Source organism: Mus caroli, unplaced genomic scaffold, assembly GCF_978045245.1.
Source record: "Mus caroli unplaced genomic scaffold, Mus_caroli_1 scaffold_9, whole genome shotgun sequence".
Lineage (NCBI taxonomy): Eukaryota > Metazoa > Chordata > Mammalia > Rodentia > Muridae > Mus > Mus caroli.
The window spans coordinates 40,020,836-40,573,876 of record NW_028227264.1 but is presented as its reverse complement, the minus strand read 5'-3'; the positions used below and the strand labels follow the sequence as shown (position 1 = coordinate 40,573,876).

Here is a 553,041-nt window from a genome sequence, read left to right as displayed (position 1 = left end):
TCAGCAGACAAAAGAAGCTTGTGGCGCAGCCATGACAGTGTGGTTCAATCCCCAGGAGCCAGAGCTGAGGGAGAGAACCAGTTTGTCCTGACTGCCACACCCATGCCTGTACTCACCACACACACACACACACACACACACACACACACACACCACACACACCACACTCCACACACAAAGTTTAAAGATCTAAATTCCTTTTCAGAAAAGAAAAACTACGACCCCCCCCCCCATGTGAAAATCAACTGTTTGGGAGAGTAGTCAATCATATGCCTCATATCAATGTAAATACATTCCATGAGGCTATTTGTCATTTAATGATATGTCCACATTCTATTTTAGATATTAACTCTTTTATGTCAAGCAGAGAGATGATCAGAGAAGCCAAGCATTGGAAAAGTCTGAATTAGGGCTTCTGACAGTTAAATGTGGTGTGGCTGTATGCATGATCATACAGATGGATGGGTAGATGGATGTATGGATGGGTGGCAGATGGATGATGGATGGATGGGTAAATGGAAGGGTGGATGGATGGGTGGCAATGGATGGATGGGTCGGTGGGTGGATAGATGGATGGGTGGATGACGGATGGATGGATGGATGGATGGATGGGCAGATGAATGGGTGGATAAATGGCAGCTGGATGATGGATGTATAGGATGATCTCTTCTAGCTTCCAAGGGCACCTGCACACATGTACACACACACACACACACACACACACACACTTTAAAAAAAAACTCTTTGAAGGACATAACTATGTTCCAAATTAATACTAGATACTTCAGTTATATTGGTTTAAAAAGTAGACCTACAAAGAGAATTACAGATCAGGTCACTAGAGGTCACTTCAGAGGTTCACATCTCACAACTATGAATTCATGTCATTTTACTGTGTAGAAACAGAACCATTTGATCATGACTTGTGAGTATCCATGCACTAACAGCACAGCTACTTGAGCTCCTGTTCTGAGCTCAAGTAGAAACAGCTTAACTTTGCTTTTAAATCGTGTGTGTGCACACGTGTGTGTGTGTGTGTCTCAGTGTCTCTGTGTGTATCTCTGTGTCTTTGTATGTCTCTCTATCTCTGTATCTGTGTGTGTGTGGTGTCTCTGTGTGTATCTCTGTGTCTCTGTAGGTGTCTCTGTGTCTCTGTGCGTGTCTGTGTGTCTCAGTGTCTCAGTGTATGTGTGTGTCTGTGTGTCTCAGTGTCTCGGTGTCTCAGTGTGTATATGTGTGCCTCTGTGTAGGTCTCTGTGCACAGTGCTGAGGTATCAACCCAAGGCCTCACATGCCAGGCAGCTGTCACTCAGCCACGCCCCAATTCTAAAGCTTAGTTTTTGCCTTCCACATTTCTTAAAATTTAATTAAAAAAAAAAAGACAGCTGGGCGGTGGTGGCACAGGCCTTTAATCCCAGCACTTGGGAGGCAGAGGCAGGCAGATTTCTGAGTTCGAGGCCAGCCTGGTCTACAGAGTGAGTTCCAGGATAGCCAGGGCTACACAGAAAAACCCTGTCTCAAAAAAACAAAACAAAACAAACAAAACAAAACAAGACAGTGTAAATGTATAGACAGATGGACAGAGGACTGACAGAAAAAGGAACTGTCTCCGAGTGTGTGGTATTGGTGGCACAGTGCCCCCACTCCAGTTTTTGTTCAAGGTCCAGATTTGGACCTTAAAAGCTTGTTTGGAGATTTCCATAGAAACACTCAGCACTCTGCACACTAAGGCCAGGGGGGCCCTGTTGGAGAGGGTTGTCCTCAACAGGAAGAAGCTTCAGGAAGGATGCATGGACTGAAGAGGAAAAAGCAGGGAGCACCTACCAACCCAGCCATGTCAGCCAAACCAACCTAGCGATCAGCTCGTGGCAGATAGCACAGCCACATCAGCCTCACGCCCGAGGTCAGGCAACTCCGAGTGTAGGTGGCGTGTCACCCTGCTACTGAAGAGTTTAGACAGCGATTAAAAACACCGTGTCAGTAGGGTGAACTATAGCACAAGGCTCTGCCTGCGTTACTGCAGGGCGCACATCTCCCATTCCCTTCTGTCCCTCCAGACCCCCAGCTCCCTAAGCCTTGTTGAGGAGGCACCGGTGGAAGGGGCTGTATCAGTTGGGAGTGGGGTTCAGAGAGGAGGGCTGGAAGGTCCTTGTGAGGGTTCTGCCTCCGTATCAGGAGGCAGGAGGATGGCGTTCACACATGCTGGAAATGATCCATCAGCATCCTGTTCTCTTCCCAAGGTCGGTCTCAAAAGTCAGCATGCAAGAAAAGAGAAAACCAGAAAAGAACATGGCAGCCAGACCAAAAGGAAACGGGTGGTGGGATCCGTCAGCAAGCACTCAGATGCCCAGGACCAGAGGGGGCTGGACACTGAGTGTTCCTCAGACTTGGGGCATTTGCATATTTGTAATGAGCTATCTTTGGAATGAGACTACAACTTAAACAGACAATCGATTAAGTTTCATATATACCTTCTACATATAGCACCAAAATAATTTATATGACATTCCTAGTGCACCTGCATGTTAAATACATTCATTCCATGTTATATTATATATTACATGTATGGGTGTGTTGCCTGTGTGTGCATGTGCACCCTGTTGTTCATGCCTGGAGTGTTCAAAGGCCACAAGAGAGAATCGGATCTCCTAGAACTGGAAATACAGATGGTCGCGAGCTGTCACATGGGTGCTGGGGACTGAACCTGGGTCCTCGAGGAGAGCATCAAGTGCCCACATTTTAACACTAACTTCTAAACACTTCATTTCCCCGCCTGTAAAATTCACACGTGAAAAAAAAAAAAAAAACCCAAGTGATTGGGGCCAATATCTCCCAATTCAGCGTTGGAGTGTGTCTGGCCTTGAGTCTGTCCTCATGCTGGGTCAGCATCTAGGGAGGAATCCCAGGACTCCACCTCCGCAGCAGCAAGTCTGTCAGCTCTGGGAGGTCTTCCTCAGCACTGACTGTGGCCTACGTGACCTTAGGTGGTCTGCATTCTTCAAGAACCAGGAAACTCTTGTACTGGTTTTTACTACGTGACTCTTCTCAAATTTCTTTCAAAGGAGTGTTCTGAAGAGAGCAATAGCAAGCTTGCGGCAGATGGTAAAGGCTTAATTGGGTAACGGGCTGACAACATAAAAGGTTGGAAAGGTTCCATCCATGACTATTGTAAATTATCCATCCTTGAGGAATTCGAAACTGAAAACGCAACCTCCCTGGAGGTTTTCATTCCGAGGAGCAAGGACCGCAGCCCTCAGCCTCACTCCAAGGACACAGGCTGAGATGCTCGGGGATGTCCTGAAATCCACTGACTACAGAAACTGTTGCTCAGTTGGTGGGCTTCAGCCATTTCCCATGATGAGGGCACCATCTTGTGGTCGGTGGGTGAACCAACGGGAAAAGTCTAGACATTCGGGCTGGGAACTCTCAATGCTTCTTATTCCCAGGCCTGGGCTACCTCCAGAGAGTCAGGCATCTTTTGAGATCCTCAGTCATTTCAAGAGTGGAGTGTGGTCCCGATATGAGACCCTCTTGTGACTGCTTCGGAGCTCCTTCCCTTTGGCAAGCTTAAATTCCTTCTCTGGGGGAGGGGCTCTGCCCTGGGCTCTCACTCCTAGCTTGGCTGTTCCTAAACAATGACTGGGAACTACAGCACCGTTCCCCTGTCTGTGTGTCTGACTTGGAGTCTTGACTGGAGCCAACCTGTGGGTGGAAGGGTGGGGGGCTGGGAGGGTGAACTTAACACAAACTGGAATCATCCAAGAGGAGGCAACCTCAACTGACAAAACGCCTCCATTAGACTGGTCTGCAGGCAAGTCTGTGGAGGCATTTTCTTGATTAATGATTGGCTGCTGCCTGTGAAAAGTAAGCAGTTCCTTCATGGTCTCGGCTTCGGTTCCGGCTTCCTGCCTTGGCTTCCCTTCTATTATAACTGTAAGGTGAGCTAAACCCTTTCTACCCCCAGGCTGCTGTAGGCCATTGCTTCTATCACAACCATAGAAAGCACACTAGGATGCAGTCATGTGCAACACCACACACACACACACACACACACACTCACACACAAACTCACACTCACAAGCACACACTCACAAGCACACACACTCACCCACACCCACACACACCCTACACACACACTCACAAGCACACACCATGGGGCTTCTGAAAAAGTTGCCCAGATCGAGGCCCAGAAATACAAATAGTGTCTTATTGGTTGTTTTGTGTCGCTGTAATAGAATAAATACCAGAGGCTGAGCAGCTTATCACAAAGAGATTTGTGTCTAGGGAGGAGTCTGTGATGGAGGTACATCTGGTGAGGGCCTTTGCTTTGCATCATCCTGTGATGGATTTTATAATTGTGAAAACTACATTCAATGTTAGACAAAGCATCCCCTTCACACTCTGTTCCCCCGACCTGGAGTGATGGGCAGCTGCAAACCACCACGTGCTGGGAACAGAATCTGAGTCCTCTGCAGGAGCACCAAGTGCTCTTCACTGCTGCCATCTCTCCAGCCCTGTCACACTCTTTCCCGATTCCTATAGCTACAGAGCCCACCTGAGACTAACTATTCCCAAAATGCATCCCCTCCCTCATTCCCACCTCCAGTTAGACGGTCTGCTACCAAACCCAGCATGGCTCCAGGGACTTGACCTGACTCGGAGCCAAGAGGAAACGAAGAAAGGACAAACAGACATGGATGAGGAGGACAAACAGACACGGATGAGGAGGACATGGAAGTCAACCTTGTTAAGGAAAACATGGGATGGAGAGCAGGGGGTGAAGGGGAGGGGGCTGCACAGGGTCCTATAACTCCTCAGAGAGCCCTGATCTGCACTATATAGCTTTAGATCTAAGATGGCTCCCAGGACGCTGGTGAGACAGCAAAAAGGAACGGAAGCCAGGGCGGTTGCTGCTTCCCCCATCTTCATGGAAGTCCTAACAGGTGAGTTACCACATCAGCCAGGGCTTTCATTGGGACATAGTGATGGTGTGGCGAGATATGATTGGTTGAGGATTTAGGGGCTTGGGATTGGCTCAAACACTGTATATAAGCTTAGGTGTTGGGCAATAAACTCAGACCTGCACCCTGATGCTGGTTTCCAGAGACTGATTCCTAGGGTCCGTCACGTGACTCTGTCACCCCCGCCCCATTGGTCTACACAAAGACACACGAAGAAGCTGAGATCTGTCGAAACATACTCTGATGAAGAACCCGCAGCACCTTGGAAGCTCAGCGTGCTTATTGCATACATTTGAACAGAGAGGTGGGGTCGTCGCATACCGCTGGACGAGGAGGTGAATTACTGCATACAGACTAACAAGGACCACTGACCTATTTAAATGGTTGGATTTTATAGGTGAATGTTTCTCAAAGAAGTTGTTAAAAAACAGCATACAAGTATTCACTAACCATCCATTCATTCACTCACTATTATTCAAAGAACCAGGCAGAGACACATCTATGTGAACAGGAGAAACTCCCTGGTCAAAACAGATTCATAACCTCTTAGGGACAGACAGACAGACACAATGTAGTGAGCATCAAGAATGGCTTTGTCTGGGGATGTGGAGGATTGTCGAGTCAGCCAGGAATCATAGTGAAGGGTATAGACAGCACAGAGGTTGGCAGAAAGGGGTGGAGTGTGAAGCCCCACCCCTCGTCTCTTCCTTATTAAATGAGTACTGAGTGCTGGTTCAGTACAGTGCTTGCTGAGTACCAAGAGAAATGACTAGTTACTTCCGGAAACCCAGAAGAGGAGGCAAATGACTAGAATATTATTTTTCTGAATGTTTAAAGAGAAGTCAGATGTGACCTGTCCTCTGGCTTAACCATCACCCCCCTCTTAGAATCCAAACTTCAGAGTGCAGACTGTAAAAACTGCTGCAGTCACCAACATGCACCTCTCGGTTTGCACTAATGACCTATCATATTGTTAACAGAACTCTGTAGCATGCAGAATATTAAATTTATTTGCTGATTTCTGTTGATTAGAGTAACATAGTCTGTAGAATTAAAAAATAATTGCTTAGGCTTTTATAGAAGTGACATAATCAGATTTCACAACATAAAAAGAAGCAGCAAGCCATACTAAAACAATATTAAGTTTAGGACAAAATGGTCCCAATATTTGACTGAGCCCAGCATAGCCCCGCACACTTCTGAAGAAGCAACAGAAAGACTTGCCTGTGAGACAGGTGGGGAGACCATTGAGTTACTGTAGCGAGACTATCTTGTGCATTGTTTGGATGCATCACCTGTCAATAAAAAAAGCCTATGGCCTGTAGGAAAGGGTGAATAGAAGATGGGACATCCAGGAGAAAGAAAGAATTCTGGGATAAAACCAGACGTGAGAGATTCACCCAGGAAGATGGGATGAGACATGGTGCCTGAGCACAGGTAAGCAGTCATGTGGCAGAATGTAGAGTAAAATAAATGAGTTACTTTAAGTTAAGATCTGGTTAGAGGAGAGCCTAGCTATATGGCCAAGGTATTTGTGTTTTGAGTCTGAGTCTTATTTCTGGGAGCATGGGGCTGAGAGGAAGAGCCAGGACCAAACTTCATCAAGTTACCAGTGAGACAGCAAAGGATAGTGCCATCCTCATTGTCATAGCACGGGTTAGGAGCCACAGGATGATCTGAGGCCAGCCAGGCACAGGCAGGCTCACCTTTCTGACACAGTTAGTATGACTAACTTGGAGAAGCCCAAGGCATGGTTCTTAGGGGTTGAACCCTCCTTGACACTAGAGCCTAAGAGCCTTCCCGTAGGCTCTGCCCTGCCCTCAGGTCCCACCTCCTATCCCATTCAGTCTTCTTCCAAGACTGGAACTGATGCTCCAGGGTTGTAGGGACGGGGAGAGACCTCAAACTTGTTCTGTCCCCATAGCCCGTACCTGTTCCATTCAAAGAGCTGCAATTGGCTAGATGTGGTGGCAAATGCCTGTAATAGAGGGAAGGAAGTGTTAAAACAAGAGGATCCCCACAGGTCTGAGACAAAGCCTGGACTATGTGCCAAATTTCAGGCCAGCAGGGCCACATCGTGAGAACCTGTCTCATCAATGGCAAGAGCATATGGAACTGCTGTCTCCTGCCTCTGTTTACCCCTCTCCAAGTGTTGCACGTGTCAGAAAGGTCTGTGTCGGAGGTGGAGACACCAGTAAGGGTCTCAGCTCCCGGAGATGTGGTGGCTTGCTTTCCTCATTCTTGCAGTGAGGGCTCGTTTGCTCTTTGGACCTAGAAGACCTAGGTCAAATGCACAGTCCTCACATTGGCATCTGAGTGATGGTACGGCTTCTTTACACTGTTTCCCTCCTAGCAACTATGTGTCAAGCAGCAGCTTTAGCCATAGGTAAGTTTTGCTGGGTACTTAGTTAAGGCTACTTTGTTATCGAATTTCTTATCCTCCAACTTAGTGGTTCATCAGAAACATCTAGGATGAGAATATAGACTATCTACACACCAAACTCAAGCACAGCAGTGGATGGGCCTGGAAACATGTATCTTTGGGAAACAGGATACTTAAGATGAGTGTAGGGGAACAAATTGGCATACTACAGGTGCCAGGGTGGGCAGTGGCTGCCAATATTCAGAGCACGTGGTGGTCTCTGGGTTGGGAGGAGAAAACACATTTAGTCTCCATTTGATTCTGGGCTGGGCTGGGCTGGGCTGGGCTGGGCTGGGCTGGGCTGGGCTGGGCTATGCGTCTCGTGACCGATTTCTAAATTCGGAAGGAAGGTTGATCTACACTGTGTTTTCCCAGCAGCATGGCACTCTCAGGTCCTGCATAGTCAGATAGCATGGTCTGACGCCTTCTCCCACCCCCCAGGGAAATATGGCCCCACCACGCTGAAGCCTAATAATGGCATCTTTGTCCCCCTAGTTGGCAAGGAATCACTTCATGATGTCACCAGCATGGCCGTTCCCTAAAGGCCAGACTTTAAACCACAGAATCTGGGAAGCACTTTGCAGTGAGAGGTGGGCCATAGGTGACAGGTTCAGATCTCGTCCTACACAAGAAGGGTTTCAGTTGTTCAAACAAGAGGCTCTGAAGAGTGTGTGGACTTGAAGAACTTGGAGCTTTTCTTCAGTGAACAAGCAATGAAAACTTAGCTGCTCAGACTGACTGGCTGACCATCCTGAACACTGTTCACTACCCTGCTACTAACAACGTGCCCTAAGTCAGGCTCTTGAGGGGATGATGGCTTTTCAACATGAGAGAAGTGGCTCACAGCTCTCTGAACCTGCCACGAGGAGGACGTTCTTAGCAGGGTTGGAAATACTGCCCTTCGATGTGATCTATAGCCAAATATGATGCCAAACATCATTGGCCAAAAGCCCCACGCGTATGCTAGAAAGACAACTCCATCCAGTTCTCCACAAATGTGTTTGTGAGGTGGAGCTCATTTAACATCTGACAACGTCAATGAAGTAAAGCAATCCCGTGGGAAACACAAACGTGTGTCTCGTACAGTGTGACACAGGTGGGCAGGAAAGCCCTACAGCCAGGAATGGATCAGAACCAGTAACTCAAGGCTTCCTGGCAGGGGTCAGAGTGGTTAAGAGCACTAACTGCTCTTCTAGAGGTCATGAGTTCAAATCCCAGCAACCACATGGTGACTCACAACCATTTGTAATGAGAAACAAATAAAAAAAAACCTATGGGGAGGAGTGAGCGGGGCCTGGAGCAAGAGGGAGAAGGGAAAGGGGAAAAACAAAACGACTTCCTGGCAAAGAAGTCTTCAGGCCCCAGGGGATTTCCCTGGAGAAATCTGCCATGTTCAGCCCCTTCTCTTTCAAAAAACAGAAGTGGAGGGGACATTCCACGAATGTCTCATGAAACTGGAGTTACTCTGACATTAAAACCAGCAGCATACACAAACTAACTAAATATAAAAACCAATGTCTCTCATGAATCTAAACACAAAACTATAAAAAAAAAAACACTAGCAAATATAATCCACAACACATAAAAAGAGTTGGAACTGTGTGCAATGATACATTCTTATAATCCTAGCACACAGGAAGCGGAGGCAGGAGAATCACAAGTTGGAAACTAGTCTGAGCTATGTAGACTGTGTTACAAAACAAAACAAAAACAAAAAACAGTTATATATCATAGCCAGGAAAACATTGTCAGGATGTAAAACTAACCCAGGATTTGAAAAAAACAATTGCTTCAATCCACAATTAGGCTAAATTAGTTTTGCATAATCCAATAAATGTATGCATAACAAGTGTAGTAAAAAATATTAAAGACCCCAGTGTGGGGTTTCTACCCAGCCTTAGTTTTCCACACAGCCTTTATATTTCCAGTCTGCCTTAAGCAGCACAGTAGCTGGGCAGCTGCCTGCCCTCCGTGCTGTGAGAATCCACTTTCCTAAGAATGGCCCGAATTATTACCTACTGTTTTATCTGGGCTGCTCTTAGCCCAATTGGGCAGCCCTCAGGGCCACGCTCTCTTCTCTTGTAACCCATGGCCGCTGTCCTCTCTCTCCCCTGCATGTTCTTCCTTTATTCCTCCTCCTCTTCCTTCCTCCGTCCTCAGGTTCCTCTCTCACCCCTGGTCCTCCCTCTTCTCTAGGGCACCAGTCTTGGGAGCCTCAATTTAGCACTAGAATACAAGCAGATTAAGTCAACCCACTACAACAAGTATTTGACAAGATTCAATATACATTCATAAGAATCTTCTGTGGTGGGGCTGGAGCAGTGGCTCAGGAGTCAGGAGAAAGGCTGCTCTTCCAGAAGTCCTGAGTTCAACTCCCAGCAACCACATGGTGGCTCACAACCATCTATAATGAGATCTGATGCCCTCTTCGATGTGTCTGAATATCTGAATAAATCTTTTTTTTTTTTTAAAGAATATTCTGTGGGGCTGGGAGTATAACTTAGTGGTAGAAAACATATTTGGCCCAATCTCCAGCAACACACATACACACACACACACACACACACACACACACACATACCACCTCTCTGTCTTTCTCTGTCTCTTACACAAACACACACACACACACATACCACCTCTCTGTCTTTCTCTGTCTCTTACACAAACACACACACACACATATACCACCTCTCTGTCTTTCTCTGTCTCTTACACAAACACACACACACACATATACCACCTCTCTGTCTTTCTCTGTCTCTTACACAAACACACACACACACACACACACACACAATCCTCTCTCTGTCTCTCCCACATACAAACATATATTCTCTCTCTCCCTCTCCCTCTCCCTCTCCCTCTCCCTCTCTCTCTCTCTCTCTCTCACACACACACACACACCACCTCTCTGTCTGACTCTGTTTCTTTCTCTCTTACACACACACACTATACACACAAAATAAAAAAGATCAGAACCTTTTTAAAAGAAAACAATTAGAAGAAGGAGCAAACCTGTTGCTATCTTCCTCACAAGGATGGGGTTGGGAGTAGGGGTTGTAGGGGGTGGCAGAGGTGGGAATGGTGGCTGGGGATGGTAGCTCATGCTGTCAGTCTAAGATCAGGAAGGGAAAGGACTTGCACTCTCCAGATATCTAGCATCCCGAGTTCTGCTGTCAGAGTGGGCAATGAAAGGAAATAGAGGGGAAACATACCAGAAAGGAAGAACTTAAAAGCTTGTTTTCAAACACTATGACTGCCCAAGGATAAAATTCCAGAGTGCCTATGAAGAAAAAGTCTATAAAGAAAAAGCAAAGTCAGAGCATACAAAATAAACCTTAAAGCCAATTATGTCTCCTTACATTCGTAATGAATACATAGACCCTCAAATTAAGAGTCTATACAGTTGAGGCAAGAACGAGACAGGGAGTTTGATGCCCTCTCCAGACTGTTCCTGGTGTGCTTCCGGCCTCTGTAGTACAACCATGGCCCGGGAGAGGTCCCAGAGGAGAGTGCAGACCAAGGAAGAGGAAGACCACCCGGGAACAGCAGGGCAGGAAGGGCGGGTGGTGCAGGTTAGGATCCAGAGGCACACCCTCTGAGAAAGCTGAAGAAGGCCAACTGTGACAGGCTTGTCAAGGAGGCTGGCTTGAGTCAAGGAGACAGGCTCTAGCCCCACTAGAGACCAAGATCAAGGACACCATCTAGCTCCTGCCCCAGACAGGGATGGCCCACATCCGGTCATTGCCCTGACCATTGCAAGTGAACGGTGACATGGTCAGCCACACCATTCACAGAACACTAGAGGAGCATTGCTTAAGCCAGTCTCCTTTTGAGATGTACTCAGAGGGTGACACCAAACCCACCGCAGGTATAAGAGTGAAGCAGACCGTGGCCAACCAGCTCGTTTGGTTCAAGAGCAATGAATTGTGAGAGACGAGGGTTTCTTTTTACTCCTAGTCCCCCCAAAATACCCCCGGAACCCCAACTCATGTCACTTGTCCTAACGAGGTAGAGAGTTGTGATCTACAACTCTGGGCATGGTGGGCATGGGGGGGGGCGGGGACAGGACACAATTTCACTTACTATTTATTAAGGCATAAAGGCTAAAATGTGGAAAACTACAAACTGAGGCTTTGCCAAGCACGCACTAAAGGGGAAGGGGAAACACCCAGGCTTCTAACAAAGGTAACAGAAGCGAGGAGCCCTTCAGTACTGTGCTCCAACTGCACCTTCAAAGGCCCCAGGCCACCACTCACTGCCCAGTCAAAGGTTCATGGGCACAGCTAGGCAGGGGACTGAATGTGGAAGCAATCACCGTGTTTTCATTTAGAGCTAGCAAGTTGCTCGCTTCTGTTGAATAATTATGGTCTCAGGGCAAAAGGACAAGGTTAAGTAGCAAGGTCATCGTGTAACAGACCTGCCTCACCCTGCAGCTGCACAGGAAATGCACGGGAGGGGACCGTGTTCTTCACATGGACGCCCGTGTGGTGACTCCAATTCTGCATCTGGGATCTATTCCAGTTGACACCCATTGGTCCTACCTGTTAGACGTTGGATATGTGGGCTGGGCTGGGGTAGGGATGGTGATGTTGGCTCTGTTGTGTTTTTTCATCTGCGTATACATTACTTCTGATCATTTCCTCCCATAAGCATTGTTTAATGTGTTGTTTAGAAAGAGTATAGTTCACAGTTTCAAAAGAAAAAAAAAAGGAGGAGGGAGAGGAGGAGGAAGAGGAAGGGGAGGGGGAGGAAGAGGAGGAGGAAGAGGGAGAGGAAGGAGGGGGAGGAAGAATAGGAGGAGGAGGGGGAGGAGAGGGAGGAGGAGGGGGAGGGGGAGGAAGGAGAGGAGGAGAAAGAGGAGGGAGAGGAGAAGGAAGAGGAAGGGGAGGAGGAGGGGGAGGAAGAGGAGGAGGAGGGAGAGGAAGGAGAGGAGGAGGGGGAGGAAGAGGAGGAGGAGGGAGAGGAGGGAGAGGAGGAGGGGAAGGAGGAGGAAGAGGAGGGGGAGGAAGGAGAGGAGGAGAAAGAGGAGGAGAAAGAGGAGGGAGAGGAGGAGGGGGAGGAAGGAGAGGAGGAGAAAGAGGAAGGAGAGGAGGAGGGGGAGGAAGGAGAGGAGGAGAAAGAGGAGGAGAAAGAGGAGGGAGAGGAGGAGGGGGAGGAAGGAGAGGAGGAGAAAGAGGAGGGAGAGGAGGAGGGGGAGGAAGGAGAGGAGGAGAAAGAGGAGGAGAAAGAGGAGGGAGAGGAGGAGGGGGAGGAAGGAGAGGAGGAGAAAGAGGAGGGAGAGGAGGAGGGGGAGGAAGAGGAGGAAGAGGGAGATGAAGGAGAGGAGGAGAAAGAGGAGGGAGAGGAGGAGGGGGAGGAAGGAGAGGAGGAGAAAGAGGAGGGAGAGGAGGAGGGGGAGGAGGAGGAGGGAGAGGAAGGAGAGGAGGAGAAAGAGAAGGGAGAGGATGAGGGGGAGGAAGAGGAGGAGGAAGGAGAGGAAGGAGGAGGAGGAGGGGCAGGAGGAGGAGGGAAGACCTTTGTCTGAACCTCACAGCATGCACGTGATTTAAATGCTGACCACTACAAAATACTGATGGCAAGAGAGCTGAGTCACTGGGAAGACGTAGCTTGTTCATGGAATAGATGACTCAGCAAAGCAGGCATGACGATTTTCCCAAATAGATACAAGAGCTCAATGGGTTCCCTGTCAAACTGCAAGCAGGAACTGGCACACTTATAAGATGTGCACGGGAAGACAAGTGAAAGTAAGAAAATCCAGAGCGCCGGGCGTGGTGGCGCACGCCTTTAATCCCAGCACTCGGGAGGCAGAGGCAGGCGGATTTCTGAGTTCGAGGCCAGCCTGGTCTACAAAGTGAGTTCCAGGACAGCCAGGGCTACACAGAGAAACCCTGTCTCGAAAAACCAAAAAAAAAAAAAAAAAAAAAAAAAAGAAAAGAAAAGCCAGAGTAACTGAAAAACATCAATGAAGGTGAAAGACTCCACTTTGAAAAACATCAATGAAGGTGAAAGACTCCACTTTGAAAAACATCAATGAAGGTGAAAGACTCATTCTAACCAACCATAAGACTCAGAACCGCCGTGACCAGAACAATGTGGTACTGGTGGGAAGTGGATCAGAGACTCATGAATGAAAAAGAGAGAGGCAGAGGCAGAGGCAGAGGCAGAGGCAGAGGCAGAGGCAGAGGCAGAGGCAGAGGCAGAGGCAGAGGCAGAGGCAGAGGCAGAGGCAGAGGCAGAGGCAGAGGCAGAGGCAGAGGCAGAGGCAGAGGCAGAGGCAGAGGCAGAGGCAGAGGCAGAGGCAGAGGCAGAGGCAGAGGCAGAGGCAGAGGCAGAGGCAGAGGCAGAGGCAGAGGCAGAGGCAGAGGCAGAGGCAGAGGCAGAGGCAGAGGCAGAGGCAGAGGCAGAGGCAGAGGCAGAGGCAGAGGCAGAGGCAGAGGCAGAGGCAGAGGCAGAGGCAGAGGCAGAGGCAGAGGCAGAGGCAGAGGCAGAGGCAGAGGCAGAGGCAGAGGCAGAGGCAGAGGCAGAGGCAGAGGCAGAGGCAGAGGCAGAGGCAGAGGCAGAGGCAGAGGCAGAGGCAGAGGCAGAGGCAGAGGCAGAGGCAGAGGCAGAGGCAGAGGCAGAGAGGCAGAGGCAGAGGCAGAGGCAGAGGCAGAGGCAGAGGCAGGGAGAGGGAGAGGGAGAGGGAGAGGGAGAGAGAGAGAGAGAGAGAGAGAGAGAGAATGCTTCACACTCATGGTTTTGAGAATGGTGTAGTGGCAGTGTAAGGGTCCTCACTAGTTGTTGGAGCAAGGGTGTGTTGAAGGGATCAACGGTCAAATCCCCACCCTTTAAACACACTGTATTATTACAAAATTGAACTCAAAACCAACCATGACACACATATACAATGTAAAACTATAAAACACTTGGAAAACTTTACAAGAATGTCTCCAGAATCTAGGCCTTGGCAAAAATCTTCTGACTTGACACCTAAGGTAAAAACACATACAAAGAAAACAGTGGTAAGCTAAGCTTCATCCAGAGGGAAATGTTTGTCTTTGAGCTGAAGATTGGAGGAGAATCCCTGCATACCGTACACACAACATTCCTACACAGCCACAAAGACATCTTCTCAAAACTCAGCAGAAAAACCAGTCCTCTGGGGCTAGCAGCACCTGCCTGTAGCACCAAGATCCTAGCACCAAGATCCTAGCACCAAGAGGGCTGAGGCTGATGTAGTGCTGTGAATTGGAGGCCAGCCTGAGTTATACTGCAAGACCCTGCCTTATAAAGAAAACAGAAAAGGGGCTGGAGAGATCCGCTCAACAGTTAAGAGTGCTCACTGACTGCTCTTCTATGGGGCCCAGGATCTATGGCCTCTCACAACCATCTGTAAATTTTAGTTCCAAGGAATCTGTTGCCCTCTTCTGGTGTCTATGAGCACTACCTACATGCTGCGCACAGACCATCACAGGCAAAACACTCATACACCATATGTAAAACAATAACAAAACCCAAATCTAGAAGACGGGGAGAAGATGAGTGGGTTTCAAAAAAGTTGAGATAACACATGCTAAATATAGAAAAAGGTGTTCTGCATCATGAGAGAGCAGGGAAATGCAGATTAAAACCACCGGGAAGCATCACGACAAATCCAACAGACTGAGGGGAAACGACAACACTGAAAACTGCCACCCACCCAGCAGCTGTCTCCTGCACGTTTATGTCAGAGATATCATATCTTCACATAGAAACCCGCACACTGATATTCACAGAAGCTACATATGTGGCAACCCCAACAAACAACCAAAGTGGTTTTTTTATTATCTTTAAAAAAAAAAAAAAGATTTATTTATTAATTTATTATGTGTATGGTGTTCTGCCTCCTTGTACACCTGTAGGCCACAAGAGGGCAGCAGGGCAGCAGCAGATCTCATTACAGAGGGCTGTGAGCCACCATGTGGTTGCTGGGAATTGAACTGAGGACTTCAGGGAGAGCATTTGGTGCTCTTAACTGCTGAGCCAGCTCTCCATCACCCCAAAGTGGTTTTTAAAGAGGGAATGGGGCTGGAGAGATGGCTCAATGGTTAAGAGCACTGACTGTTCTTCCAAAGGTCCTGAGTTCAAATTCCAGCAACCACATGGTGGTTTACAACCATCCATAATAAGATCTGATGCCCTCTTCTGGAGTGTCTGAAGACAGCTACAGTGTACTTACATATAATAAATAAATAAATCTTTAAAAAAAATAAAGAGGGAATGGTTAAAGCATAGTACATCCATGTTGTGGAGTTACCCATTGATTGAGAGAAATGGGCTTATGGAAAAAGCTCCACCCCTACTATACACTGAGATGTCACTTGTGTGACATTCTGGAAGTGTTAGGATTACAGAAATAGAGTTAGGTTTATAGTTGTTGGGGCAAGATGGGTCTGGTGTGAGGGAAGAGCACAGGAGCAGGAGGGCAGTGCTCTAAGCACTGATGGCTCTTCCAGAGGTTCTGAGTTCAATTCCCAGCAACCACATGGTGGCTCACAACCATCTACATTGGAATCTATATAGAATTTGTAGTGATTTGAATAAGATGCCCCTTCCACATACCTGCCGATGGGCTCACGTGTTTGAATATGTGGTCCCCAGTTGATGGCACTGTTGGGGAGTCAGGGGCGTGGCTTTGCTAGAGGAGGTACATCACTGGGGATGGGCTTTGAGAGCTTCAAAGTTCTCTGCCATTCTCAGTTCTTACTCTCGGCTTCCCACTTGCAGCTTAAGAGGTGAGATCTCAGTTTGCCACTGCACTCACCGTACTTGCTCCTGGCATGCTTCCCTGCCATGATGATGCGGGATTCTTTTTAAAAAAAAAATAACATTTTGCTTGTTGACACCACAGATATTAATTTATTTAACATGTATGGGTGCTGTATCTGCATGTACACCTGCATACCAGAAGAGGGCACCAGATCTCATGACAGATGGCTGTGAGCCACCATGTGGTTCTAGGAGTTGAACTCGGGACCTCTGGAAGAGCAGAGTGCTCTTAACCTCTGAACCATCTCTCCAGCCCAGTAATGGACTCTTAAAAAATGTTTATTTATTTATTTTTTTATGTATGAGTACACTGTAGATGTACAGATGGTTGTGGGCCTCCTTCATGTGGTTATTGGGAATTAAATTTAGGACATCTGCTCGCTCAAGTCAATCCCACTAGCTCTGGCCCTGTTCGCTCAGGTCCAATGATTTATTTATTATTATAAATAGGTGCACTTTAGCTGTCTTTAGACACACCAGAAGAGGGCATCAGATCTCATTAAAGATGGTTGTGAGCCACCATGTGGTTGCTGGGATTTGAACTCAAGACCTTCAGAAGAGCAGTCAGTGCTCTTAACCACTGAGCCATCTCTCTAGCCCCCACCCCCACCCCTCTCGATGGACTCTTATCTATTAGGAACAGCAAACCCAAATGATCTGTCTTTCTTTAAGATGCCATGGTAACAGTGTTTCATCAGAGCAGCAGATAAGTAACTCAGATGACACTGCCTAGCCAGTGTCAGCATCCCAGTGTAAACTGCTACCTTCCACAAGATGCCCCTGGGGGAAACTGGGAAAGTGCATAGACAACCTGTCTCTGAAGGTCGTCTTACCATTGCACGCTAATGAACACGTCTCAGAAGTTTAATTATAGCTGGTGGTAGTAGCACATGCCTTTAATCCCAGAAGTCTGGAGACAAAGGCAGGTGGATCTGAGTTCGAGGCCAGCCTGGTCTATAGTTCTAGGATAGTCAGGGCTACACAGAGAAACCCTGTCTCAAAAAACCAAACAAAAGTTTAATTTTAAAAAGTAAATTTAAAACAAATGCTTTCTAAAAGTTATATTTGAAAGAAAAATGGTTCAAGAAAGTTTTAGGCCTGGCATAGTGGCACTTGCCTTTAATCCCATCACCCCAGAGGCAGAGGCAAGAAGGGTCTCTGTGAGGCCAAGGCCAACCTGGTCTATGTAGTGAGTTCCACTCCAGCCAGGGCTACATAGTACCATCCTGTCTCAAAATGTTGGGGTCGGGTGATCAGGGAAGGAAGACAGTTTTGTAGGTGTGGGCATCAGTTCATGTGAAGGAATTTTTGGTTGCACCACAGACAGAAAAGGGGAGACTGAGTGTGGAAATGCTAGTTTGTTTTGAACAAGATCTCCTGTTAGGCAAGCTAGCCGGGAGCTCTTCTTTCTCTTGTCTCTGCCTCTCCAGTGCTGTTAGAACTACAGGTGTGCAGTACCATGCCTACCTCAGGCTTGGGATAATAGTCACAGTGCTGGGAAATTACTGAAGCCCTGGGTTTAAGCCCCAGCATCATAGAACTGAGCATTGGGGAGGTGGAGGCAGAAGGATTGTTCACTGCATAGCTAGTTCAGTACTACTACTACTGCTACTACTACTACTGCTACTACAATCAGTGTGAATTCCAAAGTGGATATTTCTGAGTGTGTTAGCTTGTACCTGTAACCTCAGCTCAGGGGAGTGAATCCAGAGGATTACTGAGAGTTCAAGGCCAGCTTAGGCTACATGATAAAACCCTGTCAATACACATATACATACATACATACATACATACACACACACATACACATACATATACATTATGCATACACACATACACATATATACATATATATACACATACATACACACATATAAAAACATACGTATACATACATGCATGCATACACAGATACATAATATATACATTCAGGCAGACATATACACACATGCATATATTACGCATACACATACATACATAATATATACACACATACACACATGTATATACATGCATAATACATACACATAATGCACACTCCTACTTGAGTATTGATATGTAGAGTGGTGGGCAGTGAACCCCAGCAAAGTCACTGGGCTGCCACAGCACTGTTTTTCTCTTCCCTGCCTTCATCTCCTTGTCTTTAGAGCAAGCTCATCCTCTCAGCCACAAGATGGCAGGAGAAGATCAGAAATTCAAGCACAGTCTCTGCCTCTGAGGAAACCTATCACAGTGCCCTGGCACCTAGTTAGAAAATACTTTTCTCTTCTTTTCTTTCTTTTTCTTTTTTTTTTTTTTTTTTTTTTTTTTTTTTTTTTTTTTTTTTTTTTTTGGTTTTTCGAGACAGGGTTTCTCTGTATAGTCCTGGCTGTCCTGGAACTCACTTTGTAGACCAGGCTGGCCTCGAACTCAGAAATCCGCCTGCCTCTGCCTCCCAAGTGCTGGGATTAAAGGCGTGCGCCACCACGCCCGGCTTCTTTCTTTTTCTCTCCTTTCTTTTTCTCTCCTTTCCTTTCCTCTCCTTTCCTTTCCTCTCCTTTCCTTTTCTCTCCTTTCCTTTCCTTTTCTCTCCTTTCCTTTCCTTTCCTTTCCTTTCCTTTCCTTTCCTTTCCTTTCCTTCCTTCCTTCCTTCCTTTCTTCCCTTCTTCCTTTCTTCCTTTCTTCTCTAGTTTTCTTGGTAACAAGGTGCAGGCTAACGCAATCAGACACTTCCCAGTATGATCTTGAAAGCTGCCAACAAGAAATGGGCACTGCGATTCTGTGCTCCTCTCCCTCTTTGCCTACAAAGTTGGGGCCCTGTCGTGGTCAGCCACACTGTGATAAAACCAGTGAGACTGAGCCCAGCACATATAAGTGTTTCTAGAAAAGGGATGTCATGTGCCATGCTGCCTGTACCCATCATCTGCCACACATGCAGGTGTCCTGGATTCTTACTAGCAATAGACCTTGGGATGTGTGCCAAACATGTTTGGAATCCCAATGTCATTCCTAGTATGGTAACCTAGTGTCCCCAGCTGGGTTACAAACATTCAGACAAAGCCAACCCTTGGCAGGTGCCAGTCAATTAAAATACTTATTTTCCGTGAGAAACACTGGAACCCAGGAAGTGTGGCTGAGATCTGAGTGGTTTCCACTGAGCCAGGCCCTCTTGGCCTCTCCCTGTTAGCTGGAAACAAGGCAGGATTGACCTGGAGGGCCTCGAGTTGTGGGTAAATGGAAGAAGCACTCGTTCATCTGAGGGAACCTTCACGGCATTGTGTGAAAATGATGGCTCCTTCATCCTGGTCCATTGGGAAGAATTTACCCCTTCTGAGTACGTCTGAGTGTCCCCATCAGGGCAGGTTAAGGGTCCTGTTTTAGAGGTGACTCATTGTACTAGAAGTTGCTGAGAAGCAGCTGCCTCTGGCCAGTCAGCCAGCCAGCTGTGTGTGGGTGTGTGTGTGGGTGTGGGTAAGGTCACCCTCCCCAACGCACTTGTACTGTGGTTTCTTGGTGTCTTGAGCGATGTAATGGAACTGTATGTTTGGGCAGTTCTTGAGCCTTCCTCAGAGGTCTTTCTGTTCCCTTCTGCCCCTCCCAGTGCTTCCTGGGTAGTGGCCAAGAGGTAGAAAACCAAAGGAGTAAGGCTTACCAGGACGGAGACTAGAGATAAGGAGGTCAAGTGCTCAGTTGTTCGGGGGGGGGTGGGGGGTGGTCACAGTGCTCCGGGGGCAACTGAGGTGCTCTCTCTGGTGGAGCAGAAAAACCTGGATAGCAGTCTGAGCTGTGCCTGTGAGAGAGGCTTCTGGAATGGTCATCTTGAGCAAGCCTGGTGGTTTACAAGAGAGGGACTTAAGAACGAAAGTGGAGACTTGCCCCTGGTATAATGCTTTGGAGCACGCAAGGCATGTTCTGAAGGCTGCTATCACATGCAGGCACCCGCCGCTGCCTGGCAGCACAGCCTGGTGGCCCTGCTGTGTGGCTGAATGTACACAGACATAACCCCTATGTTGGCCATTTTGCAAAGATCCGGGGGGGGCGGGGGGGGGGCAGTGGCACTTGGCAGCAGCAAGGGTAGGGAGCACACAGCTAAGGGGTTAATGATGATCCACAGTGATACCCAGAGATGCGGGCAGCATCTCTGGATGCTTCCAACCATGATCACAGCGGCCAGCGGCACTGAAGCTTGAGGCTAATAGATGTCGTTGCAAAGCAGACCAACCCACCCTAGGTAATTGCAGGGCTCACAGCTGGGCAAGTGCTTGCTGAGAGCTCCACTGGCCGACCCTACTTCACCTCGCTAGATGGTTCTGAAGGTTGATGCTTTCAGGAAAAAAAGACCCCGAGCGTGAGACTCATTCATCCCTGGGGTGAGTCACTATTCAATCTTTTAAAAGTTAGGCAAGATTAGTATAGAGAAGTGGAACTAGTTAGAAAACCCAGAAGACATGTTGGGGTCTTCATAAAAGCACATCTGCTTCAAAGGGGGGATTCTGCCAGGTGTGCTGGCTGGCACATGCCTCTAGTCTTAGAACGTGGCGAGTGGAAGCAGGAGATGTCAAGTTAAAGCCAGCCTGGCCTATACAGTGAGACCCTGTCTCCAAAACTCAAAAAACCTAAATAGAGAGTACGAAGGCTCTTTTCCTATCTGGTTCATTCTTTTTGGTGAGAGTGGGCAGGCTTCCGTGAAGGGGGACAGAGGAGGCTGGTCCCTGTACCTCTAAGGTGTGATTTCTTGCCAGCAGGAGGTGTGGGCAGTTTTTCCTTAGTTTTGTTTCTAATGAAAAGGGAACAGGGGATGTACCAGAGACTTGCCGGGCTGTGGTGGCGCACGCCTTTAATCCCAGCACTGGGGAGGCAGAGGCAGGCGGATTTCTGAGTTCAAGGCCAGCCTGGTCTACAGAGTGAGTTCCAGGACAGCCAGGGCTACACAGAGAAACCCTGTCTTGAAAAACCAAAAACAAACAAACAAAAAACCAAGAGACTTGACAGTCAGATAGAGAAACTGTCCTTTGGGAAAAATTTCCAAGTCTTTTACATATGAGGGTCCGTTTTGGTGTTAAAGGGTGCCCAGTACGCCAACAACATTGCTGTTTTACTTTGTATCCACTGAGAGAAGGAAACAACCCATAATCATAAAGATAAACGGAACCAATGGCATCTTAAATGGGTGAACGAGATGTTTTTCGTTTCAGCTGATGTTGGAGGACAGCGGCAGACTTTTGTGATGGCTGCCCTAGACCCAGACGGAGAGAGCGGACTTATCCGTATCCCTGTCTCGAAAAACAACAACAACAACAACAACAAAAAACCAAACAAACAAAAAAAGAAATCTACCAGCAGGCTGAAGAGATGGCTCAGCGGTTAAGAGCACTGGCTGCTCTTCCAGAGGCCCTGAGTTCAACTCCCAGCAAGCACACGGTGGCTCACAACCATCTGTAGTGGGATCCTATGCTCTCTTCTGGTGTGTCTGAAGACAGCTACAGTGTATGTGTATACATAAAATATATATTTGAGTCAACTATTCAATATGGAGGCGGAGGTCGATAAGTTGGAACTGATGGCTGGAATATGAAGTCAAGACTAATCACCCACATTCAGCAGGAGAGAAAAATGCAGTTACAGTTTTAAAGGAATTATCAGCAATAAAGTCTCGCTATCAAGCTTTATGTGCACGCTTTAAGGCAGTTTCTGTCGAGCAAAAGGAGACCAAGAGCTGCATCTGTGCTACTTTGAACAAAACAATGACCATGATACAAGAACTACAAAAGCAAACAAACCTGGAGCTAACTCTACTGACTGAAGAAGAGAAAGCTGCGACAGAGCCATTAAAGTCTCACGTGCCGGACTGATAAAAAAGAATGTTAAAGAGGAATGCTGGTGGAGAGAAGACCAACTCCAGAGATTGGGCAAGACGTCTAGAGGCTGGGGCTGATGAGGAAGCCTGACATTTTCCTTGACTGAGAGGATCGTGATGCATTTCATATGAGGAAATTGTAAGAAGCGTAGATGTCCTGCGACTGAAAACCAAAAGGATGGGGTGGAAATAAAGCAATGTAAATACTGATACCCAGCATCATTTGGTCCTTTTAGGCAATGAAATCCCTTAGTACTATTTATTTTTTTTTATTTTCTGTTTTCTTTTTGTATAGTGTTGGCATAATTTTAGATGTTTTGGGATTTTGTAAAATAATATTTATGTACATTTTGTTCAGTATGTAAATGGGCAAAATACTTGTATAAATATTCAGGTGTTGTTTGCTCTTTTGAGACAAGGTTTCACTATGTAGCTCTGGCTGGCCCTGGAGCTCACTATGTAGACCAGACCAGCTCTGAATCCTAGAGATGCCTACCTTTGCTATCACGCTGGGCATTGTCTGTCTGTCTGTCTGTGACAAGGTCTTCCATATCCCAGGCTGGCCTCAGATTTGGTGTCAATAGGGATAATATTTGACATTGGTACCTCCTGAGTTCTGGGACTCCCAGTGTGCAGAAGCAGGTCTGGTTTGTGTAGTACCAGCTAGCACGGCTCAGCTGAGCCACATCCCAACCCTGTATTCTTTTTCTTTAATGTACATTACAGTTAATAACACACTTACTTGTATGTATATACTGTCCAGTTTTCCCAAAATCTAACAAATTAATAGGATGTTTTATGAGAACTAATTTTATTCCTTCTTCCCATTGCTTGCTAGTAATAAAACATCATGAGCTTGTTTTCAAAAAAAAAATATATATATATATATTTGAGTCGCCAGGCTGGGCAAAACTGAGAGATGAACCCATCCGCTATCTTTGGACTTAAATCTTTTCTGGTTTGACTTTGTTTACTTACTTATTGTTGTTTTTTTTTTTTTTTTTTTTTAATGTACGGGTGCTTTGCCTGAGTGTGTGTGTATACCACATGCATGCAGTGCTTGTGGAGGCCAGAAGAGGGGATAGATCCTCTGGGTTGGACAGCTCCACCCCTGCAACCCCTAAACCCAGAAGGAAGCTCACCTGTAGTCAGACCTACCCTAGGTCTTGCCAGCCTAGTGAGGGCAGCAGGATGCCAGCGAGCACTCAAAGCCCCAGCCACCTTCAGAACCCTGGTTCCCAGGCACCTGAGAAACCCAAGCCTGCAGGCAGAAGAAGCCAAAGGAGGAATTTCTATTGGTTACCTCTGCAGAGAGCTGTACCTGGCCAAAAGAAGTGTTTAGTTGAAAGCCTCATTTTCAAGCCCACCGTGGCTGGGTAGGCCAGGAAGTCCTGCGGAATGGTGGCAAAGGCCACCTAAGCAGACCAGGCCATAGAGGGTGAGACCAGAGCCCATAGTTGAACTCTAATTTTCAAAGGCTCACCCCTAGTGACCCACTTCTGCCAGCTAGGCCTCACATCCCCCTGACTGGGGGTCGGGGGGAGAAAGATACTCAAATCATGAGCTTGGGGATACATTTCAGAGTTAACCATATAACAGAGCTCTGTTAGAGTCACTTCAGCATGACAGAAAACATACGTGACTCCTCCACCTAGAATTCTGCCCTCTTACCCTGTATAACTTAGAAGGAACAAAACAGCATCCCAGTCTGACTACCCAGTCCAGCCAGTGCCCAGAGTCTGGGTAGTGGGGAGGGGGGTAGTCTGTGTCCCTTGACCCCAGGAGAGGCTGTCTGTCTAAGGCTTCCCTGGGGCCAGAGGCATCGGCTGTAGGAGGGGCTTGGGCTGCAGGAGGACCAATCACAGACAGCACAGATGTGCAAGAAATCCCACTGGATCTTTAGCAGAACCCAGAGCTGGACCCTGGTAAAGAAGAGGAGGTCTTGCCGGGCGTGGTGGCGCACGCCTTTAATCCCAGCACTCGGGAGGCAGAGGCAGGCGGATTTCTGAGTTCAAGGCCAGCCTGCTCTACAAAGTGAGTTCCAGGACAGCCAAGGCTACACACAGAGAAACCCTGCCTCCAAAAACCAAAAAAAAAAAAAAAAAAAAAAAAAAGAAGAAGAGGAGGTCTTCCCAGAGTGCACCCCCAGCTCACTATGGGAAAGGAATACAAACAGGTTAGCTCACAGGAGTGCTGGCTGGAGAGAAAACAGAGAAAGCAGGCTGTCTTGTAGCCAAGGATTTTAAAAAAGCAGAAGGCACACTGAATTCTGCTAACTCAATTGTAACATTTTCTCCGTTCTTTGCAGGGAGACATACTCCGCATCTTATACCATGGTGGCCATGACTGCATCAGGCACTGGCAAGGGGCTCATGTAAGTAATGCCACTTTCTATGGCTCCCATCGTGAGGTGCTGACTGGATAAAAGGTCATACATAGGTTGCTTTTGGTGGCATCTCAGGACAGGGCCTGTGGCTTAACAGTGGACAGTTTCTGTGCCCAGAGACATCACAGGGTGGGGAGAGCCCAGTGGTCAGCATCCCTCCTTTCTTCCCACCCTTCTCATGGCTACTTGGCATCTGCTGTGTGTGAGCCATACAAAGACAATCACACACTGTCCCTCGCTGCACAGAGCTTCCAGTCTGCAGGACAATAGCAACCATGGCTCTTAGCAAGGAGACCTCAAGTTACTGACCAGAAACAGCTAAAGCCCGAAGAGCCAGCGAGCAGCTAGGAGCTTGATAATGGCTGCTGAAGAGACGGGAGATGCTCAGTCCCAGATCCCAGGGCTGGAGCCTCTGCTCTACCCTCTCCGTCCTTCCCTCCCCAAAGAAACTGGGGAGCACAGTCCTAGATGCCAGGGCCAGAGCCTTTAGTGCAGCCCTTGCCTTCTATAGAAGAGGATACTGTGACTTTGATAGAGGAGGACCAGGATGCAGCAGGCGAGCTGGGGTGAAGCAGAGTGCCAGCAGGTGCCCTGGTCCAGAGTTCTCCCCTGCACTGAGGCCTGCCCGGCCACAACGGCTGCTTTTGGAACAGAGACTGAGACACCACCATAGGCTTCAGTGAGCCTAAAGCCCAGTGAGAGAGGGGATGTGGAAGGAGGAGTGGGCTGCTCAGAAGGAAACAGAACAGAACCAACTGGTTTCAGCAGTGGGAAGTCTTTGGGGGAATTCCTTGATGACAAGAGGAATGTAGTGGCCTAGGAAAAGCCGGGTGCATATGAGGCCAGGGCCATGGTCCCCAGCAAGGGGCTCACTGGGCCACAGGTGACATTCCAACCCACCAGAGGATGAGGAGAGAAGCAGGAGGCAGGATGTAGCTGTGAGGTGATGTGAGGAGAATGTGGTCCATCCATACGGTTGGCCAGACCTTCCGTTTCCTTGGTTATGACAGGAGGAGAGCCTTATCTCCTTTTCGGGGATATTGGACTTCGCCAAGATTAAAGACACACAGCTGATTCTTTACAGACTGATTCTGGACAGGCGCTGAACACGTAACAGCCAAGTATGGATTGCTTTAGCCCATAGTTACTAAAAGGAGAAAACACAAGGGAAATAGCCCAGTTTTGTGCACTGTGTGTGTGTGTTTATGGTGTGTGTGTGTTTATGATGTGTGTGGTGTGCTTGTATGTCTGTGATGTGTGGTATATGTGTATGCTTATGATGTGTATGTGCCCACACATCTATGTAAGAGTGATGTTTGTGGCCTGTGTGTGCTGTGTGTATGTGTGCTGTGTGTTTGTAATGTGTGGTGTATGTAGTGTTTGTGATGTGTGTGGTGTGTGTGTATGTAATGTATTGTGTGGTGTGTATGTAATGTGTGGTGTATGTATGTATGTATGTATGTGATATGTTGTGTATGTATGTTGTGGAGAGTCGTGCCGCGAGCAATCGCGTGCCACGAGCAATCGCTTGCCGCGAGCAATCGCCATTATAAGATGGCGCTGGCCTCCGCTGTGCCTAACTAGTAAACAAGCCTTGTACGCAGGTGCGAGAGTGAACTCATGCCTAGTCACTGCCTATCTCGGGGCGTAGTAATGGGGTGATGGGCGAGCAACGAATCAGGAGCTGACCCGCCACATCAGGTGCTGAAATGCCACATCAGGTGCTGAAACGCCATGGCCGAGGGCTATATAAGCAACGCCATTTTCCGGGGTCTGGGTCTTCCCTCCTGAAGAAGCAATAAAGCTTTTTGCTGCAGAAGATTCCTGGTGTCTGAGTGTGTTCTTGCCGGTGAGAACGATAGCTCGGGATAGTATGTGATGCATGTGTGATGTTCATGGTGTAGCATATGTGTATGTATGTATGTGATGTATGTGTGTGTGTGTATATGTAATGTGTTGTGTGGAGTGTATGTAATGTGTGGTGTATGTATATATGTATGTATGTGATATGTAGTGTATGTATGTGATGTATGTGTGATGTTCATGGTGTAGCATGTGTGTATGTCTGTGTGTGTGTGTGTGGATCAGACAATTTGGTGGAACTGGTTCTCTTCTTTTACCTCTGCACGAGTCCCAAGGATCACAGTCAAGTCTCCAGGCTCCCCAGCAGTGCCTTGACACAGAGCCCCTCTCACAGGCCCTGCTGCTGAGTTTCTTTGTAATCATTAAGCAGCATCATTAGCATGAGCTGGGAACAGCTCTGCAGTTCTCTATATGTAAGTTGTATTTCTTCATAACAAGTAGGGGAAAGGTAATGATGAAGACCAGAGGGCCTTCCTCAAATGAAAAAAAAAAAAAACAAACAGGTAAAGATGACTATAATTAAAAATAGCGTGATATTTTTGTTTTATGTTGGGTAAGTTGTGACATAAAGCTAATAAACTTGTTTTATATTTAAGAGAAAGACATTTCCTTGGGACAGATATCTTGTGGATTTTAGAAGGCATTTTCCAAGCTACCTCACATTGCCATTTACTGAGTCTGCCTTGACTCAGTAAAAATATATTGATATAAACGTAGGCCTGATCACTTGAATATAAAACTACAGTTGTGACCCAGAGGCAGGCCTAGCTGAACACATAGCAAGAGTTGTTTTTATTTAGTGAAGGGAGTGCTGGTCTAATTGTTTATTTGAGGAGTGATTATTTTAGAAGAACAATTTATCAATAATATCAAATTTATGGGGTAGGAAGCAAAAGTGGGGAAGAGACTGCGGACCTCAGGTTTCTTCCAAATCCAGCCTGAATGTAGCAGTTAAAGGAAGTGGGTGTTGCCAGTAATGGAGGGTTGTTAGGTGCCGTATGACACTGGTTTCCAAGTTTACCAGCCTGTCACCTTGGCTTTCTTCTGCTGCTGTCCACTGAGAAAGGTTGGCTTGTGGGGGCCACAGGTCTCTCCTTTCCAAAATCCATGTGTGTCACGTGGGAGCTTCTGTCAGAGTTGTCATGACAACCCACTCCCTCTTCAGTGATGCATTTTTGTGGTCAACAAGTGAAGAAATTAAAAGACTCAACTCGTCTTTCTATGGCTGGCAAAATTCCCGCATTCCAAGGGCTTTCTGAGAGAAAGAGAGAGAGAGAGAGAGAGAGAGAGAGCAGCAAGGCCTGAATCTGGGAGTTTTTGATACAAATGTTCAGTCGCTAAGCAGGCTGAGGACCCCAGGAGAGCAAACATTTATGTAACTATTCACTTGGCTTCATTGCCCATTTCAAATACAGACTTAGGTCACCTCAAGTTCCAACCTCCCCAACCTCTCCCCCCTCTAGGGGAGAGAGTGGCTAGTGTGGAAAATGACTGTTTTATAAGGAAATGGAGAGAAAGTTAAATAAAAATGTGTTAAATTGGGAAAAAAAAAAGCCTTCCAATGATAAAGCTGAGCGGTGAGATTTTGGGGGACTCTGGGTGCTGTGTGTTCGCGTGGATGGGAAGTTGTGCTTTCATCAACACCCCCAGTTAGGAGGTCTTGACTCTTCCTCTTCACACATGTTACATTTTACCGAGTACGGTGTCTGTCGCACATGTCAGTGATGACCAGACTCAGCTCCTCCTACTCCTGTGCCTGGGTTTGCTATTACATAGGCACGGGCTTTGTCCATCCACAGCCTGACAATTTTTTGGGGGGAGGAGGGTTTCGAGACAGGGTTTCTCTGTATAGCCCTGGCTGTCCTGGAACTGACTTTATTGACCAGGCTGGCCTCGAACTCAGAAATCCACCTGCCTCTGCCTCCCAAGTGCTGGGATTAAAGGCATGTGCCACCACACCCGGCTTACAGCCTGACAATTTTAAACTGACATTAACATCAAACGTAAAGACTTGGCCAAACTTCATTTTTTTTCTCCATCATCTTCTAGTTTTACAGGCTTACTCCATCATCAGGTGGAGGGGCAACAATCAGATTTAATGACCTTTGAGCCTCAAATCATACACCCCATGGGCTTTAGTATAAGACGATTCCAGAAAACTTGACATTAGTGCACGCAATAAATTGCACCAAAGAGACGCGCCATATCCTGAAGAGGAATGAACGCATCCATATGGTCTTGAATTACGTAGCACATAAAGTGATTGTGCTTGAGGTTCCAATGTGGGGCATGTAAGTAGGCACCCGACAGGTGGACAAGGAACACGGGTTCGTCTCTCATCTTTTCTCGAGATGAGAGTGGAACAGGAGAACAGTTTACCCACCCACAAAGTCCACCGCCCGCTGGGCCGGTCCTGAAGCATCACACAAATGGTGGGCACATCTTCTCAGCTCTTGTTTTATAATGAGGTTCTGACATTTACATTCTCACAATGTGAATATAGACTCTGGCTTTTCAAAGGAACTTTTGGAAGGAATCCTTTGTTTCTTTCCTTTGACCATCAAAGGACAACAGAATGTGTTAAGCCTGATTCCATGTCATCAAGAACCTAAAACCAGCTGAGAAATAGAAAGGTTAGGTGAGTGCTGAGAGTGGTGGCCAAGCCTGTAATCCCAGCACTTCACCAGGCTTCGTGACGAGAAAGGCAAGTCTGAGGCTAGCCTGGACTCCGTAGCTAGACCCTGGCACAAAATAAAACCATCCAATAACTTAAAGATACTTGTTCCTTTCTTATACTTTCAAGCTTCTCTTTTATCTTAGTTTTTGTTTTTTTGAGACAGTTGTTTGTTTGTTTGTTTCTGTGTAACCCTGGCTGTTCTGAAACTCACTTTGTGGGCCAGGCTGGCCTCGAACTCATGCTTTCTGAGTGCTGGAATCAAAAGCATGCACTATCTCTGCCCAACTTCTATTTTTCTAAATACGTAAGTGCATTTGCCTCCTGCCTCTTTGTGCCCACTGTGCTTGTCTCATCATGGCCTCGGCCTCTGTCAGCTCTATCGGTTTTGTTTTCCAAATGGCAGCTTCTGTTACTGACATGTTTTCTGTGAGAATTCCCTGAAGTCTGGGTTCAGGATATTTTCCTGGAGAAGGCTTGTGCTTGCTTTTGATGGCATAACTGGTGGTTATCATGTAGAAGAATGTGAATCGATCCATTCCTATCTCCTTGTACTAAGGTCAAATCTAAGTGGATCAAGGAACTTCACATAAAATCAGAGACACTGAAACTTATAGAGGAGAAAGTGGGGAAAAGCCTTGAAGATATGGGCACAGGGGAAAAATTCCTGAATAGAACAGCAATGGCTTGCACTGTAAGATTGAGAATTGACAAATGGGACCTCATGAAACTGCAAAGCTTCTGCAAGGGAAAAGACACCGTCAATAAGACAAAAAGACCACCAACAGATTGGGAAAGGATCTTTACCTATCCTAAATCAGATAGGGGACTAATATCCAATATATAAAAAGAACTCAAGAAGGTGGACTCCAGAAAATCAAATAACCCCATTAAAAAATGGGGCTCAGAACTGAACAAAGAATTCTCACCTGAGGAATACCGAATGGCAGAGAAGCACCTGAAAAAATGTTCAACATCCTTAATCATCAGGGAAATGCAAATCAAAACAACCCTGAGATTCCACCTCACACCAGTCAGAATGGCTAAGATAAAAAATTCAGGTGACAGCAGATGCTGGCGAGGATGTGGAGAAAGAGGAACACTCCTCCATTGTTGGTGGGATTGCAAGCTTGTACAACCACTCTGGAAATCAGTCTGGTGGTTCCTTAGAAAATTGGACAAAGTACTACCGGAGGATCCCGCAATACCTCTCCTGGGCATATATCCAGAAGATGTCCCAACCAGTAAGAAAGACACATGCTCCACTATATTCATAGCGGCCTTATTTATAATAGCCAGAATCTGGAAAGAACCCAGATGCCCCTCAACAGAGGAATGGATACAGAAAATGTGGTACATTTACACAATGAAGTACTACTCAGCTATTAAAAAGAATGAATTTATGAAATTCCTAGGCAAATGGATGGACCTGGAGGGCATCATCCTGAGTGAGGTAACACAATCACAAAGGAACTCACACAATATGTACTCACTGATAAGTGGATATTAGCCCAAAACTTAGGATACCCAAGATATAAGATACAATGCGTTTGCTAAATGCATGAAACTCAAGAAGAATGAAGACCAAAGTGTGGATACTTTGCCCCTTCTTAGAATTAGGAACAAAACACCCATGGAAGGAATTACAGAGACAAAGTTTGGAGCTGTGACGAAAGGATGGACCATCTAGAGACTGCCATATCCAGGGATCCACCCCATAATCAGCTTCCAAACGCTGACACCATTGCATACACTAGCAAGATTTTGCTGAAAGGACCCAGATATAGCTGTCTCTTGTGAGACTATGCCGGGGCCTAGCAAACACAGAAGTGGATGCTCACAGTCAGCTATTGGATGGATCACAGGGCCCCCAATGGAGGAGCTAGAGAAAGTACCCAAGGAGCTAAAGGGATCTGCAACCCTATAGGTGGAACAACATTATGAACTAACCAGTACCCCGGAGGTCTTGTCTCTAGCTGCATATGTATCGAAAGATGGCCTAGTCAGCCATCACTGGAAAGAGAGGCCCATTGGACATACAAACTTTATATGCTCCAGTACAGGGGAATGCCAGGGCCAAAAAAATGGGAATGGGTGGGTAGGGAAGTGGGGGGGAGGGTATGGGGGACTTTTGGGATAGCATTGAAAATGTAATTGAGGAAAATACGTAATAAAAAAAAGGAATTATAAAAAAAAAAGAAGCTGACTGAGGGACAAGAAGATGGGAGGGGGCAGGCAGGCTTGACTTGCTGTACCTTTGGGTGTGTAAACAGCCCCCAGTGTCCATCCAAACAACACAACTACCTGGATGAAGTGCAAAGTACAACACCTGTCACAACACAATGTCAGGTACACATTGAGGGGTTAAGCGAACATCCGGAAACCAGTGAAGATGCACAGATGAGGGATGGACAGGAGGCCTGACAGTGTAGAAGCCACTGTCACCAGATCTTCTGCTATTTCACGAGCTATAAATCTATATTTCAGGTAAACCTCTTTTCTTTAAAACGCTGGCAACAATATTAGAAATCACACGAGAGAGCTGCAAAGCAGCCACGAGGGCAGATCTGCAGACAGGCCGCAGCTCTGGGCTGCCTGTGGAAGTGCTGGGGACCTGTGGCTCCACTGGCTGGCTCAGGCTCCCTTTGTCACAGCCAAGCAAGGCTGAGAGTCACACACCTGTTGTGGGCACGGACGTGCTCTGAACCCGATTCTGAGGCTGTCACTCACCATGGGACCTGAAGCAATGCCCTTTAGAATGAGAGGGATGGTCTCTGCCCTGGCACGCTGTTTCAGAGAGAAACTCAGATGGTTCGTGGATGGACCCGCCTCCTTCAGTGGAATCAGGTAGATGCCCTGTCTTCCTGCTTGAAAGGAGCCAATCACTACAGGGAGTGAACACGGGAATATGTGACAGAGTGCTTCCTGTGTTGGGGTCTCCAGCATTCCTGCCTTTGACTTGCCTGGCGAATGTTGGGAAAAATCTTCAAAGCCACTCTGTCCTCAGTGTGATACACACACACACACATACACACACACACACACCTATGTCTATATATCAATCACAAGCCTTTTATGGTGGGCATGTGGAGGTCAGAGGACAATGTGTGGAAGTCATTTTTCTTTCTTCCTTTTTTTTTGGTTTTGCTTTGGTTTTTTGAGGCAGAGCTTCTCTGTATAGCCCTGGTCTATAGAGTGAGTTCCTGGCTATCCTGGAACTCACTCTATAGACCAGACTGGTTCTAAACTCACAGTGATCCACCTGCTTCTGCCTCCTGAATGCAGAAATGAAAGGCGCGCACCATCAGAACTGACTCAGTTTTCCTTTCATCATGTTGTCTAAGGGACCAAAGGCCACCAGACTTGCCAGAAATCACGTTTCTAGGCTGAGCCATCTCCTTACCCCATCTTCATGTATGATACCTCTTCAGTAAGTAATTCTAACCCTAATGCTTTCAATCTATAACGCCACTTGACCCAATCTGGGACTGGGGCTCCAGGGCCGAACATCTCTCCAAAGTCAAGAGGTGGTAATGAAGGAGTCAGGCTGAGTTCAAGAGCTTGGACTCTTAATTTTCTTATCACCGAATGCTCCTAATGTCACAGCAGAACTCATCTCTATTTAGCATCCTCTCACTTATGCCGATGGTGTTGGGGCTCCAGGTCCTCTTAGATCCATGTTTGTCTTCCGTATGATCTGCAGGCAGTCACTGCAGTTAGAAGATTTCCAGGGCATGTTAACAGGGCATGCCTGTGACAGCAAATGAGAAGCAAGAGCAGGAGGAGGCAGGCTGGAGAGATGGCTCAGAGAGTATGAGAGCACTGAGTTCCATTCCCAGCAACCACATGGTGGCTCACAACCATCTGTGATGGGATCCGACGCCCTCTTCTGGGGTGTATGAAGACAGCTACAGTGTACTCGTATAAATAAATCTTTTAAAAAGAAGCCAACCTGAGTTACAAAACAGAGAAGTATTTAAAAAAAAAAAAAAGAAAAAAGACAGGAGAAGGCAGAGATTCTCTCGGGGAACAAGTGAGGACAAACGTCCACCCAGAATGACATCCCAGAGGACACTCATGCTGAGTGCTGCTACACAATGTTTAAGGAAGACATCCCGCTATGACCCGTTTGCTGAGAGAAGAAAGGGCGGGACTGGGGAGCAGACATATGCCTTCAGGTTGGGAGCGCTCTCCTTTTTTAGCTGGGTCACATATTTGTTGGGAAAACCAACTCAGAAGGAAGCACTTTCTGGTGTGCAGCATGCTGAGCACCAAGGATTTCGGCTGTGGGGTTGGAGAGGAGCACCACCGCCTGCCTACAGGGAGCACTGTGCTAAGTGTACCACAGTGGTTCCTAAGGAGGCTGAGCCTGTACCCCTTCCTAGCCCTGTTGCAGCTTTTATTCATCTTACTCAAGTTAAAGTTTTAAAATATTGTTCCTTTAGTACCTGGATTGCATAACAATGGATAACCACCACCTTAAATCATTCAAAGGAAAAAAAATACATATAAAACGTTGTCAGTAAGAGGTGGGGGAAGTTTTGATTTTTTTTTTTTTAAACCTTAGCTGGACATGGTGCCACATATCTGTCATCTCCACTCAGGAATGTAAGGTCAGAAATTCAAGGCTGACTTTAGTTACATAGTGAGTTCAAGGGCAGCCTAGATTACATGAGACCCATCCAGTTTTAACAGCAAAAAAAGAAGTCTACCTTAAAGATAATGCAGGCATTCGACTGGACCCACTATCTGTCCCTACCTTCAGGGTCAGAATGCTCTCAGTGAATCCACAAACTCTTGTAAAGTCCCAAATTTCTGCATGCTCTTAGGATACACTGTACTCAAATGGGACGAACTGCTTAGACTTACAGATGTATGTATTTCTTTCATAACAAACACACACACATATGTATACATATATGTAGATGTATACATATGTACACACATATATGTATATATACATATATTATATATGTATATATATTTGGTGTTTTAAAAACAGTGAGTGAAGTCTTTGACGTTTGCGTTGCACATTGCAAAGTGTCGGTGAGCTGGCCTTCTGGATATGGGCACAGAGCCTAACACCAGATTCCAGGTAATAAACCCTAACCTCTCTGCACAAATCCCCACCCATTTGAGGCACAGGCACTCGAAGCTGAATTTGTGATCCCACATCACCATCTATGTTGCCAGGCTGTAAATCAAAATCAAGTTCTGGGCTTACTAGTGGAGCAGACTGGAAAGGACAGAGGCGGGTCCTAAGGTAGCATAGCAACCCTAAAAGGCAGAATTCCTTTCTTCAGCTCCCCTTTCCAAAGACAAGCCGAGGTGACGGAAATATATTTATTAGTAAATGGGCCGAGCCATGCAGCCCGAAAACCTGCACCAAAGGATTGGGGATATTTGTAGCAAGGTCACAGACCACGCAGGGTGTTAAGTGTCCACCGTGTGGTCCAGGTGTGTGTACCGGTGTGTATCTAAAGCAGTTGCTTTGTTCTGGTGAAGGCAGGAGCCCCAAGAGCACGCAAAGGAGGGAGGCAGCGTTTCTCGGTCTGCGCCCTTGGTCTCTGCAGCTGCTTGGGTAGCGCGAGAATCTCGCCGCCCAGATGCGTGGTCCGGACTTCTGGGCTATGCGGGAAGCGGGTTACGGGCCAGCCGGGCTTCCTTGCAAACAGCGCCCGGGGAGGCCGCGGCAGCGCGGGCCTCGCCGCGTCCCTCCGCCGACGCGGGCGGCCCCACGCGCCAGCCGTTCAGCCAGCCCTACATTCCATCTCAAAAATAACACACACGTGTGCTGGTAAACAAGCGCGCCAGCCCCCGGGGCTGCGCGTCCGGGGCGAGCCCGTGCAACGCGCCCCCTCCTCCCGCACGTGCCGCCAGGCTCCGCCCACGGGCTTTGCGCAACCAGGCTCCGCCCCGCCCGTCTCGCCAGGGCCCTGGGGTCCTAGCGCCCGCCGCGCTAGCAAGCTGGCCTCGCCGAGGTTCTCAAAGTTTCTCGCCCTGATGGAGCGTGCGGCTCAGGTCCGCTCCCTACCTCCTTTCCCTCCTCCCTGCACAGTCCTCCACTAGTCCTCCCGCCGTCTGCGCGCCGAAGGCTGCCACTCGGAGCGCCTTCGCTCTCCCTCCCCTCTGTCCTTGCAATTTTACTCGATTGTTTATTATTTGCTGGGGGCGGGGGCGAAGAGGAGCGAGGGGCGTCTGGAGCCCAGAGACTGGCGGCGGCGGCCAGTCAGCGCGCGGCGTGGCTTGACGAGGAAGCGGCGCAGCGAATGGCGACGCGGCGCAGGGCTCCGGGGTCACGCGCGTGTAGAGACAATGACATCATCTGTTTGTACGCGTCGAACTAGCTTGGTGCAGGGGCGGGGGCCTCACGTCACTTGAGTGACGGATCGCGCGTAAAGCCTGGAGGCCGGAGTTCCGGGGTGGGCGGCCTCTGCAGGCTCTTCTAGGCTGGCTCTTTTAGGGTATTGGGTTGTTGCGGAGCCCAGACTTTAGCTGCAGAGACCGAGAGGGTTTTGTTTTGAAAGCTACGTATGAACCAGAATGCATGGTAGACTTTTTTGGTATGCATGTCGCGTGTGGCGCAGAAAAGCACACAGTACGGCCGGGAAGCACGGATCGTGGAATAAGGGATTGTGAAGGTGCGATCTGAAGTCTACAGACTTGGAAAAGTCAAGCACGTAATCAGCTGCTTTAGCATACGAAAACTGTTGCCCGCTTCCAGTTAGCTATCTTCTGTTCCTGCGTTCAGGGCTGGGGCGCACTGCACTTTTCTTCCTGAGTTGCACTTTTCCCACTTAGCCTTAAAATCCGTGGAAAGCGAAGCACGACTGTCGCCGGGCGTCCCAGGTGAGGGTCCAGTGACACACCTTTTGGCGCGATCTTCTCCGGCCAGTGTTTCCACGGCCAGGTAACCCTTGTCACCTGCGGCTGCCGGCTTAACCTGGGTGTTCCCTGGTGTCAGGTTCCTAATAAGGAACCCGATACTGGGGCGGGCTCCAACCCCACGCACCCACGGGCAGGCCAGGGACCCACGAGCCAAACGCAGGGCTCAAGGCTGAGAGCGCGGCGGCGGCGGCGCGCAGTGGTGTGCTGTCTGACCTGGCCTCTCGTCCCGGGCCAGCGTGGCCGCTGAGATCCCCAGGAGAGCGCGGGACCCCGGCCCGGAGGGCTGCGGAGCCGGCCGAGTCCCGACCCGCGCGCGCCCGCCCCCACTCCCGCAGCCCCGCGCAGGCGCGAGGGCGCACACACGCGCACTCCCACACGCACGCACAGCAGCCCTCCCGGCCCCCGCCCCAGCCCTCCCCCTGGGCGGGGACCCGCCCCGCCGTCAGCCTAGGTTGAGGCTCCCTGCGAGTGGCTATAACTTTGTGCTGCTGCCGCGGCCGCCCTGCTCGTGGAAGGGAGGAGGAGGAATGTGGAAGGCGGCGGCGCAGCACAGGCTGACAGGCGGTTCCTCCAGCGGGCTGCGGCGGCGGCCCGAGAGTCCCCTCGTCGCGGTGCCCTGGGCTCGCGCGGAATCGTACGCCCTCCCGCCTCGTTCCTGAAGGGAAAGAGACGAGGTAGGCGCCGGAGCTGTGCAACGGGGCGGCCGCCTTTCCAGTGACTCCGGATCTGTTTCCGAGCTGGGCCAGGCGCTTCCCTTTCCCTCCCCGTGACTCGGTGTGCTCCCCCCCTTCTCTCCCGCTAGTGTCTTTAAAGGACTTGAGGGAAGGGGGAACTGTCAAGATGGCAGCAGCGGGAGCAAGGAGGTGATGAACGGTGCTGGTCCAGGTTTTCATGCAGTCCGAGAGATTTGGCGCTTCCCGACCTGTTGGAAGATTTATGTTCCCACTTGCTTCCTCCTTCCCGTTTCTGACCTGGGAGGGGGCGGAGGGCCCCACGTCCCCAAGAAAATACATCTCAGATCTTCTTAGTCCTGCGGGGTCGCCCCCCCCCCCTCTCGTTCGAAGTGATCCTGGCAGGTCTGCACCCAGACCCCACGCTCTCCCTGCTGGTCCGCGGGTGGAGAGGAAAAGAAGGGAGTTGCCTGCGCCAGCCCTAGGGGGCCTCTCGCCTGGGAGGGGTGGGGTGGGGGAAATCGCAGGGCTGGGGAGCGGGAGAAGAGCCCAGGACTCTGCCGACTTGCCCTGCGCCTCCGCGGGAGGCACTTGAGCGAGCCAGAGCCAAACATAAACAAACGCACGCACGCACGCTCGCCCTCCGACCACTGCCGAGCTGTTGGGGTCCGGAGGCCGCCCACACTTACTGGCGCGGCCACCCCTCCCCCGGGGCGCCCCTCCCCCCTCCGCCCCGCCACCTAGTCCCGGAGAGACCTACGGTTCTGGCGACGGCAGCGGGGGAGGGGGCTGCCCCGCGCAGGGCCGTCGATTCGCTCGCGTCTCTGGGGCGGCCGGGCCAGGGGGCGGCGTCTGCTGCGCCAGGTTCGCGGGACGCACGTCCCCAGGTCTATCCGTTCTAGGTGGCGGCCGCGGGCGAGGAGTCTCCGCGGACTAGGCTCCAACACGGGATAACCAACTCTCTCTTCGCGCTTCCCTAGGTAGCTGGAGCTCGAGCCTTCGCGGTGCCCCGTCTCTCCCCCGCCGCACCCAGCCTGGGCTCGAGAGGAGAGAGCAAGAGCCCAAGCCGCGGGCGGCGGGCAGGCGGCGAAGATGGCAGAGGCACCAGCCTCCCCGGTCCCGCTCTCTCCGCTCGAAGTGGAGCTGGACCCAGAGTTCGAGCCACAGAGTCGGCCACGCTCCTGTACGTGGCCCCTGCAGAGGCCGGAGCTGCAGGCGAGCCCGGCCAAGCCCTCGGGGGAGACGGCCGCAGACTCCATGATCCCCGAGGAGGACGACGATGAAGACGATGAGGACGGCGGCGGCCAAGCCAGCTCGGCCATGGTGATCGGTGGCGGCGTGAGCAGCACGCTGGGCTCCGGGCTGCTCCTCGAGGATTCGGCCATGCTGCTGGCTCCAGGAGGGCAGGACCTCGGGTCGGGGCCAGCGTCCGCCGCAGGCGCGCTGAGTGGGGGCACGCCGACGCAGCTGCAGCCTCAGCAGCCACTGCCACCGCCGCAGCCGGGGGCGGCTGGGGGCTCTGGGCAACCAAGGAAATGCTCCTCGCGGCGGAATGCCTGGGGGAACCTGTCCTATGCTGACCTGATCACCCGCGCCATCGAGAGCTCCCCGGACAAACGGCTCACTTTGTCCCAGATCTACGAGTGGATGGTGCGCTGTGTGCCCTACTTCAAGGATAAGGGCGACAGCAACAGCTCTGCGGGCTGGAAGGTGCGTGCCTATCAGGGGCTGTTGGTCGGACCTGCCAGGCCTTCGCAGCGCCAAGCGCGTATTGAAGTGGTCCGTTTGCCGACGTCCGGAGAGGGTTGGCAGAGGAGCTTCGCTGTGAGGCTTTGGGGTGGGGGATTCTTTTCACTCCTAGAGGAGGGAAGCCTGGGGATGGCCTCAAAGTGGGAAGGGAGGGTCCTGGGCAAGTTTTGGGCATGCCCAGATGAGTAGGCTGTGGGCAAGGGACACTAAGGAAGAAAGACCAAGACATTTGTATGTGCTGGTTTACCTCGGCTGCGGGGAGGAGGTAGCTCCGCGGCCAACTTTGGAATACAGGAGGTGGAAGTGGGATGCACCGAGGACATTGTGGGTGGAGGGAAGGCGTGTGTGGGGGAGTGTTTGGGACAGCGTTCAAGGCAGTGGCAGGAGCTTGATACTAGCAAACTGAGGATCTTTGGGTCCAACTTGTGCTTGTGGGTGTTGATACCAACAGGCAAATCGATCCCATTAGAAAAAGCAATGATTGCAGACTGTTCCCTGGCCGGCTCTCATGCCTTTCCTCACACCTTTGCTCTTGAGAGACGTCACTCCAGCAAGCCTGCCAGCAGGTAGCCTCTGAAATGCTTTGGGGCTTGAAACAGGTCGGATTTGTCATCGAAAAGTGTGCAGGCTACACCTGCTGCTCCGCTGGAGGTCTATGCTGCTGTAGGCAGTGGTTGAGGCGAGGTTGTCACGTGTCGGGGACTCCGGTCAGAGCTTTGCCTCTGTGGGAGGGAGGGAGGAGAGGAGGGAGGGGGAGGGCTGATAGCAGGGTTGGGCCATAATGGCTTCTATCTATAAAGGAGCCAGAGAGGCTCTTCTGTTCCCTTTCAGCCTCTTGGGGCACCCGACACGTGGTAGGGAGAGAGGTGAGGCAAGGCCTATGATGTAATGACTTCCTGCAGTTGGGCATCCAAAGAGATTGACTCCTGGCCCCCTGCCGGGCTCCCCTGCTCTTCAGGGCACCTCCAGACCCATTCCCCTGAAAGCAGCCACAGCCCCATGTCCCTGGAGCGAAGTCACCCAGCAGTTGCTCTTGCTTGCAGTTTCCTTCCTTTTCCTACTTCGCTGTCATCGTGAGCTCTGTGGCTTCTGGCTTCTAGGTTTCTAGGTGTATAAATAAGAACAGCTCATCTTTGTGGAGACCTGAAATAAAGCCTCTGGAAGAGCCTTGCAGATAAAGCAAGACACTTGAAAAAGTGTCTGATACTGAAGAGCCTTTCGTGGACGGTTTAAAAGCAAAATGTATGCTTTGATACTATTCCACAAACCCATCTCATTTCTGGTGATACAGATGCTGACGTTACAAGCTTATATTTGATCCAGTTTTGTTGATTTCCAAAGGAATAGCACATGTGTGAGGTTAGGGTTGTTTACAGAAAGGACAAGGTTCTGTTTGGAAGTATTGCTAATGTGATAGCATGTGTAAGTGAGAGGACAACTTTGGGGAGTGGTTCTCTCTTTCCAACAAGTGGATTCTGGGAGTTGAACTCAGATCATTAAGTTTGGGGCAAGCACCTTTACCCATGGAGCCATCTCCCTAGCCTCCACTGGTTTTTTTTTTTTTTTTTTTGTTTGGTTTTTTTTTTTTAGGATTTCAAAATAATTTAATTCTTTAATTCTATTGTGCTTATAAAAATAACCAGTTTTGTATGTTTGTGGCTTTAGTTGTTTTTTAGATTTACTTCTGAAAGTCGTAAATCTAAAACCTTCTAAAGGCGTTGTGGCCCACGCCGGTTACCAAAAAGAAGCCATAGTTGAGTTTGGTCTGCATTTTCATAAAGATTTTAGGCTCTCAATAGAGCTAAGGGGACACAGGCATATGTGGGTGGTCACGTTATTATTGTCTGTCTCACAGTTTTTTCTTTTACTGCTATCTTGCTTCAACTAAAGCCCTATGAGAAATTGCCAATAGAATATCTAAAGGCTTATAATGTTTAACTTAGGACATATGTTTTATAATTATTTTTGCTTTAATTTTAAGGATATGTGTCATGGAATCCTTGAAGACTTGAAGGAATATAATTTAGTTGAAGTTTTTGTAAGATGACCTTCATCAAAGGAAGTAGCCGTGCAGGCACTTCCATATCTTTAATGATGGGGAGAGAAGGCCCTTTGAACAGGAGGCTGACTGGCCAGCCGGGTTTGTACACTAGCTATGACTAATGCCAGCCTTTTTTGTCTGCTGGTTTAGTGGGGATGGAAGGTAAGGGGGAGAGGGGTCAGGCGCTAATGTGACCCACGCCTGTGCATCTGAATTTAGGAATCGACTCCTGGGATGTGTGGCCATTTTAGAAACCCGTGCTTTAACCACAGTACTTTCATTTGTGAGTTGTACTTTAGGATTTTTAGCTTCTAAAAATGTCTAGAATTCAGGTTAACCTGCAGACGTTTGCATACAGTTCAGGAATTCGAGTCTTAGGACCTGCTTTTGTGGCTTCTTGGGCCAGAACATTAGGTGATTACAGAATGAAGCCAAGGCTAAATGGTAGGGTCCTTTAATCACAGCACTCAGGAGGCAGAGGCAGGCAGGCTGTGACTTTAGGACTAGCCTGGTCTACACAGTGAGTTCCAGGACTACAAAATAGACTGCCTGAAAAAGCCAAAATTACAGAATTAAAGACACCTTGAAGTTGCAATTTAGACCAGTCATTTTCAGCATTGCTTGGCTTTTTAGAATTACCTGGGAACAGCTGAGAAATACTAGTGCTCAGAGAATTTGGTAGAATTAGACTCATGTGTGACTCAGCGTTGGCACCGTTTTGCTTTGGTTCCTCAGGTGATCCTAACTTACAGCCAGGATGCCGCTTGCTGATGTAGTTCCATTCTTTTGCTGCTGAAGAGATTAAAGACTGTTCTCAGCTCACAGGTAGTTCGAGGCTAATTAGCAGCTACAGGTGTACAGGCCTCTGTCTGGGGCTTATCTCGGTGCTTTCTTTAAATCGGTCCTAAAGCCTTTTTGCTTTCCTGAGAAGCCCATTTGCCCCACCCCCTAGCCGTCTTTTAGGCTTTAGAAGGACACACAGGCGGGGGAGGCCAAGCAAAGGAGTCATGTTTTGGTAGCTGCAGGATATATCATCCTACGGTGAGGTTGCGTAGGAAGTCTGAAGTAGCACAAATGGCAAAAGATAGCATTTTAACAAAGAGGAAGCCCTTGCTCTGTGCATGCTGGCTGGGAGGGTGATGGCTATCTCCAAGGTCCCTTACCTCAGGCATTAGAGTGGAGGGAACAACCAGATGTGGTTGTGGGCGGAAAGGTTCCTTTATTCAGATTAAGTTTACTTGGAGTGCACTGTAGTTAATGTAGTGTGAGCTCTGTCGGTTGGGAGGCCCCCAAGTGCTCTAGGGTTTACCAGGAATCCCTGCCTATCATTTACTCTACATTACAGATTCCCACACTCACTCATTCCTCATGGGTTAGGGCAGGATGCTAAAGAGCCATGCATGTCTGTGGGGTACCTACGGTGTGACGACCTCTGCTGTAGCGCAGGGGGTAAGTCTTCCGAGTCTGCACCTTTCATGGGAAAGAGTGCCTTCTTGATTGTTGCAAGGTAAAAAGAAAAGATGAGAGTTGACCAGCCCGGGGATACTTCCTGGAAGGAACCCTGCGGAGCCTTCAGTACACTGTATTAAGAAAATGGTATTTTAATGCAATTTGTTTTCAAATTTCATTTTAAATTTCAAAATGACATGGCCGTAAATCCATCTTGGTTTGCAGTTTGATCTTTGTCCCCTTCCAGTACCAAAAGGCCAGTTACAGTTGTGTGTGAAGAATCTGTCTTCTGCTTGGCCTTTGTTGTTTCGTAATTTCCTCTGGCAGCCTGTCTTTGTCAGTGATTCTCAGTAACAGGCTTCCTCTTTCTGCTGTCCCACTGCCTGCACTGGGGACTGTTTTCCTCTTTTGCAAAGCTGTGTCATTGACCTATGAAGTGAAGAAATTGGACCTTTTAGACTTTGATCTCTGAACCCCATGTAACAGAACGACTCTTCAGAAGGAAGCTAAGTGTGTGTTTTCAGGTGTTTGTCTCAGAAAATGAAACTGTAGCATGCTTATTTTTAGGAGACTTCAGGAGGGTTCTATTTTAAGGAAACGATACCATAGAACATGGTGAAGATAAACTTTTTAGTGTTGTGCTTTTGCTTCATAAACAAACATACCAGATAGTTTATCTGAAAGATAATGAAAAAGGCCTTGTCTACTAAAGGAGTCATTTACTTGGACTGGGGGGAAAAAAAAACCAACTTAGCAGACACCCACCCAAACTTGATAATACAGAGATAAGCCTGGTAGGCCCTTGGTGCGTTTACCTCTTATCCATTGCTGGTGTCTCAGAGTTTGGGTTTCTAGGGCTGGAGGAAAAATGGGATTTATTTTGTTGTAATTATCTTTCCTTTGGGAGACAAACTTGATCTTCTTGACTAATTGTTTGTTTTTTTTTTTACATGTGCCACATATTGAGGAGTCTAGGAACCAGTTTGCCTTATGGCTGCTATAGAAAGAACTGGGGAGCAGACATCCAAAAGTGTTTTACGTTTTATGGAACTGCCGATCCAGCTTGGTTGTAAGTGAATTGAAGGCGAACAGTGAAAATCCTTAGCATCCACTTCTATCAGAACCCATGCTGATTAAAAGCATACTGTACACGGGGCATTCTGCCCAGCTCCAGGGAAACGATGGTAGAAACGATGGTAGTATATGGTGGATAACATTCCAGTACACAGAAGTTTAAGGTCCAGAGGGCAGATACAGGCTGCTAACAGGAAAGATGTTTTGTGAACGTGTTCTTCTTGCTCACCCTTGGCATCCTATGTATGCGTATTTCTGTTTACTTAGTGCCTCAGCTGCTGAGAGGCTGCTGCAGGTAGCAGACTCTCGGGTTAGAGCTGCCTTTGACTGTGTGCAGGTCATTTTGAGCTTGCTAGATAGATACAAGGCCTCTGTGGCATGAGGCCTAGAGTCTGTGTCTGTTTGAGAGAAGGCCGCATTTCCCAGAGTCCACCTGTTCTAGAGCTCACCTGCATCCTTGCATGGATTGTGAGTGAGCTCTTCGGTTCTGTTGATGAGGCCTCATTCAGGGAGGCCAGCCCTCCAGGGGTGTGGGACTGGATAGAGCTGACTCATCCCATCCGCACGGCTTTTCACTTAAACTCATAACTAAAAGGGGTCATACGAGGGCGGTCTCATTTCTTTCTAGTGAAGTACCAGGTCAGGAGCACGGGTGACCGGGTCAGGGTTTCACAGCTTGCTGGGGTGTGGTTAAAGTGTGTTCACAGGAGTGCAGGGGCGCCACTGCTGTGGAGAGTGAGCTGCTAGCCTCTGTGGTTTCCCAGCTGCTTCTGTCAGTGCAGTTTGCTTCCAGTTCTTCAAGCTCCTGCTTCAAGTGCTCTCTTTGGCTCCTCCCCCTTCCTCTAAACTGACTCTCATAGGAGTGGCTCTGCACCCCCACCCCACGTCTCCACCGGAAACTCTCAGTTCACCTCGCAGAAGATGCCCCTCAGACTACATTGCCCAGCTCCCCCCAGGTTCTGTATACCTTCCCTTGACTCTCAGATACTTGATGTCGGACGACAACAAGAATCTTCTCTGATACTTGGAGGTGGTTTTTGGTTCACTGGGTCCTCAGCCCAAGAAGGTGGCCTTCTGAGATTCTTGTTGGGGAAAGTTGAGACCCTTGACTCAGGATTTTGAGCTGGTGGGGTGGCCTGGATAACTTGCAGGTGTGAGGGTGCCCACAGCCTCAGGCCTCCTGGCTTTGTGTTGATATGATGGGGTGTGAAGGAGTTTCTTGGGGTGTTGGCTTCTTACTGTGAAAGACCCTGAAAAGTACAGTTCGCACCAGAAATTGGGGGAGGTGTGATGGGTAGCATTTTATTATGGGAAAGAGGAAATCAGGCCTGTGTATTGGTACACACACACACACACACACACACACTGTCTGAGGGGTGCTAGCTGAAAGTTTCTTCCCTCCTGTAGGAGCACGTGAGCCTTGGCTATATGGAAAGCTCTATTTCCCCCTGCTGGGAATTAAGTCACCTGTGAAGGAAGGGGAGCTAGCAGTCTATCCTTCCGACCAGCCATTGCAGGGCCAGCCTGTAGCTTTTCTGAGTTGGGAGTTTTCTGAATAGGTGATTAGTTAGGCTGAGTACTTCTCGGGTTCTGAGTACTTCTCAGCCAGAGTCATGACTCAGACTACACACACTCGCATGTGTGCGCACACACACACACACACACACACAGGCATACACATGCACACATGCACACACATGTGCACACACATGCACAGACACAGACACACAGACACACATACCCCTTCCCAGGAGAACCAAGCAGAACTATCAGCCTGTGAGGGGCTGTGCCGGGCCTGGCCTGCTGGAGTAGAGGTTTGTGCCTAGAGGATGATGCAGCCTAGGCTGGGTCAGAGAACAGGGGCTGCTTTGGCCTTCTGATCTGAGATCTTTTTTTCGTTTTTCCTCCTCAGTGCCCAGTGACTCCTGTGAGATAACATTGCAGAGTGAAACAGATAAACTTCTCTGGTTAGCCCTGGTCCTTCCAGCAGCTGTGCAATGCTTGGCCCATGGTGAAGAGGCCTGGTTATGTGGGGGAGCCTAATGCTCAGTGCCAGGTGTACTCTGTTCCTATAGTGGGAAAAGGAGCCCAGGGCAAGGAAGGGACAAGGTACAGCTGAGGAGACAAGGGCACGGCAGGCCCTTCTCCCAAACCAACAGCATAGACATGGTTCTCTCCTGTGAGTCTGTGACAGACAGGGAGTCTGTGACAGACAGGGAGCCTGTGACAGACAGGGAGCCTGTGACAGATAGGGAGCCTGGGACAGACAGGGAGCCTGGGACAGACAGGGAGCCTGTGACAGGGAGTCTGTGACAGACAGGGAGCCTGTGACAGACAGGGAGCCTGTGACAGATAGGGAGCCTGTGACAGACAGGGAGCCTGTGACAGATAGGGAGCCTGTGACAGACAGGGAGCCTGTGACAGACAGGGAGCCTGTGACAGATAGGGAGCCTGTGACAGACAGGGAGCCTGTGACAGACAGGGAGCCTGTGACAGGGAGCCTGTGACAGACAGGGAGCCTGTGACAGACAGGGAGCCTGTGACAGATAGGGAGCCTGTGACAGATAGGGAGCCTGTGACAGACAGGGAGCCTGTGACAGATAGGGAGCCTGTGACAGACAGGGAGCCTGTGACAGACAGGGAGCCTGTGACAGATAGGGAGCCTGTGACAGACAGGGAGCCTGTGACAGATAGGGAGCCTGTGACAGGGAGCCTGTGACAGACAGGGAGCCTGTGACAGGGACTGTGCTTGGTAGTTCCTAGTGCTTGTTTTGAAGTTTATTGTTCACTCTTTTGAAGTCCATATTATATTTTTGCTTTTGGTCTATACATCTCTTAAAATGGCAATTTGGCTCCTGAAGCCATTGAAATCCTACTTCAAATTTAGAGCCAGCAGAGGGAGTCCCAAGGTTTTCCAGCCGATCTCGAGTATATCCTTCTACATAAAGCTCTAAGATGTCTTGACTCAAAGAATTCTGGTATATAGTGCTTCCGTGACTAAATGCCATCATTTGAAAAGGTGATTTGAGATGGAGATTAAATACTTAAAAGTAACTTTGTTAAAGAAAACCTTAGTTTCCTAAGAGCCATGATCTTCGTTTCCTAAGTGTGTATTACTTTGTATCCCAGGGTGTCCTTGAACTTGCAATCCTCATAACTCAGCTACATGCCTGCCTGCTTTTCTCTAAGAATATGATTTTAACGAAAAGTAACTCCAGGTGCCTTTTGTCCTTTTGTGTGTCGTCCTGATATTTGTAGGAATAGTTATTTATACTTCATACGAATATGCCGGGGAAATGGTTCCCACACAGGAGGACCAGAGTCTGATGCCCAGGATAATCCACGCAAAGCTAGCTTGGCAGACTAGGGGGATGGCATGGCACTTGCTCTCAAGCATGAAGATCTGAGTTCAAATCCCAGGAAAAGGCCAAGACATGGTTGCCGGTGTCCGTAGTATTGCAAGGAAGAAACAGGATTCCAAGAGCTCCCTGGCTAGCTTAGTGCCAAACAGTAAGTTTCTGGTTCAATGACAGACCCTGCCTTGAGGAGGTGAGAGCTACAGAAGACAGCTGGCACCTTCCACTGGCCACTGAGCATGCATGCCTGCCCGCTGGTGTGAGGTGCACACTGGTGTGTGGTGGGCACTTGTAATCCTAGCACTGGGAGGTAGAGTCTGGTAGATCTAGGGAGCTCTGGCTAGGGAGCCTAGCCCTAGGTCAGCCCCAGGCCACCGAGCCATCCTGCCTCAATAAACAGGATATAAAAAAGCTGGTAGAGTACCCCTGAAAGTGACAGGCCAGCTTGACCTCTGGTCACCACGCGGCACACGCACAGAGAGAAGGATGTTAAAGGCGGTATACCTAGAAGGAACCTTTTCTAGATCGTGTTAACAGCAGCAGAGTGTCCTGTTTCAGTGCCGCTTGTGATTGTGGTACTTCTGATATTCCAAGCTTTCTCAGCGTCCCGGGAGCCGGAGTCTCATTCCCAGCTGAGTTTTGTCAGTCACGCCTCTGGGGAGACTAACTTAGAACTCTGCAGTGCTCTGGTCGGCCATTAGTCTTCGTTCCACCCCCACCCTATCCACAGTGATGATCGTTTTTAGTTAGATTTGGCAGTTGAGGTGGATCGAATCATGCGTTCTGAGGACTCATGTCTACCCGGAAGCTCAGAGTGTGACCTTATTGGAAACAAGGTAACTGTGACTTGCTGAGCACTTACTGTGTTTTTATATTCTGCTTATCCTACCAGGTAAGTAAATCCCAGGACAAGGAAGTGGTTGAGATCAGTCAAAGTGATTTCCTTGGGATTCACACCTCGTCTGACTTGGATCTCCCTTGCTTCCTGTTTTTGCTCTTCTGCCTCCAGAGTGTGGGTGGGAAGTTTCTGCATGCTCTTGGCTACATTTTTGACATAGGTCACCATTGATGCTTACATTAATCCTTCAGACAATTCTTGACCACGGATCTTTGGAGCTGTGCTGACAACAGCTAATGCCTCTCTGACCTGGTGTCTTTAGTTCTTTTCTGTTGCTGTGAAGAGGCACCGTGACCAAGACGACTTATAGAAGAAGGCCTTTAGTGGGGGCTCACAGATGGTGACTCCATGGCCAACATGGCAGGGAGCGTGGTAGCATGCAGGCAAGAATCTTGCTGGAGAACTTGTATCTTGAGACAGCCCCAAGGCAAAGAGAGCATTAACTGGAAGTGGGATGGGCTTTTGAAGCCTCAAAGCCACTCCAGTGACACGCCCTTAGCAAGGCCACACCTTTTACTCCTTCCCACTCAGTTCCACCAACTGGGAAGCAAGTGTTTAAATATATACGAACTGATGAGGCCTGTTCTCATCAAAACCACCACAGCTGGTGAGGGGTGAGATGGACCATGCTTTAAGCCCCTTTACCTGGATATTTTCATGGGCTGAAAACTTGAAGGAGCCTGTACATGCCTGCTCCCTTAGTGGGAGAAGAAGGAGGCTTGGGATGTAGGATCTGCCTCTGGCTCACTATGGGTCACAGAGAGAGTGCACTGCTCAGAAACAATAGAGTGATAGATACATGGAGTGCAGAAATCCTCTGATGTACAACAGACAACAGGACGTCTGCTTTTGCAGCAAGTACACAGATGACCACAGCCCTAAGAAAAAGTAGGTTTCAGGAAAAAAAAAATTCACAAGTTCCTGGCAGAAGTTTAGCTGCCAAATCAGATTTCATAATTAAAGGCATTAAAAATATTTTTCTGAGGTGGTTGACTCTATGCAATGCAGTTAATAGTGGGTTTAGAGGCAGGCTGCCAAGACAGAGACAGGGAGGTTGCATAATGCACATCGCCAGCCAGGTTAGTGTTTGTCTCTGCTGAAGAACCCCCTGCTTCAGTCTTCAAGGTAGTATGTGTGAGAGGAATCAAATTCTAGTCTCAGTGGCCACAGGATGGTATTAACCATGTGCTAATATGGAATGGTAAGTCGGAAGCTGAGTATCATGCCATCCTGAACATGCTGAAGAAAACGTACACTGTGGCTCTCCTTGTGGAGATAGGTGAGAGGTCTGAGGGTTTCCAGATGATGGACTGAACCCCTTTGATAAGCGTGAGTGTACAGGTTGCTTCTGCCTGATAACGTGAGTAGCCAACATGCAGAGAGGGTGGGGTGAAGGGTGGAGGGCAGTTGAGATGCAGGTGGCAGTGCCTGTGGTAGCCTTTTAAAAGAGGGTACAGTTCCTGGGTATAAAGATGACATTTACATAAAATTACAATCGCTTGAGCTTATTGAGTGTCTCCTTGGAAACTGGGATTGGGATCAAATGGGGTCTGTCAGCACTAGAGGACTTTCCCAGAAGACCACCCAACAACCAACCAACCAACCCATAGTGAAGGTATCAGTCCAGGCCTCAAATCTCAGGACCACTTCTGTCCCTGAGGGATTTTTGTTACATTTAAAACTGACATTTCTGCATTATGAATTATCCAGATGCTGCCTTTACACTGTATTTCACAGCAGGCTTGCATGGAATGGTGCTTAAAGCCTCCTGCTTGCCACCCTCTCTTGATTTTTCATTTTAATTTTCTTTAATATTAGTTTAACATTCAGTTGTGTTAATTTTCTTCTTTGTTGTAAGAGTTTTCTAAAGTAAAACACTTTGTTCTAGAAGTCTCCATTTGAACTTCTTGGCTTGTGCCTCTGTGTGTGTGTGTGTGTGTGTGTGTGTGTCTGTGTCTCTGTGTAAGTGGAACTGTGAGATAGAATTTTACTAACTAGTTCATGAGGACCCTGAGCGGAGGTCCTGCTCCCTCGGCATCCTCTGTGCTGAGATTATAGGCTTGTACCACCACTCCCAGCTGCTGTTTGAACTTTTCATTCCGATAAACTCTTTGAACACATGCACTCACACCATGAGAACTCGCTAGCCCAAAGGTCACTGCTGCCACAGCCCTTTAGCATTCATAGCTTTAGCTAGTTGCTCTGGCTCCAAGCTACTTTCCGTTCCCAAGCTAAGAATTTGTCTATTTTCTCACACCTTTCATACTTCTCCGTTGGATTCTGGTTTTTGTCCTGTTTGGTTTTGGTTTTGGCTTTTTTTTTTTTTTTCTCATTTTCCCGAGTAGTTGTTCCTTTAGTAACTTGAACCATCTCCTCGTTATTGGTTCTTTTTCTGTATAGCCCCACCAGCAGCACTAGTTCACTATATATTAAGTGTATATGATGTACAAATAAATAGTAGCCCACAGGCTAACATAGTTTGAAGCAAGTCATTTTTAAGTAAAATTGAGGCCATGAGTCCAATCATTCGACTAGATTTCTGTAGGAAAAGCAAGGAAAAAAAAAAAAATAGATGCTGCAGTGTTTATGTAACCCGAGAAGCAGGCCGGGAACTGACCTCTGAAAATGTTCTGGTCCTGATGGTTTGAAAGCAGTCGGAGCAGGTACTGTTGGTGTGGCTTTAGCACACTTGGGCTCTTAAGCTGGAGTAGATAACGTCCTAGGTGAGCTGGTATACTGTTTCTTGAAATTAGTGTCCTAGATCAGGCCTTCTATCTCCAACCCCATCCAATAAAGATACGTTTACAGCCTCCTGTTTGAATAGGTGCATGTCCTCTGCTGAACTGAAAATTATCTCAATCAGTCCTGGTACGTCTTCCCTTTCCAAGAACAATCATTTCAGATGGAAAGGCTCTGTGATTTTGGCTGTATTTTAGGCTTCATGACACACAGTTATTAAGATAATATTTGGCCCTGGACAAGGGTTACTAGGTGTTCTTTGACAGGTGGGAAGAGGTTTATTCCAATAATCTCATAAAACCAGAGCCTGCTTCCAGTTAAGGGACACAGTTAGGAGTTCACGAATTTGGCTAGGTTTCTTTAGAGGAAAAAAAAAAAACCGAGGTGCATCATTTGTGTGACCTGGAGAATGACACTTAGACTGTGACCCGTCAGTGTAGGTGGCCTGGGCCTGATTGTGGAGGCAGCCTGCGGCAGTTTTGGTCTTGTGCTGCTTGTTGGTACCCAACTCGAGTCCGTGAGGTGCTGTGTGCTGAATATCGTGTGTTAGCAGAAACCATTGGCTACTCAAATAGGTTAAAAATGATCACCAAGTGAATTTCTTAAATAAAATACTGCAATTCTCCTTTGAAGATTTAAAGATCTCATTTAAAGATACTTTTATATTCTTTGGTTTTGTTTTGTTTTGTTTTGGTTTGGTTTTTCGAGACAGGGTTTCTCTGTGCAGCCCTGGTTGTCCTGGAACTCACTCTGTAGACCAGGTTGGCTTTGAACTCAGAAATCTGCCTGCCTCTGCCTCCCAAGTGCTGGGATTACAGGCGTGCACCACCACGCCCAGCTAATACTTATATTCTATAACCAAATTTTAATCGATCAACCTGTTTTAGCTTTTCATGCAGTAAAAATAAGTGTAGAATTTTGTTTGCTATTAGTCTTGGTTTTTGAAGACAGGACCTAACTCCAAGTTGGGCTGGTCTTGAAATTGCTGGCAAACCTCCTGCCTCAGCTTTCTGAGTGCCGGATAACAGGCAACACTATACCGGTAGGGAGCTGTCTCTGTGAGCTTCCAGGATTTGTTCTATGCCCTAGAGTAGAGTAGTCTTTGCTCTACTCACTGACCTGGTGTCTTGTTCTTGGGGTCAGGTTATTTTCAGCTCATGGTTCCGTCTCAAGTAGGACCACGAAGCTGACAAAGGCGTTCGCTTGTCTGTTATCTCGAGTGTATCTTTACTAAGAAGAAAAAATGTTCGTTTTATTGTTTGCGTCATGTAGTTTGACAACTTTGGACAATCCAATTTATCAGAGCATCGCTGGATGATCATTTAAACTACCAAGTGCTTGCATCTATCTTCCTCCCTCCATCCCCCTTTAAAGAAAAAAAACCCCACTTTATTTTGCTGAGGGAGAGATTTTATTGTTCTGGCACATGGTTTCAAGGTTGAACCTTTAGATAATTTGCAGAAAGTTCACGCTCCTTTGTCTCTAGTTGGTGACTGTTAGCGCTCCTGGGAAAAGTACACCTTGTTATAAAGGGTTCCCTGATAGGCTCTTGGCCTGCTACCAAGCCTTTGGCAAATGAGGGCACAGTCTAGCTGTGCTTCAGAATCACACGGAGAACCTTAAAAAGCCAGTGCCCACTCTCTACTTCAGACAGTTAGGGTGGGGTCCCCAAGTGTGGAGCTCAGTAGCCATATTTTTTAAGCTTCTCAGATGGCTGTAATATATAGCCATGGTTGAGAACCGTGGTCTTAGGGAAGTGAGAGAGATGCTGTCTGTGGATGTCATCGATGGTTTTGGTGATGACTTTTGGACCCCTTTTACACTCTTCTCTGTGGGAAGATTACAAGGCAGAGAGTTGTCACCCTTGTGCCCCTGTCCCCGCCCCAGCTCAGAATGAAAAGAAATGTCAGGTTGGAGCTAAGGCATTTGAAACAAGAGCATCATTCCTTAACAAGCTATATTTAGTACAGCCTCTTCTTTTGTATAATTGTAAGTGGTTTATTTAAAGTCCCCACCTCCCACTTGTTTTTCCTCGTCTCTATTGGACCCTACTTAACTTAGTTTGAAGTCTGTAGGAACTTGTAAGAAGAGATGGTGCTGTTAGGAAACATTGTATAAGACTTGAAAACAGAGACACATTAGCCTGTTTCTTTTGAGAGCCTACGGTTGTGTATACTGTATCTACCACACTCTGATTCCCTGAGCTATTGACTGTCAGACCAACCGTGCTGACATCACATAGGCACATGTTGGGAATACAGATCCTAAGACCCATCCCAGACATACTAAGTCAGACATTCTGGACAGCTGTCAGTTTTCACAAGCTCGCTCTCTGGCAATACTGCTGCAAGCTGAGGCTTCAGCACTGGGTTTTAAAAGATATTATACATTTTTAATATATTCGCTTTACTTGCATGCCTGTACATATGCATGCCTGTACATGCCTGTACCATGTGCCGGGAGAGTGCCAGGTGCCCTGCAACTGAAGTTATAGATGGTTGTGAACTGCCATGTGGGTTCTAGGAATCGAACCTCTGTCCTCTGGAGGAGCAGCCGGCTTTGTTAACTGCTGAGCCATTTCTTCGGCCCCAGAAATAGTCTTCTAAAGTCATTTGCTAAGTGTGTGGGATTCTTTGTGATGATTTAAGAAGTCAGAATCATAATTCTGATCTTGGTTTCTAAATCCTGACATAGGGGAAAATGAACAGACATCTTGTGATGGGGTCTGTTGAATGTAGCAAAGCTCTGTCCCCATGAGTGTTCTAGACCAGCCTCTCTCTCCCTGTAGCTTTCTGCAAAAGACAGGGGCCAGTCTCCCTCCAAGGCCACAAGTGGGAACAAAGCTCCTACCCAGTTGTCTGAAGAACACCAGTGTCCATCCTGAGGTGGGTGTTTTCAAAGAGCTGCGTTTCCATGAGACTCTGGGTGTTTAATGATCTTCCCTGTTTGTTTGTTTTTTGCCTTTGGGGAACATCCCTAGTCTCAAGGCCAGCGTGAAGCCAGGGAGTAGCCTCTGACTCATCCCCAGACAGACTCGAGATGTGTGGGAGAAAGATAAGATTAAAATGTGCTGGGTGTAATCGGGGAGAGAAGGGGAGAGAGGGGCAGCACTGGCAATGAAGACAGGAGCGAGCAGGTGGCATCTGCCTTGGCTCACCCCAAGGTGAAGCCAGGGGTAGATGGAATTATTGCTGCTTGCCAGTCTCATTGGATTTGTAGTCCATTAAGCAGGGCCTCATCATCAGCCGTATCAGACATAGCTGACGGCTTTAGGAGTGTAGTGAGAACAGAGGCCTGGCCAGGACCTGAAGTTCATTTCAGGACCTCTTTCTTAGCTGCTGCTTCAGAATATTACATGGTGCTCATAAACACTCATACTTGAGCACTGTGGGGAAAACTGCCCATATTAGTTTAGACTGTAAGCCCTTGTTTTAGTTGCATACCAGGTTGTAGCCCTGAGAATGTGGCCTGAACCCTGAGCTCCTGGAGGACTTTGTGATGGGCTTTCTAAGGGAGTGGGAAGGACTGGAAGATGACTCTCCTTCACCGCGGTTCCTGAGACGGTCAAGAAGATAGCTTGAAGTGTTGGACACCATCAGAAGGGACAGGCAACGGTTTTTTATCTGAGGCCAGAGTTTAGGAGTCTTGAGTAGTGTGTTACGAATATTGCTGGCAACATCTATACCTGAACTCTAGGAGAATTGTAGAGCCCTCGAAAGATCAGAAGTAAGTTGGATGTAGCTGATGGAAACTTGAGTTGTTTCCTTCCAAAGCTGCCGTTGCTCACAGATGAAATGTGTAAACATGGCTTCCATTTGGTTTCCAAAAAAACAGGCCTATGTTGGCATGCTTTGAGAACAAGAAAGCAATATGTTTTGAAAGGTTCTGGCACCAAGGGTTCGTTTACTGTGGAGTTAGGCTCATAGCATGCCTGCCTGGCAGCAGTGTAGAAGGGTTGCCTCCATCCCAGTGGGACCCTGAGACCAGGACTCCCATGAACTTTGCTGCTGACGAAGGTGAATGAAATTACGTGTACATCCCTCTCTGACAGAGGCCTCAGGGGAAGGTCCCTGAGTCCCTGCAAGTTTTGGAGAGTTGTAAGTGAGAGTTTTTATCTGTTCCCACTGAAAGGGGACGAGGCACAGCACCATTATAAACCTTTGCTCTGAGTTGTGAGCGGGTGTGAGTGTGTATGAGTGTGCAGTCTGTGAGTCGGTGTGAATGTGAGCGGGTGTGAGTGTGCAGTCAAAGCCTTTTGGTTTATTCCTCATTTTCACAACTGTGGCTGTCATTGAACACTTTGTAGTGTGCCCGCACTAAGAGTTTAGCTGTTCTTGCAGACGAGGCATGAGCCGGTAGACGGTTGGAGATGGGATACCAGCAGTGTCTTTTCTCCTTTGACAGAATTCCGAAGTCAGTAATTCATTCAAGCCTCAGAGGTTTTGATTTTTTTAACTCAATCCTAACGATAACTGCCTGAGATCGGCGGTGATCTTTTCTAATATAATTCTTAATCTGGTTCAAAAGAAGAGAGAGGAGAGAGTTTGCGGGGTCCGCTGGGATGGAGACAAAGTTCTCACTCTGGTTGTCACTCTCAGAGCCCACAGTAAGAAATCTGGCCTGTTAGGCTCTAGACAGGTGTCCGAGTGGAACACGAAAGGCTTTTCAGACTTGTAATTTGGTGATGTGAGGTTGATTATTCTTTCGCCAACGTGGCCATTTTCCACGAGACTGGGGTGTCAGAAGAGTGGCCTGGTCACCTCTGCAGGTGTGGAAATGGGGCACAGAGATACTTTTACTCCAGATGGCATCAAAGCTTGCTTTGGGCAACTTCTTTCACTTTCCTTCCTCTCCATTCATTTCTCTGTCTCCTCTCCTCTGCCCTGCCCCAGTCTCCCCCGTAGGAGAGGCCTGTGTACCGTAGTTTAGTGAGTGGACACACAGCACACATTCATTGGTACATTTAGAGCCCCTAGACCTGGCTCTCCTCACTGTAGGGCAGGACATTGTGGCGGTGGTCACAGTGAACTCCGCTAAATGATGGAGAGGAGGACAAGATCATCATGCCGCACAGCCAGGGAGCATGGAAGATGCCCAGGATAAATTCCCTCCCTGCCAGAGGCCGAAGGGATGTGTGACTTTAACAAATTGTTAGGGGATTGCCAATGCTGGTGTAGGAGTTAAATGGTTACATAATTTTTTCCCAAGAACATTATCCGACAGTGTGTGTGCGTACTCAGGTGCTGACATTGATGGCTCCACGTTGTAATTAAAGTGCAGGTTGGACTTCCAGCCTCAGTGTGGAATCACGGAGCCTAGTGGGAGTGTGACCCATTGCATCTCTCCCTGACTGGCAAGAAGAGGAAGCTAAGTTGTATTGTGGTTTGGGATAAATAATAATTGTAAGGTCTTCTATTTCCAGGATTATCTTCCAAGAGTTCAGAGCTATGAGTCATTTCTTTTTTTTTTTTTTTTCAAGGTGGGAAAAGAGTTCTCTCTACAAACTGAATCTCACAAAGTCCTTGGTGCTTAGCAGACGTTGGGATAAGGAGGAAGGAACTGGGGAACTGCTTGCGCCATCTTTGCCCTCTTCCCATCCTCCTTGAGAAAGGCTCTGCAGCTTGCTGCCAGCCCTCGGTTAACAGAGCATGCTTGGCACTTCAGCAATTCTGTGGGGGCAAGGAAGTTTTGCAGTCCCCCAATCTGTTAGGAGAAAGGAAGGAGAAGTCAACTTCCCTGTTGGGTAAGCGGCAAGGGGAGCAGACGCCGCCATCCACCTGTACCTCAGGTGCTGGGGCCCTGAGCGCCTTCTTGTCTGAGGGAAGCAGGCCCCACAGCTTGAGTGCTGGGAAAGGTGAAGGCTGCACCAGGCACAGTCAGGGTTTAATTGAACTCCCACCTGCAGAGCTTTGTGTCTGGTTATGGGAACTCAGAAACATCTTTTTTTTTTTTTGTCAGCCACAGACTAGTAACATTTTAAGAAGTGGTTGGACTTTTTAAAATAAAAATTATGTGCCGCTTGTATATAAAACAGAGACGTCCTAAAGACCTGTGACAGAATAAACAGCCGTTTGTGGAATCTATTGGCCTCCATCGTACGGGTTAGCTTCACCCCGTTGTGTCGTGGTGGTGAGTTAGCGGTGGGTTTGTTATTTTTTGAGGAGATAGTTTTAGGGCAAACTTGGTGCTTTGTTTTCTTCGATGGCCTGTATAGCCAAGTACAAAGAGGGAAGCCCAGCCTGTCCCCGAAAGGAGTGCAGTTGGCCACCGTGTCTTTCAGCTGGCTCCCCAGGCCAGGGTGAGATGTGACCGCCTAGACCATTCCCCTGACCCTCCGGGCATACGCTTGTGTTCCTGATATCTCCATTCATTCATCTTAGGTGACCCCAGTTTCTAGGAGGTCTTACCTGAAAAGCAAATGATGCTAAGTTAATGATGAGAACCCTGAGCTGTGGCATGGGTGCCATCAGCTGACCCTGCCAATCCGCATTAGGGCATCAGTGCAGAGACGTGAAGACCTTACTTGTAACCACACAGGGAGGCTGCTCTTCTTAACTCTTCATTGATTAGGTGGGCTCCAGCATTTTTATTTTTGTTCGAGACAGTTCTTCACCATGTATCCCATGGTCTTGAGAATTGCCTGCCTGTCTCGTGAAGATGTGTAAGATTTGTCAGGACACTATTCTCAATGCAGACACCACCACACAGTACCCTAGCAAAAAACAAGACTGTTTTATTGTGTCCGGTGTAGAGGCATCGCATAAGATGTACCTGAGAGAGACTTTGTCCTGGTGGCCCAAGTGCTAGCGTCAGACCTGCTAGACCCGGAGGATTTCTTGCCTGGTGTCATCTCTGGAATCCAGGAGGATGGGGGGGGGGGGGCGTGGATCCTGAGTTTCTGAGTGGCTGTATCATCTGGATTCTGACTTCCTGAGTGTTAGGTTGACAAGAGTACCTACCTGTCCCAGAGGCAAGGGCATAGCGACTTGGATTGATGTCTGTCCTCGGCTACAGAGGAGATCTGAAGTTCCTTCAGTCTCATTTCTGGGCAGCCTAGAGTGTAAATATTTGGGGGAAACTTGGTTATCTTTGGGAATTTGGCCCCCAGAAATGATGTTCTATAACTCTTAGAGTCGGATTGTTATTGCTGAGTTCTTGTTAGACACTGGAGCAGTTTGACTCCTTCTGGACTGAGGATCTCTTTTGCCTTGGCCCTGAGAGCCACAGCGCCACTGTGGTCACTTAATGTCAGGAGAGATTTCAGCCTTAACGCTGATTATAACAAGATGCCTAATGAACTAGACCTATGTATGCTTGAAAGGCCCTGTGACAATACATCAGATTATCTGGATTTAACTCCTGTGAATAGTTCTGTCAGTCACAGATGGCTGAATGTTCTGGTCCCTCAGTAGTGGCTGCTGGCCTTGCCACTGATTTCTGAAGCCTGACTCAGGTCAAAACCTAAAGCTGAGGGAGAGTAGCCATGTCCAGGGTTCTCATGAGTTGGTCATTGGGGGACAGGGCGTGAGGATTTGGTGCCTGCCCGCCTACTTTTGCTAACATGCGGCAAGATGTGGAATGTACATCTCAGGAAGATGGGCAGACTCAGAATTGGCATTGCTCGTCTTTCCCTGCTAGAGATGGGACCTCACTTTGTTGTCCAAGCTGTCCTTAGTGCCCTGTGTTCAAGTAATGTCCACCTCAGCCTCCTGAATGGCTGGAGCCACTTCATTCACCTTTGCTTTGCCTGGTTGTGTGTGTGTGTGTGTGTATGCATTTATGCATTTATTTATTTAAATCCAGACTCTCACTATGTACCCCTGACTGGTCTGGAACTCACTATATGTAGACCAGGCTAGCCTTAAACTCACAGAGATCTTTCGCCTGCCTTAGCTTCCTGAGTGCATTGTGACTGGTGTAGTCTGGTGAATGGCCAGTCTGAGCACAGTGTGTTTTTTGGGGGGGCTGCTCTCACTCACTCTGGATGGAAGGAAAGAGGGGCAGTTGTGATTTTTGCACTGTGCCGCGCCTTGTTGCCTTCGTTATTTTCTCTTCTGATATTAAGATTTCCAACAACACACTGTAGTGTTTTTCTTTTGTTGGTCAGAGTGTTACAGTAACCAAGAATTTCCCTGAGCCTTCACAACTCCGAAGGAAAAGCAGCAGAGCGCAGAACTTTTCTTTCGGTGACTGGGGTCCCGGGATCTGGGGTGCTCTCCCCTCGTTTTGGCTCTGTTGTTTGTTTGTATAACCACGGACGAATACTGCGTGTTCTTTCTTACACGAGCTAACCTGGCTCATCCTAACAGATGGTCTACCAGGTAAATCAAGAAGGTGTATCACAGCCCCGGGCACTTGGTAGTATGTGAGGAGTGTCACCTGTAGTCTGACTGTCTGGAAACTTGTATTTATCAGGATACAGAGCCAGTGTCGGATGGTCCCAAGTAAAGTGTATACGTAGAATGGTTTAGATTTCCATCTGACTAGAACCTAAGGTTGTAGACTAGTAGAAGAAAAACGATAACTTTCCCAAAGAACCCTGGCCAACCACAGAAGCCCTCTAATGGGAGGTAGAAGGCACAGATCTTGAAGCACATTCCCGTATGGAGTCCCTAAGCCAGACCCATTTGACATAAGAAGCTGGGTCCCTGATCTCTGTTGTGGTTCTTGTTTGGCAGTTGTCGTTGCCAGAATATCCAAACCTTGGAGGATCTTGGCTGGCTTACTGTCCCAGATTCTGGACTGCGGGTTTCCCAGGCCGGGTTTACATTCTGCTGAAACCCTTACAACCCAAAGCCTCAGAGGTCTCAAAATAACCCAGGGCAGGGCTTCCACGCCACTTGACCTGTGCGCATGTCCACAGAGCTGTTTAGAACTCAGGTGGAGTGGGGTCATGACTCTGCAAGAGGCTGTATGCCATCCCCCAACCCCCCAGCACTTCAGCAGAGAGAGAGGCTAGCTGCTCTTCCTGAGACAGTCAGGAGCCTCTCAAGGTGTGCCCCGTGCATTTCTCCATTCACAGATGTCTTTCTGCCTCCCATTAGATAGAGGCTTAGAGGCTATTCAGGGCACATTAAGAGGCTATCATTGTCATTCTGTTAGCCTGCAGCCTCCTCTCTGGTTTTAGTAGGATGAAAGTCCAAACCACTTTAAATACACGGTGGACTCCGTATCATCTAAACTCCAGAGGCTTCTGCAGAGAGGGGATGTGTTAGCCCTGGCTTCAGTGCCCTTCCTGTGGCTCCTGCCCTCAGGTGTCCTTCCAGGGTGTGTGTCGGAAAGACGGGGGACAGATGTTTGGTTTCATCTCCTCCCCTCCCCATTTTCTTAGCAGCTCGCCACAAATGTTGAAGAGATCTGCCATTCCGGTGTGGGTTCATCCTATGGAAAGCAAAGAGCCCTTTCCTAGGGTGGTGTCGATTTCAAACTGAATTTGCTGCTGCCGCTGCCTTACACCATGGCAGCTTGGAGGAAGGTTTGCTGCTGACTGATGGAGCTGAAGAGCCAAGGGCTGCACAGTCTTTAAGAGGTGCTGGAGTCAGGTTAACTTGGTCAGGAACAGACAGATCTGCTCGGACCTTTGAACTGCCTCTGAGTGACAGCAGTTTCCCAGCAGCAGGGTGGCAGGCTTTCTCTTAATACATCTTAAGGAAAACACTGATGTAAGAGATGCAGTCCTCATTTTGGGAATTTGATTGTCTAAGGTAGCAGCGATCCAGTCCATTTGAGCATCCTTCTGTGGTTTCCATACTTGCTTTATAATTCCTTTTCCGACATCCTGGGAGTTTGATTGGGTGTGTATGGATTCAGACCTCAGTGCCTGAGTCTTAACTGGGAAGCAGTATGGATCAGGGAGGAGCCTGCTAATGGGTGGGCAGACAGAGGAACTGGGAGAGTTGAGGAGAAGACTAATGCTTGCTGAGGGGGATGCTGGGGTGACTGGGGTGTGGTGGCACCCAGCACCGGCACCAGCACTCGGTAGGGCCACAGTAGGTGACCAGACCCTGACTGTGATGTAGGAGGCATCCAGAAAATGGCCCAGGAGCCGGTGTGGGTTCGATTCATTTCTTGTTATTGAGCACTATTCTTACAATAACCCTGGAACCCAGTAGTTAACTTTTTCTCTGGCAATGCTTTTTATTATTAATTAACCTGACACATTCCAAATCCTTCTCCCCTCTCCCAGTCCCCCCTCACAGAGTTCTTATCCACACACTTCCTCCCCTTTCCCTCTGAGAGGGTGCCCCCCCCCCCACTCCCTGACCCTCGCATGCCCCTTTCTGAGGCATGGAGTCTCTACAGGATTAGGCACATCCTCTCCCACTGAGGCCAGACAAGGCAGTCCTCTGCTACATCTGTGCCAGGGGCCTCAGACAGTCCATGTATGCGCTTTGGTTGGATAGTGAAGAAAGTGAGGCCGGGAGCTGGGTCTTGTCTGTGCTTGGATTGGTTGGTGTTTGGTGGGTCCCTGGCCAGACACCCCTGGCTTGTCAGTGGTATTTGACTATAGGTCCAGTGTCTACCCTGCACTCCATGATCTTCCTGCTTATTTAGAGCAGGAAGGGACTCTAGGTGGCAGGAGGGTCTGGGCAAGAGGGGTCCCAGGCTGCTCACGGAGGGAAGTCAGATATAGGGCTAGGTGAGCGTACTGTCAGGTAGCTACTGACAGCTCTGGGGCCCTCCACTTATGATGCAGATGCTTGCAAAGTATGAGTTTGTATGTGACTGCGTGCTGGGGTACACACACACACACACTAGGGGGGCATGGGGAGCAGTGGGGGAAGAGGAAGACTTACATTTGCTCCTGGGGAGGGCTGAGCTCACTGAGGCGCAGGACTGAGGTTTTTACCCTCTCCGGTTTAGACTAGAATGTGCTGGTGGTGCAGGCAGACAGCCGTGGTTTGCAGTAGTGTGCTAGCCTGCTTTTGCATTGTCACCAGAAACCCTTGCTGAAGTGTTGAGTCTCTGTAGGGTTATCTGTCCTTCGTTGACCGGCTGATAGGACATTTGCTTCTAGAACCTAGAACTTTCCTTTTGGCCACCTGTGTTGGATTGTCAGACATGGGAAACCCCATGTCTTTATGGAGGTTTAAGGATTCCTGCACTTTGAGGTGACTCAGACCAGTGCTTCCAGACTCCAAGCATTGAGTGGGTGCGTGTGGAAGGCTCCCACCCCATTCTCTCTCCTCCTCCAGCATTTCCTCAGGATCGCTGTCCTTCCTAATATCTAATACCTGCTGTTTACAGCGAGGCAGGGGAGTATCTCATAATTTAAGATTTTTAAGCTACATTAACAGAGAGAAAGGCCCTAAATTCTACCAGTCTGCTCATCTATTGCATTGCCACGACCCCATTTAATAATGCATTGTGTTGTTTTTAAACTGATGAATTCAATAAAGGCAAATAGAACATGTCCTTTAAAGCAAGTTATTTTAAATTATTAATACTCATTGTGTAGCCTGTGTGGTGGCTCACGTCTCTTACCCAGCGCTCAGGAGATTGAGGCAGAGGTTTTCTGAGTTCTAAGTCAGGTTAGGCTGCATAAGTCAAATTCCAGTCAGGCTGGGCTATATAGTGTGAGACTTGATTTCAAAGAAAGAAAAAATTCATTTTGTGAATTTCTCAGCGCTTGGCTTGTTCCTTTTGCTAGTTTGTTGATTGGATTGCGTTGACTGGATTGGGTTTTTTTTTTTTCCCATTAAATTATATTAAAAAAATTAAGATTTAAAAAAAAGATAAATTGAGGTTGTTGAACAATTAACTGTCTTTAATGAGCTGCTACATTTTATAATTTTTAATGAATGGGTTATTTTACTATTCCAGACATTGAGTTGTGGATAACTTTACAGGCGTGCATTTGTGATATAAAATGACACATGTGCCAATGTGCAGAGATGCCTTCTTCCCTCTCTCTGCTCAGTTCTGCTGCTTTTATAGTCCCCAGTTTTCCCCGGGGCTAAGATGGAGCTTCAACTGTAAGAAGGGCCACAGAGCACACTGCTGCAGTGCCCTGCTGACCGGGAACAGTAGGCTGGACGTGGACTGTCACATTCACCAAAGTAGCTTGGCTCGGCCTTGCCTTGGGCCTTCTGGTGTGCTGGGTGGGGGGGGGGGGGGGGGGGAGGAGGGGAAGGAGGGAAGGCAAACAGACTGGCTACCCCCTGCTCACTGTCCTGTCTCCTGACTTAGATGTAGAGAAGAATAAAGGAGAGCTTAATGCTTTTGCTGGACCGCGATGAAGGTGCCTCGTTCGTCCCTGAAAGTTTATAATGTGAGCAGATTGCTGTGTGCTTTACAGCAGCATGTGTGCAATGTATGTTCTTCAAGGCCTTTTCTCTGAGCCTCTCCTTGGGTCTGCTTTGAGTTTGAGAGGGTAGGAGGGGTTCACCATAAATCTGATCTGAGGAGAAATGGATGGCTCTCGGGAGTCCACTGTGGCCTGGTCCACAAGAAGCTCTTTCCTCTGATCCGGTTTTATTTCAGAAAATGATTGGGTTTTTTGTTTTGTTTTGTTTTGTTTTTAAAGCCAGCTAAATGGCAGAGAGAAATATAGGCTGTACTTTTTGTAATTTTTCTTGGTCACAGGCAGCCCACAGTTAAGAGCCTGGTGATGTAAGCTCGCAATCCAGGGGTTCTGGAGTCTCTGCCAGGCCAGGCTCTGGCTGCCCCGGGCTCCGCAGACACAGGCATGACCTGGATCTTTGTTTACTTCCTTTCCAAGGGCTGGGGACATTCAGTTCTAAGAAGGACTGTGTGCTTGCACAAACACTCCTGCCAGCCTCTCAGGCCTTGCTTCCCGCCTGTCTTGGAAAGCGCACCGTCCCTCAGGCAGGCCTTTACACTTAGAGTGCACTCTGCAGGATTCTAGTCCAGGCTTGCAAGCTTCTCTCTGCCTCTGGTCCAGGCTGGAACCTCAGCTACAGCTGCCATTACACCAGGCAGGGCTTGCTGCTCCGTAGTGTGGGCTTCTGGAAAGCAAGACTTTCCCTATGCGCAGTGTTGACTTCCCCGGGTCTGAGGCAGAGCCTCCCTGTTGCTGGTGCGAGTAAGTTTCCAAATGATTCTTTATAGTTTCATGATTAAAACAAAAGCATTGGCTGTTGTCAGGATAATACTGCAAAAGCAAGCAGGAGTTTTTGTTTTGTTTTTTGTTTTTTTAACCTTTCATCCTCTGTTGTGTTATTGGCATGAGTTTCATACTTCATCATGTTCCTTATGGTCCTGTAAGCCTTAACTATTAGTGTGCATACAGCATGGGCACATAGGTACATAAAGTTACGACGAAGACAGGGATTCACTATCAAGAATGGCAGGACGCCTTGGGAGCAAGAGTGGTCGGGGTCAGAAGATACTCCAGCTCCCCCTTAACCGTTAGAAGGAAGGCCGGCATGTTGTGCTTAGGGCTGTGGGCGTTGGGAATGAAGATGGAGTCTGGAGTACTAGATTGTGTTATTTACAAACCTCAGTAGAGCTGGGGCTCACGTTTACAGCCGTTAGGGCTCTTTCAAATGAAATTTATTATTTTAGTATTGTCGAAATAATTATAAATAAAGTAGCACTGATCATAAAGAATGTTTGGAGGAGAAAGGGAAGAGTGACATTAAGTTAAAGGTGGTCCATTTCCCTCTGAGTGCCAGTGTAGACAGGCAGCCATCCTAAAACCTAAGTGTCATGTGAGGCTCGTGGCTTATCTTTCTCCACTGGAGATCTCTGAGGTCTTGCATGATATGGCAGTTAAACAAACTTTACATGGCTGTTCATTTTCTTCACTAAACAGGACTTCTCAGGGCAGTTCTGACTCAAGAGAAATTCCATTATATCCTTCTGATGGCAGGCAACATAGAAGCCAGTGTGAAATCCCCGAATCCAGGGGAGCCAGGCAGAGTGGGAGGGCCAGAGCCCACGAAACTGAAATCCCAAGCCAGGCAGAGAGTGGGAGCGCCCACGAAACTGAAGTCCCGAGTTCACTCTGGTCAGGCATGCAAGCTGCACTTGAAAATTACTTGGTCACAGTTAGCTCTGAGTTCTCCGGCAGCTTGAAATAGCTCCTTGAGTTAGTAGTAAACTAAACTTTCAGGTTATCAAGGTTTTTCCCCCGTGATTGGCAGATTATTCTTTAGGGAGGCAAAGCAAAATCAAGCCATGTTCAGAAGCCTGGAATGGGACTTGCAGTTATGCAGAAGTACTTCTGGCATCGGCTAGCTACCTTGCAATAAAAACAAAATGGTATCTGTACAGACTTGATGTACACCCTTCCAAAGCACCATCTTCAAGAAAAAGCTGGGGAAAGCACGGTGTGGTAAGATAAAGAGAATAGTCCTCAGCAGGGTAATATGAAGCAAGCCACTGACCCGGAGCATGGACAGAGCTCAGAAGCACATTGACAGAAATGTCTGAGGTGGTGGGATACGGCTCCTGGATCTGTTTCTGAGAGATCCTAGGAAGCTGGAGCTAACCATGGTAACAGACAGTAGGTCTGTAGTTGCCAGGGGTGGGGTAAGAGATGGCTGGTTGCAGTAAAGGCATACATGCATCTTGTGGGGAGAAATAAAATCCAGTGTGTTATTGTGGTGGTGGCTGCGCTGGCCTGTGTAACTACAGGCCTACAGTGTTTACTTTCTGTTTGTATGAATTATACCCCATAAAGCTGATCTAAAATGAAAGAAAGTTTAGAAATTCTTTGTGTAACTGAAGAAGTAGTGTTTTAAGACTGTTTATAGCAGGGGAGTCATCCCTTTCCTACAGGGTTAGCTGGCTTGTGCTCACGGGTCTATTTTAACTTTATTTGTTACCATGATTTAAATAGTCTTTCTTCTCCACTCACTTATAGTCCTTAGTAGTAAGCAAGAATGTAGCTTATCTTAAGTTGGCCTCCAGCTTTTATCTTACGGACAGACTTCTGTCCGTATTGGGGGATTTTCTAGGGAAGACAGATCGTGGAAAAGAGAACCTTTATCCTCTGGATTCTTTGGATTGTGGTGCTCGGGCCTCACAGCTGTCTAAGCAACTGTGCATGGTGAAAGACAATGTCATGAGTTTAGCTGCTGGCACTTGTATGACGCAGCTGGGGTCAGTTGCACATGGGCTGTGTGTAGCCTGAGTCTTTGAGAAGCCATTTGTTGGAAGGCTTTGAATGTGGCTGGCGTGGTATTAACGAAGAGAGCAGGAGGAGGAAAGGCACAGTGTACACGGCTCCCTGGGGCTTAGTCTCCCTCTCCATACTGTCAGAATGTTCCTGAAGCGTATCCACGGAGAGATGCATGTATGCTTAGGAATGTGTCATTTAGTGGGCAGTTTGGACATCTAGCTATCGGGAATATTACCATTGAGTGTTTGTTTGAAAGTTCAGGTTCTCTGTGTCCAGGCAACACCAGTGTCTGAAGATTCTGCTTGCTCCTACTGGAACACACACTGGATCCAGTATTTTTCTTAGAAGAGAGGCTCACACACCACAGTAACAAGACGTTCTTTTTATTTCCTAGTTTATCAAAAGATGCTGATTGTGAAATCAGGCATGTGGATAGTCTAGATCTAACTGGTTTTTAAATAGAGAGTGAGAGGAGGTCGCTGGAAGGTTAACTGGTCCTAAGTAAAGTTCAATATTGGCATACGGTGGGAAAGTAAACAGCTTTCCCTTGCTGTCTCCAGTCCATGGAGGTCCGTTGACTTCTCTTCATGCGCTTAGAGCTCTGAGGAAAGATGGCAGACCTCTTCTTTCTTCTTCTTCCTTCCCCAAAGTTGTTGAAAAGTTAGTTTTAAGTGGGATCAAAGGGCAGTTTAAGCAGAACATTTGTTTTATAAAAAGGTGAAGACAGATGCATTTTAAAAACTCCAGAAAGAAGGAAAGGGGAGAGACCCCACCTCTGTCTGCCTCAGGAAAGCTGTGGAACTGGGGAACCCGCAGTGCTCCCGAGTCAAATTAAAACAAACAAACAAACCAACCAAGTAACTTGTCAAGTCTCTGGGTGACCCTCCTGCCAGTGGGGATAGGCTTGTCTCAGGGCAAACTGTCCGCCCCAGTCCACTCTCTAGACTTGCCTTGGCCTCTCCCTGATTTTCCTGCTTTGGGTTTCAGGTGCACTGTTTCTATTTTACAGCTTTCTGAACTCAAAAGCCATAGATTTGGAATCCTCACTCGGTGGCAGTGGTGGCCCTGGTCTTCTTCACCTCGAGAGTCTCATGAACCTGTGGGTCTGGTTGTCTCAGCTGACTGACCTGGGAATGGCTAGAACAGGACAGCCAAGCACGGGTGTGTCTGCTGTCCCCACGTCAGCCCTGTTGCATCTGGCAGGGCTCTAGCTCTCTCCAAACATGACTGCTGCCAGCCCAGTGCTGTGGGATTGGCTATAGCCAAGTTTTGTAGAGCCAATGGCATCTGGTTTTGTTGCTGTTGTTTTGTTTTTTGTTTTGTTTTAATGTCCTTATAAAACCTTAAAAGCATAAACATCAGCCTTTGTATCAGGGAATGTGTAATTTGTCACAGTCACTTCTAATCTAAGGTGTTTTCATGGAGAGTCTCCGGACAGCAAAGAGAACAGCTTGTTGCTCTGATATGTGAAGCTATTCAAGGGCAGATATCTTTTTCTGGGCCACACCCCTGCTCATCCCTCCTCCTCTCCCCTAAGTAGCTGGGGTTTGCAAACCCTTGTCTAGTTACAAGCTGGTGAGTCCAAAACGGTGGCCTCTCTCTGCTGCATCCATGAGAAGTATGATCACGGTGTTTTTAGGTAGAGCTGTGAAATGTACATTGATTTTTTCAGGAATACTGGAAATGTTTCTAAAGAAGGGAGAGTGCAAAGAGATTTCTTGTAACACTCATCTCTCTCGTTCTTGAACTTGAGCTAAATTTAAACAGTCACACTAAAAACATTGATGCCTATCACGTTGTATTAATTTTCTAAGCACGTCCATTGTTTTGCATGAAATACAACCTGAGGTTTTGTTTTATAAGGGCCTAATGAAAACCAGTAGGTTCCAAAGAACCCCCCCCTTCCCCCTCACTGAAGCTATTTAAGGAAGTTTTTATAGTCCTGTAACTTTTACTGTTTTCTCTTTCTCATAGAAGTGTATTTTTCTGGAGGGAAGGCAGTTCATTAACAAGGCCTAGTCCTGGAGACCTTGCCTGAGGGCAGCCTCTGCCTGTGTCTGAGCCTCCCAGCCTTCCCTCTCCTTCCCAGCATACCTCTCTGCACGGGGTGGGGTGGGGTGGGGTGGTGGTGGTGGTGGTCTTCCATTGGCTTGTTGCTTACTGGCTCACCTTCTCAACCCTACCCCACCCCACACTCCACTCCTGACCTCCTGCCTCAGCCTCCAGCGTGCCAAGGTTATAGCCATGTCCTGCTGTGCTTGGCTTTTGTTCGCAGTGCTAGGGATAGGACATGGTGCTGCCTCTTGCCCGGTTATATTGTTAGGGATAAGCATCATAATTTTGCTAGGCATTGCCTCTGCATTAAGAGGGGACAAATGCTTGAAGATCCATGTAAGGTATCTTTGTGCTGATAGTTCCGGTTCCTCTCCCAGGTCTGGCTGCTTCCTTCTCTTTGTTTAAGCCTGCTGTCCTGTCCTTGCTTTTCTTTCCTAAGGTCTTCCTTTACTTGGAAGAATGCCTCCCAAGCTTAGGATGTGTTTTCTTGAGTTGGTGGTTTAGTCCCTGGAAGCTCTGGGGGTACTGGTTAGTTCATATTGTTGTTCCTCCTATGGGGCTGCAAACCCCTTCAGCTCCTTGGGCCCTTTCTGTAGCTCCTTCATTGGGGGACCCTGTTGGACTGGCTATGTCTTAAAACCATTTTTAAAACCAGTTTTAAGAAACTGTGTGACCACAAGCACATTTTGTATATGATTTGCCTATGATTCCAGGGGCTGCAGACTCTATATCATTCATGGACTCCTTGTTAAGTATATGGAGTTTAGAAGAAAAACAGTCAAAGCAAAACTAGGAATGTGGTCTCCCGAGCTGTAACAGAAAATGTCCAGGTTACTTGACAGGTTGGAAGTTGACGAATGAACCCCCATCAAGTGTATTTGCTAGCAGGGAAGAAAACTGTATTTGCAGAGCGCACTGGAGGGGTGAAGCAAGGAGAGGAAGTTAGAGGTGAGTGCTAAGAGGACAGCAAGACTGGCATGTGTCTTTCTGTAGGTGCAGTGATGGGCATTTTGAGGGACTCAGAATATTAGTCCAATTACCGATCTTATTTAAAAAGTGATCTGTGTTATGAATGAGTATGGAAAATAACTCTTAAGTCATGCCACAGGAGCCTTGAGGTGATTGGCAGCTGGGATGGAAGCCGGGACAAGTCCTGCAGCAAAGGAATTGGTTTTGTAAAGTTTAATGTAGCATATTCCCAACAGGTTGAAAGGATTTGGGGTTGGGGTGGGGCAGAAAAACTAGCAGAAATGAAAACTATTAAGGAAATGAAATGCTGGGCTAGGTCACTGGAGTCCTTTCCCAACTGGAAGACCCTTCTGACGTGTGAGAGACCTGACTCCTCAAAAGAGAAGCGCCAGGATCAGAGATGGAGAACACAGGAGCCCTGCAGGGAGGAACTGCTTGCTGCCACCGGGTTATGTAAGCGACTTGGGTTGTGTAAGTTCTTACTGTACGTGGAGGCGAGAGAACCAGAACCTTAGTGTGTTCAGTTGAGCAGTGAGAAGCAATGGCTGCTTCGCCATCCTCATTAAATGCAGGGCTCAAGGCCTTCTGGGTAATGATTGTGGCGTTGTGGAGTTCTCGGGCTAAATTAAGCTGCAAGACAATTTTTCATGTGCTTGAAGATTTTTTTTTTAATGCAGATATCCTGCAGGCTTTTGTGACGGACTCTGTAGACTGTGTGTGGCCAAGTCTAGCGATAGCATGTAAAGTTGAACCACTTCAGGAACCTCGTGTTTCTCTAATTTTTAATAGGCTCCTAGGGCTGCCTGACTCTTGAGATGTGTCAGTCCATCACATGCCATCTACCAGAGCACAGAGGAGCAACCAAAATTAGAATTCATACTTCAGATTAAAAAAAGTTATTTCTCCTTTGCTGATACTAAGACATTATTTATTAATCTTTCCTAAAGTCGTCATTGCTAAAGCAAACTGATGAATATTCAGCCTGAAACAAGCAAGACTACTTAAAAAATAGAACCCCCGTTTCATATTAGTTTGAGGTTCCCTGCCGCTCAGTTTGGGGAACACCCCTCTTCTGGATTCAGTGGCGAGTCTTCTTTCCAGTGTGGGGTGGGGACCTTTTGCTTCTCCCAGTCTTCCTGTCCTAGACAACTGGAGAAGCTTGGGTGACTCAGCCGAGGGTCTAGATTGGCCAGGTTCTGCTGACTACTGCTGCTCAGCTCCTCTGATAAGGACCTCTGCAGCATGGGGGTGACAGGGGATTAACAAGCAGTTACTAAGTGATAAAGTCAACTGAGGCACAGAAGGAGGACCGGGCACACTGACCACATGGGCCACACACTGGTGACAGCGCAAGCTGTCTGTGCAGAGGGCTGATGGGAAGTAGGAATGAAAACAAAGTTTTCTCCTGAGCAAAATTAAATACAGAATGAATTAGAAGTATAATTCCAGGAAGTTTGGGGCTGTACAGATTGGGGTGGGGCATGATACATGTTCTATGGTGATTGACTTACTGGGAATTCACTATAGAAGTAGATTTAGGGAAAGAACTCTAAAGTATGCTGTAGGAAGGCTCCCATTTATGGAATGGTTCAGTAGGCATATGGCTTCCAGCAATGCCAGATGTGGGTAGCTGTCTGACTGTGCCTGATACTACAGTTGGGTGGTGTTTGAAGGCATAGCCTACAGTAAGCGCTCTCCCCTCTTCCCTCTGCCGGCTGGCTCTGTCCTCAGCTTGTTATACCCAACCAGACAGAACTCATTCCCGTCCCGGTGCTCCGCCTCCTCGATCTGTTTGCCTCCTCCTCTTCTCATGGTGCCTTACTGAGACATCAGGAAATGTCATCATTCTAACTGGATGACTCTAGAGGAGACTGCTCTCTCTAAACCAGTTCCATTCAGAACAGAGGAAGACCATTCCTGCCCTTTCTTCTCTCAGGTTTGTTTTTTGAGATGATCTCATGGCTCAGACCGACTTCAACCTCCCCCTGTAGCCAAAAATGACCTCCCACTTTACCTCCTAAGTGGTGGGATTGTAGGCATGCACCAGTACATCCAGTTGATGTCATACTGGGGATTGAACGCAGAGCTTCATGTATACCGGGCGCACACGTGATCGGCTCAGCTGCACCCCAGCTTCCCCTTTAAAGTTGATAAACTCTTGTTCATTCAGCTACTTCAGTACCTTCTGTATGTCCTAGCTAAAACTCCATCGATGATTGCTGTCACTCAAGCAGTTGAAGTAACTGTCACCCATGCGAACTGGTTACTGACTCGGGAGGGCACTCACAGCACTGGTTGATAAGAACAGCCCAGGGTCTAGAACACTTTAGAGTTTGGGCCTAGAAAAGAAAATACTGTTGCATATCAAGATGGTCATTCTTGAGTCTGATTTCCAAAACATAACTTTTGACATAAAGAGGATTCTGAGGAGAAACTGCTAATCAGGGAGAGGGGTGCCATTTTGGCACTTTGAGATAATAGTGCCTAGGTTGTCTTTCTCAGACCGGCTAGTCAGTAGATGAGTCTTGAATGTTTAACTTTAAGGTTCGTGTTCAGTCTTGATTTTGAAATAAAAATTTATTTGCATCACACACACACACACACACACACACACACACACACACACACACACACGGATGCAATGATCTTAAAAATGCCTTTGAGAATAAGGATAAGAACTAGTTGACCAAGAACATGGTTGAGGGGCTGATTCTTCTAGATTCCTGCCCTGTTTGAGTTCCTGATTATGACTGGTCTTTAGCCAAACCAACTTTTTCGTTGAAATCAGTGAAGTCATGTTTTATTACAGGATCCTTTTGTTTATACTCAAACGGGTCAGGTACTCCTGTATTGTTTATAGACACTGTTTATAATCTGCACCTGAGAGCTGCTTATTTCTCAGAGGAAGAAACACAGCCATTGAATCATGGGTCAGATCCTCCTGACTACCAGTCACAAAGCCCTGAAGCAAGGGCTGTGTGTGTCTGTGTGTCCGTGTGTGTGTGTGTCCATGTGTGTCTGTCTGTCCATCCGTCCATCCAGCAGGAGGCAGATTAGCATACAGACAGTAAACTTGAATGAGACCAAAGGGAGAAGTCATAAGGCCAACTACCCTGTAAAAGGAGATGCCTTCAAATCGCTTCCAAGACCACAAAAGCTGTTTAAGCCTATAGTAAGAGTGTATGATACTTGGTTACTGGATTGCAAATTGTTACTGGTTTGGGGGAGGGGAGGGCTTGTGAACAGCATAAAGAAAATTAAGATAGTGCCGCAAAGAAAGTTTTGCATGGATCAAAGCATACATTTTAAAAAGGTGGCAGTGAGTGAGAGAAGAGACAGAGTTTGCTGAGGAGCTTGACGGCTGGAGTCCTATGCTGGAGACGCTTAGTGATGACCGCGGATCCAGAAGCTGGAGAGGAAGACTTTCCTTTGCCACTCTCTGTGGACCACCTCATGGCCTCCTTCACTGCTGCACACCGCCCTGGCTCCTCTTTGCAAGAGCAGATCATTGGCAAGGCTACCTCCTTCAAGGGTAGTGTTCTCTGCATAGTAATCAGTTCTCTGCAATTGTGATATCCCCACCTCTCACCCCAGGCTCTGGAATCCTGACACACAGGGGGCACTGGTAAAACAGAATTCAGAAGAGACAGAAAGCTTTCTTGAAGTTTTACCAGCCTGTCCCACTTTAAGGCTTAGTGACCAGTCACAAATAGGAGACTGTGGGGATGTGTATTTCAGTCACCTTCAGCACATGGCAGTTTAAGAGCCACATCCACACATCCAGGCTCTTTAGGCACTGTTGCCTGCGATTTTATTCATGTTGGGGTTGCATAGAGTTCTGGACTGAGGGTGCTGCTCAGTCAGTGGGCTTTGCAACAGGCGTTAAACCCTGGCCTTGAGGCACCACCGTGAATTGGACATGGTGACACATACGCGGGAGGTAGAGGCAGAAGGATTAGAAATTCAAGGTCATCCTTGGTAACATAGAGACCAGCCTTGGATGTGGGGGTCCCAGAGAGCGGCAGGAGGTAAAGAAGTTGGGAATCTTTGCAGAAGACAATGCTGGTTTAACCAGCAGGTGTCTATGTTGGTTTTTAAAATTTGTTTTCTTAAGCTTAAAAGTCAACTGAATTCTGGGACTATCAGAGTTCTCAGAAGCCTGGTATCATCACTGGTTCTCAGTCACAGAACTCAGAATTGATGGGCTCTCAGTTGTTAATGTGTATGTTTTGTCTTCTGTACCTGACAGGGTGTATGGACATGAAGGGATGTGTGGTGTTCACTGAACCCCCACGGGGCACGGTCTGCTTTCCTCCTTGAGAGGCTTGCTTGCCTTTTTTGGTGCTTTTGTGGAAAGGAAATTGGAATTGCAAAATGTGCATGTTGCTAGCTTGATATGTCTCTTTTCAGATGATTGGATGATTGTCTACTCAGTTTGTGAAGTACCTGGGTGTCAAGTCTATTTTTCTATTATTTGAAAATAGTGGTATGGAAGCCACACCCTCCCTTTAGGGGTTCATGGATTAGATATATAATGCTTCACCTTAGAAGCTAAGTAGAAAATGTATTTATTTAATATCTACTGATGCTTACCATCTGTCAGGTTCTAAGCCCAGGATTCTGTTAGAGAGAAAACGTAGCCCCTGCCCCACCCCAGTACACACACCCTCACCCTAGGTCAGGATCACATGTCCTGTAGCTGCAGATGCAAGGTGAAGAGTCTCCTTGTATGTATGCATCAGCAGTAGACCCTCTCGGTCTATGTAAGACACATTCAGATTCCTCTGTTTCATGTTCGACTGTAATCTCCAGTGACTGAGGCAGGGGGATGTCAAAGATTTCAAGGCTACGGAGTAAGGTCCTGCCTCAGAACGGGGTGGATGGTGCGACATACCTCATAGAAAGCTGGTGTTTGGGTAATCTAAGTGGCATATTACCATTTAAAAATCATGGAGAATCGCCTCTCAGAACTAGTTTCTGACCTGCAAGTAGTTCTGACTAAAGAGCTCATTGCTCTCTGGGGGTTCTCTTTTTTCCCATGTTTCCAGAGGGAAATAGAACATGGACCAGAGTACAGTCGTAGAAGTAGGATGTCAAAGGGGTGCTGCAGCCAGACTAAAGTTTCTCCATCAGAACAAAATCCAGAAGCAAAAACACCCTCAGTAGAAATGGGCTCTGTCCTACAAGCTAGCCAGTGCATTGTGTGTAGGTGGGAAACAGTTTACAGACGCTCTGGATTCTTCACTAGACTTAGCATTTCTAATAGTATACTCTTTCTGAAGAGAAATAGGACCGATCCCCCTCCCCTCATCTGTTGCTTGAGCAGTTTATGGGCAGCAGTATAGAGCATGGCTGTTTGTTAAAACTGAGGTAGCCGCGGGTTGGAGAGATGGCTCAGCAGTTGGAAGCATTGCACTCGCAGAAGACCCCGGTTCGGTTCCCAGCACCCACATGGTGACCCGCAGCCAGCTGGGATCCAGTGCCTCCTTCTGATCTTTGTGGGCACCAGGTGGTTCATACAGACAGACAGACAAAACACTCACACATGTAAACTAAAACCTAAAACAACAGAAGGCCGAGGTATGTATGGGCCATGTGCTGCTGCCAGCTCCCTGGGAGTGCTAGCTAGACCTCAGGCTGTGGAGAATAGCTTTGGCTGGTTTCTTTTTAATCCAAATGGACATGTACGTGATGCAGAAGAGGTTGCCGGAGATTAGTTCTCACTGTCTTGTCAGATCAGCTCCTTGTCATCCACATTCTATAGAAGGCTGCTTGATAACTGGTAAGCCGAGTAAATGGATTATCGCCTAAGCCTTGCTATTTTTAGCCTTACTCACCCCTAAAAATGAATGGTGAATCCCAAAACACTGCTAAAGACCTTGTTTTGTTTCATTGCCAACCAAGAGACTAACAAGCTCTCAGGAGTTGATGGTTTCTAGGAGATGACGGGGGTACAGATGATTTCACGGTGGCTCCTGGAGTACTGTGCACCTCGGATCTGGAGCGGAACCAGGGTCTGATGACTTCCAGTCCAGTGTTAGCAGTTTTGAGGCTGAGCGTCTTTGGACCTGATTCCAAAGGACTAGTTGCTCTAGCTGTGGCTTCTCAAGGTGTGGATGAGAACACAGCTTGGAGACTGCAGGTAGTGGTAAGAAGCGGCCAGGCTGGTACCAGGTGGGCAAGCGAGTTCTCGTCTTTCCACATCGCTGTGCAGTGCTGTGGATCTTCTGCACAAGGGCACTGGTGTTTCAGGTCAGCTCCCTGGCCCCCACCGACTCCCCTCATCTGGAATGCAGTCTGATGTTTGCCCTTGCCCTGCTTGCTGCTTCAGAGCATGCTTTCCTTGTGGGCATCCGTCTCTAGTCCCTCAGCTGTAACCTTGGGCTTAGCAACACACACTTGAATGTACTCCTAGCATGACAACGCTAGGGAATGGTAACTTAGCACAGGGCTCCTTCTTGGGTAGGTCAGAGTCCTTTCATTGAATTTAGGAGATTGACGACTAACCCATCCCTCTTCTCTCTGTGTATTTGTCTGTCTGTCTCTGTCTCCCTTACATACACATACACACACACACACTTCCAAAAGGATGTTAAGAAACTTCCTAACTTCCTTGACTGATGACTTTATTGCAGGCTTGTTTGTACATATTTACTTAGCAGCAGCGAGACTTTCTGCTCTTTATGTGTGTCCCTCCCTTATAAAGACAACACTGGATATTTTAAATGAATTGCTTTAATAGGACAAGGATTAGTGGGTTTGTGTGTATTGGTTCTTCTGTTGGATAATCAGTAATCTTTACTATCAGTTTATTTATACATAACACAAACATGCACACATAGAATTTTACAAAGGGGTGAATCTAAGAGACCTGTGAAGTGGCTGTCATTCTAACTGCTATCCAGTCCAGGAGTTCACAATGAATAGCCAGGGAAACCTGCCACACAAGAGGCTTAAAAGAATCAGAAGTGTCCTTGAGTATAATTGAGTCACAAGACTCGTCCTCTCAGCCTAATGGGTTGAGCCTCCACCTTTGTGCTGGGAATCGGAGGGAAAGAATGGCGTCTATGTGTGTGCTGTTTGTTTTTAAAGAAAGACTACATTCTCTGGCTTTGCGAGTAGCTATCAGTTGCATGGCATCCTCTGAAGCCTGTAAGGGAGTTTAAAGAGCTGGGGGAGCAGCCCCACGTGTGTCTAGCGCTTGTGTATGTCACAGTGACTCCGTCCTCCATCTCTTGTAAAGGTTAAAGGTGTTTCCTTAACAAGTTGGCTGGTTTTGAGGCATTTGGATAATACTATAGTGAAATAAAATAGCTTTTCTTTTTTAATGAAAGCAATATGTTTGGAAGTCTACCAGTGTCAAAAATTTTAATCAGATTTATGAAGTTATAATTTGAAAACAACCAATTCAAGGATAAAACATGAGTTTTGTCTTGTTTCTGTTTTGCTGTTTTCTGAGACAAGGTTTCTCTGTGTAGCCCTGGCTGTCCTTGAACTCCTTCTGTAGACCAGGCTGGCCTCCTACGCATAGAGATCCACTTGCCTCTGCCTCCCAAGTGCTGGGACTAAAGGCGTGCACCACCACTCGGGTTACAATTTGAGTTCTGCAAAGTAGAAGGTGGCGTAAGTAAGGTTACAGTTATGAGTGAACATGGCAAACATTTCTAGCTGTCTGTCTGTCTGCTGTCAGTGCCCTCCTGCTGCCTGGAGTCTGGCAGCTGCTAAGCTACTGCGTGCCTGTCTAGAATTTCACACAGATGGAGTCATCCTCTGTGTAGCTCTTTGTGGTAACAGTTTTCACTCCATGTAGAGTGTTTGAGATTCACCCATGCCTTTTATCAGTAGACTATTCTTAATGGCTAAGAAGTATGCCATCCTAGGATATTCCATTGTATAACTCACCAGTGTGCTCTGTCCATTCATCCATCCATCAGCACACGGCATTGGACTAGGTTGGAGCTTTTTATCACTGTGCGTTCCTATGAACACTTACGGATATGTATTCATTTAGGGGGATAAGTCTCTGGCTGTAAGATTGCTGAGCTGTAGGCACAGCATGTGTTCTTGAGATACCACCTGCCTCTTCCAGAGCAGTGCAGACCGTGCCCCGCCGTCTTTCCACATTTACCATTCTTGGCACACTCCTCCATTAAGTGTAGTGTTTGGGGTGGTAGATGTCATGATGCAGATTCTAGTTTGCATTTGCTGAATATCTGTTAAAGTTAAAGATCTTTAAACTTGTGTGTGTGTGTGTGTGTGTGTGCAGATGTGTGTCTGTCTGTGTGTGTGTGTGTGTGTGTGTGTGCAGATATGGGAGTCTGAGGACAGTTAGTTCTCTCCTCCTGTGTGCTTCCAGAGGTAAAACTCGGGGCCATGGGCCTTGGGCCATCTCGCTGGCCTGCTTATTTATTATATTCTTATTTGTAGTTTATGTATCTTCCTTACAGTGAAGACTCTATTGAAGGCTTTTACCTCGTTGTTGTCGTCGTTGTTGTTGCTGCTGCTGTTAGGAAGAGGCTCCTTATGTGGCCCAGACTGGCATTGAGCATGACCCCTTTGGTCTCAGCCTTCTAATTGCTTGGGCTCATGTTACTCTAAAGCCTTTTTAAAATGGTTTGGTTCACACATGGTTTTAGTTATTAGGAATTCATTAGTCCTTATTTTGAACACAAATTATTTTTGTTAAAAGTAAGTTTTTGCCCTATTGGTCTGAAATGTTTTGTTACTGTTTTGGATTTTGAAGTAGACTCTCACGGAACCCAGGTATCCAGAGAGTGGCCTTGAACTCCTGATTCTCCTGCTTCCACCCCCAAGTGCCTGGCTTGCTTGTTCGTTTTGGAGAACAGACTTTAGGTTCTGTCCGGGTTGCTTTGCTGCTCTGTTTTAGAAATGTTGGACTCCTCTATGGTCACAGCTTTCTTTTTCCCAAATACTTTTAACTCTCAGATGTCTCTCTTCCATTTGGAGCTAATTTTAATATTTAAATAAGAATCTAGATTTACTTATCAAGTAAACTTTTTTGTTTTTTTTATATATTTAGAGTGTCAGTCTCACATATTTTTAAAGATGTATCCAAAGATTTATAATTTTTGTTTGTTTTGTGTGCAGTTATATGGATGTAGGCCTGGGTGCAGTGCTTGTGCTTCACAGTGTGTGTGTGTGTGAGTGTGTGTGTTGTGTGAGAGAGTTTGAGTGTGTGAGAGTGAGTGAGTGAGTGTGTGTGTGAGTGTGTGTGTGAGTGTGAGTGAGTGTGTGTGTATGTATGAGTGAGTGTGTGTGTATGAGTGAGTGTGGGTGAGTGTGTGTGTATGAGTGTGTGTGTGTATATGAGAGAGACTGTGAGTGTGTGTGTGTGTGTGTGTGTGTGTGTAGGTCAGAGAGTAACTTTTGGAAGTTCGTTCATCTGGGGACTGGAACTTGGGCTGCCAGGCTTATCCACTGAATCATCTCACTGGCCCAGAACTTTATGTGTTTATGTTGTTATACATATTATTTGAAAATTGTCATTTCCAGCCATGTGTTTAATACAGTGCTGCTGTTTACTTAGTTTTCTTTTGTAGTGAATTCTGATAGTTCTCATTTTTAAAGGGATTATTCTGTATCATCTGTTATCAAATTTATAGGCATAGAGAGCCTGTCGTGGTAGCACATACCTTTGCTCTCAGCTCCAGGGACACAGAGGCAGGTGGATGTCTGAGTTCAATGCTAGCCTGGAGGCAGGTGGATGTCTGAGTTCAATGCCTGCCTGGTCTACAGAGTGAGTAAAGAGAAAGGACACTGGGCCTGGCATAGGCTTTTGGAATGCCAAAGCCCACCTACCCAACAAGGCCACGCTTCCTAATGCCACACTCCTAAGCATTGGAATATATGAGCCTGTGGAGAGCAGGCTAGTCAAACTACACAGCCATTATTGTTATTATTACTGTTATCAGACTGGAACTTACTTTGTGCTCAGGCTAGCCCCGGCCTCCCAGGTGCTCCTGTTGCTAGCCTGTACCACCACACCTGCTGTTGTGGGTTTGCCACGCTGAGGGATCCACATCAGTCCGTGTAAGCACTGAGCAAGCTCTTTGTCACAAAGCCACGCCCTCAGCATGCTTGCTTGTTCTTTCACCTCCAGTTCAAAAACGATTTCTAATTTACCTATGACTTCTTCTTTAATTCGTGAACTCTCTCAGAAGTGAATAATTTCTATTTGGAAGGCTTTTCAGATACCCTTTAGTTTTGTTTCCTAGCCTAAGTATTTATGGTTAAAGAGCTTACTCGAGCCAGGTGGTAGTGGCACACACCTTTGGTGGATCTCTGAGTTCAAGGCCAACCTGATCTACACCAAGAGTTTCAGGATAGCCAGGGCTTCACAGAGAAACGCTGTCTTGAAAAACCAAAAAAAAAAACAAAAAAACAAAAAAACCTATTTGCCATTTCAGTATTTTTAAATTTATAGAGGTTGGCTTCATGGCTTAGCGTGGCCTGTCATGTTGAATGTTTGTCAGGTTGGTCAGGTTCGCTCGGGAGTATATGATCGGTGACTGCCAGCGCAGTGCCTGACTTTCTTATCTGCTTGTGTCTCTGAGTTAAGAGCTGGTGATGCCTGAGTCCCCTTGGTTTCCCTGGTGCTGTTCAATCCCACTGGCAGCCTCCGCCTTCTTCAGAGGTGCGCTTTCAAATACTCCGCCATACTGTGACTGCACTGTGTCTGGGCCTCTCCGTCTTGCCCATGCCTCTCACTCTGTCTGTCATTCCCCCTTTCCTGCTTTCTCTTGAGTTCTTATTTCTCTTTATCCATGCTAGCTGCCCCAAACAGCTGCTTGGTCCTTGAGAGCCGGTATTTGCCTGTCTCTCTCCCTTTTTTCTACCATATAATGTTACTGATTTTTTTTTTTTTTGCTTTAGTCATTATACCTTTGAAAGATTAAAAATGAAAAGTCTTACTACCCATGAATTGAATGTTTCCAGCTCTCTATTCCTTTGTTTAAATTTCATGTTTTTTTTTTTTTTTTTGTCTACTTGATAAGCTTTTTTCTTTTGTCTCTCTGAGACAGGGTCTCCTATAGCCCAGGCAGGTCTCATGTGCCATGTGGTCTGGCATTCATCCTGCTGATCCTCCTGTCTCCACCTGCAGAGTGTTAGGATTAAAGCCACAGCCCACCACCCCGGCACTGAACCCTGTTTCATTTGTCTGAAAGAATCCTTTGCTTTACAGGGCCTTGCTTTACAGCCCAGGCTGGCCTCGGGCCCTCTATGGTCCTTCCCCGCTGTGTCCCTGAGCATGGGGCTTATGCGGGCAGTTATCTTCATCTTTGAAAGGCGTAGCGTGCCAGGCATGGTGGCGCACGCCTTTAATCCCAGCATTCGGGAGGCAGAGGCAGGTGGATTTCTGAGTTCAAGGCCAGCCTGGTCTACAAAGTGAGCTCCAGGACAGCCAGAGCTATACAGAGAAACCTGTCTCGAAAAACAAAACAAAAACAAAAACAACAAAAAAAGAAAGGCATAGCGCTTAGTATAGATGTCTGGTTTGATGGCTTTAGGGATGTGCTTCTGATGTCTGTGAGCTTACATAGTCTCTGCTAGGTTTTTGTTTGTTGTTTGTTTTTGCTGTTGTTTTTATGGTGTCTGTAATTTTCCTTATATTTGTTTTATTTGGGAGTTACTGAATTCCTGGATCTGAATATGAATAGTTTTAGCAAAAATTTAAAAAATGTAGTCACCTGTTAAGATCCATTTTCGCCCCATAATGGTGTTGCTCTTGCAGAGACCTGGGTCCAGTTCCCAGCACCACATGACGGTTAGTTCCAGGGAGATCCCGTGCCGTAGTCTGCCATCTGCGAGTACCAGGCATCCACTTAGCGCACAGGCATACGTACACAGAGGCAACTGCTCATGCACATCAAGTAATTTCTGAAAGTATCTCTTAAAATCCATCTTATCAGTTGGAGGACATGTGCATGGTTCCCATGTTTTGACTGTTGCTAGTATTGTTATGAGCATTGCTGTTAAGAACACTTGCTACAACGATCTGTGCACATGGATTGGAGTACATGACTAAAGGTGGAACTGCTGGTTGGTATGAGATCCAACTCTGGATCCTTCATGCTTCATTTGTCTCATGATTTGGGCTTTTTAGGAATCAGGCCCTGTGTTGCCTGTTGTATGATGTAGAAACAGGCACTCTCTATTCTTAATCCATACATGATAGATAGGATCCATTCTAAGTGTGAAGTCAGCGTTCTGTACCTCAGGAGGAGAAAGACGGTCTGCCCATGCGTGTCACCACGTTAGTTTGCTTCCGACGAAGGGTATTTGAGACATGAAGAAGCAGCACCTGAGTTTCCAGTATTGATTAATTGCTCCCCATTTGTTTAGTCATCCGAGAAATGCTTATTAAACACCCCTGAGTGCTTCATGTCCTGGCAGAGAGCCTTCCTCTCTGTCACTGCTTTTTAGCAGTTGGACTATGACAAAGAAGCACAATAAATCTGGTTACAAAGTCGGATTCTTAGATTCTTCTCTCTGCCCCCACATTCAGACTGTAGAGAACAGAGTAAGCCAGTCCCATGCCCTTCACTAGCCATCTGATTTGTGTTCGAGAATAACAAAACTTTCAGTCATTTGTATTTACAAATTGCAATGAGATCAGTTTTTGTATGATGTGTGTGGTGGCATGCGTGTGTGCAGCCTGCAGGAGTTGCCCCTCTCCTGCCACACGAGTCCAGGAGGTACCCGACAAGCCGTCTTACCAGTCCAGTTTGTTTTTAATTACTAAAAATAATTAATGGGCAGAAACATGCTTGCCCCACTTTTGAGACAAATCTTCCTGTAGTCTGCTGCCGTAGGCAGCTAATTCCCCTGATTAAGAATAAAGAGCCAGACCCACATAAGCATATGCTGTCTTGCTGTATCTGAAGCCATGAGGGTGTGATTGATAGTCTATGAGAATTTTAATTTGCCACGTCTTACTCTTAAATTTCCCTTAAGCTTGGTTATAAAGCCTGACAAATACGTCTTCTGTGTATACCAAGCCCAGACACTGGCACTACCCTCTCCAGGTTCGTTTTCTAAACTTGCCTGGGACCTTTCAGACTAGATTTACAGTGTAGGGCCAGCTTGCCTGGAGTCAAAGGCTGTCTCCACTGATCTCTCTTAGTGCCTAGTTAAAGAACGTGTGCTAGCTAGGAGTGGGCTTCCTCCTGCAAACCATTTTTTTTTTAACAGAGACCTCTGTTAGACCTTTAGGTTAATAAAGCCTTTGAATATAATTTCTGGGTCAGAAAACCATGCCATTTTTGAATTGAGGAACTTAGAAGTATGTTGGGTTGTTGACATAGCCCTTCCTTAGAGGCCTTGAGATGGAGTCATGCAGCCCTTTGATTTGTTGTGTGTGTGTGGCATATTTGTCCTTAACATTTTAATAGTATGTGGCAGTGGGTGTTGTTTTTATCCCTTTCCTCGGACAGGAGGGAGGATTTCTTCAGGAGGGAAATGTATTGGTAATGGCGTCATTTTATTCTGCGTAGGATACAGAGATTTTTTCCCTAGAAGCTGAAGTCACCTGCTTTGTGCAAGGCAGCTCTGTGTGCTTTCTCCGGTGGGTCCTGATTGGTGCTGGGTCCTGGACATGAAGACTTGTGTGAGAGTATGGTACCTTTCTGAGGGAGCTGGGCTCCTCTGTGGTAGGAGGCCATCAAGGTGTCATTTATTGCGGAAAGAACTAATGATTAGTTTATAGTAATAACCCTCTGTCTCTTAGCCAGCAGCCGCTGCCATGGACAGCTTATTGCTTAAAGACTTCACGTGGTAATTCTTAATCTGGGGTGGGAGTGAGGAGAGCCACAGGGCTGCACTCATTTTCACTTGACCCAGCAGTTATTTGATGCAGCCTAATGGATACTCTCATTGTATGGTGGTTCTCACCCCCAGGACTCTGCCTACAGTCTTGAAATGTATTTCTTCGTTTGTTTTTTTTTTTCCAAATGAATGATAAGCAGAAAGATGAAAATGCCTATTAAAATGTTTTATTCATATTTTTCACCTCCAAAAGGAATATTGAGGATAAACCAATGTTTGAATTGTTAAGGTTGGATTATTTTGTTTGGATAGAGAATCTATGTTCTTGCGAAATTGGGTTTATGAAATTGGAATGGAAAAAAATAGAGTATATAATTGGTTACATCCTGTAGTGCTTAGTCACTAAACTGGTGTAATGGCCATTAGCACTTGGGAAGCTGGGCTGCTGTGCCCCTGCTCTGCCTGAAAAACCGGGAGTTCCTGTGAGGGACAGTAGCCGCACTGGGCACCCGCCACCCTGGTGACTCTGGGTGCTTTATGCCCATGAGTTGCCTTGCTGGCTGCCTGCTGTTTGGAGTCACAAAGGCATCAGATGTCATCAGGTCAAGCCAAGGACTTCCTTGTTCATTCATAAGACCATGGCACAAGGCACAGCTCAAAATATAATTCTCAAGGCAGCATCCAGGAGGAACGTATTATGCCTACAGTGCAGGCTGTACTTCAGCCACTGCAGTGAAAAAAATCACTTTCCTTCATCCCAGCACATTCCTCTTAGAAGTAAATGCTAGAAAAACATGCTAGGGACAGTAAAATCCAAACCTCGGGCCAAAGTCTGGGTTCATGTGGGCCTGACCTCATCACCCCGCTGCCCCCAAACGGGGTCTCACTGTGTAGCTCTGGCTGTCCATGAACTCACTATGTACACTAGGCTGGCCTCAAACTCACAGAGCTCTGCCCACCTCTGCCTCCCAAGCGCTGAGCTTTAAGACCTGCTCCACCACCTCCCACACCGCCAGGCCCCACACAGCCACCGCCTGGCTTCTTAGAAGCACTTGCTCCTTGGCCAATCCCAATCCCAATCTTTAGATTTGGTTTGAGGTCCCGCCTCAGGTCTCAGTCCTTTGTACTGTGTCAGCTTTGATGTCTCATTATGTAATGTTGCCCAGTAGCCATTGGCGTGGAATTAAAGTGTCACTTATCAGCTTGTGACCTTGGACAAGTCAGTCTCTTTGGCACCTCCCCTCACCCCTTTAAATAGCATGGAGATAGAGCTATCTCCCTATATTAGAAGGTTAGTGGTCGAATTAAAAGATGATCATGGTTATAAAGTTGGTGGCATGAAGCCTGGCGAATTATAACCTCCCATAAATGTCAGCTGCTGCTATCGGTGGTGACAAGGTGTGCTGGGTGGGTAATTAGCCTCTTCTCTGCCCATTTTCTTGTCAACAATAATTGACGGGATCTTTTTAGATGTGATGCAGAGTCCTCACAAGGCTGCCAACAGAGTCACTCCACCTCAGGAGGTACTGCAAACGGGCTCTGACCCACTTTAGCCTTTCCGCATGGGGCACCGGGCTGCCTGGCCCGATGCTCTAAGGACCTTCCTCAGCAGAGGTGCTAGGATTCTCAGCTTCATCTTGTTTCTGAGGCGCAGTTTGACCCTTTGGCCTCAGTCATTTGGTGGGTTTGGCAGTTTTGGTACCCTGTTAGTTCTGGAGTGTCCAGTCTCTGGTCTGATTCTGACAGGCCTTGGCTTCTTCCATTCTTCCCCATAAATAGAGACAGAGGCAGCATCAGATCTGGATGGGATCTGCCCTGGTTTTCTGCAAGAGAGCCTCTCCATTCTCTTCCACCACAACCCTTCCCTGGATGGCAAGCCTCTCCTCTTACTTGTGTTCTTATAAACTGTTCTTTCTGGAGCATAGCTAAATTCACACCAAAGACTTACTAGTTAGAACTACAGTCTATGCTGTCAGAATACGAAATCTTTTCCCCCTTTTTACTTACTCTTTTCTCATATATTACATCCAGACTGTGGTTTCCCCTTCCTTCCCTCCCCCAGTCTCTCCCCGCTTCCTCCCCTTATCCCTAGCTGTAACCCCCTCCACCTCCCTTCAGAAGAGAGCAGGCCTCTCAGGACATCAACCAAATACAGCACAAGTTCCAGTAAGACCAGGCAGCTACAATCACATCAAGGCTGGAGGAGGCAACCCAGTAGAAGGAAAAGGGCAGAATTTATAGTCTTTCAGAGAGGGAATTTGATGGAGTCATAAGGCAGTGACTCTTGGGGGTGGGGTGGGGCAGCAGTTTTGCCCCCAGGAGGCATTGGACACTTTGGCGGCCACACTCATGAGTGGGAAGAGGTGACCGCGCTGAAGTGCAGTGTGTAGGTAGCATCCTAGGTTCTGCTTGTCAACAGGACAATGGCAGTTCTGCTTGTCACAGGACAACAGCAGTTCCCACACGGCAAGTTCCAGACCAGCCAAGGTTTCTTTTTTTCTTTTTTTTTTTTTTAAGATTTATTTATTATATGTAAGTACACTGTAGCTATCTTCAGACACTCCAGAAGAGGGCATCAGATTTCATTACGGATGGTTGTGAGCCACCATGTAGTTGCTGAGGTTTGAACTCTGGACCTTCGGAAGAGCTGTCGGCGCTCTTAACCACTGAGCCATCTCGCCAGCCCCCAGCCAAGGTTTCATAATGAGATTCTGTCTCAAAAATAAGTAAGGGTCAGCAACCTAGAGACTGGGGAACTTCTTCTGCACTGAGGTGCTACAGGTATGGCCAGAAGCACAGTGGCAGTTTATAATTACAGGCTGCAGTGCCCGGGTACAGTGAAAAGAGGTCTCCAGAGTTTAGCCTTGGGCTCCATGTAGGCCTGCCTCTGCAACATAACTGAGGGCCTCAATACTGAGGGCTCAGGAATATATCACCTGCTCCATGTTAGGGGCAGAAGGAGGCGAGGCCTTGCAAGTACATGTTCTGTTCGAGAGGAAATTGTCCATCCTTGTAAGGACTGCTGTGTGTCTGAATCAGAGGAGATGACATTCACCCTCCTAGGATTCCCTGGGGATCAAATCAGGGGAAGAAGTCCGTCCCTAGAGACTCATGTGAGTTTGCTTGAGTTGAGTTTTAACCCCACTATTTTGTTCCCCCCTCCCTTTTAACATCTCTGCTTCTTTTGATTTTTATTATTCTTCTCCTTGCCTTTCCCACTCCCCACTTGCTCCCCCATACACCAAGGGAAGCCTAGGAGGCAGGGGGATGCTTCCTGCTCCCTCTGCTGTTGCTGAGAGAATCCTACACAGCCACTTGATACAGATCCCATGGGGATCAGGGTGTGTGTCTTGCTTTCTCTGAGTAGGGTCGTAACAGCAGCAGGCACAGGTTAAACTTCTCATATGGCCTGATGTCTGTGAGTGTGGGTCACCTGTGAGCTGGTGTCTGTCAGCTCAGGGCCCCCTGTGAGTTGGTGTCTGTCAGCTCAGGGACACCTGTGAGCTGATGTCTTGTGAGTGTGGCCACCTGTGAGCTGGTGTCTGTCAGCTCAGGGTCACCTGTGAGCTGTCACTCTCATTTGGGCAGTCTTTAGAATATTGAACATAAGATCCTTTTAACAAGATTGGAAGTATTCCCCTTCTTGAGTGGCAGTTGAATCAGCAGGAGGGAGAAGGCACAGAAAGCAGGCTGAGGTAGGGTTGGGTAGAGTGTCTACCCCAGTTCTGTGGTTGTCTTGGATATCCTGGAGGGCTGGAGCATGCATATGTTTCACTATTTGGTGTGAGTGAGGGCGTGCGTGTGTGCATGCTGACAGAGGTCAGAAGACAATTTGGCAGTTGTTTCTTTCCAACCCTGTGGGACCCAGAGATCTGTTTGTCGGGCTTGGCAGCCAGTGCCTTTGCCTATTGAGCTATCTAGCCAGCATCAGAATCTGTTTTTAGCATCTGAGGTTGGGAAGGGCTCTGATGGAAGTCCCAGGCCAGCTCTTGGGAAGCGGCAGGGCGGACATGAAGAGCCACACATGTTTTTGGAGCCTTCTCTGGTGAAGTGTGAGCTAGCCTCCCCTTGATTTCTGGGTCAGTGGTGACGGGGTAGGAGTTACAGGATGTTTGAATAGGTAGAGAGACTTGGGCAGGTTGCTTGTAGGGGAGCCATCTGCACAAGCAAGCCTCCCCTTCTTGGTTTCCCACCTTCTCCATCTGTGCCCCCACATTGTCCCAGGCTTAAGACTGACAGTCCCTGGCATGGCTCCTCTGGGGCCATCGACCTGGCTTCTTCAGCACTGGAAAAGCTTGCTTTTTCCCTGCAGTGGGCTTTATCACACTTTCTGTTCTTAGCCATTTGTTTTTGTGGTGCTTCTACTGTACTGAAATCACACTCTTCCTTTCAGGGAGACCAAAAAAAAAAAAAAAAGGTGCCCATGATCTTTGTGGAAAATGCTGCTAAGTTGTAGCAAAGTACATGCCATGTCTGTCTGTCTGTTCAACCAAGGAGTAAACAATCACAACTATTAAATGGATGGGGGAGGGGCAGGGAGTGATGCACTACGCTCACACCTGCACACCTGGGCTTTACAGCAGGTGTCTTCCTCCTTTGCTTGATTGGGGCGGGGGGGGGGGGGGGGGCGGTTCTCTTTGATTGTTTCCTCTATTAGTTGACACAAGAAGTTCTTTCCCCAGTGTAAAGAATAAAGAACCAGGAAGGTTTTGTTCTCTGTTAGCTAGATTTAGAAGTGATAGAGAAAAAAAATATCCTTTGGGGGAAAATAGTTAAATTTGTTGGGCAGGATGCAGTGATTGCTGCCACAGAGATTCTGGCATCTGGATTATTTTCAGACTGATGTGAACTTCATAATGTAGTGTGAACATTGTTGTTCCGTGCTCCCCACAAACCCAGCAGTGAAGATCTGTGCTCCCCACGAACCTAGCAGTGAAGATCTGTGCTCCCCATGAACCCAGCAGTGGAGACCTGTGCTCCTCATAAACCCAGCAGTGGAGATCTGTGCTCCTCATAAACCCAGCTGTGGAGATCTGTGCTCCCCATGAACCCAGCAGTGGAGATCTGTGCTCCCCATGAAGCCAGCAGTGAGAACTGTGCACCCCATGAAGCCAGCAGTGGAGATCTGTGCTCCCCACGAACCCAGCAGTGGAGATCTGTGCTCCCCACGAACCCAGCAGTGAGAACTGTGCTCCCCATGAACAGCAGTGGAGATCTGTGCTCCCCACAAACCCAGCAGTGAAGATCTGTGCTCCCCATGAACAGCAGTGGAGATCTGTGCTCCTCATGAACAGCAGTGGAGATCTGTGCTCCCCATGAACAGCAGTGGAGACCTGTGCTCCCCATGAACAGCAGTGGAGATCTGTTCCCTGTGAAGCTAGTAGGGGAGTTAGTTCCATGTCCCCATGAACCCAGTGATGGATCTGCTAATGTTTTGAAGGTGCTTTCGGGGAGAAATTATTTCACTGACTTGGTGAGTAAAGTCCAGGTGCGCATCCCTGAAGTCTTGGAGAGCAAACCAGTAAGCGGCACCTCTTCGCAGCCTCTGCGTCAGCTCCTGCCTCCAGGTTCCTGCCCCGACTTCCTTCTGTGGCGAACAGTGATGTGGAAGTAAAGACCACATCATAAACCCTTTCTTCTCTGAACTGCTTTTGGTCACGTGTTCACCGCAGCGTCGGTCACCTTGACTAGGATAGGACTTGTAGGTGAAGAAGGTGGATGAGCTTCAAGGGGTAGGACTTGCTCCCTATCACACGAGCCTAGATGGAAGAGGGTGTGCAGATGCATGTCATGTGACAGGATAGGGCCGTGCAGTGCGCGTACGCTGGAAGGTAGACAGTCCGAGAGCTCGTTTCTGGTTTGGCAGGCAGGGGTGGTTGTGACGCTCGTGCATTCCGCCATGCCAGTTCACTTGCTTCTCGGGTGCTCCCTGAGCCAAGAGCAGGGAGGCCTTCTAGCCTGTGGACACCGGGCAGCGGAGGGAGCATGGTGTGCCTTGGGCTCATTGCCTTGAGTGCTGGCTGGTGGTCTGGAAATGAAGAGCAAAGGATCTGGAACTTCCTGACTTCACACCCCCACACTGGCAGGTCCACACTGGTCAGGGCTCTCTTGTGTCTCTGCTGTGGTATGGGCTGGTGGCCTGGGCAGAACAAGCAAGGGCAGACACCAGGTAGTTCATGGGTGTCAGGTCGCTAGAGGTTCGGGTGAGGGACCCGGAACAGACAGACAGTGTCTTGCCTTTGAGTTTGGCCACACCTCTCCTTGAAGTTAGTTTACTGCATTCAGAACACAAGGTGAAGCTTGTAAGAGACTTCATCAGCACTCCAAGCTGACAGTCCACACTGGGGCCAGGGAGGAAGGGGCAGCACCACCCTGGGGTGATATGTGGGAGGGCCTTGGGTCTCGGTGCCCCTGTGCCAGCTGCTGGCCTTTGGACCAGGTCTTTTGCTTCAGGTCAGGTGGTGGTGACAAGTTGGGGTTCTGGACTTTGACCAGAGTGCAGTGCGAGTTTGGCATCCTTGACCAGGACCTGGAACGTGTTCTGTAACGTTCTATCTGCCTCTGTCTCTCACTGGTAAAATCCGAATGACGGATTGAGTGGAGGTTGTGCGCAGTTAAGAAAAAGGCTGTATAGTTCTCGGGTACCCTCTTCCTGTGGGTCTGAGGCCAGCCAAGGGGAAGTTTGGTAGGTGTTAGTTTGGGTGTCAGTTTCAGGAGATTTCTTGGCTTGTTTTGTAGCTGCCGCAGGCAGGCAGCCGTTGTGCTTCATTGGATTCATACTTCAAAGACGACGAGAGAAGCAGACAGTGTCTTTTCGGAAGGGTTGGGAGGAAGCGGAAGCCGTACTTAGGTAATATTCCTTCAGAGCAGAACTTCTCTTTTAGGATTATTGCTTCATAATCTTTCAATGCCCTTCTTTGTGGCAGAAGGCATTAAATGAGTGAGGTGCTCACTCTCTAATGGTGTCTGTTCAGCTTCATGATTAAAGTCGCATGTGTCTTTCAGTACCTCTGATAGGAATTTAGCTAATAAACCAGTGAAAAGACTTTCTTACCCATAAAGCTCTGTGGGAGTTTGGATTCAGATATGTTTGTTTAGCTCTATAAATTCGTCCTCACCAGCACTGATGTGTCAGAGGCCCCTCTGAGACTTCTGGGAGGCCGCGTAGTCCTTCCAGGGTACCCTAGGAGGTCTTACGTTTTACCAACACAATCAACTGCTTTATATCATATCGTACTAAACCCTTGCTTTCTTTTTTTTTCTCCCCTTGCCGCCAAAATCATTGTATTCTTTCTCAAGGAATCATTACCCAAAACCGCGGGTAAGTTACTAGAGTGCAGAAAGCAGTCTTGATTTGTGTGATCGTATATGATTTCATTGGAGAGGGTTTTTTGCTTTTAAATGGACGTGCATGCGCTCCTGGTGACTGGTTGGTCGCTTGGTTGATTGATTACATGATCTCATCAGGTAGATCCTCAAATTGTCATCTTCCTGCCTCTGTCACCCGAGTGCTAGAATTACAGGTCCGCACTGCCGTGTCTGGCTTAGACCTTTTAATGACATTCTTACTAAAATTATAAAATAGTGCAACTTCTTAAAGCAATTGTGGATCCTAGTTTTTTGTCATGAGCCTTCAATAGTTTCTAAATACCTGCTTTTCAGAAGGCTGGGGGCGGGATACAGATCCATCCATCCATTCTGACTGTGTGTGTAGACAGTACCCTGTCCTGTTCTGGCTGGCTAGGGTAGACTATTACTTTCCTTAGGACCTTAAAGGGTTTTCCACTTCTGGCCCACAATGTCCAGCCCCACAAAGCCTGAGCAGTTTCAGGGTTTGTTTTCTCTGTCGTCTATAGGGGAGGAAGAGGCAGGAGAAGGGCCTGAGATAGGATGGCCTTAGTCTGTGATTTTTCTACATTTGTAAAGCTTATCCTATAATCCTTTAAAGGAAACTTTTTCCTCATCCCCCTAGCAGAAGGCATGAGATGTGAGAAGCCACTCCCTTTGTGTGGTTTCCTCGGGCTTTTAAAAGAATAAAGTAGCACTTGTCTTTAAGCACCTTTAAGAGGAATTCGGGTAATCACCCTGTGAAGTGCGTGATGTGCCCGAAGAGCCTTCCAGACCCCTTTGTCCTGCAGTTTCTTTGCCTGTGGGGTGTGGGTCCAGTTGTTGACCTCCCTGCCAGATCTCTGCAGAAGAAACAGCACAGGGCTCTTTAACAGTGGCTCCGATGGAGTCACTGCTGACTGCCCATCTGACATTATGTAAAATGGTTCATTCTTGTGAAAAATGCATATAGGACAGAAAACATTTCAAATGATTTTATCATTTGTTCAGTGAGCTGGCTCAGAAGCTAATGTTGTGTTGTTGAAAATGACTTTTCCGGGCTGGAGGGATGGCTCAGTGGTTAAGAGCACTGACTGCTGACTGCTCTTCTGAAGGTCCTGAGTTCAAATCCCAGCAACCAAATGGTGGCTCACAACCATCCGTAATGAGATCTGATCGCCTCTGCTGGGGTGTCTGAAGACAGCTACAGTGTACTTGTATATAATAAATAAATCTTAAGAAAAAGAAAACGAAAGTGACTTATTCTAAACCAGCACTCCTGTCTCCCAGCGCCAACTCCGCCTTTGACAGGCTGTGGTGGTCTGAGCACCTCTCCCAAGTCTCCGAAGCAGGGTGCTATTGTATGAGCTCGCTGACAGTTTCAATCTACTCCCCTAAAAAATGTGGTCAGCTTGGAAAGAGTGGGCTTACTTCATGTGTAAGTATATTTTGAGCTTCCTTAAGACATGGACGCATAATGCAAAGCTGTGGGGTATATGTTAAAAAGCCATCGGGATCCTGCCCCATATGCTTAAATCTTCAGCTCTTATTGGTTTCCCTTTATTTCAGATTTTAAAGTAAATGTTAGGCCTCAGTTACTTCATCTAATGAGTTATGAGCACCTTGAAAACATGGCTGTATTTTTTTCAGTGGCCACATTGCCATTAAACAACTACTCGTAGTTACTTTTTTGATTGGGTATAATGTAATACCTCATGTATAATTTTTTTAAGTCAAATTTGGGCCAGGAATGGTGGCACACGTGCCTTTAATCCAGCAGTCGGGGCAGAGGCCAGTAGATCTCTCTGAGTTTGAGATCAGCCTGGTCTTTGTACATAGTAAGTTCTAGGTCATCCAGAACTAGATAGTGAGACCCAGCCTCAAGAAAGAATATAATTTTTTGTTTTGTGTTTTCAAGATAGAGCCTCTCTGTGTTGTTCTGGCTGTCCTGCAAGTCACTCACTCAACCATGCTGGCCTCGAACTCACAGAGGCCAACCTTTTATCTGCCTCCCAAATGCTGGGATTAAAGGCACGCACCACTACACCTGGCCAAGCAATACTCTCTATATAAAGTTTGTTTGTTAATCATAATGGTTTAAAGAAAAAGACTTAGGAAAGGCCATTTTTGGCGCAGAAGCTATACTTCTCCTAGTGAAGAACAGTTCCCAGCTACGCCCTCCTTCCCTCTGCCACACCCTTAAGGAGTGTGAGAAACCAGGTGAGTTGTGTGCAGAACGAGTGCCCCACATTCTGGATGGATCTGTTTTCTTGTGGGGATTATGTTTCTCTCTCACCTGAATTTCCTGAAACTGGAAATGAATCCTGGGAGCTTGATTGCATTGAGGTCCAGCCTTTTTAAGTACAGTGTGTGTGTGCCCCATTGTGTCACAACAGGGAAAAAAAAACCTCCTTATTAAATAAATATAAGTAACGTATTCCTGGGCACTGAGCTTGAAGCGCTGGTGCTGAGCTCCCGGCAGGACAGAGATGAATCAACTCTAGTCTTAGCTGCCTGGAGTTGCTTTTTGGAAGTAAATCCTGATGGGAAGCCTGACAGAGGGACAGTAACTACAGGGACAATGACTCACAAGTTAACTCTCAGGAGCGAGCGGTTGCCTGTGAAGCCTTAGGAGGTTAGCAGTCTGAAAAAGTCGTGCAGAAATGGCCTTTCCCAGACCTGCACGGCGTTTTATCGCAGTCTGTGAAAAATCCTCTCTTAACCCAGTTAGAACAGGCCCTCAGAGCTCTGTAGCTTCCCATGTCTGAGCGAGGCTACCCATTCACGCCCACTGGCCCTGTTGCTCCCAACTGAGCCTTCTGATAGAGCATCCGGGGAGGCAGGGAGCTCCTGGGGGCGGGACACCCAGCACCTTTCTTTTGGAGTAACCTTGGCTTGGACAGGGGTTCCGAATTTCACCAGGACGGACGCTGGAACTTTAAAGTGGCCTGTCAGCTGGGAACACCTCTGACACGGGATGTTAGCAGAATGTTAGGGTGGTAGCATCATTAGCTGGGGACTTAAACATAGGAGGAGAGTCCTGTCATGAATGCAGCACCCACTGAGCACGATGTTCAGTGGGGTCCAGGTTAATACGTGCTGTGTGCTCTGTGCCCACATAAACTGAGTGGAGGGATAGTGAGCAGTTACAGTATGGGTTGCCATGGTTAAGGAAACAGAAGTAATCACAGTGAATGATCCTGAGCCCAGCTTTGTAAGAAACTGATTTAAGTACAAGACATAGGGAGAGAGGAGGAATTTGTCCGATTAGCTGACTTTTAAAAAAAAAATTGTATGTTTACTGTAGACAAGATAGTATTTAAGGTCTGTAGAGCCTAGGAGATGCTGAGAAAACTGTTTTGTTTTGGTTTTTTTCTCCAAAACCCAATTTCTACAGTAAAAGCTAGAACGTATTAGGGTAGCAGACAGTGTGTTTGCTGCCTGAAGGTCACATACTTGCGTCATTACAAGTCTGCCCCTGTTGTGTGTGTAGTACAATGCGCTCTTTGATGCCGGGTGCCGCACTCTCATGTGGAGGACAGTCACGTGCTGCGTTTTCTTCTTTCAGACATTAAGAACATGATCGGTTCTCAGTTTCCAGTTTTAAATGGCTGGTGAGGGGGAAATTACCTAATGAATGGCCTTTGTCTATACCTTTGTGCTATTTTTTGCTTTTCTTACTATACAGGAGTCAATTTGGTTGCAACCTCTTAAAAGGAAAATTGAATCTCATAGATCTGGGGACCAGCTGCTCAGAGCAGACTGCAGACCCTTCCCTCTGACTGGGCCACTCACATTTTTAATCACACAGGAGTTTTGACTACTAGGACAGAAGCCTGTGACTGTGTTACATACCACTGGAGTAGGCTCTCCTGCTAGGTTGCTCTGCTTATTCACCATTTGACCTTAGGGAATAATGTCACTCCTGTGTTAGAGTGTCTTCCTCGGTAAAGTTAGTTCATAGTGTAGAGTAAGACATGGAGAAAGTGAAACAGTAGCAGCTCACACTGTAAGTCCATTTACAGGCACACTTGAGGTTATGAGCATGGATGGTGCTGGAAAGGCTCTTCTTTCTAGGTGATAAGAGGATATTGCCCCAGGTGACTCAGGATTCCAGAGATAAGACTGAGCTGAGGGGTAAAGGAAGTGGTGACCTCATGCCAGCCAAAGCCCCCCGAGACTCACAGGAGGAGCTGGGCGGAGGGCAGGACCTCGCGAGGGCAGGACCTCTCTGCTCATTTCCTGAACTGTCCCCAGGGTGGGTGAGGTTAAGGCCCAGGCTTTGCTTCCTTTTTATTTTGGCTTCTCTTTAGAGAAACAGCCAGCTCCGGTGTGTGTGTGTGTGTGTGTGTGTCTGTCTGTCTGTCTGTCTGTCTGTCTGTGTGTCTGTGGGTGTGTGTGTGTGTGTGTCTGTCTGTCTGTGTATCTGTGGGTGTCTGTCTGTCTGTGTGTCTGTGGGTGTGTGTGTGTCTGTCTGTGTGTCTGTGGGTGTGTGTGTCTGTGGGTGTGTGTATGTGGTATGAGTGTGTGTGTGTATATGTAGTGTGTGTGTATGTGTGTGTGTGTAAGCTGCCTCTACAAAGTGATGGGCACCTTCTTCCGTCCCCTGGTTTCTGACGAGGAATACATTCCCTGCGCCATGTCTTATTCTCTGTGTGACTTGATGCACTTGCAGGTGTTGGGTGCATCAAGCACGGCACTGCACACAGTCGAGCGAGTGTCATCCTGCCGAACGGGGAATGCAGACATGAGCTAGGCTCAGCTGTCCTTTCACTACACCTTTCCAGAGAAGCTTTAAAGAGGAGGAGTTGGGGTGGGGACATACAGCATGCTTGCCCCATAGGCTCAACATTGCTCTCTGATCACAGCCCCTCCCCGTGTTGGGATGGCCTGGGGTCAGGAAATAGAGAGTACATTAAGCCTCCTAAGACCTTGTGTCTTTATTAGAAAATTTTTACTTATTTTTTAGTTATGTGTATGTGTGTATCTACATGTGAGTATGTGCACATGTACATGTAGATAACACATGTAGATAGTACGTATAAGTGAGTGCAGGTACCTAAGGAAGCCTCAGGCGACATATCCCCTTGGAGCTAGGGTTACAGGCAGCCGTGAGCTGCTCAGTGGCGGTGCTTCCAACTGAACACGAGGTGTGTGATATGTTGGATTCTGAGAAAGGAGTGGATTAACCCAGCCCAGCCTTTTATCACTGCATGTTGGGAGGTGACCTCCTTGGTTAGACATGTATGGACATCTCTGGAAAGTTTCAGGAGGAGGACTAGAGTAAGTGTACGACCTGATGATACCACTCATTGATGAAACCCAGGAAGGTGAATCTGCTCAGACGGGGAGCCCCTCCCCCACCCCCATTGAGCCTCACATTTCATACTGCCCCTGTCCCCAGCCTTGTACTCCCTGAAAGAGTTTGAGAACTTACAGAGCCGAGGCACCCTGGTAACTCTTCAGTGTCCTGGACATTTGGAGTTGAACTACTGAGTGTGAGTCGCATGCCAAGAATGAGCAGAGTCGGGGGTTCTGAGTGTTGCATAGCTCAGAGGTTTTCCCCAGCGGAAGTATTGTTGTACCACATTACATGCATAACAGCTTACTGTTCTGTTGTCTGTTTTTAAATGTGTGTGTGTTGTCTGCATGCATGTTGTGCCTATATCATGTGTGTGTCTGGTGTTCCCCAGAAGAAGGCCTTAGAAGGCACTAGATCCCCTGGAAGTGGACTTACAGATAGTTTTGAGCCACCACATGGCTGCTGGGAACTGAGCACAGGTCCTCTGCTAGAGCAGCCAGTGCTTGCTCTTAACCACTCAGCCTCTCTTTTAGGTGTGATGCGTGCCCTGGGGACATGAAGCATAGCTTCTTGAGGTTCCTCTGGGTGAGCAGAGCAGGACACAAGAGGAAAACTGAGTCTGGAGCGAGCACAGGGCTGGTCCTGGCTGATGGTACAAGCTTGCAATTCCAGCATGTAGGAGGCAGAGGTGTGGACCTGCAGTTCCAAGGCTAAGCTGGAGAGCAGAATGAGTTCTAGGCCTGCCGGGGCTGTATGATGAGACTGGAAGAAGAAAAGCCACAAAAACAAAAAAACCCTAAATCTAGCCCTTGATTCTCTTCCCCAGAATAGGAGGTGAGCAAAGCTTGTTAATAATCAAATGTGGGACTGGCCTCTCAACATTATTATGCATGTACACACAAAAATCACAACTTGTGTAGGTTATCACACATAATCAAAACTCCTGATGTCGTGTATAGAAATGAGATTTTGTCTCTACCTGAGGGTTTGTTCCTGCTGTCGTGCTTACACGCACCCCACCCCAACCCTGCACCCTGCCAGCTCCGTTAATCATTCATCTTCTTCCCCTAGGCCTAATATTGTCTTCATTTTCTCCTCACTTCAATTGATTATAATGTTAAAAATTTGTTGTGTAGTTCAGAAGTTATCAGGAATAGCGTTCTGACATTTTTATGAGTATAGTACAATTTTATTTTCTAAGTAAAGATATGTTCAGGGTAAAAGCAGTGACACAGGACAGATTATATTTGAAATGTATGAGGTTAACACAGTGAAGAGGCAAAATGGTAAAATGGTTAAGTTGGGGAGCTGTCTTCCGGGTCTCAGGATCCCACCCACATAAATGCCGGGTGTGGTGATGTGTGGCTGCAACCCAGTGTTGGGGAAGTGGAGACAGGCAGGTCGCTGGAGCTCTCTGGCCAGCCAGTCTAGCCTAATTGGTGTGTGTACTCCAGGTCAATAATAGACTCTGACTTCAAAAAGAAATAGAGTGCCTGTGGATGACATGCAAGACTGCCATCCTTTGACCGCCATGTGCACATGCGCACACATCTACACATACACACGTCATTAAGAAGTGGCATGTTGAGTACATTTTACCTGTTTTTCCACGTTCTTGGCTATGTTGGGCTGCACATGCTTCTGTCATGCTTTGCACACATCCACATGGCATCTGTAGATTATGTAGGACAGGAGTGGGAAAGGAATGTGGGATGGGCGGGTAATTCAGATGTGGTCCTTCTGAGAAACCCCACAGGCTCTTGGAGGGACTTTGCAACCCTGTGACAGAAGACTGGCATTTGGGGTACCCTGGACCTTCTGTTCCTATTTTATTGACCCAAAACAATTCCACTTTCTTTGCTCTGTGTTTTAAGTCTTACTGAAGACTGAGAAAAAGTTTCTGGTGATGAATATAAAGTTTGAAAATTAGTGGTATAGAGAGGAATACCTATTGGGGCACAGGCAGGACCCTGGAGCTGTCCGGGCCACTTTGATAGTGAGAATTCCCAGTGCCCTCCATCTGAAATGACAAATCTGAGCTAGGGACAGTCAAAAGGTACTTAAGGCTCCTGTGTTTTAGAGTTCTTATTCGGGTTGTGTCAGAAATAAGTGGCTACATAAAAAGAGAGCTGCGACCCGCAGACCCCAGCACTTACCTGGAGGGCAGCAGAGGAAGGAAGCGTCCTGCTGGAGTGTCCTGTCTCTTTAACTCTGTTTGTTATTGTGCGTCATGTAGACAAGAAACAAGAGGATCCAACAGCCAGCGCGTGGCTTTTAAAAGGGTGATCAGTTGGTTTTAGATTAGGGGTTCAGACTCTTCATAGAGAGAAGACGGCCAGCCTCTCTTCCTGTAGTTACCCTTGAGTTCCTGCTAAGCAGACCAACACAGACAGCAGAAAAGGGCACTACAGCCTGGCTGATGCATTGGGTATGTTCAGTTCCATAGACCATCAGGAACCCTGGCCTCATACATCAGTGGTGTCTGGATGACCTCAGCTCCCACCTGAGTATAATCTATACAGGAAGCCTGACCTGAAGGCTGTGTCGGGCCCTGCTTCTCCAAATCCTGCTCCTTTGACGTGTAGTAACGTCTCTTCCCACCCCACCTGGGGAGGGAAACAGGAACTCCCATTGGCTGTCATGCGGCATTAGCTTTTTGACTTTTGGAACAGGCTTTCACCTCTAGATATATAAAGTCTATGGTTGTAGTATAAAGCAAGCCAGCATTCTGTTGGTCATGAGCATGTTGGAATGAAGTGGGTTTTCAGTCCGTGTATATCAGGTTTGTCTGACTCTCACGTGGCTCATTACAGTTGTGACTGTGGGCGTTTCCTCCTTACCACCTTTTGCCCTTCTGTGAATCTCTTTTGGCCGTACGTTCTTATGACAAGTAAGTACTTCACACAGCTCTGCGCTGGTACCATTCTGGGTATTGCTACTGATGTCACACTCCAGTGAGGAAGGCTTGTTTTAGTTATGTTGATTTCTTGATGGTTAATTTGAAGCATCCCATCAGTATCAGCCTGGACATCCTTATTAACACCACTCAGATGCTTGTGAAAGAAACCAGTTTAGCAAATCTTATGCTTTAAATTCTAGTCAGTTTGTCTGCTTCTCCTGAGAGTCCAAGACTCTAGAATACCACTGGGTTTCGTGAGCTTTGAGACTTCCTCCCAAAAACATGGCCCATTTTCTGTGCCATCTTATTCCTGCATCAGCCGGGACACTAGCATTGCATTTTTTGGTCAGGCAGAGGTAATTATTTCATACATAAGGGATAGCTTGCCCTACGGAATTCTGGCATTTTCTTCCCTTGTGACCTGGTTGTTTCCATTACAAACACTGGTGAGTGTATGTGTACACTGGTGAGCCCTTAAGCAGCCACTAAAGTAAGAGTGTCTGAGTGATGTCCTCAAGTGTACGTGATATGTATGTATGAGGTGTGTAGTAGGCTATAGCCATTGCCACACAACAAACAGAATAAGGTACACTAAACAGTCAAAATCTCTCAAGTGTTTTCTTGTAAACTAAAAAGTATTTGTACCACGGATTCATATGTTATTCATCATGTTAAGGCTTCATGGCAAAACCTATCATTTCAGCCACTCCAGAGGCAGAAGAGGAAACATGACAAGTTCAAGGCTAGCCTGGACAACTTAATGAGACCTTGTCTAAATCTAAATAGAGGACTGGCGGTGCAGATGTTTACTTAGCATGCACAAAGCCCTAGGGTCAATCCTCTGTACTGATCAAAACCCAGAAAGACCCAAGACCCACTCGAGTAGGCTGACAGGGAGAGCATTCTGAAGACTTTTAAGGAGGAAGAATGCAAGAACACACAGAACTTGAAGTCTGAATCCTTCATAAGTTAGGGTTTGAGAGCAGCGTCTAGCTAGTTTTAGAAGTAAGGCAGAACTTGTTATAATATTTATAGCTTGGGAAACATTGACTCAGTTCAGCACAAAGGGTGTCATCGAATTACAGGAAATCAGCAGACCTACTGTGTGCGGGGGTGAATGGCACATGACTTCTGCTTCTCAAGATGAGGACAAACCTCCTTCAATGTGTCTCCCCAGTGCAACGCTTGCAAGCAGCAGTCTGGAGAGATTAGAAGTGTTTGTGTGTGGCAGTGAATAAAACATTTAACTTTGGGTGGTGGTGGGACAAGCAATAGGGCGTGTCTCTAACACTCCCCATCAGCGAGTCTTCTGTGGTCTAGGAGGAAGTCGGTCCATGTTCCACAGAGCTGATCCCTGCCTTCTGAATGCCGTGCCAGTTATTGTTAAATGTTACAGCCTCCTGGGTCTCAGCCTCTGCATACAGTTTCAGTTCACCTGCAAGAATCCAGAACACAATGTGAGTTTTAGAGTGTCTAACAAGTGAACCTGTTTCCTAGCTTTAAGAACATAGGTATAGTAGCTAAAGAGTAGCTAAAGGGTGGTCAGGAGCACAGACCATCCTTGCAGCAGACCTAGGTTTAGTTCCTAACTTATGTGGTGCCTCACAACTGTTTGTAACTACAGTTCCAGGGGATCTGACACCTTCTTCTGGCCTCTGCAGGCACCCAGCATGTTCAAGTAGGCATAATGCAAGCAAAACACCCAGACACAGAAAATAAATACATTAATAACAAAAACAAATCTTAAAAAAAAAAGCCTTATGTGTCCTTTACTTCTCAACCCAAAGACATCAAGTCATAACAATGTCAACTTCAGAGTTTCTTTTCATGCTGAGAATGGTGGTGCATGCCTTTAAACTTCAGGAGTTCAAGACTGGCCTGGTCTACATATTGGGTTCCAAGGCTACACAGTAAGACCCTGTCTCAAAACAAAAGAAATTCTCATTTCCTCCATTTCTTGGCAGTCTGTCTTCAGTGGAAACCTTACCGGTGGGATCCCGCTGCACTCCTGGGTTTTTTGACCACAGAGTGTGACTTGACTTTCAGCTCTTTCTTACAGTGCTGTTGGGTAAAGAATAAGTTCTGCATCCCTAGCTGGCTTGGCCTCTCCAGAGTTAATGGAGATCCAGCCAGCTAAAGACAGAAGGGACTGGACCAGGCCCATAGATTACGGCTGTCACTCGCTTCAGGCTCTCGGGATCCCTCAAAGCTAGTGCCCACGGTCCACATACCTAACGACTATTGGCTGGCACGAAGTCGGGGAGCTTGCTGGGTATTGACGATATGATGAGAGCCGGTTAGAGAGCTGTGGGTCCTGTGCTTTGTTTTTGTTTGCCTTCCATTTGTATCCCTGCCGGCCGCCCCCCACCCCCCTCCCGCCACACACACACACTTCTCTGTCTTTAGTGGCCTTTCTGTCAGAACTTGGAAGGCTGTGGGGCACCTCTAGGATTACAGTGTACCCTGCTGCTTGTACCACCAGAGGATGACAGTGGTCAGCATTTACACAGTTAAGCCTTAAAAACCACCTTTTGTTTATTTTAAAATTTACTTTTACGAGTTTGAGTGTCTTGCCTGTGTATGTGCATGTGCACCAACATGTGTGTCTGATTCCCATAAGAAGGCCCTGGATTCCCTAGAACTTGAGCTTAAGGACCCGAGTGAGCCAGGACTGTGTGTGATGTGTGTGGGAGTTCAGCACATGAAGGCTGTCTCTGCTTGTTGTTCCTATTGTGTCATCTTAATGTGAACAAAACCTCTAATCACTGTTACGAACACTTCGACTTTTATAATTAGCTTGTTAGAAATTTAATGTATTTGCAAGAGAATATGCACAGAGAAATTCGATGCCTTTATGTCATGTGCAGAAGCTTGTCAGAGTGGTAAGCTTATAACTGTGGCCTTGCTAGGCCTGTTTAAGAAGGGCTGGGTTTCAGCGTGCACCTTCATCTTTCCCTTTATTTTGTGTGCATTTGTGAGTGAGGTATCCAGAGGTCAACCTTAGATGACATTCTTCAGGAATTCTCCATTTTGTTTTGGAGGCAAGATCTCTCATCTAAGATCTGGGGCTCACCTATTAGGTGAGGCAGGCTGGTCTTTAAGGCCTAGAAATCCAGTCTCTGCTCCCAGCACTGTGGTTATAGACAGATGTTACCAACACCTGTCTTGTTACATAGTGCTGGGGCTCAAAGTCAAGACAAGCACAAGATGCCACAAGCACACTTACTGACTCTCCTCAGCCACAGACTGCCCCAGTGGAGTAGTGGAGCACTTTCCTATGAAAGATTGGTTAGTCTGGGTGTGGCAGAGCAGAGCTTCAGATCCAGCTACTCCAGGGCTTGAGGCAGAAGTCCCTTGAGCACAAGAGTTCAACAGAATGAAAATCCATCTGAAAAACAGAAGTGATTGGAAACTCCTTATACAGTTTCCTTCCATCTCAGCAAGTGGCTTCCATCCTGTGGCCATTCAAATGTCAGTCAAAGGGGGACTTTACTCTGAGACAGGTTGTCCGCCTTACACCCCCTGTTTGACAAGTCCTACAGATTCTTTTGTGTCTTGAACTCAAGTAGACGGTTGCACCTCTTAGGAAAACTGGACAATGCAGTCTTCTTCTGGGTCCAACGTGGAGTCAGCAGCCATCAGTAAAGAAGGAAAGGAGAATGGGGTGGTTCTTTTCCAGCAGCAGCTGTTTTTCAGTATTCACATTACTGATAAAAGTCTCCCAAGAGGATTTGCATTCAAGCAACTCATCATCAAATCCAGCACTCTCTCTATCAGCTGTCAAAGCATTCTCAGTCTTAGTTTAAAGCACCTTTTCTATTGGACTGGAATGGTGTGGTTGACGTGAAGCACAAGCGTGAGTTGCTTGAGAGCTGATGTGTCTGCCGAGTGTCTGCACGCTTCTGGAGTGTAAGATGAACCGTGTAATCTGAGGACTCACTACTGGGTCCATCGCGAAAGGAGGGTTCATTGCAATGGGGCGGGATGCTTTCCTCATTGAGGCCAGTCTTTCTACGTGTTGTTCTGCTGACGTGGCGTAGTCCAATGGGGACTGCAAGAAGGTGTGTGACAAGTCCTGAGTGCACCAAGTGGATTCAGGACTTGTCACATGGTGGATGGTTGTGGTGGTTCTCGTTTAATTGTTCTCGTTGCTACATGGGCTCCTATGGTTTCTCCGTGTTTTATAGCGGATGTGTGTGCATGCAAGGAGTTGCAAGCCAAAGGTCTATATCAGGTGTTTCCTTTCTTTGTTCCCCAATGAGTGTTTGAGACAGGGTCTCTCCTGGACCTGGAGCTTGCCACTGAGCTCCAGGGGTTCCTGTGTCTGTGTCCTTGGTACTGTAGCACCAGATTTCACTTGGGTGTTGGGGATCAAGCGGAGAGCTTCATTCATCCTTGGGCGATGGGCACCTTACTGACTGAGTCTATTTCCCCAGCTCCCAGACATGCTTTAAATGACCGCCACTATGTAAAATAAAGAGTTGGCATGTGGGATGTAGAAAGGCCACAGGATTCTTCCTGCAAAAGTTCAAATGGTGTCTAACTCTTAACACCCACCCCCCAATTCTTAGACCTCATATGTATGTAGAAATAAACTGAAATCTACCTCACTGTGGTTTAAATCGGTGCTTTTGCCAAACTCTTTTGGCAGTTAACCTACGCTGGAAGCACTAAAAATTGACCACTTGCACGTAGTTGCTCTTCTCTGTCTCTGCAGCCTGTGTCAGTCAGCATAGGCTGGGGTCTGACTGCTGCTGTGTCAGGAGCTTGCTCTGACCTGTTGCTGACAGCCAGTGGCCTAACCGGAGTTTCTCCTAGGTACCTGCTTTTCTTTTCCATGTGTGTCCACAAATAGCATCATAGAAAATTAATTTTCTGATTGATGTAAGGGATAACCAGAGAAAGCTTGAGTTTGGTGCCAGGATATGTCACAGCACACGCAGAGTGCAGTGCTGGCCCAGGGTATCTCACAGCACACGCAGAGTGCAGTACTGGCCCAGGGTATCTCGCAGCACAGGCAGAGTGCAGTGCTGGCCCAGGGTATCTCACGCACACGCAGAAGAGTGCAGTGCTGGCCCGTTTTAGCTGATGATTATTTCTCCAAGAGCACGCACGTTATTTGCTCTATGGCAGCAGTCCAGTGTCATTCCAGAGGCATTGGACAAGCAGATGTGTGCGATCATTATAGTAAATGTACTCTGCCTTTTGCCAAGTGGAAATCGGCTATTGAGGAGGAAAGGGAAGAATAGAAAAATACCAATTTTCTCTGAACCAGAACACTTAAGTCAGTAGTTTAAAACTGGTGCATAAAACCACGAGGCTTTTTTTTCTTTTGTAGCAAAGGCTCCTGGTTCATAGTTATTGTGTTAGAAAATTAATCTTTTAGAAGCCTGCAGTGAGTATGTAATGTATATTATATGTTACATATTATTGTATATATTATATTGTATGTTTGTTATTAGTTTATGGAAACTTCCTCATATATTTTTCTTTAGATCCCAAATTGCTAAATTCTATTAGAAGAATGAAAAGGAATTTTACTGGAAGTCTATAATTATGTGGGAGAAGGAGGAAATCTTGGATTTCTACATTCATAACATGTCTTAGGGACATGGTCACTGTGCCTGTGGGAAAGATGGATGTTAACCCTAACCAGGCCATGGGTAAATCAAGAACAAAAGAGATTCCCCTTAGAAAGGTCTAATACTCCAGAATGGATATCTAGACCCTGTAGAAACTTGATAGGTGTTAGTGTAGTGCGGTGGCTTGAATGAGTGTGGTCCCATAAGCTCATAGATTTGAGTGCTTAGTCACCAGGGAATGGCACTATTTGAAAGGATTAGGAAATGTGGCCTTGTTGGAGGAAGTGTGCATTGGGGGTAGCCTTGAGGTTTCAGAAGCCCATGGCATCCCTAGATTCTACCTCTCCCCTGCTGATCGGGATGTAGCTCTCAGGTGATCATGATAATGGACTGAGCCTCTGAAACTGTAAGGCAGCGTCCAGTTAAACGCTGCCCTTTGTAAGAGTCGCCTTGATCATGCTGTCTCTTCACAGCAGTAGAGCAGTGGCTACGACAGGTGAGATTTGCCCTAAGATGGAGTGCCCAGGGTTAAGGGTCATGGGTGGGTTGCTCTTTACCCTCTAGCAGATGAAGGCAAGCTCTGAACTGCTGATGTATGTGTGTCTACTCCTCAAGGAGCCGCAGCGGAATGAGGTTGAGGACTCTTCTCTGTCTCCTGCCCTTTAGTCACAGCTCACTGTCACAGAGCAGGAAGTCCCCACAGGAGAGCCAGATTAGAGCATCACAAAGTGCTTAAGCCACATCTGTCTGCCTCTGCATCTGATTGCCGTGATTCTGTCTCACGAAACGGTGGAGAAGAGAACTGGCCGGAACGGTTCTGCTCCACACCACCCCTTGCAGTTAGGGGCTTGCAGGTGGTTTATCAGCTGAAACTGCTGAGCACCTCAGCCGAGGCTTTCTCAGCCGTAGGACCCTGGGACCAGAGGCGCGGGAGCTTCCTGTTTCTAGTCCAGCCCTCTCTTTGCCTGCCCCTCTGATGGATGCCGCCACCACCGAAAGCCCTGGTTGGTCTTGAATTCATCCTATAACTCAGCCAGGCCATGAACTCCTGCTTTTGTTCTTCAGTTCCCCAACTGCTGTGATTACCAGGCAACAGTGCGGTTTGCATCAGTTCCCTCCAGTGCGGGCAGGGAGGAGTGGAAGGTGCTGTTAAGCAAATAGGCTTGAGTTGATGACTATACATTTCTTATGCATGCAGAGCCCTGAGCTAGGGCTCCTAAGTCTTTTGTAATAGGCAGTAAACATATCTCCCTGCTCTAGCAGGAGACAGTCTCGGGCTGTTAACGATACTGATGCAGTTTTCCTTGAAAGATGATCCAGAACAGAGTTGCTGGAATTTGTTTGCAAGACTTGTGAAGACGAGGTTTCTGGGAGTGGTGGGGTGATCTTCTGGACTCGGTTGTTATGTTTTTTTTTAAGGTGATACCCTTGCTTCTCTGCCCACAATCTCCACCAGGTCTTGGCCATCCTTCTTACTTGAACATATGCATACTCTGCAGAACATATACATTTCTGCACAACAGCTAATAATATGGAATGGGGTAAAGTTGCCAAAACCGCCTCAGTGGTCTCTGTTCCTGTGTGGTTGCTTTTCTTCTTTTGTCTTGATGGAGAGGGATTAAAGAGTTAGTATCTTACTTACCCTTCCACTCATGTAGTGATTTGTTAAACCCAGGATTTGGTCATGCTGGAGTTCAATACATTTCCCATTAGCAAGTGAACATCCTAAACAGAAAGATCTGGGAATGTCAGGCAACCCAGGTGATGGATGGACTTCGATGAAGAGAAGAGTCTGGCGGAAACCTGCCACATCAGACTCTACCGAAGCAGTTGTTATGTGCCAGGGACCCATAAATGGCCAAAAACTACTGGCAGCCCACCTGGGCGAACCATGAACACTGCTGAACTGTCAGACCTGCTGGCTGAGTCTTTTGTTACACCTTCTTTCACCTGCAGTGACAAACAGGGTCTGAATGAACAGATTCCAAAGTCCCTTTAGCCTGTGGAGTGCCCGTTTATGGAATTTTCCATTCATGCTGCATGCTTACCTTTCTTTAATACGTGTGTGTGGTGTGTGTGTGTGTGTGTGTGTGTGGTGTGTGTGTGTGTGTGGTGTGTATATGTGTGTGTGGTGTGTCTGTGTATGTGTGTGTGTGGTGTGTCTGTATATGTGTGTGTGTGGTGTGTGTGTGTGTGGTGTGTCGGTGAGTCTGTGTGTGTGTGTGGGGGGGGGGGGGTCTGGTGGCCTTCCTTCCACGTTATTAGCTTGTCTATGATGGTCCTTGCTCAGCTCATGCTTAGGCAGCCATCTTGATAAGACGTCATGGGGGTTGCTTCTGACATTTCTAGGAGACAGTTTCACATGTAACTCCCAGTTCTTCTGACACACAGTCTTCCCTCCCCCCTTTAATGACCGCTGAGCCTGAGTGACAGAGTGGTGGTGTAGATGCATCACTTAGGCCTAGGCTTCACAACTGCATTTTGATTGGTTGTGGTTTTCTGTAAAGGACTTCACCTGTCCCAAAGAGACATTCATTTACTTGGTGAGCGATTAGAACTCTACTCAGATTCTAGAGAAGGGTGTGCGGGATCGTGTTTCCCTTGGATAGGTTCTCTTACAACTCTTCTGGCCCCTCTCTGGGCGACAGATAGTACACTGCTGCCCGTGTTCTTTATTAGGAACTTCCTGTTTACCCTGCAATCCGTGAAATGGATTAATACCCAGCATATAGCACTACTAAGACAGCACCCTCCTGTAGAATGCAGTCATTAGAGAAGCTGCTTTATGCCACGCATGCTCGGCCTCCTTAGCTCACCACAGCCCAGGGAACAGTCTGATATTACACAGTCTAGATTAAGTTTAAATGAGTGACCCAGTGGAAACTCTTTCAGAAGACGAAATGCCAGTGTGTAGCTGGTGAGTCTATTCATTGGAGATTTTTTATGTAGATTTTGGAGATGTCTGGTGGTCATCTGTCTGTGTAATTGGTACCTAGCAGTGTCCTGGACTCATTGGTTGATTCATTTGAATGTTTAGCAATGTCATTAGGCTGCTTTTGCATCCTGTGGTTTTGAATGAGGAAAAAAAAATCCTGTAAAACCAGTATAGTGAAACACTGCAGATGCAGTAAGGTTATGATGTGTGGCGAGGAGCTGCACATAGTGGTGAGGGTAGAGTTGGCATGGAGCAGCCACACATGCTGGTGAGACTGCAATGTGGGGTAGCGAGCTGCACATACAGGTGAGGTTGTAGTGTGGAAGGCGGCTCCCCAGAGGCTCCACGTTAGCTGAGCTTCAGTGGTGTGTGGAGACTGGGACGCTCTTGGCCTGAGTCACTGCAGAACTGGCGGTGTTGGACTCCTTGTTCCTATGAAGGGACATTCATCAGTTGCTTTGTAGTTGCCAGCGTTGGGTACGTGGCATTGGTCTCTGTCCACAGCTTCTTTCACCTTGACTCACGGTGTTGGGATAATTAACACAGAGAGCTGCCTTCTCCCTCCCTGCCTTTCCCGAGAGTGTAACTGATTGTACCCACAGGTTGGCATATACCCAGAGCTCCCCAAAAGCACATCACTTCTGAAATAACAAGATATCAGAGAACAGGTTTTCTGAGTTGTGCCATCCAGTTGAGCTAAAGACAGTTGTGTTTGTGTGGTGCTCAAGCCGGCAGAGTTCACTGGAAGGGAGCAGGAATCTGGCTTCCTGGATTTGAGCTGTGGGCTGTCATGTCAGGTTGGACCCATTACCCAGCACTCCCCACCCATCCCTTCAGTGTACTTGTACTGCAGTGGTTTCTGCTGCCTCGAGCTTTGATGCCCGAAGAGGAGCAGCCACATTTGTAACAGTAATGCAGTTTCTCCTGGAGTTTTCGATTGAGCTTAAGCAGAGCACCCTGCCTGTTCTCACTTGCAGGCCCAAGACATCATATTTTAAGATTCACGTAATTTTGAAGCAGGCTAATCTTTCTCTCTGGCTTAATAATAGGCTAATTAGATGTTTTAAATAGTATAAAGTGAGGTCCCTGTTTCGGATTAAGCCTCGTCCTAGCAGTCCAGAGTACTTGAAGACATTTGCCCGATGTGTCTGGCATGAGGATCTGTGGCACCATACCAGCTCTTCGAGGACCTGATTTCAGACCTCCCACCGACAGCCAGGTAATACTGCTTGGACTCAGTCAGTGGCTAGTTTCCCTCGGCACAGAAGCTACCAGATACGGGAAGTGTTTGTAGCTTAAGCCCTTTGGTCCCTGTTGGTGCGGCCTCCCTCCTCAGTGGGTTTGGTAATTGGGAAAACCCATGGTAGAAGAACTTTGGAGTTAGCCAACAGGCTGGATTCGCAGCACCAAGGCTCACCGGACACACTCTTAAACTTTCTTCTCTCTCAGCTTCCTGCCTGTGGGGAAAAGAAAATGAGATGAGATGTGTCAGGGACTGAGCGTTGGTCCTGGCAAGCAGCGAGCACATGCTCTTCCTTCAGATTGCAGTAAAATACACACTGCTGTGAGTTTCCCTTCGTGTGCACTTGCTTGGCGCCACGGTTTGTTACTTGTGATTTCGAGTGAGTCTCTAAGTAGTGAAGGCCCCATAGCCTTGCAAAATGAACTAAGAGGAAGCTCTATGTCAGCTAGATCTCAGCTGCATCCACCAGGCCTTGCACCACCGACCGACTGGTCTATGCCCTGTCGATTTGTTGGTCTCCCCATCCCTCTACTAGACCCTTCCGTCTGTGTCAGCATGTGCTATCTCCTAATACCCTGGGTGAGACCGAGAACTCGAAAGCAACCTCAGCGCCATTCCAGACTTACCCAGCGGACGCTTACTGCACAGCACAGCACCCGTGAGGCCCTCACCTCCCTCTCACAGCTCACTCACCTTAAAGTGCAGTTCAGACCAGTCCTGTGGCTTCTGCCCCCTTCCCACAGAGCCAGTGATCAGATGACAGCATTCTGAGTACACACTGTAAACCAGGTCCCATACAGGGTTGGTTGGTGGGTGGGTGGATAGATGGATGGATAGGATGGATAGGATGGATAGGATGGATAGGTGGGTGGCTGGAGGGAGGGAGGGATGGGAGGGAGGGACCGGTAGGTGAGTAGATGGATAGGTAAGATAGATGGATTGTGTCTTTGTCTTGTATATCCTGTACTCTGCTCCTTCAGTATACCACTGTGCTGATACTGTTTCTGGGTGACATCACCTTTATGCCTCAAGGCCAGGAGATGGTATGGTCACCTCAGCCCTGTTACCACTTACTAACTGACTGAATCCAAGTCCGGCCTTACAGTCTCATCCCCGTTTTCTTGCACTGTCAATATGGCTGCCGTTTCCCAGTGCCGTATTCCCCTGCATTGTACCAAGTGTCTAATGTCACTAAAGTGACTCTAAACCTTCTGCTATGTCCCTGAGTTCTAGATGTGAGTTTCTAATGTCCATTTTTCATCCGTTTCTATACACAGTATGTTTCCAAACTGGAAAAAGATGTAGCTTTTTTTAAAATCTCAGGTAAAGTTTGGGTTGATAAAATTATGTTGCTAAACACTGCAAAATAAATTTCAAGACTGTTCTGTGATCCCTTGGCTTTGAACTCTCTGATACATCAATTTTATCTGGCTAGATAACCATAGTTTTAAAGGGAATTTCAGCAGCATGTATTTATCAAGTCTCTCATGAGAGAGGGAAACAATTTGAAAACCTCAGGGAAGAATACATTGAAGAGCAGAGTTGGCTGAAAGCTGTGGTCTAACCTGCTCTGTGGAGGAGACATGTGAACTGGGTACCTGTGGCTGTTTCCTTGGTCTGGGGCCCGGACTGTGGAGTGGGAAGTGTGAGGCCCTGGGGAGTGCGGGGAGGAAGAGGGCTGGGCGGCAAGCCGTGGGTGTGGGCAGAGGTGCGAGGCTGCCAGGGTTCTGTGTGTGCCGCAAGTGCAAGCTTGGCTGGAAGGAATGGAATGTTCCCTCTTGCCCTCCAAGAGCAAAAGCAGCTGTGGGACAGCTCGGTGAAAAACCAATGTATATTATTATTATTGTATTCAAATAAAGTCCACGCTAGAAAGCCCACAGCACGGTGTGCGGCAGCATGCTGGCTGCCTCCACGCTAAGGAGACTTTGCTTCCGTGCTAGGATTTTCTCCTCAGCCGCTTCTCCGGCCAGCTCTACCTAAGACAGGCGAGGTGGAGGGCAGTCATGGCTCTGCTAGCACCGCTCTAATCCTGCTATCACTGGCTGTCTGCATGACAACGTAGAACTTGCTTCCAGAGGACATCTGTGGGTAGAGAATTACTGTCAGCAAATTTAGCGGGAAGTCTTGTTTCTAGCTGGAAATACAATCCCTCTGCCAAGTTCTCAACAGCATTTATTTTAGAACATCGTTGTTTTTTAAGGCCCTTTAATGGTTTAAACTTTTAAGACTGTAGACAAGAGTCAGGCTAGAAACAGACAAACTTGTCTTCCAAAGCCAGAGTTGATTGTACAGTCCTTCTCATGAAGGGTTATTTACATTTTTATCCAGCTGAAAGGCTTATTTTTTGGCCACTATAGATAGTCCATGTGAAAAGAATGTTTTCCAGTTTCCAGGCCTGCTGTCACACGCCAGGGTTAGGCTCTGACACTCGTCTTTGTTTTTATTCATCATGGTGGTTAGTCCAGAGGAGATAGAGTCTGGAGATGAATGCAGGTGAGGGCAGAGCCAGCTAAAGGGGACAGTGACAGGGTGAGTCTAAGTCTTGGACTCCAATGATGTCACTGCACTGCTACCAGACCTGAGGCACTGGGAATCAAGCGAGTGGGATGCTCTAGGGGGAGGGGACTTCAGTGGGTTTCAGCGTGACTACTCATTAGCCTAACTGGGGAGGGGGGACTTCAGAATACCCAGGCCTCAACTGGGCCATGGTGGCCCCCTGGAGGCAGAGGCAGGTGTCTCTGAGTTCAAGGCCAGCCTGATCTACACAGTGAGTTCCAGGACAGCCAGGGGTACACAGAGAAACCCTGTCTTGAAAAAACAAAAATTTTTAAAAGTAAAATACCTAGGCCTCACCACAGGTATTGAATCAGACCTCTGGGAAGGGACATGGGTGAGGAAAGTCTACCCTGGGAGTCTCAAACAGGCAGCCAGACTGCAGAATTACTAACGAGTAGAAACCTGGAGTCTCAACTGAAACCTTTGACAGGCCCTGTCCGCCCAGCCAGCGTTTCCTGTAGCTGCCTCTGTATGTGGCACGCCAGCCTCTGCGGCCTCAGAGCTGTCCATGCAGCCATTGCCACCCATAGGTCACCAGGAGCAAATAGTAGAATCCAGGCATCGAACAGCTTTGTTCTAAATAGTCAGTGCCCTCGAGTCAAACACTGGGGCAAACTTAAAACATGGGTTCTGCATGAGAGGCAGATGAACACTGCTGGAGACAAGCCATCTGCAGCGTCTCCCGAGTCTAGTGGGCAGTGACGGGCTCATATGTTGACAGCCATTACACTTTTTGTAAAAAAGAAGAGGAGGGGGAGGAGGAATTAGAATTGTCTTTGCAAAGGAAGGAAGGAAGGAAGGAAGGAAGGAAGGAAGGAAGGAAGGAAGGAAGGAAGGAAGGAAGGAAGAAAGCAGGGCTTTTAAGAGTTAAATTGCACAACCTTTTTATTTTTAAAGTGAGTAGATTTCTCCTTGCTGTTGCTGGGAAAGATAAATTGGAACCACATGTTGCTTCCAGACAAACCCTCTCTGTGTTCCAGGGAAAGCATGTGCAGCTGGTGTCTGGGTTAGCAGAGTTTCCACAAGATAAACATGGCTTGGAAGGAGCTGAGGTAGATGCAGGAGCTGAGGCAGATGCAGTGAGCAGCCGCTAACAAGTGTCTAGTTTCTGGCACTGCACCCTAAAAACTTTTACAAGTTTGTGATCCTTTCTTGGAAGGCACCGCCCTCTCACCTTTTGACTCAAAAGCACACGATGCTCAGAAAACAGTAAGCTTGGGTCCGAGATGTCTGAGTCTGACTGTGAGATCTGTTGTTGAGACTTGTGCTTGGCACTCGGTAGGGAGCATTGCGTGCCGCGCATCATAGCCTCCTCGAAGGGATCCCAGACATAGAGTGCATTTGCTCCTGCCTTCTCCAGAGTGGCAGTTGAGGTCCCCATCACAGCACTGGGCCTGTCTCTTCCATGGCTACCTTCCCTTGCTTGCTGTCCTACCTACCCACTCTTTAAATGAATGGTGGGATTCTCTGCAACTCGAGGCAGCTTCTTGCGACTCCAGTCCTGTTTTGAACCCACCTGTCTTCATCATGATTTGGCATAGTTAAGGGTCATGGACACCTTAGCCTCTGCAGTGAATGCATTTTGCAACAGAAAATTGTTCATTACATGAAGAAAATAATTACCAAAGCGTAATCAGTGCAGTCATCTTTATGTTAATGTCCTCTAGGTGGGTCAGGCAAAGGCAGTGACCCACACAGTGCAGTCAGCATGCCTGAAACATCAATCCCAACAGGTTGCCTCCTCCACACACCTATTTCATGTCTCCTGGAAGGTTGGCCACTAATTGTGGTCACAGTCACGTTGGCCAGTGTGGTTACTAATTAACGACATCACAGAAGAGGAGTAACAAGAAGGACAGGGGTTGTTGTTCTTAGCTTTGCCCCCTTGGACGAACTGTAGGGGTTTCTTGAGGCTTTATAAATGTGTGTTGGAGCCGAGGAAAGTCAACATGGCTGCGTGAGAAGTGGCAGTTTATAACAGACTTTTTGGCCTAGATAACAGGAGCTGCTCACAAGGTCTGGATGGGCGGCTTCTGGGCAGCCTCGGTAACTGACTGTGGTGACGGGATGGCCAAGCAAAACGCATGGTTTTCTAGCCAAGAGCACTTCATGGTGGGCTTCAAGTGTATGTGTGATATAAATGTAGGGTTAGAAAACCCATACTTGACAGAACTAGAGTTTCGTCAAACCATTGTTCATTACCTTCAGTTACCTTTCTCCACATAAAGTAAAACCTCAGAAATTCAGCTCATGTCTTATATAGTAACATAAATTAGTGGGAAGCCACAGTTTGGGGAGGGTTGGTTGTTTTGTTTTGTTTTCCAATATGGGTTTGTTTGTTTTTTTCTCTGTGTAGCCCTGGCTGTCCTGAAATTCTGTCTGTAGACAAGGCTAGCCTTGAACTCAGAGATCCCCTCCCCCCTCTCCTCTTCCTCCCAAGTGCTGGGTTTAAAGGTCTGGGCCACCACCTCAGTCCAGCACAGTAGGGTTTTGTTTTGTTTTGTTTGAGACAGGGTTTCTCTGTGTAGCCCTGGCTGTCCTGGAACTCACTCTGTAGACCAGGCTGGCCTCGAACTCAGAAATCCGCCTGCCTCTGCCTCCCGAGTGCTGGGATTAAAGGCAGTAGGTTATTTTTTAATGGTGGTTTTCCTGAGATTGAATTGGGGAGGACCCTGTGGTCTTACAGGACCTTGCTTTTCACTTGGTACTCGGGAAGGTGTAGAGAAGAACATCTCAGTGCGGATGGTTTACCCAGGTCTTCTCCTCTCTCTCCCTTCCTTTCTGCCTTCTTTCTTTAACTTCTGTTTTCAATAAAACTGAGGTGGCAAAGCTAGCCATTGGACTTCTGAACCCATAAATACATTGGTGGCTGGCTTCTGCCCTGCCAGACATTTGGACGGTAATGGACAGGTGAGCTGTGGTTATTGGTCTTTGTCAGTGTCCCGCCTTCAGATTATGGATTTTATGGTGGCCAGTCTGCATGAAGAGAGGCTGCTGGGACTGGAGCCATTCAGCAAGATGGTGGCCCTGTTTTCATGTTGGCTTAATAAAGTAGCTGGAAAGACCTGTCTGAGCACCATAGATAATGGGCCCCAGGGACTGTGTTCTACCACTAATAACCTTCTAAAATGAGAGGCCACTAGAGGCGGGCTCTCCTTCCTCAGGCGGACTCTCTGTAAGAGCCTGTGGTGGTCCCGCTGCCAGTGTGGCTACTGATCCCTCCTTAGGAAGAACAACAAAATACTTTTCTATAAAGTTCCTACATAAATTTCCAAGTATTTCATAAATAAAGTCACAATAAGATTATCTCTCTGTGTCTATGTTCCTCAGGGTATTTTTCCTGATGTTTTGCACAGGGACATTAAATGGTGACTTCTCACGAACCTGCTGTGGGCCAGTGAAGGGCTGTAGGATAAGCATAGCATGACAGTTGGGAAAGCTGCTCCCCAGTGTCAGAGCTGTGCTCTGGCTGCTCCCTGGTGTCAGAGCTGTGCACTAGCTGGTGGGCTGTGCTGTTTCATGTCTCAGACCCTGAGACTTCACATGCAAAATTACTGATGGGCTGCCTTGCCAAGTTGTGAGGGTTAGAGGCAGTGATTTAAAACCCAAGGTTCAGTAGCCAGCACTGCTATGACCTGGCAGATCTTCACTTTGCAGTTAGAGGCCTGGTCAGGAGGCCAGTCTTCATGCCCCGTCCCTGCCCTGGCTCCCTGTGGTACTGGCCTTGCAGAAACTTGGAATCTGTCTATAGTGTTAGCCACTTGAAATTGTATAAAATTACACATATATGTTGTTGGGGGGGGTGGGGGTAGAGTCATGGCTATCAGAAAATTCATAAAAGATTTCATTGGTCTTTTAGTAAGTTTGGAATTAGGAACAGGAAAATACATTTTAAAAATACCATTCCCTAAAAGATACAGGATCACTGAATGTGTAAGACTGCTCATTTTTGTAAGCATTTGGTGTTTGTGTGAACACTTGGGTGGGAATAATTAGAGGGTGTCTACTTTGTACCCCTAAAGCTTCCAGACTAGTTCACTTTTCACCCTGAAGTCTGTGTTTACATTTCACTAAATACATTGAGTTACCTATGTACTCAGAGTGGGCCTTGCTCTTCTCTGCCAGATGCATGGTAGGAGTGTGCCTCTTATCCACATCATAGAGAAAGCATCCTGTTTCCAAGAAATACAGTTTCTGAACCATTAATACACTGGCCATCATTCTAAACAAACAAATAAATGAGAGGGAAATGGCGTGTCGTCTCCTGGACAACACCTGCTCCACGGGGTTCTCGGGTGCTGTGTCTTACCTGCCTTGGTGGCAGTTGTAGAAAATGGCAGCTGTCAGCAGAATGGCTGGTGCTCTTGGCCCAGCCTGAACTACAGTCTCTTCTTGACTAGGAATACGTATCAGGAATACTTCGTATTTTGAGTTATTTACTTATGACAAAATTCTGTTGACTTTCTGTGTTTTAAAAACAATCTGGTAGAACACATGTATTTGTATCTTCTACATAAATACAGTTGATGATTGCCAAGTCTTTTTAAATGTGACTTTTAGAATTGTTTGTATTTAATATGCAGTATTAGACAATGTCTTTCATCTTTCAACTTGCCAATAAAAACTCATCTGGGCAGCAGGTGCTATTCCAAATGTGGGGATCACTGTCAGCTCTCTTCCTGCTGCACACATGGCAGGTATTTTACAGATTAGAGGGAGCCTGCACCAGCTCTGAACACTCCTTACTCTAGAACTGCACTTCCTAAGAGCAGGAAAGCGCTGGCTGATGGCGTGACTGGCTTCTGAAGCGCATTATCATCTGTCACTGTTAGGTCACCCTGGCAGGGAGGGGTGGCTGGATTTTATCATGACCATAATGAAGACGGGAACCTGCTGTTTTTGCAGACTGATGAAATGATTTGCATGGGGCCATGTGATTGGCCAGTGGCAGAGATAAGTCTGAGCCTGGTTGTCCTTGACAACTGGATGTATCTGCTAAGCCAGAAGGAAGATCCTTACTGTAGGTGCAGATTATTAGGATTTTAAGGGGGTTTGCCCTACTTTGATGGGAGGAAGATTGTTTTAGATATATAGGAAACTTGTGAAATTAGCAGGAATTCACATGGATCCACCATCAAGTGTCCCCTCATAGCACCCTACATAGGAGCCCTGGTATAAGTGCTCTTATAGTGAGCCAACATTTATCATTATTATGAGCTAAGACCTATAAATACTCATCAGACTTCCCAAGTCTTTTCTGATTAAAGCTTTCTTTGGTTGGTTGGTGTTTGTTTGTTTGTGTTCTGTGATGGGATCTCATCAAGGATGCACTGGCTCCCATTGTTACATTTTCTGGTCACTCCGTTGCTGTGGCAGTTCTGGGGAGTACTAAACAGGCTTTTTTGTAAATGCCCTTTAATTGGAGTTCATGTATTTCTTATGATTCATAGGGATTTGGGTTTTGGGAAAAGACTGATGGGAAAGTTGCCGTTTTATCTAGGATACACAGTAACAGTGTGCTGTGTTACCATCAGTTCTGGTCACCCAGGCCACACGGCCTCTCTCAGATCTCTCTCCCCTTTACCTTCTGTACTCTGTGGAAGGAAGTTGCTCAGCCCACCCCTCCTGAGAGTGCAGAGTGTGGCACGTCCTAAGCGAGGTTCTCTGCTCTGTCTTATCCCTGACATCTGCCCTGCCCAACCTGGTGGATTGTGAAACTTTGGTGGCAGGGCTCCCTGGATGGAACATGTAAAACTTTCTGATAGAAGCCTTTAGGAGCTAGCTGCTGGCTCTATACTTACAGAGCCGAGGACAGTACAAGGACAAAACAGACACCCAGGTGACTAGTTTCTCAGAGAGCTGGGAAGTTAGCTGCAAAGTATGGAGAGGGAGTGGCCTGGTCATATCAGTGTAAACTGCAGAATAAGAAACATAATTACAGAAAGCACGCTGTTACCTGGGAACTTGGGCAGTGTAGGTGAGCACCCCAATGTTTTCCTGTTTTCCGGGTCTCCTCCATAGGACAGTCTCTGCCGCCCCAACATGAACCTTTCCACTTAACTTGGTGCTTTGTACCAAGTCAAAAAGATATTTGTAGTTTACAGAAATAATGTTAGCCTATAAAACTGAAGCAGGGCTGGCAAGGTGGTTCAGTGGATAAAAAAGCCATTGCCACCAAACCTGATGGCCTGAGTTCAGCCCCCGGGGCCCACGTGGTGGAAATAAAAGCCAGGCGTGGTTGCGCACGCCTTAAATCCCAGCACCCCAGCACTCGGGAGGCAGAGGCAGGCGGATTTCTCAGTTCGAGGCCAGCCTGGTCAACAAAGTGAGTTCCAGGACAGCCAGGGCTATACAGAGAAACCCTGTCTTGAAAAAAACAAAACAAAACCAAAACAAAACAAAAAACTCAACTCCCACAAATTGGGTACCCCTCCCCCCCAATGTGCGTGTATGGTACCTTCCTTTCCCTCCTAAAAGTTATAAGAAATGTTTTGTTTGTTACTCAGGTTGTTTGTTCTTTAGAAACGGAAGACTCCGAATGTCTGTTTGGACTGGACCTTCCCGCTCACAGTCCTTTCTCTTTCTCCACAGAACTCCATCCGGCACAACCTGTCCCTGCACAGCCGCTTCATGCGGGTTCAGAATGAAGGCACCGGCAAGAGCTCTTGGTGGATCATCAACCCCGATGGGGGAAAGAGCGGGAAGGCCCCCCGGCGGCGTGCTGTCTCCATGGACAACAGCAACAAGTACACCAAGAGCCGAGGCCGGGCCGCCAAGAAGAAGGCGGCCCTGCAGGCTGCCCCAGAGTCGGCAGACGACAGTCCTTCCCAGCTCTCCAAGTGGCCTGGCAGCCCCACGTCCCGCAGCAGCGACGAGCTGGATGCTTGGACCGACTTCCGCTCGCGCACCAATTCCAACGCCAGCACCGTGAGCGGCCGCCTGTCACCCATCCTGGCAAGCACGGAGCTGGATGACGTCCAGGACGATGATGGACCCCTGTCCCCCATGCTGTACAGCAGCTCTGCCAGCCTGTCGCCCTCCGTGAGCAAGCCGTGTACCGTGGAGCTTCCGCGGCTGACGGACATGGCCGGCACCATGAATCTGAACGATGGGCTGGCCGAGAACCTCATGGACGACCTGCTGGATAACATCGCGCTCCCGCCATCGCAGCCATCGCCTCCTGGCGGGCTCATGCAGCGGGGCTCCAGCTTCCCGTATACCGCCAAGAGCTCCGGCCTGGGCTCCCCAACCGGCTCCTTCAACAGTACCGTGTTTGGACCTTCGTCTCTGAACTCCTTACGTCAGTCACCCATGCAGACTATCCAGGAGAACAGACCGGCCACCTTTTCTTCCGTGTCACACTACGGCAACCAGACACTCCAAGACCTGCTCGCTTCAGACTCACTCAGCCACAGCGACGTCATGATGACCCAGTCGGACCCCTTGATGTCTCAGGCTAGCACCGCCGTGTCCGCCCAGAATGCCCGCCGGAACGTGATGCTTCGCAACGACCCAATGATGTCCTTTGCTGCCCAGCCTACCCAGGGGAGTTTGGTCAATCAGAACTTGCTCCACCACCAGCACCAAACCCAGGGCGCTCTTGGTGGCAGCCGTGCCTTGTCAAATTCTGTCAGCAACATGGGCTTGAGTGACTCCAGCAGCCTTGGCTCAGCCAAACACCAGCAGCAGTCTCCCGCCAGCCAGTCTATGCAAACCCTCTCGGACTCTCTCTCAGGCTCCTCACTGTATTCAGCTAGTGCAAACCTTCCCGTCATGGGCCACGATAAGTTCCCCAGTGACTTGGACCTGGACATGTTCAATGGGAGCTTGGAATGTGACATGGAGTCCATCATCCGTAGTGAACTCATGGATGCTGACGGGTTGGATTTTAACTTTGACTCCCTCATCTCCACACAGAACGTTGTTGGTTTGAACGTGGGGAACTTCACTGGTGCTAAGCAGGCCTCATCTCAAAGCTGGGTACCAGGCTGAAGGATCACTGAGGAAAGGGGAAATGGGCAAAGCAGGTTAGTGCCCCACAATGCAATGGGAAAGCATTGCCGTGATGGGTGGGGTGGGGGGAGTGGGGAGGTGACTCCAATCCTGACAGCCCACGCAGCAATCAGGACTCCCAGCCAGTTCATCGTTCATCAGAGTTTTACCTGTAAACAAGACCGGGCTCACAGCTGTCAGTAATAAAAAGAACACCCAAATATTCAAAAAGCTCGCTCTTTACGTCCTCTGTTGTCACTATGAGGCAGGTTCTCCTACCCTCTGTGTGTGGGTTGATGATAAGAGAAGGAAAGGGGAGGAAGGTCATAGGTCAAAGGTCACAGGGAAACACACCAGCCGGAGGAGTTTCTTAAAAAGGCTCACATCTAGCGCTGGTTTAATCTCTTGTGTGATGGTTCTTCACCCCCTAGGAAAGTAGTGTTTTGCGCTAGGAAAGCATTAATGGCGTGTTCTTAGATCACCACCTCGTTGATAGCAGAGACCCTTTGCAGAAAGGACAGGAGGGATTGTGGGAAGAGTTTAGAACCAGCTGGTGCTGTGATGTCGTGAGAAAAAGCAATGGACTTGGGCAGGTGGGACACACCTATAGTCCCAGCACCTGGAGGCAGAGCACTTGCAGATGTCGAGGCTACATAGTGAGGCCCTGAAGGTCCAGTCAGCTCCTGAGTCTGTCTGTCTCGGTCTGCCTGTCTGTCTCTCTCTCTCTCTCAGTTTATACAGTGGGATTAGTGGTCCTACCAGTCCACAGAGCTATTGTAAGAGTCAGATGCACAAAAGAGTGTGAAAGAGTTTTGTAAAACTTCAGGTCGGACGTACCAAGGGTAGTTGAGTGAGTGTACTGACTGACAGATGAGCAAGCCGGGAACCACAGAGGTTAAATACTTTGCCCAGGTCACACAGTTTGTCCCAGAGACTACACGTCTTAAGTGGCTTGATTCATATTTTCTGTAAATGGTTTTTTTTAAAAGGCACTGTGGACTGAGCCAGCATGCAGCTGTAGACCGAGCTACCCTGAACTCTTCTCCTGCCTTGGGGAGGGGAGGCTTGCTCTTTATGCCAGCTGGTTTGTCTCAGTGTGGCCTCACATGCCCGGGGTTGAAAGGCTCTGCACCCTCAGCTCCCATTTTCTTCTGTTTTTAATTTCAATCTCAGCAAGCTGTTTACCTCCTCCTTCAAGCTGCACAAAAGAGAAAAGGAACTCACAGCCCTAAGCCCCGCCCAGCCTTGTTAGCCCTCTCCCTGGTGCAGGTATCATAAGGGTCTGCTAGAGCAAGCAAGCTCCTGAGCTCACTGAAGCCCTCCTGGTAGCTGTCCAGGGGAGTGTCAGAGCATCCCTGGGCTAAGCATCTCAGTGTTCCCAGGCCCAAGAGGGCTCCCGATGGATGCCCAGACCTCACTTAGTAGTCCTTAGTAGCCTGGAGCCGGGAGAAGACCATAGTGGAAGCTGAGTAGAGTGACCTTGGCAGCCGGTTACTCCCGGACCTGTTGGGTCATGGAGAATTGACTTTAGAGATGTAGGTAGATTCTGAGGTTTGTCTCCAGTGAGGAAGACTGTGGTTGTGGTTTCTGACATGAGAATGTTGAATTTGTCATTGTAAGTAGACACCACTTCCCTGTTCACCAAACCTGAGAGAAAATGCCCTACCAGCTTTTGTCTGTTTCAGTTGGATGTTTCTAGTTAAACAGCATGCTCTGTGTGTGTGTGTGTGTGTGTGTTGGTGTTGTGTTTATCAAAGTTATATGGAAATCTGTTAAGGGAGATTTAAATATATGATAGCCTTCAATTTTATTAGTGCTAAATTTCTGATTGGAGGCAATCCATTTCATCATTTTACCCCAGTGGAACTTCAGGTTGTTATTTAGCTTTTTAGGACATTTCAAGGAAAGTAGATTAAAGAGGATTTTTTTTTTCCTGTTAAATAAAGTCAGGCTGGCAGGATGGCTTACCAGTGCTTGCCAGACAAGCAGGGGGATCTGAGCTGGAGCCCAAGAACCCATGACATACGAGGAGAACCAGCCCCAGAAAGTTGTCCTGACTTCCACACTCACAGTAGATGCCAGTGCCCACACTTGCACACGTTAGACACTTACTAGCAAAATAAATAAGTTACACAATAATAGTAAAACATAATAAAGGTTACAAAATAAATAAAAATTACAGCACTCAGGTAATCCCAGCACTTGAGATGCTAAGGCAGGAAAGTCAAGAGTTTAAAGTCTGCGTGGATATACATAGTAGACCCTTTATACAAACGAAATAGACTGTAGATAAATTCACTAAATTTTCCCGAGAACAGTATGTCTTGGGTCAGGGAAGAAACGTCAGGGTGGAGGTGAGGAAAGGGTACTTTCGGGAGCCCTGTCTCCTGAAAGAGAAAGAGCTTCCATCTTGCTTTAGAATGAATTCTGTCAACTATCATGGGCACAGTGTGACCCCAGAAGTACTACAGGTTGAGTTTCGTTTTGTTTTTTAACTTTGAAACTTAGCTTGTTTCCACTTTATTAAAGGCAGACTCTCAGCCTCACCTTCCCTGACGAGTCTCCCCAGCTCCAGAGCCCCATCCTTCTGGTTTGCTGCTGCCTTGGTATTTTTCCACACTGGTTTGCAGTGTGCCGACCCAAGGTCATGTAGCCCCATTGAGGCTAAAGGAGCAGCCCCGGCCAGGTGACATTTTACTGAAGAACCTCTGTGACAGGCTCTGGAGATCTGGGAGTCTGATGTGTAGCATTCAGTGTGTTGGTAGTGTCCCGTCCTTCCGCCATGCTTGTGGACTTTTCCATGTACAGGAGCAGGAGACAGTACTTGGTGGCTGTAGTCTGGGCTTCCAGTGAGCCCTCGTGAGCTTGACAAGACCCATGCCGGATAACTTAGCATGCCTTAGCATGCTGGAGTTTCTTGGTCATCCCTGTCTACAATCTCACTGTTACACATTTTCCACTTGTTTTTACTATGACATAAAAATAAGGCCCTGCTACTTCAGGAGCTCCAAAGGTCAAAGGTCAGGCTGAACTCAGATGCCAGCTTCTTGTTAACAGTCCAGCAAGACCTCTCCTTTAGTTCGTGCTTGTCTTCGAGGGCCAGTTTCTCAGATGAGCACCCACCTCAGCACATTGTCCCTGGGCTCTACTCTGAGGGGACCTGCAGGTGAAAACACCTCTGCAGCTCACCCAGAGTTGCACAGGGTCCCTGTGGCGGAAAGACTGAGCTTCGCAGACGGGTCTGTGGAATGGTGTCATGCCATTTGTCTCTGGGTCTCACCAGGCTTACTTACACAGAGGGACAAACGTTTATACCTCCCCTGCAGAGCCCCCCTTTTGTAAGAACCATCGTGTGGGGCACGATGTTTTCTCCCATGATCCCGTATGGCAGACCACAGGAAGCACCGAGTCAGCCTTACACTGTTTGCAGAAAGGAGCCGCTTTCCTTGACAGCCAACAGTAGTTTAGGTTTCTTTACATGCCTTCTGGGGCTTTGCAAAGTCCTGCTTGCCATTTTGGGAGTACACATTAGAGAGGCTGTCAAAGAGAAATTCTGCCGCATGGGCTGGTGAGGTTTGAAGCCTTACCAAAGTGTTCCTTTAGCATCTCTGAAGCCAGGCGGTGGTGGCGCACACCTTTATTTAATCCCAGCACTTGGGAGGCAGAGGCAGGCGAATTTCTGAGTTCACTACAAAGTGAGTTCCAGGACAGCCAGGACTATAACAGAGAAACCCTGTCTCAAAAAACAAAAAACAAAAGCATCTCTGAAGGGGCGTCTAACAGGCCGCACAGTTCCCTAGGCTGCGGTCAGGCTTCACTGTAGGAGAAGCCTTGCCTCCCATTGTTTGGAAGCCAGAGCCATCCTGAGCTATTCCACTGCTTGTAGGAAAGAAACCTGGCTCTTCCGTGTCCTCACCATCCCGACAGGCACCCAAGGGGGTGGGGGTCTGACCTCTAAGGGCTGGTGGTCGCTTGTTTTGCATAACACGAAGACAGGAAATCCAGTCACCATGCTGTGGCTCTGGCAAGCCTCAGTTGGGTGAACACCTGAAAGGTCAGGCTGTCTTCGAGGTGTTGCCCCGGTGCTAAGGACTGCTCTGTGGACTGAGGAACTGCTGGGCTACAAGAGTCTGGTCTGCTTTTGTCTCCTCCCCTCCCAGCAAGAGACATGGCCCTTCCTCTAACCCCAGATCTTCTGTTTGTTTAGTGACCTCTTAAGCCTATGGTGTTCATTTGTTGAAGGGCAAGAGTCTTTGGTCATGATGTCTCCGGGTAATGCCAGTGTTTGTAGAGAACAGGCTCTAATTGTCAGTCTCCATTTGATTGAAGGTTTCTGTGCCGCTGCCGTGTCCCCTTTCCCTTCTCCCCCTCCCCCCTCTCCTGTCCCATTCTTTCACCCTCTTCCTGGTGAAAGGATTCTAGCCCATACATTTTCTTTCTTTTTTTTTTTTTCCAGCTAAATATTTATCTCTGGAGTATTTGATTTGGTTCCTTAGGGAAGTTAATGGCCAAGGAGACCCCAGCCAGAGTCACTCTTAGACTTAGGTTCAAAGTCAAAATCCTAACTCTCTCTACGGGACCTCTAGTACAGAACATGGCCCAGAGGCTCACTGGAGCATCCGTTGATCCTTTGTATGTTTGGAAATGATCAGAAAGCCGTGCAGACCAACAGTCATAAATAGTCAAAAATGTGCTGATGGGCCAGTTAGGCGGTGGAGGTGGAACACTAGCTGTCATTGAGGAAAGAGGACTTTGGTGAACCATCTTCTGTGCCTGGGACCTGGCCCCTCAGTGAGGTGGTGTCTCCACTCCACCCACCTTCAGGAGGTCGTGAGTGTCTCACCCTGCATGCTGTCATAATTCACCCCACCTCACCCCAGGGTCACACCCAGGCAAGGTAAATAGGAACTATTCAGGTCATGGCTTAGGTCTGTGAACATTTCTTCAAGGCCCCAGTTCTCTTCTGTAGATGGTGGATCTCTTCCTGTGACAGCAGCTTGAGACTGAGCAGCAAGACCTTTAATGGTGGGATTTGAGGGCTTTATATGGTGGGGTGTACAGAAACACAGGAAGACTGATTCCATGGGTGAGAGTCCGTTGACTGTTAATATGCCCCTTTTACTCAGTTGCATCTTACAAGAAACAGGAGTTTTCTTCCTGGGAAGCATTATCAATCTGCACTTGTGCTCCACAAGCTGAAGACTCTGCTGGGCGCGGGAGGTCCTAGAGCCTGCAGCATCAGGAAGACCCTGGGGATTGCGGTGGGCAGGGAGGAAAGTAGGGGCCGGCCACTCAAAGAGCCTGGCTCCTTCACTTAGCTAAGGCTTCATGCGAACCTGTTTTGTTTTGTGTTTTTACTTTAAGCTCTCCTTGGGAACACTGTATTTCAGTCACAGGGATTTGTGCTGCTCGAGAGCAAACTCTGTGTCTAAGGCGATGCTCCTGAAATAGCGAGTGTTCCTGCTTTCAAGGAATTCAGTGTTGGGATCTCAGAGTGTGGGTAGGCATCCTGGGCACTTGATGTTTGTGCCAGATGTAAGGCACAGGTGGAGAACATCTGGGGAAGGCAGAGTGAAGGGCTGTGCAGCGGCTCACCTAGATAGGAGGAGAGCAGGCTGGACGGAGTGTCCCCAAGGTGACCCCCAGGAGAGAGTGGTGGAGAGTGTGGAGGATCCCGCAGGTCTTTGCCAGTTAAACTTTGGGGTACAATAGTTGAGGGTGATTAACTCCTACAACCACCACATCCTCTCAGAAAGTAGTTCCTTTTGGTTGGTTGATTTGGGTTTTGCTGGTGGTGTTTGTGTTTGAGACAGGATCTCACTATGTAGGTGGCCTAAAACTTGCAGTGTAGACCAGGCTATCCTTGAACTCACGTGATCTGCCTTCCACTGTCCCCTAGTACTGGGATTAAAGGCATGTGTCACCACACTTGGCAAAAGTAGTTCTTTTAAAAGACCAGAATCCCAACTTGGCATATTATTCTATGAGTCGGAAGCTTCTAAGAATCAACTGCATATGCAGTCTACAGCTTTGCCGTCCCGTCTGCACGGAGAGGTTCTTGCCATCCCTCAAGGCAGAGACAGGCTGTCCTCTGCATTCTTTAGCCTCAGTGATTCCTGCCACAGCTCTCTGTCCTCAGCTGTGAAGTTTGAAGATTGCTGCTTCTCTCAGTTTCCCTGCATTTTGTCAGCTCAGCACAAGAGGCTAGCCAACGGGACAGGCAGACAAGTCTAGGCGTCAAAGTGTCCTGGAAACCAGAGGCTCTTGAGGTGCTCTCTCTGTCTTCTCAGCCAGGCCTGGAAGCTTTCCCTGACACCTGGAAAGCTCCAGCGTGCTGAGGAGTAGAGCACATTACAGTCCAGCCCAGTGTGTCACCAGTCTCACTGCAAGCTGTGCTTTCTGTCTTTCAGCATGTATAGATCCGTGCCTTTCCCATGGTTAACAACACTTAACTGTCTGTGTCCTGGTTCAGCCACCTGAACTCAATAAGCCAACTATCAGAGACAAATAGGTAGTAAAGAGCCCAAAGGGGGCGGATTATTCATTGAGGCCATGTTGGGAAGAGGGACGAAGGAGCCAGAGACTTCCCCAGGTCTTGTGTCGGGCATGCTGACTGACAGTGGAGCTAGGGTTCAAACTGAATGTAGGAGGTGCTTTGCTCAGCAGCCCGAGGACTGCCTCCCCTGCGAGGTCTCTGACCAGTTGTAAATGTTGCTCTTGGAGATAAGTTCGCCCCTGGCTGACCTCAAGGGCATTTCCTCTCCTGCCGGAGGTTCCTGGGGAGAGTCTAATTTCTTGGGGTCCAATCTCTCAACAGTCAGCCCAAGAGGCAGCACAAACCTCCCTCAGAGCACACCCATCCCTCCAGACAGGTTGGTTTCACAAGGTCCAGCTTTCCTTCCGGAGAGCTTTGTCACCAAACAAACCTGCCCTCCCCTGCAATTAGAACCTCCTTGCCTGCCTGTCCCTCAGAGTGCTCACTGCCTGTCACAGCTCCATGGCAGCGTTTGCCAAGATGGAGCTTTATACAGATGGTTACCTCCTAAGTCCCCTCTCTGGCCAGCATTGCATGGCCAGTCGTAGGCCAGGGATGGGACGTGCAGAAGCCAAGCCCCAGATATACTGCCTGCCTCTGGGTTTCCCTTGCTTTTTCCTGTGATGCATTGTGTTTACCTGTGGAGTTGAACTCCACAGGAACGTGTCAAAGTGCGGTGTAGCATTTGGGTCTGGCTGCCTCTGTGCTCCAGCAAAAAAGCATTAAGTCTACAACGCACAACGGTTCTCTGAACTCTGAGAGGCCGTCCTGTCCATCAGAGGATCTCTTCCTTGTCCATGCTGAATGTTCCATGCTTGGTTCCCCAGTTTGACCATGGGGTTACAGGCTGTCCTGAAACTCTGTTTCCAAGCATGATGATCACAGTGCCTCACTGTACCTTGCAGTTCAGGCAGACAATTAAAATCCCAGCCAAGAGATAGTTGCTAACTAAGCCTCATGGATCTGGGAGCCTAAGAATTCCATCCATTGCTCCTTCTCAGCTCTCATAGCATATTAGTATCAGGGTCTTCATTTCTTCTCTGCCAAGAAGATATAAAAATGCTGCTGACACACACACACACACACACACATACGGCTTTGTGTCGTGAGGTTACTCGGTTGTGGATGACGAGCCGTGGGAACCGTTACTGCTCCGAGTCCAAGTTCAAGTGGCTTGGGTTGTTCTGTTTGATGTCGTTTTGGAGGCCTCTCCCACTCTTAGAACATCCTGTGACTTGGTGGTGATAACTAGGCAGAAAGCTGCCTTCCCCATAGATGCCAGGGTTACAAAGGGACTACCTCTCACCAGGTGACAGCACCCACAGATGTTTTTAGAATACACCTGACTTCTGTGGTCTCCCACTTCATTCCCCTTGACTCAGTAAAGAACTTTTAAAGCTTATCTAGGAGACAGGAGGCCTTCGTCTTCCTCCTCCCCGTGGAGGTCACCATGACGCCTGACGGCGTGTCCGGTTAATTGGTGGTCCATTGTTTAGTGACTGCAGAGGCGCAGCAGTGAAGCCTGCCAGCCTCGGCTTTCTTTTCATCCTAAAGTCTGGCTGGGGGAGGGGGCTGTTGCTGTTGTTTTTGTTTTTAAGGTCCAGGAGCATCAACCCATACGGAATCCTTACAGCTAACTAAACCAGCGTGAACGCCCAGAAAACCCATGAAACTTCACACTCATCCAGGCATCACTGAGTCCTCAGCCGTGGCTGGCTCTGTCCCATTGCTCCCCTACTTTTTCGGTTCCTGAATGATGGACAGGTGGGAGGCAGCCGTGAGCTGCAGAGGCTGCTAGGGCGTCAGAGGGGCTCCTTCCGCGGTTCGCCGGAGTCCTCCACGCAGCCTTTTCGGGATGATTGTGTTTCTCTTTCGCCTCTGTCTGGCTCCTTTACACTCTTCCTTCTATCACAGCAAAGAGAAACTAAACAAAGCATTGACCTTCCCAAGGGTGACGTGAGGGTTTGCTGTGAGATAGATGTGCAGCTCTGTAGGAGCTGTTTCTGGCCCTGTTGGCTCAACCCAGAGGCAGGGAGGCAGCTTCCTGCACAGGCCTCCTGGGAAGCCTTGCCTGAGCCCCTGGAGGGAACTCCAGCACATAGTGTCACAGGTGGCCCCACCCCACTCTGCAGAAAGGGGAGAATGATGATGATTAGGGCCTCCTCTTTTAATGATGACATTCCCAGAAGATGCTGCGGCTTTGCTGAGGGAATGGGGGTGTGGCGGCTGGGGATTGTTGCTGGTGTGGCTTTGGACTATGGTGGGGCTTCTGACCCAATTTCCAGGCCATGGCCAGTCCTAACGACATGATGACATGTTGGGTAGCTCACTACACCCTGGATGCTTCCCTCCCAGTCTGTACCAGCCCCAGGATCAAAGTGGGCCATATTCAGCCTCTCTTCTTAGGGAATGGAGTGTGTCATCTTCCCATCATGCACTGGTTTTCACAGCAGAATAATTAGCACCAAAGGGAACCAGGGAGGGGTCTGAATTAGGTAATACCTCACCAGGTCTCCCTAGGCAAGCACAGAAAGTCAGGATGGGGAATTAGGGAACTTAGTCCCCTGCTGATCAATGGCATAGTGGTGTTAGGCTGTGATTTATTAGCTCTTATTGGGGTGGAGGGACCTAATCCCTTTGAAAGGACTTTATCTTTGAGACCATGTTGGGTCATGCTTTCAGGGACCCACACAGATGACTGACTTAGAGCAGTCTCATCTCTACCAACGTCCTCATATACTGGTGTCTGGGCGTTATTTTAGCTTTTTCTCCCTCAAAGTCATCGGCCAAAATAAAATTGTCTAGTGGCTTTACACAACAGAATACTAACCCTCACTCCCCCCCCCCCAGGAAAAATTCTCAGACAAACAAGGGGTCTACAGAAAGAGACGGGACTTCTTTTCCCAATTTATAGTTTTTACCAATAAAAAAAAAAACAAGCTTCCTTCTGCTCTCTAGTGCTGTCACCAAAGTCAGTAAGACAGAATACTCAGTCCTGTGAGGTCACAGGTGCTGTCACCAAAGTCAAAAGGATAGGATACTCGGTCACAGGAGGAGTCTTAGAGTCCAAGAGGAGGTGGTGGATACTCTACACTGTGCAGCCAGAGCCTACAGTTTTCTGTTGCTCAGTCCCTTAGGAAGGCGACCTTACGGTGTTGCTTTGCTCTAATGCCTAACCCTGCTTTGCACACCAGGCCAGCCAGCAAGGTCTCCACAGACAACAGATTTTATGTCCTGAGGTGTGGCTTGGTTCCTTTAGCTTCATCTCTGAGTATATACTTTTCTTCTTTTTTTCAAAAATTTATTTATTTTTATTTTATGTTGTGTTAGGAGTGTTGCATATATGTATGTAAGCGGACCACGTGGGTGGTACTTGTAGGGTATCAGAAGAGGGCATCAGATCTCCTGCAGTGGGAGTTGTAGACAGTAGTGGGCTGCCACGTGGAGTTGGGAAGTGAGCCCAGGTCCTCCTGAAGAGCGCCCAGTGCTCTTACCTGCCGAGCCGTCCGTCTGTCCAGCCCTTCTGGATGTACTATCAGTGTTAATTCTCTTAACTTGTCTGAGCTCCCTGAGTTCAGGTGCTCTCGGGGAAACCTCCATGATGACTGTGGAGACAGAATCATGTTATTAACAAGATCGTCTATGAGAGATATGTATTGTATGGTTGGTTTTTTTTTTTAATTCAAAACTTTTAATATTAAAAAAAAAATCTAATTGGTAAGATAGCTCACTTGAATCTTCCACAGTGGAAAGAAAAGCCAGGATTCCCCATGGAGTCTCACCCCTGGGCTGATGGGGAGGACACAGAGGGACCAGCTTGTGTGTCTTAAGCAATCTACATTCCAAAACCTAGACTAAACCCTATTCCGTACCTAGCTGACCCTGACTTAGCAAAACCCCACCGAAAACTTTGCTCCTAGTGTGCCTTTCTCAGTTATCTCCCACAGTGCAGGATCGCATTTCTTTGGGGCTTTTTAACTTCAGGATGCTATAATAAGAATTAAGGTAGTCAGTTCTGTGTTATCCTTAGATGTCAAACCTGAAGCACTTAGCACAGTAGCCTTAGTGCACAGCCCTGGGCTCTGAGGTCAGATAGGCAGGCGTCTGGCTGACCCCTAGCTCCCTCCTCCCTGTGGCTTTCTGAATGCCCTTAATAACTCTGGGTTTCTTTTCTCTTTCAGACCCTCAAACTGACGGAAGACCTACAGAGAAAACCCTTTGCCAAATCTGCTCTCAGCAAGTGGACAGTGATCCGTTTACAGCTTGACACCTTTGAGACTCCCACGCCGCTTCCCTAACCCAGCAGAGACTGTTAGCAGCCCTGGCCCTGGGTGAAGCCCTGACCCGTGGAACAGAACTCTATAACGTATGCAAAATCTAACTCATCTGCAAGTGACCTGCCAGCGTGGACAGCACCCATCAGCACCCCCCACTCCTTCAGAGCACACCGGGACCCCGTTGGCTACTCCGTAGTGTTTTACTATCATGATGGTTTAGGGGATATTTTAAGTGTCATTTTGTGTTTGTTTCCTTTGACCCTCTGAGTTTTCTACACACAGTAACCTGCAGTATTTTTCTGTTGAAAATGTTAACTGTCCTTTCCCTAGCACACTTAAAAGCAGAAGGAAAGTGTTGTATCAGTTCCCAGTCTGGCCTTGAGCATCACAAGCTTTTGAGCCTGTGGGACCCCACAAACTTAACACATTGCATAAACTAACGGGTGGGGGGGGGGGGTGGGGGGCGGGTATTCCTTCTTTTATTTGGTAGAAAATTATCCTTTTCTAAAAACTGAACAATGGCACAACTGCTTGCCCTGCGTGCCCGTCCAGGACCGAACTATGTGTAGGCGAAGCAAACAGAGCCAGGCATCTGACCCAGTAGTTTCCAGTTCTGAGTCAGGGGGTGGTCTGTGGGTGGAGACCTTGATGCCCACTCCTCAGTGGCCTGCTCAGTGGGGCTGTGGTCTCTCGCCATCAGCGGTAGGCGGTGTCTCTGCTCTTAGGAACTAGGGCCTCTTCAGGAAAGCATCAGCTTAGCCTCTGCTCGTTGCCAAATGCCACGAATGGGTTTAGTCTTAAGGAGAAAAGAGAAATGTGTGCCTGTTTCGCTTCGTAGAAGACATGGAGTTACAGGTGAGCCATGTAGCATGCGTGTGAGATCGACAAACCACGTCTGCACCAGCTGGTCCAACGGCACTGTTTGTGAAACGTGCATATCTTTTGATTCTTTTCAACCTTGCTGTGTGTACGCTGATCTTCCTAGAAGTATATGAGTGACAGGCAATAGTATACAAGGTGAGATATATCTATATATATAGGCTTAGTTTGTAATTCTTCAAGTGATTCATGGAAATACAAGATAAGGCAATTTAAACTTTTTTTAAAAAAAACTTTTTCTGCTTCTGTGGAACTCATTTTTGTTGTTGTTGTTGTTGTTTCCAAAAAGTTATGGTGCTGTATAGGTGCTTTCTGTTGAACCTGCAGAGTGTGAGTGTATGTGGTACTCTCTTTGGTAGACAGCGTAGTTGGCAACACCTTTGGTACATACAAAACTGGTGTGGCGATGCTCTGATTAGCACAGCATATGCATACTTCTCCAAAGTGATATCTGAAGACTTTCTTCTTTGCATAAAAAGCATTAGGCATTTAAGTGTATAAAATATTTTATCATGTACAGCAAAGATGGAACTCTATGCATGGCATCAGGAATGTGGGCTAATGTTCTAGCACAGGCCTCCCCGCTTGAGTTCTCGCCATTGCCTGCACTGTAGCTGTGGACACCAACCCAGGCGTGCCACCCAATCCCCTGCCTCAGCACTGGCCCCCGTGTGCACCTTTGCTTCCTAAGCACTCTGGGGGTGGTGAAGATGGCCATCACAGCCCCTAGCACAGTGAGAGTTCCACTGGGTATTGTCACACGTCTCTCCTGCCTCGCTTGGATTCTTGTGTCTGAGCGATGGCCCTGTTGATTCCACTCTGCCTTTTATGGAATCTGTACGTTACCACGCAGTTGTGGTCCTGGTAGGCCTGTGGCACGTTGCCTTCCCCAAGCTGCTACATGTTTATAACCTTCATTTTTAAAGTCCAGTTTTGAAAATGTGTATAGGAGTCGTGTGACCTGCTGGCCAGAGAGCCCATACTTGCTTATCCAATCCTTGATGGTGATGCTAGCCACGCCCTGATGCTTCAGCCATCAGCTGTCCTCGCAACTGTGTCATTTTAGGTGGTGGACTAACTGGCTTTCTGGCTTCCCAGAGTGCTGCTTCCTGGGTGGAATGTCTCAGGGTAGCAGCTGAAGGAACAGAGAAAGCTCAGGTACAAGGGAGAACCCCAAGTGCTTCCAACATGAGGGCCCTGAGCATTCTCTGTTGAGTTTAAAGAAACGCAGACCAGCTCACAAGATAATGTCTTGGCTCTGCAGTTTACAGGCACTGGGAGTGGAAAGGACAACCCTCCAGTGCATTCCCCTAGTCTTAAAACTTGGATTTCCTTTCAGACACGACAGCTCGTTTATTCTCCTTCCCAGTGTTTGTTGGGTTTCAGGCACCAAATCTCACGGAACGTCCTAGAAATCGATTATAAGCTGAGGCGGGCACAGGGGGAGACAGAGTCGCCTCAGCCGAGTGGGAGAGCAGAGGCCGAGTGCTTTGATGTACTCTACACATAGAACACGTGGAGAGCTGAGGCCTGCCAGGCCCTGGAGAGGCTCAGGCGAGACTTGGATGGCAATGCCTACTGGGATATTTGCACTCCCACCCTCAGACTCCCCACACAGAGAGGCCAAGCTCTCTTAAGAAGCCCAATTCTGTGTCAGACTTGACAGAGGTATAGCCTGGGCCCTCTGTACCTTCTGTTGGGACCCTGCTTTCAGGGTAGCCCGGCCATTGGCCACCAAGTAGCATTCTCAGTGTCTTAGGTCCCTAACAAGGAACTGGTCTGTTGAGACATCTGAGCAGGTGACCTTGTGGACCTTCCAGGCTTAGAACCAGCCCATGGAGTCCTGATGAGAAAGAAGTGTGCAGTGAGCCCTCCTGGGGAGCCCTGCACGCCTGTGACAATGTCACAGAACACCGAAGGCCCATGTGGAAGACTTGGGCCACATGGTTCTCTTCAGGCTCTAGAACCTGATACCTTGTACCAAAGATAGAGAAGAGCGTGGGGCAAGCCTTCGCCGTCCTAGCTCTAGGACTGACTGGGCTCAGCATACCCGGTTAACTGTGACTGCATTAGAGGTGTGTTCTCCATTGTATCCTCTGCAACATAATGACGGCTGAAGCACATAGAACTGTTTTCCTACGTCTCCTGCTAATGGAGGAGCATGCACTAGGTGTAGCACAAAGCAGACATTGGGGCTTGATGATTAGCATCAGCCCAAGGAGAGGTACACCCCATCTCAGGTGTGACTTCAGCCAACTTCTGAACCCATGTACAGGTTCACAGGGACAGACAACCCTGCCTTTTCTTAAAGTGCTCCATCCACTGAACGAACAAGCAGCGTTTGAATCTCTTGGGAAAGAGCTTTAAGAGAGAAAACAAGCCTTCCCCTTCCCCCACCATCCCCCGGACTAAGGGAAAACAAAACGCTACCTATTCTCTAAAAAGGTAATAAGAGACTGATTCTTCGTTTTCTTCGTGTATTTAGGGAACATCATGATTAGGTGGACTAGTGTTCAGTTTTGTAATTAAAAGCAGGCCTTTTGTAGAAAAGCAATCACTGATCCAGAGGTACAAAGAAGCCAGTTCTGAGGGGGAGTAGTAGTGGGAACACAGGGCATGAGGTTAGAGATGTCTTGTGGATCACGTCTGTCAAACAGGACTAGAGAAAGATGCCCAAGCAACTGACAGGAATAAGTGGTGTTTGAACTAAATCTCAAGTGTATAGCATACAGATTAGATGGATGAAGTATTTTCTCTTGTTGAATTGTATTCATTTGTATTCTTTTATGAATGAATGATTGCAAGGCCTTGGTCACACTCCAGGAATACTTGTGCGACTGCTTTTTTTTTTTTTTTTAAGTGTGTGTCTGGTCACTTCTCTAAAATGATCTCCTTGTCAGGCAATCAGCCGTCTCTGTAGACTTGTCCGGGCACATTATGTACGTGGGAAATGTGGACAGGTGTGAAGGAGACCAGAAGAATTGGTGAATACTGAAAAGTGTGTTGTGCATTTAGGCTTCACGTGGTTAACGTTTTTAGTTGGGTTTTTTTTTGTTTTTTGTTTTTTTAAGAAAAAAGTTGCATGAATGAAAACAACCTCTGTACACAGTACCTGTAAAAATGGCCTGTTTTGATTTCTTGCTTCTACCCCACACCAACTAGAATTCCGTGTGGCGTGTGGCCATGTTTAAACACCTGCAGCAGTTGGTCGTCTGGTTTGAGGCAGACGCAATCCTGCTGCATTCTGGGTACTGAGGACCTTGTCTAACCATACGCTGCCGTGAGTTAGCTCTGCCGCCTTTCTTCTCAAGGATCAAAACCAGTTTGATTTGGGAATCTGCCCCTTCCCGGTGGGATGGAGGTGCGTACTTCCCGTGGCGTTTGTAGATATTGCCTGTGTATTCCATTTAAAACCATAATCTAGTTTGTAAAAGAGATGATGACGCATGTAAATAAAGCTTTGGTGACACTCTATCTCATGCCCAGGAGTCTGTCATCATTGTCCTGTCCCCCTCAGGAAAGAGATGGTTGGGTTTGTGAGGCAGTCTTCCTTGGGATCTCTTCCCAGCCTGCGAGAGGCAGAGACCCATAATCTAAACTAAATGAGCTTAGTAAACTCTGCAGCCCACTCCTGACCTCCAGAGACACGCAGACAATTTAATAAGACACATTTACAGAGTTGACATGCTGGGTTTGCTGTGTGTTGCCCCCAGAGCCCCAGAGGGGCTGTTAAACATGAAAGTGGGGATTAGACTCTGCTTTCCTGGGGTGACTGGGCCTGAGAGGGAGGCCATCCTCCTGTGAGTCCCGTGAATATCCATGGACCATCACCAGGGCCCTCCCTCCTGCACACTGGCCACCAGACACCATCTCCAGGCTTCTGGTGGCAACACAACCAACACTCACTGCATCTATGCTAACTCCCGCCTGGCCTTGCCAGTGCTGCAGGAAGGAACAGAACAGCATCAAACAATCCTTGGTTGTCTGGATAATTTCATCCGTTAATGCCTATATTATAAAAATTCGCTGCATTTAGAAAACAAAACAAAAACAACCCAGGAACTGGTTTAAAGGTTCTAAGACATAGGGTGGTTCATATTTCAGTTTAAAGAGGTGGAAGATTTGCAAGTTGGACCCTTGGGGTGAGCTGTCTTTAGAGGCAGGGTAAGCCCCACATTCAGTCTGTGTTGATCCCATACAAAGGGAAAGCCCTTAACATCTCTGGCATCCAACTGGGAGAGGCATTTTCAATACCTGTGCATCTGAATTCTGTTCCCAAAAGATGAGACATCTAATGCCAGTTGCTTAAAACTGAGTTCTCAAAGCCAGGCTAAAATTTGGCCAACAGTGAGCACTGAGTCTCTGTGTGGCAGTAACCAGACATTGTGGCAGCCGCAAGAGAACTATGATCTAGCCCCGGCCCTGGCTGAGATATGTACTAGGTGTGATGTTCCTTCTCTGCCCCGGTGCAGCACCAGGACTGGGCGACTGGCCCTGCCTCCACATCTGATTTAAAAGGAAAATCTGAGTCTCTATAATGATTGCTAGTCCGATAGCCTGGGCAAGGCTTTCAGCTATCAAAGGCTCCCTGAACACATACCATCCAGATCATACCCCAGAGCTGTAGCTTGGTGGCCAATAGTAGAGGAGAAGGGAATTCCTGGCCAGCAACCGAGCTGCCCAACACACAACCACTCCTGGGAAGTATGGAGGGATAGGCAGGCAGCTGGCTTTGGTGGGGAGCAGCCCATGATGCTCCGGGTGTCTCAGCTCAGCAGGAAATAGGCATAGGGGCAAAGAGGGAACACTCATGGGACCCATCCCAGTGAAGAGAGCAATGGCCCTGGGCCAAAAACCCACACACTTTCGGGTCTAGAGGAACAACTTCCTCTAGATTTTCCTTATCAAGAATGTAGAGGGCTGGAGCAGAGCGATGGCTCGGGTTAAAAACAGTGGCTTCCAGGGGACTCAAGTTCAGTTTCCAGCACCCACATGGCAGCTCACAACTGTCTATAACTCCAGTTCTAGGAGATCTGACACCCTCACGTCAGTGCATATAAAGTAAAATTCAATAACTTATTTAAAGAGAAGAACAAGAATGTAAAAGTTGGTTCTGGTGAGATGGCTCAGAAGAAAAGAAAAAAACAAAACAAACAAAAAAAAAAAAAACACGGTTGCTCTTCCTGGTGACCTTTGATTTCCAGCATCAACCATGGTAACCTCCATTTCAGGGGACCTGGCCTCTTCAGGTACCAAATGTGCACACGGTACACAGGCAAACACACAGATTAAAAAAATAATAATAGCCTTTTTAAATGGATGTAGACATTTAATGCTGTCGGCGTGAAACCCTGATGGAGTTGTGCGCATGCGTGAGGTTCTGCCTGCGTTGTGGCGCATGCGTGAGGTTCTGCCTAGGTTCTGGCGCAAGCTAATGGCTCAGCTGCTTTTACCTCCTGGAGATTTGATGCAGCAAACGCGCTTCTCTGTGTCTGAAGAGAAGAGCCGGTGCCTGTCTTGGATTGGCACATCCTGCTTTCCGTAGTAAGATGAGCTAAAGGGGCTGAACTGAAATGTTCAGGCCCAGCCCTGGTGATTCCCTCAGTGAATGAGTTCCGCGAGTGCCACCGAAGAGTGGGGCGTGGAGGAAAGAGAGTGGGACCAGCAGAGGAAGCCAATAACCCAACTGGAAGGACAGACGACTGCAAGGACAGGTGGCTGGACTCAGGCGACAAGTGAAGGCTAATTCAGGCTCAGGAGAGAGTAAGGAGTGGGCATACTTGGGACTTAGTGTGCTTCAAGCAACCGAAACTCCAACGAGAAAGCGGGCTGCCGAAGTGTCCAGACCAAGGGACTTCGCCTTTCCCATAGAGTAGAACGGGCTGGCCTTCGGAAATGCAAGGCCTACGATGCACTCCGGCAGAACGTAGGAAGGAGCTGAAATAAGAAGCCATAATAGTATGGCACCCAGAGAAGCACTGTTTCTGTGGCCCGTCAGAGTAGTAGGTCTCAGGTGCCTGGACCCAGTCGCTCACATCCCTCTTTCTAGCCGACGTGAGCAGCTGTGACCCAGACTTTAGGAGACACATTGCAATGGAGCCTGGTGGAGGATGGCAAGAGGGGTTTGCTGTTAGCAATTCACTTTATATACTGTTGTAACTCATTAAAGGAGTGTATTATTACTTGTATAAAGATAGCTTCAAAGACGGGGTAGAGTGGCTTTGACTCCTGAGCCTGGATCAGATAATACAATGGGAGCAGGGTGTTGGGGACTAAAAGCTGGGGATAATGAGGTCGCCACACTGCTTAAGCACTGTGTGACCTCCAAATGTCTGGTGTCGTGGCAACACTGTCCTCCTAGCCTCCTTCTCCCTGATAGCATCTTAGATACCATAATAAGGAAGTGCCCGATCCGAACAAAGGAATATTATACAGACATTAGAAATGCATGAGAAAGCCGGGCGTGGTGACGCACACGCCTTTAATCCCAGCACTTGGGAGGCAGAGGCAGGCGGATTTCTAAGTTCGAGGCCAGCCTGGTCTACAAAGTGAGTTCCAGGACAGCCAGGGCTATACAGAGAAACCTTGTCTCAAAAAATAAAAAAAATAAATAAAATTATATATATATATATATATATATATAAATACTTCCTGTCCTGCATACACTGTGAGATACCACACCTGGCAGGCGTCTGCTGTATTGCTACATCATAAGTGACTTAACCCAGACTCCCCTGTTGATAGATGTGACACTGGATTGCCTCCAACCATTTGTTGTTCTCAGCAACACTGCAACAAATAACTTTATACTTATGTTGGCTCATAAATGTCCCAGGAGTTCTGGAGAACCAATGCCCAAATATTGAATTGCTGAACCAAAAAGAAACACACATAGGTAATTTTGACAGAAGTGAACCCAGCTGTCTTCCAAGGGACGAACCAGTTCCATGCCACACTGACAATGAGAGTCTCTTTTCTCACCAACTCGTAATATTAGTATTTTAAAAAGACAAGTTGCACTGGGCATGGTGGCGCACGCCTTTGATCCCAGCACTCGGGAGGCAGAGGCAGGTGGATTTCTGAGTTCGAGGCCAGCCTGGTCTACAAAGTGAGTTCCAGGACAGCCAGGGCTATCCAGAGAAACCCTGTCTCGAAGAAAAAAAAAAAAAAAAGACAAATTACAAAGCCTTGTTACCCTGGAAACCAAGTCCGCACCTAAAGTAAGGTAAGGGTCAAATGGGTATCAAGGGACAAGCGTGGATAAGGATAAGGAAGAATAAGGAAGACTCAAGGGACGCTTCATGGTCACCTAACACTACTAGGAAGAGGAAGCTATTCTGAGCCATCAGGTTGTTACATGCCACACAAGGAAGTCCCTGGCTGGCAACCTGTCCATCCGGTCTGGCTACAGTCTCCTCCCCCTCACACCACCAGCTTGGACTGCATGCCTCAGGACTGGCAGCCTAACCTCACAGCTGGGCTTTCTCATCTCCCAAAATTCCAGAGGGACACTATCACCCCAGAAGAAACTTGTCTGGTCTCCTTGACTCCAAACCGCACACGCAGATGGAAGATGACTCTGCTGTGCTTGAGAGTTGAGCACTCCGGTGAGGTTGGAGGTAGGGGGGAATTATCTGCCAGCTTTCAGAGCCAGCCTGTTACCAAAGGCTCAGCAAGGTATTCCTGAGGCTGGGAGCCCTCAGGCGCTCACTGGTTCCTGTTCCCAATAGGCAGAGACATTGCCCCTCCAAAGGAGAAATGCTAACTCCTTCTCACTGCCTACCCTGCAGGTTGGCAACACAGACGGGACCCACAGCTGCCTTAGACAAGGAGCTGGAGTAGGAACAAGCCACACCCACCTCTGTGGACTGCACAGACAGAGTTAGCAGAGAGTTCTGTAGTGAAACAGGAGCCACTCTAGCCTGGCCCTACCAGGTCCCAGCTTGACAATGACTAATGTCCTTGGCAAGATAGAAGCAGGGCCACAGAGATGCCACAAGAGTGCCCAGAAGTCTGCAGGCCCTTCCAGCACGTGCTGAGCGAACCCTCCACCCAGGACTCATGTCTGCAGACCCTCTCTCCATGAGTGATGGATCATTTTTACTCTATAAAAACATACAGCAAGGGGGCTGGAGAGATGGCTCAGCAGTTAAGAGCACCGACTGCTCTTCCAGAGGACTGGGGTTCAGTTCCCAACAGTTTACAACTACATGTAACTCCAGTTCTTGGGGACCCAACACCCTCACACAGACACACATGCAGGCAAAACACCAACCAATGCTTATAAAATAAAAAAAAGTTTATTTTTTTTAAAGCATACAGAAAAACGAATCAAACATTAATGAATCCATTAGAATAGTTTGATTAGATACTAATGAAGAATGAGAGGTAGCCCGTTTGTAAGGCCCTTCTGCTCTCCTTTTCTTTGGTGGTCTCGAGCCACAGTCACAGTTGGCTTCCTCCATGCTGGGTACCATAGACTCACAGTCAAGACCTAAGAGACTAAAGTGTCCTGGGAAAGAACTTCAAATGATGTGTTTCTTCTCCTGGTCTGCCGACTACAACCATGTTCTCTGAGTGTGCTGGGTAATTTTATGTCAACTTGATACAAGCTGGAGTCACTGGAGAGAAAAGAAGCCTCAATTGAGAAAATGCCTCCATAAGATCGGGCTGGAGGCAAGCCTGTAGGAAAATTTGCTAATTAGTGATTATGGAGGTTGGCCCAGCCCATTGTGGGTGGTGCTACCCCAAGGCAGGTGGTCCTGGGTGCTCTAAGAAAAGCAGGCTAAGCAAGCTGTATTAGTCAGGGTTGTCTAGAGTCACAGAACTCCTGGGTGCCTCTATATAGGAAGGGAACTTGTTAGAATGACTTATGGCCTGCAGACCAATTAATCCAAAAATGGGCAGCTGTGAATAGGGAGCCCAAGAATCTACGAGTTGCTCAGTCCCATCAGGTTAGGTGTTTCAGCTGGTCTCTGCATAAGCTGGCGTCCTGAAGAAGTAGGTTCCAACTGACGTGCTGTCAAGTCAGTGCAAGCAGGCAATGAAGAATGAACACTTCCTCCTTCCATTGTCCTTATGTAGGCCTCCAGCAGAAGGGATGGCCCAGATTGAAGGTGTTGGAATTTGCTGTCCCAGGTTGGTCTTGAACTAAGAGATCTGCTGGCTCATCTGCTGGGATTAAAGGTGTATATTACCTTTCATGGGCCTAAACTTTTCATGACCACTATGCTTCAAGATCCAGGTCAAAAAGCATGTGCTATCCCACGTCAAGATCTGGATCAAAAGCCTGTGTCTTCAAGCCTCAAGATCTGGATCCCAGGTGTGCCCTCCACTTCCGGATTGTAGTTCATTCTGGATAGAGTCGAGTTGGCAACTGGGAGTAGCCACCACACAACCATGAGGAGCAAACCATAAGCAGCACTCCTTTGTGGCCTCTGCATCAGCGCTGGCCTCCATGTGTCTGCCCTGTTTGAGTTTGTGTTCTGATTTCCTTCAATGATGGTCATATGAGTAAGAAAGCCAAACAAACCCTATTTACCCCAAGTTGCTTTGATCATGGTGTTTCATCACAGCAGTAGTAATATTGGACACTGAGTAAATTATTTCAACTTCCTCACGAGTTTCCCCATCTGCAAAGCCTTCCTTGTAAGGTGGTCATAGAGAGCACATACTTTAGACCATCAGACATGTATCTGAGCCACAGATGGACCATCAGACATATGTTCGGGCCACGGGTGCTGCTTTGAATGAGGAAACTGCTGAATGACAATGTTAGATCTCCAGAAGGGAAACTGAGGCAGAAGTAAAGGAGGATGCAGTTGATAATGGGGATAGAGAGGGAGATGGAGATGAGGATAGAGAAGATGGGGACAGAGATGGAGTTGGTGAAGATAGAGGAAATGGAGATGGGACGAGATGGAAGAGATGGAGATTGGATGAAGATATAGATGAGACAGGAGGAAGAGAGAGGGATGGGAGTGGAGGATACACACACAGAGCCCTGTTTGGCCACATCTGTAAACAAGAAGAGCTCCTTGTCACTTCCACCCTGCTGACTCTAATCCACTGCCTCCTTCCAGACTGTGCCCAGGATCCAGAGCCTCTCCCAGGGGCTCCACTCACTGTCTGCTACACACCAAGGGACAATACTGGGAGTTAAGTCACTACCATCTTGAACTAGAAGAAAATGAATATTGGCAAGGGCTCTGTATTTGGACAAGGAAAAACGAGCCACGTACAACAAAACAAGACAAGACAAGACAAAACAAAACAAAACATCTAGCCCAGCAGTGGTGCAGTCAGCTGAGCCTGATGCTCTAGGTTGCTGGCAGCAGACTTAGGGACATGGAGATGGATGGAGGGCTGAGGGGGTGAGATGGAGGACAAAGGGGGTGAGATGGAGGAGGCAGGGGGTGAGATGGAGGAGGCAGGGGTGAGATAGAGGACAGAGGGGGTGAGATGGAGGAGGCAGGGAGTGAGATGGAGGAGGCAGGGGGTGAGATGGGGATGGAGGGGGTGAGATGGAGGACAAAGGGGGTGAGATAGAGGACAGAGGGGGTGAGATGGGGATGGAGGGGGTGAGATGGAGGAGGCAGGGGTGAGATAGAGGACAGAGGGGGTGAGATGGAGGAGGCAGGGGGTGAGATGGAGGACAAAGGGGGTGAGATAGAGGACAGAGGGGGTGAGATGGGGATGGAGGGGGTGAGATGGAGGAGGCAGGGGGTGAGATGGAGGAGGCAGGGGGTGAGATAGAGGACAGAGGGGGTGAGATGGGGATGGAGGGGGTGAGATGGAGGAGGCAGGGGGTGAGATGGGGATGGAGGGGGTGAGATGGAGGACAAAGGGGGTGAGATAGAGGACGGAGGGGGTGAGATGGAGGAGGCAGGGAATGAGATGGAGGAGGCAGGGGGTGAGATGGAAGCAGAGTGGCTATGGAGTGAGAATAGAGAAGCTAGGGACAGAGGTGGAGATTGAGGAATGAAGGTAGGAAGGAGGATAGAGGAGATCAGGATGGAGACAGAGAAGATTTGGGGCAGAGAAGGGATGAAAATGGAGATGGCTGGTGTATCATCAAGAACGGACAAAGTGCTAGTTCTGAGTGTTCGAGGGAAGAAGATCTCAAGTCTGTGGGGGGCTTGCCATTGTGTGCTATCTCTCCAGTTTTGGTTCCTTCAAAGTGAAACAAAAGGAGGCACCGTGGTGGCTATATCACTTATTTATTTCTCATTATTGTCACAAAATACATTACAAACGCAACCCAGTGAAAAGAGGGTTTCCCTTGGTTCACAGTTTAGGCATGGTGGCAGGACCAAGAGGTGGCTGGTCACATCCATCTACAGTCAGGAAGCAGAGACACACACACACACACACACACACACACACACACACACGGACAGATGGACGACGCGCATGCTCAGCTCAGGTTTTTACTTAGTCTAGGCAACCCCACTTCAATTTACCCGATTTAGATAATCCTTCAGAGGCATGTGCACAGTTTATCTGCTAGGTGACTCAAGATCCTGTCAAGTTGATAATATTAATCATTACAGTGGCCCAGGTTATCTATCTGATGCAGAGAAGCAAGAGGGAGGAGGGGAAGGGGACAGACTGAAACGCCCATATAATGAAGGGAAACGGTCCTCTCGGGTGTGTGTGTGTGTGTGTGTGTGTGTCCCCTCTGATGTTGCTGTCTCCAGGCTGGGCCCTGATGGACCACTTCCTGCCTGTGGCCCTGTTGGCCCTGTTGGTGTTTCAGGAAGAATGTAATTAAAGAGGGCTACTGGGTAACTTAAGCTTTAATTGCTGTGTTTATGCCTCCCTGAACATAAGGATCCAGGCCTCCTCCCTTGGCTAAGCCCAAGGCTGGCTCCACCTCTGGAGGAACACAAATGCCTTCCCTGAGTGGTGCACGCCACACATGCCTGATTTAGTACAGTTAGGTTCTTCACAATAGAAGCATCTGTTAACTATAGACTTCAAACCTAAGGACATTTTATGTTCATGAGATGAAAAGCCAGCCAGCCCTTTGGGGGGCCACAAGGCCTGCAACCTGGGGGCCATGCTATAGTGAGACACAGGGACCTCATATGCAGCTGGGTTCACTGGGGCTTTAGGTTTGTTTCAACTCCTTGGCTGTTTCCTGAGGGGTACAGATAGCACCTCCCTTGAGGATTCTGACAAGAATTAGAGCTAATGTGAGCACACACACACACACACACACACCCCTATGATTTGACTCACCCTGTGAGTTAGCATGTGTTCATCGAGGGCCTACTATTTGCTAGTACTGGAGTCAGCGACTAGAGTGTAAGCATTTTCTAAAGAGTTTAAACTTTGAGAAAAGAAAGGCAACAGAGAGGCAGCCAGCTGCGCTGTGTGACCTTATGGAGGTCACTTAAACCCCAAGTTCCCACTGCCATTGTAGAGGTGGTGATTCCTCCAATCTCGAGTTACTGTGGGGGACCTTAGAGCCTGGCAGCACATAATAGGAGCTTGCCACTCAGCCCCTGATCGAAGACCTCGGAATGAGGTATCAAATACATTCACTATACCGAATCTGACGACCTCAGAGGGCAGATTCTTCGATGTATGGTGTCTGATGGTGAGCGTCAGGAAGGAGTGAGGAGGTTAGCAAAGTCAACTACCTTAGGCCATAAGTAATGAAGCAGGATCAATGTCAACGTCTGGGAGCACTGCCTGCCAAGATTCTGAAGTACTCTGAAGTAGAGATACCTCAGGGATCAAAGGTAAAAGTGTCAGCCCGGCTGGCAAGATGGCTCAGCGGGTAAGAGCACTGACTGCTTTTCCAGAGGTCCTGAGTTCAAATCCCAGCAACTACATGGTGGTTCACAACCACCTGTAATGAGATCTGACACCTTCTTCTGGTGCATCTGAAGCCAGCTACAGTGTACCTATGTATAATAATAAATAAATCTTTGGGCTGGAGCAAGCGGGGACTGAGTGAGTGGAGTTGACCAGAACAAGCAGATGTCCTAAAAATTCAACCCCCAAACCATATGATGGCTCACAACCATCTGCACAGCTACAATGTACGTACATACATAAAATAAATAAATCTTTTTTTAAAAAAAGTGTCAGCCCGGTTAGGCTTCTGTAGGATAAGATGTCCATGTCTTAAACCTGGAGCCTATAAATGTTTGGCTGTGCGGCAATGGGAAATTAAGGGTTAACAATTAAAAATAAGCCGATCTAGATGCACCTGCTGTCATCCTAACGTCCCTGAAATGGAGTAGCAGAAACAGAGCCTAAGCTAGAAGGAAGGCGTGTGAAAGGAGGGCCATATTGGTACTGAAGATAGAGGTGGGGTGGCAGACGCAGGATGGGGATGGCCTCCGGGTGCTGGCACCTATGGTCCAGAAGAAGGGAGCTGCCACCTTGATGGTGAGAGCCACTCTGGTCTTCAGACCAGAATCATAAGACAATGGCCTGTGTGGGTGTTTTGGTTGGAAACCATAAATTGGTGGCAGTTAGTCACAGGAAGCAGTAGGAAACTCATGTCCCCTTTTCCTATTTGCATTCATGTCACTAGATGTGGGTGACTCCTGTGTCCATACCTGGCCTGAGGGTCTAGTGTGGCTTGTGGACTGTCTCCCCATCTCCCCATCTCTTCTATTTTTCCTTGTTCACAGTCGGGCACTCAGATAGCTATTGAGAAAGATCTCTGCTCATCAGGAACACTCAGAAGTCTATGAAATGCAGTCCGATGCCCAAGGGATCCTATGGCTCTGGGACCTCTGACAATGGCCTACGAGGCTCCTCTCTGAACCCCAGGAACAGAAAATGACTGTGAAAGGAGCCTTCCTACCAGAATAAGATGCCCCTCCTACAACAAACCCAGATCACACCCACACCTCCTCCAGGAAAGCACAATCCAGGCAAGGCCAAGTGCGTGGAGCCATACGACATGCACTCTTTCTGACCTGGTCTCCTTCGGGTGGCATAAAGGATTTAGTCATGATAAACCATCTTCAAAATAATAATAATAATAATAAATAAAAAACTCCAGTTTTCAGAAGTTCTCAGAGCCTGCTTCTTACAAAGGAAACTTCCAAGGTCACTCAATGTGCTAGAGTCCCTCGGGGGTCAAGGCACATCATTGTTTTTCTTGAGAAGACTCCACAAATCACAGTGCTTTCCCCACGTGAATCTATTTAGTTTTCAAATAAGTTCAAGAGACTTCCTTCTTTCCTTCCTTTCTTCTATCTATTTTGAGGATGGGGCTTGGGTCACAAACACTAGGGCAAGCACTCACTGATGAAATCCACCTCCAGCATGACAGGCAGACACTTTTTCTTGCACTATATTGAAAATAAGGTGGCTGAAGTTCAAAGACATTGGTGTAGGTCCAAAGTCAATTTCTCCTTTAGCTAGATTCTTCCTATTTTCAACCCAGAATTCTGTTTTTCAAGTTTACAATAAGTATAACATGCCAGGGTGTTGATCTTTGTAATCTGCGAATTGAAAAAAAAAATCTAATTTTACCCAAACAAGTGATAAGATGCCCAAAAGAGCCTCGAGCCAAATTTAAATCCCACCTTCATTTGCTGACTGCATGGCCTCAAAGGGAGAAACTTCACACACCTCAGTGTTCAGGAGAGAGTGTGGTGAACCCGCTGCTCATTCTCACGTCTCCCAGGAGAACCCATTTAATGCACCCCTCTGACTAGATAGTGGGTGAGGCCAGCGCAGAATTGAGTGACCCAGTATTTTCTGGTCAAGGAAACCAACGGGTTAATAAGGCCACGCAGAAGTGGGCACAGCTGGGGATCATTAGCTCCTAAGGAGGGGGCCAGCCCTGGAAGGAGGAAGCCTTCCAGCCTCGAGGAGGAGCCCTGCCCAGGGTGTCTCCCGGAGGAAACTTGGGCTGACAACTTTGTTTTCCTTTTTTTCCTGATGGTGGCCTTCCTCTCCAGGGGGAAGTTCCCCCGTATGTGAGTTTGGCTTGTGACCCCTGGCTTGTTCCTACTATCGATGGCTGGCCACTTGTGGGGCAGCATTTGCTATTGATGTTGGGCCAGGGTGGTTAGGAAACGAGATCTTCCAAATGGGGACTCTGTGGTTTGGTTTGGCCACACTAAGATGTATTTCCATAAGTACAGTCTGGGCTGGGACAGTTACCCACAGGGTGGGGCTCCAGCCTGGGGAGTGTTTCTCAGCCCCAACCCCTTTGTCCACAAGCAGGACGTTTTCCAATTGCATTTAAAAATTATTCTTAAAATTTCTTTATACAATATACTTTTATCACATCCCCCTACCCCCACGCCCCCTGGCCTCAAGTCCTCCCTAGTCCTCCCAGGTCCTCCCCACCCAATGCCAAGTTCTTTCTCTGGCTCTTAAAAAACAAAACAAACCCTATGAAGACAAAAGACATCAAACTCTAACAACAGCAGCCCCTCACACACACACACACACACACACACACACACACACACTGTCTGTTTTGTGTTGGATAACTAGAGTGTGGTCGATATACCTGATTTTTTCTGTCAGGTACCGATTGCACGTGGCTTCTTGATCAGGGGTTGGATGTTATGGACGCCTCCTCTCCGGGCTGGGTTGGAAGTTGTGCGTGTGTCTGTGTACTGTCACTGTCTTTACTGTGGGGCTGCTGTGGTTTACAGTCTGACCTCCGGCTTTGTTCTGGGTGTAGCAGTCAGTACCTACGACTCCTAACCCCGGCCACTCTGGAGGCTGAAGCAGGAAGGTCACAAGGTCAAGGCCAGTCAAAGAAAGACTTACTAGAGGGTGGTTAGGAGCAGCTGTCAGGCTCCAGAGTGCAGAGAATAAGGAGGCCAGGTGCCAGAGGCACCCTAGGGAGTGGATAATACCCGCAAGGCTCTATCCCCCACAGCACCAGAGAAGCAAGAGGAAATAAGAGGGGGATCCCCAAGGCTGAATGTCTCTCTTTGAAGCACAACATTCCTAAACAGCTGTGGGTCTTCTGGTCCTCAGTCCTGGCTCTGGCCCCTTAGCAGCCCCTTGATTCACTGTTTTGACAGGCTGGGCCCTCACTGTCCTTAACTGTAGGCAGCTGCAATAGGAACTCAAGCCCAAGCTCAGAGAAACTAAAGAAACTCAACCTGAGGTGTCTCCAGGAAGACTTCGGGACAGGGAACTGCCCACGAGGCAACCCGGCCAATGTGGATAGATTCTCATCACAGCTGGAATAGTCCAGACCCCCATGCCCTCTGACTTTCTCCTCATTGTAATGGCTACCCAGGGACAGTGGGTGGAACACCAGGGTTGTAGGTGACATTTGTCCTCATAATCACCAGGAACTTGAGGGACCTTTTTGCAGGTCCAGCACCAACTCTACGTAGACTCATGCACACACATGGAAACCTGGCCTAGTTTCTCCACTAAGCTCAGTTGGCCTCACCCTGCGTCATAGCTTTGTGCCTCCCCCACGATACTGCAAGTAGCTTTGTGACCTTGCCAGTGATGCTGCAGATAGGTCATGACAGATGCTGTAAGGTGCACCAGCCAGACACCGCATATTGGGTAGGGGAGGAGTGGAGCATCTAGCGAGGTCCCGGGTGAATATACTGACGTGGCATCGTCAGGTCAAGAACCTACCTCAGTCCCGTGGGAGGAGCACCTTTCCAGGGCAAGGCTCAGAGAGCTAGCAAAGCCCTCCACAGTCCAACTGCTAACGCTAACAGCCAGCGTATGCAGAAATGTCCACCCTAGCTCTCTTCTTCTTAGCTGTTTATGGCCTGGAGTTTGCTCCCCTGCTGTTGCTCCTGCCGACCTCCATGTTTAGCTGGATATAATAAGTGCTCTGACCGTCCAGGATGCTGCACCTTCTCCATCAGAGAACCCCAGTCTGCCGGATCCCAGCTTGCCTGTGTCTGTATGTTAGTCTTTTCTGCATTTACTCGCTGACTCTGTTAATCCTAGGAGCTGTGCAAACACACACAGCCAAGGGGACATACTATAGAGTCCTGTCCTGCGGACCTTCACCCCATTGTCCACTGAGGAAGATGGTTGGTCATGGCCAAATGGCAGGGGAAGAGCTAGGAGGAGGTGGGTAGCCGATAGTGAAGGACATTCCCTTGCCACTTCAAACACACCTCGATTTGTACAGAGAGTTGTTCTCATGCCAGGATCTCCCTACAGGTTGACTTTTCTCCATGTAAGAGAAGAGGGCACCAGAAGACACCAGCAAGGCTAATATCTGAGTGGGCCAGGGCCAGTGACCTGCGGGAGCTTTTGTCTGCTTGTTGGTGGTGGCTGTCCCTGTGCTCAGGTTCAGAAGGATCAGCTGTGTACAGAGTTGTGACATATGCTGCTAGCTTCTCAGAGACGTGCTTCAGCTTCCACCAGGACTTAGCATTCACAGCTATAAGAGCTCAGGAGGGACATTCAGCAGGGCCCAGAACTCCTGTGTGTCAGTTCATTCCAGGATCAGGGTGATGATGCCAGGCAGGGACCTAGGAGGTTCCTTGCCCAGGACTTGAGTCTGTGTGTGTGTGTGTGTGTGTGTGTGTGTCTGTCTGTCTGTCTCTGTCTCTGTCTCTGTCTCTGTCTCTGTCTCTGTCTCTCTGTCTCTGTGTCTCTCCCCACTTTCTCCCCCCGCCCCTTTCTGGGGAAGCCTGGGTTTTTGCTTGCTTCTCTGCTTGGCCTCGGGATGCAGAAGCCCTGTAAGTCTTTTCCTCACCCCCTCCCTAGGCAAAGGGAGACAAATCTCATAGTTCAGGCCAGCAGGAATCCTGGGCCCTTGGTATTTTCAGAGCTTAAAATTGAAGCCCGTGGTTTGTTTTCTCAGTACTTACTTAGACTCCAGTCTTCACAGAGCAGCCTTCTTCCTGCCCACCAGGAAAGACCTGGCCAGTGGTTTGGAAGCTGATGCTGTGTTCCAAGCAGGAGGGGTGGGGCCTGGAGTATTTTTACATATAGGATACTGTGGAAAACAAAATGCTTGGGTTAGAGCCAGTGTAGAATAAGTCAGTTGGAAGAGGAAGAGGGCAGGGGAGTTTCTAGACTCTCTCAGTTGCTCTGAGCAGGAGCCCTCCATTGTGGGGCTGGTGTGGGGCTGGGGAACCAGCACCCCAGAGCCTGTCTTCAGAGGGCAAGTGAGAGCTGTATACTGTGGGTTCAAAGCGGGGTGAGTCAGGATTGAGTGGCTCACTCTATCTGGCTGTGGTAATTTCTAGGCTAACTTCAGGTCTTTTTTGTTTTGTTTTGTTTGTTTGTTTTCAAGACAGGGTTTTTCTGTATAGTCCTGGCTGTCCTGGAACTCACTCTGTAGGCCAGGCTGGCCTCAAACTCAGAAATCCGCCTGCCCCTACCTCCCAAATGCTGGGATTAAAGGTGTGTGCCAAGTGCTGGGATTAAAGGTGTGTGTCACCACCGCCCGGCTGCTTCAGGACTTCTAACTAAAACCCTGCCATACACAATACATTTTAGACCGGATAGAACTTTAAAGAACCTTTAACAAGAGTGTTAGGAACAGTGCAAAGAAATAGGACAACTGGATTTAGGTTGAAAGCTTTTGAAACATAAGATGGCTACTTGTCCAGTCTCAGCTTGGCTTTCATGCAGGCACAAGTCTTGATTCCAGAGTGAAGATGAGGCCCAGCGTAAGTGTGCGTGGGTGATGTAACACATTAGTTTGCGTCACATTCTGAGCTTAATAATTGTTTTTATTATTTTACTGGGCAGAGGTTTTGATGATGGTGATTGTGGTGGTGGTGGTGGTGGTGACGATGGTGCTCATGTGCTCTGAGGAGGAGCACTTTTGACTTAAAGGGTGGACATTTATAACCAACCTAAGCCCCATCTAGCCCCAGTGTTTCTGGCTAGCTGACCTCCAATGACCTTGGGAGGACCAGCTCCTCCCAAGAAGGGGTGAAAAGAGCGTGCCTGCTAATGACCTTCCATATCCATGTACTCTGGAACATTCCTTCATGTCTTGTATGCCAGCCATAAAACACCACTTCTGTTGGGTTGTTCTATATCCCTTCATATATCCACGGAACCACTTGTGACTTCCAATCAATGGAGACTAGGTAAGACCTACTTAAATATCCCAGGATGCTGATGTAACCGTGGGCTTTTCCACCCGTGCCCCAGTTCCCAAAATAATGACTCTGGGACTTAATTATATACAAATAAATGCCTAGGCCATAAATTTGGGCTTGTGTCCCGACTAGGTCCTAACATAATAACCCGTTTATTCTATTTTGAGTGTCATATGGCTGGTTACCGCTTATCAGTTTCAAGCATCTGACTCCCCAAGGTTCAGGGTGAATCTCTTCCCGTGCCTGACTTTATTTCAGAATTCCTTTCCCTCTACCGATAATCCCACCTCCTAGTTTCTGCCTCAGCTCATTGGCCAATCAGCTTTTTATTGACAGGCAATGCTTCTATACAGTACACAGGAGATTCTCTCCACCCCCTAAATTAGATAACAACCACTGCCAACATCCACGAGGTCTTTATGCCTCGCCCACTTCATCCTGCTCCCATTGGAGGGAACACAACTCTTTGGAGAACAAAGGGAGTGTAATCAAATTTCATTCGGTAGCTAGAGTAGAGTCGGTACTCTTCAGGGCTGGAGGAGTGTGCAGAGCGAGCAGTGCCGGGTCACACTGAGGGTCTGGCTGAAAGCTGAAGTTGAAGTAGAACTACTATGTCCTAGACTCCATAGCTGGCTTTGGTACATTTCTGTGCAATAGTTTACATGTCCATTTCTTCTTAAATTAAAAAAAAATCATTTATGGGTGTGTGTCAGTCATGTGCGTGTGTAGGGGGTGTGACTGTGGAGGCCAGAGATAGTGTCCAATATCCTGGAACTGGGGATATAGGTTGTTATGAAGAAGACAGGGTTGGATACCCTGGAACTGGAGTTACAGGTGGTTCTGAGCCATCCTCCGTGTGTGCTAGGAACTGAAGTACTGAAGTACATGATTCTCTAGAAGAACAGCAAGTCTCCCCAACCCCTGAGCCAGCCTTGTTCCTTTTTGGTTTTATTCCTGCCATTCACTTGTTTCTATGACCTGCAGTCTCGTGATGTCTGCTAAATCCACATAAAGCATAGAGATACGAAGACAGTTGATTCCAGCTCGTGAGGGTTCCCTGTTCCCCTCCTCCTCTTCGGCTTCCTATTGCTTCTTCCTGCTTCAGACATTTCATTACCACCACCAGGAAGTATACAGCTGGGGCAAACCATGCTCACTGTTAGTCTTTTGTGTCAACCAACTTATGCTATAGCCCTGCTGGGGTTGTACTTACGGCTTGGAGATTACATTTTTTGCCTCTGTGTTCCATCAAATCTGAGAACCTACGTAAGAGTGTCACCTAAGTTCTCTTCAGCATTGGTTTTGTGTGCTGAGTGATAGGTCATCTTTTATCTAAGACCCATCCTTGAACAAATTCTGTAACTGATGAATATGAAAACCAAAGTCTACTGGTTGTATTCCATTAAATAAATTAATGCATGCATATGAAGATGCTACCTGGTCCAGAGTTAAACACTCACTAAGTACTTTGTTTGTTTGTTTGGTTGGTTTGGTTTGGTTTTTGAGACAGGGCTTCTCTGTGTAATAGCCCCAGCTGTCCTGAAACATGCTTTATAGACCAGGCTGGCCTCAAACTCTCAGAGATTCACTTGCCTCTGCCTGCTGAGTGCTGGGATCAAAGGTGTGTACTACCATGCCTGGCCCTAAGTGCTTATTGATATTGTAAGATACTGCTTAATAAAATAAGCCAGACATGCTAGTTATGCATTAACTAGTATTCTATTGCTGTGAAGAGACACCATGACCCTAGTAACTCTTACAAAAGAATTCATTTACTTGGGGTTTATTTGCAGTTTCAGAGGGTGAGTCCATTTTCATCATGGCAGGGAGCCTGGCGGCACACAGGCAGACCTGGTGCTGGAGATCCACAGGCAGCAGGAAGACAGAGACTCTGGGCTTAGAATGGGCTTTTTGAAACCTCAAGTCTACTGACCGTGACTAGCTTCCTCCAACAAGGCCACACTTCCTAATCCTTTCAAAGAGTTCCATGCCCTGGAGACCAAATATTCAGATCTGCGCCTTCTGAAGCCGCTCTCACTCAGACCACCACAGTTTAGTAATAATTAAGTCTTCAAAAATTATCATGCTTTCTCTCATATGTGGAATCTAGATTTGATGAGTGTGTGTGTGTGTGTGTGTGTGTGTGCGCGTGTGATGAAAATAAAAGGGGGGTTGTTTGGGAGGAGGGAGAAGGGAACAAGAGAAGGAAATAGGAGTAGGGACGAATGTTACATTTTTTCCTCATCCACAGAATCTTTATTTATATGGATGGGGTTTACTGGGGATTGACCCCAGGGTCTCCTTGAACATGCCAGGCAAATACTCTACCAACTGAGCTATATCCTCAGGCCTAGAATTTTTTTTAATGTGTTATGCTCATGTAGTGTGTGTTTGTGCATTTGTATGTGTGTGTGTTCATGTGTATGTGTGTGTTTATGTGTGTGTGTGTTTATGTGCATGCATGTGTTTATGGGTATGTATGTGTGTGTGTATATATGAATGATGAAAATATAAGTGGAACTTCGGGAGGAGGAAGGGACTGTGGGAAGGAGAACAATTGTGAACAAAGTATAATTATGCACATCTATAAAAGTGTCCTAATTAAACCATTATTTTGTATGCTAATTTTAAATTTTAATTGAAAAAAGCTTCCAGACCTAGGCAGAGTGGCCATACCTTTAACCCTAAAAACACTCAGGAGAACTCCTGTGAATCTGAGGCCATTCTGGGCTATATAGGAAGTTCTAAGACAACCTATACTACAGAGTGAGATCCTGTCTCAAACAAAAACAAACAAAAGGCTTTAAGGCAAAACAATTTTTTTTTGCTTGAAAAATATTACCATAATAAGTTTCAGTTGTTTTTGTTACCTTGACAATCAAGAATCGACAAATGGGACCTCATAAAGTTGCAAAGCTTCTGCAAGGCAAAAGACACCGTCAATAAGACAAAAAGACCACCAACAGATTGGGAAGGGATCTTTACCTATCCTAAATCAGATAGGGGACTAATATCCAATATATATAAAGAACTCAAGAAGGTGGACTCCAGAAAATCAAATAACCTCGTTAAAAAATGGGGCTCAGAGCTAAACAAAGAATTCTCACCTGAGGAATACCGAATGGCTGAGAAACACCTGAAAAAATGTTCAACATCCTTAATCATCAGGGAAATGCAAATCAAAATAACCCTGAGATTCCACCTCTCACCAGTCAGAATGGCTAAGATCAAAAATTCAGGTGACAGCAGATGCTGGCGAGGATGTGGAGAAAGAGGAACACTCCTCCATTGTTGGTGGGATTGCAAGCTTGTACAACCACTCTGGAAATCAGTCTGGCGGTTCCTCAAAAAATTGGACATAGTACTACCGGAGGATCCTGCAATACCTCTCCTGGGCATATATCCAGAAGATGTTCCAACTGGTAAGAAGGACACATGCTCCACCAAGTTCATAGCAGCCTTATTTATAATAGCCAGAAGCTGAAAAGAACCCAGATGCCCCTCAACAGAGGAATGGATACAGAAAATGTGGTACATTTATACAATGTACTACTCAGTTATTAAAAAGAATGAATTTATGAAATTCCTAGGAAAATGGATGAACCCAGAGGGCATCATCCTGAGTGAGGCAACCCAATCAAAAAAGAACTTGAACAATATGTACTCACTGATAAGTGGATATTAGCCCAGAAATTCAGAATACCCAAGATATAAGATACAATTTGCTAAACACATGAAACTCAAGAAGAACGAAGACCAAAGTGTGGACACTTTGCCCCTTCTTAGATTTGGGAACAAAACAACCATGGAAGGAGTTACAGAGACAAAGTTTGGAGCTAAGACGAAAGGATGGACCATCTAGAGACTGCCATATCAGGGGATCCATCCCATAATCAGCTTCCAAATGCTGACACCATTGCATACACTAGCAAGATTTTGCTGAAAGGACCCAGATATGGCTGTCTCTTATGAGACTATGCCGGGGCCTGGCAAACACAGAAGTGGATGCTCACAGTCAGCTATTGGATGGATCACAGGGCCCCCAATGGAGGAGCTAGAGAAAGTACCCAAGGAGCTGAAGGGATCTGCAATCTTATAGGTGGAACAACAATATGAACTAACCACTATACCCCCCCGCCCCCGGAGCTCGTGTCTCTAGCTGCATATGAATCAGAAGATGGCCTAGTCAGCCATCAGTGGAAAGAGAGGCCCACTGGTCTTGCAAACTTCATATGCCTCAGTACAGGGGAATGCCAGGGCCAAGAAGTGGGAGTGGGTGGGTAGGGGAGTGGGTGGGGGAGTGTGTGTGGGACTTTTGGGATAGCATTGGAAATGTAAATGAAATAAATACCCAATTAAAAAAAAAAAGACAATTTTCATTATATAGCCACTGGAGCTGAGGTTTAAAATAAAGTTACCAAAGGGCAGTACGTGAAACCTGAAACAGCAGCACACTGGTTAATTTTTTAGAGGGAGAACTCTGCGTCTGGTCATTATGGACTCATTTTAATCAGATCTCCCTTCAAGAACAGCTAGAAAACATAATTGTAAAAAGTGAGGAACATCTGTTGGGAAGCCCCAGAGAACTAATAAGACAAGTCTGAGGCACATAAAGGAAGAAACACAAAGAGGTCAGCAGCTGGATAGGGGGACTTACAGATAGGTGAGCAGGTGAACGGGGAGGGGGGGGCGCAGGTGAACAAGTGAGCAGATGGACAGGTGCAGCAGGTGTACAGGGGGCAGGTGGGCAGATGGACAGGTGCAGCAGGTGTACAGGGGGCAGGTGGGCAGGTGGGCAGGTGGGCAAGTGCAGCTTCCCCATGAAGCATTTGTTGATTCCAAGTCAGTTCAGAGACACTGATTACCAAGGTAGCAGCTCTTGGCGGTATTACAGGACTAAGAAGACTAAAAAATTAGCATTTACCAGCACTTGGGAGGCAGAGGCAGGCGGATTTCTAAGTTCGAGGCCAGCCTGGTCTGTAAAGTGAGTTCTAGGATAGCCAGGGCTATACAGAGGAACCCTGTCTCGGAAAAACCAAAACCAAAACCAAAAAAAAAAAAAAAAAAAAAAAAAAATTGGCATTCAGTTCTTATGAAGGGCCAAGAACCTAGTGAATGTCCCAGTCTATTAGCTGAGAATTCAATCTCAGGTTAAATTAAAGGAGATGGTCTGCTAGGGACTGCCTGTCATAAGCGAAAGTAAATCCTATCTAGAGGATTTATCAACAGCTTTGAGTTATCACTGTGTTTCTTCACACGGTCTCTGGAATTGCTTTGCCTTTCATTACAAGGCACACCAAGAGTTCAGTCAGATCAAGTGATTGAAACCCAAGAGAAAAGTGTTAGAGTTTAAAGTCATATGTTGTGTAATAATGGGGAAATTCCTTGTATGCTATGCCCCTAGGAACCTTTTGTTCCTAGTTTATAAACCCAGGTAACGTGCTACTATATTGAATACTGTAGACAATTATAACATAATTGTGCTACTATATTGAATACTGTAGACAATTATAACATAATTGTTACATATTTATTCATCTAAGCATATCTAAACAGAAAATATGTAGTAAAAACACTGTGATAAGAATTTTTTAGTTTCATTATAATTTGAGACCACCTCATATGTACATTGTTTTATACCACATGAATATATATATAATCCTTTAAAAAAAGATAAAGGAATTTATTGGTTTTTTTAATATTGGAACTTGAACCCAAGTCCTGATACATGCCAGGTAACCACTGTGCCACTAAGCTATGCCCCACCCCCATATGCAGTCTTTTAAAAATACTTACTTGTTTTTATTTTATATTTATGCATGTTTGCATGCATGTCTGTAAGTTTACTACATGCATGTGTGGTGTGGGGAGGACAGAAGAGAATGTCTTACCCCCGGAACTGGAGTTACAGACAGCTATGAACTGTCATGTCAGTCCTGGGAACCAAACCCAGGCCCTCTACAAGAACAGCAATTCTCTTAATGCTGAGCCATCTTCCCAGCATGCACTGAGACTTTTAAGAGAAGAATCAAATGAAAACTTAGGGCCTAAGAACTCAGTAGAAGGGCTTAAAAGATTATATGCAAGGGAAGAGAAATTTTTATAAACTTGATGATAGGTCAGAAGAAAATATCTAGACTTTCCTACAGGATATTAAGGTTAATGTAAAATGAATTTATAATTCTATTGAGCCCATATGAAAGACACATAATTCAGGTATTTTTATTTACAAGCTGTAAGTTTAGATTGGGCAGGTTTGGAGCTATTATAACTTATTTCCCAGACATAATGTCCCTTGTTACGTGTTGTTTTTCCTGTCCACGCACTCATGGACCATCTCCTCTTTTGGTGGCTTTCTCCTCCCTCCAGGTCTCCTCTTTTCTTCTTCTTTCTTCTTTCTTCTTTCTTCTTTCTTCTTTCTTCTTTCTTCTTTTTCTCCTTCTTCTCCTCCTCCTCCTCCTCCTTCTCCTTCTTTTCCTCCTCTTCATCCTCTCCCTCCTCCTCCTTCTTCTTTCTATAACCCCTCACTTAATCTTCAAGTCCCACCTTTCTCCCTCAGCTGCCCAATCACAGGCTCTAGCCTTTCATTGGCCAGTTAAATTGGGGAGCAAGGTTTACATAGCATTACTTGATTAATGTGAGGATCTGCTCTTCTGGGGCAACTAGATTGTGAGAGCCAGTGTTTAGCATAAGAAAATAAGCAACATCAGACCAACCCGCTACATGGTTTATGAAATACATCAGGAAGCCTGAATGAAAGGTGAGGCCCAGTGTACACAGGCATGTGGCGTCTTAGTAGGGAAGGAGAGAAGCAATGCCACATAAACAAAGTCTGAACAGAAAATGGCTAAGAATTTAAAAACTGGCAAAAGACACAAAAGCGCAGATTCAAGAAGTACTCCAAGGCTGGGGAGCTCAGATAGTAATGGTCTTGCCTTGAAAATGTGAGAGGGCTGAAGAGCAGAGGCCCAGACCTCCAGTGCCAAGTAGGTGTGATGAGGGCCTGTTGTAATTCCATCACTTGAAGGCAGAGACAAGGGCCTTCAGAACAAACAGTCTAGCCAGACTCACTAAAAGGCAGGTTCCAGTGAGAGAGCTATCAAGGAAGACTTCACTCTTAACCTCAGGTCTCTGCAACCTGCTTACACACATGCACTCAGACATATGTGAGCATGCAAATAGACATTCACACATACCACCAAAAACAAAACAAAACAAAATAAAACAAAAAAACAAAGAAAAACTGTGAACGCAGGTGCGATGAAACCCAACAACAGATAATGTGCAGAGATACAACACTCCCTTAGGATCATTCCAAAAACAACCATAATGATAAAATGAAGTCGTTTTCAGTGAGGCATGTCTCAGCCTTGAGAATGATGGATAGAGATATAAAGACTATCTCCATCGGGTTGTCCTGGGCTGACTCAGATGGGACAGAAGCATTTAGCTAGGTGTGGTGCTCTGTTCAAATGATGGGGGTGGGGTGGGGACTGCTCTACTTAATGCCTTGCACTGTCAGGAAGATTTGTCTAGTACTGAGGTGACCTGGCATAGAAGGGTTCTGTAAAAGGAGAAATCTTTAGGAATCTATGAATGTCGTACAATCTTTGGAAGGCCCCCAACCTCACTGGCCTTCCCCTCAACCCACACTATGAAAGGCTCTGAAGAGTCCTGCATGGAAGAAATCCGTTTAAGTAGAAGTGTTCAGGGTTTCCCAAGCCTCTGTGTGACACCCATCCCCTGAACTCCTACTCCCCACCCCTCACTGATATAGCTCTATCCACTGTTATATGTCAAACTCCTCCCCCAAGAGAATCAGAATCATGCTGACAGGGACTGTGCACTCCCCCCGCCCCAACCCCGTGTGTGTGTGTGTGTGTGTGTGTGTGTGTGTGTGTGTGTGTGTGGTGGGGTACATGCATGGGAGCCAGTGTCACATGCCTGGCATGCATTTGCAGATCAGAAGACAGACTCTGGGATTAGTCCTTAGGTACCTGCAATCTTTTGTTTGAGGCAGGGTCTCTCATCGACTAAGAAAGCCACCAAATAGACAACATGCAAACTGATCGGTGAGCTTCCAGGCATCCCCCTGTCCCTGTTTCCTACCTTGTCATGACTGGGGTTGTAGAGGCACACCATTGTGCCCAGCTTTTCATGTGGGTTCTAGGGAGCTGAACTCAGGATCTTATGCTTGTGAGAATTCACTGGGCCGATGCTTGCACCCCAGCCCCAGATCGGCATTTCTAGTTCTGATCTCCCTTCTGAGTTTCTGGCCTTTTCTCCATTTGTTTCTAATAGGGTGTGTAGTAGTAGGTTGGTCTGATGCTGCTATGTATTCTAATGCCAAATATTGACTCCCAAGATCTGGCTATCCCCAATGAGCAGATCCTCACACACACACACACACACACACACACACACACACACACACACACACACACAGAAATGTTGTGTAAGCCTTGCTCTCCGATTTAACTGGTCAACAAAAGGCTAGGGCCTGTGATTGGGCAGTGGAGGGAGAAAGGTGGGACTGGAGGATCAAGTGAGAGGTCTCAGGGGAGACCAAGAAAGAAAAGGAGAGGACATAGATGTGGAGGAGGCAGCCATGAGAGGAGATGGACCACAAGCATGTGGCCAGGAAAAGCAGAATGGAATGAACACTATGAGTGGGAAATTAGTTAGAATAGCTCCAAACCTGCCCAATCTAGGCTTACAGTTTGTAAATAAAATACCTGGAAAAAATTGTGTGTCTTTTATACTGGCTATCAAGAATGTTTAATTCCTGTTTACCGTTGGCGCCCAATGTAGGACGTAAACCCAAACTCTTAAGTTTCATATTCATTTATTAGACATATGCCAGGATTTAAAATAAAACAAACAAACAAACAAACAAAAGAAAACAAACGAACCAAAAATGATGGCTTCTAACTGTTGGAGGTGAGCTTCATGAAGAGAACCTGCTGCTGCCTTTTAGCAAGGCTGGCAGAGAGTCTTTCCTGGACTACAGATTCTCAGCGCACTTCCTAGGGATGCAATCGATGCCTATCACACTGTGCCAAGCAAAGGATCTGCAGGTCTCTGAGACTCTCATCCAGCCACAGCCAGGTCAGCTCACAGCTAATTCCAAAGCTACACTGCAGCTTCCCTCAAGCCTTCTCCAGGCGCCGGTGCTGAGGCTGAGAGGCAAGCCAGACAAATGGTGGTCCCCCCACCCCAATTTGGGTCTGTGTGGGATAGCTGCAAAAGTCAGAGGACAAACTCCTGCAGCTCCAGCTTAGGGATGGAGTTAGCCAACATAGACACATACTTGATCTGAAGAGCCTACAGGCAAACGGAACCTTTTCCCGAAGCTACCAGGGGACTTAAAAGTCCCAAACTTCTAAACTAAATATAAAATTTCATTAAAACTATTTTCTATGTTAAAAATAAAAGGGCGACGCAATGTCACAGGATGTTCTGGATCATGTATAATCTTGCTATGCTTACCACCAGAAGAATAATTATTATAATTTCATATGTCCTTTTACAAAGAGATCAAAATAAGATGGACCTATAAAAGAAAGAGACTGACAAATTAGATACTATATCACAGGCCATAGAACAGAGAGTAGAGGATCTGGAATCTATGACAACAGAAAAGGTAGTCCCAGATGAGAAAAGTGTGCAAAGGTTTGAGAATTTAGAAGGACAACTCATAAAGATGCAGTATATTAAGTTAAAAAAAAATCCAGATTCTGCGTATGGATACTGCCTTAAAACAATGTCATAAATAAGATATTTGTTTCATTTTGTAGAGTGTGGAGAATTGAGATACGTACATATGCTGACTCATCATGCTATTGATGCCTCTTTGAAATCCCAACGGACTTCTGATTTAAATTCCAAAGCGTGATTCTGAGATTGCACACTTATTGGAGCTGATGACTGTCCTGGAAATGCCTTTGATGATCAAAGTTGATGATGCTTGGGCATATGTGTCCATTAGAACACAACACTTTTATAGGCATCATGACATGGAACCCATTCTGGATATCGCTTACAATCCACAGGTCGAGCTGTTCTGGAAATACATCTAACAAAAAATTTAAAGGAGATGCTCATAGAACAAAAGAGGAATAAGAAATATCCCAGGGATAGATTAAATGATGCTTTGTTGGTTTTAAATGTTTTAAAAATGAATAACACAGGTAATACAATGGCTAAAAGCCAATGGATTTCAGAAAGAACTGGTGGATTAGATCAGTCTATAGAAGTCCTAATTCCACAATGGAATAAAGGAAATATGTTGCACTGGGGAGATTTTACATTTGTTCCAACAGGAAAAGAAAAGCTATGTTTTCCATCCAAATTATTGAAAATAATATTTAACTGGGAAGGCCCCCTGAAGATCTTAGCCATGACAAAACAAGGGAGGTTGGCAAGATCAACAGGTCAGGTTGTGTATGCACTGATCCTGCTACTTGAGAACAGAGATTGGCTGAGATATAATAACAAAAAAGTATCTATGCATAACCAATAGATATTGTTGACTACAAAATCTTCAGGACTTTTTGAAGTGGGAACTTCTGGTTTTTTGGAAAGCCAGTTACGTCAAATGATGTTTTGCTGGGGCACACAGGTGAACGAATGTCTTGCTAAAGCAGACACATGAAAGGATGCATGACACTAAGAAGGAATATAACTATAACCCAACAGACAGTGGATGATGCTGGATGGTATTGGTAGGTCTTGCCATTCCTTACTGGCCATCATTTGTCGTGATGTGACTTCATAGAAAGAAACACCAAAAGGCTTCTGGTGGTGCTCTGGTGGCTTCTTGCCTCTTCCTCAGACTCGGGCCAATTGGCAAAGTGAAGTGGAAGTTTCTGAATATGTCAGCTGATACAGACTTAACTGAAGTTTTGCTAAGAAATATTCACATGGTGTTTTACTGACGCAAGACCTGGGGGAGGACACATGATGTTTGGAGGAGTATAAGTAGAAATCAACAGACAGTGATGGCGAACTTGCACAGTTAGCTTTGCAGTCATTGGTCTCACGCTTCAGTCTTCGATGATCTTCACTTTGTTGGGAGAGGCACAGCAGAGAACTTCTGGTGTCCCTGCCAGTCCCACTCTTGCTGACTCATGCGGATTTGGAGGAGGCCTGGATGTTTCTGCTGGGTCATGCCACCATTGCTGATTCATGTTTGCTATCCTGACACTACTGAACTGGATGCTGGTACCCTGACAGTTAGACATTCAAATGCCCCTCTCCAGCCCACCCCCACCCCCCAAGAACTACTTCTAAACAGCACACAGCGGAGCCTTGAGGAGTCTTCTGGGTCGACCTGCCACTGCTGATTTGGGGTGAACTGAGCTGATATCCTGACAACTCAGATTGGAATTGTTCCAAAGAACTATTTCTAAACAAGTCTACTTCCCCCATATCCTTATAATCTTTTCTTTCTACTACCTCTGATGTGTGGTGGGCTAGAAGGGAGGTTAAAGCATTTAAGAACCCTTATTAAAAGTAGATTTTCAACCGGGCGGTGGTGGCGCACACCTTTAGTCCCAGCACTTGGGAGGCAGAGGCAGGCAGATTTCTGAGTTCGAGGCCAGCCTGGTCTACAGAGTGAGTTCCAGGACAGCCATGGCTACACAGAGAAACCCTGTCTCGGAAAAAACCAAAAAGAAAAAAAAGTAGATTTTGACAACTTAAAACCTACAACTTTTCATATCATTCTTCTAAATGATAGAGGTAAACATTTATATTACAATCTGATATGCAACCCAAACTAACTGTTAAAGAAAGAGAAACGTCTTTCATTTGCTTAAGCAAAGAGCAGAAAAATCACCTTTGGCTAAATTGGGCAGCCTTGACAAAATCCACCCTTGAGGATGCTAGGATGTCTGGCCCTGCTCTGTTTCCTTGGGAGACTTGCTGCTGACCCAGATGGCTGCAGTTTGCCCAGCCTTCCAGACTGATCCAATGAGAACTTAAGCCTGGACTTTCACAGCACCGAGACTGGACAACAAAGACCAGCTGGCTTTCTTTTGACTTAACCATTTCCCCAATTTCCTTTGGGTCCCCCAAAAGGAATTCTTCAGCCCAGTTCATCAGGAAAGCATTATAATCCCCTTAGTTTGGGGCGGTTGGTTTTGGTTATTTTATGAGCTATAGATCTATTGTTATCTAAGGGGAGGTCATAAGATCTCAGAGACTCACAGAATACGGCATTTAAAGATATATGTTTTTATAAATTAACTTTAGGCTTCTTTGACATTGAGACATGTCAGCTCCTGACAGCATCTGACTTGGAAGAAGATGATGAACACTGAAGGACCTCCATTTGGAGATGGCGTCATTTTATGGCAAGTTAGTCACTGGGAAAAGAAAAACGCCCTAATTTTACCTGCAGACAGAATACTGTCCAGAAATGACAAATGGACACAGGAAAATCAACTGCCAAGCCCTGCCAAGACAGGTCCTTCATAATTCCTGCTTCACAAAAGGTCTGTCGGGTCTTCTGGACCAGGAGGCTGAAGATGCTGCAGCAATGTTTTAGAATACTGGGTAGCTTCCCAGGCAGCCAACTGTCTTGCCATTTGTATAATTTTGGAAGTGCTTGCTTGGACTTCTTGCATACTCAGATAAAATTTATCTCCTTCAGTTGAAGACTAGATAGTTATAGTCTCACAGTTAACCTTAGGTTGTTTAGGACATGAGTTGATGTTTTTAGGTCTAAAGATGTTTTTGGAACGGTAATACAAGTTAGGATATAGAATGATTTAGATCAGAACTCTAAACTCACCAGGATAGGATAGATAATAAAATAAGTTCTCCCGAGTTGCCAAATCCAAACAGACTAGACTTTTGAATGTAACTCTTACTTAATAGTTCGTTTCTACTCTGTGTTGGACCACGAGCATGTGGCCAGAAAAAAACAGCAAGTAACAAGGGGCATATGGCTGGGAAATAATTTAGAATAGCTCCTAACCTGCCCAATCTAAGCTTATAGCTTGTAAATAAAATACCTGGATTGTGTGTGTTTTATACTGCCTAACAAGACTGATTAATTCTTGAACCCATTCTGCAAATCGTCTGATCCAAGTCTCCCCTTTTCAGCCATTGCCCTGTCTTCTCTGAGGTGCCCTAAACTGATGAATAACTCCAAACACCCACAGACTCTCTGAGTCTCAGCCTTTAGTTCCTCTTTCCCTGTAAACACCTGCGACCCTTTTAGTCTACTTACTCCAGGCCCAATCTATATGCTAAACATGTCTCAAGCCTGGCCACATCTCCCCAGTCCCACTGCCCAGCCCTGGTCCAGGCTACCACAAGGTCTCATGAAAATTTTCTCTATTTCATTAGCCTCTATGCTTGCTCTCTTGTCCTCTCTGTTCATCTCTGTGGTTATGTGTACTTGCTTGGCCCAGGAAGTGGCACTATTAGAAGCTGTGGCCCTGTTGGAGTAGGTGTGGCCTTGTTGGAGTAGGTGTGTCACTGTGGATGTGGACTTTAAGACCCTCATCCTAGCTGCCTGGAAGCCAGTCTTCTCCTATTGGCCTTTGGATAAAGATGTTGAACTCTCAGCTCCTCCTGCACTGTGCCTGACTGGATGCTGCCATGCTCCTACCTTGATGATAATGGACTGAACCTCTGAACCTGTAAGCCAGCCCCCCAATTAAATGATGTTCTTATAAGAGTTGCCTTGGTCATGGTGTCTGTTCACAGTAGTTAAACCCTCAGACAATCTCCCACAAAGGAGTAGGACATGTTTAATGGCATCCCCTTGCTCTCTATGTTCTCTGTACCCCAGTCTCCAAATTTCTAACTTTTCTGATGTTTCTATCACAGGGGTGTTGCTTATGCCCAGTGCCTAGACTATTCTCTTCTACCCTCCAGCCAACCTTTTGCCTAATTACCTTATCCTACTTCCTCGGGGACGCTGACTCCTCTGCTCTGAGACCCCAGCATTGACCCCACCACAGTGGTGTCCTTCATACTTCCTTCTAACTTACAATCTCTTATCAGCTCTCGTGATACTAAAACGGATGGTTTCTCTTCCCTGTTAGAGTGTAATTTTCCAGGTAGGACCTGGGCTGCTGGATTCAATATTTGAAGCTGGGTTGCACCCTCTAGCCCATGCTAGCATGAAACTTATGTGTTCTCCTCTGTTGGCTTCAAATTTGTGGCTCCAGCCTCCAGAGTTCTGGGATTACAGGAGTGAGGCATCACACCCAGCAAAAGTCCCCTCTTAGTGGATAGCCCGTTTGTATTTATGCTTTCTGGCCTCAGTTGGACTCCTTCACTCTCGGGATAAATAAGAACTGAAACTGTTATATTAACTTTCTCTTATCTCCCCAAAGGTTAAATCTTTTATAGACTCAAAGGAGCTTAAGTAGACTGGAGAGATGGGTCAATGATTATGAGCAATGGCTGCTCTTCCAGAGGACGGGGGCTCAGTCCCCAGCATCCACACGGTGGCTCACTAGTCCCACATGGTGGTTCACTAGTCCCACTAGTTCACTAGTCCCACATGGTGGTTCACTAGTCGCAGGGATCAGACCTCCTTTTCTGAGGACACCAGGCATGCATGTGAAGCACACACGTAAGTGTGAGCAAAGCTCCCACTCACAAGAAACAAACAAACAAACAAACAAACAAACAAACAAACGGTTTCTTCTTTCCCTAGCCTTCTGTTGGCACACAGCCTTCCTTGGGAATCCTGTCTACATGGCTGGCCTGTTTGTGGCCTCATCATGTATCAGAACTATTGATTATTTCTGCCTGATTCAAGTGTCTGATACAGGACAGTGTCCAGGCTGGTCAGTACCGGGTTTTAGGACCACTTTCTCATTTTGCACACACACAACCTGCCCCTGGGGAACTGGAGCCGGCTCTGTGGTTTGTTTGATTCTCTGATCAGTTCCCATTTCCCCAACCCCAAGACTGCACACAGGCTGCCCTCTCTGCCAAGGACGGTCACTCCCACCCCACCCCTCCCCCTTCCTCGCTGAAGTCCTTAGCTTTCAAGCCTCAACTCCCTTTTTAACAGTTCTTTAGATGGAAATCAGACCCTTCAGTTCCCCTAAAGGTCTGGATCACAGCACTCCGGCTTTTCCTTCAGGAACCACCACAAATCACGTTTCCCTTTTTATGTATGTTTGTCTTGTTTTGATGATTCCCCCTCTCATAGGCTATAAATGCCACAGGGACAGCGTGTCTGTTTTTCCCTGTCCACACAAGGCCTGCTTGCTCACTGTGCTGGGGTGGAACATGGGCCCTGCACATGATAGCAAGCCCGTGGCTGCATGGGAGCTGCAGCCTAGCCCACCGGCCTGGCGGGCCCAGCGCTGTTTGCACTGCAGGGTTCCAGGCACGCTAACTGGTAGGAAGAAGCTGTGAATGAACCAACTAATGAACAGGGTTGCTCCCAAAGCAGCTTTGAGGAAACTTGCCAGCTTCAAAATAACCCCAAACCCAGGCCAAACTCAGTGTCATTAGAAGAAATGCAACACTTTGTGTTTTGAACTGGTCAATTCTCTGGTTTTAAAAAGGCCTGCAATGGCCTCTTCTCTCGCAGTCCAGAGGGAGGTCTTGGAAGAAGGATGGTCTCTGCTCTCTCCTCCTCTGTAAAAGACGCTCCTTTCTGTCCAGGTCTGCCCATCATCCCTTGCTCATCCTTGTTCTTAACAAAGCCAGCCTTGCAATTAAGCTTGTTACAAATGTCAGCACCCTGTGTGGCACCCTTTGTCCATTTTTGACACACTCCAGATTTGGGGATATTTTTGCTACTAAAGTAAGTCAACAAGGTGGCTCCTTTCCGGGCTCAACGTTTGGGGTGGGAGTGGGGTCTCTGGAGCTGCTTGTCTGTCAGAAGCCTGACATATATCTTGGGGTTCCTCTGCCTGTGTCATTGTTACCTGAGTTGCTAGGGTCACAGCTTGGACACTAGTGACCCTCATCAGTCATGCATGGCCACAAGTCCTTAGCAGGTGTATTTTATTATTATTATTATTATTATTATTATTACTACTACTACTGTTGGCTGTTTTGTTTTGTTTTGTTTTTGTTTTTGAGACTGGGCTTCCCTGTGTAGCCTTGGCTGTTCTGAAACTCACCCTGCACACCAGGCTGGCCTTAAACTCAGAGGTCTGCCTGCCCCTGTCTCCTGATTACTGGGGTTAAAGATGTATGTCACCCCCTCCACCCCAACCCCTGTCTGGCTTCATTCAATAGGCCAATTAGACAGATAAAGGAGAAAGCAGAGAAAGGAGATTTACTCAGGGTGACCACATTAGGAAGAAGCAGAGATCGAGAGCCCCAGTGGCCTCTCCCAGTCCATCTTCAGAGAGGGCAAGAGCTGAGTGCAATTGATCAGGTTTGTCATTGGCCATCTTAGTCCTGGCTTTGGTCTCTTCTGTAAGGTAGTTAGGTGGTTTGTCACTACTGTGTGGAATCGTTTTCTTGGGATGAGATCCTGCTCTGGCTGGGATCCAGGCCTTAGCCTCTTTCTTCTCCCAGCATCGGACTCTTGAGGAAGTTCCAACCTTGGGGTCGGCTGTTTCAATATCTGACAGCCAGAGGGAGGGGCACGATTCTCCTTGGATTATCTCCATTCCTGCCAGGAGGGTTACAGGATCAGGCTGGAGCTGCATTCCGGGAATGCGGACCTGAGACCTGAGACCCTGCCCTGCCTTGCCCGGCTCTGTTTCTCCTCTCAGCCCAGCCACATGTGTCTTCAAGCCTGGAGTTAAGAGAGCACTGAAGTCAGGGACAAACACAGGCAGCCAAGGGGCCCAAGAGGGCGTACGTGGGGCACAGGTACACACAAGCCCCCTCTCCTTCCATGAGGTCTCTGTGGTAGGCCCTGGCCACACTTGGAACACACCAAGGAGATGGCTACCTGCGCAATTCAGTCTTCACCTGCTGTGGTTCCCCTGGAGGCAAAAACTCCATTCCCTTCCGCCCTCTTACCCAGAAGACTGGTGAAATACCCTGTGAATGCTCCCTCTGGAAGCGATCCAGGTCTGATCAGGGATCTATCTTCCCTCTGCTGTTCAGGATGAGTTATGCCTGTCTCCAGAAGAAGTCTGTCTTAGCCTGATGGATTATTGATGGAAGAACTGGCCCAGAAACCCCTGGTTACCATAGGTTGAGGGTCTGTGGAGCTCTGTGACTGATGGATGTGTCTCCTCCTCCTGGGCATTAGTACTTCCAGACCCACAGAAGTGAGATGTCCCCAAGACCCCAGGATGTCTCTTAAGCAGGTCACCAAGGACAACAGGAGCAGACTGTTGCCACTCCACTGGCTGCCCTTTGGTGCCTTTGTTTCTGTTCCCCAACCCACAACAGGGATGGCTCAGGGGGTCCACACGACTCAGGTGAGCCCTCTGAGGCTTGCCGAGGTCTTCTGTGGCTTCATCTCTGTTCTCCTTTGGCTCTTGGAGCTTGGCTTCTGTCAGTCACTCCCCCCAATGTCTGCTTTCTGGGGAGCCAGTCCACAGGAGACCCAAAAGGGTGAGTGGAGTAGACAAGGCACCCCATTTCCAAGATTTGAGACGACTGAGGTCAAGCTGGAAGAAAGAGGGTTCAAACCTCAGGTAGACCTCGAACTTGAAGGTCTGTCTTAGCCTGATGGATTATTGATGGAAGAACTGGCCCAGAAACCCCTGGTTACCATAGGTTGAGGGTCTGTGGAGCTCTGTGACTGATGGATGTGTCTCCTCCTCCTGGGCATTAGTACTTCCAGACCCACAGAAGTGAGATGTCCCCAAGACCCCAGGATGTCTGTTTCACGTCCCCACAAACCCCCAGAATGGGTCTCAGCGTTACCACATTTTAAACTCCAAGCAGTAGAGAAGACAGTGTGGGGGAAGACACCTTTGGAGAACTGGTGTTTGTTAATCGCTTGGAGCATGGCCAGCAACATTGTTTTCCCATTGGGTTGTTACTGACAACTGGGCCATATGGGCTGGTCACATTCTACTTCCTTCTCCTGAGACAATGCTGGAGGAAGCCAGATCTGTTGTGTCTGTATTACTTGCAACTTATATCCTCATTCCTTGTTCAAGTGTCTTTGTGTCTAGAGGTGCATTTGGCAAACTTCAGCATTCCGCTGTTTACACAAAAAAAGCACTGAGATTCTTAAAAGTGTCCCTTGTAAGGAATGAAAAAGGATACACTGAAGAGAAGCCAAGAATTTATCCCTACGCACGCAACCTCCCCCCTAGGACATCACTTCTCAAACTTTAAGAACTCTCTCCCTATTGACCTAGCCACAAAGGCGAACTCCAGAGACATTCTCAAGAGATGAGAAGTATAAATAAGACAAATATAATTCCATTTGCAAGATGAAAGTGTGCTGAGATTGGATACCCAACACTACAATTAAACTTTCCATTACTGGGGCTGGAGAGATGGTTCAAAGAAGCAGTAGACTGCTCTTCCAGAGGACTAGAGTTCAATTTCTAGCATCCACATAGCAGCTCACAATCATTTGTAAGTTCAGTTCCAGGAGACCTGACACCTTCTTCTGGCCTCCACGGGCACCAGGCATGCACATAGAATACAGACATACACACAGGCAAAAACACTTGTTCATATACATAAGTAAATAAAATTTAAACAAATAAACTTTACTCTTAAGAAGAGTACACCAATAAACTGTACTCTTAAAAACTGGCTAAGAGGGCTTGTGTATATTTTCAACCACAATAAAATGGTAGATTTAAGGATCCAGGGGTCAAGATCTGTGCCTACGGCCCAGACACAGGGGAAGTGGGAGGTGCACGTGTGCTCCCGTGTGCATGGGTGCCCAGACATGCACACACGTATGAGAAGGTTCCTGGGGGTTCTGTTCTGCCCCTATCATGCTCTAGAAGTTCTAGAAGCCCACATTAATCTGGCCACTAGAGAATCCAGGGTTTGTTTTACTTGGAGCCACCAGAGGAGGTAATCTGGGGCCTAGAGTCTGCTGATTTGTCCTGGTTTTGTCTCTGCATCTCCAACCTGACAGAAATGTAAAGTGAGCTTTCAAAGTGTCCGATCTTATCTCTGCCATTGGCTCAGTTATAAACTGGGGGGCAGGCACAGAACCTCCATTCCAGGCACACCATGCGGACCAAATGTGTTATCCTGTATGGACCGCAGCAGCGTGCCCAGCGTGCTACAGCTGCATTGGTAAAGATCAGGTTCTTGATGGGGTTGGGTGTGACCAAAGGACTTCATACTGCTGTGAAGGAACCGGACATTGAGGTGGTACGGGTCAGCGGTGTGGTGGCTTCTTCTGGTGATCTGCACCGAGCCTTCCTGAATTATCAGAGCCATTTGCTTAGCTGCGGAAGGGGCAGCCAGAGGGCAGGTGGAGTGACTATAGAGCAGAAGCATGGCCACCAACCCCTCCCTCACTTGGCCTCCTCTGGGCACACCATGCTTACCTTCTGTTTCCCTGGGGCTGAGTGGGAGGAGGTGGCACAGGTGTGTGGGAGGTAACAGGCCACACGTGCAGGAAGCTGTAGCTGCTTGGGACACATGCCATTTCTGGGGCCTGGTACCTCCCATCCATGTTTTAAGTGCCTCTAAAGAGTCACCCAGACCAGTTCCTGAAGGCACCTTTTAGACCTGGTTCTTCCAGCCGTTTAACCCCACAGTTTCTGACTCATCACACCTAGGTGGTTACAATTATGGTGGAACAATAACTGGGACTCTGGGAGTCCAGTGCCAGCCTCCCCTGCAGGTCACTCAAGGGTTGGCATTGAGTAAGTCTATGGAGATCACAGCTCAGAGCTCACAGCTCCACGGCCCCAGAGTCTGCTCGTGCTATTGCATTGGCTTTGGGAGGCTTAGGAAGCCTGCAAGGCGGCTGCTGTAACCCTACACTCTGAAAGCTGGACACCACGTGAGCACTGTCCCCTATGGCTCCGAGCCTTCTCCCTTCACAGTCTCCATCCTCAGCTATCCGGGGAGGTGATGTGTCCCTTTTCTCTGGGGGGAAGAGGTATGCTCGGGCTTACAATTTCAGAGTATTTCCCCATCATAGTGGGGAGAGCATGGGAGCTATGGCAGCCTGGAGCTTATGATGAAGTCTCTTCCCATCATGGTGATCAGGAGGCAAAGTGGAAACAAGACTGACCTCAGAGGCCAGTCCTAGTTGCCCATGTTTACTAATGAGGTCCCAAGTCAGAGGTTCCACACTCCCCATGCAGTGCCATCAGCTGGGGGCCAATTGTTCAAACACATGAGCCTGTGAGGAGGTGTTTTAGAGCCAAACCACAGCAGGTGGATACAATTATGATTTCCATTGCATAGATGTGGAAACAGGCTCGGAGGTGGGCAGGTGATTACTCAGGTCCCAGCCTTCCAGCTAAAGAGCTGGTGTTTAGATCCACACCTGCCAGATCTACTTGTCTTCCTGGAACTTCTTTCTCACACTCAGGACAAAAATGGCCAACCCTAGTGCACACATTATCCCTGCAGGTGACTTCAAATGTTAGATATGGGGTGTGCATTAAAAATGTCCTGAGATAGTCAAAATCTTACAACTGTCCACTAAACACAGGGGCCTGACATGCCTTTGTTCAAAGACCAAGCTCGTCAGCTTGCAATATGGACACCAGAGAAAGAGAGAGAGGATGAGAATGCTAAGCTCTGGCTCCCCCTTGCTCCTTTGGGAATGTTCCGGAATGGGAAAGGCCAGCATGCCATTGAGCCCAAGGTTGGCATAGAGATGCTAGAGCAGCAGGGCATCAGGGCAGCTTGCTTGGTCACTGTTGTTCACTTCTCACACACCACACAGCAAGCGTGAGGCAGCCCAAAAGGACAGAGTGGCAGAAGTCCCAGTTAGCGAGAACATTCTGGAACTGGTGTGCATGATGGGTTACCAGCACAGGTGCGGGGCGTGCTCTCCAGCAAACCCCGTGTGCTCCCCAGAAGAGCTGTGAGGGGCACATCAGCTTTTTCCTCTTCAAATAGGGCCACAGAGCTGACAGATACTGGTGATTCGGCACATCTGCATTTCAGCAAGATGGTGGGCAGGAACTTCTTTAGAGACCAGCTTGGAAAGGTGTGAGCTAGAAGTATTTCTACATACAATTTGACATCAGTAGAATCCATCAGCCTAAGGGTGATTGGTCTGATCAGTACCCAATACAAGTCTTTGGTGACGTTCAGTGCTCTACCAGAGCCTTGTTGTTCTGGATATTGGTGATCAATAGCTTGAAGGACGATACTACAGCATTAGGGGAATGATCAACAGTTTGTGACAAATAGGGTCTAGACGGCTCCTTGACAGAGTGGGGATTTAAAGATTGTAACTGAAAACACAAATTAATTCACAGGGGTCACGCCGTAGCACAGGGTTCAGGGAGCCTTTCTCCTTCGGGATGTCAGATCTTTTCTCAGCACCATGTGCAAAGAGCACCTCCCCCACCCACCCAATGCGACCTGGCCAGCAGCCACGGGATAGGTTCTGGGACACCCCATGCCCTTGCACCCTCCACCCACCTGAGCCTCCTTCTCAGTCCTTTTCCTTCAGCTTGCCTGCTGAACCCCAGTCCCTCCAGATGATCCAGTTGAGCAGCCTCACCTGGGTGGGGCCCCTCATCTTGTGGGCAACACCCTCTTGGTCTCCCCTGTGGCACTAGGAGAAGAGCAGAAGTGTCTCCTTCACAGAGCCTGTGTCCATCCATCACTGGCTGCAGAAAGGGTCTGGCTGCCCCACCGGTTAATTCTTAAGATGACTGTTCTGGGTATGAGTGGTGGGCGAATTCATTTCCTAATCCTGATCTCACAGGGAAGGGTAGGGCAGGCAACTCCAACATTGGCTTCAGTTCTCAGTCTGCTACTGCAAGAGATAAGGTGGCAGGGCAGTGTGATCCTGCAGGAGGATGAGGAAGGAACATTTACTACATTGTTATGCGTGAAGAAGACAGGAGGGCACAGGGACGCACATCTATAACCCCAGGAAGAGAACGCAAATTGAAGGCCAGCTTGAGCTACAGTGAGTCCTAGGGCAGCCTGTGCTGTAGAGAGGGAGGGAGGGAAGGAGGGAGGGAGGGAGGGAGGGAGGAAGGAAGGAAGGAAGGAAGGAAGGAAGGAAGGAAGGAAGGAAGGAGGGAGGGAAGGGATAGCTACATGGGAAAGGAAAGGTCAGATGAGGTAGCGAGTGACCAGGCACTTTAGGAGGGTAATGAAGTCATTGGCACACACCTTTCCATAGTGACCATCATGGCCTAGAAAACAGAACCAGGCACACACAAATGGCATGGCTGGACTCAGACTTCTTCATCTGTACCCTCGGCTGTGCCACCTTCTAGGGCACCTTCTTTGTCTTGCCTCCTTACCTGTGAAATGTAGAGCTGACATTACTGCCTCATTGAGAGGTCAAGTGTGCTAACGTGAGGAATGTGCTTAGAGTCAAGCCCGTCACGCTCAGCAAATGTTTGTTTAACAGCTGAGTATGTGCTGTCTCCAAAGCTTTGAGGGGTGCTCTTCAGATCTGAGAGTTCCCTCTGGCGCTCCTCATGTGGGCCTTGCCCCAGCTTTTGATGCTTCCACAATCCCTGCCCAAAGTTATGTGTTGCCATTTGAGAAATGATACTCTATTCGCAAGGGACAATATGTTGTTTTGACATCCATAGTCTATATTGTAGATGTGTGCTATTAGATCAGGCTAGTCACCATACCCTTCAGTCCACCAGCTTATCATGATTGTGTGTGATAGGTTTAGGCACTGAAAGCTGTTTTTTCCCAGGACGCTTAGTCAGGGGTATTGTTACAGCTAAGGAGACATTTTGACAATGGATTGTTGGAGAGGGCAGGAGGAAATGTGCCTCACTTCTGCATACATGCCCATTGGCAGTTTCTGCATTTCTCCCTGAACCAAGCTCCTCAGTAGCTGCAGTTTGCTTCTGGTGGCTACGGGGGTGGGGGTGGGGAGGGTGTGTGTGTGTTGGGGGGGGCTTGGTAAACTCCTCTCCAGCTTCCTCCCTCTAGCCTTAGGCCTCAGGCTTTCTCTTCTTGCTGATCTCTGGTCCAGTATCACAATCTCTCTCTCTCCCTCTTCCTCCCCGTCCCCCTTTTGATTATTTGCTCCTATCTTGCTTCCAGGAGTTCATATTCCATTGATTTTAGTCCTCAAATCAAGTTTAACATATGACAGGTGTGGTGGAGAAGTCTTTTAAAACCAGTATGGGGGTTGGGAGGCATGGATCTCTTTGAGTTGGAGGCCAGCCTGGTCTACATAGCAAGTTCCAGGACAGTCAAGGCTATATAATGAGACTTTGTCTCAAACCAAACAAATACTAACATATGTCACAGTCATTTATGTGGACCCACAGCTGAGTTTCGGAGAGGCAGAGTTTCTTTCTGCATCACCAAAGACGAGGGGACGGAACACACTGCTCCTCTATGGCTTACAGCCTTCTGGAGATACCCCTGGGCCACAATTTATAGGAGTGTTGGAGACAGTCGCAAAGCCAGAGGAATGTGGGTGGTTCCTGCCTCCCCCAACAGCTACCTCCTCTCAGGGATCCAGGAAAAGTGTACATTTCAAAATTCTCATTTCAAATCCTTCTAGAAATGCCGAAGAGTGAGATTTCTCAGAGTCTACCCTAGACTGCCATCCAGACTGCTGGAGATAAATCTGAATTGTTAGGCTTACTGGAAGGCAGGGTGAGACATTGGGTTTTAGAGCTACAATAAGCCAGGATGGAAGAAAATGCCTGCTACTATCAGAGAATTGTATTGAGATTTAATATAGTTCCCTCTTGCTCTCCCCTTCTCTGCACATCCCCCATTCTCTCTCTACACCTTTGGCTGTGGTCCCAAAGGAGCAGCTTTACCATCTCAAGCTAGATAGGATTGATTTATTCCCAAGGCTAAGAACATGATCTTATCCCTACGATGGGAAGAGAACACTGAGAGCTGGGCAAACAGAGGACAGGGAGGCAGGAATTGTGCTCCTGGGACTGTCCTCCACAATGTAAAAAGAAATGCATTTTCTTTTGAAAAATGACTCAGAGAATCACTCCACACACACAGGCACACTCCACACACATGCACACTCCATACACATGCACACTCCACACACATGCACAATCCACACACACTGACCCTCTGCACACACTGCTCCCCCATCATGAGACCCCAGCTTTCAGAGCTCAAACACTGTTAGTGGGAAGATAACTAGTACAGCCACTATGGAGATCAGCATGGACGCTCCTGTGTGACCTGGCTAGGCCACCGAGGACTCTAACTCCACACAAAGATCTTTGCACAGACAGCCATGTTGACTGCAGAGCCACTCACAGTGGTCAAGGTATGGCAGCAGTCAGGATGCTCATCAACCTATGACTGGATTTATCCAGCCCAAAGGAGGAACGAAGCAGTTACATCATCGGCAAGAAAATGGTTGGAAATGGAGACCATCACCGTGAGTGAACTGTCAGGCTCAGAAGGAGAAATCCTGTGGGTTGTCTTTCTTTTTTCTCATATGTGGAATCTAGGATTTTATAAAAGAGAGCAGAAATGTAGAAGGGGGGCGATACATTGTTTCTCCACCATTGGTGAAATGAGCCAGTTTGAGCCAGATTAGATCAATATTAAAGGCAGGTTTATTGGGAAGTTGCTCTTGGACAAGTGAGATCACTGGCCCCAAGGACCAAAGCCAGAGAAGTCGCCATGGGGGCAGGAGGGGTAAGGGAGCGAAGAAGGCAGAGAAAGAGAGAAGAAAAGAGGAGAGAGAGGGAGAGGGCAAGCAAAAAGTCCAGATTGTATAGGGAGGAGCCTCTGGGGGGGGGAGGGCCTCTTAGCCCCTGGGCTGGAAAGTTCAAGGTTGAGGGTAGGGTGTGCCAGGTAGGGACTCAGGAATTCTGGGAGACCTGGAGGCCAGGTCTGCTTTGATATGTAAGATGTGTGCCTCAGTCACTTGTCCTGTCTGAAACCAAACAGGAGACCATTTGGGAAAAAGAAGGGACTGGCTTTGGGGGAGTCAACGAGGGAAATGGGGAATGGTATGGAATGCTTAACACACATTACATACGTGTTACATGCACTGTTCTACACAGGGAATCTGCAGGAGGTTGGGCTGTGCCACCCAGATGTGGTAGTAGAGCCTGTGGTACAGTGACTTGGGCAGAGCCATGCCTATCCTGCCTCTGGTCACTGTCTTCTGCCTCTCCATCATTCCTTGAGCTAAGCCAGTGGCAGCGAACACCTCCAAGTGGAGCAATAAACTCACACAAGTCACCTTCCAAGCCTGCGATGCAGGGTAGATGTGTGAGACCCAATGCTGGACTTCCTGTCTCTCCTCTCCTCTCCTCTCTGTTCTCTGGAAGAGAAAGCTTATCCAACAGGACATAAGAAAGACCAACCTGACTCACTGTGTGCCTCACCAGGACAAAAGCAATCCTCTGGGAGGCAGTATTTGGTGCACAGAAGCTGCTACCAGGAAGCCCATCTCGCTAAAGGTAACCATTATGGTTCATGTTTGTCTCCTGGCCGGGGAGGGCTGGATAGAGTTAACTCCACGGCACAGCTGAGAGTCCTTTATCAGTTCTAATAACTCACTGGAATTGGCAGTCTGCTCCCTGGGTCTTCAGAGCAGCTGATATTTAATAAACTCGATCGGAGGGAGAAGTGGAAGGATTTCTTGGCACTGTCCCAGAGTTAGCTCAGAAAATTGTCTTAGCCGATTATCGCCGAACTAAACAGGAGAGTCCTAATGCCACTTGCCAGTTCAAAACTGGTTTCTGCCAAGATCAGCACATCTTATCTTAGGTTCCCCCTGTCCAGAAAGTCCATGGTCAAGCCCCAGAGGGTACAGGATGATTTTAAGTCTTACACTAAGTTTAGTTCATTTGTGTTAGTTTTCCCGAGAAATGTAGGCAATTTCTATTGTGTTGTTGTTTTTTGTTTTGTTTTTCAAGACAGTGTTTCTCTGTGTATCCCTGGTTGTCCTGGAACTTCCTCTATAGACCAGGCTGGCCTTGATCTCAGAGATCTGCCTGCCTTTGCCTCCTTGAGTGCTGGGATTAAAGACATGCACCACCTCCACCCAGTTGATAATTTATTTTTCATTTTTACCTTTATTTTAGGTGGTATTTGCTTTGTTTTGATTTTAATTAATCAATCAATTAATTAATTGTTTTGGTTTTGAAACAGGATCTTCCTGTGTAGCTCAGGATGGTCTTGAACTCATGACCCTCCTGCCACATCTCTGGAATGCTGGGTTTACGTGCTTGTACCCCCATGACTAGCTTAGCTTTTCCTTGTTGTAGGTCACTGACCCCAAAGAAGCTGCTGGGTGGTTTGGCAGACTGCAGCAAAGAAAGAGAAGACCCCTACTTGTCTGAGAAGGCAGCCCCTCCTTTTCCATCCTTTCCCACCTACCCCTGTGCAGACTCACCATGATCTAACGTAAGCCAGGAAACCACGCTGTAAAGTTTGGCCACTTCAAATGAAGGGCAATCTGGTGCTCTCTCCTCTGCTCACAAAGTGCCTTTAAAGCCAAATTTCCACACCTATGAAGACAGTGCCTATTTCATGTCTTGGGAAGGTTATTGAATTAACTTTGCTTCCTCCAGTGAGCTCTTTTCCTCTCCACATCCTGCCAGTTACCTGACAGTTAATACAACCCAGGGGGCGCCTTGGAGACTCTTAATTTTGAAGGTCAAGATACCTCCACCCACAATTTCATGTCCCTCTTCACCTGTCATTCTGTGGCATTGAAGCACATGTGTGTGGCCATCTGATGCAGGACTTCTGACAGTCAAGTATAAACCACTCACTGGTCAGGAAGAGCAAAGTTGCCTTGCAGGCCTGTGAGCTGCCATGTAGGACCACAGTTCTGAGGCAACAATCAGCTCTGAAGGGATCTGGTGACTCAGAACACAAAACCCCATTGTTTAGGAAGCTCACAGTTCCTTAATCCCCACGTGCTCATCCTGAGCGCCACCCCTGAACCTGGTAGGAAGGGTGAGCCACCTGCACAGCACACCTGTGCCTCCGTCCACTTGTGTCCCAGTGACCGGCTCACCTCAGGTAGATGAAGGCGATGGACTTCTGACCTAGTGCGGAAGCCTGGACAGCCTTTCTTGTTCCTCCACCATCTGTGGGATTCTGGATAAGTTACTTTCTGTCCCTGCTGTCAAATGGCAATGACAGCATTAGTTCCAAGATGCTGACTTTAGGTGGAATACATAAGTGTTTAACATTCTGTGGGGGTCTCCTCCCTTGCCTGTAAAATGGGACTCATTCCCAGTAATAGCGTAATCTCACTTGTTACTAGCCAAGCGTAGTCTGGATCTGTGGAAGGATGTATAAAGGAAACCTGAGCTATTCTAGCAATGTCTTCTTTTGGGTGTGGTGGCATTTGTCCGTCATCTCAGTACATGGGAGGTAGAATCAGGGAAATCATTGTAAATCTGAGACCAGCAAGGGCTACATAGTAAATTCAAAGTCAGCTTGGGATACATAATGAAACTTGGTCTCAAAACAAAAAACAATTAAAACTAACTAAATAAGAAAAGTCTGATGTGGTCAGGTATGGTGGTGCACACTGAAAGTGAAAGTCCAAGTGAAAGCCAGCACTTGGGAGGTAGAGGTGGGTGAATCTCCAAAAGTTTGAGATCAATTTGGTCTACACAGTGAGTTCCAGGCCATCCAGGGGTTCACTACAGTAAGAGCCTGTCTAAAGATACACACACACACACACACACACACCCTTGTCTGGTTTGAGGATACATAGATAAAATCTTCACATTTAAGATCTTAAAGTCTGGCAACTTCAAAAGCATGTTTACCCACACTTAGCCAAGTGTTGACACAGTTACCTGATGCTTGGCCCTTTGTCCTTGCCAAACTATTCACAGGCTTGGAGAAATACTCTATTCCCAGGGAGGCCTATTCAAGGATCAGGTGATCCAAATTGCCGTGATGACTTAAATGCTGGTTTCAAAACTGAATTGGAAATCTAGAACATTCTGTGCCTGTGCATTTAGTCATTACAAATTCTTTCTTAACCTACAGTAGACCAGTCTTTAGTTTGATGGCCTTCTTTTTTTTTTTTTTTTTTTTTTTTGAGACAGGGTTTCTCTGTGTAGCCCTGGCTGTCCTGGAACTCACTTTGTAGACCAGGCTGGCCTTGAACTCAGAAATCCGCCTGCCTCTGCCTCCCAAGTGCTGGGATTAAAGGTGTTCTCCACCACCGCCCGGCTTTGATGGCCTTCTTACAACAGATGGTTTTGGAGTCTTCTGGATTCATATATGTTTTATTCTGAGCATTTTCTAAAATACCAAATAGAAAGTTATGTTGGCTGTGCATTGCTTTCTATCCAGCCTGTCTGATACTTGGGACTCTCAGAACATAGATACAAAGCAGAGAGAATGAGCTTTGTCCTTATGTGCATCTTTATGTGAGTCCTATGTGTGTCCTTATGTGTGTCCTTATGTGTGTCCTTATGTGTGTCCTTATGTATGTCCTTATGTATGTCCTTATGTGTGTGCTTATGTATGTCTTTATGTATGTCCTTATGTGTGTCCTTATGTGTGTCCTTATGTGTGTCCTTATGTATGTCCTTATGTGTGTCCTTATGTGTGTCCTTATGTGTGCCCTTATGTATGTCCTTATGTGTGTGCTTATGTATGTCTTTATGTGTGTCCTTATGTGTGTCCTTATGTGTGTCCTTATGTATGTCCTTATGTGTGTCCTTATGTATGTCCTTATGTATGTCCTTATGTGTGTCCTTATGTGTGTCCTTATGTGTGTCCTTATGTGTGTCCTTATGTATGTCTTTATGTATGTCCTTATGTGTGTCCTTATGTATGTCTTTATGTATGTCCTTATGTGTGTCCTTATGTGTGTCCTTGTGCCCCTGGCTGAAGATGTTTGTCTTTGTCATCACAGTTGGCATATTACCAGATGAAGTGTTTCATTCTCAAGGACCAATGCCTGAAGAGTTTCCCTTCTGCAATCAGATGCAGCAATGCCTATTGTTTATACGTACTAAACAGTAAGTGTGTGTGCATGCATGCATGTGTGTGTGCACCTGTGTGTTTTTTAATGTAATCTTTACTATAACCTTTTAAGTTAGGTGTTAATTTCTCCACCCAATAGACCAAGGCTCAAAGTGGTTAACTCATGTGCACTAAAGTGCAGAACTGGTCCACAGACTGCAAAGCTTGTGTTGGTTCTAAATCTTACTTCGTCTTTACACAGAATCTCTGGCTCAAGGATGCCTTTCACCTCCAGAGGATTACATCCGCCTTAGGAGGTGATGAGAACCTCACGTGCCCATCTCAATCAGAGCAGCAACAAAAGCAGCAGACAGGTCCGGTGCTCAGTCACAGTTAACACTCACCACCTGGCAATGTCCTCAGACTTACAAGCAACACCTATAAAAACTAACATCAAACGCCATACTTAATGGTGAATGGTTGGCAGCATGCTCTCTAAAACCAAGAATAAAACTAGGATGCCTGCCTTTCTTCTCCGCAGTATTCTGGAGTCCTAGCCATTGACACCAGGCAAGAAACGGAAACAAAAAGCAGCTTGATTAAATAGCAACAAATAAAACTCTGTATTTATAGATGCTGTTTCTTTAGAAATTATCACTGTCCTGGAACTCACTTTGTAGATCTACAAAGTGAGTTCCAGGACAGCCAGGGCTACAGAATAGAGAGACTTTGCCTCATTAAAAAAAAAAAAAGTGCAAATCTAATGAAAGATAGCCACATCTTCTCTACTGAGACTATAGGTTATTGCTGAGAAAATTAAACATTGCACAAATAGAAAGCCACACTGTGTTCATTGATGGAAGACATAGTACCTTGTATTGATAAAGTGATAATTTCCCCAGAATTTATCCTTAGATTCATTGTATTGTCAATTAAAATCCCAAGACAGTCTTTTGTTAAACTTGAAGTACATAAAATGAGTTAATTTTCAAAAGATCCACCTTGGATCTTTTCTACCTGACCTCAAGACTCTCTTATAAGCTACAGTCAGCAAGAAAGTTTAGGATTGGTAACAGGTTGGTGTGTAAAGTCAATGGAACGAGATAGACTTTGGATGTACTTGGATGGTTAATCCCGGTCTGGATTAGGAGTCACCTAGGAGACACACCTCTGGGAATATCTGTGAGGATGTTTCTAGAAAGTTTTAACTCAGAAGGGAACCTAAATGTGAACAGTGCTAGCTCGTGGGCTGGAGCTCCCAGACTGAATAAAGAAGGGGCACGGTGACCAGCTGGTCACCTCTTTACAGCTGACTGTAAAGAGGGAGCCAGTTGGTCACCGTGCTCTCTGACTGTGATGGCTCGTATCCCTTCAAACCACAAGCTAACATAGAGCTTTCCTGCTTTAAGTTGCTTTCATCACAATGACAGGAAACATATCCATATGTACACACACACACACACACACACACACACACACACACGTTAAATAAATGCACTGAAGTAATCCAATAGAGGAAAAGAAACTTCAACAAATGAAACACAACAATTGACACAGCTGAGCATTGTGGTGCCCTCCTTTAATCCCAGCACTTGGGAGTCAGCAGCAGGCAGATCTCTATGAGTTTGAGACCCGCCTGGTCTAGGACAGCCAGGGGCTATTACACAGAGAAACCCTGTCTCAGAAAACCCACCAAACCAAACCAAACCAAACCAAACCAAACCAAACCAAACCAAACCCAAAACAACAACAACAAAAACCAATTGAAACTATTAAGGAGAAAATGAAAATTGACTCCCACTTCCCACCAAGGGACTAAGGACAGAGCTCAGTGGCGGGTGCTTGCCTAGCATAGGGAAGACCCACCCCCGACCAAAAAACCCAAGGCTAATGCAAGACGGGAGAGTGTTTCATGACCTCAGAAGAGACAAAGATCTCTTAGATATGTCACACAAGTAACCAAGTCCAACGGCTTCACCAAATATAAAATCTTTTTGCTTCATGTTCATTCAGGGAAGTACAATGACCATAAATATATAGCCTGTCGTTAAGGTTTTGTTGCTGTTATTGTTTTACTGTGTTAGTGACAGAATCCAGGGTCTGGAGCGTGCTAGGCAAGAGTGCTGCCATTGAGCCACATCCCTAGACTTCAGAGATGGTGTGTTTGTTTGTTTGCTTGAGACAGGGTCTCCTATCATAAGCTCCAGGCTGGCCTCGAACTCACCTCACCACCTCACCGTATAGTTGAAATTAACCTTGTACCTCTGTTGCTCCTGCTTGTGCTTCCTCAGTGCCAGGACTACAGGCACGCAGGCACCACGTTTTTGTTTCATTTCGTTTTGTTTCTTTGTTTCTTTCTGTCTTTTTCAAGACACTGTCTCACTATGTGACTCGGCTGTCCTGGAACTCATTATGTAGACCGGGATGGCTTCAAACTCAGTGTTTCACCTCTTTCTTCCAACTGCTAGGATTAAGGGCATGTCCCACGCCTCCCAGGGTCACACTCGGTTTTATGTGCTGCTAAGGGTCTGAAGCCCTAGCCTCCTGCCTGGCAGCCAAGCCTTCCGCCAAATCCTTAGCCTTTAAAGAATGTTCATGGGAGTTGAAGACTGCTGTGTAATCACCTGGATATGCTCTGGAAACGGAACACATCCAGCTCCCTGGACCTTCTCTTGCATCCTTCCTTTTCCCACTGACCTGCAAGGGAACCACATCCCTGACTTTATGTGGGTGTGTGCACTCATGAAAAAAACCCAGGGCCTTGTCCATTCCAGGCAGGGACTTTGTCCCTGAATCACACTCCTAGTCCCTTTTGTTGGTGAGAAGTGAGAGACCAGGCTGAGTGAGGTCACTGGAGTGGAGCATAGTATCAGAGCTCCTCCATTCTTTTTGGTTTCCTGTTTTCTAAATACCAAGGTGATCTTCCATTCTTCTGCTCCTCTTCTCTAGCACAGCATCCTCTTCCAGATGTTTAGGCAGGTGTTGTGTGGAGGTGTAATATAGGCTTTGGGAAGAGCTGAGGAGGACTGACCAGGCCAGCCCAGGAGATGAATGGGTCTCCCAAGCTACCCTGGGCCTCTTAGCTATGGGCTGGCCACCCCCCATAGTGTCTACCGATTCTGAGGGGAAGGCGTGGCTCTCTGCTCATTAGAGAATTTCCACTCTGGAGGGCTGACAAAAGGCAGACTTCAGGAGTGCCCTTACTAAATCAAAGGAATCCTCTCATTAGTGGGAGGGGAGCTGAGGCTCATTGTCAGTTAGCAGGCCCTGAGTCAGGCAGGGAAAGAAGCCAAGCCCGCATGACCTATCTTGGAGGCTTGAACTGGGTAGACAGGTGCCCAGAGCCACCTTAGAGACGAAATCTGGACAGGCCAGATCCACGAGTCTTAACAATGGCTTTCTTAGGACTCCCGAGTATTACGCCCACACTTCAGGCCTAGGGAGGGTGTGTGGGGGCCCTGCCCCGAGGGACACCTCCCTGACAGGCTCACGCCATCTTCTAGGCAGTGGAAGCTGTCACTGGGGCCTACCGTTCCGTCCTGCCCTAGTCACTGCGCCTGAGGGAAGAACCCTGTGTCTCCTCTGTCCTCCAGATTCTCTTCTGTTTGGGCCACATTTGAGCCCATTCTCGGGGGGGTGGGGGGGTGGGGGGAGATGAGGTCAAGGATGGACTCAGAAGAGGAACCTGTTCCTCTGGTTGGCTGGCATCTTTCAGGCATCCAGATACGGAAAATACCACAGTCACCTCCAGGGACTAGAGCACAACTCAGCCTGCTTGGTGAGGCATCTGCCTGATTCTGGAAGGAAATTCTCCCCTTTCCTCAGGTATTTCTTATCCTTCATTTTTTTTTTTTCTTTTCTGAGACAGGGTCTCCCTATGTAGCTCAGGCTATCCTGGTACTCCCTATGTAGCCCAGGCTGGCCTCAACTTCGCAGAGGTCCTCCAGCATCTGTCTCTTAGACGCTAGGTTCAAAGGCATGCCCTATCACTCCCAGCTATTGTTTCCATTTTTTTTTTTTTTTAGACAAGGAACTGATGAGATGGTCTGTGATCTTGTATCCCACGCCATCACTTCTGAGGTCCATGACCTTGTATCCTGTGCCATCACTTCTGGATAGGTCTGTGCAGGCCTGTGGTTTCAGCAATGATAATCCAAGAATAAAGTTGGATGAGTGGCCTCTGGACCACGCCTGTGGCCAGCAAGAGCAAAGTTCCACCTACCACCTAGAGCAAGGAGCTATGTCAGGCCACCACCTCAAGGAGTTGAGCTGCCTGACCCTCCCAGAGTACTCTGACCTCTCTATACACACTGTGGCACAAACAAGAACCAACCCCCCAACACACACACTCACACACCATGCTGTAATGGTGAGTTAGTTAAACCGCTTTGGTTCCTGGTGGATTGTACACGCTTCATCTGCCCAAGAGCTCTCTGGATTCGAGAATGAAACACACACACAGACACACAGACACACACACACACACACACACAGAGACACACACACACACACACACAGACACACACACACACACCAGCTAATCTTGATATGCCTTGACTAGCTCCATGGTTGCGCACTTCTAAACCTCCCCACGGGCATACACTTCCCTTCGGTATTCCTGGCTTAATACCTTCGGAATCGCTATTTTCTCTTTGCTGCCTTGGGGGCAGCGCCCCCACAGGGCTGTGTTCCCTGTCCACCTACATTGTAGGATGCTTTCTCCTCTGCAGCTCTTAAATCTGATCCCTCTGCCTGGAGTCAAGGCCAAGGCGATTTTTCTCCGCTTCCCCTCTCTCTGTCACTTGCCCAGGCAATCTAAAAGCCCTGCCCCACCTCCCTGCCCAGCCAATGGTTGTACAGCAATTCTTTACTCTCAATTGAAGCCAACTGAGAGCAGGGACCCTCAAGTCTGGAAGCACAGCTTTTGGGAGCCAAAATAAGACAAAGCGTTAGAACCAATTCCCAACACCATCCCTCCAAAACAAACACGGTAAATCTACTCTTTAAAAGTGATTTTTAGCCGGGCGTGGTGGAGCACGCCTTTAATCCGAGCACTCGGGAGACAGAGGCAGGTGGATTTCTGTGTCTCGGCCAGCCTGGTCTTACAAAGTGAGTTCCAGGACAGCCAGGGCTACACAGAAAAACCCTGCCTCGAAAAACCAAAAACAACAACAACAACAACAAAAACCCAAAAAAGTGATTTTTGCATTGACACAAATTAGAAGTTAGCCTAGGATACATAGTGAGATCCTGAATTTAAAAAGGGGGAGTGGGAGAAAAAAATTATTGCTTTAATTATGTTGTCCCCTTTAAAGTCCAGATAAATATACATCTCTGTAAGGGGAGGTCCTGATGCTAACGTCCCATTCCCTAATTGGTTCTTGATTTGTCAGTAAAGAAAGCCTTGGGCCAATTACTGGGCAGAAGGTACAGGCGGGACTTCTGGGGCTTCCTGGTACTGACAGATGGCCAAGGATGTTTGGCAGGCGTTAGGTGGGACTAGCCACAAGTTTAGGGTAAGTGGAGAGATGGAGATAATAAATTGGTAAAGGCACACTTTTCCAGGTGGGAGATAGTAACGCCCAGCAATTGTGCCAAAACGATGAATTGTAAAGGAATCAACTGTGCATGTGCAAGGGTCTCGGGTGGGAGCTGGTCACCTCCCGGCGCTAAAAAAGCAAAAGGGAAGCCTAGAGAGGTTGGTAGTGAGTCTGACCCCAGGCAGAGGCGGCAGCTTTTAAAACTACCCCCACCACATGGCAGATTGGAATCCCAAAGATGGGAACTACAGCACCCGTTATGGAGTAAGTAGTAAGGGGTGAGTAACACACCTCTTTCCTCAACTCCTAAGTACCATGAGTTCTTTCAAAAGTAAAACTGAGCGGTAAAAATGAGATGAAAAAGGAAAGAAAGGAGAGAGCAAGGGAAGAGGGAAAAAACCGAAGACAGAAAGGGCGGTTGTTGGTTCCCATGTGGCTGTGAAGGGCTCTGTGACCAGCTGAAGCTACACTGGAGCTCTCTGTGATGGCCCCTGTCCAGGGATTTATATCTCATGGCCTCCGAGGGCCTGAGTAGTCCTGGAACAGAAGCGGGGGCCTTAGTGGCCTGTGTGAAGGCTCTGCCCTGCCCTTCTAGCCTTGCATGGGTTTATAGCGAACAGTTAGCTTCTGTCCTGATGAGCTTTGTCCAGTCACACGAGCTAGAGTCAAGGGAAGAAGAAAAAACCTTGTCTGAGAAAAGTGTCCATCAGATTGGACTGTAGGTGACCCTTGGGTTTTTTGTTTTGTTTTGTTTTGGTTTTTTTTTTTTTGATCAGTAATTTCTGTGGGAGGATCAAATCCATTCTATACCATGTCCCCCCTCGGGCAGGCAGTCCTGGATTGTATACGACAGCAGTTAAGAGCACTGGCTGCAAGCTCAGATACAAACAAACAAACAAACAAACAAACAAAAAACCTGGGCAGTGGTGGCCTACGCCTTTAATCTCAGTACTTGGGAGGCAGAGGTAGGCAGATTTCTGAGTTTGAGGCCAGCCTGGTCTACAGAGTGAGTTCCAGGACAGCCAGGGCTACACAGAGAAATCCTGTCTCGAAAAAATAAAAAACCAACCAAACAAACAACTAAAAAGACAACTGGCTGCTCTTCTAGAGGTCCTGAGTTAATTCCCAGCAACCACATGGTGGCTCACAACCATCTGTAGTGAGATCTGGTGCCCTCTTCTGGCCTGTAGGAATGCATGCAGGCAGAATGCTATATACATAATGAATCTTAAAGAAAAAAAAAAGGAAAAAATTATTTTAAAAGCCATGAGAAGCAAAACAGTGTTCCTTCACAGTGTTATTCCTTCACGGTCGTAGCGTTGGTTCCTGCCTCCAGGCTCCCTGAGCACCTGCTCTTTCTCGCCTCCCTGATAGGCTGGGAATGGTAAAGTGAAATAAGCCCTTTCCCTCTCTCTTGCCTCAGTCATGGTGTTTATCACAGCCACAGAGAGCAAGCTAAGCTTCCAAGCATCAGCTTCCTGCTTGGAAAGGAAGTACCACAAACAAGTCCGTACTGTGAGGATGGACAGATTCCTTGCCACTCCCTCTGCCTGGCTCTCCCTTCCAGCTTCACCTTCCCTCTCAGCTGCCCCTCCTGTCCAGTTCACAGGCCAGCAGCAAGCCGCTGGGTTCCCAAGGCCACATTCCAGGGCTCCCCAGGGAGGATCGATTCCATTTTCTTGGAGCTGGACAGGACCTAGGAGGGCTTCTGTGTCAGCCCTTCTGTGAGAGACAAGGAAATGAAACCAGAGACAGTGGCCAGACCCTTCTTCCTGCCACACGGACACAGTCAGTGGCAGGTCCAAGAGTCACTTCCTGGGATCAGAATTCTCTCCTTTTTTTTTGTCTGTTTTGCTTCAGAGATAGGGTCTCACTATGCATCCTCGGCTGGCCTCAAACTCACAGAGATCCACTTGCCTCTGCCTCCGGAGCTGGGATTACACGTGTTTATCGCCATGCCTGGCTCTGTCCCACCCTTCCTCTCATATACAGAGGGGGAATGCATTCAGGGGGAATGTGTGGAGGCTTCAGGTTCACTTGCCAGAGAGCAAGGCAGCTGGGAGAGCCTGGAACTCAGCATGGGAAGACGGACAGCACTGCTCAGGCGTCTCACCCGGTCGGCCGGATGGAGGGCTCAGTGCGGGGGGGGGGGGGGGGGGGGGCGTGAGTACCTTCGACTAGCTCAAGGCGCCCTTGGAGGCTTCCAGATGAAGGCTGTGGGTTGTTTTCTTCTTTATCTTTTTAATTTGGGGTCTGAGGGAGAGTTTCACTATGTAGCTTATACTGACTTTGAACACAAGTTCCCCGGGTGCAAAATTACAGATTTTTGACACCATACCTGGCTTCCAAAGTATTCTTGTTTAAGGACATTCTGAGAGGACTCCTTTCTATAGAGAATTCCCTCCTCCCCCCACCGTATCTATTTTGAGCCCATCAGAAATGGTAATTCTAAAAGATCCCTGGTGGGTAGGGAAGGGTGTGTGTTGTCAGACAAGGAGAAATGGAGCGACTGAGTCACTGCAGAAACCCTGAAGGGGTGGGGACAGGTAGATGAGAAAGGCTAGGTCTCCATTAGTCATAGGATGTGTTAATCGGGTAGCTTCGTCAGGCAGCTTGAACCTAGAAGTTCCCCATTTCCTGATAGCAGAAACCGAGGCCTTAGGACATAATGAATTCAAAGAAAATATATTTGGCCTGAAATTAAAAGCATTGTGTTAAAAGGAGGAGCATTGCCAGGCAGGGTGGCACATGCCTTTCATACCAGCACTTGGATGTAAAGGCACATGGATCTCTAAGTTTGAGGTTAGCCTGGTCTAAAAAGCAAGTTCTAGGACAGCAGGAGCTGTTATACGGAGAAATCCTGTCTCAGAAAACAAACATGGAAACAACAACAACAAAACCCAGGAGAAACGTTACCACCACGTCAAGAGGCCCCGGGTGAGAATAAGAGCACAACTTTTGAGACAAACCTGAAGCAAGCTTTACTATCTCCTGGGCAGGATGGCGGACACTGGCTAGATACATGCCTAGGATTCCCAGAGAATGGCTGACAATTACGTTAGTCAGGTGCTCATAAAGGCAAAACTCAGAAGGCCTCGTACTTTCTGCCTTCCCATCGTCAGGGGCAAGCGTACATCCTGATGAACTTCTGCCTACATACCTCCCATCTACTACGTGACCAAGCACAGGGCAAACAGCCTTGCTTATAAAAGTGAAAATGCGTGGCTTGCTATCTTCCATGAACAACAGGCCCCAGCATTCCAGAAAGTTCTCTGTCCTTGGGCATGTGAGACTTACAGGTTAGAGGCATGACAGATCTCTCAAGCACAATAATTAAAATGCAAACATAACTTCAGCCCTCACGGTGTTACCTTCAGGAAGGAGGTTTCATTTATTCTCCAGTGTGAGCTACCCCAACAGAAACATGCAAGCTGCCTTACGACAATCTTAGTGGACAATGGTTTCAGCTACACAAAGATCTGGATCAGTGGTACAGAGAATGGTGGTCCAAAGAGCCATTCTCAGATGGTAATGTGCACAAGAGACCTGGGATTAATCTTTAATCAGTACGGTTAAGTTAGGAGATTGTGGGCACTGAGAACTCTGAACTGTCTTCAATAACTATAGGATGTATTAAAATCTAGAACATTTCAATTTTGGGTGTGGGTGTGTTGACTTTTAACTTAAATTCATGATATAAACAAGGCAGAATCTGGCTTATCAAAGACAGTTTGGTACTGTACTAGCTTTGTGCTACTATAACAAACAGCCTAGGTGAACCGTCTTATAAAGCATAAAAGGTTGGTTCATTTTGGCTCCGAGTTTTGGGGGTTCCAAGTCACAATTGATTAGCCCTGATTCTGTGGACCTGTGTTGAGGCAGCTCATGACCAAGGAGATGGAAAGAGAGAAATCCACTATCCCCCTTTAAGGCATAGCCCCAATGACCTGCCCTTCCGCCTAACAGTTGTACAGATCTCTTGTCGTCAGTGCTGCCCAGGGACCAAGCCTTTAAAAACCATGTGCCTTTGGAGAAAATTTCAGATCCAAACCACAGCAGATACCAACACATCTTCAAGGAGGCGCCACATCATCTAGGTGACCAGCCCTGGGAGACTGAGTCACGCTCACCGGACAGATGCTGGAAATGTCGGCCACACCCTGAGGCACAGACTTGAGAGACAGCTGGAGAAACTGATGCATGATTCATTCGCCTTCATCTCTGGCTCTCATCTTAAATTGTGAGTTCATTTCCACTAAACAGCTCAGTGTGGTGTTTTGGATCTGTGACTTTGTGGCATCCAGGGGCAGTCCAGAGTTGGGAAAGAAAGGCAGGGTTTCCTCTCGAAACCCTAGCTCGTGTGCATCTGGAGGCCTGCCTTTCCATGCTCCCAAAGATTGGCCCCCATCCAGCCTCCGTTCCATTCAATGCAATCAAGTGGTGTATGCCACAGCGAGAAGGTACAACTAAGTGAGCTGCGTCAGAGCACATTCATTCTAGCAAGACCTAGGTCTGAGGATGCCTCTTATTGAACTTCCCCAAGATTCTACAGCCTAGCCATTTGCCTTCGTTAAAATAAATTGTCAGGGGCCGGAGAGACGGCTCAGCAGTTAAGAGCACTACTGCTCTTGTAGAGAGGTTCCGCTCCCAGCACCCACATGGTTGCTCGCCTCTAACCCCTGTACCAGGGAACTCTGACACCCTCTTCTAGACCATGAACACTCCATACGAAGATCACCCTTATTACATATATGCAGGCAAAACACTTATGTAACATAAAAATAAATAGTTAAAAATATTTATAAAAGCTAAAATGAAAACCAAATCAAACTAACCAAGCAAAACAATTGGCTGTCTACACTGCTCTTCAAGCACCCCATAAACTGGCCAAGCAGAGGGTGTGCTCTGGAAGAAAATTTGCCATCTGAGACCCTTTACAGCCATTGCTCATTTGCAAGGAACCCGAATTATCAGGTCTCCAGTCCCCATTGCTCTGAAGAGAATTCCATAGGCAGTTCACCCTCACCCTGACTCTATCAATGTAATCAAACTCTTCCATCTACATCACGTTGACCCTACCTTTCATGTTTAGCTCCAGCTCTTCAAGTCAGCCCCTCCCTAATGAATGCACAAGTAGGGTGACCTGTTGAGTTTAGTCCTGACACTGTGGGGCAGCTGGGAAAAGTGCCTCAAATGCCTCTCTGTTGGCTGAGCCCTCCATGGGAGACTTCTAGTTGGTTGCTGTGTGCATCTCCCATAAGCCACCAAGATAAATGACCTAGTAATACAGTAAATAAATCCATCTCATGATTTAATTATTTATAATTATCCTCATATTCCTGAAGCTAAGGAAAATGTTGAGGAGGCTCAATGGGGCATAGCTTCTGCGATCTGTGAATTGAGTCTGCTGCACACCCTGGATGGGCGTGGGAGGTGACATCTATGTGTCCCAGAGATGGCTGAGATGGTAGCTGAGAATTCTGAGACCAACTCCTCCACTGCAGACCAAATAAAATGTACAGTCACCAAAGGGTGTCCCACATCCAGTGCTTGCTGAAAGGAGCCACTTGAGGTCATAGAAGGAGGAAGAAGCCAGACTCTGAGCAGGTGCGTGCCTGGGGATCTGGGGTGTTGTCCAAGAACATTTATACCTTCCTTGTTCTTGTGCCTTTGGTCAACCACCATCAGTTCTCCCAGGGGGACTGGCAGGAAGTCTTTTAAATGAAAAGGGAACAGGTTGCTTCTCTGTATGTTGTGAGGGGTGTAGGAGGGAGCTCCTTCTTGGATAGACCATGCCTTGCCCAGGAATGGTCAGGTCATGAGGAAAGAAAACTGCTCTTGATTGTAGTAGTATCGCTAGAATGGAAGGCTAAGCAGGCCAGGTGCCTGTGGTCCATTGTGCGGACACGTGATAGAGGTGGAGCTAGGCATGGGAGACTGAATAGGCAGGGTCTGTTAAAGAAATATCAAGAATGTATCCTGCCGGGCTGGTGAGATGGCTCAGTGGGTAAGAGCACCCGACTGCTCTTCCGAAGGTCCAGAGTTCAAATCCCAGCAACCACATGGTGGCTCACAACCATCCGCAACGAGATCTGGCGCCCTCTTCTGGAGTGTCTGAAGACAGCTACAGTGTACTTACATATAATAAATAAATCTTAAAAAAAAAAAAAAAAAAGAATGTATCCTGCCACTGTCAATAGGACAAAAAGGCAACCAACTGATTAGGAAAAGATCTTTACCAATCCTACATCCGATAGAGGGCTAATATCCAATATATACAAAGAACTCAAGAAGTTAGACTCCTGAGGATCAAATAGCTCTATTAAAAATGGGGTGCATAGCTAAACAAAGAATTTTCAACTGAGGAATATTGAATGGCCAAGAAGCACCTAAAGAAATGTTCAACATCCTTAGTCATCAGGGAAATGCAAATCAAAACAACCCTGAGATTCCACCTCACACCAGTCAGAATGGCTAAGATCAAAAACTCAAGTGACAGCAGATGCTGGTGAGGATGTGGAGAAAGAGGAACACTCCTCCATTGTTGGTGGGATTGCAAGCTGGTACAACCACTCTGGAAATCAGTTTGGCAGTCCCTCAGAAAATTGGATATAGTAATACCTGAGGACCCAGCTATACCACTCCTGGGCATAAACCCAGAAGATACCTTAACATGTAATAAGGACACATGCTCCACTATGTTCATAGCAGCCATATTTATAATAGCCAGAAGCTGGAAAAAACCCAGATGTCCCTCAACAGAGGAATGGATACAGAAAATATGGTGTATTTATACAATGGAGTACTACTTAGCTATTAAAAATGATGAATTCATGAAATTCTTAGGCAAATATATAGAATTAGAAAATATCATCCTGAGTGAGGTAACCTAATCACAAAAGAACACACATGGTATGCACTCACTGACAAGTAGATATTAGCCCCAAAGCTCCAAATAACCAAGCTATAATTCACAGACCACATGAAGCTCAAGAAGGAAGACCAAAGTGTGGGTGCTTCAGTCCTTCTTAGAAGGAGAACAAAATACTCACAGGAGCAAATATGGAGATAAAGTGTAGAGCAGAGACTGAAGGAAAGGCCATGCAGAGACTGTCCCACCTGGGGATTCATCCCATATACAGTTACCAAACCCAGACACTATTGTGGATGCCAAGAAGTGCTTGCTGAAAGGAGCCTGATATGGCTGTCTCCTGAGAGGCCCTGACAGAGCCTTACAAATACAGAGGTGGATGCTCACAGCCAACCATTGGACTGAGTGTGGGGTCACAATAGAGGAGTTAGAGAAAGAACTGAAGGAGTTGAAGGGGTTTGCAACCCCATAGGAAGAACAATATTAACCAACCAGACCCCCCCAGAGCTCCCAGGGACTAAGCCATTGACAAAGGAGTACACATGACTCCAGCTGCATATATAGCAGAGGATGGCCTTGTCAGGCATCAATGGGAGGAGAGGTCCTTGGTCCTATGAAGGCTCAATAGATGCCCCAGTGTAGGGAATCAAGGGTGGGGAGGTAGGAGTGGGTGAATGGGTGGAGGAACCCTCATAGAAGCAGTGGGAGGAAAGATGGGATAGGGGGTTTCAGGGAGGGGAGTGGACCGGGAAAGGGGATAACATTTGAAATGTAAATAAAGAAGATATTCAATAAAAAAGAAAGAATAAAAAGAATGTTTCCTGCCTTTTAGGTTTATACAATGATACTTACAGGGTAATACTGGAATCTGATTATATATATATATATGCAATACAAGGATTCAGCATATAATCTGGGCAAAGAGGACCACCATATAGGTCTGAAAATGCCAACTTCACAAATGAAGATATGGGCATTCTTTTCTTTAAAAACCTACAACTACTGTTTGGGGGAGATGGCTCAGTGGGTATGAGCACTTGCTTCCAAAGCAAGAGGACATGAGTTCAAATCCCTAGTGCCTACACAAAGGCATAGCCACATGTGCCAGCCTAGGATGGCCAGACAGAGCACTAATAAAATACATGTTAATACACTTTTTAAACCCTATAGTTCCTAGTTCTACAATCTATGTAACTATGGACCTGAATTGTACCCCGTTGAAGACTTTGCTTCCCAAACTGGAAGAAATGGGTATATGTAGAAGGGCTTTTGCTTTTTTCTTTCCTTTGGTTTTTGGTTGGTTGGTTGGTTGGTTTGTTCTTCAAGACTGAGTTTCTCTGTGTAACAGAGCCCTAACTGTCCTGGAATTCGCTTTGTAGACCAGGCTGGCCTCAAACTCACAAAGCTCTGCCTGCCTCTGGTCCAAGCTCTGGGGATTAAAGGCACGAGCCACCACACCAACTTCTTTTTTAAGATTTATTTATTGATTTATTTATTTTATGTATATGAGAACACTATAACTGTATAGATAATTGTGAGCCTTCATGTGATTGCTGAGAATTAAATTTTAGGACCTCTGCTCGCTCCGGTCAACTCTGCTCGCTCAGTACCTGATAGCTCCGGCTCAAAGATTTATTTATTATTATAAATAAGTACACTGTAGGTGTCTTCAGACACACCAGAAGAGAGCATCAGATCCCATTACAGATGGTTGTGAGCCACCATGTGGTTGCTGGGATTTGAACTTGGGACCTTCAGAAGAGCAGTAAGCAGTTCTTACTCTCTGAGCCATCTCTTCAGCTCCCCTTTTTATTTTTTAACTTGTGAATATAGAAGCTTAAGCTAACATCTAAGTGTTAGGAAAGATTTACTTATTTTCCTTTAAATATCTTTGTCCTTTGCCTGCATGTATGTGTGTGCACCATGCGCATGCAGTGCTCAAAGTCTGGAAGAGGGCGTTAGACCCCTTGGAAAGGAGTTACAGAGTGCTGTGAGCCACCAAGTGGGTGCTGGGAATTGAACCCACCTCCTCTGGAAAAGCAGCCAGTGCTCTTAACCACTGGGCCATCTCTCCAGGACCCATGCCCCTGTTTTTCACTATGTAATGCTGGCTGGCCTGAAACTTGCTATGCTGACCAAGCTGAACTTGAACTTCAGTGATCCTCCTATTTCTGTATCTGGAATGCTGAATTACAGGCTTCTACTGCCAGGCCTGCCTCTAGTGTCTAATCTAAGTCCTAGAGAGTTTATATTAAAAAGAAAAGCCTTTATTTAATTCATGTTAAACCTGCCCCTCCCCCATTCTCTAGTCCCTTCCAAGGTAACTGTCCCCTTTAAGACCTTTAAGGAAATTGTAAATTCTTTCCATGGCCTGAATATTCTTTGAAGAATGAAGAGCAAACAAAGTACGCCCATTTTCCCCCCTTGGAAAATTAGCTAGACTGTTTTATGAATTGAAACTCTTAAAATTAAATCATTTTGCTTGAAAGAAGCCAGAATACACATTTACCCCCATATTTCCGGCCTCTTGGTGGATGGTGGACATTTCCAGAGAACTGTCCTGCCCAAGTTCTACAGTCTGGTCTGTAAACCTGTTTTCCAAGCCTGCCCTCAGTTGTTTATGGAGAAATATGCCTTTCATGGCAAATGGAAACAGCTCCTGGGTCAGGCTCCACGTCTTTTCTCTATAATTAGAATGTATCGAGTGGGTGTTGGGGTCAGGCAGACCAGCACAGGACTGCCTGCACTTCCTCAAAACCCAATTAGACGTGGCCTTCCTATGTAATGTGGTTTGTTATGTTTTCTCATGGAACTGGGGGCTTTTGTAAGAAGGGCAGGGAGGGATGTGCTGGGGGTAGGAGGCATGTGTTTCTTCTTGGTTGGCATTTTGCATTCAAGCAGGAAGCCTTCCACCCCATGCCATAATATACTGAGCCTCTGTTTTCTTATTTTGGTTTCCACTGGTAACAGATGTGTGGATGGATCATGAGCTGCTGGGCTGGTGTGTGCCAGGGTGGGTATTGAAGTGGTTGGGTGGGTAGATGGAGGATAGACGAATAGTGTGTGTGCGCGTGCACTCGTGTGTGTGTGTGTGTGTGTGTGTGTGTGTGTGCCTATCTGTGTGTATGGGTGTCTATGTGTGTGTCTGTGTGTGTGTCTGTCTGTGTGTGTCTGTGTGTGTATTGTGTATTTAAGTTTGGGCAAATTCCAAAAAAATTAGACTCTACCTTTTAAAAAACAAAACAAAACAAAACAAAATACAAATGGACCTCTTTCTACCTTTTTCTTTCCAGAATACTTATCCCTAGGACAGTGGAGTGTCCATATGATTCTGAGGAAAACTGTTGGGGTGAGATCTAGTTGTCATCGCCGCAGAGGTGGGGTAGAAGAAGAAAGGGCTGGTGTCTGGGCACACTGTGTTTCTGCTGGGAACTCAGGTACCAGCTCTCTTTGCCCTTTGGAGGAAGTAAATGGCATCACTAAGTCCCAGTCCTCAGTCCCAGGTAATATGAGTAGCTTCACCCTACAGTGAGAGCACAGTTTTGCCAGGCTCACTCCTTGTTTCATCTGTTTGCTTCCTCCTGTGTTGAGGTCTTAGGTCAGACCCTGTCCGCTCTGAGTCTATAACCTTTCTGGAATGCAAGGGCTGGGCCTTATTTATCTCTCTTCATGGTTTGAGGCAGACTTGGGCAATTAACCAGAGCTCAACAAACATTTGAATGCACAAATTCTCTATCAGTCATCTACTCTTCTCGAGACATTTTCCCCGCAGCAGTGTGTGTGTGTGTGTGTGTGTCTGTGTGTGTATGTGTCTGTGTGTGTCTGTGGTATGTAGGTAGCTGGGTGAGTCAAGCCCCTGCAGCTTGCCTGTTCTTACAGGAAGGAGAGAGACAGGCTACTATGGTATCAAGTGTCACTGACACCCAGTGAGTACAGAGTGCCACGGATGAAGCACATCACACTGCTGATGAGTTGATCAGTTCAGAGCCTCACACATAGCACATGTAACTGGTTGTGTTGGCACAAATACAAGAAATACTCACTTCTGGGCATGGTGCAGGTTCTTTTGAAACGAGCCACATTGTGACAGAATCCTTACTTGGGGAGGTCTTTCTCTCCCTAGTTTTTGAAAGGGATGGAACAGGATCCAACGCGAGTTATATGGTGCATCTTTTGCAGTCCCCGAGGCCCCTGAGGTCATTGGTTAGAGGTATGGGGGGGAAGGGCTGCCATGAGTCTCTTACAGAGCCTCTGCTTTACTGGGCAGCCTTGTTACGGTGCTAAGGTTCTAGAATAAAGGGCTCGGGTGAGGTTTGCAGCCTGGATGGTGGAAGAATGGAAGAGTGAAGAAGTCCATTTCAAGTGTGACTGAAAAGGACGGGAGAGGCCCCACAGAGCTCCACCAAGATGGCGGTGCTGGCGAGAGACAAAGTGGTAAGAGCCAGGGGCCACAGTGGGAAACATTTCTGTTTTGTGATAAGGAATTATGATGGTGCCGCCGAACGTAAAGCTCAACAGCTGAAGCATGCTGAAGTCATTCCGCAACTCTCCCCTGCCCATCTGACGTCAGAACGCGGTATAAACAGCCCCCTTATCCTTGGGAAACCCCATAGCACCATCTGATCCCAGAGCAGCAGAATGGGACTCTGGCCTCTCAACCCCAAGCCTTCAAGGACTCTGAGTTTAGGGCAGACTTCAGTCCAGGGGAGGGAGCTGACTAGGAACCCTGTGTCTGGGATGCAGAGGGCAGCTGCGGTGGAGGATGGAGGGTAGTCACGTGATTCCTCCTGCTTGGAGCACAGAACCCAGCCGTGAGCAGGAAAGGCTTTTGAGAAACTCAAGAGAGCTGTGGACAGTTCCTAGTGTCATTGTCCCCCCAACCCAGCGTGCAAGAACTCAGGAATAGAGACAATGCCAGAGGTGCTGGGGTCTCCCAAGTCTATTCACACACACTCCTGTCTCGTTCATTGTTATTTCTCTGTTATTTCCCAAATCTTCTCCTCTGTCTAGAAACGTCTCTAGAAACTTCATTCCACCTTCCATCCAAAAGCAACTTTACATCCTCTCTCAGCCATTTTGTCCCCCTAGGCTCAGACCCCCAGCGTTTCTCCCACTGCACATTTGAGTGACTTGGACCTCGGAGTCAGGAGGAAAGGGTTTGATTCGTCTCCTGCACCTGGCAGGCTCAACTCAGCCAAGCCCAAGACACCAGCACCTAAAAGTCAAAAAGAAAATTCAGACCATTCAATATGGCATGAAGTTGATGTAAAAATAGGATAACACGGTAGCCTTGGTGTTAATCCCAGCATTACGGAGCAGGAGTTCAAGGTTGTTCTTGGCTACACAGCTGAGTTAGGGGCTAGCCTGGACTATCTGCCTCAGCCTCAAACAAACAAACACAACAATGAAGACAATTATAAGATATACTCTTTGTTTGAGATGTGTGTGTGTTTCTGGCACAAACTGCCTTTATACATATTTTCTGGGAAGTGCCAGCCAGCCCTGTGAAGGATTTTGGTTTTTGGTCTCTCTCTCTCTCTCTCTCCTTTTCTCAAACCAAAGGGTTCTTTGCTCTTTACCAAACAATTTAGGCCTTGTTCTCATTTTTCACTTGGGATGTTGAAAAAATGCTCTCAGAAACAGTTCCACCATTCAAAACTTCCAAATATATCCGTGAGCTTTTATTATTCTTCAAGATTACAGGAACTTTCCTTGGAAACTGTTAGGGTCTGGGTAGGGCTGTTGCCTTTCATGTCTCCTCTTGCTTTTGAAATGTGCTTTGGTAAATTGAAGGCTCTGAACTTACATTTATTTATTTGGCCAAATTTAGCCTGTCTAAATATGCTTTGTCATTAAAAAGCCTCGAAGAAGTCGTCATTTCGAGCCATCCTCCCGAATCTGAGTGTGGAAATTAACTGGGTGAGATATTACAGCGGCCTCTTGTTACCTTCAGCATTGGCTGGCACTGACGTTAAAAGACAGAGACAGCTGAACGTAAAAAGGAGAGAGAGAGAAAAAAAGACATCTTTGGGCATCTCATTCGCAGTCTGAACAAAACCTGGGAAGCCACTCTGTCTTCTGGTTCTAATTTTCTCAATTAGACTCCACAGTTTGCCAAATCTTAGGTGTTACACTTTGTACTGAGACTCCCCTCCGTAGAGAAGAGGCACACGGAGCAGCCCCCGGAGCAAAAGCGTGGGGGTGGGAGCGTGGGGTGGGGGCTTAGGGTTGGAGGCGTGGGGTGGGGGTTTGGGGGCCGAGAGGCGTGGGGTGGGGGCTTGGGGTTGGAGGCGTGGGTGGGGGCTTGGGGGCCGAGTGGCGTGGGGTGGGAGCGTGGGGTGGGGGCTTGGGGTTGGAGGCGTGGGGTGGGGGCTTGGGGGCCGAGAGGCGTGGGGTGGGGGCTTGGGGGCCGAGTGGCGCGTTCAGCTGCTCCCATTTCTCTCCTGACATTCTGGAGAGGAAAATGGTTGTGTTGGCAGAGTAGCTGCTCCCAGATGGCAAGTGTCTTTCCCCACAGCCACTTCCATCTCCAGTGAGCTGTCCTGTCCGGGCACAGCTTGCACCTTGGAAGCCCAGCTTGGCACACAGGTTCCTAGGACACAACGGGGGACCCAAGAAGGGGGGCACTTTGTTGTGGCTTCTCCTGGGACTCAAAGTGCTGCTTTGACTACCAGGGTAAGCCCATATGGAGCCGTATTGGAGAAACCTGTAAAAGATGGATAAAAATGGAAAGCCATCTGCCCTCCTGACCTGGCTCCATCGCCCAGGGGGACATCTGCCGGACCCCCAAGACGTTCCCATGTGCTCTTGTTCGGCTAAGCATGACCTCATTTTGAGGGAAGTTCGCAGGTTTCGCTGCACTGTCCGAGGTCATGGTTCCTTCCCCCTTTAATATCTGTGCACCTCCAGGCCTGTCCTTCCACTCTCCGTGCTGCTAAAATGCGAATAATAACATCTGCTGTGCTTCCTTATGGCTGCTATAAAAAAATGAGCACAGGGGTGGCTCTGAAACCCTTTGGTAACCTGCAGAATGGCATGAGTCAGAGGAGGTGGCATTAAGCCTGTCTGGGTCTCTATGCTGAGACCCATGTTCACTCTCTGAAGGTGCCCTAGGCTTCAGAAAAACTACCTTCTGCTGTTTGTTAGATGAGATCTGTGACAAGCCTATCAGCCACTCCATGCGTTGGTTCTGCATGGGCAGCCTGCCTCTCTTGGCCTCAGTCATTCCCTCTGGAAAATGGTTCCCACAGCAGGTTAGCTCAATGCCTATTGGTATTGTAAAATACCAGGGTAATTAACTTCTAAAGAGAGAAGACACTAGTCTGATAGTCACAGGCCCATGATACCAGTGAGTCAGAAGGTGGAGGTAATCGGATGGATTACTGCAAGGTGAAGGCCAGTTTGGGCTACATAGCCAGGCTCTGTCTTCAGTTAAAACAAAACAAAAACAAAGAGAGAGAAGGGATCTTGGGGAGCCATGGGAAGTGGTTGGAATGGGAGCATTTACTTCATCTCAGGATGAAAGGCCAGCTTCACACACACACACACACACACACACACACACACACACACACACACCGATGCACAGAACTAGGAGCTTGCCATTAGATTGTCTCCTGAGCAGCCCAGGGTGAAGCCATTGTATCCCTGCACTGAACACAGGGCTCACTGGTACACTCAGCTAACGTGGCTCTCAAGGTTGCCCCTCCCCCATTAATCTATTTATTTATTCCCTTTACATCCCGATCACAGCCCCCCTCCCTCCTCTCCTCCCAGTCCCATTCTCACAAGCCCCTCCCCTCATACCCTCCTCTAAGGAGAAACCCACCCTGGCTTACCAAGTCACAGCAGGACCAAGCGCATCTCCAATCCACTGAGGCCCAACAGGGAAAATCCAAAGGCAGGCAGAGTCAGAGACAGCCACCCGCCTCCGACCACCAGGGGACCCACATGAAGGCCAAGTTGCACATCCACCACAAATGTGTAGGGGACCCAGGTCCAGCCCTTGAACGCTCCCTGGTTGGGGGTTCAGTCTTGGTGAGCCCCCATGGGCCCAGGTCAGTTGACTCTGTGGGTCTTCTTGTGGTGTCCTTGACACTCTGGCTCCCTCAATCCTATCCCCCCTCCTCCACAAGACTTCCCAAGCTCTGCCCAATGTTTGTCACTGGGTCTCTGCGTCCATTTGCATCAGCTGCTGGATGCAACCTCTCAGAAGACAGCTATTCTAGGCTCCTGTCGGCAAGCATAGCAGAGTATCAGTAATAATGCCAGGGGTTGGGTCTCTCCCCATGGCATGGGTCTCAAGTTGGGACAGGTTTTGGTTGGCCATTCCCTCCAGCTCCACTCCATGCCCACCCCTGAGCATCAAAACCTACTTCAAATGTCCTGTGGATGGGTTGGTGTCCCCCTCCCTCCACAGGAAATCCCACCTCTCTATGGGAGGTGGTCACCCCAGTCTGTCTGCATCCCCAGCTGCTAGAAGTATCATCCAGGGCCACCCATCTCTGAGTTAGAGCCTCCCCTTGCCCCAGGACTTCAGCTTGTCCCAGAGATACCCTCACACACTAGTCTCTGCTCTCTCTGCCAGCCCTCTCCTATCCCCTCCCCACACCTGATCCCCTCCCTGTTCCCCTCTTCACTCACTCTCCCACCCAGTTTCCCCCCTCCATCCACCTCTGATGTCTATTTCACCTCCCCTTCTGCATGAGATTCAAGCATCCTCCCTTGGGCCCTTCTTATTCCTTAGTTTCTTTGAGATTCTATGCTTATCCTGTATTTTATGGCTAATGTCCATTTATAAGTAGTACATACCATGCATATCTTTCTGGGTATGGGTAACCTCACTCAGGATGATATTTTCTAGTTCTATCAATTTGTCTGCAAAATTCATGATGTCCTTGTTTTTAATAGCTGAATAATATTCCATTGTATAAATGTGTCACATTTTATCGATTCTTCAGATGAGGGACGTCTGGGTTGTTCTCAGTTTCTGGCTATTACAAAGAAAGCTGCTGTGAACATAGTTGAGCCAGTGTCCTTGTGCTGTGGTTGAGCATCTTTACGCTGTGGCATAGCTGAGTCTTGAGGTAGAATGATTACCAATTTTCTGAGAAACCACCAAATTAATTTCCAAAGTGTTGTACACTTTGTTTGCAGTCCCAGCAGTGACAGAGGAGTGCTCCTTTGCTCCACATCCTCGCCAGCATGAGCTGTACTTGAGTTTTTGATCTTAGCCATTCTGATGTGTGTAAGGTGGAATCTCAGAATCATTTTGATTTGCATTCCCCAATAATTAAGGATGCTGAACATTTCTTTAAGTGCTTTTTGGCCATTCGAGATTCCTCTGTTTCCAATTCTCTGGCTCTGTACCCCATTTTCTAATTGGGCTATTTGGTTTGTTGATGTCTACTTTCTTGAGTTCTTAAAGTTGTTAAGGTTGCAGCCAGGGGAGTGATAAGGAGAGGGTGAGAGGGCAACCTGCCCCACATGATAGCAGAGTCACAAGTGGCCTGAGGTCAACTTTGCCTGAGTCATGAACTTGGTGGCTTTCCAGCCACACCTCCAAAGCTGGTGCAGGAGCCTGATGCTGTCCTTTGTCCGAAGCTGCCAGGAAGGCAACATCTGGATTTGTGTCATGCCGAGTGTGCAGGGAGCACTGAGTCAAAATTATATATAAAACTCATTCCCTCTATTCACTTACTGAGTGGGATAAATGTCCCACCTGGGCAGGAAGTTACAGTTGCTGCTATTTCCCTCTTTCTCCTCCAGCACTGCCCTCTGCCCTGTTTTATGGGATCTTCTATTCCTGGTCAACTGCTCAGGAAATCCCATGACTGCTGGGTCCACTTCAAGTATACATAAACTGTTTTCATGATACAGTAGTAAACATGTCCAAAGTTTAAATGTTGCCCATAAAATGCTCCAGTGTTTCCCTTTCTTCCAAGCTCAGACCTGACCCCAGCTCAGAAAGACTGCGTGGTCTGCTGGATACAATCATACATTTTTGCTTCTCACTGGCTGCTTCTGGCTCCCAAGCCAGCGCAGAATGGGCGTGGGGGTGGGTGGGAGGGGATGAGGTGCCTTCTTCCTTAGCCATAGCTGCTGCAACCAGGCCTCTAGTGTCCTCTCAGTTCAAGAGGTACTGGGTCTTTCTCTTGTAAGGCATTTAATAGGCATTGATCCTGTGCCCTGCAGTGCCAAAACCTGGCAGAATGCTTTCTCTGGCCAATCCCGGTGTCAGTGAGAGTCCCTGTGTGGTCATCAAATGCCAGACTCACTTCACTGTGGCAGCCAGGGCCCATCAAGACGATTCATGTCTGAGTACGGGGCCCTTGAGGCACTTGGCTACCATATCAGGACCGTTCTAGCAAACTCAGAAATTCAAGCTTTGCCAAAAAATCATTTGCTTCCAAGAGTAAAAATCTTCAAGACCCTGCATCTCAGCAAACACCCACCAGGGAGGAGAAAGATTTTAGAATTGCTCCTAGCTGATTTTCCTACTCTGTAATTTGGAGAAACCATTCTTCTTGCCATAGCAGTGGGGGATTGTTGTATGACTATTTCTAGGGAGTTATGAACTAATATCTACTAACCCAGATTGGTACTGATGCCATACCAAAGTCTAGCTCTGTGAAACAAGTTTATTAGAGTGAATTACAGGGAAGTGGGTGAGAGGGCTCTTCCTGAAGTCTGAGTGACTCAAAGGCATCACAGAAAACTCTCCCCAGGCATGAGCAAGATTCTAAAAAGCTGCATCCATGAACATTCCTGCACGATAAGCAGGCGGCACTGCTAGGGATAGTGCCATCCTCCTCTGAATTGTTAGCCACTTACACAACCCTGGCAGGAGCCTGGTCAATCTTGTAACTTCCTGAGCTTCCTTGGAAGTGCAAGTTTCCTAAACTTCCTGAGCTTCCTTGGAAGTGTGCCAAAGACTATCCCCTTTTTTAGGTCTCCTATCTGCGTGTTTCAGGTCTCTAGTTGCAGGTGGACAAGGAGTCGGTGAATGAATGACAAACAGAAGCGACACACGAGATTGTGTAGAATCTGAATGCAATTTGTCAAATCGAGCATCAAACTTTTTATACAGAAGAAAATAGGGAAGTTGGGTGATACACCGGCAAGGTACAAAGAGGTTACTGGATTCTTACACAAAACAGAGGAATGCAAACATGGAAGGACTAGCAGGAACCAACTGGGACAAAATTCAATGTTAACAACTGGGATTAAAAACAACTCTACCTAAGGTCCACTTAATCTTAGAAGCCAGGGTCTAGGGCTTCGTGCCCTTGCCATAGTTCCTATTCTAGTCTATTTTATAGTCCGCCTTCCCCCTAGGCCATTGCAAATACTTGTGTATGGGTGTAACTCAGCTATCTATAGTTCTAAGTATCTACTCTGGTTCCTTCTTAGATCACAAACTTCCTTCTTCCTAGATAATGGTAAATTCCTGTGTAGGGCAGTGACTTAGCTGTCCATGCCCAAGGTCGGATCACGGACTGCCTAGAATCTAATTTAGCCAAAAAAAAATCAATCCTTAGGAGCACTTGTAATAAAGCAATATTAAGGGAAAGCACACAGATCTGTTTACCAACTAAAGCAAGGACATTGGAACATTTTTTTTATACAGGATGCCACAATTCCAGGAGACTAAGTTTCTGTGAACTTTCCACCTCGGGATAGTGCCCAGGTTTTTTGGGGCCTGTCGCGTTTGTCACTACTGGAGTGGATGTAGCAGTAGTGCAAGTCTCCTAAGCTTCCTGAGCTTCCTGGGTAGTGCAAGTTTCCTAAGCTTCTTGAGCTTCCTAAGCCCTATGAGCTTCCTTCCTCCCTTTAGTGGGGTCTTTCAGGTTGGGGAAGGAAAGAGCTACACAATGTGGATGCAGTTCATTCCTGCCTCAGTGAGACAGGAGGGGGGGAAATACACAATAGTGCTTATTGGCAATCCCTTACAATCATCCTCAAGTCCCATCTCCATCTATATCTATATGTCTGTCTGCTGTTATGGCCAGTTCTTACCAGATCCTACCTGGATGGTGAGTCGCATCTCTCTGAAGGATTGGTGGAGGGTGGGGGGTAGGGGTGGGGGAGTGTGCATAGCCACTATTTATCCTTCTCTACTTTGAGCATCAGTAGAAATTCTCAGGCAACATAAAATTTCCAACTGTCTGTTATTTTCTCACAACATTTCTTACTATTGATCCTGTGCCCAAACTATCCCTAGTTGTACCTCAAGGAAGAAACCCTGGTGTAGACTTGAACTCCACTCTGACCTCTTCTCTGTGTGTGCTGGGCACATGCTAATGGCTGTTACTTGAAAACTGTCAAGAGTTTTCAGTTTGGGCCCTGAGTGGTAGCACCACGTACTATAGTGGGTTTGGCCTAGCACTTTAAAGGCTGAGGAAGTTAGTTCAAGGTCAGCCTAGGGTCTATATTGAGACCCTGTCTATGAAAACCAAACAGAAATGAACCTCTAACATTCTCCTGACCTGAGCTGTGCTGTTCTGCCCTGGTACATATCTATGAAGACAGACAGTTGTGACTTCACATCTGGAGTGAAGGCCCCAAGTGTTCAAACTGCCAAAGAGCCTTTGAGTCATCACTGGCAAGCTAATCATCTGAATTTAGTGTCGAGTATATTTGGCTGATATGTGACTCTTTAGCAAGTACAGACTTAATTATGCTTCTATTTTAATACTAAGCAGACACCCTTTAACAGAGAGGTTTCTTCAGTGATCAGAACATTTCCTAGATTGTATCCCATCATTTGACATGGCTGGAGGCAGAGTCGTTCTGTGTTTGCTTATAGGGTAGTCCATCACTTTATTACAGGTGTGTGTGTGTTCTTCCTCTCATAAATTTTCTTTTATTAGGTTGGACTCTCTCAATACTTTCCTATCTTGTTTATTCATTAGTGCTTTGTTTGTTTTAGGACAGGTTCTCACTATGTAATACACCTCAAATTCATAACAATCCTCCTGCCTCAGTGTCCCAAATACTGCAATTACAAGCACATGCTATCATGCTGGGCACAGTTTCCTTCTTCTTTTCTCTCTTTTCTTTCTCTCCTTTCTTTCTTTCTTTCTTTCTTTCTTTCTTTCTTTCTTTCTTTCTTTCTTTCTTTCTCTCTCTCTCTCTCTCTTTCTTTCTTGGTAGCTTCATTTTTTTCCCTTTTTAATTGGATATTTTATTTATTTACATTTCAAATGTTATCCCCTTTCCTAATTCCACCCCCCCAGAACACTCCTGTCCCATCCCCCCTCCTCCTGCTTCTATGAAGATGCTTCCCCACCCACTCTCGTCTCCCTGCCCTCTCACTCCCCTACACAGGGGCATTAAGCCTCACAGGACCAAGGGCCTCTTCTCCCTTTGATGCCCAACAAGGCCATCCTCTGCCACTTATGCAGCTGGAGCCATGGGTCCCATCATGTGTACTCTTTGGTTGGTGGTTTAGACCCTGGGAGCTCTGCTTGGTTGATGTTCTTTATCCTTTTTATTCTTTGCTTAAAACTGCCTGCTTTCGTGGCTTTTAACAGATAATTCATTGACATATGTACCTCAGCTCAAGTTTAGAAATGAAGTTTATATTTTTAAATCCCACACCTGCTTTCGGCACGCCAACCACAAACATGCAGCTTCTAGTGTCTACCTCACTGAAGTGGGAGTGTGGATGGTTTGGTTTTATAGAAAATTGTTCTTTTTGAGTTAGCTAGACCTTAGCATAGATGCAAAGTTTCTCCCTCAGCCAGGCATAGTAACACTCATCCATAAGCCAGCGTCTGAAAGGCCGAGGCAAGAGGATTGCCTTGAGCTTAACACCGGCTTGGGCTACATGGTCAAGTTCTCTCTCAACCTTGGTTATAAAGTGAGACTCTCTTTCAAAAATCAAACAAACAACCACAAACAAACAAACAAAAACTCAATGATTTTGTGCAGATAAAAAGGCCAGAGAATCTCTTGCCAAGTACTACATTTATAGTCTTGTATTCTAACCCCAGCCCCCTAATGTAATATATAAAACTTGTTAACCTTATAAATATGATTTTCAAGAGCAAAGACATCTCACTTCTTCCCTTATTAAGTCTAATTTGCATACCAGCACATAGTCCAAGTGTTGACAGATAGTATTTTAAAGGGAATCAAAGTATAAGAATAACACATGTTTTAAATCGACCCCATTAGTCACCTTCTTTTTGTTTTTTGTTTGTTTTTTCTTTTTTTGTTTTTGTTTTTGTTGTTGTTGTTTTTTGAGACAGGGTTTCTCTGTGTAGCCTTGGCTGTCCTGGAACTCACTTTGTAGACCAGGCTGACCTCGAACTCAGAAATCTGCCTGCCTCTGCCTCCCAAGTGCTGGGATTAAAGGCATGCGCCACCACACCCAGCTGTCATCTTCTTTTTGAAAGGCAGAAAAAAAAATAGGCACCTAGCAACAGTCACTCGGGATCAGGAAAACGTCATTCACAGACAGGAGCCTGTTGTGCTCTTCTGTGGGAAGACACGTGCGTACATTTAATTACACAGAAGATCCTCACCAGGGGGCTTGCCTGTTGATTGTCCATCTTCATGGCCAATGGCAGTAATGACAGCCCCAAAGGATGGCTTTGGTGGCAGAACTGATAGGGCTTCCTAGGAGCCTTCCAGAAATGTTCCTGCTAGTGTTGGGCCGCTGGTGAACTGCACACTCACTTCCAGACGGCTATTTACCTTTCTTCCCATTCTGAGAAGACTCCAAGAGGAGGGTCCTCCTGCATCCCTAGACCACAGAGGTGAGAGTCTAACCCTACTCAGGAGTCACCTCCCCACAGTCACGAAAGAGAGCGTGGAAACATAGCACTCACATTAGCACCTGAGTAGATCCAATTTCCAGAAGGTTCTTTTCATAGGAGTCAGGACGAGTATGAAACTACATACAAAAGAGATGAGAAGAAGGAAGCCAGTAGTCACAGGCCAACAACTGGATGGGGGAGATTCAAAGTCCAACATCTGGATGGAAGAGCGTCCTGGGGGAACCTAGCATGTGTCTGCACAGGGCCAGCAGAGTGGGAAGCTTTTACCCCTCCAAGCTCACTCTCACACATGACTGGCAAATATAGGACCTCCAAGGCCGTGGGCTTAGCACTCTGGGAACAGCCTGAAAGCTGGAAGCTCCTTCATAGGAACTTGGCAGCAGCAGAAATGCATGCTGAATCAAGCCAGCCTCTCACCTTCAAGTCTGGACTTTCAGTGGTTACACAAAGGAGAGAAAGCATTGTGGGGTGGATTTGCAAGTGGAAGGAAGCTTGGGTTGGAGGAGAGAGGGGCTTTCTTTCTCTTGGAGGGTGAGGGAGGGAGGGAAGAGAGAGAGAGGACAGTGGCTTCCTGAGAAGTGCCTTGTGAATGCAGCCGCTGAAGTTAATTTCACACAGCCATGTTTATAGAGGCTTCTTTAATATAGGAACTTTTATATCACAATGAAAAATTACATCAATATGTCAAAAATAATGGACTGAGCATTTTAGATGAATGAATTGTGTGCTATCTGAATCAAATGTGTTTATTTTTGCTGGAATTCGAACCCAGCGCCTCATGCATAGTGGGGAAGCATTTACTTCTAGCGTGCTGTTTGAATTGATGCTTCAGGAGGGCTGTTGACTAAAATGGCAGCGGGGGCGGGGGGGGGGGGCAGGAGGGAGAAGAAAACCAAAAACCCAAACAGTTACAGTTTCTTAATTAATTGACTTGTGCAAAATTCATCAGAGGGATGACTAGGCCAGATGGGAGGGGACGCGTCACCCCTCTGCCACTGTCACTGGTGCCCAGAGAGGGGAAAAAGTTCCCTGTGAGAAATACTAAATATGGCCGCAATATAACAGCGTTGTATATCTCTGTAAGGAAACGATTCTCCAGGAGGGTGCCACAATGCACCTCATCACAAAGACGGGGGTGGGGGGTGTCTGGGGGCTGTGACATCGATGGTGAGGTGGAGCTTCTGGTGCCCCCTTGAAGCCCACGGGCGCGCCCGGAAATGCGTATTTGAGGGTCACCCTGGTGTTGGGGCGTCTTTCCCTGTACATGGGGCAGGAGACAGCTCTCTGTAGATAGCAGTGGAAAGGGCCCATTGTGAAAACTGCGGGCCGCTCACGTATGTTCCAGTGAGGACCGAGAAGGATTAAAGCAGCAGAGTGGGAGATGGTGAGGGAGAGGAAGGTAAACGAGAAGGCTTGAGCTGGAGAGGAGATGATGCCTAAGCCAGGCAGGTGAGAGGGAAGACGGGGCTCTGCGATCTTTAAAGCCCCCAGAAGCCTATCTAAGGCACTGAGCCCATTCCCGTAGCCTGGCTTCTGGCGATGTCCACTGTAACATACTTAACCATGATGGGGGCTCCAAGACCACAGAGACCCCCATAGACAAGGAGCTGAATACTGGCTCACCAAGGAGAACTGCAGCTTGGTGGCCATGACAGAGTTAACTGTCTGCTGTGATAAAGAGACCAGCTGCCTTGTAAATTCAAGGACAGAGAGTGTAATTAACGTGCCCCAGACAGTTACAGGGGCGCAGGCTAGTAAAGCTGGCCAGTGACTTAACAGTTAGCTATTCAAGGTCAAAGCTGAGCTCAGAGATGTCCAGGGCAGCTTTAACTACCCCGAACTGGATGGACAACCTAGGAAAAACACGTGGACTTCTCCCTGGCTGGGCATGCATAGAGCATGTGGGCCCTTCTTTGGCTTGGTGCACAGAGCGAGAAAACGATCAGTCTCAAAAAGAGGCCACCTCAGCCTTTGTTCAATTTCCCTGTAAAACTCATAGTCAAAGGAGAATCAGGCTTTTCCTCCCTGAGGAAGCCCCCTACACTTCAGCGGTTTCTTTCATCACTCCTTAGTCCCTCCTTCTCCCACCCCCATTTCTCACTTGCCCCAAACTCTTCTTTTGTTGTTGTGTTTTGTTTTGTTTGAGACGGGGTTTCTTTGTGTAGCCCTAGCCTCTCTGTAGACCAGGCGGACCTTGAACTTACAGAGATCTGCCTGCCTCTACTTCTCAAGTGCTGGGATTAAAGGTGTGTGCCACTACACCTTGTCCCCCCAATCTTTTCTTAATAAAGCTAGCGTTCACTTTGCATACACCTGTGAGAGTCCATGTCCCTACCCACTTTCCTTTGCACGAGACAATGAACTCCAGTTTCCAGGTTGATTTTTGACGACAGTTAAATGTCCAGACTCTTGGGTCATGCCTGGGCTATGAAAGGTCCCACCTCATGGAAAAAGATAACAAAAACAAAGCCCTTGGTTGCCTCAGAAGTGCACTTTTGAGGTTAAGGGATGAGGTGGGGGAGAGGCCATGCTGGGTCCTGGTCAATGACCTGTTGCCCCACCCCCGTCTGGAGACCTTGAGAGGGTTATGACCCTGCTGCTTTGGTCATAACATGCAGATGATGCTGTCTCCCAGGAATAGTGTGAGAAGAAAATGCAAACAAGTTAAGGAGGGGTGTGCGCAGGAAGTGCTGGCTCACTGCCTTAGTAGGAGCTTTTCTGAAGAAAAACAAAAATAAACCCAAAAAAACCTGGGGGGGGGGCGCGCTGGTGTCAGGGAAGGCACCAAGGTAGAGGGAGGCTTGGGCCCCAGGGCAGGATGTGAGGGTAGATCCAACATTCATCAATCCCCACTCCTTCCCCTGCCAGGCCCAGCATGGCTGCTGCACAGCTCCTGTGGTTCATACCCTCTCTTAAAGCTGTGACCCCATACTTTCTGATCACATCCTCATTCAATTGGTTCTGCCCAGGCTGGGTGTATCCTCTCAGTCCGATGAGTCATGAGTGTGACCAGGAGTCATGTAGAATGACCTTGGCCACTTATTGTCCAGCCCCGTGGGTGCGAATGTGGGGAGGGAGTGGGGCAGGTACCAGGTGAGATGCCCTCTATAGTCCCTATGGCAACACTAAGTTGTGTGATCACCATAGAGCCTCCTCCCTAGAGTCTTGCTTGACAGTCTTCTGGGAGTTCTCTGGGTGAGTTCTGTAGATGGTCAGGGTTGGGCAAGGTGCCATTCAAAGTGAACAAGGAAAGAGCTGTGGACTAGGTCATCTGGGGGCCCGCAGGCTGGGGAGCTACTTGTGGTCCCCGAGGAAATAGTGAGTAGAAGCTAGGTTGCATTTCTCACTAACAAGGGTGGGGACCAGTCATAGAAACCCACAAGTGGGCTTACACACACACACACACACACACACACACACACACAGAGTTTCGGTTGCTTTTCTGGATCATTCCACCCTTTCTGTCATGCTTCCCTGGGAGTCCTCCACTGTTGCCTGCTCTAGCGAGAGAAGCCTGGTTCATGAAGCTCTTAGGAAGGACGGGGGAGATCTGAACTATCGGTTTTCTACCTCTCCTTTCTGTGATTGAGTTTGCAGTCCCCGTGTGTGTGTGTGTGTGTGTGTGTGTGTCCCCCAACCTTCTGGGCTGTGACAGAGTGAGCAGGTGCAGGGAGCCTGGTCATCCCTTAGGAGCCGACTTTGTACGTGGAGAGGCTCCAGCCCCATTCTGGAAGCCTGCGAGTGAGTCCTTGGAGGCCAGAGTACTGGGCAGACTTCCCTGGGGCTGGGCTGGCCTGTTTGGAATCCTGGGAGTGGGGGTCAGGCTTACTGGTTTGCAGTCACGTGCAAAAAGTTGGATGTTGTCATGGGTTGAAAGAGAAAGGTAACAATTCTGCCAGCCCAGTGGGGAAGCCTGCAACAGACGCAAAGCGGCTGGAAGGGAACTTTCCAACACTTCGGGTGGATCTTGGCCTTACTTCTTTTCATCCCCAAGTCCCATTTCTTATCTTGTGTGAGGTGCGGTGGACAGGAAGGTATGTGAATTTTTAAAAAGAGAGCCAGGTGGTGGTGGTGGCGCATACCTTTAATCCCACCACTCAGGAGGTAGAGGCAGACGGATCTCTGAGTTCTCTGTCTACAATGTGAGTTCCAAGACAGCTAGGGCTACACAGAGAAACCCTGTATGGCGGGGGTGGGGGGTGAGGTGGGGAGTGCAGGGGAAGGCGGGGTGCAGGGGAAGCATGGGTGTGTGGGATTGGGGACAACGTTCATGAGCCTTTTCCTTAGCTGCTCAAACTTGCTGAGCAAACTTGTGGGTTCTCTCTGGGAGAGTCAATTCTTAAATCTCAGCCATTAAGAATACACAAAGCTGGGCTAAAGAGATGGCTCAGTGGGTAAAAGCACTTGCTGCATAAGCATGAAGACTGAGTTCAAATCCTGAGAACCAATGAAAATCCAGGGGGAGTGTCCGTAAGCTCAGTGCCCCTATTGGGGAGATGAGAGGCAGGGACTAAAAATCCTGGGAACTCAGAGAGAGGCGGGATAGTCTGATGTACACAGTGGGAAAACGACACAAGAGACCCTGTCTAGAACAAGGTTGAAGGCTAGGACTAGCACCCAAGGTCGTGAATGTGAAATGTGAACTGTTCTTTCTGGCTGCCCTGAATGCAGAGGGTGAGCGGATGGAGGGAGCAGGATGTCCTTTAACTGATGTGATTGGATGCTGAAAATGAGCAAAGGTGTAGGTCATTCCACAGCTGCTTCCCTGGCATTTATTGTGGCGTTAAAATCTGTGAACGTATGGCAATGGCTGGAGGCATGGAACAGAAGTTGGAGACATGCAGATGAAGGGAAAACTAGGCACTCTCATAAGCGCCCCCAACACACACACAGCTTGCTTCTTGGCAAAATGGTGGCCCTCTGTGCTCCCGAATCTGAAGAATGTCCCGAACAACATGACCCCTTTCCGCAACCCGCCTTCATCCACCAGCTCAAGAGTTTCCATCACCCGTAGCAGACATGAAAGTTGTGGTTGTTGGCTGTGGATTTTAAAGCTCTCTGCCCTGCTATGAGTTTTGTAGAATCTGGTTAAACTCCATTCTTATGACTGATGGGGTGCTGGATATGTTGGGAAGGCATTTGGGATCTGTGATAATAATTAGGATTTTAGGCCAGGAGCAGTACCCTACTTTCCTGTGATAAACACTAGACAAAAAGCAAAGTGGGAAGGAAAAGGATTTTATATCAGCTTACCATGTACACACCATCTTGAAGGGAAGCCCGGGCAGGAACTCAGGGCAGGAACCTGGAGACAGGAACTCAGGGCAGGAACCTGCAGGCAGGAACTCAGGGCAGGAACCCGGAGACAGGAACTCAGGGGAGGAACCTGGAGGCAGGAACTCAGGGCAGGAACCTGGAGGCAGGAACTCAGGGCAGGAACCTGCAGGCAGAAACTGAAGCACAAGCTGCTCCTCTGGCTTCCTCGGCATCCTTTCTTATCTATCTTAGGACCAGGGATGGCACTTCCCAGAGTGCACTGGGCTCTGCTATATCAATAACAAATGAAGAAAATGCCCCACTTTTGTGCCACAAGCCAATCTGGTAGAGGCAATTCCTCTTCCTAGATGACTCTAGCTAGTATCAGCTCGACAAAAATACTAAGGAGCACAGGTGGCTTCTCCTTCCAGTAGCACAGGTCCATCGTGTGGCTAGGCCATGCCCCTTCCTGCCTTGTGACAGTCATCAAGAAAGCCTGCTCTCCCTGTTCCTTTAGGACTCTATGGCCATGAACATCCTGCCTTTCCATGCTGAATTTCATTTCTCAAACCCAGTCCCCCTCCCCTTCCATGCTTGCTCTCTCTCTGCCCAATTGTAAGAACCTGGTGTTCAGGTCTATGTCAGTGTCATGTGTCCCCTACCTAGCTCAGCAATGGCTAAACACTGTCTCTGCCCTCATATGCATTTGGCTTTTTATGCCTACTAAGAACAGACATCATGATTTCCATCAGGGGATGAGGCCACTGGCTTCCTCTTTCTAAGTCCTCTCCTTCCTGTCCAAGTCATTTGGGATACAGGAGTGCTGGGGTCCACTGAGGCTCTCCCAGATGCCTGGCTTTTGAATCAGACATTCTCACAGAAGGACCAGTCTGGGCAGCTGCAGCTTGCCAAAGCAGATCTCTTGAAAGCTCTCAGCAGAGAGAGCTGGTTTTCTAGCTGATTGCTTTCTGTCTTGGTATTCCAGTTGGTGTGTTTTCAGGGATGTGTCTATTCCTCTGCCTCTCTTGAAAAAGATGAAAGCTGAACTTACTAGAGGTTGGGACTTGTCGGCCAGTGTCATCCCTTCCGTCCTCATTGCCTCCAGGTCTTTTCAATGTGGAACTGTCACAGATAGACTGAGGCTAGGAAGCAAAGACTAAAAGAATCAAAGACTTTCTTGGCCTAGTGTCAGTGATGACTTATGCCTGTGTTTCTCACAACACACACATGGAGGCCAGAGGACAGCTTGTGGGAATAGTTCTCTGCTTGTACCACGTAGGTCCTGGAGATGGAAGTCAGGTTTTGGGGTTTGGTGGTAAGTGATTTTGCCTGTTGAACCATCTCACTAGCCCCAGCCAGTTATGTGTCAATTTCTGCTCCAGTGACCAAAAACTATCCCTCACTGAAGGACCACATTAGACAGAGGGTGGCTGATGCACTACCCACAGGCCTTAGTAAACGATAGAGCTCTTACAATGCTGTGCCATCAGGAGCAATGGAGCAGAGACGGTGGGCGTGGGGTTCAGAAGTCCTCTGATGATGACATACAGTAATGATGACAGTGGGAACAGCTGCGGGGAGACAGCTCACTTTACTTGAGGTGATTCAAGGACTGTATAGTTTTGTGGACAAGGGTCAGAATATCCAAGATGGGCAAAGGTCATTGGCTGAAGGCTTAAGGTACTGCGATGCTTCATCAGCATAGAAAGACATTCTAGGAATCTCAGGTGGTAGCTGAACGGGTGAAAGAAGTTGAAACCAAAGTTTAACCAAGGTTATGTAACATTCTGCAGGTAGAGGCATGTAGGATTTTTTTTTAACTCCTCAGACAAGGTCAGAGAAGGGGGAGCCCTGCTAGTGAAGGGAGTCCTCTATTTTGCACGGAGCCCAGTAGGCCATCCAGATAATGATAGACTTCAACCTTAATTAGCAGGGTTTTCTCACAGCAAGACTCTCTTTGGTATTCCCAAATTTAACTTCCCTAGGGGAGGTGACATCCCAGGCCAATTGAGTTTTTCCGTAGTAGCAGTTTGGGAAAGCGAGTCCTCTCCCTGGTTGACACAGGCCACTTCCATCCCACCCATAAAATCTATTCTTTCTCACCCTCCCAGGGAGATCCATGCCCCCACCCCCACCCCCAGTCCCTTTCCCTATGATTGTCATTTCTGGGTCTACAGGTCACAGCTTGGTTGTCATTTATTTAATGGCCAATATCCAGATATCAGTGAATACATACCACATTTATCTTTTTGCGTTCTGATTAGCTCACGTAAGGTGATTTTTTTTTCTAGTTCCATCTATTTGCCTGCAAATTTCATGATATAAATTTTTTAATGTTATCACATTTTCTTCATTTATTCTTCTCTTGAGGGACATCTAGGTTGTTTCCAATTTCTGGCTCTTCTGAATAGAGCAGCTATGAACATGGCTGAGCAAGTGTCTCTGTGGTTGGATGGAGCATCCTTTGAATGTATGCCCATGAGTGGTATAGCTGGATCTTGAGGTAGAGAGATTCCCATCTTTCTGAAGAACCCCCATACTGACTTCCATAGTGACTGTACAATCAGCAACGGAAGAGTGTTCCCATTGCTCCACATCGTTGTCAGCATGAGCTGTCACTGGTGTCATTGATCGTAGTCATTCTGACAGGTGTAAGATGGAATCTCAAAGTCTTTTGAGTTGCATTTCCCTGATGAGCCAGTGAGTTTTTATTGAGGTTACCGGCAGGAGTGTTGTGAAGGTTGCTGACAAGGAGCAAGGATAACCAGAAAGCAGCTGTGTCACCGCATAGCCCGCCTCGTGCCAGTGAGGATGCTGGAACACTGCATCCCTGAGCCTCTGCACAGCTGGCAGGTAGCTCAACACTCTGAGCATCTTTCTCTCTCTCCCTGGTTTGGCTGCTCAGTCTTCAGCTCTGGAAACTGTTTACTCCCTTTTATACCATTGGTAGGGTCCTCAAGAATCCTTCAAACTCCATTCTCCTGAGGTATACATATGTTATAAGGAACGTTCATGCGACAGCCACCAGGCAGTGATTCAGGGTACTCTCTTAGGTTCGGATTTCAAGGGATTTCCATCCTGTGAAGTTCTTCATAACCCAATGGTGGTGAATTCAGGCAGTGTGGGAACTTAGGCAGAAGCAACTGCTATGGTGTCTTACCAGGTCAAGGGCCACATAGTATCTGTAAGGCTGGGTGAGGGACAGACCTCATTTGAGGTTCTTTTACAAGAGCATGCTCCTCTCTGTAGCCAGACCTTCCCCTCAGGCGGCTAGTTTGTTCATTTGTTCAGAGATGCCGCAGATGCTAGCATCAATCAGGGATGCTACAGGATTCTATCACTGAGCTATGTGCCACTCAGTCAGTTTTGTGCACACCAGCATGGAGAGGACATAGGTAATTGTGACAACCAAGCCTATATCTTCTGCTCTTTCCCACTTGGGTCGGGTGAGATACAGAGACAACCACTGCCCTAAAGGCCAACCATTCTATTCTGAGAGCCTCTTCCTCCCTGGAGACGCTGCCCAGGCCCTGCAGCTCCTACCCTACGGTCTCCCTCTCTGCTCTGCTCCTGGCATGCACCACTCTCCTAAGCAATGCGCTCAGTCACAGAGCAGCAGCTTCGCTTCAGAGCTCGCCTCAGCTGAATCACTAACACATAGGCAGGTGAACTGAAGTCTGTGACAGACTGGGGACCTGCCTCAGATCATAGTGCTGGCCTGTAGCCTAGCATTTAGTCCTGACCCCTGAAGATCATATCTGGCACAGGGAGATTAAGGTTTTTCCTCTCCCGTAGCACTTACAGTTTACAAGCCCCACGCTAAGACCACCAGCCTGGGCATGGAGAACACAGAGAACAGTGGTGTCCAATAATTTGCCCAGACTCACAGAGAGTGAGTAACAGAGGTGGAATTTAGGCCCTGTGATTCTGGGGCCATGTTCTGGACTGAGGCTCTCATTCCCTTCTACCAACCATGCACATGAGCAATCGCCAAGAAACTCCTTGGCCAGAGGAATCCTGGTATGACTAACCTCTGGAGAAGCAGACGCCAAAGAGACTCACAACAGGTGTTGGACTAATCAGAGCAAAACAAAAATAAACTCTGGTCAGACAAGTCTGTCATGTTGTGTCTCACTAAGTTAAGCTGGTTTTCCCCACTCCAGAACACAGGGCCATTGCAATGCTGCAAGACACAGAACTGTCTGCAAGTCTACAAGCATTTCCCAGTGTCTGAGAGCACAGAGTCCTTCTTGATGGAGTCGTGACATCCCATATCACATGGTCACTGAAATGCTCAATTAGAGAGTAAAGGAGAAAATCATAAAAGGAGCTGTGATCTCAAGGACTCCCTAAAGCGGCGCAAGGGTTCCCAGGGTCACTCTGAGAATTGCTGCTCTAAGCAAGTAATGCTTAGGAGGTATGAATGAAGGCATATCCTAATCAAACTAACTCATCTTACCCTCTACACACAACAAAGGAGAGGAGGAAGCGAAAGGGGTGTGTGTGCGTGTGTGTGGTGTATGGTATGTGTCTATGTGTGTGGGGGGTATGTGTATATGTGTGTGTTGTGTATGTGGTATGTGTGTATATGTGTGTGTGTGTTTGTATGTGTGGTATATGTGCATGGTGTGTGTGCATGTATATATATATGAGTATATGTATGCAAGTGTGCACATATATGCATGCATGTATGTATGTATATTTGTATGTGTGGTGTATGTATGTATATATGTATGTGTGTATGTATGTATGGTATGTGTGTGGTGTGTGTAGTATGCATGTGTATGTGTGTATGCGTATTGCAATGTATGTATGGTATATGTGTATGGGGGTATGTGTATATGTGTGTGGAGGTATGTGTGTATGTGTGTGTGGTATATGTGGTATGTTTGTGTATGTATGTATGTTTGTGTGTGTGGTATGGTGTATGTGCACACATGTGTGCGTGCATGTGTGTGAGTGTGTGTGCAAGTGTGTATGTGTGTGTTGAGAGCACTTCCTTCTTGGACTACTTCATTCTTTTCTTTCTCACGCCTGTTTATTTTAAAATGCTTCATTGCTCCACAAAAGACATCATGTAGTTTAGTCTTCCAGGAAGTCCATACTCCTTTTAAAGAGACGTATTTAAAAATATAAGTAAATATTATTTTAGGCAGACTGCTTGCTGACTCTTTACTCAAGGTATTCATTCCAAATAGGTCACCCCTCTCTGAGTCTCTATATGTACTTAATAGTCTCTGTGGGGGAAAGAGATTTTCTTCAATGGCATAACCAGTGTTCCTGTAAATACTCCCTCACCCACAACCCTAATGAAACTCATTGGGCTATCAAAAAGGGAAAGAAAGAAGAGACAGAAAAGCAAAAGAAGGAAAATGAAATCAGAAAAGGGACTAGGTAGAAAGGGTTCTAGGGTTTGGGGTTGGCAGGAGTGATGGGAAACAGGAGGGAGAAGTGGGGTGAAGAGGAGGAAATATATCACATGTGTGTATGCAGATGTCATTACGAAACCCATGGCTGTGTATAATCGACAGACCCTATGTGAGGCACATTATATGGGCACCTTGTCACAGGGCTTGAGCTGGCTGAGAGGCTGGTCCTGGAAGCAGATTACTCCATGGAACAATGTGTTTGTTTGCAGGTCCTCCAAGGCCTTTTGTCTGGGGACAGGCTGGCTTTCCTAACTCTGGGACAGTAAGGCGAGAACAGCCAAACAGTTCAAAAGTGAAAAACCCACCATGCCCTTGAGGTTGCTACAAAGCCAGTTCTTTCCAGGAGAGGCTACCATTCTTTGTCCCATACATACATGTCCCTACAGTGAGAAAGAGAAGCCAAAGGGAGCTCAGCTATGCAGAAAAGTCTTGGCTGGGAACTCCCACCGCTTGTCTCGGGATGCCGGGTGCTGTGGGTAGCAGAATCAATTCTGTTCCCCCTGTCCATTGTCCTTTTATTTGGAACCCTCACCTGAGGCACTCTACCGTGCTCTGCTCAGGACTCCTCCATGGGGGAGCCTTAGCTGATTCCCCAATGGGGCTTCCCCAGTTGATTTCTGTAGGATGTTTTGGGAACCTGATTTGATGGTGTTTTGTTCTCTCTCTCTCTCCCTATGTATTATGTATCTATCAATCTATCTTTTGCTATTTATTCCTTTACTTTGGCTTGCTGAATACTCACTAAATTCACTCATTCAAAGCCAACTGTATGACCATCCTAGATCAGTCTCTGATCAGCATCCTAGATCAGTCTCATACAGAACACACAACAACAACAACAACAACAACAACAACAACAACTTCTCTATCCATATCCTAGTGGCCAACCTAATTTTTTTCATCAGCATGTTGCTTATTTGATTAAGTCAGTATCTTTCCAGAAAGAGGCCAGGGTAAAGACACAACTTCAACAGTGGGAAATGTGGCTACCTCAGTGACTCCCACCCCAGGAAGCGAATGAGCCCCTCAAGGGGACCAGCCACCCAGGGGTGTACTCGGCAGGGCGATATTCAGGATAATTACCTCATGGCGCTCTAGGACGCTGGACACCCAGGTAAAAAGCCGCCCTGTTTTCCTTTTCAGGGAGGTGTCCACAGACACCTTTTATTTATGTTGCAGTCTTGTGTGTGACCTGTCCTTGATCCATGGTGCCGGGATGTTTACATTCCATTAGAAAACCTTGAATTTGACCTCAAACCTCATGACACAGTAAATGAGACATTTCTACACCAGGGCTTAACACCCCAACCAAGATACGGGAAAAAATGACTTTGTCTTAGGCAGGCGCTAGGGAAGCTGGCTAGGAGCATAGCTCCTTACCCTGAGTAGGCAGGCAATAAAGGCACAGAGACCTCTCGCTCTCTCGCTCTCTCGCTCTCTCGCGCTCTCGCTCTCGCTCTCGCTCTCGCTCTCGCTCTCGCTCTCGCTCTCGCTCTCACGGTTTGGTGGGACCTGAGGTTGCTGCCATCAGGCAGTATGAAAGCAAAGTTGCTCTGCTGTCTCATACTTACCTCTGCTAAGCACACTTGGCTTCTGCTATGTGTAGGGAACCACAGTTACTGCCTGGAATGGTCTTCTGAGGGTTTGTGCCCCTTGTTTTATAAACAACAAAATGACTATTAGGATATATACATATGTGTGTATGCATTATCACATATACATGATAATATATTATAATATATAATATATGCATCATTATATATCATATATAATATATGCATTGCCACATACCATATATTATAATATGCAATATGTGCATTATCATATATCATATATGTGCATATGTATATGCATTATCACCACATCCTAATTTTAGAAACTTTAGAAAGTCAAAATAAGGAAATGGGGCAGGGGGTGGGGTCCTCCATTGCCCCATCCTCAGGGTTAGCCATGGTCAACTTTGCCTATAATGCATCCCTCCTTTCCTCACTCTCTCCTGTTCTTGGTCATTTCATGCTTAGGTGGGAGTTAGTTTTGTGTGGTTCAAGTATCGCCCACCTCCAGTCATGGCGTGGCAGTGATGCCTTAGTTTGGAGAAAAGCCGTTGTTGAAGAAGTCTTTGGGTTGGAGGAGACATTAGCACAGCCCTGCTATGCTTTGCGAATTTGCTTTACAGCTCTGGGGAGAATTCTGGGTGGGTCCCACAAAGCTAAGGCTTCAGGCAGTGCTGCTGTGCCAGGAATGGCCTTTTCTGCAACGTGCCCAACTGCTACGTCCTGACTTGGTAACTGTTGTCACGGAGTGGGACTTATGTCTACCATCATAGCCCCTCCCCTGCAAGGGCCCGGAATGTCTGTTTCAGGACTTTCCCACTTCCTCCAAGCACTGGATTCTATCAGGAGAATTTGAAAGCAGCAGCTTTCGGCCTTCCACAGCACGTTTGATTATAGTACTTGGTGGTTTCGTGATCCACAGACATCATCTTCCTGCCCTCAGTCTCCTGCTTCCTTCCTTCACTCCTCTCCAGCAGTGTTATCTTTCGCAGTGCTGCCATGGCCGTGCAGTGCACTAGATGTTGGCATTGCTAACCAGTGTCCTCCGTGACCTCAGTCTAATGTTCCCGTCACAATCTCCCTTTCCAGCCCAGTCTCTTTCTCCGTACATACATCATTGTACCACATGGGGCCCACGGTGGATAGATCTCCCACCTTCTTGTTGTTCCTTATGATAGCCACAGCTTCTCATTGCCCCCCGTGTGTCTGGTCCCTCACCATTGCCCATCCATCAGTTTACAGTCAACTTCCTTAGACCCTCACCTCCCTTCATTGCACCTGACCTGGCAAAACCAGGGCCCTACTCAATACCCCTCTGCTCACTGTACCCACTTGTGATGGTTTGTATATGCTTGGCCTAGGGAGTGGCACTATTAGGGGGTGTGGCCTTGTTGAAGGGAGTGTGTCACTGTAGGTGTGGGCTTAAGGCCCTCATCCTTGTTGCCTGGAAGTCAGTCTTCTGCTAGCAGCCTTCAGATGGAGATGTAGACCTCTCAGCTCCTCCTGTGCCATGCCTGCCTGGATGCTGCCATGCTCGCACCTTGATGATACTGGATTGAATCTCTGAACCTGTAAGCCAGCCCCCCCCAATTAAATGTTGTCCTTGTAAGAGTTGCCTTGGTCATGGTGTCTGTTCACAGCAGCAAAACCCTAAGACGCCACTCCTTCCTTTAAGAGCAGCTTCACCACCTGCAGGTGGGTCTCTGCTGCTTGCCTTGCTCTCTGTTCTCATGACAGTGCTTTTCCTTTTTCTCCAAGACAGCGATTTCACCTTCAAATCCTAACCCTTCCTCCCATGTGGTTGCTCTGGGCTGCTGACCTAGCTCCCTTCAGCACTGGGATATTGGAAGGAACAGTGGGCAATGGGTTACCAGTGTTTCCACAATCTCCTCTGTCTGCGTCTCCCCAAGCCACCTTCTGATCTAACGGAAGTGTGCATTTCCTCAGCAGGGTGATACTGAGATGGGCCCGAGTCCTGGTAGGCAACTCCAGCTTCATCAGGGAGACTGGCCAGAGTGCCAATTCTTTAGCTCATTCTCCATCTATCGAATCTGAGCCTCTGCGGGGAGGCCTAGGGATTCATTTGAACTAGTTCTCCGAGAGATTCTGAATGTGACACAACTTCCCACAGTTGTGTGCTACGACCCTCTATGGCAGTGGTTCTCAACCTGTGGGTCGCGATCCCTTTTTTTTGGGGGGGGGAGTCAAGGACTCTTTCACGAGGGTCACTTATCAGATATCCTGAATATCAGACATTTACATTACAATTCATAACAGTAGCAAAATTATGTTATGAAGTAGCAATGAAAATAATTTTAAGGTTGGGGGTCACCACAACATGAGGAACTTTAAAGGGTCCCAGCATTAAAATGGTTGAAAATCACTGCTCTCTGGGGTTGTATAACTCTATGCAGGAATCAGACCATATCTGGCTACAGTTAAAGGTTGCTGAACATGCGACAACCATTAACTCACAACTGAACAGGTAACAAATCCCGGGTGTTTCCAGTAGCATTCACCTGTGTTGCATCATATGAGGTCACTGCAGCCTTGGTTCTGAACACACAGCTCGAACCCTGTGTCCCCAGCATGCCCTCACGCCACACAGTACCAACAAACGCTGCCTGGAACACCTCCACTTGGATACGAGACCATTGCATGTTAGGAACTGCAATGTTTTCATTGTATGGATGGTTCTGCTCCTTCAGAAATATACTAGCTTAATTACAGTAAACAAAGACTTTAAATAAATTGCTATCATCATACCTCAGCATGTGAGTATCAAAATATGTCTTTGTATCCTATTGTATCAGGCTTTGAATTATAATGTATCAAAAGTTGCTCTTGGAGTTGCTAAGTTAAGATTTATTTGAAAAAAATTGTTGAATACACTTCCATGAATACAATTTGGGGCAAAATTTCCGATAATTCTGCCATTTGGTACACGTGTTTAAGTCTTCTCTCTCTCTCTCTCTCTCTCTCTCTCTCTCTCTCTCTCTCCTTTTGAGACAGGGTTTCCCTGTGTAGCCCCCTGGCTATCTGAAACTTGCTCTCTAGACCAGGCAAGCTAGCCTGGAACTTAAATGCCCACCTGCCTGTGCCTCCCAAGTGCTAGGATTAAAGGTGCGCACCACCACCACCTGGCTATACCACATGTTTACATGAAGTGATATTCAAAGCCTTGGTAGTTATAAAATCCAAACCTCAACCAACTCTGAAAACAATGTAAGATACTCTTTACCCTGAAGCATAAATACTCAGCCAAATTTAATTCTTTATGTAAAAATAGACAAACACACCCACCTCATTATCATACATATTTTCCTTAATCTTTAGTAAATGGCAAAATTATATGTATATCAAAGAAGTGTTTGAAAATGATTTTTGTGATTTATTATCCCTAACTATTTGGGAAATCTACAGGCACATGAAAGTGTCTTGCATGGAAGGGGACACAAATGGAAAAGGTTTCCTGAGAAGTGCTTTGTGGAGCGTGAGAAACACTGAGCCCATCTGTCCCTGGAATCTCCGTCTCAAGTACGAGCCAGGCCCAATCCTGCTTAGCTTCCAAGATCAGCACGGCCAGGGTGGGAAGGCCACAGATGGCCGCCCAGCCTCTCTGTACCCAGCATCACGGTACTTTTCTTCTCTACCGGGTCTCTCCCATCGTCCCACAGACACACTGAAGAGTGGCGTTTCCTTCCCCGGGCCTGCTTTTCCTATATATTTCTCTTGAATTCCCCTGCCCCGGGTGGCTTTCTCTAATTCCTAAAATTACTTGTGCTAAAGTCATTGGGAAGGCTGGCTTTGAGGTCGCCGACCGCTTTTCCTTTCCGGGGACAGGAATGTAAATGAGGCCACAGGACCACTTCAGTCCTAATGGGGTTCCAGGGCCAAGAATATGAAATTTCAATGGTTAATTCTTCGGTAGTTTTATGCTTCACTGGATAGCCGTGCTTGGCGGCGTTGACCAGCAGTGCCTTCGTAGAATTACTCTTCATGTATCCTCTCCTTGCGCTCGCGCTCGGTTCTTTCCTCCGACAGCCTCGCTGCCGGGCTCAGTCTTTTCTTCTCTTCGCCACCATCACTTGCTTCTTTACCAGCACCAAGCTTGCTGGTGCTTCAGTCATACCCCCTACCGTCGCACGTTCCGGGGTCCAAGACTCTTTCATTCCACTGCCCACTGGGCACTTCCCCCTCAGACACTGCATGTTCCGAACCATACTCCTTATTCTTTTAGGCCTGCCTCACCCACAATCAGTAAATCTAACTCCTAGTTTCTTATGCTAAAGGACCATTGGCTGTTAACTTGCCACGTCGTACCAGATCCTTTAGGTTTTACTTTCAAATGTGTGGATCCCCAGCAGGCAGCGCCTCCTACTTTGAGTGGTGGTGAGCTTCGCTCAGAGACCTTCCTGCTCACGTGCCTTCCAGCCATGCTCTGTTCTCCGTAGAAGACCTAAGATGAGCTTCACACTCACAGTCACATTATCCACCAGGCCCACAGGTTTCCAAACTCATTCAGAATTGAATGCAAGCCCCTTTCCTCTCTGATTGCCTCTCTCATCTCTTCTGGTCTCTATCCGTCCCTGAGACTCTATCCACCGCGCTATTATGTGCTCTGGTCTGGAACACAAAGGGTCAGAGTGAAGCTTCCTCCGATTCGATCTCTGCTCACATGTGCCTACGCTCATGCCTTTAGCACCTTGCACCACTATGTATTATTTATTTTTGCTTACTTGTTGTTTTTCTAAAAAAATATAAGCAAGGCAGGGACTTTAGCCCCAGAATGCTCAGCTCCTCTTGTAAGGTCGGGAAGTATTTTAGATGTTCACTGAACGTTTGAAGGAAGGAAAACAGGTTAAGTTGGGCAGCTGGAGCCTCATTGCCCTAGATGAGGAAACCTGTTCTGCCAGCTGAGTTTTGCATGTGTGGTGCATTTCTGGGAGTCCTTTGTCCCTTTTTATTCCCCAACTGAATTTCATCTCAAGGACCTTGTCCTCAAAGCCTGCACATACTCTCCCTGGGACTGACTGAGTGACCTTTCCATTTCACAAAGTCGGCATGGCCAATGTTTGATGATGTCCTACTTGAAGCTGCGTACAGAGTCTTCTCATGTGGCCCAAGGCTCCCTTCTGCATCACAGGGAGGGCTAATGCCCCTGTTCAGATCTTACCAGGGCCTGAAGGAATAAATCTACCCTGTACTCCTTTTGCAGAAATGCGGAAGGGGAACCATGGAGCCTTGTGCTGAGGGTTGGTCTGTTGCTGTGTATTGTAATACTAACTTTGTAAGTCTAAGCCTACGAGTCAGTTCTCACATTTACCAGCTGTTGTTGTGCAAACCTTGTTCCTCAATTTAAAACTATTGGTTAAATAAAAGCTGGCCACAGCCAATTCCTGGGAGGATTAGAGGTAGGTGGGTTTTTGAGTTACATGGTTGAGCATGGGAGAGAGGAGACAATGAGGAGATGGAGAGATGAGAAGCTGCTATAAGGGTAGACAGGCCATGAGCACATGGCCAGGAGAAACAGCAAGTATTTGGGTACCACCATTAGGGAGGTAGCCAGGCCAGCAGTTAGAAAAGTAGATTATGGGTGACCCCCCAATAATTGTCAAAGTCAAATAAAATAACCATAGTCTGAATCTCATTCATTCATAAGCTAGTCAGGCAAAAGTTTTAAAAAGTCATACTATAGCCAGGACAGGCGATGGCAGAGGCCTGCAAGCCTGTCCAGTCCCAGAATCCTCTGGGACGACTGAGCAAGACTAGCAGGTTGTTCAAGAGGCCCTGCTGGTTGGTGCCCCTGCTTTCTGACCCTGGCAGTAGGGAAGGCTGTTGGAACCAGAAAACATGCAGGCTCGGTTGATGAAAAGCCTGTTTATTCCTAGTACACTGGACACTTTGTTCAGGAAGTGCTCATCCACTTGGAAATGTTGCCCTTGTCACAGTGCCAAGGTCAGTGCCTGCTGAGGCTATCAGCAGTGTGTGTGCCAGCTCTGGCTGGGCATTTTATTAGGTGTATGGCTTCCCTGGGAAGTGACTACAGAACACGGGATAGCTAATTTCTGTTTAATGCTCTTCTCCACAAGCGTGCGTGAAGTTCCATTTTTATTGGGACTTTGAGAGGTAAAACATATAAAGAAAGGAGTAAGTAAATAGGTTAGAACACAATGAACTCTTTAAACAGGAGTTTTGAGTGACACGACTCACTTTATAGTTCTCCACAGACACTCAATTATTATAATATGCTCATCTTTGCAAAGCGTTGGACAGCTTTCAAAAGTGTCTTATATTCCTCCTCTTCACTGAGGCTCAACTCATCCTTGTAAGGCAGGGCTGTGTGGACCCCTTTTTTAGGTGAGAAAATGGACTCTGGAAACTGAAATGGCTTGGATCGAACGGCAGACCCAGAATTAAACATTACACAGTGGAACCTGTGGGGCACATCAACGCCCCAATCTCTTCCAGGCCAGGTTTGATGCACCTATCACATTATGGTGGGCTGGACCTGCTGAGGTTTGTGAGGGGGCATCTCACAGCTGTGGATGTATGTAAAGGGTGGTTGTATCCGCTGTATTAACTGTGCCTTCCAAGTTAGAAGGTCCAGGACCCAGGTGATAAACAGCACCTCCCCCAACTCCCACCCCTCTCTGGCATCCTTGTGGAGGCTCCACATGCCGAGTGACAATGATAATCCACCTTAGTGTGCTGGCACCCAGGGAGGCCAGCACCCCCTGCAACAGCCCATGGCTCTTGGAGGGAACTCTCCATCCTGGGCTGCTGGAGAGAAACACTCTAGTGTCTGCTCCACTGTATGGGCCCATTGTTGATCGGGGCAAGCAAAGTTTCTGTAGGAGTGGTCTGGTCCTATCTATCCCCTCCCCCATGTGCTGCACATGACCACGCTTTATCATGCTGTGACAGTGTAGGCTGATTAAGTCTGGGAGTGCTGGAGAGCCAAGGAATGTAACTAATAATGATGAGAGACAGTTTCTGGAAAACATTGAGACTATTTAGAGCATTTAGATGTAAGCTCTAGGGCAGAACTCTACGTGGGTTAAAGATAATTGTACCAGGGCAGCGTTTGTTCTTGATTCTTATTTACTCTTTTTATGGGTATTTATTTAATATATATGAGGGTTCTGCTTGCATAAATGCCTGCAGGCCAGAAGAGGATGTCAGATCCCATTATACATGGCTGTGAGTCTTCATGTGGTTGCTGGGAATCAAACTCAGGACCTCTGGAAGAGCAGGCCAGGGCTTTTAACCTCTGAGGTTACTTGTTCTTAGGCTCTAAAAAAACCAAATCCATGTGTTTTGACTGGAGAAGACTTAGGAGTTTTCATTCACTGAACACTCGATGGTCAGAGAAGGGATCACATTTGTGGGTTCTCTTGACCCGCAGGCAGGTCGGGCCTAGCGTCAGGAGCCCTAGGACTCATGTGCTTGGTCAGGTGAGTACAGTGTTCTGTGTAAAGGCATGATAAACTCGCTGGCAAGCTGGTAGACAGGGTTTGGGAATCAAGGTGTATACCAGGAGTTCTAGGCCTGTAAAGGAGTGCTCAGTGGGTGGTGGGTGGCACTTTCTATAGAAAGGAGTGATCAAATGATGAGGAAGCCAGATACAGGAACAGAGACAGGCAGGTGAGTGGAAGGCAGAGGCAGGAAGGCTCAGGTGTAAACAAAACAAAAACCAGGACCCAGAGGCCATGGGGAGTTTCATCTCAGCAGATGTGCTAGGACAACATGGCTGGCTGAGGGGGCTATCTGTGCAAAGGAAAACAGATGTAGGAAATCCTACTGCTAGGAGATGGCTCAGAGTGGAGACTGCTTGCTACCCAGGCCTGAGTTTGATCTCCAGCACCCACATGATGGAAGGAGAGACCCAGTCCCCACAATTTGTCCCTTGACTTCCACATGTGTCTGCACTTATACACACACACACATACGCACACACATACACACACACATACACACACACATGCACGCACACACACGCACACACACACACACATGCACACATTCACACACATGCACACACACATGCACATGTGCACATACACGCACACACACACACATATGCAGAAGTGAGGTGGGGTGGGGGATGGCAAGTGTACACATGCAAAAATAAACCAATAAATCATTTTTTTTTAAAGTTGAAGAAAGAAAGAAGCCACATCATACCATTAAATCTCTGCTAGGATTTCCTAAGTGGACCAAACAAAAGCTACATATTAAGTACTTTTTCAGTTTGTTTGTTTGCTGCTGGGGCTGGCTCCAAGGGCCTTGTGCAAGCTGGTTGTTCTAACACAAAGCTGCATTCCCCAGCCCACATGGCATCTTTACTCATCCTATCCAAACCACCCTTTTCTAATCTGCTGGATCGGGTTTAAAGTGTCTGTGAAGAAGCATGGCTCTCACTCAAAGGGGATAAGAGAGAGTTTATTCTGGAGCCTACAGGGATGGCCATGGCTTGGGAACAGAGTTCTCTGTTTTGTTTTTGTTTGTTTGTTTTACATACATAATGTTCTGATAGAGTAACTGTTCCAGAAAGCTTTATAGCACTAGAACAAAGGGAATCATTAATCAAGACCCTTTTCATACACACGGGCAGGCAGATCCCAGAAGGGCAAAGGCACAGCGGACATGGGCCTCAGACAGCAGCTGATGGACTCTCAGCCTTGTGCTTGGTGGAAGACAGACTTACCTAAGGGCCACAGAGCTGCTGGGACGCATACAGAAGGGCAAGCAAAGGCTGTTAAAGAGGCTAATGATTGGCCCAAAGTAATTTGGCTCAGGACCTGGAACATTCCAGTCTCTCCGGCGCAGCTGCTGAGGTCCCTGCTGTGGTCAAGCAGGTTCATCTCCTTTCCAGGAACTTTCATCCACAAAAAACAGTTTGATTTTTGTTTTTCCTTCTTTTTAAAAATTTCATTCTTCTTACTCCAACCAGCTACATATTTCATCTGCTGGTTCCCTTAAAACTGTCTGTTCCTTTATGTTCCAGCCTTCAATTCAACTGAACCCCAAGTCAAGCACAGCTCTAGCTCCAAACATGTGACGTCATCAAGGCATCTGGTGCTGCTCCAGCCTGTGGTTTGCACCTGTGCCAGGAGGGGTGGCTGCTGTTCCTGATTCTCTCTCTCTCTCTCTCTCTCTCTCTCTCTCTCTCTCTCTCTCTCTCTCTCCCCTCTCTCTCTCTCCTCTCTCTCTCTCCCCCCTCTCTCTCTCTCCTCTCTCTCTCTCTCTCTCTCTCTCTCTCTCTCTCTCTCTCTCTCTCTCTCTCTCTCTCCTCTCTCTCTCTCTCCTCTCTCTCTCTCTCTCTCTCTCTCTCTCTCTCTCTCTCTCTCTCTCTCTGGAAGGAGGGAAGATTCTGCAAAGATGCCTCCCTGTTTAGCCACTTCTTGCCACTGTGACACTAGACACACTTCCTGAACTCCAGTGCTGTGTTGACACTGGAGCATACAAAGGAAAAAGGAAACAAAAACCTCAAGTGCCTTGTTGAGAAGGAGCAGACAGCAGATTTGAAAGCAAAGTCTTGAGAAGTGTCCTCCACTTCCTGGATCAATCCTGAGAGGCTTCAGTGACTCCTGGGAGGATTAAGCCAAAGGGCTGCAGGGAAACTTCTGGGCTTTTGTTCCCCTCAGTGGAAACCCTTGAGAAGTTAAACACACAAACACTTGGGGCGGGGCCAGAGCTGCGACTGATCTGTCTGGGCTCAGAGGCAGTGGTCTTTAGAGCACAGACTGCCAGACACTTTTTAAAGCATTTACTTTCATCGGTCAGAGCACCGAAACTGTTCAAAACAAACAAATACTAAAAACAAAGCAAAACAAACAGACACCCTACTCTGTAAAGTTTCTTTAGAGCTGTCCCAGCCTTAAGGAGGAGACACAAGTCTCTGGGGCTGCCACCCGCCACCCACTTTCTGTCTCCTGAAAGAGGTCAAAGGGACATCACTAACCCCATCTGCGCTGAGAAAACTGTGACTCAGGGTGGCAGAGTGTCTTTTCCAGAATCTCAGTGACACACGGAAGAATCAGGATGCTCAATCCTGTGGCAATCTGGGAGGTAGGAGCAAAGGACAGACACCCGGGGAACAATGGCTCTTACCTCCAGCCCCCAAGCTCAGACTCTTGCCAAGGCAGCTGGATGGCAGGAGCAAGAGCGTGCAGAAGCAGCGTCGTGGAAGACCAGCAAGCGAAGATGGCGGTCTTCTAAGTACCTCTAAGGTGTGTGAAATTAGGCAGTGGATTTGACCAGAAACATAGACATTTTCCCTTTCATCTGTCCAGCATTCATTAATGTAACTACACCCCACCTTCCTGCTTGGGAGTTACCACCAACTCCACTGTCAGGTCGCAGATCACTCAGGGAGCTACATCCACTCCTGACTCAGGAATTGGCCACCTGACCTACAGCCGGTGAAGCTCAGCAAAGCAATTACCTCGGGAATAGGTAGGGGGACCACACCAGAGCCAGTAGAACTGCCCTCAGATGCACAAAGAGGCTCAGTTTCTGCTGGCTGTGGACCTGTCTGAGAACAACTTTGGTAGAACAGAGAGGTATAAGCTGGACCCTGATAAAGTTCACTTGAAACCATAAGCACTGGCTGGGGAGATGGCTCAGCCAGTGAACTGCCTGCCTTGCAAGCATGGGGATTTGAGTTCCAATCCCTAGAACCCAGGTGAAAGGCTCAGAAGTGAGGGGTTCTTATGTAACCCCAGTGCCAGGGGAAGCTCATTAGTCAGTCAGTTAGACTAGCCCAGTCATTGACCTGCAGATCCACAAGAGACTGTGTCTCAAAAGGTAACACTGGAGAACTGTGGAGAAGAGACAGGCAGAGCTGGATTCCATATGCACGTGCACATATGTGCACCAGCATCTTCATGCATGGGTGCACACACTTACAAGTACATGTACCACATACTATATCACACACACACACAGAGAGAGAGAGAGGGAGAGAGAGAGAGAGAAAAGCAAATCTTATTATATACAGTGATCTTCTTCACAGATATTGTACTTGTATGAGCCAATAATCTTTGTTGAAATTGGTTTGGGTCTCATCTTCCAACTGCAGACAGTGTGTCTTGTTCATAAACTAAGATTATATGTGTGTAAGTATGTGCATGGATATATGCACACACATATATAGTTTCTATGGAAGATGTTTACTTTTGCTTATGGTTACAGAGATGTAAGAATCCATCATGACTGGGAAACATGGAATCGAGCAGCAGGCATAGCAGCGGGAACAGGAAGTTAGAGATAACACTGTCAGCAAAAGCGCAAAGTAGAGAGAGTGCACTGGGCACAGGGCAAGCTATAAATTCTTAAGTTCACGTCTAGTAACATACTTCCTCTAGCAGGGCCACACTTCCTAAACCTCTCCAAACAGCACCACCAGTGTGGTCAGGTGTTCAAATGCCTGAGCCTACAGGTACACCCCTCATTCCATTCCCTAGCCCCCGTTTTTCATGACCATAACTGAAGTGAAAACTTCTTTGGAGACTCAGGTCATAATGATGTTTTCCTGGGACAGACAAGTGAAGGGATGTTTTGCTGAAGCAGACACAGGTGAAAGGAGGTTTTGCTGAAGGAGACTTGTGAGAGGATGCACGATGTTTAGAAAGAGTGTAAATGACGCTATGGACAGTGGGAGGAAGCTATCGCATTGGTTTGCCTTGCTTTGTTTCATTAGTCTTTGCTGACAAGTTTATGTACTGGTTCACCTCGGACTGTGTTGCTGATCTATGCTATGACTTCATAGAGAGTAACTGGGAAAGAACTTCTCATGACGTTCCTGTGGCTTCTTGCAGCTTCCGCTGACTCATGATGGAGCCTCGTGATTTAGTTACTGGACTGGGCTGCCGCTGCTGATTCATGTATGGTGTCTGCCGAGTGGACTAGACCGAAGCTGCTGATTCATGGTTGGTGGTTTGCTAGTAGGCTGAACTGCTGATATCCTAACAACGAAGACTGGAATCACCCCAACCAACTGTGAACAACATTGTCAAGGTCCCTTTCTAAACAGGTCTACTTCCTCTGTGTCCTAATATCCTTTCTTTTCCACTACTTCTAGTGGGTGGTGGGCTAGAAGGGAGGTTAAAGCATTTAAGAACCCTTATTAAAGTAGGTTTTGAAAAATCTAAGCCTAATGCAAAATACATTTAGTCCAACTTCAAAGATCCTCATAGTTTTTTTGTTTTTGTTTTTGTTTTTTTTGTTTGTTTGTTTTTTTAACAATGCCAAAAACAAGTCCAAAGTCTCTTCTGAGGCTCAAGGCAATCTCTTAATGAAACCCCTATGAAATCAAGGAGCAATTTATGTATCTCTAACATATAATGGTTCAGAAGATACATAACTTTTCCAAAATGTGTGAATGGGAACATAATGAAAAAATGCTAGAGCAAAGTAAAACTAGAACCTAGCAGGGCAAGCATCAAATCCCATAGTTCTGGTGTCAAAGAACTTAAAGAGCTCTGTGTCTCCAGCTGCCTCCAACATACATCTTTTTCTTGGGCTGGTTATACTCCCTGTGAGCAGCTCTCTTTAGCAGATATCCCACGGCTCTGGCTTCTCCAAAATCTTAGGGTACCTAACTGTAACCCAAGCTTTACTTTCACAACCTTCCACAATGGCCACTCACAGCCTCTCCCTGTCAGGGCCTTTGCTCGGGGGTGGGGGGGGTGGGGGGTGGGGGGGACCCCAGTCACTTGCTCCCTGGCTTCAGTGACTCTCAGAACCACAGAAGGGTTCTATGGCCCCTCACTCATGTGCCTTTTATGACTCTAACCCTAACAACATATTGAACAACATTGTCAAGGTCCCTTGCTAGCTTGGGATGAACCCTCACCCTCTTGAATGGCAGTAGTCACAGTTTATGCTTGCGCCTGCTTTCTAGGAGCAGAAATCCCCTTAAGCCTCTCCCTTCCCCCCCCCTCCCCCCCGCTGGAAGCTTACCTGGGTAGAGCACCAAGGGAAACCCTTCACTTGGTTCTAGTATAGAGCGTACTCTCCTTAATAGCTCTAATCTCATTAACAATCACAGCCTCTCTTCCAGCACAAGCTGTAAGCTTCCTAGTGCCCCTGGTAAACCACACATTTTATACTCCTTCTGCCTCATTTGCTCTTTTTTATTGTAAACATTATCAGCATTTGATGTCTGAGGATTTCCTCCACCAAAGAAATCTGCCTATGGCTTCTAATTCAATCTTAGGCAGAGGGGAAAAGGCAGCCAGACTATTTGCCAAGGTATCACAGGAGTGGCTCTAGCCCAGTTGTTGTGAAAGTCCTTGAGATCTCAGAAACCTCTTGAGTTAGGCCTCTACAGTACTCTCTGTTCTCAACACTACTGTCATCCACGATCCTTCTAGCATGGCCTTTTATACTTTGCTTGGAGCATTCAACCATTTTCTAGCCCAAAATTACAGTCTTCCATATTCCTCTCAAAGCACTATGGTCACGATCCACCACAATAACCCCACTCCTGGAACTAATGTCTATATTAGTTTCTCTCTCTCTCTCTCTCTCATATACATACACACACACACACATGCACACATGCACCTCATACACACACTCATATACACACCAACACATACACCTCAAACACACACACCTCACACAAACACTCTCTCACATATATACACATACCTCAAATAAATACATTCTTTATACACACACTTATGTACACATTCACACACACACACACACACACCACAGCAACAGAAACAGTACCTTGTTCTATATTCCTGGCTGGCCTCGAGCTCTCAGTGATCCTTCAGCTTCTGTTTCCTGACTGCTGGGGTTGCAGTGTGTGCCTCCATAGATGGCGACTTGTAAGTTAAGAGCTTTTGATGTCACACAAACCAACACTTAAGAGGCAGAGGCAAGAGACTACTGAAAGTCCGAGGCTGGTGTGGAATACATAAAAACGACACTGTCTAACATATCTATCTATCTATCTATCTATCTATCTATCTATCTATCTATCATGGAATAAAATCTGAGAAAAAAAATGCCCTATGGTCCAACCCCATTCAGGGCACAAAATCAGTTTCAGGTAGGTCAGAGGCATAACTAGGAGGAGTAAACATAAAACCCCCAAGACATAACATTAAAGAACACCCCTAGGGGCTGAAAGACTGATCAGGGTACACATTCAGTTCCCAGCACCCACATGGCAGCTCACAACCATCTGTAATCCAGTCCCAGGGGATCTAATGCCTCTTTTGACCTCTTCAGGCTTCAAGCACACACGGCACGTGCTGTGCATGTACAAAACGTACATGTAAAATTAAAGAAGTGTTAAAAAATTAATGTTTTCAGGAGCTAGAAAGATAGCCCAGGGGTTAAGAGCGCTTACACATGGAAAGGATTTAATGAGTATCTTTATGGCCTCAGTATAAGCATTAGTTCCTTCCTTCCTTCCTTCCTTCCTTCCTTCCTTCCTTCCTTCCTTCCTTCCTTTCTTTCTTTCTTTCTTTCTTTCTTTCTTTCTTTCTTTCTTTCTTTCTTTCTTTCTTTCTTTCTTGTTGGTTTTTTGTTTGTTTGCTTGTTTCTCTGTATAGCCCTGGCTGTCCTAGAACTCACTCTGTAGACCAGACTGTCCTCAAACTCAGAAATCTACCTGCCTTTGCCTCCCAAGTGCTGGGATTAAAGGCATGCACCACCACTACCTGGCTTTAGTTTCTTTAATAAATCAGAAAACATACTATTTATCTTAAAGAAAAATGGTAAATTAATTACATTTAAACTATCAAAAAAAGTCAGTTGAACCAGACTTCTTTAAAAACAAAATGTTAATTAACTACAAGAAACTACCAAATAAATGTGAACACAAGCCACAGACAGAGAGAAGATATTTGCTGTTTGACCATGGACTTGCCTGGAAATACTCTCCATAGAGTAAGAGGGTTACAGACATCTCAATGTTAAAAAGAAGTCCAACGGCTTTAACTGCACATCACAAAAGAGGGCTTCTAAAAGGCAAAGATACAGGAGTAGACCAACAGGGAAACAAGCCAATACCACAATGATCTGCTCCATGGTCTTAAGAAGGAGGAAAACACGGGCTTACACTCAGGACTGAAGGGGGCTGAGCATCCCAAGCTCCCACCCACCTGGAGGGGGTGGATAGAAATAGTTAATTGGCTCAGAAGCCTAGGGATCAAGTCAAAAGTTTCCTGCTCAACAGCTATCCTCCTGGGTATAGAGGCAACATTAACATTTCCCTTGCAATTTCTCTTTGCATTAGTTTTATTTTGGGGTGCTGACTTTGTTGCCACACAGCTTATACCTTTAGCTTTCTGGGCACCGTCTTGCTTGATGCCTCTCGCTTTAACAGGGAATCTTCTTTGACCTAGAGAATGCCAACCTCTTCCCCCTTTCTGGTTTCTCACTTTTACTTAATATCTTTGACAATCCAGCTCCCGTCTGGGCAGCAGCAGTGTCCACACCATCGGAGACTGAGGCCCAAGTCCATCTCCAAGGCTTATGTCTTACTACAAATGGTAGGAGACTCCCCTTCTTTCTTATACCTGGCTACAGGACTGAATTTAGCAAAGCGATTTGAACCCTTAGTGGACCAAACTCTTTCCCTTTCATTGTTTACATGTTGTTGCTCACAAGGATCCAAGCTTGGGGGGAGGGGGGCAAGGGGAGGGTTTAAGTGACCCTTGGGAGAATTATATTAAATCTCCGTGTCTCTGTCTCCTTGTGTCTCTTCTTCCCTCCCTTCCCTAACACTTGCCCTCTCCCTTCTCTTCCCCCTCCCTCACTCCCTCATTCCTCTTTCTTTCCCTCCCTTCCCCACCTCTTCCTTACCACTCTTCTTCCTTCCCCTTCATTCTCCCTTCCTTCCTTCCTCCCTCCCTCCCTCCCTCCCTCCCTCGCGCTCCCCCCTCCCTCCCTGCCTTTTTTCTTTTGAATCAGTGTGTTACTGCTTTGCCCAATCTGGTCTTGAATTCACGACATGACTAGACTGGTCTTGAACTGAGATCCTCCTGCCCCAGCTTAGTGTGTACTGTGGTTACACACACAGACCACACCTAGCAAATGAGCTTTTCTTCTTGCTACCTGACATGTTCTCCCTTCCTTCTCCATGTCCAGCTTCGTGTCCTCATCAAAGTCCTAGCTGAGTGACCTCTGTTATTGGAAACCATTCCTGCTGACGCTGTCTGTCCATTCAGAACCTCTCCTTCTGTTTATATTCAACACCCCCGCCCCTTGTTATCTTGGATGCAGATAATAGAAAGCAGTTAAAAATAGCTTAGGCCTTGAGGAAAGTGACTCACGCCAAGTCCAAAGGTACAGTGATTTCAGGGTTGGTTAACTCAGAGCTTCAACCGTGGCAGAAAGGCTGCATGTCCCTCCAGCTTTCCACTCTGCCAACCATTGTCCTAATGTGGGAAAGACAGTGGCTTCCTAGTATACCTGAAGGATCCAAAGGATCCAGTTGCCAGTGGGATAGACTAGAAGTTTCTTTGACATTTAATAAGGATGCATACAATTAAGAGGGTGTGACATTTCCATACATTTTACAGTGTTCAATGACCAGGTCAGGGAACTTGACATGTTCATCACCTGAAAACATAATCTCATTGTGCTAGTCATCCAAACCCCTCTTTGTTTGGTCTCATTTTTGTTTATTTATTTTGAGACAGGGTCTCACTACGTAAACCTTGCTTGCCTGGGACTCACTATGTAAATCAGGTTGACCTCAAACTTTCAGAGAGCCACCCGTCTCTGCCTCTCGCACGCATGCACCACTAAGCCAGGCACTTTTAAAAAGATTTATTTTACTTTAAATTATGTCTTCCCCTGTGTGTGTGTGTGTGTGTGTGTGTGTGTGCGCGTGCGCGCACACATATATGAGTGTGCTACCGGAGGCCAGAAAAACATACCAGGTCCACTAGAACTGGACTTACATGTGTTCATGAGCCTCTCAATGTGAGAACTGGGAACTGAACTCAGGTCCTCTGCGAGAAGAGCAAGTAAGCACCCTTGACTGCCAAGCAAGTTTAACTGCTTAGCCCTCTTCTAGTTATTAGAAAGATATGATTGACAGCTGTCAGCCTTAGTTATCCTATTATGGAACATTAGAGGTTATTTCTCCTTTGAGGCTGGATTCCCTCCCACCTTTTCCTTCCTGCCTGCCTTCTTTTCTTTCTTCCTTCTTCCCTCCCTCCCTCCCTCCCTCCCTCCCTCCCTCCCTCCCTCCCTCCCTCCCTCCCTTCCTTCCTTCCTTCCTTCCTTCCTTTCCTTTTTTAGATGAAGTCTTGAGGCTTTGAACTCCCAACCCTCCTGTCTCCATTGGCCTGTTGCTGGGATTACAAGTGTGCACCACCATGCTACATGAGCTTGAATAGTTTTTGAAGGGGGAAGAAAACTTTCCTAGAAGCCTGTTGTCCTTATCAGCCATCCTTGTCACCGTGCACTGTTACACTGGAAGGAGATGGGAAACCCCAGGCATGGCTTGAGCAAAGATCAACTCTGGCCCTGTACTAAGTGGGGAGGACCTTAACAAAGCACAAAGACAACCCAACTTCTGAGCCAATGTGGAGGCTCTGCAAACTACACATTAGGAAGCAGAGATGTGGGCAAGCGGCTTGTGGGCCCGCTGCAGACTGATTCAATCCCCCAGGACTCTGCCACTCATGAAGCCATCTTCCTCATCAAGCCCTTGGGAGCCAGGGCTGGGTGGTGATCACCTTGGTAACTCTTTCACAAACTGGCACATGGTCAGCATTTGACCAATGTCAACCCTGCCATCAGTGAGTGGGAAGAGCAGGATGATCAGGAAGGATAGCCAGTTAGAGTGGGGAGTTCAGAGGTCACACCCATAGAACACGGAGGGAGGACACTGCATCATTTTACAGCAGGCTTTAGCAGAAGATGCACAAACTTCACACCCACCAAGAAAGGGGGTAGTTATGGCAGCCTGGTTAAAAGGCTACGGCTGGAGAAGCTGAACCAACAATACTCCCCTAAGGAACTTTGTTCCGACTTTCCATCCTTGCACTTCCCAGGTACCATATGAGTTGGAATAACCTGGGTTGGAGATGTAGTTTAGTTGGGAGAACTGGTCTAGCATGCATACCACCTGTTGAGGTTCGGTCTGTTGCTGTGCACTGTAAGGCTAAATACTGGCCCACAAGATCTGGTCACTCCTTCCCTGACAAGGAGATCCTCACATACATCAAATGATACTATGTAACCTTGCCCCCCAACTTATCTCTGATTGGTCAATAAGGATGCCTATAGCCTATTGCTGGGCAGAAGAGAGGTAGGTGAATTTTTGGTTCCTGGGGCTTGGGGTCTGTCTTAGTTAGGATTTTATTTCAGTGAGCAGACACCATGACCAAGGCAACTCTTATAAGGACAACATTTAACCGGGACTGGCTTACAGGTTCAGAGGTCCATTATCATCAAGGCAGGCACATGGCAGCATCCAGGCAGGTATGGAGCTGAGAGTTCTACATCTTCATCTGAAGGTGGATAGAAGATTGGCTTCTAGGTGGCTAGAATGAGGGTCATAAAGCCCATGCCCACAGTGACACACTTCCTCCAACAAGGCCACACCTACTCCAACAAGGCCATACCTCCTACACTCCCTGGGCCAAGCATATCTAAGCCACCACAGGGTCTGAGGCAGAGACCACAAGGAGAGAGGAAAGAGAAAAGACGATGCAATGGGATAGGTGGATTGTGAGAACACGGCCATGAGACCTACCAATTGGAGTAGGAGTGGCCCAGATGAGACATGGCAAGCGATATCTCAGGGTTATTGAAAGGGTAGTAGACAAAATAGCAAAGAGGGTTTATATCTGCCAAGCTCAAGTGCTTTAAAGGCCTATTTGAAATATAAGTAAGGGTTTTGTGTCTTTTATTTGAGAACTAAATGACTTAAGGTGGGGTAAGAAAAACCAATAATTTTTACTACAACAACCATCCTTGGTTTGACCCCCCACCCCCAGCACTATATAAACAAGATGTGGTGGTGCACACGTGTAATCTCGGCACACTGGAGGCAGAGACAAAAGGATCAGAAGTTCAAAATCATCTCTGGCAAAATTAAGTTGAGCATTTCTTGCACATCTAAACTGGGCTACAGGAGACCCTGTCTCAAAACAAAAGCAGAAACCAGGAGTTGGAATCACATTTATTATTAGTCAATTATCAATATATCCTTCCTTTTAGATTTTGGTGTTATTTCTTACAAAATGCTACAAGTATCACTACACTTTAATGACATATGCTGATAACTAGTAAAATCATACAATTCCATGTATGTCTGTGTATACATATGATTACATATATGATAATAATGTCTGTGTGTGAAAGAGGTATAGGTAGATAGATACATATATACATTGATACATACATATATACATACATATCAGTTAGACTCCTGTGGTGAGCAGAGAGACATGTTAGATTTAAAATATATTTTCAAATTCTTTATGCTTCATCATTACAAGGTAGAGTATATTCCCCCTTGAGTCTGGGCTTTAGTGGTTTACTGGCCTGTCTTAGTGACTGGTTGACCAACAGAATAAGGGAAAATCATGCCATGCATTCTGATAACATTGTAAACGACAGTGCAGCTGCCCTCTGGTCTTGGTCTTGGGGGCTCTGACTATGAGAAGTCAGAGATTGCTAAGGTTGGAGGAAGCACAGCTTCTCTGTGGTTCCGGGTGCAGGTGCTTTGTAATAGGTCCAACCACAGTTGCCAGCAACCACCAGACCCAAGTGATGATGCCTCCGAATGACTGACTTGTCTCCAGCTTCCATCTCTTCCCAACTGAGGCTCCATATGTGGAAGGCAGGTGAAGCTGTTCCCACACAGGCTTTGCCACATTCTCTCAGGAGCTGAGAGTGAAGCTAGGACCATTTTGTACGGTTAGGTTTGACCAGCACAGTGGAGCTCTTGAATGGTTGCTACCATGCCCTTCCTCAGAAGCCAGAAATATCCATTCTTAGGGAGAAGCAATGGTTTCTGTTTGTCTAAAACGACCTCTACAGCGTATCCAGTCATTTTTATTCAAGGACATCGTCAATAATGTCAATCCTGGTGAGTTCTGAAAGTCATAGCAATACAAAATGTCTACCTGGCTTTTCACCCCGGACATGAAACACAAGTCCGTTGCTGCTGTACGGCTTCCTGGCTCATATTTGTGTGAGAAGCCTCCAGCAGGAGTATCCAATGTAGCACATTCATTCCCAACTTAGGTAGACTTCAGGATTTCAAACTAAGCTCAGAGGGTGGTTTTTGTCCTAAGAGGCCAGTGGTGAGGGAGGCTGAGTCTCCACAGCGGGAGTGCCAGGGACCGTCTGCAGGATGTGACTAGTGTGGTGCAGGGAGGAGAGGAAGTCAGGAGGAAGGTGCTCATCCCAGCAGCCAGTTCTTCTGCTCAGGCAAAAGTTAAGTGAAAAAAAAAAATTTAAGCCAACTCTGAAAGTTAAAAGTCCCATGGTTTACGTGTAAGACACACACATAAAGACAATTGTGTCTTGAAATTTTGGACTGGCCAATTTATACAACACAAGGGCTAATCAACCAAATAAAATTAGCATCATAAAATCAAACAAACTTGAATTTAACACAAGAAGCGTCAAGTAAGGGAAGAGTGTGGCATTTTATAATGGCAAAGGTGTCAGCCACAGTGAAGATCTGTGCATAGGTTTGGAGAATAATTATGTAGCAAAAACGCAATGAAAAGAGTCAACAAAGCAGAAGGAGGCTAAAAACACAGTAAAACTTCAGGGAATAAAAGGAGAACAAGAAAGAAAATATTAGTGCTAGAAGATTTTAATTGTTTGATATAAAACTAAAGAGTAGAGATAATAAGAATATTGGACATCAAAATAGCCTAATAAATAGGATAGATCCTGCTGAGTATGGGTTACACATCTATAATCTCAGCTACTTGAGAGGCTAAAGCAGGAAGATTGTAAATTCAAAGCCAGCCTAGATGACATGGTCTAAAATGCCGCACACACCACCACCACCTCTACCTCCATAATCTCCATCACCTCTACCTCCATCATTTCCTCCACCACCACCTCTACCTCCATCATCTCCACCACCACCACCACCTCCACCTCCACCACCACCTGCATCTCCACCACCACCTCCACCATCACCACCACCATCACCTCCACCACCATCATCACCATCACTTCCACCACCCCATCCACTACCTCCTCCTCCACCTCCACCTCCACTACCACCTCCACCATCATCTTCACCACCACTATTAGAAAACTGTTTGAATATACATATTCAGATGTTGAAATGCTGAATCAGAGAATATGTCTTCTTTAAAGTAATCATTCATTAGCGGGAGAAATGTGACTTCACTGGGTTGAAATAACACTGCAGTAATTCTCAAACTGTGTTAGCAGTACAGCAAAGATTCTCTGTCAGCAGGACTGTCACAGTGCCCAGCAGGTAGAAGTGTCTGCACCACAAGGCTGATGACCTGAGTATCTATAATCCCAGAGCTCCTACTGGGAGAGGAGAGGAAGAAAGAGGAGAATAGCTCAGAAGGTCAAAGGCCAGCCAGCCTGGAACATAGAGCATACTTGTGACCTGGTTGGGTTTTGTCTGCTTAATACAAAACTCGACATAACTGGAAAGAGAGAATTTTAATTGAGAAAATGTCTCCATAATATTAATCTATAGGCAAGCATTTTCTTGATTAATGATTGATGTTCAAGGGACCAGCAGTCACTGTGAGCAGCGATCCTGGGGTGTATAAGAAAGCAGACTGAACAAGCCGTAAGGACCAAGTCAGTAAGCAGCACACCTGCATGGCTTTTGCTTCAGTTCCTGCCTCCAGGTTCTTGCCTTCAGCCCTGACTTCCCTCAGTGATGGTTGTGACATGAAGCTGAGATAAATCCTTTTATTCCCAAGTTTCTTTTGGTCATGATGTTTTATTACTTCAATAGAAACCCTAACACATACAGGCAGAAACAACAGGAAAGATACCCTGCCTCAAAGAAAAGGAGAGAACCAACTCTCAAAATGTGTCCCCTGACCTCTTCTTATATACACAGTCACACACATTAAATAAAGAAATAATTTAAAAGTCTCTAACAGCATTTCTGTAAGACTAAAACATTTATTTTTAAGTAATTGTAAACCTAAGACCTTAGTATGGAAAATTTAAAGTCTCCAATAACCGTGTTGGACAAACCATGTAGAAAGTATAGAACATCAGCACAGCCATGTACATGCAGGGCCTCTTACATAGTCATAGCCTTCTCTGAACCTGAAACCCAGCTCTCTGGATGAGAGGGCAGGAAGAATTTGAGGCCTATGCTATATAGAGAAATCTGCATTGTAAAAAAGAAAGCCCTGAATCTATGGGAATAGCCAAGTTAGTGCTCAGAAAGCTATCCAAAGAATTTCATATCGAAAAGTGGGAAACAGTACAAGTATATTAAATGTCTACTTATGAAAAAAGAATAAAATAAGGAAGGATAGATGGGAAAGAGAGTCTAAGTAAAGATGCATGCTTCACTTCTTACAATAAAAGGGCAAAACAAGCACAATATAGATATATTAGTCAATCTAATCAAGAGAAACATCAAGTTTAACTGCACAACGTAAGGATGAAGTTGAAGAGATCATGGCTATCTGTTTGCTCAGTGCTCTGCACAGAAATGACAATGGAGTCCCTAGAAAATAGAAATTGCCCAACGTGGTCAGAACAGAAATGAAGTCTAAACAGACCAATGAATGTGGAGGGATTTAGAAATGTTATTAATAGGCTGGTCCCAAAGGGTCCTAACGCCTTAGGCTAATTCTATGAGACCTTTAAGGGGCTGCTTATTTTAATGCTATTTAAACTACTCCCAAACAAAGGACAAAACTGAAACCCAGTAAATGATTTAAGAGGCCATGAGAGGGCCAGGGCTCAGGAGCTGTTGGCCTGTCTGGAATGTGTGAGGCCTAATATTCAACCTGAGCAGTGAAGGAAAAGGAGGAGGAGGAGGAGGAAGAGGAGAAGGAGGAGGAGGAGGAGAAGGAGGAGGAGGAGGAGGAAGAGGAGGAGGAGAAGAAGAAGGGAGAAGAAGAAGAAGGAGAAGGAGGAGGAGGAGGAGGAGGAGGAGGAGAAGGAGAAGGAGAAGGAGAAGGAGAAGGAGAAGGAGGAGAAGGAGAAGGAGGAGAAGGAAGAAGAAGGAGAAGGACGGAGAAGAAGGAGAAGGAAGAAGGAGAAGAAAACAAGCCTGTGGTGTGTGTTAGTGTTTCTATTGCTATAATAAAACATCATGTCCCAAAGCAACTTGTGGAGGAAAGGGTTTATTTCAGCTTGTTTATGCTGATCACAGTCCAGCACTGAGAGAATTCAGGGCAGGAAGTCAAGGCAGGAACTCAAGCAGAAGCCATGGAGGACTGCTGCTCACTGGCTTGTTCCTCATGGCTTGCTCAACCTGCTTTCTCATACAGCTCAGGACCTCCTGCCCAGGGATGGCACTGCCTACAGTGGAGTGGACCTTCCCATATCAATCATTGCTCAAGAGAATGCCCCACAGGTTAATCTTATAGAGGCATTTTCTCAATTAATGTCCCTCTTTTCATATAACTCTAGCTTATGTCAATTTGAGGGAAAAAAGGACACTAACAGAAAACCCCTACAAAAAGGAAATAAAAACATATTCAACCACAGCCCAATCTCATCTGTGTATGCTGTTGAAAATTTCAGAATAAAAATCCCCATTAAAGGTCAGAAAATATAGAAATATGTATTATAGCCATTATTATCTACTGTGTTAGAAATATGAAGCAGGATAACTAAACCAGAGGGGAAATTAGAGGTATGAAAACTTGAAAATAAGAGATAGACTTGTTATTTTTGGAGATAATATTGTTTACCTAAAAAACAAAACAAAACAAGAGAATCAAATAAACATTTATTATGACAGGAAAGTCTACCTAAGCAGCCAACATTAGGAAATTAATAGCCTAATTATGCAGAAACAATTACCAATTAGAATATGACAGAAGGGAACCCACACAGGAAGAAAGAATAAATCACTCATAACAGAATGTAAGAGAGGTCCTGTAAGGCAGTGTAGGGAAAATCTAAACAGGGGGGGACATGTCAGACGAACATGTCGCGTCCGTAGATGGGAACAGTCTAAGTTGGGAAGGTGATGGTTGTCTGGAGTTAATTGTCCATACACACAACGAAAAAACAAGACAAGCTTCAACAGGGATAGTCACGGGAAACGTTGAGAAGTACTTTAATGTTGCCTGGTATAGAAATAGTTAAGTGGAACTGTGGAACCTTAAAAAGAACAGGGTGTTATCCACATAGTCAGTGCCTTCATATATATACACACATTTATTTCTCTCTATATACATTCATCTCTCCATCTGTCTCTATCTTTCTATCTCTATCTCTAATCTATACCTATATCTTCTCTCTCCCTCTTCCTATATCTATCTCTTGCTATCTCTGTCTGTCTGTCTGTCTCCCTGTCCCTATCCCTATCCCTGTCCCTGTCCCTGTTCCTATCCCTAGACCCATCCCCGTCCCCATCCCCATCCCTCTCACTGTGTAACCCTGACTGGCCGGCGACTTGCTAGATGGACCAGGCTGGCTTTGAACTCACAGAGAGCCCCTTTCCTCTGCCTCTGCAGTGCTGGGATTAAAAGCATACTTAGCAAGAACGGAACTATTGATAAGACTGATTAGGGTCCCTCAACCCCACTCATCAGTCAGAAGAGTCCCGCTTCTTCTGGGAATGAGTGGTGTTCTGTTCCCCCTACCACTGCCAAAGCCTGCTGGGGGCAGCCCAGTGCAGGCGCAGCATCAGTGCAGAAGACAAAATTCTTATGGATTCTGAGTGCAGAGCAGAGAATGGGTTCCTACGGATTGTGAGTATAGCGGCTGGGACCTCAGGCAGTACTCCCCTACTGCACAGTGCAGGGCTGCTGCTGCTACAGGGTCTGCTCTGAGCACCCTCCAGTGACAATGGCAAACGCCACACCTGGGTGATTTTACCTTGATTCTGTAGTTACCAGTGAATGTTATTTTCCTGCTTTCAGCAACGTCTTCTCTTTATTCATCTGTTCACTCCGCCAGCCAACAGTATTTACTACCACACCCCCCACCCTTGCACACGTGTGCTGAACAACATGCTGGAGACACTCGGTGAGCACCAAATGGGTGTAGGTCCGGGAGGATGGGCCTGACCATGTCCTGAGCAGACGTAAATCAAACTGGAACCCATGCCTCTGTGACCCTACTGAACGCTCTTGTGAGAAAGTGTAGATGGTCACCATGTTTCTACCAGTCTGTGAGGCTGGGGACTCCCTAAAAGAAATGAAATGCTAGAAATAAATATGGAGAAAACAAGAGAGTCCACCCCAGAAAGGGGGAAAGGACAAAAGGCAAAGTCATCGTCACCCTGGGAGCTGGGGCTAAGCTCACTCTGAGATTTCCCTCGACCTTTGAAAATTTGATCCCCCTACCAAGATGGAGTGAGCCACTGTTGCTGTTGCGCATTTTAAGACTCTCAGCAACTTTCTGAAATGACTTTCCGAAGCTCTGTGCCGTTCGCATGGATCCTAGTGTCTCTGAAGCTGGTGAAGACGGTGTCCAGTGACTTCCCTCTAATCTGTTCATGTCACCTGCTGGCCTTGGCACTCCCTTACCTCACATGCATCTCCAGCTCCAGCAAAGCAGAACATTCTTAGTCCCTTTCTTTATCAGCAAAGCCTTTTCTAATCAAGTGACTGGCTTCTCCTTCCTCAGAAGTGAGTAGGTGGTGCCTCCCGAGTGCATGGGGTGGGGCCTGGATTAAGCTAACATGGTTTGAATTCCAGTCTTTCCCTTAGTGATTGGAGGCATCTGGGGTGGTTTAAATGAACAGTGGAGGACCCTTGTGGAGAGTTTAAGGACCTAGAGGAGGCTGGGATGTTCTGACCGTTTAGACAACCTACCAAGGTTTTGTTCTATATGCTCTTAAGCAGTTCTTCCTCCTTCTCCTCTTCCTCCTCCTTCTCTTCCTCCTCCTCCTTTTCTTCCTCCTCTTCCTCCTCCTCCTCCTCCCCTCCTCCCCCTTCTCCTTCTTCTGGTAGGGGAAAAAAATATCTGAATTCCTGGAGATTTGCTTTTGAGGGAGAAAACCTGAAGAGCCAGCATGTTCCACCACCTCATGTTACATCTGGGATGAAGCATGAACCGTAGTTTTAGAGGGCTTAGCACAGACAACAGTTCAGTTGAACCCTGGTATTCTCCTGCTTTTAATGACCTTGCCTTCCAGCCACAGTACCTTGCCACCAGCTTTTAGGTATTTGTGCCTTGAGAAGAATTCCTCTGACATATTTTAGCAGGGCTACTGCAATGTGGACCTTGGTGATCTCAGAAATGACCTTGCACGTAGGCAGGGCTGAAAGTAAGACAATCTCAGCTCTCTTGTAGGTGACTTTCCTGGAGCCACATAGTAGGGTCATTGGCCTACCTCACTGGCCTCAAACCACCAGGTGGGACAGACTGACAGACTGCACTGTCTGGTCAGGAGGACTGTCTTCCTGAGGGACAGATCAGTTTTAGGCTCTCAAAAGCACAACACACCCAGTGAGGCCAAAGTGGACAAACAGACCAGGAAGTAAGAGAGTCCCCAAGAACCCCATCCATGTCTGAGGATCATTTTAGGAGACAGCTGCTTGAAATGGGTTCTCACCAGAATTCCTTAGGCTGGGGGAGAGGGGCAGGGAGAGCGGCGGGGGGGGGGGGGGGTGCCCGGGAGGATTTGCTTTCTCTTGGTCTCTGTCTTCCTCTTCCTCACTCCTTCAGGGTTCTTTCTTTGGAGGGAAATACATTTGCAGCAGGCTGGTCACTGGCTACCCGTGATTCCAGGATGCTTCCTGGGATATCTGCACAGTGTGCATCTGCTTTGTCCCAGAGCCTGGGTGATACTCTGAGGCTGGGGAATTTGGACCTAAGATCTAACTGAGGCCTTACTTGTGGACCAAAAAAGCACATTAAAACAGACCAGGGCATCTTTCCCTCTGCCAGCATCCTTTCTGGGTGCCAGTAGGATTCTGAAAGCGTTCTGCTTTCTAACTCAGATGGAAGACCTGAGATCTGCCCAGCACTGGTTCCTTTTATGCTGAGTCAGTTTATATAAACACTGAGGAAGCATTGTATGGGCTTCTCAGGCATTTTGATGCTAATGATTTAATCTCCCTTTGGCTCCACTAACAGCTGGGGCCAGACATGCCATGCTAGTGGCTTAGAGACCCACTGGCAGGTTTGCCCCAAAGGGCCAGGAGGTTGGCACCCCCCCACCCTCCCTTCCCAGTGCCAGTCATTAGGCTGGAGGAAATGCAGAGGCTGGTTGCCTTTTCTTTATCTCAGTTTCCTTTGGCCATCCCATCAAGAACTGCAGCAGCAGCAGCAGGAGGATTCATTCATGGGTACCGATGAATATGTTGCACAGTCTTCACCTCTACTGCGTCTGTCTGAATCTTGTTGAGGAGGTGCTGTGGGGGCAGGTGAGGGCAGGGCCTTATTTAGGAGAGAGTGGCCCACTGCAAACTCTGTGGGGATGTGTTGGCAAGGAAGGGAGGGGAGACCAGACAGGGACAAAGGCTTACACCAACATGAACGACTTTTTGCAAACGGGTCGCTTCTCAGCGGCTTTATCTACCTCATTGTTTATCATGAGCAACTGTCTGCTACTTATTCATTCTGCAAGAGGATCCTAGGGCAGGCTTGTGGGGAGCAAGTGCCACCCCAGCTTCTGGCTCTGAACTGTTCCAGGTCACGTTTCTTTCTTCAGTTCTACTTAGTGTCTGTGTGCCCCGCCCCCACCCATAAGCAGACCACCAAGGAGAGGAAACATTAGGAGACACTAAAGATACAAGTGTCACCTACAGTCCTGAGGGCTGTGATCCGGGAACCAGGATGAAGGGAGACTGCCACCTACGGGCCAGGTTCCAGGGATGCCCACGTGTGGATTCTAAGGGACGCAGAAGGCCTTCCAGGAATGGTTTGCTAGTTAGAGTTCATGCTCTTTCAGCCAACACACTAAAAACAAAACAAAACCAAAAAAGAGTGATTAGTGACAAAGAGGCATTTTCTTCCTGATTTGCAAAAGAAGTTTTCCCACAGGCATGCCATTTTTTAAAGCTAAGCACTGTCTACACCTCTGAACTCACCATCCAAATTCAACAGAACGAGGTGGGTGCTCCCCAGCTTCTGGCCTGGGGTACAGCTCGGTGGGTAAGGGAACTTGTCTGGATGCTCAAAACCTTGAATTGAATCCCTAGGACTGAAAACACAAACAGCCAATTGCACATAATGGAGCAGCTGTCCACTGCTGTCGGCTGTGAGGGTCGGCGGAGGACCCTGATCCAGCACAGCGCCTGGACTGTGTGGCTGCTTGTAGGAATGAGTCCGTGTGATGAATCGAAGACAAACAGCATCTTGCGGCACCATCCCAAAAAAGTAGCAGGAGAAATGAGGATCAGACAACTACCGACTCCACGACAGCGGAGGAGTAGGGTGTGAGGGCCTTGGAGAATGGGCATCGGAAAAAGAAGGGTCCTCTCTCAACGTAGAGAAGAGCTTTACATACAGTTGAGCCCTTGAACTCAGAGCTAGACTGTTGGATGAGGTTAGCTCTGCTCCCACAGTGAGAAAGAAAAGTCACAGAATGTGAGCGTGGGCTATTGTGTTACGGTGGTCCCAATGTGGGTTATACCACTGCCCTTTGTTATCTAAGAGCAGTGTGTTTGTGGGCATCACACCCCACCATTCCACAGTCTGCCATTATGTAATCAGATCTGACTCCACACTATCTACTCAACATTGAATGCTTAAGCAGCCTGCTCTTGTTGCAGAGAAGGGAGGAATGCAGGTGTTTGGATGAGGGCGTGGTTCTAGTGTTTCTTCGTGGTTATGAGTTTGTATGATGTGGGTACCTGAAGTCGTGTGTAAATGTGCATATTATGTGTGATGCGAAAATTAAGGGAAGATCATGGTTCTCTTCTACAAAGCCAAAAGATTTAGAGGCTGCGGCCAGCATGGCAGCTCATAGAGCAGGCCAGACCCATCCCTGCATCCCAGGGTCGTCCCAGAGCCATCCCAGAGCCCCACTCATTGAGAGTCATCACCAATTGCTTAGGAAAAAGAGACTAACAGGTAACACCAGAAACTTCTGGAAGCCCTTCAGCATTCTTTGTACAAATTTTGTGGCCAGTTCTCATGTTGGCCTTGGTTGGTCTCAAGTGTGTCTGTGTGCAGCTCCGTGGTAAGTGCTTACTGAGCATGCCCAAGGCCCTTGGTTCAACTTCCACCTGCAATAAATAAAGACATAAGTCAGACACTGTGGAGTGTAAGTTCCAGGGCCTCTCTAGACAGTGCGGTATTAGCACAGCTGGATTGAAGGGCCTTCTCCTTTTCATGGATGTGCCTAGCAGCCAGGGAGATTGAACGTCTGTACTGTGTACTGATAAGCAATCCGTACTCTTGTTTCATGAACTTTCAATTTCATATAAATCATGTGTTACTTTGCTTCATTTTTAGCTAGTTTTGTCCGCTGGATTTACCCATCCCAGAGCCATCCAGCTGACCTGGCTCACTCACTGTGATGAACGCAGTGTTGAACTGCCTCTGTGACCACACTGTTCTCGCTCCTTTTTACTCCTGTGGGTCAGGCGACTTGCTTTCACGTCTAGCTATTTCAGAATACTGAAAAGGACATTCTTTTCAGTCCCCATGTCTCTGGACACACGGAAGTGGAGTTGTTGGTCAGCTGTTAGCTGCCAAATGTGTCCCTGTGTTTCTCTCCATTCTCATCACCTGCTTGTACTGTCTCACTTCTGGGGGGCATGAAACAGCTTCTGCTTGTTTTAATTTGCATCTCTCTGACTTTTAATTTAATAGCACACATTTTCATGTGACCACAGACCATTAAATGTCCTCTTCTGCTACCTGCTTGGTTGCAATCAGCTGCGGTTTCAGTGTGAAATGTCTCCCACAGCTCTTATTTGAATGTTTGGTCCCCAGATGGTGGCATTTCAGGGAGGATGTGGTGGAGGTGGGGCCAAACTGGAGGAAGTGGGTCACCACTGGTAAGTCTAGTAGGTTAGATCCTGGCCTGCTTCCTGCAGGCTTTCTGCTTCCTGACAGCCAGGCTTTCTGCACACACGCATGCACACACACACGCACACACACAAGCGCGCGCGCACACACACAAGCGCACGTGCATACAAATGTATGCACACACAATTTTATACATTCTTTCCTTCTTGGAGGGTTGTGTTTTACTTTTTCTTTATTACTTTTAAGAATAGACTGTATACTTTTCATAGCGATTGCTTGGCAATGTGAGATACAGATGTCTTCACCAAGTCTATGTTTGTCTTTTCACTTTGTCGGTGGTGTACTTGCCATGAAAAAACATTTCTAGCAGGGCATGATGGTACACACCTTTAATCCCAGCACTGTGTAGGCAAGGGAGGGTGATTTCTGTGAGCTTGAGGCCAGCCTGATCTACAAAGCAAGTTCCAGGAGAGCCAGGGCTACACAGAGAAACTCTTCAAAACAAATGATAGAAACAAAGAGAGAGAAAGACTAGTTCCTAAGTCATGTAACCCAGTGTATACTTGTTTCATGCTAACTTTTGCTTTTGTCTTATTTAAGATTGGAGGGTGTGATGGTTTGTATATGCTTGGCCCAGGGAGTGGCATTATTAGAAGGTGTGGCCTTGTTAGAGTAGGTGTGTCACAATGGGTGTGGGCTTTAAGACCCTCATCCTAGCTGCCTGGAAGCCAGTCTTCTCCCAGCAGCCTTCAGATGAAGATGCAGAACTCTCAGCTCCTCCTGAACCATGCCTGCCTGGACGCTGTCATGTTCCCACCTTGATGATAATGGACTGAAGCTCTGAACCTGTAAGCCAGCCCCAGTTAAACATTGGCCTTATAAAAGCTACTTTGGTCATGGTGTCTGCTCACAGCAGTAAAACCCTAATTAAGACAGAGGGTACATCAATATTTCCTATAGCTCTGGTTGCAGTTTTTCACCATGGCTGGAACTAACTCCCCCCCCCCCCAAAAAAAAAAAAAAACAACTGGTAAACTCTGTATTGTTGTGATAAACCACTCCGACCAAAAGCAGCTTGGGGAGAAAAGGGTTTGTTTGACTTCCATAATAGAAGAAAGCCAAGACAGGAACCCAAGGCAGAAACTGAAGCAGACACCATGGAGTAGCGGTTCTCAACCTGTGGGTCTCCTTGGTGCCTTCGGGGCATACATATCAGATATTTACATCATGACTAATAACAATAGCAAAATTACAGTTATGAAGTAGCAACAAAATAATTTTTTTTTCACTTTGGAGTTAAATTTATTGGTCAATACATTCAGAGTCACATACATTATTCTTTTCATATTAGAAACATTTCACTCCAATTATTAAAATGTAATAATTCAGAGAAAATCATTTCCAATAAAATACAGAATATTTGTAAATATATTATAATATACTATAGAAATGTTTCTTGTAGCTTTACATTTTCTAAACGTTATTCAAAGCTGAATTGTTTCCTCTTGTTAAAATTTCTTAATTAAATTATCTGGAACTTCTGATTTTTTTGTTTTTTTTTGTTTTTTTTGTTTTTTTTGTTTTTTTATTAATTTTTAATATTTTTTATTACATATTTTCCTCAATTACATTTCCAATGCTATCCCAAAAGTCCCCCATAGCGCCCCCCACTTCCCTACCCACCCATTCCCATTCTTTTGGCCCTGGCATTCCCCTATATTGGGGCATATAAAGTTTGCAAGTCCAATGGGCCTCTCTTTCCATTGATGGCCGACTAGGCCATCTTTCGATACATATGCAGCTAGAGACAAGAGCTCCGGGGTACTGGTTAGTTCATCATGTTGTTCCAACTATAGGGTTGCAGATCCCTTTAGCTCCTTGGGTACTTTCTCTAGCTTCTCCATTGGGAGCCCTGTGATACATCCAATAGCTGACTGTGAGCATCCACTCCTGTGTTTGCTAGGCCCCGGCATAGTCTCACAAGAGACAGCTATATTTGGGTCCTTTCAGCAAAATCTTGCTAGTGTATGCAATGGTGTCCGCGTTTAGAAGCTGATTATGGGATGGATCCCTGGATATGGCAGTCTCTAGATGGTCCATCCTTTCATCACAGCTCCAAACTTTGTCTCTGTAACTCCTTCCATGGGTGTTTTGTTCCCAATTCTAAGAAGGGGCACAGTGTCCACATTTTGGTCTTCATTCTTCTTGAGTTTCATGCGTTTAGCAAATTGTATCTTATATCTTGGGTATCCTAAGTTTTGGGCTAATATCCACTTATCAGTGAATACATATTGTGTGAGTTCCTTTGTGATTGTGTTAACCTCACTCAAGATGATGCCCTCCAGGTCCATCCATTTGGCTAGGAATTTCATAAATTCATTCTTTTTAATAGCTGAGTAGTACTCCATTGTGTAAATGTACCATAATTTCTGTATCCATTCCTCTGTTGAGGGACATCTGGGTTCTTTCCAGCTTCTGGCTATTATAAATAGGGCTGCTATGAACATAGTGGAGCATGTGTCCTTTTTACCGGTTGGGACATCTTCTGGATATATGCCCAGGAGAGGTATTGCTGGATCCTCCGGTAGTACTATGTCCAATTTTCTGAGGAACCGCCAGACTGATTTCCAGAGTGGTTGTACAAGGTTGCAATCCCACCAACAATGGAGGAGTGTTCCTCTTTCTCCACATCCTCGCCAGCATCTGCTGTCACCTGAATTTTTGATCTTAGCCATTCTGACTGGTGTGAGGTGGAATCTCAGGGTTGTTTTGATTTGCATTTCCCTGATGATTAAGGATGTTGAACATTTTTTCAGGTGCTTCTCTGCCATTCGGTATTCTTCAACAACAAAATAATTTTATGGGGGTGGGGGAGTCCCCACAACAGGAGGAATCATGTTAAAGTTTGCAGCATTGGGAAGATTGTGAACACTGCATGGAGGACACTGTTTAGTGACTTGCTCTCATCCATGGCTTGCTCGGCTTTCTTTCTTTAATTAAAAGAAATTTATTTTATATGTACACATGTTTTACACACATGCATACCTGTGTATTGCATGTGTGCCTGGTGCCTGCAGAGGTCAGAAGAGGCGTCATAACCCCTGGAACTGGAGGTATAGATAGTTGTGTGCCACCATGTGGGTGTTGGGAATCAAACCCAGGTCCTCCGCAAGAACAAGTGCTCTCAACCGCTCAGCCATCTCTCCAGCTCCTTGGCTGGCTTTCTTATATCCCTCAGGACTATTTGCCCAGGGGCAGTAGCACCAACAGGAGTTGAGCCCTCTCATTTCAAGCATTCATCAAGAAAATGCCCTGCAGCCATGCCTACAGGCCAATCTGATGGAGGCAGTTCCTCTCTGAAGCTTTCTTCTCCCAAGTGACTCTAGTTTGTATCAATTCGACAAAAACTCAGCAGCATGGTGACACATGAATTTTTTAAAAAAAAATTTTTTTGAAACAGTCTGTTTATGTAGTCCTGCCTGTACTAAAAGTTGATACGAAGACCAGATTATTCTCCAACTCACAAGAGATCTGCCTGACTCTGCCTCCCGAGAGCTGGGATTAATGGCATGTGCCACTGGACCCAGCCTATGAATCTAGTTTTTTGTTTGTTTGTTTTTTTTTTTCTTTAGAAATATACTTAGCTCAGTGGCCTTGGCTTCGATTTTGTAGACCCACAAAAAATAAGCAAGGAAACCCACTACGCGTCAAAACCTGGTTGCCGTTGATTGAGTAGCCTTCCTTTCCCTGATGATTTGAAATGTTACTTGTCACATTCCAAATTCTAATTTCTTCTTCTTCTTTTTTTTTTTTTTCAGAAAATGTCCCATCATTCTATTCATCCAAATCTGTCACAGGGGTTCTTTAATGGCTGTCATTTTGCTGTGTGTCCTGATGTCTGTGGGTGAGTTATTTCTATGTATCATTTCAGAATTGCTTTGGCTACTCGGGGGCCTATTGTTCTCCTGAATGAATTTTCCAATCTTCTTATTAAAGTCAGTGAAGAAATTCCTCAGAGATCTTGAGTAAAATGTATTAAATGTGTAATGGACACTTCGGAAGACGGGGAATCTTGTGCGGTTGAGAGCACTTGTTCTCTTTCCACACAGGAGCACATCTCTCCATCTTCGTAGCTTGTCTCTAGATCTTTCACAGGAGTTTAGGAGCTTTCTCCATAAAAGATTTTTTTTCCATCTCCTGTTAGATTTTTATCCCTGTGTACTTATAGGGTTTTTTTTGTTGTTGTTTTTTAAAGATAGTGTTGAAATGTCATAGCTTTAAAATCACATCCTCACTCTTAAATGATAATTCACTGTGTACAGAGTTCAAGGATAGCAGCCACATCCCTGCCAGGCTAGTCGCTCTGAAAGAGCTGCAAGGTTTCTTGACCCTAAAACACTTTTAATGGTGAGATACAAAGAGTGTCTCACTTAAAGTCAAAAGGCAAGGAAAAATACTTGAATGTGATTTTATTCTAATTCCCAATGTAAACAGAAAAGGCAATAAATAAAACATAGCATGGAGCTCAGTTAACTTAAATGAAATCAGCCTTTTAATTGACTTAAATCTAAGTCTCGGGCTTTAATTTAGTCCTTTTACATTATTGTGATTTTGTGCTGTGATGGATTAATTCTTTAATCTTATTTTGTGCTTTCTGTTAATTCTTTTCCTGTTCTGCCTTCTGTGAATCTGATCAATAATTGTATTTCTGGTTTTGTACCTTTCCCCCTCTTAATTTGCTAAGCATTCTGTCCAACAATCTTGTAGTTAAATAATATCCTTATTTTCCTTGCAAACAAAACAAGGCACTTAGACTGTCTGGTCCCTAAGTGTCCTTCCTTCACACATCACGGCTCTGGCGTTTCTGGCCCCTGTGTCTGTAGTGACCTCTTCAATGCTGTATGGCATGCTTATTTAGATTTGTATGTATGGTCACTATTTTAATTCTCTGTTGCTTTAAAAAATGTTTATTGGAGCTGGAGAAATGACTTAGAAGTTAAGAGTGCTTGTGAACTTTACAGGGGGTAGACGTCTGAGTCCCAGAACCTGATCCTGGCTCCTCACAATCTCCCCTCCAGCTTCTGTTCTGGCCACCATGAGACCTTGGATACGAGCACATGCATGCAAACACTTAGTAAACAATAAAATAAATCTTTCTTAAGTGATTGAATCATCTCTATTGAGATATGATTTGCACACACTTCACCCATTCACACTTGTGCTTCAGTGATGTCTAGTATGTTCAGAGTTGTAGAGCAGACTCATCCCAGCAGGGTGTGGTGGCACACACCTCTGATCCCAGCAGGGTGTGGTGGCACACACCTCTGATCCCAGCACTTGAAAGGCAAGCAGATCTCCAGAGCTTGCACAGCGAGTTCCAGGCTGTCCACAGCTACATACTGAGCCTCTGTCTCAGACAAACAAAAACAAACAAACTGCCTAAACCAAACAACAAAACCTCCCAAACAACCCCCCCCCTCAAAAAACCATCCCAAAACCCAAGCTCCCCCCTCAAAAATGGGAAAAGGAAAAAAAATAGAATCATACAAAATAGGAAGTTTTTGTTGTTTTGTTTTGTTTGTAGTTGACTTCATTGGCATGTTTTTTCAAAATGTATTTGTATAGCCGCACACACACTCTATAGTGGCAAATGCCTAGGCTAAGGAACCTTTAGGAGGAGGGGCCTTGCTGGTGGAAGTTGGTCACTGGGACCAACTTGGATCCATTTGTCAAATGATAACATTTGAGATGTTTCCACTTTTTAGTTGTTTTGGGTAACACTACCGTGAGTGTTGATTGGTGGGGTATGTGGACACGTGTATTTCACTTCTTTGGGGAACAGGAGTGGAATTATTCATACAAATGGCAGCTCAGCTCAGCTTTCTGAGGAGCTGCCAGATTGCTTTTGATACCATCTATTCTTTTTTATTGCTGTCTTTCTGAGTGCGTATGAAATGATATCACATTGTAGTTTTAATTTCTGCTTTCCTAAAGACTAAAATATAGAGCATAGTTTCAGGGGTCCAGTGGCTATTTGTATATTTTTTTAGAAATAAAGTGCTCTCTCTCTCTCTCTCTCTCTCTCTCTCTCTCTCTCTCTCTCTCCCTCCCCCTTCCCCCTCTCTCCTCCCTTCTTCCTCCCTCTCTCTTCCTCCCTCCCTCCTTCTCTCTCTTCCTTTCCCACTCTCTCTCTCCCCCCCTTGTCTCCCCTTGCTCTCCCCCCTCCCTCCTTCCTCTCATTTTCTTCGCCTTCTTTCCCCTCCTCCTCTGTTTCCCTCCCTTACAGACAGGCTCTCACTGAGTAACCCTGTCTGGCCGGGAACTTTCTCTGTGGTCCAGGCAGTAGAGACCTGCCTGCCTCTGCCTTCCGGGTGCTGGAAGTGGAGAGCAGACCCCTTTGCTTGTTTTGTAAACATCTTATCTCTTCCATGTTGCTTTGAGAGTTTTCTTTTGCTGTTGTTGCTTATCGGGGTTCGAGGTGTGGGAGAGGGAGAACTTAGGGCCTTGCATATACAAGAAAGCTTCCTACCATTGAGTTATGCCAAGCCCCAAGGGTTTGGTACTTACTGTAAATATATACCCCTTACCAGACACATGATTATAGCAAAACTACCACGGTGCAAAGCTACTACACAATTAAAAAACAAACAAACAAACGATTTTTCTTTCCTTATTAAATGTCTTATGTTCTTATCAAAAATCAATTGATAGAAAATTTGTAGTACATAAAATATATTTATGTAAGGTAGCTATTGTTGAGTTGTTTTTATTAAAATAAATAAAAATATTGACTAAATTTAATTTTATAAGAATAATTTCTCGTGTTATTGAAATGCAAAATATTATTTTAAAAATGAAGTGCTTGTGGACTCTAAGTCCATTTCATTGATCTGTAGGAGTACGTTTGTGTGTGTGTATATTGTGTAGCTATGTGCTGTGTGTAGGACGCACATGTGTATGAGTACACCCATCTATGTGTGAGCATGTGGAGGTCAGAGGAGCCCACTGGGTGCCTTCCTCTATACTTCATTACCTCAGACAGGGCATCTCACTGAGCCTGGGGCTGGTCACTGTTTCAGGCAGCTGCCTTGAACTGGCTCTGTAGATCAGGCAGTAGTGGTACACCACTATTGCCTTTGGACCTAGCACTCGAGAGGCGGAGAGGCGGAGAATAAAGAATAGTAAGTCATCTCATACTCTTACTGGGTGGCATCCTGGGGTCCCCTTATGAATATTTGCTGTCTTCTGGTCACATCCCCTCATAACCTTTCACTGCGGTTTTCACCTCTCCAGGACCCACTGGTTTATAATGAATTCAGTTTATGGGAGGGAATCACTGCTTGTGGAAATGTCTGTGGTGAGTGATACTTCATGCCCTTTCTTCGACATCATTCCCCTTGGACAGCTGTTGATGGCCCCAAGTAAACCACTCCTAGGATCCCTTTTAGCGCTTCCTTGTTACATAAAGTTTACCGGGGAGGCACACACTATAGACCAATGGCTCTCAACCTCCTAGTGCTCCAACCCCTAAATACAGTTCCTCATGTTGTAGTAGGCCCCAACCATAAAATTATTACTTCATTGCTACCTCATAAGTATAATGTTGCCACTGTTGTGAATTATAATGGAAATATTGGATATACAGATGGTCTTAGGCAACCCCTATGAAAGGGTCAGTCAACCCCCAAAGGGGTCGTGACCCACAGATTGAGAACCACTGCTATAGATGGACTTCAAAACTCTTAAAGATAAATGCTTAGAAAAATTGATTCAATCAAAATGGAACTGTTATAAGTTTAGGCTCCCTGCAATTTTTCAAAGCAATATATTTAATTCTGTCTGGCAGAATCCTCTAAATCAAATCTGTGTAAGATGAATGAGTGCCTTGGAAGGCCATGATACACTGATGCAGGAACTGTTCTGCCTATGGTGAGGGCAGTCAGGGTCTCCAAAAGGTCTGCCTCCCGCTGTGGGTGCTGTGGTGACCATTCCCCCGACCAGGCTGTCCTAGTCGATTCTTCCTCTGTAGTCATGATGAGAACTGGGAGTTCCCTACAAGCACGTTAGCGTGACTAATGTACATATGTGTGCAGTGCACTCAAGTCTTTTCCTTGGAAGGCCATGAAGAACCCTATCACCCCATCTTTACTACACAATACTATTTCGCCCATTCCCTGCAACACAACAGTACATGAACCATCACTAACCAGGGCACAGAGAATGCCTGATCCACATACGGAATGGTGACTCCATCGTTGCTGGATGTTAGTAAATCATAGTATGCGTATGTCATATAGCACAGTATCCGGTGGCACGCTAAGCCTATTTTTAATATATGCTCCTACATTTATGTACACATTAAATTTATTCTTTAGAATAAATGTTAGTCCTGTAAACAAGCCATTGAGCACCTTGCTTAGAGGTATGCGTCTGGAAACAGAGCAGTTTAAAAAGCCAGGCAGCCAAGCTTGTCTAAATAATTCCATGGACAACAGGTTTCTCCATTACTGCCTTCCCCCTTTTTCTTCCTGCACATTTTCTGAGCACTTTGGCGATAAGAGGGAAAAGAGAGAGGAGACAGTTGGCTTGTTGTTACTGTAAGAGAACACTGGAGAGAGTCAACTTACAAAGAAATAAAGGTTATTTGGGCTCAGAGTTCGGCAGCCTCAGCTCATGGCTGATTGGCCCCATCCCTTGGGACCTATGGGAAGACAGACCTCCTGGCAAGGAACACATGGTAAGAACAAAGTGTGTAATGGGTAGGCAGGCTTGTGTGTGCCACATGTGTCTAAGGATAACTTTCAGGAGTCAATTCTCACTTCCTTGTTTTGGCAGCATCTGTCTGTGAGCCTAGAGAAAGGGTGTGTGTTAGCTCCAGGATGACAGCCTAGGCCGGATAGACCTGACTGAAGTAGCTAATCAATTGGGAAGTAATTTCACAGGGAGTAGTTTCCCTTGCTAGAAACCAGCATGAGCTTTGAACTTCATGTTTGAAGGTGTCATAGTTACGATTCTATGTGAAGAGACACCATGACCAAGGCAACTCTTACAAAAGGGAACATTTAATTGGGGCTGGCTTACAGTTTCAGAGGCTTAGTCCATTCTCATCATGGCAGAGAGCATGGCCTGAGAGCACTCAGGCATGTGCTGGAGCGGTAGCTGATAGCTTTCTATTGATCCTCAGGTAGCAGGGGCAGAGGGCGCTGATGGTGGTCTGTTGAAACCTCAAAGCCCACTCCCAGTGACACATCTCCAACCACAAGGGCACACCTCCTCCTACAGGGCCGTTCCTCTTTATCCTTCCCAAACAACCCACCAAACGAGGACCAAACACTCAAACATATGAGCCTATGGGGGCCATTCTTATTCAAACCACCACAGAAGGGATGCATGTGTATGTGCGTACATGTGTGTATGCATGTGTGTGAGCATGTGTGCATGCATGTGTGCATGTGCATGTGTGTGAACATGTGTGCCTGCATGTGTGTGAGCATGTGTGCCTGCTTGTGTACATGCATGTGTGCATGCATGTGTGCATGCATGTGTGCATGCATGTGTAGCATTCCCATGATGCTTTCTTTTAGAGCTTCTTCTGAGATACACTCTTTCGTCATGAGATACCTCACACTTTTGATAACAGCTTCTCTCTCTTAGATACCCTCTGAGGGAGCTCCACGGTGTCTTCCTGGTGTGGGAGCCAGTTCTCTCCATGCCCCTCTCACCAGCATCGTGTACACTTTCAGGTTGCATGTCTGCTCTCTTCTTTCCCTTTGGACTGTGATTGGAGGATCTAATCCAGCCTCCTGCTCTTTCGCCTGTTACATGCTCTCTGGGGCCTCTACTTTCACTTAATTAGAATCCTAGTGTGACGAGATTCCAATGAGTTACATTGGTCCTCTAACCTTCCAAGACCAGTTTTCTCTTACAGCCCCTTTCCTGGCTAGAGTTCTTAATAAAAACAGTGGCATCTTAACAGACGGGCTTACCTAATAATTTAAAGTGTTAAAATGAGTGTTTGACGCCCAGCACCATGGAATTAAACTCAGCTTGACCTGCCACACTTCATAGCCCCAAAGACGCTGCTAACATTCCCTCAGAATGAACGGGAGTGGCTGGAGTTTCTGGGGGTTTATTATTAATTTTTTATTTTTATTTTTCCCCTCTGAGCTGGAATTATCCTATCAGCGGCTGAGTTTAACTGTATACTCTATTTGCTGGCTTGGAGGTAATGAAGAATATGCAATGTCTTTTCCCTGTATGCCCAAGCCATAGCACAATTAACACGCAGTTGCGGCTACTCATTGTGCATCTCTTGTGCATCTATATTTTCTCCTTTTTAAGACAGTAAATGTGCCAGGCAGTGGTGCCACACGCCTTTAATCCCAGCACTTGGGAGGCAGAGGTAGGTGGATTTCTGAGTTCAAGGCCAGCCTGGTCTACAAAGTGAGTTCCAGGACAGCCAGGGCTACACAGAGAAACCCTGTCTCGAAAAAACAAACAAACAAACAACAACAACAAAAGACAGTAAATGTGCTGGCCCCCAGCAACTGTTGGATGCTGGCAGCCATTGGCTCCGAACCCCTGTCACCTGCCTTTTCAGAAAGCAGGGGCTGGCTGGTGAGATGGCTAATCTGATGGTTGTATCCAGGAAAACGTGGCTCCGCTGGCTATTTAAATCCAAGATGGATGATGTAAGCAAGCAGGGCTGAGAAAGAAAAGAGAAATCTTGTCAGATTGCATTATTTCCGAGGAGCTGGACTGAGGTTAAGCTGGAAGCTGGGCGGGTCACTATGCCACCTGTGCAGGACACCCCCACTGCCTCCACAGCACAGAGAGGAAGAAATGGCTACAGAAGAGCATCCGCAGCAAAACTGTGTGAGGATAGGGATGGTAGTATGTATTTATGTACTTATATAATGTGTAAGCAGATATATTTAATGTTTATTGGGGAAGGGGTGTGTGCACCCTACTGTGCAACCATTATCAGTTCTAGGTTCTCGCCTTTCACCTTTCGAAGGAGCCCCTCCCTTGTTTCTGATGCTGTTCATTGTACATCGGGCTTGCTGCCCAGTGAGCTCTGCCTGATTCCCTATCTGTCTCCCTGCTCAGGGGAGGGGTCCAGGATTGCAAATGTTCGTGGTCCAGCTTCCCATGGGGGCTCTGGGAACTCGACTCCGGGCGTTAGGCTCACTAATGAGTGCTTTTATACGGCAAGTCATCTCCCTGACCTATATTTTTTATTTGATTAGGTTTTCTCTTGTTGCTGTCTTTCTGCTTCGTGGATCTTTACTTAGATAAACTCCTGAGACCTGGTCCAGTTTGTCCTGGCTGGGGTGTCATGGGAAAGCCGGGCTGCCTCTGGGTCCCTGAGAAAAGAACTGCTTTTGCTCCCTTCTCCGGAAGCTCCAGTAGACCCAAGTGGAGTTTTACAGGCCATTTCGCAGCATGAGCAAATGTGGCTCAGGAAAAGATTGCCGAAACACTTGAAAACAGCAAGTTGGTCTTGACACAGCACGGGCGCAGGATATGTGACGGGAAGTGGCGTGGCGAGCAGCGATAACGATCCCTGTGGCCAGATCAACTGCAGGCTTCTCACCCCAGCCTGGGTCCCCACAGCAGACACTGCTCACACTGAGGCGGAGCTTCATCACACAGCATAATGGGGGTAGGGGCTGAAATCTGACTGTGCTACTGAGGGGCACTGTGCTACTGTGGGCTACAGAGGGGCTGTGCTACTGAGAGGCTAGGGAAGGGAACCCCCGGTGGGCTACCAGTACAAACGCATCTAGTTTGCAAAAGTTGTTCTGCCTGCTTGGTTTTGGCTTCACTCACCCCTACTTTCCCAAAGCGCCTCCTGGACTTACAGCTGGCTTTGGGAGAACTGAAGGTGCAACATTTGTCCGTTTGTCCATAGTATCTCCCTGGGATGCCACAGACACAGGAACTCATTCAAGATCCCCGGTGCCTGCTGGTAATGGGGTGTTAATTACCAGAGGCACTAGAGACCCGTGTCCAGGTGACTCTGCCCAGGGCTACAGAACCTGGAGCAGCCCACCTGGGAAGGTGGCTTTTCCTCCAGATGGCCATGGGCTTTACATTAGCAACAGGCTTTCTTGCAATTTCCCATTGCCAATTTGTGGTGGCACTCTTCAAAACAAAACTTCTAGGGCTGGAGAGATGGCTCAGCTGTTTAACGGCGCTGGTGGTTTTAGCAGAAGACTGGGGTTCCGATCCTGGCACCCATACTGGTGCTCATAACCATCTGTAACTCCGGTTCCAGGAATCTGATGCCCTCTTTGGCCTCTGCAGGCACCAGGCATGCACATACACACACACACACACACACACACGCACACACACACACACACACACACACACGGCAAACACTCATACACATAAAGTAAATATAAATATAAAATTTTAATGAGTACATTTTGAGCACATGAAAAGGAACTTTCCACCTTGAGAGTGTTCTCTGTGTCTGGGGCCACACGGAAGCCCTCTCTTCAGTACCAATCACTATGCCGCTATTTCAGGCTTCAGCCCCGGTCTATTTTAACCGCTCCATTCTGGACGAGCCAAGCTACCCATTCATACAGGAACTTTTGCCACAGCGAGGAGAGGACACATGATGGCGTTATGGATTTAGAAGGGTTGCTCTATTTGCTTGTTTATTCTGCAATAATAAATCTTTAAGGAATGAGAAGACATAATTCATATTTATCTACTCTTTTTCTTTGTGTGGTTTTTGCCACTGTAATTTTAAGACAAGTGTTGGGACTAAAGATGCCTCCCACCATCCTTGCTTAGGACTGCAGACAGAATTCAACATCCCTTTAGACAGCAAGTTCTCTGTGAACTTTGAAGAGGTCACCAGATGTAAATGTTCCAAAAGCCCTCAGTCTTGGCAGTGAAGTGTCAAAGGAAATAACTGCACACTGCAGGGTCAACAGACAGTGTCATATCTGTGTGGGCACACCAGGGATGAGGCAGAGAAAAAGGCCTTATCTGTACATGGAGATACTTCAGGATGTTCAGTGGGGAGTGAAGGAAACAGGTGTGTGTACAAGTAACGGCATGTGTGCGCTGAATGTCACTCATAACTCGATACCAGAGCACTGAGGACAGGCTGGGGGGGGGGGCTCTGTGTTGGATCTCAGCAGGTGCAAAGGGAAATGGTCTACAATACAGAAGCCCTATAAACCTCTGTAGCCTCGAAGCGACACTTAGTCTAAACGAACAGTAGAGCAAGAGAGCCATTACAAATCGGATAAAAAACTATTTCAGACAGATGGGGTTAAAATCCCATGTCAGAGCTGTCAGTGGAGTGTGTTACTGGCAAATAGTTACTGTTTCTCCCTAAGGGAAGATTATTCTCTGCTGTTCATTAATACCAGGCTGGTCACATGACCTACGTTGACTAATAAAACGAGGGAAGTGATTCTTGTCTGTTGTAGTAATTACTTAATCTCAATCAGGGGTTTCTACCCTACCTCATGACATTCAGTTCCCAAATAAAAGACATAAAACTTTTATGATTGCAATAAGCCTTAAAGCACTAGAGTTGGGCAGGATCTGCCTTCTATGCTATTATGTCTATTTCTCTGCCAATAACCCCAAGGTAGGACTTGCCACGTTCTGCCTGAGCCGCTCTTACTTCACCTAACCAGCCCTCATGGCCAGGTCTCACGATCCCTTACCCCACGGAGTCTCCTCTCTCTTCTCCTCCCTTCTCTGTGGTCCTACCTCTAACCCCAAGCCTGGGAACCAAAATCCTGCCTACTTCTCTTCTGCCCAGCTGTAGGCTGTAGGCATCTTTATTCAACCAACAGTTTTAAATTAAGGAGTAGGTTTGCATAGCATCACTTGGTGTGCAGGAGGATTTCCTCATTCCTGGAGGGAACCAGACCTTGAGGCAGATATTTAACATCACAATACATAGCAATAGACCATGTCTCTTCCAAGTAGAAGCTTTTTGTTTGGTTAGTTTTTGCTCTCTGTAGCCCTGGTTGCCCAAGAACTCACTTTGTAGAGCAGAGTAGCCTTGGAGTCACAGAGATAGGCTTGCTGGGGTTAGGGACATGAGCCGCCTCTGCCTAGCTCCAAGTAGAAGCTTTTGAGAGCCACCTTTGCTTTCTCCCATATTCTCTGATAACCAGAGAACTGCTGGATTCAGGAACTGTAATAGCCTCAGTTTGGGCCTTGGCCAAAGGAGAGCTTGGTGCAGAACCAGGGCTGATTTGTGGTAGAAACGCCATTGTCATAAGCAGGAGCTGAACCTTTGTAATAGACAGTTTCTAAGAGGTTTGTGTAGGGAGCAGAGGAAGCCCCGGGTGAGTGTATCCTGTTGACCTGGACAAGGCCATGCCAGGGATCTCACATACTCAGGCCATGCCAAAATGACCAAACCTCTGGGGAGTGAGACTGGGGGACAGGGGGCGTGGCAAAGCCAGCTCGAGTGCAAATGTTGGTAGTGTGTGCAGAAAATGTCCACCATAGCTTTCTCCCCGTAGATATTTACATCCTGAAGGCTGATCCTAAAGAGACTGCTCCTAGAGAGATTAGCAAAAACTGCCTCCATGGCCCAGGAGTACAGCATCAAGCCCGCTTGTTTGTTTCTCTGGATGTAATAGCCTTACCTCCTCCTTCAGCTCTGTGTAATGAGCACAGTGAGCCTCTGGGGTGGGGTGGGGGGTGGGGTGAGGTGGGAGTGGAGTGGGGTGAGGATGGGTGAGGTATGTGGGGGGTGGTAGGGCTGTAGTTTCTTTATCTCAGAGCCTAGTCCACTCAATTCCCAGCACTCCTCTCCTTGTGTCTGCATTTTTGTTCATCCCCATCCCCACCCCTACACCTAAGTCAGACAAGTCCCTGGAAGGCGTGTCAAGAACTCAGAGTTGCTGTTATCGGGCTCATAGCTCCGTCTAGGCTGATGGACCCCTCGCAGCTCTGAGGTCTGATTGGGCCATATCGAACCTCAGGTCCGTTGCCTGTGACAGGGGCTAACACGAGTACCTGCCTCACAGGACCCCTGTGAGAGCAAATGAGTTACATACCGCTCTAGCATGTGCACAAGGCACGCTGTTTGTGAACACACTAAGAAGTCCTTACATGTTGGCTGTCTCTAAACCTTCGTGGGAAAATGCCAGGGAGAACATGTGCCCTACCCCCGGAAGCAGCAGCTCTCTCAGATGTGGAGTTACAGGCGACCGTCACCTCTGTTCTGTCTCATGAATCAAACTGTTTATAGGAGCATATAGCATTTTGACAATCTAAAACATAGATGTTTCAACTTACACTTGCCATGCAGTGTTGGCGCATGCCTTTGATCCCAGCACTCAGAAGACAGAGGCAGGCAGATCTCTGTGAGTTCAAGGCCAGCCTGCTCTACAGAGCAAGTTCCAGGACAGCCAGAGCTATGCAGAGCTCAACAACAATGAAAGAAAGAGAAAAGAGGAAAGAAAGAGGAACTTTAGCATCCTGTCCTCTGCCTCAGTGCCTGTCACCTCATACTTGCATCATCTTAGGTATCAGCATCTGGCATAGGACAGACTCAGTGCACATTTGCACAAGTGTGGCAGATCAGTTGAGAAAGCAGATCAGGATGGCTGGGGAGGAATTGTTATGAAATATTGTGTTATATAATGTGGCTGTGGGATAAGAGGTACCTGGCTGGCCCATGTCAAAGTATCCCCCTGAGAAATAACACCATGCCACAGACCTACTATAAAGAAGATTTGTTGTGGGGGAAGGGAGTGGGGACCTGGAAAGGAAGTAGAGGCAGAGAAAGGGGGGACAGAGAAGGGGACACACACACACACACACACACAGAGAGAGAGAGAGAGAGAGAGAGAGAGAGAGAGAGAGAACATGTGGGAACAGAGAGAAAAAGAGAAAGAACGGAGTCTGGGGTAGCAAACAGTCCTCTTTATACGCTGCCCCTGCTGCACTGGCTTGCTTCTGGCAGGTGTCTGGTGATGATGCTAGCCTAAGTCCCTGGGAGGAGCGTCTGGTGATGAGCCTAACAGAATCGTCTGTCAGCCAACAGTAATACCCTATGATGTCTATGAAAATTATAAAAAGTATCATAAGGCATCAAGTTATGTAGATGGCTTAATTATGCTGCTTGAAGTATGAATGTGGAGACGAGAGATGTCGGTATGAGGCTCGCCGGAATAAGGTCAAGTGTGTAGGCATCAACTAGGAGTCCAGCTGTCAGACTTACTATCGTCTCCATTGCTATAACCTCAAGACCTCTCAAGACCAAGGGCAGACATCTTTTAACACTAATATGACATGGGTCCTGTGTCTTTTTTTGTTATTGTTGAATATTTACCAGGTGCCCAGACACACCAATGATGGTGCAGAAGTAAACTCTTAGTCAAATGTCTCTGCTCTAGGGCAGGTTGTGATTTGTGGAGTAGGCAGGTAACAATTAGGAAATAAGTAAGCTATAACCTGATTGGGCGATAAAGTGAAAGATAAAAGAAAGGCAGAACAAAGAGAAGACTGGGCAGCCGTTCTCAACAGGGCCAGTTAGGGCCAGCCTTGCTGAGATCTCAGGTGGGCATAAGGCCTTGAGGAGGTGCAGGTTGTCTGTGGACACGGGAAGAAGGATGCACACGGGAAGAAGGATGCACACAGAACGGAAACAAAAGCTTCCCTGTGCTTAGAGGACGAACAAGGAGGGGATTGTGACTGGAACAGAATGAACAAGAGGGTCAGAGGACTTCAGAGAAATAATGACAGGGGGGGCGCAGTGGACAGATCATGCACCGCTTTATCACAGGCTACCGCAGGACTGGCTTTCACGGTGAGTGGATGGATGGAAGCTTCTAAAGTTTGATTAGGGGAGTAATGCAATTTATCCTTTAAACTGACCAGTCTGCTGTCTATGGTGGGAGCAGCCTAATGAAGGGTCGTGGCAGAAGCTAGGAGAATAGAGGAAAGCTACTGGGGTGACAGGTGACAGGTGGCCTGGGCTGGCATGGTGACAGGGAAAGAGATGAAGAGAGGATACATAGGTTCCCAATTTATTTTGCAAGTGAGTCCATGAGCGTGTGAGACAAGGATCCAGGACAAGTAGATACTGTCCTGGTACTGTTATCAACATCTGGGAAGATGGAGTTGTGGGGCGCCAACCTCAAAAGAAGTGGCACTGGGTAGAAGTTAGTTCAGTTTTAGTCACAAGGATTTTGAAATGTTCTTCGACATCCGAGTGCAGATGTTGAGTAGGTGGTTGGAACGGGAGCACACAGCTTGGGAGCGATCCAGGCTGGACACCTAACACTGCTGTTCTCAGCGCATGGGTGGTGCTGAGGTTGTGAGAAGGGGCTGGAGCATGTAGAGTAGATACAGGGAGAAAAGGATCCTGAGGGCCGAGCTTCAGGGCTCCTGGCAGGAAAGTGGGGGTGAGAAAGAACGACTAGTCACGGGGGAGAAACCAGAGGTCAGACGTGCCCCTGTTGTAGCTTGTCAAAAGACCCTCACCCACAAAGACCACAGAGACCGTCATTGTTGCAAAATGCATGAGGATTTTACTTACCCAACATGTTGGGGGAACCCCCTCTCAGCATGCAGGCCAGAGGAGAGACACAGAACAAAGAAAGAACACACTTTCTATACCTTTGTAAGGGCCAGGTATAGGCACCAGGGCAGTTTGGCTTATTTTAATTGTAGCCAATAACCTTTTTAGACATTGGTTGGTTTGTATAGGGTGACTCTCATTTTGTCTGTCCTTGAGGTTTTTAGTGTGAGGCTGGGCAGGGGACTTGTAAATCTTGTTTTGGAAGCTTAGTAATTTTGACCGTTAAAACTGTGTTTGTATATTTGTTTAATCAGCCAGCTTTTTATCTGACTCTGTACTTGGCCTGCTAGTACAGTTTGGAAAGTCCTTTTGAAGGGGGAAGGTACTGGGTAGCCTTGAATTTATGTTGGATATTACACCCCAAAGGTAGGGGAAGAAAGTCTTCAAGGGAGGAGCAGCCATTGCTGAGTGTGGCAGACAAAGTCTGAGGGTTGTCCACTGGATGCAGCCACATGGAGGTCATTGGTGACCTGACAAGGGCAGTGTGGTGGGTGGGGGGAAGCCTGACTGAAAGGGGATTCAAGAGAGGAGAGAGAGAGAGAGAGAGAGAGAGAGAGAGAGAAGATAGTGGAGGGATTCCACTTCACAGGAGACTATGAACATAGCACAGCACTGCAGGAGAAGAAGATGAGCCCAGCAGGGGGTTTCCCTTCAGAATGCTGGTCTGTATGGATGGATAGAACCCAGTAGAGAGACAAACTCAACTTTCAAGAGCCATAGAAAGTTCTGGACTTGGATCTGTGAGTCTTTCACACTGGTAGAAAGTGACCTTCGGTAAGGTCCCAACAATTAAAGTTAAGAGAAATATGTCTGGGGGGCAGGGCGGGGATGAACTGGATATAGGCGCAGATTAGTTAAGCGGTACAGGGTGGGTGTAAGGGTACCCATCTGCCTCCTTGTGAAACACGAAGCAAATTCATCAGTAAACACAGGATGCAGGAGAGGGTGGTAGAGATATGAGAAGGAGGTAAGATGTAGACTAGTCGCCCCGGAGAGGGGAAAGGTAGATTGGCCCAGGGAGGACCAACACAAGGGATCAAGTGGCCACAGAGAGCAGTGATGATCTCTGCTCTCCATCATGGGATGCAGGGCCAGCGTGGCCACCGAGGTTCATCTATAGAACCAGATGTGAGGCAGAAAGCTGAAAGGGACAGAGTGTGCTTAGAAGCCGCTGTGAGTTGGCCCAGGAGCTGCAAAGGAGTTGGAAAGATATTTGTTGTTTTGGGAAATGGAAGACAGAGGGATTCATCAGCTATCTGCTCCTGTGTAACAAACTCATGAATTTGGCAACTGAAGACAACACACGTTTACTATTCATTCATTGTCCCTGTGGGTGGGGAATCTGGGTACAACAGAGCAGGACCATAGTTAGGGGGACTTTGAACAAGGCTCATCTGTGGGGGGTGTCATCTGAGGATCAGTCCGGGAAGGATCCACTGCTAAGCTAACACAGTTCTCAGCAGGGTCCGATCCCCCTGGGTTATCAGAGTAAAAGGCTCACTCCCCTGCTGCACTGCTCTTAGTCCTAGCCACACAGTCCTCTCTGTGTGCTTTTTTACCAAAGCCAGCCAAGGGCAGAACTGCTGAGTCTGAGGAAAAGCCACAGGCTCCTGAAATAAAACCCCAGGAGTAACATTATCTCAGCCTTCTATTACTGAAACAAGTGTCTGAGATATCTCTCGGAACACCTCAGAAAAACAAAGGGCTTGTTTGCTTGGGTTTATGGTTTTGTAGGTTTCAACCATGGTTGGCTAGCCCCGTTGGTTCTGGGCTGGGGGTGAGCATGTGTGGAGCAAAAAGCCACTCTGTCCGTGACCAGAATGTAACGAGAGTAGAGACCAGGACCCTCAATCTCTTTCAATGCCATGATTCCCTTGGCCTAATCCTGCCACCCCTTAAAAATCCTATCACCTCCTAATAGTACAGATTGAGGGGAAATCCTTCAACAGATAGAGACACTGTCTAATTAGCTTTCAGTGTCAACTTGCCTCAGCCTAGAGTCACCTCACAAGAGAGTCGTTGGCGGGACTGCACAGATCTTATTAGCCTAAGAGCATGTATGTGGGTGTGGTCTTGATTATTAATTGATGGAGGAGGAGGGTCCAACTCACTGTAGGTGACACCATGCCCTGGTCAGGTTGTCCCGGATAACTAAGAAAACTTAAAAAGCATGGGCTTGCAAGTGGGCCAGTGAGAAGTGTTTGCTTCCATGGTTTCTTCTTCAAGCTTCTGCTCCAGCTTCCATCCGAGATAGACTGTGACCTGGAAGTGTAAACCAAGTAAACCTTTTCCTTCCCAGGTTGCACATGGTCCAGATAGTTTATCACAGCAACCAAAAGGAAATTGGAGTGGACACCCAAGATCCAAACTATAGCAGATATCACCTTTGCCACTGACACAATCTAGGACACAGGTTCCCGCACCACCGCCCCCAATACACACACGAAGCAGAAGAGTTTCTGCAAAGGTCCACACAAAACACAGGAGGCAGATTTATGCTGCTTCTGAGCTGATTACCAGAGTGATTGCTCTATCAATAGATAATGATGCTGATTTCAGCCCGAATCCAAGTAACTGTTGGAGCGCCCACTGGGACTGAGGAAAGGCGGCTGCTATGAGGCCAATACTCCCTGTGGCATTAGTTTATAAAACATGTGTGTCAGGGTCAGCCTGGGCCTGTGCTACCATGATGCAGTCATTGAAGTTCCAGACAGACCCAGCAAGAACCCAGCAAGACAGATGCTCTTTCTGGGTGCCAAGTGCCACTCAACCTTGAAGGTCTAGGTTCTCTTCACCTCTTCCAGCTGGCTGCCTTTGGTGTTTCCTTAGGCTCTTGTCAGCCCTCTCCCCCAATCCTGAGACCTTTGGTACCCTACCTACACCCCTATTTTTTCCTCTACCTCAGCATCACTGTCTGTCAAGCATTTCAGTTTAGCTTCTTTGTAGACACAACTTTAAGATTGTTCTTGGCACAGTAAGTATACTGACCCAAGTTTACAGCTAGAGGAGGCTAAAATGCTAAAGCAAACAGGAGAACCTAGGATTCCTTTACTAAACAACATCGTTATCATTTTTTGGAATTGTTCTCTTTTTCTTGATCAGGTAGCTTCATCAATCTCTTTTTCTCTTATTCCCTCACATCTTATTTATTTTTACTGTATGTTTGGTTGTTTTGCCTGCCTGTTTGTATGTATCCCAGATGTGTGCGGTGCCTGCAGGGGCCAGAGTGGGCTTGGATCGCCTTGAACCTCAAGAAAGGGTGCTAAACCACCACGTGGGTGCTGGGAACCAAACCTAGGTCCTCTGCAAGAGCAGCCAGTGTGCTAACCACTGGTCACCTCTCCAACCCCCCTCTCTGGTCTTCTATTGGCTTAAGGCTACTCCAGTAAGCGAGCGCCATCACAATTGCCTTTGAAGGTTACCTCTTCTAGCGGTAGAACAGTACTTAAAATAATAATCCCGTGGGAAGACTTGAGGAGGATGGGAAGTCATGCATGAAGCTGACGAGTGTGAAGAGCTTTATTTAAAGCTTAGCATCAATGTAAAAACGCTTCCTTCTTCATAAAAGTCTTAGAACAAGGAACATTATTCCCACGGGAATAGAGCTACATTGTGTCTTTTTCATCTCGATAACCCTGTGCACCCAGCCCACAATGAGCCCATAAATCATGTGTTCGACTGAAATGAGCTGCTCTAAGGTAAGACATTAGCAACTATGAGTCATTCCTGGATGATGTCAAATAAGTGAAAATTAGAAGAAACCCAGGCAGCTCTAATAAGAGACCAATATTAACGCTGGGAGGCTCGCTCCTGTGGGGACTCCTTTAAAGACATCCTGGGTAAGACAGTGTTTGGGAAACGCCGGATCAGGAGCCCTTTTTAAGGGAAACCGTTGGCTTGAAATATTTATACACACAGAAATAGAGAAGAAACCAGCCCTTACTCACAATTCCTCCATGAAGAATTATGTTCTACTAACTTTTTCAGACTGAGGATCGGGAGATGGTTTGATAGATGAAGTACTTGCTGTCAAACACCAAGGACTAGGTTTTGGATCCCTAGCCCCATATAAAAGCCAGAGATATATATCCATAATACTGGTTCCAAGAGGCTCCTTGGTCAGGCAGTCTAACTAACTGAGTAATCTCCACGTTTAGAGAGACCAATATATGGAGGAGAACGATAGAGGACACCTATCATCAGCATCCTCTGGCTTACACACACACACACACACACACACACACACACGTGCAAGCACACCAGCACACACCCAACACATTATACCAATACACATGAGAGACACTGGCATATAAACTTGGCATATACACTTCCAATGTCTTCATTCAGTATACTATTTTTAAACCCTCCAATAGGCAATTATGTGCTAAAATATAAGCAATATCCCTGTGTGTGCGCGCACATGTGTGTGCGTGCGCATGTGTGTGTGCGTGCATGTGTGTGTGTGTTCATTGTAGGTATCTTGCAAACTTATACAAATGCTCACACATTTATACTACAGAGCTTGCCGGCTCCCCAGAGTTTCTACAATAGAAGGTGCTGAGTTACCATCACTTATAATGGAATACATAAGCCACTGTTTTACGTGTCCATGGACAGACATTAGATGCAAACAATGAGTTCTTTAAAGCATTAACACGGAAATGAGAACACAGTAACAGACAAGAATTCCAACCTGATCCTCTGGCTCCCAGCCTTTCAGTTTTCTCTCCAGAGACAGCAGCAGCATTGCCAGGTCCTGAGAGGAGTCCCAGAAACACTATCTACATATGTAAATACATTCTACTTCCCAATGCAGATGGCAGCATAGGATGTATACTGTTTTGTCCTTAAGCTGGGATTTCAAAAGCCATTGGAAATGCCTTTAAACAGTAAAGTTCCTGAACATGCAATTAGCAATCAAGACCATTCCCCACCCCCAACAAGCTCAGACAATTAACCCAGGGTCATACACACTATTTCCCCCAGCTGGACAGGTCCCTCCGAGTCTCAGCTTATCATGTTACTGCTAGACAGCCAGCTCTTGTTCACTTCAGTTGAATCCACTTAGTTAAAAAGCCATAAGAAAACCCTTGATATTTTTGGTGGTTAAAGCAAAATCTTGCAGAACATAACAAAATCAAACAGAGGGAAATGTGGGGCTCAGCTTAAAATACAGCTGGGCAAGCCCACACTCAGTTGCTGGAATAGCAGGCAGCTGGGAAGGCTAAATTTAGCTTGGATCCTTAAATATGGCCAGTTCTGATGTCCACAGCCTCCAGGCAGAGAATTCTGCCCCAGCTCCCAAGTTGGAAGACAAGAAAGAATGTTTGCCGAAAATGCTGAACTCACAGAAACCTCCCAGTCAATCTGCTGTGACTTCTAGGCTCTAAGAGGGTTGACTTATAGAGGATCAATAGGCAGACATTACGATTTGTCTGGGGGGTCACTCAGAGCCCAAGGACCAGAACAATGCCAGACACTGGAAGAGGCTATGCAACATTGTAATGTCATTTTTTAACTTTCAGAAGAAGCGAGAATGAACTGGAATGGATCTCATGAGGATAGCAAAAGGAGAGTTGGCAGAATCAGCCACTGGACACATGCCAGGGGCCTTCGACTTAGGTGCTGCCCTACCCCAGGGAGGGGTGCAGAGGACCAACCCCCAACTAGGCTCAAGTTTGATTTTATCTTTTGTTTAACCTCAGGGAGAAGCATGAAGGTCCTGTCAGAATGTGACGTCTCCCCTGATCCAAAAGACAGCTCTAGAAGGCTAGACCACCCACTCAGCACTCTGGAGATGCCCGCATCAACGTCCTCAGGAAAGCCACATGCTATACTTTATGGGACATAAACAGGACCATACGCCACTCTCAGCCCAGCTGAGCAGGGGACTGAGAGAACAGAATAGGACTTCTGACTTGCTGCACATGCAAATAACGTGTCTGACATGGCCTCCTGCTCTCTGGGTAGTGAGAAAGAGAAGCCAGACCATGCCCAATCAGCAGCAGACACTACCAGATGGCGCAGATGCTGGCTGTCTTTAAGGTTGTTTTGGTCTCTACGTTGAAGCTACTCATTCCCGGGTACTTAGTGTGGCGGGGAAGGGACTTTACAGTTTGTATGGTGGTGAGGTGGAGTTGGGAATGGCCTCCTTGCTTCCTGCTGTGGTACGGCACAGTTGTTTTTCCCTTCTGGTCTCAGTATCTGTAAACACCTGGGGTGGTCTTTCTGAGCCTGTCTGGGAGTCCGGTGACCCTCCCTATGGATCTGGACACCCTGCCCTCTCTATATTATCATAAGCACATCTGAATTCTGCTCCCCCCTTCCCCATGTCCTTCTGACTACCAAGCCAGGCTCCCAGCCACAACTGTAGCTGCCAAGGCAGTTTGTCCCTGGATGTTAGGGCCTGAGGGCAAGCCGAAAAAGTGTAAACAGGCAACCTCCGGAAAGAGGAGATTGGGGAGCCCCCCCCCCAGAATGCACCAGAGACCTGGGAGGTGAGAGACTCCCAGGACTCAGAGGGAGGGACCTCAGATGAAATGCCTGACAGTAGGGAGAGAGAACTTATAGAGCCCACATCCAGCAGGAAGACAGGACATCAAGTGAGGGATGGGGTTGCCATCCCATAGTCACATCTCTGACCTATAATTGTTCCTGTCTGAAAGAATTACAGGGATGGAAATGGAGAGGAGCCTGAGAAAAAGAAGGTCCAGCGACAGGCCCAAAGTGGGATCCAGCTCAAGGGAAGGTCCCAAGGCCTGACACTATTACTGAGGTTATGAAGCACTCACAAAAAGGGACCTATCATGACTGCCTTCTGAAGACCCAACAAGCAGCTGAAAGAGTCAGATGCAGATATTTGCACATAACCAATGCACAGAAGCAGCTGACTCCTGTTGCTGAATTAGGGAAAAGCTGGAAGAAGCTAAGAAGGAGGAGGGCGACCCTGTAGGAGGACCAGCAGTCTCAATTAACCTAGACCCCGGAGGTCTCTCAAACACTGGACCACCAGACATCACACACCAGCTGATATGAGGCCCCCAACACACATACAGTAGAGGACTTCTGGGTCTGTGATCATTTAGAGATGATGTACCTAACCCTCAAGGGACTGGAGGCCCCAGGGAGTATAGAGGTCAGGTGGGGTGGGTGTGGGTGGGGGCATTTATGTGGAGATGGGGTGGGGTGGGGAGGAGGTATGGGATGTAGAGCAGTCAGATGGTGAATGGGGGAGCTGGGAATGGAATATGGAATGTAAAAAATAAATTAAAATAAAATGGAGAGAGAGGGAGAGAGAGGGAGAGGGAGAGAGAGAGAGAGAGAGAGAGAGAGAGAGAGAGAGAGAGAGAGAGAGAGAGAGAATGAACCCTGGTCTGGTGGCACATGCCTAGGAGGCAGGAGCATTGCAGGTTTGAGATTGGAGCCTGGCCACATGGCATGACCCTGTCTTTGCTCCCCTCCCCCAACTTCACTCACCCCCAACATAAATGGAAGATCTAGTTAATGAGACACGCACTTCCCAAGAAGGTCAGCACAGGTCCTGATGGTGTCAGGAGTGGGGTTTAAGAAGACAGTTAATGTGCCACTTAGCATCTCCTGAGGATGAACTGTGTCAGATGTCCCTGGTAAGGACCTGCAGAGGTGGCGCAGTGGTTAACAGTACTTTCTGCTCTTGCAGAGGACCTTGATTATTTAGGTTCCCAACACCCACATGGCAGTTCACAAATGTTCCTACCTCTAGTTTCAGGGGTCTGGGGTCTCTCTGACTTCCCTGGGTATCTGCACATACAACATACATACATACATACATACATACAACATACACACAACATACATACATACATACATACATACATACATACATACATACAACACACATACATACAACATGCAACACACAGCATATAACATACTACATACATACATACAACATTCTCCCCTTCTTTGCCTCTTTCCTCCTGATGCCCGCCCAGCGTAACGTCCAGAAGAGAAGATGTCCCCCTTGCTTCCAGGTACCACCCTGTCATGCATGTATCTTTATCATTAACTAGAACAAAAAGCCTTTTCTTTCCTTAAAGTGGTTTGAGACTTTGGAAAGGGGGATGAAGGTGTGTCCATTTGGGGAACAATGGCCCTTAGTTTGTTCCTGGACTTGTCCCAGGCCTGTGTGGTGATCTTTGGGTCATAGGAAACCATAGGTTGGAGAGAGAGAAACTCCATGGTCCTGTGTCCTTCAGTGATGGTGTTCCCGAAAGAAAGAGGCTGGCTGGGAACAAGCTAGGGTGGAGAGCACTCTAGTGTGGGGAGCACTCTGCTTCAGTTAGCCTCTTTCATGGCCCATTGCTTACTGAAGGGCAGAGCCATCTCCTTCCTTTCTTCCTACCTGGGCCCTCACCTTGCCTGTCTTGATCCAATAGATCTACATTCATACCTTGCCATACAAATGAGGATATTTTAGATCTTAATGATTTCCTGGCACCAAACTCCATGGATTGACTTCAAGTCTCTTATTTTCCCTTCAATCTTTAGTATTTTTACACCTACTAATAAAATATCAGTCAAGGAAACTAGTTTTTAAAAATTATTCTTTTGGAAATAAAGACATTATTTTATAGGAAAACCACAGCATGCCTTTTGTGTACATAAAAAGCAGCCTCACTAACCGTACAAATGGTTCAACTTCTAAAGAACTCCTAAGAGAATCTGAAATGTTGTTGTCTCTTTGTTGGAGAAGTCGGGGAAGCAAAGTCAAGGCTGTTCCTGATGTCGAATTCTGTGGTGTGAGAAAAGCAGGGAGTGAGCATGGAGTGAGCAGGAATTTAGGGAGAATGAAGGAAGCTTGTGTGGAAGGAGGATGCTGGAATGTCAGAGCTCCTGCATGCAATCTGAGCAGTCCACACGAAGGCAGGCCTCGAGGTTGAAACGTCACCGCACTCTCTGACTTTTGCTAGTGTGTCTCTGTGACTCCAGCTATCTACATGCCGGTAGAGTCAGATCAAGGCCAGAATCAGCTCCAGAGTCAGCTGGCTCCTTCTCGGTTTGTGGGAGTATAAGTTGTTATTTTAACCTCTCAATCTCTCTCTCTCTCTCTCTCTCTCTCTCTCTCTCTCTCTCTCTCTCTCTCTCTCTCCCTCCCTCTCCCCCTCTCCCTCTCCCTCTCCCCCTCTCCCTCCCTCCCTCCCTCTCTCTGTCTCTGTCTGTCTCTCTCTCTCTCTCTCACACACACACACACACACACACACACAGAGAGAGAGAGAGAGAGAGAGAGAGAGAGAGAGAGAGAGAGAACTTATTACAGATTTTTCATTCTATCATAAACCTCAGATCCTAATCTGGATCTATGTGTTATCTGAAAAAGAAAATTTTTTGTGCGTTTATTTTCCAGACAGGGTCTTATGTATCCCCAGCTAGCCTCAGACTCACTACGTGTTAGCCAAGGCTGGGCCTCAGACTCACTACATGTTAACCGAGGCTGGGCCTCAGCTGCTTTGCTTCTCTAGCTTTCACCTCCTAGATGCTACAATTACCAGCAGGTACCACGGTGCTTGGGTAATGCATGCATATATATAATGCATATATATGCATATATGTATTATATATGCATATATATGTATTATATATTACACATATATGTATATATGTACACATGCATATGTATGTATATATATGTATATATAAACATATATATGTATATATGTACAATGGTAGCAATGTAATTGGTTATGTACTCCACACTGGGTCTGACATGAAAACCTAGCCCCTCATTCCTGTGTGTGGAGCCACACCATATCTCTGAGATTCCTTTTGTGGAGGGATGGTTAACTGTGTACTGAGGAACCTCACCTGAACCTTGCCCCACATCTCTGTAAACCCAAGGCCTGCTCCTTTTTCCAGTCAACCCAACATGCCTTTATTAGGAAAAGACCCCTTCCCTCAGAGTTGTTACTACAAAGACCCTAGAAAGATCTAAAGAGATAAAACAGCCCACCCACTTTTGTTCTGCAGAAACCATGATATTCCCTAGTGCCTAAGGCCCCTTAGAGTCTTTTCCAAGTGTCCCAGCCTCCAACCCCCAAGAATGACACATTTGTTTTTTTCAATGTCTGTCAGTGGAAAGTCAAGAGCTAAACCGTTACCATCACGGTATGCACGGCTGAGATACAGGCCTCCCAGGGATAGGCTCTATTTCTTAGGAGTGACTTTTCCACCCACTTAAAACTTTAATTAACTGACTAGAGGACTGATTGATTAATAGACTGTGTGTAGAGCAGAGTCAGAGCTGCTTAACCCGAGGTCTGTCCTCTGTGTCTCTCCAGTGCCTTTTAGTGACCACTTTGCCGTCCATCAGAGGCCAGAGATTTAGTGACTTGGCCTCCAACTTCTGAGAGTGCACAACCACTGTCCTTCTGCTGTTTGGAATGCACTGGCGTCACTTAGTGTTTGCTCTCTGAGCCTTGCTTTTGGTTTACAAAGAGGAAAAAGGATGGGAAAATGACTGGCAGATCTTCTATCTTTCCTCCTTTCCACTCACCCTTGCTCTCTCAGCCCCTTGAGAAATACAACTACTTGTTTTGTGCTTGAAATAATATGTTTCATAAAAGTATGTCTCCGCCCACCCTGCCTGAAACAAGGCAGTGTTTCTGGGACGCCCAGAGCAATGGCTGGAATGTCAATTCACTGTCTGCCTTCTGCACAGATCTTGCCTCTTGGTGCTTCCTCATAATTAAAGCTGTCAGCCTGTGGATAAGCAGCTTGTGCCAAGGAGATGTGGCCTCTTCACCGCTCACCACCCTGATGATGTGCCACAGGCTCTGTCCTGGGTCATTTAGCAACAGGCACGGGAGAGCTCATGCTGAACGCATAGAATTCACAAACTTCCTTGTGCTGATGCCAAAGCTGTGCCTTCTCTTGCTTGGCACAGGATTTGTGAGGTTCACCTAGACTGTCTCCCTGTTACTGCTAAGTAGTACTCCATTGTAAGGATGTAGAATCAGAAGTAATGTATGGTGCACACCTTTACTCCTAGCACTTGGGAGGTAGAGGCAGGCAGATCTCTGTGAGTTTGAGGCTAACCTGGTCTATATAGCAAGTTCCAAGGTAATCAGGGCTATACACAGAGAAATTATCTCATTAGAAAAGAAAAGAAGGAAGAAGGAAGGAAGGAAGGAAGGAAGGAAGGAAGGAAGGGAGGGAGGGAGGGAGGGAGGGAGGGAGGGAGGGAGGGAGGGAGGGAGGGAGGGAGGGAGGGAGGGAAGAAGAGGAAGAGGAAGAAGACGTTCTAAATTACAGAGGGGTGTTGGTTACACAGGAGTATACACACTTGTCAAATTGGCATTAAGGTTCAAACATCCTGAAGCATAGGAATTTTAGCTAAAAGAACAAGAAACTAATAACTGTGTGGAGCGTGTGGATGCAGATCAGACAAGAACAGAGCACATTGTCAGTGTTAAAACTGGAGGTCAGGGCAGGACAGTTCATAATACTGTTCTAGTCACATTGTATGCACTGAGAGTTTTCTATAGTAAAAGCTTTTAAACTATAATTGCCAATCCATAATTCCTTTTGACTACAACAAGACTCACGGAACATTATCTAATATCTTTTATTGGCTAGAGGTTAAAAATGAGAAATTAAGTGGCCTATGCCATGAACCTGTCTCTCCTTGGCTCCTGGATAATTGTCGTTTGAAAGTGTTCAGGTCCACACTGTAAAGTGGGCTCAGTCTTGAGCCTTGCAACTTGTGGTTCCTCAGAAAACAAATCAAAGAATTTTTTTTTAATTTGAAAATTCATGAGCACTCAATGCTGGCGAATAGCATGAGAAAAAGTAGATATCCAAAACTGCCATTAAACTGCCTGATTTCAAAACAAATTTACCTGCACATCTAGAAATGACAAGGAAGTGCTGGAGAGATGGCTCCCTGGTTAAGAATGTATATTGCTATTGCAAAGGACGAGAATTCAATTCCCAGCACCTTTGCTGGGGGTCTCCCAACTACCTTCAACTCCAGATCCAGGGGAATCCGATGCTTTGGCTTCTACAGACACCTGCATTCTCATACACACACATACACACACACACACACACACACACACACACACACACAAATCTTTAAACATTTTTAAAAATATTTAAAGTGATCTAAACTTTTAAATGAAAGGATGAAGCATTGCTTTTCCATGTCCTCCACATGTCCCTTGCCCTTGCACGTCATGCGACACTCATTATTGCAGTTACTGGAAATAAAATACTTTGAAAACGTCTTTCAAATGATTGTCCCCAAGTTTCTAGTGAGCAACAGCCCTGGCACCACCATCTCCTGCCCTCTATAAAGATGGGCTCCGTGAACAGGCAGATCAAGGTGGTTCCTCTGTAAACTTCTCAGAGCTTACTACAAACAGCTCATTTTACATCAGTCTTTCAAGTCTGTAATTCAAACACCTCAATTTCAGTGGAAGGGTCAGCAAGAAGAAACAGGATAACAAAAAAAAAATCACTTCAGTATAAATGTAACAAGATGATCTTCAGAGACATTGTTTGAGTCTAGGACTGAGTTTTCATGTGGTTCTAATTTAGGCTTTCTTGGGGCTGTGCACTATCCTGGACTGTCAGGCTGGGCTCCTGCAGCTGCGTTTTGAAATCTCTGGTTCCTAAGAACATGGTGGCTTTAGAACAAGAACAAAGATCCCCCAGGGTAGCATCAGACACTGGGCATCAGAAGCAGCTCAGTGCCTCAGTCAGGTCCTCTGCCACAGCCAGATGTTGCGGGATGAGCAGGCGCCGCTGCTTTCTTACCACCATGAGAGGACAAGGGTGCTAAGGTTTGAACCTAAGGCCTAGGAAAGAAGTCTCCCAGGGAGCTGCCGCGTGTAAAGTCTTGAGAGAATGACTGAATTTGACTTTTTAAAACATTTATTAATTGATTGCACACACACACACACACACACACACACACACACACGTACATGGGGGCATGGCACTTCATGTGGAGGACAGAAGGCAAGAGTCAGTTCTCTGAGTCCTGGAGTGGAACTCAGATGATCAGGTTTGGCAGCAAACCTTTATCCAGTGAGCAATTTTGCTGGCCCTGACCTGTCTGCTCCAGGGTGGCAAGAACTATCTATCAGCTAGCACAGGCTGCCGGCCTTGTCAGGGGAAGGGAGTATTGTTTCCAACCATGAACCCGGTGGAAGGAAGGGAAATTCCCAGAGAAAACTAGAAGCTGAAATAGAGGGAAAACAGTTTCCCGGGGGGTAGGGGGGGTGGCATCTGAGAGGGACAGCTCCTCAGAAGGTCTTTCTGCGTGTGACTCTATTCCCCTCCATTTTATTTTCATTTATAATGAAGGTGTGTCTTCTCTGGCCCAAGGAGATGCCCTGCTCTCTGTTCCTATCACCATTTTCTTTGCACTACTGAACCGAGAGTAAGCAGACAGTGTGTTTTCGCTTGCAAGTACTAGGAAACTCAGAGATCTTTTAATTCGCACAAATAACGCCTAGGTGGGATGGACACAGGTTGACTGAGTGGACAAGTGATGTCATCAGTCAGCCAGGTGTGGTGGTTCATGCCTTAGTTCAATGCTCAGGAAGCAGGGGCAAGTGACTATGAGCTTGAGGCCAGTTGGGGTCTACATAGTAAGTTCAAGGACAGACAGGGCTATGTAGAGAGACTCTGTCAAAAAGAGTAACTGCAGTTCATAGTTCTGCTCTGCCACTATACCCTAGTCAGTCAAATAGCTGCCTGCCCAGCTCCAGGCTTCAAGTCCCTGAACACCACCACTCAGAGGCAGAACAAAGCAATTATTGTGTGTTTAGGTCTCTTTTTAATAACTAAGAAATGTTTCCAGGAAATCCCTCAGTGATGTGTCTTCATGACTCATTGGTCGCAGTCGGGCTTCAAGCCTCTTTCATGAATTGCCATCAAGGAAAAGGGAATTTCCAGAGTTGATTGAATCAAGATGGCTAGGAATAAAACCAGCCTCCCTACAAGCTCATGGCCACAAACTGTGAACTGGACAAAGCTGGGTGAGGTTCTAATGGGAGATCATTGACATTTGTCACATTTGTGGTTCTCAATATTTGAGGACTTTGCCACGTTGTATGAGTCTTGCTCACAAGAGACAGAAACACAAAAGTTTTAGAACCTTCCAAGGCGATGGCAGGCACGCTTAGTGTATAGGTGGGTCAACTGGACTTCACTAGCCAGCCACAAAACCCAGCCAAAATGAAGCCTTGTGTGCTAGGCCAGACACTCTGGCGAACGTGGAAGAGCAATGTAGAGAGAGCGAGGGTCCGCACAAGTGAGTGCTGACATGCGCACTGCATCTACCTTGTAAACAGTGGTGTGCTTATGTTTGAGTACAGTTCTGCTTTATGCGACCATCGAGCCCGTTTTCTAGACTCTTAGGGGAGTCAAAACTAGGGGATTTGTCCCTGAACAAATATCCTTCTGGTTCCAACTAGAGAGACTCTTTTGCTCGCCACCGGAAGTTCTGCAAGGCGAAATGAAACCCGGTACGCAAAACATTGGGTCTCTGACCGCAGAGGACCAGACTTGTGACGTGACAAAATACCAAGGATGTGAGTTCTCCACAGTACATCCCAGAGTACCACTGACAGAGAACAGAATAAGGCAGGTCTGGGGAGTTCTTCCCTGGGGCCAAACTCAGCTTCCCTTCCCGTGCTCAAGCACCCTTTCTCTGGAAACCCGCCCTACTCTCTCCGCAAGTATTTCCACCGAAGACCTTGGCACCCAAAGAGCCTATACCCCATGATAGATGTAATTTAATATCATTTTGTTGTTAGATGTATCTCCAGACGTGGACCAGGTCATTTAATATTGCATGGAGAGGGATGGGGTTGGAAGGCGGGTAGGGGAATTCCAGACCAGTGTGACTAAACTTAAATTTGAAAGTTTTCAATATGAAATGCCCAGTGCATTGGAGTTTATCTCCTTTTACAAGTAACTAAAAGGGAATGTCCCCTCCCTGCAACAGAAAAAATCGCAACCTTAATAATGTTTTAAAGAACAGAAGGAAAAACTTCAGTGTGATTCTCCTCTCCTGCCGCAATAAAGCTACAGGCGGGTACCCTTGACGGCTGTATCATTTACCTGACTCAGTTCATAAAGTGGATGGATACGCTGTACTCCGCTTAGGCCACCACCCTCACTAGACATGCCAGAGGCCCCTGGCTTACATTGAAACATTTGTGTTGTGTTTAACAGGCCCAAAGTGTCCTTCTTTCAAACCACTTTTAGAGCATCCTTCTTTTAGGTTGTTGATGCCTATAAATGTATCTCCCTCGGGCTGAAACCACCTTGTGGTTGCTGCCAGATCGGCCCTCCGATTGTCAGCAGTGGAGCAGGTTTGAAATAGCGTCTTTAATAAAAGGGCAGTGGGCCTTACCTCTGTTTCATTTTGTAGATTTTAGTTATTATTGGGGCTTTCCTGGGGTCCTGGCTCTGAACGATCCTGTCAGGTATTGGCCCAGTGTTTCTCTGCTATTCAGAGATGGCACCAGGCCCATGGGGTTGAGAGTGTAATACAGATGTGTGCGTTATCAGGAATGTTCCAAAAAGCACCTCGTGGTTTTCTCTGGGGTTCATTTTTGTTTTTTTGTTTGTTTGTTTTTGTTTTCCTTTTTATTGTTTTTTTTTCTTTTGGGGTTTTGGGGGGCTGTTTTGTTTTGTTTTGTAGAATTAACCCTTTCAGGGTGTTATTGTACTCAGTTGTCTTAGTTATGTGGCAGGAAGGCCTGAGGGTCGGGATCTCTTCCTTCATCTGGAAACTTAATTTCAAATCTTACGCTTGCTGCATAATGAAAAATGCCCAGGAAATGTGTGAAAGTAAGGATTAGCTGTCGCCCTGACATCTGAAAATTTTGAAACAGATGACTATTACAGAAACATATTAGCTTTTCGGGACTCCCTTCCCCACAAGTTTTAAGTCAATGATCCCTCTTTCTTCCTATATTTTCTGATTCATATATGATCAGTGACCTTAAAAAGCATTCATTCAGAGACTATGTTCGGCAAACACAGCTTAATTTTCAAGACTGGTGCAGAGTTTCTCACAGAGAGCTGGGGCCCTGAAGACAGAATGTGCTCTTTTGAGCTGCATTTTGAAAAGGGAAGGGAACTGTAACTCATGCCTTGTGGTAGAGGACGAGCAATGACTCTCGGCAATGGTCTGGGGCTCCGACCTGCCACCGCCGCCGTAAAGACCCGGCTCCTGGGGCTCCGACCCGCCACCGTAATGATCTGCCTCCGTGGGGCTCCGACCGCCACCTGGCTCCGTGCCCTTTCCCTCCTAGCCTCCGAGCAGCTTCTCCTGCTGCCACGTGACCCCAAGAGGCCATTTCATGCGTTCCCACTGGGTACCACCTCTGCTGTGCCCTCTGGTGGCCTTGGCTCACCACTGCTGCTGCCTCAGCAAAGTTTGACCTTGGCGCTATCAAGAGCCATCTCTCCTTTAGTCCAGACGCTCATGGAAGTCCGGGTGTCTGCTGATGCTGCTCCAGCCGAGAGGGAGTGGTTTGTCTCCTCAGCTGGCCACAGCAGTCCACCCTGCTCCACTCTCCAGTAGCTTACACACTGAGACCCTGAAAACCACGCTGGTTCCCCAGGCCCTGCATCATTTAGGTGACCACAGTATACCACTGCCTCAAAAAATATTTCTCCTCTTTTCAACGGTCCAGACGAGATAGACGCAAGCCAAAGAATGAAGCTTAGTTATTACACCACATATAAGAGGAAACTCAAAATAGATCAATAGCTTGTGTCAAGAGCTAAACCAATAAAACTTTTAGAAGAACACAGGGGGAAAGCGTCATGACCTTAATGAAATGGAGTCTTGGGTCTGGGATCAAACCCAGAAGCAATACACAGGGGCTGGGGTAAATTAGACCCTAACAAATCTAAGAACCTGTAACATTGAAGGATATTATCAAGAAAGTGAAAATAACCACTAGCGAAGGAGCAGGGTGGTGACTCAGACTGTTAATCCCAGCCAGCACTTGGGAGGCAGAGGCAGGTGGATCTCCACGTTTGAGGCCAGCCTGCTCTACAGAGTGAGTTCAAGGCCAGCCAGAGCTGCCCAGAGAAACCCTGTCTCAAAAACAAACAACCTCTGCCCTTACCCCCCCCCCCCCCGCCCAAAACCCAATAGAATGGGAGACTCTGCCAATTCCACACGGGATGTTGTGTGACTATTCTGAGGAGGTGTGACCAAATGTCTGTTCACTACAGTTGGGGCACCAAGGAGAAGTAAGGAAACCACTCCCCCAAAGTCTTACTTGGTGAACAAATGAGTTTATTACGGTTACTGGCAGAAGCATGGGTGGCAGAGGCAGTTCCATCACCCAGAGTCTCCTACCCCAGCTAGCAGTGCACGTAAGCCGCATCCAAGAGCCTGTAGCCCAGTTTGTAGGCAGCAACACCAAAAAGGCTCCGCTCCAGGGCGATTGCCGGCCGTTTACTGTGGGAGGGATTGTGTGTGAGGCTAGTAGCTTTCTGAGCTTCCTGTAACTTTCCTGCGCTTTCTAAGCCTTTGAGTTTTCCCCTTCCTCTCCCCAGAACTGAATGCTTCAGTTTGGAGGAGATAGCTGCACAATCTGTAGGAAGGGTCTAACGTCCAAAATAATAGTCTTCATTTCTCAATAACAAAAAGGCAAACAAACAACCTTTAAACTATCAAAGCACTTGGGTAGCATTTCTCCATGGAAGATACACACACACACACACACACACACACACACACACACCCTGATATACATATAAAAGGATACTCAATCAGTATCATTGATCTCAATGGAAATGTAAACTAAAGCCACCTTCAAATCTCTCCTCACACTCACTAGGATGGTTATAACCAAAACCAGACAGCAGGAAGAACTGTCCAAACGTGGTAAATCGGAGCATCCTTAGCTTACTGATAAGGATGTAAACTGTGGGCTGCTGTGGAGAGCGGCTTGCAGGTTCCTGAAAATGTTAAGTACACCCCCGAGTGGTGCAAGCAGAGAATTGACTCCTGTGAGGTGTCCTCTGGCTTCCCCACGCCCACTGTAGCACGCGAGTGTGCCCTACACACACACACACACACACACACACACACACACTGGCACATAAATGCACAAATAAATGCAACTGTAAATGTAATGCTGAGTACAGTCAGGAGTAGCGAGGCAGGCATGTAGCCAGCACTCGGCTTGTGGAGGCAGGAAAGCTACAAGTTAGACAGTGGTCAGCCTGGGCTCTATGGAGAGAGCCTGTCTCAAAGCCAAGGAACAACAAGACAGGAAGTTCACTGACCTATCTTGTCTGTTTATTGATGGTACGACCCCCATTTCAGGAGAGGTTAGCCTATAGCTTCAGTGAAGACATGCTTCTCAAAAGAGCTGAGGAGAGCCTGCACAGGCAGGCCCTGGGGTTACCACCCTCTAATGCATTAGGCCATGCCCCTCTGGTTCAATCAGTTTCCACAGTCATCCATGTCTCAATGCTGTTTGGGGGTGGGGTGGGGGGATAGGGTTGAGATGGCTTAGTGAATCAAAGCACTTTCTGCCAGTGAGGCAGGTGACACGAGATCGCTCGCTGGCCAGCAACCCAGCTCCGGGGTTTAGTGAGAGACCTGTCTCAAGAGAATAAAACAGAGGGTCAGGATATTGGGTGTCCTTCTCTGGCTTCCACCTATCCCTGAGGGCACCTGTGCACATCTGTGTGGTGAGGGGCTGAGGCCCTCCATTTGACAATGGCTGTGTAAAGCACTGTGCAGAAGCAGCAAGGTACACAGAGGCCCAGGAGAACAACCCTTTGCTCTAGGGGCAGACAGTAGCCATGTCTGAGGAAAGTCACCGGCAGGTAGGACAGAGAGGGGAGCTTTGGACACGGTAGCCGTAGACCGTGGGATGCGACTTGTCCCTGAGCTCATGCACCCTGCAGAGGCCATGGCTATTGACATGCCAGGAGAGCTACAGAAATGGGGCAGGCAAGGCTATGTATGTGGAGCTGCCCACGGAGCCACTTCTCCTTCCTCCTGGTGAAAGTCTTGCTTGCTGTTTTCTTGGTGTAGTCTTGTGTTTTATAAGGAGTGTTGCCTTAAACTGAGCCTCCTGTCTGCGCTACCCAAATGCTGGGATCACGGTGTGCACCACACACCCAGTTTGGTGAGAGTCCCCAGCCTCCAGGAGGGTCCTGCAATGAACACTGTCCCACTCAGCATCTTTCCTGTTGCTGGCTGCTGCCTCAGTCAGGGTAGACCTGCAGCTGCCGCTGTCTGGAAGTGCTGCAGGAGACTCAACCGCTGTAAGAGGCACTTCTCAAGAGAGGAAGCCACTTAGCTTGAAGTCTGGCGAGCTTTTACATAGGACACTGGTTGAACTGAGAGGTGACATTATGGACAAAGGGTTCATCAAGAGCCTGGCCCTTCCACTTAAGTGGGAGAACGCTACAGCCCATGAAGGGAGAGGGGCGGGACCCTGAAGGAGTCTGGGCCTCCATCCCTGCACCAACTATTGCAGTTATACCTAGATCCTTTTCAGAGTTGGAATTTGAGCTGTCAAAATCAAAACAGAAGCAGAGACAACTTTCTGTTTTCTTCCATGCCCTGATAAAAACAATGACAAAGCCACTCTTCATTTTAGCAGCCTCCAAGTGTGAAGGGGTGGGGGTGGGGGGCCCAGCTAGAAAGCACCATTTCCCTGAATGACTCTCTGGGCTGAAATTCACTTGCGCTTTGCAGTTCGGGCCAGACTCTTGTCTCCGAGAGAAATTGTTTTTCTTCACACCACGTCGTGAATAGGCGCCCTGTTTCTTTCTGTGATGTTTCCGCTGTGTTTACATCATAACTTCACACTCACAAGCCTTGCGGAGATGACACGGGAAGTGAGGCTGGCTTATTTTAAACTTTGTATTTTGAGATCACTGTAGACTCACGTGCAGTTGTAAAAAAAAAAATAATAATAGACAGAGGTCCCAAGAGGCCCCATCTGCCGTTTGTCTAGCTCCCTGACGGTAAAAGCTTCCAGTGCTGGGATGCACCCACTCACCCAGCGTCACTAGGTCTGGGGCTTCTCCGTGTCATGAGCACGCTGTGTCTAGTCCTGGAGAGTATGAGCTGTTCTGCCTCTGCGAATAACAGTGCTAATGAAGAGGGTTTACTGCTTGGTGGCTGTACTCTGTCTTCTTGTAGGAGATATAATGCCCTATTAGCTAGTACCTTTTAATCAAGTAATACAAATGATCACATGGCCCTTATGCCCGTGGAGGTGTGTTTAATAGCGTTACATTTCAGAGACCCATCTGACCTGACCCGGGATCTGCTTAGATGTTTTAAACCTCCACCCGGACCATAGTGTCCAGCAATGGCAGCTAAGGAAAACCTTCTCATTCTTGACTATGCTCTGTCTTGCCTCGTTTGACATCCCTGGTTTACTTTTCTGTTGCTGTGATAAACACTCTGACCAAAAACAAACTGGGGAGGAGAGGGTTTATCTGACTCATACTTCTAGCAACAGTCCATCACCAAGGGAAGTCAAGGCAGGAACTCAAGCAGGAGCTCAAGCAGAAACCAGGAAGTGGGGGTTGGCGCAATGGCTGAGTGGGTAAGGACCTGAGTTCAAATCCCAGCAACCACATGGTGGCTCACAACCACCCGTAATGAGATCTGACGCCCTCTTCTGGCAAGTCTGAAGACAGCTACAGTGTACTTATGTATAATAATAAATAAATCTTTGGGCCTAAGCGAACAGGGTTGATTAGAATGAGTGGGGTAGACTGGAGCAAGGAGAGGTCCTAAAAGGTCAATTTCCAACAACCACATGAAGGCTCACAACCATCTGTACAGCTACAGTGTACACATATACATAAAATAAATAAATAATCTTTAAAAAAAGAAACCAGGGAGGAGCAAGGCTTACTGCCTTGCTTCCTCCTGCTCCTGCTCAGAGTGGGCTCAGGGTTCCTTCTTACAACCTTACCACGTTGGGGGTTGGTCCGGTGCTGCTGTATACTCAAATGCTCAATTCTGTACCCCAAGATCTGGTTACCCCAAGACATACACCAGCTTTCGCTATGCAAACCAAGCTCCCCAAGTTAAAACTATTGGTTAAATTAAAATGGCTATAGACAATTACCGGAGGAAATACAGGTAGGTAGGTTTTCAAGTTACCTTCCTGGGGGTTGCAGGTAGTTACCGCAAGAGGAAGGAGAAGAGAGGGGGGTAACATGGAGGAGAAAACAGAGGCCTAGAGGGCTCCATTAGTCATGATGGACCAGCAGCATGTGCCCCAGGACTGGTGGCTTACAGGTGATTCCGCTAGGCTCCTCCCAGGGACCCAGGGTGGCTTCTTACCTGCTGCTGCCAAGTGCAGGTAGCCTGGGGAATAAAGGGACTGCTGGACACCCGGGTTCTCTCTCTTTTCCTCTCTTTCCCTGTTCCCACATGCTCCCTGCTGGACTCTCTCCCTCTTTCTTTCTGTCCTTCTCTGTCTCCTGCTTCTTAGCCTTCATGGCTCTGCTCCCGTCTGCCTCTACCCCTTCTCCGGGCCCTCACTCACCTCCCTTCCCCCAAATAAACCTCCTTAATACCAGATTTGTTACGTGGCCGCATTATATTTCATAACAAGGACACCAGAAGACTGCTGAAGCAGGAATAACCCAGGAAAATTCAGCCAGCAAGCATTGGGGAGAACAGTTGGGAAAGTAGCCAGCCTAGAGTTAGGGAATTAGTTGAGGGGTAACCCCTAGTCATTCTGCAGAGCCTGATAAATAAATCGCAGTTTGAGTCTTGTTCATTTGAAGCCAGAAGGGGACAAACATCTTTCATATTATTTTACACTGCCAAATGGCCAGTGATAAGCCATTGGCCTGCGTGTCCTGGATGTGGGACCGTCCAAAACCATGGCAGAAAGTTGGGGCGATCCATAGAGGGATCGGGGAACAGCAGAAGCCTCTGTTGGGTGAACTTTGTGCCCCTAGGAACATAGTCCCACTAAACCAGGCTGGAAGCCTGAGCTTGCTATTTCAACCACTGGTGCGGCCAACAAATGAAGAAAGTAAACCTGTTTCCAGGCAGAGGAAATGTCAGGGATAGCAGTCTATGGTTGAAAAGTTACTGATTAAATGCAAGCAAAAGTCTTTAACACATGGCTTATTTGCATACAAGTCCCCAGGAAAGATTTGTCATTATAATAACATGCAGGCTGCCATGCCCACTGTGGGGGACAAGAAATCTGAGATTTAACTGGGTGGTCAAAGGCCAACACTGAGTACTCTTGAGAAAGGTGTGTGTTAGGTTTCTACCCTGGGACAAGTGGCTGAGGTGCCTATTTAACATTTAACGTTATCAAAGCAGACTTGGCTGCCAAGTTCTCCCTGCGTCCCTCAGTCCCTGTTAAGAGATTTGGCTGGAGTACCCTACCTCCTACCAAACCTTCTCCAGCCCAGGGCCTGGGCTACCCTTCTCTATATAATCCAACCATGTTGGTTACCCATTCTCTTTATACCTTTGGGCCTCCTGGCTACTGTACCAGGTTCCTATCTCTCCCATCTCCCCCCTTCCCACATCACCTGGCTCAGGGTGATGTCTACTCTGGACTGTCCCAGATGTCCTTGTCTATGACTCTTTCCCACCTATCTATAATAAGCCTTCTCCTCCACCATACCTTTCCTTTTCTTTCTTTTCTTTTTCTCAGTCAGGGTGGAGAACTGATCACAGGGTGGCCTTGGAGCAGGAGGAGAGAGGAGACACTCCTGGGATCGGATATCGAGGGTTGCACCTCAACCCTGGAATGAGGTTTCCATCTTTGAACCCTATAAAATGGAGCCTCCTCTATTCTTTCTGCTCTGAAAGCTAATGGTTCTCTCAACAGTTCTTCTTTAAAGGCTCCAGCTCCCGACTCTTCTTGCAGGGTGTTTCCTGAGCAGTCTAGAGGAGAGCCACAGACACCTCCCATCCTGTGCCTTCACCTCCCCACCCCAGGAACTTAATCGGAATGTCAGGGTGGGCACCGCCCAGAGATGGGGGGGGGTAAAGCTCTGCAGATGATTCTGCTGCAGCCAGTGCTGGGGGTCATAGCTCATCCCAGGAACCCGAACCAGAGCCAAACTGGAGAACGGCTTGCCACAAAGCCTAAAGGTCTGTTTCAGTTACACTAAGCCACCATTAAAATCTCTAAGTAACCTGAAGAGCACAGACTACTGCCATCCACCTCACAGCCAGCATTCCTCTGTCCTATTGCAGAGATCTCCAGCTTGTCACAGAATACAGCAGCAAGGTGCAGAGGAATAGTGGCCTCTTTCCTCAAAACCCAGGGCCGGGGTCTGGAGTTGTAGCTTAGTTGGCAGAGTGCTTGCCTAGCATGCAAGGAGCCCTGGTTCTCGTCCCCAACACATTAAAACAGAATTGTGGTACATGCCTATAAAGCCCAGCACTTGGGAGTGAGAGGCATAAGAATCAGGAGTTCAAGGTCTTCCTTGGCCGGTTAGTTCTCTCCACTGATGAAATGAGCCAATTCAAGCCAAATTAAAGTATATAAAGGTGGGTTTATTGGGAAGCTGCTCTTGGGCGATGTTCACTGGTCCCAAAGAACAAGGCCAGGGAAGTCACCATGGGGAGTGGGGGAGGGGAAGACAAAGAGCAAGCACACCCAGGGAAAGAAAAAATGCAGAAGAGGGGGGAGGCAAAATGTCTGGATTATATCAGGACGAGCTCCTTGGGGAGAGGGCGCCCTGTAAGGTTGGAAAAGTCAGCATAGAGCGTGGAGTATAGCAGCCATCCCTGTAACAGGTAAGGACTGAGGGAACCTGGAGGCCTGGTCTGCTTTGCTATGTAAAATATGCATACCTGGTCTGAATCACATTGGTTATATAGTTTAAAGCTAGCCTAGGCTACATGAAACCATCTCAAAAACAAAACAAATAACTAAGGACTTTCACTGACTTAGTTTGAATCTTGAATGTTTCCCAAAATGTTTGTGCTGTTGAAGGCTTGGTGCCCAGCCTGTACTAATATCAGAAGTGGATCCCACTGGAGGGAGGTTCCATCAATATGGGGACCTCCTCTTCATCCCAGTCCCCTTGCTTCCTGGCCACCATGAGGTGAACAGGCCTCCTCAGGCATAAACTCCCACTTTCTTCCTGCCTCGCTGCCTCCTGGCGACCTTGGCGTTAACAGACCTCCTTTGCCACGGGCTCCCTCCGTGATGTACTGTACAAGTCCAAATCAACAGGGTCGAGAGATCATGGCCTGAATCACTGAAACTTAAAATAAACTTTTCCCTCCTACAGTGCTGGCAAGATAGCACATGATCAAAATCAGTCACATAAATAGAAACCGTATTCATGTGTGCCAGAGGCTAGCATGTGGGCATGTGACATGGCTCTGGCCAATGGGACAAAAGAAGAAAACTGCTGAGGGGAGCTTCTGGGAAGGTGTGTGTGTGTGTGTGGTGTATGTAGTGTGTGTGTGTGTGTGGGTGGGTGGTGGTGTGTGTATGTGATGGTGTGTGGGTGGGTGGTGTATGTGGTATGTGTGTGTGGTGCGTATTTTGTAGTGTGCATGTGTGTATGAGTGTTGTATGTGGTGTGTGTGTTGTATGTGATGTGTGTTTGTATATGTATTGTATGTGTTGTGTGTGTAGGTGTGTATGTATGGTATGTGTGTGTGTTGTATGTGTGTGTATGCTATGTATGTGGGGTGTGTGTGTGTGTGTTGCTGGGGATTGATTGCTTGCTGTCCTCTATCGGCCCAAAGGGTGAAGCAGAACCAGGATGAACAGATTGCACGGGTCTCGGTCCGGCCAGGAAAGCACAAGTGTTACCCAGCTGGAAGAGAAGCAAGGAGGATGGGCAGCCTGCAGCAGGGGAGAGAGCCTGGCCTGCCAGGCAGGTTTAAGATCCAGCGATGAAGGCTTTGGGAGAGAGAACTCTTCCCCAAGTGTTACAGCTCAGTAAAACAGCCACTCTCAGACGATCCTCGGTGAAATAGCTTGTATGTTTTATTCCCTGGGGGCAGGGACTATATAAACACTGAGGAGTGGTGGGACTCAGGGGTCGATGGCTCCCACTGACTTAGTTTGAGATGTTGGCGATGCTCTATTTGCATGGGGAAGGACTTCAGGTGTTTTCTTACGTGGCTGGTTGTCATGGTCCTCTCATGGGGTGTCGTGGTTACCTGTTCCAGAGCAGTTAGAGGTAGGCAGGGAATGACTCTGCTGCCATTCTCAATTCTGAGATTCCCGGGGCCTGAGCTCACTCAGCCTTACCAGTTCTTTGTTCTGGTGACAGAGTCCACTTGCCCCACAATTGATCTTAGGGCCTTGTGCCTACTATGGAAGTGTTTCTCTAGCTCCCTGGGAAATGCTATCCTTCCTATTCTACTGACGTAGATGAAGAGGGTCCACCCACTTTTCTTGCTGACTCTGGACACTGTGGGCTGAGAATGCACAGCTCAGTGATGGATGCCATAACCATCTGTGACCGCACTGGGAGCTATGGCTGACACATGCTGATCGCTGGGCAACACAGTGGAACCGTCCACTTCCAGACGATTGCTAAACAAGTTAGCACACCATAGGCTTGGTGTTTAAGCTCCTTTGGGTAGAACTGTGTGTTATTTTCAGGCGACTACTGTCAGAAGACACTGCACAGGCAGTAATGTCTCACAGGTGAGTTGGACAGATAGCTGTTTTCTACTTCTCTTTAAAGACTTAACACGGGCGAGGCACCGCAGCAGGTGCATAGGATGGAACCTCTCGAAGAGTCCTCCATACTCTGCAACACTAGGACCCCATTTTCCTCCGACGAAACTCTAATGGTTGCATCCGTTTGTACTGGTGTGGTAACTGAATAGACCCTTCCTCATTAGGATCGCTGCCAAGTATTTGAGCTCTGCCGGCTCATGGCCAGGTTGGCAGAAGCAACGTGTTATGGGTAAAGTGTGTAAACGTGTCATAATTCTTAGGTGCACAGGCAACCGCTGAGCCCCAGCAAACACAGGTTTGTGGTGTGACCCTTTGAGTTGGTGCTTTCTATCAAGTTCCATGAATTTAGTGAATTCTCCTCGAGCTGTGAAGTTCTACAGAATTACATTTAAACGCATCGGTGCTTTTGAATCTGTATGCAAGGATCGCAGGTGCTCTCAGTTTGATGAATTCTTTACATGGGTCGTGTGATTATATAATTAACTGACTGCACATCTTCAACTGCGCGTTAGCATTTTAAGCTGGCACTCTTTCCTCCTTTATTCCAGAGGCATTTATTTCCTAAAAGTTACATCTCTGTCATAGTCATAGAATTATGGCAAGGAATCTGAACAACTAACAAACCGTTTATTTAATCTGTATCTTTCAAGGGTACACCTAAGAGAGAAGTCAACATAAGAAATAGATATTAAGTACAAGGTAAACTTGCTATAAGCTGTGGACTCTATTAGGGTCTGCAAATAAAAGTCACTTAGAGTTTATAATCTTTTGCATTGTGTGTGTGTGTGTGTGTGCATGCACACGACTGCTCCCTGGAGCTGGAGTTCCAGGATGTTGTAAGCCACTCTATGTGGAAGCTAAACTCTAGTCTTCTGCAAGAGCAGCAAGCACTTGGAACTGCTGAGCCATCTCTCCAGACCTACCCCCACCCCTGCTTGTTTTTCATAGCAGAGAGCTCAAATACTTATATTGTCACTTTACCACTTACAGACTCCTCCTGTTAACTCAGTATCCAGAAGTTCCGAGGGAATATTATCAGGTGAAGTTTCTGAAGTTTCCTCTCGATGCCTAGAGCCCATCACAGGCTAGGGAGAACCTCTCATCACTGGACTGAAAGATTACGTTTATGTATGTACAATGGTAGGACAGTCTACTGGACTCTGGTACCAAGAACACCCGTTTACATCCCTTTACAAGCTGCATGCTGTGAACAGATTACTTAGACTTCTGAATCTCCGATTTCAAATTCAAATAGAGGGCTGGAGAGATGGCTCAGTGGTTGAGAGCACTGGCTGCTCTTCTGGAGGACCGGGGCTCAACTCCCAGCAGGTCACAGCTATCTGTGACAGAGGATCCAAGAGCCTCACTCAGACACTTAGGCAGAACACCAATATACATGAAATAAGAACAAATAAATAAATCATCAAATAATCTTTCCAGATTATTATAAACTCCAAATAAGACAACAGAAGGAGATGTTCCAAATGAAATCAATTTGGAAATTACAAATAAAACTCTATAAATATATTTATAACTAATCATTTTCCCCTAAGGTCTATGAAACACAGTTTAGTCATCCCTTCTTTACAAAATCCCATCTGTGTAGAATTCTGGAGGAATAGCCAAATCAGCCACACAGGCCTCTGAGTAGTAAGTAGCCTAAATAGTTTCCCATAGACTGTTCTACAGTAAAGTAAGGTATATGTCATTTATCTCTTCAAGTAATTATTTCCTATAACTCTGTCTCTGTCATTCTTTTCAATTCTTCTAGCCTGCTTGGCTGACATCTGGCCTGCTGGGTTGACTGGCTTCATATTTCAATGGTTTGCTTACAAGGTCTAGGTAAGATGAACATTTTAGACACAAGACCATAGATAACAATTGTTGGTAAAAAACAAACAAACAAACAAACAGATTTGGCTTTGATATCTTGTTTTGTCTTTTGAGGCAGGGTCTCACTGTGCAGCTCGGGCTAGTTTGGAACCTATGGTAATCCTCCTGTCTAAGTTTCTCACATGCTGGGATTATAGGTCCACGCAGTGTCTGTTTTACAGGTTTGTAAGCTGATGTTTCAGTGGAGATGAGACTTTTAGAGTTAGAAGCCAGCTACTGCAACGTTTGGGAAGGCTCACTGTGGACCGCAAATCTGGGGTGAGAAGAAGATGTAAAGCTGAATTTCTATTGGCTATCGATATACTCATTTTTTCACCCACCATCATTCAGAAAGATGTTGAGGTTGAGTTAATATCAGATTACCAGTCATTTAATAACAAAACATTTAGAAAAGTCTGACTCTCCACGAAGGGTCAGATAGACACCTGTATTTATAAACAGCCACCAAGAGACCCAAATGGACTTGTATTTTATCATATCCCACAAACTATGAGATCAAAATGCTAGTTATGCTTTCTATACAACAGGCAATGTCCTTTTGCACAGTTGAGTCTGGTGACACACAAATGGGACTTCATAGGATAGATCCTGTTCCCAGTGACAAAGAATATTTAGTTTGGGATTCTAAACTTCATCAATGATTGAGTTTTCTTTGTCTGTGATGTGGGAAATCTTGTTAAGCACTTGGAAACCTTTACTCACTTAGTGTTCCAGGTGTCATTTCTCATCAAATGTACTAACTGTGCAAAATAGATACAATTCAGTTATTCTTTACAAGACCCTTGGCACCATGGGATACGGCATTTTCCCAGTGTTGACAACACTTGCTCTGATAATCCCTATGTTTATATACCGTAGTGTAAATCTAGAGCTTATGTCTTGCTTGTATTTCACAAGTGTTACCCAATGATCCAGTGTAGATGCAAACAGAGTTTGAATTAGAAACACATACACAGGACTCTTTTTTTTTTCTTCCCCTGTTGGGTTGTAGTGATACAGTAAGAGCACACAGCGACTAGCCCTAGCAACCCAAGACTTAAATCGCTCCTTCCTGATCTCACCTTGAGTCCCTAGTTGCTCTGTTGTGAGCTCGCTCTACAAACGGTTGAGTGCTGCCCAAATGCAAGGAGTTAATGATATCCAACAGGTTAACATTCACTGCTACATTCACAGCTCTTCACATTTATTTTGCTACGACCCACGATTCAGCTATTCACACGCAGGGATAACACCCTCTCCCTGAAGCAGAAGAGATGAGATGCTAAGGAACCGTTCCAGGTGGACGTTGACATCTATAATCAGTAACCAACTCTTTTCCCAAAACACTAAATTGTTCCTCTGCCAGTTGTTTAACAGTCTTGGAGATCCCACGGGGAGAAACAAACATGGTTGAACATATTGCTAATGTAAAAGAAGACTCCCCTCCACCCATTCTTGCCTTTCCCCTGTGGGTATGCTCCTGCCTGCGCTCCTGCACGGGCCCTCGCCACGCCTCGACGCTGCTACGCGTGCGTGGCTAGCGGGATTGGCGCAGGCTCAGTGGCGGAGAGTGGAGCAGGGCCGCCCCGCCCCGCCCCGCCCCGCCCCTCCTCCTGGTCCGTGCTGCCCTGCGAGAGCGGGAAGGCCGTCACACTCCGCGGGGGTCTGAGTGTCTAGCGCTTGTCACAGGTGTTTTGAGTCGAGCCCGGATTCCCCACCTAGCACCTACTCCAGCGCATCCCGCATCGCTCCGCGGCGTCCCGGATCTGTAGGCTGACCGCTCGGCCTGCAGCGAAAGGTGGTTTGTGTACGGTTACCATGGAGACGCTAGCCAGCAGGGCAAAGGCGGTGCGCGGGAGGGCGGGAGGGCGAGGTGAGGATGCTGAGGCGCTCGGCCCTAACCTGGACCGGTGAAGGAGCGGGCTTTTCCAGGAGTGGGAGAGCAGCTGTGCGTGCGGGAGGTGAGGAGTCCCCTGCAGGTTCACCAGGGACCCCTCCTGCAGACTCTCTTCTGTTCCCGGATAGGGTCGAGGGGTGCTGCTGCATATTCTCCACACAGGAGTCAGCTTCTGTAACTGTGAGCATTTAGTCAGTTGCCTGATATTTAACAGGAGTAACCAGTAACACTGGTTGAATGAGAGAGTGATAGACTGAGGGACTCTGTGGAGGCAGGCCACAAGAACAAACTAGGGTTTTCCTAGGTAACAAATGACTCCTCAATAAAGTGTATGTGGAATAATATTAATTACACCGTATATATACAGAATGCCCCTTACAACCCATGCCACAAGTATTACCGCAGGTTCTTCCATCCCGACATCATATTCTTTTCATTTGGTAGAAAATAAGTCGCACTATATGTATCCCATTTTTGTAAATCTCTAAGGTTTTCACTAGCAGTTTGCATAGATTTGGGATAACTGACATTCAGATAAAAACGCTGTTTGTTTGTTTGTTTTTAAATCAAGGATGGTATTCTCTAGTTGAAATTTTAAATTTATGATATGCATGAAAACATTGGACAGATAGTCTCTTTTGTGACTTCTCTTGTTGGTGAGTATTTTCATTCTAGTAGGAAGATCTTTCTTTACCAGCCAGCACTTGGACAGTACTTCTTAGTATTGTAAGGGCTAGCTAGCATTGTGCTAGGGCATTTGGACATTTCATGCAATGCTGAAAGCTGCCCTGAGAGTCAGTCATTATCCACGCTTTTTTTAACAGAAGAGAACTCGGGTATAGAGATGTCTAATGGCCTTCAAGGTCACAGAGCTGCAGCTCCTCGGAGGACTTAACACTTGCTCTGACATCTAAACACTTTTCTTGCACCTGTTTGGATGCTCATTTAATGCCAAAGTAATTCAGTCATGGAAAGTGTCCTGAGTGTTTGAGTTGCTGGGAAAAGAGGGTGCACCAGCAAACCCTATGCTGGCAATGTTTATGGGCAATGTTGTCTTTAACATGAAGGAGGTGGCTCTGGTGGCTATTGGTAGCAAACAGTAGAGATAGGGGTTTTTAAAGATATATTTATTCTTGTTTTATGTGTATGAATGTTTGCCTGTATGTATGTGTGTGTACAGTGTGCCTGTAATGCCCTCTGAGGCCAGAAGAAGAAAATAACGCATGCAAATAACACATGGGTCTGGAGAGATGACTCAGTGGTTAAAACCACTGGCTGCTCTTCTAGAGGACCAAGGTTTGATTCCCAGAGCCTACACAGTGGCTCACAAGTCCAGTTCCAGCGAATGCAGTATTGTCTTCTGGCCTTGGCAGGCACTGCATGTTTGTGGTGCATTGACATATCCACAGGCAAAACACCCATACACATTAAAACAGCAACAACAAACCCGTTTGGGTGTTCCCCATCCTCCTGCAGATGATATTCATCCTGTAGTGGTCACATCTGATACTACAGACCAAACACAGTGAGATGCAAGCCACAACTTAGCCTCCCTCTTCTCTCCAGAGTTCACAACTCTTCTGGTTTCTTCTGAAAGGGCTCCTGGCCTCCCTCTGATCCCTGTGGATCTGTCCATTCTGTGTTGCCTCTGACTGTTCCCTCTGTTCTTGGTGCTCGTCACCCTTGGTGTCACTGTCACTCCGGAGTCATTTGTCCAGTCCCACACTTTTGAGCAACAGGGAAGGGAGAGGGAGCTATATTTGAACTCCTGTTGTCACAGGGCCTCACAGATCAGATGCTGTCAGAAATAAACTGCAATATACCTTTATAATCGACTACAGAACATATCTCCAATTAAAGACACCACGTAGCCTTCATCCGGGAATTTCTCAGCTCAGGTGTATTTAACCATCGGTTGTGCCCCTATGGAGGGCTGGGATTCAGTGTCCGAGGGTAGGAAATAGCACTGGCAGTATGAGCAGTTAGTTCTAACACTGTGGACAGAGTTTAAGACAGAGGCCAGTTAGGGACCTCACAGCAGCTATACAAAGGCCATTAAACCCGGGAAGGTTCCTGGAGAAGTGACTCCCAGGTAAATTGAGAGGAGCAGTTATATATAAATTTACCAGTTCTGTCCTTTTCCTCCCTCTCTTTTCTCCTTCCTGCCCACACTTGCCAAATCACACCAACCAAATCAAGATCTTTGATCTGCGCATCAGCTTGTATTTTGTGTCTTACCGCCATGTTGCCCTCCCTCTGGTCCCCACATGACTTTATGCTTGGAGTGTGCTGGGCCATGCATACCCACTGTGCTCCTGATTCTTTTTCTTGGCTCACCCACTTTTTTTCTCCCCCTGGGGACTACTGTCCCATCCTCAAAGTTAGCCCATTTTCTGAACCTAGCTCAAGTGCTGTTACCTCCACAAGCCTGCCAGGGTCTCTCTCCCGGTCTGAAATCATTTCTAGTTGCAACCCACAGCCTCCAAACATGGCCGTCCATTGTCTAAGTAAGTCTATGATAACTTGACCATCTGTCCTGGGCGTATCGTAGCCTTCCCTTCACTAATGCTATGAGTCTACCTACCTCATAGAATTGTCACAAGCTTTGTTGAAGTGATGAACTCAAGAGATGTCAGCAGATTGTTTGGTATTGAAGTAAGTGCTTCACTGACATTAGTAATCAGCTTGCTCAGAGCAAAGATGGATTTTATTAGTCTCTGTGTTTCCAGAGACCCAGATGGGGGGCTTTGCCTGTAGGAAACATCATTGCTATATCAGTCGATCACCTCTAGTAGAGTGAGCTTGCTCCCGTTGGCAGGAGGGCTTTTATAAAATTAAGACTCTACAGTGTGATTGTGTTATGGTTCTGGGATGCTCTGTTGTAAATAGATGTCCAAGTCTTAGCTAATTATTTTTCAAGTTGACAAATTCTGTTGGTAAGAACTTGTAACTTAACCACTGTAAAGAACATCATCTTTACCAGAAGAGCCACAATTATAACCAGTTTACACGTACTAGTAAATGTTTCCAAGTTGGATCTATCTGATAATGTTAACATTAATGTAATAACCAAAGAGAAATGGTACAGGTCATATTATTGTATCTGTGCCCCCTAAATAACAAAGTGGGACTTGGGAGGAAACAGAAAGTTGTGAACAGGTATGCACTGTATTATTATTATTTTCATGCTTATGGATGTTTTGCCTGCATGTCTGTCTGTCTGCTGTGTGCATGTAGCTTTCAAGGAGGCCAGAAGAAGGCACTGAATAACCAGGGACTGAGGGTGCAGACAGGTGCGGTGCGATTCATCGTGTTGATGCTGGGAACCAATCCCTGGTCGGCTGGACCATCGCTCCAGCTCTCACACTATTCTTTTAAACCCTCTACCTACATTTTTTTTTCCTCACAGATATTTGGTCAATCTGATTACCTGTAGCACCCTCCTGTGTTTGTTTGTTTATTTGTTTTGAACAGGGCTTTTCTGTGTAACAGCCCTGGTTGTCCTGGAACTCTCTTTGTAGACTAGGCTGGCCTTGAACTCACAGGGATCTGCTTGCCTCTCCCCGCAAATGCTGGGATTAAAAGCATGTGCCACCATGCCTAGCTTGTGCTCGAATATTTTACAGAACTCTTAGAAAAGGACCTGAGTACTTGCTCAATTGTTCTCTGTACTTTTCGATACAAACTGAAAACCAGCCAGAAAAAACTGCGGGTCAGGAACAAGAAGACTTTATTACTCCCCAAAGCACTCTGTTGAATTTTTATTAGTTTTGCCTGATTCCCTTTGGGCATTGCTGGACTCATTAGTGCCATGTGAGGCCGAAGGAGTAGACACAACTTGATTTAGTGTCTGGAAAGAAACCTCTTAACTGCATAGAAACTTCTCACTTAGTCTCATGATTTCAAATTAGCAGAGCTCCTGTTTCCTTTTGTGGGTGTCAGGGGTCGAAGTCGGGCCGTTCACATTCTAAGTGCACAGTCCACCACCGAACTGCACCCCAACCCTTGTGAGAAGAGTCTTCTAAAATCGAGTCAACAAACCTGCCATGACCACTTAAGTTGTATTCTGTGAGGCTGACTTTTTTATATCATATAGCAAAAATAATATACATATGTATATATTAATTTACATGAGATGTAAATAAATGTATACACGTACATGTATATTTGAAATATTTTATATATTTCCAAACAAGTCTCATTAAAAATAGCTGATAATCTAATCCTGTCAGAAGTGCTAGGAATAAAATGTCTTGGGCCTGCCATAGTTTTTAATAGTTGTGTTAGTATATAGGATTCTAGAGTCCTTGCTTAAACTTAAAATCCTGAATGAAAAGGTCTCCTAAGACAGCACTGCTCAGGGAGGGACTGCAGCCTTAGGGCTGCACCTGGTGTTGTGTGTGGAAAGAGTTACATTGTGTGCTCAGAAACTTGGGTAGAGCAGACTAGAACTAACACTGAATGTTTCTGTCTGTAGTTGTGTGAAACACAATGTTACAGCTCAATGTAAAGGGTCAGAATGTAGCAGAGTTCTCTCTGTCTAGGGAACCCCTTACTGTCTTCTGTGGCCAGTCCCCCACCCCATTTTGCTCAAACCACCCCTCCCCTTTTCTTCTCAGTACAAACCAGCTGAAATACCCGAATAATGTACAAGTTTCTGTCTCTCTGGAGCTGCATTGTATAGGGTTAGTGTTTTTTGTTTGTTTGTTTTTTTAAAATGAGAGATTTTATTTAAAATAATGAACAGCTTGATACCAGAATAACTTTTTTAAAAATCTGGACCACTGTCAAGTTAGGCTGGTCTCTCTGGGCCACAAGGAACCATTGTCATGTTAGGCAGGTCTCTGTGGGCCACATTGTTGTTTGAGAAGGATCTGCAATCTCCAGGTCCTGTTACATGGCTTTCAGTCTTTGAGCAAGATGGCTGGGAAATGAAAACTAGATATTAATATTTAGCATTTATCTACCATTTACAATATCTTAAATTGAAGATGATTTGAATCAATTCATTCAAAAATAAAATAGACAGTACAGGCGTGAGCCTTTCTTGGGGGGGTGTTGTTAGAAAAACAAATGCAGTTTGGTAGGACACTAATCTAGCCTTATATAAGCCCTTTTATTGGGGTGGGGTTGGGGAAGGAAAAAAGCTTAGTTGAAAGTTTTGACAGAACTCACAGCACTTTCAGTAGGTTTATGGATACGAGATGAGGGTTGGATCTGGGGCTGGGGCTCAGTAGAAGAACATTCGCCTGGCAGCAGTAGACCCTGGCTTTGGTCCTTGTGTGTGTGTGTGTGTGTGTGTGTGTGTGTGAGAGAGAGAGAGAGAGAGAGAGAGAGAGAGAGAGAGAGAGAGAGGAGAGAATAATGATGTTGGATCCTTTTTGTTGTTTTTCTTCCCTGGACATCTTTTCCCTAATTGCATAACAGCACAACTGTGCAGCACATAATTTTGATAGCTATTCTCTCATCTTTGCCCTCTAACTGCTTGGTTTTTTTTAATGATAAATTATTTAGTGTGTGTGTGTGTGCAACTATGTATACATGTATGCACAGGTGCATATGCCTGTTGAGGTGCATGTGGGAGCCAGAGAGTTGACAATGGAGATATTTTCCCCAATCATTTCTCCACCTTAGTTTTTTAGATAGGGGCTCTCACTGAACCTCGAAACTGCTGTTTGGGCAACTCTGCAGGGCCAAGAGCCCCGGCTTGCCTCAGCCTCCCAGCACTGGGGCTACAGGCACGTGCTGCAATCCCAGCTGTCTTAGATGGACGCTAGGAACTGGAACTTGGTTCCTTGTGCTTGTGCAGATAGCGTGTAATTCACTCAGGTACCTCCCTCCCAGCCCCTCTTTGTGTTTCCTCCTGGCTGTATATATAGATGAGTAGCTTAGTATATGGATGGGTGCCTCTCTTTGTAAAATACTGGATAAAAAAATAGCTTGTGTTTATTGTGTCATATATTTGCAGGGTGTGTCTCTGAAGACCATTTTAGTTTAAAAGGAAAGATGCTGTCTTCCAATGACCAGAAACTCGAAAAGCTGGATTCTTTTTATCGACCTCCAGTGTCCAAACAGAGGACAAGTGCAGAAATCATAAGCGAAGCACGAAATGCCTTAAGAACGGTTAGGACCCAAAGACCATTTACACCCCGTGAAGACCAAAGGAAGCTATTTGGGCCTGCCTCGTCAAGAAGCCCAGAAAACAGGCCTCCTTCCTCCTTCAGGTACTTACGCCTGGCTGTGGTCTACACCACCAGGTTACATGTTCCCTGTCTATCCTTCCCACTGCTAACCCCTGCATCATGCCTGGGGAGCCCTTTCTAATTGACTTCTCTCATTTAGGAATTTGAACTCACGCTTCCTCGCTAGCTAGCTCATTTCTTTTTAGCACCTTAGAAAGTTGCGCCATCTGATTGTGCCACAGTCCCACGCTTGAGTTACTTCCAGTGTAAGTTCCCGATCCACGTCCATCAGCACACAAACCCTCCACATGTGCGTTTTTAGGTAGATACAAGTCTTCAGACGCTTTGGGTAACTGCCAAGGACCCCATGGCTGGCTCAGATGGTGAGATTATGTTTGCTCTTAAAAGAAAGTGCCAAACTGACTTCCACAGTGGAAGTGGATTCCCACTGTGTGTCCCAAGGGTGGTAGATGAGCATTGCAGGTCTGCTGCATCCCCCTGCCCCTCCCGCAGCGCTCGCTCTGGACCTGTACTCTTCGGTCTCGTGATGATCTTTCCCTGGTGAGGAGGCGCACAGCATCTTTTCACACGCTTATGGGCCATCTGCGTTGTCTTCTTTGGTCAGGCATCTGTTTAAGTCTGTGACCTAGTTTCTAAATTGGGTTGTTTGTGTTCCGGTAGAGATTTAGGAATTTTTTGAGTAGCATGGATGGCCATCTTTCATCTTATTCATCCTTCGGAAGGTTGTTTTTTTTTTTTTTTTTTCCTACCAGACATGGAATGCTTACTCTCTTGACTGTCTTCTACAGAGCAGATGTTTTTTAATTTTTAGTAGAATTTAGCTGATCAGCTTTCTGTCCCGGAGCATGATGTCACTGCTGTATATAAAAGTCATTTCTTTATCCAAGTTTATCTTGACTTTCTTCAAGCTATCTTGAGAAGTTTTCAGATATCTGAGTCTGAAATTGAATTTTAATTCATTTCTGTGATGGGTGTGATATCTTCCCCACCACTGTGCATGTGTGTGTGTGTGTGTGTGTGTGTGTGTGTGTAAGATTATCTTTCTGCCCTGCACAAAGTCACTGAATTACAGTGGTTTGAAGTATAAAGTTTCACTTTATGATGTTGTGGAAGTGCTGTGTACTCGGGAGAAACTAGACTTTGAATTTTGATCCTCTCCTGGGCTTGCCACATGTAGTGGGATATAGTCGGAGGATGCTGGGCAGCAGTAGACAGCTGCAGCTCCCAGTTGGCCATGGGATCCCAAGGGTAAACAACTCAATCTGTGGTGTGCTGCCTTGATAAGCTCTGATATAGTAGGTTAGGTGCACTGAGTACATTTGACCTAACATTTTCAACACGGGAAGTTCATAGGTCTATAGATCCACTGTAAGCCAAGGAATACCTCCATCGCCTTAGCTTGGTGGCCTTCGTTTAGCTGTGTGTTTGCAGGTCTGCCTCTGTTGATGACTCACTCTTTCACCAGTGTAGCCATCTTGTTACTGGTAGTGGTATATTCTGAAGTCAGGTAGTGTCCCTCTTCTGAATCTGCCTGTTTTTAGTATTATTGTTGATTATTCTGGGTTTTTTGTTTTGTTTTGTTTTGCCTCTGCCTATACATTGCAGAATCAATTTTTTTGCATTGATACAAAATAACTTGCTGGGACTTTAAGATTGCATTGAGTCTGCAGTACAAGTTGGAAGCAATAGCTTTAAAACAAAACTTCATTGTAAATAATGTTGCAATTTTAAAAACCAACAATGTAACAATGTTAAGTCTTCTATTCATGAAAATGGTCTTTCTCTCCAGTTAGTTAGTTCTCCCTTGATTACTTTCATTGAGTTACCATTGCAGATCGTGTATGTCTTCATGGGTTTACAACCAGGCACTTCAGATATGATACCAAAGTTTCCTTTCAGCTCGTCCCTGCCTGTCCATGTGGGGAAACTGACTTATCTTAATCTTGCATCCTGCAACCCAACTATAATCAACTGTTTGTCTCAGGAGGATTTAGATTCAGTCAATTCTGTATTCTTTTCTGTGGAGATGATAACTCTGTCTTCAAACAAAGTTAGTTTGCTTCTTCATTCCCAATCTGCCTTTTATTTCTTTTCCCTGTCTTGCTTATTAACTATGACTTCCAGGATGCTGCCAAAAAGCAGCTGTGGATGGAGGAATCCTTGCCTTGCCCCCGAGTTTAGTCGGAAGGCTTCAGGTTCCGCACAGAAAACACGACATTTGGCTGTGGAATGTTTGTAGACATTCTTTACCATGGCAGAGAAGTTCTCCTTCCTTCCCATTTTTAAAATTGTACTTATTGATAGAATCATAGGATTTTTTTTTATTAGCTGTGATGGGTTATATTAATTGATTTTTGAACACAATTGTTTTTAAAGTTTGACTTTTGACCAAGATTCTTAAAGATAATTCTAGACACTGGATAAAGAGACTTAGTTTGAAATGAAATAGTTAATAGTGACTGTCATTCCAAGTTTATAAAGTTACAACAAAAAGGCCTTTTAAAATATATATACATTTCTTCCTTTTGCTTATTGTTATTCTTATTACTTAGGCAAGGTCCCAGGTAACACTGCTGGTCTGCATCGTGTTGTATGGTCAACAATGACTTTGAACTACTGATCCTCCTGCCTCAGCCCTCTAAATATTGGGATTACAAGTGACTGCCATACCACTCAGTTTTATGCAGCACTGGAGACCAAATCCAAGACCTGTATGCTAGATAAGCTCTATACAAACTGAGCCACGTCTCGGTCCCTCTCCTCTTTGTCACTGACATTTTTCATTTAAGACCATGTCTTATCATATGATGCAGGCCAGTCTTGAACACTTTAGCCTGCTTCCGTGTTCTGAGTCCTGGGAATAGAGATCCATGCCACTGTGTCTAGTTCATTACTCGGTATTTTTAGTCTTCCTAAGAACAATAGGGAAACTGTTAGCGGCTTTGAGTGTTGCTGCCACTTTAAATTGCCTTTTCTCAGTGCTTCTGCACTGAGTGCCTTGACTCGTTTTTCAGCTAGGGTTTACTAGCGGATACTAGAAGCAGAAGCCCTTCACAAACTAACCCTCTCCATCATCTCTTCTGCTAGCCTTCACGCTTCCAGCTTTGAGTTGTCCGATTCCAAGCCTATCTCTGGGACTCGTCTCAGGCCACTTGAGCTGGTGAGTACCTTTGGTCACCACCAGTGATATGACACGAATTTGGTTCCGAATACTTAGAAGTCAGCACTTGTACTGCCAAGGGTATTATCATGTAGGCCCAAGTGTATTAATAATGTAATTAATAATAAAGCCAGTGCCTTTACAGTTTTTAAATATAATGCTTAGGATCTAATGAAGTGCTTACTTGTAGTTACATAATAAAGAAGAATTAAAGTAATTTACTGAATAATATTTCATAATATGTTTGTTTAAAAAGTTATATATCATTTTGTTTTAACAATTATTTGTAACAAAATTACATATTTATATTTTAATGTATATATACATATATACTTTACATACCTATATACATATATATATACTCATATATACATGTAGTTAAATGTAAATTATACATAAATTTTTATATGTATGTTAAGAGAAAGAGACAGACTTATTACAAAAAAAACAAAAAGAAAACAACCAAACAAAAATCACTAAAAAGAGCGGCTTTTTATTCCCCTCTTCTTTCTTATCCTTGCCCCAGTGGTTTCTTCTGTCACTTTCTTTGTGATTGATTCTAGACTTCTAAACACCACCTTGTCTGCTGCTGTCATCTCCTAGGGAGGTGGGCGGAACTTCTAATCAGCCACACTCCCTCTTCCCGCCCTGCTGCTGTTCCACATAGATACACTGTATCCTTGCTTGGAGCAGCTTTCTTGTACTATGCTTCTATCACCCGGTTCACAGCCGATCCTTGACTTAGTAAGGACTAAGGAAACTTGCTTCATCTTGCCTGTATCACTTTTCGTTTCCTTTTTTGATAGCAATGGTCTTCTGGTTTTAGTTTTCTATTAGTTCTATTTCAACCTCATACTGCCACAACCCATGCAAATCATCTTTATGTGTTTGGAGACAAGGGTATCCTATCAAGTCAGCTCTTTGGGAGAGCTCTCCAGACATCCTGCCCACCACTTGCTCTGGGTACCTGGCCCTGCTCTCAGCACCCCTCAGCACCATTCCCGGAAGCACCTCCCTTTATGGGGGCTATTTCCTGTCTCCTGCATCCCAGGCCCTTCTTTGTTTCCTGTGGCACTGCTTTGGATAGAGCTTTTACCCCATGGAAAGGGTATGCGAAGGGAGAGTAAATAAATGATTTGAGACTTGATCTCTGATTTTTCTTTTCTGGAAATTGGTATGATGTTTTTCTTGTTGCCAGTTGTTCTGTTGCTGATGAAACACTGTTAGGGAAGAAAGGGTTTATTTAACATACAAATTACATCTTCAGAGGAAGCCAAGGAAGGATCCTAGATGCAGTCACTGGAGGAATGATGCTTATGAGACTCTCTATGGCCTACTCAACTTGCTTTCTTACTGAACCCAGGCCCTGAGTGGGCTGGGCCCTCCCATGTTCATCATTAATGTATAAAAAGTTACTCCATAGACATGCCCACAGGTCAGTCTGATAAAGACAGTCTCCCATCTGACATTCCCTCTTCCCCGGTTAAAGACTCTCGATTATGTCAAGGTGACAAGAAGTAGCACCCTAGCTCCTGAGCCTCTGATAATCCTCCATCTTGAATCTGAGTGCTTAAGAGCCTTTTCGGTGTGAAATCCCTTTAGCTCTGGGAAGTGTTCTCTCCTTATTTCAACCACGACTCCCTCTCTAAACAGTTTTTTATTAACATGAGTTAGTTTGGTTATATGTCTGTTGGATATATACAATGTATACTGTATATAACCAACATATATACAGTTTAAGGGTTTGTAATTCAGGTATAGGGGCTATTGGGCCGGCTCTTCCATCTTCTGGGGTTTTTGTTTGTTTGTTTTAGTTTTCTTCTCTTTTTTATTGTGCATCTTATTCTTCTAATCCACTTATTAGATTCTTTTTGTCTCTGTTTTCCTATCCTACCCCCCCCCAACTTTTTTTATTGTGTTTTTATTTTTTTATTTTTAGGTAGTATTCTGTTCTTGTTTCATGGGTACATAATCATTTTCAAGCCAGTTTTGCTCTCCCTGTGTGGCCCCTGTTGCAGGTTTAGGTTTGTTTTTGGTCTCTGATTTTCCCATTGGAGACTCTGCTGGTGCCTTATGCTGTTTTTGGTGTATAGGTGGAGTTTGGTCTATAGGCTGTGTTAGCCAGCCCACCCCTAAGGCAATCGGGCCGGGCTGTGTTGTTGCTGAGAGCCCTGAAAGTGTATCTTCAGGGCCCATCTCACCCAACCATGCATTTAGGCCCAGCTCTTTCCCAGCCTCTGTCCTAGGGGGTGGGACTTGGTGGTTGCCAAAGGGAAGAAAGAAGAGGCCTTGGCCAGGCATGGTGGTGCATGCCTTTAATCCCAGCACTCGGGAGGCAGAGGCAGGCGGATTTCTGAGTTCGAGGCCAGCCTGGTCTCCAAAGTGAGTTCCAGGACAGCCAGGCAAGAAGGTAGGGCGCTTAGCATTTCGTACCAAGGTTTGGAAGGTAAAAACAGGAAGCTTTTGAGTTCACACCAGCCTGGGCTACATAGCACATTGGAGGCTAGCCTGTTGAACATAGACTGTGCTTCAATACATTAATAAGAAAGAAAAATCAGTGTTTACAGTGAGTAGCTGATGCTTATTGATAAGGGCTTATTTTAAGGGGGACCCTTAATTATCAGCCTGGTTAGAGGGGTTGTGTTTCACCCTATCTAAACAAGCACACCTTCTTCTCCTGGAAGCCTGACAGCACTGGGAGGAGGAGTGGTGTTAGGAAGACTCTTAGCCAATCCCCTAGCTTCCTGCCACCTTCCCCGTAGACCTCTGCCTGCTTCTTAGACTCTTCATGGAGAGCTTAGCCAAGCTGCTTCTCAATGTTTATTACTCTGTGTTTGTGTGCGTGTGTGCATGTGTGTGTATGTGTGCACTCAAGTGAGAGATAGAACATGTATATGTATGTGTTTGTTTGAGTGTTGTATATATGTGTGAGTGTGTATGTGTGTGTATATATGTGTGAGTGTATGTGTGACTGTGTGTCTGTATGTGTATATGTGTGAGTGTGTATGTGTGTGTATGTATGTGTGAGTGTATGTGTGACTGTGTGTCTGTATGTGTGTCTGTGTGTTTGTGCGCAATGTCTTTTAATGCTCCCTTAAGCAATAGCTAGCAGTCTGTGAGGTAAGCCCCAGAGAAGCCTGCTGCTTGAACACCTGCGCTGAGCATATAAGCAGCGAACTCTCTGCTTCTTCTCTCCCCTCTGGCCTATGCCAGTGTCCTCCAGTAAGCCAGGGGCTGCTCAGAATCAAAACAGCCCAGGCGCCGGGCATGGTGGCGCACGCCTTTAATCCCAGCACTCGGGAGGCAGAGACAGGTGGATTTCTGAGTTTGAGGCCAGCCTGGTCTACAAAGTGAGTTCCAGGACAGCCAGGGCTATACAGAGAAACCCTGTCTCGAAAAACAAACAAACAAACAAAAAAAAAAACAGCCCAGGCGCTGGGCATGATGTAAGCTGGCGTTCTTGGACCTGGTTGCTCAGGCCTTGCTACTGGCCTGACTGGCTCTGGAGGGTGCCTGTCAACACCTGTCATCTCCTGAGGCAGGAAAAGCACTGTCATTTGCTTGCAGCCTTTCATTAGTGGTCACACCTACCTGCTTTGTAAAAACCCAGCCCCATCTTTCTCCTTGTTCAGCAGCGTCCTGCTTCTGCAACAGCCCTAAGACCCAAGGCAGCTGAGGAAAGTTTCTTCCTACGTATATTTTACTACTCTATTAGCTAAACTTGCAGTTTCCACACACTCAAGTAACTGCTCTCTCACAGTGGATTGAGTAACGCCAGCAGAGGCATGACAATGGTGATGAATCGGAAACCATGCCCCTAACACCTTCCCTAGCATTCCCATCTCCACCAACTTCCCAAACGTACAACACCCAGTTATTTAAGCCCCCAAATATTCTTAATCAGCTTTGTATCGACACAGAGAAAAGACAGACATCATGGAACTGCAGCCAATGCACTTTACACGAGTTAACACTCAGCAGCCAGACTTCCAAAAGATGAAGTGAGACCCTGCCAGCATCATCAAAGATGGTACGTGGTCAGGAACCCCAGGCACCACCCCCTGGCCCCCTGGGCAAGGCTGCACTCACTAACAGCATAAATCACTTTGAATTGTCTTCAGTATTTGACAAGAGCCAGGCTCCATGTATTGGGCAAGTGAAACAAAATGTAATATATTTTTAAAAGATAGGAACTTGTGCGCCTTGGGATAGAGACAATCCAGGATGAGGAAAGGGACAGTGGGCATGTCGCATAGTCCTTCCCCTCCCCGCCATTTCTGACATTCACAGTAACACATTACAGTCATGAATCACAGTGCTTCCAGTGACAGGAGAGTCCCAGGTACCCAGGAGAAAAATCACAGAGGTAAATGCACCCACAGTTGCTACATCTCAAAGGCTGGGGGCTTAGGAGAAAAGTTTGCTTTCTAACTTTCAAATGTCTTGTAGTGTGTGTGCATGCATGCACGTGTGTGTGAGTACTTGCATGTGTGCATGTATGTAGGTGTGTTCATGCTTTACAAAACTGTATCATGAAGAGCTTTCTGAGGTAGGATAGCACTGAGCCTTTCCAGTCTTCATGAAAGGTATGGAAGACCCTGCCTTCCATCTGGGGACCCAAGGAGTCATGACAGAAATAGGTCAGGAACCATGAGGCAAAGATGAGTTGTGGCAGCCAGAGCTCTTAGATGCTCTGCTAATTGTGTATTCTTTGGCTGGGTGGTTGTTCAGTGGAAATAGCCTGTGTGTCTTTATTCAGTGAGTGTCACCTTCCAGAGCCTCCTAACATCTGGCCTCCTTGGAGTCCTTGATTGTACCCTGGTCACTAGTGGGAACTGTGCAGCAAGCAAAGCCTGCTGGGTAGCTGTCAGTCTCTCAAGGAGGGTTTAAACATATTTGTAATGTTCCCTGATTTCTAAAATCATTGCAATTCATTTAAAGATCATAATGATTTTCTTCATAAAAGTCATTTTGATGTGAAAAGCACAGGTCTCTCAGTCTCTCTGTCTGTCTGTTTCTCTGTCTCTCTTTTTCTAGAACCCAACATGAAGAAATTGCTTGGCTTTGATATGGTAACTCAATAGAAGGTGCTTGTCCAGCATTCTCGGGGCCTTAGCACTGGGGAGAGAAAGAGGAAGAAAGGGAGTGGGGAAAGGGGAACATAAAGAGGGAGAGGAGAGAGAGAGAAGAGAGAAAGGAAGGGAGGGAGGGAGGCTGGGGAGATGGCCCATTTGGTAAAGTGATTGCATGCAAGCATGAGACCCTGAGTTCAGACCCATCACCCATGTAATAAGCTAGGCATGATAGCATGTATTTATAATCCCCGTTTGGGAGGTAGAGATGGGATAGTCTTGGGGCTCACTGGTAGCCAGTCTAGCTGAATCAGCAAACTCCTAGTTCACTGAGAGAAAATGAGATGAGGAGGAGTTGGAGAGGTGGTTAGCACCTCACGACAGTCTGTAACTCCAGTTCCAGGGGATCTGACATCCTCTTCTGGTCCCAGCAGGCACCAAGCAGACAAATGAAACTCAGGCATGCATGCAGCCAAAACAGCCATGCTCATAGGATTTTTTTTTTAAGTTAATAAAATAAGGTGATAAGCAATTGAAAAAAAAAAAACATCAAATCTCGACCTCTGGGCTCCACACACACTAACACATGTACACAGGTAAAGGAGGGAGGGAGGAGGGGAGGGAGGAGGGAGACTATAGAGTCATTTATATATATTTGTTGCATATTCTGCTCTTCATGGTCTTAATAGTCCAAGAAGTCACATATTGAGATGAAGCAGATAAGGTGTCAAGGTCAGTAGTAAGGTTAACTAGGCTTCAGTATGGAAACAATTACTCATTTTGTACCAGGCAATAATATCTTTTGTTGGGAGCTGCTATGGCCCTTTATCTCACCTACCAGGGATAATTGGGGTATCTGCCTCAAGGCACTTAGCATTTTCCCTCCTAATGGGATCTTTGGCACCTCAAACATTAATAGCACTTGAGGCACCTGTGTAGCACACTAACACACTATTTATTTTCTGTGCATTCTTTGGCAAACTCTGCAAACATGCTTTGAGTGTCAAGGGTCAGAAAATCACCAGTTGCTGTTGTAAAAGCCCCGAGCATCACACGCATAGAGAAGGCTTTCTTTCAGCTCACGGCTTCTGGGCTCTCCGTGGTCTGTCATAGTAACTCTGCTCGCTCTTCTGGCCAGGCGGAGACCACACATGTGACTTCCCTGGTGGGTGTATATGGCAGAGAAAAGCCATTGACTCCACGGCCAACAAGTGACAGAGAGACTACCTCTGCCGAGTGTTTCCTCAGCGCCCACCCCCCCCCCCCTTTTTTTTCCATCTAGGGCCCTGTTTTGTGGGATGGTGCCACCCACATTCGGGACAGGTCTTCCTGCCTCGATTAATCTCTTTGGGGACAAGTCACAGACACACCCCACACCTGACACCCAGAGGAATGCTCTGCCCACCCCACCCCCAGGTGCTTTTCCATCCTGTCACAGCTGCAGACAAAGCTAGCCACACCTTCAGAGGACAGTGTTCTGAGATAAGAATTCATACTGACCTTCAGCATTGAGTTATACTTACGTGGTTTTGTCTTTTATTATTATATATGAGGTGCCCATTTACCTGCATTAACCTCTGCATAAATCACAATCTTAGTATAATTTTGCAACACACTGGGGAGATTAAAAAGTAAAAGGGACAGTGCGCTAAACAAAGCTGCCACTATTTGTGCAGATAAATTAGTGTGACTATCCTCAGAATAGACCCCTGAAAGCCCGGGTCTTACCTCCCCTGAGGCTGGACCACAGGCCTTCACTCTGGGGAAGAGTTCAAAGCAACGGGGAGCCAGCTGTGATCAGCTTGCACAGGGAAGGGAGCTAGCATGAATGAGCTCCTATTAGGGGGGTAAGAAATTCCATGTGTGGGCAAGGGCTGCTGTCTCCAGATCACAGCTGAGCAAACTCAGAAGCAGCAATGGCCTTCCAGGTCACAACGTCTGTGAGGACGCCACTGTTCTTTGACTGCCTTTATCCACCATGCTGCGGCGTGTCTTATTTACCCTTCTCCCATGCCTTTAAAAGAGTCTCTTCTTCTAAAGTCACTAGACCCCTCTTTATTCTGTATTCTGTTCTGCCAAGGGACAAGAGGGAATAGGAAATATTTTGAAGAATATCATCATTTTGAAATACATCCCCAGCAGAACCCTCATGTAGATGCCTATGCTCTAATCGCACATGTGAGAATTTGAGAGGATGTTTATAGTAGTTTTCCACTAGGGATTTTTTTTTAAGATTTGTTAATTAACTTGCTGGATAGAGTGATTCACTCTTTCATGTGTTGTGGAAGTGACTTCGGAGAAGTTCCCTTTAAATATGTCTGACTGGAGCTTTAGAAGCGCTGGCTGCTGTGTTCCTAGACAGATAATGTTGGAACCAGGAACAACAGGGTGACTAAGCCATACTGTCTCTGGGAACTTCTGGCCTTGATTGAAGGCCACAGACCTTTGGAAGTTAGGCTACTGGGAGCTGTGGATGTCAGCTTGACAATTACAGTCTCCTAGACAGATAACTGTTTGCCACCAAAAGTGACTTGGCTTTTATAAATCAAATATGCTAAGCTAAGCGGCAGAACAGTTCATAGGATATACTGACAAAAGCAAAAATTGTGTACATGGTGTGTCTGTCTGTCTTTGTGTATATGTGCATACGTGTTTGTGTGTATTTCTTCTGTATGTGTGTGTATATGTGTGTGTCCATGTGTATATGTGTGTATCTACATGTATGTATGTATGTATGTATGTATGTGGCTATATGTGTATGTGTTTATATATTTGTGTGTGTTTATATGTGTGCATGAATGTGTGTACACATATCTGCATGGGTGTGTGCATGTCTGCATGTGTATGCATGCATGTGTATGTACATGTATATGTCTGTGTGTACAGATATGTATATGTGTATTATGTGCATGTGTATATGTTTGTGTTTATACATATATATGTAAGTGTATATGCATATATGTATGTGTATGCACATTTGTATGTACACACATATATGTATATATGCACACATGTTTGTGTATGTGTACGTGTGTATTGTATGTATGTATTATACACATGTATGTACATGTGTATGTATATGTATGTGTATGTGCATATATGCATGTATATTATGCACAGGTACACATATGTGTATTATATGTATATGTTTATATATATGTGTGTGTATACACACACACACACACACACACACATATATATATATATATATATATATATATATATACATATGATGTTAAGTAAGATGGGCCAATCAGACAGTAGATGCAGAGGTTCCACTGAGGTCAAGCTAAAGTCCTAGCAGGGGTGGGTCAGATTCAAGGTGGTGGTAGAGGTAAGCCCTATTTGAGACACAGAGACTCATGGCAATCGTTCAAAAATCTCTTTGCAGAAACCCAAAGCTCCAGCATCTCCCGGCACAGAGGATGCCTGCCTCTCCTTCCCTAAAGCTCCACTGGACCCTGCAAAGATAAGAAAAATCAGCGGGGCCCGTGCACGCTTCTATAGGGCTGCGTCCCAGGGAATGCTTCTGCCTGAGAGATCCCTTCCTGCCACCCATTGTAAGGCCCGTGACATCCTGCAGACCCACACAGGCACTTGGCTTGAATGTGCATGCAAAAGCTATTTTTTAAATGTAATTTTTTTCTGGTCCTAGATAGTTCTTACATGAACTTAGACTTTGTTAATATTGGCCAAACATTAGCTAAGAAAATTGTTTACATATTTCTTTCTAGTTATTTATAAAGAATATCTAGATACCACTTGAAAAAAAATGCATTGCTTGGTAAAAAAAGGAGTATTAGGGTAAGTGTTTTCAAATGGGTGGCTCACATATATCCAAAAGAAGTAATTTTTAGGATCGATTTTTAAAAGTCGTTAATTTCATCAGAACTCAATGAGAATTGGGCCACTCAGTGGGTGGTGGCACCTCCCACCAGCCCTGACAACCTGGGTCTGATCCCTGGAACCCAAGAGGTGATAGGAGAACACTGACTCCTGAAAGCTGTCCTCTGGCCTCCATACCTGTGCCATGGCACACATACAATAAACAAAAGTATTCAAAAATATTTTTAAAAAGTAACGAGAATCCTGAGTCTCATCATATGCACCAACCCAGCTTCAACAGCTATCTGCTCTTCGAATGTGCGAGCCCACGTCTGACGGGACATTCACTCCTGCTGTGAGTACTGACCGTGTGCCTGGGCCCACAAGTGGGGCAAAGAGTCACCGTGTAAGGAGCATAGCAGGTGGATCAATGATACCCAGGCCCATGTAGGCTCCCAGGCGCAGGGACAGAAGGATTGACTGGGGGTATGGCAGGAAGTTTAGTGGCTAACACTAACGTTGAAGGAAGTGGGACACAAGCAATGGGCCTCTTGGCATCAACAGCGTGCAGGGTAAGTTCTGTGTCTGAAGTCTTCAGTTGTTGAGTGGGTTGGTGTTCTACTGCAAACTGGTTTCTCACTCTTTGTGGTCAACAGTGTAGGAAGCTTTCATGGAAAGCTGTCTGAACTGGGCCTTCCTCATTACGGATGGATGAGGCAGGGCCGCCCATCGTGACACAGGTGGTCTACAGCATCCACCTGGGCTGCACACCTCCATCTGAGCATCCTGCTTGCTTGGCTTGGCAAACCTTTATCTTAGATCACCCCCAACATTTAGGAGGTAGCAGGACCTCACAGAAGGAATTTTTCTTCTTGTGGGAAATCAGGCGTGGTGGTCCTAGGCCTCCTTCCATAGCAAAACGGCTGGAGCTCAGTGGTGTGCACACAGCCTGGGGTAGGATCAGCAGGCCACATGTGCCCAACTCACTTCAGGCTAGTTAGTTCTCCACTGGGTCATGGTTATAGAGGAAGAGGCAAAGTCATACCATAATGTTATAACCAAATATATCACGTATCAGGCAGTCTGGTGTCCTCTTCTGTCTCTGTTCCAATACAGTCTCTGTCTGAGTCTGTTATTTGTTGAGCTCCTGACTTAGTGTAGGGTACCATTCTAGACCAGGACAGTCCTGACCTCAGAGCATCTTCAGTTAGGGATGGTAGAGAAGTGGTGTCAGAACAAATACGTGAGACTAAAGGGTTCTCACGGGCTGTGAAGAAGATAAAGTAGATAACAGGGTGTCAAGTGACAATAATTTCCTTTAGATCTTGGGGCCTTGAAGAGGTGACATATGAGTTGATGTGTTCCTTAGTGAGACAGAGGCAGCCATGGACAACCTGTGAACACAATGTCTACGTCAAAGCTCAGGCAGGCTGCAAGGCCCGTCCTGTGAGTGAACTCAGCGGCAGCAGATGCTAGCCATTGAAGGGGTCAGGGGAGCTAAGACTGGAGGGCCGTGCAGGTCCTGGGAACACAGACAGGGGGCCTGCCTTGATTCTGCCCATCATGCAGGCCAGAACAACAATCAAGGCAGAGACAACCTGGCTTGTGGTTTTAGTTGAAGAACAGATTTCAGTTGTAGCTACACCAGAACATTACCTTGGGGACTTTAGTCTAAAGTATAGAAATGGTCCCCCGAATGCTCTTCCTAAGGAATCTTTCCATCATTCTACCTCAGGCCTATCAGACCAATAGGGAAACAATAAAAGGAAATTACTTGCCAAGATGAGAAGGGAGAAAGGAGCCCGAGGTCTCTTACAAATGAACTTGCCTACGCCTGAGCTCATTGAGGCGACGGCTTGCTCACTTGTTCCTGTGGATGTGAAGGTGGCCAGGGAGAGAAACCTTCCCACTGTCCTTGTCCTCGGTGCTTTCCCCCTCCCTGCCCAACATCCTGGCCTTGGCTTGAAGGTCACAGTACTTCCAGTCCCTGGCTGGAAGCCCGTGCCTCCCAAAGCACTGGGGCAGGCCTTCATTCCAGCCCTTTACCCACTTGGCTTGGCAGGGGCCCATATCTCTGACTTCTGTGTCTACTCTCAGGAAATAATGACAGTAAGAAGCCATTGTCATTTTAAAAGCACACATCAATTAAAAGAATACTGGAACTGCCCCACCCTGAAGTCCCTGTCATTTATAGAGCTATGTTCTCCATTGTCTAGAAAAGATGCTGTGTGGGTCATTGAGGCCCCAAAGCCATCTGAGCCTGGACACCTAGGCTGTGCCCTTCCCAGGGTGTGAAGTCATTTGTAGCTGACACCCATGGGTGGGTGGGGCTTGGGTGTGGTGGCAGATTTGGAATTCTTGGGTTGTGAATGGCTCTGTGGTGATCTTCCTAGGCTCAGACAATTCCAACCCTTAGTGTTCAGGGCAGGTTTGAACCTATAGCTGACAGCTCCCCAGTTATACAAACCAGAGGCCTCTGGGCAGACGCCACTGTATCCCAGTCCCTACCACATTTTCCATCACAAGCCCTCTGATGCTTCGTAAAGATGGACTTCTAAAGCCTTTAGTGCATCTTGCCTCCTCTCTGCCTTGCTCCCTTTAGATTTGTTCTCAGCCCTTTAGTGGGTTGAAGAGTTTCAACACAAGACCTTGGGAACTGTCAACCGTCTGGTGATGCCCAGCTCCCAGCCACTAGTGCTGTGAGTAGGTACCCTACCCCCTAAATCAGGGGACCGTGAGGAACATTCATATTCCGCGTCCCATAAAGCATTAAGAGGTCCTGAAGGAAGACACATTAGATAACATCCCCAGCCCATGTTCAAAATCCTTCAGAGGACCTCTGTGCCTCCCAGAGTGATGGCCACACTGAGTTCTAGAAAGTTCCAGGGGACGCTGCTGGCAGGATGTTCATAGCTGCTCTTTGGAAGTGGGTTCAGAGTTCAGGCAGGTCAGGGAGGCACTGCTCATTCCTGGTCCTGGAGGCCTGTGCTCAGGATCGTGCTAGAAAGCTATGGACAAGGCCAGGACAGAAAGATGCCCAGGGTTCATTCAGCCCCAGTTCCCAAATTGACCTGGCTGTGGAATCTCTCAGGAAACCAGTTGGGCAAATACCAGTCTGTTCTAAAAGGCAGGAAACCTCTACTGTAAAGGTCTAGACAGAAAATATTTTAGGCCCAGTGGTCCATTCCATCTGTAATATATTCAGCCCTGCCATTAGAGTGTGGGAGTACCCATTGCTGATTTATGGCTCCTGAAATTTGAACTTCGTGTGATTTTCATTTGCCCTAATATATTATTGTTCACTTTATTTTCTCCATGCCCACCCCACCCCAGCCACTCAGAACTATGAAAGGCCATCTTTATTTTGCAGGTTATTATAAGACACAAAGAGAGTAGATCTCCTGTCTTCTGCCCAGGGGGACAGAGTCCCACCTCCTTTGTAAGAACAGCTGTGGTGATCTAGCCCTAGCCTGATAATGCTCCTCCAGGCCCGTCTTGCCTCTCCTCTTGTATCCTAGCATCTAATGCACCTGTCAGTGACTTTTCTGTGACAAAATGCCCAATGGCTGAATCAGGACAGGAAGAAGGTTTTACTTTGGCTCATAGGTTTGAAAGGACGTGAGACAGGCACAGCAGGGAAGGCATGGTGGGTGGGCCAGCTCTATCTGTGGCAGCAGGAGCAGAATGCGCCTTGTTCACACCTCTGCAAGAGAAGAGGGAGGAAGCAGGTCCTAGACTAGAAGCCTAGAAGCCTGACCACTGGCAGGCAGCCCACATCTCTCAGCGAGACCCGACCCACTAAGTTCTGAAACCTCCCAAAACACTACCCCCAGCTGGGAACCAAGTGTTCAGACACAGGAACCTCTGCTGGACATTTGCCATTCAAACCCTAACAGGGTACCCCAGGGACCCTTTGCCTCAGTCCCTACACACCCAGCTGAGTCAAGCATCAAGCAGAACCCTCTGCATTATTTTCTGGACTCTGTACAAAAGACAAATTTGGAGAACTTCGTTTTAAAGTCAGCAACTGGAGCAAGGTGCCCACCTGCCCTTTGTGTCCTGCACACCAGATGCTGGCCTCGACTCTGGACTTAGGCTCCTTTTCATAGTTGTTTGCTTCCGGTTTACCTCTCCAGATGCTCCGAGGCCCCACCTCCTCTCTGCATCTTGCCCAGGTCCATGCCCAGCCTCTTGCTTCTGTTGTGTGTCTCCCCTACTAGATCAGCAGCCTCCATTGGCAACGTGCTTTCCTGTATTGCTTGTGGTCTGTAGCTGTGCAAACGATTCCCGAGACAGAGCTGTTCCTATGCCATAACATTGACAGGAAGTGGCTGTCTCCTCTTGAAGTTTACCTACCCATGGGCCACAGTGGAATTCTACATGTGTCCAGCAAGTGTATCAGGGAGGTACTGAGAGTCAGTATATGTGTTTAGAGATGTTGTTGTTTCTTCTTTTTCCCAGTTTGGGTTTATTTTCTTGATTATATATATATTTAAAACCTGGTATCCCTGGAGGCCAGAAGAGAGTGTCTGGTCCCCTGGAACTGGAGTCATGGAGAGTTATGAGCCCCTGTGTGGTTCACTGGAAATCAAACTCTGGTCTGCTGGAAGAACACCAAGTGCTGTTAACCACTGAGCCATCTCCCCAGATGACATAGGCATCATAGCCCTGGCTGCCCTCAAACTTCTGATATAGGCCAGGCTAGCCTTGAACTTTCCAAAGTCCTTTTGCTTCTGCCTCCTAAGTGCTGAAGATACATGTTTCGGTCACTGTGACCAGCTGTGACTGGTTTATCTGGCTCTCCATCTGGAGTCTGAGTGTCAGGCCAGCTCTCCTTTGTGGGTATAATGGCAGGTTCTATGTGTGAGCACAGAGGGGTCCAGCCCCTCTGTCTGTGACACTATTGTGTCCCCTTCTGGAGGACTAACAGACACTGAGACAAGTAGTGCTTTTTGCAATGCCAAAACCAGAGCGAGAGACTGAATCCAGCTCTCATCTAAAGCAGTATGTGCTTTGTAAATTAGAAGTCCTTGTTTAAGGTGATGTGGTAGATGGGCACAGGCCCGAGTCAGGATTCTTGGGTTCCAGTAATAACAACACTAAGCCCAAGCTCTGAGCGTCCCGATGCCATACAAGTCACTGTACCAGGTCCCATCAACTAATCCATACCCAAGCTATGGAGATGGTTGTTGAAGGTGGGAGGGCTGAGCAACATGGACACATTCCAGAGATGATGCTCTTGAACCTGAGCTTGGTGGAATTTAAGCCCAGGCCCCTCCTCCCAACACAAGACCCCCGAGCCAGGCAGCTGTGGGCGGTGACCTGGAGGCTCCACTCTTGCTCTGAGGTCCTTAGCTCACTTGACATCTCTTTTGAGTTCTTAACTCTGTCATCTCCACCGATCCTTCCAGCGTCAGACTGTTTTGGAAGCAGGGGGCTGGGACCAGCAGATAGAAAGGGACTTTGTCTCATTAGCTTTTGTTTGCTGGTTTCTAAATAAGTACAGAAAACCTTGAAAGTGTTTTTCTACATGAGGCTCACTTCATCTCAAGCCCCATCTGCCCTGGGGACATTTACCCCCTCTTCCCTTTTGGCACAGACTCCTCTAGTGGCAGGAGGATGACAAGCTACCCTGGTGTCCCTTTGCTGATAGGAAAGTCGTATTTTCAGTAAAAGAATCTGGCATGCCCCAACTCAGCGTGTGTTTCATTTGGGGATGCACTGGGATCTTGCTAGACCTCCTGCCCCTCTTTAGTGGAACCCTTCTTCCTAATGGGTCATGCTGTTCCTGCAGGGACCCTATGACCTGCAGCCCTCCTTCAGTAACTCTGTCTCGCTCTTCCACCAACACCGTGGGCACACCCCTGCTTCAGAGTCTCTGTGCCAGTGCCAGCTGCTCATGCTGCTCTGAACACTACCAGCCTTCCCCCTCCTTGCTCTACCCCCTCCCCCTCCCCCCTCTACCCCCTCCTTGCTCTAACCCCTCCTTGCTCTACCCCCTCCCCCTCCCCCCTCTACCCCCTCCACCCCTTCCATTCCCTCTACCCCTCTCCTGTGGAAACTGCTTTCTGCCTCCCTCGAAATTCCCTCCATTCTTTTCCACCTCTCTTCTACTGATTGTGGTTTGCTCTTATTAAAACATTTTGTAAACTTTATTATTGTATACTACTTATAAAAAGACATCCTGTAAATACGTCCTGTAAATAGAAGTCCTCTAAATAGGGAAATCTCCTGTCACTGATACATCACTTCTACTTGACACTCTATAAACTATATATACATATATACACATATACATGTATATATATGTATGTATATATGTGTATGTATATATGTATGTATATATATGTATATATGTGTGTGTGTATATGTATATATATGTATATGTATATATATGTATATATATATATATATATATATATATATATTACACTAAATCTCATGTATCCCAGGGTAGGTAGTAAAGGCTAGCCCCGACCTCCCTAACCTCCCTCTACTTCCCAATTGGCTGGGATTACAGGTGTCAGCCATAAATTATTTGTAAATAGAAAAAGTAGTCTTATTATCTTTAGGAAGAATTATTGTCATGGGGCCTGGGGGTACTTAAGCAGGAAGGTAGTTTATAAACTTCAGTTCCTGTGTCTTCCTTCAGGTTGACTCCAAGCTAATAGTTAATATCCTATTAATTTTTTATTCACATAAGTGATGGTGCCAACCCTGAAACTGTATATAGTAGAGTTGCATTATGCACAGAGACGTGTTGGTCATAAAACCTCCATTCTTGATTACAAGCAAAACTTTTATACAAAAAATCTATAGACAGCAAACAAAAAACATTGAAAGTTAGAAACTTGCTGAGCGAACTTACTTGCCTTGCTATTTCAGCAAAGACCGTGGAAGAATCCAGCAAACCCGTGAGCGAGGGGAGTTCTACAGCGAGAAGGGATGGGACTCATTTGACAGCTTCCAGTGCCACTGGCCAGTTAAAGAGTCCCCCACTTCTCACCTGCGACCAAGGCTTCCAAGAAACCACAGAGCAAGAAGTGTCCCTACTGTCTCAGCTCCGACGTGGAGGGTCAGTATTCTCTGGTATGAAGTATTCTTTTGTGTGTTGGGGTAACCAGTGCCTCTCACGGGTTCTCCGGCTCATGTAGAAGATTGGTTTGCTCTATCCCTCTTAGAGAAGCACAGTTTTAAATTCATGCACAGTAGGAGAGGGGTTTTCTCTCCTTGTGGTTGGCTAGGGTTGGTTTTCCATCATTCCAACTGTTGCATCCTTAGCAACCCCACGGCCATGGATGCACCACAGGGCTGCCAGACGTGAGGCTGGATGGTTTAGCTAGCCCCGAGTGACTGCTCAGTGGGCCTTCTGTTTGTGTACTACTTGGGATTCCTGTTGGGCCCGGAGACTCCTGTGACCTCCTTTGCTTTAGTCCACTGTTGTAAACTCCACAGAAACTTGGATTAACTATTTACTGTGCTAACTCTTAGCTAAAACAGGAGCATCCCATGGGTCCATTTGCCCCTGGTACACGAATGCTTGGGAATTATTTTATGCACCCTTCTTATATAGGGCTCACCAGAGCACTTTCTTACCACACCCAGGGCTTATGGAGGGGAAAAAAAAACACATTTGGGGGAGGGGGGGAATGTTCATTCTTACTCTTTACTAAATCCTGACGCTGTACTAAAACCTTAAATCTAGAGGTCGGAGCATCATATAGAGCAGAGAGAATAGGCTGTGCTTCCCAGTCCTGGTCAGGGCTGATGCTAAGATAAGGGGGGTCACTCAGTTACAGATCTCCTTTTTTCTAGAACTTTCCATTGGGTCATCATGGACAACTGCCCAGTTCAAATTTGTTTAACAAGATTAAATTCCACAGGCCATTTTAGGACCCAAGTCCTTGATGTTCTCAATTTAGATTGTGGAGTCTGACGTTGGCTCTTCCACAGGGACCACCAACCTCCCCACCCCACTCCGCTCTGCTCTACCCCACCCCCATCCTCAGAGCGGCCACTGTCAGCTTGTTAGTTTAGCTGAACTGACCTTGTCTGCTGACACAGCCCAAAGAGTGTCACAGGGAGAATTTATATTAGGCAACCTCGAAGTCCTTGGGATGTTGCTCTACACTCAGAACGTTTTTCATATCGAGGGAAAGTTGACGTTTGTAGCTCCTTAAGTGGGAAGAGAGCAATGTCAAATTAGGACGCTGGGAGTTGAGCATGAGACCTCAAGCATGCCCTTGCTGTGGCTCTTCCCAGCTGGTGAGAGAGGCACAGGCTGAATGGGGTGATGGCAGGGCTTGTGCCCCATAGGAAGAGAGCATTTACCACCCCCCCACCCCCCACCCCCGGGGCAGCCATCCTTACGGTAATGCAAACTGACTGAGTACAAACAGACAAGAGCCAACCCCATTGTTTATTTATTCCTGAGAAACTTCAGATGTTGCAAAACAATCACACACGCCAGGGTTCATTATGCCTCTGTCTTTCTGGGACAGCAGGACATCTTAGTAACATCCTTTATCCCACAAACAGCAAAGGACAAACCCATTAGGGGGATGGTCAGCCTCTTCCTCAGGCCTGTCGAAATGCCCAGGCTCCTTCCCTTTGTCCCATGGGATGGTTGTGTGCCATTTGGAGTTTGCTCTCAGTGATGTTTCTGGGCTCTGAGTCAGACCCACCTCCTTCCAGCCCGGGGTGGAATTTTCTGAAGACATGCCAACAGAAAAGTTTATATGGTGGGGTTAAAACAAACGAGAAAATGGAAACTCTTAGCAATTCTCTCATTAATTACATTTGTGAATCAGTCGGGGACACTCAATAATCATTTCTTGTAAACATTTAAGTGACTGTAATTCCAAGAAAGGGCCTTCAGTGAGCAGCGGAGCAGTCTCACGTTTGCTGGTGCGTCCTCCCCTCAGGTAGCAAGGGCTTTTGTTTTTATCCTAATCCTGAGAGTGGAAAAAGTGGAAAGAGGAAGATTCTTGTCAGTGAACCGGGCTGGCAGGAGACAGCAGACAAGACATGGAGATGAGAGCTGGCTGAGGTGGGGGATGGGGGGGTGGTGTTTGGGGGGAGGGGCGTGGATGGACTGTACAGAGCAAAGGAAGCCTCCACTTGCTCCCCACACAGGGTCCTGCGGGCTTCTCTGGCTGGGGAGAGGAGAAAACAGTTTGTTTCCGCAAACCTGCATTGATTTGCCTACCTTTCATTTAAAATATGGGTGATTCAGACATTTGGGAAGCTCTGGAGTTTAACTTTATGCTTATTATAGAAAAAATGTTTTCTGCTAAGAAGGTAGCATCGGAAATGCAAAGGTGAGACATGAAAGAGAAGCCCAGGTGCCCAGGGAACGTGGTCTTCATCTGTATGCCAGTTATTGCAATCTCCATGTGCCTACTAGAAATCTGCTGGCGGCTTGGAGGGCCTGCTCCTCACCCACACTCCATCATCTCTTACTCTTTTTACCACGGGGATAGAAAACAGTAGAGCTGGCATTTTGCAAAAGTATGTGTGCTGGTCCATCCACCCACCTATTGGTCCATCAAATCCCTCTATGCAAGTGTGTAAGTCCGTCTTATGGCTTTGGAAGCACTGTTCAGATTGTCCTGGATTGGGAATGAGGCTGGAGAGGACAGATGACATCATTAGTATGGTCACCCTGGGTAGTGATCACTGGGAACGGTTCAGGCTGCTCACTGAGAGCCAGAGTCTGTCTGTCTGTCTGTCTGTCTCTCTCTCTCTCTCTCTCTCTGACACTTGATTTAGTTGTGTGCTCTTGGCAAGTCACCTAACAACCCCAGGGGCTCTGACAGCCCCAGGGCCCTGCCTCATCATCTATAAGATGGAAATGGTGGCCCCTTGTCTCCCTTCTCGTTCATGCCTCCAGAGCAGGTTGTGGAGTGCTCGCTAAGGCTGGAAATCCTTGACTGTAGGATGTCAAGGGCCTTTAGTATGGTTGGAATAAGGACCAAGAGCTGACGTGGGAACATACACTGACTACGATGACCTTAGGAAAGTAGAGGCAGGGAACACAGTCAAGGCCAGCGTACAGCAAGTTGGACGTTGTCCTGTGCTATATAAACTCTACCTCACAAAGCAGTGAAAGAGACGAAGAAGGAAGGAAGGAGGGAAGGGAGGGAGGAAGGAAGGAAAAAGGACAGCCTTCTGGTTAAAGAAGCAAAAGCAACAAGCAAGAAAGTGAAGCGGCAAAGATTTTAAATAAATGTCAATGAAGCAGAATAATAATAATAATAATAATAATAATAATAATAGTGACTCCAACCCGGAACTCTAAACATCATCTGAAGGGGAATGAGCCTGTCTGCTCTGTACTGAGTAAATGCTCAGACTTTGTTTGGGTGAATGTGGCCACGCCTCTCTGACCTGATTTCCCAGGGCCTCCTAGCCAAGGGTCCTCAAGTGCCCAGCTCAAGTGGTTAATGAAGAAGAAATGAGCAGCACAGCATATCTAAGACAGCCAGGCTGCTGGGACTCTGGTCTGCACCACAGCTCCTGAGGAGGGTGGCCTTTCTCCGGGCACTCACGTGGGGAGGATGACTCACTTTTATAGCTTATGGTGACCCCGTGGAGAGGAAAGGCCTACTCAGACAAACAGAGCTAAGGATGGAGACGGCAGTCAAGTTCAAAGATGATTATTAAGCTCCTGGATCCAGCTCTACCTGATGGCTGCTTCCCACACAAAGTGTTCTTGTCCTTCCTTTTACCTTACCTCTTTTCTTGGGTCTGGGTGGGCACAGTTTATGTATCTCAGGTCAGGATTTTTACATGGAAGTCTAGTGAACTTCCAGACCCCGTGAAATCAAGATGAAAACAACAGATTGAGGGTTGAGACACAGCTCCGACTTTGAGAAATTTCATTAGACCTGAGTCTCTTCTTCACTAAGCTGCTTGTGACCGGAGAGATAAGACCTCAGGCTGTGGGCAGGCCTCAGAGAAAAGTGAAAAATGCCCCATGGGAGACTCCATTCAAGACACAGAGTCTGAGGTGACTGGAGGGTGGGTGCATCTCAGGGTGACATAGTCTTTTTATTGCCTGTGAGCAGAGGTGGGAGGGGGAAGCAATGGGAGCTACAGAGGGCAAAGAGGTTCAGCAAATTAGAGCCAGAGGTTGCTGTCTCCTGTGCAGGAGGGCTTCTCGTGTGTGTGTGTGTGTGTGTGTGTGTGTGTGTGTCAGTGGTTGCTCTACGCACACCAGGGCACACCTCCCTAAGCTGACAAAGCGATAAACCTGCTGTTCAAGTGCTTCACAGCTCACTCACTCTCTCTGGATCCTGTGTGGCCTCAGCAAGTAAAGACGAAGAACGTAAGGGATAAGAAGGCTCCCAAGAGTCAAGCTTAGCTACGTGACAAACATAGCAAAGACAGAGGAAGAAAACGCATCACCAAAGAAAGGCCCCAGGAATCTCAGTGTCTCTCACTGTCTCCTGGGAAGCAGAGTCGGGTGGTGGGGCTCTTGGGGTTGCAGAAATTCCAGTTGGAAATTATAAACCCACAAGATATTACTCAAAAAAGGAAGGAAGGAAGGAAGGAAGGAAGGAAGGAAGGAAGAAAGAAAGGAAGGAAGGAAGGAAGAAAGAAAGAAAGAAGGAAAGAAAGAAAGAAAAGAAAGAAGAAAGAAAAGAAAGGAAGAAAGAGAGAGAGGTATAAACAGAGGGAAAAGCCACACAGAGACATAAAAATTAGAATAAAAGAGGCTGGAAATGTGAGATGTGGCAGCCAGAAGAAATCACAAAAGAAGAACTAGGAGAAGATGAGGATCGGAGGCTGCGTGGGCAGAGAGGGAGGAGGGGGAGGAGGAAACCTGTGGTGTTTTTGAAGAGAGTCCCCTCACTTGAAGGTCCCTTCCAGACAAACTCTTAACTTGGAACCAAGTACCAGACACTCATGTTTCCTCAAAGTTTGCAACAACCCTTGGAATGTCAGAGCAAATAAACAAAAGAAAAATTAAGATATTCTAAATGCCAACTCCCTGCAGTAAAGACCTAAACCTGAGGCTCAAGTGGACATTTGGTGTCCTGACAAAATCTGCCATGGGAAATTCACAGTAAGACATTTCCAGCTCCGCTCACAATGGATGCTCTCTGTAACTCTTGGTTTAGTGGAGAAAGCATCCTGCGGCCAGTCAAGCCTAACCAGCAAGCCTCCCGAAAGGAAAGAAGGCCCATTGGTCTCCTGCTTCAGCCAACCATCACTGAGTGCCAAAAGACAGGAGTCTATTAAGTTCTCAGCACAAGGAGAGAGACAGAGGATGGTATCAGCAGTCATTTGCCCTTCATTTAAAAGGCAGCAGGTACAGACTTTTAAATATTAATGAACTTAGGGAAGTGTTCATCATTTACTTTCTAGAAAATTCTTAGAACAGTGGATCAGAATTCAAAACTATAAATAGAAAAGGCTGGTAAAAGTGTCCAGGGTGAGTACTGACTTGATTTTCCTTACTAGAACTGAACAAACAAACCTGACCATGATGGTTAGAAGAGCAGAAACATTGACAGTGTGGTCTAAGTGGTTGCAGTGCACCCCAGAGGCAGAGGCAGAGGCAGAGGCAGGCGGATCCCTGAGTTTGAGACCAGCCTGGTATATACAGTGAGATCTAAGATAGCCAGGGCTACATAGGAAAACCAAGCCAAAAACAAATAAACAAAAACCCCAACAGACAAAAAACAAAACAAGCAAACAAACAAAACCAAAAGGCCAGCTGGGTGGTGGTGGCGCACACCTTTAATCCCAGCACATGGGAGGCAGAGGCAGGCAAATTTCTGAGTTTGATTCCAGGACAGCCAGGGCTACACAGAGAAACCCTGTCTTGAAAAAACCAAAATCAATCAATCAAACAAACAAACAAACAAACAAAAAACCAAAAGGCCACACCCTGCAAGTGGGAGGAAATGAGTGCAAACCTCTCCACTTCAGTAAGGAGCGGGTTTTCCAAAGCTGCAGTCTGACACTGGAATAATTTCACAGTGATGGTGCAGTATCCTAACGATTTTCATTATTTTGTTTCCCTTACTTTAGAGAGATCTTTTAGAAACTGCTATCCCTTGGGAAGACTCGTTTCATCTGGGGCTCTTCGGTTCCTACGGTTTCACCTCGATTTCTGTTTCCTCTGTTAAATTCGAGCAAACTCGATACTTAGACTTTTTTCATTACAATAGCATATTTGATATGATTGTATCCACCCACTGTCCTTTCTGGTCACCCTTCCATTCCTTCTTTCATGCGTGTGCGCTTGTGTGTGTGTGCATACATGTGCATGCGTGCATGCCTGGGTGTGTGTCTATGTGTGTGAGCAAAATATGTCTGGAACAATATTTACCAAATAACAATGTTTGTTTCTTGGATGTAGGATCTGGGAAGATTTTATGTTGTAACATTCTTTGTACTTTTTATTGTTACCTGGCCTTTTCAAAATAATAAATGTTATTCACAAAAAAAAATGATGTCATTATTCTTTTAAGAAAGGAGGGTAACATGGCTGAAGTTTTTTCCATGTGGAAAAGACAGACACAGGCAGAATGATTCTGTAGGCATCGGACGCTGACGCTTGCCACCTGCTACGTGATCCTAGTATGAATAGCCTGGCTGTAAGGTGCCTCGGGTGTGTCAGGCCCTGCTGCTGAAGTGTGGCCTTGGAGACACACAGAAACAGAACCCCAGGCCCAGACCCTCCCACCTCCACTGAGTTTGAGTCAGAAGAGGAAGGGACCAATGCCCCCTGATGGCAACACTCCAAAATTACCGTCCAAGTGTCAGGACCTCGAAGCATCAAGGACTGTAGACTAGATCAAGGGGTGAGTCAGAGTCCCGTGTTTGCTTCTGAGGATGAGGTTCGTCGGGTCCTAGCTGGACTCATGCACGTGCGCACTGCCTGTGGCTGGGGTCCCGCTACAGCAGCTGAGATGACTATTTGTGACTGAGAGTATGTAGTGACGAGGTATAAAACAGACCTGGTCTGAGTGTCTTGGAGACACTTTGAAAAACGAAGTGTCTCTTTCTAAAGACAAAGAAAACTTGTGTTCAGGTTTTGCACCTTTGTCTTTTGTTATAATCCTTCTTAAAATTCTCTTTCTTTCTATAGATGTAACCTTTACTAAAACGGATTGTTTTTCTTAATTCTAAATCTAATGAGTTATTAACACCAATATTATTGTTACTGTTTATCACTTTAAAGAAATAGTCAAAAAAGTTATAGCGGAGGAGCCAGCTGTGTTTGTCTATATGCTCTAATTTTTTTGTAATTCTCAAGCAAAAAAAAAAAAAACAGTTTAAATATTTTTTTAAAAGGGGTAATATTTTAAATAGTCGCAAAAAAAAAATCTATGTAATGGTGACTTTGTCACTTGGCTCCCTAATTGTAAAATGTATAAAATACCAGCTGGTCCTTTAAGAAAGCATTTGCTGATTCCTAATTGAAGAACTGTCATCCTAATAACTAGAAGAACTGTCTTGAATTATAGCAAAATCTATATGTTTAAGATATTTTAAAGAGCTATTATTTTATTTCCTTGGCATAGTTATGGTCCAGGAGTAGTGTGGCCAGTCCAACTGACTGCACCATCCATGCATGGGCTGCAGGGATCTGTCAGCCTTTGTATGCCATTGCCTGCCAGAGTTGGTTCTACTATTTCAAGTGCAATGTAAGACTCTTGGCAGCAACAGGGAACAGAAAACTGTAGATCTCCTGAAACTTGAGAGATGCAGAGGAGAAGCCCTGGGAAAACCAAACTGTTCTCACATGGACTTCCGCCTACAGCCAGGGCAGAGCTAAGGGCACAGCAGAGGTGTAGAGCCAACGCCCTTGATCCCTCCTTACCACCAGTTCCTCCAGGGTTGTGTGAACCAGCCAATGCCACTGGTGTTTTAAGTCCTTGGGAATTAGGTTTCCATCTGTAGACTGATGACCTAACTAATGAAAATGGTGGTTTTCTGCCTCTAAAAAGAATTTCACCAAAGAGCCCAATGACTAATTTCCGGATTTTTTTTTTAATTTGGACACATCAAAAAAATCATTGAGAAAAAATTAATAATGTTGTTTAATAACATGGAGCAGTAAGCAGGGAAGAACAGTTTTTCTGGACGACTGAACTGGGACCCAGATACATCTGATAGGCAGGAAATCACTGCCAACACAATGCCGGAATTTAATAACGATGCGAAGGTCTGAAGTGCGTGGGGCATCTGCCTTAGCTGCACATGGAAGAAATGGGAATTAACTAGTAGTAGTTTGTGACCCTCGAAACAGCTATCGTGGCACCAGGCTGCATCGCTTAAAATATCCCCCCTTTCTCTGGCCACGGTGTGAGCTCAAAGCTAGTGTCCTTTTATAGGGACATAAACAGACTGACTGTAAACAAATGGGCCCACAAGCATTTGAAGGGCTCAGGACTGAGTAGTGAGCATGTTAGCAAACACATATTGAAGACTGCCAGGCTCCAGATCATTCTGTCTTTCCAGCAGCCTCAAGGTGGGAGCACCGTGATGGGAACACCGTGACTCACCACCCTTCTGTACAGATGAGGAAACCTACTTGTAGTTAAAATAAAACGTACCTACAACCACACAGCTGTCAGGGGGGCGTAAGCCACAGGAGAAGGTGTGAAGAGATGAGGGTGGCATCTTCACATATTTAAAGGGTTTCTAGGAGGAAGAGAAAAATGTGTTCTGTGTGGTTTCAGTCAGTGGTGCAAGTTGCGTGGAGCACATCTGCTCCTCTTCCTCTACAGTGACGGAGGGATTTTCCCTCCCATCCTCGGGATTTTCCCTCCGTTCTCTTCCATGAGACAGTGAAAGTAGCTCACCTTGAGCTCACAAATCCTCCTGCCTCCGCCTCCTGAGAGGTTCTTTTCTTGGTACCCATCTTTTCTGCCCACTCCTGCAGGGCTTAACCAGCATGGCTCAGTGGATACACAGCAACATGCTTTGGGCAGACAGCACCTCTTTCCTCGGTCCCCAGCTTTTGTGACCCCATCCTCGATTGAGTTCTCTTTCCCTGCATTAACAAATACATTTCTTTGCTCCTGCTTGATGCCTTTGTCCATGTGCACAAACGCCCTGGAGGCCTGGGGTCTCCAGCTCCAAGCCCCTCTTCTGTGTCTCTGGTCCTGGGTGGTAATTTGAACCTTCTCTGATCTCTACATCTTTGTCGATGATACGCCCTGACCGACACCTGGCATCAGAGACTCAAGCAGACAAAACCCTCCATTGCTTGACCCTGTAAACTGTCCCCGTTAACCTCGCCATTTCTCTGGTAGGAACCTGCTTTCCAGATCCTCCGGGTCTACACTCTGCTCTTCAGATGCTAAAATCAGCCCCATGTTGCAGTAACTTTTCACATCTTTTCCAGTCCCACAATGATCCTGGAATCATGGTCGCTCATTCCTTCTTTTGAATGCTCTGTCATCGAGGCCCCGAACCCCATGCTTCATGTCACATCCTTGAGTAAGAAGCTGTACGTTTCTTATTGGCTATCACTTAAAGGTCCACAGCAAATCCCACAGGTCCACAGCTGTTCCCAGGCTACCCAGCAGAACCTCTTCCTACCTACCTCACCAGGTCCGAGCAAGCCCCTCCTTATGTATCAGACTCTCATGCACTCATTTTCTGGGACAGCCTGTCAGTTGCTAGTTCCATTTCTACTCCTTTAAAGGGCACTTATAGTCCATCCTTCTCACTGTGCGGTCCTTTCTCCTCAGCATACTCTCTAAGTCTTTTGCACTTTTCCGTTAAGGTAGATTTTTATCCTCACTGGAGAAAACATCTTCTGGGCCTATATCCACCTCTGCTTGCTCCCCTAGGTGCTTATGGGCTCAAAAGAAATGAACTAGTACTAACAACTCGCCAAGTCCCCTCAGTGAGCTGGCTGACACCCTAAACCGAGGCATTGCAGTAGATTTAGGAGGGGAAACCAAAGCCTGGTAGTTTTCCCGAGGTCACAGGCTGTGAGTGTTGACCTAGGATATGAACTCAGTGTCCCCCAAACCATGATGACTGTGTACGATGGCAGTGGGTCCCAAGTCCATCTTTTCTTGGCAGCCTCGGGGAGCAACACTGCCAAGCCTGTGCATACTGAGTGTCCTTCTCATTCTTTTCTAGAAGGGAGGCGGCACAGATGAGGTGTCATGGAGGCAGCCTTACCCTGGGCCATGTCTCAGGGAGAGTGGACAGGCACTGGGTGGGGGCAGGGGTGTGGCTGTAAGCTGAAAACTGTCTTGTTAGATTTCAGTGTTTATTAAAGGGACACACACACATATATGCATGTGCACGTGTGCACACACACACATGTATGCACGTGTGCACACACACATACACACACAGAAATGAAACTCTTGATCTTAAAAAGTCAGGTTATATCTAGAAATTAAAAATATAGGAACGTCCTTGCTTTCCACCCCATTGAAGTTTTGTTTGTTTGTTTGCTTTAATTTTAGGATTTTGTGTGTTCTGATAGATATGTACCCCTGCCACAGTACATAGAGGGCAGAGGACAACTTTGTGCAGTTGGTTCTCCCCTCCCACTTTTACGTGCATTCTGGGAATCAAACCTAGGTCACCAGGCTTGCAGGGCAAGCACCTTTCCACCTTGAGCCACCTCAACAGCCCTGTTATTTGCATCTATTAGTTACAGATAATAATGAGTTCCATGACAATTGTCATGCCCATATCTGATGGATTTTTTTTTCGTTTCACCTCCATTACCCTCTCTTGTCCCCCCTTCCACTCTTGTTGAGCATATGTTTGTCTGTGAGTGTGCACCTGCGTGTAAGTATGCATGAGTGTGTGTGTGTGTCCCAGTGAGTTCCGTTGTCTAGAAGTGTGGATGAAGGTTTGTTTATAGGAGTCTGGATGCCTTACCCATTGCTACATCACAGAAGACAATTTCTCCCCCTCTCCCATCAACCATTAACTGTGTGAATCCGCTGGGGGAGGGGGCAGGGTGTAGGGTTGGTTTTGTTCAGATAGGGTCTCATGTAACTTTTGTTGTTGTTTTGGTTTGGGTTTTTCAAGACAGGGCTTCTCTGTGTAGCCCTGGCTGTCCTGGAACTCACTTTGCAGACCAGGCTGGCCTCGGACTCAAAGATCCTCCTGCCTCTGCATCCTGAGTGCTGGGAGTAAAGGCGTGCCCTCCTGCCCTGCTCTTGTGTAACTCATGAAGTCTTGCTTCGACAATCTTTCCATGGATTGAGTCCTTTCGTTCTGTCTTCAAGGGAATTTGTCTTCATATTCTCTGTTTTATTGGCTAGGAACATCTTGCTGCAAAAATTCAGTTGTTTCAGAAAATTAGAGCCTTTTTGTTTTAATTGGTCCTACCAAGTTTCCCTATTTTATGACAAAGAGAAGCATCTGGACTTTAAAAACAAAACCAAAAACATGTTGACAGGGAAAAAAAACACTAAAAGTTATGTGAAGAGGCTAAATCTGGAGCGGGGGTGGGGGGTGGGGGTGAAGTAAAGGCCAAGGGCAAGCACTCAGGAGAAGAGGCAGGAGGATCTCTGTGAGTCTGCTGCCAGCCTGGCCTCCAGAGTGAGTTCCAGGACAGGCAGGGCCACACATAGAAACCCTGTCTGAAAAACAAAAACAAAAACAAAATAATAATAACATATATTTATTATTATTTAGATTATTGTTGTTAATATTATTAAAACCAGTGTGTGGAATCATCAAAAAGAAATTGTGTCAGACTTGCCATCCTAGCCTGAGTGACCTTGGGAATTTATACAGATCTTTAAAAGGCAGTACCTTCAGGGCAGCTGTAAGTGGGGAAGCCAGGCAGCAGCGTCAAGTGCCTCCATAGCTAGCCAGGCGACTCTGTACGCTTCTCATCTGGAGACTGCCTAAATACACTGTCTACTTTTTTTTATTTTTAACATTTAAAATATTTCTAAGAGTATTTTTAGAGACTATTAATTGACTTGAGTTTTAAAGTGGGAATGGGACGTGCTGTGGTGCAGTGGAAAGAACAGTGGGTTGAAAAATCCCGAGCTCTGCATTCCAGAGCTGACCCTGCTCATGTGACCTTGGACAGAGCAAGCTGGCTTTCCCTCGGCTGGTTTTCCTCCTCTGTTTCTTGTTGTAACAGCGGCCTCTTGTGGTCCATATCATTAACAACAACCACCACTACCACTACTACCTCACCACCACCCCCACCCCACCCCCAGTCAATTTTGGATTCTTAATTTTTTTTTAATTTTTAATTTTTGGTTCTTTCCGGTGTTATATTTCATACTGTTAAGCCAGCAGACTTGTGTTCTCACAGATAAATCTTAGTTAGGAGGCAAAGGCAGGTTACAGCAGACAAATGGGTACCAAACCCATCTCTTAAACTAGTCTCTGTAGTTTCTTCCAAGCCTGACATGAACAAATTGCAGTTTATAAAAATGAAAATACTTCTGTGTCTCATCCATTGCACTTCCTCCTAGGGAGCCTGGGAAACGGCGTGCCAGGGCCTCCTCGTGCCCTAGCAGCTCAGACCTGAGCAGGAAGGAAACCAGGGCAGGTGAGTGTGCCTCTCCGCCTTCAGCATCCAGAGCAGGTGAGTGTGCCACTCCGCCTTCAGCATCCTTCATCCTCACGACCTTCGTGCTGTTAAGCAGTGTGACTTGTTTTTCAAAGACAAATGTTAGGTGGAAGTCAAGGAGAGTCTAGAGTGCCACACTGCGTCCTTAGTAACAAGTCTCTGTTCGACAACTTCAGGAACTGGATCCAACTTGCTCAGAAACCATCATTTGTTTTCTAAGTTTTCATTTTTCACTGCCGTCTTAACCAGTATCCAGGTCTGCTGCCTTCAGTGTGGACAGAAACTCACAGAAATTATAGCTTGAAGGTATCTGGAGGGTGTGTGTGTGTGTGTGTGCAGATTTAATATCAGTGTAAATCTAAACTTAAGTTCAAAAGCATTGCCCACTTAAGTGAAGAAGGTTTTAATTCTTCAAGGTTTTTTGTTTTTGTCTTTAAAATAAAGAGAAAGATACAAACGTGGCACATTGTTAACATTGGACCAAACTAGTCAGGGTAGGACAGCTGTCTGTTACATTAAATGAAACTATATTATGAAAGCCCTTTAGGGACTTTATTCTGCCTGAGGAAATATGAAGTAATACAGACCAATGGTTAGAAATGATGCAAAGTCAGGCAGTGAGAAAAATGAGCCAGTGGACTCATTTGTTACACTGTAATACTGTAACATTGTAACACTAACATTGTAACACTGTAATATTGTAACACTGTAACATTGTAACATTGACTGTACAACACAAGCAGCAGATGAAACCTTAAGTTGTGGAAACAAGAGTTAGGGATCTCTGTGTCACACCTAGAAAAACAAACATGCTTTCACCCCCATTTCAAAGGCTGGTGCCCCCCCCCAATGGGGAAGGATCTAGATAAGGCAGGCATAAAGAAGGTTTTAAGCCTTCAAGGTTTTTGTTGTTGTTGTTGTTGTTGTTGTCTTTAAAATAAAGAGAAAGATACAAACGTAGCACATTGTTAGCATTGAACCAAACTAGTTAGGGTAGGACAGGTGTCTGTTACATTCTTCATAGTTTTTTTTTTTTTTTCATTTCACACAAAAGTTTATGTCAGACTCTATGAGTACATATCTATAATCTGAACATTTTGGAAACAGAGACAGGATTATGAATTGCAGGCCATTCTGAGCTACAGTAAGACCTTGTCTCAACAACAATAAAAAATGATGATAAATGATATCAATCTAGCACCGTGTAAAAGATGTTATCTTCAAACTAGTCTCTCACCAGTAAGGAGACAATTAGTGGTCACCTGCAATGTATCTAGAACTCAGAAGAATCTAAGCCTTCCAATTCCCTAGACAACATTGTTGCTAAGGGGTTTACGTTTGCATGCTAAAAACACCAGCCAATGCTAACAATGTATCAAGCTGTTGGGTCCAAAGCTGAAAGCTGTGGTTAACAGCTCTAACCACGGAGACAGCAGAATCTTCAAAAACAGGCAGTATTTCTTGCCTGACTTACCCAATTTTCCTGTTGAATCATTATTTTTATATTTAGCAAGCAGTGAACCTAGATGAAAGTCCTTTTTAAAATTTGAAGTTGTTCCCCAAGACTGGGCCACACTGTGTGTTTGTAGACACGCTTCAGTTTCTAGAATTCACTGGGGATAGGGTATGGAATGGAGGTGATGGGGGCAGTGAGGACCACGTGGGGATACAGAAGCAAGGCCAGAGCAAGACACAACCACATTAGCGGGGATTCCTGGGAGACGACCGAGAAGAAATTCTTATACCACAGTGTTTAGCTAACTTCTCAAAATGAGTCTGAGACGTCTCAGAAGGGCCTGGAGGTAACTAAAGTTGGGTGATTTCTGACTCATTTTGATAATCATCTCTTCCTGGGGGGAGCATGTTGACTGATTTCACTCTTCCTGGGGAACTAGTTGATCACTCAGCTTTACATTGAAAAGCACACTGTGTAGGGGTTTCGTTTTGTTTTGTTTTGTTTTGTTTTTTTGTTTTTGTTTTTGTTTTATTTTTAAAGACCACATGGATTTAAATCCGGAATTTCTAGTAAGTTGGGGTGTTGATGTGTCAGAGCAGGTTCCTGCTCCGATAGATGATGCCACGGCTCAATGTCGGAGTCTTTTTCTCGCACTCTTTACCATATTTTTTGAGATGGTCTCTTGTTGGACATGGAGCCACATTCTGGCCACACTGAGCTGGTCAGTGAGCTCGCAGGATCTGTCTGTTTCTGCTCCTCTGTTCTGGGGTTACAGCACCATGCCTGGCTTCTTTGATATGTGCTGGGGATCCAAGCCTAGGTCCTGAAGCTTGCAGCAGCAGGTGCCTTACCCACCGAGCCATCTCCCCAGCCTGCTTTCTAGCAAATTTAAGTGTTTCCTATATATGTCAAGGAAATTGACTGTTACTGACTTAACAACTTCTGGCTTTTTGTTTGCCGTCTTCAGTACTGAGTCTGTTCATATCCTTTGGCCTCTACGTGGATTAGTTCCCTAGGACTATGAGCGGCGGTCTTCTTATACTGCGTGGCCATTTGTATTTACTTTCAGAATTATATGCTTGTTTGTTTTGTTTGTTTAATGTGAGTACATGGTTGCTCTCTTCAGACACACCAGAAGAGGGCATCGAATCCCATAACAGATGCTTGTGAGCCACCATGTGGTTGCTGGGAATTGAACTCAGGACCTCTGGAAGAGCAGTTAGGGCTCTTAACCGCTGAGCCATCTCTCCAGCCCCATGTGCATGTTTTATCCAGTTCAAGCACACTCAAAAATCCAAAAAGCAGAGATGATGGTCTACAGTCTTTTGTCTGCCATTCTGAAAACCTCAACATCCCAGTTGTTGAAATAGCTCTCGAACATAGCTAGTGGCAATGGCAGATCCGACCAGAGCTGTAGTGTTGGTCCCTCTAATGTGAGCGTTCACATATTACGCTGGAGGGTGGTGCTCCGAAGTCCCTGTTGTGAACACTGCTTCCATTCTGAGGTCCAGGCATTTCTGAATCCTGCACCACACCTGGCCCAAAAGTTTGGAAAAGGAACTCTGGGCCTACACTCAAGACTAATTCTGTGCTAAGACAATTCAATTTTATTTTATGACGAAGTCTTGCTGATAGGTCTGCACAGATTAGCCGGTCTTGCTGTTTTGCCTACATTGTGTCATTACCATTTAAACACAGTTTAGTTGTTGAGACTTCCCTGTTTGTGTTTGGTGCTCCTGAGCGTCCGCAGGTTCAGCCTGCCAGGCCTCCATTGGCAGTAAGAAGGTTTGATAAAAGGCAAGCCTAGACTCGCAAAAGCGAGTAGACATTCCTGAAAAGCAGCGGTGGGCCCTGAGCGTTGGGAGGGAGGTGACAATTGTACAGCTTCCCTGATTCTCTCAGGAGTTATCGGCCCTGTGTGGGGAAAGGTTCGTATTTGGAGGCTTGGAGATTAATTTCAGACACTGCTGAGTTCAAATAGATTTTTAAACACATGCTATTGTGTGTTATACACTGACTTCTCTTTAGCTTATACAGACAAGGGAGAAGAGTTCACTGGATTTTTTAAAAGACTTATTTTTAATTATTTGTATGTGTGTATATGTGTGTGTGGGTATGTGTATGTGCAAGTGCCAAGAAGACACAATGAATAAATCAAAAGTTGTGAAAAACATAAGTAAATTTAAAGATGATTGTGTGTGTAGAATCTCTTCATTGCTCCTATGATTTTCAATATTTCATGTACATTTTTACCAGGCAAGGGGCTCAGGAGGCAGATGTTAGAGGAGGGAGTCTGAGGAAGACCTGCATGGAGCACTGCCCCCTCCAACTCTAGTTGGTGATTTGAGATATGTCTGAGTAAAATGTAATCATGATTTGCCATCTTCCCTATGCATTCTGTTTTCTACAGTGTTGCCTTTCATATTGGTTTGCAATGGAACTGAATGATAAGAGTGGTGGATAATTTAATAACCCTAGATTCTGCCTGGACTCCTCTCTCTCCATCTTCAGAAGCACAATTAAACAGGACCCTGTAGTCCTGGGAGGCTGAGACAGGAGAATCACTGTGGGTTCAGGGCTAGCTTGGGCTACATGGTGGGTTCTAGGACAGAGTGAGACCTTGATGTGGGGGCAGGGAGAGGAAGAAAGGACGCAGATTGCCTCTGTTCTGCCTCTTGGGTTTGGTCAATGGCAGCATCACCATGTAGAGTGTGTGCAGCATCTGGTCTTGGTGGCACCATGGCAACACACATCAGCCATTACCTATCTGCTTGGTCAGGGAAAAGAGGTTCACAAAATCCTTACCATTGCTAGGTGTGTGGCCCTCAAGCAGAGCTTTGCCTCTGTCCTGACACCTAGCTTTCACAGTCCTAAAAGCAAATGTTCTCTTCTTTGCTGATGAGGAAACTGGGGCCTGGAAATGTCCTAAGCTCAACAGAGAAATGTCACCCTGCATATCAGTAATAGAGTTGGGGTGGGGAAACCAAGACATTTTCCTCTACCTCATGGGAAAGCACTGGTCTCGGTCTACTTGCTCCATAGCGTGTCTGTCATAAAAGGGCCAAGATTTTTATTAAGGATTTTTAGCTTTTAATCTTTATATATGTGTCTGTATATATAGGTATGTGTGTGAATATATGTATATACACACATATATATACTACATATGTATATACACACATATGTGTATGTATGTATATATATGTATATATGTATATATATATATATATATATATATATATATATATATATTGTGTGTGTGTGTGTGTAGCTGTCTATTGTATGTTACAGAGAGAAGTTTTTAAGTAAAGAAACAACTCAAAGCAGTTTTCTGGTTTCCCATGGCCAGCAGCCTTTTCAAAGCTCTCTGCTCTATGAAGCCCTCCAACCCCGCCTATAAGTTCTGGTTCTTTGAAATAACTCATAGTTTCACTTGGGGTGGTTTCTTGGGCCTGGGGGCAAAGCGAGACTGGATTCTGTGGCTTGTTAATTTTAGTGATGCACAGGAAATGTTTTTGCATGTGCCCTGTTCCAAGTCCCTCTCTCAATGCCTTTTCCTTCTCTGCGTTCCTTTGCAGCCTCCAGAGCTAGCTTACAGGAACGGGAGACAGACATAGAAGTAGATGAAGTCTTCTGGAAAGCACGGATTGTTCCCATTTTGCATGAATTAGAAAACGGTAAAACAACAGTTCTTGTTTTAAGTAAAAGCTTGGCATTTATTTGCGTGTTCCCCACTGCCCTGATATTTTCAGTTGTATTTTGAATGTTATCACTGGGGATATGTTGGAAAACAAGGAATATTATGGGTTTACTTACCCTGTAGATGTGTATAGTAAATATTATATAAACCAAATTATTAATAAATACAATTACACTTGGACTAGCACTCCAAAGGGTCACAATGAGGCATTGCTATGAGGGTATAGGGCTCTTCTGAGAGAACTTTACCCTTTTTTTTTTTTTTTCAGAATTCATCTGGACTCTTGGTCAGAACCACAGAGTAAGCCCCGTAACTAGTACCATGTGCACAGTGGGCTATCATGCACATAGTGAGCCCTTAGTAGGACTCTTAGACACATGAGCAGCATGGCAGAACTGGCTGATGCTCCACTAAGATGCAGGGGAAATGCATCCTTACAGCCAGCAAGTAGGGAGCTGATGCAGGACACCTGCTTCCTGAGTGCCCAGTGCTTGCCATCTCAGTTCCATGCTGTGGCCAGGCTGTGCCCACTGGATGGGCCTTCGAGATGGTGCTCTCCATGGGGTGGGTTTTCTGGGTAGGCTTTCTGGGCTTGATGCTAATAGCCGATGCACAGCACTTCATGTAAACTCTGTACTCAAAGATGGATGAAATCAAATTACCTCTGAATCCCTTACATTCAAAGAACGTAACATCTCCCCACTGGAGTTACAGTTCCCACCCTCCTATTAGCTTGTGCGGTGAACTTTGGGTCATTCCTTCAGGCAATGAGTGCAAATCAAGTCAGGAAGGTGAGTCTGGCCAAGAGTTAGAAATCACGTGGGAAGTCTTCAGATGGGAGGCCTGTCTGGAGGGGAGATCCCCTATGGCAGGCTCTTCAGTGGATGCCCAGCGCTCTGTCCACCAGATACCAACAGGGCAAACCTAGGACCTCACTGAGGAGTTTGGGGAATGAGATATAGATGAGTCTCCCTTCTCAGATGGATCATTAAACAGTGAGCTGTAAACCCTCCCACTTGGGCAGCTGGGAGTTCAAGGCCAGTCTAAGTTCCACAGTAAGAGCCTGTGTCAAAGAACTATGGAATCTTTGTTCCTAGACAAATAGTCCCCTCGATACCTTGTAGTTCTTTAGGCCTGCTCAGTAGTTAATAGATTGATTACAATAGTTACAGTAGTTAATAGTTTTCAGATGCCCAGCACTTAGGCTCTACCACATTGCCTTGTTGTCCCCCACTCTGTGTTCCTCTTTCTCTGCCCACTTGCACATTGCTTTTGTTCTTTCTTTCTAGAACTTTTTGAGAACACATTGTTAACATTTTCAGGGCCAGCCTCTACTACACAATGAGATTCTGTCTCAAAATGAAACAAAATAAAAACAAACGGAAAAACCTAAATTTATTACTCTTTAACTACTTCAGTCCCTGATTTTGTTAGTTTTAGAAGCAAGGGTGTTCACTTCCGTATCTGGGAATTACCATACCAGGCCGTACAAATCTTGCCTGCATTTGGCTTATTGTCCCTACTATTTCCTTTCTAGAAACTTCTGGGCCACATGTTTCAATCATCTGTCACAACCCTTTCATGATCCTGTTAGAAGTGGGGAAACAGACCATTTACCGTACAGAACATCCCCACATCAGGTTTTCCTCATGTTTTCTCCTACTGAGACCCAAATTGGGCCTTTGAGGCAGGACTATCTCCACACTCACGCTGCATCTTTCTCGGGCCCCCTGGCAGTAGGCCCACTGCTGACCTATCCCTTACTGGAAGCATGAATTTGGGTCATTTGGGTCAGGTGGTGTCTGCCAGGCGCTTGGCTGGGCTTCCCTGTGTGGTTAAGGGGTGACTTGCAAGTTACTTGGTGACTTTGCTCCCCTAGATCGCTCTTGGAACTCTTAATAACTAGTTACAGCTCTTATAATGTCTTCTGTGGCCACGTGCCTTTCTGTTTTGTTTTGCTTTGGCTTCTTGAGTCTCCAGATGTAGCCCAGGCTGACCCTAAACTTGCCATCCTTCTGCCTCGGCTTCCAGTGCAGTGCTCCACGTGGCGGCATTTATAAATGGAATAGCCAGTTGACTGATACAGGGGGCTTACTGGAGCCAGAGCTGACGCTTTGATCCTTGAACCTTCCTTGCCTCGTCCTTTGTAAACTTGAGCCCAGCAGCTGAGAACAGCCCAAAGCCTGCATGGGTGAAGGCCAGTCAGAGAAGAATAGAGCAACACCCCAAAGCAATGCACCCCGTAGAGCTCCGGCTCTCCTCGGGTTGGGGTCTCGGTCACTTCCCAACTGTTCATTTACTTAAGTGCATAACCGAGAGGCTTTGGCGTGTATTTAGTTGTTGAGGTTTCAACTTTTTTTTTTCTTAGATGTTATTGTTGAAAAGAGCTAAAAATGGCCCGAGTCACTTCCTTTTTGCTGGCGCACACTTCCTGCATGTCCGCAGCTAAGCTCCCATTATGGTATTTACAGATTGGCCTCCAATGTCTACATTTTGTGATGAGGTCCGTCAGAAGTAACCCTTCCAAAGAGAACACACTGTACCTTGAATTCCTTTCTCACCCTTGTGCTGCCCTCTGAGAGAGGGCTTTCTTTCCTGTGCACCAACTGTTAAGCCACTCTCAAAAAATCACTTTCCTCAGGATCACAACTGTAAACAAAATATTCTAGCCTCCCTCTTTCCTAAGCAGCATCTTTTAAAAAGTCTCCTCTTTGGTAATGGTGGCTTGTACTGTCTCTTCCCCTGGTTGGCAGTCATTTTGAAAGGAACATAGCCAGGAGGTAGTGGCTTAATCCCAGCACTTGAGAGGCAGAAACAGGAGGGGTCTCTATGTGTTCAAGGCCAGCCTGGTCTACAGAGTGAATTCCAGGACAGCCAGTGGTACACAGAGAAACCTTGCGCCTGAAGAAGAAGAAGAAGAAGAAGAAGAAGAAGAAGAAGAAGAAGAAGAAGAAGAAGAAGAAGAGGAAGAGAGGAAGAAGAAGAAGAAGAAGAAGAAGAAGAAGAAGAAGAAGAAGAAGAGGAAGAAGAAGAAGAAGAAGAAAGAAGAAGAAGAAGAAGAAGAAGAAGAAGAAGAAGAAGAAGAAGAAGAAGAAGAAGAAGAAGAAGGAGAGAAGAAGGAGAAGGAGAAGAAGAAGGAGAAGAGAAGGAGAAGAAGGAGGAGGAGAAGAAGAAGGAGAAGGAGAAGGAGAAAAGAAGGAGGAGAAAGAAGAAAGAAGAAGAAAAGGAAAGAAAGGAAGAAATAAAGAGAGAAAAAGAGAGAAAGAGAGAAGAAAGAGAGAAAGAAAGAAACTGATCTTTTTTATCAATAGATGAGCTTGCTTGAAGTTATGTTGTAGATTACTGTACTGGCTAGTTTTGTGTCAACTTGACCCAAGCTGGAGTTATCACAGAGAAAGGAGCTTCAGTTGAGGAAATGCCTCCATGAGATCCAACTGTAAGGCATTTTCTCAATTAGTGATCAAGAGGGAAAGGCCCCTTGTGGGTGGGACCATCTCTGGGCTGGTAATCTTGTTTCTATAAGAGAATAGGCTGAGCAAGCCAGAGGAGGCAAGCCAGTGAAGAGCATCCCTCCATGGCCTCTGCATCAGCTCCTGCTTCCTGACCTGCTTGAGTTCCAATCCTGACTTCCTTGGTGATGAACAGCAGTATGGAAGTGTAAGCCGAATAAACCCTTCCCTCCCCAACTTGCTTCTTGGTCATGATGTTTGTGCAGGAATAGAAACCCTGACTAAGACCTATATAGTTTTCTTGCTCTACCATACAGATATGTCAGTCAGGATCCCTAGTCACATAGAACATTGATCCATTCATCTCACAACACACTTATTCACATGTGAAAATTAAATAACAGTACAAGGTAGCATTAGTTCCTTTTGAAATCATGCAACTTTTTTTTTTTTTAAAGAAATGGAGGCAGAAATGCAAATGACCTGTCCCAGTGAAACTGGACAGAGCCCAGGGGGAGGGGAGGGCACTCGGAAAAGGGAGCCAAGGGAAAGGTTTTGAAAGGCTGTGTCCTGGACAAGCTAAGTGACCGGTTAGTAAATAAGTTAGCCCAGGAGATGAATCAAAGAGATGAGAACGGTGAAGTAGATGGGAGGGATACGAGGAAAACGGCACCGGGGGATCTGGAGATGTCTAGGGATACCCAGGGAGCTTTTCCTCGCACGGCTTGCATCTGACATATCTGAAAATTCAACCTTATGAGTAAGTGGTCGATATTCTCTTTGCTCCGACAGAAGAAGACATTGAAGAGATGTGTGCGGCCTGCACCCAGCTCCATCGCACGCTGGAGGAAGCGCGCATGCTCGGAAAGAAGTTCAAGCGAAGAACTGTCCTGCTGAAGGCTCTGTATAAGCTAGTGGATGCTGGCTCGGACCCGCTCAGCCTGAAGCTTGCCAAACTTATCCTAGCAGTAAGCTTGTCTTTCCTTCTTTCTAGCCGACTGTCCTGCGTCTGTGCCGTGTCAAATAACTTGTTTGTACATATTGCAAAAAGATGGGAAAATGTGATGTGTTTGTTTAGACTCTTGGAAAAATTAAGGCAATAAGCTCGCACCCCAGCACTGGACTAGAAAGTATTTCCCAAGGAATCCGGCTGAGCACTTAGGGGATACCCCCACAAGCTTGCAGGGTATTCTGGCCACATTTTCTGTGTGATTTTCGGTGGAGACTACACTTTTACTTAGGTGTCATAACCAACTACTCATTCTCTATGTAGAAGCGGGGGTGGGGGTGGGGGGTGACTCAGTGCAACGCGCCTCTCACAGAGTCACTTTATCCTAGGGCTCTGACTGTGGAGCTGTCCCAGGGAGGCCCCGGGCTGCCAGCTTGCAGCCATCTTTTCACCTGGATCCTAGATGTTTTTGTTTCATGATGAATCAAAAAAGGAGATGAGAAGAATGAACCACAGATCTATTTAAGCTTTCAGTGAAAATATTACCTCAGTTATTGATGGTCTTGAACAAATTGGTGGTGGTGGTGGTGGTGGTGGTGGTGGTGGTGGTGGTGGTGGTGGTGGTGTGTGTGACAGTTGAACTGAATTAGGCCTTCTGAGTTGGTTGTTAAGTGGTAAAAATCCACTCAGCGATTCGTCCTGTCCCAAAGAATCTAAGTGAAGTTAAATTCTAATGTAGAGTTAAGTGGCATGGGGCCTTCATTTTTAAAAAAAGAAAAACTATTTTAAGTATATGAGTAGTTCACCGGCATATGTGTGTGTATGCCCCATGTATTTGCCTTGTGCCCATGGGGGCCAAAAGACAGCACCGGATTCCCCTGGAACTGGAGTTACAGGTGCTTGTGGGCCATCATTACAGTGTTGGAACTGAACCTGGGTCCTCTGCAAAAGCAGCCAGAGTGTCTAACCACTGAGCCATATCAGTAGTGCCAGGTGGGTACCTTCTTACTCGATACAGAGTTGCCAGGTCAGAAGGGACTTTCCAAGCCATGACATCCAACTTCCAATTGGCCACTTGGATGTCCTGTAACATCCCAGAGGAGATCCTGTTCAAATGTGGCCTTAGGATATGGTCCCATATTCATTCTCAGGTCACCATATCACAAGAACTGTGGAGGACGGGGCTGGAGAGATGGCTCAGCGATTCCGAGCACTGGATGTTCTTCCAAAGATCCCTGGTTCAATCCTCAATGACACAACTGCAGTGCCTTCCCAGAGGAGCTGACACCCTCACACAGACATGCGTGCAGAGCACCAGTGTACCTAAGATAAAAATAAACCAATTAATTAGAATAAAAGGAACTGTGGCAGAAATACAAACCAAGACTGAAGCTATACAGAGACCAAAGCTCTACACTGAATCTCCTCTTCTTGCTATTGTTTTTTTCTGCCCACCAGTTTGAGCTTACAGTCCAACCATTTAACAGTATTTATTTAAAAGCATGCAGTAAGCATGTGAGTTATTTGGATTTCTTGAATTCTTTGGCTCCATAGAGATCTGTTAGATAGCCATTTTAATTTTAATCCCTGTTTAAAAAAAAAAAACTTGTGAAAATATGTCAGTCTGTATTAAGAGTGTTCAAAGAGTACAGAGATACTCTGTAGGAGTGCAGCCATATGCAGGAAGGGTTAAACTCTAGCAGCCTTGGCAGAGGGCTAACAACCAGATGGGCATGTCCTATGTGCCCTTTGTGGTTAGGAGGAGTGGGAAACTGGAGTGATCTCAAACTTGTTTAATTTGGAAAACAAGCAAACAAAACCGAAGCATCTTTTTTTTGTTTTGCTTTGTGTTTTTGTTTTTTTGAGACAGGGTTTCTCTGTGTAGCCCTGGCTGTTCTAGCACTCACTCTGTAGACCAGGCTGGCCTCCAACTACAGATATCTGCTTGCCTCTGCCTCCCAAGTGATGGGAAAAAAGGTGCCCTCCGCCAAAAGCATCATTTTTTTAATGTAAACAGAAAAACTACCCTACCAGGAAAACATTCATTGGCAGAAATTCATCCCAGCCGGGCGTGGTGGCATATGCCTTTAATCCCAGCACTTGGGAGGCAAAGGCAGGCAGATTTCTGAGTTCGAGGCCAGCCTGATCTATAAAGTGAGTTCCAGGACAGCCAGGGCTATACAGAGAAACACTGTCTCAAAAAAAAGAAAAGAAGAGGAGAGGAGAGGGGAGGGGGAGAGGGGCAGAGGGGCAGAGGGGCAGAGAGAGAAGAGGAGAGGAGAGGAGAGGAGAGGGGGAGGGGGAGGGGAGGGGAGGGGAGGGGAGGGAAGAGAGAAGAGAGAAGAGAGAAGAGAGAAGAGAGAAGAGAGAAGAGAGAAGAGAGAAGAGAGAAGAGAGAAGAGAGAAGAGAGAAGAGAGAAGAGAGAAGAGAGAAGAGAGAAGAGAGAAGAGAGAAGAGAGAAGAGAGAAGAGAGAAGAGAAGAGAAGAGAAGAGAAGAGAAGAGAAGAGAAGAGAAGAGAAGAGAAGAGAAGAAGAGATTCATTCCAGCCAGGATCCAGGATCCATCACTGAACTCTAGAGAAGAGACAGAGACCAGCCAACCAGCACCTCTGTCCTCCCCAGTACTGGCACAGTGCTCCGAGCTGTTGGTGTTGTTCTGATGAAACTTGGATACTTGTGTGGTTGTTTGATTTTGTTGCTATTTCTTTTTCTGCTTTTCCTACAAGTGGAGGTAGGAGATGGAGTGAGGTGCTTTGGGACCATTTATTGGGGTGTTTTGTCAAGTGTAGAGCATAAGCTACCCACCACAGTAGGAAGATGAGCTGGTCAGAGATTTTGGTCTCAAGCCCATGCAGTGGAGCCTGCCAGCGCACCCAGCCCTCGCCCAGATGTGGAAGGGGTTTTCAATTTGCTTCAGTCAGCTCCTTTGCTGGGATTTAAAGCCATGTTGTCATAATCACTGTCTTAATTTTAACTTCCCATTTTCTTTTCTTCCTGAGAGCAGAAGGAATCCCTACTCTGTCCTGTAAATGCCCTGGCAAGTTATTAAAACACAAGTTGGGCTGGGGACTTGGCATTCCCAGAGCAGGAGGTGGGAGACTGACAGCTCTGTGGGTGGGTCTAAGGCCGCACTTCTTGCTGCTGAGCAGGACGCATGCCCAATGGGCTGCTTCTCCGATTGCTGTGCCCAGGCCCAGAGCAGGCGCAGTAGGTGCAGATGCGCCATCATGCTCCTTCCTCTTGCCAGCCACAGACAACATGCCCATCTTTCTTTCTCCCTCAGGGAACAGCTCAGCCCGTGAGCAGTTAAGGGCTCCGTGGTATTTGTGGCTCTAGCATAACTCGGATATATTCGACTACATTTTTTAAAAAGTTAACTGAAAACCCAATAAAGTATATCGGAAATAACTTTTTAAATAGGAAAATAATGACCCCTGTGCCCTCATTTTCATGCAGAAGTCTTTATTTGTTCAGAGGAGCCCATTCCTACAGACTGGTTTTCACACTGTCGCAGAGGGCACACAATCTGAACCCGCAGTTACAGATGTTTTTCTTTTCAAGGCTAAGAGCCTGAGTCTGACCACATGATAGCAAGAGGGAACCAACTCCTGCAGGCGCTCTAAAGAGCGCTGGCTTCAATCCCAGCACTCAAGGAGCAGGGGCGCGTGAATCTCTGTGAATCCAAGGCCCTGCTGATCTACACAGTAAGGCCCTGTCTCCATAAAACAAAACAAACAAAACCAAGCCATTTTCTTTTCTGGGATGCTCACTTCATTTGGAGAGTTTTGCTATTCTGAAGTTTATTAGATGTTTCCCCATTAGTGACCATATTTTACCACTTTAGATAAATGTGCAGTTAATGTAGACCCTTGGTCAGCCAGCCACTCTATTTTTATAAAGGAAATTGTTCTTCCTTATTGCCTTGTGCTTAATTGACTTAGATATTGCTGTGTGGTTTAGAAAGTGATTTCAGCTTTGAACAATGATTATCTCAAGGTATTCCAGAAATAGCCCCAAGAATAAGCGGGACACAGTCTAAAGCACTGGCTTTAAGTTCATTTTTATACAAATGGCAGAGGGGGCGTGTTTCCTTTGCTTCCGCCCCTCGGTGGGTTCTTTTCTAGGTGAGTTTAATCTGAACTTTGGCATCCTTCATCGATGATCAGTGTATTCTAAATCAATTGCTATGTAACGACATACTCTTTTGAAAGTACCTAATAGTTTGACACATCAATGCAAAATGTTTCCCAGTGAGAGACAAATGGTTGTTAAAGTGTTCTTACCTGAAAGGCCGCCAACATTGTTCTTTTAGTACAGCTGAGTTAGATATGGTAGCGGACACAAAATGTGGCCTAGACCTTCCTAGGTTGTTCCCTTAGAACATTTCTCATGTTTTAAACCCTCTTCCTGTGCCCTGAGTGTGGAGGTCTTCAAGGTGCCAGGCCTTTATTTCCTTCTGCTTTAGAAACACAAGTGTGTTCTTTCTCTGCAGCTTAAAGTGAGCGGAAAGAACCTTCTTAACGTCTGCAAACTGATATTTAAAATCAGCAGGAGCGAGAAGAACGACACCCTGATGCAGGAGGATAACATCCTGGGTGAGTCTCCATCAGTGCTGCTGGGCGCCGACCCTGCACCCCAGTAAAGATGCCCAAGTCCCTAGAGGAAAAGGAGGAGCAAGTGATGGGGAGCGAGATGGCCCCAAGTTCTAGGGCATCAGAGTTGTAATGGTTGGTTTTTTTTCAACCTTCCCTGTTTCCCCACATTTGTTTAGAGTCTACTGTGACCAGCTCGGTTTTGGTTTTGCTCTTTTGATGCCTGTAGTAATGTGGTGGGACCTAATGACATCACTGTGTAAAAATTCATTCCCTAGGCCCAGAGTTACTGTTAGAATAAACACACCTGTAAGTTTTTGACATAACCAAAAATTCTACTCTGTTGACATAACAGAAATAAGCTCCCCCAAAAGTGAAGAAACAGTTGTGGCTATTACAGAATGCAGACATGGGCACGGTTTAATACAGAGCAGCCTAGCTAACAAAGCCCAATTCTGAACATGCCCCTAAGTAATTCAGAAGTGGACAAAATGACCTCTCATTTTGAAGCTCTCAGGACTTGTGCTGTTCCTGCAGAAGAGGCCGCAATAGAAAACATTGTGGTCATTTTTTTGGTAACAGGGGACAATGATCGCAGCAAACAGGGACAAAACCAGGCTTGAAAGAATGTCTAACATCATATTGCTTAACTGAGAATTACCGATTAAAAAAAAACAAAACAAAGAATCTCATAAATTCATTGTTTTTAATAGCTGCATAGTACTCCATTGTCTCTGTTGAGGGACATCTGGGTTCTTTCTGGTTTCTGGCTGTTATAAATAAGAATACTATGAACATAGTGGAGCATGTGTCCTCATTACATGTTGGAGCATCTTCTGGGTATATGCCCAGGAGTGGTATAGCTGGGTCCTCAGGCACTACTATGTCCAATTTTCTGAGGAACTGCCAGACTGATTTCCAGAGTGGTTGTACCAGCTTGCAGTCCCACCAGCAATGGAGGAGTGTTCCTCTTTCTCCACATCCTCACCAGCATCTGCTGTCACCTGAATTTTTGATCTTAGCCATTCTGACTGGTGTGAGGTGGAATCTCAGGGTTGTTCTGATTTGCATTTCCCTGATGACAGGATGTTGAACATTTCTTTAGGTGCTTCTCAGCCATTTGGTATTCCTTGGTTGAGAATTTTTATTTAGCTTTGTACCCCATTTTTAATAGGGTTATTTGGTTCTCTGGAGTCTAACTTCTTGAGTTCTTTGTATATATTGGATATTAGCCCTCTATCTGATTTAAGATTGGTAAAGATTTTTTTCCCAATCATGGAATACCCAAGATACAATTTGCAAAACACGTGAAACTCAAGAACAAGGAAAACCAAAATGTGGATACTTCTGTCCTTCTTAGAAGGGGGATCAAAATACCCATGGAAGGAGTTACAGAGACAAAGTTCGGAGCAGAGACTGAAGGAATGATCATCTAGAGACTGCCCCACCCCCACCTGAGGATCCATCCCATTTACAACCACCAACCCCAGACACTATTGTGGATGCCAGCAAGAGCTGCTGATAGGAGCCTGATATAACTGTCTCCTGAGAGGCTCTGCCAGTGCCTGACTAATACAGAAGTGAATGCTCACAGTCATCCATTAGATGGAGCACAGAGTCCCCAATGAAGGAGCTAGAGAAAGTATCCAAGGAGCTGAAGGGGTTTGCAGCCCCATAGGAGGAACAACAATATGAACTAACCAGTACCCCCAGAGCTCCCAGGGACTAAACCACCAATCAAAGAGTACACATGGTGGGACTCATGGCTCTAGCTGCATATGTAACAAAGGATGGCCTAGTCGACCATCAGTGGGAGAAGAGGCCCTTGGTCCTGTGAAGGTTCTATGCCCCAGTGTAGGAAAATGCCAGGGCCAGGGAGCGGGAGTGGGTGGGTTGGAGAGCAGGGAGAGGGCATAGGGGGTTTTCAGAGGGGAAACCAGGAAAGGGGATAACATTTGAAATGTAAATAAAGAAAACATCTAATAAAAAATTTTAAAAAATATTCTAAGGGCCCCTTTGACACTCTTATACTCGAGAGTGGTGTCTTCATCTAGCCTTGCTCAAACCATCTGGAAGGCTCCAAAAACCTATTAGCTCATGGCATGGGGCTCCAACAGTGGGATTTTGTTGTTGGGTTTATTGGTTTATTTGTTGATTTGGTTGCTTGTTTCCAGCAGTCCTGGGGGTTGAACTTAGGGTGTGATGCCTGCAAGCATGCTGTTTGTTGTTTGGTTGGTTGTTGTTGTTGGTTGGTTGGTTGGTTGTTGGTTGGTTGGTTGTTGTTTACAGACAGGGTCTCACTCTGCGCATAGACAGACTGGGCTCAGGTTCATCTGTGGTCCTTGCACCTTGAACTCCTTAAGGCTGAGAGAGTATAGATGTTCCCCACCCTGCTTAGGGAGGGAGGTGGGAAGGGGGTGGGTGTTATATTCAAATCTCTTCAGTGGCTGAGATTGTTTTTAACGTCCCATGTCATCCACAACCCATTGGGAAAGCAGCAAATGAAGTCTTGAAGACTCCGTGAGCATGAAACTCCTCCCCAGTGACTGCCTTTCTCATTAGTATTGCACAGTAACTGGACATTTTTGTACTAACTATTAGAGGCGGGTGATGTTACTCAGAGCTGAGGCTGTCATCCTCACTTGCACAGGACAACCCCTGCTTCTGGTCGCATCACTGTTCATGGAGATTTGTTGTCGCCGAGATGTCCCAGCCTGAGTAACTTCCGGAGCATTTGCATGCATCCTTGAATGAACATATTTTACAAACTGTGTGACAGCGTCGAGTTTGCTGTTGTACTTAGGCATTTATAGAAATGCGTCTTTTCTGGCAGAATCATTACTGGAGGTACTGAGAGCTGAAGAGCTGCAAAGTAACACCGAGGCTTTTCTCTACTGCATGGGGGCTCTGAAATTCATTTCCGGAAGTCCGGGGTTTCTTACTGAGATGGTTAACAAGGGTGCAGTGGAAATATTGGCACATCTGATAAAGGAAATGACGGAAGACACGGAGAAGCGCGGCGTCTGCCTGCCTGATTCAGGCCACTTGCTAGTGCAGGTAGGTGCTGAGCTCGAGAAGGTTAGAGGGGTTAAATTAGCTTCTGACACCATTTAAAGTAGCAGCAGATGTGAAGCCTCCGCATCCGGAGGCAGTCCAGGGTCTCGGAGATCAAGGGAAGTGGTCCCTGGCTAGTCAGTGTGTGTCCCGTTACAGGAGGCTATTTCATGGCTTTCGGCAGAACCTTCCATATTGCTTGCATAGTTCTGCAGAGAAAGCAGGGCCGAAAGCTGGGCTTGGCAGATGTGGAGTCCCGGAACTGAGAGGAGCAGAGGGATCAAGAGTTCAAGGTCCAGAGGCAGGCAGATTTCTGAGTTCAAGGCCAGCCTGGTCTACAGAGTGAATTCCAGGACAGCCAGGGCTACACAGAGAAAACCTGTCTCGAAAAAAAAAAAAGAAAGAAAGAAAGAAAAGAAAAAAGAAAAAAAAAGAGTCCAAGGTCATCTTCTGCTACCAAGGAAGGAAGAGAGGGAAGGAGGAGAGAAGAGACAGAGGGAGGGAGGGAGGGAAGGGGTAAGAAGGGAGGTATGGAAGGGAGGGAGGAGAGGGAGACAGGCCTGAGCTGAGCCTCATGGCACAGGCCTGCCATTTCCAGCCAATCAGGAAGCTGAGGCAGAAGAATTGAAAGCAATAAAGGCTCCATTGTAAGACAGACAGCAAGGAGAAGGCTGAGGAGGTGGGGCCATGGTAGAGGGCATAGTTTCCATCCTCAGCAAAGGGGAAGAGTAACAAAGCAATAAGCATGGCGGGGCAAAGAGTCTCTGAGCTCTGCTCATCCACTGTGTGTGATGCTGGGGATTTCCCAGCCAGACCTAAGGCCACATCTCTGTCTGCAGTGACTGGAGTTAATGACATCGGGTGGAGTTTTTCACAGGCCCTGTAGATGTCATGCAGCGGGGAGGCAGGTAGTAAACAAGCAGGTATCATTCATCTGGCCACGACAGGAAGAAAATTTTTCTTCTGCTTAGAGTTTTATTAGTGCTCTTGTGACAGATTAAATTTCTCAGTTAAATTATTTCCACCAAATCTTCCCTAGCTCTCATATTGCTTTGTAGATGAGATTTTCACCCCTAATAGCATTTATATATCAAATAATAGCATCTTTGATGTAATAACTCATGGGATTTGAAATGTGCTTGTCAATTAGTGAGGATGGATTGATCCTTTGGTGTGCTCAGAGGCGTCGGGAGAACATGTTAGAAACCAGATTTACACCCTGACTTCAAGATTCTTAAAATATTTATGATGATTATTAATTTTAGATTTTAGTCCTCCATTTTGAAAGGATTGTAAAAAAATTTAAAAAAAAAATCTCTTTTGGTCAAAGACAAGGCCAGACCATGCTTTAGCAAGGGGCACTTATAAAGCATTTTTCTTTTTTTATGTTGACTGAATTTTGGGTCATTTGTGAGGTTTTGTTTTTGTTTTTGAAAGTAGTTATTTCTGATTACACAGTGATGGTCATTTCTGTTAAAATGTAGGCGATTTAAGGAAAAGTATAAAAGTTATTTGAGCTGGGGTGCGGCAGCACACACTTGTAATACTGACATACCTGGGAGGCTGAGGCAGGGGGATCATAAATTCAAGGCCAGTTCAAACCTATCTCAAAGCAAAACAAAACAAAAAATAAAAATGTTTTTATCCTGAGCTATATGGACATATGTTCAACAACATAGTCTTTGTGATATATATTCTTGAATGAACTATGTACACCAGGCTGACCTCAAACTCAAAGCTTCTAGAGTGCTGGGATTAAAGGCATGTATTAAAGATATGCATTTTTTCATTTATTTATTTATGTATGTATTTATTTTTATTTCATTTGCACTTGTGTTGTGTCAGCATGTGTGTCTCTGTAAAGATGTCAGCTCCCCTGGAACTGGAGTGAGAGACGGTTGTGAACTGTCCTGTGGGGCTGGGAATTGAAGCTGAGTCCTCTGATAGAGAAGTCAGTGCTCTTAACCACTAAGCCATTTCTTCAGCCCCTCTAATCTGTATTTTTTAATAGTCAGTTTGTTTCATGTCACCTCTTCTCTCTTGGTTTCTTCGTGTCCATGCAGACAGCTTATATTGTTCACAGTATATTTAGTACTTTTTAATAATCTCATAGGTTTTAAAAATGGGACAGTAAAAATTCTCTCACCTTACCTCTATCAGCTTACTTTTCACTGTTTCACCACTGTGATAAAGATAAGCCCATGTGGTGCATTGAATGAAAGTGGTCTCCATAGGCTCCTGTGTTTGACTTCTTGGTCCTCAGTTGGTGGCACTGTTTGGGAAGGACTAGGAGGTGTGGCCTTGTTGGAGGAGATGTGTTGCTGAGGATGGCTTTGAACTTTTAACTCTCTCTCTCTCTCTCCCTCTCTCTCTCTCCTCTCTCTCCCTCTCTGCTTTCTCCCTGTAGGTCAGGTTGTAAAGCTCTCTGCTGCTTCTTCAGTGCCATGCCTGTCTGTGTCCTGCCATGATTATGAACTAACCCTCTAAAATTGTTAGCGGTGCCCAGTTAAATGGTTTATTCGAGTTATTAGGAGTTGCCCTGGTCATGGGTTCTCTTCACAGCAGTAGAACAGCAGTAACTAAGATGACCTCAAACTCTCAACCAAGCTTATCTTTGTTGGATAGTGTTTGTTTGTTTGTTTGTTTGTTTGTTTCAAGACAAGATTTCTATGTGTGGCTCTGGCTGTCCTGGAAATCACTCTGTAGACCAAGCTGGTCTCAACCTCTGAAATCCACCTGCCTCTGCCCTCTGAGTGCTAGAATTTGAGACAAAGTCTCTCTTTGATTGTAATTTTCTCTCTCCATCCACCCAAGTGCAGGGATTACAGGCATGGACCTCAGTATCTGGCCCCTTTTTAATGTCACAGATTGGGTATTCTCGTCTCGTTGAAAGCATTTTTCCAATCTGTTATATGTCTGTGGTACCATTATATATATATATATATATATATATATATATATATATATATAATAAAATCCATTGATATAAAGGAAACACTTAGTGCTATCAGGAGCAAACATATGTCAGATCAAGAAATGAGGGCACGGAGCTGGAGAGATGGCTCAGCAGTTAAGAGCACTGACTGCTCTTCTGAAGGTCCTGAGTTCAAATCCCAGCAACCACATGGTGGCTTACAACCATCCATAATGAGATCTGACACCCTCTTCTGGAGTGTCTGAAGACAGCTACAGTGTATTCACATATGATGGGAAAAGAAAGAAAGAAAGAAAGAAAGAAAGAAAGAAAGAAAGAAAGAAAGAAAGAAAGAAAGAAAGAAAGGGAAAGGAAAGGAAGAAAGAAAGAAAGAAAGAAAGAAAGAAAGAAAGAAAGAAAGAAAGAAAGAGGGAAAGGGAAAAGGGAAGGAAAAAGGAAAGGAAAAAAGAAAGGAAAGGAAAAAGAAAAGAAAAGAGGGCACTAGGTAGGTGTGGTTGTTAGGGCCATAGTGTCAGGTGTTTGAAGCCAAAAATTTTCAAGTTCAAGGCCAGTCTGGATTAAGTAACAGGCTGTAGTCTCAAAGAATAAGCAAGCCCTCCTCCTCCTCCCTCCAACTTGAAATCAGATCCCTGGTGTGCTGTTTAGCTGCCCCACCCCCACCCCTTCCTGCTTTTTATTTCCCTTTTCTGGGATTAGCCCTAGACCCACGGGGTCAGCCCTTCCATTCAATTTCCTCCAGGGGGCACTGTAGAGCTTCACACCACCCACCACCTTCACATCACAGCTGGTTTGGTTGTCTTCAACACCTTTCTCTGAACCTAGCATCTGGTAGAGACTCTGTGGGAACCACAGTCTGCACCCCGTATCCTATGGATCTGGAGAAAGTGAAGCTCACTGTTGCCACTTGAGAGCATGCCCCTGCTGTGCACACCACTTGATTAGAGCAAGCTGTCACCATGTTTGAGTGTTTACAGATATGGGTAGGAAGGGAGTTTGTTTTACAGCGTGTCATTTGCAGAATCCCCAGAACTGGACAGTCCTTCCTATTTAATTAAAACAAAAATGTTGGGCTGGATAGGCCAAGACTGTAAGCCCACCATTTCAGAGACTAAAGTAGAAGACTCCTAAGTTCAAGGCCTGCCCGAGCTATAGACAAGACCCATGTCAGAAAAGAATGTTTTAATCAGGGAAAGAAAACAGACAAGAAGCTGTTCTATACTGAATGCATAATAAAATGTAAGCAACATGGCTTTACCCCAAAATACTGCATATGCAAACACACACACAATTGAGACCTATACCCAACATGGGAAACAGCAGAAGTACTTTCTCAAAGCAACCTTTGTCCATCTGCTAGGATGGAGAGTTCCTTCACACCCAGTTTTTAATGACATACAAATTGTAGTGATTTATTGTTCACTGAACGAGACAGCTGTTCTTCACTTATGAACTTCCCTTCCTGTCAAGGAATGCTTTATCTGCCAGAGCAACTGGCCGCTAACTCACCTGACAGGAGAGAACAGGCATTGCTTTCCTCCTCTTTCTTTGCTTGGGAAGAAGCAGTTTCCCAGTGGCTGCTCTGACTGCTTCTCCAAGGACAGCAAGTCTGGAGATGTGAGGAGACTCGGCACCCACGATCACATAATGCCTTGGGTTCTGAACTATGGAAGGGCGGGGCTCATCACCATGGCTGGAGGATGAGTTTTATAACTAAGCCTTCCAGTGCTGCATACCTACCCAGGCACAGGCTCTGTCTGTGCCTAGAGTTTCACAAAATACTAGACTGTGACGGCAGCTTACTTTAACAAGAGGAAAGGAGAAGCAGGACCAGGACAGGCTTGGATGAAGCCACCAATCAGGAAGGAGGGTTAGCGTACACAGCAGGGCCAGGAAGAATACGCTAAAGATATTTCCTCTGCAGCCAGGAAGATCCAGGGCGGGGAAGTAAGGATCCAAGAACACTGTTTGCCAAGAACCGTTTGCTTGCCGGTATCTTAGCATGTCTGCTCAGCTCTGCCGCTTCTCTGTACTGTGAATATGGTCATTGCGGCAATGAAGAAATGCCTCTAACTTCTAACATGCAATTGTGAAAACCAGTGTTAGAACTTCATCACTTAGTAATTTTAGCCTTTGACATGATCTCTGGATGACCTGGAACTCCTGGTGATGCTCCTGCCTCTGTCTCTCCCAGCTACTAGAGTTACAACTGCACACCCCACCCATTCTTTGTCAGTGGTCACTAATGCATCTCCCGCAGACTCCTTTTCTTATTTTGGCACATCAACATCCTGTGTAATCTATACACCCTCCAAGTTCTCTCCTGTCTTAATGGGACATGATTATTAAATTACAAGGATGGATGGGTGGTGGTGGTGCATCCTTTTAATCCCAGTGCTCAGGAGGCAGAGGCAAATGGATCTGAGTTCAAGACCAGCCGGGTTTTCAGGACAGCCGGGGCTAAAAATTAGCAGGATCAAGTCATATATCCATTTATCCTGAGACAAAAAGACATCCAGGTAGTAAATAGATTCCCAGTAATGAAAAATAGGACAAGCTAGTGTTGGGGTGGGGGATGGGCAGGAGTCCTTCCAGGTGGGGTGAAAGCCATGGTAGGAAATGCTGTAGGCAGACCCCAGCAGGCTTGTGAATTAGCAGCACTTTCCTATGCATGTGCGTATGCATTTGCGGACTGCCATGAGATCCTTGGGAAAACTTGGCTCTAACGTGTTCATGTGTGCAGTGACGCTGCATGTTGTTAGTGTCTTATGTTTCTGCCAGACTGTATTCACCATATGCGAGACAACATGAAACCTCTTGGGTTACCACAGGGGCTTGGATTCAGGCACATATGTGGTCTCAGTTGGGCAAAAGTCCAAAGAATGAATGTACTTTTACTAATAGAGGAAGGCAGGTTTAGCTGAGGTTAGGAACAGTGCCACTTTGGCTTTTCACTCATGGGGCCCCCTGTCTGCGGTCTCTGACTGTGTTCATCATTTCTCAGCACCAGTGTGAAGTGAACCATTTTGTAGTTGGCCGTTGAGATAAAACGTGAGGGATTTGAGGGATGGATAACCCGCAACCGAGAAATAAAATAAATGTGTTTACAGACAAATGCCAAATAGAATGGCAGGGGACAGGAGTTCAAAGTCTAGGACTCCAGGCCACCTGGAGGCCTGCGGACGTCCTGCACCCCAGTTTCCTCATCTCACAAATGAGTAACAGAATCCTGTTCTTGCCTGCTCCAAGGGTTGTTTCAAGCAGCAAATGGGGGGGAGTAGTTTGTCCCCCGTGGGGTGGTGGCAGCTCATTTGCATAACACCTTTTGCTATATCAGAGGATAATCTTGCTGCGGGCTGCAGGGGTTGAAGAAGCGTCATAATTTCCAGACACCTAACTTGCAGTGTGCCCAAAGATTTCTTTGAAAGATGCGTTTTAGAGTTGGGAAAATGACTCCCCTATGGCAGTGGCCCTGACTAAGGGTCAAGTTCCTGGAATGCTCCATTTTGCTTAGTCTCGGGAACTCAGGGAGAGTTCTGAGATGGGCTATTTGAACCTTTATAAATTATCTTTTTTTTTTTTTTTTTAGACAGAGCTTCTCTGTGTAGCTCTGGCTGTCCTGGAACTCATTATGTAGACCAGGCTGTCCTGGAACTCACAGAGGTCCACCTGCCTCTGACTCCTAAGTGTTGGTATTAAAGGCGTGGACCACTACTTCCAGGCCCAATATCGTCTTAATGCAGTTTTCTCTATAAAAATGGCTTTCCTAGGGCTGAGAGTTTAGTTTCTTGGTAGAGTGCTTGCCTAGCGACTAAGGGCCTCAGTTCAGTCCCCAGCACCAAAATGCAAAATAAACTAAGAATGGCCTCTAGATATTGATTGCATGGTAAGACCTCAAGACTCACCTAATTCATGAAGGACATACAGCTTTGCAGGCTCTCGGGGTATCTTATCTGACAGAGGACAGCTCATTGGAGAAGGGAGCATTATGCTCCAGAGCAGAGCTCGGTCATTGTTCAGCAGATAACTAGCCATGGCCAAGATGGACTTTTCTCCCTTGATAAATGAAAAAAAAAAAAAAAAAAAAAAAAAGCCAGTGCTCTTCGTTCCACTCAACATGTAGCAAAAGCGGGGACACTGAACGCTGTTCAATTCTCTTGCGGGCTATCAGCACAGCTTCTTTTTTCATCTTCCCATTGGTTGCTTTCTGACTCTGTCTCTCCCGCTGCCTTCCCATTGGTTGATTTCCTGATGCTGTCTCTCCCGCTGCCTTCCCATTGGTTGTTTCCTGACTCTGTCTCCCCTGCTGCAGATAGAACAGTTGCAGCTCAAGGTTTTGTTTTGTTTTGTTTTTACTTTGTTTCTTGGTAAAATGCTGCAGTTGGGAGTTGTGAATGGATGGCTCAGGCAAGCCCTTTAGAAGCTAAATAGGCACCATCTGACCTCCACTGTCTTTAAAGAAAGGATTTAAAATGGTTTGAGAGATTAAGAGAAGTAACAGTAACTAAGGAGAACTGGGAAGTGGAGGAGGAGGCAGGGAGGCAGCAAACATCTCTCATATGTATGTGTGTATACATATATATGCACATATATATCATATGTATGTGTGTATACATTTTTATGCACATATACATATGTACACACATATATATGTATATGTACACATACATATATGCACACATATATATGTGTATCTCTGTATGTGTATATATGTGGTTGACATATATGTTGATAAATAATTACATATATAATAGTGTATATATGTATATATACTATATATAAAATATACATGTATATAAAATATATATGTATATATGTTGCAGAGGGAGAGACCTGACCAGGGTGCTACTGGTACAGAGAAGAGGCTCTGTCTAGTCACTGAGCCATCCATGAAAAGCAGTGGACCTAACTGGTCCCTGCATGTGAACAACAGGTGGCAGGAGTAGTTGAGGAAGACATGCTGAGTGAAGGACGCAGTCTAGAGAAAGACATGGGCCAGAAGACAAGCTTGTTGTCTGGAGGGCTGGGGAGAGGGGGAGACGCAGAAAGTAATATGGACGTATAGACTGAGAGAGTGAGAGTCTGTAGGGTGTGGATGCTCCCCCTTTGTCTTGGGCGATCAGGGGAGGGGAGGTTTTGAAATCCCCTTATTGTGATTGGATCGAAAGCCACCCCATTGAAAACCTCCCCACGCAGAAAGATGGCAGATGGTGTCTGGTGGGGGGGGGTATGGGGGAGAGCTGTAGAGGTTGGCAAACGATGACATTGTGGAAGGAATGATGGCAGCCAGAGGAAGTGTGGAAGGAGTGGAGCTTTCTATTGTGTGTGTCTGTACCAGCCTTGACTTGGGCTCAGTGTCAAAAAAATCAAACACAGCACATGCCCTCCCTGAAGCTCCTGGCCCAGACTCGACAGGCAGGCAGGCAGAGCCCACTGAGAGCCCTTGTGGGCTCTGTCGCCGGAGGCACACTTTCGAGTGACTGAGAATAACCGGATCACAAGATCATGCCACTAAGTCTTTTTTTTTTTTAATTAGGTAATTTCCTCAATTACATTTCCAATGCTATCCAAAAAGTCCCCAATATACTCCCCCCCCAGTCCCCCACCCACCCACCCCCAAGCCACTAAGTCTTAACCTGGGAAAAATGGACACAGCCACCAGGGCTTCAGGTAACAAAAAGCAGAAAACAGGGGGACTCTGTGGGCCTGGGCACCCAGGCTATGGATGTCATATGTTGAATGTTACTCAGAAGTTTTGACACAGGGGTATAAGCTTAATGCATCTTTCTGCCAGCGCCACATTTGACACACGTGAAAATGCTCAGGCTAGCATGTATTACTCCTTTGGACATACGATGTTCTAATGTTTGCACCTCCACTCCTGCTTTGGGCCTTTTGGGGGCTGGAGGACAGGATTTTACCCCAGGCTAACTCTAGCGTATTATGTAACCCATCTTAATGCCAACTCACAATCCTCCTGCGAACTCACTCAGCCTCCAGAGTGCTGGGATTACAGGTGTGAGCCATTATGCCCAGCCACTGATTGGGTCATTTACAAAAGTACTATGTTTGGAGCAGAAGAATTGTAAAACTTTTAACTTTTTCTAATGAGAACGGATAAGAGAGTGGGAAGGGATAAATTATGGTTTGAATAAGAAAAAATAGCTCCAAGGAAAATTGCGACCTCTTTAGATGGAGGTTAGTGTGGGAGCAAGGTGAGACTGACATTGTCCTCCCACGGCAGCTGGAGTACGTGCTCCTGGCTCCCATGGGCTCCGCCTGCCTTGGGGACAGAGGGAGTCAGTCTGGCACTGGTTCTCCAGTCTCTTGGGAGGAAGTGGGTGAACCAGCATTTAGATCGGTGGTTCTCACCCTGAGGGTCTTGGCCCCTTGAAGGACTCTGGCAGGAGCTGCCTGAGGCCATTGGAAAACACAGATAATATTACACAATTCATAACAGTAGCAAAATTACAGTTATGAAGTAGCAATGAAAATGATTATGGTTGGGGGGCCACCACAACATGAGGAACTGTATTAAAAGGTTGCAGCACGGCCTATTAGTCTCACAGAGACCCAGGCCTTAGCTTAGTAGATGCTCATGAGAGCCAGGCTCCCCTGCACCATGTGCAAGTAGTTTATTTCCCTGCCGATGTGTGTGATGTCAGAGCTTTCAAGGAAGAACTTAGGAGTCAACCACTAGTGCTTTGAACACTTTCATTTAAAAGGTTTGCAAATTTTCTGGGTTTCAACATGGTCAGTTAATCAGTTATAGTTAACTTCGTTGATACAAAGGAAAAACTAATCAAGGGTGCCTGGCATCTCATTAATTTTTCTGTTGTTGATTTGGTTGGTTGTGTTCTGAGAGAGGGTCTTGTAGCCAGGCAGGCCTCATACTCTTTCTGTAGTGAAGGCTAGCCTTGATCCTCCTGTCTCCACCTCCCACACTGAGATTTAGGTGTGTATGGTTGGCATTGGTTGTTTTGAAAGGTGTATTGTGCCCACAGCAATGCTTGACTCTTACATAGAGCTCTACAGCACACATAAACCATCTCTTACAATCCATACATCCTAGCACCCAGGAAGTAACCAGAGGAAGCCTGCTTTGCTTCCCACTGACCACAGTATAAAGGGGAAGGCACAGCGTGAGTGACTGCCCCAATCATACTTCATGGGGAGATTCAACTCACCGGCCCATGCTTCCTCCTCTGCACCCATGGGTGAAACTCTTCAGTGGGGGTGGGGCCAGGCCCACCCTGTGCAGTGGATACTATTGATGTCCACATATCTAATCTTATCTCCCCTCAGCTGCCCTCAGCTCACCTCACCTCAGCTCACCCTGCCTCGCCTCAGCTCACCTCAATTCATATCTCACGATGATAAGACAACCAGTCAGTATCACCCCGCCATGAGGAAAATGTACTGTGGGAGGGTGAGAAACCAAGCCAGGCTGGAGCTGGGGGACTCGTCGCCAGCAGCTTGCCGTTAACCCCAAGGGCAATGATCACACTGAAAAAGAAAATCACTAGACAACAATGAGGCAGTGGTGGCGCATGCCTTTACTTTCAGCACTGGGGAGGCAGAGGCAGGCCAAGCTCTGTGAGTTCGAGGCCAGCCTGGTCTACAGAGTGAGTTCCAGGACAGCCAGGACTACACAGAGAAACCCTACCTCAAAAACAAACAAACAAACAAACAAAAACAACAAAAAACTCAAGCAAACAAGACAAAATTACTAGACAACAAAGCCACTGTTACAATCTTACCAAGTTGCTCTCTTCTTGACCCTTAGACCAAAGCTCTAAGAAGAAAGCTCTCTTGAAAAAGCTGTTAACAAAATATGGCAACTTTGTAAGAAGTTGTATCTCCCTCTTTGAATGAAATGAGACTAGAAGTCTTACATAGCTACTGGCTTCCTCATTATTCAGTGCTACTTAGAAGAATTTAAGTGGGCAAAGCCAGGAGCAGGGGCCAGGCCTGTACTCTGAGCCTGGGGAGGTCGAGGCAGGAGGAGCAGAAGATAAGATCAGCCACGGCTGCATAACAAGCTTGAGGCCAGCCTGGGCTAGGCAGGATCCTGTCTCAAAACAATAGCCACAACAACAAAGAATCTAGGGGTTGGTGAGATGGCTCAGTGGGTAAAGGCACTTGCCACCAAGCTGGGTAGCCAGATCTGAGCCCTGGAATTCACGCGATGGAAACAGAGATCTGACTCCCACAAGTTCTTCTCTGAGTTCCATGTGACTGCTATAGCATATGGGTACTCCCCGGCCCCCCGCACTCCCCCCCCACATGATTTCTCTCTTAATAAAATAATAAAACTTGAAAAAATTAAAGTGGGAAGGTTCTCATGTGTGTTACTCTGTGTTTATGACAAGCTCAGCCAAAGATGAGGGTTTCACTAACTCTGAGGGTCTGGTAAATTATTTACCTAAAATGTTAATATTCCATCTACATACTCTGTGTGGGTTCATTTGAGACAGTCCCTTTGTAGCTCAGGCTGGCCTTGAACTCCTAACTGTTTCCTCCCGAAACAGTGGAAAGGAGGGCGGGGAAGGGGTCTCCTAGCCCTGCTGCCTTATTTTAAGCTTTAAGAAAATGACACGCACACACCTTCTCCTAGACAACCGCGACCTTGAGAAACTTAGTCGATTCACCACTGACGAGAAGCAAGCTCCTGAACATCGGGGCCTTTCCCCATCTCTGCACAGTGATGGAACAGCACGCGGATGACAAGGACATCTGTACCAACATCGCCAGAGTCTTTAGGTAGGTAGACTAAGAAAATACCTCATTTTAAAATGTTTAGTGTTTGTATCCTTGGTGTAAATCGCCTCCCTCAGATCGACCTGTGGGCATGTCTAAGAGGTGGCCCCGCCCACTCTCCTGGGCAGGTGGGCCTGGCTTATAGGAAAAGAGGCAGAGCCAGCTATAAATATGGGCTAAAGGTTCGCGGTCTGCCTCAGTTCCTGCTTCCAGCTTCCTCTCTGTGTGGCCTGACTTCCCTTCGTTCCCTCAGTGAAGGGGACAGTAATGCGGAAACATAACCGGAATAAACCCTTTCCTAACGCATGTTGTTCTTAGTCAGTTTTTTTTTTCATACAAAGAATTTAGATTTAATTAGTTTTAATTTAATTTGTTGAGATAGTTTCACTCCCATAATCCAGGCTGGCCTTGAACTCCTTCCTGGCAATCCTGCCTCAGGCTCCCAAGTGTTGTCTGAGCCACCATGACTAGCTCCCATCTTTATTACGTTGCTTGGGACTCTTAATGAAAAACTGGGGAGCACTAGCTATCTTCTTCTAACTTTAAAGATTATCCTGTGGTTTCGCCAGCTGAAAATAATTCGTATAGGCTCCCCTCCCTGCCCTTTGGACACAGGATCTCAAAGCCCAGATCATGCTGGCCTCTAACTCACAGAGACCTAGGTATCTCCCTTGGCCTCCTGAGAGCTAGGATTTCTTGTGGTAAACTATTATGAATTGTTGAATTTAGTTAACTAATATATTGTTTCCGATTTTTCTGACTGGTAAGTGACTTACTTACATTGACCTTGCCTTTTCTTTGCCATATTATTTTTGTGTTTTCAGTTTCAAGTATATAGCATCATCATAAAATGAGTGGGAAAATGTAATCTAAGTGTGTGGATAATGGCTACAGATTTAATTAGTTAACAATCCCTTCTCTCCCTCTATCTCCCCACGCCCACTTCCCACCCCCACCCCGGAGTTAGTCTCATTGTATGGCCAAGGCAGGTCCCAGACTGCTGAACTCTGATGGCCCTCCTTCCTCTGCCTACTGAGTGGCTAGCCAAGTCTCCAGGCACCAGCCACCATGGCTAGCTGATTCGTTTGTTTAGTGGCTGTGAATACTGTCTGGGTTCCCACTCCGTTCAGCTTCAGTCCATTTGATTCTTATGAGATCTCATCTTTCCTCCTAGTGCTTTCAAACAGCATTACATGGTTCCAACCAAGCTTTCAGGGGGCTGAGGCAGAAAGATCAATAGAGTCCAGCTTGGAGTACATAGTAAAACCCTGTTTCCAAAAACAAATCAATATGGCATGACAGTCACTCTGTAGTAGAGTGCTTGCCTACCTTGTGAGAGGCCCTACGCTCCATTTCTAGTACTTCAGTCAACCAGTGTTGATTTTAATCACTTTTGTCTCCAGTGATACAGTTTTATTTATTTTACTTATTTGCAAGTACTTGTACTGTACTCAGTGTGTGCTGGGCAATCGTCTAGGTACCAACCAAATGGATACCTTCACTGTCATCTTCATCTGACATAGGGGGAAACTGAGGCACGGGGGAAATGCAGACATTTTCCCAGCATCACACTCAGTAGGCCGCAGAGCTGCGGGTCAAGCCAGGCATTCTGACTCTAGAGCTCACACTTTTTCCTCCCATGTTATGTGGCCCTTCTTGTTGTTAAGATTGCTTTTCATGTTTGATTTGATTTTTAATCACTTTTAAATTTCCTTGATCAATCTTGCCAAAGGTTTGACAGTCTTTTTAAAAAAAATATTTATTTTATTTTATGAATACTTATAAGTGCCTGTATGTATGTGTTCATGTGTACCATGTGCGTGCATGCATGCGTGTGCCCTCAGAGGTCCGTTAGAGGCTGCTTCATCGACTGGAGCTGGAGTCATAGGCTGAGTCACCATGTAGGTGCTGGCAACTAAGCCTGGGTCCTCTGCCAGAGCAGCCAGTGCTCTCAACTGCTGAGCCATCGCACCAGTCCCCAGTCATTAGGTTTCAGCAAAGAATCAATAGATGTATCGATACAATTCACTGCATGTTTCCTATCTTACTCTTCCTGCTTCTCCTGACTAACCCCTCTTTGCTGTCTGTGAAGGTGCTATGTTTTGCCTCTACCTGTTTTAGTTAGAAATTCATCTTCTTTTTGATCTTGTTAAGGCTATTCATTTTCCTCTAAATGCCGCTTTAACTGTATCCTACGAATTGTAATTTGCAGTATTTGTTTGTATTCAGATGTGTCTCTAGATTTTCTAGGTGACTTGAAATGGAAGTTTCATATTTTTAAAAGTTTTATAGTATGTGGGAAATACATTCATATCTTTTAAGCTCGGAGTGTGGCTCATCCCAGCCCTTCCGAGGTGGAAGCAGGAAAATCAAGAGTTCAAGTTCACCCTCAGCTACATAGGAAGTCTGCAACCAGCCTGTGCTACATGCAACTCCGTTTCAAAGAAAAAGCAGGCTGGTGAGATGGCTTGGTAGATAAAGCCACTTGTCACCAAATCTAACAACCTGAGTTCAAGTCTGAGGACCTAAAGGTAGAGGAAAGAGTCAATTCCAAACTCACATGCTAGGCCTTCCTGGATTGTACAGGCTAGTTTCCAAGTTCCCAGGCTCAACGGCCCCATAATTCTTAGACCCCCAAGTGCTGCCATTGTAGTTGGGCACCAGCCATGGCCTGCTGCATGGTGACCAGAGAGGGTTGTCTGGAGGGCGTCAGTGCTGTGAAGAGATGGTGAAATTCACAGCAGGACAGTAGTCACGTGTGCCTATCCACCTGTCACTCATGAAAGGTTCCTGTTTGTCATGAGCTTTTCAGTATTGGCTTTGGGGTTTGCTCGCTGCTCATGAAACGCTTTGAATGCTGCTTGTCCTAAGGGCTACTTTGGCTGATGTTAGTTTTTATGCCTGCTTCTGATGGGGTGGTTATCCAAACAAATACTGCAGCAATTTCTGAGCTTCCGGTTTGTACATCCTATCTAGCTTTTTTGTCAACTTGACACAAATCTAGAGTCAGTCATCTGGAAAGAGGGACCATTAGTAGAGGGATTGCCTCCATACGATTGCCTATAGACAAGTCTGTGAGACATTTTCTCAATGAGTGATTGATGGTGGGGGGCGGGGAGGGGTGTGTGCCATTGCTAGGCAGCTGGTTCTGGGCTGTATACGACAACAAACTGAGCACGCCACAGCCAAACAAGCTAGCGAGCAGCGTTCTTCCATGGTCTCCGCTTTAGTTTCTACCTTGGCTTCCCTTTGAGATGGACTGTACGCTATAAGGTCACAGCTTTTATCAGCAACAGAAAGCAATGGAGGACAGCACTCTGCCATCTTCAGGGTTCTGCCTCCTGGGAAGCAAACGCAGGGCCTCATACCTGCTAGCCAAGTGTTTACCACCAAGGAGGGGGCTTTAGAAACACCCACCCTTGTTCTGTCCCCTTAGAGTCCAGAGCAGATAGCAAGCCTCTATGCATTTTCTCTGGATTTCTGGACTTCTTTTCCTGAATTTGCATGATCTGCATTTACAGTGATACTATGTGGACTTAAATTTTAAAAATTGTAGCATTTGTTCTGACTCTCCCACTTGGCATTTCCCACAGCAAACTAACCTCTTACCGTGACTGCTGTGCAGCCCTGGCCAGCTATTCCAGATGTTACGCCTTGTTTCTAAGTCTATTGAACAAATACCAGAAGAACCAGGTCAGTCATGCATGCCTCTGTTTGATGTCCTCAGTGTCTGTGCACTGGTGGACTTATAGACGCCGATGTTGAACGAGTTTATCTTTTTAATGTTTTGGTTCCTACTAGAAGCTCCCTTCCATTCCTGGTATAATGACCCCAGGGGGCAGTGAATACCTGCAAGGATTGAAAAGAGAATAATCAGAGGCAGAAACGGGGTTCTTAGGTGAGGTTCCTGATTTAGGGGTACACTGAAGGAGCTCTGTTCTTCCTGGGATTTACAGACTGCCTACATGAGTTTTCCTGGGGTGGGCGTGAGGTACACTGACAAGTTCAGTAGAAACCCGCACTGAACTTCACCTCGGGTTTATGGAGTCAGAGGGGCAGAGTGTGGCCTGTCTATCTGCATTTTAACAAGAACCATGGGGGTTTGACATGCAAGCAAAAGAGATCATCTACATGAGATATACTTTGAAGAAATCTTTTAGCCTTTAAATTCACTAATTCTTTGATCATGTTGTATTTTAGACTATGGGATTTCAAGTTAAAGTATTTGAAGAATTATCTCTCTACTATCATCTATATATTTATATATGTATCTATCTATCTATTTATCTCTCTGTATAATATATATGTGCCTGAGTATCTTTCTGTGTATCACATACAGGCAGGGACCCCAAAGGTATTGGATCCCCTGGAACTGGAGTTACAGACAGTTGTGATCTGCCTGATTTGGGGTCCTGGGAACTGAACCTGGGTCCTCTGCAAGAGCAGCAAGTGCTCTTAACTGCTGAGCCACCCTTCCCACCCTCAGGATAAAGTATTTATGAGACGACATAGCTTTAATGGATCAGAAAGAAATGTGTAATATGTTGTTTACATACTAAAAATTTATATATATACATATATATGTGTGTATATATGTGTGTGTGTGTGTATATATATATACACACACACACATATACAGACACACATGCATTGGCATATGTGTGGAGATGAGAGGACAACTGTTCAGTTGGATCTCTCTTTCTACCACATAGGACCCAGGGATTGAATTCAGATCAAGTTTGGCAGTTTAAATGGAACTGAATCTAATTTTTCTAGGCCAGTACTTCTGCTGAAAATGTCTACATTTGTCTGCTTACGTTATTTTAGCCATATATTATTGTTCTTTTAGTGGCAGAGAAATTTCTGTCATTCCCTTACATTAGCAAGGTAAGACCTTGCTAAAAGTCCTGGTAACTTATGTTAAAAACTGACCTACAATGAGAGCGATAGGGTGAAATCTAAGGAGACAGGAAACCAATGGCAGAGGCAGACAGAACCTTGCTGTGTAGCCCAGGCTGGCCTAGAACTCCAAATATAACCCAGGTGACCTGTTCTTGAGGTGCACCTGCCTCAGCTCCCTAAATGTGTATCACCATGCACAGCACTGCATGTGTATCACCATGCACAGCACTGCATGTGTATCACCATGCACAGCACTGCATGAGTATCACCATGCACAGCACTGAGTGTGTATCACCATGCACAGCACTGCGTGAGTATCTCCATGCACAGCACTGCATGAGTATCACCATGCACAGCACTGCATGTGTATCACCATGCACAGCACTGCATGAGTATCACCATGCACAGCACTGCATGAGTATCACCATGCACAGCAGTGCATGTATATCACCATGCACAGCACTGCATGAGTCTTCTCCTGAGTACCTAGGCCACAGAGGCTTTCACATGGGTGCTTTGTGTTTTCTACACTCCCTATCCTTTAAACTTGGAGACTTTCTCGGGTCAGACAGCACATGGACTTGCTTAATCTGCTTTCAGGTGTTCACCACGGGCTCTTCACTTGTCCGTCAAGCATTGCCTAATTTAGGTTTTGTAAACTAAACTTTATCTTTGTAATCTAACCATAATCTTTGGACAGTGAATTAACCCGAGGATAAACCTTGCTTTCTTGGATATTTTCTTCATTTGCCTTGGGGAGGGCTGTGTTTTGCGGGAGGGAGACATGTGCCCCCTGCATGTGCCTGTGGAGGAGGAGGTCAGAGTAGTGGCCTCTCTTGCTGTCCATCTTACGTTCTGAGGCGGGGCTTTTGAAGAGCCTGGAGCTCACTGATTGGCCAGGCTGGTTGCCAGCAGGGCACCACCCCAGCCGCCCAGTGCTGGGATGACTGACTAGTGTGTCACCCCGTGCAGCTGTTTATGGGGTGCTGGGAACCTGAACTCAGGTCCTCATTCTTGCACCGACAGCATTTTATCTGGCTCCTAAGCCCCAGGAGTTTCTTTTTAAACAGAAAGGGCCTGGGGAGATGGCTCCAAAGAGAGAGTGCTTGTTACAAAAGCACCAGACCTGGATCTGACTCTCTAGCACCTACACAAAGCCAGTGAGCATGGTAGCCCCCTGGAGCGGTGCCTGGCAGGCACAGACGAGGAATGCCTAGGGCAAATCTGGTTACAGAGACTGAATTAGTGACCTCTGCGTTCAAGTGAGAGAGCCTGTCTCAGTATCAGCTGGAGAGTGACTGGGGAAGATGGTGGCTGTTACTCTAGTCAAGTACATCTGCACACACTTGTAAACATGCATAAACACCACGAGCACGGGCACACACACACACATACACACATACATACACAACACAACACACACAGCACATATACCATATACACATACTCACACATACCACAAACACATACACATGCACACAACCATACACACTCATACATGACACAAATACACATCACACTTACACACACACAGATACACACACATCACAGACACAGTCACACATACCACATACATACCACACACACACACAAACAAACATACACACTACAAACACACACCATCCACACATATACACACACACCACAAACATTCACAGATACATACCACACACATACACACACACACACCACACCACACATACATACACACACACACACACACCACACACACACACACATAAAAGCATCTCAACTAAAGGTAAAGGACACTGAACACTGAGTTGTCTCTGTTTGTGGCCTACCTGATGGTCCTGGTGTCTATTTTGCCTGTGCTAGAGACTTGCGATGTCATCCTGGCCTGTGTGCTTACTTTGATTTAAAGGACAAGGTGTCCTAACATTTAGTCAATGTAAAGTCGGGCAGGCTTTTGGCGAGGCTTTGCAGTGGCCGTCACCTGTACAACAAAGCTGTTGTCAGAAGCCAGATGCCTCTCTCAGCTCACTGTATAATGTCGAGCTCCTATTAAGATCATTTGACTTCCCAAGAAGATCATCTTGCAAACAGATCCATCAAAGAAATGCTTAATTTATTCCTTAATTACTGTGGTGAAAATCATATTCAAATGTATTGCCCATGTCCTTTGCATCCTAGATGTTTGAAAGCACCTAGCCTGTCCTCAGTGACCTGTCATTATTCTAAGTGTCTGCTGTGCCCTAGGAGGCCTGCATCCCACCCCAGGATGGCATCTTAACCACCTGTGTCTTCTGTAGGTTTCCTCTTAGTCTCTGCCTCTGCCTTTAATAATCCCACCTGCCCTCTTGTGATCGTGTGCTTGAAGTTAGCCGAGAGGACTCTCATAGTCACACTGAGTAAAAGTAGCTTTAATAATGAAATATTAAATAAACTTGTCAGTCTAGTACACTCCTGTTGTCTCAGTACTTGCAGGAGAATCAGGAGTCTGAGACTAGGCTGGACTTTGTGAAATCCTGTCTCAAACTCAAAAGCAAAACAAACTATAAAGTAGCAGGCTCGTTGATTCAGAGTAGAGCGCTGTGAATATCAAAATGGCCACAAAGACCAGTCGTGTAGATGGGATCTGTTGTTGATGTTGTTTACTAGGCCAGCTAGGATAGGTTAGGGTTTTACTGCTGTGAACAGACGCCACGACCAAGGCAACTCTTATAAGGACAACATTTAATTGGGGCTGGCTTATAGGTTCAGAGATTCAGTCCACTGTCATCAAGGTGGGAGCATGGCAGCATCCAGGCAGGCATGGTGCAGGCAGAGCTGAGCGTTCTACATCTTCATCTGAAGGTCTACTGGAGAAGACTGTTTTCCAGGCAGCTAGGATAAGGGTCTCAAAGCCCACCCTCACAGTGACACACTTTCTCCAACAAGGCCACACCTCCTAACAGTGCCACTCAGGACCACGTAGGGCCAAGCATATTCAAACCACCACACCAGCCAAGCACAGAGATGAGATATCAGAGAGGGCATAAAGGCCTTCCATCACTGCTGAAGTCAGCCTTGGGCAGTCTCCTGGAGACAGTCTTCAGGATGGTGCTTCAGGATGGAGCTAATGGCCTCCATGAAAGACCCTCAAGCCCAAGAGCCAAGCTGGAGCTGCAGGAAACTGAACAATACTATAAGCAAACATACAAGCCTGACTTGGAGAAAGATATTGTTTGTAAAATGTCTGGCCACTCCAAGGATAGCTGCAGCACTAGCTGTGAACTGACTGACCAGGGCTCCCAGGAGCTCTCACACCGAGTAAAGGAGAAAGGAAGCAATGCTCTCCAGTAGATCAGCATCACCACCTAGTAGACTGTGTGCCACCTCGTGTACACTTTGGGGTACACAAAGCTACAGCCTTCCCCACCCACTAGAGAACATAGAGATGGGGGCAGGGGCAGAGATTTAGGTAATGCCTTCCTGAGCCTGGTCCATGCTGTTCAGAACCAGGCCCTGGTTTTTGCTGTACGGCTCCAGGAAGGACAAAGGAGGGCTTATGAGAAGGTCCCCAAAAGAACTGTGATTTCCTGCAGAAAGGCAGACATGTTGAAAACAGTCTGAATTCAGGAGGAACAATGGCATGACCCTGAACTCCATTCAGCAAGAAGTCCAGGTGACAACAGGAAACACATTGTACCTATGTGGAGCAAACAGCTGAAGTGTGACATAGCCGGACCCCAGAAATGGCACTGCTCATGCCCCCACTAACAGCTCTGAGCCCTTCCCTGTGAAGATGACATTAAAGCTGCAGACCTGTTGCTCTCCACCCCACCCCCGAGTATCCCATGGCTTTCTCTTCATCCCCTCCCTCAAGCCAGAGAACTGACATCCCCGGAGTTAAAAGTGAAAATCCACGGTGTGCTGTGCTCCCCTGCTTGCGTGTTATCCGTGAGTGAACTGTTCTTACCTCAGGAAATGGGAAAGTATTTAAAGCTCACCGATAAGATACAAGATGGAGAAAGCACTGCTCCACGGTACCCTCGGGCATTAGGAGAGTGGCCAGGGTTTTAAGAGGCTGCTGACTATTTGATCGAGCCTAGACATTGTGAAGTTGCGCATTAGCATGTAGATGTCTAGATCGGATCTCTTCAAGAGTTATGGGTCCATTACCTTGTAAACTGCTATCCTGGTGTATTTCAGTTACTTTTTAAAAGACAACTTCTAAAAGAATGCGTTTAATTTGGGCTCACATTTCAGGGAGTTAGAGAGCCCATCATGGCAGCTTGAAGGCATAATGACACGCCTCCTCCAACACGGCCACACCTCCTAATCCTTCCCAAACAGTTCCACTAACTGGGGGCCAAGTATTCAAACTACTACAGCATCTGACCCCCAAATCTTATGCTGACATTCTTGTTTTTGTTTTGTTTTGTTTTGAGATAGGATCTTGTATAACCCAGGCTAGCCTTGAATTTGCTATGTAGCCAAGGGTGGCTCTGAATTCCTGGTTCTCTTATTTCACCTCCTGAGTGCTGGGACTAGAAGTATGTACTATCCTGTCTGGCACTAATGTCCTTTTAAATGCTTATAAATGCTCAGCTCTTTGATTGCCCCTGGAAAGAACTTTGTTATCATATTGGCTTCCTCATTAGTGAGATAAATAGTGTGCAGGTTGGGGCAGGGTTTGAGACACAAAGCTCAGGCCCGCCTTCAGCTTGAGAGGCTGCCAGGGTGACCTTGAACTCCTGATTCTTCTGCCTCCACCTCTTAAGTGCCGAGATGACAGGCGAGCCCCTGCCATACTCAACTGAGAGAAATAAGTTTTAAATTGTCGATTTTATCTTACGTTTTTAAACTTTTCAAAAAGGCCCTGTGGGGCTGGATCAATGGCTCAGTAGTTAAGAGTACTTGTTTATGCAGAGGACCCAGGTTTGATTCCCAGCACCCATGTGGTGGCTCACAGCCATCTGTAACTCCAGGCCCAGGAGATCCAATGCCTCATCTGACCTCTTCAGACATTAGGCACGTTTATAGTGATGTATGTGTGAGCCTACTAATATATATATATATAACAAAACAAAATAAAATAAATGTAAAAATGAAGTTTAAGTTTTTCCAAGTACTCCTATTTATGTCTTTTATTTAACTATTGCAGTGTTATGCTTTTGAGTTATCTTTTTTATTCCCAAGTAAGGAAAATACCTAATTTATTCTTTCCCCAAAGCCAAAATATTTGAGAAGAGTAGGGAGTTGGTCAAGCTACCAGGAAGTGATTAAGCATCTCAAATACTTCCTCAAGTCATTAACCAAAGTTCCCGTAAGTCCCGGACGGTCTCTTGCTGGTCGTCCCAATGCTGTCATTTATGCAGCTGTCTTCCCCACTGCAGTGAGCTCCCCCCAGGACACAGGCCATGACGTGGGGTGATGCTCACACGGGAGGGAGGCTTTTGATATGGAAAGAATGAGTTTGGAGTCTGTGAACTGTTTGTTGTAAGATCTTTTCTTCCTAATATTCAAGTGTCTTCCTTAAATATTTGCTGTTCTCTTCCTGGTTTGGAGGACATACTAATAAGTCTCCTCCTCTCTTTTCATACTGGTGGGCTGCCATGAAGCCAGCAGAACAGAAAGGAGAGATTTAAAATCACTTCAGATCAGCACAGGTCCAAAGTCCCACCCCGCCCCCAATATAAAAGCCAGTTTCTAGAGATTCTACGCCCTATCCTTATATGCTTTGCAGTGGTTTAAAAGTTTCTACCTCTGAGTTTTACCTGGATTTGGAGGTTTAGAACTGATCTCCAAAGTAGAACTCAGCCCATGGCAGTTTAAGGAGAATTACTATTGCCCGTGATTATTTGTGGTCCAGCTCTATGAACTGTTTCTGCAAGATTAGCTTGGCAGAAATAGATTTGAAAGCTTTGTAGTTTTTTAATGTACATACCTAACGGCGAGTGCTTAGCCATAGGGAGCAGTCTGGAGTGCCTTTGCTCAGGAAAGTTGTGTTTGTTTCTAAGTCCCATCCCCCACCCCGTCCTACCCAAGATCCAGGAAGAGGAGTGTGTTTCCAAAGACTTTACCCAGTCAACCTCAGAGAGTACTAGAAACCCAGATTTCGTATTTCAACTATGGCCGTACCATCTCGACACACCCTGACATGCCTAATCTTGTCTGACTCAGAAGCTCAGCAGAGACCATTCGGATTTGGATAGGAGACCTTTCTTTCTTTCCAAGGACCCCCAGATGATTCTAGATTCTAATTAACACTATGGTTCAGGGACACAGTTTTGACCGTCATTGTGATGGAACACCTATATCACAAACTTAACTGAAAGACCAGATAACTGAGTGAGAGATTTCTTTCTCAGTAGATATTGAAAGGACCTAGTGGGGAAACCCCCACTCAACTCCCAATTTGGCATGCACCCAAGAATCATGAACAAACAGACCATCTTGATGTAAATACACGAGGTAGTTTAATGGCGGAGCTCCGGTCACGCAGGAGACAGTGGATTCGACCACGAGGCTTGGAAGCTAGGGGTTTTTATAGAAAAGGGGCTGGGAATGGGGGAGGAATTGGCGAGGTTTCACATGATTGGTTCATTTAAACATCAGCAGGGAAGAATTGGTGCAGTTTCACATGATTGGTCCATTTGAACATCAGCAGACTGTACATGCAGATAACATTTAACTTAGGTGGTCAGAAGGGTGGGAGATAGGGAGGCACCGGGCCAATCTGGACATATCATTCTCTTTATCTTTATGGCCAAGCAGCCTCAGGAATGTCTTAATGATGGGCCTGCCCGGGCATGTCCTGGCCTGTTTGCTATGTTCTCAGCCCCAGGTTTCAAAGCTCACAAACAACTCTTTGGGCTATTTGACATAAATTACATTAATCACAGGTCTGAAGTTTTATTTTCTTTCAATATCAAGTACAGTATGGTTCAGAAGATGAAACCTTACACAGGCCATCGTCCTTGTTACGTGTGCTGCGTCAAAACGCTGTGAAAAATACAAGGAGTAAAAGCGCAAAGTCGAGTACTGATGAGTTCTGTCCTGAAACCCAGTGTGGCAGTGAGTACCACAAACCCGGGCTAGAAAGCTGGGTCTGATGGCTCTGGCCTGGACTGTAGGCTGTTGTAGGAGGCTGAGCAGGAGGACTGCAGGTTTTAGGACCTGCCTGTACCATAGGGCACATGCAACTTAGTGAGACCCTATCTCAATAGAGTGTTTAGAAGAGGCCTGGGGTGGAGAGGGCCAAGTGGTGGGGCCCTCGTCTGCTGTGAGAAAGGCCTGGGCTCAGTCCCCAGCACCATAAATAAAATGCAGTAAGAGCAGTGGGAGAACCCTGCATTGCACCCTGAAGTTTTATCATTTTTATACAGTATTTCCATCTCATGGTGATTACATACATGTGTAAACATTGTTTTTTCTGGTTGATTCATAAAACTTAAAAGCTTCTTGAGCTCATAGCCAGTAAGTTTTGAGAAAAATCACAACCTCACATCCCCGTGTCTTAGTCAGGATCTCTATGCTGTGCTGAAACACCATGACCAAAAGCAGCTTGGGGAGGAAAGGGTTGGTTTCACTCCCAGTTCCATAGAACAGTTCCTCACCAGGAGCTGTGTGGGCAGGGACTCTCACGGAGGCCACGGAGGAGTGCTGCCGATGGCTTGCTACCCATGCCTTGCTCAGCCTGCCTTCTTCTTTTGGGCTTCTGGATCAGCAGCCCAGGGATGGTCCCACCCACAGTGGGCGGGGTCTTCCCCCATCAATCACTAGTTAAGAAAATGCTTTACAGCTGGGTCTTGCGGAGGCATTGTCTCCTTTGGAGTTCTCTCAGATGACTCTAGCTTGTGTCAAGTTGACATAAAACTAGCTAGCATACATCATTTTGAAATTTACTGTACTTTTGGCTAAAAATCCTTTAAACCCTGCTGTTTGCCCTGCCCTCTGAAGCTGAGAAAGCCAACAGTTGTGTGTGTGCATTCACAGTAATTATTCAGATGTCTGATTAATTGGACTGCCAAAAATTTTACCTCTATGTGAGACAGTTAACGGTACAAATGCTCCTTTTATATGGTGTAGCCTTTTTAAAATTAGTTATTATTCTAGGAACATTTAGGAATTCATCTGAGCCAGGCCGTGTCTGGTAGCTCGTGTCTTTTCTCAAGGAGACAGAGGCAGGTGGATCTCTGAGTCTGAAGCTAGCCTGGTCTAGAGTTCCAGAACACCCAGGGCTACTCAGAGAAACCGTGTTTAAACCCTGCCTTGAAAAACAAAACAAAAGAGAAAAAAAGTTAATCTGGCGTACTCCAAATTTGTGAACGCATTAACTGGGAAAGGGTTTCTCTGAAATTCTGAACCGTCTTCCTTACCTACAAGATGGACCTTTGTGTGCTGTCTTTGTGTACATGTTTGTAAACCACTTATCACTTAACATTTATTGACCCAGAAAAATTTGAAACTATTATGCATATAAAAAATCATGTTGAGGGGCTGGAGAGCTGGCTCAGCGATTCAGAGCACTGACTGCTCCTGCAGAGACCCTGTCTCTGTCTCCAGCACTCCCATGGCAGCTCACGAACGTCTGTAACTCCAGTCCCAGGGTTGATGCCCTCTTCCAGCCTCTGCCGGCACCAGACACACAAGTGGTGCACAGATATGCATGCAGCCAAAACACCCATACACATAAAATAAAGATAATTTAAAAACTAGTATTGAATAAAATAAGGAGCGGACCACCAGGCTGGGTCTGGGGGAGTAACTCAGAGATCGGCACAGTGGAAGGTTCTGGGTTCAGTTCCTAGGGTCAGACCCTTCTTGTCTGTGTCTGGTTTGGGGTGCCTTGTCTACATGTCTGCCTCTAACTGGCACCTGGAGTGTATTCTCCGTGACACACACACATTTTCTAATCCTCTGAGAGAGGGCTGCCCTGAGTGCCCACTGTGTTCTCTCAGCAACACCAACACGGAGACGTGTCACCCTTCACGCTGGGGACAACCTGGCTCATTGACAAGAGCTGTGTTAACCTGACATCACACTGACATTTATAATTGTGTGTGTTTTTAAATCAATCTATCATCTCTCTGTATCTCTTTCTTTCTCTCTTTTCCCTCCCTCCCTCCCTCCCTCCCTCCCTCCCTCCCTCCCTCCCTCCCTCCCTCCCTCTGTCCTTCTCTCCCTCTCCCTCTCCCTCTCCCTCTCTCTCTCTCTCTCTTTCTCCCTTCCTCTCTCCCTCTCCCCCACCACTCTCTTTCTTTCTCTCTTGGTCACATGGTCTTGCTATGAAACCCAGGCTATCATGGAACCCACCAGGCTGGCACTGACCAATACTATTCGTGCTGGGCTTACTAGTGCGAGCCTGTTGTGATTTTTCAAGACTGTAGATTCTAAAATTGAAACATATACCTCTAGTCCTAGCTCTGAGGAAGCTGAGGCAGGGGGATCATGAGTTAGATGCTAGCCTGGGCTACATGAGGACCCCCCCCCAACAAATAAAACAGAACAAAAGCTTCATACTGACAAATGTCACCTATACCCTACCCCCCCCACACACACACACACAAAGCGATGTTATCAGGGGGCAGAGTGCTACACAGGAAGCTGTGGCCAGTTACTTCCACAGCACACTGAGGGGGAAATCCTGTACCGGGCTCACTGCTGATGGGAGATGTGAAATATCTCTTCCCCATCTGCTGTTGTTTTTGTTAAAGGGGAAAAAGGAGAGAAATTACATGAGCGAGCACCCAAAGCAGGCATCTGACCTATCGCTGCCCTTACAGCTGTTAAGTGTGACTGAGCATTTAGAGCAGGCCTTTCTGAGTGTGCTGAAAGTGAACAAGGGGGTAGGTGGCCTTCACTTTTAATCTCTACACATCTTGCTGTGAGGATGACCTAGGAGGAATGCGAATTTGTGTGTTTTTGTAAAGCCATACAATAAAAAGGACAACAGAGGTGTCTCAGTTTAATCCCAGGCTCCACACTGGCTTCATAGTCGGAATGAATCTCTCGGGAAGCTTTGGGGATGCAGGTTGCTGGGCTTCACCCTGGCTGGTTCTGACTGAGGTCTGGGGTGGGACCCAAGAGTCCGTCTCTAGGAAACTCCTGCCCGAGCTTGTGCTGAGCTGCAGCTGGGAGAACCTGTAGTACAAATGAGGTGGTTCCCTGAGACGCGTCCTTCAGTGTGTATGAAGTGACTTTGAGATGAACCTCCAGGGGTCTCAAGTGCTAACTCAGGTCACCATGACGTAGGGTGAGCATGTTAAAGAAGGGAACGACTGACAAGACCAGCCAAGACCAGCTATGAGCTTCTCCAGTGAATGTTGGGCTGCCTCCTTGCTTTTGCTTGGGCAGCTGACAATTTTTGACCTGTTTGCTCTTTGTCTCTGTGTCTGTGTCTATGTTTGTGTCTCTGTCTCTGTGTGTGTCTCTGTCTCTGTGTGTGTGTGTGTGTGTGTGTGTGTGCCCGTGGAGGTGGGGGGGGGGATTGGTGTCACATTAAACATGTGCTCTCCCACTGAGCTCTCCCTAGCTACAGAGACAATTTCTTAGGGAAAACAAGATGTTATGTTACGTTGTGTTAGACTCTTCTCCCAATGTTCTCTGCCAGACTTTTGTCAAAACAAGTTGTCCTGGGACCAGCTGCCATCCTTGGCAGGCATGCAGCACCAATCAGAGTAGCCCATGAGGGAGGAATGAGGTGGGGCCCTTGGGACCTTCAGAAGGACCTGCCGGGGGAGGTCTCATGGACCACAGTTAGCTAGCCAAGCCCCCAGCTCTTGATTTGTTGCATGAGACAAGCGCATTAAATGTCATTAAAACGGTCCAGTGTTCCTGTAGATTTTTCCCTTTGAAAGAGCACAGATGTGTGTAAATGTGTGTGTACCCACATCTGAACTTCGTAAGTTTGCAGCAGACATGTTTGAGAGTGGTGTGTTATTTCTGTTGACAACAGATCTTACTCCCAGCCCTGGGTGAAGTGAGCTGAGTTTGTATGTGGTATTTCTCTGGGGGGTGTGGGCGGGGTGGAGGTGGGGCTCTACAGACGCTTTCAGAATAGGCTTCCACAGGGGCAACAAGCGAGTTCTCAACTTATGTACAAGTGCTAAGACAATCTGTAGCTCAGGTCTCAATGGGCACAAAACTGAGACAGAAAACAGTTGCCATCAACTCCATTCAAAGCCACACTTTCCAGTTTAGGTAAGAATTCCTATCAAGATCCAATTAAATGGTAGATCTCATTTAAGCAGTAGGCACATATTGTCTGCTTTATGGTGTAAATTGCATTTGGTACAAAGCAAATGTGCAAACAGATGGGCTTAATAAGGGAGAAGGAGCAAGCTGTGGTGCTGAGGCAGGGCTAGCTTCTGAGGTGCCTCTGATGTCAGCGCTACTACATTTAGAAGCCCATCACAGTATGTGTGGGTTTGAATTTTGGAAGAACATAAAGGGATTTTCCCCATCTCTTCTGTAAATATCTACTGGGCAAGAACTCTGGTAGAAAATGCCTGAAATAAGACTTATGTAAGGGGCAGCCTTTTACAAAGGTCACATGAAGTTCACAAAGAACAATCCTTATCTACATTAGCCGCCCCGTCACCACGGATCCTCCTCCGCCTCTCCAGCTCTCCCACTTTTGGACGGGGCAAATTTCTTTCTTTCTCCTTTACTAAACAGAGCTACTAGCTGCGGGATGACAGGCAAAGCTTGGCAAGCAGGGTCCGGAGTTGCCAGACTGGCCCTTCTTGTGCTGTATTTTTAAAGTCAGCCTCTTGTTCCGTGTAGTTCCACTCAGACCTGGAGGGTGAGTGACCCCTCCAGCCAGGCATGCAGCATGAGCTCTGATTTGGACAGCTCCGACATCCTGTTGCAGGAAGAGAGACCTGGAATGGCTGGAGATGGGGCTGCAAGCAGAGCGTCCCACCCTCCCCATGTTTCTAACTTGGGCCAGGCATTTAGCAGCACAGAGATAACCCACCCTCCCTTCCTCACATCCTCTTAGCAACTGTGCTGGATTGGTTAGGAAGAGCCCTCCACCCCTTCCCCCTGGTGTCTTTGTGTGGCAACTTGCTTCCACTGGCTCTCTGCCTCCTCCCTGGCAGGAGTGTGCCCTTTGGCTGCCTTCCCGGCCTCTCTGCAGGCACATTCCCAGCGGTGCTGGGCGATCTAGCGAGTGAGAGCATTTGGCTGAGCGAGCTCCTTGTTCAGCCTTGCCCTCATTCTGCACCCCTGACCGGGCAGGCTCAGTAGGCCGAAGCTTGCTCATTCTTTCCAGCTCCCACTGTTTTTGTCCTTGTGGAACGGGCTCTTCCCCCACTCAGCACAGAGCCCAAATGCCTTCATGTCTGTGCCTTAAAAAAGAACCCATCGAAGTAAAAGTCTAACTGTTGCCCTGGTGTTTTTGAGGGGGAGCCACATTCAGGAGCGTGGAGTGTGGGTACTCAGTGAATAATTGCTGATAGGGTGGGTGGGTTGGCGGTTGGATGGGTGGGTGGGTGGGTGGGTGGTCATCTCTGCCTTCTGGATGGCCTGCTTAGGTCTGCAGTTTTGAGTCTGTGGTCTCTCAGGTTGGCCTGATACATATATGAATATGTATTCTCTCAGGCCAACCGTCAACCCGCCGCCAGTGCTGACAGGATAGGTAAATCAGTATTTTCTCAGAAGTCTGCAGCCTGCCTTTGGTGACTTTTATTCTTCAGCCACCTGTAAACTCAAATAAGGTTTAGGTTTTATCTAAGGCTGGAAAGTCAGATAAAGCAAACTGGAGATCCTAACTCAACTCTAAGATGCAGGCAGTTTTAGCCAGTTTAAAACAGGGTGTTTTGATTAATTTTCTGGTTAAGGGCATGGGGAGCGTTAAATTTTCAACCCCCTTTAACTTAATTCTGAAAGGTCCTTCTAAAATGTTTTCCTAGGCTGGATAGGAGTTGTCTCCTAAGTACGAGGAGTCTGTGGAACATAGTTTATTCCTTCTGTGACAGCTTGACATCAGTCCTTTGCCTGTGGTCAGCAGCATGCACGGGGACTATTTTAGGGTGCCGTGTGAGAGTCATGTGTTCACTCTGGCTGCCCGTGGGTGTGGAGCATTGTGAGGTAAAGCACTATCACTCACATGGGGCAGATGGCTGAGTTGGATGTTCCTTCAGGGTGAGGGAACAGGCAGTGGATGCTTTTGAGCAGAGAAGATTGCTCTGCTCCTGAGATGAAGAGATTCCAAGTCTCCTCTTGCAGTGCACAGACAGGCCACCAGGGACGCCTTTCACAAGAGAAGCGAGGCAACCAGTTTGAGAGGTTGGTGAAGGGTCAAAGATGCCTGGTGCAGGCCTTTAATCCCAGTACTCAGAAGGCAGAAACAGGCAGATCTCTGTGAGTTTGCAGCCAGCCAGGGCTATGTGGAGACACCCTGTCTTAAACCCCCGCCCCCTGAAAAATGCCTCAAGTCTGTGGGACATTGGAGGTTAAGGGTAGTTGGGAATGAGGTATTAAAGTGCATTAGCATGCTCAGAAGTCCTTATTCAGGTCCTGAGTGCCCCTCTCCGTGTCCTTCAGTCTCCAGAAGCCTCAGTTTCCGTACATCAGGGTGGGGGTGGCAATCTCTTGTTGGCTTTAGGCCAATATTGCTCAGATGGAAGAAGGTAGCTCCCATAGTAGCTCCTGCTGTTGCTAATGCCCTGGAGCTGGTCACAGACCATTCTGTATAACAGTGTCCTTCCATAGTTAAAGCCATTTATTTACAACTTGTGGGGCCCATGATGTCTTAGCAAAGTGCATGTCCGTTAGGGCGGACCATGGTGACAGGAGGAGGACGTGGCTGGCTTCCTGGAGGAAGGTCGGCTTCTAACGGGAGTGTGCTGCTGGTCTGTGTTCTGGTTGGCTATAGCTGCTGATAATTCCATTTTCAGCAAAACTAGGAAGTCCGTATGAACTGGTTACTCTGCCTTCTCAGGGACATTGAAAGCCTCTCCAGATTCCTTTTCATTTTGTTATTTCAAAACCACGTCATTGTGTGAGTGTGCACCTATGGTTGGTTTAAAAAAGTATTGTGAGAGTGGAGTGCTGTTCTCAGGGACTGGGGAAGAGTAAGAGACGGAGAGCCATGTGTTGAAGGAACTGCTTCTATGGTGAGATTGCAGGTCTGTGAACCTGGTCATTTGTCATTCGTGGTGTCCTTTGTTGTTGTTGTTTTTTTTTTTTTTTTTTTTTATTTTGTTGTTGTTTTTCGAGATAAGGTCTCACTTGTAGCTTTGGCTGTCCTGGAACTCACTATGTAGAGCAGACTGGCCCCAAACTCAGAGATCCTCCTGCCTCTGTCTCCCAAGTGCTGGGATGAAAGGCGAGTGGCATTACACCTGGCTTTCTTGTGATAGTCTCTATAAGGGTTTATGGGATTTGTCTTGTTAGCTAAGAGATACTTTGTATACTTCAGGTGGGTTGGTCTGGGCAGCAGTAGATAACCTCTGTGCAGCTCTGGTTCGGTGGTGGTGGGGGGGAGACTCTTCAGGGCAGGAATGAGAGTGCAGGCCACTTAAAATGAGGCTATGGTCTCACAGAGACCCTTGCCCAGCTTCCAGTCTCAGGACTGTAGCTGAGCCACGCAAGCGCAGGTGCAGGAACAGGCCTTCCACGAGACTGCTTCTGTTTTGGCCTATTTTGTGCTCCTGGCTCCCTGGAAAACATATTTTCAAGAGGTGGGAAGAAAAAGACGCCACAGTCGAAGGACAGAAACAGTGAGGGGAGCAGGTGGTGGGAGCTGGGTGCTGCAAACGGCGCAATCTGTCGTCCCCGTTTGTTGATCTCGCATGCCATCCTTCAGTTGGCACTGCTGCTGCCAGGAACCACCCCCTCCCTCTTCCACCCAGCAGGGGGAGGGGCACTGTGACAGTATTAACTCTTCCTTTCCTGAAGGCACTTCAGACTGAATCGTCTTCGTCACGCCGTGACCCGCATAGACGGTAGAACCACAGATATTTAGATGTGTTAAGGACCTGGGGGCGGGGTTAGAAAAAGCAGCCCTTGGTCTGCCCAGATGAAGTCACAAGCTCTGGGATAACCGTCCTGGAAGCTGAAGAGTGAGAGGTAGAGGAGGTGCCTGGGCCCGGGGAACCTAGGGAGGAAAAGAAAACAAAAACCAAGAGGGGAGTGAATGGCTTGGTCCCGACAGTGACCGAGCAAGACCAACGAGCCGTTTGTTAGATGCCCCAGACAGCATTTTAGATCACTTACGATGTCTTTGCTGTCTCTTTAATGTTTCCCCGTAGGGTGGGGAGAGCCCCTCCAGGGAACACTAACACGGGATGCGAAATGGAATAGGAGCTTGCCGTCCAGGATGAGAACAGGAATAGCTTTGTTCAGATGGCAACAATGGAAGTTTTCATGTTTAGTGACTTGGTTCATGTGTGTCTATTAAGCCTGTGGGCAGGTTAGTTCTGTTTTTTTTTTTTTTTTTTTTTTTGTCAACTTGACACAAGCTAGGGTCAACTAGCAAGAGAGAACCTCATCTGAGGCACTGCCTCCCTCCGACTGGGCTGTAGGCAAGCCTGAGCTGCTTTTTTCTTACTTGATGGTTGGTGTGGGACAGCTCAGCCCACTGTGGGTGGGGCCACTCTTGGGCTGCTGTTCCTGGGAGGTCTAAGAAAAGTGGCCGAACATTAGCCTGAAAGCAAGTCAGTAAGCAGCCCTCCTCCATGGCCTCTGCTTCAGTCCCTGCCTCCAGGTCCTGCCCTGACTCCCCTCACCGATAGACCGTGAAGTGGAAGTGGAAGCCAAAGGAGCCCTTTCTTTCCCAAGTTGCTTTTGGTCATGGTTGGTTATCAGAGCAGAGAGGCCTGCCTAGAACACTTTGGACCCCTGCCAGCACATCTGAAGGTCCACGTGTTGGTTGCTTAAGCGACTGCTACGGTTAATACTGATCATTACAGAGAGAGAGCTTCTACAACATCAGTCAGAAGGCATCTCAAAGTTTGCAGCAGTTCTGCTCACAGTTACTGCCTTGGAAAATAGAAAGCAGAATTTTCTATCAAGGAACTGAGTTCTTGAGAATCCTGCTTTCCTCTTGCCCCTGGCCTGGGTGTTGGAGGTCTGTCTCCTCAGCTCCTTTCTTTAAGAGCCTAGGGAGGGCCTTTCTGTACTGGGAGTTGCTTGAAGGATCCGTGCAGTGTCTCAGCGAAGTCCTGTGCTTACTAGAGAGTTAAGGCCTGAGGGCTTCAGCATCTTTGGGGGATACAAATGGCCAAGCATTTGACACCGTCTCACTCCTTGACACCAAGCTCCATGAGATCAGGGTACAGAGACCTTTGAAAGACCACCCCATCCCTGTCTGTGCAGGAGTGGGCACAGCCCGTGTCCACGGGGGAGTGCGCACAGCCAGTGTCCACACAGGAGTGCACACAGCCAGTGTCTCACGCGGAGTGCGCACAGTCAGTGTCTCACGCGGGAGTGCGCACAGTCAGTGTCTCACGCGGGAGTGCGCACAGTCAGTGTCTCACGCGGGAGTGCGCACAGTCAGTGTCTCACGCGGGAGTGCGCACAGTCAGTGTCTCACGCGGGAGTGCGCACAGCCAGTGTCCACACGGGAGTGCGCACAGCCAGTGTCTCACGCGGGAGTGCGCACAGTCAGTGTCCACGCAGGAGTGCGCACAGCCAGTGTCTCACGCAGGAGTGCGCACAGCCAGTGTCTCACGCAGGAGTGCGCACAGCCAGTGTCTCACGCAGGAGTGCGCACAGTCAGTGTCCACGCGGGACTACGCACAGCCAGTGTCCACGCGGGACTGCGCACAGCCAGTGTCCACGCAGGAGTGCACACAGTCAGTGTCTCCTGGCATTTCAAGGTTGACCTCAAGTTCATTTGTGAGATGATTCTGCTGCTCTCTGCACCCTCTTCCCCATCCCTTCCTTCCTTAATCTCTGTTCTTCTCCAAATTTTCGTAATTTAGTGAGTGTGTGTGGGTGTGTACAGGCATAGGCATGCCATGTAGAGTAGAGGTCAGAAGCTAATTTTGGGAGTAGTTTCTCCCAACCTACTATGTGGGTTCAAGGGATAGAACTCAGGTCGTCAAGCCTGGCAGCAAGGTGCCTTGACCCCCAATCCATCTCATCTGTGCGCCTCTCTCTCATTTTCTTTCTTCTCTCTCTTTTCCTCCCTCCTTCCTTCCTTTTTCTCTCCTCTCTATCTCTCCCCCTTTTCTTTCTCTTTCCCTCCCGCCTTTTCTTCCACTTTCTACTTCTTTCTTCTTCCTTTTCCTTCTTTCCTCTCTTTCTTTATATCTGCCATCCTTTCCTTCCTTCCTTCCTCTTCCTTCCTTCCTTCCTTCCTTCCTTCTTCCCTCTCTTTCTTCTTTCCTTCTCCTCTTTCTCTCTTTCTTTCTCTTTCTTTCTCTCTCTTTCTTTCTTTCTTCCTTCCTTTCTTCTTCCCTCTCTTCTTTCCTTCCCTTCCTTCCTTCCTTCCTTCCTTCCTTCCTTCCTTCCTTCCTTCCTTCCTTCCTTCCTCTCTCTCTCTCTCTCTCTCTCTCTCTCTCTCTCTCTCTCTTTCTTTCTTTCTTTCTTGTCTTACTATGTTTCATAGGCTGGCTTTGAACTCACAGTCTTTGTGAAGCTGGGATTCAGGTGTGCACCCCTACTCCCAGCTTTGAGCAGCCTTTCCCCTGCAATCCTATGAGTCTGTAAGGTCTGTCCTGGACGCAGTTCAGTGCAGTTAGCTAAGACATTGGTGCACTCTAATTATACAATGTGTCTCATTCATTTACTCTTATGATAGTCACTAGGGGTCCAGAGACCCTGTGTCTCCCGTGACTATCTATCTGGAATCCATCTCCTTTGCTGTCTTGCTCTTTGCAGAGGGTTTCCCCTCATAGATTGGCCTGGACTTGCCAGGCAGATTGTGAATTGTTCAGAACACCACCATCCTCGTCTCGGTGTGCACACTCCCAGACCTGCCCATCTAAACCTGAGCTGGGAATGAATGCTTTCTTTCCAGGGGTGCAGCAGAGGGAGGCTCCCCTAATTAGGTGACTGCAGCGTGCCGAGAGTTAAACTATCTCTGAAAATGTAACCCCCACCCACACAAACACAGGCTCCAGTCCTTGCCACAGAGTGGGACTCTGCCCTTCTTCATGATGGCAAGTGGTTCTCAGCTGCACCAGGGACATTCCTTCTGGAACAAGCAGGAACATGTTGGCACTGGCAGATTTGTCTCTGGTGAAAAAGGTGTCCTTTGCCCTCAATCTTCTTTGATTCCTTGCCACACCCAGTCCTCTGCACCGGACTTCAGGAAACCACCTGTTTCTTTGTACCTTGTTTAAAATGTGCCCAGCCTTTGGCCCTGCCCATATCCTTAAGGCTGATGTAAGTATTTATCTGAACAGCAAAGCCAGAATGGTGGAAATCCCTTTGGTGGCGGAATAAATCCTTAGCTGTCTGCAAGCAGGCAGGGCAGAGGGGAGAAATGACCACTGTGTGGGAGGACCCCAGGGTCCAGAAAACCCTGGAGTCAAGTCCTGTTCCACTTTGGCTAGCCATAGGACCTGCACAGCTTCTGCAGTACTCAGTGTAGAAGGGATCAGTGCCCGGCACACTAAATATCACACACAGCCCAGCAATGGACCTTAGCAAGAATTCCTTTATCATCTCCATCTGTCTGCCCATCCGTCCATCCATCCATCCATCCAACATCCTGGGTACCATTGTCAAATGACATAAACAACTGTTCACTGAGACATGGTGCTATGTAGCTCACATAGCCTCAAACTTGCTACATAGTGGAGGAGGATGACCTTGAACTCATGACCCTTCTGCCTTCCTCCTTAGTGCTGGGATTACAAGCGAGCAGCACCATGCCAGGGAAAGCATCCTTCCCTCTGTGTCTAATTGTAAAGTTTCTCATTGTAGGTTTTTATTTAATGTTTTCCTTTTCTTCTACTTTTTCCCTTCATGCATCTTCTTTTTTCTTTCTTACTCTCTAGCCCAGGCTATCTGGAATTCACTATGTAGCCCATTCTGGTCTTGAACTCATGGCAATTCCCCTGCCTCATCCTCTCAAATCCAGATTTTAGCCTCCCACTCCCCACCCCTTAGGAACACTTTTAGAGCTTTTGGGGGTGAGGATCAGTTGGTAGATGCTTACCTAGTGTGCGCAACACTCTGAGTTCAATTCCTAGTACTAAATAACTGGGTTTGGTACCACACACCTGCAATCCCAGCACTCAAGAGGTGTGGTCAAAGGACCCAGAGTTCAAGGTCATCTTTGAGTGCATAGAAAGTTCAAGGGCAGTCTGAGCCCACTTCTCAAAGCCAATAAATAAAAATACATACTCATTATATGGCGTGTGTTCAGAACAGTACATTTACACATATGTATATGCTAGCAAATAATTTTAAAAGTCCCATCATGTAACTCTCAGTCACTGTTTTACTATGGGGTCCCTCAGTAGCACAGTGGTTCTGGGCGTGGGCTGCAGGAGGAGACCCTGTCTCAGTCAGTCAGACAGACAGACAGACAGACAGACAGGCAGACTGGCAGACTGGCAGACAGACAGGCAGGCAGACTTACTAACCTGGTTGCAAATATCAACAATGCTGAAGTCAAGAAGCCCCGCTGTAACCCATCCACTATTAGGAAGTGCTTGAATGGGGAGTCGGGGTGTTGAGTGGGGAGTCGGGGTGTTGAGGGGTGAGAGGAAGTTTTGTGCATGTTAAAGGATTTGGATGCTGAAGAAATACTAGCGTGGAAACATCAATTCACATGACATATTTATTTTTAAAGACCACTCAGATTTCAAAGTGAGGGGTCACATGCCCTGTGAACCCCATCTGTCACTCTGCACTCCTTCAGGGCCACCAAGTGCTCCCAACCTTTCCTGTCACTTTTCACCCATCTTGGGATTCAAACACTGCAAGACTGTGGAGAAGCCCGATGTGATCCATTTTACCATTCGTAAAGTCACGAATAAATTAAACCGGAGCGCATTCTTTCCGATGACCATTCCAGCTCCTCTGAGCTTGTAACACTGTCTTTTGTTTGTTGCAGGACTTGGTAATTCGAATTGTTTTTATCCTTGGCAACCTGACAGCGAAGAGTAACCAGGCCCGGGAACTTTTCTCCAGAGAGACTGGGAGCGTGGAAACTCTGCTCGCGCTGTTCCAGAGTTTCTATCACCTCAAGGAGAACTCAACAAAGCTGCCGCTCTCAGAAGCCAGGCCACAGGCAGAGGCCGAGGACGTGTTGGTCAAGCTGACCCGTGTCCTTGCCAACATCGCCATTCACCCGCGCATTGGCCCAGTGCTGGCCGCCAACCCTCGGGTGGTGGGCCTGTTGCTGAGAACTCTGGGTGAGAGCTGCAGCCCTGAGACAGATCTGTGGGAGGCTGTGGTATGAGGGCTTGGCTCACTTTAAGGAACCTCTTTAAGCTGTGAAAAGGAAAAACACTTTTGGGGGTTGGATCAATTGGTAGAGTTCTTGCCTGATACACACAGCCTGGGGTTCAGTGTCCAGCACCCCTTATACCGTGTAGGCTACCCATGCATGTCTGTAATCCCAGTGCTTGGGAAGTAGAGGCAGAGGGGTTGAAGGCTAGCCTGGGCTGCAATGAGACCTATCTCAAAACCAAACCAAACCCACCACAAAACCTTTCCGCCTAGTGGTGCCTTATCACATCCCAGATTTCAAAATCATAAGACCGATAGTGACATAAAAAAAAAAAAAAAGAGTACAGTCACCGAATCATGCCCTTTAAAAGGACGAGTGTTGGGCTATTGAGATGGCGCAAGATAAAGGTGCTTGCAGTCAACTCTGACAACCAGAGTTCCATTACAGGGTCTACAAAGTTGAGGGAGAGAACCAATTTCTACATGTTATGATTCCCTCACATGCCCTGTGGGCTGTGACAATAGGCAGATAAATAAATAAAGGAAACTATTAAAAGGTTTTTTTGTTTTGTTTTGATTTGATTTGATTTTTTGTTTTGTTTTGTTTTGTTTTGTTTTTCGAGACAGGGTTTCTCTGTGTAGCCGTGGCTGTCCTGGAACTCACTCTGTAGACCAGGCTGGCCTCGAACTCACAGAGATCTGTCTTCCTGTGAGACAAGTGTTGAGATTAAAGGTGTGGGCCATCCGTACACAGCCCTAAATCTTATGGTTGATGAATCATAGCACAATTTAAAATAATTTTATCCGTCCAAAGAGAAAAAAAAACTGGCCAAAAGTTTAAAATTCTAAAGTTTTCCAGGATCAGTTCCTACAAAGAGGATTCCTCTCTCTTTCCAGTTCTGTGTCACCTGTCTGATGCCCCCTTCCTTGATGCCCCGCCCTTCTAGGTTACTGTGCCACAACAGAGATTGATTTCGATCTGTGTCCGAATGTGCCTGAGTATACGGTCTGTGTGAGGTGCTTATAGAGGCCAGACGAGGTCCCCAGAGTCCCCAGAGTCCCCAGATCTGGAGTTACAGATGGTTGTAAGCTGCCAGATGTGGGTGTTTGGAACTGAACTCTGATCCTTTGGCAGAGCAGCAAACACCCTCAGCTGTTCAGCCATCGCTCCAGGCTCCCACAGCAAAAACTGATTTCTCTTGTACCTGAAAGCTGTGATTCTCAGGCAGCAAGGCAGCCATTTCTGTCCCTGGCAAGAACTCCTCTTCTGGCTACTCACTCACTGTGTGCTTACATGATCTTTTTTTCCACCGTTGGGACAGGGAAAAAGTCTGTCTGTCTCTTTCTTTCTATTTTGAGGAGGGGTGGGGCATAGAAAAAAAAAAAAGAGGTGGTCCAAAAGTCTTCTAGCCCTCTCTACAGGGGCTCCCCAGTGATATAACCTTCCCCCATTCGACTCTACCTCTCACCGCTTGGGCACCACTGTAGAAGTGTGGACCAGTTCTCCCTCCCAAACCCATATTCCCAGAAATAAGACCCAGATTCAAAATATATTTACAAATTCCTTGCCCATGTAGCATAGCCCAGGTTTTCCTTAGGCTCACTACGTAGCTAAGGGTGACCTTGAACTCTCAATCTTCCTGCCTCTACTTCATAAGCAATGGTTTTACAAGTGCATATCACCTTGCCCAGTTTATGCAGTGCTGGGAATCAATCCACGGCTCTGTGTCTGCCAGGCAAGCCCTTGTTCAGCTGCATGTTCAGCCCCATGGAAATTTACTTGGAGCCCCAGAAAATACTTAAAAGTCCAAGCCCTTGTTTCAAAAAACTGGACATGGTGGGTGCACTCGTAATCCTGGCACCCAGGATATGGAGGCAAGGAGATCAGTCAGAGGTGGGACAGGGCTGGGTGACAGAGGACACAAGAAGCCATCTGTTGTCTAGAAAACAGAGCTCATGGCGAGTGATGGATGATGACTCTCAAAGGACCACTCTGCTGGGAGGCAGGATGTGGGAAGTGAAGCAAGCTTGGATCCCTGAGACCAGGGCACACGGGAGGGGTCAGGACAGCTCAGGTCACTGTGGTGTTGTCCCCCTCGTAGGGTTCCACCTAACTTTCCCAGACATGGCTGTGGGGGTTGAGTTAGCATGTTTTGGAGCCCAACTCGCTCCCAGCTCCGACTCCATGTCTGCTGTCTGTTGCTGTGAAGGTGGAGTCACTGGATCTGCAGGGCCCAGTGAGCAAGTGGGCATTTCTCACTCCCTTATCCCTTGGTTTCAGAATCCAAGTCACTGGGCAACTGTGAGGAGCTGGTGATCAACACCACAGCAGCCATCAACAATCTGTCCTTCTACCAAGTGAAGAGCTCTGTCCTGCAACACAGGAAGCTGTATGTTGCTGAACGTAAGGCTCAGAGTCAGCCGTGGCCTCACGGACATTCACTTAAGGTCTTGACATTAGTTCCTAAGCACACACCTAGGGGAGTTACCGAGACAGCTGCCCCACATACCTGTGAACCTTTGAACATGGGAACAGTTTGTTTCTTAGTTTTTTGTTGAAATGCCTCAAGGTTTGTATTTTAGCACCATTAAAAAAATGTTAACTAGTCTCCTACCAAATATTGAGAACATAACATTTATCATTCACTTTTAAATACAGTTATAGGAAGAAGTAGAAAATAATATTACCAGTGTAAGTTTAAAGATATGTAAAACTTGGAGCACGCCAGAGGCAGAGGCAGGTGAATCTCTGTGAGTTTAGGGCCAGCCTGGTCTACATTATGAAGCCTCACTACCTCTGGTACTGCCTCCCTCTCTCTCTCCTCTCTCTCTCTCTCCTTCCCGCTTTCCAATATGCACACATACATTTATGTAGTACTGGTAGAGAGTACAAATGGTATTTGGAAGTTATTCTAAATTGACCCGCATTTTCTCTGACTGCCAAATGCAGTGCTCTTAAGGCTCCTTGTGAGTAACAACATGGAGAGGATTCTGGAGGCTGTGCGCGTTTTCGGAAATCTCTCCCAGGACCACGACGTCTGCAATTTCCTCATGCAGAAAAATGGTGAGTTAATGACCTTTAAGATCCTTTTTTTTTTTTTTAGTTTTTTGAGACAGGATTTCTCTGTATAGCCCTGGCTGTCCTAGAACTCACTCTGTAGACCAGGCTGGCCTTGAACTCAGAAATCCGCCTGCCTCTGCTCCCAAGTGCTGGGATTAAAGGCACGTGCTACCAGGCCTGGCTCATTAAGATCCTAAGCACGTGATTCTTGCCAATAGTCAGCTTAGCAACTCGAAGCTTAGGCGATTTGAGTGTGATGTTGGTTTCTGTTTTGAGATGAACCAGACTTTACATTTGTCCCGAATGGGGGACAGCACGGGATGCTGGAATAGACTAAGGCTGTGTGACGTGGTGGTGTTCACTTCCCCTACCCCACCCCCACCCCCGTCTACACACTGATCCCGTCACTGGACCCCTACTTGAGTATGAGAAAACAGGACTCACACAGTCTGTAGTTCCATCCCCTGGGAGTAAGGGGGAAAATGGAGGCCCCACCCCCTAACTTACACTGCCCCTGCACTAGCAGTCCTGAGCTGGGCGAGCCAGTTTCTAGCAGTCTAAGCATCTCTTGTGTTTTGGAGGTATCAGGAAAGATCTCATCTGTCGCCTCAGGCTGTGCCTTAGAGTTACAACTGGAGGTTCAAAAAGGCCTTTGAGAACAACCAGAAGGAAAGAAATATTACCCATGTTCCCTTCTTCCCACCAGCGAAGACTCATCTCCCTGGAGAGGGAGCTGCTGTTGGGTCAGTGGTAGCAGAAATAGGGCCAGAAGCTGTAGACGGCAGGAATTGGCTCTAAAAGTGGCGGGTGTTAGTGGGTCTACAATGGGAATGGGATAAACTTAGGAGGGATGGGTTCACCACACTAACCAGAATCCAGCGTGGCAAGCCGCACCTTCCCACTCTCTTACCCCTAGCCCATCTCATTTGTAAAGCCAGCTCCAGCTGGGATGCAGGCCTGGTGGTCCCGGGTGCTCGCTGGGATGCAGGCCTGGCGGTCCCGGGTGCTCGCTGGGATGCAGGCCTGGCGGTCCCGGGTGCTCGCTGGGATGCAGGCCTGGTGGTCCCGGGTGCTCGCTGGGATGCAGGCCGGGCGGTCCCGGGTGCTCGCTGGGATGCAGGCCTGGTGGTCCCGGGTGCTCACTGGTCTACATTTGTCCTCTGCCCTCCCAGTACACAAGTTCATGATCGCATTGCTGGAAGCCAAGCACCAGGACATTTGCTTCTCTGCCTGCGGGGTCCTCCTGAATCTCACGGTGGACAAGGAGAAGCGAGCCATTCTGAAAGAAGGTGGTGGCATTAAAAAGTAAGCTTCAAGGCGAGGACTCCAGAGGGGACATGCTTTTCCGGGAAGGTTGGGGGCCCATCGATCTTCCCACCAGAGGAGTGGGCGTTTAGAGCCTTAGCCACACCTCAGAGGCGCATGTGTGAAAACCTCGTAGTCAGTTATACTTGTAGCCATGAATGTGAATGATGATCATGTGGGATTCAGAAGCCCAGCCGTTATAACAATCTAAAACCCGAAGACAAATTCCCACCCACTCACTAACACTTGAGTTCCGAACTTCTTACTCAGGTTAGTGGATTGTTTGAGAGACTTCGGCCCCAGTGATTGGCAGCTGGCCTGCCTGGTGTGCAAGACGCTGTGGAACTTCAGTGAAAACATCACCAACGCATCCGAGTGTTTTGGAGAAGACGTCGCCAACACACTCCTCATCCTCTTGTCGACGTTTTTAGGTAAGTATGTTTAAAAGCATACGGTTTCTGTCATCATTAAGAAAATACGGTTAAAAGCTGTTTTGAATGAAGTCATGGTTTCAGATGAATCTGTATGTTAATTAGTGGTGTTGATTATCACTTGGAGAAGGGGCTGTGAAAGGACTTGTCACCGCAGTGGGGTCCTTGAGCTTGGAAGGTAAGAAAGCATATACACTGAAGGTCATTTTCTTTTTTTTTTTTTTTTTAAAGATTTATTTATTTATTATATGTAAGTACACTGTAGCTGTCTTCAGACACTCCAGAAGAGGGCGCCAGATCTCGTTACGGATGGTTGTGAGCCACCATGTGGTTGCTGGGATTTGAACTCTGGACCTTCGGAAGAGCAGTCGGGTGCTCTTACCCACTGAGCCATCTCACCAGCCCGGTCATTTTCTTCTTTAGCTTTTTTCCAACCTGGTTTAGGTCTAAAAACAATAATTTAGGTCAGTTGAAGAGTGAATGATTTTGCAGATTCTATTCCCTACATGGAGGTAGGGTCCACGATTAGCCAGTTATATGGACCAGCATAGCTATGTGGAAAGGCCCAGAGTAACCAAGAAGTCATGGGCTTGCATCCTTCTGGCTTGTACTTGCGGTGCTATTTGAATACTGTATCTCTCTTTTATTGCGTGTCTTTCTGTCTCTAAAACAAGAGTGTGATAAAGCCTGCTCAGTCTCAGAAAGGCTTAGACAGTTGTCACAACAGAAGCATTATAAAAGACCCCAAAGTCTTCCAGCCAAACAGCTCCAAAATGTAGGCTCTTGCTTTATCCTTTGTAAATTTTAAAATCTTGGGCTTAGCCTCTTGGCTCACTTACTGCCCTGTTTCTGGGAAGAGACACCAGTGACCACAACAGCTTCTATAAGAGAAAGGATTTTAATTGGGGCTTTCTTAATTGGGGCTTAACCCATTTGCAAGCAGGGAGCATGGCAGCACCCAGAGAGGCAGACACGGAGAGGTAGCTGAGAGTTCTACATCTCCAGGTATTAGGAGGAAGAGGAGGAGAGAGAGACTGGTCCTGGCTCAGGCTTTTGGAACCCTAAAGCTGTCTCCCAGGGACATACTTCCTCCATCAAGGTCACACCTACTCTAACAAAGCCACACCCTTAGTCCCTGTCATGTAGTCTCACTAATGACCAAGTGTTCAAGTCTGTGGGGCCATTCTTATTAAAACCACCATACCTCTTCAAGTTTATATTTTAATCCCAAGTTCAGTTAATTGATGCCTTCCATTCAGAGTGCCTAGGAGTGAACGCATTCTTACACCAAGAGTTTAATACGGCGCCTGATTCCAGACAAGACTGCAAGGACAGCTAGCATGCTTTGTGAATGCTAGGGGATGCAGCGGAACATCACTGGACAGGAACAGAGGTTCAGAAGTTCCTTGAAAGAATTGGATCTGCTTGGCAGTTAAAAGGAGTTTGTCATGAAGGTGTATGCAGGCATGTGTGTACGTGCGTTAGAATTCAGAGGAAGAACAAGAATGGATCCAGTTGTAAATGGCTGAAGTCCTCAGTGTCCTTGCGGACACGGAGGTTTCTCGGGTGGCAGGAAGCAGGGGTGCCTGCACAGGTTGTCCGAGTTCAGTTCCATGGAGTCTGAGCATGGAAATCAGCTGCAGTCAAGTCAGCGGGCGGGTGAGGAGCTACGTTAGCAGTTCTGGCTTCAGGGGCTCTGCGCCCAACCTGGGAGTACATGATTTAAATGCTGGCTTGTCTCCAGCATTGGGGACCTCTGCTTTAGTTCATGAAGATAGTCCGGGGAAGAACTAGCAGGAAGGAAAGAGTCTCCTGAGGGTTTTTTGGATCGATCCATCGGCTCAGGACCCTTGCCCCTCCTACCTCGTGCTTGCTCAGACATTCCCCTGCCTCAGGCTTCCACTTTCACACCCAGTGTTTGCTGCTGTGTCTCCTTTGCTGTTGATATTCTTCCCTGTGCCTTCCATTCAGGGAGAGAGACATGGCTGGCTTAGGGAGCCATTCACCAGTAAGCTGAGGTTTTATTTTCTTCCCTGAAAGACTGACCTTAGCTGTCTAAGCTTGGGACAATCAGCTGTGAGTGATGGGCATGCCAGCCTGTAAGGACCAGCCAGAAAGGCGTGGCAGAGTTGCACCTGGGCCAGGCACAATCCCCAGGGGGTATCTGGGTGTAGTTGGCCTATTGCCTGCACTCCATTCCCACGTTTCCCATGGGGCTGTTCCAGTCTTGGGCCCCGGCACATTCTCCCAGCAGTTGAAGCCCGTGGTTGTGGTTGAATCACAGGAATCCTGGGCTGCTAATAAAGCAGCCGGTCATGAAGCGTGGCCCATGTGATGGTCCTTTATGATGGTTTTGTAAACTTTCTCTTCACCCACTGAAGCCACTGGAGGGAAATCGCATCACTTCATCCAGAGTAGGTGCTTGATGAGAGGTGATTGGCTACAAGGGGTGCTGGCTTCCTGTTGAGTGATGCTGCTGTTACAAGCTCTTTGTTTAGGATCTTAACACTACGATGGTGTGGCGACGGGCCACTCAGTCGTCCAGGCTAGCTTCACTCTGCTCTGTGAGAGAAGTCCAGTCCATACTCCCAGTATAGTTTTGAGGTCATTAGCCAGGCGCAGTCACTCAGGAGAAGGTGAGTCTAGGAAGTTTCACGACCTGCCTAAGGTGGTACTATAGGGAATGGTGGATCTTTTCATCAGAGGATCCACGTCTGCCCTTTGCTTTCCATTGTTTCGTTCTGTGCCCGGCATATGTCTCCTGCAAATCCCCATCAGGACCAGCCAAATCAGTTCAGTGAGCCAGCTCATGGGACAAAGCATAGAGGCTTCTTTTCATGATTCTCTTCTTTTTCATGGGTCTGAGTGTGCATATGTGTGCATGCGGGGAACACGGCTGAGAGTGAGAGCCATCCTCACTACATCTTCTACCTTATTCAACCCAGAGCTCACTGATGTGTCTCAGGAGCCAGCATGCTCCAAGGAGCCCCTGTCTAAGCCTTTCAGGACTGGGATACGGGTGTGCCAACACAGCCAGTGTTTCGGGGTCTGAGGGCCTGAACTCTTGTCTTCACATGTGTGAAGCAAGTGTTCTAACCACCGAGCAGTCTCCCCAGCCCCTCCTCATGGATCTCAAGGCCTGGGCCCTGTGGACTGTGTAGTCCGTGCTGTGGCTCGGCCCTGCTCACTACTGTGGCTCTCAGGACTTGCCTTCAGCCAAGGGCCATGGCTGTGCTGTGCCAGACAATGCCAGTGAGGCGGGCATGTGGGGGCGGGGCACTTGACTTTCAGTCCTTTTAAAAGGAGCTGAGGATTAGACTGGCCATGAGAAAAGCAGAACAAGGTTGAATCGCAAAACCCTGTTGCGAAGTGTGAGTGTTGGTTTTGAAAATAGATGTGATAAAAGTAGAGCTCTGATGGTTACCTAACTGAAATAAAACTCAGAGAGTGACAATCTTCAATATACCCATATAGTCTAAAACTTCCTAGTGTCACTTACACACACACACACACACACACACATTATATAATATATATGTATTAATCTCTCTACCTATCTATCTATTCAATATCCAATATTCAATATATTGAATACCAAGATATTCAACATATTATGTAATGTGTATACAAATATATATCCAATGTATCTATGTGTGCCTGTGTGAGTGTATACCACACATGCATGTGTTCACAGAAGCCAGAGGAGGATGCTGGATTCCCTGGAGCCGGAGTTAGAGGTGGTTGTGAGCTGCTGGGAACCGAACTCAGGCCCTCTGCAAGAATAGTGTGCATTTTAAATCACTGAGCCATCTCTTCAGCTCCCAAAGTCATTTCTTACAAACTCATTGAAGGGCTTTTCTTGGGGCCCGCCACGAACTCCTCTCAGGAAGCTGCCAAACAGAGACAAATAGATGTGGGCAGTTTGCTTTTGTGAGTTTATTGTTGTGATGCTGTGTATAGGTTAGGGGTTTTGGTTGTTATTGTGGTGGCGGCGGTGGTTGGTGTGATTAACGTGATTAACCTTTCTAAAGCCCATATGGAGAAGTCATCTTGTCTTCAGTTATTTTGAAAAATTGTGGTTGGGGATTTAGATGCAAACTAATAGGTGAAACTTAAGAGATTATTGAAAGAAAGATTCACTTCAATCGAATGGTTCTTTTCTAAAAACAAAGCAAATTAGTGCCCTTTTAAGTTAAGACACTGTTTGCAGGGGCATGTGGGTGCATGCTATCAATTCTCAGCACTAGGCACTGCAGAGGCTGCAGCAGGAGGGGCTGGAGTTCCAGGCCATTTGTCCTAATCCTTAGCACTCATAGAGACTCCCAACCACCTCTAGCTTCCGTTCTAGGAAATCCTGTGCCCTCCTCTGACCTCTACAGACACCAGACATGGACTTGGTGCACAGGGCACCAACCAGGGCCAACACCCAGAAACACTAGTAATGTCAATAATAAAATGAAAATAACCGACGGGCTGAGCCTGGTGCCGCATGTGCTTAATCCTAGCACTCCGGAGGCAAGAGCAGGAAGATCTCTGAGTTCAAAGCCTGCCTGGTCTATAGAGTGAATTCCAGGATAGTCAGGGCTACACAGAGAAACCCTGTCTCAAAAAACACCCCCCATAAAAGAAGAACAACAACAAAAGACCTAAAGTAAACACACACACACACACACACACACACACACACACACTATTAAGTATTTCTGAAGTTCAAAAAAACTCCCATTAAAATCGCTTTCTGAGGGTACAGTGGTATGAGTCTGTGGTCTCCTCTCCTGGGAAATCCAAGGCAGGGGAATCACATGAGCCTAGGAGTTATAGATTAGCTTAAGTCCTAGGCAACATAAAAGGCCTTGTCTCAAAAATAAACACACCAGACAAACAAACACCTATTAATCATAAATCGCATCTGTGTCGTCACATCATGGTGATATTAAAGGTGACCCGGAGTGAGAGTCCTGTCATGGGAAATGGACTCTATCCTGTGCAGTCACATGCCAAGGAATTGTTGTAATTTTGATTTTTTTTTTTTCTGATGCAGATGAAGAACTAGCCCTGAATGGCAGTTTTGACCAAGACTTAGAAAGCTATCACAGGCTCCACTGGGAAACGGAGTTCAAACCTGTGGCCCAGCAGCTTCTGAAACGCATCCAGAGCCACCACTCGCTCCTGGAGCCCCTGCCTGTCCCTTCTTTCTAACGAGTCACAGGCCAAAGGCAGAACTGGGAAGGCAGATCACCCTCATTCTCAGGAAATGGTAAAAGCATGGAAGCTTTTCAGTATTCACACACGTTGAGCATTTTTAAAGTACTGATTTTAGCGAATAGCCTAAGTATTTTGAAAGAAATAAGCATCTCTTTTTCTAGGTATTACAGAAAATGGATATATATATATATATATATATTCTCTTATGAGAGGTATGAGATGGAAATATATGCATTTCTAAGACTTCTCTTTCTATTTGCCTTGAAATCACTTAGAAAAGATCCTTAAAGATCCCAGTGACAACCTTGAAATGAGCAAGCTTGTCAGGTCACTAGCTAAGGGACAGTGCAATGAAGACGGAGGCTTTGTCCACGGGAAGAGTAGCCCACCCTCTGCTGCAGCTCTTACTGCATCTAGAAATGAGTTGCTCTCCTTGTCCTAAGAGGAGGAAGAAGCAGAGAGGAGCGAGAGCTACGCAGAGGGCTGGCGATGTAGCTCAGTGGCAGATCACTTAACTTCCAGGTTCAAGGCCCTGGGTTTGATCCCCAGCAAGGGATAGAAGGAACTGCTGCTTTAGGTCATCTGTCCTTTTAGAGTTTTAGGGGTTTTTTTTCTTTTGTTTGTTTGGCCTGTATGTATATTTATGCACCCTGTGCATGCAGTACCTGTGGAGGCAAGAAGAGGCTGTCAGATCCCCTGACATTGCTGTCATAGATGGTTATGAGCCTCTATGTGGGGGCTGGGAGTTGAACTCAGGTCTGCTGCAAGAGCAGCCAGTGTTCTTAACCACTGAGCCATCTCTCCAGCCCCTACTTTTAAAATATTTTCAAAATTTTAATTTGTGTCTGTCTGTCTGTCTGTCTGAATAAGCACATGTTGTATATCTGTGTGTGTGTGTGTGTGTGTGTGTATGTTTCCTTGAATCCAGAAGTGGGTATCAACCCCTAGAACTGGAGTTACAGGTGGTTTTAAGCTGCTGGACATGGGTGCTTGGAGCCAAACTCAGGCCTTATGGAAGAGCAGCGAGTGCTGATAACTGCTGAGCCATACTGCAGCCCCAGCCATCTACTTCTTGAATGAAGTAAAACAGATGAAAAAGTCCCTTTCTTTTCATTTGAAATAGTAACTAAATTAGATGGGCTTTCCCCCTCATTAGAATGTATCCAAGAGAGATGATGTAACAGATTAGAGAGTATACAGTTAGCTATAAGACTCCTATCTCTCTGCTGCTGGGGGTGGGGGTACTTTAGACAATTAACTAAATTTCTTGAGTCATATTGTAAAGTGAGAATATTACCTCTCTTCATTTTAGTGTATGCATTAGTTAGGGTTCTTAGAAGAATAGGATGTGTGTGTGTGTGTGTGTGTGTGTGTGTGTGTGTGTGTATCTCCTACTTCTCTCTCTCTGTATCTCCTACCTCTCCTCCTCCTCCTCCTCCTCCTCCTTCTTCTTCTTCTCTCTCTCTGTATATAGTAAAAGATTTATTAGGTTGCTTACTGGCTGGGAAACCCAACAATGGCTGTCTGAGTTTTGGAGAATGTGAGGAGCCGGTATCTCACCAGTCCAGGAGGCTGAGTGCCCCAGCAGCCTCAGTCTGGTGCTGAAGACCTGAAGGATTCCTGGAGAGCATCCGATCTTCAGGCCATGCTAGAGACTGAAGCAGCTGGATTCCCAAGCCTTGAGGGAGCAGCACTGGCAGTGTGGATGCATTTGCCAGCCAGTGCAAAAGTAGGATGGCAGAAAGCCCGTATTTGCCTTAGACCTCTTTGCAGCTGGGTTGCCTCAGGGAGAGCGAGCAGCTGACACTGAGGGGAAGGAAGGATGTCCCCCCCGCCCCCCAGAGAAGCTTTCTTAGGAAATACCCTGCCAGGCAGACATATCTTAGTGGGTCCTAATTGGGGTGACCACCAACATTAACACACAGCATAGTTTAGAGCAAAGCCTTAATCAGCAGGTTGTGGGCGAACACTGTCATTATGATGATGATGAGGGTCTGTTTGCTCGCTTGTCTCAGGAGGATAAAGTTTGCCTCTGAATAAATTATTTAAAAGCCAAACAGTTGTGATTATTACTGTGATTATTATTGTTAGCCTATTCTCGCTTGAAGGTTTGCTAGTCTTCTTGGAGAAAGCTTTATGAACAGTTGATTTGTGACCCCACTCGTGACCTCAGGAATGAAGGCAGGCGCACCAGACTGAATGGAGCACTGAAACTTCTTCCAATGTTCTACATCTCCAGAAGCAGGTCGATTTTGCAAAGGCGGGTTCTAATCCATACATGGAAGAAGGCTCAGCATAGCAGATGAAGTTCACGTAAACTCAGGGCCTGATTCAAGTGCTAAGAATGGAAGTCTATTTGATCCGTGGAAAGCTACATATTCTTTTGGTAAAAAAAATAAATAAATTAAAAATAATCAAGCCAGGCAGTAGTGGCGCATGCCTTTAATCCCAGCACTTGGGAGGCAGAGGCAGGCAGATTTCTGAGTTCGAGGCCAGCCTGGTCTACAAAGTGAGTTCCAGGACAGCCAGGGCTACACAGAGAAACCCTGTCTCAAAAAAAAAAAAAAAAATCAAATTCTTCCACACTCAAAACATTCCTCCCTCAATAAGAACAACTGCTAGCTCACGGTGTGGGCCCCATTTTCTCCTCACATGGGACACATCCCCTGGAGACTCAGGGAGGCTGAGTCCTTTGTGTCTGTCTATTTGCAAGTGTCTTGGGGGAGGGGCAATGACTAAAACCCTAAAGTCTTCCATTCTATTCTTTTTTTTTTTTTTTTTTTAATTTTATGTGTATGGGTGTTTTGCCTACAGGTATATCTCTGTACCACCAGCATGCTGGTGCCTGTGGAGGCTAGAAGAGGGCATTGTGTTCCCTAGAACCAGACTTACAGATGGTTGTGAGCCACCATTGGCACTGTGAATCAAAACCAGGTCCTCTAGGGGAGCAGTCTTAAGAGGTAGGGAGCCATCACTCTAGCCCCCTCTTGTTGTTTTATTTTTGAAGTTTCCATGTGTGTGTGTGTGTGTGTGTGTGTGTGTACACAATGTTGAACACGTTCCCTCCAATGTCCCTTCCCCTATTCTTCTCAGCCCTCCCCCTCCCCTCTCTCATTTGTCTCCCTTGTCTCCCTAGACAGTTTTATTTGTGCTTTTAAGTCCTGCACACACAAAACCCGTTCATCTCCCTGGCACCATGGCAACATTTGAAGTCTGTACTTTAGTAATGTGAAGGAAACCCACTTTGTCCTGCAGCAGAGTTCCAGAAACTTATCTTGCAAGCCAGAACTTTTACCCAGTGTCGGTACCTTCTCTTGCCTTCCCCTTTCTGAGTCTATAGTCTAGTGACTTAGATAGCTTTATACAATGGCAACAGGTAGTATTTGTCTTTTGTAGCTGGCTTGTCTTCGACATTCATTTGTTACAGCAAGCAACAGAATTCCCTTTCTTTTCATACACACACACACATACATACGCACACACACTCACACATATACACACACAAACACACTCACTCACTCATACACACTCACTTGTACATACACTTACACACATACATACACAAACACACACACACACCACACACATACACACATTACACACATACATATACACACTTACACACACATACACATACACACACAACACCCACACACACATATACATACACACACAACACCCACACACGCACATACACACACACACCTCATGCACCTCCACACATCACACTTTGTCCATCCACCCACTGCTGGACATCGGTACTGCTTCTAAACCATAGCTGTTTTGGATGGTGGCTCTGTGGAAGTGGGTGTGCAAATGTTGCTTTGATGTCTCACTTTTAGTTATTTTCATACATACTCAGAAGCCTTCGTTCATACACCAGTCTTAGTTCAGACTCTCATAACAAAAGTACTGCAGTCTGAGTGATAGGCAACAGGAGTGTATTCGTCCTGGAGCCTGGGGAGGCTGGCTCTGGTTCTGGTCAGCTCAGTTCTTCATGGGACCCTTTGTATCGGATTGATCACACACATGATTTACCAGGGTTTCCACTGCCCCACAGGCTGCCTTCCACTCTGCTGTCCTCCGTCTGCTTGTACTTCAAGTCTGGTGCAGTTGTGCCTGGCTTTGTTTCTCCCTTTGCTGCCTGGGGTTTTGAGTGTCATAGTCCAGGAGAAGTCCTGGTCAGATCTAACACCATGAAAAGGGTCCCCAGTGTTTTTTTCTAGGAGTTTTGAATATTGACGGAGGTCATACAGTTAAGTCTTCGGGAATCTTTTTTTTTTTTTTAAACATTTCTCTCCGTCTCCCTGTCTCTGTCTCTGTCTCTGTCTGTCTCTGTGTGTGTGTGGGTTGGCAGGGTCAGTATGCACATACTGGGGTATGTGCAGGAAGGTCGGATGGCTTTTGGGAGTTGGTTTTTGTCTTCCATCACATGGGTCCTGGGACTTGAACTCAGGCCACCAGGCTGGGTGGGCAAGCACTCCTAGCCTCTAAGCCATCTCACAGGCCTAACAAGTTATTTTCTGGGTATGACGAAAGGCAAAGGCCCAACTTCATTTCTTCCATGTGGCCATCTACCTTTTCCAAAGCCATTTGTTGAAGGGACTGTCTTCCCTTCACAGGTGGCCCTGGCTCATTTGCAAGGATCCTTTGTCTGTGTGCACATTTGCTTGTGTTTCTGGTTCTCCATAGATGTATTTTCCTACTCTGTTAGTCTCTTGTTTGTCTCTAAGCTATTATATGTGCACATTACCTGCCCTGACTCATTTTATAGAGAACATTGACTTTGTCCTTTTCAATCCCCTCCTCCTTTATTTTGTGTATTCAAGGCCCTCTGGGGCTCAAGGTGAACTTTAGATCCAGGCACAGTGAAACAGTTCTGCTCAGGAGAGGGAGCTGGAAGCCATCCTGGGCTACATAATAGGTTCAAGTCTAGCCTTGGCAACTAAAGGAGGCCATCTCAGAATAAAGAGTAAACAGCAGGCTGTGGATAGAAATGAGCCCAGAGCATTTGCCTAGCATGTGTGCAGCCTCTACGTTCCATCTCTGGTACTGAAGAAATTTAGAAAGATGTAAATTTTAGAATATGGTTTTCTCTCCTGCAAAGCTCTATCCTTGAGGAGTAAAGATAACTGCAGTGAATGTGCAGATTGCTGGGCGTGGCCCTTGCGTTATAGCGATAGTAAGTCCTGATGGATGTGGCCCTAGCGATAGGTCTTCTAACCCAGGAGCACAGCTTTCATTTCCTCGAGTTTTTAATTTCTGACATATTTTATAATTTTCAGAAGAAAACTTTTTTATGGTGTCTATATCTGTCCAGTCTGTGATGACAGAATGCCTTATACTAGACAGTTCACTTATTGCTCATGGACCTGGAGGCTGCAAAGTCTAAAATCAGGACTTTGGTCCTGATGCAGGCCTTATTATATATATTAGGTAATATATGTTATACATGTCTAATCTGCATAAAGTTTGCTGTATGTGTATATTACATATATTGGGTATGTATGTGTATGCACACCTCAGTGTGTGTATATGTGTGTACATGTGTGCAGGCTCATGCATCCATCGAATGTCACAGTGATACTGTAGAGGGAAGAGGACATCATTGAGTCAGTTCTCTTCCTCTCTCTGAGGATAGAACTCAGGTCTTCAGGCATGGCAGGCAGCAAGAGCCTTTACCACTGAGCTATCTTGACGGTCCTCTAATTTCAACTATTTGACTTTTCTTTCTAGTTAATGTGGCTAAAGGTTTATCAATTGTGTCAATCTTTAAAAAAAAAAAAAGAAAAACTTTGATAATCCTTAATGCTGTTTCGTTTCCCTGGTTTCTTGTAATAGGATTGCCTCCCCTATTGTTTCCTCCCCGTTCTCTTTTCCTCCCCTCTCTTTCCTCCCAGTCCATCCATGCTCCCTCAGCAATGCTCCTTTTAATGTAGCTTCAGTCTCCACTCTTAGGAGTGGAGCCAGTACATTTAGGCACTGCCTTTTAAAATTTCTTTTGGAAAGAGATGCTTGCAAATTCCCTGATTTCTCTTGACCCATTAACGCTGTTGTCTAAGTTGTAAATCCTTGTGGGTTTCCCCGGGTTCCTTGTGTTGATGATTTCTAACTTCATGTCACTGTCATCAGCATACAGGTCAGGGGCTGTCTGCCTGTCAGTCCTGGGGAATGGCCCATGTGCACAGGAAAGAGAGTGGCTTCTGCTATCAGCGGATGGAGGCTCTGTGTGTCAGGGCCTTCTGTGCTGGTCAAGCCTTTTCTTTCCTCTCTGACCTTTGGTCTGGTGTCTGCTCACTGTTGAAAGTGGGCACTGATGTCAGACGCTGATACTGTATGAGTACATGTCTGTTTCTTGTGTTTTCTCTATTTTAGAGCTCTGAGAGCTGGCTGTGTATGTTTGTAACCATCAAGTCTTTCTACTCAATTGACCGGCTGGGTTACACAGTGATATAACCAGTCTCATTTTCACGCTTGTGACATTTTTTTGACTAACATCTACTTTGCCTGATGGTAGTATAACCATCTCTGTACTCTGGCTTCCATTTGTGTGGGATATTAATATGTGCTCCCTTATATATATAGTCCCTTAAATGCAGCATATAGATGCTTTTACAAAGCCATCCAGTTGGCCTGTGGATCCACAGTTATGTCTGCGCATCCATTTATAGTTGACACACTTATGGACAGGAAAGGACTTGCTGCTGTTAACTAGCTTCTCTTTCTCTTGTTGCCCTTTGGCCCTCATTTTCTCTTTGGGTTCACTTCTGCCTTCTTTGGGTTTCACTTTTTATTTCTGTTTTTGTGACATGCTTTTATTATCTGTTCATTCCCTTCTGCATTTATTCTAGCCATGCTTTCATTGTGGTTACCATGGGAAACATAGAAAGCACTGTAATCGTGTAACAATCTATTTTTAACTGGTAACAACTTTAACATACAGAAACTATGCCTTTATAGCCCCACTTATACCTCTATTTACATACTGCATAGCCATTTACATAGCCATTGATATTCATGCCTGTCACTTTTGAACTCTATCAGAACTAACAGTGAGTATAAGTCCCAGAATTATACAAGTGACTCTGTCATCAACTTGTTCACGTTTACCTTTGCTGAACTTTGATTTCATGCGGCCCCGCACTCACCAGACCACTGACTATACTATCCTTTTGCCTTCCAGATGAAGTTTCCTTTGTAGGGCAGGTCTAATGGTAGTAAATTCCCATAGCTCTGGCTTATGTGGAAAAGGCATAGCTCCCTTCCCCTTTGGAAGGCCCTGACAGTTGCATTCTTGATTGACAGGTGATTTCTTTTGGTACCCCCTACTGTACCATCTCTGTATGATGTCCTGAACAGTTTCTGCTGGGAAGCTACAAGTCTTACACCCTTACGGGTGGAGTTCTCTTCCCTTGCTTGTAGGCTTCTGTCTTGAATGCTCAATACTTTGACTATACAACCGTGTCCAGGCTTCCTTACTGGCTCGGTGGCTTTATCAGATGTTCACTGAGCTTCTTTAATTACTGCATCTGTTTCCTTCTTCAGAATTGGAGTGTTTGTTAGTAAATGGGCATTTCCACTGGCCTGCTCTCAGGGACCTAGCAGCAGCTGCCACCACCGGGTGTGTGCTGTGCCTAAAAGGGCCCCAGCCACCCCAGCTGCTTCTTCCCTTCACCTTTCCCCGACCCCCCATCTCTCTTTCCTTCACCTTGTTTCTCTGTTTGTCTGCCTCTCTCTCTTCCTCATGTTCCCACTCTAAGACAGCCCTTGCTCTCCCTCAATAAACCTCTTGCATTAAGTCTGTAATTTATCAGAGGCATCCTCTGGCCCAGGTTTGACAAAGGTATCCTACCACTTGCCACCCTTTATCTGCCCAGTGTCTGGAGTGGAAGGACAAATGAGGGCTGTGAAATGGAGCACAGTGTAGAGTGACTGTCTAGTATGATTGAGGTCCTTGGTGCCACCAAACCAAGCAAACAAGCATTTTTTGTCTCTGAATAGCTTCCCTGTCTCACATCTAAGACTTCTCACGTGTGCGCTGGCCGAATGGTGTTAGAATACCCTTTCAGTCCTTCATTTTCCCTCATTCTTTTGCTCCTGCCTGGCATGGAGTGGCCTGTTGTCCACATTCATCAGTTTTCACATGTCTGATGAAGTCGGCAGGTGACTGAATCCCTCTTGGGAATCTTTCACTGGTTTCCAGGTACTGTTTTATATTTTCAGGTATGTGCCCCAAGCTGGCCTCAGACTTGCTTAGGTATCCTAAGTAAGTCTGCATCAACCCCAAAATATGGATTACAGGCAATGGCTAGTAAGCTTTTCATGAAATTTGTTTTTTTTCCAGTTGCCTTGCAGTTTTCCTGCTGCTCCTCTGCGCCCTTTGCTGCCCCAGTATCTGCCTGCAGACGCCATACTTTGTGTTATTCCATTGCACTGGCTCTTACTGGTTTTTTTCAGCAGCATCAGAATCATCTAAACAATGCCAGCAAGTACCACCAGTGTCCCATCAAGGGAGACAAAAGCCAGTCTCGGCAGCAGAAGCTGGACTTTTTTCTGTCCTGAGCATGATCTGTGTGGTTTTCATTCATTCTGTGCTGTGCCGGGGAGGGGCTCTGCTGAGCCCTGTGTGCCTAATTAGGCTTCTCACAAAACACTTCTCTGTGCATTGCTGTTAACTTAGTGTCTTGCCTGGGGTTGTAGTGCATGTCTGGTGTCAGTGTGCAAGGGGCAGGCACCATGCCCCACTCACTGCACAGCTAACGCATAGGAGCACCTGAGGATACCTTTTGTTTCCCCCAAGGGGTCTACTGTGTCTACTGTGATTGGAGGGTGTCCTCCAGAAAGAAGTTCTAGAGCTGGGCTGTGCGACGGAGGACATGCTTGGTCATGGGAATGGCACTCAGTTAACGGCGACTGCTTTTCACAGAGGAATGGGTTCATGATCACAAGAGCCTGGCTTTTGCTTGGTCATGAGTGGGAGCAGCTTGTGGCTCTGACCAGACATGGCTTAGTCTCCCTAGCCCCCAGCATCATGAGCCAAGGTAACCCCTTTTCCCCTCGACAGGATATCTGGATGCAAGTACTGAGCTGTGGTGATGCACAACGGACTCACACAGCCTTGAAGAAGGTGCCACCTGGTTTCCTACCCTGCTGCCCTGCTTTTTAAACCAGCAGGTTTCAGAGTAGCTCTGCTGTTTATCATCTGCCACTCCTCTGACCCCAGTGTGGTTCAGAGCTGAAACTCAGATTTGGCTACTAACTGTGAAGCTAAAGTATGACATGAAATTAATAAAGCAAACTGTGGAAAGTACTCTTTATTGAAAAATACCAGTAATACTGACAGACTTCAAAAGCAATTTACGGTTCCAGAATACAAAGTACTTAATACATTTTTTTTTCAAACCTGTTTGTATCTCAAAGTTAGCATTTTTGTAAATCAAGATACAAATATGATAACTTCACTAAAATATCTTCCAGCTTTATTCTTTAAGGAGCTGTATAACCTTCAAAGTCAGGGTCCCGAGGTCAGCAGGGCATGGGGCAGAATGCACCTGGCACTCACTGTGCAGCAGACTGCAACCACATTTTCCATATTGTTGGCACCGGAACCAAAAATCCCGCATAAGACAGCTGTCCTCCAGGCTCAGAGAATACTGGGAAACAGCACATCAAAAGATAGCCTGTTTTTCTTATAATTAACACACTATCATTTTAAGATTGCTCTTTGGAGGAAATCTTTAAGAATGTCATTGTAATATCATCCAATAACTGAATTTTAAAAACTATAATGAAAGAAATGAACTGTTACCGCCAACATGGTCTTGACTGAGCTGTGATAATTCTATGCTTTTTTAGATGCAAGAAAATAATGTGCATGAGTTCAATTCAAAAACCACACAAGGTGTGGCATGGGCTCAGATGGTAGCAGCACTCAGCCGAATAGCCATGTGCTCATCCCCGCCACAGCAGCACCGAGCTCCACTCAATTCCGCATGTGTGAACTTAGTACCCACGTCCCAGTCTTTACACACTCTGTCTTGTCACCTTGTCACATCAGAGCAATGGGATCTGGAGATTTACTAGTTGCTGTATTGAAGCAAGTTCACAGCATCGCGTGCTGTCTGTCAAAAAGCAAACACTGTGGCCGGCAGCCTTTCTTCCCAGCTCTAACACTGAAGCTGCCAAGTGCTCACTGCTAGACAGGCAGTGAGATCCCACAGTAAAATAGCAGACACTAAAGGAATTGTGGCACATGGATTTCTGAATGCTTTTTATCTACTGTTGGTCCTGGGGCTCTTGGTTCCATTCCCTCACACACTAAATGTGCTGTTCATTCCAGGGTCATCTTTAATGGAGGAGAGGCATCAGGTCATATACCGGGTAATGGCTCTCAGAGCATACAGGAGTTCTGCTTGCATCCTAGCTTCTATAAGAAGCAGATTAACATGGACCTGAGTATAAAATACAACAACACATAAGGACAGGTTAGAAACGTCACAGTTTTCTGTGCATTCAATTAAAAACAAAGTCCCAAATAAGTGCAGTTACTTGTCCCTTAATGAGTTGCTGGTTTTGGATTCTCCTTGGGTAACCCAGTCCCCGGGTGTCACACTAGTGCGTGTTAGTGTAGTCTAAGCCCTCAGAGCACAACATAAAGCAGCCGTCTGGGTGGCTGCTCCAGTGTCTGGAATAGTGACAGATGCTGTACTTGTTTACTCCGCACAGACCCCATCATTGCAAACATTCGTGATCCTCACTCGGCTCAGTCTATGGATGCAGAAACATGACTCTGAAAGGCCGACTGCATATTCTATGTGCTACCAAAGAACTTACATCTTTACTTGTTACCACAATATCAGATTTCTTTTGGGATAAATGTCTTATTCTACTTACATTTGACCACATGTCTTCCTGGATATTTGTCACAGTTCTAAAATCTAGGTACTGCTTTGTTAGGCTTCTAGGATTTCCTGCCAAACCATCAATTTCTAGAAAGATGCTTCCACCCATTCCTGCCTATGCAGTTTTTAAAAGTTCTTCCAAAATGGTAGTCTTGGGTGGAGACAGCTATGCCAGTATCTCTGAGGACAGAGCAGCCCGGCCGTCCATCCTCGCTCTCCTCTCTCAAGGGTACCCGAGGCCGCTGCTGTGGGCGGCGTTTTTCAGGTGGTTGAGATGCTGAGTGGGTTTGAGGGAAGGAGTCTAACAAGCCTGCAGATGACAATGGGCAGCCCACAAGCACGCACCTTCTCAGAGTGCTTGAACTGCCTCCAGAAGCTATCATACATCCTTTTGGTAACCTTTTCAGGAGTGCACACGACAGTTTTGATGTAAACTTTAAAGCTACGATCCAGCAGCTGGTTAATCTCCCCATAGTCATAGTCGTCGTATCTGTTGAGAGACGCAGGGATGAGCTACTGTCAATGCACAGCACACACAAATGTAAACGCACGCTTTCCTCCTCCTCCTCCCACACAGTGAGAAGTGATACAGCTTTATGATGCTAAGATGGGCTCAGATGAAAAAGCATAGAGGAGAGAACTTGGGAAGAAGAGAAAGAGTTTTCAAGTGCCTGAGCAGACTGTTCCCACAGGACTGACCCTACAGCACTGGGTATTACAGAACTGCATATTCACAATCACAAACAGAACTATGCTGAAACCTCCTCTGAAAAGAGCACAGAGTGCTGAAATTAAGGATTTATATTTATTACTGGTACTATTATATACCATAAAGCGGTAATTCACTTGTGTAAAACGAGTTTCTGGGGTCGGATGAGGAAAAGATGCCCTGGGTGCGTGCGTGGAACAGGGGGGACAGCCAGCCAGTGTCACTGTTAGGAGAGGCTGAGAGGCCTGCACACTACAAGGTCTGTTCTGACTGCTAAATCGTGGGTTTCGATCACAGGCATGGAAGTTACCTATTGTGTTTTCAGTGGAAAAGAGACAAAGCTCTTGGTAAATCTGGCCCTATAGCTATGCAGGAGGCTGAAGTCTGGGCACTGATTGATCAAGCTCACCTCCTATCTGTGCTGGGACAGCCAGCCTGCTCTCCCAAGTCACCTGCTACCTGTCAAGTCCTTACCTCTGCCCTCGCCAGTCTAGCTAGGAGGGAGGGAGAGGGGAGAGGGGAGAGGGGAGAGGGGAGAGGGGAGAGGGAGAGGAGAGAGAGCGCCCAAGCTGTGATAAAGCAGGTCTGTGAAGCTCAAGAACTTTAAAAATAAGCTGAATGTGTGTGTGTGTTTGTGTGTGCCACATGCACACTGCAGACACCTAAAGACTTCTGTGTAAAGGAAGTGTCTTTATAAACGTTAAGAAACAGACTGACCGTATTCCAAACATGCAGTGGATATAGTTCCAGATAGCCCGTCTGAGCATTGAGGTATCAACGTCTTTGTGCATGGCCATAGTATTGTAAGTCAGATTGTAAGCAATGTGAAATTTCTCATCAATTAACTGTCCCACATCTGGATAGAGACGATTCACCAGAGAGTAACCATGGTCTTCCCAGCAGTAGTCCTAATACAAGGAAGAGAGGAGCTGTGAACAGTCAAATGTGGCAGAACAGCTTCCTGTTCACAGCGATGCAGGACGTGAGGTCACCAGCAGCCTCTGTTTCCCTGGTACCACAGTCTACTCTCAGTTTCCATACTGGACCATGAGGAGGAGATGGGTTGCAATTTGGTTGAGTTTGAGAACCAAGGGAGGCACAGTCTTTCATCTCTCAGCTTTCCACCTAGCTTCCAGAAGCAACACACACTGAAGTCCCTCCCCCAAGACATTTAGATGTTTCTCAAATTTTGTGAATTTCCAAACCAGCTGTGGTAGCTAATAGCTATTATTCTAGTACTTAGAAAGATGAAGCAGAGAGACCAAAAGTTACATACCATCCTAGACTATAACAAGAATATGTCACAAAACAAAAATTTAAAAATATCTAGTTGAATGCATCTGTCACTCACCCCCCTCGTCCTCTCATCTGACTGTCACCCCATCAACCAGATGTTCTGACTCTAATATAAACTCTCTTCCATGCTGCAAGCCTTCAAACAACTGCCACGCCTACCTACTCGTACCTTTCTCTAGTGTTTTCCTAAAACACGCATGTTGACATTATGCTAGTACCTGGCCACTGCATGCCCATCCATCCTGCTGCAAACCGCACAGGTTGGAGGTGCCTGACCAGCTTAAGACTTCTACCTACTGACGGAAGCAGGAAGCCGCAGTACCAAGTCTCTTTCCAACCTTCGCTGGATAACTACACTGAGACTAACTTACTTCTCTCTTCTGCTTATGATATAAGCCCAGTCCCTGTGGTACCTGAGGCAAACCCATGGCTTGCACACCCAGGAAAACCACCCAGCACTGAGCTACATTCTCAGCTGTTCTTTCTTTTTAAAAACCCAAATCTTTCACACTCTAATCTCTCCATAAAACCTTTAGTTCACAACAACCCCTTCCATTTTGAATTTATTGTATTTCATGACACCTTAATTCTTCCTTGAGCCTAAATTCTGTCCTTTTAAACAGTCTTTTAATTTGGGTGGGTAAAGAAGCAAAAAAAGTCTTAAAAGTTAACTAGTTTCATAAATCTAATAGTTATTGCTTAACACTGTAACCAATAATTGGGCAAGTTGAGTCATAAGTCACCTGTTTGATATTTAAATATTAAACAATAAACTGAACACATATTAAGCTATAGCATGATTCTAACGACCTGAAAAGCTTGCACATTGAGAGCAGACAAGACAGCCTGTCCGCGCTGCTGATTACCGATTCCAGCTTTGCTTGTGGCCAGGGGAGAGCGTGGCTGCTGCTCTGTAGACGCCATTTGCTTCGCACTGGACACGGCTCCCAAGTTCAGGTGCCTTTTTCACACACACATCCCAGTGTGCGGTTTCCAAGCAACTGTGTTATACACATTACAATTTTACCTGGACACGAAACGTTGGGACATGCATCCCGTGTCTGGAGAAATCCTTGTAGCCGTAACTAGTGTCCTCAAAGTGCCGAGACACATCTCTTGCTGGTGTAACTTCATCATCGTCTGAAATGATTTTTTAAAAGTCTTTTAAAAGCCTTTGAAAACAAGATGTGATTCATTTTACCCATGAAAAAGAAACGTAAGAGAATCACCTCTGACACTAAGTGACAACTATGAACCAGGACAGTCTCGGGTATCATTTCATGGATCCCAGACTGGACTCAGCCTTGTCCTGCAGCTAAGGATAAGCCTCAACTTTCCTACCTTCTGGCCTCCATCTTCTGTGTGCTGAGACTACAGGCATGCACCACCATGCCTGGCTATGTGGTGCTAGGGATGAACCTGGGGCTTTGGGGATGCTTCGGAGTCTAACAACTACACCCTACAAGTCTTAACACAAACACATTGTGCTTACCTCAAAACCCTCTGTGGTAAACACCCTCTCTGTGATAGACACTCACGGAATTCTGCTCTCACTTTTTTGACTCTTCTTTCTCTGTCTCTTTACCCTAATTTATATATTTTAGGATCTCAAAAGTATGATTCTAACTTAATAATACCCCATTTGGTAATATATATATATTTGGTTTTGAGACAGGGTTTCTCTGTGTAGCCCTGGCTATCCTGGAACGCACTTTGTAGACCAGGCTGGCCTCGAGCTCAGAAATCTGCCTGCCTCTGCCTCCTGAGTGCTGGGATTAAAGGTGTGCACCACCTCACCTGGCCATTTGGTAATATTTAAGATAACTAAATCCATGCTGGGCTGGTGAGGTGGCTCAGTGGGCGAAGGCATGTGCCCTGAGTTTACTCTGAGGGACCCCCTTGGGGAGGAAAGAACTGTCCTGACAGTTGTCCTCTGACTTCCACATGCATGGTGTGGCTCACACATCCTGCCAATCCCTTCCAGTAATAACATTTAGCAAACCAGAAAGCTGGGGAGAGTGTTAGTGTATTACATGGCATGCTATTCTTAGTCGCCTGTCTTAACTATTTGTAAGGAGGAAAGCCCTTACAAGTAGCCTTCCTGAAAGGACACACCTTTAGGCCTGCTTTTAAAAATGTATTGACATTTTCTAAATAAAAAAGTTGGGCTTGTAAGAGAAACTATATTGAGCATATTCTGGCTGTTCTTACCTGAAGAGAAGACAAACATGCTCTCTCTCTTTTCCATCTCAAACCGTGACGCCATCTCCTCCTGGCTAGCCTCCTCCTCCTCTCGGCATTCCTGTAACTGTCTCATCTTTTCCATGAGAGCTTCCACCTCAAAGAAGGAATCACTTACCTGAAGAGAGAACACTCTATTTTACATATGGCAGGCATAGAATGAAGTTTAGGAATTTCATTAAGTCTGTCTCATAAGAATCTTTATCTTACCAGAATACAGTAAAAATACATTTTCATATAATATTAATGTATATTAATAAGTGTGATTGTTTTAGCCTATTGGGTAAAGTTATTTAAAATTTAAGGTATGAGAAAAGCATTTCAAAAAATTATAAAATAGCATAGTAACTATTTACAGTATTTTAAAGATTGAAACAACACTGCTAATTTAAAGCAGAAGTGAAAATTGAGTATTTAAAATTTAGCTTCTTCTTGCTCAGGTAAGTAAGTACCCAGAGTATAAATTGTCAACATGTCTATCATGTTTAAAATAGTAATTGTTCTATTTATACAGTTTGCTAATTAAAAACGAGCCATGTCCTCAGGTGGCTGAGCTGGCTGGCACCCCGTGGCTGGGCTAGCAGCTGTCACTGGCTGGGATGGCTACAGTGAATTTTCTAGAAGGCTGGTGCTATCACAGGAGCGGCAGAGCATGGAGTGATTCACAATCCTATTACAGACTGCGTCTGTATTCTAAATCCTGAATCACACCTATGGAAGACACACTTCATGAAAGAAGTCCTAAATTTCAAATATAAATGTTCAAATATGAAAGCAATGGTTTTCCCTTTATGAATTTCCTTTCTTTTGCTGAGAATGTTCCTTCTGTCTGTCTGCCTGAGAGAAAAGGTCTCATGTAGATCAGGCAAGCCTCTAGCTAGGCAGGGAAGCTGAGGATGACTTCCTGCCTGCTGAGAGTACAAGTGTGTGTGTATCTGTCCACGCGAGGCAAGCAGTCTACCAACACCCACGAATGTGCTAAGCCCTCAACTCTTTCCCTGCTTCCTGACCTCCACTCACTGGTCCCTCGAGTATCAGCTGACCCGCTCTGAGCATCACACCTCCCCATTCCCAGCCACCCTCACACAGTGCTCAAACACAAGCTGTAATATTTACATGATACTGATCAGAGCCTAACTCCCCCAGAAAAAAATCTCTAAGGGTGAGGGGCCTGCTTAATTTACTAGAACAAATGAATCGGCTGTACAATGACTATCAAGATAATTCTGTATTAAGACATTTTATATTTTATATGATATGTGGTAGAAATTATGGTATAAGTATCCTACACTATGCCCTTTCTCAAGTAATGTGTGATAGGAAGTGTTTCTCTGCTGAGCTGGAGGTTCTTCTAACATAGTTCTCTACAGCCTCTAAGATACAGTCAGCAACCAATCCTAAAACAATGAGCCAAAAGACACTGCAGTGCACACTGTCGTTACTTACCTTTCTATCGCAATAAAGTCTCACATAGCTGACGCTGGCCTCAAACTTGCTATACATCGTTCGTGATGTCCTTGGATTCCTGATGCTCTTGCCTCTACGTCCCCAGTGTTGGGGTGACAGGTATGCACCAGATTACCTTGCTCACTAACTAATTCACTAAGATAAATTACGCACATTTTAATTGTTTTTAGGAAAGATATTTCTTGGTAAATTATATTGAAACCTTTTAAAGTATGTTTCTTTTGCTACTTAACTAATCTGCGAAAGTTAGGATGGTTTGAAAAAGTTCACACCACCACCACCACCACCACCACCACCACCACCACCGCTGCCATCATCTGCGAAAGTTTCAGTATGTAGCTAAAGCCTTGAATTCAATATGTAACACTGGCTGACTCCAAATTTGCAATCTTCCAAGATGGGTATGGTGGTGCATGTCTTTAATCTCTGATCTAAGGACGCAGAGGCAGTTGGGTTTCTGTGGTTCAAGGCCAGCCTATTCTGCATTCTCAGGCTCTACTATCAAGTGCTGAGGTTACAAGGATCTCCAGCATGTTTAGCAGCGATTCAATATTAGAATGGTCATAGTGTGCATGGAAACTCTTTTGTTTGTTTTTTAAACCATTTTCACTTGGAAGTATGCATATGAGATGCACCTGAAGAACAGGATCCATCAGTTCATTGTCCAGTGACATCAGTATAAACTGTATACTTCCTTTCAGCTTACTGTCCGATATTATTAGTGTAAACTATATACTTTCTAAAAACTGCAAATTTAAATCTGGGGGTAGGGAACTGATGAATTAGAAAAATAAACCCCCCAATGTTTTTACTTTTATCTGTTATCTCTTAGTAGAAAACAAGCAAGAGAATCTAGAGACTTTACATTAGCCTAGTATAAGACCAGCGAAAGGTAAGAACACCCAGTAGCTCAGCAACAGACGTACAATCTCTTGGCCACACTTAGAACTTCCAAGCTTGGAAGCTGTCAAAACACTGACGTGGTCCATCCTGGACAGTGATGTTTCCTCATGTTAATCTCACTAAATGGCATCTAAATCTCACTAATGGTATCTAAATGGCAAACAACAAACACTGATGCTAGCATTCAAATTCTTCAGGGACATTTAAGACCTTATCACAAGAACTTCCTGTTTTATAGGAAACATGAAAGAACCAAGAGAGGCTTGAAAACTTCCTGAGCATCAGCCATATAAACCAGTCTGTCATTCTGCACACATCTGCCCGTTTCCTGTGGTAACAGTGTGCACAGGTTCTTTGCACACATTTGCCCGTTTCCTGTGGTAACAGTGTGCACAGATTCTTCTCAAGCACAAAATAAAGCCTTTCATTATTAATGATGTGAGGAATTTAAAACCACCATATACAAGAATTAAATTTGCTTACAGAAAAGTTCAACTTGTGGCCACTGAAATGGTTCAGTTGGTAAAGGTACTCACACCAGAGCCTGGTGACCAGACTCTGATCCCTGGGACACACACACATGCGCACACACACATACACACACACTTTTTAATGAAAATAAAAATCAAATTGTTCTGACCCATTTTGAAGGAATAACAAAACAGAAGCTAGAAGTGAAAATATCCTAGCCACTTTTCTATTGCTGTGAAGAGACACCATGACCAAGGCAGCTTATACCAGAATGCATTTAACTGGGAACTTGCATATAGGTTCAGAGGGTTAGTCCATTATCATCATGGTGGGGACATGTAGGTAGGCAGGCTGAGAACTTATATCTCAATCCAGAAGCAGTAGGCAGAGAGAGATGCTGGGCATGGCGTGGGCTTTAGAAACCTCGAAGTGCACCCTCAGTAACACACTTCCTGCCAACAATCTCACAGCTCCTAATCCTTCCCAAACAGTTCCACCAACTGGGCACCAGACACTCAAATAGATGAGCCCCTGGAGGCCATTCTCATTCAAAATATCACAGTGTTTTAACAAATGTACACTTGGCTGTTATCATTAGATTCTATATTTGTTCAAAATTAAACATAAAAAATAAGGGAAAAATTAGGATATCAAAGTTGACTTAATTTTCTAAAAGTCAAACAATTAGAAATCCAGCCTTTTGCTAAAGAGGAGGAGGAAGAAAAACAACATCACTGCTCTGGGCAGGAAGCCTCCTCTACCAGGGTCACTAGTTTAAGCCTTCCCTTATCAGAGCTGTGGACACTTGGTATGAGCTGGTCCTGTTTGGCTCTCAGACCTGGAATGACATGAATGGAACCTCCTAGAAGGGCCCACAGTTCTGTACATTTTTTAGCACCTAGACTAGTGATGGGCATTGGAGGTAAAAATAAATTCAAAAGAAAGATCTACCATCTCTGTAGACTTGACAGGGTTTCTAGCAAGCTAGATGAGACACAGTAGCTGTAGTAACTAGGTAGCTGTAGTAACTAGTCTTACTAGTCTCACAACAAACCAGACACTCACTGAAGCATTTCCTGCTGAGTTGACTTGCATCTCGTCCACACTGTGATTGCCATTCGTAATGTCACAGATGCAGTAGTTACTAACAGAAGGCGGTCTGAAGGTGTGGCCACCATCGCAATGAATCTCTGGACTAATTCCACAGCCAAATGTGAAGGAGGCAAGAGAGTGGTAGTGTGTGAGCAGAACCACAGCGTGGACCAGCTCCGCAAGAGACCAGCTGTGCTCCTCCGCTTTCAGAAGGCCCTGGTGGGTGAAAAGGGATGGTTAATCTGAGATGTGCTGGTTAAAAACACAGCTCATTTCAGTAGTTTAAAAAGAACTGAAAACAGGACTAGACATCATAGAAAGCCAGGTTAATATTACAATTTAAAAGACATAAAACCTATAACTTGTTAAATTTTATTAAAAATATATCTAGAAAAATAGGCTTAACTTCTATTAATGTACTGTCATTTTGAATCTCAAATAATTGATTTTAAAATGTAAGCAAATTCTACTTTGCTTACAATCATTTGCTGTGTTGCAGATACTGGACAATGGATGAGTCACTCTTATCAGTGGAAATGTAATGAGTTTATGTTAAAGTGAACACCAGTGCTGCAAATGTCTGTTTTTGATTTAGGTCTCTTAAAGGAACTTTTAAAGACAATAGCTTGAGCAATTTCATTCTAAAGATTCTTAAGTCCTTGATTTTGTGTTAAAGAGTTATGCATAAATCCTACAATTTGTCAGATTCTGTGTCCCAGGTGCTTATATTATTTATCTATTCTATAATCATGTGTTTTTTCCTTGACAATTTAATAAGTACTATATTAATCATACCCAAATTTTACACCTTCTTGACAATTTGTTCTATAATGTAATGGTGTTTAAAATGTTCCATAACATGGATGGACAAGACCAAAAAAAAAAAAATCTATTCTAAGTTTTCTGACTCATGGTATACATTTGCAGAGAGTTTTTTTTTTTTTTTTTTTTTTGAACTCTAGATCCAGAAGGAACTAGTTTAAGATGTCACTACAAATGAAGATGAAGAGATGGCACTTCACGCCTATAAGAAGAGCTGAACCCTGGGACACTGAGTACAGGGACAGACGCAGGACAGCAGGACACATCGTGGGGACCTCACTTTGGAAGACAGTTGCAGTCTAGCACAGCACACACCTAGTTATTTACCCAAATAAGCTGAGAACTTTTGTCTACCCAAACATTTACATATGAATTAAACAACTTTACTCATAACTGGTCAAAGTTGGTACTAATCAGGAGGCCCCGTAAGTAAATGAATGGGAGTGTCATTGAGCAATAAAAATAAATGATCTATGAAGTCATTAAAAAAATAAGAAGCAGATGAGGTAGCTTAGATATGTAATTCTAGCATTCTAGAGGGTGAGGCAGGAGATCAAAAGTTCAAGGCCAGTCTTGACTATATAGCAAGTTCCAAGCCAGCCTTGACATAGCAAGACTCTGAAAACAAACAAAAAATACGTAAAGCACAGGACCTCCTCTGAAAACAAAAATACATAAATAAAAATAAATACCTTCATATACATATTGCTAAATGAAAGTCAGCCTGCAAGGTTCTGTACTATACGGTACCAACTATAGAACATTCTGGAAATGATACACTCTAGATATAATTAGAAACAGCAGTTGTGGGGGCTCAAGAGAAAGCACAGCACAGTGAATACTTTAGTATTTTGCACTGTACAGTAATAATAACATGTCATGTACTTACAAAGAGCACTATGGACTTTAGTCAACAGCAGTGTCATCAACATTACTTATAAGTACATGTACCACACAAAGTCCAGGTGATAACAGCACAAAGATGTGTGTCTGGGGATTTTCTGTGTGACTTCCCTTTCTTTTCTGCCTTCCCTCCTTCCTCTTCCTTTTGATTTTTTGAGACTCGGGCCATCCAAGGCCAGCTTCAAACCTGATATGCAGCTGATGGTAACCTTGAACCTTGGATCCCCTCTCCCTCCTTCCTTTTTTCCATCCACCCATCCATCCATCCACCCACCCACCCGTCTCCCAGTGCAGGGATTATAGGTTTATTCCAACAAACCCAGTCTCTGCAGCAGAGGACAGAGCAGGGCTTTGGGCAGGCTAGTCTGCCCCAGCTGAGCTGTACCCCAGCCCTCTCTCCAGTTCTCTTACAGGCCCGGAACTGTCACTTTAAAACTGTGACACCGAGCATACGTACCTCGATATGCTCTTTGGTAATCAGCCACGGCCTATGGGCTAACACTTTGTTAAGTTCTCCTAAGTTCTGCAGTTTTTGAGGAGCGTTCTCTAAACCATTGAGCCACTTGGGGTCCCCACCAACGTGAAGGAAATCACTGACGTGCAGATTCACCAGGTAGGAACACTGATGCCTCGCTGCCGCCTTCACAGAAAATACAAAGGCAGTGCAGTTATGTTTAAAGTGTCAACTATTACCAACCTGTTTACAACAAACAAAATGGATTTTTTGGTTATTCAATTTAAGTTTTCCAGACTACAAAAATACAGATCTTATTTAGAAATTTTAAAAATCCAATATAAAACAGAAAATGTCTCAGAAATATTTCAGAAACAAAATATTTCTTAAAAAATAAACTTTAGAAATGTTACTTCTATGTCAGCTTTCAGAAGACCCTCAGACTAAGAAGTAGTTTCAATTAAGCAGGCACGTCAGCACAAATTATTCATATTTGGGTGGTAGAGGCAGGAGGAACAGAAACTCATGGTCACCCACAGATATGTAACAAGTCTGAAGCCAGTCTAGGCTACACACAACTTTTGCTGGGGAAGGAGAGAGGGTAGTGGGGGGAAGGGAGGGAGGGAGGGAGGGAGGGAGGGGGAGAGGGAGGGAAGGAGGAGCTCTTACATCTTATGTTCCATTTTAACTGCTAAGACAAGAGTGGCTCTGGTGCAGCCAGCACACAGGCTCAGTGGGGAAACTGACAACCTGAGTCTAAGCCCAAAGTGAAGGAGAGAACCAACTCCTTCAAGTTGTCTCTGAAGCACGGGAGCACACACACACACACACACACACACACACACAGAGTACATTTTAAAAAAATGGTTCTTAATATTGTATAAAACTACTCATAGTGGTATTTTTTTTGGTTATACTTGAAAACATACTTATTTAAAGCCAGGAAAAAATAGAAGCTATCTGATTATATGCTATTACAAGTCAGTCAGACAATAAGTAATATATTTATCCTGTGTCAAAAGCATTAATCCTCTTAAATTAAAAAAAAAAGACATTTTCATTGGATAAATTTTACAAACCATGATTCCGATGTAGTGCCGATAATGGAGGGGTAAAGGCCCATCCATTTGTAGTAGGTAGTGTTGAGTCTTTAAGAAACTTTCTAAATATTGTGGATGGAAAACCATCACTAACGTGATGTTATCCAGACGACCCAAAGCAGCAAAGGAGTCTGCAAATAACGCATGCATCTGTGCGTCTTCACTGCCCACCTGCAGCATCTGTGGGAAGGAGAGGAGAGCCACAGTTGCACACACTATAAACAAAATAGAGAGAACAGGAATGTGGTGCACTGCTCAATTTACAAGTAGATTACAGTTTGCTGAGAGGACTTGTGAATTTAAACTTGTAGCTGAAGAATAGTCCCATTATATGGTGGAGATAAACTACAAAGGCTGAACCGAACTTTAGATAAAGGGCCTAGATAAGCTGCCGAGTTGACAGGAATCCAGACTAAGCAGCACACTGTTAAATACCCAGAGTTTGCAAGCAGACATTAAAGCCTTTCCTTACAACACTACTCTCATTTAATGAAAAGAGAACCACAATTAATAGCAAAAACTGATGACAATAAAGCCTGGGTGCTTCTACATATGTGGAATTAAAGGTCTGGTGTAGTACTCTCCCCAGTCAGATGGAGCGAGCACCTCTGCTTCCAAGCAGACCTAAGCAAGATCTGAACATACATGGAGGGCAAGTCACAAACAAGGCTCAGTTTTACCTGATTAAATACAGGTGCGTAAAATGCATCATGAAATCCTAGAAATCAACGTGACCCTGACAGCTTTCTAATCCCATGAACTCACTGCCAAAGCATGACTAACTCTGAATAACTGTGTAAAACATGCTGTTGACCAGCAATCATTCCGATGCCAGATGTGGGTCATGAAAATGTTTCCTTAAAAGCAAGCAGTTCACTGTGTACTTTCAAAATAGCATACCTCCTTCTCTGGGATGAACCTGCTTGGTCCGTGTCCTAGTGGCCGAGGGATTCTGATTCCAAGTTCCTAGAAAAGAAAATTACACCATCTCAGATCTCCAGCAGTAAACAGCACAGACTGAGGCTAAAGGAGCAAGAGGAAAACCAGCCAGGCTTGCTAGTCATTTGTTCTCACAGCTATATATACACACAGCTCCTCTATTTGCATCACACAGCTAACACCTTCTAATATGACTGTCTAAAAACAATCAAACCTGTTTCACTAAAACCAGAGTTTTGCATAAAGCTCTTGGCAGAGAGTCTGGAACAGAAAGTTCAGCACACAGTGGCCAAACCCGTGGGCTGTCAGTGATACAAAACAAGACCAGTGTGTGTGTGTGTGTGTGTGTGTGTGTGTGTGTGTGTGTGCATCTAACTCAACAAAAGCATCACTCCTTGTCAGGAAATAAAAACAACAATATCTCTATATAGACATCTTAAGACATCATTACTGTATTAATAAAACACGTCGAGGCAAGCGGTGGCATGTGACAAGTGAAAAGGCAGCTGAATCCACAGTCAGGACTCCAGTGGGGCATGCTCTCTGTGGTTGAGTGAGAACACTTCAAGAAAACCAAGTTTGGGCCTGTTTACAATCTTGCTAACATTCTGCCTTTTGACACAATCTAGAATTCTTTCTCTTATACTGACAGAGCAGCACATTAGCAGGAACAGCAAGCCTACTGTTAGGACTTCCTCCTCTATACAATGCTCTTGACATATATCAAAATAACCATAATAAAACTTTTGAGGGCAATCAATCCATTATCACTTTAAGCTGTAAGATACAATAAAGTAAATACAACTGAAGATCCTTATTATTTATAAAATTGTTATATCAAATACTATTTTTTTGTTTTAAAAGAGGAAGACTTTTGGCATGGATACAGAACTGCAGCCAAGAGTAAAACATTATAAAAACAGATATTCCCGATTCCTGTTCTGTGTGTGTGTACTATGTGTCTGTATGCATTTATGCTTGTGTGTGTGTGTGAGAGAACATGTACTGTGTAGCTCATGTGGAAGTCAGAGACAACAGGGTCTTTTCTTTTTGCATTGTGTGTGCCAGGCTAGCTGGCTCTTGGACTTCTGGGGGCTTCTCTTTCTCCCTTCCATGTTCCTGTAGGCCTATGGGATTATCCGTTTGTGCTATGCATTCAGGTTTTACATGGGTTCCCAGGATTTGAACTTAGGTCCTCATACTTGTGTGGTGAGTGGTTTTACCCACTGAGCTATCTCCCCAACTTAGCTGCTTTGCTTTTAAGAAAAAACTGGGAGGGAACAGAGTGAATTCAAGAAATTTGTTCTGAGCAAATGAAAATCTTTTGAATACAATACATTTTTTAAAAAATCAGACAGGGCTAGGAATGTAGCTTAGTTGGTAGAGTGCTTGTTTAGTGTACACCTGTAATCCCAGCACTTGGGATGTGGAGGCAGGAGGATCATAAGTTCAAAGACATCCTCAGCCATGGAGCAAGTAAAACTGTACTGGACATTGGTTGCTTCTTACTGTGGTTTCTGCACACTCACACTGAAGATCGTGTGTAACACTGTATCCATTAGAAGAGACACTTCACTAGCTTGTCCATGTATGTGTCTAAGTGTGAACATTGTACATTAAGTTCCAGGAAAGAAAAATGTTCCTTTTGAAACAAATGTAACTATTCATCTAAAACAATGACCCCTTTAGCCTAACTTCTTAACTCTGACCAAACTATCTATCTGCCTGCCTGCCTGCCTGTCTGTCTGTCTATCTATCTATCTATCTCTGTTAAAATTCACTGGGAAAAAGTACAAAGCTGAGGCTCCCACCCCCTTTCTAATTTACAAATTATCTAAACAACATATATTTAGGGTTTCAAGTATTTATTATTCATTTTGTAACTCAGACACGCTACACAATACTCATGACTGCAGGATAGCAAAGGATGTAATTTCCAAATAGATTATTTGATCTTGAAACAACTTGTTGTCACTCAGAAAAAAATGAAGTCGAATTATATTTTAACCCACAATAAATCAGAGTTAAACATGAAGAAAACAAAACAAAACAAAACAATAGTCCTACCAAATGCTCGTCGAGTGAAATAGAACCAATAATGCTACAAAACCTGGAAGTCAAAAAAAGACCGATAAATCTGGTAACAAAACAGACTTGCATGAGGGGAAGGGTACACAGTCAAAGATGAACAGAAAACTTGAAAGACTGCAAAGGGTCAGAGACACTTCCAAGAAAAGGAAGTGAGAATGACCGAAACCATGCTCAACTCCCAAAGCAACAACAACGCACTACATTAACTACAAAGATCATAGGTGGGAACCTACGGACAGACTCACATTTTGTACTCACACATAAAGGTAAATCACTACACTATTGATTCTGATAAACCACCTAATTGCTAATCAATGGAGGACTGTTTGAAAAGTTCAACATGATCAGCAAAGCTGCAGTCCTCAGAAGAACGAAGCAGAACATATGCTGGGCTGGGGGTGTAGAGAAAGGAAGTAAAGACACAACACGTGTGTATGTGTGTTTGTTCCTGCTTGAAATAGCTGGGGAATATTTCTTTAAATGACACCAAATCGACATCCATATGACCTTCAAAACAAACAGGTTGATTATATTATTCTGGTTACTTTATTCTAGAATCAAGTGAATTTACTCTCCTTACTTAAAGGCTAGGCTTAAAAGATGACAGACTCTCTTTCTTAGCTAATAGATTAGGTACATGACAAATATAAGGGCCGTGAACTTTTCTACTTAATTTTATGTCAATCAAAAAACAAAGGGCTAGTTAGATGGGGTGTTCCTGAGTGTGTATCCCAATTTACCTCAGACCAGGTACAGACAGGACAGTGAGTGGCTCTATCCAGCCACCCAGCACACACAGACTGACCTCTGAGAAAGTCAACAGATGACAGTTTTCTTACAGGACCTACCTGTTCTTACTAAAGCTTGCATAAAGACTCCTCACCTTGGAAGAGTCCCAAAGTATGGCACACACTGGAATGATGGCCAGCTCAGTGGAGAGAGCTGTCCCTGCATGTGCAAGGCCCTAGGGTTGATCCCAAGCATGGCCAAGTATTTCCATGCACCATCTCCTGAGAGAAAAAGAACAGAGCAGGAAAGGAGGTTTGGGCCCAAATAAGGACTTCTGTTAGCAAGTTTGTAATTCCCATGAGAGCATTTAAACTCTTAACTGGGCAGGTCTAATGTGTAAGTAAGGTGTAAAGAGAAGATGAGGGAGACACAGCAGCAACAGTACCACATCTACCTCATGATACCTAACAGAAGAGTCTACAAAGCTCTTGGGGGTGTGCAGTCTGAGAATGACACTGCTTTTTAGTTTTCTGCTTATTCCTTAACTGATATAAAGAGGCAAAAAAAAAAAAAAAAAAAAAAAAAGAACCAACCCATATAGAGCTAATAATGGTAATAAAAAATTAAGAGCAGCAATAGCAGCTGACATAGCATGCGAGGAACCGAGTACTGTTTTAGGTACTAGTATCTACAAACAAAGAACATATAATTTATGATATTGAAATCTACAAAATGTTATATGTCTTTTATAATCTTTATGAAAAAGAAGCCAATGTTTTTAATGCTTTCTTAGTGTGAGAGAGAGCCCAAGTCAAACTGAATGCATTTTCTAACTTCCTATGTAGGTTACTTTAACTGTTTTTTCTGCTGTAGTTGTGAGAATTCAATTAGACTCTGAGCAAATCTTACAATCCAGATTCTAGGAGGCAGACCTGCCAAGAATAAAAGGTCTTGTTGAACTCAGGTGCAGATGGCAATGAGCATAAACCTCACAGGTTCTCTGTGAAGACATGGCTGGAAAAGCTAACATGAGAACTAGGACTCCCCACCCCTCAACAATACTAACACCAATATCTGAAAGCAACGAGCACACCAGCACCTGCTTCCTCACCAATGTACAACACTACTGATTAATCTTCAGAAGATGGACATTCTTAGTGGCGTTGACAGCACACAGAAACAGTACGTCCTGTGCCACTGTGTGAACAGTGCTTGTGGACCAAAGCCCTGTCTAATCACATGCTTTGCTTATGTTCCGACCTTCATCAGTCTCCTTAAGAATGATTGACTGGCTACAAATTAAAGACTTTCTATGAGGTGTCAATCTACCTACTTGAAAAATTAGGTGAAAATCAGTAAACTATTTGAAGCATGTTTTTTCTTTGTCCACTTGATGCATTAAAAAAAAGCCCATCTAGATATTTAAGACTATATCTTATAACACTGATGTCAATCTTTTTTTTTTTTAAGTTACACAAGTAGAAAGTACATTTCTTTCTTTTTTTTTTTTTCTTTTTGGTTTTGTGTGTGTGTGTGTGTGTGTGTGTGTGTGTGTGTTTGAGACAGGGTTTCTCTGTGTAGCCCTGGCTGTCCTGGAACCCACTCTGTAGACCAGGAGGCCTTGAACTCAGAAATCTACCTGCCTAAGTGCTGGGATTAAAGATGTGTGCCACTACTGCCCGGCAAAAGTGCATTTCAACAAGGCAAAGAAAGCAAAGTGTTTTATAAACAGTGAAAGTCCTAATCCCACTCTCCCCTTCTGGGCGAGTCCTTGTCTATATAGAATTATGTGGATGTTTGAACATTCAAAGTATTTCAGAAGAATTGAGGAGCTAGAAATGTTGTTTATATGTAGATTTCTTAAACTACAGCAAAAATGTACTAAATTTCTTCTGTCATTAACACTGCTAAGCTATTGAAAAACACAGGAAGTCAGGTACCTCTTTGTGTGTGTGTGCTCCATGGACCATGGTTTAGAAAAAGAAAAACTTCCTGACTTCAAAGTCCTACAACTGGGTTGGAGATGTGTTCGGTGGTACAGAATTACCTAGCATGTACATAGCCCTGAGTTAGATGGTGAGGAGGAGGGGGAGGAGGGGGAGGAGGGGGAGGAGGAGGAGAACAATTTTTGGAAGCTTGCTACTTGAGAACTGTGCCAATGCTTCCTTTGTAAAGTGACTAGTTTTCCCATGATACACCAGTCCCTAGTTTATTTTACATGCTAAGTGTATTAAAGTGAAATACAGCTATGCAAAGCTTTCTAGTTTGTTGAATACAATTTCACAGGCACTATCATAATCAATGTACAAGCTACTGTGGATCTTTGGAAATTCTAAGTCTGAGCTGAGGATATTGCACAAAAACGCTGTCAGCAATAAGAGCTGTTCAGCCATGACCACTAGGGTTCGTTTCTAAGAATGGGAGCAGATGGATCTAGGGTGGCCTGCATACACAAACCATAAATGCTAACTCAACACTTCCACACTTTAAGCTTCCAGAGCAATGGTTTATGGTTTATTTATTGACACTGAGTATAGAACCCTGAGCCTTTCACATAGCAGACTACCATTGAGCTTTAAAAATTTATTTCTGAAGGTTGTTTTGGGTATGTGTAAACAACCAGCATGCAGTATCTCCATGAACGTTAACAGCTAGAATCCCTTTATGGAGTCGTTTACATTTTCATGACTATATATAGTGCACCAATTAATTGACTATTAAAAAACTGGCCTGTGTCATTTTAATGGGCAGAGCAACAAGGAAATTATTCACATTTAGACTTCTTGAACTAAGACAACCCAACATTATGATTTCAATTCCAATTTCAGTATTGACTCTCATCCTTTTAGATTCAAAGCCTTTGAATGTTCAACTTTTAGCAATTTTAAAACATCATCCTATTTGCACCATTTAAAACAAACACACACACACACACACACACACACACACACACCATCTCAAATAGTTCTGCAGGCCGATTCAGGCACAGCAGGGATGGCTTAATAAACAAGGGCAAGAGCTGTGAGCAGCACAGGCCTTGTCGGCGTTTTTGGTTTTTTGTTTGTTTGTTTGTTTGTTTGTTTTTAATTCTATTTAACCGACTCAAATGTGTCTGGTTCTAAATGCACGTCGGCGAGGGAAGGGTGACTGAACAATCAGTTATGACCGAACGCCAGCGGGGAAATCCACAGGCTGTTTGCCCTGAGACTTCAGCTCTGCTGCTCTGACTTGTGCGCACTGGCAGGGCACAGCAGCCCTTATTCTGTTCCCACACCTCCCCTTAGGTGATCTATCTGGTGGTGCAGTCCCTTCCTTCGCCCAGGCCGCGCAGCCCTCGGGGGCGTTTGCGAAGCCGCCGGTGCGAGCTAGTGTCGGTGGTGCTCAGCCCCACCGCCCTCAGCCCTCGCCTGCCCAGTACCTCGTCCTGGCCGCGGTCCCCGCCGCACTGGTGGCAGCTCAGCAGCTCGGAGACAGCCAGCGAGGCTGCGTACGCCTCGTTCGACGCGGCGGCCAGGCGCATGTCGAAGGGACGGCTGCGGCCGCGGTCAGTCGCTGCAGCGCTTCAGTCAGCACCCGGCGGGGGCGGGGCGGGCGGCTCCGACAAACAAGACGCGAGGCCCCGCCCCACGCCCGTCACTCCACTGCCGGGCGGGCGCGCCCGCCAATGCCGGCCCGCGGGGACTCGTAGCTCCACCCCTTGGCGCTGGGGTTTGGGGAGCGTGCGGACCAGGCCAGCAAAAACAAGCTTGAAGGCCAAGCGCCCAGCGTGAAGCTGACACTCAGTTTGGGAATAGGCTCGCTGGGTGGAACCCTGGCTGGAAGATGCAATGTGCATCCCGGGACTCAGGGAAAGGCAACCTAGTTTCCCATCTCCTGGGCTAGGGCCGGGCATTTACCCATAGGGAGTCAGCAACGTCACCTAGCCGGGCCCTGGCAATACCAGGAGAAATCCTTACACTGTACAAGCTATCGAACCTTTTTCCTTTTTGATGCCCAAATGAGGCAGAGTGGGCTGCAGAAGCAGGAGACCATGGCCTATATATGCAACGTGAAATTTATTCTTGGCAAGCGATGTAGAAACTATAAATATTTTCCTTGGCAGCAGGTCTCCCAATTGTCTTTCCTCAACAACTATATCCAATGGCATTACAACATCTAATATTCCCTCACAGATACCTGTGTTACAAATAAAACCCTCTGTGAAATCGAACAAGGAACTTGGAAAAACTGAGTTTAAGACATAAATCATTGACATTTTTAGGTCCAGAATCTAAATCTTGTGCCAATACTATTTCCTTCCTTTGGTAGCTTTATTGATTTCTTCAGAGAAAATAAAACAAACCTTGTGCCGGGCGTGGTGGCACACGCTTTTAATCCCAGCACTCGGGAGGCAGAGGCAGGCGGATTTCTGAGTTCGAGGCCAGCCTGGTCTACAAAGTGAGTTCCTGGACAGCCAGGGCTATACAGAGAAACCCTGTCTCCAAAAAAAAAAAAATCAACAACAAAAACAAACCAAACAACAACAACAAAAACATTGTCAAAATAGATCTCTTTTTTCTATGCTTGTGTTTTCAAAAGCTTACATGTTCAGGTTAAGAAAAGAAAAAGTTGGAACACACTCAAAAAAGGAAATATATGGAGCTTAAATGACTAAACACTGACAGACACAGCTAGGGCTTCAAGAGGAAAAAAGGTTCAGTCTTGGGAGGTGAGGTTACAATGTGTCAAAGAAGACTCTTCCGCTTTCAGCTCTTGAATCCTCATATTCTGAAAGTCACAGGTTAAAAATCGTTACTCTTTCTTTTTCTCCTGCAGGAAAGATCAATTGTTGCAACTTCTTAAAGCCCTCCCCCCCAAATCTTTTCTTTCTTTTTTAACTAAGAAAAGCAAGCTGCTTAGTTAATAAAAGAGGAGGCCAGGTCTGTCTAAGCTCTCTTTTGCTGAAGAGCCACAAAAATAAATGATACAATCAAATCTCTATTTAGCCATAAACAAACAATACAGATCCATTAAGCTACCCCTCTTGAATGAACTGGCAGGAAACTAATAACTTAGAGAAATGAATTTAATTGATATGTGGGGTTGAAATTTATAAAAGCTAGTTTTAAAATGAGTAAGGCAATGAAAATTGATGACTCTGGAATTGTTGAGCAATAGTTTTATCTTCTGAAGTTATAGTTTTAGTTTATCTAGCAGGGTATGCCATGTTTATGAAATTATTAAAATTGTTCGCCACTGCAAAAATAGTGCTTACCTTTCTATTTACAAAACACAAAGGAGAAACATTAATTCAGCTAATTCCAAGATGGTTTAAAATAATAAAGTGGCACATTAAAGTTGTATATTGCATGTATAGTGTCTAATATTTAGAGCTTGATAAGTACTTATTAAAAAAAAAAAAAAAAAAAAAAAAACCAGTTCAGCTGAAAACAGCCATTTCCTGTAACCAGGCAAGACTTTCAATCTGGGACTTGGAAACCAACCCAACCACAAAACTTTCATTTGTCCTGCCTATAAGATATGCAAGGGCAAAGATAGAGCAGAAATTGAGGAATGGCCAACCAATGACTGATCCATAGCTTGAGACCTGTGCCATGAGAAAGAGCTACCCCCTGGCACTATTATAATACAAGTGTGTGTGTGTGTGTGTGTGTGTGTGTGTGTGTATACATACACACACATAAATATAATGTTATATTTGCAGAGAGGAGCTAGCATAGTTGCCATCTGAGAGGTTTTATCCAGTAACCAAGGGAAACAGACATTCATGAGGTGGAGCTTGGGGAAATCCTATGGTAGGAAGGACCGAAGGAGCAAGAGGAGTCAAGGACACCACAAGAAAACCTACAGAATCAACTAGCCTGGGCCCATAGGGGCTCCCAGAGTCTAAACCACCAACTACGGAACATGACCTAGGCCCTCTGCACATATATAAAAGTTGTGCAGCTTGGTCTTCATGTGGGACTCCTAAAGCAGGGGCAGGGCTGTCTCTGACTCTGTCGCCTGCCTTCGGATCCCTTTCCCCTAACTGGGCTGCCTTGTCTAGCCTGGAAAGAAAAAGATGGACCTAGTCTTAGTGCAACTTGATATGCCAAGGCTGACTGATCCCCACAGAAGGCCTCCCCTTGGGTAGATTGGGGGTGTGTGTGAAAGGGAGGGACTCAGAGAGGAGGGGGAGGGAAGTCTGCAACTGGGATGTGGAATAAATAAATAAATTAATCAATTAGTAAAAAACAGTTCAGATATGCCAAACAAAATCAGGAACAACAAATCGAATTTTTTGGATAGTTTCAATTATTTAATGCTGTTTTGCATGAAATGAAAAATAATTTAACTTCTACTCTAATTCAATAGTTTACTGAGAACCTTCAAGCTATTAAATATCCAAGATTCCTTTATGGTCTCTCTAAAGACTGACCTAAATTCTTCCAGAGTACTAACTGCTGCTCTCTTGTATAGGCAGCACTATGAATTAGTCACTTTACTGTCCATTAAAAAAATTAAAAAACACTGCCCCAAATAAATCTACAGTGACCATGAATTCCAACAAATAAATGTATTAATTATCCTGGAAATACCATGTGGCTGTCACTTCGAGGGACATTTCTCCTCCAAGTCATGTAATAGAAAGTTTGTGTTTCCCTAAGAGATTTCCTTCTTGAGTAGTGCAGGAAGGATCTAGTGTTGGGCACCCTGAGCACGCCATAAACACCAAAGGAAAGGACGCGCATCCTGAGCAGGGGCAGGCCTGGAAAGGGCTGTCATTTCCATATTTACTGAGGGTTATCAGCGCAGGCCAGGAGCTATTTTATAAAGTCTGCTATTTGAACATTTTATTTCAACATTTTGTTCCTTTTAGGAAGAATCTGGCACCTGATCAAAGAGGTAATGGAATTTTCTTTTCCTCTAAAAATGTTTTGGCCAAATCACAAGTTGTGTCAAAGTGAGATTCATTTTCTCTGTATATGTCCTTAACAGAACGCCCACAACTCATCTCTTCAAGAAGAGCTGATACTTATGCAAAGCAGAGCAACAGTGAACGACCTGATGCTGGCTCTGAACTATGAATATTCAGAGTCCAGGCATGGAAATAAGCTTTCTGGGGGATGGAGCTGGGAGGATCAGCAGAGGCTGTTGGTGAGAAAATTCCGGGGAGAGTTTGGGAGCAGGGAGGCAGCCCTTAGCAGTCTTTTAAGGGAAGTCAAATGAAGGAAATGTCTGGGTCTGGAGCAGAGGGGATGAGAGAACTAGAAGGCAAAGGTACTAAGGTTTAGGTACTATATCCAACTTTCATTAGGGATATGAGTTTCATTCTTTTTTTCTTTTTTCTTTTTGAGACAGGGTTTCTCTGTATAGCCCTGGCTGTCCTGGAACTCACTCTGTAGACCAGGCCTGCCTCTGCCTTCCAAGTGCTGGGATCAAAGGCATGCGCCACTACCGCCCGGCATGAGTTTCATTCTTAAGGGTACTATGGAGTTATTGAAAGGTTTAAACAAAAGAGTAACAGTCTATCTGCACTTAGCTGGGGTTTAGAAAAATATACTGAATGAGGCAAAATGAGGAGCAGAGAGATGTCAGGGAGGTGGCTGGGGCAACCCTGGCACAGTAAGAGGATGGTATGGAGAGCAAGGTGAAGGAAGACCAGCGTCAGAGCTTCCCTCTGTCTGTCCAGGGAGAGAGTAACGTGTTCCTTGAAGGAAGCAGTGCACTCTAGGTCCTGAAATCTAGAAGATAGTTCTCAAATTATTTGCTCTGATGGTCAAGAGTCTTTACTGAACGCATTAGGTTTTAAAATTTATAATCAATTCATATGATGGAATAGGCATAGTCTAGTAGAAAGAACAGTTATTAATATAATTCAATAAATGTCCAACAGTGGCCTCGCTTTCTCAAGTTGCTAACCAAAGTCACAGTAAAGATCTGCCGTTCACTCCCTAGCATCATTCTTGTGTTCAATAGCTGGATAAGACTATAGCAGTGTGTTCAGCCTTTAAACCAAGAGTGGAGTGGGATCTGTCAGATTTATGAAGTGCAAGAATTCCCAGATGTCAGTTAAAATATTTCATGTAGAATAAGCTGGTTTATAAGGTTACTTCTGCTTACTAGTTTTGTCAAAAAATATTCTCCTCCAACTTGTGTCTTCCTGTTTTTAAATATAGAGCTGCCCTGCTAACAAAGCACTTTTTTCTTTTCTTCCCCTGGCGTTGGGTACAGTGCCATCCTTTCACCGTGAACTCAGTTTTAACCATTCTTACTTGCTCTGTGCTGTTTACACTTCTTCAGCAGAATCTCCATAATTATATTACTTTAAAGCAGCAAGACTGAGGACCAGTCTTTGTTTTTCTCTTTTATTTAAGGTTTCTTCTTTTACAAATGTCAAATGTTTCAAATCCCTGCACAAAGGAGTTTAAAAATATGGGCTATTACCCATACTTATAAATAAATAGTGTTCTAAAAAGCCTTAATGATTTTAAATTAAAAAGTCATTTTCATCCTTAAAAATTCAGTGTGTTACAATATATGTCTGGGTTTCCCAGGCTGATGACAAAGAGAGCAGTAACTTATCATGTTCTCTGTGTCAGACAGTAAGCATGTGAGTGCATAAAGCAGCCTCCATTACCCCATTGTTCACATTTGTGAACCAGAAACTCAGTGAACCATGGTTGATTTGTTCCAGGTCATAAAAGTAAAATGCAGTACGGAATTAGAACCCACGTCTTTCTGATTTACAAACAAACATTGCAAAACAGCAGTCCTTCTATGAGGGTGTTTCTCCTAATGAGTGTAAAGTTAACATTTCGCTGCTTCGGCCAAGCTTTTGATTCTAGGGCAAGAAGAGAAATCAGGTAGAAAGAAAACTTACTGCCTCGATTTGACTCAGGTGGAGCTCAGAAGGGGAGGGAGGGTGTGGGTGTGGGAGTCTTTGTCTCAGAGCCTCTCTCCCTGTTATTCCTCCTAGTATTTCTTCTCGGATCTCTGTGACCTCATGCTCTCCAGATCATCAGGGCTATCTTACTTTGCCCACCTGACCTACTAACTGTGCCCCACAGTACCTGTATTCCTCTGTGGTAAGAGAAGGGTCTTAGGGCCTAAGCTAGCTCACAGCACTCACTGTGAGTGACAGTGCATTATCTCATTTGTCTCTTAGAGATGCACATCATTAAGCTCTGAGGGCTTGAGCTGCTGCCTCCCAGGTGCCTTTGTGTGCGCCCACCAGCAGAGAGCATGTAGACTGTAAAGTGGCCTGTCAATTAAAGTGTTGGCTCAGTGTGGGCTTGACAACCAGTTCAATATTGTTTTGTTAAAGATTTGGAGACTTGGGGGCTGCCTAAGTCCCCAGAGGCAGGGCAGCTCAGCTTGTTCCAGGGTTAGCTGTTTTTAGCCTCTCCCTCCTCCTTGGGAAGCTACAGATACTCCCAGGCCGCTTTGATTTCTTTCTTGCACTGGCAAGACAAGGTTGCCGAGCAGCATGTATAACTTACTTGTTAAGTCAGGCCGGCACATGCAAGTCAGACACTGCCTGTGTACAGAGCATTGTCTGACAAGACCTGTGGAACATTGTGTAACCCTGCTTGGCTTTAACTATCCACGGGGCCAGTTAGGGTGAAGTGATAGGGAGGTGGCTCTATTGAGATGAAGTTAAATAGCATCATTCAGTCAGCAGGCAGTCACTTCTCAGCATCATCAAATTAAAAGGGAATGGATCAGATTGGAACTATCAGGAGGTCCAGGAGACGTGAGTGTGGGGATTGACTGTTGGTCTTCTACGACTCTAGAAGCTACCAAAGGTTTTGAGGGGACATGCTGATACAAGTCAAAGGTAGCTCAAGACACTAAATACATGACATAAGCAAGTAGAAAAGATGTCTTAGACTATGAATATCTAGATATTGTGTGATTTAAAAAATAGCTTTGGGAGATATTATTTCATTTATACCTAAATTTAAAAACTCACTCCAAAAGAGATTAAAAATGAAATCTGTATTTTAGTCTGTGCACCAGACACAATTAGAACTTAAAAAATGTTAAGATACTGTATGCTAACTTTACAAAATGATGGGTTAAAAAACAATTCTAAACTTCAGCAGATGGGGGAGGGGAGGGAAGGAGAGGGCTGGGCAGGCAAAGCCACAGGGTGTACTTCAAATGGGTCACCCTCAACTTTTTAACTTTCTCTAAGAACAAAACACAAGCCTAGCAACACATCAGCCAATCACAAAGCAGACAAACACGAAGACTTCAACTGCTCCAGATACCAATGGGGTGCAACCTTCAATTTTTTTTTTTTTAATTATATAGTGTCAGATGTCAGAGCAGAACACAACAACTTATAAAACAGGATACACTGTCCCAGGTTAAAAGTAACTGGTAAAAATCTCTTCTTCAACTCTTGAAAAAATAGATTAATATCATACCAATCATTTATTTCTTTCATCTTTATATGACACATAGAATATATATTAAATAGGATATATACTAAAATTGCCATTAATGCATTTAAATAAAAGTATAGAATTTGTGGAAAACTTTCTTTGTACAGGTTGGAAATAAGAGTTGGAATCTTTATAAGAAAAGATTCTTTCTTTTTAAATTCCCTAACAATTTCCAACATTCATGGGAAACTTGAATACTGAAAGGCAGCAGAGCATCTCCAAGAGTCTAACAATGGTTAGATCAGCCCGACACAAACATGGCCTTCACACTGAAGGTGGCCCAGGTCTGTTGTTCCTCCTTGGCAGGCCGCAGCCGCTGTGCACACGTTTCCTGAGGACTCTGGAGAGGTTTCCAGAGTGTTGTCGGTGTCACTGTCATGTACAGTTTTCTCAGACCTCAGCACTCCCTTAGTCTGAAGGCTAATTTACAATACAGGCAGGAACAACAAAGGTTAGGTATCTTTCACTTTGCTTTGTCTTGATGAATTCAGAAAGCATTCTAAAGCAATTTCCAGTATTTCCTGTGAAAATTTCCAAGGGCTACATTTAATTTTCTCTTTAATTTATTTTGTATGTATGTATGTATGTATGTATGTATGTATGTACATGCATGTGCAGGATGTCTGTTGTGGGCACATGTGCCTTGGAGTGGGTGTGAAGATCAGAGGCTAATTTTGTTCTCTGCCTGCTACCTGTCCATGGAAGATGGATGGTAGTGTAGTGTGGGTGGGGGGAGGTAGAAGGAGGCTAAGGGGGTGGGGAGGTGAAAAGGGTAGGGAGGTGGAGGAGGGGTGATTATGATGGAGTCAAACCAGGCTGAGCCATTCACTGGCCTGAGTCCCTTTTGGGACTCACTGTAAATCCCTCACTGTAAATCCTTTGCTGGGCCATGGCTGGTTGGAGAGCACGTGCCTGGCATGTCTGAAACCCTAAGCCCCTACCTACCCCACCACCCACCCTGACAATTGCTAGTTTTGGTTCCCTAAATCGCAATATTGTAAGTAGACTGGCTTGACTTGCTGTGATCATCCATTATTTTCTAAATTTGTCAGACATGTTAAAACACAGGTTTGCTAATAATAGTGCAGACTGCAGTTAAAAAAAAAAGAATGCATGTGTTATTTTTCTTTGATACTGTATCAAAGGTTGGGGAGAGCATAAACATTTACAACAGCAGCTTTAGCTTTTATTTACAAGTTGACATATCTGTATGTCATCCTGCTCTCCTCAGGTGTCACAGAAACCAGGACAGGTTAAATTGATAAAAAAGGTAGCATTCCCACATCATCTGGAAAAGAGCTGCTGTGTGGGAGCCTCAAGCTTCCTTTGGCTACTAACCTTACTGACTGACTTCATTTAAATGTCACTTCAAGTCCCAGCAATGCTGCTCCAGTTTGTAACACATTCAACACTGTTAGGGAAGGAGACATTACAGGTCAGGCCACTGCTTCCAGTTGATAGCTTTTGAGAATAAGACAAACAGCTTTTCCTTTCTTCTCTTTCTTTTGTCCTTTATTTTCAGTGGTTTGGGGTTGGAACTCCATGGCTTTGGAGATGGTAGGCAAGTGCTCGTCCACTGAGCCACATTCCCAGCCTTCAGTCTCTTCAGAAAGGATCTCACTGGGCCATCCAGCAGGCCTCAAACTTGTTCCCTCTTGCCTTAGCCTCTGTTTCTTAGGTATCCATCAGGATTACAGGTGTTGAGCCACCAGACCTGCCACCAGGCTTTCCTCTTTTAATTCCTACAGTGATGTGCTCACGGAAACATCCCTGCTCCTTACAGGCCTGCCTGGGCTGAAGACTGCTCTAAGTGAAGGCAAAGAGGTGGAAAGAGCACGATTTCATGCCGTGCCAACACGCTGACTGCTACTGTAGTGCTCAGACTAGTAAGTACCCGCTTACACTCAACCACAACTCAAATGCATTCTAACATCCGACTTCAGAAGTCAACAGAAACTGTACTTCATGGTTTCAGATTTGAAAATGTTAAGAAAACAACTCAAATATATGTAGTTAGTAGGTGCCAGGCACTGTTTGGCATCTTACATCTGTTTTAACTCAGTTAACGCCAACAGGAATACTTCTACAGAAGCTGTCTTCATTTCTAAACAGAGAACCACAAGTGGCAAGATTAATAAGTACTTTGGCCAAATCCACACAGCTAGTGTGAGGCCTGACTGAAGGGAAGGACAGCTGAGGCCTGAGGCCTGCCTGTACTATTCTGTTCTGTTGCTTCTCTTCTGTTCCCCGTCCCGTGAGCGTGTGTCCTTCAGGAGAGCTGAGGAGGGACAACACAGTCTTCGTCAGCACCTTTTCCTATTCTTGAAGTGGGACTTCCTGTGCAATCTCTGATAGATGGTGCCTTATTGTTTAATTACATTTTTATTGCCTCCTTGATACGTATGTGCACAGATATTCATACACATAAAAATTAAAAGACAAAATAAACAACAATAAAAATCAAAGCAATGATTTGGTTTGGTGTGGTCTGGCTTTAGCCTACACACTAGTTAGAAATGAATAAAGAATCTTTCTGGTTTTGTTTTCTTTTTTATTTGCTTGTTTTGTTAAAGATTTATTTATTCTGTATACATTGTTCTGCCTGCATGTATGCCTGTAGGCCAGAAGAGAGCACCAGAACTCATTATAGATGGTTGTGAGCCACCATGTGGTTGCTGGGAATGGAACTCAGAACCTCTGGAAGAACAGCCATTGTTTTTTTTTTTTTTAATTATTTATTTATTTATTATATATAAATACACTACTGTAGCTATCTTCAGACACTCCAGAAGAGGGCATCAGATTTTGTTACCATGTGGTTGCTGGGATTTGAACTCAGGGCCTTTGGAAGAGCAGTCGGCACTCTTAACCGCTGAGCCATCTCACGAGCCCCCAGCCAGTGCTCTTAATCTTTGATCTCTCCAGTCCCCTGGCTTTATTTTCTTAAGATAGGGTCTCACTATGTAGTCCTGGTTGGCCTTGAACTCACTATGTAGACCAGGCCCGAGTGATGGGATTGAAAGTACCCAGAAAGAAAGGAAGATCTTAAAGTTCACAAGAGAAAAAGGAATTCCACCTACAAAGGAAAAAGCAAAGCCAGAAAGTAATACACTGCATACTCAAAGCCTGGAAAGATAATGAACATCTTCTGAGTTGGAGAATAAGAGACTAGCTTTTAGGAAACTAAAAGAGAAAAGACACATTTTATGGGATTAAGAAGTCTACCACCAGCAAATCCTCAGGGAAATAGTTTCAATTCAAGGAGAAGCAAATTGATCCCAGAAGAAAAATGTAAAAATTCTAAGGCACAATAAGAGAGAAAAGATTCTTTATACCCAAGACTTCCATCCCATGGATAAGTCTTACCTATCTAGGAGGTGTATATTCCTTAATGGTTATGGAAAGCCCTTATTCTTGGCTTAGAGACTGGCCAGCTCATACAGTGGCACGAAGTGTCACATGATCTGTCGCATGGATTTCCTCAGTACATGTGCCCTTTATATTCTGTGATGGTTTTGCTTGCTTTTTGAGATATGCTCTCAGTAAGGTCCTTGGCTGGGCTGCAGTTCACTATGCAGACCAGGGTGGGTGCCCTTGTACTGATGGAGATCCAATGGCCTTGGCCTTGCCATTTCCCCACTATGGTTTGTTGCTTGGGCAAACACTCTTAACACTTACTATATTGTCAAAACCCGTTATGATAGGTTTTTAAATTTTGTATTGTTTACTTTTATTTTTGTTTTTTATTTTAGATTAGGTTAGCTATATGTTTCTTGTAAATTGAGGGTTTTTTCTTTTTTCCCATTTTGCTTTATTTTAATGGTTAGGTCTTGCTATATAGTCCAAGCTGGCCTTGAACTATGACCCTCATATCTTAGGCTCCAAGTGTGGAATTACATGCGTATATCATATCTGTCCATACATGTTCTTTATGGCTTCCAAATACAAGCACTTTGTTTGATTTATGTCTTGCAAATATTTAAATATATTCTTTCAATCTATGGCATATCTTTTTATTTTGAAGATTATAACTTTTAATTTTGATGTGGTCTGGCTGATTAATTTTTTTTCTTTTTGTCCCTCATGAGCACAGATGTTTGTTAGCATTCAGCAAATGAAATATATGTTGTAACATACAGGCAGTTTAATTTTTCCTTAATGTTTCATATTTGCTGGAATGACAGGATCTCACTATATAGCACTGGCTGGCTTAGAACTCTGTGTAGACTAGGCTGGCTCCAGAGCTTCTGCTGAGTGCTTAAAGTCATGTGCCAGCATGCCCAGTTACTGTAATCAATCTTTCTTTCAGGCTCAGTGGAAGAGCAGTTGCCTAGTATGTTCAAGACCCCATGCTATCAGTCCTGAGAACCGTCAACCAAACAGTAGCAGCAGCAGCAACAGGGAAGAGAAGGTTTGCTTCCAGGCAGATTTTTTTTTCCTGTTGTTTTGTAGAATTTTAGTTTTTGCTTTTCACAGATTAAATGAACTTTATTCTCATTGAAAACCAACTTGCTAAAGTGTTTCCAAAGAATGGGGTTTGGGTAAGATAGTTTTCAGTTTTGGAAGATGGGGCAGACACAGGTTGAGCTGTGGGCCTTTTGCATGCAAAGCAAGTACTACGCTATAGCTACAGCCCTCAGCTTTTAAGCATCTCTATTATATTTGGTTTTCAGCGGGGAAATGCTATACTCAACTTTTTTGTCACTACATGAAATACCTGATAGGATACATATGAAGAAAAGAGCTTAGAGTTAGAGGTTCTAGCTTAGAGGTTTAGAGGTTCTAATTCCAAAATGGCACAGCACATGCCTGGCAGGAGGCTGTCCCTTGCTTCACAGCATGGCAGAAGCACAGCCAGCAGATCTCATCTCAAACCAGAGTGTACACAGAGCTGGGTGAAGCCAGGCTTGTTCTTTTTGTAACAATCCTCTTGAAAGAATGATCATATCTTGCTCCCAAGCACCCCAATGGTCTCTCCAATACAGCTTACCTCTGGGGGGTTTCAAAGTTCTTCCTAATACTGCTATTCTTAGGACCAACTGTCCAATGTAACTCCTGACAGACAAACAAACCAAACGAACCAAACCCACAGCATGGAAGAGGGAAGGGGGAGGAAGGCATACAGCTCTAACTGGGTGACTGTTCTTTTGAGGAACAATTGTGAACCTATAGACCTTGGGCATACTTGCATGTAAATTACACACTCTGGCTTCCCACTCCAATCCATTTAGCAAAGCCTTCCTTTCAGGGACTCGACCAGACAGACTTGGGGGCTGGGGATAAGGAAGTCTATACTGTTCTATATTTTCTAATCTTGGGCCATTAAGAAAGTGCCATTTAGAAGCAAGACTAGTTGACACCAGGTTTTCTGTAACTGTCAGCATAGGTCAAAGGGAATGACTGTTATAGAAATGCTTTCCTTCTTGATTTCCCAGGAGTCGGATGGGAAACTTCCAAGTGTGCATGTAAGGCAGTTACTACCAGGAGTCTGGGCTGTAGAAAAATTCTAGTAATAAAATCTTTTTTTAAAATACAGGTATGACTTGCTCAAGGACTGGAACTCAGAAACACAGGTCTCTCCAGCCAGTAGGAGAATGCTTGCTATAAACCACACAGCACTGCTGTCCTGAGCAGTTCCAGTTTTCTGGCTAATCCCATTCTTCCCTCCTCTGTCCTGGGAGGATCCAATGGGAATTCCACTTTCTGCTAATGTTTGCACAGGAGTTTTTCAGAGGCCAGGGAAAAGCAGGCAACAGAAGGAGGTCAAACCCAGGGGCTCACACCTATCTGAGCAACATATTTAGCCCAACACCTAGAGACATTAAACAGTTATAAGTGTATGGTTTTGCAATGTTCCCCCTAACTCCTAACTAGATGGTTTTAGGAGTGAAGCCTTTGGGAGGTGGTCAGGTCTGAGGATAGAGACCCCATGACAAGGCTGATGTTCTCCTAGCTACATAGGGATGCAGCCAGCAGGTAACAGAACTGGAACTGAGAAGAAGGCTTTGACAGACCTCAACCAAACGTTCTGCTGTCACCCTGATATTGGACTTTCAGTCTCCAGAGCTGTGAAAGAAGAACATCTGGGGTGTGTGTGTGTGTGTGTATTGACTAAGTACTTGGTTATAGCAACCTGAGAAAAGACAAGGAGACTTCCCTATGCTTCCTTCAAAAGCTTCTCACACACACACACACACACACACACACACACACACACACAATTTTTTGTAACTTCCAGGGTAGATGAAGTTATAGACCTGGCAAAAACTACATGGAAATATTGTGTAAGAAACAAGAACTATGTATTGTTTATTTATTTACTTATCTATTTATGACTGTGTATGTGTGTGTATGTTACATGGGTGTATGTTACATGGGTGTATGTGCATGTGTATTTGTTTGCGTGTGTGGATATGTCTGTGTTTATGAGTATGGAGGGCTAAATTGACACTTTTTTTTATCATGTTCCAATTTATTTGTTGAGGTAGGGTCTCTTTCTAAACTTGGAGATTGCCAATTCTACCAATTTGGCTAGTCGGGCTAGCCAGCTTGCCCAGATCCATCCCTGCCTTTCCAAATGCTGGTATTACAAGTACAGCTAAACCTAGAGCAAAACAAAACAAAAACGATCCCCATCCAAAAACAACAAAACCAAAAAAAACCAAAAAACCCAGTACTGGAGTCACATAATGCTGTGACACATACACACACATACGCACGACTTGAGAAGAGACACCTTTAACTGAGTTTAAACTTTACCTTTAAAAGTGTATGTTCGGCCTGGGGTGGTGGGGCATATCTTTGATCCTAGCACTCAGAAGGCGGTGGCAGGCAAATCTCAGTGAGCATGAGACCAAGTTGATTTACATAGTGAATTCTAGACCAGCCATAGCTACAAACTGAGACCCTGTCTCAAAAACAGAACAGAACAAAACAACAAGTGTACATTAGGACTCTGCTTTAAATGAACAAAATGAACTAACTCTAAACATTAGTGTCTAAATCATTCACCTGATAATAGTCTAAACTTCTTAGTCACTGCAGGCCCACCGTGAAACAGAGCTCTAACACATGAGGGTGCTTTATCATGTCAGGTCTGCAACAGAGGAGGCACCGAATGTGGGACTTGTGGGAAAGGAACCTTCTTTTTGTTAGAGAGAGCTTCAAAGACCTATAACATCCACACATTATGCCACACCTTAGAAAGACTTCTTGAAGCCACTGAAGAGCAGGGGACACAGGTGACAACAGAGGAAGCACACTTTAATCCAGCAATTAGTCTCCAGATTTAAAACACTTGACTCAAGACAACTATGCAACCCTAATCCTTGTTAGAAGGAGTGGCTTTGCTGCATTAAATCTGTTTCTTGAGTGTGTTAATTATTACTTAAGACGCTGTTAATTTTCAAACTGTGACCAACTTTCCCTCATATTTCCTCCCCCAAAATAGGGCTTTCCTATTGTTTTCCTTATTGAGCATGGAGAATATACAAGTTATTTGCCATCTAAATTTGTACCTGTCCTGGTTTGCTTTCCATTGCTGTGATAAACATCATGACATAAGCAACCTGGGGAGGAGTTTGCTCGGCTTACATTTCCATGCTGTGATCCATCACCCTGAAAAGTCAAGTCAGAACCCTGAAGTAGACACCACAGAGGAGCAAGGCTCACTGGCTAGCTCTCCACAACATGTTCTGATACTCTTATGCTTGCCAGTACCCCTGCCCAAGAGGGCAGCACCCCCTGTGGGCTGGACCCTCCCCACATCAGTCATCAATCAAGGAAATGCTTCACAGACTTGCCTATGGGCCAACTGAGATTCCCTCAACCAATGACCTGTGTTTGTGTCAAGTTGACAAATGGATCAGCACAATGTCCAACTAACCTGTGCTTTGCTGAGCCGTCTTCTGCCTATAGTGAGCTTCTTAGAGGTAGTCTGTCTGGGAGAGAATGTGTATTCTTACTACTATTAGGGTAATAAAGGGCTGGAGATGCAGCTTACTGGTACAAAGCTTGTCTAAGGTAACCAACCCTCAAAATGTTAAGCACTGCTCACCTGCAACAAACAATAGGTAAAAACACAACAGGTTTTAACAGAGCCATACCCTTTCCTAACATTCAAGTCTCTCATTTATGTTCTCATTACCTGTTTCCAGTCCCGCAGTAGCATGAGAGCCCAGCACCAAAGCCCTCAGGGCCTGACAAGAAAGCCCTTGCTAAGGTCTTACCTCCCAAGGATCTGGCATGAGGAGAGAGATGACAAGAGTAAGAAGAATGGATGCTAGGGAAATAGACAAATTCTGTAGGGTTATCAATGCCCATGAAGGCAAGAGCAATGCTTGATGCGCAGAGCACTTAATCATGAAGCGCATCTGTAGCAACCCTCTGTTCTCTGTGCGTGTGGGATCAGTCCACCAGCAGTCAAGGCCTCTGAACCCTTTTACGTCTCAGGAGGCTCTGCCCTGAGAACTGGGACTAGGTGAGACAGAAGACTAAATCTACTCAAGGGCTGGCTGTATGACAAGTATGTCACAAAGGAAACAGTGTGCCCGACTCTCAAGATGCTAAGGCCTTGCAGGAACCATGACAACTCACAGCAGTGATCACAGTTCTAGGAACTATGGAAAAAAAGCAGACACATAGAGTTTTGTGATCCACAGATTAATTTCATAGGGTGCCCTGCACAATTTCTCACAACAGCTTTGTGAGACAGAGCTCACTATTCTCATATTACCCTTGAAGAATCATGTCATACAACAGATCATGGCAGAGGTACAAGTCAAATGTAGCTTTGTTCTGATTTTGGAACCAGTGTTTTACCTTTAAAAGTTTAAAGTGGAGCTCCAGGGCCTGTTCCTAGGGAGTGTAATCCAGGAGATCTCCATGAGCACAGAAATAACTACAGGGAAGCACTGGGTAATGCATAATGAAGGGTTAACGGGCAGAGCTCAGAGAGGAAAGCACAGAGAAGATGCCAGGGGAACTCAAGAGGTAGGAAGGAGATTGCCTGGCTCACATGGGTTTGTTGGAAACCAAGGTGAGCTCTCAGCAGGGACATTTGCACACATCTACTGACTAGCAGTGAGCCTAACTGCTCCTTCCCTTCAGCTTTATCATCTCTATCCCGCCAAACTTGCTTGCATATGTTATCTGTCTTGCCCTTCCTAGTCTTGTATATAGGCTCTTCCCTCGTGACTGCCAGTCTTCTGGCTCAGATCCTGTTCACTGCTGAGTGTCTTGCAGACCCTGATCCTCAAAATAAATAAATAAATAAATAAATAAATAAATAAATAAATAAATAAATAGATCTTTATCAATTGATTACCAATCAGAAGAAAATTTATTTTCCAAAACGTTTTGTTTCTTTCTACTTTAACAGAAAGGTGACATTGCTCAAGGCAGCTCTGACGGAGATGCTCACAATATAAGTAAGGTTACTTGCACTGGGCCCACTCATTGGCAGGTAAATCTAGCTGTTGGTGTCATGCTATTCTCATGCAGTTATCTTCAGAGCTTACGGCAGCACAATGAGGCAGAGGGTATCAGAACTTTAGGTGACATCTGGGCTCCAACCTTAGGACATTATTTTACCTCACTGTGCCTCAGATGTCTTTTCTCTGTAAAACTGAGGTGGTGGACTTCACAAGGTGGTCCTGAGAACACAGAGTGATAGTCTGCTAAAGACAAGTAAGTCACTATTTGACAGACCCAGTATTTTGGCACCTTCATACTGTCAGGTTTCCAGCTACATGAGAGAAATAATAATTTATAATAAATTAAAGACAAGCATTTGTTAATATTGCCTCTGATATTTCAGCTGTGTTTCCATGCAGCACTAAGATGGTGCACAGAGATGAACTTTACTGTTAATCATTTATAAAGAAACTGAAGCAGCGTAGAATGAATGGCTCAGGAAATATTAGCATCAGAACCCAACAATGCAGGTTCTGAGGATAAATTCAATCCCTCCTTCCTTAAATATTTGCACTCACACAACGGGAAGGAAGGACAATACAGTGAGAGCACAGGATTATACAAACCATACAGTGGTTCATCACTGGTCAGAAAACACTACCTGTGGGAGTGTAGGTCTGTATGGGACATTAGAGACAGGAGGAGCCTGGGGCAGGATTCAGGCAGTCTAGCAAACTGGAAAACTCCATGCTTAGTTGAGAGACTCCGTCTCAAAACGTAGGCTAAACAGCAATAAAGAGTTGATAGCTGATGTCTAATTCTGACTTTCACAAGGGCACACAAAGTTAAGTGTGCCTGCATGCACGCACATATCTAACATACACACACAGTGAGAGCAAGAGACAGAAACTCTTATATTAGGCTTCTGACACTGGCAGTCTAATATCCTGAATAATACAGACAAAAGTTCAAGTTCACTGTGTTATAGGGGGCCTGGGAGTGCTGGGGATCAAAACCTTAGATGTCCTAATCACTAGACTACATACCCCAGCTCCACTTACTTTCCAAATAACTTCTCTTTCGTCTTGTCTTCTCCTCCCTCCCTCCCTCCCCTCTCCCTCTCTCTCCTTCAACCCAACTTGAAGGTTCTCTGTTGTGGTGGTGTGAACAAGAATGACCTCCATAGATTCATATATTTGAATGCTTAGTCACCAAGGAGTAAAACTGAGAAGGATTAGGAGGTGTGGCCTTTTGGAGGAAGTATGTCACTAGAAATGAGCTTTGAGGTTTGAAACGCCCATGCCATTTCCCCCACCTCCTTCTCTCTCTCTCTCTCTCTCTGTGTGTGTGTGTGTGTGTGTGTGTGTGCCTGGTGTCTAAGGGCCAGGATATAAAGCTCTCACTTACTGCTCTGCACTATGCTTGCCCACCTGCCGCTGTGCTCCCCACTAACCCTCTGAAACTGTAAGACATTAACTATAGTTAAATGTCTTCTAAGAGTTGCCTTGGTCATGGTGTTTCTTCCCAACACTGACTAAGACACGAGTTTTTCTGTTTCCACTCGTTTCCCTCCTACTGCAGACTTGCACACCCCATTGTTATCCTTCGCTTGGCTCATTTCCACGGTACCAGGGAGAGAAAGAGGCAAGAAAATTCACTTGATGATGGATCACTGTCACAGCATTCTTCACCTAGGTTTTCATGGGCACTCTCAAGATCCCTATCTTTTTTTCTGCTCTTTTTCTCATTTGGTGAGTGTCACTGTATAGCCCAGGCTATCCCATACCTCTACTTTCTGATTACTGAGTTTCTAGGCTTGTATCACATGCCTGGCTCCATTATGCACATCATGCTTATGATGGCTATTCCTGGTTGTCAACCTGTCTATATCTGGAATGAGCTACAATCCAGAAATGGAAGGTACACCTGTGAGACATTTTCTGCTTGGGTTGAAGTGGGTGATTCCACTTCTGGTCCAGACCTTTGAGGTAGGACGACATACCTCTGATCTGGATCTTGAGGTGGGAAGACACACCTTTAACCTGGGCCACATCTTCTGCTGGAACCTATATAAGGGCATGGAATAATGAAGGTTTTGTTCTTTGCCTACTTGCTAGTACATCCATTCCTTCAATGGCATTGGAGCCTACTTCTTCAGTTCTGGCATATACTCAAGATTAGCTGAGACACCCAGCCTTGGGACTGAGTGACTACAGAGTCTTGGACTTTCCATGCCCAGCCAGCCATTGTTGAATTAGCTGGACTGCAGCCTATAAGTAATTCCAATAAATTCCATGTATGTGTGTGTGTGTGTATATATATATATATATATATATATATATATATATATATTCACATGTATTGAATACACACACACACACACACACACACCCCTTAAGTTCCACTACTCTGGAGAACCCTGACTAATACAATCTTAAGATGTTCAACTCTTAGAAATGAACTGCCTCAAAAACCAGAATTTTTTTCCTTCACTATTCATTCAATGTGCTTCTGTTAAGTGTTCATGTGCCAGGAATAACTAGACGATGCAGGCATGAGAAACCCTCTTGAGCTGTTGTTCGTGAAGGGAGCCCAAGGGACTCCCCTGGCAATAGACTATTGCTGTTGCCTTTAGTTGCCTCCAAGTTGAAGGTAAGTCCCTATTGCTAATGATACTATATACTTTGGACACAGAATGAGGACTAGTTTCCATAGAACCAGAAGGCAATGTGCATGATGCCTAGGGCAGGAAGTAGCCAGCAGCCCTCCTCAGCTGTGCTGCCGAGGATCTGTGACAATGACCTGCATGGCGAGACACCCATCCCTGAAGGTACAAGAGCACTTATAGCTTAATGGGAGCCAACAACTGTCTGTCTGACTAGGCTGAAGGCCTGCTCAACAGGAAGGAAATGGGGCCTGGTGCTGTAAACTTAGTTAACCACGTGACTCTCGAGGTCATGGATCTTGGAGGAGAATATACTACTTTCCCACACCAGTAAAATTCCTAAGCACCTTCTAAATACTTATCCTATACCACAGGCAAGTGTAACTCTCACCCCTCATCAAAGCAGATGGAGAGCATGACAGAAAGCCACAACTGGTCACAATGCAGAGAACAACTAGCCAGGAGGTGCCCAGCCCCGACTGATACAACACAACCTCAGGCTCAGCAGCACTCGGGAAAACAGAGTCTAAGAGCCAGAGATCAAGGAAGTCTGTAGCAAGACATTATAGGGAAGCCACACACCTATAAAATCTTACTAACGCTACAGCTACTTAACCAAGGGCACCACCAGCTGACATGCCAAAGTGCATGTGGCTCATCTCATACACAGAGGAAGAGCTGTGGCAATTAAGGACTGCTGTGAGAGGGGTGATTAATCTTTCCCAAAGACGACACCCCTAAATGGTTATCCAGTAACAAATAGTCCTGAAACACACTCATAACTACACTAACAGGACTCTGCAGGTTGCATTTATATATTTGTACACATATATGTATCAAGAACAGTGTACTGGCTAGTTTTGTGTCAACTTGACACAGGCTGGAGTTATCACAGAGAAAGGAGCATCAGTTGGGGAAATGCCTCCACGAGATCCATCTGCAAGGCATTTTCTCAATTAGTGATCAAAGGGGGAGGTCCCCTTGTGGGTGGTGCCATCTCTGGGTTGGTAGTCTTGGTTCTATAAGAAAGCAGGCTGAGCAAGCCAGGGGAAGCAAGCCAGTAAGTAACATCCCTCCATGGCCTCTGCATCAGCTCCTGCCTCCTGACCTGCTTGAGTTCCAGTCCTGACTTCCTTTGGTGATGAACAGCAGTGTGGAAGTGTAAGCTGAATAAACCCTTTCCTCTCCAACTTGCTTCTTGGTCATGATGTTTTATCCAGGAATAGAAACCCTGACTAAGACAAACAGCTAATAAAAAAGAGGCCATAAGTTTAAGAGGAAGTAGGGCAGGGCATAGCAGGAGAGTGAGGGAAAATGATATATTTTAATTAAATAAAAATAATAATTAAAAAAATACCCTGACTTCAGAGCACCACAGCAGGCACTCCTTTAAATGCAAACTGAATTTTGTTCTATTAATTTGTTCTCCATGCACCTGTGCTTCTGCTACAGGACCAAAGTGGGGGCTGCAATAAGAGAATGGGGGGAAGTGGGGGCTGCAATAAGAGAATGGGGGGAAGTGGGGGCTGCAATAAGAGAATGGGGGGAAGTTGGGGCTGTAATAAGAGAATGGGGGGAAGTGGGGGCTGTAATAAGAGAATGGGGGAAGTGGGGGCTGCAATAAGAGAATGGGGGGAAGTGGGGGCTGCAATAAGAGAATGGGGGGAAGTGGGGGCTGTAATAAGAGAATGGGGGAAGTGGGGGCTGCAATAAGAGAATGGGGGAAGTGGGGGCTGCAATAAGAGAATGGGGGAAGTGGGGGCTGTACCTATATAAACAATAAGGAAGAAACTGCTAGACTAGAATCTAAGCATCAGGGTTTGGTACCAGCTCTGCAGTTTGGCAGCTTCATGCAGTTACAATCATTCTCTGTGCCTTTAGGTTGGCTTTACATTCTCCAATAAGAAAATCTGTTCAGAGGGAGAAGTAACAGATGCGCTTTAACTGCAGACAGTAACCTTTGTGAGATGGGAAAAGCCTCCATGTTCTCCGCAGTCCATGGTGAAGATGGCACAGCATCAGACACATGGCTCCACAGGATTTGATGCAGGGGGTTGGTGTTTTGTTTCCTTAGGTTTAAGAAAAAGTGAATGTACTAAATTCTACAGAACTACTACTGGCTGTGACAAGCACTCTTAGCACTCTGACAGTATGCATTTTCCCCTGACTCTTCACAAGCAGCCTCTTGTGACCTTTCAGGCAATTCTGCACTGATGGAAGGGTGGGGGTTGGGGGCCTGCTGCCACTGTTCCATTGCGTGGTGGTTGCTGCTGTTCCCTGCTGAGCTATTCCTTTCAGCGTTTCTCTGTCATATTATCTGTTCTCTTACAGTTCTTTAACTTAACAAAAATGCTCTTAAGATAATTATTGTGAAATAAGACAACTGCAAATCCAGACAAGAGGCACACTGCCCATCCCTGTTGAGCCGCGGATGCTGAGGTTTTCTTTGGCCTTGGTTCAGCACCTGAGTCAACAAACTTACTGACTCTCCTTTGCCTTCTCCCACGGGCCCCTTGCCATAACATTCCCACAATGCAACTTCACTTGCATTCTTCTATAATACAAGGGTAGAACATATTCTGTCTTAGCCAAGGTTCTACTGCTGTGAAGAGACACCATGACCAAGGCAACTCTTACATAGGGAGGAGCATTTAATTGGGGCTGGCTTCAGAGGTTCAGTCCATTATCATCACCATGGTGGGATGCATGGCAGCATCCAGGCAGGCATGGTGCTGGAAAAGGAGCTGAGAGTTTTACATCTTGATCCACAGGGGGTCTGTGGGGGGAGACAGAGACAGAAACAGACAGACAGACTGACTGACTGACTCTGGGCTTGGCTTGAACATTTGAAACCTCAAAGCCCACACTCAGTGACACATTCCCTCCAACAAAAGGCCACACCTTCTAATCCTTTCAAGCAGTGCCACTTCCTGGTGACCAAGCACTGAGATCTATAAGACAATGGGGGCCACTAAAACATTCTAAGCTTCAATCACAAATCACAATTTTTCTCTCCCCATGGACTGTAAGTCCAGAAAAACAGTTTACTTCATTTAGGAGTGAGGTAACTTGAGGCTGTGACACTTGCTTTATTTTGTCTTTTTTAAAAAGTAAAATTTTAGTTCAAATGTTGTCCATCCAGGTTCTAAAAAAACCCTCGTTACCCCGCCCCCCACCTCCCTAGCCTTTCAAACTAGATTCATGGCAGACAATAAGGTCTGCCTAGAAAGCATAAATCCCCACCAATTTCCATATGCACAGTCACAGTGAAGGGAACCTTAACTCTCTGCAGTACTCCATGATGTTAAAAACCCTACAGTCTACATTCAGTTCATATCTGATGTAAATATCACAGAATTTCAGAGCTTAAATTACTGAGTGCTCCATTCAGTGGAGCCAGACCCTGAGTTCAGTACTTTACATGTGTATCTCAGTCGCTCACTTAGAAATCACAGTATGTGGATGTAAGACTTACTTTTCTTCATCTTACAGAAAACAAAGTGAAGCGCAGAGAGAAGTGACGTAACAAGGACTGACATAGCAGTGAATAATCATCTGGGTTGGAAACCTGGCCAGTAAGTGACAGTCCTAAGTCATCGCTTATGCTCCGCAGTTACATGTTCTCACACAACTGAGTGCTATGCTGGGGCACAAAGGGCATGCAGATGTCAATACAATGTTGGTGGGATGTAGGGTGTGTTTGGAAACAATAACGAGTCAAGTGCAGAGCACAATAAGCAATGGAAAACATGGGGAGGAGAAAAAGAAGAGGCCGGACCAGTCAAGGCCCTGGTGGCCACCCTAAGTCAAAGTGTATGAGAACAAACTTCATTTGTGCTTTCATTAGCAACTCCGATATTTAAAGGGAAGAAGATTCACAGTCGTTAGATTTAGTGAGACAAGGACTATAGAAAAATATCTGGAGTCTGTACCATATTGATACTAACAGATCTGGATGCTTCAAGAATTAAAAATTTAAATACTTTGAATGAATTTAACAGAAGTTTTATTTTTTCTTTGGAGGCTAGGATATACTGACTTTCAAAGAGGAATCTGTGAGGATAGTATTGGCTTGGGCTCAGCAGTGAGGCATGGGTCATTCATCCCTGCTGTTGGCACAGGGACGTTAACATGTCCAGCTGTGACAAGATAGAGTTAGGAAAATGGAAACAGTAAATCTACTATTGGGGTAAGTTGGAAAATATGAGCTCTTTTATTAGGCTACGGATGAGGATGGAAAGAAGGAAGACATTTTAACTTTAACACGTCCTCTCTCTATGGGAGCAAACACGGCCAGCACATGCACCATGGAGTGGCGCTGGAGACAGCCTTAGTCGGCAGGAGCACTTGGTGCTCTTGCAGAGGTAAGTCCAGTGACCTTGGTGGGCACCAACACTCATTTGCTTGTTTTACAACCAGTTGCAGAGGATCCTATGCCTTTTTCTGGCTTCTTTGGGTACTGTACTCATGTGGTGTAAAGGCACACATGAAGGAAAAACACCATTTATATGCACAAGATAAAAATAAATAGATTTTTAAAAGAAAAACAAGTAAATTACTTGGACAGAGTAGACCCATGAACAGTTCTGTTCCTATTCCTGTCAACATGTTGGTCAGTACCGGGGACACTCTTGGGTTCCAAAGGCCTAGAATGTTTCTACTTACTATTTGAGTGCATTTTTATTAATTGGAATTATATTAATAAAAATAACTTTCATCCATAAAGTGTTTTCTGAAGCAACTGATTTGGTGATGATCTATGTGAGTTAGACCATGTATAACTGCTTTGATTCTAACTGAAATTCATTTGTTTTCCATAGGTAACTGAGTCATTTGCTGTTTTTTTCATATTAAAATAGATTACCTATATTAAGTTTGAGGAAATTTAGGGTTCTTTCATTATGAATTGCTTTTGTAGCCATTATTTTATACCATATCTTTTATTTTACCAACTACAAGAAAATTCTACCTATATTTTATTAGTAGTAGTTGAATTTATATTATGCAACTTTAACAATATTCATTTAGTTTGAGATGATATCATCTATCAAATTATTAATTTTTTATGATTTGTTTGGTTTACTTTTTAAGATAGTTTTGCTATGTATAGCCTTGGATGGCCTTGAATTCTTGATCTTCTGTTTCCTCTGAGGTCCTGGGATAATATAAGTGTGTCACCACATCTGCCTCTAGTTTTAATAATATTATTGGCAAACTGTTTTTTTTTTTTCTGAAGAGCATCCCAAGTGATGGTTATCTGAGTTTTCTGCTGATTGTTTAGATCAACAACAGATAAAAATTGACCTAAACATAGAGGTGCTCCACAGAGCTCTGCTCACTCCACAGAGCTGTTCACTCCACAGAGCTCTGTTCATGCCACAAAGCTGTTCACACCCAGAGTTCTGCTCACTCCACAGAGCTGCTCTCTGACCTCTGACTTCCACACATGCTCCTTGGCGCATCTTCCACTAAATATAAAACTTTCAGTAGTGACTGTACCATCTGCCCAACATGGTTTCAAGTTTTATGTTATTTTTCAGAAATGTAATTTGGTAACTACTGAGAAAAAAAGAAAAATATATAATTTTAAAATGAATGATAGTAGTTTTCTTCAATTCTAGTCATCGCATCATTACTAAGAAAATGACCACAAAGTGAATTAGTGACTAGCAGAGATTAAGTTTTCCTATTTTAAAAAATATCAATTGATTGATTGAGACAGAGCCTCACTGCATGGCTCTAGCTGGCCTGGAACGCTATGTAGACAAGTTGGCCTTCAGCAAACTTTTCCTTAAAGCTCTACACAGACTGCACACAGTATATGGTCAGTATACTGCCTTGGTTTCACTTCAGTTGCTGTGATAAAATACCCCAACAAACAGCAACTATGGAGGGAAAGGTTTATTTATTTATCGCTGTGGGGAAGTCAAAGCAGAGGCTTGAGGCAATTAGTCACATCACATCTAGAAACAGAAAGAGAATAAACACATTCATACCTACTGCTCAACTGGCTTTCTCAACTCTTAAAACAGTTTACTGTACAGCCCAAGAAATGGTGTTGTCCACATTTAAAGTGTGTTTTTCCTCCTCCATATCCCAATTACAGCATGCCAACAGGCCAACGTAGTCTAGACAATCTCTTACTAAGATTCTCTTGCCAGAGGATTCGAGGTTGGGTTGAATCAATACATTTTTGTTGCTAGAAAGAGTAATTTTACTGCCAAATATTTTATGCAAACAAATGTAGGAATATAGAGAAGAAAACCACCAAAAATGTCCCCATAACTATTTTATTTTTCATAAGTAAACTTCAGATGTTTCTGGTACTTATGACCAGTGAGAACTTTTCCTCTGTAATGACTAAAGAAATCAAGTGCATTTTAAAACACTAACCTTAGCTGGGCATGGTGGCACATGCCTGTGATTGCAACATGTATAAGATGAGGCAGGAGGATCTCAAGTTAAGGCAAGCTTAAGTTAGCAAAAATTCTTTCAAGGCTCCTTTAACTCACACTTTATAGGTTAACTCTCCCTCCAATAAGCTAACTGTTATTACTGAGAATACAGGGAAATTAAAGGTAATCTTACATAGCATTGGAACATAGCTTAGTCATAATGTTTGCGCAGTTATGTGCAATACCCTGAGTTCTATCCCCTGTGCTGCAAGAAAACAACAGTGCTCACTGCCATCAAAAGTCTGCGGTGGCAGGTGATGGCCAGGACAGTATGTGAACCCAAACTTCATTTCCAACTCCCTTCTTGGGCCTGCTACAGACGCCATAAAAGTTAAACACTTGGCTCCTGTCAGCTTTTCGAGGCTGTGTTACAGTTCTGGCTAACGAGATGCCAGCAGAAGATTGCCAGCACAGCCCCCTTTCTCTCCCCCTCTCTACCTGGAACAGTCTGTGCGGTGTACTGAGCAGCTTCGGAGATGCCTCCCACTACCACATCCTTCTGTAGCCCCCTTCCAACTTTGGATGACAGTTGTGTGAACAACTGAATATGACAAAAAAAAAAAAAAAAGATATGCCACTTCTAAAATGAGGCTGCAGTCATCACTCAGCTCCCACTCGTCCTTGTCCCCTCTCCCCTGCATACCTCATGCCTTTAGGCAAGTGATTTTGAGAGAATCCATCAGTGAAGGACTGACTCCTTTTCCAGTACACACATGAGTTATTTTAGAAGCAAATTTCCAGCTCCGGTACCCTTCAGAGACTTAGCCCAATCTTAATTTCAACCTCAAGGACCCTGAGCCAAAAACCCTCAGAGTGAAGCTGCGTGGAAATGCTCGACACTCAGAAAGCGTTTCAAGCTGATAGTCAGAGTGTAACTTGATACTCATAAGTAGAATTTTGAAAATATAACAGCCATTTCCGTGACCTAAGGAGAGCAAGACATCATTCTGGCCACCAGCATGCAACTAACTTAGGACTTCTTGTAGGACTCTTAGCTGTTCACAACACATGGTAGCTCCTCCCTCTGAGGTTTGTAGTCAAACACATTCCTGATTGAAATAGGTAACCAGTCTCAAGTCCCAATAAGAGTTTCCAAAGAAAGTCTCATTTATTGAAGACTTTTAGTTCTCCTCAGGAGCCCATACTTTTCTCTTCTCTTCTCTTCTCTTCTCTTCTCTTCTCTTCTCTTCTCTTCTCTTCTCTTCTCTTCTCTTCTCTTCTCTTCTCTTCTCTCCTCTCCTCTCCTCTCCTCTCCTCTCCTCTCCCCTCCCCTCCCCTCCCCTCCCCTCCCCTCCCCTCCCCCCCTCCCCTCCCCTCCCCTCCCCTCCCCTCCCCTTCTCTTCTCTTCTGGAGCACAGATGTTTGGTTTTTGACCCAGGCTGTCCTGCAGGCATTCCTAGTATTTAAACAGTGGCTAGGGTTAATGGCTGCCTCACTCAGCAAATGATTTCAATTCTTTTAACAGAGTGCCTACTTCTTAATACAAATCTCTTTGGATTTATACTTTTTGTTTGTTTGTTTTTTGAGACTGTTTCTTTGTGCTGGCTTTCCTGGAACTCACTCTGTAGACCAGGCTAGCCTTGAACTCACAGAGCCTGCTTCTGCCTCCTGAGTGGTGGGACTCATTCCCTGTATATATCCCCTGCACTTCACTCCACCCCTGCCCAACACAAATAAGCCAGGACTGGATTCGAGGCTCTGGGTCCATCTGGGTTTCTTCTGAGGGTAGTCTGCTTTCTCACAGGGAAGGATCCTAGGAAAATGCTTCAGCCAAGAAGATCTGGCTCTGACGAGAACAGAGTGAGTTTAGCTCAGAAAAAGCTCTCCTGGGAGCTCAGAAGCCCTCTCCGCAGTGCAACTCTGCAGACGCCAAGACACCAAGAACTGCTCACACGAACAGAGGGAAGTGTCCCTTGGCACAGAAATAAAGGTGACTTAAATTCAGAATCTTGCTTTGTTTTCTCTTTTCAAGTGTACAATTGCTCATAGATAAAGGTTGCACAGTCCCAGAAAAAGAAGAAAAATGACAGGAAATCCTGATCCACCAAAACCATCAAACAATCTAGGCAACTGGTGGCCACTCCTACCATACAACTGGTGGCCAATCCTACCATAGGCAACTGGTGGCACTCCTACGATAGCTTTTCAGCAAGTAAACTTCAGATGTTTCTGGTACTTATGACCAGTGAGAACTTTTCCTCTGTAATGACTAAAAAAATCAAGTGCATTTTAAAACACTAACCTTAGCTGGGAAGATAACTTCAGCAAAACTCAGTGTTGAAGGGCCGAGCTTTCACACAAGTACCTTCCCCTAAAGGGTCAGGGTGAGTACCTAGAAAGGACATTTAACTGGAACTTATGCCGTCTGTTCTAAGAGATACCACGATATCGAGTACACTGTACTTGAGGAAAGATCAAATTCTAGTTTCCCAAAGTTCATGTAACTCCGTATGTACCACTATATACATGCAAAATCTGCAGAGAGTAACTTCACATTCTAGACAATCTGAGGAACCTCTTATAGTTAAAAACTAAGGGTAAGAAAATTTAATTCTAACCTTGAGGCATAAAAAAAAAAGTAGAATCTTTGACGCCAGCTGGAATAAACTGGATGCTAAAAAGAGTGCTTAATCACAGTCAAAAAGGAAAAAAAAAAGAAAAAGAAAAAGGCTGTTTTATAGAAATATGATCGCTGCCAGCCCAATAATCACTGGTTTGCTTTTAATATTTATCCAGAGACATCTGTTCAGAACTAATGCAATATGGGTTGCTAAATCTGGAACCGTTCTTTGGTTCTAAAATACAGTCTTTTCTACAATGGCCACACAAAATATTAAAAAAGGAAGGAAAAGGACCCAGAAAAGCAGATACAATCTTAACGCCAGTCTCCATCAGAGAAACCCCCATGCCTTTCCTTTTACCTTAAAATGGTGTCAGTTTCATGTTTATTTTTATTGTGTGTAGAGTGAAGATGAATTCAGATCTCATATTTTATGTATGTGTGTATGTGTATGGAGTACATGTGCATACGTCTGTGCAGGCCAGAGGTCAACCACAGGTTTCATCCTCAAGGACGCCACCCAGCTGGTGACCAAGCCTTCACGTGACACGTGTGCTGGGACACCAGACTACATCTGCTCTACAGTGAACTAAAACCCAATCAGGAGGGCACACCTGTCTTAACCGGATCATCTGAGGTGGGAAGAGCGACCTTTAACCTGGGCCACTCCTTTTTTTTTTTTTTTTTTTTTGGTTTTTCGAGACAGGGTTTTTCTGTGTAGTCTTGGCTGTCCTGGAACTCACTCTGTAGACCAGGCTGGCCTCGAACTCAGAAATCTGCCTGCCTCTGCCTCCCAAGTGCTGGGATTAAAGGCGTGCGCTACCACGCCTGGCGCTGGGCCACTCCTGGTATAAAATGACTCCCAGGGAAGCTTGCTCACGCTCACTGGCAAGTCCATTCCTTCACTGGCATTACAGCCAGCTTCTTCAGGATTCCAGCATTTATTCAAGAGCATGGCCAACATCCAGACTTGTGGACAGAACAACTGCTGGAGTCTTGGACCTTCTACTGGACCATAACCTGTCAGCCACCTTAATAAATTCTCCCCCACCCCTCTCTCATTCTCTCTCTCATTCTCTCTCTCTGTCTCTCTCTCTCATTCTCTCTCTGTCTCTCTGTCTGTCTGTCTGTCTGTCTGTCTGTCTGTCTCTCTCTCTGTGTATGTGTGTATGTGTGTGTGTGTGTGTGTATTCTATCAGTTCTGCTTTCCAAGAGGATCCCAATGCAGCCTGGAGCTTACCGATTAGGCTAATTTTTTAGACAGTGAGGAACCCTAGGGATCCCCCTTCTCTGTGCACACCACAATGCCCAGCCCTTTAATGGGCTCTATCTCAGGTCCTTGTGTTTGGGAGGCAGGCACTTTACTGACTAAACCATCTCCCCAGCCCTGGTTCCATTCTCCCCTCTGCTGCCCCTACAGCCCTTCCAATACCTGACGATAACATTTGTTCTCAAAATGTACAAGCCTCATAAGGTTTTTCTGCCCTTTGTACATTTCTTCCACTCACAGGACTGCAGGCTTAGACCATAACAATGAAGCTCAACTCCGCCTTCAGAGGCAGAACAGCACAGTAAACTACAGCAGGGACTTCCCTTTAGCCTCTCCACTGCACTCTGACCTAATCTGGTCTACCAGTCACCCCTAAGTTCTCAGCCTGAAAGCACCAAAGGGAGCCCCAGTGAATGGGAATCTGTGTTTCTGCACAGAGACTGCAGGCTCCTAAGCCAGTGTTATAGGAAATGCTGAACTTAAGTTTACAAGGGACCTCCTGTGTGTACATTCCTGATCTGTATGTGCCATCCTTCAAGCATCTCTTTATCAAACATTACCACTTCTAACTGGAGAAGGAAGAGAAACATGGCCTGCCTGACATGTTAAGCTTTTTTTTTTTTCTTTTGAGAGGATATTGGTTCTTTTTTGTTGTTGTTGTTCATTTATTTAGTACCAAGGAGTTTTATATGATCCGAGAAAAGTGTCACACAGAATTACACAGCAATGACAATGAAGTCATCTGTTTTAGAGGGGAAAAAAATGTCCCTAAAAGGCACTTAGCTGTATTGGTCAGAAAAAGTAGGCCATGGATGACTAAACTTAGTCCAGCATCTGCAGGCTGCCCGATGCCACTCTAACTATGGTTAGGTGACATTAGCACTGACTGTCCTATACAGCTACTAGTGGGTCTCATAAGATTTGTTACTAGAAGGCAGCAAAACTGCCCCCAAGTGGGAGGGTCAAGAGAATCTGAGCATATCAGGCATGGGTTGGAGAGGCCTGGAGTGCTGCTCAGAGAAGGCCAGCTAACAGAGAGCAGGGGGAGCTAGAGGCCACCTTCACTGAAAAACCGGCCCGCTGCTATGGTATTGGGGTGAGCCACTGACCATTGATGTTCACATCTGAATGCTGTTGTTGCTGTGCATTTTACTGTGTGCACATGCATGTGCCTGTACCTTTAAGCTTTCACTGATACTTTGTAGCATGAGTCTGTGTTGTCATCTCTTGACTGTCTTCCCACTGGATCTACAAACTCCTCTCAGGAAATGTTGCCATTTGCATACAAAGATATTGAAGTTTAAGCATTTGTGGGGGGTGGCTTTTTAAAGTATTTGTGTGTGTGTGTGTGTGTGTGTGTGTGTGTGTGTGTGTGTGTGGTGGTGGTGGTGGTGGGGTAACATGTGGAGACCACAGGAGACTTTGGTAAGCAGTTATATCCAGGCACCAGGGGTCGCAGGGACTGAAATTGGGCTGTCAGGCACGTTCAGCGAGTGCTTTTACCTGCAGCCCCATCGTCCAGATCCAGAAAATGCCTTATACGGTTTACTTGTACTTAAGAATCCTTAAAAGCTGTCACACTTTCTTATTAGTATGTAATCACCATACAAAAGAATGGGTTTTGTTATATTTTCATGCATGTATATAGTATACTTCGATTATGTTCACTCCATGGTTATGTTTTTAGAGAGGGGGAATCTTTTCTGTTTTTAAGAGGGGGAATCTTATGAAAACTTAAAATTAATTCCATCCTTTTATCTATTATGAATGTCAGTTCTGAAATAAGCAGAAGAAATAAAATCATGTTGTTTATAATTCTACATCTGAAGAATTAACTCATATATAAATATGAGTATGTACTATATTTAAATATGTATAAATATGTACTATGGCTTATATATTGTAGTCTGGATATAGTGTCCTGAACTGGAAACTTAAGGGTTCTTTGGAAAGTCAGTTGGATGGTGTTTTGCTGGGACAAACACATGAAGGAACATTTCATTAAAGTGGACAGAGGTGAAAGGCTAAGGCAGACTCACGAACGAAGGTTTCATTGAAGCAGACACAGGAGAGAGGATGTTCTGCTAAAGCAGGCATGTGAAGGGACATGTGATGAAGGATTCTTTGCTAATGACACACATGTATTGGTCAGCCTTGCATTGCAAAGTTGAGCTGCATTTGACAGGACTCCATAGAGAGAAACCTCACAAAAAACCAAACCAAACCAAACCACCGTTCTGGTGTTCTGGTGGTATGCTGCAGCTTCTAGCCGCTTCCTTGGCCTCAGGCTGATTGGATGGATGCGTGTGCTGAGGGGAAACCTGTGCTGAGGTAAGAGCCCTGCTGAATCGAGGCACACAGAGGACACATGATGTTTGGAGGGTATAAATAGGGCTCCACAGAGTGACAAAGACCTGTTCCTGACACTATGATATTCTGCCTCACCACAGGCCCACAGCAATGCAGCTAGCTGACTAGGGACCGAAACTTGTAAGTCCAAATAAGTCCTTCCAACTTGGCATGGTGGTGCATGCCTCTAAGCTCAGAACTCCAGATTCAGAGGCAAGTCCCTCACTGAGCTGAGGAAAATGAAAAGGAGGCTGAGGGTCTGAAATAGTTTTGTTGGTTTGGTAGTTTGTTGTTGTGTTCTTTTAGTTAATTAATTAATTTCTTATATGAGCACACAGTCTCTGTCTTCAGACACGCCAGAAGACATCAGATCCCATTACAGATGGTTGTGAGCCACCATGTGGTTGCTGGGAATTGAACTCAGAACCTATGGAAGAGGAGTCAGTGCTCTTAACCACTGAGCCATCTCTCCAGCCCTGTTTGTTAATTTGTTTTGAGACAGTCTTCCTACAAAGTCAAGGCTGGACTTAAACTCACGAGCCTACCACTTCAGCTCTCCAAGTAATGGCATCACAGGTTTGTACCACTGGGTCTGGCTTAACATGCTACACAACTGCCAATCATCCTCTTTGTTAGTTCCCAATTTAATAGTCCATTAACACTTCCCAATTCCATTATCACTTTTCATATTCATATCTACTACCACAATCGTTATAAACTTCTGCTTTATTGATTACAAGCATATCTGAAAGTCACTATCAGTATTCACGCAGGTTTATAGGGAAAATATTTACTCTTTTCTTTTCCTGTTCCCATTTACTTATCTGATTTTCAGATGTCTATACCTTTTCATGATTTAATTTTAAAAGAAAAAGCAATGCATTATCATTTAAATAACAAAAAAGAAAAGGCATTTGGGTTTTAAATCTCTTAGCTGTCCTTTTCAAACATCCCTTGGGATGTGGTCATGGGATGGGGAGGAAAGCTCTGAAGCAGAGTCATGCTTTCTGAAATGGCTTCAAAGGTGAAGCAAAAACAAAGCGAGAGGATTAAAAAGGAAACAAAAAAACAAACGCTGGCCGATGAGCCTCTAAGACAGAAAGGCTCCAAAGCAGAACACCATGCCCACCCGTGTGCATGAACTGCAGAAACGGGGCCAGTCATACAGTTGTCTTCCAGGCATATGTGAACAGTAAATGTAATACCCTTGGTGTCTTAAAATACTAACAATTTATTATTGAAGGCAGAAAGACATAAAATACAATTTACTTTATAAAATATCACCTACAATTATAATCTGAAGCCCCCAGGATGAAGCCATTTTACAAAGACCCCATGTTGCTGTACAGTCATAGAATTCTTCATTATCTAATGACAAACAAAAGCTGCAAATGAGATTACCCTCGAGTCTTGAGGCAGGCAGGCTGTGTTTATGAAAGAATTACTATTGTGAGCAGTGAATGGTAAGATTATAAAACTAATACAATACTTTAGAAACCCCAAGTTTAGCTGGGTGTGGTGGCACACGCCTTTAATCCCAGCACTTGGGAGGCAGAGGCAGGCGGATTTCTGAGTTCGAGGCCAGCCTGGTCTACAAAGTGAGTGCCAGGACAGCCAGGGCTACACAGAGAAACCCTGTCTCGAAAAACCAAAAAAAAAAAAAAAAAAAAAAGAAATCCCAAGTTTGCATTTAAATTAATTCTGCCTAATTAATAGCTACTCTGACTTGTAGTAAACAATCCTTGTGGTGAGACCTTGTGTCTTGAGTTTGGGTTTAATAACATATCCATACCCAGCAATGCAGATACACAAACAGTCAGCCCCTCACTAGAGCTCTGTTAGAGCTTTCTATGATGAGACAAGAAGAGATGCTTACTCACTAAGGTCCTTCTGGGACTTTTAAAAGTCACTCCACTCTGTTGTGTATGAGCACACTGGTGTGATGCCAGTGTGAAACTCTGAAAGGAAAGCGGTGGCAGTCAGGCGAAGAGGTCTGCCATGGTTCCCTTGGGGCATTCGAATCAATCTGCGAAATGAAGGTGTGAATCTCTGCCAGCTGACAGTATTTAAAGTTTAATAAAAGATGAATCGATTAGATCTTCCTCTTTCAAGAACAAGACTGTGCGAGCCAAACACAGAAGAGTTCATGGGATGCCACCACGGTGGGACCCCTGAGCCATTCAAGTATCAAGTAAGCAGCAGATACAAATGCACACTAATGCTCAAAAGACACAGCTTCCCTCGGCACGCATGTGTGTTTCACCTGAATGCATAAGTGAGCCACAAACGTGGAGTGCCAGTGGTGTCACAAGAGGCCACTGGACCCCTGGAAACTGGAGCTACAGATGGTAGTGAGCGCCATGTGGGTGCTGGGAACTGAACCTGAGTTCTCTGTAAGAACAGCCAGTGCTCTCAAGAGTTAAGCCATCTCTCCAGACCCATAAATACTAATTTTAAAAATAGATCTGAAGGATCTGAAAGGACGTACTGAACTTAGAAGCCTGAGAGATCTACCTGAGGGAACCTGACTGACTTGGGTCAAATGTCAATAAGGACTTTGTGCAGCAAACAGAAACCACACTTGAACTACAAGAGATGCTAGAATACAAAGAAACCTTTTAGATGTGGAAAAACTAAAATCCTATCATCTTCTTGGATCTGGTACAATATACTGTCATTCTGGTACAATATTAGAAAAAAGCAACTATATCTCTTTGGCATGTTTATTTTTTAAAATTATTTTTAGCTTTTTATGAGTATTTTGTCTACATGTAAGCACACTGAGACCAGAGGAGGGCACTGCATCCCCTGGAACTGGAACTACAAAGGGTTGTGTGCCACCATGCAGGCACTGGGAAGGAACCTGGGTCCTCTGCAAGAGCAGGAAGTGCTTGCTCTTAACTGCTGAGCCATTTCGCCAGCCCAGCTTTATTTTTAGAATCTGGATTGTTTGACAACTCTTCATTCTAATAGCATTTTAACCTGGCTGCCTTCTGGTGGATGCAGGGTTATATAACCACTAGGCTTGCAGTTTATCTCTTCTTACACAGCTAGACAGCTTGAACCCCAACCCCTCCTTACCCTTACACTTCCAGGACATGGAGTTTGTCCAAGTGCAGCAGCCTGTCCTTCCCACGGCTAATCCCAACAACCATGAACATACCTCTAGACTGTGTTGGAGGACATAGGGTAGATGCAAGGAGTATACAGAGCTCTGATATAAAGGGTACCACATTTTATGGGGTAGGACTTGGGGTTGGAACATAGCATAGACAGACCATATTTTGGCTAGAAATACCATAAAACAGGGGCCAGTGAAAGGTACATAGCCATGGTCTCATTCCTGATCCTAGCTGGAATCTTCTTTTGTCAGAGACAACCAAAGCTATAACTCAGGAGTTATTACCCCAAACCACAAACCTGAAAATTTAACTACTGACCTAAAATACTGTATTAGCTCTCCATTACTGGTACGTGTGTGTTTTTCCCATTAACATTTTCTTTTTAACACGGGGCTATGATATGCAGCCCAGGCTGGCCTTAAACTTCTGAGTTCTGTGATTGTAGGCACAAGCCACTACACCTAGGAATTCCAGAATTTTTAAATGTTCATCATAGTACTCCTCAAACTGTAAACATGAATTAAAGTTAAAAATTGGTTTAGAAATTTTAAGAAATGTTAGTAGAAGTGCTGAGAGTCAGCATTTCTAGTGCCCTCCTAGTCAATACAAGACTGCTTGTATCTGGAGAAAAGAGGCTTATAAAAGAACCTTCCTTAAAAGATGACGTCAGCCACCTGCTTAAGAAGGGGCCTTCTCTCCTGGCTTGCTCACCCCATTTAAAGACAGGCAGCTCCAGCTGGTCCTGGCAGATAGGTGGGAAGCTGGGTACAAACTGTCAAGTAGTAATAATAGCTAACATGTATTCATTCATTCACACACCTGCTTATATGCACTAGTGTCAGACAAGAGAGTCTAAGCAATGGACAGAAAGATCTTAATCTTCATGGAGCATACACTATTAATCCCAAGTAATTAAAAAAAAATAACAATCTCAAGCAGCGTGGAATTAGGAAGGGAAGAACACAACTGCAGTCCTGGCCAAGATAGAGAGAGACTGAGGTTCAGAGAACTGAGCACCAGTCTTGGCTTTATAGTTCATGCCTGCTTGCTTCTTCTCCTCTTTAAAACTGTTAAAAAGTAAAAGGAGGCACAGGGCTAATGCCTTACAAAGATCAATATGCTATTATCTTTATGTTACTGACTGTAAAACGGAAGCTTGGGGTTGGGAGAAGAGAATAAGTTGGCAGAGAGGCACAAAATTATAGAATTCCCAAAAATGTTTGAGAAACTATATATATTTAAGTTGATTTAAAGACAATATAATGCATATATGAAACACAATGTAACGTTTATATATGTGGATGCATATATAATGTTTCTGTGTGTTAAAAAAAATAAAGTAGGATTGCCAGGTGGTAGTAGTATACACCTTTAATACCAGCACTTGGGAGGCAGGGACAAGTAGATCTCTGTGAGTTCAAGGCCAGCTTGGCCTAAGAATAAATTCCATAACAGCCGGGGCTACACAGAGAAAACCACCAGTCTTGAAAAACCAAACCAACCAACCAAGAAAACAAACAAACACAAGCCCAGAAAGCAAATACAACCAATCTAAACAAAACAAAACATTAAAACCTTTTTAACTTAAAAAATAATCCCCCAAACAAAACAAACATCAACAAACTCAAACTTAGAGCACTAAATAGCTTGCCCCGTAGAGCGTTAGCAAGAGCCAGCATGTGTGCACAGCAGTCTGGCAGGGGCAGCTCTGGACCGTGGCGTATTTGTCTGTCTCACCATACGAAGGCTGCAGCTTTGCTGTGCTCAGCTCTGTCCCACATTCTGGAATCAAATCTGAAACTTTCTGCCTGTGACCTGCATGCCTGGGAGACCTGCTGCTTAGCTAAGAAAACCCAATGCAGTTCAGCCCCATGCAATGAGCATCCTAGTCAAGAGCAGCGAGCTGGTGCTTTCTCACAAAAGTGTACTTTTGCTGGCTTAAGGCTCTCACATTTCAATTGTAAAAGGTCTTCTCTAACTGTTTCAGGAAATAAGTGTCCTGTGCATGTGGCAGCTCAGGTGGTCTGCTGTTGTTCTGAGGCAAGGTCTCAGGTAGCCCAAGCTGGCCTTGAATTCACCTAATAGCCCAGGATGCTCTTCAACTTCTGACCTTCCTGTACCCACCCCCAAGTGTTAGGATGTTGGGCACGTACCACCACACCCAACTTCTCAATTTTTTTTTGTGGAGGGTACTCTTTGAAAAATTGATACACTTGGGTTTTTCCCCAAAAGTACATGCAAGAATGCACTGTTTTCTCTGTAACTTATGGGACACACAACATCCTAAAAAGCCAAAATCTTCAATTTGAACCATTAAGTTGTAGCCTCTCCCAGAACAAGTCTTGGCTCTGCTTCCTGGAAAACAAGAACAGTAATCAGTTTGGGGCAGTTAAGCTTGCCCACTACTCTCTGCAGAGAATGTGAGGTCCATTCTCAGATCCCATGTCGGCACACTCACAACCACTATACGCATGTGCACACAGACAGACAGACAGATGCGCATGTGCACACATATATAATCATAGAGCGAGAGACAGGGATGGGGGAGAGAATGTTTGCTTTACTGGTTTCATTTTCTCATCTTCCCAGAAACTACTCTCCAAGGAGCACATATGCGTTGAGCCTAACTGTACCCGCCCAGCTGGATGGCCAGGCTCTAGTCAGATCACCCACCTCTCCAGCTCACGGTCCTTGTGTTGAGTGACTGGATAAAAGCAGCAAGTGCATGCCACAGGCCCAAGAACAGCATCTGGTGTTGTGGGGGGTGGGGGTAAAGTTAACTAGACTATGGGCTCTGAGGTCAGTGGTCTTCTCCACCTCTCTTCCACACAGATACCTGTGCAAGTACCTGGAACAGTCTGAGACGGAAAGTGAAAGAGGAGACCAATACTATCACCAGTTAAGCTTGGATATTTAAACTTGGAATTATCTCTTTTCTCCTTTCAGACTCCCTCTAAAAGGAGACAACTGAAAACATAAATGTTCTTAAGTTGTACACACATCTTCTCTTGAGGCCTACAGCATCAAAATTGATGATAAACTAGACTTGAGTTGAGTCAGAGTGCCACCTAGTGCTCCAGAAACTAACTGCTGAGAACTCAGGAAATGTCCTTGGTGAACAAGGAGGCAGGTGGGCACAAAAATGTAAAATGAGTGGAAAACTGTCATTAATGGCCAGAGTCTTCAAAAGAAAGGTAACTATAGGGAAAATCAGACATCTGCAGCTTTAGACATTAGTACATGCATGCATACATATGTACCATACTAGAGAAAACTTACTTCCAAGTACCCTAAAGTTCTACTTCCTGCCGAATCATTCTGTGAATATAATCTGGTGCACAGTATTCCCCTTGTATCCTTGGCTTCTCTTTCTATGGTTTTATAATCGCTAGTCATGGTCGGCCATATCCAGACTCAACAATGCGTACATTTTAAATCACATGCTATTCTGAGGAGCGATCTCATGCCAGGCTGCCAGGCCTGTGATTTACCCTTTCCCAGAGTGTGCATGCCACATGCCACATACACTACCCACTCAGTATCTTTTTAGTGGCCACCTCAGTTTTCATAACAGCTGCTGGCTCCAATGTGAGGCTCGCAGGGAAGTAGTGCATACCCAGGAGCCCATAATGTCGTAACACCCAACTTGTTCAGCTCAGGCACCTTATCACTAGTATTGTTAGCATCTTCTGAATACTCATTGGTAGTTCCATCTGAAATCTCAAAAAGGGAGAGTTCAAGAAGACCTTAGAAGAGAGGAAAACCACATCCATAGAGCTTTAATTACAACAACTAGTTGCTCTATGCTATTGTTGTAAACTTAGGTTTACATGGTAGGGACATGCTGAGGCAAGAAGATCACAAGTTCAAGGTCAGCCTGGGCAACTTTGCAAGACTTTGCTTCAGATTCAAATTTAAAAATTGGGAGGTGGGAATGGTGGTACCTGTAATCCCAGCATGTGGGAAGTGAAGCAAGAGTCTAAGGAGTTCAAGGTCATCGTCAGCTATGTCGTGAGCTTAAGGCAAGCCTGGGCTACATGAGGCCTTGTCACAAACAAACAAATGGAGTGCAGCTTGGTGGAGCAGTCCTTGCTCAGAATTCCTTAAGTGGCTGCCTAGTACTGTACAAAGCCAGGTTTGATGGTTCACAGTTATAATTCTGGCGCTTGGGAGGTGGAGGCAGGAGGACTGTTCTAAGTTCAAGTTTAAGTCAACCTGGGGCTACATAGTAACTTCTAGACCAGCCCATGTTTGTCCTCTCCTCCTGAGTCTTGGTGGACCCTAGCAAAGGAGGAGACAGGCCTAAGTTCAGCATCCACTGGTAAAGATGGCAGAAAATTCTTTATCAGGAGATTGCTTACAAGTGTGGGGAGGGGTCAGATCAGTACCATATTAACCCTTTGATATGATGCTCTTCATTAATCCCTCTCCACACGTGTACTCTCAACTGTAGCTTTCTCCACTGTAGCATGGAGGGAGAGCGCTTCCTCCCATGCCCTAGTCCCAGGAGAGGTTGTTACAGTAGGCTACTTTCGGACTGCCTCCCACGGATCCTGCCTTATGGTATTCTTCCCCTGTCATTTGCCCTTCAGTAATCTGCTGACCTTGAGCAGGGGCTGGACCTCAGCAACAGCTCTGAGAGAGAGAAAAGATTATGACTAAAGTGAAGCTTTGTCTCCTTCCAGATTACGTTGTGAAAAACTGTAACTTGTATTTTGCTGATAGTCTCTAGCTCTTCTGACGTATTTCCTGATGAAACAATTGGAGAGTCCCTGGCCAATTCCACCATTGAGACCCTTTCTATATCAGCTCTCAAGGAACAAAACCCTAACAGCACTCATGTGCACATGGAAGCAGACCATAGTCTCCTGAGCCTTCAGACAAGATTGTAGCTTTTGCTAATTTGAGATCTTAGCTGCAGTACCATAAAAGACCTTCGAGGAGAGGCACAGCTAAGCCATGCCATTGAAATCTCAAGATAACAAATGTGTGTGGTTTCCAACCACCAAAAGCATTCTGGATCAGTAGGTTGAATTGAGTTGTTAAAGCTCTTCAAACTCTTGGCTGTGACTGGGTCTCCAGTTACCACCCAAGCCTGGATGCTACTTCTGCATTTGGTACAAGTGACACTTCCTTTGTAAGATTAGGTCCTTATCATGTCAGAGGCAAAGTCACTGTCTCCTACCCAGGGGCTGCTGTACCTTCTTCAACATCCGCAGGTATAGGGCATCTGAGCAAGTCTCCTACCTCCATCTTTAGCATAAAGCCCAAGTGCATGTGTGGTTTCCAACACAAACCTCTTGACAGAGTATTATTAACTTTATACTGTTTTCTATTTATTATTTGCCAGCTGGCATGGAAACACACCAGTAATTTAACAAGCATTGTTGCGCCAATGCACACAGGACAGACATCAGTCCTAGCTGAGGGTGGAAGATTAATTCTGATCTAGGCAGGATTCAAAGGCTTCCTTAGTTCAGCCACCTTTCAAGTGGGCATCAACAGCACAAATGAATGGATTTAAATGCTAAAAAAATGACATTTTAGGAACTAGAAGGTTACAAGTCCGTTTGGCTACCTCCATCTTTGATTCAGGATGAAAAGCTCTGCAATGGGAAGCTGGGGGCATGCACCTGAAACACTGGCACCTGGGAAGCAGACTCGGATGGTCATGAAGTTGAGGACAGCCTGGCCTATACTGAAAGAGCCTGTTTCAGGACAGCACAAAGCAAAGCTGCCAGGCCTGGAAGCACAGGACTAGAACTAACACGCGGCAGGCAGGTAGAGACATGGAAGGCCAGAAGTTTAAGCCTGCCCTCAGCACACACCAATTCCAAGGCCGGACTGAGCTATGCCTTAAAAATCAAAGCAAAATGGCTTTCACAGGAGTCCTAGCTACGAGTTCTCATGAGCTTTGCAGATGGAGCAAGGATGATAAAGGGGGTCACAAAAGGGAAACAATGATCAGGTCAAAACTCACTCTGCAGGCAAGATCAACAGGGCCAGAGCTACCTGGCCAGCAAGTCATCAGGGGCTAGGCTTGGGCATGTCGGGGATAGAAAGAGCGCATGCTTGTGTAAACAGATAAGCTGAGGAGGAAAGCCAATTATTACATTAGGGTTTATTTGCTCTATTAAGCTATCTTTATTATCTCAACCTACCCTCATCATCCCTTGCTCTAAATTACTATTAATTCTCTATATGTCATGTAATTTTTCCACATTGATTTTAAATTGTTTTTTAAATACTAAAGTAATATATGCCTGTTATGAGAGAGTAGGAACTAAACACGCTACCTCAGAATTAGCAGGCTGAAGGAGGCTAGTCTGCAGGAAAGGGGAAGCCTCCCTCCTGTGGCCCATCTAAGAAATCAAGTAAAACAGGAGCAGAGCGAGAGCTATGAAGCCCAGCACTGGGTGGCTCAATGCTTCTATGGCTTCCCTTGGCTCCCTAGTCACTTCCATTCTGGGGAGAAGTCTTTCCTTGCTTACTAAGAACTCACAGAGATCCACCTACCTCTGCCTCCCATGTGATAGGATTAAAGGAGTGTGCCACCAGAGCCTGGCCGGAGCCTGTTTTCTTATTTATAAAAATGTAGAACTTACCACACAGAATTGTAATTATAAAATTATAGACACTACAGGAAAAGAGCCTTCAAAGAACATGCATAGATAGTCGTGTAAATTATTCTAGAACATAGATGAAACCTCCAAACATTAAAAGGTACAGCAAGAGCTGTGCTTGCAACTGGGTGTGGTGGTATTTGCCTATAAGCCCAGCACTAAAGAAGGACAGGAGAGAGGAGTATAAATTGAGGCCAGCTTGTTCTATAAAGTGAATTCCAGGCCTACTCGAAACCAAACTGAACAAACAAACCAACAAACCAACAAACCCTGGAGAGGCACTCTGCAGATGTGTGTGTCCCTCCACGCCTGGCAGTGCCTCCCTCTAGGACACTGGAGCCCAAGGCAAGCTTCTGAGGCCTTCCGATTTCTCTGACACAACCAGAATGTTAGTCTAGGCTGACATGAGGAGTGCATACACACATGTATCCCAGGAGATGCTTCTATCAAACTGTACAGCTCGCTAAAATACTACATAGTCTACGTATGAAATGTCACCACGGTAGGACAGAATAAGCATTCAGTAAAAGTAATGACTGCAATTACAAACAATTCAAATAAAGAAAAACAATTCAAACTTAACCTCATCTTCCCCCTCCCCCCCAAAAAAACCAACTACAGCTTATATTTTGGTTCTTGCAAATTTCCTAATTATCCTCCTGTTTAAAAAAGTGTGTGTGTGTGTTTGTGTATTTGGGGTGGGAGAGATGTTGGGGTGTAGTTTAGTGGCAGAACCCTTCCATTTATGAGGCCCTGGGTTGAATCCCTGGTAAACACACACACACACACACACACACACACACACACAACCTTCTGTAACTCCAGTTGCAGGGGATCTGCTGCCCTCTTCTGACCTCCTCAGGTACCAGGGGATGCATGTGGTGTACACACATTCATAGAAGCAAACATTCATACACACAAATCAATCTTAAGAAACAACCACCTATGATTGTATTCAAATATATTATAGATAAAACATTTTATCAGCAGCCACACTGCTTATTAACATATTATCATACAATTTTAACTTAGTCACAATCTTTATTTATTCTTATTGTTTTCCTTGAACTCACTTGAAAATTCATGAGAGCATTTTCTACTTAAAAACAATCAAACAAACACCCTCTTTAGTGCCAGACACAAAAGAAGAATTTTAAGAGCGTTCTTCTTGAAAGCACACTCATGTAATGACTAGATGAAGGGGGAGATGCTGTAGGACATCAGAAACTCCGATCCCCGATTACTTAGAACTCTAGGAAAGGGAGAGAAGCACCACTCAGTTCCCTTCCGGCCAGGGAATAGAAGCCTTCCCTCTGACATGCCAGACTACGCTGCTGCAGGCTGCCAAGCCTGCTAACCTGAGCTTCACCATAGGACAGACAGAGCCGGTGCAAACTGTCTTCTGACTTCCACACGTGAGCCACGGCATACGAGCATATGTACATACACACAGAAAATACACACATGTAATCTTTAAAGTTTTGTTAAAAATTGTTATTATCTACTCAACATTTGAATCTTTGGATACGCCGGGCGGTGATGGCACACGCCTTTAATTCCAGCACTTGGGAGGCAGAGGCAGGTGGATTTCTGAGTTCGAGGCCAGCCTGGTCTACAGAGTGAGTTCCAGAACAGCCAGGGCTACACAGAGAAACCCTGTCTCAAAAAAAAAAAAAAAAAAAAAAAAAAAAAAGAATCTTTGGATATTATGTTTCCTTAATTTCGAAAACCTAAAGAGGCCACCAAAGACTACTGCAGACTGGAATTAGCAAATGTTTGTCTTTTTATTTTATCTTCCTTTTATTTTAGCTGCTGTCTTACTCAGCAGCCCTGGCTGGCCTGGAGCTCAGCATGTAAATCAGACTAGCCTTTAATTTATAGATTCTCAGATTCTGAGTTACAGGCATACACCACTACACGCAGCTTGGCACCTCTTTATCTGAGTAATTATTACTAAGAGAATAATAAAAGTATACTTAGTAAGAATTCATTTCTTAGTACAAAAGCCAAACAAAATTCTAGTTTGGGTTCAAGTTTTTTGTCTAGGAAACTAAGTTTTCTGCATCAAGCTGGCTAGCTGGACTGACACAGACTGGCTCCAGCTGTGTAGGAGCCATTTAGATTCCAGTGGAGGTTGATAAATTGTGCTCTCTACGCTGTGCGCGCCCTTCCATCCATATGCTCATACACTCTCTAGATTGTGTCTACCCCTTATACAACGCCAATGGTAATCACACCATATTGTTTGGGAAATGACAAGAATGTATATGTTTAGTACAGATACAAATCCCCTCGCCAAAAGATTGGGTTTTTGTTTTTGTTTTTGAAGCAGAGTCTTGTGCAGTCCCAGCTAGCTTCAAGTCACCATTAGCTGAGGATGACCAAGCTTCTAGTTCCCCTTGCTACACCTTCCAAAGCTGGGAGTACAGGCAAGCACCACCATGCCATGCAGGCCAGGCAAACACTACCAACGGAGCTCCAGCCTCAGCTACAGTACCTTTGACTGTCAGGGAGTTAATATGCTGATATGGAACAGGACAGGAAGGGAAGAGCAGGTTTAGAGACAGAATAAATGGAGTCAGTTGCCGACAGTTGCCATTACTGAAGGGTAGCACAGTACTTAGAGATTGTGTCTGCTTCTGACATGGCCATTTGCCATTACTCTTTGCATCCTGCTTTTGGTGAATGTACCACAGATACCAAAATTCTGAACTACTAACTGGTATGTGAAAATTAGTAAAATGTCAATTATGAGTTTGAAACTATTTTGTGCTTACTGGTACAAATATAGTAGGACTCATAATTTTAAAAAATCAGTAAAATATTTTAAATCTGTTTTGTAATACATACACAAAAAAGTTTTTAAAAGTCTCAAAACTTACATTAGGCTGGGCGTCATGGTACAGGTGTGTAATATCAGGAGAGAGAGGCAGAAGCCCAGGCAGGAGGGTCAAAAATGTAGGGCCCTCCTCACTGACACAGGGAATTTGGTGTGGGGATGTAGAGATTATATGACTGTCTCAGGAAAAAAAAAAAAAAACAATCTCAAATGTTAGATCAGATACCCAATCAGGTAAGTTCTTAAAGTCACTGTATAATTTAATGTGTTTACTACAATGTAAGAAATTAGTCCAGTGAAATGTAATAGTTTACGCAGGTAAATACTTAATATGGAAATCATACTGCTTAAACACAATGGTTCTAAGGACAACTTTTATATAATAACTTTAAAAGGGGACTCCGCACACTTTAGAGTATGCATGGGTGACAAGCAAATGGAAAATTCATCCTGTGTGCGCTCAGTGGAGTTATACAATCCGGGCTCGAGTTCTCAAAAGACAATTGAGGTCCCTTTGCTTGTGTGGTAAACAACTTGCTGTCTGACTTGTAATGCAATACCATATTTTGGTAGATTTCAAATATTCATAATCCACAGGAAAAATACTCAACACTCCTACACTATTTTTTTTTAAACCCACAATAGTACAGCCTTTCAGCCACAAAGCTGGAAGCCAGCTATAAACCAGTACTTTTCCACTAGAGGTTCTTGTGGGGCGGGAAGGGGACTTTTAGCACTTAGGAACATTAGGGTCTAAAATAAGATCACTGCAAGGAGTTAGTACAACACTCACAGTGCCAGCACTGTCATGGCAACAATGAGCTACCTAGGAGAATATGCTTTCAACACTCACAGCTAATCTCTAGTCATTACTCATGGAAATATACCAAATTTTCTTTTAGGTAGTGCATTAAAGGAACCATCTGACTTAGATTCTTTTAATGTAAAGACAAGCCTTTCTATACACCGGATTTCTAGCATCCCCACTGCAGGCAGTCAGTGTAATTTACAGTGATGGTGATGAAGGCTATAGACCACAGTGAAACATCAACACTCACCAGGGCTCAAATACAGTTCCAGCATGAGTCAGGGTTTAAGTACAATGTTGATTTTATGTTTTAAGGCAAAATAATTTAGTGATACATACTGACTGCTAATATCTTATTAAATCTTTGTTCAGATCATGTTGTATAATGGTGACGTCTCATGGCCCACTGTGAAACCTAGCTTCTCCTTAACTTATGATGTCTTGGCCAAGTTATTTAATCTCTCTGGACATTTTTAATGTACAGAATAATGATAACACCTATACAGTATGCTGTTGTGACTCATGACTGTTAACTAGGTGAAAGGGCTGAATACCAGGCTTAGCATACACAATGCGAATTCTTTTCTCTACTCAAAAACTAACCATGCTGTAGAAAATGATTTAAGGCATCTTGGTTCCAACTCTACACACTTTAGAGTAAGTAGGAGAGAGTTGAGTCACCTGACCTGTGAGAATGACAGAGAGGCCACGACACAGGAGCTCAGACAGCACCACACACCAAGAGAGGGTGGTATAGAACCTCTCACCTCTCTTGGAGGATCTTTTAGGTAATGTAGCCTTTGCTTAGGTGCTTGGTTCTAACTTTCTGGGGGATCCCAATGGAATATGCAGAGTAGGGACCCCACTGGGCAGGTCTCCTGTCCTCTGCAGTGTCATGAGGCGCATAGAACCTGTAACAGGTAACTGACTTGGAGTAGTAGACAGGAGGCTTCGCCTGCTTTCTCATTAGTTGGCATACGAACTGTCACTTTCTGTCCTACCCTATGTGTCCCTGAAGAAATAAATCAAAGCAAAATGTTCATAAGTAAAATAACAGATAACATGATCTGTGAGCAATCCAGTTTCCAGAGAATTAAAATAATATTTATAAAATCCTTGGATTCATAGTTTTTAGAAATGCTACTTCCCCTGGACAAAGAACCTGCAAAGTAGCTAAAACAAAAACAAGCAACACCCTTCTGTTTCCTAGGGATTGGGGACCTGCGGGCATACTGTGTCAGAGGGATGGCTTCCCACTGCCTTTCTCTTAACTATGAGTTAACACTTGCTGGGGCACTATACATGCCTTACCACTGAGGTTTGAGAGGTTTGAGAAAGTTAAGGACTTTGATCAAGGTGTGGCTAACTCGACAGCCTATGGTCAACAGTGACCCTCTACTGCTGCCCCAGGCCTGCAAGCACAGGCTATGGCTACCCATTCCTCAATGAGCATGTGATCACCTGGATGATAACTTAGCTGCCTGCCAACCTCAATGCGAGTGCCATGATGGCTTTCTGGATTGATACTGGAGTACAGCAAGGGCTGGATGGAACACTAGGGATTTGCTATCAGTTCTGGACAAAGTATAACACTTATCCTGGGTCAGAACCATCCACGACAACAGAACCTTAGGCAGGCTATGCAGGAGCACAGAACTTAAATGTTCACAACACCATTAGGAGTATTGACACATGTGATTAGCATGGGGGATCCATTAAAATCAATACATAAATAAAAACTGAGTCTGCCCATTCCTAAAGCCCTGCTGGTATGGACTTGGCCTCATTAAGGAGACATCTCACCAGTATTCAGAACCCTATTATGAGCCAGACCCACTTCTGGATGCTTCCATTTTCACTTAATTTTCAATATCACCATGTAAATTTATAGATGGCATCACCACCACCACCACCACCATCCTAGCTTTGAAGTTAAGTAGAAATTCCACAAAGTTTATGCCTAACTCCTTTATTCTAGAGTCCACCAATAGACAAAAGCTCGGCAGGTCTCCTGGTTTCTCCCATCGCCATGACTGGCTGTAAACAGGCAAGATTCATGTAAGCTCAGTGCACAGAGCCCAGGCTTGCTGAGCTGATGATTTTAATGGTTGTGTCATACCCAAAGTGTCTCCTAACCTCTCCTGTCGCCCAGCTCCTCCATTCTTTCCTCCATGCCCATGATGCTCTGAGCCCCGTCGAGGTGAAATGTCTTAGGGCTGAACATTCAACCCTCACTTATTCTCAGCACCCTGAGCCTCCTGAGCCCCCTGAGGCCCTGTACTCACTTCAGTTAACTCTGCCCCAAACCTGCTTCTGCAGTGGTCACAGTGTGACACAGGACTAGGCACCTTGGTGCCTCTACCTTTAATTTTTCTAATCGCATCACAAGATAAATAATAAAATGTCAATTCTTAGATGAAGAAACAGAGGCTCCAGTGGCTAACTTATAAGCACATGGCTGCTACAAAATGCCAGTGTGATCTTTAAACCACCCTGAAATAATAGTTTAACCTTCAAGAGTCAAGGGGAACCATGCTATTTAGGACGATACTTAGAAATTAAAATAATCCACGAATACAAAAAATATAAGGCTGTGGTTTGGTTTTGTTTGTTTCAAGTAGAGGCCCAATGTTTAAAAGGCAAAGTCTATGCCTTTTCTCTCCTACATCAAAAAACTCATCAACAGGCATATACCTCCAACCCCAATACCCTCACTCTGGAGGCCAAGGTATGATGGTCTATGTGAGCTCGTGGCAAACCTGGTCTAGACAGCAAGTTTCAGGCCAGTGAAGGCTACATAGCTACACTGTGAAACACTGTCTCAAAACAAAACAAAACAAGACCCCAAACCTATAAACACAGTGTTTAGTATGTATTAGGTACCCAAAAAATTTTGAATAAATGAGATAAAATATTTCAACAGGTTTAATAAAAAAAATCTACACTGTCTCAATAAAATTTTAATTTATTTTTTCACACTGTCATTAACCAAACAAAAGATAAATGCTAAACTTTGTAATTTATCTGTTGATGCATCTCTCTTGTTAGATTAAAAAACAGGTACTTTTTAGCTTGACATTTAATTGCTACCAAAACCATGAGAATGGAGGACTTTGAGAGACTTTAGTCTATGACAACCTGCCTCCCTGTCTATAAATCACCGAGTTTTGAAAGGCTTCTCTTAGGTGTGCCCTTCAGCAGCACTGAAAACGTCACTCTACTACTATTTTGGAAGGCTTGGTCTTTATCACATGTCTCACTGTGTTTAGGCTATGAATAGCATTTGAAAATTTACTCAGTTATAATTATAGACGGTGAACACCTGCCAATGCGCCAGAAAATGAAATCATGCAAAATTAAAAGACAAGTGTGCAATGTTGTCAGATGCCATGTGATCAGCATAGCAAATGTGCACTTTTTGTAAACTAAGATTCAAATAAAACTACTGAGTATTACACACAGAATTAACAAATTATCCGAGCCACATGGTTAATTATTTTTTAAAGGATAAATATTTATCAGCTTGTCAGTTAAACAGTTAAGTGAAAAATACTAAATGAATGAATACTGCTCATTAAGTGAACTCATATTTATTAAATGAATACATATTTAAAGTTGAGTTTGGTACTATAATGTCATAAAATTTACATTATAAACTTTTGTTTCTTTCTTTTTTTTCTTTTTTTGGTTTTTCGAGACAGGGTTTCTCTGTGTAGCCCTGGCTGTCCTGGAGCTCACTTTGTAGACCAGGCTGGCCTCGAACTTAGAAATCCTCCTGCCTCTGCCTCCAAGTGCTAGGATTAAAGGCGTGCGCCACCACGCCCAGCTAAACTTTTGTTTCTCAATCCTAATGAGACTCACTAAGTCACACAGACATACAAAGACAGGAAAGGGGGGATGCTGGCTGGGAACAGGCGGGGATCAGTAGGAATGGGAAGAGGACAGAGATAGTAAGGGGGTGACTATGGCTGAACTATATTATGTGTATTATAAAATGACATAAACACCATTACTATGCATAATTAATATATGATAATGAAAAAAATAACATCGGTCAGCTAGAGGTCGCCTTACACAGGAGCTGACAAACTTGGTATGATCCCTAGAAGCCACAGGAGAAGCAATGCACACAACGTGTCCTGTGGCCTCGTGTGCAGCATGACACCTCCCCCAAATAGGAATGAACGTGAAGTTCTCTTTAAACGTTCTAAAATGAATAAACTTTGTTTCCCTTTAGCATGGCTTAAATGCGGGTGAAGGGATTTCAGTGGTCAGTGGTGGAATACCTGTGGAGCATCTTCAAGGCCCTGAGTTAGAGTCCAGAAGAAAGGTGGCTAAGAACTTAAATTTTAATCATTTATAAGTCTAGAAAGACCTTCTTTAGCTTCACTTAAAAATAAGGTAAAAGTTCTGGGACTGGAGCAATGAGTTGGCTAAGAGCTCTTGAGATGAGCCATGTTCTGTCCCCAGAACCAACATGATGGCTGGCCACCATCCCTAACTTCACTGCCAAGGGATCTGGCATCCTCTTCTGGCCTCCCTGGACACCAGTCACACATGCAGAATACACATGTAGTACACATATATACTCGAGCAAAACACTATGCATATAAAATTATTTTAAAGCAAAATTCATTTACTTATTAGATTTAATTATTTTACTAAGGTAAAATTTAAATAAAATACAAAACTAAAGTATCTAATCTTTCCAAGGTATTTTCATATTTCTTGGTAATCTATCAGATTTTTAAAATGTATAGTCATGAAAAAAGTACAATATAGAATGGACAACTTCTTATGCTGTTAAGTTTCATATGATTTTTCCTTTTCATAAACTTGATTTTTTCTCAATATATTTACTTGAAAAGTATAGCACAAAATAAGTGGTACAGATACATTTAACAATAAAATGTTAGCTGGTAAATCCCAATAAATAGTACCAGAGTCGTTCTACAGAAAACCCCAAACATTTCAAGTGAAATGATATTTTTTAAAAAACAAGCAGAACTCTTTCCAAAGCTCTTCTTTCTGTGTATTAACTTTGCAGACAAGTGTATGTTTATCAGTGGTGGCAACCAACAGTGAGAGAGACAAACATGAAATATATATTTATATTTCCAGTCTCCTGCTGCCCTTAGAAATATAATCAGCAAATACTAGTCCAATTCCTCCCAGTCTGACGTCTGAGAACACCATCTATGCTGGTGGAGCTGGGGTGCCCAGTGATTTCTTTACGATCACAAAAAGTCATTTCATTTAATAAGAGCTAGACAGTCTGGGTCAAAATAAATCCCACACTGACCTCTCTGGAAGACCCACTTACCACAGTGGGGAGAAGACTAAACCACCGTGCGAGGCACAGAATTAGACTGGTGGTAGAGGCTGCTCGCTGCAGACGGTCTCTCATAGCGCATTCCCTCTTTGATGCTTTTTAAAACGGGTTCCCTTACTCAGCATCTACTTGGACCCTTGGCAGATTCTAAGACCCACCCATGTCTATGTTTTTTCTAATCTATGCTAATTTCTATATCATAAATACTGCCTATTTCTAAATATGAAAACTTTGTGATTCTATATAACATTAAATAGTACCAATCTAGGCAATTAAGAATTCTTTATCACATACAAGATACTACCTGAGAAAAGATTTCAAGAAATCTTTAGTCATGTCAATTATTAATTTATAATCTATTCAAGTAGTAAAAGGATTTTGTAAATTTCTTACGGCTTATCAAAAGGAAAAAAATGTATGGTAAAATAAAGAGCATGGCACACCTATTTCATATCTGCACCACAAACCATCTGTACATTGCAGTGTATTAGGGCAAGTGCTGGCGACCAGACAAAACTTCTAACTAAGCTAACCTGTCTCAAAGCCTTTGCCATGAGGCCAGGGATAACCTATGACCTTAGACTCAGATTTAACACTCAGCTGCTTAACATCCTATCTTTATACCAAACAGCACATTCCGTTTATAAACAAAACAAACATGTTACAATAACATTTTTAAACAGTGTTTTTCATGGAAGAGGCCATTTGAAGTACTGTAACAGGAACAAAATACATGAAATTCAAGAACTTTAAAAAAAAAAAATGTGTGCTTCTCATTTAACTTTTCTGAAGGTACCCAACAAAGGAAGAACACGAACAGGGTGCACTTATATTTTGTAAAGAGGACATGAGAGTAGATAAATAGATATGGTTCTATAAATAGATATGGTTCATCCTGTAAGCTGGAGAAAAAAAAAAAGAAGGCTCAGGGCTAAGAGTGTATCTTACTGATACAACATGTGCAAGGCCCAGGGTTCTATCAACAGAACCAATAGGAGGGAGGGAGGAAAGGAGGGAGGGAGTTAGATAGTTTCATCCAATTGGGCACGGTGGCACACAGCTGTTATTCCAGCATTCCAGCAACCAAGAGCATGATCTCCAAGAGTTCAAGGCCACTCTGGGATTCATAGCAAGACCAAGTTAGTTTTGACTTTTGTTTTAAGTTCTCTATTTAGCCTCAAGCCATTGAGGGGAGGGAGGACCAACTGGGTTCCATCAAAGAGAACTCAGAAGCTTGAGAACAAGTAGTATTTCCCTCTTAAGGATAGAAAGTAGACGGGCAGTGGTGGCGCACGCCTTTAATCCCAGCACTTGGGAGGCAGAGGCAGGTGGATTTCTGAGTTCGAGGCCAGCCTGGTCTACAGAGTGAGTTCCAGGACAGCCAGGGCTACACAGAGAAAGCCTGTCTTGAAAAAAAAAAAAAAAAAAGGATAGAAAGTAGTTAAGGGAGGAATGCAAGAAAGCAATGAATAGAGAAGGCAGTCGTAGAGCCTTCGGGGAGAGAAGGGACTTCCCAGTGTATAACAAGATAATGAAGCTGTGGCAGTATAAGAGGAAGGCTTCTTGCACACCTAAGAGAGGAGCAAGAATGTGGGCTGTGTGTTTGATACACACTAACTTAAACTTCTGGTTCTGAGTACACGACAGTAAAAAGGAAAGCAAAACAAAACTGCCACATCTGCCAGATGTGGCAGCGCACACATTTAATCCCAGCATTCAGGAGGCAGAGACAGGCAGATCTCTGAGCTTGAGGCCAGCCTGGTTTACTGAGCAAGTTCCATAACAGCCAAAGCTACACAGAGGAACCCTGTCTCAAAAACAACACAAAGCAAAACAACCAAACAAACAAAAGACCAAATCTGCTTCTAGAATGTTCCTACTCTGCTATGTTCTTTTAATTTATAGCCCCCATAATAAGTGAATTAAATATACTCTTAATCTAATAAAGTCCAAATTGCAAATAGACCAAATGCTAAATTACGAAATCATGTCCAAATGCAGCAAGTTAAAGGCACCTCTGACTGCACATGGCAGCCTCCCGTCTCCTTCCTTTCTCACCAAGCATCCATTTTGTTCAGTGACAGGACCCCTCCTGGTCCTTAGCGCCAGAATGTTTATTAACCCAGACTAAAGTAAAAATGTCCAACTTCTTTGTCAATGACTGGCTTAGAAATGGCCACTCTGCTCAACAGAGACTGAGGGAAAGTCTTTGAGGCAGATATATAGGAAGGCATGGCTACAGAAAGCAAGCATGGTTGGCAATGTGGCTATACCAACAAATTGTAAACAACTGATTGTAATGATTGTATTTATGAGAAATTAGAACAAATCAAAACCAAAGTGTGTACATATAACAAGCACACATGTGCTACATGTTACTCAGTTGGACGTCAGTGAGAGACGCTCTGAGAGCCATTAAAGCGCTTCCTATGCCATGCTTCAAGTTTCATTTCTTCCTGGGAGAAATACACATAATTAAGTGAAATCCCCCTTCATCTAACTAAGTATTTAATTACTTAATCTAGATCTACATTTTCTATGTTCATTACTATCAAGTTTATGTATTTTTCTCTTTTTATAATCTTTTGATCATATATGCATTTATAGTTTATCTTACTTGGGTCTTTTTGTTTTTTTTTTACAGACAACAAGACTACAGCTCAGTAGTGACCCTTACATGGGCCTGAGGTATATAAAGAGATTTATAAATGGGATTTCTTTTAGATTCAGCAAAGATAAGAAAGGGGACCTGCTGAGATGCAGGGGAAACATCTCCCTGCTCCTCTGATTCCAAGGACAGTGCTTGGTACACAGCATTCTTGAAAATTTGTCAAACAGATTTTAATATGTTGTTGCTATGAAATCAACAAATTGAGAATGGGTGATATAAGGCTTTGTCTACCAATGTGCTAATTTTTATAGGTTTAGCGGTCATCTGGAATCCAGTCCACAGCTCTCCCTTGCCGACCAGTTCCTTGAACTGACCACAGTAGTTAAAGGCCTGTAGGAGCAGCTTCAAGATCTTACATGTGACTCAGCTGCTGCTGCTGTCCCCAGTGAGTGACAGACAGCACCATGGAGCACTAGCTCCAACTACTACTCAACCTCCAAGTGAGGCGGACGCCAGTGTGAGCAATGAGGGGCAGGGAGCTGGGCTGGGAAGTGGGGGTCAGCAGTGTTGAGGCTGTAGGCTATCATAATGGGGGTTAGACAGCAAAGTAATTCGGTCAGATGAGCAGGATAGATAAATGGCTGTGCAGCAATGAGGGTGGACAGAAAGGTGACAGCTGGGGTAAGTCTGGAGAAGTGAAGGAGAACCATACAGTGGAAGCAGAGACACAAACCCATCCAGGGGTGACTTCCTTTTGGGTGCCTCCGAGATGGCTTAACTTCACTCAATGTGTAGAAAGAAAAACTAATTTTTCTCCTAAATCGACCGACCAGTCATTATTCACTAAGTAATCAAGTCACAAATTCTGATTTTAGTTTCATCTCTTCAATTTATTTAAAGCCATATCCCATGGATTCTAACACCTTGTTCGGCTCACATTCATTTGCTGTTCTTTCACCACATGGCTGTCCACTATTGTTTCTGCCTCAGAGCCACCTTGTAACTGATCCGCCACATCCCCTCCTGACCCTGGATCTTCCAGAATGATCTCTGTAACACTAGCAATCATGTTACCCTCTTGTTCAAAGCATCAGTGGCTTCCCATTGTCCTGGGCTAAGGCGTACATTCCTTAGCCCTGCCCACAGTCCCTCCGGGAGAACAATACCGTGTCTACCTTTCTAGTGCACCTCTCGTGTGCTCGGCATTGTGCTCTGCATCGCAGGCATTATTCCATTTTACCCTCTCGGCACCGGCAGCACTGTGAGGCAAGAACTACTAGCATCATCCCCATTTTGCAAATAAGGAAACTGGGTGGAAAAGCAATATGGAACTTATTCTTAGTTGTAGAGTAGACAAGAAAGTGTCTAAGCCAGGTCTGCCTGACTCCAGAGCATATGCTCTTAAGTTCCACACTCCCCTCAAGCTGTGAACTTCAACAGTCCTAAATTACTGTCAAGTCTTAGAACTCAGTTACTTGCTCTTGCCTTGAAGCCTTCACACAAACTATTTTCTAGGTCTAGAACTCTATGACAAACCTCACTGTATGGATAATTACTCATAAGAAAAGTGTGGTGGTATATAACCACAACACTAGCACCTGGCAGGCTAAGGCAGGAGCTCCTGTCTCAGAATAAATCAATGAATGAGTGAGTGAATGAATGAACATTAAATCTCTCTTTAAAGGTGTTTGCCTCAAGAAAGCCTCCCTGGACTTCTTTACAGCCTGTCTCCCTTTGGCAGAACATCCAAACACTCCTACTTGCCCCCAGTGCTTGCTATGCTATTCACTGTGTGCTGCTCAAATGCATGCATGAATCAATGCTGTGGGGGAGAAACTCCATAAAATGGAAATTTCATCTTTGCAAATTAATGGGAGACAGCAAGAAGGCAAACACATTTGTTTACCCATCGGATAGTTACTTAGTAGCTTCCAGGTCTCAGCCAATACTCTCAACACTTGAGGACTTAAGAGCCCTTCTGGGGAAGAGACTTAGCCAACACAGCTTACTGAACAATACAAATCAAGTACCTCTTACAACAATGGCAGCAGTAAAGAATAACAGATGCAGAACAGAGGAAAAATGAAGGTCCATAGGAAGCCACTACAACACAGAACACGGTGTCCTTTTGCAGGAGAAATCCAGCTTGAGATACACTTTACATAGTTGACTGCACTTGTGAAAGAGGAGAGGTGCATTCACTAGATAGGACTCTGGCACTTTGCATGCCATTTCATCTCACAAAAGCTCTGCATTCTTATCCTGATTTTATAGACGTGAAAATCGAACACAAGGAAAGCCAAGGAACTTGCCTCAGGTCATTTAGGACACTAATCAGGGAGCACTTGAACCCAGGTCTGACTCTAGGGCATTGACGTAGCACTTCCCAGAGCCCGGATACTTTATCTTCAGTATAACTCTTAACAAGTTATATCATTTGGTCTCCCACTCAGAGACCAAGGTGAAGTAGAGTCACACCAAGGGGAAGGGCAACTCCCCTGAAACACTAGATGAGAAGCCTACAAACCTCCGGGTCACCTACTTACATACAACCCACAACAATGTTGGATGTGCACAATGACGACTCCACTACTTAAGAAAAATTCCCCCAGGGCCTAGCAAACACATAAGTGGATGCTCACAGTCAGCTATTGGATGGATCACAGGGCCCCCAATGGAGGAGCTAGAGAAAGTATCCAAGGAGCTAAAGAGATCTGTAACCCTGTAGGTGCAACAACATTATGAACTAACCAGTACCCCGGAGCTCTTGTCTCTAGCTGCATATGTATCGAAAGATGGCCTAGTCGGCCATCACTGGAAAGAGAGGCCCATTGGACACGCAAACTTTATATGCCCCAGTACAGGGGAACGCCAGGGCCAAAAAGTGGGAATGGGTAGGTAGGGAAGTGGGGGGGAGGGTATGGGGGACTTTTGGGATAGCATTGGAAATGTAATTGAGGAAAATATGTAATAAAAAAAAATTAAAAAACAAAAAAGAAAAATTCCCATAGTGGCTCTGCAGAGGTCTAGAGAAATAGTTCCTCATGTCCAAGGGACAGAATGCACATACACTGAGAATTAACTCCTTCCTGTAAAATGAATTATTACTGATTCTAGAGTATTTGTAAAAATATTTGAAGATAATTATTTTATGGCTATGATTGCACCTCTTTTATCTAAGTCACTAAACTGTCATCACTTAATACACAGTCACTGAGCATTCTTCATATGTATAAACATTTCTCCTGCTTCTCCAAATTTTAACACACCTTCTAATACAACAGAATAAAGTGACTGTAGAAAAATGGCAGGACATTATAGAATTTTAAATCTTACCGCACTCACAATTTAATAGGTTTGCACATGAAAAGAGGAAAAAACAATTCAAGGAAAACAGAAAATAACTGAGCAGCCAAGTATTTTCACCAAATGCCTTACCTGGACCCAACTTTTCTTTCTTCTTCTCCCCACAACCCTCTCCCTGCAACCCTATGGCAGGGCCTTGCCATGTAGCCATGTATGGACCTAGTACTCATTGCTAGCCAGGCTGGTCTCGAACTCCTGGTGGCATTATTCCTCAGCGCCCTGGGAGTGTGGAGAGTAAGCTACTGAACGCCCAACTTTGGGTCCAACTTTTCCACCTGGACAAGAGTTACCTTCTTTATGACTTAGGCTGTTTTTTTATTATTGTTTTCTAGGTCTGTTTTAGGATGCTTTTAGAAAATGAAATCCTGTCTTTGTTAAAGAGGCAGAAAAAAATTATCCTGCCAGTTACCCTGAACAAATAGGAAATATTTCATGCAATTCTTCATTTTTGAGGCTCTCAGTGTGAAACTTTCCACACCATAACAATTTGAAAAGCGCACTGGCTACACTTGGCAACAAACAGAAAAAAAATTACAAAGACTGGATTTTAATTAACCAGACCTTTCATATATATTATATTCCACAGGCAATGCCATTTCTGCCCCCCCCCCCAAAAAAAAACCCACCGTAAAAACAATTCCTGTTCATCTATTTTTGAAAACCGTTTTTAGTTTAGCCTGTTCCATTTGGGCCCAACATTGAATGTTTTACTGAACTCTCTAATGCCTAGTGATGTCATTAATTAACATCTAACCAGTTAGACTACCCCCATGGAAGCAAAAGCGACGTGAATAACTGCAAGTCAAATCACATCGGCTAGTTAAGTCAAAAACTGCTCTTACCTCGACGCTCTTCAGAATGAACCCGCTTCTCTCTCGCACATCTTTAAAGGGACATCTCTTAGAGAGCATAAGCAGATGAGCAAGAAGTTTATTCATCCCATCCAAAGAAACCGCGTTTGAAAGTCCGTCTGAAGGTCGGGAAAGTGTCTCTTTCACTGAACGAAGGTATTCCGTTTTTCTCAAAACGATCTGCCTAATGTTTTCCAGTGCTGTCTCTCTAGTAGTCGTGTCTCTGCTGCACAGTCCCTCCCATCTCACTTCATTCTCTCCTTCAGCCATGACAATCGAGAGCTTTTTCTTTTTCAGCGTTTAGTCAGTTATCTTTCAGCATTCCCCCAAAGCGGTCCGTCGTTTTTTTTTAAAAAAAAAACAAAAACAACGAGAAACGCTAAGAATAAAGTCAGAGAAATCCAGCCGTCGTGAAAGCAGGCGTCTAGATGGCACTGGGAATCACACGTGCTTTTTAAAGTTGATGCTTTCAAATCGATCCACAAGGCGGATCACCCAGGCACCCTCTCCTACACGAGGGCAGTCTTCTGACAGAGATTGAAAAGTACAAACTTGGAAAGTTGCAATCTCACAGAGCTGGTTAGCTGGACACAGAGTCCCGGGGAAGTGTTCTCTGTGTCGCAGGGTCAGCGGATATCCTCACGTTGTGGAGCTGTCAAATCCGTGCTTGGTCCCAAAAGGCTGGTAACAGTAGAAGGTTCTCCAGCCATTCGATTTTTTTATTTGTCTGTGCAGCGGCTGGTTCTCGAGCGTTCCCACCCCGCCCTCCTCCGACACCAGTCTCCGCCCCCCTCGGCTCCTCCTAGCGCCGCAGCAGGGCAGCGGGCGGGTGCTGGCGGGGTAGGCGGTAGACCCTGGCCCTTAGCTGCTGGGGCCCGAGGCTCCGGTGCTCCGGGGAAGCAGTGTCCGCCAATCACTGTGTCAGCGGCGACTAAGGGCGGCGTCCCCAACCCTGCCGGTTCCTGTCCTCCGGGGTACGCCGATGCTCCTCTTACTCCTCTGTCCTCGCCCACCTCCGCCAAGCCAGAGGGCACCCCGCAAACCAGCAGTCATCGAGCCCGGGTCTGCACGGCTGAAGCAAAGGGCCCCAGGCACAGAGCCCGCCCCTTCGCCCAGCCCCGTCGGTGGGGATCGGCCCAGAGGGCGGGAGCAGGGAGGGGAGACGGGGTCCTCACCCCCAGCCCCTCCCCTGTCCCCGCCCGGGACCGCCGGGAGCCGCCCCTGCCCCATGCCTGCCTCTCCGCCCAGGCACACGCGACCCGCAAAGGCAGCCATTAGAAACAGCCCCGCCCTCCGGCAGAGTACCTCCGGACCCGGAGTCCAGCGCGCCACTGACTGAGACCGGCTGCTGCGCATGCGCAACGCCGGTCAGGGCGCATGCGCTTTCCGCGGTGTTGTCCGTTCTCGACGTTTGGAGGCGCTGGTTTGAAGAAGGGGAAAGAAAAGTAAGCAGTACAGATGCCCGGAGATGTCTATCGCACAAGAAAAACCGAACAAATAAAGGTGCTCTATAGTATTCCTAGTAAAAATGGGATAGAATTATGAGTGACAGCCAAGCCCAGATTCAGCAGGCAGGGCTTTGCGTTGGCTTTTGGGAAATGTAGTTGTAATGTTAACTACGCGCTCTGTTTGCGACAGAAACTACAACTCCCAGATGCCACCGCGACACTTGTCTTTGCCCGCGAACCAACGGTTCTGGAGGCCGTGGTTAACTGGGAGCGTCCATCTGGTAAGCGTGGTAGGCTTGGTTGTGACCCGTTCAGTGAAAATGTTTTTTCCTCGGAAACTCTGGTGCCGACACCATCTGGGATTGCTTCCTTTCCGTCGTGGCTTGCCGGGAGAGAAATAGTGCAGGTGCCCAACACCTTTGGGTGTGTGACTGAGGCAAGGATTTGGGGATCATTGTTTGGAAGGCCAAGGAGCAGCCTTAAGACAGGCAAACTGGAAAAAAAAAGAAAAGAAACAAAACAAAAAACCGACTCCGCTGCTTCCTCTGTCTTCTTGCACGTAGGCCTGTGCTGAATGGATTAGGAATCCCTAAGCGTTGCCATTGCACCTTTGCCCTTACAGGGATCTGTCTTGTGCTGTCTTGGCTCAGTCAGATAGCATCCGAAGGGGATCTTTGAAAGCAAGTCTCTTTTGTGTGAGACTGAAAAGAACTTCCAATGTCCTTAAGTTTGGAAGGTTCTGTATGAAAAGAAGCCTATAAAAACCTCCTAAATGTGTTATCTTTGAACGATATGGTCATTTCTCTAAAGGTGTTTTTGGAAGGTTTTTAATAGACTGGTAATCGGATTCGATTTTAATCTTTTGTTTTACAAAGTAAACATAGTCATAAAATATTAATCTGGAACTAAAGAGATGGTGCAGTAGTTAAGAATTGTTCTTATACAGTACTTAAGTTCGATTCTCAGCCCCAACTTGGCAGCTCACAGCCATTCATAACTTTAGTTCCAGAGGATCTGATGACTTCTAACCTCAGTAGACACCAGGCATAAACCTGGGGCACAGGCATACATGCAAACAATACACTCACTGAAAAATCCAAAACCATAAAAATTAATGAGGCTTTTAACATGAGAAAAGTGTAACAATAACTTTTATTCTCCTGCTGTAATTGCTGTCTGGAGGCTTACTGCCTCCATCTGCTAATCTAGGCCCAATCCTGGAAGCTTCTAGCTTTCGTAAAGGCCTAGAGTGTTTTCAGCTTTTGAGACTTGCTGCTGAATAAGCTCACTCTTTCCAGTTCTTTCCGAATTCTTGCTCTCTGGTTCAACTTAGCTGTTTTGGCCCAAACTCCTCTGACTGATTCAAACTGGCGTCTCTTGCTTCTGACTGAATTGCTCTGCTTGGCTTCAAACTAACTCTAGCAATCTGTTCTAATCTTCTGGCTCCTCCTTATTCTCTGGCTCAGCCTGTCATGTCTAGCTTGTTCTCTCTTCACCCTGTCTCTGTAAAACTCTCCCGGTAACACTGTCTCTTTCCTCTCTCCCTCTGTCTGCTCCATCCTATGTTGCCTCTCTCTCCTCTCTCATGAGAGTTGGGCAGATCCTAGTCTATCGAGTCTTTTTCTGATTCATCACTTTGTTCCCCTCTCTGTTAGACTTCACTTTCAAACAAAGCTGCTTCCTTCTACAAACTTTGCCTTCATTGTTTGGGATTAAAGGTGTGTACTAAGGGTGTATCTGTGTTCTAACCAGAGTAGCTATGTTGCTGAATTGAAATCCATCCCTCTACAGAAGAGTGGAAAAGATATAACCCCTCATCTTACTAGAACACTTATGTGGCCGGGCGGTGGTGGTGCCCGCCTTTAATCCCAGCACTTGAGAGGCAGAGGCAGGCGGATTTCTGAGTTCGAGGCCAGTCTGGTCTACAAAGTGAGTTCCACAACAGCCAGGCCAGGGCTACACAGAGAAACCCTGTCTCGGAAAAACAAACCAAACCAAAACAAACACTTATGTGTAAAATACAGTTGTAATACTATTTGATATTGTTGGCTAGAGGAACATTTAGCCCAGTCTTAGAAAGTCAGGGAAGTCTTCATCCCAAGGAAAATGAAGGCCAAATGAATAGCATAAGGCTTCAGTCAACAAGTGCCTTCTCTTCAGTAGGACGTCACTGAGCTTGTATTCTAAGATAGTAAATAAGTAATGTAGAGTACATAGCAAAGGAAACCATGACAGCCAGTTAGGAAGGAATGAAAGGTGCTTGGCTGTGGGGAAAAAAGCTTCCTTTGCAGTGGGAGGAGGACCATTGCTGGATGGATGTGCAGGTTGCCGGCCACCTCAGGACAGCTGTTAGAAGATGAGCTTGCAGGGTGGAGTTGCCCTATTCAAAGGCCTCCAATATTGAGAATGTCTTTTAGCCTCAAAGCTGAGGGTGGGAGGTTGGGTACAAAGGGCTTTGCTATTGGGAGTGGGTGACACAGACCATGGGCAGGAAGAGTGCACTGGGCGGGGGAGTGGTGCAGAGTTTTCTCTGCCTTGTTCTGGGTGGGCTTAATTCTCCAGAGTGTCACAGTTGACCAGCAGCCCTGGTTTTTATTTGGGAATTTGGGAGTACGGGGTGTTTTGTTTTGGGTTTTATAAGCTCCTCCAGTTACCTTTCTTCAAGTTAAATTATATACTTTGCATTCTTTGATGCAACAGCAGTTACTATTTGTAGCAGAACTAAAGAAAGGAAGAATTATGGAAATCAAGGCTGTTGTGAGTTCTAAAGGTCATCCGATAGCAATTTAATCATCCAGGTGGGATTAAGGATTCAAGAGGGACACAAGGTATGGGCAGAGGAGACATGGAAGGACTGGTCCAGAGGAACCTGTGCTACAGAACCACTTGAAAATGAGATTTTTGAAATTGGACCAAGTGGTACATGTCTGTCATCCTTTAACTGGGGGGTGAGAAGGCAGGAGTTTGAAGCCAGCCTGAGCAATGTATTAAGACCGTGTTCCACAGGAAACAAGATAGTAAAACAAAGGAAGCATGACTTGCTGTCATGGAGAAGCATGCATGTTGGTATATGGAATAGGGAAGAGGTCAGTAGATTGGCCATATGCCTTGGGATATGGAAGAGAAATGAGGAAGACTTAGCTGCAGAGACAGTTGGAGGTTTCATTGTAATGTTTTGATAATGGGTGTTGGTTTTGCCAAAGGAGGGTACATTCCATGACGTTCAATGAATTTGAAGTTTTCCACAAAGTGATTCTGAAGGAGCAGCCAGTGTAGAGGGAAAAACCTCAGTGTTTCCTAGAAGCAAAATGAAGACAGAACGAGGAAGGAATGCTTAAATGCTGTTCTAGGTGCAGTGGCATAAGGACTAATGGACCACTGCAGGGACTTTTAATAGAAGTTACAGAAGCCATTGCAAGGACTTGAGCTCCTGTCCCTGTCCCACCTGCTGTCCCCCCAGGTCAGACCCTCTTCTACCACTCCCCCAATCAAAGTGCTAATGTTCCATGTTTCCAGACTGAAACTGAGTTGTTATCTGACCTGAGAAATCAGGAGAACCAGAGGGAGTGAATTTCCCAAGCTCGCAATTGGGTGTGATGATCCTGTTCCCTCTGCTTTGAGGCCTTTCTTCAGTCCTTCGAGAGGGTGACAGGAAGGAATCTGGTGTTAACCAGTTACTTTCTTTTGTTCTGTCTGGTCTCTCTGTCCTGACCTCTGGTGGAAGGTAACTTTGAAGAGCCCAGTCTGCTCTTGTTTCTGCTGTGTTTTAGCCTCCCTAGCTGTGAAACTGACCTCTGTGTGACAATGAAAGGCTCAGCTTATTTGATGGAATGAAGTGTTGCCTCATTCCAGAGTTGAAAAAAAAAAAAGATTATTTAAGCTTTTGTAAATTGTAACTTTGTTGTTTGAAAGGTCACTGGCCATCTTGATAAGATCAGTTTGGGTGAAGAGTGCAAAAAAGCAGGTGGTTTTTGGGTTTTTTTGTGTTTTTAAACCAAAGGCAATAAGTAGATACAGAATCTCTGTCCATGTTTTCTTTGTCAAAATGAAGACTGCCTCATCTTGTCTGACTCCTCTTCCTTTGAAGATTTTAGCTTAAATATTTCTTGCTCAGAGAAGTACCCCTAATTAGAGAAACAAATAAATGTGCTCTTATTTCAGCATGTATCTTTACTGGTGTATTACAAATGCAGTTTTCAGTTTTAGTTTCCCATAGTGTGATTAACACCTGGATGGAGAAGGCAGCACACCTGAGAGCATCCAGTGCCTGGGTCTCTTCAGTCTGGCTAAAGCTCAGTACATCGCCTGGGGCCCAGTACAGACCACACACATGCTTGGTGTTCAATATGTGTGCTATCCCAGCACTCTAGAAACTGGTATAGAAGGGTCAGCAGTTCAGGACCAGCTTGAGTTACTGAGCAAGACCTTGTCTGGGAAGTGGATGGGGGCAGGTGGGAGTGGGTGGGTGGAGGAGGTTGGGGGTGGATGGAGGGTGAATGAGCAGGAAAACACTCCTGGTATTTTCTACTCAAAGGTACTGCTTAATGTTGATGAACAAAGCTAGGTGGTTGGTAGATGGAAGAAAGTGACGAAAGCATTTTAGAAAGCTGTAATTGTCATGAGATGTTAAGACATCTGCAGAGCGAACAGTTCTGTGACTTGGGTGGAACTGTGACTTGGGTGGAACTAACATCATAAAAATACTAAGAACAGGCACATCCACAGATCTCAACTACATGATCAATTCTTCAGCCATTCTTCTTTTTCCCTTTCCTGACAACCTCTTTCAGATGTGGTTCATGGTAGGACTGATCCTCCTGGTGTGTGTAGTCCACTTACTGCCTCTTCCTCACATCTATCCTTGTAGACTGTGCCGTTGCTCATTAACCATGCTTTCCTGAACCATGCAACATTAGAAGAGCATTTTTAAATACCAGCCAGCCACTGGCCTAATGCTGCAACCGCAGACGTACTTGATGTTTAAGCTCTGGGAAATGGTTCTTTTGTTTTTCTTCTTAGGGTGATTTTAATTAAAATAACCTCCAAAATCTTTGGACAGTGTTCTCAAAAACAGTAAAACCTAGCATGAATGCTAGTTGTACATCTTACTGTATGCAGTGGTTCCTTCAGTAGGAGCAAAGGCTCCAGGTGATGGCTATTCTTGGTTGTCAACTTGACTGCATATGGAATTAACCAAACCCAAGCAACTGGGCACACCTATGAAGGATTTTTAGTTAATTGGGTCTTTTGAGGTTGGCAGACACCCTAAATCTCAGCCACCCCTTCTCATGGCAGCCTCTATAAAGGATGGGGAAGAAAGACACTTTTGCCTTCTGGGTGCTTGTCCACAGTCTTACTGGCATTAGAGCCTGCTTCTTCAGGATTCCAATGATGTATACTGAAGACCACCTGAGATATCCAACCATGTGGACTGAACAACTATTAGATTCTTGGACTTTCTGCTGAGAGACACAGCTTGTAAGCCACTCTCATAAATCATGTGTGTATGATATACATTTTAGAAGTTCTTACTGAAATGAAGATGCTGAGGCCAAACTTAATAATCAATTAACATTCTTTGAAATACCTACCAAGTAAATTGCATATCGGTCTTCCTGCTAGTTATTTTTTTCTTTCTGTAGGAAATTTGTACAAGAAACCATCATGTTGTCTCAGAACTTGAAGTCATCAGCAGAGATTAGATATATTATGTGATAGATCAGCTAATACTGTTGAGTCCTGGCCTCCTGAGCTGTCTTTTTTCAGCTTCATTCCTGTTTGATGGAAGTGTTTTGTTTAGACACATTCATATTGTAGGCTAGTTTTTGGTTCTCTACCTGAGAGAAGATTTTGCGTACATGCACACACTGGGTTGAATGTCAAGTTATTTATGTGCATTTACTTGAGACGGGGCTTGCACATGGCCTTGTTTGAGGTCATCCATCCTTATACTCCTAGTGCACCATAAAGTCTAGCAGAACAACATACTTTGGGCTTTTAGTAGAGTTTGTGTGTCTGTGTGATGTTGAAAGATCCTGACAGAGAGTAAAAATCCCATGAAAGCCTCTAGATGTGTGTCCAAAATGGACCTCACTATTGGCAGAAAGTAAAAGTCTAACTTGCTCCACTGATTCAGAAAATGTTTGTGCAGAATGTTCTGACCATTCCTTGAACCTATGTGTTTGCCAACCGCTGTAGCCCACTGTCAGGTGGTTGCAGTTTGGTTGTTGGGCTGAAATCGGAAAATTTCCCCAGCAACTTCAGAACTGTTTCTGTGTGCCGGCGAATTTTGGTTTCAAACTTTCGGTTTGCAGTCGCAACGTCTCACGTCTCACGGGAGACAGAGACCCAAGTCTTGAGACAAGGAGTGTGATCGGCAGATGTGCTAGGATCACTGACTGCCCCTCTGGGGGATGCCTCGGAGGGAGGGGAACGACTCCAGGAGTCCGACTGGGATGGGGGTGAAGACTCGGTAGTCTTCCTGGATTGAAAGAACTACTCACCAGCCTGATCTTCTGCATCTTTGGATTGGTTTTGTCTGCCTAAGAGGTGGCAGACATTTGTTAGTCTTTGTGTGTATTTCTTCTGTGTCTGTTTTGTGTTTTTTGTCACCTGGACAATGGGACAGACTGTGACAACCCCCCTAAGTTTGACCTTAGATCACTGGACTGAAATTAGGTCAAGGGCCCACAATCTTTCAATGGAGATCAAGAAGGGACCTTGGCGGACTTTCTGTGCTTCTGAGTGGCCAACATTTGATGTGGGCTGGCCACCAGAGGGGACTTTTGACCTGACTGTAATCTTTGAAGTTAAAGCCATTGTCTTTCATGACGGACCTGGGTCCTACCTGGACCAGCAACCCTACATAACTGTGTGGCAAGACCTCGTCCAGAATCCACCCCCATGGATCAAACTGTGCATCCCAAAACGGAAGCCAGGCTCCCAAGCCCTGGCTCTCCATGGACCAAAAGTGAAACCCAAGGATCCTCCTGAAAAGGAGCCTTCACCTGGGCCCTCAGCTCTCCCCAAGATCTATCCCGAGATTGAGGGGCCTCCTGAGTGGCCAGAACCTTTTCCTCCTCCCTATCTCCTGCCCGCTCCGGCTCCTGCGCATCCACAGCTTCCAGAGCCTGGCCCTGGGGCTGGTGGCTGGAACCCAAAGCCAGAGCGCACAGAGTCCCTCCGCAGATGGGGTTCCTGACACCATGTCTGCCTTTCCTTTGTGCGCAGTGGGGCCACCGGCCGACCCCCACTCTCTCCAAACTCTTCAGTACTAGCCATTCTCATCAGCTGATCTCTATAACTGGAAATCCTACTTTTTCAGAAAATGCAGCTGGACTAACCAGCCTGGTGGAGTCATTAATGTTCTCTCATCAGCCCACTGAGGATGATTGCCAGCAGCTTTTGCAGGTTCTTTTTACCACGGAAGAAAAAGAAAGAATCCTCTTAAAGGCTTGGAAAAAACGTCCCAGGGACAAACAGGGCCCCAATCAACCTGTCCAACGAGATAAACGTGGGGTTCCCTCTCGATAGACCACACTTGGGACTACAACAGGGCTCAAGGTAGGGAGAGGTTGACAGTTTACCGCAGGGCTCTAGTGGCAGGTCTCAAGGGAGCGGCAAGATGCCTCTCCAATCTGGCAAAGGTAAGAGAAGTTATGCAGGGGCCAGCTGAGCCCCCGTCTGTTTTTCTAGAGAGATTAATGGAGGCTTACAGACGCTACACTCCCTTTGACCCCACCTCGGAGGGTCAACAAGCCACGGTAGCTATGGCTTTTATAGGGCAGTCATCATCAGACATTAAAAGAAAGTTACAGATACTAGAAGGGTTACATGCCATGGCTTTACAGGACTTAGAGAGGCAGAGAAAGTATTTAACAGGAGAGAAACAGAGGAAGAAAAGAAAGAGAGAAGCGCAAGGAAGAAAGAAAGAGAAAATAGGAGGGATCAGAGGCAGGAGAGAAATTTAAGCAGGATTCTGGCCGCCGTAGTAGGAGAGTGTGAGAGAAGAAGTAGATCTGAGAGTAGACAGACAGGGTACCTGGGCAACAGGAAACCTAGACCTTGTGGAAGAGGACCTGTTCAGAAAACTCTGGAAAAGGACCAATGTGCATACTGCAAAGAGAAGGGACATTGGGCGCGAGAATGCCCTAAGAAGAGTGGGAAATGCCCCTAAGGTCATGACTCTCGAAGATGATGACTAGGGGAGATGGGGCTCGGACCCCCTCCCCGAGCCTAGGGTAACCCTGACTGTGGTGGGGACCCCTATGGACTTTCTAGTAGATACCGGGGCAGAACACTCTGTGTTGAAACAACCATTGGGGAAGCTCAAAAACAAAACAAAAGAAACCATAGTAATTGGAGCCGCAGGCCAGAAATAATACCCTTGGACCACTACATGTACTGTAGATTTAGGGAAAAGACAAGTGAGTCACTTGTTCTTGGTCACCCCTGAGTGTCCCACACTGCTTCTAGGGAGAGATCTTTTGACTAAACTGAAGGCCCAGATTAGATTCACTCAAAAAGGGCCAAGAGTAAGTTGGGAATCCCCTGCCTCCATGGTCCTGGCCCTATAACTCGAAGAAGAGTATCGCCTACATGAATGCAAGACAAAGCGGAGGTGCCAGACCTAAGAGACTGGTATGGTAGACTGCCTTTCCTAGGGCATGGGCAGAGACCGGAGGTATTGGGGGTGGCTGTCAGAGTACCCCCCATGGTTGTGGGACTGAAAATGGATGCTACCCTTATAGGGGTGCGGCAATACCCAGTGAGCTGCGAGGCTAGGGATAGAATTAGGCCACATATTCAGAAACTATTGCAACAAGGTATTTTGATGCCTTGCCAGTCGCCCTGGAATGCTCCTCTGTTGCCAGTAAAGAAACCCGGCACGAGTGCCTATCAACCTGTCCAAGATCTAAGAGAGGTCAACAAGAGCGTCCAAGACATTCACCCAACTGTTCCTAACTCCTATAACCTCCTCAGCTTGCACCCCCGAGAACAAAAGTGGTATACAATACTTGATTTAAAAGATGCTTTCTTCTGTTTAAAGTTACATCCCTCCAGTCGCCTTTGAGTGGAGAGACACTGACACTGGACAAACGTGACAACTGACCTGGACGTGGTTACCCCAGGGGTTCAAAAACTCCCCCACCCTTTTTGATGAGGTTGTGCATTGAGATTTAGCCTCCTTCCGAGCTGAAAACCCCTAGATGATCTACTCCTTACTGCAACCTCAGAGCAAAAATGCAGGTAAGGGACGGAAAGACTGTTAGCTGAACTGGGTGAGTTGGGGTACTGGGCCTCTGCTAAAAAGGCCCAGTTATGTCAAATGGAAGTTGTCTACCTGGGATATACTCTTCGGGATGGGAAGCAGTGCCTGACGGAGGCTAGGAAAAAGACTGTGACTCAGATACCAGCACCGGCTACTCTGAGGCCGGTGAGAGAATTCTTAGGCACTGTTGGGTTCTGCAGACTTTGGATACCTGGGTTTGCAACACTGGCTGCCTCCCTCTATCCCCTGACTAAGGAAAGTGGGGAATTTAAATGGACATCAGAACATCAGAGAGCCTTTGAGAATATTAAGGAGGCCCTGTTGACTGCGCTGGCCTTGGCACTGCCAGATTTAACCAAGCCCTTCACCCTTTATGTTGATGAAAGGGTGGGCCAGAGGGGTTCTTACTCAGACTCTAGGGCCATGGAAAAGGCCTGTGGCATATCTGTCTAAAAAACTGGACCCAGTGGCCAGTGGATGGCCCACATGTCTGAAGGCCATTGCAGTGGTAGCCTTGCTTGTTAAGGATGCCAACAAGTTAACTTTGGGACAACAGATAACTGTGGTGGCCCCCACTCTCTTGAAAGCATTATCCGCCAGCCCCCAGACCAATGGATGACCAACGCCCGAATGACTCACTATCAGAGTCTGCTGTTGACTGAGTGGGTAGCATTTGCCCCTCCTACTATCCTCAACCCTGCTACCCTCCTACCTGAGACAGAAGTCTCTTTGCCTCTCCACTGCTGTGCTGACATCCTTGTGGAAGAGACAGGGGTCCGGAGTGATCTGCGTGACCAGCCATGGCCGGGCATTTCAAACTGGTATACAGACAGAAGCAGCTTTTTGGTAGAGGGTAAAAGGATGGTAGGGGAGGCGGTGGTAGATAGCAAACATGTGGTGTGGGCCAGCAGCCTGCCAGAGGGTACGTCGGCCCAGGAAGCCAAGCTGATTGCCCTCAACCAGGCCCTTCGGATGGCTGAGGGACAGCCTATCAACATCTACACCGATAGCAGGTATACTTTTGCTACAGCCCATGTCCACAGTGCCAGCTACAGGCAGAGGGGATTGTTAACGTCAACAGGCAAAGATATTAAAAATAAAGAAGAGATTCTGAGTCTCCTTGAGGCTATTCACATGCCAGCCAAAGTGGCCATCATACACTGTCTGGGACATCAAAGAGGCCGAGATCCTGTGGCTAGAGGTAATCAGATGGCTGACCAAGAAGCAAAAAAAAAAAAAAAAAAAAAAAAAAAAGCCAGCAGAAGGACCCATGGTCCTTATTGTGAAAACCTGGCATAATCAATTTGAAAACCCCTATCGTTCCTTGGAGGTCAGCTTCAACTACACCCCAGAACACTATCAACAAGTGAATAAATTAGGCTTCACGTTTGAAAATCCCTATGGCCTGAGAGAAGCTAAAGATGGAAAAGTGGTTTTGCCCCCAAAAGAGGGAAAGAGATATGTTACTAATTTACATCAGTTAACCCATCTAGGGGCCAAACATCTACAGACTTTAGTTAAGTTTTCCAACTATTATGTTTTGGGACTCTCCAATGTCGCGGAGGCGGCCGTGGTCAGAAACTGTGTACCGTGTGCCATGACTAATACAGGACATTCAAGATACCCTCCAGGAAGAAGACTACAAGGAGACCGCCCTGGAGCCTATTGGGAAGTAGATTTTACTGCAGTAAAACCAGCTAAATATGGTAACAAATATCTTAGTTTTTATAGACACCTTTTCAGGATGGGTGGAAGCCTACCCAACTAAAAAGGAGTCTGCTAATGTCATGGTCAAGAAAATCCTGGAAGAAAACTTTCCATGATTCGGGATACCTAAGGTAATAGGGTCCGATATTGGACCTGCCTTTGTTGCCCAGGTAAGTCAGGAACTGGCCACCCAACTGGGGATTAATTGGAAATTACATTGTGCTTATAGACCCCAGAGTTCAGGACAGGTAGAGAGGATGAATAGAACCTTAAAAGAGACCTTAACCAAATTGTCCATAGAGACTGGCAGAAATGACTGGATAGCTCTCCTTCCCTTTGCCTTTTTCCGCGTCAAGAACATCTCGGGAAAGCTTAAGCTCACTCCCTATGAGATCCTTTACGGGGGGCCTCCCCCACTCACCAAGGTGGGGGGAGTGTTAGATCCTCCAGAATTTAACCCTGGTCCTTCATTGTTTGCATGTATAAAAGCCCTAGAAGTGGTCAGAAATACAGCCTGGGAGCAGCTCAAAAAAGCCTATGAACCAGGAGATTTGACGGTGCCACACCAGTTCCAGGTGGGAGACGTAGTTCTCATCCAACGACACCAAGCTGGAAATCTAGAGCCTCATTGGAAGGGCCCCTACATAGTGCTGCTGACCACCTCCACCACTGTTAAAGTAGAAGGCATCTCTGCTTGGATCCACGTCTCTCGTGTGAAGCGAGCTCCTGATCAACCCCAAGATGATTGGGAAGTGGAAAAGACTGCTGATCCTCTTAAGCTGCGCCTATGCCGCCTCCTCTGGCGCAATTTAGAAAAAGAGTGACAACCTGCATCAGCCCATGACTCTCACTTGGCAAGTACTATCCCAATCAGGGGAAATACTTTTTGCCACTTCAAAAATGGAACCCCCGGGGGCATGGTGGCCGACCCTGTACTTTTGTCCCTGCGGCCGGAAGTACACCCCCTAACGAGGTCTGAAGCTACGGGTTCTATAGCTGCCCCAAGCATATTAAGAGCTCCTGGTGTGGAGGACCCAGATGGTACTTTTGCAGTGATTGGAGTTGCGTTACTTCAAATGACGGAGATTGGAAATGGGCCACTGAGTCCACCAGGGATGGGCTTAATTTTTCCTTCCAAAATCAAGAACCAGGCAAACATGCAGTAATGGAGCTCTACAAAATTAAGAAATGCAGGTCTACAGATTTAGATCGAGTAAAATTGCAGTTCACTAGCTTATCAAAGAAACACCTGTACCCCTAGAGATAAAGCCAACCGTCAAGATAAAGTTTGTCTACTCCTCCCTGGAATTCCTCCAGTCAGCTTTAAAATTGGGCCTTCAAGTTTACCCCCAGGTCTGCATTTTAATGAATGTTAGACCCCTGCATGCTGGATTTCTGCTTTTACATTCTATTTACATTTTACATTCTCTGCTTTTACATACTATTTGAGTCTGGGATGTTGTTCTATGGTGATTCATGGACCTTTATATTTGGGGGCTCATCTGGATTCACTGGCGATACCTCCTCCCCCCTGTATAGTTGAGCAATTTGAGGAGCTTTGTTTCCCACCAATTGATAAGTTTGGAGTATTCTATCTATGTCTGCTTTTCTGTCTGTGATCAATCTGGAAGCCAAGATGGACAAAGTGGATGTATATTTTGTCACCTGGCCAGGGGCTGCAGAGGACACTCCTGACCTCCTACCAGGAGCTGTGTGAATATAAGCCTTGGGCTGAGCCCAGAGTTTCCCTCTCTGTTGTAACTGTCCCTAGGCCTCGGCCTAGAAGATTCTAGCCTCAATACAATCTAATTTTCCAAGTTGACTGATTCAATCCAGCTTCTCTCAGCTTCTGACTGAATTGCTCTGCCTGGCCTGATACTAACTCTTATGTAATATATTCTAGTCTTCTGGCTTCATCTCATTCTCTGGTTCATTTTGTATTCATCTGTGTCTAGCTTATTGTTATAACCTGTCTCTGTAAAACTGTCTTATACACACAGCCCACACCACACCCTTCAGTAGCCTCTCTTCCTCTGTTTTTCTTCTGTGAGTTGGGCATATCCTATCTCTGAATCATTCTTCCAAATCTTTCTCTGATTCACTTTGCCTCTCAATTAGATGTCACTTTCAAACTTGTCTGCTTCCTTCTACAAACTTATCTTCATAGTTAGGGATTAAGGGCACTTCTGCATACGGTTCTGATCATACTGTAATTCAGGATGTGTCTGCATTTTAGCTGGATCATATTTTTGGATGTGGCCCCTTGCCATAGCAGCCATATTTGCAGATTAAAATTCTTGTATGGGAATGAAAGCTATAGAAACCTTGAATTAAACTCTAGCCTTTCAGTTTCTAATATATTTTTATGCACTTATCCATCACCAGAAATAAAACATAACAAAACAAAAATCCATGACAAATTGAACTAGAAAAACAATTAGCCTTATCCTCTCTCATAACCCATGCCCATTAAGTGCATCCAGTCCTTCCTCACCCCTACCGTTAGGCCTGTTGTAGTTTCTTCATGCTATCCTGTACCAACCGTACACACACATACTCACACAGGCTAGATTACGAATAGGAAAGAGAACATATGCTTTTTTCCTTTCTGTGATCGTGACCCTACTTAATATACATTTTAATGTTCATTTTCCTGACATCTTATGGCGTTGTTTTTGCTGTTTTGTTTTGATTTTTGAGACTGGGTCTTACTCTGGCTGTCTGAAACTCATGATATAAACCAGGCTGGTCTCAAAACTCAAAGAGATCTATCTATCACTGCTTCCTAAGTGCTGGGGCTAAAGGCATTCACCACCATGTCCAGCTTCCTGCAAATTGTTTAACTTAATTTTTCTTTAAAGCTGAGTAATATTAATATACACACTAATATATGAAACCAGTTTTCTTATTATCCATTTATGTGTTGATAGACAACTTAGTTAATTCCAATTCTGTGCGATAGTGAATAAAACAACAATAAACAGAGGGGTCCAAATATCTCCATGGTAGGGCAAGGAGTTCTGTGGGTATATGCCTGAGAATTAATAACTGGGCCATATGGTAGTTCTTTTTAAAAAATCTTTAAAAATCTCCAAGCTGATTTTCACAATCTCTGTATTAATTTGCACCCTCACTCTTAGTAAATAGGGTTCTTTTCTCTCCCTATCCTCGTCAACATTTTTTTTTTAAAGATTTATTTATTTATTACATGTAAGTACACTGTAGCTGTCTTCAGACACACCAGAAGAGGGAGTCAGATCTTGTTACGGATGGTTGTGAGCCACCATGTGGTTGCTGGGATTTGAACTAAGGACCTTTGGAAGAGCAGTCTCGGGTGCTCTTACCTGCTGAGCCATCTCACCAGCCCCTCGTCAACATTTGTTGTTAAATTTGACTCTAGCCATTCTAAGTAAAGTGTGCTTGTGTCTCAAACTAATTTTGATTTGCATTTCCATGATGGCTCAGGATATTGAACTCTTTACAATAGTTTATTGTCCATTTCTTCTTCCTCCTCCTCCTCTTCCGCCTTCTTGGGAAACTACATACTTAGTTAATTTACTCATTTGTTGATTGGTAGTTTTATTTCTTTGCAAATTCTGGATATTAGCCCCATGTCTGAAGTGTAGCTGATATAGACTTCTCCCATTCTGTGGGCCGTCTGTTAACTCTTCTGATTATTTCCTTTGTTGTAAAGAACCTTTCTTTCCTGGAGGCCCACCTTTGCTACTTTGGGATTAGTTCCTGTGCTGTTTGTGTTCTATTTAAAAGTTCTTACCTACCCCAGTATCTTGAACAGTATCCCCTGCATTTTCTTCAGTTTCAGTATTTCAGGTTTTAAATGACAGTCTTTGATCCATTTTGAACTGATTTTGAACAAAGTGAAAGATGACAGTTTAATTCTTCTTCAGATAGAAAGCTTTGCCGGCTCTGTTTGTTGGATAGGCTATCTTCTCCCCCTCCCCAGATGTATGTTTTTGCCCTTTTTGTCAAAACTTAAGTGGGCATAGCCTTGCTGTTTTGTTTCCTCTGTTTTATCCCATGATTGTCCTGTCTATGTTATGGCAGCGCCATGCTGTTTGTCTTTGTCACTACAGCTCTAGGAGGTTTGCGGTCAGGAGTTGTGAGTCCTCCAGCAGTGTTCGTACTCCTTAGGATTGTTTTGAGTAGTTTCTGGGGTTTTTGGTTGTTGTTTGTGTGTGTGTGTGTGTGTGTGTGTGTGGTTTTATATGAGATCTTGTATTATTTGTGAAATATGACATGAAAAAATTCATAGGTATACACTAATTCTGTACATTAAGTTTGATAGTACAGATATCTTCTTAATAGTAGTTTTGCTCATCTAGGAACATGGAACATTTTCCCATTGTCTAATATTCTGTGACATCTTTGTTTTGGAATCTTGAAATTTTCACGTCAAGAGGTCTTCCCTTCTGTGGTTAGATACACTCCTAACAACTTGCTTTGTGGGGAGGAAGTTCTTCTGCTTGGATTTTTTTCCTGATTTCTTTTTTGGAAAGTAGACTATTAGTGTAAATGGAGTCTGCTGTTGTTCTTTCTCTTTTTTTAAAATGATATTTGTATACTTTTCTTTGCATTTTGTGCTGCTTAGTGTTTGTCAGCTTGACACAAACTAGAGTAGCCTGGGAAGAAAGAGCCTCAATTGAGGAACCGCCCCCATCAAACTAGCCTGTTGGTGGTGTGTTTGTGTCATTTTCTTGGTTAATGATGGATGTGGGAGTACCCAGCCTGCTGTGGGTAGTACTACCCCTAGGTCCTGGGGTCTATAAGAAATCAATAAGCAGCATTCTTTCATGGACTGTGAATAGTCCCTGCCTCTAGGGTTCTGCCTTGAGTTCTTGCCCTGTTTTCCCTTAATGATGAACTGTGATATGGACATGTAAGATGATTTCTTCTCCAAATTGGTTTTGTTCAGCGACAGAAACCTGAGTCATTGATGTAGATCTTGCTCTTTTCCCCACTTGTTCCAGCTACTAATTACGTTTTTCATGCATATAATAATCAAATTCATATCTTCATCTCCTAAGAACACATACTAAAAATATAATGGTTAATGAGATGTCTTTCTGCCCAATAACAGTGATTTGATAAGCAAGAGAGTCATTTATATATAACTCCATGATGCCTTACACAGTTGTAGATATTCCCCATTTTGTCTATTTGCCCCTTTACCCTAGCAGCATTAGAAAACCTCTTCTGTTTTAGATGTATTACATTTTCTTCCATCTTGTATGTCTATGTTTATGAGGAAGTGCATGGATGCCCAGGAGCAGTGTGAAGGTCCAAAGACAGCGGGTAGGAGTCCATTCTCTCCTCCCACTGTGCGGGTTTCAGGGATGGAATCAGGTCCTCCAGCTAGGTGGAAGGTTTTGTTACTCACTGAGCCATCTCACTGGCCATGAAAAATGTTCTCTTTAAAATTGTATCCGCATGACTCTTTGCCTGCACCTGTGTGTGTGCACCACGTGGGTGCCAAGTCCTCTGCAAGAGCAGCAAGTTCCCCTAACTGCTAAGGCATCTCTGTAGCCCCCAGAAAAATGTTCTTTGATGTATGCTTTTGCAAAGGTTTTAGTCATTAAATGTAAGAAGTCAGAGATTGTAAATCACAGAATTATTTTATAGTCCACAAAATAAGGGGATAATGCTGCCAAATATAATTTAAAGGTAAATCTGAATTTCAGAGAAGGTACATATGAGATGCAGTGTAGTGGTCAGTATTTGAAACCTTTAGACTGGGATATATTTTGTTTTACATATTTTTACTATATTAATTGAACTAAAAATAACAAATGCACCAAGCATGATGGCAAGTATCTTTAATTTCCGTACTTAGGAGACAGAGATAGGTGGATCTCTGTGAGTTCAAGTCTAGCCTCGTCTACATAGTAAGTTCTAGGCCAGTCAGACTACGTATTGATACCCCATCTCAAAACAAACAAACAAACAAGCTTATTGAACAACTACCAAGAAGTCCAATGCATAGTTGATTAATGAGAAAGATGTATTTCTTGCTTCTAAAGAACTGTAGAGGAGTGTAAGTGTGCTAAAATAATGTTGTGTTTAAGGCACTACATAAAGTGAGATAAACTATAATATATCCAGCAAAATACTTGTAAATCAATGACAGTTGGCTCTGTAAACGTTATAATTAGGAACTTCAGTAACCATCTGTTGTTAATTTCATTCATTGTTACAGGAAATAGAGGGAGAGGGTTATTAGATGGGGAGAGGGAAAGAAATTATTTATGAGTATATATGTGTGTGGTTTTCTTTAGAGGAGAGAATAGAATTTCTTCCAGTGTGTCGTTTTAAAAGTATTTTATGTTTTTCTCAGTTGTGATCTCTGCAGTAGTCCTATTTGTACAAAAAAATAATTCTAGTGGTTTTAATGTTTTCTTTGGAAAATTTACAGATTTGAATTGTGCTTTACCATAAATGTTCCTCTGTTCCTGTACTTACAGAACGGGAAAATGTTAAGCTTAAGCTGTCATTTGTGTACTGTGATCAGCTGCAATAGTTGATCCACCTACCACCACTTAGGGAATGCAAACTTACTGAATTTTGCATTAAATAAATATAATATTTTAAGAAGATATATTAATATAAAATATAACATTTTGAGGGAAAACTGGTGAATTTTTTTTTTTTTAGATTTATTCATTTTAGATGTATGTATCTGTACCACATGTATTCTGGTGAGCAAGATGGTTGTCAGCCAGTCTTCTGCAAGAGCAACAAGTACTATTAATAAACTATGAAGTCATCTCTTTAGCCCCGTTGGTAATTTTTTTAATGTAAACTCATAGAGAATATTGGGTTCTCTGTGACTTATAGAAAACAGTTGTCTTAGCCACTGTTTTATTGTGTCTGTGAAGAGACCATGACCAAGGCGTGGTTTATTATGAAATACAGCATGTAGCTGGGATCATGCTTACAGTTTCAGAAGTTTACTCCATTTTTATCATCCTAGGGAGCATTGTTGCATGCGTGCTGCTGAGCGCCCACCTCCAATGACACACGTCTTCCAACAAGGCCACAGCTCCTAATCCTTGTCATCCTTTAAGTAGTTCCACTCCCTGGTGCCTTACTTACTTAAGTGCTCATTGGTATGAGGCTGTGGGGGTCGTTCTTATTCAAACTACCACATCCCTGAACTGTTAGAAAGAATACTAGCAGGGTGTTGCCTGAAGACCTTTTACCAAGTCAGCTAGTCATTCTATCTGTTTCCTTATGTGTAAAAAAATTATTTTGAGAATAGTAACTATATTTTTAAGATTGTAAGCCAAATGTGATTTGTAGACACTTTGTACATAATACTTTTCAAGTGCTAGTTGACATTTTTTTTACATTTTGTGTTTAAGTATATAAAATAGAAACTTTTTAATGTTTCATATACTATATACTATGTATTAATTCTCTGAGAGTTTCATAAGATGTTTTGATTGCATTCATCACCTCTCTAACTCCACATCCGCCTCTCCTTCCCTACGCACTGAACTTTATGCTTGCTTGCTTGCTTGCTTGCTTGCTTGCTTGCATGCTTGCTTTCTCTTTCTTTGAGACAGGGTATTTATACATAACCCTGGCTGTCCTGGAACTCAGTATGTTGACCAGGGTGCTTTTGAACTCAGAGATTGACTTGCCTTTGCCTCCCAAGTACTGAGATTAGAGGTGTGCAGCACAGGGCATGGCTCTCTTTTTTATTTTTAAAAGCCATCCAGACCAGTTTTTGCTGCTCTTATATTCTTGGATATGTGGTCTTCCACTGGAGCATGGTCGGCTTACTAGGGGCTCCCACTCTTAGAGGAAACTGTCTCTCTGACTCCATGGTTAGGGATGGGCGTTTATGACCAACTCCTGTCTCCATGCTGACTTTGGTATGTCTTGGGCTTGTACAGGCCTTGTACATGCTGTTGCAACCACCAGGAATTCATATGTGTGGCTGCCCTGCTGTGTCCAAAAGACACTACTTCCTTGTGGTTACCCACTGACCCTGGTTCTTACCCTTGCCATCCCTTCTTCCACAGTAATCCTTGAGCCTTAGGAGGAGGGGATGCCATATTATATGTTCCATTTAGGGCTGAAAATTCGTGAGCCTCTTGTTCTCAGCACCTTGGTCAATTGTGGGTCTCTATTAAGCACCATCTATTGCAAATAGAAGCTTCTCTGATGGGGATTGAGAGATGCGGTATGTGTATAACAATAAGTCATTAGGAATTGCTTTAATACTATATTTAACAAAACAGTAGTAGTAGTTTTCCCCTAAGGCCTATAACCTGTGTAGCCCTAGGTTCTTGGATCACAGGTTTCATCGAGTGGAGTTTAAACCTTATTAGAAAGTGATTGGTTACTCTACTGATGTTGATGCCACTATTGCACTACTGGGCGGGTCTTACCAGGCCGGTCATTATTGTACCTCAGGGTTCACAGTTGCGTATGAGAGCTGGCTGGTAGCAGCAATCTTGAGTCATAGAACATGAAAGAGTTAGGCTGGTATTGACCTAGAAACCTCACGCCTCTTTTATCAATATATCTTTTTCTTTAGTTTACGTCTATGGCTGTTTATCTTTATTTTACTTTTATGGCTGTGTACCATATGCATACAGTGCTCAGAGAAGCCTGAAGGGGGTATTGAATCCTCTGGAACTGGATGAAATGGTTGTGAGCCACCATATGGCTGCTGAGAATTGAACCCTGATCCTCTGGAAGAGCAGCCGGTGCTCTTAACCACTTAGCTCTCTTTCTAGCCCTTCATTACTATTTTTAAATGTTTCTTTTATAAATTCTATTTTTTTCTTCAATTGTAGCTTTCAAAAATTTAAAAGGTCAGCTAGTGAATGGATCACAGGGCCCCCCAATGGAGGAGCTGGAGAAAGTACCGAAGGAGCTGAAGGGATCTGCAACCCTATGGGTGGAACAACATTATGAACTAACCAGTACCCCGGAGCTCTTGACTCTAGCTGCATATGTATCAAAAGATGGCCTAGTCGGCCATCACTGCAAAGAGAGGCCCATTGGACATGCAAACTTTATATGCCCCAGTACAGGGGAACGCCAGGGCCAAAAAAATGGGAATGGGTGGGTAGGGAAGTAGGGGGGAGGGTATGGGGGACTTTTGGGATAGCATTGGAAATGTAATTGAGGAAAAGATGTAATAAAAAAAAAAAGAAAATGCAATTTTGAAAACACACAAAAAAAATTTAAAAGGTATAGCTTAGGGAAAATTTTCTAAAATAGAGTATTTTTGGTGATTCTCCTAGTTGTAGGATATGGTAACAGTTAAAACCTGGAGTCCTAAAAGGCTCCAGTAATGCTTTATTTGAAACAGTTGTAGCCATTAACAGTTTTAACCGTAGCCGGGCGGTGGTGGCGCACGCCTTTAATCCCAGCACTCGGGAGGCAGAGGCAGGCGGATTTCTGAGTTCGAGGCCAGCCTGGTCTACAAAGTGAGTTCCAGGACAGCCAGAGCTATACAGAGAAACCCTGTCTCGAAAAACCAAAAAAAAAAAAAAAAAAACCAGTTTTAACCGTATTATAAAAGAATAAAAAGTGTCATATCCCTAACATTATAATTGGTTAACTATCTTAATAAGAAAACTTACATCAATATTTATGTTTATTGAAAAATTGTACTTTAATCAAATAATATACTTAAACATCTATTGTGTTACATTAAGTAAAAAGAGCAGCCGGGCATGGTGGCGCACGCCTGTAATCCCAGCACTTGGGAGGCTAAGGCAGGCGGATTCTGAATTTGAGGCCAGCCTGGTCTACCGAGTGAGTTCCAGGACAGACAAGGCTACACAGAGAACCCCTGTTTAAAAAAAAAAAAAAAAAAAAAAGTAAAAAGAACAACTTACAATAACATGTATTTCAATCTCAACTTTGGCTTAAATGATAAGACTGAACTAATATGAAAATGTTAATTTGTTTGTTTATTTGTTTTTATTTGAGACATAGTGGTTGGCTGTCCTGGAACTTACTATGTAGACCAGGATAATATCAAATTGGCAAACTTTACAATTATATATTTTTTTCACAATTTATCTTCTGTCAAATGTCTTTCTGGACACACTCATTCTAGTGTCTGAACTAGCACAGTGCAGTATTACAGGCGAACGTGTAATTTAATTGAGAAGAATTGTAGCAGTGTTCATATACAAAAAAAAATTTGTTTATATTTGAACTTACCATGACAGATTCCTCTCTCTAAGCTTTGCTGTTTTGCAGCCTTTCTTTGTGTAGTATTAGCTGTTGTTTGTAACCGGATAACAAGTTTCCATGTGCGGTGGCAGGCCTGGGTGGTGTTTTACTATGCTTTGTATTGAGATGGATGGGCCCAGGCTGGTCTTGAACTCACTGTCTCTGCTCACTGGGCCTCATCTTGCTTCAGCCTTTCAAGTACTAAGACAGAAGCCGGTGCCATTATGCCCAGGAGGAACCTTCACTGCAGGATAAAAGTTGATCATAGTAAAAGAGACCTTGGTTTAGTTTAGCCACAGCTAGTCTGAGCTATACTGGAAAATTTGGTAACTCTGGGATAAAAGCAGCTAAAATCCCCAATCAACAGCCTTGGGGATTCCATCTTGCCTCATATGGAGCACCAGGTTGTCTGGGCCCAAGTTACTCAAATACTTACTGTATCTATTCCCACCACCAACTCTGGGCTTCCCGCTTCCAGCTCCTCCAAGTTTATCATGTGATAGACATAACTGGAACTAAGGTAGAATAGAAACTGAAAGTGACGCTGATTTCTAACATTTTCACTGACATCGGTTTCCCCTGGCTGTCCTGGAACTCAAAGATCCACCTGCCTTTGCCTTTGTCTTTGCCTTTACTTTTGCCCCTGCGTCTGCCCCTGTGTTCTGAGATTAAAGGTATGCACCACCATCCCCTGCAAGAGTCATTTTTATGAGATGAATTGTTCTGTGTGGAATGAGAGCTTCCTGGGGGAAGTACTAACCTGTAATACTTAGCCACCTCTAAACAGGGTTTCATGGGGTGGCTTGTTTCCCTTCTTTTCTATCTTGGCTGGGCTGGAACTCACTGCAGACCAAGCTAACCTTGGACCTATAGAGTCTCTGTCTCCGCCTTCCAAGTTCTGAGGTGTGTGCACTATACCTTACCCAACTCATAGGGTGGGTGATGGTTGTTGTTGTGGTGGTTGTTGTTTGAGACTGTGTCTCAGCTCTTACAAGCTAAGTTGTTTGTGAGTTTGTTTGTTTATTTGTTCATTTTAGAGATGGATCTCCCTGTATCTCATGCTGGCCTGGAACTTATCTATGTAGTAATGCTGGTCTCAAACCTTTGATTCTCCATCTTGAGTCTCTCCAGCACTGAGGTACTGATGTGTGTCACCACACCCAGCTTTGGGGTCTTTTCTTAGGCTTTGTGATTTGGCTGCTAGGTAGACATCAGCAGGCCCTCGGCCCTCAGGATTTGACCTGACCAGAGGCGTATTGGAACGTAATGCAGAACTGGAATCATGTTTTTGTAAACACATTTTAAGGAAAATGTATCTTGATGAAGTTAAGCTTCCATCTCAGCTAAACAAGAAAATCAGGTTTTGTTCTCACCCCTGTTCAAGGCAACAACATACTCCACTGCTCATACTAAGACTTTAACAGCTGTGTCAACACGGCTGCTTGAAAAGAAGTGCAGGCTTACTGCTGACTCTACAGATCTCCCTGTCAGGATCTCTCGCCATCAGCAGACTTCAGCCCTCGAGAACACTTGCTTACCTCAGATAGATGAGTCAAATGCTGGGGTAGTTAAAGCTCTCAGGGCTGGCTGTAAGAATTGGAAGGAGTCTTGGAACTCAGTACCAAGGGGAATAATATTCTGATAAGCCAGCTGCTATCTAGACACCATTGTCTGGCTACAGTCTTTCCAATGGGAGTGAGGTGGGCAGCTTACGTTTACCTTATGTTGATGTGACCTCAAGGATGCTTCAAGCACTCTGCCTCTATCTCCCCAGCTGTTTAAGTGACTTTTCGTAGGATTATCTTGCAATAACTCAATGGCTTTTATTTGTTTGGGGGTTTTGTGTGTGTGTGTTTTTGTTTTTTGTTTTTTCAAGACAGGGTTTCTCTGTGTAGCCTTGGCTGTCCTGGAACTCACTCTGTAGATCAGGCTGGCCTCTAACTCAGAAGAAATCCGCCTGCCTCTGCCTCCCAAGTGCTGGGATTACAGGTGTGCACCACCACGCCCGGCTACTCAATGCTTTTTAATCCATTCTGGTTAGTGAGCTTTTCATTATGACCCAATCCTCAAGGCGTACAGATTAATGAAGATTGGTGACTGGGCTTCCTCTGCATCCCCATACTCTCTTCCCCCTTTCTCCTTGTTCATTCTGTTCTTGGCGGGCACTTTTATAACTCAGGATGGCCTTGAAGTAGCCAAGAACAATGGCCTTGAGCTCTGATCCTCCCTCCTTCCTCCTACTTCGAGAGCGCTGGGATTACAGGCATGTGCTCACAAGGCCAGTGTTCTAGGAAGAGAGAGCAGTATTGGGGGTGGGGAAATGAAGGAACCAGTGGTCACTGAGGGCCTGTGTGGCCCTGAAAAGCCACTTTATCTTTGTTCTGAAGCCCTGGGGAGTCACTACAGAGTTTTGAACTTTGAAACGATACTCCTGGGTTTTGATCTTATTGTACTCTAGAGGTACAATAAGGATTCTAAGACAGGATCAGCAGGAGAATCCTTCCAGAGGCCACAGGTGATACAGGTCTAGGATAGTATAGCTTGTGTGTGATGGGATAAGTGGTTTGAGAAATGTGGTAAGTGTTGAAATCCTTAGAGGTCTATGAGGGTTGAAGGTAGGATATTGATGTTGGTCAGCAAGGTTAATATAGGAACGGAAGGGGACAGAGCTAGAGACTTCCTTCACTCAGAGATTGGCAGCACTGGCTCGAGTTCAATTCCCAGCATCCACATGGCAGCTCACAACCATCTTAACTCCAGTCCTAGGGGACCCAAAGCTCTCTTCTTGCTTCCATGGGTACCAGGTATGTATGTGGCACACAAACATACATGGAGGCAAAACACCAATAGACATTAAAACAATTGTTAACAAGAAATAATATAGGAAGAAAAGCAGGTTCTAGAAGGAATATTACATGCTACATTCTGAATAGAAGTTTAGGACGTTTAGGTAGATGTGAATTTATTGTTAAAAGCTGGAAAAATTGAAGTGGTTCTTGATTTTTTTCTTAACTTTTTAAAAAGTGATATCTGAGGGGTGAAGAGATGGCTCAGTTATTAAGAACACTGGATGCTTTTCCAGAGGACCTAGGTTCAATTCCCAGCACCCACATGGCAGCTCACACCTGTCTGTAACTCCTGTTCTAGGGAACCTGACACCCTCACACAGACATACATGCAAGTGAAACACCGATGCATATAGAAATAGAAATAGAATTTAAAAAGTGGTATCTGTGCAGAAACAACAAATAAACCAAATAAATTAGGACATTTCCAAAAGTGATACTATTGCTTAAGAATGCATGGGCCTAGGGGCTGGAGGTTTAGCTCAGTGGCAGAGCACTTACCTAACAAGCACTTGACCCTGGGTTCAGTCCTCGTGCTGAAAGGAGAAGGCAAAGGCATTAGGCATAAGGCTTGGGTTTGTTGGTAGTGGCGAGATTGACCATAGGGAAGTTAAACATGGGAACTGAGCATTGTGCTTCATTACAAGTTGTCTCCTGTACCACCTTAAAATGACCCTTTGGAGACACAGTATAGGTTTGATACAATGTTAAAAGTAGTGAGCATAGCTGCTCATGGTGGCAAACACCTATAGTGCCAGTACTCAAGAGGCAGAGGCAGGGGAATGCCAAGCCAGCCAGTCTGGTCTACAGAGGAAGTTCCAAGAAGCCAGGCTACAGGGTAAGACTGGTCTTGAAACAAAAAGGGAGTAGGGGTGTGACCAAGCCAATCAGCTTGTTCTCCAGGGAGGGAGTGAGGATTGAAAAGAAAAAGACAATTAGACATCACTATGATGTGACTCCAGCCAGTGCTGAGGCTGAAGCGGATTTATTTTTCTCCAGCCTGCTTTTATACCATTCTAAGTACATGTAAATAATTAGGTCAGTTCTAGGTTAAGGAACAAACAAAGCAATAAGCACAAATAGTCAAGGAACAAACCAGGCAATATGTAAACAAAGTCCTGTGATCTCTGATTTTTAGGAGCCTATTCAGGTTGTCCGAGATAAAAGGACTGTCACGCATTCCTTGGCTGAATTGTGTCTACCTTGAGCTTTGTACTGGCCCAAATGTAAAGACTTTCTGAGCCTACTTCCCTGCCCTAGCCCAAAGTCAAATTCCTGCCTAAACCTGAGCTTACCTCCTTATTCTGGCCCAATGTCAAATTCTTGCCAAGTTCCTAGAAGCAGGCCCAAAAGCTCTCCATAGGGGTGGCTAGCATGAGTTTTGGGAATATAAAGGTATGTTTTATATTTTGTGGTCTCTCAGTATCATTAGGAACACCTGTGAACTTATTAAAAGTTTTGGGTATAAAAAATTTTTGGATAATATTGTAGGTTGAGTGAGAGTGTGTGTCTGTGTGTGTGTGTACGTGTGTATGTGTGTATGGAGGCCACCAGGTCAAATCAGACATTTTCCGAATCTCTGTCTCACTAGCTCAGTGATTGTCTAGACTGGCCTGCCATTGAGCTCTGAGGAGTCTTAGTATCTGTTTCCCACTGTGTTAGGCTATGGGTGCACACATGCAATCATACTGTAGAGTTATGTACACATTTAATCAACTTTTTGTATGGGTGCTGAGGATCCAAAATCAAGTCCTTAAGGCATTTTAAGTGAGCTACCCCCCTCCCCAACCCAGGCTCTGAAATTTTTACCTGAAGTGCTTGGGAACACACATTTAGGTTTTGTAATGAATGTATAGACTTTACCAGTTGAGCATCCCTAATCATAAAACAATTTGACCATAAACATCATACTTAAAGCTTCCAGATTTGGGACCAATTCAGATTACAGATGTTCACTACCTATAATAACTAAAATGTTTTGCAGCATTTGTTCTTTAAGTATCAAACTACCTTATGTTGATCCAATACATGTACTTCCTTGAAATAGGTAATTTAATTCTTATTTTACAAGTAGAGGGAATATCTAAGAAACTTTATTAGGATGCCATGGGATTCGTCTTCAAGGAGTCTTGCTCCTAAACTGCTATGCTACCCGCTTACTAAATAATACAGGCTATATATTCTTTAATAAGAATGGAATCACAAAAATGTACTATGAGAGTAAAAGTCAATGTAAAGATAGCATTGCTAAAACTGTAGAGAATGCAATTTTTATATAATTTTGCTTTCATTTTAGGGGCAAGGTCTGACTGCATTGCCCAGTCTTCCCCTAAACTTATGCTCCTCTTCCTCTGCCACCTGTAATTACAGGCATGAGCCTCTCAAAGCTGTTACCTTGCTTTTTCCAGGATATGAAAACATGACAACTGTTAAGAAGAGTTAGGAAGACTGGACAAATACAGGAGGCTGAGTCATTACAGGGAAGGAAGGAGAGCTTATGCTGGAGATAGTAGTTGTTTATTTTGTTTTGAGACAGGTTAGCTCTGGCTGTCCTGTAGACCAGGCTGGCCTTGAACTCAGAAATCTGTCTCTGCCTCCATAGTGCTCTTCGACTAAAGGTGTACGCACCACTGTCCCCCTACCCCACCCAGGGGTTGGAGGTTGTATTTGTCAGAGCTCAGTTCTAAGGAAACTGAATGCTACAGTTTGTATCATGGCAACTTCTCCTAAGTAGTGCTTGGTAATGTTCAGAATTAAGAGGGAAGAAATGACTTAGCTAAGATTAGATAGCACTTAACTATCAGAAACAGGAAGGAATCCTGATCAGAAGATTTGAACCAGAGCCTTTCCCATTCATTATATTCCTTAACAAAACTGCAGATTCAGCCCTACTCAGACCCGTAGAGATGCCTAAGAAAAGAATTGGTATATAACTAAATCCCACAATAGCAGTAACACAAGCAAGCACCTGCTTACTGCATTAGAGCCATGTGGGCCGCATGTGTACCTATAACTAAGTGTTGTGTGGTCAGGGATAGGAGGGTAACTCAGGCTTGCTGCTGATCAGGCTAGTTCCAGAGTCCATGAGAGTCCCTGTCTCAACAGACTAGGATGGAATGATAGAGGAACACCTGACATCTTTCTCTGGCTTCCACATATGTGTATACCTGCATGTGCACACACACCTGTGTATACTACATACATATATCACACCACAAACATACACACGTCTACCTATAATGAATGGTAAGGACTGAATCAGTGACGCAAATCAAAAAGGATGTCTATTAGGTATGTGTTCACATCCACCCCAATAAAGAAGTTCAAACAAGCTTTAGAAAAAGAGAAAGATGTGCATGCTTCTGGGATCCAAAGAGCCTTTTCCTTCAGTACCCGCTGATTGACAGGAAAGTCAGCAAAAGAAAAATGCTTTGATATATAATTATCTTTTTCTTTTTTAAAGAGCTGTTGGTGGCAGTTACCTTTAGAAATGAGAAGGCTGGGCGTAGTTCATAATCAGTCCAGAAATACCTTCTAATTTGTGCCTTTTGTGTGAGATTTTTTATTACTATAGATATTTTCTTTTTTAACAAGTTTGAAGGAGTTTCTTATACTATTATTATGGAGCATTTTAAACACATTAACCATTTTATGAGTTCTTTGAGAATTTCATACAATGCATTTTGATTGTATCCCTCCAATCCTCTCAGGTCCACTCTGACCTCTGTATTTGTCCTACACCACCCACACCCCCAACTTTGTTTGTTTGTTTGTTTGTTTATTCCCCCTTAATAATCCATCAACTACACTTGGCTCCTCTACTCCTGGCTGTGGGACCATCCACTGGAGTGCAGCTGATATACTGGAAGCCACACCTTTACAGAAAACTGCTCCCCCATCAACACAAGCCAGCACCTGCCCATAGCTGCTCACTTAAGGGCGAGGGCTCATCAACCCTTTCTCACTCCATGCTGACAAGCCTACCTTGTTCTCTGCATGTCTTATGCAGGCATCCACAGCTGCTGTGGGTTCCTGAGGGCCGCAGTCCTGGTGTGTAGACAATCACTCTGCTGCCCTTTCTGCACTGGTTCCTGAGCCTCACTCAGGGCAGGGCTGTGATACAGATGTCCCTTTAAAGAAGTGTTGTGCAGGCAGTCACCCATTCTCTGCACTTGTCATCAGCTGCTTTGTTAGCCATCAACCACTGCACAAGGAAACTTCCCCCTCTGGTGGGTCTGCGAGCTGCACTGACCTAGAGGTAGACTGAGAAGACAGTTTGCCACTGTGTTTCTTTAGGTTCACTTCTAGGTCCTGTGAGCCCCCCAGCCTGAACCAAACACTCGGGCCCTCTGGGGGAGTGGGCCTTAAATCCAACCAGAAAGGAATGAGCAACGAGAGCAATGACAAGAACTTGGATTGTTTTGGGGATCTCTGGGACCCCTCTGACCAGCAGTGTAGGGGGAGGTACCCGCCCCCCCCCCCCCCCCCGGCACTGTGCTTTTTACTTAGCAACCTATGGTTTCTGGGATGACATAAACCCATGTGGGAGGACTCAACAAACTATTTTATGAGTCTTTCCTTTCCTCCTCCCCTCCCCTCCGCTTCCCACCCCACCTCTTCTCTCTTCTCCTCTCCTCTTCCCTCCCCTTCCCTCCGCCCCCCTCTCCTTTCTCCTCTCTCCCTTCCTTTGTCCCAATCTGTGTGCTTGTCTTTAGGAAGCTTATCGAACAATTGGTTTCCGCATGGCTTTTTCAGACATCCTTAGTGTTAATCATCCTTCTAACCCCTTCTCTGACTATGAGCATTTTAAAGGACACTTTTAATTTAGTATTATAATTGTACAGAAAGATTTTATCCTAACACTTACTCAGTAGGTGGACATTGACATTGAAAGTGGACGCTGGAGCTGGAAAGATGAGTGAGCACTTGAGAGCACTGGCTGTTCTACAGAGGACCTAGGCTTGACTCCCAGCACTACACAGTGGCTCAAACCATATGCAACTCTAGTTGCAAGAGACCTATGACCTATGGCACGAGGTACTTATGGGATGTGTGTAGACAAAACCTCATGCACATAAAATAAAGATAATAATAAGACTCACTTTAAAAACAATAGAAGTTCCTTAGCTCCACATGGAAACAGTATTGTAACATGACTGAAAGAGCAGTGCTGTATGGAGCCCATGCTCCTTTATGTCTACAGGAATGGAAATGAGCCAGAGGTAAGGCTGTGGGAAAGGCTGCTTTACATCCTATGTCTCACATGTCTACATCCATGGACATTTCCTCCTAGGTAGGACACAGCCTTCCAGAGGGAGGGAGGGATACAAGTCAGCTCAAATTATAGGAACTGCTGTACTTGGAATGGTGTGGAAGGACTGAGGGCCCCTGTGCCCTGCAAGCAGGGATGAGCCTGGTTGTTTGTATACCTGCTCCATCAGAAAAGACTCGCATCCGGCCAGCCTCAGACTCCCTGAGGCAGTCAGTTCTCAGCTGCTGCTTATTGCCATTGACAGAGTTAGTGGGGACTGTTTGGGTCATGTGCTTGCTGTACAGTGGATTTTTTGGCTTTACACATTTTCCATACATGTGTGGAACATAGGTAATTTGTTTAGTGGTTTTGCACTCCTTGGGAAAAATGGCAAATCTGTTTGAACCAGGACTGCACTTCAAAAAAAAAAAAAGTGTGGTATCATTGAGAAAAGATTAACCTTTTTTTTTTTTTTTTTTTGAGAGCCAGGATACTCTGAATACAATGGGACTATTAACTTAGTGGCCGTGAGTTCTAGGAGTACAGTTTATCACATCAGGACTGTAAATCATGGTCCTTGGCAAGCACAAAGCTTACTCTTCATCCTGGTGCGTCTGGACCGTCACCAGGACCTGTGCAGTGTGCAGAACTTTGCAGTCAAGTTCCAAAGAGTGTAAGCATGCTTGTGGACTCTGGGGTACCGGTGTTTGTTGTTTTTAATAAGTAGATGGGACTTTTTGTGCTTAGAGGGCTTATGAGAATAGCTAGTGTGGGGCTGGAGTGGTGGCTCAGCAGCCAAGAGCACTTGATGCTCTTCCAAGGATCTGGGTCCCGTTGACAGCACCCAGGTGCTTACAGCCTCGGTTATCTCCTATAGGTCCATCTCCAGGGGGTTCAACCCTTCTTCTGGCCCCTTCAGCACCCATGAGTTAGCTCACACACACACCTTTTTAAAAATGGATAAATGTGATGAGAAAGAAAAGAATGTTTGTACTTTCTAATAGTCTGTTTTTATACTTATAAAAACAAATCAAACTGTGTAAAAATGAGAGCCCAAAAACATGGCCCACACTTAAGAAGAAATGGTTCTGGGCATTCAGGCTGATATTCAGGCTGATACTTTGGTGTTTTAAAAGTGTCTTAAGTGGAGAGACAGTTTCTAATTGGCTCAGATAAAAGGCAGATGGCTTTAGAAAGGGTCTGTGCTTGCATCTTCCAGTTACTTTTGCCACAAACTCGATACCTTCTTTGGAAGAGAAGAGAAACTAGAGACTAAACAAGGACCTTCCACATGCTAAGAATGTATTCTACTAAGAGCATACTGGGCCGGGCGTGGTGGCGCACACCTTTAATCCCAGCACTCGGGAGGCAGAGGCAGGTGGATTTCTGAGTTCGAGGCCAGCCTGGTCTACAAAGTGAGTTCCAGGACAGCCAGAGCTATACAGAGAAACCCTGTCTCGAAAAACCAAAAAAAAAAAAAAAAAAAAAAAGAGCATACTGAGAACTGAGATGCACCCTCACCCCTTGGGAGCATTTAAAATTAAATTCCTGCCTGAAAGGTTTTTAAATTTATTTTGTGGTTCTGCTTTTGGCCTTGCTGACAGTATGAATTCAGATTGCAAGCTTTGTTAGAGGATTAACCCTTTCCTTTTTAGTCTCTATATGTGTGCATGTGTATGTGCATGTATGTGTATGTGGGGTTTTGTTTTTTATGGGTGAGGGGAACACATGCCACATCTGGTCTGTGTCAACTTGTCCCTGGCTATCAGGCTTTTTACCTTGAGATAGCATCTCTCTGAGGGCTCCAGACTAGCTGGCCTGCAAGCCTACAGGGACTGTCTGCCTCCTGTCCCACTGTGTAGTGCTGGCATCACAGGCATGAAGCACCTGCTTTGTGTGGGTTCTGCTATTCAGTCTCCAGTCCTCATGCTTGCCTGGGAAGCAATCTAACCATTAACCCACCTCTCCAGCCCCAAACTATCAATTTTTATACAAAAATCTCTTTGTGATATAGTGACTAGATAGACATTTTCAAGCTTCTTTTATATTATTTTCCTTTGTTTTGAAAAAATGTTTAAAATGTCTAGTATTATTATATTGTGGGAAAGATTTAAAAAGATGAACGGGCTTGTGCCTCTGCCCTGATGGCTTGACTGGCCAAGCACTGATGGCTGACCCGTTTTATCTCGTGGAGACTCTCTGGCCTGGAATTCCCAAAACATCTCCACCCAGCTCACTAGGTTTCCACTGGTGGATCACTACCACACCAACCTCATGCTTCAAATCCCCTTGTGGTACACATCTGGCAAACCCACGCTTTGCTGCTGTATCTTTCTCTCTTGAACCCAGACGAGCCACCATGTGAAGGAAAGTACTACACAAACTCAGTTCAGAAATAATGGTAACTCAGTCTCTGGGTGCAACAATTAAAACCTAATCTTGTAAGCCTTATTCAAATATGACTCCTATGGTGGCAAATCTTTGCGGATCTGCCATGATACCAGGAAACTCTAGCAGCTACATCTTACCCATATGCTGTCCACATTCCAAAAGGCCCAAACTCTCTATCCTTCCTCTCTTCCTCCATCCAACCTGGAAGCCCCTCCTACTCGCCCAGTGATTGGCTCCTTTATTCATTAGGGGATTGGTTCACAAGAAGCCACCTGAGCACATGACTCATTGCTCATTCCTGAGAGCCTCTCCCAGGACAGCAAGTAGCACAGAGCCATCCACAGCATAATTATGTGTGTGTGTGATGGGGGTTGCTTATGCCACAGCATGAATGTGGAGGTAGAAGGTAGCTTTGTGACATCGGCTCTCCTCCCACCTTATGTGGGTTCTATGGAGAAAACCCCATTCCCTTGGCGGGAGCTTCTACCCACTGAGCCATCTCACCCACACACTGTCAATTTCTGACTGATAGGTTTATTTTTCATTTATTCTTTGTTGTATCTTTCGTCTTTATGTTCTTCCAGCTTTTATATGCTTGGGATATTCAGTTCTTGGGGTGCACAAAAGAATAGTACATTATAATAGAGCAGAGGCTTAAGTTTGACCATCAAACACTTGCTTAGACCCTTACCATCCATTTCAGAAACTGTTCATACTCATGACAGACACTTGATAAACCTCAGGTCTTTTGAGGCATTTCTTTCTTGATTCCTCTTTGATGATCTTCAACTTAAATTTTCATAATATTCAATCAAGGAGTTAATTAAAACCATGTTTCTATTTCTATAGACCTAGGTTGGACCTAGCAAGCATTAGAGATGGGCCACACAAATAGTATGTAAATGGATACTCATTTTATACACTGATGCCTTTCAAATGCTTATTTACTCTTAGCCATCTTTGAATCATCTAAACAGCCAACATAGATCAGCTAAACACAATCACTTTTGGGTGGTGTGATGGTTTGTATAAGCTTGGCCCAGGGAGTGTCACTATTAGGAGGTGTGGCCTTGTTGGATTAGGTGTGTCACTGTAGGTGTGGGCAATGAGACCCTCATCCTAGCTGCTTGGAAGACAGTCTACTACTAGCCTTCAGATGAAGATGTAGAACTCTCAGCTCCTCCTGCACCATGCCTGCCTGGACACTGCCATGTTCTCACCTTGATTATAATGGATTGAACCTGTAAGTCAGCCTCAATTTAATGTTGTCCTTATAAGAGTTGCCTTGGTCATGGTGTCTGTTCACAGCAGTAAACCCCTAACTAAGACAGGGGAGAAGAGTTTATTTTTATCATATGTGTATAAGTGTTTTGCTGGCATGCATATCAGTGTGTCATGTATGTGTATCTGGTACTCTTGGGGGTCAGAAGAGGATGGCAGTCCTCAGGAACTAGAGTTATGGATGGTTATCAGCCATGTTAGGTGGGTGCTGGGACTGAACCTGGATCCTCTACAAGAGCAGCAAGCACTCTTAACCACTGAGCATCTGTCTTCTCTCACATGTAGGCTGCCTGCGTTGCCATCTAGTAGCTAAATGACCTTGAGCAAGTTACTTCTTAGTTGCTGTATGCTTGTTAGAAATGAGTTCAGGTCACAGAGAAAGAGACTGCCTTTCCAGCTGAGGTGTCTGGACCAGGCAAAGTTGGCTTCTGGTCTAGAGGATGGTGTGTTCCAGAAGAGCCAACACATGCCAAGGCAGAAAATGCATTTGGCTTTTAGTCTAAGGGTGGTAGCTGAGCTTTTCCCATTGGCTAGGACCTGACATCATGTTCTTATTCTACTAGTTAGTCCAAAAAGACTGGTGTGAGAAATGAAGGATGGTTCCAGGCCTTCAGATTCCTAGAATGTAGCAGTGGGGGCCAGGGATGAAACATCTGTACAAAGTCTTACAAGGTGGGAGACATAAAGATTTATTCATTCATTCATTTATTCACTAATTTTGGTTTTTCAGTACAGTGTTTTCCTGTGTGTAGCCCTGGCTGACCTGAAACTCATTCTATATAGATCAGGCTGGTCTTGAACTCAGACATCCTCCTGCCTCTGCCTCTCCAGTTTTGGGAATAAAGATCCACCACCACCTTGGAGATAAGGATTTTAGTTCTTTGTCTTAAATGCAAGTTTTATTGTATTTGATGGAGCAGACTCATATTTGATATTTCTTTTTTTTAGCTTACTAATTTTTTTGATGTTCTTTGACATTTCTTTTGGAAAAGAACTGAAAGTAGACATGTCTCACTCCTTTCTGGGGCCACCATTGAGCTTTGTTCTTTGGGTTGAACTGTGTGTTAGATGCCTCATACAAATGCACCAATAAGGTGCTGCCTCTTGTGTCTGCATTGTCTCACTTAACACAGTACCCCAGGGCCATTATTGGAGCACACACCAGAACCTGATGCCTTTGAGATTTTTACGTTAGTAAATGTTGCTATCTGTTGTCTTTTCTTTGTTTTAGACAGTGGGTTCCTTTGTTGCCCAGGCTACAGCATACTCCTACTCTTCATGCTTTGTTTTAGACTAGTGTTAGGGTGAGAAGTATATATACTTGGGCCCTCTTGAGGGGCTGCTCTTGGTTCTTCTGGACGCATAACTGTCCTTTATGACACTGACAATTGCCACTCACCTCCTCCCTTTTAAAAGCTGAATGACTGCCATTTGAGGCCTTTGTAATGCCTCTGCTCTGCATCCCTGGGCAGCTCGGGTGCGGTTGTGTGCTTCTCAGGACTTTCCATCAGCTGCAAGTGCTGATGCTTCTCACAGGTGATGATAACCCTCTGAACAGTCTTATTTAATTTTTCTGTATAATTTTTCCTGCATATTATTAGCAACTGATGTGACTTCATTATAGGACCATGCAAAAGACCCCATCAAGATCCTATCAAAGAAAAGTAAGTTTGTCGAGAGACTTTTCTGTTACTGGGTTAGAATATGCTGCTAGCAAGCTACTTCTAGAATGAAGGCTTTGCTTCTGTTTACCATTCCAGAGAACAGAGCCAGCCCACCAAGGTCGGGAGGCAAGGCGGCTGGAGCTTGAGGCCCACCCAGCAGTTAGGAAGCGAAGAGATAACATTTCATCTGCACACAGGAAGTAGAACAGGAAGTGTGGCTAGGTGCTACCCTCAAAGCCTGCTCCCAGTGATTATCTCCTAAAAGTTACAGAGCATTCTTGAATTGCTGGAGAGTGAGTGACTGAGACTCAAACTCAGGAACCTCTGAGAAAGTGGAAGTCATGTCCAGTGTGATTAGAGAAAAACCGTCCTGTCTGACGCTGAGGGAGGTGCTGGGCTTCAAGGAAGCAGAGACGCCACTCTGGGAGTGGCAGTGCAGGCTGAGGTATGAGAAGGCTGAAGCTGGCTTCTGGGCCCCCGGTTGCTGCTGGAGAACCGCACAGAGAAACTGGGAACAAAGTGTTGGGGGTCCACAGGGCCTCAATGGGGCCGGGACTGGGGGCTCCCAAACTCATGGGCACCTGGGTGTCACTGAGTCTCGAGGAGTTGGGAGCAGAGTCAGGGGCTGGGGGCTGAGGACAGCATCTAGTCTGGGGTGGGGAGCTCTGGCTTCACTCAGCAGTGATTGTCCTTAGCTTTGTGGTGGTTGTGGCTGGAAGCGCAGAGAAGCCTTCTACAGGAGAATTAAGCGTGGTAGTCAAATGCCTTCTCCATGGCTCCCCACGGCAGATCTTGATGAAAGAGACAGTCCACTGTGAAAATGGATACATACCGTACCATGCCAACTTCTCGGGTGGACCCGAGATTAAATACCTTTTGCTGGGAGGTATAATGTCTGGAAAGGGAAGCTTATTGGCTAAACCCTCAGGGCCTCTAGGTACTTGATTAGCATGGAGAACTCTGTTCTGTGCCTACATGACCACAGATCAAGCTTCCTTCTGTGGCGACTTGTGTTCCAGGCCTGGAATCCGGCAGGGAGCTGTGGAGTTGCCTAAATCTCAGGTATATGTCCACCAGGTCTCTGGGTCTCAGACCCACTCTACCTTACCAAGCTTCTTGTCATGGTTTTACCATCCCACAGAGAAGCAATAGTCAAAATCAGTGACAGCTGGGACATTTCTCACACTGATGTAGGAAGGTTTTAGAAGACAAATAAATCCCAAATAGGGCTATGGAAAAAGAGAGTCACACCTAAACACACCATGACAGTTACTGCAAAACTACAATAGTCCCCAGAGAGACAGCCGGCCAGCCATGCTGGGAAGGTGGAAGAGAGAGAGAGCATCACAGTGCTCCCAACGCAGAACTAGACAGCAATGTCACCTTTTCTTCTTAAAATCTCTCAAGACTTAAGTGGTTTTCCATTTGTATGGATGGATGTATGTACAGGAATGTAGGTGGAGGCCATAGAGGCCAGAAGAACATATCTGATCCCATGGATTTAGAGTTCCAGGAGGTTGGGAGCCATCTGATGTTTAAGTGCTGGGAACAGAACTCAGATCCTTTGCAGTACAGCAAGTGCTCTTAAAAGCTGAGCCATCTCTCCAGCTCCTGCACAATTAACTTTTAAAAGAATGTAAGAGAGATATTATGATGCAAAAATTAATAAAATTTGCCCTAATGCTAACTAATCTGGACTTTAAGATGCAGACTTTATGAAGGAGGAATGTAGATGCAGCAAGGAATGGTGAGAAGGCACGGTGGCTGGGCTTGGAGTGACGGGAAGCCGGCCCCGTCATGGAGGTGCAGTGCTCAGAGTATTCTTGGGACCAGCCACCACAGAAGGGAGGGAGGGAAGCAAGCAAGCAGGAAATGTGAATTTCGGAGAGGAGTGAAGTGTCAGGAAAGATTTCACAGGTCCCCCCGGGTTCTGGAGGGTACTTCCCCCCCAGCTGTCCTTCAGGTACTTGCCTTATGTTGGAGCGAGAGGAGCCTGATAGAGTCCCCAGAGCAGACAAGGCGACAATGGAAGCAAATGCCATAAATGCCAACTTGTTTAAGTGAAAAATGTATCAGTCCATTTATGTAAAGTTTAAAATCCATGAACACCAATACAGTAAAGGTGTGTACCAGTGTACTACAGTGCTCCTTTAGCTCTATGTATTGTATACAATTTTACTTTTATGTGTATGTACACCATGTGTGTACCTGGTATCCTCAGAGGCCAGACGAGGGAGTCAGAGCCCTGAGCTGTGGTTACAGTTCCCTGTCACGTGGATTCCAGGACCTGAACCCAGGTCTCTGAAAAAGCAGTCAGTGCTCTGAACTGCTGAGCCATCTCTATAGCCCTATAAGCACAATTTGTGTCTTATAAAGTCAAATTCTAAGATACTAAGAAGAAATCTGTTGATGACTCTTTTGTTTTCTTTTTGTGGTAGGGTCTTGATGCATAGCCCGCCCTGACTTAAAAGTCACACTGCTATTACAGAAGAACTAAGCTTGGTTCCTAGCACCCACATCAGGCCGCACACAGCATCTGTGTGTCTATCTCTACAGGTGCCATGCCTCCTTCTGGTCTCTGAAGGCACCCACAGATACATATACATACATACATACATACATATGAATAAAAGAGATATTGAAAAACATTTTTTGACTCTTTTAGGTCTTTGGATTATGCCTTAATATTTCTGGTTTTCTTGGTTTTACTGTACATGTTTATGTACCTAAAGGGTGTAAACAGAGGGGCTAAAGTCTTGGCTCAGTGGTTAAGCCTGCTTGCTAGTGCTCTCGTGGACCACCTGGGTGCAGATCCCAGCACCCACCATTTGGATTCTGGTTGTAGGGGATCGCACACCATCTGGCCTCTGATGGCACTGCATGAATACCCACGTGTATACATGCAGGAAAAGCTCTCCTGTCCATAGCATAAAAACAAACTCTAAAAGAATGTAAATACAAGTGGCGCCATATGGATTGGGCTACTTGTAATTTTAGAAGTTTACTTTTCCAAAGTGTGTGTATGTAGAGAGACAGAAATACATATACCAGAGTTTGGGGGGCAGGGGAATGGGAGGGGAGAAAGAGAAACAGAGAGAGAGAGAGAGAGAGAGAGAGAGAGAGAGAGAGAGAGAGAGAGCATGTGCATGCCCAATTCACCTCTAGCCTTAACTTGCTAGTTGAGGATGCCCTTAAGCTGCTGATCCTCCTGCCTCTGCCTCCCAAGTGCTAGGATTACAGGTGTGAGCCACCGTGCCCAGCAAGCTACATTAACTTTATAGAAGCCAGGGGTGCTGAATAATTTCCTTATATGCTCACAAGTTGTCACAAATGGTTCTAGACATAATGGTTTCCCTAGTCTTAATACAAATGAGACCCATGTTGCCCCTACTTGCATATATCTACAAAATTCACTAGGTTCCCTTGGTGCCTTTCACGGCTGGAGTCTATTGTGTGTTGTTGTTCCCTTGTTTAATATTATTTAAATACATTTATGTGTGGGTATATGGAAATGAGTGCAGGTATGTGAGGGGCCAGAGGTGTTGGATCCCTCTGGAGCAGGAGTTACAGGTAGTTGTTTATGGGGTGCCCATTGTGGGTGCTGGAAACAGAACTCTTAACCTCTTCAGGAACAGTATTTTAATGGCTGGGCCATCTCCCCGGTGTCTAAGGTCCTTTTAGTGACGCTAGGTAGCTCGGCCCTTTGCCATACAAAATGCTTTTCCATTGTTTTCAGAAACTTCTCATAGAGATACTTGTGAATATGTCGCTTATAGGTGCATCTTCCCACTCTCCCTCCCTCGCCTTGCTTCTCTTCCCTCACTCTTCCTCTTTCCTCAGGTCCCATGGACTAGAGAGGGTTAGAATGACCTGACTGTATGCAGTTCAGAGCCACACCTTTCCCTAACCAAGTAGGGCTTTGGCTTTTAGGTGAGACTTTGTAGTTGTTTGTCCTCCACCAGAGAGTTCCTCCTAGGACTGCTCAGCTGTTTCTGTAAACAAGCAGCTGCTAGGTATGTGTGCTTGATTACAGCTCAGGAGCAGGTTGTAAGCAAGAACCCACACTGCAGTGGGAACTTGTCAACCAGAGCCTGTTGTGTTGTGCTGACAAAATACTGAGATCATCAGTTTATCAGGAAAGATGGCTGGGCGTGATGGTGCTTGCCCGTAATTAACCTGACCTACATAGCAGTTTTAGGCCAGTCATTGCTACGCAGTGAGACGACTAAGGATTGGGGATGGGGGGTTGGTGGAACGGGGTATCATGGCTCACGGTTTCTGTGTGGTTGGCTAGCTATCCCTGTAGGGTTTTTGAAAGATAGCATTGCATAGAAGTCACATTGCAGAGGAGGCCTGTTAGTAACAGCTGAAAACAGAAAGAGGACAGGCAGCTTGGAAGTGGGCCCTAAAACAGTACCTTCCTTGTACTAGAGTCTTCCTCCTAAAGGAAGCCAGCCCTTAGCTTATGGGCCTTTTTGGGAATTTATGATCCAAACCATAGTACCTGGCTTTTCTCATGTCCCCTTTTAAAGAAGTTATTTATTGGGAGAGGGTGGGGGGAGTATGTGTAGATGCTGGAGGATACCTTTATGGATGGTTTTTCTCTCCATGTGCCTAAGGATTAAATTCAGGTTTACACAGCAAGTATCACGCCCCCCCCCCCCGCCCCCAGCCATCTCACAGAGCGTTATCTTCATTCTACAGATAGTTTGTTGCTGTTTGTATCTACTTGACATGAATTACAAGCAAGTCTCACTATTGACAGTCTTCTGAGTCATCATGATTTTTATAACAATAAACCTATGCCGATGTGTTTTGTTGCTTGTTGTTGGAGACAAGATTTCCTATGGCCCAAGTTGGCCCTGAACTCCCCAGGTAGCAGAGTGCGACCTTGAACTCTTTATTCTCCGGTATCACCCTTCCTAGTGTTGGGATTCCAAAGATATAGCATGGCCCTGGTTTCTGTGGTGCTAGGGATCAAACTCAGGTTTCCCCTGAACTTTTTTTTTTTTTATTTGACAGGGTTTCTCTGTCTAACCCTAGATGTCCTGGAACTCATTCTGTAGGCCAGGCTGGCCTCAAATTCTGCCTGTCTCTGCCTTCCAAAACTGTGCCACCGCTCCTAATCTTTTATTTTGTGCCAAAATCTGATTTGTGAAATATATTTTACTTGGGTCAGAGGAGTCTTCATTTTCCAAATTGTGTAGAAACTGAGATAATTTTTTTTCTAGCCCATTAATGGAGGGCAAACCAGGAACTTAGAAGGGAGCATTACACTGAATGACTCCAGTGTTTTGAGGAGAGTCTCACCTGCCTCCTTCTGTCTAAAGATACATATCACTCTTCAGAACTTACATACTCTGGGGACTCTAGTAGACTCCACTTCATAGCGAGCCAGGGTGATGAGCCAGCCATGACTAACTTGGTATCTTGCGTTGAGGGAATTAGCCTGCACACACAGGAGAGACAATCTCTGCACAGCCATAGCCAAGCGGATGGAGACATGCTCAGTAGGTGGTAGCCAGTTACAGTCAGAGCAGAGCCTGGGTGTTTGCCAACCTGCCTCACTTAGGCAAATGAGGTTGTCATGGCGATAACTGCAGTAGAAAATTCTAGAAGCTACAGTAGAAAATTCTAGAAGCATCTCCTTTGCCCTTCTTAGGAATACAATCATGGAGAGAAGCCAGATCTTGCCTCTTTAACCAGGAAAGACCTGAAGTCACAGAAAATAATGTAATGCAGAAATTAAAAAAAAAATAGTATCTTTATAATGGCATTCTTCAGTTGCCTTTATAAAAAGCTTTCTGGCTTAGAATTGTGCCAGTGGGTGTTACTTGTTAACAAATATTACCTAATTTCATCCAGTGTATCTGTGAATTAATAACACCAGCTAGCATTAAGTGGTTCAAAGCAGATGAGTAGAATAGAGGTTCATTAAGTGGAAGTGTGTTTTATCAAGGATTAGATTCAGGAGTTTGACATATGTAAACTTTTCTTGGAAACCCATCTGTCATGTCCAGTAGTACTATGAGAGACTAGAGTTAATGGCTCTGGTGAAAATCTGCATGGTCTCTGAGTATATACTTAAAATCCTAGACTCATATTTTTGTGGTTAGGGTATATGTAACTTAGGAACCCCTGGGAAAACGGGTATTTATGTCACTTGCTCATCACTTGCTTACTTGCTTACACAACAAATAGCTGCTTTATTATTGCTGAGTTTAACCAGTTGACGTTGTAGTAATAGTTAAGTTTGTAAATGTACATCTGGGTAGTGTATTGCTAACAGCTATGTGCTGTGTCCATGAGTGTGTGATGTATCTGTCCTTCAGATGGGATCAATAACACCACACCCTGTCTTTCTCGTTTCCCACAGACAATGGATTCTGAATTATCACAGAGTATGGTTGGGAGCTATCTTAACCCTCCAGAAAGAATGTATCTTCCATCGTTCACACAGAATGAAGCATTTCAGAATTGCCACCCTGGGACCCCTCCTAAAATGTTTAATAGTCCAAACAACCAAGGTAATGTTGTTAATATAAAACTTTACAGAAAGTCAGGAGCGGTGCATGGCATGGAAGTACCCTTCCTGTAGTTTTATAGAAAGTGCTGTGATTGTGTATTGAGTAGTCACACAACTGTTAATCACGAGGCTCCTGCTGTTCCCTGGGAGCTTACATATGTCACTCACCAGTCCTAAAAATAGTTGTTTCTTCAGCTATAAGCTACAGATTAGTGCAACAAGCTAATAAATATTATACAATTATAATAAAAGTGTCTTTGAAAGCAGAAAACTACTCTTTTAGGGGTAAAAATTAAAGGCCAGGGGGTGGTGGCACATGCCTTTCACCCCAGCACTCGAGACGCAGAGGCAGGTAGATCTTTATGAGTTTGAGGCAGCCTGGTCTACACAGCAAGTTTGAGGCAGCCAGGGCGAAATAGAGAAATCCTGCCTCAAACAAACAAACAAAGAATAAAGTTTTACTACTATAGGTAAAGTGATAAAGTACAGTTTTTGTCCAGGTTCTTCTTTTCCTTCAGGGTCTCACTCTATAGCCTCAGACACACTCCTTCCTCCCTGTCCAGGCAGGTGCCACCACACAGGCTGTACACGAGAGAGCCCGCTGTCTGGGCCGCCATACTCCAGGCTTTGCGCATCCTTCGTGCCCAGAGCTCTCTGTGCCCCATGACACTGCACTCTTTGGAGTTAGCTGACCTGGGGAGGCATGCAGACCAGGCTGCAATGAGTCTCCGTTTCTTATCTCAGTCACATGACTGTGATGTTGGTCTTGGTGGCTTCAGAGGATGGCACTTTCACTGAGGAGCACTTTCTGCTCTTCTTACCTCTCAGGGTCGCTCTCGACTTAAAATCGAGTTCTTTTTCTATTAAGTTCTTGTCAATTTGGAAATAAAATAAAAATCCAAGGGACTACCAATAGAGAGATGGCTCAGTGGCTAAGGATGCATTAAGCAGCCACATGGTGGGGAACTGGTGCTGGTGTGTTGTCCTCAGACCTCTGTGTGCGTGTGAGCGCGTGCACCATGGCACATGCACACCCACACACACTCGAAGTACACATACAAATAAAAAAGGTAAATAAATATATCAGTAAAAGAGAGAATAGAAATCTAGAGTTGGAATCCTTCTGACCTAGATAATCAGAATGCCAATGGAGTCATATCATAATCAGGCAGCAGTCAGAATTCACACATATTCAAAATTGTCCTTGAAAATCCCTTAGAAAGCCTTCATAGCCAAGTAACTATAGAAAATGACTATTGCAATGTTTTAAACATAAACCTAAGACAACCTCAAAATTGAGTTAGAAAATAGGACTCCAGAGATATTTTATACTTTACAAATTACTTTGTAAGATCTGATGATCACCCTTCAAAAGAAAATCTGTAATAATGGTTGCTGTCTTAGGACTTCTATTGCTGTGATTATAAAACTAAGTGGTTAGGAAAGGATTTGTTTCCACTCACCACTGAGGGCAGCCCGGGCAGACTCAGGGCCGGAGGCATGCAGCTCACTTGCTTACTCCTCATGCCTGCTCAGCCTGCTTTCTTGTAGCACCAGGATGACCAGTTCAGGAACAGAGCTGCCCACAGCGAGCTGGGCCCTCCCACATCAATTATAAATCCAGAAAATGCACCACAGGCCAGCCTGGTAGAGGGCTTCTTCTCATTCTAAATTCCCTCTTCCCAGATGACTCGGACTATGTCAAGTTGACAGAAACTGGCCAGCTCCATGACATTAGTAAATAAATGAATTCTGTTGAGTTTACAAACCATAAGAAAGTAATCCAAAGCAGTGGGCCAGCTACTGGTGTCAGATAGAGAGCAAACAAAGTCCCAGCACACATTGTCCTAACTATATGTACTACTAACTAAATAATTTATATTCCACTCAGATCTAGTTTTATCATTTAAAATCACAACTGAATAGAAAATGTAAAATCACATTTGAAAAACTGCTAACTCTAAATTTATCTGCATCATGAAGACACCAATATAGCTAAGTAAAAATCACAGTAGCAAACATGCTCCTTGTAGACTTCTAGCCCAGGTGTGCTAGCCCAGCACTTGTCTGATCCATGGAAAAGCTGTCCCGCCTCACGGGTCCTGATCTTTAGTATTACTGCTGGGACAAGGAACAAAAATGGTGAGAACGTGAGGGCAGGAAGTGAGGACAACTTTAGACCTCAGTTACCATACTCATTAGTTGAAGGCCGTGCATCTGGAAATAATAATCATCCTGATAAGTTACTTGTGGCTCAGTCTTAGAAATCACGTGTTCTAGTAGTAGATTATTGTTTTTATAAGGTACACCGTAGGAAATGTATACCTTTGTACCATCATTCTTATTTTATTATTTATATTATATGTAAATATATTTATTTTATCATTTCATTTATCATACATAACATATGCATATATTTATGTGAATATGTGTATAGTTAGCTATATAATTAAGCAATACAGCATATTTACTGGTTACTGGTAAGCAAACATGCCCTGCTCCTGGTTTACTCTTACCCAGGTTACTATGGTAGCTGTTTTCAAAGAGTTTCACTTAAAACATCGAGCACATTTCTTTTCGCTAGCACTTGTTTCAGCATTAAAAACTCTCCAGGAAAAGATTCGTCGTCTCGAGCTGGAGAGGACACAGGCTGAAGACAACCTGAACCTTCTGTCCAGAGAAGCAGCGCAGTATAAGAAGGCCCTGGAGGAGGAGACCAACGAGAGGAACCTCGCACACCAGGAGCTGATTAAACAAAAGAAAGGTGAAAGGACCGTGGTTCTCGGGCATGTGGGGTCGCCAGAGTTTACAGTCTGAACAGTAAGCCCAGCGGAGCTGACTCAACTGCCTCTGCTCTTCTGTCATAGACACCGTGAGGCCTTGGTCCTAGGCATTTTGCTGTCTGTGGGAAGTAATGTAACTTTGAACTTACTTGCATTATATCTATTATCCTAGCTCGTAAATACATTGACGGGACATGTACTCCATGTGCATGTAGCGATTGCAGGTGTCACCACCACACGCGGTTTGTGCAATGCAGGGGACTGGAGCACTCTATTAACTGCATCCCAGCCCGAGTTCGTAAATATTTATCATTTAAATCAGTCATTAAAAGAAGTCCTTAGGCAAGCTGTATTTGGAAGTTAGAATATTTTTAGAATAAATAGTAAACACCAGCTTAGCCTATAAATATCATTAAAATGCATATATATTTGATTAACAGTAAAGCAACGGTAGTAATTAAACAACATAAAAATGAGTGGAAAATAATTGTTTCAACTTAAGGAGCCCAGAATTAATTAGAGGAGATAAGTACATAGGGTAGAAACCTCTATGGGACTTATGAAAAGAACATTAGATAAGAAATTTAGAGTGTGAGTTCTTTGTATAATTTTTCCCTAAAACGCTTTTTGTTTTCCTTCTAAAGCATTCACATACGTAAATACAGCATAGCAAATAGAATGAAGGATAAGAATCAAAAACTGAGACAGCTGAACAAAAGCCAAACTGATTAAAGTGAAAGGACTAACAGTTGGTTACTCACCCGTATAGAATGGACTGAACAGTCAGTGCTTAGGAGGACAAAAGACAGCCAGGCATGGTGGCGCACGCCTTTAGGCCAGTACTTGGGAGGCAGAGGTGGGTGGATGTCTGTGAGTTCCTAACTAGCTTAGCTACATAGCAAGGTCCAGGCTAACCAGGGATATATAACAAGAGACACTGTTTCACACACACACACACACACACACACACACACACACACACACTCACACACACACACACACACACACACATGTCTCAGGGTAAAAGCACTTGTTACTAAGCCTGATGATCTGAGTTTCCTGAGACCTAAATGGTAGAAAGAGAAAATGGACTCCCATCAGTTGTTCTCGGACCCCCCCCCATTCATATTCTTCCTCTCTCTCTCTCTCTCTCTCTCTCTCTCTCTCTCTCTCTCTCTCTCTCTCTCTCTCTCTCTCCCTCCCCTTTCCCCTTTTAGAAGTATGCCTTATGTCTTTTTAGGGGAAGATGTTGTCAATGGAGTCATATATAATTAATGAGATATTCACCAAAGTGTGTTTAAAGTCAGTGAGTAACAGTGATGGCTGTACAAGAACAAGGACCTGCATTAGAGCCTCTAGCACCCACCTAAGAATCTCAGCATGGCTGTGAGTACCTAGACCTCCAGCTTCAAGGGTTGATGACAAAGATAGGCAGATGGTAGTTGTTTGCTGGCCAGCTGATTCAGTGATCTTCCTGTTCTGTAAGAGACTTGGCTCAAGGGGGTAAGGCTGAGAGCAATAGAGGAAGGCACTTCACATCTTCCTCTGGCTTGTATATGTGCACACATGGGTGCACAGACACACACATTTGCACCCTGTGTATAACAACACACACCATGCACACACAAAGTCACTTTTAGCATTGGGTTGAGTTTACATAATGACTCTCTGATCTCTGTAATAATCAACTAATTAGCTCATTATTTTTGTCTTTGCTTAGATATAAGCATACAATTAAGCTCGGCCCAGTCTCGTTGTATCCTTCTAGAGAAGCAATTGGAATATACAAAAAGAATGGTTCTCAATGTAGAACGAGAAAAGACTATGATCCTAGAACAACAGGTAAGCATATTTTTCTCTGAGGACTGCTAATATAATGTAATATGCTTTTGACGAATATAATATGGGGGAAATGTCATGTTACAACCATAGTAAGATACAAGTGTATGTCTAGGAGATTGTCACCTACAGCAATGGTAGACTCTGCTGTTTAGGCCAAAATTTTTACAATGAAAACAAGAAAAACTTAGCAGATAATCTGCAAAGCAGATAAGAAAGAAGCAGGAGGTGGAGGAGAGGGGAGGGAGGGAGGAGAGGAGAGGGAGGGAGGAGAAAGCAGTGGAGAGGGGAGGGAGGGAGGGGAAAGCAGATAGACAGTGCACAGCCACCAGTGCAGACTCTACAGATTTAAGTCCCAGAAGTTCCACCTGATGCTGTGGCGTGTCCCTTCTGAAGGCGTTTGTGACTCTGCAGGGCAGTTGAGACAATCCTTCTGACAAGTGCCCTTCTGGTTCAGGAAGTCAGCTTAAGGCCAACTTGGAGCAAAAAGCCTGGGAAGTATCAGGCTTTGTCAAGTTGGGTAAGAAAGTAAACAACCCAGATCAAACCCTATTCCAGGTAGGAGCAGCCTAGAAAGTCTTAGACACTAAAACAAAACCTAAAACCAATTACAGTGGTCCTGGATTCCCAGTGTTCTTAGGGACCTCAGATTGTTCACAATCCTTTCTCCAACACACTGAGAAACTTTCAATCCAAACCAACCAGGCAGAAGATGGAACTCCTGAATGGATCAGCATCTATAGGACACATAGGCATGCCTACAAGTTAGTGTGAGTAAGGTGTGGCTCTGACAACTTGACATCTCTGCGCCCGCAGTAGTCAGGAATGGGGGTTGGGGGGGTGCAGCTAAAACAGGGCGACCACTGAGCTGAGAAGCCTGAGCCTCTCAGGACAACATAATTAGACTTTATCTCTCTCTCTCTCTTTTGGTTTTTCTAAGACAGGGTTTCTCTGTATAGCCCTGGCTGTCCTGGAACTCACTCTGTAGACCAGGCTGGCCTCGAACTCAGAAATCCACCTGCCTCTGCCTCCCAAGTGCTGGGATTAAAGGCATGTGCCACCACTGCCCAGGAATTAGACTGTACCTCAAAGAAAAAGAGATGGGCAGAGGAGGAAGAAGACATTTTCTCTCACGTATTAGAAACCATAATGTAATCAAGCCAATTTGAGAAAGAATAAAAAACCTAAAAATGAAATTTAGAACTAGTAGATCTACTAGATGGTTTGTAGACAGAATTCAAGAGATGAATACATGCCACTCAGACCAATAAAGGGACAAAATTATGGTAAATTCAGAAAATAGGAGAAGGCAGCAGATCAGACTGAAAAAGAAAGCTCTATATGGATATATAACTGGAGCTTTAAAAATGGAGAGGAAAATGATGTAGATCTAATAGTTAAAGAGACTATAGCTGAGCACTCTTCAAAAGTGATTAAAAAGTAAAACTATACCTCAGAGTCAAGCGGTACCTAAGATAAGGTGGAAAGGTTGCCAGATGTGGCAGCATAGGTCTTTAATCCTGATGCTCTGGAGGCAAAGGCAGGGGAATCTGTATGAGATCAAGGCTAGCGTGGTCTACAGAGCGAGTTTCAAAACTACATAGAGAAACCATGTCTCAAATAAATAAATGAATGAATGAGTGAGTGAGTGAATGAATGAATGAATAAAGTGTTTAGTGTTTATTTCTGCTTAAGCATTTCCATTGGTGGTTGCTTTGGGCCTGTGGTGTCCTGTCGGGGACATACAGGAGATGAAAACACTCACCATGCAGTCAGTAAGCAGGAGCAGTGCAGTGGAGGCCATGCTCTTACGACAGAGTCTCCCACTGGCCTGCCTCCTAAGCCCCATGGATGGACTGTTGTCATAGTTTCCTTCTCAGCACATTCCGCCTGACATAGAAAAGGCTGACTTCGTGTTGCTTTTGGCCTGTGTGCTGGGTTTCTCTATCTTTAACAGTGCTGGCTTAGTGGACATAAAGGACATAAACTCAAGTACAAACTTGAGTTTGTACCTATCAAATATACTTTTTCATGTTTTGAGCTTAAAAATATATCACTCCGTGCTTTACTGACTTTAGGACTTTGACTGAGAGGTTTGACATTATTCTGATGTGTTTGCCTTTGTTGCTGGTTCTTTCTTGCTGCTTGTAATATCATTTCTTCTGTAGTTCTGATCTTTTAATTGTGATATATTCATAGAAAGACTCTTCTGGAAGTTAAGGAAAAAAATAAGGTCAGTGCTGCACAGAGGGACACGTGAAAATGAACATGGAATCGGGCAATGTGATTCCTTTTTCAAAAAAGGTTCTCATTCTAGAACCAGAACTGGACTAGCAAGTAGCCCCTTTGGCCAGCCAACACACGTGAGTTTTATCCCTGCCATGGTGGTGCTGGCATCTCATCCCATGGCTGGGAGCTTACCTCGCAATCTGATGCGATTGGCTAACTGGCAGAAATGAGAAAGAAACGTAGGCCCTTGGTGGGCTACCTACCTTTGTAGGGGGAAAAATTCCTTTTTCCCGTTGGATGTCCATTTCTTTCCCTAGATGTGAGGAACACTTTGTCATGACTCATTGACTGTACACTTTTCCCATTTCTAGTACAGTATGCCTGACCAAAGCAGGTAAGCAAAGGAGGGGTTTCTTTGGGCTCATAGTTTCACAGTGTGGGAGTCTGTCATGGCAGGAGCAGCGCGGCAGTGGGACTGTGCGACAGCTGCTTACCCTGCATCATCATCTTCAGGAAGCAGAGAAACGGGACTAGTGTTCTGTTTCTTTCTCCCTTTTATTCTCTAGGACCCCAGCCAATCAGTGACACCACCTACATCCAGGATGGGCCTTCCCTCCTGATTTAAATGTTTCTGGCAACATCCTCATATAACTGTGTTTCCATGTCCAGTCAGGTTGACAATGAAGACTGACCACCACAGTTGCATTCCTTATCTATCAACTTGATAACCATGCAGATGAGCTTTAAATCAGAGCATTGGACCCAAGTCTCACCTTCATCTCATGATGGGAAATACTTTAAGTCCATCTCTATAAGTTCCTATCATCTGTTAACAGTCCAAGCACTGTTCCAAAGCCTCTTCTGAGACTCAAGACACAGTCTTCCGAGCGCCTGTAAAATCCAGAAGTTAGTTATATACTTCCAGCATACAATGATACAGAGCAAACATTTCCCTTATAAAAGAGTGGAGTGGAGTCATGGCAAGGAAAGAGCAGAGCAGAACAAGGCCGGAAGTCAGCCGGGCCAACCGCAAGCCTCATGCTGCATACGTGGCAGCGGGGACTGAGGTAGAACCCATGGAAGCTCCAACAGCCTGAGGACATGCCGCTCCAGCTCCTGGGGTGTTGACATCTCCTGGGCAGTGTGAGCTTCATCTGGACTGCTTCTGTAGTATCCTCTCAGGGCCTCCTTGTGGGGACTTAGAACCTGTCACTCATTGCCTAGTTTCCGTGGCCTTAACATGTGTTGATGACCTTTGACTCCTCTGTTATTTATGTGAAACCAAGTCTGTGTGGGTGACACTGTGCAGTTCTGTCAGCCCAAGTCTGACCTCGTGGAGCACAGTCGCAGTGACCTCTGCGTGCGAACACAGTTCTTTTTGAGCAATGAACCCTTTTAATGACTCCCCAGTTCAAACTCCCTATATCAAATATATGAACTTACGTTTTCTCAAGTTGGAGCCTCGAATGGCTCTGGTCTGACCCTCATAGCACCTTCCCTTGCCAGCGCTGATGTTTGTCCACCCCATTCACTGTGGCTGCAACATGGAATCTTGACTACACTACCCATTTTCATATTTTTCTGGCCAACTTTGTGCTCTCTCTCCAAGTAGTGGGCAATAACAACTCTCTCTCTCTCTCTCTCTCTCTCTCTCTCTCTCTCTCTCTCTTTTGGTTTTCTAAGATAGGGTTTCTCTGTGTAGCCCTGGCTGTCCTGGAACTCACTCTGTAGACACAGTGAGTAGTCACAGTGTAGTTGCAGTGTTCCCTTGAAATGGTCCTCCGCCAGCAAATTAATGTTACTTTTTAAAGGATTCAGTGTGTGTGTGTGGGGGGGGGGGGGTTGCACTCAGGTGTGCGAGTGCACATGTGTAGGTTCCCAAATAGGCCAGAAGAGGGCATTGCTCTCCTGGAATTCAAGTTATGAACCACCAGATGTGGGTGCTGGCAATCAAACCTAAGTCCTGCAGGAATAGCCAGAGCTCTTAAGTACTGAGCCATCTTCAGCCCTGGCCTTTACTATTGAATTTAATGGCAGCCCTCAGGATATGTGCAGTGTGAGTCCAGCGTCATCACCAGACTGTCATGCGACCATCTCTAACTCACTTCCTGTTATCTAGTCCTGTTCCTCTTTGGAATTCCACGAACTGGGACACCACTGTATTTATCTGTTTTCTCCCTTTCTTGCCTTCTGAACCTCCCCAAAATGGCCACTAAGCTCTGATTGTAGGATTCACAGCTCCAAACTCTTTCACGTTCTTCCCATAAACTAGTTCCAGACACTAAGAATCTATGTAGTCAGGTGAGTCAAGTCACTGTAGCACCCCACTTCCCAGGACAGACTGCCCGCCTCAGGTACTTTTCTTGTTGTGACAAAAACCCACAAAGGCACCTGTTGCACACTTGAGTGTGCAGACCATCATGGTAGGATAAGAAACACTGAATATGAGTTTTTCCCATCAATTATGATAGGAAAACAAGAGTCAACTATTTTTGCCTCTTCCACCTTACAAAACTTTTGTATGAATGTTTTAATTACTCCACCATGCACATGCCCAGTAAAACCTCTGTTTCCACAGCCCTGCTACACTCTTGGATTAGAGTCCCTCACCCCTCCCTCCTTCACTTCCTGGGCACTGGTTTTGCTCAGACTAGACAGTTGTAACAGACCCCCAGCCCATGGCGAAAAGACACAGTCGCCTCCTGAATTAGAATAAAAACCAAGTGCAGCCCCTGTCCATGATTGTCCTTTTGCCTGGTGAGTCTTTGAAGACTCGAGTTGGCCTTGTCAGACACTTCAGGGGTGCCATGGCTTCTTTCTTTAGCAGCAGGAATGGGAGACTTTTGGTCACATGGTATCCACAGTCAGGAAGCTCTGCTCTGTCTCCTTTTGATTCAGTTTGGGACCCTCACCCAGTGGAATAATAAGGGGGTCTTCTCTCCTCTAGCCCTCTCTGTAATCATCCTCATAGGCACATCATTTCCATGGCAACCCTCAGTCCAGTCAAGCTGGCAAGGAGGATTAACTATTAGCCTTCTGCCTGAGGGAGTCTTAGATCCCCAGCATCCTTCAGTGTGGCTGTGCTTGCGTGCTTGCTTTATTGCTGACTGCGTATTTCCTCTGCCTGCCCTCCCACCCCCCCCCCCCCCCCCCCGCTCCTGGTGTTCTGTATTCTGCTGGGTCATGTGGTGTCTGATGCTCTCCCTGTGTGTTTAGTTCTGCTAATTGGATTTTGCATTTCTACTGTTTCTTCCCTTTTCCTCCCGCAAATCTCCGTTTCTTTCCTGATTTCCTTGTTTCCTACCGTATCACCTACTTCCGATCATGGTCTCTCTTTCCTTTTCTGCTTTGTGTTCTTGGAAGTCAGTGCACATTTTCTCATGTTAACAAGCAGGCCTTGATTCTCGCTTCAGCATTTCATTTACTTAGTCTCATTAGTTGATCTTTGGAGGTGTTGAATTCCCCCTTTTATGCTTCTCGTGGTTTGTATATCTGTTGGTATGGAATGTCTTCTGATTTGTTGGGAATCTTACTGAGCAGCCTTAAGGGAAAGACAGCACCACCACCAAACAAGAAATAAACACACACGTCAGCCTGAGTAATGACACAGGATAGAAAATAGAAGGAATGACCCGCAGTATGCTAGGAAGCTAACAATGGTTTAGGTGAAAATTCAACTAGCAGGTGAGCGGAAGGGCGCAGAGCCCTGCGATCTGAGGGTGCCTGGTCCCCATGCTTTCACCCTGCTCCACAGGGACTGCTGTGAGGGGGGCATGCAGCTGTGCCGCACTCTGCTGAGAGTCAAAGCTCGCTCACTCATGCTGGCCTGAACTCCTTAGTGTCAGGGTTTAGCAGTAGAAGAGTCCCTTGGTGTCTGAGTCGGTGAAGGAGGGCTGAGGGCCCACACCTGGCTCTAACACAAGGTACATAGGTGGCTCCAGAGGTCTGGTACCCACTGACCTCAAGGTCAGGCCTGCCAGTTGTCCACAGTTGTCTCCAGGCAATGGAGTCTGCTCCCATCCTCAGAAGGCAGAGCTCCATCCACCATGTCCTTTCCTGCCAGAGCTCAGCTTTCTGCAGCCTGGACTCCTAACATCTCAAGTCCAACCCCTCCTTCACCGTGCTCTTCCCCTCACTTCACTGTCACCATGCTCCTGTCACGGTGCTCCCTCCCTACTGCCAGCCCTGTAGGTATTCTTGTTTTTCAGGTCCCTACAACACCTCAGTCTTAAACAGTAGCCTGGTTCCCATGCAGGGTAGGGACCTGCCAAAGCCCTCTAAAATGGGAATGACAGAGGACTTCCTTGATGCTGACCTGTCATTCAAGAGAAGAGATTCCCCAAATGGATTGGTAGCTTTCAAGAGTCTTCCCTCCCACTGCTTGAGAGCCACTGCTGAAGCCCTGTGCTCCTGGGACAGAAGCCTATGCAGTCCATGTGCTCCCAGGCCCTTGTTTGCACTCCTCCCCTGTCCTGTCACCTCCATTGGGACTTGCTTTCTTTGGAGTGGCCTCTTCTCTGTCATCTGAGTCGTCCCGGGACACTCAGTGCTGTTCTAATCTACCTACCCCAAAAGGCTGCCTTTTGTTCTTTGAACTGTTATATTTTTGTAGCTGATGTTATCAAAACTCTACTTTTTGACTGCATCTGACAGAGTTTGGTAATGTTTATTTTTATTTCACTCACTTAAAAATACTTTCAGAAGCTGGGCCGTGGTGGCGCACACCTTTAATCTCAGCACTTGGGAGGCAGAGGCAGGCGTATTTCTGAGTTCAAGGCCAGCCTGGTCTACAAAGTGAGTTCCAGGACAGCCAGGGCCACACAGAGAAACCCTGTCTCAAAAAAAAAAAAAAAAAAAAACAACAACAACAATAAAATACTTTCAGCTCTTACTAGCATCTTCTTCATGTGCATCTATGCTTGTGTGTGTGGTCCTCAGAATCGAGTCCTGGGCATCGCACATGCCGGGCAAGTGCTTTACTGGTGAGTTACTCCTGCTTCTCACTCACTTTTATTTGTTTATTTATTTTGGGACACAGTCAGAATCTAGTGCCTGGTGGGTTTGAACCCACAGTCCTTCCCTGCTCCGGCTCCCAACTGACTTGTGTTTCTGGCATGAATCACTATGTACAACTCTAGTGATACCATTTTAAACATTATTGACTCTATTTTCTCCAGACATAGGTAGTATAATTTGTCACAGTCTGCCATGAATCGGTATTTAAGTATGAAAGTCCCTTCCTACTGTGCACCTCCAGTTTGTCCTACAGCTTCCTACTGTACGCCTCCAGTTTGTGCTATAGCTTTCCTTTTATTTTTTCATGTTATAAAACCAACCCATAATTCATTATTGGTTCTTTTACATTGTTGGTTATCCTTTAAGGAAACTTAGAAAGAAAGGAAATAATATACTTATTTACATTTGCTCATCTCCAGTGCTTTCACTTCTTTGCATAGAGTTTCTTTCAGTCTGAAGAAAAATATCACAATGCCAAAAGATCTCATAGCATTTATGTACCCGAGAACCCTTTATTTCATAAATATTTGTGAGTGATGTTTTTGCTAGATATGGAATTCTAGCTTGTGGCTTTTAGATTTTGTCAGTTTTGTATGTATGTATGTATATATGTATAGGTGCACATGTGCTCGCGCACGCGTGTATGTGTGTGTGTGTGTGTGTGTGAGAGACAATGGAACATGTGATGGCACACATTTCAGAAGTGTGTTTTCTCCTCCTTTTGCTTTGAGGCCGGGTCTGCCTCATTGTGTCTGCAGCTGAACTGCAGATTCCAGGCTGGCTAGCCCATGAGTGTCCACACAGTCTCTTGCTTCTGCTAATAGTCGCACACCACCCTACTTGGCTTCTTTTATGGTTCCAGGATTGAACTCAGGTCATCAGGCTTGAACAGCAAGCACCTTTATCTCTGAGCTATCTCTCTTGTCCTGTGTATTCATTATCATTATTATTATTATTATTATTTTGTTTGGGAAGAGTTGTTTACTTTTGTTTGTTTTGAGATAGTCTCTAAAGTGTGGACTAGGCTTAACCTTGCTATATTGCCTAGGTTGGCCTCTGGTTCATAATGATCCTGCCTCAACCTCTGTGTCCTGTGATCACAGGAGTGTACCACGAGGCCCAACTTTAAATTTTCAGCATGTTAAAGCTTTGGTCTGATCTAGTTGTCTTTAGCTTTCATGTATCCATGACCATGCTTGCCTCCATTCCTCCTCGTGTGTATGTTTTGTTTCTCAGGATGCTGGTAAGATTGCCTCTTTATTACTGATTTTTGGCAGTTTGATACTTTATATACTGTTTACCAGTCTATGGGTGGGACCTGGGAGAATAGAGCCAATTCAGTGGTTCTCAACCCATGGTCTATGATTACTAGAGTCAAATCTACATTATGATTTGTGAAAGTAGAAAATTACAGTTAGGAAGTAGCAACAAAGTTTTGTGGTTGGGGGTTACCAGAACATAAAGGGTTGCAGCAGCTTTAAAACTGCACTAAGTGAAGCCAACTACAGTCTCATGCAAGAGCCAACTCTATTCAGAGCAGCAGATGATTTATACTCCGAGGGTTAAGAAAGGTCACTTGAGTAAAGTTCTCATGAGTGCAGGCTGTGTATATAGTCCCAAGGACAAGCCATGTGTGGCAAAAACCTATCTCCATAGAGGCATATGAAGTATAGTTTAAACATTCAGTTGAACAGCAGCAAGCAATATTGAGTCGACACTCCTATCTGCTGCACCTGGCAGGAGCATGAAAACAATCCAAGAACAATTCCATATTTCGAAGAGACTGAGGTCACAAGACTCGTCTTGTTTTCTTTGAGTTTTCTCACAAACACTCAGAATTCTCCTCCCATGCTCCATTCCTGGACTGTGTTAATCTGTCTACTTTCCATTACATTTGGAACGTTTTTAGCCTTGATTGTTTAAGCGGGCATTCTCCCTTACTCCAGTCTCTTCTCTGAGACACCAGGACTGGGCAGTGGTCTCCAAGGCCACTCTTTTACTGCTTGCTTTTCAGTTTGTCTTACTGAGTGACTTGCCCATATAGAGCCATTTTATGTTCATAGGAAAGCACATACGGGTCTCCCTTGCCCCTCGTCAGCTGTCCTCATGATGTGGTAATAAACAGTCCTGTAAAATAGTGTGCATGTGTGTACACAGGTGACTTTCTTCATGTTTTGTTTCCTGGCTGCTCTTTTCTGTTGAGTCAGGGAGCCTGGGGCAGTGAGCAGCTTGGTCACCTGTGAATCACACACCTTGTCTCTGTACTCTAAGTTTGGCTGGAATACTTTCCCTAATACCACTGTTGTAGAAAGATGCAAAGAGGGGTTTATTCTGCCAGTGCTAAGTCAGCAACATGCCTATCACCTCTTACAGTGGCTCCTTAAAAGGATTTGATTTTCTTGTTTTCTGCTTATAAGTATGTATTATATGTGCATGTATGTGTGTACATGCATCTAGCAATTGATTTATATTATATTTTGATTTCTCAGAAATTATGTTATTCTTATCCATTGACATCACTTGCCAAGTTTAGAATTTGCTTTTATCTTCTTCAGGCCCAGCTTCAAAGGGAAAAAGAACAAGATCAGATGAAGCTGCACGCTAAACTTGAAAAGCTCCATGTCCTAGAGAAAGAGTGTCTGAGACTGACTGCGACTCAGCAGACTGCGGAGGTAAGTCTCTGCTTGTCTCTGAAGCGACACTGCCAGGAGCGAAGCAAAGCTGGCATTGTGTGTGCACGAGTAGTCAAAGATTAGAGCAGCTCTTGTCCAACTTCAGTAATCCAGGTAAATCCTGCCACGGCAAGAGCGAGCTTGCCTTCTGATGTCAAAGGATGAGTTTGGCTTCTGAGACGGTGGAACATTTCCATTCGGCAGGTATCTGACCGACAGGATAGGAGAAGGTAGCCCTACTGCATATGGTTACACACCTATCCTTCATCCCTTTCTCCTCCCCCAAGTCCTTCTTAGTTCACGGCATTGTCTCAGAACCTCTTTTCCTCTTTGTAGCCCTCTTAAGTGCTCCAGTACCCAGAACTCCCTTTGACACTTTTGTTATGGTTCCTATTCTGAACCACACAAACATAATATGTAGGTGTAAGGTATAGAGTGTGTGTGTGTGTAAGGGATACAGTGCATGTGTTATAGTATGGAGTGTGCGAGGGTATAGAGTGTGCATAAAATATACAGAGCATATATATATATGTACATATATATAAAGAGAGTATGGAGTGTGTGCGTGAGGTATAGAGTGTATGTAAGGTATACAGTGCATGTGTATATAGTATAGAGTGTGCATGTGTGAGGTATAGAGTATGCACGTATGTGCATCATCCTTTTCACATTGTTTCATTGCCTTGCCATTTTACCTTTTCATGTTTATTACTCTTTAAAATATTTTAAATGTTACTGTGTGTGTGAATGATAGGGTGGGAGGCATGTATGCCGAAGCGTATGTGTTGAGGTTAGAGGACACCTTGATGAAATTGCTTCTCTTCTTCTAGTTTTATGTGGCCCCAGGGACCAAACTCAAGTGATCAGATTTGCATGACAGATACTTTACCCACTGGACCACCATTCTAGGCCCTCATGTTTATTATAATCCTTGTTTGACAGAGTGTAGCACTAAGTTCATAAGCAACCAGGGCTATGCCTTCCATTTCTGAGGTCTCTTCCTGTTCCACCCCCATCACATGCACATGGCCAACACTGGCCCCCACCACACACACGTGGCCGACATTGTCCCCCACCACACACACATGGCCAACATTGTCCCCCATCACACGCACATGGCCGACATTGTCCCCCACCACACACACGTGGCCGACATTGACCCCCATCACATGCACATGGCCAACATTGACCCTCTGTCACATGGCCAACATTGCTACTGTTTGGTTTTAAGTGGACGTTGAGACACAATGTCATCACTGTGGATCTGGTGGTGGCTGGGAATAAAGCTGTGGGTTTATTCCCTGTGGATCTGGTGGTGGCCGTGGCTAAAGCTGTGGGCTTCTTTGTTTTCACTTTGCTCTCATGTATAGTAGCAAGGGAAGAAGCATAGGTAGAAAGCTGAGAGATGTCTTGGAGTCTTTTGCCATTCCTTTTCTTACTGTCTGCTCTAACTTGCTAGCTCTTAAAGGTCTAGACCCCTAGGACCCTATCGGAAAGGGAATGAAGGATATTTGGCTCTGGTTTTCATAACATTCCTTCTCTTGCAGGATAAGATTAAATGTCTAGAAGAAAAACTAAAGGAGGAGGAGCATCAGCGCAGGCTGTTTCAAGACAGAGCCTGTGAGGTCAGCAGCATCCTTTATCCCTACAGAGCCTGCATGATCTAAACCCAAGTCTACACGCAGTTTTACTGCTCTGCATTGTTACTACTGTCTCTGTTTTTGCCCTGGTAACAAAACTCTGGCTTAGCCAGTGCCCCCATAGACGTCACTACCTTGCCAGAGGACCTTGCACATAGGCATCCTCTCAGGTGAGAGCACTGACGCCCAGCATACTTTAGTTTCAGTTTGAGATACACACATGACCAAGCTGAAAAATTGGGGTATTCTTCCTGAAACGATTTCTGAGTTTTGAGCTTTATTGCTTTATTGTTATTAAAGGGTTTTTTGTTTAGTTTTGTTTTCTTTCCCATCTCTTCTCTTCTCTTCTCTTTTCTTTTTTCTTTTTCTTTCTTTTTTTTTGAGACAGGGTTTCTCTGTGTAGTCCTGGCTGTCCTGGAACTCAGGTCTGAACTCCTGGGCTCATGCAATCCTGCTTTGGCCCCATCCGAGGAATGCTTTGCACAGAAAGTACCTGATCCTTAAAAGCTGAGAGCTCATCTTTCATTTTATGTAAAGAAGTCTGCTACAGGCCAGGCTTGCCAATTGTCTCTTTAATTTTGTAGCTTCAAACTGGATTTGAAATCAGCAAAATTTTAATGTCCACAGTTTCGAATTCAAAGCATTGTAAGAAAAAGAAGAAACAGCCAAAGGTATATTATATACAACTTATCCCAGATAATACTTCCTAACTTTCTCATGTATATTTATTCACCCTTTATTTTTATTTAAATATATATGCCTCTGTAGTGCCTGCATTTTTTGTTTCTTTGCAGAACGGTTTAGAAGACATTATGATAAATGGCATTGTTTTAGTTACTATTATACTACTGTGAAGGGACCATGACCAAGGCAAAGAATTTAAATTGAATTTAAAGCAAAGACTTTAATTGACTACAATTTACTTTAAAGACTACAATTTCAGAGTTTTAAGCCATTGTCATCATGGTGGAGAGCAAAGAGCGATGCTAGAGCAGCAGCCAAGGGCATTACATCCTGATCCACAGGCAACAGGCAGAAAGAGAGACGCTGGGCCTGGTGTGAGCTTCTGAGCTTCCCAGTGACACACCCACTCCAACAAGGCCACGCCTCCTGATCCTTCTCAAGCAGTTCCATTCTCAGATGACCAGGCTTTCAAATATGAGAACATGGGGCCATTCTCATTCAAACCACCAGAGGCATGCAGCAGTAATGCCAGGAAATAAGTCAAATGACGGTGATTTTCAGTGTGAGGATAGGAAGTTCCACACAATATGGACTAAAGAAAAGTAATATCAGGAGTGTACTAGACTTAGCTCTCCATTTGGTTGCCGGCCGTAGCCGAGGCTGTGGGGGTGGGCAGTATCCCTCTGTGTCAGGACGAGCCTGTGGTGGGCAGTGTCCGTCAGGAAGCAGTCCAGTTCTTTTTTGAATTTTCAACTCTTAACAAATTGTATTAGTGACATTGTTTAAAACGTGTTGTATGATGATGACACATACCTTTTTTTTTTTTTTTGAGACAGGGTTTCTCTGTGTAGCCCTGGCTGTCCTGGAACTCATTTTGTAGACCAGGCTGGCCTCGAACTCAGAAATCCGCCTGCCTCTGCCTCCCGAGTGCTGGGATTAAAGTCATGCACCACCACGCCCGGCTGGCACATAACCTTTAATCCTAGCACTAGAGAGGCATAGACAAGCAGAAATCTGTGAGTTCAAAACCAACCTGGTCTACATAGAGAAATCTAAGATAGTCTGGGCTACATAGTAAGGCTCTGTATATTAAAAAAAAAAAAACAAAAAAACAAAAAACAAAAAAAATTAAAAATTTAAAAATCCTAAATATAGCTTTATATAATTTCATATACAGCAAAAACAAATATTTCAAATTTTATATATTAATATTTGAGATAGGGTTACACACTACTAACACAGGTTGGCTTCATACTTGCCATGTAGCCTGGGCTGACCTTTTAATTCAGTTCTGCCTGAGCCTCCTGAGTGGCTGGGACTATAGCCATATACTACTACACCTGGCTACGTGGCTGTCTTTATTTCTACATTGTGTGTGTGTGTGTCTGTGTGTCTGTATGTCTGTGTGTCTGTGTATCTGTGTGTATACGTGTATGTGTGTGTGCGTATACATGTGTATACTTATACACACGTGTGCCATCATGGCATGTGTATGGATGTCAGAGGACAGTTTGCAGGGGTTTTTCTACCTGGTGGCTTACAGAGTTTGAACTCAGATTAGGGCTGTTCCACTTTGAACCGTTTCACTGGACCCTTAACAAATCTTTAGAAGAATTGTGTGACTGTACTTGGTGTGGGGGAGACAGCTCAGTGGTAATTAATGTGTTTGCTGAGCAAGCATGAGGGATCCAACCCAGTTCCCACTTAAATGCCTTGTGGGGCCGGGCGTGGTGGCGCATGCCTTTAATTCCAGCACTCAGGAGGCAGAGGCAGGCAGATTTCTGAGTTCGAGGCCAGCCTGGTCTACAAAGTGAGTTCCAGGACAGCCAGGGCTACACAGAGAAACCCTGTCTCCAAAAACAAAACAAAACAAAGCAAAAAACCTAAATGCCTTGTGGGCATGGTGCCCTCCTTGTAACTCGAAGTTTGAAAGTAAAAGCAAGGGATTTTCCTATAGAGTTTAATATCTAATAAACAAATCCCAGCAATGGGTTCGCTCCCCACCTCGCTTTATGTTCCCAAATGAGTGACACACCCGCAGCCTTTGTAGTTGATGTGTCTTACACAGCTCAGTGGCAGGGCCACTGCCTAACTTCCACGTGGTTAACCCACCTCCCACCAGTAAGCCCAAGTTATTACTCAGTAAACTCCGTATTTTGTCTTGGCTGCCCTTTGTGACCTGCCTTGTCCCAGCAGGAGCTCAGAACTCAGGTTGGAGAGAACCACGCCACTGACTACTGAGAGCCCAGCTCTCCCTACCTCTTAATCTTAAAGGCTGTGTATTCCACCCGGGAGTCTCCAATTAATTTTTTAAAATGAGTTCTTGCCAAACGTTGGATGCCATCTGTTGAATTAAATATTTAGTAAATAAAGGAGATCCACGATGGCAGGAAAGGTGGAGGAGAGGAGAGACGCCATGCCTGAGAAGAGGGCAGGGCAGAGAGGTATGGCCCCCATGGGAACTAGCCGGGAGAGCCAGGCCAGCTGGTCAGCCCTCTGAGTCCCTAGCAGCCAAGCTAGAACACAGAATTAGTAAGTAGTAACTCGGGATTAACCACGTGGAGGTTAGGCAGTGGCCCAGCTATTGGGCTGTTTAAGGCATATCAAAATATAAAGGCCGTGTTTTATTCAGGAACTCAAACTATTGGAGTGAGGAGGGAACCTGCCGAAGGGTTTATTTATTAAATATTTAATTCACCATTTTCCCCATCAAGGTGGCTAAGGAAATTAGCCATCACAATGAGCTCTGGGTTTGATTGAAGGACCTTGCCTTCAACAAATAAAGCAGAAAGGCAACCTAGCACAATAACCATTACCAACCTTGGGCTTCTACATGTATGCACATACGTGTACACATACATCTACTCACAGACCTATGCCCACAGATATACAAACATAGATATACCACGACACAAAAAATGGAAAAGAAAAAATAATTTTATAATTATGATAATGAAAAACACTTATTTTGCCTTTGACTTTTTGGGTTTTGGTTTGGTTTGGTTTGGGTTTTTTTTTTTTTTTTTGGTTTTTTTCGAGACAGGGTTTCTCTGTGTAGCCCTGGCTGTCCTGGAACTCACTCTGTAGACCAAGCTGGTCTCGTACTCAGAAATCTGCCTGCCTCTGCCTCCCAAGTGCTGGGATTAAAGGCGTGAGCCACCACTGCCCTGCTTGCCTATTTTCTTAATCTGTTTTTAATGTCTCGTCTGAGTAATGGGATTTGAACTGAAAATCCAAATAGAAAACACTATAAGTAATTTACAAATAGAACAATGACTTCTATTAAATCTTTCATTAGTGTCATCTTTTATCTGATAAGAAGATAGTTTATCTTCATATTTATTGTACAAACTATAAGAATATAAAAGGAATATCAGAAAGAAAATGTAAGTTCTGAACGAGGAGAGAGCAATTAACATCAAAGTCACTTTGTAAAAGTAGTAATTCCAGTGCCAAGTTCATACGGGATGCAAATTCTGATGTTCCCTTTAAGGATAAAAGCATCCCTGACATCACTGGAGCTGGGGTCAGAGTTCAGGGGGACCCATATGTCTCTAATTCTCTGTCCCTGAGTCGCCAGCTGAATATTCAGCTCATATAGTGTAGTTCTTAGACCAGTGCCTCTAAGTGTTAGAGACAGCTAAGCCAACATGCTGGCATGTGCTTACGATTCCAACTTACAGGCCAGGAGTTCAAGGACAAGAGAGCATGTGCTGAGCCTTATGGCACCACGTAGTCAGAAGAGCATCTGGAGAGTGCCTGGTGTCCCCACGCTTCAGCCAGTCTCAGCATGCAGGAGGCCGAGGCAGGGAGAGCTAGGGTCAGGCCATCCTGGGCTAATAAGATTGTCTCAAAAATAAAAATAAAATAAAAAGTAAGAATATAAAAGCTAACTTTTAAAGCCAGCTGTAGTGATGCACAGCTAGAAATATACTTAGGAGGCTAAGACAAGAGGCTTCTGTGTTTAAGACCAGCCTGAACTGCATAGCAAGTTCCTGGCCAGCCTAGGAAACAGTAAGATGCCTATCTAGAAGTGGGTTGGGGGTGTGGTGAATTTGAACTTTTCTACTCTGTAAGTAGTTGGCACTCATAGAAAGCTTCTAGGAACAGAAAAGACAAGAAGGTGTGATTCTAATGGTAACTGAGAAATGTAGGAGAGTTACATAGATGTATCACGTGTAGATTTATGTACCCATCCCAACAATCAAGATACAGAACTGTTCACTTTCTCTGAGGCTCCTTCACACAGTTCCTTAATAGGCACGCACCCCTTCCCCAGGCCCCAGCCACTGTCAGTCTGCCCACCTTCTCTGTAGTCTAATCGGGCCTGTGGCCTGCTTCTGCGGTCTGAGCAGTGAGGAGGCTGAGGCAGTGGAAATCACTGGGATTTGAGACCAGCTGTGCTATGCAGTGAGACTGTATCCCACAGAGGGGTCGCCTTTTCCCTTGAGTTCTGTCTGAGTTGTTGTATGTATGTTTACTTTCCGTCTACACACACATCCATGTTAAGGATATATCATAGTTTAACTCGTCACCTGTTTAAGGATATTTGGGTTGTTGCCACTTTTCAGTTATTACAAATAAAGCTGTTGTGTGCACATGTTGGGGTGTGTGTGTGTGTGTGTGTACATTAGTTTTTATTTTTCTAGGATAATTCTTCAAGAGTGCAATTGTCAGGTCATAGGGTAAATACATGTTTACTTTATAAAATTGCCAATATTTTATGTCATCACTTTAAGAAAAAGTTTCCGTTATACTAGGCATGTGGTAATTTTCCTTTTGTATTATTAACTTTTTTATATGTTATACTGATTTGAGTTTCCCTACTAATAAGATTGTTGACCAGAGAATATCTTGTGTGTCTGCCATTCTTCTTCCCTGATTGAATGTTTGTTTAATCATGTCTGCTGTCTTCCATTCAAACTGCACTAATACTTGCTGTTCAGTTTTGAGTATAAATTTATTTATTTATTTTTTTTTTTTTTTTTTTGGTTTTTTTTGAGACAGGGTTTCTCTGTGTAGCCCTGGCTGTCCTGGCACTCACTTTGTAGACCAGGCTGGCCTCGAACTCAGAAATCCACCTGCCTCTGCCTCCCGAGTGCTGGGATTAAAGGCGTGCGCCACCACGCCCGGCTCTAAATTTATTTTAAAATAGCACTTTACTTCCTTTTCCTTGCCAATCTTTAGAAAATTAACTGCTTAAAACGAGAGCCGCCTCAGCAAAGGGACCACAAGTTTAGAAGGCCGACTTTTGAGAGCAAGAAGGTGAGGATCAAAATGAAGGTTGTTGTTGAGAAACTTTGTTTGCAGGTGCTGTTTATATACTGTCCTCGTTAGCTTTCTACTGTGTAACGGTCACCGTGGCCAGATCATCATGAGGAGGAAAGGGTTTGTCTCAGTCGACAGTCCTCCATGAAGGGAAGCTGGGTCAGGAACCTGGAGGCAGGAAAGGGAACAGAGACCATGGAAGAACAGTTCCTACTGGCTTGCTCTCCATGGCTTCCTCTCCATGGCTTCCTCTCCATGGCTTCCTCTCCATGGCTTGCTCAGTTCACCACCTTCCCTCTGTGAACTGGATCCTTCCACACCAATCATTAATCAAGAAAATGTTCCACAGACTTGTCTGTAGGCCACTGGGATAGGGGCATTTTCTCAGTTGGGGTTCCCTCTTCCCAGCCTGAGCTTATGTCAAGTTGACAAAAATCTAAGCAGCACACACACTATCAAATACTGTTTTGGTCACAACTATTTCTTCTCCCTTCAAGTTGGTCAGTCCAGGCTGTTTTGCTTATACATGCTTGTAAAACCTTCTGCAGCAGAAGATGGCCTAGTCGGCCATCACTGGGAAGAGAGGCCCCTTGGTATTGCAGACTTTATATGCCCCAGTACAGGGGAATGCCAGGACCAAGAAGCAGGAGTGGGTGGGTAGGGATGCAGGGTGGAGAGAGGGTATAGGGAACTTTCGGGATAGCATTTGAAATGTATATAAAGAAAATATCTAATAAAAAAATAAAGAAAGAAAGAAACCTCCTGCAGCTAGTGTATCCCTGTGGCTATGTGACCTTCAGAAACCTGTCCTAGTCACTGAAGCACAGTATCCCTCTAAGCCTTTCAGAACAACTTCCCAGGCTAGAGCTAACCCTCAGAGCTCAGGAGAGCCCGTTTCCATTTGTGACAGTTTGTCTGAACTCTTGATGACAATGGAAGAGGAGCTGGACCAAATGAATATGTGAGTGTTCATTCTTTATTAAAACAAAACTGTGTGTGCACGTGGGTATGTGCTCATGGTGCCGGTGCTCCCAGCGCAGCAGAGCGGCTGGGCTCCCTGAGGCTGGGGTGACAGAGGTTTGTAGGTGACTCTGCTCCTCTGCAAGAGCAGGGCACCTTCTCAACTCTTCAGCAGCCTTTGTGGCTCCCACCTATAAATCTGTTTGGCTATTTAGACTTACTTTGTATTTTTCCATAAACTTATTATTACTATTTCTCATTGTATTTATTATAGTATTTAGCTGTTTTAACTGTGTCTAAGAACTAATTTTTGATAGTCCAGAGATCTAGACTGATAGGCAAATATTATGAATCAAGTGGATATACCAAGTCTGAAGACTTTAGATTAGAACGGAGATGAACTTTTAGAAGGAAACTACAGTTTTTATTTACAGTCTTTTAGTTACATGGGTGGTTTCATTAGGCGGGTTAGAATATCATTCCTTACTTTAGGTTTGTCCTGATGTGTATTACAAGTCCCTCAGGAAGGACTATCTGCATGGGAGTCACTGTATTGAGCCCGATGCCTAACAACATTCCAACAAACGTAGCAGAGCTTCGTGCCTTAGGTGGCAGGCTCACTGAACTCGTAAAGTGTTGCTGCACACATAAGTGATCTCTCAACAGCATTTCCAATCCCAGACTTGGAACTGAAGAGAGCCATGTGTTGCCTCTAGCTAAGCACTATAGAGCTGTTCACTCTGTTTAGCTGAGAACACCAAGAATTTACATTGTTTTTAGGTTATTGAGCAGCTAGACACTATGATAGTTCTAAATGTATCGAATCTCAAAGGATAAAAGCTTGGCTACATTTATCATATCATGATTGACTTATATATCCTAATGTTAGACAACTATTTTTGAAGATTAATATTTTGCTCCTAACTAAAACTCATAATCGAACAAGACAGTTAGTTGTGACAAAGAGATAACAGTATTTCTATAACAGTGCTTGGTGTTTGCTCTGTTTTTAATCATGCAAAGTATAATCTATGTGTCCTGCCAGACACTACTGCTTCTGTGGTTTTTATTTATGATTTTATTATTTATTTATATTACTAAGTATTGCGCTGAGGACCTGCCATGCACAGATGCCCTCTCTGAGTGAGTTACACCCCGGCCTTGTTGCTTGCTCTTCTCTGTAGGGAGCACAGAGAGCTCCTGAGACAGATGATACAGCCTGGGAACCACTCGGTCTCTGAGGACATAGAGCAGGAGCTGGAGCAGTTAGCCAAGAAGATGGAAAGCAAAGGTGACCAGATCTCCAAGCTCAAGAAGCATCAAGACAGTGTAAGAAGGACACTGCCCGTTACCAAACAAACCAACAATCACCAGACACATCCAGTGTCACTTATCTGTATGGCCTTCCAACTGGAAGTATGGAGACATGGTGTACTAAAAGATACACAGCAATCACTTGAATGTCTTACAGAGAGCCACCACTGTGTGTAATGACAGCCCTTCTACAGAGGTTTACAAGAGATGAGAGAGAGCAAAAGAGTTCTGTGGAATCAGGCCATGGGGAAACTGTAGCGTAGGCTATTGCTTCAGCACCCTTCCAGTTACCTTTCCAGCATTCTCTGCTCTGGTCCCCCACCCCACCCCTCCTCACCCCACCCCTAATGATGTCCTTTGTGCCACATAGAAACCTGGTACATAATCCTGAAACCATTCCCTCCTGCCTCCTGAAACAAGCTGGGCTGTGTTGTGTTCCCTGGGGTCCTGTACCTCGCCACCTATGCTCAGTAGAACTCAGGCTGGAGGAGGATGCCATACTTGTCTGTTAGTAACAAAGAACAGCATGGCTTTAATGTGCTAACAGAAGAATCCTGAGCATAATAGTTCTCTCTGAGACAACTCCATCCATAGTCGCTGAAGCAGAATGGGGGCTTTCTAGGAAACCTCACATCACATCACGTACTTCTTACAGCCCTCTGCCTAGGGAGTTCAGCATTCCAATAAGCTGCAGGAGTGTCAACCTTCCACATGCATACTTTTATAAGATGGTGATTTGTAAAAACCAGTAATATCCAAAGGATATTACTGTATTTATCATGCTATGATCAGAATAGAAAAATATTTTCATTTTACTAACTTTTAAAATTATAGCAAGTAAAAAAAATATATGATTGTGTTTTGGTAAAGATTGAACAAGTTTTGCCCTCGGAACCACATAGAAGAAACTTAAAATAGAAGAATAATCATATTTTTAGACTTATCCAACACATACATTTTATAATTTGAAAGTTATGAATTTCTGTTACTGTTGCAGAAGCTGGGTGATGGTGGTGCACACCTTTAATCTGAGCACTCAGGAGACAGGCGGGCAGATTATCTGTGAGTTCAAGGTCAGCCAAGTCTACAGAGCAAGTTCCAGGACAGCCAGGGCTACACAGAGAAACCCTGTCTCAAAAAACAAAAACAAACAACAAAAATAAATACCCCTTTATTGTGATAAACAATTTAATCTTTAAAAAGTACCTTCTAGGCAAATAAATGCTTGTACCTAGCACCAATTCTTTCCTTTGGTATTAATATCACCTAAAAAAAAAAAAAATCTCCTTTCCTGGTGCTCTGGTCTCCACCAGAAACTTTTGTTCAACCTCTGCTGCACACGCATCCTCCCTCTATGACTTCTGACATGCACACATTCTTGTCTTCAGAGTTATCCCAGTGTGTGTGTGTCGTGTGTGTGTGTGTGTGTGTGTATGCTGTGTGTGTGCCGTTAGTGTGCTGTGTGTGTGCTTCCTCTCTAACTGGAGGAATTGGCTTGCGGAAGGCAAGGCTACCTGACCAGCAGTATCAGCCAGTGACTCGCTGAATTGAACCTTTGAATTAATTGTAATCTTTAAGCCACCAATCTTGTCCTCTATTTTAGGGTATCCTTACATTAATTTTTACCTAAAATGTTAGATTTCTTTTCTCTTCAGGTCCGTAAACTGCAGGAAAAAATTGAGAACTCAAGGATAAATGAATCTTCAGGTGTCCATGGCAACCCTAAAGGATCTAAGAACTTAAAAACCAGCCCCCGGAAATGTGTGAGTGAAACCAGCTCTTTTCAGAGAGACAGACGCTTTCAACCAGTGCAGGTCCACAGCCTGCAGACGAAGCTGAGGCGCGATGACATCAAGTGGGAGCAGTGACCAAGGCAAACTGTCTGTCACCTAAATGAACCTCACCAGTGAGACTGCAGGCCGTCTCCGTGGTTTTTATTTCATATGTTCTTGGGAACCCTTGAATTATGTTTCTGACTGCTATAAAATGTGAAGTCGTACATTTTCAGAATAATGGCTAATGACCTACCAGGGTTCCTGGCATCTAAATGACTGCTTTTCATTGTTGTTAACCAAAGGCCCTGACCTCATGAAGCTCTTTAGAAGCATCCGTTTTGCAGCTCCCATAAGGTAAATCCAAGAAGCTGTACTGAATGGATGGATGCTCACTGAAATCCAGGGAGTCTGACCTGTGGGTACTATTCCACAGTTTGATTTTTGCAGGCTGTCTGTCACCTGTAGATCCACACGGAATGAGCAGAATCCCAGACGTTTGTTTGGCGTCCCTGGAACTGCCACCTTCCCTTGTCTCATCGGTGCTCATGCTTGCTCTGTTTGGAAAGGGAGGGCACAGTAATTGTGCAGTTCTGTGAAAATGACCTTAACTCAGCTCTGCTATGACAGCCACTAAATGAGATGCATAAGGGATTAACCTTTGAAGACAGTTCTAATTCATCTTCCTTCCTCTGCTACACCCGGTCTCCTCTTAAACTCCAACAATTGATTTTATCTTACGCTTTTACAACGTTTCCTATTTTTCACTCATGTTATATGTGATTTACATCCATATATGACAATGTAATAGATGTCTAGGACCCAAAAAGGTAATAGGATTCTATAAGAAGAAGTTAGGCATTTCACTAACTTTATCCACAGGAGAAAACGAATTAGGTAAATGTGCTATCTCCTTTTATACTCTAAAATTCGTGATGTCACAATGGATTGCTCTGTTGTATACACATGTTACATAATAAATTTATACTTTTTGCCTTTCTAAAAGCCTGTGGAAATCTTCTGGTACAACTAGAAAATTGATGCCATCTACTGAAATAGAAACTAGAGCTGGGGTGGTGGTGCACGCCTTTAATCCCAGCATTTGTGAGGCAGAGGCAGGCGAATATCTGAATTTGAGGCCAGCCTGGTCTACAGAGTAAGTTCCAGGACAGCCAGGGCTACACAGAGAAACCCTGTCTTGAAAAAAAACAAAAACAAAAAAGAAAGAAAGAAAAGGAAAAAAAGAAATAGAAATTAGATAAAAAGCTGCTATAAAGGGAAAAGCTTGAAATTAGGTAGGTACAAGTAGTGGGCCAATTCCAAGGGGTCAGTTGGAGTTGTGTACTTACCTAAATTTCACAGTGGTGGGAAGTATGCAGGCTAAGTATGTAAACACTGTAGATCAGGAGTCCAAAGAGCAGTTTCAAAAACAAGACAAAACCAAAAAGGCAATTCTTTTCATTTTCTGAGAGCGTAGGCCAGGCTGGCCCCGAACTTACTATGCAACAATTGATCTTGAAGTGAACTTGTCCTGTCCACACTTCCCACATGCTATAGTCATAGGTATGTACAGCCATGCCTGGCTATAAAAAGGACTTTTTTTTTTTTTACATATACATTTGAGACAGGGTCTCAGTAGGTAGCCCTGGCTGGCCTGGACCACATGGAGATCTACCTGCGGAGAGCAGGGATTAGGTTTGGGTCACCATGCCCTGCCTAGGAAAAGCAATTTTAAAGGACAATCTATTTTCCTAGGAAG

At 45.7% G+C, this 553,041-nt stretch overlaps 4 protein-coding genes, 2 long non-coding RNA genes and 1 pseudogene across 19 annotated transcripts; 5 read left to right on the top strand and 2 right to left on the bottom strand.

The window, feature by feature from the left end:
• Positions 1 to 4,855: 4,855 nt before the first annotated feature.
• Positions 4,856 to 22,762, top strand: LOC147002628 (SKA complex subunit 2 pseudogene; annotated as a pseudogene).
• Positions 22,763 to 35,430: 12,668 nt separating this feature from the next.
• Positions 35,431 to 128,782, top strand: Foxo3 (forkhead box O3). Of its 2 annotated transcripts, none has more exons than XM_029482566.2 (4): positions 35,431 to 35,781; positions 37,472 to 38,201; positions 116,129 to 117,564; positions 128,246 to 128,782. In XM_029482566.2, exons 2-3 carry the CDS (start codon positions 37,584 to 37,586, stop codon positions 117,527 to 117,529), a joined length of 2,019 nt encoding a protein of 672 aa, XP_029338426.1. In that variant the 5' UTR covers positions 35,431 to 35,781; positions 37,472 to 37,583; the 3' UTR covers positions 117,530 to 117,564; positions 128,246 to 128,782. The 2 variants fall into 2 exon arrangements, with proteins under 2 accessions (XP_029338426.1, XP_021029246.1); XM_021173587.3 differs by lacking the exon at positions 35,431 to 35,781 and adding an exon at positions 36,227 to 36,494.
• An 18,307-nt stretch (positions 128,783 to 147,089) lies between these two features.
• LOC110303984 (uncharacterized) lies at positions 147,090 to 193,885 on the bottom strand. The gene is made up of 3 exons (XR_002378988.1): positions 193,665 to 193,885; positions 175,292 to 175,399; positions 147,090 to 147,146 (listed from the first exon to the last, which is right to left on the bottom strand). It is a non-coding gene; the product is annotated as an uncharacterized LOC110303984 (long non-coding RNA).
• A 53,617-nt stretch (positions 193,886 to 247,502) lies between these two features.
• Positions 247,503 to 270,329, top strand: LOC110304099 (uncharacterized). Its single transcript, XR_002379013.3, has 4 exons — positions 247,503 to 247,574; positions 250,545 to 250,630; positions 269,836 to 269,932; positions 270,016 to 270,329. It is a non-coding gene; the product is annotated as an uncharacterized LOC110304099 (long non-coding RNA).
• A 23,174-nt stretch (positions 270,330 to 293,503) lies between these two features.
• Positions 293,504 to 397,734, top strand: Armc2 (armadillo repeat containing 2). Of its 4 annotated transcripts, none has more exons than XM_029482898.2 (18): positions 293,504 to 293,680; positions 299,748 to 300,003; positions 303,070 to 303,142; positions 311,606 to 311,774; positions 318,925 to 319,114; positions 331,482 to 331,594; positions 336,614 to 336,712; positions 340,977 to 341,152; positions 345,627 to 345,729; positions 348,560 to 348,783; positions 360,330 to 360,475; positions 364,066 to 364,165; positions 385,344 to 385,644; positions 387,963 to 388,085; positions 388,632 to 388,745; positions 389,915 to 390,047; positions 390,318 to 390,478; positions 395,520 to 397,734. In XM_029482898.2, exons 2-18 carry the CDS (start codon positions 299,786 to 299,788, stop codon positions 395,675 to 395,677), a joined length of 2,601 nt encoding a protein of 866 aa, XP_029338758.1. In that variant the 5' UTR covers positions 293,504 to 293,680; positions 299,748 to 299,785; the 3' UTR covers positions 395,678 to 397,734. The 4 variants fall into 4 exon arrangements, with proteins under 4 accessions (XP_029338758.1, XP_085698924.1, XP_021030132.2 ...); XM_085842798.1 differs by having other exon boundaries at positions 293,510 to 293,683; XM_021174473.3 differs by lacking the exon at positions 293,504 to 293,680 and adding an exon at positions 293,762 to 293,843 and having other exon boundaries at positions 331,482 to 331,558.
• Positions 397,735 to 404,978: 7,244 nt separating this feature from the next.
• On the bottom strand, positions 404,979 to 483,647 carry Sesn1 (sestrin 1). Of its 2 annotated transcripts, none has more exons than XM_021174401.3 (10): positions 482,491 to 483,647; positions 418,943 to 419,008; positions 418,022 to 418,222; positions 416,946 to 417,128; positions 414,737 to 414,979; positions 410,801 to 410,948; positions 409,617 to 409,729; positions 408,011 to 408,201; positions 406,930 to 407,074; positions 404,979 to 406,134 (listed from the first exon to the last, which is right to left on the bottom strand). In XM_021174401.3, the coding sequence occupies exons 1-10, from the start codon at positions 482,767 to 482,769 to the stop codon at positions 406,048 to 406,050; spliced, it is 1,656 nt and encodes a 551-aa protein (XP_021030060.1). In that variant the 5' UTR covers positions 482,770 to 483,647; the 3' UTR covers positions 404,979 to 406,047. The 2 variants fall into 2 exon arrangements, with proteins under 2 accessions (XP_021030060.1, XP_021030061.1); XM_021174402.3 differs by lacking the exon at positions 482,491 to 483,647 and adding an exon at positions 425,220 to 425,381.
• A 236-nt stretch (positions 483,648 to 483,883) lies between these two features.
• Cep57l1 (centrosomal protein 57 like 1) lies at positions 483,884 to 552,215 on the top strand. 9 transcript variants are annotated; one of them, XM_021174106.3, is made up of 11 exons: positions 483,884 to 484,002; positions 524,956 to 525,106; positions 527,690 to 527,869; positions 529,609 to 529,730; positions 539,528 to 539,644; positions 541,192 to 541,269; positions 541,869 to 541,955; positions 547,156 to 547,233; positions 548,076 to 548,197; positions 549,381 to 549,525; positions 551,166 to 552,215. In XM_021174106.3, the coding sequence occupies exons 1-11, from the start codon at positions 483,958 to 483,960 to the stop codon at positions 551,376 to 551,378; spliced, it is 1,338 nt and encodes a 445-aa protein (XP_021029765.1). In that variant the 5' UTR covers positions 483,884 to 483,957; the 3' UTR covers positions 551,379 to 552,215. The 9 variants fall into 9 exon arrangements, with proteins under 9 accessions (XP_021029765.1, XP_021029764.2, XP_029338710.1 ...); XM_021174105.3 differs by lacking the exon at positions 483,884 to 484,002 and adding an exon at positions 484,109 to 484,228; XM_085842797.1 differs by lacking the exon at positions 483,884 to 484,002 and adding an exon at positions 516,747 to 516,877.
• Positions 552,216 to 553,041: the final 826 nt, after the last annotated feature.

Coding starts and splice junctions, on each gene's coding strand:
- Foxo3 (XM_029482566.2), top strand. CDS start 37,584: ATGGCAGAGGCACCAGCCTCCCCGGTCCCGCTCTCTCCGCTCGAAGTG. Junction 38,202..116,128: donor ACAGCTCTGCGGGCTGGAAG/GTGCGTGCCTAT, acceptor CTTTCTCCACAG/AACTCCATCCGGCACAACCT.
- Armc2 (XM_021174472.3), top strand. CDS start 293,762: ATGCTGAGGCGCTCGGCCCTAACCTGGACCGGTGAAGGAGCGGGCTTT. Junction 300,004..303,069: donor AGGCCTCCTTCCTCCTTCAG/GTACTTACGCCT, acceptor CTCTTCTGCTAG/CCTTCACGCTTCCAGCTTTG. Junction 364,166..385,343: donor ACAAATACCAGAAGAACCAG/GTCAGTCATGCA, acceptor TGTTTGTTGCAG/GACTTGGTAATTCGAATTGT.
- Sesn1 (XM_021174401.3), bottom strand. CDS start 482,769: ATGGCTGAAGGAGAGAATGAAGTGAGATGGGAGGGACTGTGCAGCAGA. Junction 409,730..410,800: donor CATGTTTGTCTTCTCTTCAG/GTAAGAACAGCC, acceptor AAATCATTTCAG/ACGATGATGAAGTTACACCA. Junction 407,075..408,010: donor CACTGCATGTTTGGAATACG/GTCAGTCTGTTT, acceptor GTCTCTCAACAG/ATACGACGACTATGACTATG.
- Cep57l1 (XM_021174105.3), top strand. CDS start 484,109: ATGTTAACTACGCGCTCTGTTTGCGACAGAAACTACAACTCCCAGATG. Junction 548,198..549,380: donor GAGCTGGACCAAATGAATAT/GTGAGTGTTCAT, acceptor TCTTCTCTGTAG/GGAGCACAGAGAGCTCCTGA. Junction 549,526..551,165: donor TCAAGAAGCATCAAGACAGT/GTAAGAAGGACA, acceptor TTTTCTCTTCAG/GTCCGTAAACTGCAGGAAAA.